The sequence below is a fragment of the Kogia breviceps genome, chromosome 7, assembly GCF_026419965.1.
Source record: "Kogia breviceps isolate mKogBre1 chromosome 7, mKogBre1 haplotype 1, whole genome shotgun sequence".
NCBI lineage: Eukaryota > Metazoa > Chordata > Mammalia > Artiodactyla > Physeteridae > Kogia > Kogia breviceps.
Window position 1 is genome coordinate 69,237,952 of NC_081316.1, and position 576,716 is coordinate 69,814,667.

A 576,716-nucleotide genomic window follows, 5' to 3' on the forward strand; every position below is an offset into this window, starting at 1 on the left:
AATCCACCTTCCAATGCAGGGGACGCAGGTTCAATCCCTGGTTAGGGAACTAAGATCCCATATGCCGTGGGGCAACTAAGCCTGCACACCACAACTATTGAGCTCACACGCCTCAAAGAGAGAGCCCATATGCCACAAACTACAGAGCCCACACACTCTGGGGCCTGTTTGCCACAACTACAGAGAGAAACTCCACTCACCACAACTACAGAGAAGGCCAAGTGCTGACATGAAGAGACATCACGCCTCAGTAAAGATCCCACATGCCACAACTAAGACCCAACACAGCCAAAAAATATTTTTTTTTAAAGAAAGTAAATTTAAAAAATAAATATTTTAAAAATTCTGTTTGAAAATAATGATAATTAATTTATGGTAAGAGTAATACAGATAAACTGGATTAACATTTATGGGTGATAATTAACTGCATGTACATATGTACAGACCATGGTTGAAACCCTAAGGAGAAATGACAAACTGGAGAATGTGTATCCCAGGATTTGAGGTAGAAAAATTCCAGGAAAGGGAAATGTCTTTCCTTGATATAGGAGCATCTTCTCTCTAAGTCAGTAGAATTCCATGTGAATAGCCTGACCCAGCCATTCTTTTTAGGCAGAGTGCTGAGGTAAGGAAGGAACAAGTATCCTTATGTTGGGAGACATCGTAGCTTTGTTATTACCAGAAACAAAGGCACGAGGTGGAAAACCATACCTTGTAAGTTAAGGATTAAAAAAAACACCTTGTAAAATAGAAATTTCAATAGGAAACATGATCTCAGCATATCTTGTAAGTCAGGTTATGCTTATGTCTTTTTCTTCTTTGAAAGTGTTACCCAGAGCTGACAAGATATACTACCTGAGGATGAACTAAGTTAAAGGACAAAGTAAAACTAAAAAAAATAAAATAAAACATTACACAATTGTAAATTGTATCACTTTTATCTTAAATTATATTTTCTATTTCTCTTATTACAACACAAATAGATTAAAAATTCTGAAGCTGTCTTTAATCTTTGACAATGGTGAAGGAACCTTGAAAACTTTAATGTATTTTTATAATGATTTTTCAAAAACACCTTTCCTGTTTATTCATTATGTGATTAATTCAATATCATCTAAGATTGTTGGAGTGTATGGTAAAGAATGGAAAATCAGAGATCAATCAAAATGGTGGAGTAACAGGACAAGAAGCTCACCTCCACCACAAACACATTAAAAAATACATCTATATGTGGAACAACTCACACTGAAAACTAACTGGAAACTGGCAGAAGAACTCCTGTACAATCAAGACTGTAAGAAATATCACATGTAATCAGGTAGCAAGGGAAGGTTGGAACAGGACTGGTGCCCCTGGGAGGTGACTCAGGGGAGATGAGAGGATGCCTGAGTGAACACCTGCCATGGGGATGGAGGATTGAGAACTACAGATTGGGCACCTGGTGTCCTACACAGTGAAGACAAGCCCCTTTGGATGGTTGAATACCACTGAGACTAACAGGAGGGCCATGGGAATCCTGGACTCCATCTGTGAGGTGTGTGCCTGTGCTGGCTTGCCCCAGAGTCAGGGTGGAAAGAGGTCCACCCTGGAGGCTGACAGGTTTCTGGTGACAACCTTGCCATGCACCTAAGCATGACCTGAGTGAGCACTCCAGCCCTGCTCACTCCATGGCACAGGACAGCACTGGATCTGAGGTAGCCACTATCGAGGAAAAGACTTAACTATAGGATGTAGAGGTGACCTGGTCCTGGGTCATAATCTGGGTGTGGGGGCAGCAGCCATTGTTGGTGCTTACTCAAGTAGCACATCAAAAACAACTCTGACCTCTGAAGTTGGCCACTTTAGCACACATCACATCCTGATTCACACTGTGGGTCCACTCAGGCCCCATCAGCTCTGCAGTGAGACATCACAATAGGATGAGGGCAAAAGAGGCTAAGGACAATAATCAGATGTGAGTGACAAAGGACGGTTGCAACTGAGGCTGTGGCTAAGTGGAGCAATGGAAACAATTGCTGGCATAACTATTGAAACAAGTGCACAAGCAGTGCATCAGAGAAAGCTCAGACCTCAGTCTGCAGCCAACATGAAGCAAGAGCCCACATAGGTCCATGTGCTTCGGACCTCCTTTCTGGGGCACGTGTCCCAGTGCTGGGAGAAGGGAAAGCACACACTTAAAGGGAGCAGAACCAGCTCAGGCCAGACCCTCAGGTCTTCTGCTCCAGCAACTTGAGATCAGACCCCACCTCCCAAGGGCAGTGATGGTCTCTAAGCAGAGGGGAAGTCTCACCTCACACCGGTGCCAGCACTAGCTCCCTCTATCTCCAGCCTCACCCCCTACCAAGTTGATAGTTGCCTGCACACCCTGAGGTCAGGTGTGACTTGTGTCCACTTCAAATCCAGCTTTACCATCAAGCACATTAGGCATACACAGTCTGTATAGGGATGTTCCCATGTAAAAGCATTATTTGAAGGTTGCAATAGGTAACTGTTTCACGTAAATTCATAGAGACAGAGAAAGTTAAGCAAAATGAAAAGGCAGAAGAATTGCTCTCAATTGAAAAAGCAAGAGGAAATCCCCCCCCCAAAAATAGTAAAAGAGAAATACACAATTTAACAGATTAAAAAATTCATAGCATTAATAATAAAAATGTTAATCAAGATAGGAAAATGAATGGATGTCCACAGTGAAAGTTTTAAAAAGGAACTAGAAAATATAAAAAATATGCAATCAGAAATAAATAACTCAATAACTGAAATTAAAAAGAAAAGTACTAGAAGGAATGAATAACATACAAAGTGATACAGAAGAATGCATAAGTGATCTTGAAGATAGAATAATGAAAATCAACCAATCAGAACAGCAAAAAAGAAAAATGAATTTTTTTTCAATGAAAACAATTTAAGAGATATCTGTGATAACATTGTGTACCAACATTCCCATTATTGGAGTTTCAGAAAGAGATGAGAGAGAGAAGGGGATCAAAAATTATTTGAGGAAATTATGGCTGAAACTCCCAACCTGAAGAAGGAAACAGATATCCAGGTACAGAAAGCACAGAGGAGCCCAAACAAGATAAACCCAAACAGACCTAAACCAAGATATATTATAATTAAAATGGCAAAAGTTAGATAATTCTGAAGTCAGTAAGAGGAAAACAGTCATATACAAGGGAATCCTCATAAGTCTACCAGCTGATTCCTCTTCAGAAATTTTGCAGGTCAGAAGAGAGAGGCATGATCTATCCAAAGTGCTGAAAGGGAAAATCCTGCAACCTAAAATATTCTACCCAGAAAGATTATTATTTAGAATAGAAGGAGAGATAAAGGTATTCTCAGACAAGCAAAAACTTAAAGATTATTATCAGTATGAAACCTACCCTAAAAGAAATGTTAAAGGGTCTTCTCTAAATGCAAAAGAAGTAAGAATTTATAGGAAAGTGAAAATCTCATTATGAAAAGCAAATATAAAGTAAGGACTGAGGATCAATCAACCATGTCTATAAGCAAGTATGAAGACTGAAAGACAAAAGTTGTAAAAGCAACTATAATTGCAATAAACAGTTAAGGTTTAAGCATGAAGAAGTAAAATATGACATCAAAAACAAAATGTGAGAGGGGAATAAAAAATGTAGAGCACTTAGAGTATGTTTAAACTTTAATGACAGTAAGTTTAAAACAAGTAGATATAGTTGTAAGTCAACATACATGAATCCCATGGTAAACACAAATCAAAAACCTACAATAGATACACAAAAACAAAATGAAAGGAACATAAGCATACTATTAAAGAAAATCATCAAACTGCAAGGGAAAAAACAAAAAGAAGTAACAGAGAAGAACCATAAAAACAACCATAAAACAAGCAATAAATTGGCTATAAGTACATAACTATCATTAATTACTTTAACTGTCAATAGATTAAATGCTCCAAGCAAAAGACATAGGGTGACTAATTGGATAAAAAGAACAGGACCTTTCAATATACTACCTACAAAAGACTCACTAAAGACACAGGTTTGAAAGTGAGGGGATATAAAATATTTCATGCAAAGGGAGATGACTAGAAAGTGGGGTAGCTATGCTTATATCAGATAAAACAGACTTTAAAACAAAGACAATAACAAAATCAAAGAAGGTATTATATAAAAATTAAGGGACTTATACAAGAGGAGGATTACACTTGTTAACATAAAGTCACCTAATACAGGAGTACCTAAATATATAAAGCAAACGCTAACAAACATAAAGGAAGAAATTGACAATAATACAAAAATAGTAGGAGACTTTAACACCTCACTGACATCGAGAGACAGATCATCCAGAAGGAAGATCAATAAGGCAAGAGTGATTTGAAATGGCAAAATAGCACAGTTAGACTTAATAGATATCTATAGGATATTTCACCCCAAAACAACAGAATACACATTTTTTTCAAATGTACATGGAATGCTCTCCAGGATAGATCATGTGCTATGCCACAAAATAAGTGTCAACAAATGTAAGAGGATAGAAGTTATATCAAGCATGTTTTCCAACAGCACTATAAAACTAGAAATAAACTACAGAAAGAAAAATTGGAAAAGAACAAAACGTGGAGAATAAAAAACATGCTACTAAAAAAACCAGTGGGTCAATGAAGAAATGAAAGAGGAAATCAGAAAATACCTCAAGACAAATGAAAGTGGAAACACAGCACCCTAAAATCTATGGAATACAGGGAAAGTAGTTCTAAGAGGGAATTTTATGGTGACTAAGTCCTCCCTCAAGAAACAAGAAAAATCTCAAACAACTTAACATACCATCTAAAGGAATTAGAAAAAGGAGAACAAATATAGCCCAAGGTCAGCACAAGGAAGGAAATAGTAAAATCAGAGAGGAAATACATAAAATAGAGATTTTAAAAAACTATAAAAAAGATCAATAAAACTAAGAGCTATTTTTTTGTAAAGATAACCAAAGTTGATATACTTTTAGCCAGGCTCACCAAGAAGATGAGAGAGAGAGGACCCAAATAAACAAAGTAAGAAATGAAACAGGAGAAATAAGAACTGATACCACAGAGATACAAAAATTGATAAGAGGATACTATGAACAGTTAACTGCCAACATACTGGATAATCTAGAAGAAATAGACAAATTTCTAGAAATATACAGCCTGCCAAGATTGAATCAAGAAGAAATAGATAATTTGAAGACACCAAACACTAGTAATTAAATTGAATTAGTAATTATTAGTAATTTTAAAAACCTTCAAAAAAAAAAAAAAAAAAGCAAAAGTGCAGGATTGGATGGCTTCAGAAGGGAATTCTACCAATCATATATAGAAGAGTTAATACCTACCATTCTCAAAGTATTACAAAAATTGAAGAGGATAGAACACCCCCCACTTCATTCTAAAAGTCCACCATTACCCTGAAACCAAAGTGAATCAGCTACACATATACATATATCCCCATATCTCCTCCCTCTTGCATCTCCCTCCCATCCTCCCTATTCCACCCCTCAAGGTTGTCATAAAGTACCTTGATACCAAATCTAGACAAAAACACTAGAAAAAAAAAAGAAAATTACATGCCAATATCTGTGATGAATATAGATACAAATATCTGCAACAAAATATTAGCAAACTGAATCCAACGATATATAAAAAGAATGGCACTACACAGTGATAAAGTTGGATTTATTCCAGGGACACAAGGATAGTTCAATATTCACAAATCAATCAATGTGATACACCATAGACATATATATATATGTGTGTGTGTGTGTATATATATATATACATACACACATATAATGGAATATTCCTCAGCCATAAAAAAGAATGAAATTCTGCTATTTGCAGCAATGTAGACAGACCTAGAGAATATTATGCTTAGGAAGTTAGTCAGAGAAAGACAAATACGGTGTGATATCATTTTTATGTGGAATCTAAAACATAAAGCAAATGAGTGTATATAGCAAAATAGAAGCAGACTCACAGATATAAAAAACAAAGTAGTGATTACCAGTGTGGATAGAAAAGTTGGGGGAGGGGCAAGATAGGGATATGAGATTAAGATATACAAACTATCAAGTATAAAATAGATAAAACTATTATATATAAAGAGCAACAAGGATATATTTTGTAACAGGAAATTATAGTCATTATCTTGCAATAACTTTTATGTAGTGTATTCTGTAAAAATACTAAATCACTATCCTGTACACCTGCAACTAATATAATATTGTAAATCAATTATACTACAATTTAAAAAAGAATGGAAAATCCATTTTATAGTGTATTTACAAATAATAAATGTAATAAGCCCAAACTCATTAATATCACAAACTCATCATATTTAAATGACTATATTTAATCCATCAGTATTTATGCCGTATTTCACCAAAATAACAAGAAGATTTTCTAAGATCTGTGACCCATTAGAACAGAGACTTTCCTTTTTCCTTCAGAGAGATGTAACCTTGAGTCCTCTTTTTACTAGTAGAAAACAATATGTAATTAACAATTTTAGCACTTGACAGTCTTATCTGATGGACAGTGGAAACTCTATACCCAAACTAAAAGATTTTGAAAGCAATTTCAAAATAAAAATAACAACTACTATTTTGGGCTGAACAATGTACCCCTCCACCAAAAAGAAAAAAAAATGTCCATGTCCTAATCACCAGAACCTGTGAATATGTTACCTCACATGGCAAAAGAGACTTTGCAGCTGTGATTAAGAGTCTTGAGATGGGAGTTAACTATGATATTCCAGGTGGGCCTAATGATGTACTCATATGGGTACTTATAAGAAGGATGCAAAAGGGGGCCTTCCCTGGAGGTCCAGAGGTTAAGACTCCATGCTCCCAATGCAGGGGACCCAGGTTTGATCCTTGGTCAGGGAACTAGATCCTGTATTCTGCAACTGACTGCCTGCATATGACAATGAAGATCCTGTGTGCCACAACTATGACCCAGGGCAGCCAAAATAAATAAATAAATATTTTTTTTAAAAAAAGAAGGATGCAAGAGAGTCAAAAGTAGAGAAGGTGAAATAACAAGAGAAGAACTGGGAAAGAAAGAGAGAGAACTGAAGATGCTATGCTGATGGAATTGAAGATGAAGGAAGGGGTCATGAGCCAAGGAATGTAGGTGATCTCTAGAAAGTGGAAAAGACAAGGCAACATGTTCTCCCCTAGTGTTCTACCCCTGTTATCCAAGAGGATCCAGCCTGGAAAACACCATGTCTTCAGACCAATGAGCCTGTTTGAGGACATCTGAATTCTAGAAGTATAAGAGAATAAAGGTGCATTGTTTTAAGCCACTAAGGTTGTGGCAATTTGTTGCAGCAACAATAGAAAACTAATATAACTACGCTTTCATATTGTCCTCACCACCCAATACCCAATTCTGGGAAAACAAAACTTATAACCTACTTTGAGAAATATTTCTTCCCCATTCAGGAGGGTATAGATGAACTAGTGAAAAACAGTGAAATCAGTTCATCTGTCACAACCTTATGGTAGCATAGTATGCCCCCCAAAATAGAATATGGCACCCATGTTTACAGATGCACAGAATTTTTTATATGAGAAAATAGCCTCTTAAATGCCCAAGCCCACGTCCTGTTAGTCATCTGAGCACAAAAACATTCTCATTCTCTACTTGTTGTTTTTCCATACCTTAGGAAACTAAAGTTCTTTAAGGAAATTAAGTTTCCTTAAAGCAAGTCTTCTTTAAATCTCACAAACACAATCTCTGCTTCCTGCCATCAGCCAGGATTGACAATAAATGTCTTGGTGAGTATACATCTGTAGAGCAGGGGACTGATTTTAGGATTAAAAACACTGGTTTTAAGTCCTGGCTCTGCTGCTACACTTGAGAAAGTCTCTTAAGCTTTCTGAGCTTCAGTTTCCACCATCTCTAGACCATGATTGATAATGCTTACTTCGGGGAGATATGAAAATTAAATGAGATGATAGGTGACTGAATAACATGTAATCATTGCAGTTAATAACATAATAAATAATGCCATTTAAGTAATTTAATAAATTACCTAGGTTTAATAGTTGTTATACCATCATCATAGCATCTCTTAGTTCGCAGTAAGTGGATTTGACTGCTTTCCCCACTTGGTTAAAAAATAAAAAAAGAACTCCAAGCGAATGTCTTGTCCAAGAGCTATCAAATGGCAAAGCAAGCACTTGAAACAAGGTTTTATGACTCCAAATACCACAATCTTACCCCCTCAGGCCTGAGATAGAACATTTATTCTTCAAATAGAAAAAAAGAGAAAAAAATCTTCCTAAAGTTTAACGGCATACTGTGATGACATAACAACATTCATAAATTGGAACTGATACCAGATGTGCAGGCACCACTCTCCTGAACAGTGAAACGGGGCACAGGTAACACAGACCTGTGATTGGAAATGACTACCACTGATCCCAGCACAATAGAGTTTTCATGAAAAAAGGTGCTTTTTGAATGAAAAGATAAAGATTTGCCAGAAAATGCATCTGCCACACTAAAGTCCCTGCCCCAGAAAGCACTTTGCTGTCCTATTTCCACAATAGTATTATATTTGTGCTTCTGCAATATTTTTAATACCTCTAGATTTTAATTTGAAATGGATTTTTAATTTAGTTTAACTAGGTACTGAATACCTAATTAATACTTAAAGCACTTTAGTTTGGATCAGAAAGAAGATGCCTACTAACAATATTTAATGATTATTTAGGGCAATATTTCAAAAATGAACATTCTAATGGGCTTACATAAATATTTGACACAGCTTAATTATCTTTACAAATATGAATAGAAGCTGAGAAGTAATACCACTTCTCAGCAGGCATTCCTATCTAATAATGTGGGTGGTAAGTGGAATCCATTTGGAGAAACAAGGTTTCATACTCTTTCTAATGAAATTTCTATTTTTTACTAATTCCTCAGAGGTGAGACATAATGAGAAAACAAGTCTCACTTTTGCGACTTTCTCTTTATTGTTCTTTTCTATTTTTATAAATGCAGAGAAGGTGTCAGGTTCAGATGGTACATTTTCAAAACACTTATTGATATGGACACTGTCTTCTTCAGGATCTGCCTAACTCCTAAGAATGCCATCATTATCATTACTGCCAGCAATCACAAATATTTTTATTGTCTATTATTTAGAAGTCATTATGCCAAGTCTGGATATAAGATAAAAATAAGAGTATTAACCATTATTTATGTCTTCACAACTAGTATATAGACCCATGGGAGTGAGGACCATGTTTTTCTTATTTATCTTTTCATTTTCAGTCTTCTCTCAGGCATAGACCAAGGACTCTAGATTTTTTTCAATAAACAGATCTATAAAATTAAAATTATAATAGTAATGACCCCCTGGCTGATATTCCACCAGTTCCCTTAGTATGGTTTTCAGTTGTTTATGGCCAGCCTCTATTCTGCGTGGTCAATGTTCATGATTTACAGATTCTTAAATATTTTGAAAAATCACTTATATCCATTTCAAAGAAAAGTGTTCTAAAATGTAATGCATGTGAAAAAAATTTTAAAGGTTGAAAAATTGTTAATAATAATGATGGTGCTGATGATGGGGATGATGATTAAAATGAGAAAAATGAACGTAAAAGGGAAAATTAATAACATGTAGCATGTTAATAACCAGGTTAATGAAGTAATAAATTCTTAGAAATTCAGAAAGAGAGAAATTGATGGGTCTAGTCTAAACTAAGAAATACTTATAAAATATATTACACTTGAAGAGGTGTTAAATTAATGGTGTGACATGATCAAATAAAAGGGAAAATTATTTTTGCAGGTCCAATTACCTAGCCATATAATTTTTATATTAAATGATGAGACATTCAAGTAAATGTTTTACCTTTCTGAAAGACAATAAGATTGGGAATTTTAAGAAATGTAATAACATTGAATGGACTATTTCAAAGGTAAAGAAAATTATGATGTCTTGATTAGTTTATTCTACACCAAAGATTTCTGTATTTTTTAATGTGGAGATGGAAAAGAAAATAAAAACTAAAAATTAAAAATGGGTATAAAACTAAAAATTAAAAATGGGTATAAAGGTTGCTAATTAAGCATATAAAATATGCTTAGTAAATATTTTAAAAATTAAATGCTTATCACTAATAGTTTAACATTTAAAGTTAAAATATGATTTGAAGAAAACAATAACTATCTTTGCTGTAAATCAGTCTATACAATAAAAAGGAAAAATATTGACATAATGTTGTTGAATGCATAAAACACCATGGTTTTGTTGGAATTTTAGATAAGTGTTATATATATGAAAACAATAGCACAAAGGAGGGAGATGAAATGGAATTTGCTTGAAATAGAGTCTCTATTTTTACCAAAATTAAGTTAGTATTGACCTAAAGTAGCTTGTGCAAAATTAAAATGCATATTGTAATCCCAGAACAACCACTAAGAAAATAACTCTAAAAATATAGTAAAAAAATTAAATGAGACATTAAAATATATCTATTTAGCACACAAAAAAAGGCAATAAGGAAGAACAAAGAAAAAGTACATGAGACACATGGGAAACAAATAGCAAAATGGTAGATGTAAATCCAACAATAGCAAAAATTATAATAAATATAAATACACCAAACCATCCAAAGGCAGAGATTATCAAACTAAATTTTTTTAATAAGCTCAACTATATGTTATTTGTCCAAGCAACAATTTAGATTCACTGACAAAAAGTGTTAAAATTTTTAAAAGATTTAAAAATTTATATCATACAAATGATAATGGTAAGTGAACAGAAGTGGCTATATTTTTAACACAAGAAGATAGATTTTAAGACAGGCAATATCTGTAGAGTCAAAGATCATTGCTTAATGACAGAAGAGTCAATTCATCAGTAAGATATAATAATTATAAATATGTATGCACCTAGCAACAGAGCTCCAAAATGCATAAAACAAAAATTGACAAAATTGAAAGGAGAAACAAATTATTCAATGATAATAATTGGAGATATCATTGCTCTACTCTTAATAATTGACAGAAAACCTAAGCAGAAAATCATCAAGTACTCAGAAGGCTGAACGACATTCTCAGCTAGTTTTGATAAATTCAGAAGTATATAAATCACACAAAGTATGTTTTCTGATCACAGTGGAATTAAATTAGATATATATATAACAGAGAGGAACTTGATAAATCTCCAACAATTTTTTTTTATTGGAGTAAAATTGCTTTACAATGTTGTGTTAGTTTCTGCTGTACAATGAAGTGAATCAGCTATATGTATACCTATATCCCCTTCCTCTTGGGTCTCCATCCCACCCATCAAGGTCATCACAGAACACTGAGCTGAGGTCCCTGTGCTATACAGCAGGTTCCCACTAGCTATTTTACACATGGTAATGTATTTATGTCAAACCTAATCAACTAGTTCATCCCACCCTCCCCTTCCCCACTGTGACCACATGTCTGGTCTCTATGTCTACATCTCTATTCCTGCCCTACAAATAGGTTCATCTTTATGATTTTTCCAGATTCCACATATATTTGATAATATACAATATTTGTTTTTCTCTTTCTGGCTTACTTCACTCTGTGTAACAGACTCTAGGTCCATCCACATCTCTACAAATAACCCAATTTCATTCCCTTTTATGGCAGAGCAATATTCCATTGTATATATGTACTACATCTTCTTTATCCATTCATCTATCATTGGACATTTAGGTTGTTTCCATGTCCTGGTTATTGTAAATAGTGCTGCAATGAACACTGCAGTACATATGTCCTTTTGAATTATGGTTTTCTCTGGGTATATGCCCAGTAGTGGGATTGCTGAGTCGTATGGTAGTTCTATTTTTAGTTTTTTAAGGAACCTCCATACTGTTCTCCATAGTGGTTGTATCAATTTACATTCCCACCAACAGTGCAAAAGGGTTCCCTTTTCTCCACACCCTTCTCAAGCATTTATTATTTATAGATTTTTTGATGATGGCCATTCTGACTGGTGTGAGGTGATATCTCATTGTAGTTTTCGTTGCATTTCTCTAGTAATTAATGATGTTCAGCATCTTTTCATGTACCTCTTGGCCATCTGTATGTGTCCTTTGGTGAAATGTCTATTTAGGTCTTCCACCCATTTTTTAATTGTGTTGTTTGTTTTTTTTATATTGAGCTCCATGAGCTGTTTGTATATTTTGGAGATTAATCCTTTGTCCATTGCTTCATTTGTAAATATTTTCTCCCATTCAGAGGGTTGTCTTTTGTCTTGTTTATGGTTTCCTTTGCTGTGTAAATGCTTTTAAGTTTCATTAGGTCCCACTTGCTTATTTTTCTTTTTCTTTCCATTTCTCTAGGAGGTGGGTCAAACAGGATCTTGCTGTGATGTATGTCATAGAGTGTTCTGCCTATGTTTTCTTCTAAGAGTTTGATAGTGTCTGACCTTACATTTAGATCTTTAATCCATTTTGAGTTTATTTTTTTGTATGGTGTTAGGAAGTGTTCTAATTTCATTCTTTTACATGTAGCTGTCCAGTTTTCCCAGGATCACTTATTGAAGAGGCTGTCTTTTCTCCATTTCATGTTCTTGCCTCCTTCATCATAAATTAGGTGACCATATGTGCATGGGTTTATTTCTGGGCTTTCTATCCTGTACCATTGATCTATATTTCTGTTTTTGTGCCAGTACCACACTGTCTTGATTACTGTAGCTTTGTAGTATAGTTTGAAGTCAAGTAGCCTGATTCCTCCAGTTCTGTTTTTCTTTCTCAAGATTGCTTTGGCTATTTGGGGTCTTTTTGTTTCCATACAAATTGAATTTTTTTTTGTTCTAATTCTGTGAAGAATGCCATTGGTAGTTTGGTAGGGATTACATTGAAATTAAGCAACACACTTCTAAATAACCCATTAATCAGTCAAAGATAAAGGGAACTTAGAAAATATTTTGAACAGAATTAAAACAAAAACAAAATATATCATAATTTATGTGCTGCAGCTAATGTAGTCCTTACAGAACAATTTAGAGATTTAAATGTCTGTATTAGAAAATAAGCAATGTCTCAAATCAATAACCTATGATTCTTAAGAAACTAAAAAAGAGGAGCAAGCAGAAGGAAAGCAGCCAGAAGGAAAAAAATAGTAAAGATCTAAACTGAAATGAAAGAAACAGCAAAGAGAAAAACAATTTTAAAAATCATGAAACTAAGAAATCGTTCTTTAGAAGACAAAACAGGTTTTTTAGCTAAGCAGATGAAGAAAAGAAGACACATATTAACATCAAGGATGAAAAAAATACATCACTACTAATCCCACCAAAATGAAAAGGATTATAAAGGAACACTATGAACAAATTTATTCCAACAAATTTAGATAATACAGACAAATCCTTGAAAATACACAAATAATGAAAACTGACTGAAGAGAAAAAAAAAATGAATAGACCTAAAGCAAGAAAAGAAATTGAACTAGTTTTGTTTTCTTTTTAATCTTCCTATAAGGAAAACCTGAGGAACATATGGCTTCACTGTTAATTTCTATCAAGTATTAAAAACTAAACTAGAGCAGTACTAATCCTCCATAAACCCTATAAAAAAGGAGGAGGAATCATTTTCCAATCCAATTCTTAAGGCCAGTTTTATCCTGACATTGACAAAACCATCACAATGGAAAACAAAACAAAACAATAGCCCAATATCCCTCATGAACACATACTACAAATTACAATCCTTAGCAAAGGATTAGTAATTAAATTCAGTTTCATATAAAAAAGATTATATAGCATGACCAAGCTCAGTTTATTCCAGGAATGCAAGATTGGTGTGACCTTAAACAAATCAATTAGTATTATAATCAATATTAATAGAAAAATAGGTAAAATCCAAATGATAATCTTAATAGTCAAATACAAAAAGTGTGATAAAATCCAACACTCATTCATCTGAAAAAAATGTTCAGATTCTAGAAGTAAAAGGATATTTCCTCAATCTTATCAAGGGTGTCTGTCAAAAACCTACAGCTAAAATCCTACTTAATGGTGACTGAATGTTCTCACCCTGAAATTTGGCATTACAGTGGCAGAGTTCCAACAGAAACCATATAGCTCACAAGGCCTACAAAAATTATTATTTGTCCCTTTAGAGAAAAATTTTTGGATCTCTATCTTACATGAAAGTAGTCAGCTGCAAAAAAACTACATATTGTATGATTGCATTTATATATTTCAGAAAGACAGAAAGAAAACCAGTGGTTGTCTGAGGCTGAGAGTGGAGATATGGATTGACTACAAACAGACAAGAGAGAACTTGTTGGGGGATGAAAATGTCTTAAGATTGGATTGTGATGATGGTTGCACAATTGTACATATTTATTTAAAAAAAACACTAAATTGTAGTTATAATGGGTGAACTTTTATATATAAATTATATTTCATTGAAACTGTTAAAAATTAACAGGTCCAGTAATTATTTTATGAAAATTATTTTAATCCAAATGACTTAAAGTACTCATTTACTGTGATTAAAATTTGAATTTTCTATTATTTAATTTCAAAATTTTGATATAAAAATCTTTGTGTCTCATTATTACTGTTATTATTTTTAATTGTCATCTAATTAAAACCTTTATTTTGTCATTAGAAAGGGCACATATTTTTCTAATTTTGCACAAAGGCACCATATGGAGTAGCAGTATTCATGTTTACAGTAGCATGTTACAGAGCTTCTTAATTAATGTTTTCTTTAAAACATTAATAACCATATTCACAGGTGAAAGGAGCTGGTAGAGGGGGCCAGATACATTCAACCCAAAAAGACTTTGACAGTATAGACAATCTAAGAAGACGTAAACTGGTATGCACATAAAGTCCTACTCTTCTTGAGTTCCAAAATCCAAACATCATGTAAAAGATGGATATGAGATGGCATAACAGTAGTACACGTTAAAGGGAGGTTTTAGTTGAGAGTAAGCTTGATAGCAGTTAAGAGTGGGAACTCCTTAAATGTGTGACATCCCATCATTTAGGAGAGAGATTAGATTCCTCTTTATAGCAACCAAGAAGAGAACCAAAGCCAAACGACAGAATTGAAACGAAAGCAAATTTCAGCTCCTCTCACTGTTGTGGCCTCTCCTGTTGCAGAGCACAGGCTCCGGACACGCAGCGGCCATGGTTCACGGGCCCAGCCGCTCTGCGGCATGTGGGATCTTCCCGGACCGGGGCACGAACCCATGTCCCCTGCATTGGCAGGCGGATTCTCAACCACTGCGCCACCAGGGAAGCCCCAGCTCAACATGTTTTTAATGATTACAAGTCCCTGAAGCAGCAGATGATGTAAAATAAGACCTGAGATATTTCTAAAGCCCATTCAACTTCTGTTATTTAATAATTCTATGTCAATGAATGGTATAATAACTCAGGTTCCTGATCATCCAACGTCAAAATCCACAAATTAGAGTTTAGTGTTTCCACTTTAAACTCATGGCAGGCTCATTCCTTAGTTTAGGGGTTTTGTTTATATCTGTAATTAATGTTGTAAGTACCCTTTTTTCTCCCTTATGTTTCTTCTCTCATGTTCTATCTCCACCTGTACACTATGGAGGAGAAATTGGGGAATTAACATCCAATATATCAGTTAGGTAGTTGCTCTCTCCACCAAGTTAGTCACCCACAAGGAGGATGGGGCTATTGCCTATCTATGACTGGGAAAAATAGGGCTGCTCTTTCTGCATTACCCATATTTCTCCTAAGTATAAACAATACAGTGGATGCTGATGAAGATTTAACTTATATATAGATGTATGTGTACATTTGTCCATATATGATAAAATTAAATTATTTGTGGATTCTATATTTGTGAAGTCATATACTCCCTAAAATTTATTTGTAACCCCAATGTCAACATGCATTATGCTTCCATGGTTATTTGTGGACATGTACAGAGTCACCTGATGTGTATGTTCTCAGCTGTGGTTGAACAACAATCTGCCTTCTTGTTTAAGCTTGCATACTGTAAAAAATATCCTTTATGTTTTTCACATTTTTGTGGGGTATTTTTTAGTGAATTCACTGTTTAAAAAGGCTCCCAAGTATAGTGTTGAAGTGCTGTACATTTTTACTAAGTGCAAGAAGGCTGTGATGTGCCTTATAGAGAAAATCTGTGTTTTAGATAAGCTTATTCAGTCATGAATTATGGTGTTGCTGACTATGACTTCAATGTTAATGAGTCAAGGATGTATATTAAATAAGACGTCCTTAATCAGAAACGCATAAAACAAGGACATATACTGGTCAGTTGATGAAATATTGTGACCAGAGGTGTGAAGGAACCTAATTCTAGGATCAATGGTTCAGTATCAGGATTCACTAATTCAGGTTTATAGCAACTTTATAGAACAAACTACTATGAATAATGAGAACCAAATGTGTGCGTGTGTGTGGGTGGGGAGAGATAGAGACAGAGATTGAGTGGTTCTTTCAAAGTAAGCTGGGAGTGGGAGGAAGGGAAGGTGATGTACACTGAGAGAAATGTCTCATATATCATAACATCTTATGGAAAAACCTGAACAAATTTTTTGGCCAACACAGTATATACTGAATCTGGAAGAAGTAATACCTATGTTAGAATCCTGGCTTGGTATGCCAGATAATAAATCATATTTTTAGAGAATTAATTAGTAATAGTCTGTCTCTTATTATTTTAATCTCTATAAACATCAGTTTCCTCATCAGGAATGTAGTAAAACTCAAATTAATATTAGCTTTTACATAATAATGACAAAGCTGGGTACTACAAAGTAAAATTATTAAGATAAAAGTATTGCTCAGTTTCTTCCCGTGAAAAGAAAAGTATTGGCTCCGATGAGCTCTATGTACATCTCAGCTGCTAGAGATTCAACAGTTATTTTTCGAGGCAGGCAGGATTCAGTTTGCTTCTGGTTCTGGGCATACTCACTGGGGAAGGACCTCCTGGAGCCGAAGGCAGTCGACGACCTACCTGAGGTATTTCAGAGAGAGGTGACAGTACATTAATGGAATCAACCTCTTCATCCAGCAGGCTCACAAATTTGACTTGTCATCCTTAAGTGTATCAGCCTCCAAAAGAGGAGGTAATCCACTGAACAGGTTGTAGAGAATAATTTTCCATGTTTTTTCTGCTTGCGGCTCATGTTGGTCAATACTTTTCTTTAAACAAAAAGACAGTAGGGAGTTGAGGAAGATGGCTGAAGAGTAAGACGTGGAGATCACCTTCCTTCCCACAGATACATCAGAAATACATCTACAGGTGGAACTGATCCATACAACTCCCACTGAATGCTCGCAGAAGACCTCAGACCTCCCAAAAGGCAAGAAACTCCCCACGTACCTGGGTAGGGCAAAAGAAAAAAACAGAAACAAAATAATATGGACAGAACCTGCACCAGTGGGAGAGAGCTGTGAAGGAGGAAAGGTTTCCACACACTAGGAAGCCTCTTTGCAAGTGGAGACTCCAGGTGGTGGAGTGGGGACTTTTCAGAGCCACAGATGAGAGCACAGCCACAGGGGTGCAGAGGGCAAAGTGGAGAGATTCTTGCACAGAGGATCAGTGCCAACCAGCACTCACGAGCCTGAGAGGCTTGTCCACTCACCTGGAGGAGCAGGCAGGGGCTGCGTGCTGAGGCTCAGGATTCGGTCAGAATGGAGGGAGACAACTTGGGTTGGCTGTATGAGCACAGCCTGAAGGGGGTGAGTGCACCACAGCTAGCTGGGAGGGAGTCTGAGAAAAGGTCTGGAGCTGCTGAAGAGGCAAGAGAATTTTTCTTGCCTCTGTGTTTCCCAGTGCGCAAGGAAAGGGGATTAAGAGTGCTGCTTAAAGGAGCTCCAGAGAAGGGCACAAGCCACGTGTATCAGCGCAGACCACAGAGATGGGCATAAGATGCTAAGGCTGCTGCTGCCACCACCAAGAAGCCTGTGTGTGAGCACAAGTCACTATCCACACCTCCTCTCCTGGGAGCCTGTGCAGCCCGCCACTGCCAGGGTCCTGTGATCCAGGGACAAACTTCCCCGGGAGAACGCACGGTGTGCCTTAGGCTGGTGCAAAGTCATGCCAGCCTCTGCTGCCACAGTCTCACCCTGCATCCATACACCTCTTTCCCCCTCTGGCTGGGGGGAGCCAGATCCCCCAACTCAGCTGCTCCTTTAACCCCGTCCTGCCTGAGCGAAGAACAGACGCCCACAGGCTAACTACATGCAGAGGCGGGGCCAAATCCAAAGCTGAACCCTGGGAGCTATGAGAGAAAAGAAGAGAAAAGGAACTGTCTCCCTGAAGCATCAGGAGCAGCGGATTAAAATCCACAATCAAATTGATGTACTCTGCATCTGTGGAATACCTAAATACACAATGAATCATCCCAAATTGAGGAGGTGGACTTTGAGAGCAAGATATATTATTTTTTCCACTTTTCTTCTTTTTTTGAGTGTGTATCTGTATGCTTCTGTGTGAGGTTTTGTCTGTATAGCTTTGCTTTCACCATTTGTTTTAAGGTTCTCTCCATCCGTTTTTATGGTTGTTTGTTTATTTTTTGTTTTAAAAAACGTTTTTCTTAATAATTATTTTTTATTTTAATAACTTTATTTTATCTTAATTTTATTTTACTTTATCCTCTTTCCTTCTTTCTTTCTTTCTTTCTACTTTTTCTCTCTTTTATTCTGAGCCATGTGGATGAAAGGCTCTTGGTACTCCAGCCAGTAGTCAGTGCTGTGCCTCTGAGGTGGGAGAGCCAACTTCGGGACATTGGTCCACAAGAGACATCCTAGCTCCACGTAATATCAAATGGCGAAAATCTCCCAGAGATCTCCATCTCAATGCCAAGACACAGATTCACTCAATGACTAGCAAGCTACAGTGCTGGACACACTATGCCAAACAACTAGCAAGACAGGAACACAACCCCATCCATTAGCACAGAGGCTGCCTAAAATCATAATAAAGCCACAGACACCCCAAAACACACCATCAGATGTGGACCTGCCCACCAGAAAGACAAGATCCAGCCTCATCCACCAGAACACAGGCACTAGTCTCCTCCACCAGTAAGGCTACAAAACCCACTGAACCAACCTTAGCCACTGTGGACAGGCACGAAAAACAATGGGAACTATGAATCTGAAGCCTGTGAAGAGGAGACCCCAAACATGTAAATTAAGCAAAATGAGAAGACAGAGAAACACACAGCAGATGAAAGAGCAAGGCAAAAAGCCACCAGACCTAATAAATGAAAAGGAAATAGGTAGTCTACCTGAAACAGAATTCAGAGTAATGATAATAAAGATGATCCAAAATCTTGGAAACAGAATAGAGAAAATACAAGAAATGTTTAACAAGGACTTAGAAGAATGAAAGAGCACACAAACAGTGATGAACAGCACAATAAATGAAATTAAAAACTCTCTAGAAGAGATCAATAGAAGAATAACTGAGGCAGAAGAACGGATAAGTGACCTGTAAGATAAAACAGTGGAAATAACTACTGCAGAGCAGAATAAAGGGAAAAGAATGAAAAGAATTGAGGACAGTCACAGAGACCTTTGGAACATTAAACTCACCAATATTCGAATTATAGGGGTACCAGAAGAAGAAGAGAAAAAGAAAGGGACTGAGAAAGTATTTGAAGAGATTATAATTGAAACCTTCCCTAATATGGGAAGGGAAATAGTTAATCAAGTCCAGGAAGCACAGAGAGTCACATACAGGATAAATCCAAGGAGAAACATGCCAAGACACATATAAATCTAACTATCAAAAATTAAATACAAAGAAAACATATTAAAAGCAGCAAGGGAAAAACAATAAATAACACACAAGGGAATCCCCAAAAACTTAACAGCTGATCTTTCAACAGAAACTCTGCAAGCCAGAAGGGAGTGGCCGGGCATATTTAAAGTGATGAAAGAGACAAACCTACAAGCATGGTTACTCTAACCAGCAAGGATCTCATTCAAATTTGATGGAGAAAATAAAACCTTTACAGACAAGCAAAAGCTGAGAGAGTTCAGAACCACAAAACCAGCTTTACAACAAATGATAAAGGAACTTCTCTAGGCAAGAAGCACAAGAGAAGGAAAAGAACAACAAGAATGAACTCGAAACAATTAAGTAAATGGTAATAGGAACATACATATCGATAATTACCTTAAATGTAAATGGATTAAATGCTCCCACCAAAAGACACAGACTGGCTGAATGGGTACAAAAACAAGACCCATATATATGCTGTCTACAACAGACCCACTTCAGACCTAGGGACACATACAGACTGAAAGTGAGGAGATAGAAAAATATATTCCATGCAAATGGAAATCAGAAGAAAGCTGGAATATCAATTCTCATATCAGACAATATAGACTTTAAAATAAAAACTATTACAAGAGACAAAGAAGGACACTACACAGTGATCAAGGGATTGATCCATGAGGAAGATATAAGAATAGTAAATATTTATGCATCCAACATAGGAGCACCAAAAATACATAAGACAAATACTAACAGCCATAAAAGGGGAAATCGACAGTAACACAATCTTAGTAGGGGACTTTAATTCCCCACTTTCACCAAAGGACAGATCATCCAAAATGAAAATAAATGAGGAAACACAAGCTTTAAATGATACATTAAACAAGATGGACTTAATTGATATTTATAAGACATTCCATCCAAAAACAACAGAATACACATTTTTCCCAAGTGCTCATGGAATATTCTCCAGGGTAGATCATATTGTGGGTGAAAAATCAAGCCTTGGTAAAGTTAAGAAAACTGAAATCGTATCAAGTATCTTTTCGGAACACAACCCTATGAGACTAGATATCAATTACAGGAAAATATCTGTAAAAAATACAAACACATGGAGACTAAAGTACACACTACTTAATAACGAAGTGATCACTGAAGAAATCAAAGAGGAAATCAAAAAGTACTTAGAAACAAATGACAATGGAGACAAGACAACCCAATACCTATGGGATGCAGCAAAAGCAGTTCTAAAAGAGTTTATATCGGTACAATCCTACCTTAAGAAACAGAAAACATCTCAAATAAACAACCTAACCTTGAACCTAAAGCAATTAGAGAAAGAAGAACAAAAAAAACGCCAAACTTAGCAGAAGGAAAGAAATCATAAAGATCAGATCAGAAATAAATGAAAAAGAAATGAAGGAAATGATAGCAAAGATGAATGAAAATAAAACCTGGTTCTTTGAGAAGGTCAACAAAATTGATAAACCATTATCCAGACTCATCAAGAAAAAAAGGGAGAAGACTCACATCAATAGAATTAGAAATGAAAAAGGAGAAGTAACAACTGACACTGCAGAAATACAAAGGAACATGAGAGATTACTACAAGCAACTCTATGCCAATAGAATGGATAACCTGGAAGAAATGGACAAATTCTTAGAAATGCACAACCTGCTGAGGCTGAACCAGAAAGAAATAGAAAATATGAACAGACCAATCACAAGCACTGAAATTGAAATGGTGATTAAAAATATTCCAACAAACAAAAGCCCAGGACCAGATGGTTTCACAGGAGAATTCTAACAAATATTAGAGACGAGTTAACCCCAAACCTCAAACTCTTCCAAAATATAGCAGAGGGAGGAAGACTCCCAAACTCAGTCTACAAAGCCACCATCACCCTGATATCAAAACCAGACAAACATGTCACAAAGAAAGAAAACTACAGGCCGATATCACTGATGAACATAGATGCAAAAATCCTCACCAAACTACTAGCAAACAGAATCCAACAGCACATTAAAAGGATCATACACCATGATCAAGTGGGGTTTATGCCAGAAATGCAAGAATTCTTCAATATACACAAATCAATCATCGTGATACACCATATTAACAAATTGAAGGAGAAAAGTCATATGATCATCTCAATTTCTGCACAGCAAGCTTTTGACAAAATTCAACAGCCATTTACAATAAAAACCCTGCAGAAAGTAGGCATAGAGGGACTTCCCTCAACATAATAAAGGCCATATATGACAAACCCACAGCCAACATCCTCCTCAATGGTGAAAATATGAAACCATTTCCACTAAGATCAGGAACAAGACAAGGTTGCCCACTCTCACCACTCTTATTCAACATAGTTTTGGAAGTTCTAGCCACAGTAATCAGATAAGAAAAAGAAATAAAAGGAATCCAAATCAGAAAAGAAGTAAAGCTGTCACTGTTTGCAGATGGCATGATACTCTACGTAGAGATTCCTAAAGATGCTAGCAGAAAACTACTAGAACTAATGAATGAATTTGGTAAAGTAACAGGATACAAAATTAATACACAGAAATCTCTGGCATTGCTATACATGAATGATGAAATAATGAAAGTGAAATTAAGAAAACACTCCCATTTACCATTGCAACAGAAAGAATAAAATATATAGGAATAAACCTACCTAAGGAGACAAAACACCTGTATGCAGAAAATTATAAGACACTGATGAAAGAAATTAAAGATGATACAAATAGATGGAGAGATATACGATGTTCTTAGATTGGAAGAATCAACATTGTGAAAATGACTCTACTACCCAAAGCAATCTACAGATTCAAGGCAATCCCTGGCATTTTTCACAGAACTAGAATAAAAAATTTCACAATTTGTATGGAAGCACAAAAGACCCCGAATAGCCAAAGCAATCTTGAGAACAAAAAATGGAGCTGGAGGAATCAGGTTCCCTGACTTCAGACTATACTACAAAACTACAGTAATCAAGAAAGTATGGTACTGGCACAAAAACAGAAATATAGATCAATGGAACAGGATAGCAAGCCCAGAGATGAACCCACGCACATATGGTCACCTTATCTTTGATAAAGGAGTCAAGAATATACAGTGGAGAAAAGACAGCCTCTTCAATATGTGGTGCTGGGAAAACTGGACAGGTACAGGTAAAAGTATGAGATTAGACCATTCCCTAACACCATACACAAAAATAAGCTCAAAATGGATTAAAGACCTAAATGTAAAGCCAGAAACTATCAAACTCTTAGAAGAAAACATAGGCAGAACACTCTATGACATAAATCACAGCAAGATCCTTTTTGACCCACCTCCCAGAGAAATGGAAATAAAAACAAAAATAAACAAATGGGATCTAATGAAACTTAAAAGCTTTTGCACAGCAAAGGAAACCATAAACAAGACCAAAGGACAACCCCGAGAATGGGAGAAAATATTTGCAAATGAAGCAACTGACAAAGGATTGATCCCCCAAATTTACAATCAGCTCATGCAGGTCAGTATCAAAAAAACAAACAACCCAATCCAAAAATGGGCAGAAGACCTAAATAGACATTTCTCCAAAGAAGATATACAGATTGCCAACAAACACATGAAAGAATGCTCAACATCATTAATCATTAGAGAAATGCAAATCAAAACTACAGTGAGATATCATCTCACACCAGTCAGAATGGCCATCATAAAAAAATGTAGAAACAATAAATGCTGGAGAGGGTGTGGACAAAAGGGAACACTGTTGCACTGTTTTTGGAAATGTAAATTGATACAGACACTATGGAGAACAGTGTGGAGGTTCCTTAAAAACTAAAAATAGAACTACCATATGACCCAGCAATCCCAATACTGTGTATATACCCTGAGAAAACCATAATTCAAAAAGTGTCATGTACCAATATTTCCATTGCAGCTCTATTTACAATAGCCAGGACATGGAAGCTACCTAAGTGTCCATCAACAGATGAATGGATAAAGAAGATGTGAAATATATTTACAATGAAATATTACTCAGCCATAAAAAGAAACAAAATTGAGTTATTTGTAGTGAGGTGAATGGACCTAGTCTCTCATACAGAGTGAAGTAAGTCAGAAAGTGAAAAACAAATACTGTATGCTAACACATATGTATGGAATCTAAGAAAAAAAAATGTCAGGAAGATTCTAGGGGTAAGACGGGAATAAAGACACAGATCTACTAGAGAATGGACTTGAGTATATGGGGAGGGGGAAGGGTACGTTGTGACAAAGTGAGAGAGTGGCATGGACATATATACACTACAAATGTAAAATGGATAGCTAGTGGGGCACAGTCGCATAGCACAGGGAGATCAGCTCGGTGGTTTGTGACCACCTAAAGGGGTGGGATAGGGAGGGTGGGAGGGAGGGAGATTCAAGAGAGAAGAGATATGGGAACATATTTATATGTATAACTGATTCACTTTGTTATAAAGCAGAAACTAACACAACATTGTAAAGCAATTATACTCCAATAAAGATGTTAAAAAAACATGAAAATAAAAAAAAAATTAAATTAAAAAATAAAATTATTTAAACTGTTTAAAAATTTCCTAGAATATAAAATATTATCAGAGTATTATTTAACACAAAATTTCAGGGAGTCATACTTTTAAACATGCATTTAGGTTCATCGGCAAGAAAATTTATAGTTAGTTACTGGTGTCTGCCACAAGCATCATTGTATGGAGTAGTATACTCACTTAAAACCTGCTATGTGAGGGCTTATAGACTTTCATTGTGGATATATAGTTTATATTTCTAATATTACACCCTTGGTTATGTCTGGAGAGAACTGCAAGTCACTTAGCTCAGGAAATACTGAAAATTAATTTTAATACAAATGTTTTACAACTGTTGAGCACGAGTGCCCTCAAACTTAAGTACGTTGACAACATGGGACTGGGTAGAAGCCATGCTGTGAAACTGGCATAACCTCCCCATACACTCAGTAATAAAATTGACACAGCAGGATTTACAAATTAGTGAGCATAAGAATGTAGAAAGAGAGCTGTGGCTTATGTATCAATTTGATGATTGTTTCATTATGTGGCTGTGGGAATCTGTGTTTTTGAGGAGAGACACCCTCCCCCCCAAAGCATCTGGCTGAGATATGGGACTAGTTAGCCTAAACAGGAGGAATGGCAAGAGTGAAATATGTACCAAGGGCCTAGGTTCTGTCAGAGTTCCTGGGAATAGTTCTTGTTCCATCAGGAGGACTTCAAGGATGGGTACCGAGCGGACAGTCAACTATGACGTTCATAAAGCTATAGCTTCAAGTCCCCTCACATGCTTTACTTTCTCTCGAGGCCCTGGGAGAGTCCTAGCAAGGTGTTCATATTGTCATGTGGCTTTGTAAAACTTAACCAAAGTAAAACATTTTTGCATGTATGACCACTATCCCTTTGTAAAGCCTCTTCCCCTCATCATACCTCTCTTTATATCCAGTGGCTTAGAGTGGCTATGAGTAATTTTGAAACCCTGCTAAGAGGGAAATAAGTTAGGCACACATTTAATTAGGACTTACTTAGTGAGATAATTATTTGACTTTCAGTCACTTCCATGAACTTGTTATTCGTAGCCAGCATGGCTTCTTAGACTACTCTTACCTGCAGGCCAATTCACTTGGAGTTCTGAGAAAAAGGTAAAGGGCCAGAGACCATATCTGAATATAGATTTTCAAAACTTGACAATAATCCTAAAAATTTATTTTATGTTACCAATAGTGAGCTGTGAAGAGGAATGACAAAATGCTTTCAAACTATTAGTAAAAAAAAAAAAAAATCACATTTCAATCAACCCTCCTAAGGGAAAGACTGAATTTTCTATTATAATAGATAATTATAATAGACATTGTAATATCTACATATTACAATGATAGATATTTTATATCCATAGATATTATAATATATATTTATTATAATATCTATATATATTATCTAATATATATATTGTAATATATTGTCAATAATTATAGTATCATTGTCAATAGTCAAAGAATATAAAGCCAAGTAATGTTTAAAATTATAAAATTGTTATCAGGTAGCTAACTAGTACAAAAATTATTTCATTTGGCTGGATTGTGATATTTGTGGTATTTATCACCTTTGTAATTTTTATTTCTTTTTCATGCTAGATATTCAGTCTCATACCTCATAAGATAGGGAGGATGTCTGTCTCTGGGTCTGGCTAGAAAGAAGCTTGACTGATCATTGAAACTTTCAGTGAATTCAGCTTCAAGGAACTGGCAAACACAGGAGCATAGAAAATGGAGTAAGGCAGTGGCTGGTGGAGCTAGCCAGAAGAAATATGCCTCAGGGAAAATTCCACTTGAGACATTATTCAGACATAATGAGAAGACAATATGTATCCCTCAATTTATTTTATGAGTCTATTTAATGAAGTAGATGTTATTGCTTATAACTTTGTTTTTCTGGTCAAAGGGGATCTCAGAATCATAGAAAGTATAACGTTTTAAAGATCACATACTTCAAGAACTTTTTCTTTTAATGAGTAAACTGAGGCCTAAAGTGTTCAAAATATTATTGCTTAGTGGCAGAACATACCAACATTTTCTGTGAATATATAACTTCCGAGAACTGATGTTTTATGAAAGCTGTCTGGGAAACTAGTTTATACCAGTGAAAGCACTCCATATTAATCAAGGGATTTAAAACATAGTGCAAGAAGACACAGTAACGGCTTATTGTCAAATGGCTACAGAGACCTTCCTAAGTCCCTCTCAGCATTATATCACAAGAGAACATGCACTAATATTCTGGGCATATAACATTTATCATGAGCAATTATAGACCTCAAGAAAAGGTGAGCTAAAATCCAAAGAAGCCCTTACAAAATCACTGCATTAATTTTAAGGACTCAAAATAGTTATTTAACTAGAGATCACATCAGGTGTTTTACCTAATCTGCATTGACTCCAGTGAAACAAAATGCTCACTTAACTTTTTAAAAGTCATTCAATATTTCACTTGGGTGGCAGGTACACATAGGCATGAAATATAGTATTCCAATCTAGTAAATTTCTTTGTATCACTCTAGGTGAGGCTTCACAATTCATGAATTAACTCACAGTTGACCAGATGCCACTTTTACAATGACCCAAAATTTGGTGCTTTTTCCCCTCTAGTCATCCTAATAATCAGACTGAGCCATAAAATTGCTGTTTTATTTATTGATTAATTTCTATGTACCAAGTGCAGTCCTACATTTTATATTCACAATCTCATAATTTCCACCAGGTATTATTTTCCCAATTTTACAGATGAGAACACAGGCTCATAAAGATTAAATAACTAGGACAAGGTCAAATAGCCAATATCTAACAGGGCCAGAATTTAAGATAAAGATTGCACTTTACTAAAACCTAATTTTTAGAGCAGCAGCAATATGATGACCCCCTCACTGGCCTCAAGGGGAGGTTAAAACAAGAGAGGAGCTAGCCTTGAGTCTAGGTTCAGCCTCTCACTAGAATCCAACATAGCCTCTTATAGAATCATTGTGACACTGGATGGAAAGAAGGAAAGTAAACTGAATAAAATAAACATCCTCTTAACAGACAAAAATGACTACATGTTGTACCACATTCATGCAGATAACCTGATTCAGACAGTCCTGTATCAGTGACAGCCCAGACAAGAGAACTGGCTGCCTTGTGCAGTTCAGTGACACTGAGGGAAGGGTCCCAAAGCTCAGGCTCCCATCCTGGTTTTCGACTTTTTTCTCAACTTCCTTCTAGATGTTTTCATCTGAATAGTCCAAAGCAAAAGTCTTTAACAAAATTTATTAATCCATCCTTTTATTCCATAAACATTGTTTCTGGACTAGGATGTAAAAACCTGTGTATTCCTCATGCTGGAGCAGGCAAACATTTAAACAAACTACCATAAATGTGATGTTCACAAAAATATCAAAACCCTTTAAAAAGTGGTCTTTATCATGACTTTTCTGTTTTAGTTAGTTAAATATACATGCATTTCTTGATATATATCTTATATTTCACCATCAAATCTGACTTTTCCCTCTTGTAGCATATTGCACTGTACAAAAATGATTGTGATGTCATTGTCCACTGCCCGTGTTCTTTTATAATCTTGTCACGCTCCAAGTATAATTTCCCTTCTCTTGATATGGGAAGGTTTGGGACTCATAATAACCAGAATGCAACCAAAAGGACACATGGTTACACTTTGGCAAGGTTAGAAAAGGTGGCACAGATTCTGTTTTGTTTACTAAGACACTGTGTTGGAGCTCTGAGCCACCAAGGAAGGAGTAAACTGCCCTGAAGCTGCCATTCTGTGAGGAAGCCCAAGCTAACCTGTGGTAAATGAACTGCAGGTGGCTTATAGAAGCTATATATAGAAGCTATAAAGAAGCTTAGTTTCTACAACCACAAGGAGCTAAACTCTTCCCACAAACCAAATGAGCATGGACGTGGGTTCTTCCCCAGGACGGCCTCCAGATGAGAATGCAACCCAGCTAGCTGCTTAACTGCAGTCTGTGATACCTTGAGCACAGCACCCAGCTAAGCCATGCCCAGACTTCTAACCCACAGAAATTGTGAAATAACAAACATGTATGGTTTTAAGCCACTAAGTTTTTGGCAATTTGTTACATGGTGAAAGAAAACTAATATGGAAAAGAAAAATGAGTTTAGTGTATAAATTTCATGCCATGAAGTCCTGAAGAGGTACATTGGAAGTTTGGATCTAAGCAATATTAACAGGGTTAGAAAGATCAGATATGAGACTTAGAAGATCCATGAAATTAAAAGGAAATCATGGAAAACACTATTCTTCTGACTTACAGTTGGAGGAGCAGGCCACCCTCTCTCAGGATCTTACTTCAGGCAATACCTCAGGGTTCTGTCTTTGGGTTTCACTCTCAGCTTCTTGCCTATTCCCTGTCTCAGATTCTCTGCACTGCATTTGGCCCCAACTTTATCATTTTCCCCCAACTCTCTCTAACTCCATTTCAACTGCTCCCCTGAGATCTCCCTGAGTTCTTGGTCACAGGCTTTATTTTTCACTGGCTGCAGTCCAGCTGTGTCTTTGTCAAAATTCAGCCCGACTTTAGGAGACTGTACCCAAGTTCTGCACTCCCAGATGGGAAACCAGTATAGCTAAGGTGTCTGATTTGGTCTTTTTATCTCCTGCTTGATAGAACTACCATTTTCTAAGAGCACACACTGTGTTAACATAAGGAGGAAGAAAATGACAGCACTGATTCAATTCAGCACTAATCTGTGCAGATGTTCTGACACTTTGCTATGGGGCCAGAGTCATCGTCAGGACGGAAAGGTCCCTCCAGGCTTGCCCAGGCCTTCTTGTAGGCTAATTTTGCTCCACGTTAAATTGGCCAGTCACTTTATGATGGGATCAAATGGCTTCTTTAAAAAGTGAACAGGTGCTATATTACAAGCCAGTGAAATCCATTCCCATGAATTGTGGTAATAGGCAAACTGCAATGTCATTCCAAAATTAGTAATATAATAAAGCTTTCAGAGAAATCAGGCTTTTCTTGTCTCCCAAGACTAGATGAAGTAGAAATTGGTAAAATAAATTAGTCTGTACCCTTCCTACTTCCACAAGACTAGAGATCGCCTCTGTGCCTGGGAATGGATTGAACCTTAGGGTCAAAGTAACCAATTAACTGGGTACGTTAGAGCCATGTACATCTATTGAAACATATACATTTTTCTAAAGTTTGTCTTTCTTTATAGATCAGAAAAAATATCCTTGAGCAGAACCCTAAATAGGGCATATTGTCATGGACAACAGTGTTTATAAATATTTTGGCAACAGTTACACATATTTTACATCTTCACTTCCTATGATTTTAAATGTCTGCTTCCATCCTTACTTAGCAAAACATTTCTAGTGCAGCCTTTTCATAAATCTCCCCTGAATTATTTCCAGTCATCTTCATGAGCAGAAAAGCCTCAGCTGGCTAATAAAAGTAATCCAATTTGCATATTTTAATTTATTTAAATACATACCAGTAAATTAAGATGTATCACAGCTGTGCCAAACCCTCAGGATACAAAGACGAGTGTACAATGAGCTTACAGACTAATGGAAAGGAAAACTAAAAATGCCAGTGTGGTAAATGCCTTTAAGTGCTAGTTCCCATCCCTAAATCCACACTTGAACCACCTGGAGAGATTTAAGTAATACTCTTGCTCTGTCCTTACTCCTAAAGAGTCAGTCTGGAACAAGAGGCAGATAATAGAAGTGTTTAAAAGTTCCCCAGATAACTTGAATGTGTATCTAGTATTGAAATCCACTGCCTTAAAGGATGCATTTGCCAGGTGCTGTAATAGTAATCCACTAACTCTGTCTGTCGGAGGGAAGTCACAAAATGCAGGTAGCACTTGAGTTTAAACTTAAAGAATGAAGAAAACCTCTCCAGGTAAAGAATTGGGTCCAGGAGGTTTGGAGGGCTTTTGAAGTAGGATTAGTCCTCTGGGCCCAATCCTGTTGAGGCTAACTTTTAACTATCTTCCTAATTTATCCAGGTGTGCTCATCTGCACTGCCACCACCCCAGTGCAAATCATTGTCATAATTGCCTTGCATGAATCTACCAGTTTCTTAGCTTTTTCTGCATAAACACTCTTTCCTCTTCAAACATATTCATCCCTCTGCAGAGAAGATTTTCTTACAACACAAATCAGTCGCATTGCACTGATTCAAAACTCTCAGTGGATTCATGTTGCTCCTAAAATCCAAAACATTTAACGTAGCAGATTAGATCCTATGTTGTTTAGTCCCAGACTCCCTTCAGCCTCACCTTAGGTGTCCTGGTCCACTTTCTCCTTTGTGGACTAAGTTCCATTCATGCCAGTTCTGCTTCAGTCCCTGTGCAAATCATGCTTTCTTCTTTCTTAAGGTCTTTGCAGAGATGATTACTCTTCCTAGGATGCTATCCCCACAATGCTTTTCAGTCCACCCTGTGACCTAGAAAACTCTGATTTTGATTAGTTCTCTGCTTAAGTACCCCATCCACAAGGACGATTTCCCTCCCAACTTAGGAATCCCTGTCATATGTCCCCAAAGCCACATCTTGCTTTGTAAAACCAAACTTCATGGGCGTATACATCTCTCCTAGTAGACTGTAAGGTTTATGAGGGCAAAGACTATTTCTTTCCAGTCCGATCCTGTATTACTGGTATTCTGCAGTGTCTGGTACTTGGTAGATTATTGATAAATGATGGTTGAATAAACCAAATAAATGAATACTACATACACAAAAAATATAATCTTTCCTACTTTCTGTCTCCAACAGTTTTTATTTCCACCCAGCTCAAGATTTGGACCATGAGATGCATCTTACCTGTCTTTATTGCACAATTTTTCCCTCTATGCTTTCTCTTTCTCCCTTTCACTCTTTTTAATTTTTCCTCCAAAGTTTAGCTTTTTGTATGGGCATCTGCATTTAAACAAAGGAACAAATAAGCAATCATTATTAATAAGTAAAATATTACCTTAATGTACATATATAGATTGACATGATGAAAAGAGAAGGGGAAGCTGAGTAATATTTTATGAGCAGCTACAATATGCTTAGTATATTCAGTTAATCATTTAATTCTCTTTCATGCATAATATTTTCCCATTTTTCAGATGAAGGAACTGAGATTAAAGAAGTCATTATTTCCCAAAGGTCTCACAACTAATAATAGAACTACCAGGTTAATGACCAGTGTCTATATAATTCCCTATCCATTGCTATCTCCACTACTCAAATCAGAATCTATAACAAGAGGTAGATCATTTCCAATGATTCAAACCTCCTATACTAGAAGCTCTCTAAAGTATCTTAATCTTATATAGTTTCTTGCACTGTAGATTACAGGTGTTTATGTTTCACTCAATTATGCCTATAAGGATAAAAGATTATGCACATTACCAATTCCTGTCTCTTGTCTCATAACTTTTAAAAAATTGCATTCATTCATCCATTCAATAAACGTCTGGTACTGGGAATATAATTCTGAATTGCTTTCAGAAATTAATATTATTAATCATAAAGACATTTTCTTAAGATACTGAATTTGGTTATACTTCATTTCTTTCTAAGCTTTGGAATTAAATTCCATTATGCAATACCTACAATACAGTTGGTAATTCTTGTATGTGTATGAAATTAAAAAGGTCTTTCTGGACTGTGTGGAATGGAGAAGTAAATATGCAAAGTGTATCCTGACTCTTAAAACATGTAAATTGTGCCAGACCACATCATGATGGACATTGTAGGCGAAGTGCAAACTCTTTTAATACCAGTTCAGTCAAACCCATGTGGTCCAAGATAATATTACATTATTACAGACAAACTGATCTAACATTAACTCCATGCAGATCCATAAATTTTAAAGATAAAACCATTAAAAGTTCTAGCAACTTTGTGGTTTACTTAGATTAAGAAGATTCCTGGTATTTCTCGAATTATATATGACTTAACATCAAAGCCCCAGGAACTACTGAGTGGCAGTAATAACTTCATGCTCTACTAAAAAAAAAAAATCTCTGCCAAGACCATCTTATGAGTAACTCCACCTCACCTCTCCCCTCTTTCATACTCCTCCCTGCAAATCATATAAATGGGTTTAATTATTAGTTAGTTCTTAAGATTATTCACAAGTTGGACTACTTATTACCTCTTACCATGACAAGGTCTTATCTAGAAAGGAAAGTCTGCAAAGACAATATCTATCTCAAAGACAATATCTTTCAAAGACAATATCTAACTGGACAAATTTACCTGACATCACAGTGTCCATCTGTTGCATTCTAGGCCCAGACCTGATGGAGGTGTCACCTGTGTGAGTCTGCACAAATTGCTCAAGAAAAAAAAAAAAAAAAAATTATTCAAGGTAGCTATTGGCCACATAGCAACTAGATTAAAGAGAAATGGAGAGAAATAGTCAAATCCATAAAATAACTATATTAGGATTGAAAAAACCTGGAAAAAGGGGGTAAAAGGGAATAGAAGGGACTAGACAACTGCAAGATGAGTCAGGGAACCTGGTTTAAGACAGAAACTGAACAATTTGGTTGTTTTAAAACTTGATTTTGGACTTCAGCTGTTAGCCATAATGAAGAAACTGCTCCCCAACTCTAAACAAACACCTCTAAAATGGGACAATATATATGAAGTAAATGTTTTCAAACATTTTAAAGCATGGAGTGCATAATGGCAAACCTGGAAAGGAGAAAGAAAAATTTGAGTTCCATTATTCCTGCTATCTTCCTGGAGCCACTTTCTAGGCTGAAGTGCAAGGAAACGCAGCTCGTATATAGCATAGTGGTCTCACCGAGTTCGGTAGAGAGAAATCACAGATGTGTTCTTCTGGAGAGGCTGGATTTATGAGGCAGAGTCCCACAGAGAAGAGAATTGTGCAGAAAATGAATTCCAGACTCTTCATAGAATATCTCCTTGGATTTTTAGCTAAACACTAAATACACATGTTTAGGGCAGGCCTCAGTGAGGATGGGCAAGAAACAACTACCAGGAAAAGAATACAATAGAAGCTATTAGATACATAGGAGTTTGTACAGGATAGGGAGACATCTGAGTTCTAAATTGGCAGAGAGAAGAGGCTTCATTGAACAATCCAAGCATTTAGTAAAGATCACAAAAAGCTCCTGTGGGAGAAGAGCTAATCTAGACTTACAGCAAATACTGCTGTAGACCCATCTTACTGAAGGTTAAAAACAGTTTATCTGTAAATAAATGAACTGAAGCCAACACCCCGTTAATAAAACAACAAAGTACAAAAATAGAAGTAAGGCAACATTAAAAAGATGCACTATAATATGGCAAGATAAATATATTTTAAATAAATGATAAAAAAAGATACCTTTATGTTAAAAAATATATTTCAATTCATACCTCACATCATGTAGAGATAGTAATTCAAAACGATCATAGATCTAAATAAAAACTTAAAATAAAATGTAAATTTTGTATTATATAAAATTATTTAAATTCTAGAATGAATTATAGATTATCTTTGTCACCTAGAGTTTAGCAGAGATTTCTTAGCCATTACAGCAAAATCATGATCCATAAGAGAAAAACAATTGATAAATAGTGATTAATTAAAGTTAGGAAGTTCTGCTCTTCAAAGACACTGGTGAGGAAAGTCATAGACTGAGAGAAAATACGTGCAAATCACAAATCTGATAAATAATTTGTATCCAGAAATGTAAAGAACTCTTAAAACTCAATAATTAAAAAACAAACAATCCAGTAAAAATGGGCAAAAGGTATGAAACTCACTTCAGCAAAGAGTGTAAACAGTTTTCAAATAAGCAAAAGAAACATGTTCACAATGACTAGTTATTAGGGGAATGCAAATTAAAGCCAAAAATGAGATACACTCTACAATTATCATTCTGATAGCCTAAAATTAAAGAGTCTGATCTTAGCAAGTACCAGTAGGAATGTGGAGAAACTAACTCTCATACACCATTGGTTTCCATAACAATTGAACCACTATGAAAAACAGTTTGGCAACTTGTAAACTTAAACATATACCTAGTATATTGTAGTCATGTACTATATGGTCTAGCCATTCCACTTCAGGATATTTATCTAAGAAAAATGAAATCATACAAAGATCTGTACACAGACTTTTACAGCAGCTTTATTTGTAATAACCCAAAACTGGAAACAATCTAAATATATATCAATAGGTGAAGAGATAAACTAGTCAATAATAAAAAAGAATCAACTATTGCTCATACTTCAGTATGGATGAATAACAAAATAATGATGGTGAGTGAGCAAAACCAGACAAACAATAGTGCATCCTGTATGTTTATATAGTTTATAAACTATAGTTTCTATAAAAATATAGAAAATGGAACCTATTTATAGTTACAAAAAACAGATCACTCTTTACCTGATAATTGGAAGGGAAGAAGAAATCACAAAGGCACAGCACTTTGAGGACTGATAGATATGTTCAGTATCTTGATTTTAGTTTAGTTTACAGAGGTATACATACTCAAGATGTATCAAATTGTACACTTTCAATATGTGTACTCTTTCATATGCTAATTAGACCTCAATCAAGCCATTAAACTAGATCACATATAAAATGTTCTCTGATATCAATGGAACTAAATTAGAAATCAATAAAAATTATATATCTAAGAAAACTAAATATTTCAAGATTTAACATCAAATATTTTAAATTCATGGATTAGTGAAGCAATAATGAAAGTAATTCAAACTGAATGACAGTGAATATACAACATATCAAAATCTTTCAGATGCAGTACTTAGAAGGGAATCTGTAGCCTTAGGCTTGCTGTAGGTTGAATTGTGGTCCTTAAAATTCATATGTTGAAGTCCTAAGCTACAGTACTCAGAATGTGACCTTATTTAGAGATAGGGTCTCTGCAGATGGAATTAGTTAAGATAAGATCATACTGGAGTAGGGTGGTCCCCTAATCAAACAACTTGTGTCCTTACAAAAAGTGCAATGTTGGACACAAGCACACACACAGGAAGAAAGCTACAGGGAGACAAAGGCAGAGATTGGGATGGTGTATGTACAAGAAAAGGAATGCCAAAATTTGCCAGCAAACCACCAGAAGTTAGGAGAGAGAGCTGGAACAGATTCTACCTCATAGCTCTCAGAAAGAACCAATTCTGCCAACACCTTGATTTCAGACTTCTAGACTCCAGAAGTAACTGTGAGACAAAATTTCTGTTGCTTAAGCTGCCCAGTTTGAGATACATTTTTATGGCCACACTAGAAAGCGAATACAGTGCTTTTATTAGAAAAAGAATAATGCTTCAATATCAATGATCTGAGCTTCTACCTTATGATGCTAGAAAAAGAAGAGCAAATTTTTTTTAAAAAGTAAGCATAAAGAAGGAAAGTAAAGAGAATAGTAATAATTATTAAAATAAAATTAATGAAATACAAATGGATAAACAATGGAGAAAAACCAATGAAATCCAGATTGACAAAACTCTAGCTAGACTGATCAAGAAATAAAGACAGAAATACCAACAGAGAAATATACCATGCCAGTGGATTACAATAACATTGTTTCAATGTTAATTCTTTTTATATGTATGTATTATACATTTTTGCATGAATAATACATGTATGTAAAGTAATTTTTGATATGGAAAAGCAAAGGCCCTAGAGCAGCTAAAAGAATCTTAAAAGAGGAGGTCATAGATTATCTCATTCCAAGATTTACTATATTGCTACATTAATCAAGAAAATGCAATATGATTATAGGCATAAACATAGTTCAATTTAACAGAATAAAGAGTTTAATTAAAAAGACTAACATTCATGCAATCCATTTATTTTCAACAAGATATCAAAGCAGTAAAATGGGGAAAGTAAGTTCTTTTGAATAAATTGTGTTGGAATGACTGGCACAACTACACATGAGAAAAAGATGAACTGTAACTCATACCTCACACCATCACAGAAAAATCAATGTGAAATAAAGCAAAGACCTAAATATAAAACTTTACATTGTAAAGCTTATATTTTTCATTGGGGTGGACAAAAATGTTCATAAACAGGACACAAAAATCTCTAAGCAAACCAAAAATGAATGATATCAAAATTAAAACATTTTGTTCTCATTGCTAAAATTATACAAACTGCAGACTGGGTAAAATATGCAATAAATGTAATTTACAAAGTACTTTAATCAAGAATATATAAACAACTTCTACAACTGTATGATATAAAAGAAAAGCAACCCAAATAAAAAATGGGCATTTCACCAAGGTTTATATACCAGCGACTTGACTAATAAGCCCATTAAAGAGTGTTCCACGTCATTAGTCATCAGTGAAATGCAAATTAAAGCCATATTGTGATGATATTATCATCTATCCAACTAGAATGGCTAAATTAAAGAAAAAGAATAACACCAAGTTACAACAAGGGTGTGGAGTGGCTGCAACTCTCACATATTGCTGGTGAGAATGTAAAATGGTAAAATAAATTTGGAAATCAGTCTAGTAGTTTCTCATAAATGTAGTCATTGTTTATCCAACAACATGGATGAAGTAAATCAGAAAGAGAAAAACAAATATTGTATATTAATGCATATATTTGGAATATGAAAAATTTTGTGTAGATGATCTTATTTACAAAGAAGAAATAGAGACACAGGACACCAAGGGGGAAAGAGGGGATGGGATGAATTGGGAGACTGGGATTGACATATAAACACTATTGATACTATGTATAAAATAGATAACTAATAAGAACCTACTGTATAGCACAGGGAACTCTATTCAATGTTCTGTGTTGACCTAAATGGGAAGGAAATCAAAAAAGGAGGGGATATATATATATATATATATATATATATATATATATATATATATACACACACACACACACACACACACACAGCTGATTTGCTTTGCTGTAGAGTAGAAACTAATACAACATTGTAAAGCAACTATACTCCAATAAAAACGTCTTTTAAAAAAAGTAAAAAAAAAACAAAAAATATGGATGAATCTCAAAAACATTATGCTGAGGGAAATAAGGCTCACACAAAAAATGTGTATTCTGTATTATTCCATTTATATGAAATCATTATACAAAGACAAAAATGGGATAGCAAAAACTTACCTCTGGTGAAAGATTTTAGAACAATAGATGTCTCTGGTTGAGGATGGGACTGCCTGAGAAGAAGCAAAAGTGATCTTTCTGGGGTGATAGAAATCACCTGTGTGTTAATGTAGGTAACAGATTCATGTAGTTGTCAAAATTCATCAAACTATGAATTTAATATTTGTGAATTCCCTTGAAAGGAAGTTATACTTCAAATTTTTATAAAAGTTGAAAAAGAAGGCTTTTTTATGTCATACTAATGCTGTGACACAGAATTGTCTGCTCAGCAAATTAGTTCAACTATATAATCAATATATAAACTGTTCTACATCATGAATCCTATTTGTTTCTCATTCTGGCAGATACACTTACTCATCATAATTTATATTTTAAGTCTTGATAAGAAAGCCTGTTTCCAGAAGAATTTTGGAATTTCTGAGAGCACATCCAATTTTTTAGGTTTGGTCTACTATGTTGGTCTTCCAGGAAGACTAAGAATATTCTTTTCAGCACATTCCTTCTTAATTTCAAACTCATATATATAGTATTAATGAAAATCCAATCCAAATTAATCTAATTTCTTTGAAATTTATTAATGTTTTCTGTTCTCTACATCTCTCTCTTTCTCACACTTCAAGGTTTTTCTTCTGGGAAACAGATCATCACATTGAGCAACAGAGGGATACATTCTAAAAAAGTGCAAAAGAAAACACAACAGTTTAATTAACATATAATTCATACACCATATAATTCACCGATTTAAAGTATACAATTCAATGTTTTTAAATATATTCAAAGAGTTGTGCACCATCAATGCTATCAATTTTAGAGCACTTTTATCACCCTCATTTTTATCAATTTATTATAATTTCCATTTCTATAAGTTTGCATTTGTTTTTGTTTTAATGTTTTGCCAGGTTAATTATTATGTCTCATTGTTTTAAACATACTCTCAATTTCCTCCTTTATTTATGATATTAAATATATGATTATATAGTCTATGCAAATGATTCCACTATCTCAAGTATTTGTAGATCTCATTTTAGTGTTGTTTTCTTTTTGCATCTGATTCTTTCAGGTCTCAAGTCTGCAAAAGAACAAGCTTGTGGTTAAGCATTCTCATAGGATAGTTTTTATGGTATTAATGAGTGCCAAGGCCAAGATTTGCATGTTGCTTTGCTATCTTTCTTTGTGGTGTGTTTCATTTTCCTTTCTCTAAGTTTACCACTTCTGAAGTTGCATACATAGGTTCTTGGAAGCCCACATTTATGCAGTCTCTGACTAGAAAATCCATCTTGAGTGGGCCCAGAGTGCCTCTTGTCACTCTGTTAGGCTATTAAACCACAGCTCAGAGTCTTCAGGCATTAGTATATGACCTCAGGTGGCTACCATGCTTGATGTTAGCTTACCTCTCCTGGCTAGTGTTTTCACTTTGTGTTTCTTGGACTCAGGATTTCTGTAACTCTTTATCCAATTCAGCTAAGCATTTTTCAAAGGTTTTAAAAAATATTCTACCCATAATTTTAATTCTACTCATATTGTTTTGAGCTATTTAAGGCAAATGTTGCCAGAAAATAAAAGGCAAGCATTTTCACCACTGTACTATAAATTTTTGCAGCAAATCATTTTATCTTTGTATATTGCCTATAAATTTTTCACACACAAAAAACTGAAAAGTCAAATCCTCCTATTCCCATTCTGTTCTATCTCATCTAACATTAACTGCCAAATACAGGAAAGATGCATAAAAAAAGAAATACTTGATATGAAGTAGAAAAGTTCTGTTGGCAAAATTATACACTACCTCAGGAGAATATAATGAATAAATGATAGTGACTGTTAAAGGTAAAAGTATGTATTATAAACAAAATATATAATATAGAGGAAAATTCACATACAATTATTCTCCAAAAGAGAAATATTAAACACAAATAGATTATTATCAATGTAAACCTGAAAATCCATGTCAAGTCCTTTATATTAAATAACCCCAAAGAGTTTTCACAGATCTTTGTTATCCATCAATCTATTAAACTTCATTGATCATTTTCTGAGTATTAAGAACTGTCCTTATGTTCTATGTGTACTTCTTGGTGTTTACTGTATAGCAAGGAAGACAGATATGTAAATTAATGATTATTGTGCATTGGTGTATTATGGTGGTATACAAAAGGTGTAGAGAGAAGTACCTTCTAATATTACCTGGATGAGAAATTACTTGCTAGAGAAGGTCATGTTTCAGTAGGTGTTTAATGAATTAATGATTAAGAATGAGAACCTAAGCAGTGGTGTTTGAAGAATTTTTACCTCTTTTAAAACCATTGTAGAAGTATTATTTGGTGAGGTTGATAATTTTCTTATTATGCTTTTTGTTCTGTCCCTCTGACTTCTTTAACAGAATCTTTTAAAAAAAATCTTCTTAGACAATTTAAGAAACAAAATTTTAATCCCATAGATTAGAATAATGTATATTTAAAAAAAAAACATTTGTTGGGGAGTTTCTTTCACCAATATGGGAACACTCATGTTGAAAATACTCCATGAATACTGAATTGCTTGCCATTTCACACTACAGATGAACATTTTCCAAATTCTATAATCTTCTCTAATTTCTCACAATCAATATAAACTCCCACTTACCCTTTGTCTCCATTGTCTGTTTCTGATTTTTATCTTAAAGAATAGTTTGCTGACTTCCATTAAAATGTGTGGAGTCATAGAATGATCCTGGAAGAGATCATCTGGTCCAGCAGAAACCAAACAGAGATGATGACTATGAAGATCAGGATTGAAATAGGTATGTGATCTTCCCCACATTTGCTTACACTTGTGTTCCTTGCACAGATCCGTTTTCTTAGTTTAAAGCTCAAATTAAATTTCCCAGTGCTGTGGCTAATTATTTCATTCTAATAAATTCTGATTGATGGATTATATATAATATACAATCACATGTACTATATATCTTATGACTAATTAGGAGATGAAAGACAAATTAAAAACTATTTCCTAAATGCAATTTTCCTGTTGAAGAAAGTATTTGTAAAAGTAGATTATATAGATGGAAAAAATTAATAAAATTCATCTTCAGTATCAAAATATATATGAACTTTTAATCTAGTATATATTTTTATTTTCTTAGATAAAAGCTTAAGACCCCAAAAGGAAAAATAAGTGGCTCAAAAGCATACAAAAAGCTACTGGAAGATCCAGACTTGGATCCTAAGTCTCTTGGTCTCCTGGTGTTTAAGATATACATACATTTTTCCATAAACATTATTGTATCTTGATTTGTTAAGCATCTTATGATTTCAAAACATGTTACTAGATTTTAATCTATTAAAAATATAAAGAAAGAAAGAAATGAAAGAAATAGAGGAATGATATACTGTGAGGAGAGGGAGGGCTTCCATATCCCTGAAACAAATGGTCATACCACCTTATTTGCATACAGCTTCAAACTTTCTAGAGGTCTGTCAAACCTAATCTCCCATTTCATCTTGTCAACAACCCTATAATTTATTATAACTTTTATTTTATGAATGGATAATTTGAATTATAATTTTCCAGAGTATCAGCTGCCATTTTGCCATCACATGGAATCAGTATGGCATTGGAAGTGTAGGGAATGGGATTTGGATGAGGAAGCTCTGGGCTTGCCCCTGGCTCTGTGTGCACTAACTCTGTCAACTAAAGCAATGATTTAATTCTTCTGAATTTTTATTTCATCTGTTAACAGCAAAAATATTGACCCCAATAATCTCACAGTGTTGTGATAAAGTACATGTATTCCATTCCATTACATTTATTCCATGTAAAGAAATGTGTAAACAAAAAACTTTCTTCTAATAGTCATTAAAATTATCTTGATACTCTTAGTCAACATTTTTCATGAACAACTGAAGATTATATATATATATATATATATATATATATATATATATATTAACAAGGCTACTGATGCCTAATATAAAAAATAAAATTAATGTTTTCTATTCTGAAAAAAATGCTTCAGTAAGGAAATAAATAAAATAGCTGAAAAACAAGAAAGCAAATCATTGTCTTTAGTCCATTTCAATCCCTCTGTGCTCTGCACATGAAATAAGAAAAATTCCCCCATTAAGGGAGAAAACGACTAGGTAATCCCTAGCTCACTTTGGCACCTGCATTTCTTTCACACTGTTCCTCAGTCTTGCCTGGAAATAAGAATACAGATTATTTTTTCAGTAGATCTGAGGTAGAGCTATATTTTATTAAGATTTTCTGTTGATATTTATAATCTGGAAAGTTTAGGAACACTGCCTGAGTTGACAAGCAAAGTCTAGACAGTTCCTCTGAGAGTGGAAAGCACAGAGGTGCACAAATACTCCCTGAGTCAGGCTGCTTCCCAGCCCGGAGTTTAAGATGTGAGATTCAAATTCACAGTCATTCTCTCACTGCTTCATCATTAGTTCTCCGAGTTCCTGGTGTCCTAATAAAGATAGATCATCGGGCTTCCCTGGTGGCACAGTGGTTGAGAGTCCGCCTGCCAATGCAGGGGACACGGGTTCGGGAAGATCCCACAGGACGCGGAGCGGATAGGCCGCTGAGCCTACGCGTCCGGAGCCTGTGCTCTGCAACAGGAGAGGCCACAACAGTGAGAGGGCCGCGTATCGCAAAAAAATAATAAATAAATAAAGGTAGATCATCACATTTTCGCTTGAAAAATCAAATGGCCAAACACATACAAAGCTCTTAAGCAGTGTTTTTGGAAACTGAGAATATGTAAAAATATATGAGGCAGTTAATGAAAAGAAATGAATGCACATTTAATATAGGTAATTTAAATAAATGAAGGACCAGAAAATTTCTTAGTCAGGGTGGACCTCTCTTTTGTTGAATGATATAACAGAATCACCCCCCTCCTTGGATGGACTGGCAAGTGGAGTGGATCCCCCACACCCAGGGAATTGTGATTGCCTAAGGCTGTGCCCTGACAAAGGCTGGGTAAAGCAACATTTCCCTTAGATGCTTGATCTTGAGATAGTGTCTGCTGAGAGGCAAAACTAGGAGATGCGAGTCTGGAGCTCTGAAAATGAATGTCTCATGAAAAAGTGAAGGACAAGAAATTGAAAGAGAGTATCTCAGTGTTTTCCACATCATCTTCTCCATCACCTCCCAGGCTCAAATACAGCCATGATTTTTCTATAGCTTTTTTAAATGAGCAAAAATCAAAGTAAGACAAAAACCACTGCTCCTTCCCCCCAGTTGTGTGTCTATCACATACAACTAGGAGAAAATTGATTGGCACAATAGGTTGTCAGATACTTTGGATGGTAAATGAGTAACCTCTAAATAATCACTGTCAGTATTAGGAACTTTTACAACCAAAACAAAGATTTTAGGGACAAAATAGTTTTTTGTTATTTCTTTCACTACTTTTCACTATTGATTTATCATGAATGTCAAGTGCATAAAAAATAAAATGTTTTCTCTGTATTTGAAATGATATAAAGGTGAAATGACCTGGATAGAACCTATTGTTCTAAGTGACATTTTAAAACATTTCTCTTTCATATGCATCATATAGCAAACCCAGGTCAGTATAAGAAAAATTGTTCTGAAGAGGGTATAACCTGAAGAAAATGCCAGATCATTCATTTCTTTGTAATTTTAGATATGTCTTTACTTTTCAAAATGACTGCAAAAATATTTTCCTTCCATAATCATTCAGCTAACATTTCTCAAGTGATATATTTTGTACAGAATTTGAAATACAGGCTAGTGCTGTTTTGTGCAAATAACTTTGGAATCCATATAGGATCCATATTGGGATTTTTTGTTGTTATTTCCATACATGTTCATTGTTTGAAAGATATTTAGGCATTTTCAGATGATCTCTCTGAGTAAAACTTTCTCTTGACTTGAGAGAAGTTTAGTCAACATAAAAGTCTTATGTAAAATTCAATCTCTTAATTGTATCTCCAAATGAGAGCATATAAGAAATATGACTATATTTCTTTTATACTGGTATTCATAAGTATCTATTAGAAAAAAATGAAATAAAAGTTGGTACTCTGTTTTCTGTTCTTTATGATCCATTATGCTACATTTTGAGACATGCCCCAACATATTTTCTGACACAACCACCTTTGAATCTCATATTTGTGATTGTTGGCAGAAAAAGGTGCAGAATATTTTCTCATTATGTATAGGAAGGCCATGACAAATCTCAGCTCAAATCAGAAATACTGAATATCTATATGGAAGAGAAAAAATGGAAAGAATACACAGGTTGCTTTTATATTCTTCCTGATAAAATACTAAGACAAAAAGCAGGCATATAAAGAAAGGTTCTATCATAAACATATAGCCTTAACCTTAAGCATTTATTTTCCAGGAAGTGCTGCCAGAATATATACAGACATCTGGAGCCAAGGCATTATTATAAGCCATGGGAACAGATTTAGTCTAATGAATGAAAAAATTATTTGTAATACATTCAGTTCCCAAGGGAAATTAAAAGAATGCAGAGCATATACCATTAGCAGTTGGAAATTCTTGGTGGTGCATAGAGTTAACAAATGAATTAGTAAAACCTGGAAATTTACTCTTCTCTAGGCTATCTCAAAAAATGAAACTAAAATGAATTTCCTTGCCCACTGTATTCAACACATCTACTGATCTTAATTTAGTCTGGATTTAACATAAACTATTACCAAATAATAGTACTTAATGTTTATCATATACTTACAGTGTGCTAGGCAGCAATGTCAGGGCTTAACTCATATTAATTTATTTGATCCTCAAAACAATCACATAAAGAAAAATGAGGCAGAAATATTTAAGTACCTTGGGCAATGCCACATAGCTAGTTTGTGGGACAGCCAAGAAAAAAAACACAAGTAAAATAGGTTCAGAGCTCATACTCTGATTAATATACTTATACCTGCCTGTTAAAACAAAACAAAGCAAAACAAAAAAGATACTACCACTTGGATACGTATAACACAAAAAGACAATTTGAATTCAAATAGATGAGACTTCTGCTTCCAGTAACAATGGGCTAGGTAATTTAGATTAAACTTTGATTGAGAACACCTAGTATAAGTGGAAAATATTTTTTTTAAATCACCTCTAGGAAAGCATTGAAGAACCATTAAGGTAGCACATGATTAGTCAGCCAGTAACTAGGGAAAAGACTCCCAGAGAGACAAGCCAACTTTGGGGATTGATTTTTCCAGAGAAACTGGCTGAGAGTCTGAGAAACTGACAACCTTGAGGAGCTGGGGGTAAGAATTAGATTCCAGGATTTATCAAGTGTGGAGGATGAACATAGTGGTGAATAGTGTCAGTTAGGACTCAGGCAGGTTGCATCCACAAAATAAGAGTAAAATGGAAGTGAACAGCTTGTGCAAAGAACTTAAGTTTAGCTTTGAATGATCCTGGAGCATTGATGGCTCCCAGCACCATTCAGAAAAAATAGATTGATGATAGATAGATAAACAGTCAGATGTAGATAAATCCATCCTATACTTCAAGTTAATTTTATAAGTAATTTTCAAAAAAAAATTTGGTACAATAAGAATAAATAAGAGTGAAAATCATGAGACAACATGAAAAATAACCAGGTGTATTAAATTAGGGTTCACTTGGAGAAGGAGAACAATTAGGACATGTTATATAATTGTGGGAGCTGTCTAAACAGTTTCTGCAAGGCTGTTTTCTTTGTGCCTGATGCTGAAGCTTGAAATTCATAGGTCTGGCTGTTGGGAAGAAAAGATAGATGTAAAGTGGGGAAGAATAAAACAATCTGGAACCCACAAATAGAAAGGAAATCAATAGATTATTTAAAAAACACTATCAATCAATCTGATTAAATTGACATCTATAGACCACTCTGCACATTAATAGAAGGATGCAAACTATTTTCAAGTATACATAAATAAAACATTCAGCCAAATAGACTATATGCTATATGCCCTAACCAAGTTTAAATAAATTTTAAAAGATTGAAATCATACAAAGTTCTCTGACCACAATAGAATTGAATTTGAAACTAATACAGAAAGATATCTGGAAAAACTCAAACAGTAGGAGAATAAATATAAACTTAGACTTAATCAGTATGTCAAAGTGGAGTACACAGGGAACATTTTGAACTGAATAAAAATAAGAACACAATATATCAAAATTAGTGGTTAGAGTATCAAGAAAAAATAAAGCATAAATTATTGCTATCAGGGACTTCCCTGGGGGCACAGTGGTTAAGAATCCACCTGCCAACACAGGGGACACGGATTCGAGCCCTGTTCCGGGAAGATTCCACATGCCGCGGAGGAACTAAGCCTGTGCACCAAAACTACTGAGGCTGCACTCTGGAGGCCACAAGCCACAACTACTGAGCCCACATGCCACAACTACTGAAACCTGTGTGCCTAGGGCCTGTGCTCCACCACAAGAGAACTCACCACAATGAAGAGTAGTCCTTGCTCGCTGCAACTAGAGAAAAGCCCGCGCACAGCAACGAACACCTAATGCAGCCAAAAATAAATAAATAAATTTATTTTTAAAAAAATTATCGATATCAGGAATAAAAGAAGGATCATCATTGCAGATCAAACAGACAGTTAAAGAACAATGAGAGAATGTTATGAACACTATATACCAACAAACTTGACAACTAAAATGAAATTGACAAATTTCTTGAATAATAAAATCTATCAAAGTTACTTAAGAAGAAATGAATATCTACAATTGATGCAAGAAGAAATAAATATCAACAACTACATGTCAATATGCAAAAAAATGAATTTAGGCTCCTACTTCACACATACACAAAAACTAACTAGAAGTGGATCACAGGCCTAAAGGTCAAAGCTGAAACTATAAAATTCTTAAAAGAAAACACAGGATTAAATCTTTGTGACCCACAATTGATAAAAGAGGAGATTGATAAATTGGACTATTTCAAATTTAAAAATTTTTGTGTCTTAATGGACATCATCAGAAAACTGCAAAGACAACACCACAAACTAAAGAAAATAATTTCAAATCATATAACCAGTAAATAACTTGTGTACAAATATATACAAAGTATTCTTACAACTCAACAAGATTTTAAACAACCTTATTCTAAAATAACCAGAGGATTTGAATAGATACTTCTACAAAGATATTTGAGTGACTACTAAACACACAAAAAGTTGCTTAACATCATTAGTCTTTATAAAAATGCAAAGCAAAGCCACAATGAGTTACCACGGCATACACACTAAGATGGATATAATCAAAAAGACAGTCAGTAACAAGAGTTGGTGAAGATGTGGAGAAATTGAAATCCCCTGTATTGATGGTGGTAATATCAATGAACACACCACTTTGAAAAACAGTCTGGCAGTCCTTCAAAAGATTAAACATAAAATTAACAAATGACCCAGCAGTTTTACACTTAGGTATCTGCCCAAGAGAAATGGGAATGTGTCCACACAAAAATTTGCACATGAATGTCACAGCAGTATTATCCATAATAGCTGAATGGTTGAGGCAACCCAATATCCAACAGATGAATGAATAAACAAAAGGTGGTATATGATGGAATAGCATTTTGCATCCTGATACATGCTACAACATAAACGAATTTTAAAAACACTATGCTAAGAGAAATTAGTCACAAAAGACCACATTTTATGAAATGTCCAATGAAGACCAATCTATATAGAAAGGAAGTAGTTTAGTGGTTTCCTAGGGCTGGAAGGAGAGGGGAGAAGTGGGGAGTAACTGCTAAGGGGTTCAAGGTTTCATTGAAACGTGATGAAAATGGTCTAAATTTATATAATGGTGATGGTTGCACATTATGTAAACATGCTAAAAACAGGTGAACTCTATGCCATGTAAAATACATCTTAATGAGAAAAAAAATCACATATCTGAGGAAATGAAATTAAAATGTTTAATTTAAAACTTCCCACAAAGAAAATGCCAGGCCTTGACTGCTTTAATGGAGACTTATGGCCAATATTTAAGGAAGAAATAATATCAATTCTACTTAAGTTCTTTCAGAAAATAGATGAGAAATGTGGACGACAATCTTCCCTTATTTCTTAGTAAAAGATCCCAGCTTCCTGAACAATGGAAATTGACCAATTATAAAAGGAGACTACCTCCTTTTGTCCCACAGAAACATTAGCTCTTCATTTTTAAGGGTATTAAGCTTAAAAGTAAGTGCTTAAAGTATCAGAGGGAAATGAGATGCTGAGCTATTCTTTTATATTCAAAATAGTTCTAAAGTAGGAAAGTTTTTATTCATTTTCCAAAGATTTGTTTACATTATGGAAATTAGGCATCTCTAGTTCTCACAGGAGGAGCAGGTAAACTGGGCAGTATATGATTTATATAAACTCCCAGATTCAAAATTCCAGAGTTCCTCTCTTGTGGTGTAAAATATCCCTTTCTGTGTGCCCAGGTCTAATCATCTACTATAAACCATAACAGTTTAGTTATGATCCAGAAACCTCACCTGTGTTTTTAGGACAATATAAATAATTACAGATATTAAATGCCAAGGAAAACTTTCCAAATCATTTTATGAGGCAAGCATAATCCTGTTACCAAAACCAATCAAGACATTACAGGAAAAGAAAACTATAGATTGATATCCCTCATGAACATGAACCTAAGATCTTTTAAAACAATGTCAGTGGCTCCAGGAAATGACGTCATACCAAAGGTGCCGGACCCCAGAGACACAGTCAGGAGTTGCGGGTCTAGGGGTCTTTGGCACCTAGGTTGAAACTACTTTTGTGGGTCTGAGGCTTCAGCTGGGCGACTTGAAGACTGGGTCAGTGATCATCGGAAAGCTCCTCCACTCACAAGTTTAGTGGTTGATGCTTATAGGTGCTATCGAACTGCATGTGATATTTTCACATGGACTAGCTTGCACTTCCTAAGAGCATGGTGGACAGACTTCAAAGGGTGAAGACTAGAAGTAGATTTGCAATATTTTCCTTTGGCAGAAAAGAATTCCATTAGAGGAAGGAGAGAGAGAGAAGATGGCGGAAGAGTAAGACGTGGGGATCACCTTCCTCCCCATAGATACATCAGAAATACATCTACACGTGGAACTGCTCCTATAGAACACCCACTGAATGCTGGCAGAAGACCTCAGACCTTCCAAAAGGCAAGAAACTCCCCCATGTACCTGGGTAGGGCAAAAGAAAAAAGAATAAACAGAGACAAAAGAATAGGGACGGGACCTGCACCACTGAGAGGGAGCTGTGAAGGAGGAAAGGTTCCTACACACTAGAAGCCCCTTCACGGGCGGAGACTGCGGGTGGCAGAGGAGGAAGCTTCAGAGCCATGGAAGAGAGCACAGTAACAGGGTGCAGAGGGCAAAGCGGAGAGATTCCCGCACAGAGGACCTGTGCCGACCAGCACTCACCAGCCTGAGAGGCTTGTCTGCTCACCCGCTGGGAAGGGCGGGGGCTGGGAGCTGATGCTCTGGCATCGGTTGGAAGCCAGGAGAAGACTGGGGTTGGCTGCGTGAACACAGCCTGAAGGGGTTAGTGCACCACGGCTAGCCGGGAGGAAGTCCGGGAGAAGTCTGGAGCTGCTGAAGAGGCAAGAGACCTTTTCTTGCCCCTTTGTTTCCTGGTGCAAGAGGAGAAGGGATTAAGCGCGCTGCGTAAAGGAGCTGCAGAAACCAGCGCGAGCCACGGCTATCAGTGCGGACACCAGAGACGGGCATGAGACCCTAAGGCTGCTGCTGCCACCACCAAGAAGCCTGTGTGCGAGCACAGGTCACTCTCCACACCTCCCCTCCCGGGAGCCTGTGCACCCCGCCACTGCCAGGGTCCCGGGACCCAGGGACAACTTCCCCGGGAGAACGCATGGCACACCTCAGGCTGGTGCAATGTCACGCTGGCCTCTGCTGCCTCAGGCTCACCCCACATCCGTACCCCTCCCTGCCCCCGGCCTGAGCCAGAGCCCCGGAATCAGCTGCTCCTTTAACCCCGCCCTGTCTGAGTAAAGAACATACACCCTCGGGCGACCTACACACAGAGGTGGGGCCAAGTCCAAAGAAGAACCCCAGGAGATGTGCGAACAAAGAGGAAAAGGGGAGGCCTCTCCCAGCAGCCTCAGAAGCAGCAGATTAAATCGCCACAATCAACTTGAAGTGTCCTGCATCTGTGGAATACCTGAATAGATAGCGATTCATCCCAAGTTGAGGAGGTAGACTTTGGGAGCAAGATATATTATTATTTTCCCCTTTTTCTCTTTTTGTGAGTGTGTAAGTGTGTGCTGCTGTGTGAGATTTTGTCTATATAGATTTTCTTTTAGCATTTGTCCTAGGGTTCTGACCAATGCTTTTTTTTTTTTTTACTTTTTAAAATTTTTCTTTTCAAGAATTATTTTTTATTTTAATAACTTTACTTTATCTGCTTTCTTTCTTTCTTCCTTTCTTTCTTCATTCCTTTCTTTCTCCCTTCCTTCCTCACTTCCTTGCTCCCTCCCTTCCTTCCTTCCTCCCTTCCTTCCTTCCTTCGTAACATCTTTCTTCCTTCCTTCCTTCCTTGCTTCCTTCCTTCCTGCCTTCCTTCCTTCCTTCCTTTCTTTCCTTTCTATTTTTTCTCCATTTTATTGTGATCCATGTGAATTGAAGCCTCTTCTTGCTCCAGCCAGGCGTCAGGGCTGTGTCTCTGAGGTGGGAGAACCAACTTCAGGACACTGGTCCATAAGAGACCTCCCAGCTCCACGTAATATCAAATGGCGAAAATCTCCCAGAGATATCCATCTCAACACCAAGACCCAGATTCATTCAACAACAACAAGCTAGAGTGCCGGACACCCTATGCCCAACAACAAGCAAGAGACAACTACAGACCCATCCATTAGCAGAGAGGATGCCTAAAATCATAATAAGGCTACAGGCACCCCAAAACACACCACAAGACATGGACCTGCCCCCCAGAAAGACAAGATCCAGCCTCATACACCAGAACATGAACAGTCCCCCCAAACACGAAACCTACTCAACACACTGAAACAACCTTAACCACTGGGGACAGAAACCAAAAACAACGGGAACTACGAACCTGCAGCCTGCAAAAAGGAGACCCCAAACACAGTAAGCAAAATGAAAAGACACAAAAACACACAGCAGATGAAGGAGCAAGGTAAAAACCCACCAGACCTAACAAATGAAGAGGAAATAGGCAGTCTACCTGAAAAAGAATTCAGAATAATGAGAATAAAGATGATCCAAAATCTGGGAAATAGAATAGACAAAAATGCAAGAAACATTTAACAAGGACCTAGAAGAAATAAAGAGGAAGCAAGCAGCGATAAGCAACACAATAAATGAAATTTAAAATACTCTAGATGGGATCAATAGCAGAATAACTGAGGCAGAAGAACGGATAAGTGACCTGTAAGGTAAAATAGTGGAAATAACTATGGCAGAGAAGAATAAAGAAAAAGGAATGAAAAGAACTGAGGATAGTCTCAGAGACCTCTGGGACAATATTAAACACACCAACATTAGAATTATAGGGGTCCCAGAATAAGAAGATAAAAAGAAAGGGACTGAGAATATTTGAAGAGATTGTAGTTGAAAACTTCCCTAATATGGGAAAGGAAATAGTTAAGTCCAGGAAGCACAGAGAGTCCCATACAGAATAAATCCAAGGAGAAACATGGAAAGACACATATTAATCAAACCATCAAAAATTAAATACAAAGAAAACATATTAAAAGCAGCAAGGGAAAAACAACAAATAACACACAAGGGAACCCCCATAAAGTTAACAGCTGATCTTTCAGCAGAAACTCTGCAAGCCAGATGGGAGTGGCAGGGCATATTTAAAGTGATGTAGGAGACAAACCTACAAACAGGATTAGTCTACTCAGCTAGGATCTCATTCAGATTTGATTGAGAAATTAAAACCTTTACAGACAAGTAAAAGCTGAGAGAGTTCAGCATCACAAAACCAGCTTTACAACAAATAATAAAGGATCTTCTCTAGGCAAAAAGCACAAGAGAAGGAAAAACCTACAAGAACAAACTCGAAACAATTAAGTAAACCGTAATAGGAACATACATATTGATAATTACCTTAAATGTAAATGGATTAAGTGCTCCCACCAAAAGACACAGGCTGGCTGAATGGATACAAAAACAACACCCATATATATGCTGTCTACCAGAGACCCACTTCAGACCTAGGGACACATACAGACTGAAAGTGAGGGGATGGAAAAAGATATTCCATGCAAATGGAAATCAGAAGAAAGCTGGAGTAGCAATTCTCATATCAGACAAAATAGACTTTAAAATAAAGACTGTTACAAGAGACAAAGAAGGACAGGACATAATAATCAAGGGATCAATCCATGAAGAAGATATAACAATTGTAAATATTTATGAACCCAACAGAGGAGCACCTCAATACATAAGGCAAATACTAACAGCCATAAAAGGGGAAAATGACAGTAACACAATCATAGTAGGGGACTTTAACACCTCACTTTCACCAATGGACAGATCATCCAAAATGAAAATAAATAAAGAAACACAAGTTTTAAATGATACATTAAGCAAGATGGACTTAATTGATATTTATAGGACAATTCCATCCAAAATCAACAGAATAAACATTTTTCTCAAGTGCTCATTGAACATTCTCCAGGATAGATCATATCTTGTGTCACAAATCTAGCCTTGGTAAATTTAAGCACACTGAAATAGTATCAAGTATCTTTTCCGACCACAATGCTATGAGACTAGATATCAATTACAGGAAAAGATCTGTAAAAAATACAAACACATGGAGGCTAAACAATACACTACTTAATAACAAAGTGATCACTGAAGAAATCAAAGAGGAAATCAAAAAGTACTTAGAAACAAATGACAATGGAGACATGATGACCCAAAACCTATGGGATACAGCAAAAGCAGTTTTAAGAGGGAAGTTTATAGCAATACAATCATACCTTAAGAAACAGGAAGCATCTCAAATAAACAACCTAACTTGGCACCTAAAGCAATTAGAGAAGGAAGAACAAAAAACCCCCAAATTTAGCAGAAGGAAAGAAATCATAAAGATCAGATCAGAAATAAATGAAAAAGAAATGAAGGAAATGAGAGCAAAGATCAATAAAAGTAAAAGCTGGTTCTTTGAGAAGATGAATAAAATTGATAAACCATTAGCAAGACTCATCAAGGAAAGAAGGGAGAAGATTCAAATCAACAGAATTAGAAATGAAAAAAGAGAAGTAACAAGTGACACTGCAGAAATACAAAAGATTATGAGAGATTACTACAAGCAACTGTATGCCAATAAAATGGTCAACCTGGAAGAAATGGACAAATTCTTAGAAATGCACAAGCTGCCAAGACTGAACCAGGAAGAAATAGAAAATATGAACAGACCAATCACAAGCATTGAAATTGAAACTGTGATTAAAAATCTTCCAACAAACAAAAGCCCAGGACCAGATGGCTTCACAGGTGAATTCTATCAAACATTTAGAGAAGAGCTAACACCTATCCTTCTCAAACACTTCCAAAAGATAACAAAAGGAGGAACACTCCCAAACTCATTCTAAGAGGCCACCATCACCCTGATACCAAAACGAGACAAAGATGTCACAAAGAAGGAAAACTACAGGCCAATATCACTGATGAACATAGATGCAAAAATCCTCAACAAAATACTAGCAAACAGAATCCAACAGCACATTAAAAGGATCATACACCATGATCAAGTGGGGTTTATTCCAAGAATGCAAGGATTCTTCAACCGCAAATCAATGAATGTGATACACCATATCAACAAACTGAAGGAGAAAAACCATATGATCATCTCAATTTATGCACAGAAAGCTTTTGACAAAATTCAACACCCATTTATGATAAAAACCCTGCAGAAAGTAGGCATAGAGGGAACTTTCCTCAACATAATAAAGGCCATATATGGCAAACCCACAGACAACATCATCCTCAATGGTGAAAAAGTGAAACCATTTCCACTGAGATCAGGAACAAGACAAGGTTGCCCACTCTCACCACTCTTATTCAACAGAGTTTTGGAAGTTCTAGCCACAGCAATCAGAGAAGAAAAAGAAATAAAAGGAATCCAAATCAGAAATGAATAAGTAAAGCTGTCACTGTTTGCAGATGACATGATACTACACCTAGAGAATCCTAAGGATGCTACCAGAAAACTACCAGAGCTATTCAATGAATTTGGTACAGTTGCAGGATACAAAATTAATGCACAGAAACCTCTGGCATTCTTATACACTAATGATGAAAAATCTGAGAGTGAAATTAAGAAAACTCTCCTATTTACCATGGCAAGAAAAAGAATAAAATATGTAGGAATAAACCTACCTAAGGAGACAAAAGACCTGTATGCAGAAAATTTTAAGACCCTGATGAAAGAAATTAAAGATGATACAAATAGATGGAGAGATATACCATTTTCTTGGATTGGAAGAATCAACATTGTGAAAATGACTCTACTACCCAAAGCAATCTACAGATTCAAGGCAATCCCTGGCATTTTTCACAGAACTAGAATACAAAATTTCACAATTTGTATGGAAGCACAGAGGACCCTGAATAGCCAAAGCAATCTTGAGAACAAAAAATGGAGCTGGAGGAATCAGGTTCCCTGACTTCAGACTATACTACAAAGCTACAGTAATCAAGAAAATATGGTACTGGCACAAAAACAGAAATATAGATCAATGGAACAGGATAGAAAGCCCAGAGATAAACTCACACACATATGGTCACCTTATCTTTGATAAAGGAGGCAAGAATATACAGTGGAGAAAAGACAGCCTTTTCAATAAGTGGTGTTGGGAAAACTGGACAGGTACATGTAAAAGTATAAGATTAGGACACTCCCTAACTCCATACACAAAAATAAGCTCAAAATGTATTAAAGACCTAAATCTAAGGCCAGAAACTATCAAACTCTTAGAGGAAAACATAGGCAGAACACTCTATGACATAAATCACAGCAAGATCTTTTTTGACCCACCTCCTAGAGAAATGGAAATAAAATCAAAAATAAACAAATGAGACTGGGCTTCCCTGGTGGTGCATTGGTTGAGAATCCACCTGCCGATGCAGGGGACACAGGTTCATGCCCCAGTCCAGGAAGATCCCGCATGCCAGGTGAGCCATGGCCACTGAGTCTGCGCTTCCGGATCCTGCTCTCCACAATGGGAGAGGCCACAACAGTGAGAGGCCCACATACTGAAAACAAAAACAAAAACAAACAAATGGGACCTAATGAAACTTAAAATCTTTTGCACAGCAAAGGATACTATAAACAAGATCAAAAGACAACCCTCAGAATGGGAGAACATATTTACAAATGAAACACCTGACAAAGGATTAATCTCCAAAATTTATAAGCAACTCATGCAGCTCAATAGCAAAAACACAAACAACCCAATCCAACAATGTGCAGAAGACCTAAATAGACATTTCTCCAAAGAAGATATAAAGATTGCCAACAAACCCGTGAAAGATTGCTCAACATCATTAATCATTAGAGAAATGCAAATCAAAACTACATTGAGATATCATCTCACACCGGTCAGAATGGCCATCATCAAAAACTCTAGAAACAATAAATGCTGGAGAGGGTGTGGAGAAAAGGGAACACTCTTGCACTGTGGGTGGGAGTGTAAATCGATACAGCCACTATGGAGAACAGTATGGAGGTTCCTTAAAAAACTACAAATAGAACTACCATATGACCCCGCAATCCCACTACTAGGAATATACCCTGAGAAAACCATAATTCAAAAAGAGTCAAGTACCAAAATGTTCATTGCAGCTCTATTTACGATAGCAGGGACATGGAAGCAACCTAAGTGTCCATCAACAGATGAATGGATAAAGAAGATGTGGCACATATATACAATGGAATATTACTCAGCCATAAAAAGAAATGAAACTGAGTTATTTATAATGAGCTGGATAGACCTGGAGTCTGTCATACAGAGTGAAGTAAGTCAGAAGGAGAAAAACAAATACCGTATGCTAACACATATATATGGAATCTAAGAAAAAAAATGTCATGAAGAGATTAGTGGTAGGATGGGAATAAAACACAGACCTACTAGAGCATGGACTTGAGAATATGGTGATGGGGAAGGGTATGCTGTTACGAAGTGAGAGAGTGGCATGGACATATATACACTACCAAACGTAGGGTGGATAGCTAGTTGGAAGCAGCCGCATGGCACAGGGAGATAAGCTATGTGGTTTGTGACCACCTGGAGAGATGGGATAGGGAGAGTAGGAGGGAAGGAGATGCAAGAGGGAAGAGATATGGGGACATATGTATATGTATATGTATAACTGATTAACTTTGTTGTAAACAGAAACTAACACACCATTGTAAAGCAATTATACTCCAATAAAGATGTTAAATAATAATAATAATAATATAGGAGGCATGAGAGTTCCTGCAAGCTTCTCCTGACTGTGCAGTCCCTTTGGGGGTTTATTACTGAAATTCTGTTTAATGCCTAGAATGAGAAGATTGAGCATTTTCTAGTAACACCTATTATAAGGGCTGTGAATAACCAATTTTTTTCCTGAGGAGATCAGCATTATATATAATATATATATATATTTAACCTTTTTTCCTAATTACAATATATGTTCATAAAATAAAAGTTTAGAATATGCAAAGATGAAAAACCAAAAAACAACGTCAGCAAATCATATCTAAAGATATTTGAAATGGATGGTGTACCATGAACAAATGTCTATTCCAGTTTGCAAATGTATTTTAGCATTCCAAACTCAATACTTGAGCATATTAACTGAATAAAGTATAAAACACATGTGATCATCTCAATAGATGAGCATTTGACAAAAATGCTCAAAACCTTTTTATCAATTTTTTTATGAAAAAAATATTCACACCAAATTAGAAATGGAAAGAAATCTCATAAAGAACATCTATGTAAATGCTTCAGCTCACATTACAATGGCGAAAGCCTAACTCTTTCCCAACTAAGAGTGGGAAAATGTGAACATGTTTGTCAGCTCTCATCACCTCTATTCAGTATTGTTCTGGAGGTCCTAGTCAGTGCAATGGTCAAGAAAAAGAAATAAAAGTCACACATGCTAGAAAGGAGGAAATAAAATTGTCTTTATTTGAAGAAGATATGTCCTCTACATAAAAATTCTAATGAATTTATATAAATAAATAAATAAATAGCTATTAAAATAAGTGTACTTAAAATCACAGAACGCAAGGTCAATATACAAAAATCAATGAAGAGATAAATATGACAAGAGAGGTGCAAAGTTATGCACATTAAAATTACAAAACATGACAGAAATCATTGAAGACAAATCAAGACGTATATTACGTTCATGGATTGGAAGACTAAATCTTGTTAAAATGTCAATTCTCTATATATTAATCTATAGACTAAACTCAATTCCAGTCAAATTAAATACTAGATATTTTTTATGAAAATTGATAAGCTGATTCTAAAATCTATATAAACATCCAAAAAACTTAGAATAGCCAAACAATTTGGGCTAAGGAGAATGAAACTAGAGAAGATACACTAACAGATTTCAAGATTTACTAATCAAGATAGTGTAGTATTGGCATAGGAATAAAAATAGGGACCTGTAAGAATATAGATCAATGCAACACAAAACAGACACCCAAAATGTAAACACATGTCAATTGAATTTCCATAAAGATGTCAATGTAATTCAAGGGAAAATGAATAGTTTTTTCAACAAATGGTGCTACACTGACAATACTTACAGATAGAAAAATGAATCCCAACCCTTGCCTCATGTGAAATACAAAAACTAAATAGAAATGACTTGCAGACCTAATGTAAAATCTACACCTATGAAACTTCTAGGAGAAACATAGGATAAAATCTTTTGATAAGCAAAGATTTCACCATAAGTGAAAAAAATGGGTGAGAGACATCTCTAAGAAAATGAAAAGGCAAACCCCATACTGGGAGAAAATATTTGTAATACATATCAATAAGAAAACAAACAGCCCAATTAAAATATTGACACAAGATATGAACAGATACTTCATAAAGGAAGACAAAATATGACCAATTAACACGTGCAAAGATGTTTAACATCATTAGTCATCAGAGAAAATCAATTTAAAGCCACAGTGAGATACCATTATATGCTTAATGGTTAGTAAAAAAAAAAAAAAAAAAGCAGTCCTAAGGGGTAATGGTGATGCAGAGCAACTGGAATTTTAATATATTTCTGCTGGGAATGTAAAATTGCACAATCAGTTTGGAAAAAACTTCATCAGTTTATTACAAAGGTCAATATACACTGACTATATAACCCAGCCATTTTATTCTTAGGTAGTACCTAAAACGAATGAGAACTTTTGGGTACACAAGGACTTGTATTTGGCTATTTGTAGAAACTATTTAAAATAGACAAAATTGGAAAGAACCAAAATGCCCATCAACAACTGAATTGTAGTATATCCATATAATGGATGCTATGCAGCAATTAAAAAGAATGAATTACTGATACACACAACATCACATATATTCATAGGAAAAGCAATTCTATGCTTTAGAAAGTGTATTAGTGGTTGTCTGGGTCCAGGAATGGATAGTGGGAATAGACTGTAAAGGGACACAAGGAATTTTATGGGGTCATGGAAATGTTCTCTATTTTGATTGTGGTTTTAGTTACACTGATTTAATCATTTACCAATACTCGAACTCTCCTCTAAATCTGCTTGAATTTTTGTATGTAAATTATGCTTCAATAAAACTTTTTCAAAGTTGAGGCAAATAGCTCAACTGTTACAACAGTTTTAATAACATATATATAACTGAGTATATTGATACTATATATGCTATACTTAAATATTTTAAATTATATATATATGTAAAGCTCAACAAATACAGTTCAGTTATAACAAACATATTCCTTTAGACGTATGACCAGTTTAACTGAATAAGCCAGGTTCCAAAGTGCATTGAAGCAAAATGATGTACCAGTCTAAATTAGATATTAAAAGCCACTCATCCATCTACATTCACCATTTGGATACTGAAAAGGAGTCTTGATATCATAGTATCAAATCGTGATTTTTTAAAAAATTAGGCACGTAACTAGTATAGAGTCAGATTTAAAATAGGATTTTATCAGTAACAATATATTAAATCATCTTGTCTATTTTTGGTCATTTATTTTGCTTACTGCTTATTCTATTCTAGGTCTTTTTCTGAATCACTTATTTCTTTCCATATTCCAATGCCATGTAACCTTTTACTCCATCCCAACAGACATCGCGCAATATCTTCCTGTGCTTACAATTGTAATGAGATGGTTCCCTAGAAACAAAGCAAATAATCGATGTCCTTAGCTAGCATACTTGCTACCTAGATTCAACTGCATTATATCAGACTGTTCTGAAGATTAATGCAAATTAATTTTTTCATTGCCTCAAAATTTAAAACTCTGATGTAATCGAATAGGATCTCATGAAGGTATAATAGTAGTTATTCAACTTCATTGTCTTTCAAATAAATATTTATTTAAAAATAGCTCCACAGGGCTTCCCTGGTGGTGCAGTGGTCGAGAGTCCGCCTGCCAATGCAGGGGACACGAGTTCATGTCCCAGTCCGGGAAGATCCCACATGCCACGGAGTGGCTAGGCCCATGAGCTATGGCCGCTAAGCCTGCGTGTCCGGAGCCTGTGCTCCGCAATGTGAGAGGTCACAACAGTGAGAGGCCCGTGTACCGTAAAAAAATAAATAAATAATAAAAATAAATAAAATAGCTCCACAAATACCAAAAGCAGCCATTCAGTTCTCACATTTCATAGCTTACAGAAAAAATTACTTTGTTATTTAAAATATGCAGATTATACAAAATAAAAAGAAAAAATGAAAAAAATAAAATTGTTTCCTATCTGTCATTTAACTCTAAACTACTTAAAGTATACAAACAATCTATTTCAGTTACTAAAACTAAATGAATAAAGACACACCTGGAGCTATCTCCAGGGCAATTCACTCGAGCCAATTTCACATTGGGAATCCCTACTTCACTTTTTTTCAGCTTCTCTACTAAATGAAGGAGACTATTTCTATATAAATAGGAAGAATTTCTTTCCGTATTGCAACGTGTTCAACTGAAGTACACATATTATTAGTATCAGCTCCTCCTTAGAACCTACACTAATTTAAACAAACATTTGGCTGCCAGGTTATACTTTACATTCAGAATAAGAGACTAAAATAGTATGCAATAGTCCTGACCAATCAGTAGCATGGGCTTTGTAAAATCTATCAATATAACTTTTCAATATGTACCTTTTATTTTTTCCATATTTATGTCAATAAGAACCAGGGGATTCCCTGGCAGTCCAGTGGGTAGGACTCCATGCTTTCACTGCCAAGGGCACAAGGATGCAGGTTCAATCTCTGGTTGGAGGAACTAAGATCTCACAAGCCATGCTGAGTGACCAAAAAAAAAAAAAAAAGAACAAATTCACTGGGTATATTAAATCACATCTAATTTGACTGTGTTGAGTAGTCCTTGGAGATAAATCCAACTTTATTTTAAATTCCCTAATTATTGGGAGGGAAGTAAAAGATGAAGAATATATTTAAGCTTACTCTTTTTCTGCCAAGCAAGAGAAAGTGAGGGCATGTTTAGAAGCTATATACAACTACTCAGGGGAACCCTAGAAATACAAAACTAAAAATTGGAGCTATAACCCTTATCTCCAGAGTGTGGTTTTATTGTCGAAACTGAGAAATTATTTTTCCTTCCTTGTGGATCAAAGGAACTATTAAAAAAGTCCATGTTGTCCCATGCCCGTAGTTATACATTGATGTTGATAGGCCAGCATTATATTAGACACAAGATGTCACAATTAATCTCAAAGTTGTGATCTCTTAATATAAACACTGACTTAACTTCTGACCATAATTCCTCACACAATGCATTCACGTCAAACATGACATTTTCTTACATATATTTCACGAGATAAAAAGTACAGCTTAATATCTTAGAACAAGAGCAAGACAGGGATGCCACCTCACCAAAGGGAGATAATCAATTTTTCACTAAATCAGTTCTGCATTATATGATGAGAGTAGAAATTGTTTAAACAAACCAGAGCTCTATAGAGTAAGAAAAGAAATATGTCACTCAGACAGTTTAAATTAATAATTTAACACAATATTGTATAAAGGGCAATAAATGCAGAATTAATATTAATACTTTGGACAGTTGCAAAGTGATTTTGCTTTGTATTTTAAACCATGGAAGGATCACTGTCTTCAATCCATCAATTTATTCAGCAAACGTTTTAAAGCATTTCAGATGTTTAAGATATCAGATTGGTTGCTGTGGAAAGTAAAGTTGTGACCCAGTGAACAGCTCAGGCCTACTATCCATCATGCTTCTTTTTGTAGATTCCCAGTGATTTGTATTCTCATGGTTATTTTGGCTTCAAGGACTTGCTTCTACAGTATTTTCACCATCATTAGATTCCACAGCCCATGGGAATCCCTTCTTTTCTCACTAACTTGGATATAGAATGGAATATCATACAAGGTATTTGGCTGTACTAAGCTTTTTGAAAATTTGGCAAGATTAAGGAGTTTTATCTCACAGGGAGGCAAACAAATTAAATATTAGACAAATTTGGTCCTAAACATCTCTTGGCAATTCCCTCATGTTGCTCAGCTCATTTTCTGTTACCTCCATGCTTTTCTTTCTTTCCTGTCCTCTCTCATCAGCAGCTCTTTCAAATCAAAATCAGAATTATCTTTTGCTTCTTATGCAGTGTCCAACAGATATTTCTTCTCAAACTAGCTCAGGAATTTGGAGTCTCATTTTTCATAAATTGTAGCAAGTACCTTTCTAAACAAAGATTGTTAGTTCCCTAAGAACTTTGGTGAAAAGTATAACTTTTTTCTTAAATCACTAAAAAAATGTGAGATTTGGTGCATTCTATAAAGAAGTTTCCGTTTAATTATTATTAAAAAGCTAAAGTCTAAATATATTAATAACTGTAGGCTACTTATTCTTTATCTTCTAACAGAAAAAATATGTTGTGTGTATTTGATCTTCCTGGGCAATTGACCTGTCAAGATCTTTTGATAAGAGAGAGTAATTTGAATCAAGTTTCTACAATGCATTTTCATCATTCCAAAATTATTATATCAATTTGTGCTAGTGAGAGTCATAGGAATCCCACAAAGTGTTAAAGGAATTTGTATGTACAAGATTTCTGTGGTGGTTTTAACACATGTCTACAAATCCTTTGACACTCCTCCCTTCAAGAAATAGAGCTTAACTCCTCCATTTGAGTATGCAGAGAAATTAATGATTCACTCTAGCAACCATAAAAAGGTAGATGTGACTGAGTATGATTTCAAAGACAAGGACATAAAAAACACTGAGACTTTCTTATTGTTCTCTTGAATTGCTCTTTCTGGAGAAAGTTAGCTGCCATTTCATGAGTACATTCAAGTAGCCTGCGAAGAGATTTGTGTCAAGAAAATGAAACTCCCTCCAGTAGGAATTAAGTGATGAACTGAGGAGTCCTGACATTAGTCATGTGAATGACTCATCTTGGAAGCAGATCTTCCAGCCTCAGCCTTTGGATGACCAATGCTTTTGTAGATATCCTGACTACAACCATATGAAAGATTCTGAACCAAAACCACCTAGCTAAGCCACTCTCAAACTCACAACCCACAGAAACTCTGAGATAATAAATATTTGTGGTTTTAAGATACAAATATTTGGTGAAATTTGTTATGCAACAATAGATAACTAAAACAGCCTCCAAACTTCTGTAAATAAGAAGCAAACTGAGAAACCTTCTCAAATGCAAGCATCAGTGATTTCTCTTGGAAAAGGAAAAAGAACTCAGAGGTCAGAACCAAGAACAAAGAAAGTGGGATGAAGAGATGAGGAGAACAATGAGGGAACTACTCCCAGAAGCAGAAATAGGTCCTAGTAAAGGACTACTCCATGCCCCTAAGGTCAGGAGAACCTAATAACATACATGCTGGAGTTCTAAATTGCTGTTGAAGAGGGACTGTTATGTTCATTCTCCACTGCTTGAATAGAAACATTTACTGTAGTTAGTCTGTGCCTGCTATACATCTCCCTTGGGGTTATGGAAAGCAGATTCGTTTTCTTTAGTTCATATGAATCATACAAGCCTCACCCACAGCTGGAGATATTGACATGATGAGATCCCAGACTTTAAGCCTGAGTCTACAAGGGGATGAAAATCTTGGGAAGGGTAAATAGAGTTTGCACATAAGAGGAATGCAAATAATTGTTGCTGGAGTGTGTACTACAGTAAATGAAAATTGGCTCCATATCTTTGTCTTTTCTTCCCTCAGGAGATGGAATCTAAGTTTTCTCATACATTGACAATTTGGTAGTTTTATATTTCTTTATTGACTTAGTCCAGTTTTACTTATTACCATAATTAGGTAATTTATTTAAATATTATGTAAACCAGTGTTATTCAAAGTGTGGTTGTCAGACTGTACTGGATTGCCATCTGAGGTTTACTGGCTGACAGTGAGGTAAGTACAGAAATTGAGAGTGAGTATCTGGAATCTCTTATAGCAAGTTTATATATGCCAATCATATAAACAGGATTAGCAGGTATGGTTTGGCAATTACATTTTGTTAAAAAATATGTTCTGATGGCTTAGAAGTAGTGACAGGAACTCACTTGAAGTAGTTACCAAGATTAAGGAGTCTGTGCCAGAAAGTAAATCAACATACTTCTTCCTTCATGAAAAAAGTGTCACAATGAAAAAATGTGATGTAAACCAAACAGTGTGATTATTGGCATGGTAAAAAATTGTGACTTATATAAAATCTAATGTGTTAAATTTGAAGATATTTTTAATCAAGCAATAATAAGGAGGTTGATTATAAACACTCTCATTGCTTATTGAAATACAATGGTTACTGAGGAGAAAATTTCTTTTGGTAATATCTGAACTATAAAATAAATTCTTAGTGTTTTATGGAATTTTTAAAAATCAGTTTGAGTCCAACTGATTAAAGACATCATCATCTGTCTGATATTTTTGGTATTTTTAATAATAGAAACACTCCATGTAAAGAAAGAATGGAACATGTTTCTCAATGGAAGATAAGAGCAGAATAAATGGCAAAAAAAATAGAATGGAATTTTTAGAGATGTTATGATGTGTCCCATTATTTAAGAACACATTAATGGAATAGGTGATGACTTTAATATTGAACATCTATGAAAATTTATCACCAAACACCATAAGAATTTGTTAAAACATTTTAAGTTTTATTTTTCCTCAAAAGAAGATCCATGCATAAGAAAGTCATGGATTTGGAATCTATTTCTTTCACCAAAAGATTATTTAACTATCACTTCACAGGAAACATTGTTGAAACTAACTACTGCTGAAAGATTAAAGATTAATTTTTTAAAATGCAGCACCCAACATATGCTTCTGGATAAAAGTTTAAAAGAATATCCTGAGCTTACCGAAAATACTTTTTCTATCACCATTGTATTTAAAAACAAAACAAGGAACCTTTTGTGGATATGAATTATCTTCTGCGAATAGCATTAAATCAATCAAAACTATATTAAAACAATAATCAAACACATTTATTACACTAAAACTTTAAATGCTGATATGTAGGGTGTGCATTCAAATGGTGCATCTAGGCACTTAACATACATTATTGTTTTGTTCACAATTTTTGTTTAATTATAATTGCAGAATGACCAAGACTTATAAATATGATAGTTCTTCTACATATTAATTACCTAAAGACACACTTTCAATGGACACTTGATACAGATTTTGTAATTATTTTCCTTTGGTTTATATGTATTGGACTATAATTTCATGTCTGTGGAATTTAGTAATAAAAATTAGCATTTATATTTTATATGAGTATACATTTTATTTTATTTTTGTAGCAATTCATTTTTATTGTATATAACAAAAGCATCAGTCTGAGAAGAATTGAGGGGAAAAAGTCATTTACCACAGATCTTTTGAGAATCACCATTGTAATCTATTGAAATGTATGTACAGAGGGAGTTTTTAATCCCATAAAAATTAAGTTGAATGCTTTAGAAAAACTAAAAAAAAACGAGTTGCTTAAAAATGACTGTAAAATTAAGTGTGGGCAAGAAAATGAAAGAATATAAATCAACATTTGAAATATCAAATTCTGCCTACAGATTGCTTCACAATGTTTCCCTTTTACTTTAAAAATTATGAAACTGAAAATTATGGATTGGGTACAGATTTTGTCAGAATCTGCACAGAACTCCAAGCAATTCAAACACAATGAAAAATATTTTTTCCTCCAAAGTTGGATTAAATGGTATATATTTGTATATTTTAGCTTAAAATTAGTTTTTAAGACATAAGCAACAAGTGAAAAAGTAGATAATTTGGACAATAACAAAATTAAAACTTCTGTGCATCAAAGAATCAACAAAGTGAAAAGGCAAGCCACAGAATGGGAGAAAATATTTATAAATCATATAAGGGGTTAATTTTCAGTATATACAAAGAACTCATACAACTCAGTAGCAAAATAATAAAAAACACAATTTTTAAAAGGGCAAAGGACTTAAATAGACATATCTCCAAAAAACACATACAAATGGTCAAAAAACACATAAAAAGATAGTTAATATCACCAGACATTAATAAAATACAAATCAAAACAACAATATCAGTTTATATCCATTAGGATGACTATAATTAAGAAGAAAAAATAAAAAGGAAAGTAAGTGTTGGCAAGGATGTAGAAAAATTGGAACTGTTGTGCATTACTGATGGAAATGTAAAAAAAAAGTGTAGCTTTTTAAAGTTTAGTAGTCGCGGGGACCACCTTCCTCCTCACAGATACATCAGAAATACATCTACACATGGAACTTCTCCTATAGAACACCCACCGAATGCTGGCAGAAGACCTCAGACCTCCCAAAGGAAAGAAATTCCCCCACGTACCTGGGTAGGGCAAAAGAAAAAAGAATAAACAGAGACAAAAGAATAGGGAGGGGACCTGCACCAGTGGGAGGGAGCCGTGAAGGAGGAAAGGTTCCCACACACTAGAAGCCCCTTCGCGGGCGGAGACTGCGGGTAGCGGAGGGGTAAGATTCAGAGCCGCGGAGGAGAGCGCAGCAACAGGGTGCGGAGGGCAAAACGGAGAGATTCCGCAGAGGATCGGTGCCGATCAGCACTCACCAGCCCGAGAGGCTTGTCCGCTCACCCACTGCGGCAGGCGGGACTGGGAACTGAGCCTTGGGTGGATCCCAGGGAAAGGTCTGGAGTTGGCAGAGTGAAAACAGCCTGAAAGGGTTTGTGCACCACGGCTGGCCGGGAGGGAGTTCGGGAGAAGTCTGGAGCTGCCGAAGAGGCAAGAGACCTTTTCTTCCCTCTTTACCTCCTGCTGCGTGAGGAGAGGGGTTTAAGCTCGCCACGTAAAGGAGCCCCAGAAACGGGCGCGGAGCTGCCGAAGAGACAAGAGACTTTTTCTTGCCTCTTTGCTTCCTGGGGCACGAGGAAAGGGAATTAAGGGCACCACATAAAGGAGCTCCAGAAACAGGAACGAGCTGCGGCTGTCAACACGGACAACAGAGACGGGTGTGGGACGCTAGGGTTGCTACTGCCACCACCAAGAGGCCTGTATGAGAGCACAGGTCACTCTCCACACTAGCCCTCCTGGGAGCCTGTGCAGCCTGCCACCGCCAGGGTCCCGGGATCCTGGGACTGCTTTCCCGGGAAAACACGCGGTGAGCCTCGGGCTGGTGCAGCGTCACGTCTGCCGCCTCGGACTCCCCTCAAATCCGTGCCCCCCCCCCACCTGAGTGAGCCAGAGACCACGAATCAGCTGCTCCATTAACTCTGCTCCTTTGACCCCGCCCTCTCTGAGCGAAGGGCAGACGCCCTCGGACGACCTGCACGCAGAGGCGGGGCCAGGTCCAGGGCTGAGCCCAAGGAGTTGTGCGAACAAAGAGAGGGGGACGTCCCTCCCAGCAGCCTCAGAAACAGTGGGTTAAAGCTCCACAGTCAGCTTGAAGTGCCCTGCATCTGTGGAAAACCTGAATAGACAGCGAAATATCCCAGGTTGAGGAGGTGGACTTTGGGAGCAAGATATACTATTATTTTCCCCATTTTTCTTTTTGTGAGTGTGTATGTGGATGCTGCTGTGTGAGATTTTGTCTGTGTAGCTTTGTTTTCACCATTTGTCCTGGGGTTAGACCGACCCCCCCCCTTTTTTTTCTTTAATAGAAATTTTTCTTCTTAATAATTTTTTTTATTTTAATAACTGTATTTTATCCTACTTTATTTTGTCTTCTCCCCTTTATTTCTTCCTTTCTTCCCTCCTTTCTTTCCTATTTCCCTCCTTCCTTCCTTCCTCCCTTCCTTCCTTTATTTCCTCCTTCCTGCCTCCCTTCCTTTCTTCCTCCCTCCCTCCCTTCCTTTCTTCCTTCCTTCCCTCCCTTCCTTCCTTTCTTGCCTTTCTATTTTTTTCTCCCTTTTGTTTGGAGCCGTGTGGTTTAAAGGCTCTTGGCACTCCATCCAGGTGTCAAGGCTGTGTCTCTGAGGTGGGAGAACTAACCTCAGGACACTGGTCCACAAGAGACCTCTCAGCTCCACGTAATATCAAACGGTGAAAATCTCCCAGAGATCTCCATCTCAACACCAAGACCCAGCTTCACTCAAGGACCAGCAACAAACAGTGCTGGACACCCTATACCCAACAAAGAGCGAGACAGGTCTACAGCCACATCCATTAGCAGAGAGGCTGCCTAAAATCATAGTAAGGCTACCAACATCCCCATACATGCCACCAGACGTGGACCTGCCCACCAGGGAGACAGGATCCAGCCTCATCCACCAGAACAGAGGCACTGGTCCCCCTAACCAGGAAACCTGCTCAACCCACTAAACCAACCTCAGCCACTGGGGAGAGACAACAAAAATAGATAGAACTACGAACCTGCAGCCTGCAAAAGGGAGACCCCAAACACAGTAAGATAAGCAAAATGAGAAGACAGAAAAACACACAGCAGATGAAGGAGCAAGATAAAAACACACCAGACCTAAGAAATGAAGAGGTAATAGCCAGTCTACCTGAAAAAGAGTTCAGAATAATGATGGTGAAGATGATTCAAAATCTTGGAAATAGAATAGACAAATTGCAAGAAAAAGTTAACAAGGACCTGGAAGAAATAAAGAGGAAGCAAGTAACGATGAGCAACACAATAAATGAAATGAAAAATACTCTAGACGGGATCAGTAGCAGAATAACTGAGGCAGAAGGACGGATAAGTGACCTGGAAGATAAAATAGTGGAAATAACTACTGCAGAGCAGAAGAAAGAAAAAAGAATGAAAAGAACTGAGGACAGTCTCAGAGATCTCTGGGACAACATTAAATGCACCAACATTCGAATCATAGGGGTCCCAGAAGAAGAAGATAAAAAGAAAGGGATTGAGAAAATATTTGAAGAGATTATAATTGAAAACTTCCCTAATATAGGAAAGGAAATAGTCAATCAAGTCCAGGAAGCACAGAGAGTCCCATACAGGATAAACCCAAGGATAAACACGCCGAGACACAAAATAATCAAACTGTCAAAAATTAAATACAAAGAAAACATATTAAAAGCAGCAAGGGAAAAACAACAAATAACACACAAGGGAATCCCCATAAGGCTAACATATGATCTTTCAGCAGAAACTCTACAAGCCAGAAGGGAGTGGCAGGACATATTTAAAGTGATGAAGGAAAAAAGCCTACAACCAAGATTACTCTACCCAGAAAGGACCTCATTCAGATTTGATGGAGAAATTAAAACCTTTACAGACAAGCAAAAGTTGAGAGAGTTCAGCACCACCAAACCAGCTCTACAACAAATGCTAAAGGAACTTCTCTAAGCAGGAAACATAACAGAAGGAAAAGACCTACAAGAACAACCTGAAACAATTAAGTAAATGGTAATAGGAATGCACATATAAATAATTACCTTAAATGTAAATGGGTTAAAGGCTCCCACCAAAAGACACAGACTGGCTGAATGGATACAAAAACAGGACCCATATATATGCTGTCTACAAGAGACCCACTTCAGACCTAGGGACACTTACAGGCTGAAAGTGAGGGGATGGAAAAAGATATTCCATGCAAATGGAAATCAGAAGAAAGCTGGAGTAGCAATTCTCATATCAGACAAAATAGACTTTAAAATAAAAACTATTACAAGAGACAAAGAAGGACACTACATAATGATCAAGGGATCGATCCATGACGAACATATAACAATTGTAAATATTTATACACCCAACATAGGCGCACCTCAATACATAAGGCAAATACAAACAGCCATAAAAGGGGAAATCGACAGTAACACAATCATAGTAGGGGACTTTAACACCCCACTGTCACCAATGGACAGATCATCCAAAATGAAAATAAATAAGGAAACACAAGTTTTAAATGATACATTAAACAAGATGGACTTAATTCATATTTATAGGACAATTCCATCCAAAATCAACAGAATAAACATTTTTCTCAAGTGCTCATTGAACATTCTCCAGGATAGATCATATCTTGTGTCACAAATCTAGCCTTGGTAAATTTAAGCACACTGAAATAGTATCAAGTATCTTTTCCGACCACAATGCTATGAGACTAGATATCAACAACAGGAAAAGATCTGTAAAAAATACAAACACATGGAGGCCAAACAATACACTACTTAATAACAAAGTGATCACTGAAGAAATCAAAGAGGAAATCAAAAAGTACTTAGAAACAAATGACAATGGAGACATGATGACCCAAAACCTATGGGATACAGCAAAAGCAGTTCTAAGAGGGAAGTTTATAGCAATACAATCATACCTTAAGAAACAGGAAGCATCTCGAATAAACAACCTAAATTTGCACCTAAAGCAATTAGAGAAGGAAGAACAAAAAAACCCAAATTTAGCAGAAGGAAAGAAATCATAAAGATCAGATCAGAAATAAATGAAAAAGAAATGAAGGAAATGATAGCAAAGATCAATAAAGTAAAAGCTGGTTCTTTGAGAAGATAAATAAAATTTATAAACCATTAGCCAGACTCATCAAGAAAAAAAAAGGGAGAAGACTCAAATCAATAGAATTAGAAATGAAAAAGGAGATGTAACAACTGACACTGCAGAAATACAAAGGAACATGAGAGATTACTACAAGCAACTCTATGCCAATAAAATGGACAACCTGGAATAAATGGACAAATTCTTAGAAATGCACAAGCTGCCAAGACTGAAACAGGAAGAATTAGAAAATATGAACAGACCAATCACAAGCACTAAAATTGAAACTGTGATTAAAAATCTTCCAACAAACAAAAGCCCAGGACCAGATGGCTTCACAGGTGAATTCTATCAACATTTCGAGAAGAGCTAACACCTATCCTTCTCAAACTCTTCCAAAAGGTAGCAGAGGGAGGAACACTCCCAAACTCATTCTATGAGACCACCATCACCCTGATACCAAAACCAGACAAAGACATCACAAAGAAAGAAAACTATAGACCAATATCACTGATGAACATAGATGCAAAAATCCTCAACAAAATACTAGCAAGCAGAATCCAACAGCACATTAAAAGGATCATACACCATGATCAAGTGGGGTTTATTCCAGGAATGCAAGGATTCTTCAAAATACGCAAATCAATCAACGTGACACACCATATCAACAAACTGAAGGAGAAAAACCATATGATCATCTCAATAGATGCAGAGAAAGCTTTTGACAAAATTCAACACCCATTTATGATAAAAACCCTGCAGAAAGTAGGCATAGAGGGAACTTTCCTCAACATAATAAAGGCCATATATGACAAACCCACAGCCAGCATTGTTCTCAATGGTGAAAAACTGAAACCATTTCCACTAAGATCAGGAACAAGACAAGGTTGCCCACTCTCACCACTCTTATTCAACATAGTTTTGGAAGTTCTAGCCACAGCAATCAGAGAAAATAAAGAAATAAAAGGAATCCAAATAGGAAAAGAAGAAGTAAAGCTGTCACTGTTTGCAGATGACATGATACTATATATAGAGAATACTAAGGATGCTACCAGAAAACTACTAGAACTAATCAATGAATTTGGTAAAGTAGCAGGATACAAAATTAATGCACAGAAATCTCTGGCATTCTTATACACTAATGATGAAAAATCTGAGAATGAAATTAAGAAAACAAGCCCATTTACCATTGCAACAAAAAGAATAAAATATCTAGGAATAAACCTACCTAAGGAGACAAAAGACTTGTATGCAGAAAACTATAAGACACTGATGAAAGAAATTAAAGGATGATTCAAATAGGTGGAGAAATATACCATGTTCCTGGATTGGAAGAATCAACATTGTGAAAATGACTCTATTACCCAAAGCAATCTACAGATTCAATGCAATCCCTATCAAATTACCACTGGCATTTTTTACAGAACTAGAACAAAGAATTTCACAATTTGTATGGAAACACAAAAGACCCCAAATAGCCAAAGCAATCTTGAGAATGAAAAATGGACCTGGAGGGGGCTTCCCTGGTGGCGCAGTGGTTGAGAATCCGCCTGCCGATGCAGGGGACACGGGTTCGTGCCCCGGTCCGGGAAGATCCCACATGCTGCGGAGCGGCTGGGCCTGTGAGCCGTGGCCGCTGAGCCTGCGCGTCCGGAGCCTGTGCTCTGCAATGGGAGAGGCCACAACAGTGAGAGGCCCGCTTACCACAAAAAAAAAAAAAAAAAAAAAAAAAAAAAATGGACCTGGAGGAATCAGGCTCCCTGACTTCAGACTATACTACAAGGCCACAGTAATCAAGACAGTATGGTATTGGCACAAAAACAGAAATATAGATCAATGGAACAGAATAGAAAGCCCAGAGATAAACCCACACACATATGGTCACCTTATCTTTGATAAAGGCAGGAAGGAAACACAGTGGAGAAAAGACAGCCTCTTCAATAAGTGGTGCTGGGAAAACTGGACAGCTACCTGTAGAAGTATGAAATTAGAACACTCCCTAACACCATACACAAAAATAAACTCAAAATGGGTTAAAGACCTAAATGTAAGGCCAGACACTATCAAACTCTTAGAGGAAAACATAGGCAGAGCACTCTATGACATAAATCACAGCAAGATCCTTTTTGACCCATCTCCTAGAGAAATGGAAATAAAAACAAAAATAAACAAATGGAATCTAATGAAACTTAAAAGCTTTTGCACAGCAAAGGATACCATAAAAAAGACCAAAAGACAACCCTTAGAATGGGAGAAAATATTTGCAAATGAAGCAACTGACAAAGAATTAATATCCAAAATTTATAAGCAACACAGGCAGCTCAATAACAAAAAAACAAACAACCCAATCCAAAAATGGGCAGAAGAACTAAATAGATATTTCTCCAAAGAAGATATACAGATTGCCAACAAACACATGAAAGAATGCTCAACATCATTAATCATTAGAGAAATGCAAATCAAAACTACAATGAGATATCACCTCACACCGGTCAGATTGGCCATCATCAAAAAATCTAAAAACAATAAATGCTGGAGAGGGTGTGGAGAAAAGGGAACACTCTTGCACTGTTGGTGGGAATGTAAAATGATACAGCGACTATGGAGAACAGTATGGAGGTTCCTTAAAAAACTACAAATAGAACTACCATATGACCCAGCAATCCCACTACTGGGCATATACCCTGAGAAAACCATAATTCAAAAAGAGTCATGTACCAAAATGTTTATTGCTGCTCTATTTACGATAGCCAGGACATGGAAGCAACCTAAGTGTCCATCAACAGATGAATGGATAAGGAAGATGTGGCACATATATACAATGGAATACTACTCAGCCATAAAAAGAAATGAAACTGAGTTATTTATAATGCGGTGGATAGACCTGGAGTCTGTCATGCAGAGTGAAGTAAGCCAGAAGGATAAAAACAAATACCATATGCTAACACATATATATGGTATCTAAAAAAAAAAAAAAAAAAATGTCATTAAGAAATTAGTGGTAGGATGGGAATAAAACACAGACCTACTAGAGCATGGACTTGAGGACATGGGGAGGGGGAAGGGTAAGGTGTGACGATGTGAGAGAGTGGCAGGGACATATACACACTACCAAATGTAAATTAGATAGCTAGTGGGAAGCTGCAGCATAGCACAGGGAGTTCACCTCTGTGCTTTGTGACCACCTAGAGGGGTGGGATAGGGAGTGTGGGAGGGAGGGTGACACAAGAGGGAAAAGTTCTGGGAACATATGTATATGTATTACTGATTCACTTTGTTGTAAAGGAGAAACTAACACACTATTGTAAAACAGTTATACTCAAATAAAGTTGTTAAAATAAATAAATAAATAAATAAATAAAGTTTAGTAGTTCCTCAAAAAGTTAAACATAGCATTATCATGCAATGCAGCAATTCCATTTGTAGATATATACCCAAAACAATTGAAAGCAAGTCTCAAACAGATGCTTGCACACCCAAAGTAACATTATTCACAGTAGCTAAAGGTATAAATGACCCAAATATCAATCAATAGATAAATGGATAAACAAAATGGATTATTCAGTTTTAAAAAGGATAAAATTCCAATACATGCTACAACATGGATGAACTTTGAAAGCATGATGCTAACTGATGGAAGGTTATTGCTTAATGAGTACAGAGTTTCTGTTTGGGATAATGAAAAAGTTCTGCAAATAGATAGTGGTAATGCTTGCACAACAATGTAAATGTACTTATTGCCACTGCAGTGTACATTTTAAAATGGTAAAGTTTATGTTATGTATATTTTGCCACAATAAAAATAAACTAAAAAATAGTTTTTAAGAACTCATGTACAATATTTAGAATCCTTTATTTTAAAGAACACTTTTAAATAATGGACCTACTACTGATCCCAGTTAAATCAGATAAAAAAGCTCTTTTTGAATGCCACTATTGAAAACTACTGTGTCCAGAAGTCAAGGAAATGCATAAGAATTCAGAGGAAATTCTGTTCAAGGACAAAATAATGTAGTTTTAGCCAGAAAGTCCCCCAAGCTATAGATCAAAACATATTACAGAAAAGTAATATGCCACAAATTAGGTTAATAAATAATTATCATTATATTTTCATATCTTTATGATGGATCTAATCCACTTTGTTGTCCATGTAATATAGTATAATGTAATATAATTAGACCCTCCAACTTGTTTTTATTTAATTAGTTCTCCCTGTATTCTTATAAAACATCTTTTTACCTACTACCTAACCTCAAACAGAATTTTTTGGAGAGATATTTTCATAAAAGCTACTGGTGATGTTTACTACCAGTCATCCCTTCCTTATTGATAGAACTCTGATTTTGTTTGGAATAGCAGTATGATCATCTGAAATTTGGCATTCCTAGCCTCTCTTGCATTGAGGGGTGGCCATGTGACACAATCTAGTCAGTGAGATAGATGGTGAAGATTTCTGTGAAAGCAATTTTCCTGATACCAGAACTTTCCTTCCTTCTTGTGATTTCTTTACTTTTCTTCCTAAATAAATGGAAGAAGTAAGACTGGAAGTAGCTGCACCATTTTGCTGCCATCAGGTGATCACGAACAGTAATTCGCACTAAAAATAGTAGAAAAAACCCAAGGGGCCTAAAATATGTATGATATTGTAGCACCAATACATAGCCATAGATTTTGTAGCTCTAGACTTCTTGTTATGAGAGAAAAATATAACTTTCATTTTATTAAATCCCATTGTCTGATCTCCATAACATGCAGCTGAACCCAAACCTAAAGCAGTTCTGGACCCTTTAAATTTCATTTTTAAATTCTACTAGAGTTGTGTAGCTTTGGAAAAGTTCAACTGTAGATCAAGAAAAAGAATTGTAAAATAAAGCCTCTGGCAAAAGCCCAAAATTTAGAAAAGACTCTTGAGGCTTTAAGATAATTTAATTTAATTTAATTTAAGATAATTAAGATTCAAGGGTATCAAGGGGATGGAGGAGTAGGATGTGGAGCTCACCTACAACTACAAATAGATGATAAATACAGCTATGGAGTTCACCTTCAACCACAAATAGATTATAAATACATCTACATGTGGAAGAATTCTCACAGAACATCTGCTGAACACTGGCAGAAGACCTCAGACTTCCAAAAGGGTAAGAAAATCTCCACTTAACTGGGTAGGACACAAGTAAAAAGAAAGAGAGAGAGGAAGGAATTGGGGGTGGGACCTGCACCTCTGGGAGGGAGCTGTGTAAGAGGAAATATTTCTGCACACTGGGAAGTCCCCTCACTGGTGGGGAGATCAGCTGGGACATGGGGGAGTTTCAGAGCCTCAGAGGAGAGCTCAGCAGCCTGCTTGAGGAGGGCAAAGCAGAGAGAGACCTGCATAGACAGTCAGTGCTGTCACCTGGCACTGCCCAGCCTGACATGCTAGTCTGCTGGGGTGGATGGGGGCTGGGTGCTGAGGCTCAGGGCTTTGGCTTTGGAAGTCAGACCCAGGGAGAGGACTGGGGTTGGCTGTGTGGATGAGGCTAGGTTGTGGTTCACCACAACCAAGGGAGTATGGGGGACTATGAGAAGAAACCTGGGCATGGCAGAGAGGCAAGTCCCCATTGTTGGTGGGGGGGGGTGTGAGGAGAGGGGTGGGATGGCCATAGGAACTTCTTTCTCCATGTGCATGCTCTCAGGGGGCAGGGCAGCACATACACAAGTTCCAGGAGTAGGCACAAGCTGCAGCTGCCATCTTGTACTCCAGAGGCAGGCATGGAGCACCACCGCTACCACAAAGGGTCCCACTACTGGGTGCAAAAAGCTGTCCCTACCTTCTTGGGAGCATTCACAGGCCACACACCTGCACACACCCTATGAAGGGGATACCATGGGATAAGGGCCAGCATGTGCTGAGTAAAGAGATGACAATCATCCAAACCAAAAACAGCCCTCATGCCAAAAAATCATTAAACCCATGCAAGCTATGCAGGGACACTCCCACATATAAATAGACTTCCAAGACTACAGTAGATAGTTGTTTCTCCTAAACTCACAGTGTAAGAGAAATATAAGCAAAATGAAGTGGCAGAAGAACGTCTCCCAGTTAAAAGACCAAGAGAATTCCCCTGAAGGAACAAACAATGAAGCAGACCTCTTTAATCTAATAGACACCGAGTTCAAAAAGGAGGTAATGAAAATAGTGAAGGAACTAAGAAAGGCTATCAACAGAAGGCAGATTACTGTAAAAAGGAACTATAAAGAGGAGCCAAGAAAAATTAGCAAATTTATTTGCCTAGACAACAGCTGAGTTAAAGGCAATGAAGAGCAGAATGAATAATGCAGAAGAGAGAATGAGTGATCTGGAAAATATAATAATGGCAATTACCCAACCAAAATAGCAGACAGAAAACCAAATAAAACAACAAAAACAAAAGCAATATAAGAGACCTATGGGATAATATAATATGTGCCATCTATGCATAATAGGGATTCCAGAAGGATAAGAAAGAGGAAAGGGGATTGAAAATGTATTTGAAGAAATTATGGCTGAAAACTTCCAAAACCTAAAGAAGAAAACAGATATCCAGATACAAGAGGCACAGAGGGTCCCAAACATTATGGACCCAAACAGACCTACATCAAAACATATTATACTAAAAATGGCAAAATTTAAAGATAAAGAGAGGACTTTAAAGTCAGCAAGGGAAAAACAGAGTTAATTACAAGGGAATGCCCATAAGGCGGATTTCTCTACAGAAACGCTGCAGGCCAGAAGAGAGTGGCAAAATATATTCAAAGTCTTGAAAGGGAAAAATCTGCAACGTAGAATACCTTACCCAACAAGGTTATCATTTAGAATAGGAGGAGAAATAAAGAATTTCTCAGACAAGCAAAAATTAAAGAATACAGCAATACTAACCCTAACCTAAAAGAAATATTGAAAGATCTTCTCTAAATAGAAAAGAAGCAAGAAAATATAGGAAGAAGGAAATCACAATTAGAAAGTAAATCACTTAAATTAACAGTATACAAACCAAAAAGAAAAATAAAACTATTTGTAAAAGCAATGATAAAGACACAGAACAACAAAAGGATAAATATTAAGATATCAAAATGATATCAAAATCATAAAATGTGGGAAAAGAGAGTAAGAAAATACAGATTCTTTTTTTTTAATGTGCTTGTATGTATATGTTTATCAGTCTAAAGCAAGCAGATATAGTAAGGGGTTAACATACTTAAAAAAAAGGGCAACCACAAATCAAAAACATACAATAGATTAACAAAAAAACAAAAAGAAGAGAACACAAGCATAAAGTAAAAGGAAATCATCAAACCACCAAAACCAAAACAAACAAGAAAAAGAAAGGAATTAAGAAGAAACATAGAATCAACTGGAAAACAAGGTTTAAAGTGGCAATAAATATTAATACATATGTATCAATAATTACCTTGAATGTCAATGGACTGAATGCTCCAATCAAAAGACATAGAGTGGCAGACTGGATAAAAACCCAAGAGCCTACAACATGCTGCCTACAAGAGACCCACCTTAGGGAAAAGGACACACATACATTGAAAGTTAGGGGACAGAAAAAGATATTTCATACAAACAGAAATGACAAGAAAGCAGGAGTTACAATATTCATATCAAACCAAATATACTTTAAAACAAAGGCCATAAAGAAAGATAAAGAAGGACACTCACTATATAATGGTAAGAGGATCAATACAAGAAAAGGATTTTACACTCATCAACATATATGCACCTAATATAGAAACACCCAAATACATAAAACAAATACTAACAGATATAAAGGGGGAAATTGATGGGAATACAATAATAGTAGGAGACTTTAATACCCCACTCACATCAAAGGACAGATCTTGTAGACAGAAAATCAATAAGGCATCAGATATAATAGAACAGTTAGACTTAACTTATATTTTCAGGGCATTACATCCAAAAAAAAAAACCAGAATACACATTCTTTTCAAGTGCACATGGAACATTCTCTAGGATTGACCACATACTAGGGCACAAAACTAACTTCAACAAATTTAAGTGTATAATAATTATTTCAAGCATCTTCTCTAACCACAATGACATGAAACTAGAAATCAACCACAGGAAAAGAAATGAGGAAAAAAATTACATGGAGACTGTTGGTGGGAATGTAAGTTTGTACAGCCTCTTTGGAAAACAGTATGGGAGTTCCTTAGAAAACTAAAAATAGAACTACTGGGCTTCCCTGGTGGTGCAGTGGTTGAGAATATGTCTGCTAATGCAGGGGACACAGGTTCAAGCACTGGTCTGGGAGGATCCCACATGCCGCAGAGCAGCTAGGCCCGTGAACCACAACTACTGAGCCTGCACATCTGGGGCCTGTTCTCCACAACAAGAGAGGCCACGATAGTGAGAGGCCCACTCACCGTGATGAAGAGGGGCCCCTGCTTGCCACAACTAGAGAAAGCCCTCGCACAGAAACAAAGACATAACACAGCAAAAATAAATAAATAAATAAATAAATAAATAAATAAATAAATAAATAAATAAATAAATAAATAAAATAGAACTACCATATGATCATGCAATTCCACTCCTGGGGATATACCCAGACAAAACTATAATTCAAAAACATACATGCACCCCTATGTTCATAGCAGCACTATTCACAATAGTCAAGACATGGAAACAACCTAAATGTCCAGCTGAAAGGATGGACATTTATATATGTGGTACATATATAAAATGGAATACTATTCAGCTGTAAAAGAAAAACCAATATAATGTCATTTGCAGCATCATGGATTCACCTGGAGATTATCATACTAAGTGAAGTAAGTCAGAAAGAGAAAGTCAAATACCATATGATAGCACTTATATGTGGAATCTAAAATATGGCATAATTGAACCTATCTACAAAACAGAAACACAATCATAGAGAACAGACTTGTGGTTGTCAAAGTGGAGGGGTGGGGAGAAAGGGATGGACTGGGAATTTGGGGTTAGTAGATGCAAACCATTACATTTAGAATGGATATACAACAAGGTCCTAATGTATAGCACAGGGAACTATATTCAATCTCCTGGGATAAACCATAATGGAAAAGAATATTTAAAAAGAGTGTATATATGTGTATATCTGAGTCACTTTGATGTACAGCAAAAATTAGTACAACAATGTAAATCAATTATACTTCAATAAAAAAAGATATGGAACATTAAAAAACAAAGACAATAATATTGTAAGGTTCTCATAAAGAAGATGCAGTTGACAACACCAACATAAACAAAAAAACCAAGGGTAGACAAATAATGATATCCATGGCAGGATGGGGAAGGAAGACAAAACTTTCTGAATTAGAAGTGACATATCTGTATGGCCAAACATGTACATGCAACAGAGGAGCAACCCTCACTTGCTGTCCCTTCAATTCCTCCTTCTTCTGAGTACATGATATCTGGTGAGGAGCCTTCCTTCTTGGCTTTCATTCAATTTTTTATCCGGGAAACATCACCGAAATGCTCCCAAGTGAAAGGAAAACTCAACTTGACATTAGTGAGTGACAGCGTACCTGTCTGATGAGCAATTTCCTTAAAAAGCTGTGTTAAAATAAATACTGGAGTTTTCTGTGGAATACCTCCCAACGTTTTCCTCTGGCTGCAGAGGCCAGTCTTCTACTGCTTCCATGAAGAAGGCACATTTATAAGAATGGGAAATATGTACAAAAATAAACTTTTGCCCCTCTTTTAATAGAGTAAATGTCTCACACACACAAACACACACACATACACACCAACTCCTCTGGTCTAGGTTAAGCCCATAAAACAATAGATTATGCTCTCAAGTTTACCCATACCTCTAGTTAGCCCATAGACTTTATTAGATAAGAGAGCCACACCAAACACCTCATAAGACATCATGTTCATCATGTTCAAAATGGTTAGGAAAGAAAGTTTGGTGTTTTCTTCTAAAATATATGAAGCTTAGTTGATGAAGGGAAAGCTGTATTGAGTAAAACACTGATTCATCTCTCTGTATCCACTGAGATTGCATTTTCAAGCACTTCCAACATACATTTATCAATGAATTTGCCACCCAGGCCTTAAGAAAAAGGAATTGCTGCCAAGAGTCCTCTGGGTAGGGTAACCATGCCATTACTTGAGTCAGTTTCTTAAAGAATGCTCTCTGTTTTGAAGTTTCCTAGAATACGACACCAGATCATGAGGTGTCCCCAAGTATCAGGTAGGTAAGCAATGTAGGGTGCAGCTAACTCTTTTAGACTTACCAAATATTTCACAATCTCAGAATCAATCTCTCTCTCTCGCTCTAAAAAAAAAGAAAAAGGAAAAGGAAAAGTTGAAAGAGCATGAGAGAAAGAAAGACAGAGAATATTCTACAAACAAGCCAACCATTTTAAAATAAATTTGCCAAGGTGAATGTAACTGTTCTCCTAATTCAGAGAAACGTTTTGAAGACAAAACTTATTTCCCTCTCCATAGAAGTCTCTATTCTGAATGTCCCACTCTATCCCTCATCTAATTGTCTCCATGCATTCTTTTTCATATCAAATATTTATTATCAAGTACCTCTCTGTCCCTGAACATACCCAGATCACTCTTATCTTAAAAGCATCTTCCCTGATGTTACAAACTATAAAAATTTTGTTCTAGTTCTCCTTTATATCTCATTCTCCGAATTCTTGAAAGATCAGGCTCTTTCATGAAGCCTTTAACTCCTCTCTATCCAATAAAAGCTTTATCCCTTGCAATCTGATTTCCACCTCCACAATTGCTAAAACAGCATTATCAAATGTCATCAAATATAACAGTTGGTCTCAAGCCTCAACATAAATCCCTCTCTTCCCTCAACTTCATTAACGTTACAGCCAAACAGCACAGATTTGTCAAAGCATTTGGCCAGTAGAATGAGTTCCTAGATCTCTATGAAGTTCAAGAGAAGTTCCCCACATAAGGATAATCTTTTCCAAAGACTTTAGTCACAGAACAGGCAGTCTTCAAGGAAAGATGTCATTGTGAAAACATACAGACCATGACTAAAATATTTATATACATGAGGTAGAGAAAATTGTAAGAAATCCACTTGCCAGGCCTCAAATTGTCCATTAAGCAGTTTATAATGTCCAGGAGTGGTACAAACAGGCTTCCCAGTGTTCTACTTTGAAGATGCAGGGCAACTGAGGTCGGCACCTTTTGCAGCCTCATTAATGTTTCCCCACCAATATTGATTCATGAAAACTATCATTCTGTCAGTAGACCAATGGTTTAATGCATGTACAGTGGTGAGGAGTGGGAATTTTAGACTGTCTTGTAGGACTGGGTTGTTATTTAGTCCAAACCAGAGCTTCCTCTTCTTATCAAAGCAATAATTGTTTAATTCCCAATCTTGTTGGTTTGTTTTTTTTGTTTTCTTTCCTTCTGAGGCCATTTTGGGCTCTCTAGCCAGTTTTTCCTTTGTTATCTTTTAGGGAAATATTCCTTTGGACCATGACAGTGGTTTGACTGCTGTTGGTCCTTTTATGAACATCATTTCTTACAGAAATATCAGCAAAGTGATTTCCCCTAGCTTCCAGAGAGTCAAGTTTCATATGTCCTGGAATTTTAATAATAGCTGAAGCAGCAGGTACAAGTATTCCATTCAATAATTCCTGGACATAGGGGTCATTTTTAATTTCATTTTTCACTGGAAGTCACTCCCACAACATTCCAAAATCATGAGCTACTCTGAAAGCATATGTACTATCAGCATAAATATTGCAGTTTTGTCCTTGACTAAAGTACAAGCCCATGTAACAGCCTGTTGGCCTGAAGTAGACATAGGTAAAGATCCTGTCTCAATAACATCAAAAGGAGTTGTAATATCATACCAGCACAATATTTCCCATCATCTACTTTTAAATAAGAACCATCAATGAACAAAGAGAAGGCACTGTTACACAAAGGAATTTCTTGTAAATTGTTACAAGGAGTCAGGAGGTGGTCCATTAAAGTTAAGCAGTTATGAAGGACTTCAGTGGGGATGTAAGGAAAGAGAGTAACAGATTTAAGATTATTACAACATAAAAGAATTATGTGAGGAGCAGTTAACAAAAGGAGTTTATAGGAGGTGGAAAAGTGGGCTGAGAAATGTTGAGTGTGATCAGAATTCAGAAGGGTTTCTACTGCATGAGGTACAGAAATGGTTAAATTTGATCCAACAATGATTTTCTTGGTGGCCTTAACCAAAAGAGCAGTGGCCATAATGTCTCTAAGGCAAGCGGGGGGACCCAAATGCGACAGGGCCCAGTTGCTGGCTATAGTAGACTATGGGTTGATGGTGGGCTCAGTGTTTTGGGGTGAGTATCCCAAGGTCATTCCCTTCTTTGTCATATACAGAAAGGAAGAAGGGAATCTGATAATAAGGATGTCCAAGGGCAAGTGTATTCATCAAATTCTCTTTTAAGGCCTTAAGGACTATGTCCTCTGTTTCTTCCCATAAGATTGGGTTAGGTTTGTTATTGCTGAGTAAAACTTATAGAGGTTTGACCATAAGAGAGAAATTTGGAATCCAGTTTTGGCAATAACCAAACAGCCCAAAGAAAACTCATCAGTAGACCCTTAGTTTTGGATTTCTGGAAACTTAGGACACAATGAAGACTATCTGGATGTAGGTGCAGCCCTTGTTTGAATAACTGATGTCCTAATATCAAAACTGGGTTTGCACAAACTGTAATTTGTTTTTTGGAGATTTTATGTCCCTTTAAGGCTAAAAGCTTCAGCAAATGGATGCTGTCTTCCTATGAGGAGGCTTGAGAAGGAAAGCAAAGAAGCAAATCATCCACATACTGCAAGAAATTAGAACCTCTAGGGAACTTTATGTTATCCAGATAAGTCTTCAGGATTTGTGAGAAATAAGGACTCTCAGTAAAACCCTGAGGCATTACTGTCCAGGTGAATTGTTTTTCTTCCCAACTGAGGCAAAAATGTATTGACTAGCATGCAAGAGAGCTGATTTGCCAGAATAACTGAATCTGGTGTGAACATAGTTTTTCATTCCATCCTGGTCCTCTTCACTAAAAGGGAAAGATCCTGGTTTAGCTCATTAATAAACATAGTGTTAAAAGCTACTTGGGTGGAATAAACATTTGCAGACCAGAATTTTCTTTAAAAATAATCTGAAGTCTACTGTAGTAATCATGAACAGGTTTGTCAGATTTTTGTGTGCAAGCCTGAATTTTGTCCCAATCATCAGGCTTTGGAGAATCCTTAGGAATTCCTTGATGAAGTCACCTAGCAATTGCCTGAACCTGATTATATAGTAAGTTAGTGGGCTCATCTCCCTCTTGTAATTCTAGTGATCTCTCAGGATATTCTCAATTAGCAGTTTTCTTATAATGCTGGGCCTAGACTTCAATGATAAGCATAGGAACTAGCTGATGTAAGTCAGAGAAACGAGGTTGCTAAGTTTAAATGTTTCTATTCAATTCCTCAGCAAATCTATGACGATTTTTGGTTACTTTGGGAAAATCTTTGACTGTGGCTCGCAGTTCAGCTTTAGTTCAGTGAGTACAAGAAATTAAGGGCTTAGCCTTTTAATCCGCAGAAGCCTAACTTTTAAAGGGACAGTTTCTGACAAGTTCAGAGAAAAAGGGAATGGGGAGAGTTTCAGGGAAAGGGGGAAGTCTGGCAATAGAATTATTACAAGGGATTTGAGGATATAGTGGAGGTGTAGGAGGTATAGAAGGGAAGGAGAAAAATGTCACTGGAGGCAGAGTCTAGTCATAAGGAGCTGAAGGACAGAGACAAGAAGGTGCCAGAGGCAAAGACTGGGACAAAGAAGCCACGGAAGAACAGCCAGTTTGGGAGACATTCTATTTATTTTTTCTTCAATCTTGACTTCTTGATTTATTAGATTACTACATGGTAGAAATAACTTTATTTAAACACTTTTATTAGAGTATAATTGCTTTACAATAGTGTGTTAGTTTCTGCTTTATAACAAAGTGAACCAGCTATACATATACATATATCCCCACATCCCCTCCCTCTTGCATCTCCCTCCCACCCTCCCTATCCCACCCCTCTAGGTGGTCACAAAGCGCCAAGCTGATCTCCCTGTGTTATGTGGCTGCTTCCCACTAGCTATCTATTTTACATTTGGTAGTGAATATATGTCCATGCCACTCTCTCACTACGTCCCAGCTTATCTTTTTCCCTCCAAATGTCAAGTCCATTATCTACGTCTGCATCTTTCTTCCTGTCCTGCCCCTAGGTTCTTCAGAACCTTTTCTTTTTTTTCTTTCTTTTTTTTTTTTTTTTTAGATTCCATACATATGTGTTAACATACAGTATTTGTTTTTCTCTTTCTGACTTACTTCACTCTATATGACAGACTCTAGGTCTATCCACCTCACTAATAATTTAATTTCATTTCTTTTTATGGTTGATGAATATTCCATTGTATATATATGCCACATCTTCTTTATCCATTCATCTGTTAATGGACACTTAGGTTGCTTCCATGTCCTGGCTATTTTAAATAATGCCACAATGAACATTGTGGTACATGACTCTTTTTGAATTATGGTTTTCTCAGGGTATATGCACAGTAGTGGGGTTGCTGGGTCATATGGTAGTGCTATTTGTAGTTTTTTAAGGAACCTCCATACTGTTCTCCATAGTGGCTATATCAACTAACATTTCCACCAAAAGTGCAAGGGGGTTCCCTTTTTTCCACACCCTCTCCAGCATTTATTGTTTGTAGATTTTTTGATGATGGCCAATCTGACCAGTGTGAGATGATACCTCATTGTAGTTTAGATTTGCATTTCTCTAATGATTAGTGATGTTGAGCATCCTTTCATGTGTTTGGTGGCAATCTGTATATCTTCTTTGGAGAAATGTCTATTTCAGTCTTCTGCCTATTTTTGGATTGAGTTGTTTGTTTTTATGATATTGAGCTGTATGTGTTGCTTGTATATTTTGGAGATTAATCCTTTGTCACTTGCTTTGTTTGTAAATATTTTCTCCTATTCTAAGGGTTGTCTTTTCATCTTATTTATGGCTTCTTTTGCTGTGCAAAAGATTTTAAGTTTTACTAGGTCCAATTTGCTTATTTTTGTTTTTATTTCTCTTTCTCTAGGAGGTGGGTCAGAAAGGATCTTGCTGTGATGTATGTTAGAGTGTTCTGCCTAGGTTTTCCTCTAAGACTTTTATATTGTCTGGCCTTACATTTAGGTCTTTAATCCATTATGAGTTTATTTTTGTGTATGGTATTAGGGAGTGTTCTAATTTCATTCTTCTACATGTAGCTGTCCAGTTTTCCCAGCACTACTATTGAAGAAGCTGTCTTTTCTGCATTGTATATTCTTACCTCCTTTATTAAAGATAAAGTGACCATTTGTGTGTGGGTTTACCTCTGGGCTTTCTATCCTGTCTAGCTGATATATTTCTTTTTTTGTGCCATTACCATACTGTCTTGATTACTGTAGCTTTGTAGTATAGTCTGAAGTCAGGGAGCCTGATTACTCCAGCTCTGTTTTTCTTTCTCAAGATTGCTTTTGCTATTTGGGGTCTTTTGTGTTTCCATACAAATTGTGAAATTTTGTGTTCTAGTACTGTAAAAATGCCACTGGTAGTTTGATAGGGATTGCATTGAATCTGTACATTGCTTTGGGTAATATAGTCATTTTCACAATATTGATTCCTCCAGTCCAAGAACATGGAAATCTCTCTATCTGTTTGTATTATCCTTAATTTCTTTCATCAGTGTCTTATAGTTTTCTACATACAGGTCTTTTGTCTCCTTAGGTAGGTTTATTCCTAGGTATTTTGTTCTTTTTGTTGCAGTGGTAAATGGGAGTGTTTCCTTAATTTCTCTTTCAGATTTTTCATCATTAGTGTATAGGAATGCAAGAGATTTCTGTGCATTAATTTTGTATCCTCTTACTTTACCAAATTCACTGATTAGCTCTAGTAGTTTTCTGGTAGCATCTTTAGGATTCTCTATGTATAGTATCATGTTATCTGCAAACAGTGACAGTTTTATTTCTTTGTATTCCTTTTATTGAGATTTGTATTCCTTTTATTGAGAGAGCTAGGTGTTAGCTCTTCTCTAAATGTTTGAAAGAATTTGCCTGTGGTGCTATCTGTTCCTGGGCTTTTGTTTGTTGGAAGATTTTTCATCACAGTCTCAATTTCAGTGCTTTTGATTGGTCTGTTTATATTTTCTATTTCTTCCTTGCTCAGTCTTGGAAGGTTCTACTTTTCTAAGTATTTGTCCATTACTTCCAGGTTGTCCATTTCATTGGCATACAGTTGCTTTTAGTAGTCTCTCATATCCTTTGTATTTCTGCAGTGTCAGTTGTTACTTCTCCTTTTTCATTTTTAATTCTGATGAATTGAGTGTTCACCCTTCTTTTTTCCTTGATGAGTCTGGCTAATGCTTTCTCAATTTTTATCTTCTCAAAGAAACAGCTTTTGGTTGTATTGATCTTTGCTATTGTTTCCTTCATTTCTTTTTCATTTATGCTGATCTGATCTTTATGATTTACTTCCTTCTGCTAACTTTGGGTTTTTCTGTTCTTCTTTCTGTAATTGCTTTATGTGTAAGCTTAGGTTGTTTATTTGAGATTTTTCTTGTTTCTTGAGGTGGGATTGTATTACTATAAACTTCCCTCTTAAAACTGCTTTTGCTGCATCCCATAGTTTTTTGGTCATCATGTTTTCATTGTCATTTGTTTCTAGGTATCTTAAAATTTCTTCTTTGATTTCTTCAGTGATCTCTTGGTTATTAGTAGTGTATTGTTTAGACTCCATGTGTTTGAATCTCTTACAGATTTTTTCCTGTAAATGATATCTAGTCTCATAGTGTTGTGGTTGGAAAAGATACCTGATACAATTTCAATTTTCTTAAATTTACCAAGACTTGATTTGTGACTCAAGATATGACTTATCCTGGAGGATGTTCCATGAACACTTGAGGAGAAAGTGTATTCTCTTATTTGGGGATAGAATGTCCTATAAATATCAATTAAGTCCATCTTGTTTAATGTGTCATTTATAGCTTGTGTTTCCTTACTTATTTTCATATTGGATGACCTGCCCATTGTTGAAAGTGAGGTGTTAAAGTCCCCTATTATGATTGTGTTACTGTCGATTTCCCCTTTTATGGCTGTTAGCATTTGCTTTATGTATTGAGATGCTCCTAGTTTGGGTGCATAAGTGTTTACAATTGTTATATCTTCTTCCTGGATTGATCCTTTGATCATTATATAGTACCCTTCTTTGTCTCTTGTAATAGTCTTTATTCTAAAGTCTATTTTCTCTGATATGAGAATTGCTACTCCAGCTTTCTTTTGAGTCCCATTTGCATGGAATATCTTTTTCCATTCCTTCACTTTCAGTCTTTATATGTCCTTAGGTCTGAAGTGGGTCTCTTGTAGACAGCATATATACGAGTCTTGATTTGGATCCATTCAGCCCGTCCGTGTCTTTTGGTTGGAGCATTTAATCCATTACATTTAAGGTAATTATCATTATGTATATTTCTATTACCATTTTCTTAATTGTTTTGGGTTTGTTTTTTTAGGTCTTTTCCTTCTCGTGTTTCTTGCCTAGAGAAGTTCCTTTAGCATTTGTTGTAATGTTCATTTGGTGGTGTTGAATTCTCTTAGCTTTTGCTTGTCTATAAAGGTTTTAATTTCTCCATAGAATCTGAATGAAATCCTTGCTGGGTAGAGTAATCTTGGTTGTAGGTTTTTCCCTTTTGTCTCTTTAAATATGTCCTGCCACTCCTTTCTGGCTTGCAGAGCTTCTGCAGAAAGATCAGCTGTTAACCTGATGGGAATTTTATCTCTTTTTAATCATTTGTTTGCCTCAGTTAATTTTAAAATCTTATTTAGCAGAGAGGCAATATTAGATTCCTGATAATGCTGGGAAGCCTCAAAATACCAATCAAAATAAGCATTCCGCTTGGTTCTGGAAATTGTTGAGCTATTGTAGTCCAATCTGGTTTTAAGAAAATGAAGTTTGAATATTTCAAAAGTTCCCCATAATGATCAGTGATAATCTAAATTGCCTTTGGTCATGTTGGTCCATTTAGTTGGAAATGCACATGAGGAAGAACTGACGTTTTTAAAGATAAAATCGGCCAGAATCTCTGTAGGGTTGGAGCATCCTCAGAATACTAAAATAACTGGAATCCCATTTCCTAGAGGTTTTCTTTCTAGAGTAAGAAACAATTTTCAGACAGCTTAATCAGCTTATGGCACAAACAGCTCAATTCAAACAGTTTACAAGCCAATCTCAACCTCTCCTAAGAAGACAGCTTGATTCCAGAGGAGCCAGGCTGAAGCCAATCTCCAGAGGGTAGCTCTTCCAAAGGAATAGGTTGATGCCTGAAAAAACCAACACCATTTCAGAAAAACAACCCCTCTTCCAAAGGGAATGGGTCAAAGACTAGCCAGTTTCAGTGAAACAGTCTGATCTCAAAATCGGATCAAAATGTTAGCTGAATACTCACAAAACAAGACCTTAACTAGAAAGATGAAGCCTTTAAATAGGTTCCAAATAAAGTCTGGAGAGCTTCAAATGTAAAGAGGTTATGATTTGGATTCAGGAGAGAAACGTACCTTCAAACTCCAGGGTTGGTGAGAAAAGCAGTGAGTGAAAATGGGCTCAGCTTTGAGTAACACACCTGTTTGCTCACCAGCCTTGGAGCCATCCTGGGTCTTCTCTGATGTCATATGGGCCACTAAAATGTTAACCTGAAATAAATAGGCTGCCAGATATTTCTGCAGTTAAGATGAGCTTATTCAGGATCAGCAGAGAATTGCATTTTGAGGTCTACAACCACAGAGAGCTACATTCAAGTCCTTGCACTGCAAAGGAAGGAGAAAACTTTTGAAGAGGGGTAAAGAAAGTTGGGAGGGCTATAGTAAAGAGAGTCCTTGGCTTTCCATTGGCTGAGTCCTCGCCAGGAAAGAAGAGAAACATTTCTTCTTCTTGGGATCTGTTGTCACAGGCCATGAGAGATCCCCTTTGTTGTCTCCCAGCTCTATTTAATTGAAGCTTCTGTTTGTTAATTTTTTACCCATATATTATATATTCTCAAAGTTTAATTATCACATATCTCTTCTTTTCACATTTTTTCTTTGATAATCTAAAAGGCTGTGGTGATTTTAGTCAATTTTTCTGTGCTAAAGACTCCACCTCTAACCCTACTCATTGTTCTCCAAGCCCCAGATGTAAATTTCTAGCCTCTTGTTAGACTCTCTACAATGGTATTTTAAATTCAGTGTGTCACTAAGAAAGCTCAACAACTTCTCTCTCTCAAAATTCTCTTCCACCCCCCTCAAATAGATGTTCTTTTTAAACTGTTTTGTTATTTAATTCAGTATGCTCTTAATTATGCATCTCAGAATCTTGCAGGTATCACTGACTCTGCCTCAAGTCTCAGGATGTTTTTTAAAATTTGTTATCTGTGTTTGTTTAGCCTTCCTCAGTCTACAAAGAACCTTCCATAAATTATCACGTGTTCATTTAGTGAATAGAATATGGGCTGGACTCAGTTAAATCTACATATGAATATCTTCCCCACTGAGTGTTTGCATGAATGAGTATAGTAGAGAAAATCCCCAGTAAAGGGAAGCATAGAGATCAAACTCAGGTCTCATGAATATTCATGCAGTTCTGCTTCCACCACATTTCAATACTATATCTCATCCCTTTTTCTCCACTGCAGAGTCTAAACAGAAAGATGTTATACAACTGAAACTTACAAATAGCTGAAATTTTAAATGAAAACAGAAATTGATTTTGATATTAGGAAATGGCTACCTTAAGTGAAGCTCTGTAAACATCCCTTTGCTTTTAGACAGGCTTGAGAACTTGGAACCTGAGAACCTACTTTAACAGATAATTTTTGTATGATCCCCTACAATAAATTTAAATACATTTGTATTTGAATATCATTCGTTCAGGTATGCATTCTACACATAGTCTTATTCCATTCCCATCTCCCACTCACTCTTTGGTTTATACCCACGCTCTTTCAGCCATTTTTTTGTGCTGGTCCAATACCATGGGCTTTTAATCTTTGATCTATGACTATATTTAAGGTAAAAAATATCAAGGAGAACACCAGAATAATAAATAAAGCAAACTAGTTCATGAACTTAAAAAAGAAAAAGAAAATAATGACAAGTCTGGTTTCAAATAAGTTTTCGATTTCTTAGAAGAATATATTTGAGAGCTTAAACTGTGCCACCTTCCTCATAAAGGACTTTCTTCCTCATTTGTACTATGACAACAGTCTGCATATATTTAATGAGAATAATTTCTGAGCTTCAGTTTCCTTATCTAGAAAATGTTTTAACAATTTTACCTACCTCATTGGGTTTTCAAAACTAAAGGAGATACATAAGTAAAATGCTTAGCTCAATGCCTGGCAAACAGTGGAGGAGTTTTGTATTAGTTAAAAGTGTATTTTTCTTTCTTTTTCAATGGACAACAAACTCCTTCAGCATAAGCTTTTTTTGTGGAAGTTTGGTTCACCCTTCAGTGCTAGCACTGTTTTCTTGCACATAATAAATGCTCAGTAAGGTTTCTTATAAATTAATCAATACGTGGTGATGGGAGGGAGTAATACATCAAAATTGCCTATAGAATTTTTCAAAATACATAGGCCAATTCCCAGCCCCAGACATGTTGATTCAGTCAGACTTGGTTAAGATTTGGACACAGTTGTTATTCAGATATTCCCCAGATGGTAATTTCAACCACCATGGTTTGGGAACTGTCAATCTAAATCAATTGGCCTGATTCTTAGACAGAATAGACTTTGCTACAAACACATAAATCTCTGCTTTTGACCTCATTTCCATCCCTTTTTCCCTTGGGTCTTGGGAATATATATGCTTACATATATAACATATATATATGTTACATATATATGTAACATACATATATAACATATATATGTTACATATATATGTAACATACATATATAACATATATATGTTACATATATATGTAACATATATATATAACATATGCTTACAGCAGGTATTGGCTTCCTGAGGACACATCCAAAAGGCACACTTCTCTAAGAACAAGCAGGGGCATACTCCACTAAATTTCACTGAGTATCAGAGCTAAAAATTATTTTTAAGAAAATATTGATTATCCAATGTAACCTAATTATTTGCTAAGTGTATTAACCAAGAGATAGAATTTGAAAAGTGTTTAATATAATGAAATATTAACAATATAAGGGGATCACCTACTAAAGGGGAAACATAAAACTCCAAACTCTAAAGAACAAAGAGCTACCTATACAGGGTGCAGCCCTCTTCTAGGGCTGAGGCAAAGACCCCATGAAAGGAAAGAGCCCTCCAGTCTCCCTCCCAGGGCAAGAATCCAGACAACGTTGGAAAGGGTTCAGGGTGGTCCACTGTATGGTGGAGACTTTTGCAGAGGTCCTTCACTGGTCGATTTACCTGGGGATTTCTCTGCCCTCTGGGATCCAGGATATCTTCCACTGGAAGGTTCTCCATACTCTGCCCTCAAGGATCCTGCTAACAAGAAACACACCCCAGAACCAGGAAGAAGATTCCCTTCCTCCTCCAATGTCCTTCCAGTACCCTGTGCTGGACATTGTCTACAGGACAATGAAGGGTAAATGCAGAAATTCTTTTCAACCTTGGTAAAAGCAAGTATACGTGTGACTGGTTAAAAGTCAACATTGAAAGTATTTCTCTAAGTATTTTCCATGATTTAAAACCAATAATTATTGAATGCATTGCTCTGTGATCTTTTGATAAAATGAGTTATTAAAGGTTTAATACTGACTAGACTGTTAAAAGAAACTGAAATCTAGAACTCTTTAATAGTCAGATGCAAAATGCCAAGCACTCCTTTGGGAATGTAGGGACCAGTAGTAGCCATAGTTTCCATCATTAAGCCTGGGCTTGAACTGACAGTGCATCAGAATGTATCATTTACACATCACTGGTCCCTGATGCATCCAGGATGAAAACAGTACCATCAATGGCTGGATTAAATGACTTTAGCAGGGTGGCAGAGGATTATGTACCTAAGCAAAATCTCATATTTTTTTACTTATATGAAGGAATTTGGCCTATTAAAAAAAGAATATATCTTAAAATAGAGTGAGATTACTAATTCTCTCCAAATCTGAGTGCTTATAGAAAAGAAGATGAAATCTGCTCATGCTTTAAGGTGTTGAGGATGCCTAAAACTCTCCATGAAACCTTCAATGATTAAAACAGCCCTCACTGATTTCTCTTTCCCTTAACTCTCTCTTACACTTAAGAGACCTCCATACCTCCATAATTCAAAAACATAGAAGGCATTCAATAAACATCACTAATATTTGATTTGCTTCTTTCGGAGGATAGGAAGGTATATGTACTCACAGGGGACAATTATAAGTCATCATATTCGTTCATTCATTCATTCATTCATCCATTCTGTAACTCTTTAGTCATTTCTGGCTCTTGCCCTAATGAAACTATATGCTGAAAGATTATGGTAAAGGTGATGAAGAAATTTAACAAGTAATGAAAGAAAGATTACCTGGGATAGGATAGGAGGGGCATTTGGGATAGTGTAATCAGGAAAGGCCTCTAAGCCTCTAAGGGAGAAGATATTTGGACCAAAAACTGAAGGAAGAGAATGAGCCAGTCAAGTGAAGGGCTGAAGGAAGAAAATTCCAGGCAGAAGGAACAGTGCAAAGGTCACAAGGTAGAAGGGCTAGTGTAGGAAAATGTTCTAAAACTTAAATAAGAATACATAACTTGAAAAATCAAGGGAAACTTGGTGAATACAGATATGGTAAATAACCATGTTATCAGAAATATGCTCAATATCTTACATTTTGTCACATAATTTAAAATTGAAGTGCCAGGACACACATGCAAATTTTCAGTGAAAGTAACTTTTGAGTTCAAATATCATCATCTCATGTTGTTCTTTGCTTAGAGTCACTGATTATGTTATGAATAGATTTTTGAATGTTCCAGTTTCAAAGATTCTATAGATTTCTTTAAGAAAAAGCACATTTATTTTAAGTTAGATGATGAATCACCCTATGTATGTCACTTTAATAGCTGGGGAATAGTCAGCAAGCATTTACTGAGGTCATAATAATATAAACAATAATAATATAAATAAATAATTTAATATTATTTAATAATATAAAAGGATGTTACTAATTAATAAATAATATAAAAAGGATGTTACTAATTTTTATCTACCACCTTTGGTTTCAAGTGAATGATACTAACAAAAAGCAAGAAGACGTTTCACCAGCCTTAAATTTTTCCTTATTTATAGTCAACTCCTTGTTTGCTATAACTAGAAATAAAGTTCCTAAAGGTTTGGAAACAAATTAAACAAACCATGCTTATCATTATTTAACTTGATTTTTTTAAGCCTAATTGCATCACAAAAAAAATCAATTTTTTACTCTGCTCAAGTTAAATTAACTGTGCTTGACTGGTTATATTTTCAGAAAAGCAAAACAAACTTGAAAATTGTTGCTATGGTGATGAGAAAACCTCCTAGTTTGCTTTGTCAGAGCTTTCAACACTGTTTTACAAGTATGGAGTATAGTAATTAGCCTTCATTTCCCTAACAATTATTGCTGATTTCCTGTACTATTCCGTTTAAATATCCAGTACTATAATAATGTCAATTTAGATAATTAAATTTTAGAAATGGGAACAGAATTGTCAAATATAGAATTCAGGCCAAAAGAAATAAGCTTACATTAAATAATAAATATATTCATACTTTGTCCAAATTGCCTTAAGGAGTAGCTAAATTCTTCTAAATTTGTATTACTATTACTAAATATAGTAATATTTTATTTTATAATAATTTACACAGAGCTTCTATATTCAGCATTTTACTTCATCCACACAAGAATTCTAAAAGATGATTTTTATTATTTTCACTTCACAAAAGCTAATATGAATCAACAAGATAAATACCTTTATTCCATGATCCTCCATGATCTTTCTAGTGTTCTCCAGCTACATTTTTGTTAACAAGATTTCAAAAGTATAAATCTAATAGTATAATTTATTTTGCAAATCAAGATTATATCTCACTTCCTTGTTACTGGTAAAGAAACCAAATTAAAAATTTAAGATATTTATAAATTTTCATTCAATTATTTTAAAGTAATTATTGAGATTGATAAAGTGATACAGAATTAATATATATGATTCCTTTTCTCAATAATATAGTTGCAGTAAAAACAATTACATACATATTGACAGTACAGGGGTGAGTGCTGTGATGGATGTATGTCAGGTTAGGATGGGACCATTAAACAGAGTGTCCAATTCAGGATTTGGGGACAGACTTTGTAAGTTCTTCCTTGATAGGTTGATATTCAGGCACAATCTTGAATGGCTATTAGTAATTATATAGGTAAAGACAAGGGGAAGGAATTCCTAAGATAGTATACCAGAGCAGCAAAAGCAAAAAGCATGCAATTAAAGAATTTGTTCCATTACTGACAAATAGTTTGGGTGCCTGGAAAGTCATATGCAAGTGGAAATTTGGCAGGAGAGCAAAAAGAGATAATTGAGGCCAAGTCATTATGCCCAATGTACCAGGCTCTAGAGTATAAACTTTAATCTTCTGGCCACCCCCTTGAATGTTTGTTTATGATTAAATAAGTATAGTTTTGGCATTTGAGTCACATTTTATTTTTAATTAGTTATTGATTTAATATTTTTATTACAAAAGGTATAAAATTTTACGTTGTAAAATCCAACCACCCAAATTTTAATGATAAAAGTGAAATACCTCCCCACATTTCCATTTTCCAGAGCTAACTGCTAACAGTTATGTGTCCTTCTCAAATTTTTCTGTACATATGTGTGTGGTGTGCCTGAAATTCTGTATATCTATCTATCTATCATTAGCATAAATGAATGGGATCATGCTTATTTTTGGTTCTACAACCTTTTTTACCTAAATTTATCATGGCCATTTTTCTCACTCTATCTCATTCTCTTTAAAAGGCATTAGTATTAGATAAGATGACTATATTACAATAATATACCCAATTTTTAAAGCTGAACACTTGATTGCTATTATAGAAACTATTTTAATAAATAGCCACATACATTGATATACATCTATACATATTACATTTTATATAGGATAAATTCCTAATTTTGGCAGTGCTGAATTGAAAATTCTAACCATTATTAGTTTTGACTGCAATAGTTGAATTGTTTTCTAATTCTTTGTGTGAATTTTTACTCTTTATTGGCATTTAGATTATAAATAAATCTATTCAAATCCAGTTCTGATCCAAAATATCAAACATTCCATCATAAATATAATAAACTGGATGGCTTTTTATAGCACTTTTGTATTTATAAATGTTTTTACACATATTAATAATATGTATTTAGATCCAAACAAAAATACTCTGACAAAATGAAGCATAAGTTTTTGTCATTTTTTTTCCTCTTCCTTTTTTCTTTTAACAGAGAAGGAAACTAAGCATTCTCAATTGAAACAAAGATCTGGGAATTAATCTACAGTACTATTTCCTTCCTTCAACTTCAGATACAAATACAAATAGACATACTACGTGTTGTCACATTTATTCTGCTCTTTTACAGTATCATTGAAAAACTGCTGTGAATCATTATTTAAAAGCTACTCTGTACATATAAACTCAAAATGTTGAATATTATAAAAGGAAAGAAAAATAAAGCTAGGTTTAAAAATCAACCTTCAGCAGGTAAAAATTTGATTTGATCTTGAAGCAGTGGCTTATAAAACCTCATACAAAGCTGTTTTGTTTTGTTTTAATAAAAGATCAAGTTAACTAGTAATAGTTAACTTAACTATTTAAGTTAACTATTATTAAAAAGGGATTGGAGAGTAGGCTTTCTAATGAATACATTTAACTAAAGCAATATTGCTTTCAATTAGCTATAAAGTATCCAAAAAATAGTCCTGCTGCCATGTCCTGTGAAGCTCAGGGGTAAAAAGAATGGGAGATGAGGTCAAGAGTCAGAAATACTCTTCAGCAAAAGATTCATTTTCATTCCATGAATAAAGCCACAGAGTCCTTAATGAAATTAGAGCTCAGTACTAAGTAAGCAATTAAAAGTGTAAAAGTAGTGATAGGTAAGTGTACCTGGCAACGGTGTCAATTGAATCAGGTTTGAGATGCAGTCCCATGCACCAAGGAACTTAAAGGATCTGAAGTGTTACTTCCAACAGAGTTTCTTGATTCTAATATTTAGAGATTAGTGATGGAAAGAGAGAAGTAAAGAGGTATCTGAATGGACAAAGCAATGTTGAAAGTCTAGAATAGAAGTTCAAAGGAAATTTTCTAAGGATACAAGAAATCTGTTATTTGGACCAAAGCCTACTCCAGAAATAAAATACTAGGCCAGGAATCGTCCATAGATCAGGGGAAGGCTTTCAGTGTAGTTTTTTCCAGTGTCTGCAGCAAATGGAGGTAGCTGGAGTATGAATTTAACAGGAGCAAGGTGAGGACTGAATTGAAGAACTGATGCTGAGAGACAAGAATAAAAATTAAGACAGGGCATAACAAGACAGAAGCAAGTCTAGAAGCAGAGAGCAAGGTCAGGAGATGGAACTTGCAATCTTAGGAGAAGAGTTGCTCTGATAATAAATCTAAGTGTATTTAAATTGAGTTGTATAAACTAAGTATCACTACTTAATATTTCACAAATGAATGAGTGAAACTCAGATTAAGCATGGAAAGCAGATCTTGCTTTTATTTTCCTAAGGGAAAACATGACATCTATAGAAAAACTGAGAAAATCTCTGACCCTAGGAAGTTAATACTGAAACTTAACACAATTCAGGAACTGAAAAATGGGGAGTGAAGATGAAAGGAAAAACAAAATGTGTTCATATGCATAGTATTTTATACCATCAGATTGCATCTCTGTGTTTATTCTAAAGGATAGGTTATTTCTCTCTCACACTCTTTTAACCTTTTTGTATTTTCTAAATTTTCCAAAAGAACAATGAATACTTATAAATTCTGTAACAAGAATAGTTGCCAATATATTTTGAAATAAACTTTATTGAGGTATAATATGTATATAAAAAGATGTATCTATTTTCTGTGAACACTTCAATAATTTTGATGAATTTATTATACAGTCAACTATATACATATAGTTGCCAATATGTTTTAAAATAAACTTTATTGAGGTATAATATGTATATAATAATATGCATCTATTTTCTGTGAAACTTTCAATAATTTTGATGAACTTATTATACAGTCTTTTGATCACCACCACAGTCCCAACATAGAACATTTCCATCACCCCAAATGTTTCCTTGTGCCTCTTTCCAGACAATAATCCTCTACCCCCAACCTCAAGCAACCATCACTTTGCTTTTCATTACTAGAGATTAGATTGTTCTTTTCTAAGTTTCTGTTTGGTTGGTTGTTTTTTGTTTTTTTTTTCTCTCAGCATGTTTGTAAGGTTCATTTATGCTGTTGCAAGTGTCAGTGGTTCATTCCCTCTTATTTCTGAAGAGTATTCCACTGTGAGAATAAACCATACTGTGTTTATCGTTTCTCCTACTGATGAGCATTAGGATTATTCTCAATTCGACATAATTAAGAATAATGTTCTCAAAAACACTTATATACAAATCTTTTTGTGAATATATGTTTTAATTTTTCTTGTGGAAATACCAAGGAGTGGAATTTCTGGGTTATATGGTGTCTGTATATTCAACTTGAGAAGGAACTCACAAAATGTTATCCCATTTTTTCCCTTCAACAGTGTATGAGTGTTCTAGTTGCTACACATCCTTGACAAAATTAATACTGACAATGTTAATAATTTTAAGCATTCTGATAGGTGTGTAGTGGTATCTCATTTGTTATTATAGTTTTATTTCTCTAATGACTAGTGATATTGGGCATCTTTTCATGTGTGTATTGGTCCTTTGTATATCTTCCTTTGTGATGTGTCTGCTAAAATTCTGTGTACATTTTTAAAATTGGGTTGTTTGTCCTATTATTAAGTTGCAAGAGTTTTTAAAATATTGAGGCTACCAGCCCTTTGTCAGATATTTGTAGTGTGAATATTTTCTCCCAGCTGGTGGTTTATCTTTTTTTTAAATTATTAACAGTGCCTTTTGAAGAACAGAAGTTTTTTAATCTTAAGGATATTCAATTAATTCATATTTTATTTAAAGTTAGTGCTTTTAAAATCCTATGCAAGAATTCTTTGCTGAATATGCCAAAGAACCAAAGAATAACAAAACAAAGTGGTTTTTCTAACTCTATTGCTTCTTACCACCAATGAATAGACTTACAGTGATTAGGATAAGGCAGCTATATATTATAATTTGTCCATCACAGTCCTGATGTAAGTTTGCTATCCTATAATAATTATTAATGTTTCCTCTTTTACTCTTAAAATTATCCTGGTTTGGATGGTAAAAAGATAGGTAATCTTCCCTGGCTTTTCTGCCTTTCATATGTCTTGTGATAGTGATATCAAATAGCCCCTTGGAAAAATGTGTTGAATACCATCTAAAGATCTGAACACAGAATTTTGGGGAGTAAGCATACCTAACTTTTGAAATACAGATCATATCATGTTGAGGACATCTTATATATGATGTTAAAGGGTTTTCTTAAAGGGGGTATGTTGGAATATTCTGTGACAGTTTCCAGAGGTGGGTTTTTCTTTGTGCCATTCCAAAGTCAACCCTGCTGAATTTGTATTTGCAAGGATGAGAGGATTTGAAAAGACTATTCACAGTAGGCTGAATAGTGACCCAAAAGATATTCACATCCTAAAATTCAGTTACCATGAATGTTACTTGTGTGACAAAAGGGACTTTGTAGACGTGATTAAGTTAAGCATCTTAAGATGAGAATATTATTAAGGCTTATTTGTGTTGATCCTAAATGTAATCACAAGTACCCTTATATGAGGGAAGCAGAAGGAGATTTGACTACAGAAGAGAAAGTAGGAGATGTTAAAATAGTAGATTTTGGACTTCTGGCCTCCAGAACTATAAGAGAATTAATTTGTGTTGTTTTAAGCCGTTGTATCTGTGGTAATTTGTTAGAGCAGCCGTAGGCAACTAACACACCAGTGCAGCATAGTCTTATTTATAGTGCATATTTTAAGCATGTTGTATCAACCAATTCTTGCAGAAACTCTATGAAATAAATGGGATTACCTTTCATAAATGAAGAGTCAGAAGTTCAGAATTAAAACTATTCAGTTAATAAAACTCAGTTCTTATTTGTCATACCTTGGGCCTAAAAAATCAAGAAAGGTGCAAAAAACACTTAAATAAAGAGGGCTAGAAATATACCAGTAGTCAAAATCAAGCTGGCCTGTTGTAGAATATTTGACCTAAACATGAAGTATGGTTCTAGAGCTGAAGGCTCTAGAACAAAAAAGCTCTGAGTGAAAACTAATAGGGGACAATACAGTTCTGAAAGCAAGTTAATAAAAGTGCATTATTTAACAATTAATATGGATGCTTTGGTGAGAATGCATTACCACAGAATATAAGTCACATAAACTTGAACAGGAAAAGTTGATTCCTTTGGTCATATACTTTTACCCAAAGAATTCAATGCCTAGGTTTATAATTGAATTTCAGAGGTGGGTCTTTTCCTTTTTATGTGAAGCCTTATTGAGTAACAAATCATAATCATTTTCTACATAACAAAAATGTACCTTATATTCTGTATGTGGAATAAAAAAATAAACACATTTCCATGAAAAATAGTTCTAAAAACATTTGATACTCTAAGTCATACCTGAAAGTGTGTACAAGTTGGCAATTTGAAGAAATTCTATGACATGCATGTGAGGGTCATCTCCATGATTTATACTCATATCCTGTGCATGCCACAGAATAACTGTGACTTCCCTCCACATGGGAGGTGGAAATTATTTGCCATATGTTAGAAAACTTTTGAGGTATCAAATAAATTTTGGAGATTTGTCCCTTAATATTTTTGAAAGTAATATACCATAAGCAGTCCTTGCATTGATTTTCAATTATTGACAAGACATTTATAAGAGGCAGCATAATGCATGTCTTAAGAGCATAGACTTTGAATCTGGTGGCCATTATATCAATATGAATATTGGCCCCTAGTGCTGTGTGGTGTACAGTCTATGTTACACTGTATGGTAGCCCTCTGCCTGCTTCCTCTTAAGCAAAGTATTGAAACTGTCTGTGTCATAGCTTCCTCCGTAAAATGGAGATAAAAATACCTTCTCCATCATGCAAATGTAATAAAAAATAAATTATTTATGTATTTAAAGCACTTAAAACAGTATCTAGAACACAGTAAGCACTAGTTATGTGTTTTCTATTATTAGATTGAATGAAATAATGTCAAACAACATATTTAATAATTCAATAAATTACAGCTTCCAACCTTCCTAAATTCTGAAATGTTAATATTAGATGCTTTACAACTTCAACTTAAATGGTATTTAACTTATTCAAAAAAACCTTATAGTAATAAGAACCTACTGTATAGCACAGGGAATACTACACAATGCTCAGTGGTGACCTAAATGGGAAGGAAATCTAAAAAGGAAGGTATATATGTATATGTATAAATGATTCACTTTGCTGTACAGCAGAAACTAACACAACATTGTAAAGCAAATATACTCCAATAAATTTTTTTTTAAAAACCTTATAGGTTTTCATTGCTTTTTAAAAATAATGTGTTCCTTTCATATTCAATATTAACATGTTAACATGTCTTAAGTTTTTGATGTTCTATTAACACTATTTCATAATGGAAACTCATTTAATATTAAAATACTTATACCCAGGTTTAAGAAATTGTAATTATGTAATTTCTTGTACTATGATACCATATATATATCTGGTGGGGGTGAGAGTGATTTATTATATTTTCTTTTCTTCAGTGGTGTTAAATGGAAAAAAAAACAGCATTTTTCTTCATCTAGGGATTACTCTCCCCTCTCCTTTTGTCTTAACAATAGCAAATATCTGTTTTAGATTGATATTATCAGATGAAATAAATGTTTAAAAAAATGAGTTTGATTCTTTTCACACATAATTACATATTTCAACATTAATCAAAGCCATACAAAATGACTGGTCTGGGAGTGAAATTTTAGATTTGTAGGCTTCAAGTAAATATTCCTACAAAATTTTAGAAATGTTCTTTTACTGAAAGTCATTTCAAAACAGAGACAACTAAAAAAATGTAGGAATTAAATTATAACATAATACAATTGATGAACTGTTTGCTCCTGTTGTTGAGCCCAGTCAAACATTTCTGGTCCATATCACAGTCAGTAGGCCAACTTCCTCCTTAAGACCAAAATTATTTCCTGAAGGGAAGAGTAAAAAGTCAGCTTATACTATAAATGTATCACATGTGCAAGTGCCTTGAAAAGGAAAAGAGAATGTGAAACAAGAGAATACACAGAAAAATGAAAGGAAAGGTTAAAAGCTATGTTGGTTCCATATTCCTAAGTAACCTAACTCCTCTGATCCATAAAGCTTAATGTAGGAGAAAAAAAGAAGATTCACCTGACATTTTACCTCCTGACTGTTACATGTGACATGTCAATGACTCTAATCCTTGCCATCCTTCACTGCCTAACATTATATGGGTTCATAAGCATAGAAAGCATATTATTTGAATGTTGTAGCTTTGTCTGGAGAACAAATAAAGTGTGTTCTGGGAATACTAAGAACATTTCAGTATGCATTATTGCTTAAATTTGGGGCAAAGAACAACAATTATCAAAAAGAATAAGTGAGATTGCATTTCAGAAAAATTAAGTAGATTCTAGGCAAAAATGTAATTTTCTCTATAACTTCTTAATATATAAAATAGTGTGTTCATATCAATGCTTTCTAAAAACATTTTCCCAAGGGAGCAGTTTTTTAATAAATAAGAAGGGACATGATATTTTGAGTTTTATTAATTTACCAGCAGGAAACATTAGCTTTAAGTACCTGCCTAATTAATACAATCACAATACCAAATGTTTTCTTATTTTGTTCTATTCCTGGAAAAAACTACAATATAAAACTGCAATATATATTATAAGCCTAATAAAAGGGAAAGAGATGGGAGTTCTCTGCCTCACCTAAAATCAAAGTATCAACAATATAAGCTGTCAATTCAATTTTTTACTTCATCCAGGGAAATGAAGGGAAAAATTCAGTAAGTTAAACTCCTCTAATTAAATTTCTAGAAAATTTCAGGCCTCTTGAAATTCACAGATGTCTATCTTTTCAGAACACCAACTGTCTAAATGTGTGATGTCAAACGAATTTTAAAAGTTTTATTTTTCATTATGTTAATATCACCCAAGAAGAAAAATTATGCTTAAATCAAGGCACATTTTGGGTCATGTTACAAGCCCCCATAAAAATTTGCCTATATTAAAATACTGCTGTGTTCAAAGTCTAAATACTTAAATGATCTTTAAAGAACATAAAAGAATATAATTAACCTTATATAAATGAAATAATTTTCCTTTTAATTATTTTGCCTCAGAAGAAACTGTTTTGGCAAAAATAGAAAAATTTGATAAATTGAAATAGATAAATTAAAATTGATAAATTAAATTAAAATTGATAAAAGTTCATAAAATATAGTCTAATGAAAAATTGGACTATATAAAAATTTTAAACATTTGTTAATCACAGGACACTATCAACAGAGTGAAAAGACAACTAATGAAATGTGAGAAAATATTTGCAAATCATATATCTGGGAAGGGATTAATATCCAAAATATATAAAGAATGCCTGTAAGTCAATAACATAAAAACAATAACTCAATTTAAAAATGCCAAAGAACTTGAATAGACATTTCTCAAAAAAAGGTATACAAATGATTAAGTAATCACATTAAAATATTCTCAGCATTATTGATCAGTAGGAAAATGCAAATTAAAACCACAAAGAGATACTGGAAAAGATGGTGGAAGAGTAAGACATGGAGATCACGTTCCTCCCCACAGATACATCAGAAATGTATCTACATGTGGAACTGCTCCTATAGAACACCCACTGAATGCTGGCAGAAGACCTCAGACCTCCCAAAAGGCAAGAAACTCCCCACGTACCTGGGTAGGACAAAAGAAAAAAGAATAAACAGAGACAAAAAAATAGGGATGAGACCTGCACCACTGAGAGGGAGTTGTGAAGGAGGAAAGGTTTCCACACACTAGAAACCCCTTCACGGGCAGAGGCTGTGGGTGGCAGAGGGTGAAACTTCAGAGCCATGGAGGAGATCACAGCAACAGGGGTGCGGAGAACAAAGCAGAGAGATTCCCACACAGAGGATCAGTGCCGACTGGCACTCACCAGCCTGAGAGGCTTGTCTGCTCACCCGCCAGGATGAGTGGGGGCTGGGAGCTGAGACTTGGGCTTAGGTCGGATCGAAGGGAGAGGACTGGGGTTGGTGGCGTGAACACAGCCTGAAGGGGTTAGTGCACCACTGCTGACTGGGAGGGAGTCCGGGAAAGGGTCTGGAGCTGCCGAAGAGGCAAGAGACTGTTTCTTGCCTCTTTGTTTCCTGGTGCGCAATGAGAGGGGATTAAGTGCACCACTTAAAGGAGCTGCAGAAACAGACATGAGGCACGGCTATCAGCACAGACAGCAGAGACGGGCATGAGACACTAAGGCTGCTGCTGCAGCCACCAAGAAGCCTGTGTGTGAGAATAGGTCACTGTCCACACCACCTCTCCCGGGAGCCTGTGCAGTCTGCCACTGCCAGGATCCAGTATTCCAGGGAAAACTTCCCCAGGGGAAGGCACGGCATGCCTCAGTCTGATGCAATGTCACACTGGCTTCTGCCACCGCAGGCTCACACTGCACTCCGTGCCCCTCCCTCCCCCAGGCCTGAGTGAGCCAGAGCCCACAAATCAGCTGCTGCTTTAAATCCGACCTGTCTGAGTGAAGAGCAGACGCCCTCAGGTGACCTACACGCAGAGGCAGGGCCAAATCCAAAGCTGAACCCCAGGAGCTGTGTGAACAAAGAAGAGAAAGGGAAATCTATCCCAGCAGCCTCAGAAGCAGTGGATTAAAGCTGCACAATCAACGTGATGTACCCTGCATCTGTGCAATACCTGAATAGACAATGAATCATTCCAAATTGAGGAGGTGGATTTTGGAAACAAGATATATTATTTTTTCCCTCTTTTTCTCTTTTTGTGAGTGTGTATGTGTATGCTTCTTTGTGAAGTTTTGTCTGTATAGCTTTGCTTTCACCATTTCTCCTAGTGTTCTGACTGTCCCATTTTTTTCTTTTTTTTTATACTTTTTAAAATTTAAAATAATAATGCTACACACACCCCAAAACACACCACCTGCCCACCAGAAAGAAAAGATCCAGCCTCATCCACCATAACACAGGCACTAGTCCCCTCAACCAGGAAACCTACTCAACCCACTGAACCAATCTTAGTCACTGGGAACACACACCAAAACAATGGAAACTATGAACCTGTAGCCTGTGAAAAGGAGACCCCAAACACAATAAGACAAGCAAAATGAAAAGACAGAAAAATACACAGCAGATGAAGTAGCAAGGTAAAAACCCACCAGACCTAACAAACGAAGAAGAAATAGGCAGTCTACCTGAAAAAGAATTCAAGATAATGATAGTAAGGATGATCCAAAATTTTGGAAATAGAATAGAGAAAATGAATGAAACATTTAACAAGGACCTAGAAAAACTAAAGAGGAAGCAAGCAATGATGAACAGTACAATAAATGAAATTAAAAATACTCTAGATGGGATCAATAGCAGAATAACGGAGGCAGAAGAACGGATAAGGGACCTGGAAGATAAAATAGTGGGAATAACTACTGCAGAGAAGAATAAAGAAAAAAGAATGAAAAGAACTGAGGAGAGTCCTAGAGACCTCTGAGACAACATTAAAGGCAACGATATTTGAATTATAGGGGTCCCAGAAGAAGAAGAGAAAAAGAAACGGATTGAGAAAATATCTGAAGAGATTATAGTTGAAAACTTGCCTAATATGGGAAAGGAAATAGTTAATCAAGTCCAGGAAGCACAGAGAGTTCCATACAGGATAAATCCAAGGAGAAACACACCAAGAAACATATTAATCAAACTATCAAAAATTAAATACAAAGAAAACATATTAAACGCAGCAAGGGAAAAACAACAAACAACACACAAGGGAATCCCCATAAGGTTAACAGCTGAACTTTCAGCAGAAACTCTGCAAGCCAGAAGGGAGTGGCAGGGCATATTTAAAGTGATGAAGGAGAAAAACATACAACCAAGATTACTCTACCCAGCAAGGATCTCATTCAAATTTGATGGAGAAATTAAAACCTTTACAGACAAGTAAAAGCTGAGAGAGTTCAGCACCACAAAACCAGCTTTACAACAAATGCTAAAGGAACTTCTCTAGTCAAGAAACACAAGAGAAGGAAAAGACCTAAAAGAACAAAACTGAAACAATTAAGCAAGTGGCAATAGGAACATACATATTGATAATTACCTTAAATGTAAGTGGATTAAATGCTCCCACCAAAAGACACAGACTGGTTGAATGGATACAAAAACAAGACCCATATATATGTTGTCTACAAGAGACCCACTTCAGACCTAGGGACACATACAGACTAAAAGTGAGGGGATGGAAAAAGATATTCCATGCAAATGGAAATCAGAAGAAAGCTGGGGTAGCAATTCTCATATCAGACAAAATAGACTTTAAAATTAAGACTATTACAAGAGACAAAGAAGGACAGGACATAATGATCAAGGAATCGATCCATGAAGAAGATATAACAATTGTAAATATTTATGCACCCAAAATAGGAGCACCTCAATACATAAGGCAAGTACTAACAGCCATGAAAGGGGAAATCAACAGTAACACAATCATAGTAGGGGACTTTAACACCCCACTTTCACCAATGGACAGATCATCCAAAATGAAAATAAATAAGGAAACACAAGCTTTAAATGATACATTACACAAGATGGACTTAATTGATATTTATAGGACATTCCATCCAAAAACAACAGAATACACATTTTTCTCAAGTGCTCATGGAACATTCTCCAGGATCATATACTGGGTCACAAATCCAGCCTTGGCAAATTTAAGAAAATTGAAATCGTATCAGGTATCTTTTCTGAACACAACACTATGAGACTAGATATCAATTACAGGAAAAGATCTGTAAAAAATACAAACACATGGAGGCTAAACAATACACTGCTTAATAACGAAGTGATCACTGAAGAAATCAAAGAGGAAATAAATAAATACCTAGAAACAAATGACAATGGAGACACGATGACCTAAAACATATGGGATGCAGCAAAAGCAGTTCTAAAAGAGAAGTTTATATCAGTACAATCCTACCTTAAGAAGCAGGAAACGTCTCAAATAACCTAACCTTGCACCTAAAGCAATTCGAGAAAGAAGAACAAAAAAACCCCAAATTTAGCAGAAGGAAAGAAATCATAAAGATCAGATCAGAAATAAAGGAAAAAGAAATGAAGGAAATGATAGCAAAGATCAATAAAACTAAAAGCTGGTTCTTTGAGAAGATAAACAAAATTGATAAACCATTAGCCAGACTCTTTAAGAAACAAAGGGAGAAGACTCAAATCAACCAAATTAGAAATGAAAAAGGGGAAGTAACAACTGACACTGCTGAAATACAAAGGATCATGAGAGATTACCACAAGCAACTCTATGCCAATAAAATGGACAACTTGGAAGAAATGGACAAATTCTTAGAAATGTACAACCTGCCAAGACTGAACCAGGAAGAAATAGAAAATATGAACAGACCAATTACAAGCACTGAAATTGAAACTGTGATTCAAAATCTTCCAAAAAACAAAAGCTCAGGACCAGACAGCTTCACAGGCAAATTCTACCAAACATTTAGAGAAGAGCTAACACCTATCCTTCTGAAACACTTCCAAAAGATAACAGAGGGAGGACACTCCCAAGCTCATTATATGAGGCTACCATAACCCTGATACTGAAACCAGACAAAGATGTCACAAAGAAGGAAAACTACAGGCCAATATCACTGATGAACATAGATGCAAAAATCCTCAACAAAATACTAGCAAATAGAATCCAACAGCACATTAAATGGATCAGACACCATGATCAAGTGGGGTTTATTCCAGGAATGCAAGGATTCTTCAACATATGCAAATCAATCAAAGTGATACACCATACCAACAAACTGAAAGAGAAAAACCATATGATCATCTCAACTGATGCAGAGAAAGCTTTTGACAAAATTCAACACCCTTTTGTGATAAAAACCCTACAGAAAGTAGGCATAGAGGGAATTTTCCTCAACAAAATAAAAGCCATATATGACAAACCCACATCCAACATTGTCCTCAATGGTGAAAAAGTGAAACCATTTCCACTAAGATCAGGAACAAGACAAGGTTGCCCACTCTCACCACTCTTATTCAACATAGTTTTGGAAGTTTGGAAGCAGGATACAAAATTACTACACAGAAATCTCTGGCATTCCTATACACGAATGATGAAACACTGAAAATGAAATTAAGAAAACACTCCCATTTACCATTACATCAAAAAGAATAAAATATCTAAGAATAAACCAACCTAAGGAGACAAAATACCTATAAGCAGAAAATTATAAACACTGATGAAAGAAATAAAGATAATACAAACAGATGGAGAGATATACCATGTTTCTTGGATTGGAAGAATCAACATTGTGAAAATGACTCTACTACCTAGAGCAATCTACAGGTTCAATGCAATCCCTATCAAACTACCACTGGCCTTTTTAACAGAACTAGAATAAAACATTTCACAATTTGTATGGAAACACAAAAGACCCCGAATAGCCAAAGAAATCTTGAGAATGAAAAATGGAGCTGGAGGAATCAGGCTCCCTGGCTTCAGACAATATTACAAAGCTACAGTAATCAAGACAGTGTGGTACTGGCACAAAAACAGAAATATAGATCAATGGAACAGGATAGAAAGCCGAGAGATACACTCATGCACATATGGTCACCTTATCTTTGATAAAGGAGGCAAGAATATACAGTGGAGAGAAGACATCCTCTTCAATAAGTGGTGCTGGGAAAACTGGACAGGTTCATGTAAAAGTATGAAATTAGAAAACTCCCTAACACCATACACAAAAATAAACTCAAAATGGGTTATAACCTAAATGTAAGGCCAGACACTATCAAACTCTTAGAGGAAAACATAGAACACTCTATGACCTAAATCACAGCAAGATCCTTTTTGACCCACCTCCCAGCAAAATGGAAATAAAAATAAACAAATGGGAGCTAAAGAAACTTAAAAGCTTTTGTACAGCAAAAGATACCGTAAACAAGACCAAAAGACAACCCTCAGAATGGGAGAAAATATTTGCAAATGAAACAACTGACAAAGGATCAATCTCCAAAATTTACAAGCAACTCATGCAGCTCAATAACTAAAAAAAAAAAAACCCAATCCAAAAATGTGCAGAAGACCTAAGGGAAAAGGTAAGCTGTGACATAGTGAGAGAGTGTCATGGACATATATACACTGTCAAACGTAGGGTGGATAGCTAGTTGGAAGCAGACACATGGCACAGGGAGATCAGCTAGGTGGCTTGTGACCACCTAAAGTGGTGGGATAGGGAGGGTCGGAGGGAGGGAGACACAAGAGGGAAGAGATATGGGAACATATGTATATGTATAACTGGTTCACTTTCTTGTAAAGCAGAAACTAATACACCATTTTAAAGCAATTATACTCCAATAAAGATGTTAAAAAAAAAACAACCACAATGAGAAACCACTTTATACCCATTTGGATAGCTGTTATAAAAAATAATACGTTTTTTCAAGAGTGGGGAGAGATTGACATCCTTGTGCACAGCTGGTTGGAATGTAAAATAATGTAGCCACTATGGGAAACAATGTGGAGTTTCCTCCAAAAGTTAAAAATAGAATTACCATATGATCCAGCAATTCCACTTCTGAGTATGTATTCAAAGAATTGAAAGCAGGGACTGGAACAGGTATTATTAAACCCATGTTCATAGGAGCCTTATTCACAATAACCAAAAGGTGAAAGCAACCCAAGTATCCATCACCAGATGAATGGATAAACAAAATACGGTATACACATACAATGTAATACTATTCAGCCTTTAAAAAGAACAAAATTCTTACACATTCTAAAACAGATAACCCTTGAAGAAATTTTGCTAAGTGAAACAAGCCTGTCTCAAAAAGACAAATATTATATGATTCCTCTTAAATGAGTTACCTAGAGCGGTCAGATTCAGAGACAGAAAGTAGAATGTGTGGTTTCTGGGGCTGGCAAAAGTGGGAAAAGGGGAGTTATTGGTTAATGTGTTCATAGATTCAGGCTTGTAAGATGAAAAATATTCTGGAAATGGATGGTGATGTTAGTTGTACAGTAATGTGAACATAATTAAGTGTGAACTGTACACTTAAAATGGCTAAAATGGTAAACTTTATGCTATCTATTTTTTTGCCACAAATTTAAAAACTATATAGAGCAATAAAATCATCCTTTTTTTTGTAATATGGCAAATTTTGCTCTTTGGACCAAATCTCCATCTGTTTCAACAGAAAGTGCTAAATTTAAAAAAAAAATTAATTCTGTGAAAACATCACAAAATGATAGTGTCAACATTAACCAACTCTCCTTGTGAGGATGTTATACTTAGCCCTGCTCTCTCTTAATGATGGGTGGATCCATGTGACTTGATTTGGCCAATGAAAGATAAACAGAAGTGGAGAAATATGGAGGAGAAACTTTAAGAACCTTTGAATGGTTCTTCTATCCCACTTCTATAAGAAATCCAATTTCTATATAAGATCCACACCTTAATTATCTGTATCAGAATGAAGAATACATATGAAGCAGGAATGTAGCTCATCTGCAGCTGGCCTTTAATATAAATGGGCAAAAAAGCTGTTATTAATTTAAGATAAGAACATGTGGGTTTATCTATTACTTCAGGATAAACTAGTAAAAGTTGACTTGATGACCTCGCTAGACACTGGAAATAGAAACCAAAATTTAGAGCCAATTTCCAATGTGTGAATTCTAACAGGATAACAACATCTCTCTTTAAATCTCAGACTCTAAAGAGATACATCACTGTAAGGATAAATTTAAAGCAAACTACTCAACCATCATCTCCATCCACTGCAAGAAAATTTGCCTTACCACTGAGAAAAGCAAGACTTCAAAAATTAAAAATAAAACAAAATTTACATTATTTGTGTGGATTTGTAAACCTTTTAGAGTATAGAGGTTCTAAATTGATACTGTCCACAAAATGCCTAGCAGAAATAAAAACACATTCACTCTGGAGAAAGCCATTTTCATTCCAAAATTATTTAAGAATTAATTTTAAAAGGAAAGTGATAAATTCATAGGCAGTACTAGCTGAGTCTACAAGGGAAAAAGACACCACACTCAAGAACTGACAGAAAGAAGACATCACAGAAACAGAACTGGAAAGCCTTCAATATTAGAAGACATCAGATACATATTAAACTGTAAAATAGACTGCTATGTAAAATATTTAATATTCAATCTTAAAAATATTCATAGAGGACAGGAAATTACACTTTAAAAACTAAAATATAGATGTGTGGGATTCACTTCTAATCAAGGTAGAGAAACAGAAGTTAGACTTACATTCTTGTAACAAATAACAAAAAATGAGTTAAACAAAATATATGGAATAATGGAACTCAAGACATTGGGTATCAGGTAAGGAAGGGCTCTGTTCCATGTGGGCAGGAAGACAGTGAAGAGATCTTTTGGTATAGAGTGTTCCCTTGAGTGTTCATCTGAGTAGTGCTCAGCAAGTGTGTCTAAAGAAAGTACCTAAGGTCAGCAGAAAAATATAAATGGAACAATGCCTGAAACTCACACAGGCAGGGCTGGACAAAGTTCCTCTTTCCAACAGCCAGAATAGAAAATCCCGTAAATCAGGAGCATCAGTTACAGCTGTAAGAAAAGTATCACCTCAGTAATAGGAAACAATTAAGCCTAGAACAAACACAGATCTGGGCCTAATAAAGCTTAAAAGCAAGACTCAGAAAAAGCAAACTATTTACAACTAATTTGACCATGTCCCAGAATAAAATTAAAGAATATTTACAGGAATATAGCAATTCCAGTGCATAACAAGGTGAAATTAAAAACATCTGGCATTCAATATAAACTTACAAGAAAGACAAAGAAGTGGGAAAATACAGTTTACAATGAGGAGAAAAATGATAGTCAGAGTATAATTAGTACATAAGTACATTAAAACAATTATGAATGCATTTTGTATATTCAAGAAACTAGAGGATATATTAAATATGTTAATTAAAGACATGAAGGAATAAATAGCCCAAAACTAAACTTATAGAGATGAAAGCCACAATGTCAGAAATGAAGAAATATGCTGAATGGTATTAAAGAGGGATTGAACATTGTGAAAGAAAATATTGAAGAAATATCAAGAAAAGCTACCCAAAATAAAAACAGAGATTTTAAAGACTGAAAAAAATTAAACAGATCCTCATAAACCTTTGGATAATTTCAAGTAGACAAGTATATTTATAATTGGAATCTCTTAAGGATTGGCATTGTGGGGCAAAGAGGGGAGACAAAAAGTATTTGAAGAAATAATACCCAAAGTTTTTCTAAATTTTGATAAAAACTATAAACTCACAGATCCAAGAAACTCAACATACCCTAGCATAAGAAATATAAAGAAAGCAACACTAAGGTACATAAGGAAATTGCTTAAAGCCAGGGATAAGAGAAAATCTGAAGAGCAACCATGGAAAGAAGACACATTACATAGAGAGTAGCAAAGATAAGGTTGAAAACAGATTTTTCATTAAAAACAATAAAAAATGCAACATTTAAAATACTGGAACAATATTTTTTTAAGTTTTGAAAGAAAAATACATGTAAATATAGATTCTTTACTGTTTTAAACATCTTTAAAAGTAAAGTGAAATAAACTTTCAGATATACAAAAGCTAAGAGTATTCATTACCAGTAAACACTATGTTTGTTAAAGGACATCCTCAGGGTGAGGAAAAATAATACAAAATCACAATCTGAATTTACACAAATGACCAAAGTACAGCAGAAATGGTAGCAACTACATGAGTAAATGTAAAATATTTTCCTATTATTTAAATCTCTTTAAAATATAGTTGATTTTAAAGCAAAAGCAATAAAATATTGTAGAATTTATAATATATGTAGAATTAAAATGTAAGACAAAAATAGCACAAAAGTAAAAATGAAAGTACAATGTTATAAGGACTGCATACTATATGTAAAATAGTATGCTATTAAGTGAAGGCAGACTGTGATAAGTTAAAAATAGGTACTATAAACCCTAAAGAAACCACTAAAATAACACAACAAAACACTGAACTCAAGTAATATAAAGCAAAAGGAGAGAAAACAAGATAGGAGCAAATAGGACAAATGAAAAACAAATACTCAGATTGTTTATTTAAACACATGTATATCATTAAACCAATTAAACATAAATAGTATAAACACCCTAATTAAAAGACAGAGATTGTTAGATTAAGTTTTAAAAAACATAAACTTAACTTTGCATTGACTACAAGACATTCACTATAAATATAGAGAAACTAATGTGTTAAAAAGTAAAATAAAGGAAAAGGATATATTAGGCTGTATTGATATAAAATAAAATAGTGCAAAGAATTATTACTATGGATGAAGACTTTTATTTCATAGTAAGGAAGTAGTCAATTCATCAAGAGGCTATAACAGTTCTAAGTGTGTATGGACCTAATAGAGCTATATGAAACATAAATTGATTGCAGTGCAAGGATATATAAATACATCCACAATTATAATTTGAAAGTTTAACACCCACCTCTCTCTGAATAATTGATAGAACAAATGGACAAAAAATATAGTAAAGTTATAAAAGATTTGAATAACACTATCAATAAACTGAGCTTCATTGACGTTTAAAGAACATTCCACCTAGCAACAGCAGAATACATATTCTTTACATGTGATTGCTGAACATATTATGAACCATAACACAAGTCTCAATAAATCTGTAAGAATCAAGTCATACAAAGTGTTTTCTCTGACTATAATAGAATCATATTAAAAATTTAAAGCAGAAGCATCTCTTGACAACTCTCAAATATTTAAAAGGTAAATAACACTCTTTAAAATAGAGAAATCAAAAGAGGAGTTAGAAAGTATTTTTTACTTAATAAATGTAAAACACAACATATTAAAATTTGTGGTATACAGCTTAAAACAGTCTTAAAAGAAAAATTACAGTAAAAAATATTTATATTATAAAAGAAGAAAAACTGTCAGATAAATGACCTCAGCTTTCATTATATGAAACTAGAAAAAGAAGAGCATATAAAACCTAGAGTAAGCAGAACAAATAAATAATATGGTCTAAAGCAGAAATCAATGAAATAGAAAACAGAAAAGCAATAGGGAAATCAGGAAAGTAAAAGGTGACTTTTTTGAGATCAGTAAAATTGATAAACCTCTAGCCAGGAAAAGAAGCAAATTACCAATGTCAAGAATGGAAATGCAAGGAGATTTAAACATGTCCACAATTATAATTGGATATTTCAATACCACTTTCACAATAATTGATAGAACAAGCAGACAGAAGATCAGTAAGTCTATAGGTAATATCACTACAAATTCTACAGGATTTTTGTTTAAATTAGGGAATGTTAAGAGCAACTATATTTCAATAAATTTGACAAACTAGATGAAACAGACATATTTCTTGGGCAAAGCTCACTCAAGAAGAAAGAGATGACCTATCAAAGAAATTGGATTGTTACTTAATGATCTTCCTAGGAAAAAAACCCTCCTGGCCCAGATAAGTTCACTGGTATTTCTACCAAACTTTAAAATGAGAAATATTACCAGTTATGACAAACTCTTCCAGAAAAACAAATAAAAGTAAATGTTTACTAATTCATTCTATGAGGCCATGTTACTCTAACTAAAACAAAAAACAAGATAAAACCAAAAACCAGACAAAGACACTCCCCCCAAAAAAAAGAAAACTACAGACTAATATCTCCCATTAATACAGGTGAAAATATTTTTAAATTTTAGCAAGTAGGATCTAACGGCATATGCAATTATCATGCCCATGTAAAGATTATGCCAGAAATTCAAAAACAGTTTAACATCTGAAATGCAATCAATGTAACTCAGTTCATCAATGGATTCAAGAAGAAAATCATATGATGATCATCTTTATAGATGCATAAAAATTTTTTGAAAAAATTCAACTTCCATTCCTGATAAAAACTCACAGAAAACTAGATAGAAACCTCCTTAATCTGACAAAGAGAACCTATACAAATCTACAGCTAATAAAATACTTAATAATGAAAGACCAGATTCTTTCCTCCAAAAGTCAGAAACAAAGCAGAGATGGTTAATCTCACAATTTCTATTCAATATTGACTGGAGTTTCTTTCTAGGGAATGAGAGAACACAAAGATATAAAATGCATGTAGATGGAAAGGAAAAGTAAAATTTTCTATTCACATAAATATGATTGTCTACTTAGAAAATCCTATGGAATCAACTAAAATGCTATTAATAATAATAAGTTTACATGAAGACTTCAGACACTAAGTGGATGGGAGGAGTCCCTGAGCAACCAGGTAGGACATGGGAGGGAAGGCGGGAAAGAAAAGTGGAGGCAGGATGGGACCAGCATCCCTGAGGGGGGGCTGGGGTAAGGTAGAGGTTCCCACACTCTGAGGGGTCCACTCACAGCGAGGGGATCAGTGGGTCAGAGAGGGACCTTCTGGGGATCAGGAGATTAGAGGGGAATGTGGCCAGGGTCTCCCCCACCTGCTCAGGGAGCCAGCTGTGGTCATGACCCTGAAACCCCACACTCCAGGTCTCCCTCTGGCCACATGGATCTCTGGGCCTGAGCCCCGCCCTGCTTACCAGCGCCTCTTCCAGCCTCTTGTGTCCCAGGTCTGAGCCTTGCCCTCCCCCAAGGGACCCTGCAGGCTGTGTGGGTTCCAGGCCTGAGACCTGGCCCAGCCAGGGCTCCCTCTGGCCACACAGGTCCTGGCATACCTGAGCACTGCCACCTCAAAGCCTCAGCAGGTGACATGGGTCCTGGCAGCCCAAGTGCCACCCCCCTCCAAGGCCTTCTCTGGTTGTGCTGTTCCATTCAGGCACATGTGTGGAGGCCTGCATCCCAGCTGGCCTGATTGGGCATTGGTGTTGCAGGACAGCTTCAGGAGCAGACACTGGTGAGAGGAAAACATGCAGATGTGAGGCTGACACGGCGGGTCCAGAGACCTACCTAGCAGTCTTGAAGGCCTACTGGAGAGGTAGGGATAGGCTGTAGCTCACCGTGGGGCCTAGGATACTGATAGAGGAGGCACCAGGGAATTTTTTAAAATCTTTTTTTATTTTTTCTTTCTTTTTTCTTTTTTTTTTTGTCTGTTGTGATTCGTTTCTTTTTTGTTGTTGTTACATTTTTATTGTTATTATTTCTAATTTTTTAATCTTTCTAATTTTATTTTTTATTCTTTATTATTGTTCTGCTCTTTTCTGTTTGTTGCTTTTTTTTCTTTTTTTTTTTTTTTTTTGCCATGCCACATGGCTTGCAGGGTCTTGTCTTCCAGCAGGCCTGAGCTCCTGTGGTGGGAGTGCTGAGTCCAAGCTAGTGGGCTAACAGAGAACTTCAAGTCCTAGTGTATATTAATCGGTGTAAGGTCTCCCAGATATACTCCTGTCAGCACAAATACTGGGCTCCACGCAACTGTCTACAAACTCCAGTGCTGAACACCTCACACCAAAAACCAGCAAGACAGGAACACAGCCCCACCCATCAAAAAAAAAAAATATATATATATATATACAAAAAAATATATATATGTTACAAATGAAGGAGCAAGGTAAAACCTACAAGACCAAATAAATGAAGTGGAAATAGGTAACCTACCCAAAAAAGAATTCAGAGTAACGTTAGTAAAGATGATCCAAAAATATCAGAAATAGAATGGAGGCACAGATTAAGAAAATACAAGAAATGTTTAACAAGGACATAGAAAAAGTAAAAAAATGAACGAACAATGGTGAACAGCACAATAACTGAAATCATAAATACACTAGAAGGAATCAATGACAGAATAACTGAGACAGAAAAACAAATAAGTGAGCTACAAGACAGAATGGTGGAAATAACTGCAGAGGAGCAGAATTTTTTAAAAATTGAAAATAAATTAGGACAGTCTCAGAAACCTCTGGGACAATGTTAAATGGACCAACATTCAAATTATAGTGGTCTCAGAAGAAAAAGAGAAAGCAAAAGGGTCTGAGAAAATATTTGAAGAGATTATACTTGAAAAATCCCCTAAAATGGACAAGGAAATGGCTTCCCAAGTGCAGGAAGCACAGAGAGTCCCATACAGGATAAACCTAAGGAGGAACACACCAAGACACATATTAGTCAGACTAACAAAATTAAATTCAAAGAAAAAATATTAAAAGCAGCAAGGCAAAAGCAAAAAAATAACATAAAAGGGAATCCCCATATGGTTATCAGATGATTTTTCAGCAGAAACTCTGCAGTCTGGAAGAGTGTCAGGATATATTTAAAGTAATGAAAGGGAAAAGCCTACAACCAAGATTACTCTACCCAGCAAGGACCTCATTCAGATTTGACATGGAAATCAAAAGTTTTACAGACAAGCAAAAGCCAAGAGATTACAGCACCACAAAACCAGCTTTACAACAAATGCTAAAGGAACTTCTCTAAGCAGGAAACACAAGAGACGAGAAAGACCCACAAGAACAAACTCAAATCAACTAAGAAAATGGTAATAGGAATATACATATCAATAATCACCTTGAATGTAAAAGGATTAAATGCTCCAACCAAAAGACACAGACTAGCTGAATGGATACAAAAACAAGACCCATATATATGTTGTTTACAAGAGACTCACTTCAGACCTAGGGACACATACAGAATGAAAGTGAGAGGATGGAAAAAGATATTCCATGCAAATGGAAATCAAAAGAAAGCTGGAGTAGCAATACTCATGTCAGATAAACTAGATTTTTAAATAAAGAACAGACACTGGTGAGAGGAAAACATGCAGATGTGAGGCTGACACAGCGGGTCCAGAGACCTACCTAGAGGTCTTGAAGGCCTACTGGAGAGGTAGTGGTAGGCTGTAGCTCACCGTGGGGCCTAGGACACTGATAGAGGAGGAACAAGGGATTTTTTTTTAATTTTTTAAAATTTAATTCTTTTAACAAGAGACAAAGAAGGACACTACATAATGATCAAGGGATCAATCCAAGAAGAAGGCATAACTTGTAAACTGTAAATATTTATGCACCCAACATAGGAGCACCTCAACACATAAGGCAAATGCTAACATCCATAAAAGGGGAAATTGGGAGTAACATAATAATAGTGGGAGACTTTAACGCCCCACTTACACCAAAGGAAGATCATCCATATAGAAAATAAATAAGGAAAACCAACCATTAGATGACACAATAGACCGGATAGACTTAATTGATATTTATAGGACATTCCACCCAAAAGCAGCAGAATAAGCTTTGTTCTCAAGTGCACATAGATCACATCTTTGGTCACAAATCAAGCCTTGGTAAATTTAAAAATATTTAAATCATATCAAACATCTTTTCTGACCACAACACTCTGAGATTAGAAATTAAATACAGGGAAAAAGCTATAAAAAACACATACACATGGAGGGTAAACAATATGCTACCAAATAACCAAGAGATCAATGAAGAAATAAAAGAGGAAATAAAAAATACATAGAAACAAATGACAACAAACAACGATTACCCCAAATCTATGGGATGCAGCAAAAGCATCCCTAAGAGGGAAATTTATAGCAATTCAATCCCACCTGAAGAAACAAGAAAAATCTCAAATAAACAACCTAACCTTACACCTAAAGCAACTATAGAAAGAAGAACAAGCAAAACCCAACTTAGTAGAATGAAACAAATCATAAAAATCAGAGCAGAAATAAATATAAATGAAGAAAACAATAGCTAAAATCAATTAAACTAGAAGCTGGTTCTTTGTGAAGATAAACAAAACTGATAAACTTTAGCCAGACTCACGAAGAAAAAAAGGAAGAGGATTCAAATCAATAAAATTAGAAGTGAAAGAGGAGAAATTAAAACTGACACTGCTGAAATACAAAGCATCATAAGAGACTACTACCAACAACTATAAGCCAAAAAAGTGGACAAAAAGGAAGAAATGGTGAAATTCTTAGAAAACTACAAACTCCCAAGACTAAACCAGGAAGAAATAGAAAACAGACCAATCACAAGTAATTAAATTGAAACTACAGTTAAAAATCTTCCAAAAAACAAAGATCCAGGACCAAAAGTCTTCACAGGTGAATTTTATCAAACATTTAGAGAAGAGCTAACGTCCATCTGTCTTAAACTCTTCCAAAAATTTGCAGAGGAAGGAATAACCCACGTTCATTCTATGAGGCCACCATCACCCTGATACCAAAACCAGATAAAGATATCACATAAAAAAAGAAAACTACAGGCCAATATCACTGATGAATATAGATGTAAAAATCCTCAACAAAATACTAGCAAACAGAATCCAACAACACATTAAAAGGACCATACACCAAGTAGGATTTATCCCAGGGATGCAAGGATTCTTCAACATACACAAATCAATCAATATCATACACATATTAACAAATTAAAGAGTAAAAAGCATACAACTGACTCAATAAATGCAGAAAAAGCTTTCTACAAAATTCAACACCCATTTATGATAAAAAAAAAAATCTCCAGAAAGTGGGCATAGAGGGAATCTACCTCAACATAATAAAAGCCATATACAACAAACCTACACCAAACATCATTCTCAATGGTGAAAAACTGAAAGCAGTTCCTCTAAGATCAGGAATAAGACAAGGATTTCCACTTTCACCACTATTATACAACATAGTTTTGGAAGTCCTAGACACAGCAATCAGAAAAGAAAAAGAAATAAAAGGGATCCATATTGGAAAAGAAGTAAAACTGTCACTAACTGTTTGCAGATGACATGATACTATACATAGAAAATCCTAAAAATGCCACCAGAAAAATAATAGAGCTCATCAATGAATTTAGTAAACTTGCAGGATACAAAATTAATGAACAAAAATCTCTTTCATTCCTATACACTAACAATGAAAGATCAGAGAGAGAAATTAAAGAAACAATCCCATTTACCAACACAAAAAAAGAATAAAATACCTAAGAATAAACCCACCTAAGGAGGTAAAAGACCTATACTCAGAAAACTATAAGACACTGATGAAAGAAATGAAAAATGTCACGAACAGATGGAGACATACACCATGTTCTTGGATTGAAGAATCAATATTATGAAACTGACTATACTACTCAAAGCAATCTACAGATTCAAGGCAATCCCTATCAAATTACCAATGACATTTTTCACAGAATTAGAACAAAAAAGTTTACAATTTGTATGGAGACACAAAAGACCACAAATAGTCAAAGCAACCTTGAGAAAGAAAAATGGAGCTGGGGGAATCAGGCTCCCTGACCTCAGACTATATTACAAAGCTACAGTAATCAACATAACATGGTACTGGGACAAAAACAAAAATATAAATCAATGGAACAGGATAGAAACCCCAGAAATAAACCCACACACCTGTGGTCACCTAATCTATGACAAGGGAGGCAAGAATATACAGTGGAGAAAAGATAGTTTCTTCAATAAGTGGTGCTGGGAAAACTCAACAGCTACATATTAAAAAATGAAATTAGAATACTCCCTATCACCATACACAAAAATAAACTCAAAGTGAATCCACTTTGATTCACTTTGAATCCATACCTAAATGTAAGACCAGACACTATAAAAGTCTTAGAGGAAAACATAGGAAGAACACTCTTTGATATAAATCACAAGATCATTTCTGACCCACCTCCTACAGTAATGAAAATAAAAACAAAAATAAACAAATGAGACCTAATGAAACTTAAAAGCTTTTGCACAGCTAAGAAAACCATAAATAAGATGAAACGACAACTCTCAGAATGGGAGAAAATATTTGCAAATGAAGCAACCGAGAAGGGATTAATCTCCAAAATGTACAAACGTCTCATGCTGCTCAATATCAAAAAAGCAAGAGGGGCTTCCCTGGTGGTGCAGTGGTTGAGAATCCGCCTGCCAATGCAGGGGACACGGGTTTGTGCCCCGGTTGGGGAAGAGCCCATGTGCCACGGAGCGGCTAGGCCCATGAGCCATGGCCACTGAGCCTGCGCATCTGGAGCCTGTGCTTTGCAACAGGAGAGGCCACAACAGTGAGAGGCCCACATATCACAAACAAACAAACAAACAAGAAACTCAATCAAAAAATGGGTGGAAGACTTAAATAGACATTTATGCAAAGAAGACATACAGGTGGCCAAGAAGAACATGAAAAGATGCTCAACATCACTAATCATTAGAGAAATGCAGATCAAAACTACAATGAGCTATCACTTCACACTGGCCATCATCAAAAAATCTAGAAGCAATAACTGCTGGGGAGGGTTTGGAGAAAAGGGGACCCACTTGTACTGTTGGTGGGAATGTAAATTGATACAGCCACTATGGAGAACAATATTGGTTGTTCCTTTAAAAAATTAAAAATAGAACTACCATATGACCCAGCAATCCCACTAATGGGCATATACCCTGAGAAAACTGTAATTCAAAAAGACACATGGTAGTGAGATAGATGGACATAGAGTCTGTCATACAGAGTGAAGTAAGTCAGAAAGAGAAAAACAAATACCGTATGATAACACATATATATGGAATCTTAAAAAAAAATGACCATGAAGAACCTAGGGGCAAGGTGAGAATAAAGATGCAGACCTACTAGAGAATGCACTTCAGGGTACAAGGAGGGAGAAGGGTAAGCTGGGATAGAGTGAGAGAGTGGCAATGGACATATATACACTACCAAACATAAAATGGATAGCTAGTGGGAAGCAGCTGCATAGCACAGGGAAATAAGCTCGGTGCTTTGTGACCACCTAGAGTGGTGGGATGCGGGGGTTGGGAAGGAGGGAGATGCAAGAGGGAAGAGATATGGGGACATATGTATATGTATAGCTGATTCACTTTGTTATAAAGCAGAAACTAACACACCTAAAGTCTGTCATACAGAGTGAAGTAAGTCAGAAAGAGAAAAACAAATATATATTAATGCATATGTATGGAATCTAGAAAAAAATGGTACAGATGAACCTATTTGCAACACAGGAATAGAGACGCAGGCATAGAGAACAGACACGTTGACACTGTGGGGGAAGGATAGGGGGTGGGATGAATTGGGAGATTGGGATTTACATATATACACTACCAAGTGTAAAACAGATAGCTAGTGGAAACCTGCTGCATAGCACATGGAGGTCAGCTCCATGCACTGTTGTGACCTAGATGTGTATGTGTGGGGTGTGGGGGGGTGAGGTCCATGAGGGAGGAGATATATGTATAAATATAGCTGATTCATTTCATTGTACAGCAGAAACTAACACAACGTTGTAAACCAACTATAGTCCAATTAAAAAAAAAAAAAACCATATACACGAGGATAAAAACGTTTACATGATACAAAAATCAGTTGTATTTCTATATACAAACAATGAATAATGTAAAATTGAAATTAAAAGTTACTTTCACAATATCCTCAAAAATATGAAATATTATGGGTATAAATCTGATATAATGTGAGATCTGTACACTGAAAACTACAATTCACAAATAATTGTGAGAAAATATTAACATACTTCTCTTAGTAACTCATAAGAGTTGACACATAAAAAAAATCAATAAGAATGTAGATTTAAACCACACAATAAATTTTACAACATATGGTCATATATAGAACACTTATCCAACAAGTGCTGAGCAGACATTTTCTTCAAGTACATCCAGAATAAAAAATGTAGCAATCCATATACTAGAAAAAAAATAGTAAAATAAAGTGAGTCTCAACACATTTAAAGGAATTTAAACCCATTGAGAAGACATACCCTTACCATAATAGAATTGAGCTAGAAATTGAATAACGGAAATCTAACTAAAGAAAATGCCCAAATTATCTGTTGGTCAAAGAAGTAATGATGAAGGAAATTAGAACATACATTGAAATGATAATGGATATATTACTCAATAAGCTTTATTATTCTTTCCTCACCAATCTCTCTGTCCTGTGTTTCTATAACTGCTATTAGGTAGTGTTTGGAACTTACTACTTTTCACTCCTTTTTACTTAAGAACTTCATTCTGGGACAATTCCTTGGGCCAATTTATAGTTCAAAAATTCATTCTTAAACTGTGTCCTTTATGCTTTAGCATATCCATCAACTTCTTAAAATATTGGTGCTCATATTTTCCTAAATTCTCATAGACTCTTTTTTCATAACTTTCTATTTTTTCTAACACCACAGATGTAGAGGATATTTATTGCATTTCTGACACCTGAATGTGTTTGCCTTCCTAACACATCAATTTTGTTTTGGGTAATCACCTCTCCCCCATTTTATACAGACTTTGCAGAACTATAAATCAATATTCCTGCTCTCTTCTAACCAAGGGGTGGACATATAGTCTAAGCTAGGCAAATCATACTCTTTTCAGTGACATGAATTCAAAGGAATCAAGGAAATAGAAATGTGCAGATCATATTCACTTGAAGGTACCATCTCTGCAGAAGAATAATTCTTACTGCTTTGTTTTGCTCTTGTTCTGTTTCTAATCCTGTGTCTCCAGCTTCATATTCATTCTATGAGCTTCATCATATACTCTTGATAAATTTCTTTTTAAAATTAACCACAGTTTTTTTCTGAGTCCTGACACCAAAGAAGCCAAACTGGCACAAGGTATATGTCTTCATTTATACCTCTGAGGGTAGTAATTATTCTTATGGTCTTCTTCTATTTGTTCTAGTAATTCTACTTCCTTGGTTGCTGGTTTTTCAGTTGTTGATTGTGTTGCCTTTCTTTTATGATGTTGGTTTCCTAAAGTAAGTAGTGAATCATAGGATTCTCTATTTATTCAAGGATAAGGTATCTGTCTGTTTACTGTAGCCTACCTCCAGTTTTTGTGCAGAAGGGATGGAATTTGGTGATGGCAACCACATCAATGTAACTAGTTCATCTTCCCTGAGAATTCCTCATTCTTCCTTTCAGGACCATAAATTATGCATGCAGTTTCTGTATGATGATAAATGAAGCTCACCCATTTGGTTCAAGCACAGTTGGGAGGGAAGTAAGATTGGTGATACAGAAAAAGAGTTAAAAAGGCTCAATAGTATCACCCGTTCTGAATTGAACTCTTCAAGAAATCATCATATAGATTGCCCTTGGGCCCTCTTCTCTCCTTTGTATTCGTTGTCTTTGAACTTGGCTCACCCTCTGAATCCTTGCCTTTTTCAACAATTCACTTGAGTAGTTATCACTCTGTCAACTTCAGTGCCTTTCAACAATTTCTCAAATAGTAATGATGATTCTGTTTTCTTATTTTTCCACATTAATATGGATTAATTCTGTTTTAAAATACCTCTTCTGTTATTTCTAAGCAGGCAAGATAAGAGAGGTAATTGTACTCAATCCACATAAATGAATGAGAGTTATGAGTCATAATAGCCAATGAAATATACTGGTCTGGAGAGATGCCTGGGATAGATCTAGAAATTTTTGTAACATCAAAATATAAATGGAAGTTAAACAATGGGAATGCATTAAAGACATTACATATAAGAAAGATAATATGAGATATTGAACCTGGACATTAATATTTCATGTGTGGATGAAGAGAGAGAAGGGATTGAAGACTTAAAGGAAACCATCTAAGAAAAGAGTAGTCTTAGGAAAGAGTGGGTCTACACAAGCTATTATCCTGTTTAACTCCCCAACCTACTTCAATATGTACCTATTAAAAGAAATTCATTTATCTCCAAAATTTCCATATGAATTATCTGTCTGTAAACTAATGTTGTATTTTGAGGCAATAGGCCTATTTGCATAACCTAGAACAACAACATATCACTTCATTGAGTAGATGGTAAGTAATGAAGCTAATGATAATGATGATCATGGTCACGATCCTGGAAAATTCTTAACATATATTTTGACCAGTATTGTTAATTTTTTGCTCTCTTCCACATCCAACTGGAATCTGAGTTTTTCGGAGTGAGTAGATAATCAAGCTTACATTTTATATTCGACACTAAAAGTATTTAAAGCTTTAGCTCAGATTGTTAAAAGTTTGTTTTCACAAATGACCTACACAGATTCTTGCAGAATTAAACAAAGCTTATTCTGCTAACTTTATTGGTATAGTTGCATTTGAGGAGCTCATTACTGAATAACACCTAAAATCTCTACATAATATACACAACACATCAAATGCATGAGTACTTAAAAATGATTCTTTTTCAGAATATGAGGATGGTGAGGAATAACAAGTATTTGCATTGATTTGTTGTCTGTGTTGAAGGCTGTCTTGAGAGCTCACTGTGCCTAATCGCTTCATTTTGTTGTTGCTGCTCAGTTAACTAAAAAATCAGTAGCTTCTTTTATACTTCATGTTAGATTTCCTGTGGCTCTATAGTTGCAACTTTAAACATGTTCTGCCTTTCATGAAAGACATTTATTAATTGCCTCTTGTATACTCAGTGCTATGCAGGTTCCTTATAATACTCAAGTCAAATCTTTGTACTAGAAGATTTTGAAGCTTCACTTCTCTTTCTTCTAACTTCTCTGTTTCAATGGCATGAGACTCTAATTTGAAAAATAATTCAAGCAAAAATTTTTAAATGTAACCAGAGTAAAAGTATTTCCATGTCAACTTCCTTATCAGGACTTATGCATGAACTACTTCAGACAATCTTATCTATATAAATGAGTCTTAAATATGGGAAATTCTCATTATACAGATAGATTGTTTTTCTCAAGTTTATTTTCATAAATGTTATTTTGAACTTGGAAGGCCTTTCCCCACAGAAACAATGGATGTATAATAATAACCCCTTAAGGTTGTCCAACATGTCACAGTTTTCAAAGTATCTTTACGACTATTTTTCCACCCATCTTGGAAGAAACACTTTAGGAATTTATGTGGGTGTTGTGGTTTCCTTTATATAAATGATCAAAACCAGGCTCAAAGATTAAAAAGAAATGTCTGTTTTCCTCTACTCATAGAACAATTCTGACACCAAAAGTGGGAGTTTTCCCACTCTGACAAGTTCTCCAACCCTCCCAACAACAACTAGATGTCCTTTAATTCAATTTTGTTACTATCTGGAATTAGCGCAGACTCCACATATTAAGGGCTCAGTCCCGTAAAACTACACCTCTAGCCATGCACACCCCTCACTTCAGACACCAGCAACAAGTCCCAAGTATCAGCTGTACTTCTGACCAACTGGCTATAAATCAGAGGTTCCCATAACCCCTCCTCAGGTTTAATTCTTTGCTATAATGGCTCACAGAACTCAGGGAAATACTTACATATATCTACTGGCTTATTATAAGGAATATAGATGAATAGCCAGATGAAGTGACATTAGGTAAAGTCCAGAAGAGTCCTGAATGCAGAAACTTCTGTCCCATAGTATCGGGGTGCATCACCAGCCTGACACATGGATGTGTTAACCAACTCAGAACGTCTCCAAATCTCATAGTTTAGGGTTTTTTATGAATGCTTCATCACACAGGCATGATCACTTATAAACTCAGTCTCCAGCTCCTCTCCTCTCCCCAGCAGGTGGATGGTGGGGCTGAAAGTTTCAAGCTATAATTTTGGCTTGGTCTTTCTGGTGATCAGTCACCATCCTGAAGCTATCTCGGGGCTCCCAGCCACCAGTCATCTCATTAGTATAGGAAAAGACACTCATCACTCTAGAGATTCCAAGGGTCTTAAAAGCTCTTATGTTGGAAATCAGGGTCAAAGACCAAATATTAGAACAAAAGATGTTTTTAGCACCCCTATCACTCAGGAAATTACAAGCTTTTTAGGAACTCTGTGTCAGGAAACAGGGGCAGAGACTCTCTCTATCTAATATCCAATATTGTATATATTATTTGTTATATATATATAATAATATACATTATACTTATTATGTCACAAAATGTTGTGACTTGCCTGAGGTAATGTGACCAGTGAGTGAATCAGTAATAACAAGGATTGGAGTAGAACTCTGTATTTTGGCTTCTAGAGTAGTACTTATTCCACCACAATATATCTCGTGTTTATTAAGTTACTCAGGATGTCCAAAGCTCTTTTCAAAAGTATTATACATTTTCCTTGAAAGATGGTATGAAATATTGGAAAGGCAATAACTAAGTTGAACAAATAAATCAGGTCAAATAAGATATTTGATATCTAGGTCTAAAGAGAGTATGTTCAATTGGATAAAGATGAGGAAGTTGATGAAGATTTGCAGAGATTCTAAAAGGTGCTTCAGGGAATTTTAAAGAATTTTAGTTGAAATGGGAATTTGAGGTGCAGCAATGTTTCTTTTTTTTAATATATAAATTTCTTGGCTGCATTGGGTTTTTGTTGCTGCACGTGGGCTTTCCCTAGTTGCTGCAAGTGGGGGCTCTTCTTCATTGCAGTGTGCGGGCTTCTCATTGTGGTGGCTTCTCCTGTTGCAGAGCACAGGCTCTAGGTGCATGGGCTTCAGTAGTTGTGGCACGTGGGCTCAGTAGTTGTGGTGCACGGGCTTAGTTGCCCCGTGTCATGTGGGATCTTCCTGGGCCAGGGCTCGATCCCATGTCCCCTACATTGGCAAGCAGATTCTTAACAACTGCACCACCACAGAAGGCCCAGCCATGTTTCTTTTATATGAAATTTTCCTCAAAATATGAGGCTATTCTTTTGTTTTCCTTAATACTGACATATAAAAATTATGACAGGAGTCTTATTGAGGGGTGGCGTCTTTTATGAATCCAGAAGAGAAAAGAAAAAATAAGAGGGAAAAAACTGGAGAGAGAATTTCTTAAGGTTAGCGTGATAGAGTTGAAAGAGAAAGACAGAGAAGGGATATATTCAAGACAGAGCTTGCTGATGTGAATTAAAATGAAATGTGAAGGAAGAAAGAAGGAGCAAAACTGGGGATCATGAGCAGTATTAGGTAACAAAGAAGAAGGAGAAAGAAGACAAGGGCCCCATTCTTCTCTTTTCCTTTTCTGGAAGGGACTTGGAAAACTCCAAGGGCAACCAGGCCCTAAGATGGCTCCAATGCTATCCACCTTCTTGTTCTAACCTTTGTGTAATCTCCACCCTTTAAATGTGGGCTGGATTTGGTGACTTGTATCTAGTGAATAGAATGGGTCAGAGGTGAAGGATGTTACTTCCGAGATTAGGTTATGAAAGTCTTCAGTTTCCATCTCCCACACCTGCCCTTGATCTTTCATGGCTCTCTCTCTCTCTCTCTCTCTCTCTCTCTCTCTCTCTCTCTCTCTCTCTCTCTTTCTCTCTCTTCCCCTCCCTTTCTCCCTCCCTCCCTCCCTCCCTCTCCCTCTATTGTACCACCTGTTCTGGAAGAATCAAGCTACCATGTTGTGAGCAACCTCTTATGGAGAGACCAACATAGCAGAAAATGAGGCTTCAGTCCAATGGTCCACAAGAAACTGAAATCTGAGAACAGCCACATGAGTGGATTCTTCAGCCCCAAGCGAGTCTTGCAATGACTAGAGTCCTGGCCTGCTTTACTACTCTGGATTGAAATTAATAGGTAAACCTACCTAACATGCAAAATTTAAAAAATGCACTAAAATGCTCTAACCATAATACAAAGAAGAAATAAAAGGGAATCGACAATATGCATTTAAATATGTAAGTTTTCTAGCATGACTGCACCTGAAGATATATTGAAGTAGGGAAATGCCTGAATCTATATGTGACAACAAAAGCAGATTGCTACAGTCCGGTTTCCTCCTGAAATACTATGAGCTGTATTTCCATTGGTGATGTAATTTTGCAAAATAATGAACAACTCCTGGTATAATAAGGTAAAACACAAACTTTCCTTAAAATACAGAATATTTACATCTGTAATATAACATTATATTGAATTTTGAAGATTTTGCTTGTAGATAGGTGGTTATCTATTAATTTCATTGCAGAATTGTAAAGCGGGCATAAAAAGCAATTATAAATAGAAGGCATTAAGTCTAATAGGACTGAGCATTGGTGAAGAGAATTTTCATTTAAAAAAAAAAAGAACATTAATAGGACTGAGCAGTGGTCTAGAAAAAAAAATCTTAAATTTAGTGAGAATGTTGAATCAACTTGGTAGGGAGTAAAAAATCAACTCAGCAATTCATTGCTAAAAGTGGAAAAAAAATTTTATCTGTCTATAACTCAAAGAATTCCTGGACAACAATTTATGGTTCCTCCTAATATAAACATTGTAACTTTATACCTTTTAAGATACTGATTCACTGTAATCTTTGCCATTATAATCCCAACTATTGTTCTTCAATGTCTTTCTTTACTTCTTTTTAATTAGTCAAGTACTACTTCATTTTACAGTAAATTTTTTTTTTACATTCTTTCTCTCCATGTCAACCAGATGACTTAGTAATCCATACCCAACCAAAAAAAAAAAAAAAAACACAAAAAACAAAAACTACATGACATTAATCCTTAAGAAATAATTCTGGATGATTTCTAATGTGGGCCAAACAAAACTGAGCATTAATTTTAGACTGTCCTTAGATGTAAACATAGCAATGTTTAGAGTCACAATGAGATTGGTTTGATACAGTGGTGTAAACCTCCATACTTTAATGTATGCATTGCTTTTCCTTCAATTTTTACTTTATGATTTTTGATGGTTTATGAATATCACTGTCTGTAGATAGTATCCAGTATCCAGAAGGGAAGACATGTGAATGTCTTATGATAGTAAAATAGTCCTGTGAGCATTAGCAAATTAAGAAATTATAATCTCCACAGTAGTGATCACAGCATAACTAAAATGTGTAAAGAATTTTATATTAGCAGCAGCAAAAAGACAGGTAGGAAGGAGACATGAAAGAAAATTGACAAGGGAAGAAGATGTGGTATTTAATGCAAAGGAAATTGCTCCTACAGGACGGTGACTCTGGTGGTTTTCAGCTGGTCAGTAGTGCTGAGTAGTGGACACCCTGGGGTCCTTTGCAGAAAAACCTCTTAGTTTTCAGAACCACATTATGTTGATGTAAAACGTCATAACTCAAACCTGTAAAACCTATACCCTATATTCAAAAGCAGAAAAATCCAAACCACCTCCTACTACCATTGACCTTCTGGGATAATAACACCTTGCCTGCAGTTTTTTTGAAAGATAAAAATATTTCCTTGCTCTACCACCTTATGCTCCTGCACGCACTCACAGGTCATTAAGATTTTATTTTCTTTCAGTTATCTTTGTAGTCCATGTGGTATTCATGAAACTTTTTGTGAGCTCTTCACATCAAATTTTAGTTGTGAAGCTGGGCCCAGAATGAGTCTCAGCAGTTAATTCTCCCATCCTTAGCTGAGCCCCTATTTCAGCCTCCAGAGCAATTATCATAAAGTCTCCTCGGACTCTAACTCTATCCCTTTATTTTAAAGTTTCAGCAAATGATCTGGTTTCCTTCATAAAAACAAACAAACAAATTAATAATACACACAAAACAATAAAACAAAACAAACACAAAAAATATCTGGTAACCTAAAGTGTAACTTTATTTGTCTTTACCACCTTAATCTCCAACTCAGTAAAGGAATTCCCTTACTTTGTTCTAAAGTAAAACCCTCTATCTGTAAAATCTTATATCTTAAATCTGTGCAATCTTACATCTATTCACTGCTGTCTCTTATAAAATTGTCCCTTGAATTATTCCCAGTCTTATTTATTCAATTTAATCCTCCTAAATTTCTCTTACTTCTCAGTCTACAAACACTCAAAATCTCTACAGCCCTCCATGCTTTCCCTCTAGCCTCTTCAATCTACTGTCCTATCAATAATTTCCATCATTATTAATTTTCTAAGAGAACAATATGTCATTTTCTCCATTTAGTCTCTTCAATCTTTTAAAATTTGGTTTTTGTTCTTAACAATTGAAATAAAGTCACTCTAATAAATTCTTCCCTTGCTTAACACTATTTTATTCACTAATTCATTCTTAATGTTTCATACTTAGTAGATGTGCAGTAAAACTTTATTGAATCAATCAAGAATAAAATTATTTTTTAAATTATTATCAAACCATTCAAAGGCCTCAATAATCTTGAATATGTTTCTAGTTTCATCTCTTGCTATTTCAAATCATATCATTTATTTCAATCAAACTGAGCATACTCTGAGGTCTATGTCTGTGTCTTCATTGACTTGTTTCTGGAAGAAATTTCTCTTTCCCTCTGCCCATTAAATAATATGCAGAAGCATTAGAAAATAGCTGTTAAGAGTTTGGCATAGGATATCACGTCACTTGAATTCAAATTTTACTGCATTACATACCATCAATGTTTACTATTGTTCTTACCTATTCTTCAAGGATTGTTTGAAATGTCTTCCTTCATTATTACCACTGGAGGAGAAAGGAGTACTTTCCTCTTCACCTCATCTAGCATCCCAAGATGTTTTGTCCTCTTAGGTTCTCTTTAGATTGAAAGTTCCTATGGGATTGGGATGTGCCCCACTGAGCCTTGTCTTCTCCCACCTCTTCCATAACCTCAAAGACAATACTTTCTATCAACAGTCACTGAAGTCTTCCCAAAAGGCAGCAAGCTTAAGCTTACCTGGTTATTAGCCCAGTAAATGGAAGCTGCTGGAAAGATCAGGGGCTAGAGGTTGATATGGTTCCCTCCAGTTCTTGAGGAAAAACAGAGAAAGTGTAAGCCATGATCTGGACCAAAGATCATACTTTAGAAAGTCAAAGTTGTTCTTCAGATGCATACTGTGATGGGTTGATTTTTTTTTTTTTTTTTTTTTTTTTTTTTGCGTTACGCGGGCCTCTCACTGTTGTGGCCTCTCCTGTAGCGGAGCACAGGCTCCGGACGCGCAGGCTCAGCGGCCATGGCTCACGGGCCCAGCTGCTCCGCGGCATGTGTGATCTTCCTGGACCGGGCCATGAACCCGTGTCCCCTGCATCGGCAGGCGGACTCCCAACCACTGCGCCACCAGGGAAGCCCTGTGATGGGTTGATTTGATGAAGCAAAGTATATACCTGCCTCAAGTAGGGGGAGAAGGGGTTAAATAACCTCTTACATGATGATACAGTCGGCATGTGAGGAAATTCTAACAGTTCAAGTCACCTGGTCTAAGAGGTTAATTAAAAATCAGAGTGCAATGCAAGGAGAGCAGGGACTTTAACACTTAGTTGCCAAATGCAGTGCCTTATATTGAGTAATAAGAGGTAAGGAACTAAGGCAAAAATGAAAGAAGAGCCAGAGGGGTTGCTAAGTGAGAAGGGTTGATGTAATCATAAAATAGGTTTGTGGACTTAATAATTAGAGCAGTTCATGGTGCATAGTTATATATAACAATGACAACAATAGTGATAGTTATTATTATCCTGGTGGTCTGGACTAAGATAGAGGTTAAGACCTAGGAGACCGATAAGGGAGAGGCAGTTTATTTGAGATGTGAACAACAACAACAAAAAATGCAAGCATTTAGTCAAAAAAAGGTTTTAATACGGAGGCCTTTGGGGCATATAATAAAAAGGTCCAAGAGAGGCAACCAGGTGAAAACAAAGACCAAAATTTCAAAGTTAAGCTTGAGAAGCCAAGCCTAGAGAAATATCCTAAGGTGACTAAAACATAGCAGTTTTGATTTTGTATGTAATTCTTGTGACTGTTGCCTGGGGTGTGTCCAGGAATTGACTGTGCATCTAAGATTAACTACCTCCAGAAAGATTCCCAGATTTTGTACGAATTTCTACCTTAAATAGAAATGGATTATAGTGCCTGAATCTTATCCTAGGATTCAATTTGGCTTCTGGAGAGTTCTGGAGTCCTGGGTCATATTCTTTTATGAATCTAATACTTAATCTTGGGAAATGTGATCCCCATAATAGGGAACTGTAGAATCAAAAAAGCAAAAATTATAGCTTAGAGAGAGAGGGATGGGTGTAAAGACAGTGAAAATTGGTATAGAGGAGAATTGTCACTGTAATTTGAATAGTGGCAAGAGAAGATATTGCTGGAAAGAACAGGAGCACAGCAAAAGAAGTGGTTTGATTTGAGAGTTTGAGGGCAGTGTGGCTAACAGAAACTGAGATTTATAGGGAATAAATAGAGTCATTGAGGTGAGTCCTTACATTATGGTGCTGGAGGCAACTCATGAGCCATTGCAATTGTCAAGCAAGGGGAGTTGAGGGTTTAAGAGCTCTGACTCTGTGAGTCATACTGGACTTTGAATCCTGGCTCTGTCACCTTTTCACTGTGTGATATAAAAGAAGATAAGAAGTATGATTTTGGAGAAATGAGTGTGAGTGGGGGTGATGGATGGTATCTATTAGTTAGGTAACATTTGAGAGTCAAGACACCCTGATGTTGGACCTCTCTTAACCATGCCAACTCAAGAGGGGAAGAGTTTCTTCTCATTCTTGAAGTGACTGTCATCTTCTGATCACTCCAGGAATATTATCAGATCTAGAGAGTTCATCAGAGTGTTTGAGTTCAGAGGTGGCTGTGCAAGCACTCTAATTACTCATTCCAGAGATCTCATTTTCTCCACAGTTCCCACTTTGAGATGCGCCATATAATCATCTTACTTAAGTAGTTTAGTTAAAGCAGAAGCTCTTATCAGGTGCCATTGGGCAGCTGGTCACATGCATTAGAAAAATGCACATACTTTATAGTTAGATATGATTTTGAATCCTTATTTTCTTTCTTTCTTTTTTTTTTTTTTTTTTTTTTTTTTTTTTTGTGGTACGCGGGCCTCTCACTGTTGTGGCTTCTCCCATTGCGGAACGCAGGCTCCGGACGCCCAGCCGCTCTGCGGCATGTGGGATCTTCCCGGACCGGGGCACGAACCCGTGTCCCCTGCATCGGCAGGCGGATTCTCAACCACTGCGCCACCAGGGAAGCCCTTGAATCCTTATTTTCAAGGCTCATGGCTCAGTGACGTTGGGCAAATCAATGGCTCTCTAAATTCCAACTTCTTTATATAATATGGATACTCAATACTAAAACCTGTCTCATAGGGTGATTGTGAGCACTAAGGGATATAAAATTCCCATCCAAAGGCAAGCATTTAAAACGTCCCTCTTCCCCTTCCTTTCAGACAAAGTCATCAATCACCATAAAGGATTTCCTGATAAAAATATCCACTTCTACTAGCTGAAATTCTAAAGACAGAAAAGTCTGGAGAGAAGGTAATGCATTAAACCATACCATCGGTTGCCGCCTTAGTCAGAATTAGTTTCTCCAAAATTTTCTGATATTACAAATAAACTGAAAGTACCTCCCTATAAAATAAAGCATGTATATGTTTTGATAGAAGGGAGGGTGGACATTTGGATTAACCTTGAGCAGCAGAAAGATAGCACCTAGTCCCAGGAGAGGTATGGGGAAGATATGTGAGGTATTATATTTGTTTTATTCATCTCTATGTCTCTCATCTACCACAAGCTGGTACATAATACATATTTAATAAATATTTACTGAATGAATAAACAACAAATCTCTAGTCATTAGACACTAATAAGTGTCTAACTCTGCGTTAACCTATATATTTCCCTAGTCCCATTTGATACAGACATTGTCTTTGTTTACAAACAAAGGCACTGGGGCTAAAAACTTTGAGAATTTTAACCAAGGTCACATAACTGACAAGCGAACAAATCAAGATTTAAAGCCAGGCCTATCAGCTCTAATCCATCCTTTCCTGTTATACTTTACTGGACAAAAATATTTCAGCTCTGTGCCTCCATAGTAGATGCTATGGTATCACTGCTCATAAACCCTCAGAATTCACCTCTAAATGATGATATTTTCTTACTGCAGTTACTTAAGGGCTATTTTTACTTTTTTGGCTGAGGGAGTATGCTTGGCCTGCAGGCAGAGTAAGCTGGAAGTGCCAGAAAATTAATGTCCTTGCAAGCAGCAATCAAATCAATGACAGATGGGGAGTTGGAAAATTATTTTCACCCTTTGGTTGGGTAATTCTGACGCATATTCTGTAATGTTGCCTATGAGTCCCCAGTGAGATTGAGCCCAGTTGCTCATAGGAGTAGCCTACAAAGGAACACACACTTTTCTGACTTTGTTTCCTTTTCTGATTCTCCAGTCCACTCCCCTCCTGGTACTTCCAAGAATTGTCTCCCAAGCAAACTTCTTGTTCCCAAACTTTCCTCAGAGAAACCTCAGGGAAACTGGTTTTCCAAACAGTTTTCTCACCTAACTTAAAAAAATCTCTCTCAGTGGTCCCAAGGTCTCCTCATGGTCTTATTTCTGTAATAGGCTCTTGGTGGATAGCTGAGCTTAGGCCATTCACAGTCCAAAAAATGAGCTAGGGTTAACAGGCATATACCACTTTATACATCCCATCTGGATATGCCCAGTTCTTCATCTTCTCAGTCTGAATATTCCATTCATATGTGGGGGCTCTTTGATGCTTTGGGTATTTTTCAGGACCTATCCATGTTAGGATGCCAGAATGGTATCCAGTTAAAGGCAAAGGTATGATTACACTTGATGATTTTGTGTATATATTCTATTTGGAAACAGTAATAAAATAGGCTGGAAGAATATTTCTGAGAAGTGACTGACTTTGAATGCTGTCTGACAACACCTGGAGCTTATAGAGATCACCTAAAAATGCACTCTGCATCAATACCTCTCACTCATACCTTTCAACACAAAATATATTTTCATTGACATTTACAGCATTATTGAGGTTTCTGGAATGTTTTATATTCAGCCATTTCATTAACATCCATCTTTCTTGAACTTTATTATTGATCCATAAGTAAGTTATTCTGACTTTCAGTAGACTTTTAAATCAGTCTGAGAAATAAACTCAGTAGTACAATTCAGGGTACATTCAGTTTAATTTTCCACTGAGGCTTGGGAAATTCAACCATACCCTATTAGTTTTGTTTTATGAGTAGTCTGTGTGTTTTCCCAAAGAAACTTTTTTATAAGCAACTTTGTTGACAGACAACAAATATTAAAATAGATTATGTAAAGTTCAAATTTATTTGGAAAGGAATTTTAACTTGATAGGGAGAAAATATATGTAAAGTATGGGAGTATCACAGGACAAGAACACTTAATCAGGATTCAGTAGCCGACTTTAATTCCATGAAAGCAGCCTTGCCCACCACCCAATTACAGGGCCCAGCTCAGTACCTGTCCTAGAGAAGGCACTAAAGTATTTGTTAAACTAATTAATGAAGGATGAGAAAACGTATCTGTTTTATTTAAAATCATTGGCCCATTCTCAAGGTGTTCATGTTAAACTAGAGGCTCAGAAAGAATATTCACTCTTTGTTAATGTCAGACTACCTAAATTTCCTTTCTGAAAAGGTTTCAAGAGGTAACATATCCCTGTCTTTTGTGAAAAGCAAGTGTTACCATTAATTTCAGCAAAAGATTTCTATAGGGAAAGGTAGCAATAAAGGGTCAAATTGTCAACTTAACAACTGCCTTTAAATAAGGCCCAGCTAACTGAACACTAAAAGGAAGATCCCCAATAAAATTAAATTCAAGCCCCACAGTAATTAACTTGAACCATTTTCTTTGTCCTGTTCTTGTGTTTTTTTCCCCACTCATTTCTATCAGGCTTTTAACTTTCTAGAGTTGTCTACTAGTTTTTGGAATGGAGTCACATCACATTTTCAATCTTAAACCACAGGTGTAATACTCCAGTTAAAGAGATTGTATTAACTAATGAAGAAAAGAAAATGTTCTATACCAGGGCTTTTTTTTTTTTTTTTCAATGGTAAACTCAATAACCTTGAAGTGTTTTGTTTCCTTGATGCAGAAATATTCAGGTGAGTTTACCAAGTCTAGAGTAGTTAGTGGTTTCACAAGAATAAAAAAATGCATTACTAAGAAAAGTTCCAATTTGTATTATTATTATTATAATATCATCTTCATTTTTATTATATTTTTTGTTATTCAATATAGTTTCCCACCATTATTTTGAGTTTCTCCATTACTTTCAACAGTAAATTCAGCTTCTCCATGTCTCTACTGATTTTGGAAGGTTGTGAAGAAGTTTAAAACTAAATCATCTAAATAAAAGACAGAGAGAAATATTGACATGAGCTCAGTGCTGAGCACATAACACATATTTAACATATTATTTGAATTAAATTGAATTAATTTATTTTAAATCCTGTCCTCTGGTTTTACATTTTTTGTAAATTCTTTGACTTGAAAAATAATAACTTTTAACAACTTATAGATTTCTATCCAGCCAAATCATTTATATATTCTTATTCCTCCTGGAAAAATTTGTTTTGACACTCATATTTTAGATGGGCCCATTTTGCATAGATGCCTTTTGATCATTATTTAAGAAACACCATTTAGAAATAAATTTTCTCTTGTTTAATTACAGAACCAAGATTGTTATAGCTCATGATTCATATATAAACACTGGTATATTCATTTGAATATTTTATATCAGTTTCCCATTATTAATGAGTTATGCAGCATTGAAAATAATTAGGGTGCAAAAGCAAAATAATTTTTCTTGAATTATTGGTATCTGGTATTTCTCATTATTATTATAAAGAACTTGACTGGAACAAGCAATAATGTTGCTTTCATGCTATTTATTTTTATTTTTGCATATTCTGTTTCAGATTCTCTCTTTCCAAGACCAAGAAATAATTTTTAAGCAGAGTAGTATGTATTTCTCTGACATATGGATTGATTACCACATATGATAACAATCAAATGTGATATATAATTATCATCTGCTACAATTTCAAATGCATAAATACTGTTCCATGGGCAATGTATATAGACAAAATATAGACCAATTTAGTGTAAATAGTGGTTCACTAATGTTTATGCTGTAATTACTGAGTGTTTCCATGCCCCTGCTATGCCCCATATCATTATTACAAAAATTCAAACTAAGTAACAACTCAGGAGAAGAATACAGAGGGAGGATCAGAAGTGGGAAGAAGCAGGTTAGGATCCTTCCATTTCTCATGTAGGTCACCACTTCTATAGTCTACAGCTCCTCAAGGTAGAACTTAAGGATCTTCTAAGGATGTGCAAAGGCAGTAGGTTGCCTTCTCCTTCAAACTGGTGATATGATGGTCAGAGAAGTAAGGCCATTATTAACTAATGAATAAATAGATTTCTATCATTTAACACACAGGTACCAAAAATGATAGCACATTTTTCTACCCAAAGCATTCAATTCTTAGCACATTGATCCTAAAATATCCCTGACACCCATGTCTCTCCCATCTGCTCAGAGTTAGATACCTCATTTACACTGGATGTCCAACATACATGATGACTTTTCTGTTTTCTTGTCCATATCTCCCATTATGTTGTAAACCCTAAGACCAAAATCTGTGTCTCTCTCATTACTGTATTTACTCAAACTTTAAAAGCATGGAAGTTCTAAGTTTCTATACTTCTAGAAAGAAGTGAATGCATTTAAAATACCATGTGTTTTCTTACAAAGAAAAAAAAAATGGAAGAATTTTCCATACATAAATACCTATTCACCTGTGAGGCTATATTAAGTTATTCAGATGTTATCAAGGAATAATTATATTCTATTAAGTATAATATTGCAACATTTGCCATCACAGAAAAATACCAGAATGCTTTAAGGGCAGTACAAGTCACTGCCTAACAAGTTTAACCACTTAAGTGAACTTCAATTTAAATTGTTCTCCATATAACCTATTAGAAAGTAAAACATTTTGTAGTAGTCCAATTATATTTTCAAACATGTAAAAACACTTCTTTATGAATGTTGTGGTATTGTGTAAACACATAAAAAACATCTCCTTTATTTAGCTATTGCATATGAAAATATTAGTATTGTATATTCACTAATATTTTATTGAAAACAATTTCAGGGCGTGGAATATTATTTTCTAGGAATTTAAAAGACATTTTTACCAAGTCTTTGTTTTTCTTCAGCCTCAGATTTCACAAAAATTTGGAGTTGAACTCATTGCACTCATAAACAGTTATTAGCTCAGTTAAATAAAATTTCAGTGCAGAAATGGGTCAGTATTTCCTTCATTAACTCTGAGTTCCTCTTTGACATGGAAATGTCAATGTCCTGATGATTATTCTGCTTCCAGACTGACCTCAGACTAAAATATTTTCCCAATGACAAATTTCACTTAAAAAAAAATGCTCTCCCCTTAACCTTGTTGTCCCTAAAGCCTTTAAATTCCTTTGGAAATTGGTTAGAAATGGAGGAGTCCCAACTGGACTGTCTTAAATTAGTTTGCCATATAGAACAATCATACTGCATCATGCCCAGGAGAGTGGAAGGTGAAGAAATGGCACAGCAGAATTGCTTACCAAAAGCCCTTCCTTTAAAAACTGGGCCAGGATGCCATGACTCAGCAAGGCTGGGAATTCAGACTGGCTGTCTCTTAGCTCAGTCTCCTGTGAGTCTATCCTGCCTGATTCTGCTCCATCCTAAATCATAGTTCTCCTTTTAGTATGACCATGATGACCTAATGTCCTGTCTTCTAATGTGTCCTTAATAGTATTCTCTTACTAACTCACCAATTCTATTTGGAAAACTGTTGTTTCATGTCCACAAAAACAGATACCAGAATTATAAAACCTTGTCCTGCAAGGATCTACTGACTTCTGGCAACTGCTGTTTTCCCAGCATTCCCATGCTATCATGTTTCCAGTTATGTACATTGTGCCCCTCTCCTCAGACCTCAGATTTCATCTTGCTGACATCACTCTGCTTGAGAGCTCCATACAATAGTTACTATGGAATTCTGCTAGAATATAGCACTTTGCTCCCATCCACGCCAGCAATTTGTTTGATTTACTGATGGCTTCTTTTGTTTGACGAGTTTTGACTTCTTTCCAATGCTTTCATTGCGCTAAAGACAGCCAACTTATTTAGGTCCTGTTCTCGAGATACTGAATCCAGATAGAATGACTCTAGAAGTTAATAAGTCTTGTGACTATAAAGTAAGCCTGAAGATGTACTGAGACAAATGAGTGAAGCTTTGAACAGTGTCTGAACTCAGAAAGCGTGATGTTGTCAATATCGGCATTTGCTTTTCATGACCTGGGTTTAACAATATCTTAATTGTATGACCTTGGTTAAAGACATTTGAACGCCTGGACCTCAATATTCTTCTTTGTAAAATGAGACAGATAACAGTATTTATTACCTGGCCGAGATGAGGGGTAAGTATGTTTGTGGGTGTCAAGTTCTCTGGAAACGGCTGGCATGTAGAAACACTACCAAAATGTCACACTTATGATTACCTGGAGGTGCCATGTGTTCCAACCATCAGCTCTGCACTGAGCACCATTTATTTAAACCCTACACAGCTCTCCAGGCCACTGATACTGGTTGGGCTGACTATATAGCACAAAAACCAATAGAAGACTACCTTGCCTTAAGGGATAAATGAAATATTGAAAGGTACCCCAAAACAAAAAGAAGGACAAGTATCCAAAAATGGAAATAAACCTCACTGCATGAGAATTATTAGGTCATTGTCAACAACTAACTTTAAGCAAACCCAGATGTGTCAATTGATAATTTAGGGGCAAAGAAGCTGGCTTTTCTTGATTTTGAATATATCTTGTTTTGGAGGATAACTGTTTTGATATCAGAGTCCCTTACTTAAAGTGCCAAACCATCACTTATCCTATACTTATTTCTCAAGTTCGGGCACTGAGCCTTTGAGAAAATAAGATTGCACACATTTCTATTAGAATTATACACAGTTCCACTTTAATTCTCTCCCTGACTTTGCTCATGTGAGTGCTTTAGAAAGAAGGTACTCCACTTATTTTTGGAAACACAATCTTTCTCATCTTTCAGGATCCACATCCCATGCCTTTAACTTCATGAATTCCTCCCCAATTCCCCCCAAGCCTCCAGTTGGTGTAATTGCACCCTTTTTTATACTCCCATAGCACTTGAAATCTTTTTACCTATAGATAAATAACAATTTTGACTTTATGAACCACTGACTCATACACTTGCTTTAACTCTCTGTCATATGTCATTTGAAGACTGTTTTGTATGTTTATGTGTTGTCTGTGGGTGTGCTAGATTCAATTTTAAGTTTCCAAACCCTTAGAAATATGCCTTGAATATTGTAGAACCTCAATAAATGTTTGTTGAATGTATGAATTACCAGACTGAAGATCCTTTAGATTCTGTATTCCATTAGGGAAAAGATTATGCTAGTTTTGTCAATTACAGGGCCTCATACAGGGTAGCATTCAAAGGAGGTGCTCAATAGATATTTGCTTGGTGTATAAATGGGTAGGACATCCATATGACCCTTATAGATGTTTCAATTAGAGGAAGCCTCATTTAGATTTAGAGAGAAGGACAAGAGGCAGCTACATGACACATTTTGGAAGGATTTTAAGAATCAGGAGAAACAACTGCAAGCATCCATGTGCAGAAGTCACACAATGACTCTGAAACATAATGAAACGTGTAATAAAAATGTTTTTTTCTTAATTCAGAAACATTTTATTTTTCCCCTCTGCTCATTACACATTTAACTTCTTATATATATATATATATACATATATATATACACATTCATATATATATATATGTTGTTTAAAAAAGATTTTTTAACATCTTTATTGGAGTATAATTGCTTTAAAATGTTGTGTTAGTTTCTTCCTTATAACAAAGTGAATCAGCTATACATATACATATATCACCATATCTCCTCCCTCTTGTGTCTCCCTCCCACACCTCTAGCTTGTTACAAAGCACAGAGCTGATCTCCCTGTGCTACGTGACTGCTTCCCATTAGGTATCTATTTTACATGTGGGAGTGTATTTATGTCCAAGCCCCTTTCTCACTTTGTCCCAGCTTACCCTTCCCCCTTCCCATGTCCTAAAGTCCATTCTATACATCTGCATCTTTATTCCTGTCCTACCCCTAGTTTCTTCAAAAACTTTTTTTTTTTTTTTTTTTTAGATTCCATATATACGTGTTAGCATATGGTACTTGTTTTTCTCTTTCTGACTAACTTCATTCCGTATGACAGACTTTAGGTCCACCCACCTCACTACAAAGAATTCAAATTCATTTCTTTTTATGGCTGAGTAATAGTCCACGGTATATACGTGCCATGTCTTTTTTATCCATTCATCTATTGATGGACACTTAGGTTGCTTCCATTTCCTGGCTATTGTAAATACAGCTGCAATGTACATTGTGGTACATGACTCTTTTTGAATTATGTTTGTCTCAGAGTATATACCCATGGGTCGTATGGTAGTTTTATTTTTGTTTTATAAGGAACCTCCATACTGTTCTCCATAGTGACTGTATCAATTTACATTACCACCAACAGTGCAAGAGGGTTCCCTTTTCTCCACACCCTCTCCAGCATTTATTATTTGTAGATCTTTTGATGATGGCATTCTTACTGGTGTGAGGTGATACCTCATTGTAGTTTTGATTTGCATTTCTGTAATGATTAGTGATGTTGAGTATCCTTTCATGTGTTTATGGGAATCTGTATATCTTCTTTGGAGAGAAGTCTATTTAGGTCTTCTGCTTATTTTTGAATTGGGTTGTTTCTTTTTTTGATATTCAGCTGCATGAGTTGCTTTTAAATTTTGGAGATTAATCCTTTGTCAGTTGCTTCATTTGCAAATATTTTCTCCCATTCTGAAGGTTGTTTTTTGTCTTATTTATGGTTTCCTTGATGTTCATAAGCTTTTAAGTTTCATTAGGTTCCATTTCTTTATTTTTGTTTTTATTTCCATTCCTCTAGGAGGTGGGTCAAAAAAGATCCTGCTGTGATTTATGTAAAAGAGTTTTCTGCCTATATTTTCCTCTAAGAATTTTTCCTCTTACATTTAGGTCTTTAATCCATTTTGAGTTTATTTTTGTGTATGGTGTTAGGAAGTGTTCTAATTTCATTCTTTCACATGTAATTGTTCAGTTTTCCCAGCACCACTTGTTGAAGAGGCTGTCTTTTCACCATTGTATATTATTGCCTCTTTATCTAAAATAAGGTGACCCTATGTGCATGGGTTTATTTCTGAGCTTTCTATCCTGTTCCATTGAACTATATTTCTTTATTTGTGCCAGTACCATACTGTCTTCATTACTGTAACTTTTAGGACAGTCTGAAGTCCAGGGAGCCTGATTCCTCCAGATCCATTTTTCTTTCTCAAGATTGCTTTGGTAATTTGGGGTCTTTTGTGTTTCCATACAAATTGTGAAATTTTTTATTCTACTTCTGTGAAAAATGCCAGTGGTAGTTTGATAAGGATTGCATTGAATCTGTAGATTGCTTTGGGTAGTATAGTCATTTTTGCAATATTGATTCTTTCAATCCAGGAACATGGTATATCTCTCCACCTATTTGTATCACCTTTAATTTCTTTCTACAGTGTCTTATAGTTTTCTGTATACAGGTCTTTTGTCTCCTTAAATAGGTTTATTCCTAGGTATTTTATTCTTTTTGTTGCAATGGTAAATGGGAGTGTTTCCTAATTTCTCTTTCAGATCTTTCATTATTAGTGTATAGGAATGCAAGAGGTTTCTGTGCATTAATTTTGTATCCTGCTACTTTACCAAATTCTTTGATTAGCTCTGGTAGCTTTCTGGTAGCATCTTTAGGATTATCCATGTATAGTACCATGTCATCTGCAAACAGTGACAGTTCTACTTCTTTTCTGATTTGAATTCCTTTTATTTCTTTTTGTTCTCTGATTGCTGTGGCCAAAATTTCCAAAACTATGTTGAAAACTAGTGGTGAGAGTGGACAAACTTGTCTTCTTCCTGATCTTAGAGGAAATGGTTTCAGTTTTGCACAACTGAAAACAATGTTGGCTGTGGCATTGTCATATATGGTCATTATTATGTTGATGAAAGTTCCCTCTATGCCTACTTTTTGGAAGGTTTTTATCATAAATAGATTTTGAATTTAGTCAAAAGCTTTTTCTGCATCTATTGAGGTGATCATATGGTTTTTCTCCTTCAATTTTTTTAATATGGTGTATCACTTTGATTCATTTGCGTATGTTGAAGAATCCTTGCATTCTTGGGATAAAACCCACTTGATCATGGTGTATAATCCCTTTAATGTGCTGTTGGATTCTGTTTGCTAGTATTTTGTTGAGGATTTTTGCATCTATGTTCATCAGTGATATGGACCTGTACTTTTCTTTCTTTGTGACTTCTTTGTCTGGTTTTGGTATCAGGGCAATAGTGTCCTCGTAGAATGAGTTTGGGAGTGTTTGTCCCTCTGCTATACTTTGGAAGAGTTTGAGAATGATAGGTGTTAGCTCTCCTCTAAATGTTTGGTAGAATTCGCCTGGTAAGCCATCTGGTCCTGGGCTTTTGTTTGTTGGAAGATTTTTAATCACAGTTTCAATTTCAGTGCTTGTGATTGGTCTGTTTATATTTTCTATTTCTTCCTGGTTCAGTCTTGGAAGGTTGTGCTATTCTGAGAGTTTTTCCATTTCTTCCAGGTTGTTCATTTATTGGCATATAGTTGCTTGTAGTAATCTCTCATGATTCTTTGTATTTCTACAGTATCAGTTGTTACTTCTCCTTGTTCATTGCTAACTCTGTTGATTTGAGTCTTCTCCCTTTTCTTTCTTGATGAGTCTGACTAATGGTTTATCGATTTTGTTTATCTTCTCAAAGAACCAGCTTTTAGTTTTATTGATCTTTGCCATTGGTTCCATCATTTCTTTTTCATTTATTTGTGATCTGATCTTTATGATTTCTTTCCTTCTTCTAACTTTGGGTTTCTTTGTTCTTCTTTCTCGAATTGTTTTAGGTGTAAGGTTAGGTTGTTTATTTGAGATGTTTCTTGTTTCTTGTGGTAGGATCACCTTGCTATAAACTTCCCTCTTAGAACTGCTTTTGCTGCATCCCATAGATTTTGTGTTGTCATGTTTTCATTGTCATTTGTTTCTAGGTATTTTAAAATTTCCTCTTTGATTTATTCAGAGATCTCTTGGTTATTTAGTGGTGTGTTTTTTAACCTCCATGTGTTTGTATTTTTTACAGATTTTTTTTCCTGTAATTGATATCTAGTCTCATAATGTTGTGTTCAGAAAAGATACTTGATACAATTTTAATTTACTTAAATTTACCAAGGCTTGATTTCTGACCCAAGATATGATCTATCCTGGAGTATGTTCCATGAACAATTGAGAAGAAAGTGTATTGTGTTGGTTTTGGATGGAATTGTTCTATAAATATCAATTAAATCCATCTTGTTTCATGTATCATTTAAAGCTTGTGTTTCCTTATTTATTTTCATTTTGGATGATCACTGCATTGCTGAAAGTCTGGTGTTAAAGTCCCCTACTATGATTGTTTTACTGTTGAATTCCCCTTTTATGGCTGTTAGCATTTGCCTTAGGTGTTGAGATGCTCCTATGTTGGGTGCATAAATATTTACAATTGCTATATCTTCTTCCAGATTGATCCCTTGATCATTATGTAGTGTCCTTCTTTGTCTCTTGTAACAGTCTTTATTTTAAAGTCTATTTTGTCTGATTTGAGAATTGCTACTCCAGCTTTCTTTTGATTTCCATTTGCATGGAATATTTTTTTTCCAATCCCTCACTTTCAGTCTGTATGTGTCCCTAGTTCTGAAGTGGGTCTCTTGTAGACAGCATATATACAGGTCTTGGTTTTGTAACAATTCAGCCAGTCTATGTCTTTTGGTTGGAACATTTCATCCATTTACATTTAAGGTAACTATCAATATGTATGTTCCTATTACCATTTTCTTAATTGTTTTGGGTTTGGTATTGTAGATCTTTTCCTTTTCTTGTGTTTCCTGCCTAGAGAAGTTCCTTTAACATTTGTTGTAAAGTTGGTTTGGTGGTGCTGAATTCTCTTAGTTTTTGCTTGTCTGTAAAGGTTTTAATTCTCCATCAAATCTGAATGAGATCCTTGCTGGGCAGGGTAATCTTGATTGTAGGTTTTTTTCCTTCATCACTTTAAATATGTCCTGCCACTCCCTTCTGGCTTGCAGAGTTTCTGCTGAAAGATCAGTTGTTAACCTTATGGGGATTCCCTTGTATGTCATTTGTTGTTTTCCCTTGCTGCATTTAATACCTTTTTCCTTTGTATTTAATTTTTGATAGTAATATGTGTCTTGGCATGTTTCTCCTTGGGTTTATCCTCTATGGGACTCTCTGTACTTCCTGGACTTCATTGACTATTTCTTTTCCCATATTACAGAAGTTTTCAACTATAATCTCTTCAAATATTTTCTGAATACCTTTCTTTTTCTCTTCTTCTTCTGGGACCCCTATAATTTGAATGTTGGTGTGTTTAATGTTGTCCCAGAGGCCTCTGAGGCTGTCCTCAATTCTTTTCATTCTTTTTCTTTATTCTGCTCTGTAGTAGTTATTTCCACTATTTTATCCTCCAGGTCATGTATCTGTTTTCTGCCTCAGTTATTCTGTTTGATTCCTTCTAGAGAATTTTAAGTTTCATTTATTGTTTTGTTCATCATTGTTTATTTGCTCTTTAGTTCTTCTCAGTCCTTGTTAAACATTTCTTGTATTTCCTCCATTCTATTTCCAAGATTTTGGATCATCATCACTCTGAATTATTTTTCAGGTAGACTTCCTATTTCCTCCTCATTTGTTTGGTCTGGTGGGTTTCTGCCTTGCTCCTTCATCTGCTGCACATTTCTCTGTCTTCTTATTTTGCTTAGCTTACTGTGTTTGAGGTCACCTTTTCACAGGTTGCAGGTTCGTAGTTCCTGTTGTTTTTGGTGGCTGCCTCCAATGGGTAAGGTTGGTTCAGTGGGTTCTGTAGGCTTCCTGGTAGAGGGGACTGGTGTCTGTATTCTGGTGGATGAGGCTAGATCTTTTCTTTCTGATGGGCAGGATGGCATGCAGTGGTGTGTTTCAGGGTGTCTGTGACCTTATTATGATTTCATGCATCCTTTCTGCTAATGGGTGGAATTGTGTTACTGTCTTGCTAGTTGTTTGCCATAGGGTGTCCAGCACTGTATCTTGCTTGTCATTGAGTGGAGCTGGGTCTTAGCTTTGAGACAGAGATCTCTGGGAGAGCTTTCACTGTTTAATATAATGTGGAGCCGGGAGGTCTCTGGTGGACAAATGTCCTGAACTTGGCTCTCCCACCTCAGAGGTTCAGGCCTGACACCCAGCTGGATCACCAAGACCCTGTCAGCCACACAGCTCAGAAGAAAAGGGAGAAAAAAAGAAAGAAAGAAAAAAATAAAATAAAGTTATTAAAATAAAAAAATTAAAAGTAATTTTAAAAAAGAAAAAAAGTATGGACAGACTGAACCATAGCACCAATGGTAAAAGCAAATCTACAGAGACAAAATCACACAAGGAAGCATACACATACACACTCACAAAAAGAGAAAAGCAAAAATACATATTTTTTTTTTAAAAAAAGGAAGAGAGCAAGCAAATCAATAAACAAATCTGCCAGTGATAATAAACTCTAAGTCCTAAACAAAGATAAACATAAGACCAGAAACAAATTAGAGGCAGAAAGCAAACCCCAAGTGTACGGTTGCTCCCAAAGTCCACAACTTCAATTTTGGGATGGTTCATTGTCTAGTCAGGTATTCCAGAGATGCAGTATATATCAGGTTGATTGTGGAAATTTAATATGCTGTTCTTGAGGCTGCTGGGAGAAATTTCCCTTTCTTTTCTTTGTTTGAACAGCTCCTGGGGTTCAGCTTTGAATCAGGCCACGCCTCTGCATGTAGGCTGCCTGAGGGCATCTGTTCTTTGCTCAGAAAGGACGGGGTTACAGTAGCAGCTGATTAGGGGACTCTGGCTCACTCAGGCCAGTGGGAGGGAGGGGTACAGAATTCAGGGCGAGCCTGTGGCAGCAGAGGCCAGTGTGACATTGCAACAGCCTGAGGTGGGCCTTGTGTTCTTCTGGGAAACTTGTCCCTGGATCACAGGACCCTGGCAGTGGCAGGCTGCACAGGCTCCCAGGAGGGGAGTTATGGATAGTGACCTGTGCTTGCACACAGGCTTTTTGGTGGCTGCAGCAGCAGCCTTAGTGTTTCATTCCCATCTCTGGTGTGCGTGCTGATAGCCACGTCTCATGCCCGTCTCTGTCTCTGGAGCTCGTTTAGGCTGTGCTCTGAATCCCCTCTCCTCTCGCACCCTGTAACAATGGTCCCTTGACTCTTAAGCAGTTCCAGACTTTTTCCTGGATTCTCTCTCGGCTAGCTGTGGCATACTAGCCCCCTTCAGGCTGTGTTCACACAGCCAATCCCAGTCCTCTCCCTGGGATCTGACCTCTGAAGTCTGAGCCTCAGCTCCAGCCTCCACCCACCCTGGCGGGTGAACAGACAAGCCTCTCAGGCTGGTGAGTGTTGGTCAGCAGTGATCCTCTGTGCAGAAATCTCTCCGCTTTGCCCTCTGCACCCCTATTGCTGCACTCTCTTCCATAGCTCCAAAGCTTCCTCCCCGCCACTGTCCCCACCTCACCCCCATCTCTGCCAGTGAAGAGACTTCCTAGTGTGTGGAAACTTTTCCTCCTTCACAGCTCCCTCCCAGAGGTGCAGGTCTCATTCCTATTCATTTGTCTCTGTTTTTTTCTTTTGTCCTACCCAGGTATGTGGGGAGTTTCTTGCCTTTGGGGAAGTCTGAGGTCTTCTGCCAGCATTCAGTAGGTGTTCTGAAGGAGTTGTTCCACATATAGATGTATTTCTGATGTATTTGTAAGGAGGAAGGTGATCTCCACTTCTTACTCCTCCACCATCTTGAAGGTCTCCTCGGCATTTACCTTCTTAACAAACTTTAATTTGTGTGCATATTAACTACTGAAGTTTTAGATGAAAGTGATTATTCAAAAGCATATTAAATTTTACATGTTGTAAAATGCACCATAAAAGTTACCAGTGCAGTGGCTATCTCTGAGTACACATATGAGATGTTTGCAAGTCAGACATAATTACATAAAGCTTTTGATGTTTAGTGTTCATGACGTCCTTCAATAATTAAAAAGGATTATATGGCATGACAAATGTGACATACATGCACAATAAAACTGCAATTTACTTTAAAGCTTGGAAAACGTGTTCTTTTAATTAACAGAATTAATGGGTAACTAAGAATTAAGCAGAAAACACTTTCTCCCTCTAGAAGTCATTGAGTGTTACAATTATAACTTACTACATCAATAGCCTACTAACTGGACCACTTATCTTCCACTCTTGCCCCTCTACCTTCTACATGCCTCACAATGGAAACTTATCTTTTTAAGACATGAAGACCACACTGCTTCCCATGACATTAGAGTTAAAACTTAAACTTTTGGGCTTCCCTGGTGGCGCAGTGGTTGAGAGTCTGCCTACCAATGCAGGGGACATGGGTTCGTGCCCCGGTCCGGGAAGATCTCACCTGTCATGGAGCAGATAGGCCCGTGAGCCATGGCCACTGGGTCTGTGCGTCCGGAGCCTGTGCTCCATAGCGAGAGAGGCCACAGCAGTGAGAGGCCCGCATACGACCAAAAAAAAAAAAACTTAAACTTTTTACCACGCAAAATAATTAGGGGTGAGAACCTTAACTACAGGTCATGCTCAATGGTTTTTAACCTGGGTTGCATATTGGAATCACCCAGGTAGATTCAAACTATTCTGATGCTTGTGTTCTCCTCCCAGAGATCTTCATTTAATTGGTCTGGGTTGGAACCCAAGCATGGGCATCTTATAATAGCTCCCCATGTGATACAGATGTGAAGCCAATGTTGAGAACACCTCTGCTGAGGGTTTGGCCCTCATTTGGGGAGAGAATGAGCAACCATTGATGGGTTCTAAATAATGAAACAACAGAATTAGAATTTGATTAGGAAATAATAAAAATGTTCAAAATTTACCCTTTATATGTAATTTTTCTTTGCAAACAGAGAGTGGCATTCACCACCTCCTTTATTAATCTTTGAGTCAATTTAACTCCTTTTAATTAAAAATAGCAACTCATCTAGAGTTAATAAGACTGATGAAGTTGTTTAATAAGCATTTATGAATTACCACTGCATCCTTGTCACTAAGACACCACAGCATATTGCTAAGTAAGATCATTTATTTTTCAGTAGCATGTGTTCTGTTTTCACTATGTGCCAGGTGCTGTCCTAGATGTAAGAGACATGAAAATGAACAATCACAGTTCTATCAATACTTGTCAGGATGTTCACTCTTCATCAGGAGGACAGAAAAATACAGAGCTAATTCAATGACAGAGTAAGACAGTCCAGAGGAGTAAAGATAAGGGAAAAATAATTTGTTAAAAGTAGGAGGATGGTCAGTCACAAGCTTCAAAGAAGAGGCATCATTTGCCCTAGACCTTAAAAGATGGATGGGGATTGACCAAGCAGAGAGGAGAGGAAGAATATCCTAACTGGGGGTAATGATAGTAGTTGTGGCCTGGAGGAAGCATGAGAGGGTGTGGTCTGTTGAAGACTTATTGGACAATCAAGTATACTACGTGTGCTGGAAGGGATGGTGCCCCATAAAAACAGAAAAAATAATTCACATTATCTCAGTCTCTTAGGAGCTTTAATTTCTTACAATAATTCATTGATATTTACAGGTTTTACTTGGTAATGTTTCAAATCTAGAAATTAAGTTTAAAATTTTAGAGTAAGCTCTTTGGTACAAAGTAGAATGGCTCAGGGCAAGATCTATGATGCCAACCTACAGCTCCTATTTCCTTTTAAGTTAGCAGTGGTGGTACATGTAGATAAAAGTCATTCTCATTGTACAAAAGAGATATCAACCTGACCTAATTCATCCTGCATTGGCCTAAAATTTCTATCTAATCTAGGGATTATAAACTACTTCCTGTGAGTCAAATTTGGTCCAGTGCCTGCTTTTGAAAATAAAGTTTTACTGGAACACAGCCATTCTTATTCATTTACATGTTGTCTATGGATGTTTTCACACTATAATGATAGAGCTGAGTATCTGTGACAGAGACCATACATGCTGAAAACTTCAAAGAGTTACTATCTGGACCCTTACATTAAAAAATTGCCAACAGCTGATTTAACCTATGCATGATAATTTTCTTCCATAAAAGCCCAATTAAAATTAAAATTAGTTAGCTGAGAGGGGTACGACATTAAGGCATAGTCACTACCTAACACGTTAGCACACAGTTTTGTGTGGCTAGTAAGAGCACAAGGTCTGGAGCCATCCATGCCACTTTTAAATCCCAGTTCTGTCACTTACCAGCTGTGCAAGTAACTTGGGAAGGTTCATTAACTTCCCTAAGTCCTAGACAGGGCCATAGGGCTCAGTTGTGATGACCATTCATTACCTAACTCAAGGGGCAATGTTAATTCCACAGTCTATGTAACTGAAACCATGAAATTACACTGTATGCAAGCTGTGTGTCCCTATGTGTTTTATTCACCTTTTAGATATGGTCAACAATCACATCTTTCTCATAGAAGAGTTGGGAGGAACAAATTAGTAATATAATAAAACAATTAGCACAGAGCATAGCACAGAGTATGCACTCAATAAATAAAGGTACTGTGCAGATGGCTAGTTGTCTTGCCAAATCCAATTCTCTCTTTCTTCCTTTCTATTAGAGTTTAAGTCAGACACAAAGCCATCTCTTTAGGGTTCACATTTTGTAGTTTCCCTTGCAGATATGTGTGGCTATATGATCAAATTTGGGGAAAGAAATATGACTAGAAGGGTTAAGTGCAAATTCCATATAATCTCTGATTTAAGATTACTTTTTTCCCTGGAGTGTAGTTTTTTCTTCTTCTCATGAAGTATATCAGAAGATATAGTAGAAAACCAACAATAGCTATGCAGATGAAGGCAACACCCTAGAAAGATGAAGAAACAAAAAGGTGAAAGCAATCTTGGTCCCTGAATAATCTGAGAAGTAGAACTCCTATGACAGATGATACAGAACAAATATACGTGAGAGACAAATAAATATTTATTTAAGCTACAATGGTTTTAACAGTTTTATAGATGTATAAAATTGAAAAACAATAATGTGTACATATTTAAACTACATAATTTGATATTTTTTGATTTATGTATATGCCTGTGAAGTTGTTACCAAAGTCACAATAATGAATAAACTCAAAATTCCCAGAGTTCCTTCTGCCCCTTGGGAAACCTTCCCTGCTGTCTCTCCCCTTGGCCTCCCACCAATAACTAGGCAGTCACTATATTTTATAGTATTTTTATCAGATTACCTTAGCCTCTATCTAAACAAATGCCCATATTATTTGTTATTACCATGAGATATATATCAGTCCCCATGGAAATTTTTGGCAAATGTTCCAGTTGTGGATATATGTATGTGTGTAAAGCATAAAGCACAGAGTAAAGCAGCATTTTCGGGTGAGTTGTTTAAGTGGTCAGGGACAACTTTTGTTTGATTGTAAACTCAATCCTGGTAGGGCTTATGTCTCATTCATCTCTGAATCCCCAGCACCTACAACAGTGTCCTACCTTCAAGATTCAATGCATGCAAAACTGATGGATGGATGAGGGTATGGTAGCACAAAAATGTGGGAAAAAATTCAACATTTTAAGTAGTTTCATAATTATTCACTGAGCTTGGCATGATTATCAATGCATTAGGAGACCAAGATCAACAACATATTTTTAGACAATTTTGTTTCAAAGCAAGCAAAGAAATTTTTAAAAATATGTTTAGATACAGAAATTTGGGGGAAAACATCTTTGATCTCCTAAAATATTTGGCAAAGGGGAACAATAAAATATTAAAATAAGATATTCATTGTTATAAAACCTCTCAAGAGAGAAACATTTTTATTTGACAGTTAAGAGCTATTTCTGATTATCTTTTTCAACTCCTTGTCTCCAGCTTAAAAGAAAACAATAAAAATGGAATGATGCAGAATGAACAGAATGAGTCATGTGCCAGAGCAGAGGTGAGCGTCAAGAAAATGGATGGACAGAAATGGAGAAAAGTTCACCAGCCCAATTCACAGTGCCTGGTCCCCATACTTTTTTTTCTTTGATGCTGTTTGCAGACTCAATCCTCATTTATTCATAAACTCAACCAACCAGGGACTAAGTGCCAGGGACTATACTAGAAGTTGGGAGGAAAATATTAATATGGAACTGTCACTGAGGATCTTGGTAGGAGAAGACACTAAAGTGAACATAGTTATGAAATAGAGAGACCACACATGCCAGTTTTATCAGGACTGACACAATTTAACCGGGGATAATGTAATTTTTGCTAGTATCCTTTTACTTTCTAAAGTGTCCCAGATTGGATGATAAATGTAGTGCTATGATAGAAATCTTAATAGTGTCTCAAAGGACAGAGAAGTTAAGTCTATCTTAGGAGGTCAGGAAAGATTTCATAAATAGGAAACATTTAAAGTGAACATGAAATGAAAGTAGCTAAGAGCCAGGAAACAAAGGACAGGGTTGGGTACTTTCGGTAGAAGGAGTATTACAGGCTGAATTTCAGGGTTATAAGCAAGCATAGCACTTTCAGGAAAGAAGGGGGTAGTGGAGAGGAGGAGACTTTAAGAGGATGGAAATGTTTTTGCATTAAAAATTAATGGGGGGACTTCCCTGGTGGTGCAGTGGTTAAGAATCTGCCTGCCAATGCAGGGGACACAGGTTCGAGCCCTGGTCCGGGAATATCACACATGCTGCAGAGCAACTAAGCCCATGCACCATAACTACTGAGCCTGCACTCTAGAACCTGTGAGCCACAACTACTGAGCCCGCACGCCACAATTACTGAAGCCCACTTGCCTAGAGCCTGTGCTCTGCAGCAAAGAGAAGTCACTGCAATGAGAAGCCTGTACCCCACAATGAAGAGTAGCCCCCCGCTCACCACAACTAGAGAAAGCTAGTGCACAGCAACAGAGACCCAACCCAGAAAAAAATAAATAAATAAATAAAATTTATTTTTAAAAAGTAATGGAGCAGGACAGATTAAGGATGCATAAAATAATTTCTGATAATCCATCTGGGTTGGTGACAACAGTTTATTAGTGAGTTCTATCCTCCCAACTGGCAATTCCTCAAACAAGATTCATTAGATCAGGTGTATGAGCAAGACAAGGCTGCTGACATTGATTTAACATTTATAAGAGGATGAAACAAAAGGAAAAAGGACAAAATGTTGAATGCATGTAGTGACAAGAGAGCTTTTAATAAAATAAAATATTTCTTCAAAGCTGGGTAAATTGGGAAGTGGAGTCAGACTGGATGGGACTGGGAAAGGTAGGGAAAAATAAAATAAGAAACTAAAGACAAGATAGTAAGATCTCAAATTATAGTGTATAGAAGAATCATGTAATATGTTTATGAAAATTACATTCTCTGGTGCTTCAGTCCTAGCATTCTGATATAGAAAATCTGGCATGAGTCTCAAGAATCATCTCCAAAGATGAGTGTGGATGAGGTGAAGTGAAGTGAAGATTGGGTGTTCAGAGAGTCATTGAACTCAATACATAGATGCTCTGCCTTTCTTTGAAAATTCACTTTCGTCAACTGCTATCCTTAAAGTAAGTGCTTTTATTTAGTCCATTTCTTCCTTCCTATCATTTCTCATTCATACCAAAACCACAGATTCCATTTAACAGTATATACTGTTACACTGTCACACTTCAACAGTGAAAGACCTGTACACTGAAAACTATGACATTGATAAAAAAAACATTGAAGAAGTCACAAATAAATGGAAAAATATCCCATGCTCATTAATATTAATTAATTAATTAATATTGTTCAAATGTCCATATTGCCCAAAGTAATCTACAGATTTGATTCAATCCCTTAAAAATTCCAATGGCATTTTTTCACAGAAATAGAAAAATCAAACCTAAAACTTGTATGGAACCACAAAATACCCTGTTAAAGCAATCTTGAGAAAGAAGAAAAAAGCTGGAGGCATCACCCTGATTCCTAACTATTTTGCAAAGCTACAGTATTCAAAACAATATTGTATTGGCATAAAAACAGATAAATGGAACAACATAGAGAAGGCAGAAATAAACCCACATGGATATGGTCAACTAATGTATAACAAAGAAGCCAAGAATATGCAATGGAGAAAGGACAGTCTCTTCAATAAATGGTGTTGGGAAAACTGGACAGCCACATGCAAAAGAATGAAACTGCACTGCTATCTTACATCATACACAAAAAATCAACTCAAAATGGATTAAAGACTTGAACATAAAACCTGAAACGATGAAACTTCTAGAAGAAAACAAAAGTGGTAAGCTTGGTGATTATTTTTTCAGATAATCAGTCTTGGTGCTAAATTTTTTTGGATTTGATACCAAGAGCAAAGGGAATACAAGCAAAAATAAACAAGTGGGACTACATCAAACTAAAAAGCTTATGTACAACAAAGGAAACCATCAACAAAATGTAAAGGCAATCTACCAAATGGTAATAAATATTTGCAAATTGTATATTTGATAAGGGATTAATATACTAAATATATGAAAGACTTATGCAACTCAATAGCAAACAACCAGATGGAAAAAAAATGGGCAGAGATTGTGAATAGACATTTTTTCCAAAGAAGACATCTAAATGGGCAACAGGTACATGAAAATGTGCTCAACATTGCTAATCATCAGGACAATACAAATTAAAACCACAATGAGATTGTATCTCACACCTGTCAGAATGGCTATTATCAAAAAGAAATAAGTGTTGGCAAGGATGTGGTAAAAAGGAAATCCTGTGTACTATTGATAAGCATGTAAATTGGTGCATCCACTATGGAAAATAATATGGAGGTTCCTCAAAAAATTAAAATAGAACTACCATGTGCCCTGGCAATTTCACTTCTGGGAATATCTCCTAAGGAAATGAAATAATTATGTTGAAGAGATATCTGCATCCTAGAGTTAACTGCAATAACCAAGGTACAGAAAAACACATCTAAAGGTCCATCAATAGATGAATTGGTAAAATATATGCAAAGGACCCTAGGTAGAAACTGGAATAAAATAATCATTTGAAAACTATTGGTTCCTTTCATTGGTTGTGTGTTGTGATTTTACTACATATGAATCCTTAGAAAATTCCAGAAGACTATTCTTCAAGTGGACCTAATCAGGTGGAACTCTATGTGCCTCAGAAAGATTCCAAATAATCAGGAGGCATTTAGATATCCAGTAAGATTGGGGAAGGGTCAGTGTTTTAAGTCTTTGTAGAGAACTTTTAAATTCTAAGAGGAGCAACGTGTTACTCATGTCCTACATGACTGGTATAGAAGCATAAAATGTTTACATTAGAAGGGGTTTGGAGGTTATCTAGTTTGAACATACTATTTTTGATTAGGAAACTCAGGTGAAAGAAAGTTTTCTTTTACCCCACGTCACAGTGCAAAATGGTGGAAATTAACCCAGCACATAGGAGTTTCAACTGGCAAGCCAGAACTCTTTCGATTGCTCTCTTGATTATGGCTCATATTCATTCATTTATCCATTCATTTATTCATTTATTTTGCAAATTTTATTGACTAGCTAAGATGTGCCAGAATTTGTTGAAGATATTGGATACTTACATAGTCAATATTCCTATAATAAGAGCTACAATTTATTGAGATCTTATTATAGGTGAAATACATTTTAAATGACTTGCATATAGTAACTCATTCATCTCCACATTTGTGCACAGGTGGTATTTTGTATGCTCCCAAGATTTTGGAAAATAATTAGTCAAAAATTTCACATAGATTAAATATTGAGATATTAATATCCAAATAATGTACTTGTCTGATTTCTTCATAAGCTGCAGGGAGAGGGGATTGTAATGTGCAAATGGGTAGTGAACTCTACATTCATTTTGCAACTCTTTAACACACAACTGTTCATATTAACACATTGTTACTTTGATATATATAAAGAAATATTACTGTTTCTAAATCGGCTTTTTGCTTAAAAATCCTGTCACTTAAGTATTTTCTGTACATTGTGCCCACAGATTAGAACATTAACTTACCCATTTTAAAACTTAATTATTCTTCTTTAATTTTAAATTTTTCTGTGAAATCATTTACAGACATCTTTCTCTTCTCTTGTCCCTTTCAACCTTCACACACATCACAGAATCAACCAAAATGTTTGCTGAATCTGAACTATGAATCCTAATTAATGATGAAACCTTAAAATTTGTTGGCACATCACACTTTAAAAGTATTTGTATTAATTTGTAATTTAATTTCTAAATATATCATGTGAATTTATCAGTTAATGTCTTAATTGTAATGTTGTAATAAAACTATAAAAATATGGAAGAATATTGGGGTGATTGTTTATTATCCCCAATTTGCTGATGAAGAAACTAAGGCCAGAAGAATTACATAACTTTCCTGAGATCCTATGTCTAGTATGTAATAAAACTAGGGTTTGAACCTAACCAGTACTATTAACTACTACACTGTACTACCTCTCAGAGGGGAAAAACATGCAACAAAGTAGACAAGCAAATAATAAAATAAATACAAATACTGACAGTGTTATCATGAAATTAGAGTAAAGCTAAGAGTGAAGAGAAGGGTTGGAATCTATTCAGATGCTGGCCAGGGAACTTCTCCACATTGCGGTAATGTTAAGATGAAAAAGATTGGAAGCCAGATAAATAAAGAGCATGGGAATAATGGTCCACAAGCAGGGAATAACACATGAGAAGGCACAGGTGTGTAAGAGCCTGGCATGTTCGTGCAAAGAAAAGGAGGCCAGTGTAACTGGAGTGTGGAGAGCACGAAGGAGAAGAGATGTCATTGGAGAGAAAGACCAGGTCCAGATGGTGCAGAGCCTTGGACCACATTAAGAAATTTCGATTTCATTATAAGTACAAAGGGAAGTCACTGAAGCATTTTAAACTGAGATCAAGGTATCTGTGCTTTTTATATCTTCTTTTCAGTCTTTTTCAAAAGCTATTGTACTATACCTGTTGGATTGTGAATAAAGATTAGAGTCTTAACATTACCAATAGAGAAGGCAGTTTTGTTTTTTTTTCACTTCTTTATTGTACAGAGGGGACAGAGGCAACATAGAAACAATAAGCAGTAATATAAAGCTAAACATATCTCAGAACTTTGTCAGTTTTCATGCCAATAAAAATATTACCCTACTGCCCACACAATCCACATATTTGAATAAGTAACAATGACACTATTTAAAATGAAAAGGTCAGCCACAGGCCCATATTTTTAGAAATTCTCAGCCTAAATTAAATAAAGTATCCAGCTAAAAATTTTCCTCAGCCCATAGGTTTCCTGATCATGTTTTACAAAAATGAATTATTTCTGCCTTTAAGAAAAATATGCTCTTGAAAAATATGTGCTTCTTTTGAGACCCATTTGAACCAGAAAATGTATATCAGAGCAAAAACAAAAATAGATTTGCCTGGGACATATAGAACTGCTGACAGCAGGAGAGGGATGCAATGGAAGGGAAATATTTCCAGGAATTTTTTTTTCTGCCTCCTTTAGAAGAATAAACCTGAAATAACTGTATTAGACCAGATTAGAATGTGAATTCAGCATCAAGGAGGATAAAAGTGTCAATTTGGACTCAGTTCAAGGTTTACTCCCAAGGAGGCTAATAAGTTATGGGAAGAAAAGTAATGAGACCCTAATGAGAGTTGAAGAATGTGGTCTCTGTTGCCTTTTTGTATCTTACAGAGGAGCAACCCAAGCTCGGTTGCTAAGGCAGCCCTCACAGAATGGATATCTACCATCACAAAGGCAAACGAAATGATAAGTTTTCTGTGCTATATACCCCCAAGTCCTATTAGTACCGAAAGCAATCTCTTGAAATGGCTGAAACCTTAGTTTTACAACTCAGAAAGCCTTGTCTCCACAGGCTAAATGTTCAAGTCATGGGTCTTAACATTTTTTAAGACTCTCCCTTGAATGGGGCAATCTCTCTTTATCTAAGCTTTCACTGCAAAACCTAACAGTCCCACTTAGGTTCATCTAGGGGCTTACCACGGTCAACCAGGCTTAGCCCACCACAGTAGCCCATACTAAGTTAAAAGTGATTAATTCCTGGTACCCTATGTTCTATTGTTTACAAAAGTGGTATTTTAAACAAATCAGTAAAAACAAGAAGAATGAATTAGCACTTGTCTAGTCCCACATCATGAATTACATCCTTAAAAATAACCAGTGATGGTTAACTCAACTCAGTAAAATATAGGGAAAGAAATAGCATTAGGACAGTAATGCTACAGTCTCCAATACTAGGTAAAAAGAATTCTAGCTGAAAAGTGTTCCCATAATCATTTTATAAATGATGATTTTATGTATATATGTGAATTTCAGGAATAAAGCCATGTATCTGAGCACTCTAGGTTTCTGTGGAAACAAGATTAAATCTGTGCTAACCAAGTAAAGCACTGTGTATTTAGCAGTAACCAGATACCACTGACATAGCAAGGAACACTTTTGCCTTTGAGAGCACAAGGTGCTAGACATCTTTTTTTTTTCCCTGTTAGATGTTCTTTTTCTCACAAAACGTTGTGGCAACAATTGCATCAGCTTTGGAAAATTAACCCAAGATACATAGTTTAAATCCCTCTGTTGAACAGCACAAGATTAAATAAATGCTACAATAACTGAGTTCACAGCCAGTCATAGGCATAATTATGGTGTTTGATCTCTAACAATTTTAAGACAACAGGTTATCCATTTATAGATAATGTATATGCAAGAGCATTGGAACTGAGCTAGACAGAAAGAGCTTCTTTCACCACTGTCCCTCTATCTACAGGCTGAAGGGGAGTAAAAGTATTTAATGTTAAATTAATGCTTTATAGTTTACACACCAAATTATGTGACAAATTATTTGACACATTTTATAAACGCAGAAACTTATATACAGAATGGTTAACCAACTTGTCCAATACCATACTGCTAATAAGTTAAAAAACAAAACTCAAACTTGAGTTCTGTCCACAGTCCCAAGTGTAAGTCAACAGCTATATGCATAAAATATATAGGAATCAATTGTGTTCTATGGGCTGGTGCAGCATGCCAGTATTTTAATTTGTACACTCCCCTGACATAGTTTTTTCAAAACAATGTTGGTACATGTTATCAAATAAATATTTAATCTCATACTGCCTCAACTGCCCTCACATGATCTATCTATCTGTCAAACATATAAAACAAATCATTTTTCCCAAGTAACAAGCATAGGAAAAGGTTTTATCTCATTATTTTTCAGGCTGACACCAGTTGATCAATGTATTGTATTTTTGTAAATATTGGCATATGCTCTGATGTCTTGTACCCAGATCAGCATCATTCTCAATGAAAACTTGGAGAAAAAGGTAGTTTTTCATTACCACTCCCCCAAAATATATTTATGGATATGGATTAGCCTTACTCCATGAATGAGAACATCAAATAAGAAATGAATTTAAATTACTTTTTTATTATGAGATGAAATATAAAGAAATGGCATAGTTGCCATAAGATGCATTTTTGAGTGCATAAATTGAAAAACTTTAGTTAGAAATGCCACTTATTATTACTTGTTCTGACATCTTTCTGAAATAATCCCAGACCACTGTCCCAGGTGAGCAAACAAGAGGCCAAATATCCTCATCACTCCTCCCCCCACCACCCACCCTACTCCCCACTTGCCCCCCAGTATTTCTGCTGCAGCTGATTAGACCAATACAGAAGCTTTAACAACAGGTCCCATCTACACAGGTCCTACCTATAACCTGTAAGAGATTCAGCTCCAAAAGATAAAGTGCACCAATCAGACTGTCTCAATAGTTTGAACCATTTGATGACAAGGGAAGATGTAGTCAGTGATGAATAGTTGCTCTGAAAAGTTTATAGAACTGAATCTAGGGAGGCAATTAAAAGACCCCAATCCTTTGAAAGTTATATAAGAGGAGACTCTCAGAGGGAGATGGATGGGAGACAGATGAGAAGGAAACTGAAACCCAGGCAGAAACAGGATACTGGGGACCTCAGGCCCCGAGAGTCAAGCAGCCTCTGTCCTCACTCCCTAGGGAGGCCTTACCACACTTCACTTCCAACCTTGGATAACTGTGGGACTCTCTAGATGCCTTATAAAAAATTGCCTTTTTCACGAGAAGGCTTGAATGAGTCTCTGTTACTTACAACTGAAAAAATCACCCTAACTAGGACATGACCTTAGCTTTGAGAATCTGTGTGTGGGGTGGGGGGTTGTGGGAGAGGAGTGTTCCCTCTGTTTATCTTTTACTTCCATAAACAAAATCAAAAAGCAGGAAAAGGGTTTTAATTTTTTTTAAGTAAAAGTTCATGAAAGAGGAGAGGGAGACATTAGGAAAGAAAGAAGTGTTAGAGGCTCTTTATCGTATATTAAGATAAGAGCAATTTATTTGCTACCAAAAAATCATGACCATGATGTCTATATACTCAATCAGGCAGAAACATGATACCCTAAAATATGAACAGGGATGATATAGTCTAATCCCATATGCACATTCAGTTCATATGGGAAATGAAAAGTCAGGATATTGCATGCTGTTTCTTACGGTAGATGATGTCCACTGTTAATATTCCTGCTGAACTTGAGAATAAGTAGAAAGAAGCACCAAATCTGAAAGAGTACATTATTGGTGACAAGAGAAAAATACCAACAGGAGCAAGAAAACTGGGACTGCAAGGTTTGCATTTCAAATCAGAAAACCACAAAGTTATACTTATAAAGCAATTTGTGGGAGGATGGATGCAGAAATAGCCTTGAGACAGGCATTTATATTTACACCAGGAATCACTGCATAAAATGCAGGCCTCTTCCTACATTAGGCAGGTCTAGAGCTGTCATTTCTACACCTGAACTTTACAATTGTCATGATAAATTACTTGGCCCAGTGCTGGCCCTACCAATGTTTCCTTAGTTACATCAGCACAGAATGAGATGAGGAAATTTCTGAGAACATATTCATTTGTTAAGAAATTGATTCTGTTACTTGCACTGACCATCAACTGTAGTTTTAATTGTTGTCTACTGGGACCTTATTTCATACACTTCACAGGGACTCTAAGGTGCTTTTATGGGACATTTGTTGATTCTGTAACCCAGGATCTATTCACCCCAATTTCTTCCTTTTTTGTTTGTTTTTTTTTTTTTTTTGAATTGTGTGTCTTTTTTTTTTTTTTAACATCTTTATTGGAGTATAATTGCTTTACAATGTTGTGTTAGTTTCTGCTGTATAGCAAAGTGAATCAAGTATACGTATACATATATCCCCATATTCCCTCCCTCTTACATCTCCCTCCAACCCTCCATATCCCACCCCTCTAGGTGGTCACAAAGCACCAAAGTGATCTCCTTTTGCTATGTAGCTGCTTCCCACTAGCTATCTATTTTACATTTGGTAGTGTATATATGTCAAGCTTCATCCCAGTTTACCCTTCCCCCTCCCCATATCCTCAAGTCCATTCTCTACATCTGCATCTTTATTCCTGTCCTGCCCCTAGGTTCTTCAGAACCATTTTTATTTTTTAGATTCCATATATATGTCTTAACATACAGTATTTGTTTTTCTCTTTCTGACTAACTTCACTCTGTATGACAGACTCTAGGACCATCCATCTCACTACAAATAACTCAGTATCATTCCTTATTATGGCTGAGTAATATTCCATTGTATACATGTGACACATCTTCTACATCCATTGATCTGTCAATGGATATTTAGGTTGCTTCCATGTACTGGCTATTGTAAATAGTGGTGTAATGAATATTGTGGTACATGACTCTTTTTGAATTATGGTTTTCTCAGGGTATATGTGAAGTACTGAGATTGCTGGGTCATATGGTAGTTCTATTTTTAGGTTTTAAGGAACTTTGATACTGTTCTCCATAGAGGCTGTATCAATTTACATTTCCACCAAGAATGCAAGAGGGTTCTCTTTTCTCCTCACCCTCTGCAGTATTTATTGTTTGTAGATTTTTTGATGATGTCCGTTCTGACCAGTATGAGGTGATACCTTATTGTAGTTTTGATTTGCATTTCTCTAATGATTAGTGATGTTGAACATCCTTTCATGTGTTTGTTGGCAATCTGTATATCTTCTTTGGACAAATGTCTATTTAGGTCTTCTGCCCATCTTTGGATTGGGTTGTTTGTTCTTTTGATATTGAGCTACATGAGCTGCTTGTAAATTTTGGAGATTAATCCTTTGTCATCTGCTTCATTTGCAAACATTTTCTCCCATTCTGAGGGTTGTCTTTTCCTTTTATTTATGGTTTCCTTTGCTGTGCAAAAGCTTTTAAGTTTCATTAGGTCACATTTCTTTATTTTTGTTTTTATTTCCCTTTCTCTAGGTGGTGGGTCAAAAGGATCTTGCTATGATTTATGTCACAGAGTTCTGCCTATGTTTTTCTCTAAGAGTTTTATAGTGTCTGGTCTTACATTTAGGTCTTTAATCCATTTTTAGTTTATTTTTGTGTATGATGTTAGGGAGTGTTCTAATTTCATTCTCTTATATGTAGCTCTCCAGTTTTCCTAGCACTACTTATTGAAGAGGCTGTCCTTTCTCCATTGTATATTCTTGCTTCCTTTATCAAAGATAAGGTCACATATATATGTGGGTTTATCTATGGGCTTTCTATCTGTTCCGTTGAAATATATTTCTGTTTTTGTGCCAGTACCATACTGCCTTGATTACTGTAGCTTTGCAGTATAGTCTGAAGTCAGGGAGCCTGATTCCTCCAGCTCTGTTTTTCTTTCTCAAGATTACTTTGGCTATTCGGGGTTTTTTGTGTTTCCATACAAATTGTGAAATTTTTTGCTCTAATTCTGTGAAAAATGTCAAGGGTAGTTTGATAATGATTGCACTGAATCTGTAGATTGCTTTGGGTAGTAGAGTCGTTCTCACAATGTTGAGTCTTCCAATCCAAGAACATGTTATATCTCTCCATCTGTTTGTATCATCTTTAATTTCTTTCATCATTGTCTTATGGTTTTCTGAATACAGGTCTTTTGTCTTTTAGGTATTTTAGGTATTCTTAGGTATTTTAGGTATACTTAGGTATTTTATTCTTTTAATGCAATGGTAAAAGAGAATGTTTCCTTAATTTCTCTTTAAGTTTTTTCATTATTAGTGTATAGGAATGCAAGAGATTTCTGTGCATTAATTTTGTATCCTTCTACTTTACCAAATTCATTGATTAGCTCTAGTAGTTTCTGGTAGCATCTTTAGGATTCTCTATGTATAGTATCATGTCATCTGCAAACAGTGACAGTTTTGCTTATTCTTTTCTGATTTGGATTCCTTTTATTTCTTTTTATTCTCTGATTGCTGTGGCTAAAATTTCCAAAACTATGTTGAAGAATAGCAGTGAGAGTGGGCTACCTTGTCTTGTTCCTGATCTTAGTGGAAATGGTTCCAATTTTTCACCATTGAGAATGATGTTGGCTGTGGGTTTGTCATATATGGCCATTATTATGTTGAGGTAGGTTCCCTCTATGCCTGCTCTTGATGTTTTTATCATAAATGGGTGTTGAATTTTGTCAAGAGCTTTTTCTGCATCCTTTGAGATTATCGTATGGTTTTTCTCCTTCATTTTGTTAATATGGTGTATCACATTGATTGATTTGCATATATTAAAGAATCCTTGCATTCCTGGGATAAACCCCACTTGATCATGGTGTATGATCCTTTTAATGTGCTGTTGGATTCTGTTTGCTAGTATTTTGTTGAGGATTTCTGCATCTATGTTCATCAGTGATATCGGCCTGTAGTTTTCTTTCTTTGTGACATCTTTGTCTGGTTTTGGTATCAGGGTGATGGTGGCCTCGTAGAATGAGTTTGGGAGTGTTCCTCCCTCTGGTATATTTTGGAAAAGTTTGAAAAGGCTAGGTGTTAGCTCTTCTCCAAATGTTTGATAGAATTTGCCTGGGGAGCCATCTGGAGGAATATATGGTCAATAATACTATAATCACTTTGTATGGGGATAGGTAGCTACTAGACTTATCACGCTGATCATTTCATTATGTATGCAAGCTTATAATACCTGAAGATAACATAATATTGTATGTCACCTATATTTCATTTTAAAAAACAACTTAGGGGCTTCTCTGGTGGCGCAGTGGTTGAGAATCCTCCTGCCAATGCAAGGGAAACGGGTTCGTGCCCCGGTCCGGGAGGATCCTGCATGCCTCGGAGCAGCTGGGCCCATGAGCCATGGCTGCTGAGCCTGTGCGTCCGGAGCCTGTGCTCCTCAATGGGAGAGGCCACAACTGAGAGGCCCACATACCACAAAAACAAACAAACAAAACAACAACTTAGCTGCATTAAACCTTTTAAGAAGAACAACTTCTGGCCATGTGACTTGGTAATGAATACAGATTCAGCTAAAAACTAACTTCTAGTATGAATTTGGTAAGAACATGATAGATATTTAGACAGCTTACTTCTTTTAACTCTATAAATTAATGTCAACTGGTCTAATTTTTAAAATCTGAACCACTTTCTAATTGGGCTCTGTTAATGATCCCTCACATGTATAGTTGACTTAAAAAAACAAAAACAAAAAACCTCAAGCTGTACAAAAGTCTGAGTGAAACTAAACTCTACAGTAGTCTTGAATTAAATATTTTGCTAGCTTTTTAAACTTTGTTGACTCACTAGATAGTCTTATCTCATTGAAATAGAATAAACCTTATCTTACCTTTAAAAAGGGAAATCTTTACACTTCCTCTACCCTTAATATATCTATTTTTTACAATACTGCAAAGTCTAGCTAAACCTATGGTATTTTTTAATTTGAAAAAACAGAAACCATAAATCTGAGTTTCCGGGCTTAATATTTAACACAGGAAGTGTTAATTTCAATAAAACCTTAGGGTTTTCTTTATACCCTGTGGAGAAAATTTTGGAAACTAAAATTTGATTATCTGTTTTTTTAATTTAATTATATTTATTTTATTATTATTATTTTTGCAGTATGCCGGCCTCTCACTGTTGTGGCCTCTCTCTTTGTGGAGCACAGGCTCCGGACGCACAGGCTCAGTGGCCATGGCTCATGGGCCCAGCCGCTCCACAGCATGTCGGATCCTCCCGGACTGGGGCATCAACCCGCATCCCCTGCATAGGCAGGCGGACTCTCAACCACTGCACCACCAGGGAAGCACTATCTATGTTTTTTATTGATTGTTTCCCCTGACTTTTTCAAAGACAGTAATGAGTTAAGTTGCATGGGTAAAATCCTCACAGAGTTCTGTTTGTTGGAAGATTTTTAATCACATTTTCAATTTCAGTGCTTGTGATTGGTCTGTTTACATATTTTATTTATTCCTGGTTCAGGTTTGGAAGTTTGTGCTTTTCCTAAAATTTGTCCATTTCTTCCAGGTTGTCCTTTTTTTTTTTTTTTTTTTTTTTTTTTTGTGGTATGCAGTTCTCTCACTGTTGTGGCCTCTCCCATTGTGGAGCACAGGCTCAGTGGTCATGGCTCACGGGCCCAGAGGCTCCACGGCATGTGGGATCTTCCCAGACTGGGACACAAGCCAGTGTCCCCCGCATCTAGGTGGATTCCCAACCACTGATCCACCAGGGAAGCCCCAGGTTGTCCATTTTATTGGCCTAGAGTTGCTTGTAGTAATCTCTAATAATCTTTTGTATTTCTGCAGTGTCAGTTGTTACCTCTCCTTTTTCATTGCTAATTCTGTTGAATTGAGTCTTCTCCATTTTTTTCTTGATGAGTCTGGCTAATGGTTTATCAATTTTGTTTATCTTCTCAAAGAACCAGCTTTTAGTTTTATTGACCTTTGCTATCATTTTCTTCATTTCTTTTTCATTTATTTCTGATCTGATCTTTATGATTTCTTCCTTCTGCTAACTTTAGGGTTTTTTCTTTTGTTCTTCTACTCTAATTGCTTTAGGTATAAGTTTAGGCTGTTTATTTGAGATTTTTCTTGTTTCTGGATGTAGGATTATATTGCTATAAACTACCCTCTTAGAACTGCTTCATCCCATATTTTTTTGGTCATCATGTTTTTATTGTCATTTGTTTCTAGGTATTTTTTGATTTCCTCTTTGATTTCTTCAGTGATCTCTTGGATATTTAGTAGTGTATTGTCTAGCCTTCACGTGTTTGTAATTTTTACAGTTTTTTTCCCTGTAATTGATATCTAGTCTCATAGCATTGTGGTCAGAAAAGATACTTGATAAGCTTTCAATTTTGTTATATTTACCAAGGTTTGATTTGTGACCCAAGATATGATCTATCCTGGAGAATGTTCCATGAGCACTTGAAAAGAAAGTGTATTCTGTTTTTTTTGGATGGAATATCCTACAAATACCTATTAAATCCATCTTGTCTAATGTGTCATTTAAAGCTTGTGTTTCCTTATTTATTGTAATTTTGGATAATCTGTCCATTAGTGAAAGTGGGGTGTTAAAGTTCCTGACAATGATTGTGTTACTGTCGATTTCCCATTTTATGGCTTTTAGCATTTGTCTTATGTATTGTGGTGTTCCTATGTTGGGTGTATAAATATTTACAATTGCTATATCTTCTTCTTGGATTGATCCCTTGATTATTATGTACTGTCCTTCTTTGTCTCTTGTAATAGTCTTTATTCTAAAGTCTATTTTGGCTGATAGGAGAATTGCTACTCCAGCTTTCTTTTGATTTCCATTTGCATGGAACATCTTTTTCCATCCCCTCACTTTCAGTCTGTATGTGTCCCTAGGTCTGAAGTGGATCTCCTGTAGACAGCATATATATGGGTCTTGTTTTTGTATCCATTCAGCCAATGTGTGTCTTTTGGTTGGAGCATGTAATGCAATTGCATTTAAGGTAATTATCGATATGTATTTTCCATTTACCATTTTCTTAATTGTTTTGGTTTGTTTTTGTAGGTCTTTTCTTTCCTTGTGTATCCAGCCTGGAGAAGTTCCTTTAGCATTTGTTGTAAAGCTGGTTTCTTTGTGCTGAATTCTCGTAGCTTTTGCTTGCCTGTAAAGGTTTTAGTTTCGCCATCAAATCTGAATGAGATCCTTGCTGGGTAGAGTGATCTTGGTTGTAGGTTTTTTTCCTTCTTCACTTTAAATATGTCCTGCCACTCCTTTCTGGCTTGCAGAGTTTCTGCTAAAAGATCAGCTGTTAACCTTATGGAGATTCCCTTGTATGTCATTTGTTGCTTTTCCCTTGCTGCTTTTAATATTTTTTCTTTGTATTTAATTTTTGATAGTTTGATTAATATGTATCTCGGCATGCTTCTCCTTGGATTTATCCTATATGGGACTCTCTGTACTTCCTGGACTTGAATGATTATTTCCTTTTCCATACGAGGGAAGTTTTCAACTATAATCTCTTCAACTATTTTCTCAATCCCTTTCTTTTTCTCTTCTTCTGGAACCCTTATAATTCGAATGTTGGTGTGTTTAATGTTGTCCCAGAGGTCTCTAAGAATGTTCTCAATTCTTTTCATTCTTTTTTCTTATTCTGCTCTGTGATAGATTTTTCCACTATTTTATCTTCCAGGTCACTTATCCGTTTTCTGCCTCCATTATTCTGTTATTGATTCCTTCTAGAGAATTTTTAATTTCATTTATCGTGATGTTCATCATTGTTTATTTATTCTTTAGTTCTCTAGGTCCTTGTTAAATGTTTCTTATATTTCCTCCATTCTATTTCCAAGAGTTTAGATGATCTTTAATATCATTACTCTGAATTATTTTTCAGGTAGATTGCCTATTTCCTCTTCATTTGTTTGGTCTTGTGGGTTTTTAACTTGCTCCTTCATCTGCTGCATATTTCTCTGTCTTCTCATTTTATTTAACTTTGTTTGGGTTATCCTCTCCCCAGGCTGCAGGTTCTTATTCCCTGCTCCTTTTGGTGTCTGCCCCCAGTTGGTGAGGTTGGTTCAGTGGTTTTTGTAGACTTCCTGGTAGAGGCCACTGGTGCCTGTGTTCTGGTGGGTGGGGCTTGATCTTGTCTCTCTGGTGGGCAGGACCGTGTCTGGTGGTGTGTTTTGGGGTGTCTGTGAACTTATTATGATGTTGGGCAGCCTCTCTGCTAATGGGTGGGTTTGTGTTCCTGTCTTACTAGTTGTTTGGCATGGGGTGTTCAACAATGGAGCTTGCTCATCATTGAGTGCAGCTGGGTCTTAAAGTTGAGACAGAGATCTCTGGGAGAGCTCTCACTGATATTATGTGGAGCCCAGAGGTCTCTTATGGTCCAATGTCCTGAACTTGGCTCTCTCACCTCGAAATCTCAGGCCTGACACCCGGCCAGAGCACCAAGACCCTGTCAGCCACAAGACTCAGAAGAAAAGGGAGAAAAAAATAAAAATAAATAAAATAAATAGTTATTAAAATTAAAAATTATCAAAATTTAAAACATTTTTAAAAGAGCAACCAAACCAATAAAAAAAAATCCACCAATAATAACAAGCACTAAGAACTATACTAAGATAAACATAAAAATCAGAAACTAGTCAGTTGCATACAGCAAATCTCAAGTCTACAGTTGCTCCCAAAGTCCACTGCCTAAATTTTGGGATGATTCTTTGTCTATTCAGGTATTCCAAAGTTTCAGGGTACATCTAGTTGATTGTGGAGATTTAATCTGCTGCTCCTGAAGCTGCACAGAAAAATTTCCCTTTCTCTTCTTTGTTCCCACAGCTCTTTGGGTTCAGCCTTGGATTTTGCCCCACCTCTGCATGTAGGTCTCCCTCTGGTGTCTTTTGGGAAGTCTGAAGTCTTCTCCCAGCTTTCAATAGGTGTTCTGTAGGAGTTGTTCCACTTATAGGTGTATTTTTGATGTATTTGTGGGGAGAAAGGTGATCTCCATGTCTTACTCCTCTGTCATCTTGAAGGACACTCTGGAATTTTTTTTCGTTAATGCAGCTACCTAAACCTTGTTGCCCCATGGCATTTGTCACTGTGGGGAGTGGCTGCCAGTCAAGACCCTCTTATTTTTAAAGGAATTTTAAGCAATAGAATAAAATCACAGGAAAGCATTTGCCAAGATATTTTGATAATACACTTTTTGATAATCCAAGTAGATATTTTATGGACTTAGTTTATAACATTTATGATGGATATTGAACTTATTAAAAGTATGATGCTTAATAGTAGCATTACCCCTAGAAGAAGCATTTGTTTTTATAATTTGATATAGAATAAACTTCGCTGAAGTTAATAGCAGTTGCCAAGCTTCACAAATAGAAATGTAATAGTAAATTCTGGAAGACCACAGAATTACCTCTGGGTAAAATATTTGCACTGCTTATGGAAAATAGAGACATTGAAGTCTATTAGAAAGCATTAGGAGGTGCATAGCTTTGAAGCCAATATACTTTTTTTTTTTTCCCACTAAGAAACTACAGTTTTAAAAATGAAGCCAGTAGTTTGGAGACTCTAACTGAGTTAGGCATAAATAATTTATATTCATCTAAGTTGAATGCCTGATTCTCTGGCATGTTAAGTGCTACAATTATTGGGACCACACAAGTGCTTCATTTCCATTTTCTGAGGTGATTTTTTATTTTTTATTTTTTTGAGGTACCTGGGCCTCTCACTGTTGTGGCCTCTCCCATTGCAGAGCACAGGCTTCAGACGTGCAGGCTCAGCAGCCATGGCTCACAGGCCCAGCTGCTCCATGGCACGTGGGATCCTCCTGGACCGGGGCATGAGCAGGCATCCCCTGCATCAGCAGGCGGACTCTCAACCACTGTGCCACCAGGGAAGCCCTGAGGTGATTTTATGGTTGAATATATCTGTGGATATTTCTGCATGGTTGCTTACAGTGGGCTTGCTCATTTCCCATTTAAACTTGCTAAAATAAGTTAGCTTGATGTTTTGTTATATTGAAATTTATATTAATCCTGAAAGGTCATATTGAATTATGTTCATGTGTTTTATGATTGTTTTATCCTTAGTAGACTGTATGGAGGAAAATTCAGGTCATAAGGAAATTCTATTTTGTATAATTAAATACATTTTGTTCCTTTGCCTCTCTCATATTCAACTATTATTGTATTTATCTGACCACTACAACATTTCTTTTGAGAGGGGGAAATCTTAGAGTAATGAATTTGTTTTGAAGAAAACAGCATGCCCACAAATGCACAGCAAAAGGCAAAGAATCTACTTTTCAAGTTTGTGGAAACTCAATGTTGCTTTCTACTTTTTCTCATTTAGAGGTACTTTTCCCCTTTTGCCAAAGGTGAAATTGTATAGAAAATGGGCAGAAGGGAAAAATCATGAAAACTTGCAATTATTTTTTCCCTGAGTATTTTCTTACTTATATATTCAGAGGAATTTTTTTCCCCTTCAATAGCATACAATTATCAAAAAGGGGGTGGGGAAAGAATTTTGTTAGAATACCATAATCTTTTAGGTTTTGGACACAGACCAGAGTGGAAGCATAAATTTTAAGACACTGAGAGCAAACCCAAGAACTACTTCATTTTTACCTTCTTTATTTTTAACTTCAGGTGAAGAGGATTGATGAATTCACACTCCACAGTTTATGGCATTGACATTATTGTCTTTAGAAAGCCCTTCTTTTTTTTTTTAATCTCTTCTATATTCTTTATATCTATTGCCCAATGTCCTCAATTCTCCACAGGAGGTAACAGGGGAAGAAAAATCAAAATTTGACCCCAGAAGCTTCTAAGGATTCTTAATATGTAAAGAGGAAATAAAAGGAAAGAGAGGGAGGAGAGTCACTCAGAAAAGAAAAACAACCATCAGATTAATCAGGTCTTCATTTATGAAAAATAGCTTTGATATATGATTATAATGTAACTACCACTTAAAATTTATCTACTACCTGCAATCTACTGTCATTTCACATTGTTCAAGTAAAAAGTCTAGTAGTTATCCTTGACTTATCTCTTTCTTTCAGCTCTCACATATAACACACCCCAAAACATGTCCCTGTATCTCTTCTGTAGGAGCAGTCTCCTTTCTCATCTCTTTGCTTCCACACTGGCAAATATATTTCTGCCACATTAGCGTTTCCTTCCCACTTGAAGGCCACAGTGATTCTTTTCTCTGCTTGGAAAACTCTTCTTCTGAATTTCATTTACTTTCCTCCTTTACATCATTCAGTTTTCAGATCAAATTTCTCCTCCTTAAAGATCATTTCTATTACTATCCTATGGAAAATAGCCCTACTCTACCCCAAGTCATTCTCCATTTTATTGCTTAGTTTATTTTTTTATTACTAATTGCTATTGAAAAGTGTCTTATTTATTTGTTTCTGTATTTGCTTATTTTTGTATCTTCCCACTTCCCTCAATTCCAGATAGAAAGTAAACTCCATGAAAGACAAGCACATTGTGATTCTCAGTGCTATCTCCTAAACACCCAGAACAGTAGTCACATCATAGGCAACTGGTGACTATCTATTAAATGGGTGAAAGCACCAGGTTCATTATTAGGTGATATACATCAATCCTAACAACAGGTATACCATATTATTATTATTTCTGTTTTGTAGGTAAGGAAACTGGAACTTAGAGAGATTAGATAATTTGTCCAAGATTGCATGAATAATAAATGGTGTATCCAGAATGAAAATCCTCATTTGTTCTAACTCCAAAACCCTTGGGCTTTTTGTTGAGTCTATAATTTATAAAGCTGATTTCCTTTAATTTATACAACAGTCGTATGAGTTAGGCATTATCATCTCTCTTTTTATATGTGATGAAGCTTAAGCTCAAGATAATCAACCACTTTGCCCTAAATCACACAGGTGAAATATGGCGGAGTCAGAATTTGAGTACTCTTTTCTCTGACCTTACCTCATGCTCTTTTTATCTGTCATGCCACCTCACATCTCAAGTCATAGTGTTAAAGTTGAGGTATTAGAATACAAAGTTTTAAGAACAAAAGTTATTAAAGCTAAGCACATCATTTGTTTTACATTGGACATTATATGAACTGGAACTTCCCTTTCAGTCATGTTTGTCCTGAGTTTGGTCACTTGCTCTATATCACAAACATTGGATAGTCTCCTCTGTTCTTTTTCTCCATAATTCTGAAGTTCATTTTTTCCTTGTTCTCTCATCCTTATTCTCCTACTTTTTAAATGACAGCTTCCAAGTATTTTCTTACTTATTAGAAACTTAAGGGCTTCCCTGGTGGTGCAGTGGTTAAGAATCTGCCTGCCAATGCAGGGGACACGGGTTCAAGCCCTGGTCTGGGAAGATTCCACATGCTGCGGAGCAACTAAGGCCGTATGCCACAACTACTGAGCCTGTGCTCTAGAGCCCGCGAGCCACAGCTACTGAGCCCACGTGCTGCTACAACTACTGAAGCCCGTGTGCCTAAAGCCTGTGCTCCGCAACATGAGAAGCCACACATTGAGAAGCCCATGCACCACAATGAAGAGTAGCCCCCACTCGCCACAACTAGAGAAAACCCACGCACAACAACGAAGACCCAATGCAACCAAAAATAAATAAATAAAATTAATAAATATTTTAAAAAGAAATTTAACATGTATTTTAAAAGACATTTAATTTTTTAGAGAAATTTTAGATTCAGAGCAAAAGTGAGTGGAAAGTACAGAGTTCCTATATATCCCCTATCCTCACATGAGCACAGACTCCTCCTTTATGTCTTTATCTGATTGGTACATTTGTTAACACTGATGAACCTACAATGACACATTAAAAGTCCATAGTTCACACAAGGGTTCACTCCTGGGTTCACTCTGTGGTATTAGTATGATGATAAGTATTCACAAGTATTACAGTATCATACAGAAGAGTTTCACTGCCCTATTTCCACCTATTCATTTCTCACTCCTCCACAAACTGTGGCAGCCACTGATATTTCTACTGTCTCCATAGTTTTGCCTTTTCAGGACGTCATATGGTTGGAAACATGTCTTAAATATACTAATATTTTTTCTTGTTTTTTTAGTGTACTGGTTATAAAGCTCCATAGGTTTGAAGGGTCTTCCTCAACTCTATCTTTTCCAGAAGTTCTGTTACTTTTAGTGTGCAATTTTGTAGAATGGGTGATTTTTAAAGAAACCTTGACTTTGAGCCCAAATAAATTTGGAGGCTCTCAATGTTATAAGAGTTAGCCCAGTCTAGTTTATACAAATGTTAACTAAAATCACTGTTACCCAAAGGATAGGACATTGTGAAGAAGTACTGTTAGAAGAAGTGCAGCATAGTAGTTGCGTGAACTTGGGCAAATCTCTAAATCTTAATCACCTCATCTGTCAAATAGGTGTAATAGGTTTCTGTGAGTATTTAACAAAGAAAATTGCATAATAGACTTAGTTCAGTACTGGCTTACAGTAGGAATTCACACATATCAATTGCAATTTGTACCATTGGCTTCGATATCAGACATATCACAATTCTACCACTTACTATCTGTACAGCCTTAGGAATGTTATTTAAACTCTTAGAGTATCCGTTTCTTCATTTGTAAAATGAAATTAATAACTTGACTCATTGTGCCTGGGAATATTAAGTAAGATAATATATGTAAAACTAATAATAACATGTTCTGGATCATATTTAAGTAGAAAAAAATTATATTTAAATACTTTCCCAGGAATAGCAGCCACATTTTATAAAATAGGTTTATGGTGCTTTTCAAGTTATGTCTTGTAGGTAACTACTGTCCTTGCATACATAACAGAATATTTCCAGAGGTTACCAGTGAGAAAGCCATATGTCTGTAATCAGTAGCAGACATGCTAAGCTTAAGAAAAATAAAATTTCCATCTGTAGTATTTTTCTCTGATTTACCCAGGGACATGTTCACAGCAAGAAACTCCAGGTTGGTAAACAGTTTATTAAATTTTTTTCTGGATTTCACTGTATTCAGTTTAAATAAGTGAGATAAGACAAATGACATGCATCAAAATAAATTCTAGAATTTAAGAAGTAAAAAGGAATTTTAAAACTGGAAGAAATAATATGTGAATATTTATCAGTTATAAGACTGCAGAAAGGCCTTCTGAACATAATATTAGAGAAGGGAAACCTGAAAAAAAATTTAACAAATATAACTTCCTAAAATTTTAAACCTTTCCAACAAATGTTTAATTCCTCCACTTACCCCCACCCCCGCGTCCCAAAGACAAACATCTAACTAAGAAAAATTTGAGATATCAAAGCAGAGATATCAAAGGAGTAATCAGACTGATGATCTTGTTCTATTGCCATCTTTCTATACGGAAAAGAGAAACATTCAAATAGAAAAATAGTATGATGAATGATATGTGTTTGTGCCTCTAAAAATGCATATGTTGAGATCCTAAGACCCAATGCAATGGTATTAGGAGGTGAGGCCTTTGGGAGGTGATTAGGGAGCACTCATAGATGGGATTAGAGCCTTTATAAAAAAGACCCCAGAGTGCTCTCTCACCTCCTGCCATGTGCAGACACAGTGAGAAGATGGCTGTGTATGAACCAGGCCCTCATCAGACACCAAATCTGCCTGTGCCTTGATCTTGGACTTCCCAGTCTCTAGTACTGTAAGAAATAAATCTCTGTTGTTTGTAAGCCACCCAGTCTATGGTATTCCTATTATAGCAGCCCTAACAGACTAAGACAGATGGGAACATGTAAAATTCAGATAATTCATTGCATAAATATTTATTAAGCAACTAGTATATGATAGACAGGGTTCTGAGTGGTGGGAATAAATACCAGAATGAATAAGATAGTCTCACTCTCTCTCCTCAGTAAGGTCTTTACCTAATGAGAAGACAAGCAGTAAAAAAGTAAAGAGGAGGCAATTCCACAAATAAACAACATAATTTCAGGTGGTAAACAAATGTCATAAAAAGTAAGGGACATAGTTATAAAACAATGAGGGAAGAGGCTATTTTGTATATGAGCACATGGAAAGCTTCTCTGAGGAGGTGGCATATGAACAGAACAGAATGGAGGTAAAGAATGAGACTTCCAAGATTTGGACACAAGGATACATTGCAAGTAGAGAAAACCAACTGCACAGGTCAAGGATCAGAGACGGAAACAAATGTAGCATAATCTAAGAACAGCAATATCAGTGTAGCTAGGTAGAGTAATATAGGAAAGGTGGTTGGGAAGAAATAAGGCCATGTGTGGCCTTAAGGCAATTGAAGCAACAAATTTATTTTTTAAACAATCTCACAAATATGATTTATATAAAATAAAAATATAATGAAAAACAATTTTACTATCAAATAGGCAGAGATTTAAAGACAGTGCACATTGCTGGAGAGAAGAATGAAAGATAGGTATTCTCAAATCTCCTGGTAGGAATGAAAATGCATACCACCTTGGAGAGCAATTTGATAATTGTATCTAAAGGCTCAATACATATTTATAATTTTGACCAGATAATTAATTCTAGGAATTTATGTTGGTGAAATCGTTGAACATATATATGTACACAGATATTCTTACATTATTATTCAAGAGAATGCAAAATTGAAAATATATTAATGTACAACTATAGATTACTGTAGTAAGGTATAACAATAATAAGGAATGTTATGCAGAAATAAAATATTTCCAAAACCTACTTAATAAAACATGAAATACTTAGGATAATATGTTGAAAGGAAAAAAGCAGTATACCAAAAAAATGGCCCCAATTTTATTGAAAAAACAAAGAAAAGAATCAAGCAAGCAAGAACACTGAAATGTAAACAGTGATTATCACTGTGTTGAAGAACTATGTGTGATTTTGATCTTCGTTTTTTATATGCTTTGTTTTCCAATTTTTGTTCAATGGTAATGTGTCACTTTTACAATAAGAAAAAATAGATAAATGTTATTAAGAAAATAAAGTTTGCATCCAAAAATGTCTCGCTTTTTATAAAAATAGCCTAAGATGGGTTATCCCCATAATGAATTATATGTACCCCTTGTTTGGCTGTACATAGAACAAAGCCAAAGAAAATGCATAATTTTTTTAAAAGAATGATCACAGTATGATGGGATATTAGATCCAGAAAGGACCATGGAGATCACTTAGTCAAAATACTTTGTTTTAATGATAAAGAAAGTGAGACTCAGGAAAGATATGTTACCAGTCAAGGACTCAAAAATGAGTTGGGCTTCCCTGGTGGCGCAGTGGTTGAGAGTCCGCCACCTGATGCAAGGGATACGGGTTTGTGCCCTGGTCCGGGAAGATCCCACATGCCGCGGAGCGGCTGGACCCGTGAGCCATGGCCGCTGAGCCTGCGCGTCCGGAGCCTGTGCTCCGCAACGGGAGAGACAACAGCAGTGAGAGGCCCACGTACAGCAAAAAAAAAAAAAAAAAAAAAGTTAATGGCCGGAATTAGACTAAAATTTCTCTCTCTCTTTTTTTAATATTTAAGAATTTATTTATATGCATGAATAAAGGCAAGTTTTCTTTGTTTTTCATATATTTTTAAACTAATATTTTGTTTTCTTTATGTTTATTCCAGTGTATATGTATAAAATATGTAAAATATATTAATCTTTAAAAATAAAATCCACAAATTTTTCTAATATTTTTTCATGATACAAGCTATGTAGCATATTATATATTATATATTAAGATTTCCCTACATTGTAAAGCATTGATGAGCACTTTGCCGTAAATAATTGGTTTTTCTTCCCCTCAGGTACACACATATATATATCTTGCTTCTCAGTCCACTTTCTTGTATCCCAGAACACCTCCTCAAACCTAACAGCAGCATTACCAATGTTTCCAGCAAAGGGGATGTGTCAGAAAAAGAGGGAACCTATGGCCGAGGAAACCTCTAATGTGTGGGGAAAAATCTACCTAATAGTGAGGGATCTATGAGGATGACAAAAAGACCCTTCTAACAGTGTAATCTTTTGTGGACAGAACTAAGTTTAAAGAAGAAAGAAAATAATCACTGGGAGTCACAATACAGTGAGTGGGCTAATAATCCTTCAGAGGATCGATTTTTATGCCAACAAGTTCAGCCAGGAGGGGTATCTGGGGCTGCATAACTAGGAACTATCCACTCTTTTTTTAATTAAAAATTTTAAAAAAAATTTATTGGAGTATAGTTGCTTTATAATGTTGTGTTAGTTTCTGCTGTACAGCAAAGTGAATCAGTTTTACATATACATATCCCCTCTTTTTTAGTTTTCCTTCCCATTTAGGTCCACAGATCATTGAGTAGTGTTCCCTGTGCTATAAGTAGGTTCTCATTAGTTATCTATTTTATTCATAGTAGTGTATATATTTTAATCCCAATCTCCCAATTCATCCCACACTCCCCTTTCCCCCCCAGTATCCATAAGTTTGTTCCCTACATCTGTGTCTCTATTTCTTCTTTGCAAATAAGTTCATCTGTACCATTTTTCCATATTCCACATATAAGGGATATTATACTATCCATTCTTTAGAAAAACAAGACCACGTGATCTAGAACCTAGAGAGAGGGATAGAGGTCAGGTAAGATGCCTAGAGGTGGTAAGCTGGAGAAAGTGTATCTGTAAGGGCACTGTACCTCTCATTTCCCTATGGTTTTATATATTGAAATTCCTTACACATGGTAGGTTATTCTCATACCTTAAGACTCTTTAGACTGGTAGTTCACCATGATATTTATGCCATGATATACCTCATAGATATTTCCCACATGCTTGGGATGCTAGCATCTAAATAGTGCACCAGTTGTCATGCACCAATTCCAGTAGTGACACTGAATTCCAAAAGAGCTTGGATGGCACACTGAACAAACAGAGCTACCATCTGACAGACCTACATATATAATTCTAATTTTGTCATGTATTACTGGGTAAACGAGCTTCAGTTTCTTCATCTATTCTACCAAATAGAATTGAAAGTATAAATGAGACAATGAATGTAAAACACAGGGAGAGTATTGGGACTATAGAAGGCACAAGGTAAATATTAGAGGCTATTCCATATTCTTTACTTTTGTCTGTGTACAGTACCCTCCTCCCCTTCACCTCTTCCACTCTTTCCAAACGTAATTATAGTTCACTGAATTGGAAGCCCACTTCATGGTTTTTAATGATTCATCTGCAGAGTTGTACTTCTCATAGACACTCAATACTTTTTGACCAACTGTATAATTGTTTGAGATCTCCCATTGAGGCCAAAAGCTTGATATGACATATGAGCAACTGAAATTGCCCATGAAACTCTGAAGTGGATATGCACAAGCCCAACATGAAATCCTCTCACAGGATTTTGCATCAACTGCTTTTATATCAGATGTGTGCACATGTGCAAGTGCATGTACATCTGTGTGTGTGTGATGTGATGTGTTTATGTAGAGAAAGGGGGATCCATTTTGACATGCAAAATCACTGAGTTAATAGAATAATGGGCAAGGTAATGATGGGTTCTACTGCACTTGTTGTCTAAGTGTGCCTTAGAGGCAGAGGCAAACCCACGGGAGGACTTGCAAATTTCAATTTTTGATTCCTCCCCTACAGAGCATGAAATGAAATGGAAAAATAATTATGTTGTCAGTTTGAGCTTTCTAATATATTTGGTGAAGAAGGGATATTAAGTTTAAAGTAAAGCAATGCATTTCTTCTCTGTATGGTTATCATCTAATCCTATTTTTGGATGAAAATATACATCATGAGTGTGGAAGCCACAAACTGGTGATCCCATCTCCATATGCATAACCATATTTGCACACTTACATATAATTCTTTTAACTATTACTGAGAAGTTATTTCTCTATTTTAATATTTTAATCTTAGTAATATGTATAATGTATATAAGAATCACATGTGGAGCTTTCTGAAAATCCCTCATCAGCCATGAAAAATTCTAATTCAGGAATCTGCATGTCTTAATGAACATCTTAGGTGATCTGATGCAGATGGTTATCCCAAATACATTATGAGAAGCTCTAGAGGTCCCCCGTCCTTTCTTGTTAATTTCTTCTAACAGGGCCCTCAGCCAGTACATTACCACCCTTCCCTCTATTGTTTTCTGTGGAGGAATATACATTTTTCCTTCAATTTTTAAAAAAAGCTCTGATATGTCTTATCTACTTTTACTGCAATTTTGCTTTTCTAATTCATATAGTTAATATGAAACATCTTCTTCACTTAGCTTCTAGAACACACACTTCCCTGCTTTTTCTCTCACATTTTTGACCACTCCTTCTCAGTAGCCTTTGTTTGTCCTTACTTTTCTCCTCAACGTGTTAATGCTGATATTCACAGGGCTCAGTCCTTGAATATTTTCTGTTTTTTTTATCAAAACCACTCCCTAAGTAATCTTATCCATCTCATGGCTTGTATATCCAACTGTCTTTTTGACATCTTCACTTGGATGTCTAAAAAGCACTGCAAGCTCATCATCCCCAAAACTGTGACCCTGATATCCCTCCAAACCTGATTCTCCTTCAGTCTCCTCCATCTTTCCCGTTGCCAAAATTCTTGGAATTATGTTTAACTCTTCCCTTTTTCTCATACTGTACAATGATTTCACTAACAAATCCCATTGGCTCAACTTAAACATTTATTCATAATCTGAACATTTCTTAAAACCCCCAACTTTACCACTCTATTCTGAGTCACTGCTATTTCTCACCTGTATGAGTCATAGCTTCCTCACTGATCTTCTTCCTTTCACAAACACGTCCCTTTTTGAGCTATTCTTACAACAGCTAAAATGGCCTTGTTAAAATATAGGTTAGAACACATCACTCCTCAAAACCCAAAGACTTCTCATCTCACTAAAGTAAAAGCCAAAGTCTGTACTATGCCTCCAAGGCTCCACAATAATCTAGCCACAAGGCCACTAATTCTCTTTCAACCATCCTATTTATTCCTTCTGGTCTCCTCACAGTGCCTGGAATAGGTCAGCACACTCCCACCACAGGGCCTTTGCAACTGCTGTTTCCTGTCTGGAAAGTGCTTCTCTCAGATATGTGCATGGCTTGCTCTCTCACTTCCTTTAGATTTTTACTTAAAAAGTCACTTTCTCAGATAAAACTTTCTTGGCTAATAATCTGTCTAAATGTTAGCACTCCCCCACCCCTTAACTACTGGCACATCATAACTCCATTTTCTGCTTTATTTTCTACCCTTAGCTTTTACTCTAACTTGTTATATGTATATTACTTATATCACCCATATTTGGATGCTTGAATGATTTGTTTATTTCTGTATCCCTAGCACCTACAGTACCTCACATAGAGCAGGCATTCAATAAATACTAGTTGAATGACTTAATGAATAAATGTTTAATTCCTTGGGCCCTGCAATGCATCTAATTCACTTCTAATATTTTCTCCAGTTCTTTCCTTCATATTTTCCAGTCTCTTTTTACCATAAGTGAACATATGCCAAATACCTTTATATGACCACACCAAATGTTCTGTTTTCTACCCTATATTGTTTGGGCTATTGACTTATTTTACTATTAAATGGTAGCCTTAATTTTTATAACACCTCCCATGTGACACAACAGTCGACTAGCATAATGCTATTTCTCCATTTTACAGATGAGGAAAGTATTCTTTGAGTAAATAGCCTGGGATCATAGTTAGTGTTCATCCTTTGATCCTCCTTAGTCTGCCCCCAAAGCTGAGGTTTTCCATGAATCATGTTCTTCCCTCTCATACCAAGGCCCTATCATATTGCTTCACATGCAACTGTGTCACCTTTGAAACATCCCCAAATCCTAATTATGATGCTTCCTGTACATCTAACTTTCTTCTTCCACTTAGTTGTAGCTTAAAACTGGCCCAACATTTGTATTTCTAAAGCTTTCCTGATGGAAGGAAGATCTTATCTATCTGTATAGTTTTCACGTCATTTGACTTCAGAAAATCTCTCCCTTTTTCTTTCATTCTATATATTTCCTTTCCTCAGGTCTCTCAACAGTTAAACACATCTCAAATTTCTACCCCACTTTAAAAATGTGACATATAAACCAGTGTTAATAGTTACAGCCAATGTCAGCAGAAAATTTGGATAATTCATTGTTTCAAATGGTGTTATTGGCTCCTTAGTCTGGCAAAGTTATTTGCATAGTGAAAAAAAACTAATATATGTGCCAAGCATCTCCCCTTAAATTTTTGTTGGGTAGATGTATCCATAGGAATGATACAATGAAGACAAAATTTTAAGACAATACAAATTTTAGAGGACCTTGACACCTGCATTTACATAATGATAAATTTGTCACACTTTTAATCAGACTAAAGATAAGATACCTGACGTTAATGGAAAAGCCATCAGAAAAAAAAAGATAAAATGATAATATTTACAAATAATCATGTTCTTCTGGCTGTGATTGACTTAATTCAGACATTGCTCATGAAGAGGTAGTACCATATCCACAGAACAAAATCCTAATCTTTTAATTTTCAAAATAAATGCCTTTCTTCCTTCATAATTCACCAACAATCTGGTGAGGGTACGTTCTGTAAAGCCCTACTTTCTTCAGAGCAAGCTTGAGCTTCACAATGTTCCCTCTGCATTTTTATTAGAAAAGTGTGGAGGGTGAAAGACTGCACTATGAAGGCACTCATATTAATTCAGTACCTTCCCTAGAGATGAAGATGGGTTTTATAGTCATACTGTTCTGAAGCATAACTCGTTTAATATATGATATTGTTTTCATTTTTAATAATGCCCTGTGAAAAGGAAAAAGGTTAGTTAAAGGTGCTGTTTATAAAAGAAGAAAATATATATAATAAATAAGAATATTTTTTTTAGATCATAATTTTTCTACTATTGAGTATCATATCTATTGAACTATAACAAAACCAACAAGTAGATGAAGAGGAAGAATGACAAAATAAAAAAAAGGAAGCAACTTCAGTCCTTTAATACTTCAGTGTAGATGAAAATCTCATTACAGATTTTAGGAAGAAAACTCATGCATCAGATTTTCAGCCCAAAGCTTATCAGATAATTGCAGATTCATATGACAATAATTCTTTAATGCATTTTTAGTCAACTTTATTATTTTCATCATGGTCACACATGTCAACCAACATACTGAAAAAAATCATTTGGATTGCAAATACTTTATGCAAAGTATTGTCATTTTACGCATTGTGTAGACATCTTTCAATCTGATCAGTTAATAACTTCCTGAAAAAGGTCAGTTTGAACATATGTAGAAGTTCAAACTGGTAGAAAACAAGAAAGTTAGTTCATCTAGTAGAAAATAAGAACTATTTAGTAAAAAATAATTGAATTATTTTGAGAAACTTGATGCCAATATGAATATTTTAAAGTTCTGCATCCAGTGGAGAATTAACATAGTTAAACATAACTATGATGCAGTCTTAAGATATGTCATTATTTTGTGTACCCTTGAGAAAGGAAAAAAAAAACCCTGCCAATTAAACTACCGTTTAAATTAATCAATGCTTTGTTATCTTTAGAAATGTTTTGCTTATTCAGAGAACTCTTTCAAACTGATTTCATACATACTTTTTTACTGTGCATAAATAAAAATGAAAATATTAGCAAAATACATTGGTTTAAGTATTCCTGAAACAATTTCCAATTCAGAACCCAGCTCTCTTGAGGCATTTTTTGGTTGAGAATTATTAAACTCTGTGGGTTTTTTTACGTATAATGTTATTTTCTGGGCCATCAGGAGTGCTGATGATACAGGATTTATTTAAAGAGTGCTCCGTTATTGTCTGAACTTTTCTCCTTGTCTGCCAACACCATCCTGTAAAGTCTGATGCATAGGCTTTCCTAATCTTACCAGAGGTGTCAAGTGATATCAACAATGTTATAACTGCCAATTGGCCAAGAGTGTTTGAGAGAAGCAAATGATTTATCCCGATTTTACAGCTATTTAAAATGGGGAAAAGCAATACATCTTAGACTTGATGATATATGGTATACTATTTGCCAAACATGTCGAGTAGTTTTTGTTTTTCCCATCCAGGACAACAATTTTATGTATGAAAACTTATTTTTACATGTATTCTACAATGTCTTCTATTTTAGTGTTTCAGTATTTTCACTTCCCTCACCTTTCTGGTAGTCTTTTTATATATCTAGTTTAGTTTATCAGTGTCTTTCCCCAAATATTAGTCATAGAATTCAATTTAAAAATGAGTCCAATTTGGGTTTCCTTCTAATTCAGAATTTCCACAATTAATGTCTAATATATTGGGAAAATTGATTAAGCAAAGTTAAACAGGATTCTTTCATACAACTTTCTCAAAGCCTATAATATATTGATGTACATTGTGATTATCTAAGAATAGCAAATTATGTAACATTTCTGAAAATTATTTGATTACGGTACCTTTTTTAATAGAATATGTGATAAGATTTGTGCATGGAAGAACATCCTTTGGAAAAATACTGTTATAGTTAGCTAATGTTCTTTGTAGGATTTCTTTGTTTTGTCTTGTCTTTGCTATGTTGCACTCTAAATCTCTGAAAATCTGGTGATGAATGTGATGCTAATACAGACAGTTCCATATTTACCCAGTATTATCAAAGCAAGAGATGGTCATGATGTAAATTTTAAGGAAATAAAATCTTAATTACATCTAAAGTTGTTTGCCTTCTATCATACAGTGTAGCTACACAATTCTATAATGTATGTTTGTGTTACTAAACTAAGCTAAGGTGATGTAGTCATGAAGCAAATTCTAGGATTTTGGGGGTAAATATTGGTTGTCTCAGTCAACCAATAGTTGAAAACTAAATGTCCTTTCCCCTACCATTTTCTGACCAGTTGTTATGTTACAAGAGAAACACATACATACCAAACACATAAATATTATTAACAAACATAGAGCCAGCTCTTACAGCTGCTGTGGCACCTGGGGACAGTGCAATTGTTTTCAGACATTCCAACAAGCACCTGCATGACAGACTCACTCTGAAGTTGTAACTGGGTCAGGAGAGAAGGCACTCTTCAGAGCAGGAGGATGCAGGTCTAAGGGCTCTGGTCAACACTGTGCTCTGCACCCAAGACATTCAATTGCTGATCTTGCTGAATTCTTATACTTCATTCATTGAAGCGGGGGTCTGACTAATATTTCCTAACAGCCATATATGTAGGACACTATTTATTTCACTAATAAAAAGTCATTTCTATTATTGTATGAATAATTATGTATATGTTAACAAAATCCTCTTACGTATATTTGGATATTCATGAGGCAATAAGCACTTACTTCCGCAGTGCTGATTTCTCTCAAAGATTTTTTTCACAAATGCTAAACAACTATTGCTTGAATTTAAATTGGAGTTAACTTGTTATATACACATATATCACATTATTGTTATTCAATTGTTTTTAAAGTAATTCCCATATTGGCAATGTAAAACTTAATCATATTAAATAGAATAGGGCCAATGGAATTTAAGTTTCAATGATAATTTACCTCCATTATTTTAAGTTTCAATTTATGGAACATTCTATAGATATCCATGAGCACCAAAAAGGTATATCAGGATGTTTAGATGTATTGTAAATAACCAGACTGCCGTGTTGAATTTTAGGCTCTTCTTTTGATACATTTAAAAAAAATCTTCCCTTACTCTCAATTCTCCCTTATTCTTGATATTTTCCCTTCCACTTGGCTGCTCAGTGGAGAAACCAGATATTTGAACTGATTAAATCTGTGTACAAAGGAAAACCAAGTCAGCTCTGAATTAGGGCCTGAAGTTTTCCCATAAAGTGACGTACACAGACTTTTCAGGATGATCTTTGGAACACTTAGTTTGGCTGTTCAGAGATTGCGCCTCAGTTTTATTATAGTTCCTTCAAATTGTTGAATGAGTTATTTTTGAAATGTAAAAAAGTTCAGATTTTGTCAGCCTTAATGTTTTCCTATTTTCTGCAGTTATATTTGGCCTCAAAAGTGAATTTGACAACTTTTTGAACTTGTTAAAATTAATATTGTGCTAGAAAAACAATTACAGCAACTTTAATGCATTAGGGAAAAATATATGTGTAGTCATAGCACTATTCAAAATTCTGGCCAGATTAAGAAGAAAACTAATCTGCATATTTTTTATTGTCAGTATCAGATCATCCTTTTATATGCCTTAGCACCATTTTAAGAATGCTACTATACCTTAATGGGAGTCTAGACAACTCTTCTAATAACTAAAAACATTTAACTATTAAAAATTCTCAGCTGTGCTGTATATGATAGGATTATTGTTCAAGCAACTCATGCAGCTCAATATCAAAAAAACAAACAACGCAATCCAAAAGTGGGCAAAAGACCTACATTTCTCCAAAGAAGATATACAGATTGCCAACAAACACATGAAAGAATGCTCAACATCATTAATCATAAGAGAAATGCAAATCAAAACTACAATGAGATATCACCTCACACCAGTCAGAATGGCCATCATCAAAAAATCTGCAAACAATAAATGCTGGAAAGGGTGTGGAGAAAAGGGAACCCTCTTGCACTGTTGGTGGGAATGTAAATTGATACAGTCACTATGGAGAACAGTATGGAGTTTCCTTAAAAAACTAAAAATAACTACCATATGACCCAGCAATCCCACTACTGGACATACACCCTGAGAAAACCATAATTCAAAAAGAGTCATGTACCAAAATATTCATTGCAGCTCTATTTACATTAGTCAGAACATGGAAGCAACCTAAGTGTCCATCAACAGATGAATGGTTAAAGAAGATGTGTCACATATATACGATAGAATATTACTCAACCATAAAAAGGAACATAACTGAGTTATTTGTAGTGAGGTGGATGGACCTAGAGACTGTCATACAGAGTAAAGTAAGTCAGAAAGAGAAAAACAAATGCTGTATGCTAACAAATATATATGGAATCAAAAAAGAAAGAAAGAAAGAAAGAAAAAAAATGGTCAGAAAAACCTAGGGACAAGACGGGAATAAAGATGCAGACCTACTAGAGAATGGACTTGAGGATATGGGGAGGGGGAAGGTTAAGCTGGGACAAAGTGAGAGAGTGGCATGGACATATATACACTACCAAACGTAAAATAGCTAGCTAGGGGGAAGCAGCCACATAGCACAGGGAGATCAGCTCAGTGCTTTGTGACCACCTAGTGGGGTGGGATAGGGAGGGTGGGAGGGAGGGAGATGCAAAAGGGAAGAGATATGGGGACATATGTATATGTATAACTGATTAACTTTGTTATAAAGCAGAAAATATCACACCTAGTGGGGTGGAATAGGGAGGGTGGGAGGGAGGGAGATGCAAGAGGGAAGAGATATGGGGACATATGTATATGTATAACTGATTCACTTTGTTATAAAGAAGAAAATATCACACCATTGTGAAGCAATTATACTCCAATAAAGATGTTAAAAAACAAACAACTTAATAATCTTGTGAGAGATATGATCATAGAATTACAAATCTTAGAGTTGGAAAAAAAAGTTTAAGGCCTTAAAATTTCTCCTTAATGAAGTAACTTCATTGTCAATACTCAATATTTGTGCAGTTCCCATGATAATGCTTTCAGTAATTAAAAAATATAACAACTTCTGTCTTAACATTCAATTCATTCCACTCTTAAACAGGTCAAATTATACAGTGTATTAACTGGAATGTGCCTCCTGCTAAACCCCGTCCTTTGTTCCTATACACAGAATAGAGAAGAAAATGTTTATTTAATCTGCCATATAATAGATCTTCACATCTTCAAGTACTTGAAGACAATTTTTGTCTCTCTGCATCCTTTACCACTATGTCAACTCTCCCTCCACTCCCACTTATCTCAAGGCTTTATTTTCATAATACTTTTTTTTCTTTTTTCATAATTCTTAAAAAATAGTTTCCACAAAGATACATCACTATCCGTGTACCTTCATCAGTATGAATATTAGTTTTTCTACATTTATATATTGTACACAGACAGATTTTAATTGGACAGACTTTTTTAACCCTTATTACCTTGAAATGACCTACTTGTTTGCTATGGTTTCCCACATCCTTTCTTTGCCACATTTTTATTGTTTTTCACTTTATCCAGTCCGTTCTTGGAATTGCATCTTATTGACTGTTATACATGAAGTCAATGAGCTTGCCTGTTTCCTCAAACCTTCCTGAGATGTATAGAGTTTCACTGTAGCCTACTTTAAAACAGGAATGTTTAATAAATAGTTTGAACCACAGATGGCTTTTCATTACTTTGAAAGTGGCCTTTGCTCAAGCATAAAGAATATAATCATGAAACATGACGTTTCAAAGATGCCACGTTATTTTATACTTTAGGGTCACTTGAGGATTCTTTACTTAGTCATTCAGTATACAATATTGAAAAATAAGATTATGTTGATGAGACTAGTGAATATTGTCTACCCTTTATCAAAACAGTCTCTCATTTGTAGAAGTTTAAAATTTTCAAATGAGGGACATTGTCAGTCTTTCCTCAGGAAACAAATTTCTTGTGCTTCCAAAAGAAAAAAAGAAGAATCAGGGTCAAGGTCTAATGATGTGATTCATTTCTATCACAAGTTAGTTATTCCAAGTAAACTATACTATTCATTTTGCACAACAATTTCAACACTTAATTCTCTTCCACTGTGCAATTTTATTTTCTTTAGTAGACTAAATATAAGGAGGGAAGTCTGAAAAGATAACTGAGATTTTAGAACCCAAAATATGTCCTCAATCTCAAACTCTTAGTAGCAACTCCTTGATGGAGAAGAATACACATCAGCTGAGTTAAAGTAGCTGAAGAGAAAAAAAAAAAAAAAAAAAGAATCTGGTCATTAATAAGAGTTAAATGGTCACTCAAATTTTAAATATCGTCTTATCAATAAATTCAGTATTGGCTCAACTGAAAAGAAGAATAAGTGTGTAATATGGAATCCCAAGGGACATAAATATAATAAAATATTTTCTTGATTGAATTAAACTCTCAGTCAAGGAAAGGAAATTTTAAAGACCTGAATACCAATTTCTTGCTCAAGAAATAGCAAGGTAAGAGAAGAACTTAAAGTATGATAATTCACTGGCTATAAGCCAATCTTATAAAGATAAAAGTGCAGAATTCTGAAGGCGACTGGCAGACATCCCAGATTGATTAAGTAAGAAATCCTGCAGTATAGGCAACATATTCATCTTTGAAACCTTAAATTTAGATAATGCAGCTCAAAAATCAGTAGATGGAAATAAAAAGTATAGCTAAACTGAAAAAGAATTATAGATGTGGGGATTCTTTTACATGATAAACTTATAACTTAATGACTCATTCTATTAAGTTGTATCACTGGTTAATTCACTGAAGTAAAGGTAAACTAATGTTTTACAGAACAGAACATAACAGAACAGAACACCTACCTTACTTAATTGACTGACTGGACCTGTTCGTTGTCAAAAAGTCAAGTTGATAGTCTCATATATATATATATATATATATATATATATATATATATATATATATATATATATATAAAATGTATAAAGTAAATAATAGAGTGTAGTATAAATTGAACACACCTGGGCTTAGGATTTCATTGCCATCTACTATGATTTTCTTCAAGTTAGGAAATAGAAAATAGAAATAAGCCCACTTTTGAGTCTCTCAAGTAGAAAGAAACATCACTACCAGTTTTCATGTGTTTTTATGGTATACATTTAGTATGTGCCATTGAAATTAGAGTTGTAAATATAAATGCTTAATAAGAAGGAACTCAGTGCCATGGCCTGTTGTGGAAAGGCAATGTTCAGGACATAGGCTCCCTCACCAATAACTGAAAAGAAGAGTAGACTAATGCTGTTTTGAAACAAATTAAATAAACCAATAAGTTTCAGTCCTCCAAACAGACCTAATTCCAGTATCATTTTCTTCCTCTTTAAACTCTATTTAAAGACAAGGTGTTTAAAAAGTCTTTGAACAATTTATTACTCATGTCAATGGGAATAAAAGGATAAATGTGATAAACATGACTAATAAGCCAGTTAAAATATGAAAGAGTTTAAACAGATAACTTTTATTGTTAAAAGAGTCATAAGACTGGTTAAAAAATGGTGTGCTATTTGTTGGAGTCGACATAATTTAATAATATATTTTGCACATACTTGATACAAAATATTCTGTAACCATCCCAGTATTCCAGGTTTTGCAAATCATGAAGAACTATTGAAAAATGTATCAGAATTTATCTTATAAATATTTAATTTTATTCTTTGGTACCCAGAATATTCAAACATCTTTTTATTTTGAAAATAACTGAGATTAATCCAGTTTTTTTTTTTTTGAGGCAAATCATAGGTCAAAATCATTTTGGTATACATCTTAAAGCATCTCTTTTCTAAATTTGTCATAATTTTAGTTAACCATATTTCTTCTATTGAGTTCTTTCTAGAGTAAAACATGTTCTCCTTACCTATGTTTTTATAGAGCAGAACCATTGATTTATTTAAAAGAAAATAAAATTTTGAAAATAAAAGTATTAATCTGAAATAATAAACCAACATTTGAGTTATCATTTTATGATAGATTAGTTACTGAAATATCAGCTTGTTAAAATTTACAGAAAACTTTTATTCTTGTATATAACCAGACTTTCTACAACTATTTAAAATTCATTTGAGCTTGACAAAGCCACATATATAGTACATGGTGAAAAATAAAGAGTGAAGGCAAGGTTTAAAAATAAAACAAAATATTCAGATTTCTGAAAGAAATCTTTAATGTAATCTAGTATAACACTCTCGTTTCATAGGAAAGGATCTAATTCCCATAAAGCTTCAATATCGACCAAGTTCAATAGTCTAGGAGCAGAGCAGAAATTAAGATGTCATGTCAAAAATGTTTTGCTTTTTCTGAGTAGAAGATGAATGAAAGGGATGACCTCTTTGAATAAAGCAGACTTCACTCAAAGTTGGTAGAGGTTTATTAAAAAAAAAAAAAAAGACACTGGTGTGAGCCACTTGAAGAAATGAAAGGCTTCAAAAAAGTCTTGCCACATTTCATTCCTTTTCTACCATAGTTTTTATGAGTTAGTGAAAGAAGATAAGCATATTTGAAGATGTAATAGGAAACATCATTCTTGTGTCTATTAATCAAAGGAAGACCAGATGATAAAAATAGTGTCATAACCTAACCTACCCGTTTATCAAATCATCACTGCCATAATATGTTTGAGATAAATGCCATTTTATAATAATTGGTAAACATATTTACCTATTATTAGTTGCCTTCATTTTAATTTTTTTATAAATAATACAGGTTTCTTTTATAGTTATATAAATGTCATAGAAAATCAAATAAATATAGAATAGTTGATTTATATTATTATAAATAGTGATAAATATTTAAAATCTGTTTTCATTTCATGGCCTCATGTTCTAATTGACCTATGTGCATTTAAAATGTAGTGGCAGGGAGACCTTCAAGATGGCAGAAGAGTAAGACGTGGAGATCATCTTCCTGCCCACAAATACATCAGAAATACATCTACTTGTGGAACAACTCCTACAGAACACCCACTGAACGCTGGCAGAAGACCTCAGACTTCCCAAAAGTCAAGAAACTCCCCACGTAACTGGGTAGGGCAAAAGAAAAAAGAAAAAACAGAGACAAAAGAATAGGGATGGGACCTGCACCAGGGGGAGAGAGCTGTGAAGGAGGAAAGGTTCCCACACACTAGAAACCCCTTCACTGGCGGAGACAGGGGGTGGTGGTGGGAAATGCTTCAGAGCCACGAGGAGAGCACAGCAACAGGGGTGCAGAGGGCAAAGCAGAGAGATTCCCACACAGAGGATCAGTGCCGACCAGCACTCACCAGACGGAGGGTCTTGTCTTCTCACCCACCAGGGCGGGTGGGAGCTGAGAGCTAAGGCTCTGGCTTCAGAGATCAGATCCCAGGGAGAGGAGTGTGGATGGCTGCGTGAACACAGCCTGAAGGGGACTAGTTTGCCACAGCTAGCTGGGAGGGAGTCTGAGAAAAAGTCTGGAACTGCCAAAGAGGCAAGAGACTTTTTCTTGCCTCTTTGTTTCACGGTGCATGAAGAGAGGGGAATCAGAGCACCGCCTAAATGAGTTCCAGAGACGAGCGTGAACCGCGGCTGTCAGCATGGACCCCAGAGACAGGCATGAGACGCTAAGGCTGTTGCTACAGCCACCCAGAAGCCTGTGTGCAAGCACGGGTCACTATCCACACCTCCCCTCCTGGGACCCTGTGCAGCCAGCCACTGCCAGGGTCCCGTGATCCAAGTACAACTTCCACGGGAGAACACACGGTGCACCTCCCACTGTTGCAACATCATGCTGGCCTCTGCTGCTGTAGGCTTGCCCTGCATTCCATACACCTCCCACCCCCACCCCCCCCGCCCACCCCACCCCCGGCCTGAGTGAGCCAGAGCTCCCTAATCAGCTGCTCCTTTAAGCCCTTCCTGTCTGAGGGACGAAGAGATGCCCTCAGACGACCTACACACAAAGTCAGGGCCAAATCCAAAGCTGAAACCCAGGAGCTCTGTGAACAAAGAAGAGAAAGGGAAGTTTCTCCAAGTAGCCTCAGGTGCAGGGCTTAAATTAACACAAACAACTTGATGTACCCTGCATCTGTGGAATACCTGAATAGACAAAGTATCATCCCAAATTGAGGCGGTAGACTTTGGGAGAACGATATATATATATATATATATATTTTCCCTTTTCTCTTTTTGTGAGTGTGTATGTGTATGCTTCTGTGTGTGATTTCGTCTGTATAGCTTTGCTTTTACCATTTGTCCTAGGGTTCTGTCTGTCCGTTTTTGTTTTCAGTATAGTTTTTAGCGCTTGTTAACATTGGTGGATTTGTTTTTTGGTATAGTTGCTCTCTTCTTTCTTTCTTTTTAAAATTACCTTTACTTTTTAAATTTTTAATAATTTTTTTTTTAAATAACTTTATTTTCTTTCCTTCTTTCTTTCTTTTAATCCCGTTTATTCTGAGCCATCTGTATGACAGGGCCTTGGTGCTCTGGCTGGGTACAGGCCTGTGCCTCTGAGGTGGGAGGGCGAATTCAGGCCACTGGTCCAGGAGAGACCTCCCAGCTCCACATAATATCAAATGGTGAAAATCTCCCAGAGACCTCCATCTCAACTCCAAGACCCAGCTCCACTCAATGACCAGCAAGCTACAGTGCTGGACACCCAACATCAAACAACTAGCAAGACAGGAATACAACCCCACCCACTAGCAGAAACTGCCGAAAATCATAACAAGGTCACAGACACCCCAAAACACACCACCGGACATGGACCTGCCCACCAGATAAACAAGATCCAGCCTCCTCCACCAGAACACAGGCACTTGTCCCCTCCACCAGGAAGACTACAAAACCCACGGAAACAACCTTAGCCACTGGGGGCAGACACCAAAAACAATGGGAACTGCTAACCTGCAGCCTGCAGACAGGAGACCCCAAAAAAAGTAAATTAAGCAAAATGAGAAGACAAAGACACAGCAGATGAAGGAGCAAGGTAAAAACTCACCAGACCAAAGAAATGAAGAGGAAATAGGCTGTCTACATGAAAAAGAATTCAGAGTAATGACAGTAAAGATGATCCAAAATCTTTGAAATAGAATGGAGAGAATATAAGAACTGTTTAACAAGGACCTACAAGAACTAAAGAGCAAACAAACAATGATGAACAACACAATAAATGAAATTTAAAATTCTCTAGAAGGAATCAATAGCAGAATAACTGAGGCAGAAGAACGGATAAGTCACCTGGAAGACAAAATAGTGGAAATAACTACTGCAGAGCAGAATAAAGAAAAAAGGATGAAAAGAATTGAGGATAGCTTCAGAGACTTCTGGGAAAACATTAAATGCACCAACATTCGAATTATAGGGGTCCCAGAAGAAGAAGAGGAAAAGAAAGGAACTGAGAAAATATTTGAAGAGATTTAGTTGAAAACTTCCCTAATATGGGAAAGGAAATAGTTAATCAAGTCCAGGAAGCACAGAGAGTTCCATACAGGATAAACCCAAGGATAAACATGCCAAGACACATATTACTCAAACTATCAAAAATTAAATACAAAGAAAAAATATTAAAAGCAGCAAGGGAGAAACAACAAATAACATACAAGGGAATCCTCATAAGGTTAACAGCTGATCTTTCAGCAGAAACTCTGCAAGCCAGAAGGGAGTGGCAGGACATATTTAAAGTGATGAAAGGGAAAAACCTACAACTGAGATTACTCTACCCACCAAGGATCTCATTCAGATTCAACAGAGAAATTAAGACATTTACAGACAAGCAAAAGGTAAGAGAATTCAGTGCCACCAAACCAGCTTTACAACAAAATGTTAAAGGAACTTCTCTAGGCAGGAAACATAGAGAAGGAAAAGACCTACAGTAACAAACCCAAAACAATTAAGAAAACGGTAATAGGAACATATATATCGATAATTACCTTACATGTAAATGGATTAAATGCTCCAACCAAAAGACATAGACTTGCTGAATGGATACAAAAACAAGACCCATGTACATGCTGCCTACAAGAGTCCCACTTCAGACCTAGGGACACGTACAGACTGAAAGTGAGGGGATGGAAAAAGATATTCCATGAAAATGGTAAACAAAAGAAAGCTGGAGTAGCAATTCTCATATCAGACAAGAAATAGACTTTAAAACAGAGACTATTACAAGAGACAAAGAAGGACGCTACTTAATGATCAAGGGATCAATCCAAGAAGAAGGTATAACAGTTGTAAATACTTATGCACCCAACATAGGAGCACCTCAATACATAAGGCAAATGCTAACAGCCATAAAAGGGGAAATTGACAGTAACACAGTCATTGTTTGTTTGGGACTTTAACAACCCACTTTCACCAATGGACAGATCTACCAAAATGAAATTAAATAAGGAAATACAAGCTTTAAGTGATACTTTAAACAAGACGAACTTAAATGATATTTATAGGACATTCCATCTAAAAAGAAAAAAAAAAAAGAATACACTTTCTTCTCAGGTGCTCATGGAACATTCTCCAGGATAGATCATATCTTGTGTCACAAATCAATCCCTGGTAAATTTAACAAAATTGAAATTGTATCAAGTATCTTTTCCAACCACAACACTATGAGACTAGAAATCAATTACAGGAAAAAAATCTGTAAAAAATACAAATACATAGAGGATAAACAATACACTATTTAATAACCAAGAGATCACTGGAGAAATCAAAGAGGAAATCAAAAAATACCTAGGAACAAATGACAATGAAAACACGACATCCCAAAATGTATGGGATGCAGCAAAAGCAGTTCTAAGAGGGAGGTTTATAGCAATAAAATCCTACCTCAAGAAACCAGAAACATCTCAAATAAACAACCTAACCTTATACCTAATGCAATTAGAGAAGAAGAACAAAAAAACCCGAAGTTAGCAGAAGGAAAGAAATCATAAAGATCAGATCAGAAATAAATGAAAAAGAAATGAAGAAAATAATAGCAAAGATCAATACAACTAAAAGCTGTTTCTTTGAGAAGATAAAGAAAATTGATAAACCATTAGCCAGACTCATCAAGGAAAAAAGAGAGAAGACTCAAATCAACAGAATTAGAAATGAAAAAGAAGTAACAACTGACACTGCTGAAATACAAAGGATCATGAGAGATTACTATAAGCAACTCTATGCCAATAAAATGGACAACCTGGAAGAAATGAACAAATTCCTAGAAAAGCACAACCTTCTGATACTGAACCAGGAAGAAACAGAAAATGTAAACAGATGAATCATAAGCACTGAAATTGAAACTGTGATTAAAAATCTTCCAACAAACAAAAGCTCAGGACCAGATGGCTTCATAGGCGAATTCTATCAAACATTTAGAGAAGAGATAACACCTATCCTTCTCAAAGTCTTCCAAACTATAGCAGAGGGAGGAACACTCCCAAACTCATTCTATGAGGCCACCATCACCCTGGTACCAAAACCAGACAAAGATGTCACGAAGAAAGAAAACTCAGGCCAACATCACTGATGAACATAGATGCAAAAATCTTCAAGAAAATACTAGCAAACAGAATCCAACAGCACATTAAAAGGATCATACACTATGATCAAGTGGTGTTTATCCCAGGAGTGTAAGGATTCTTCAACATATGGAAATCAATCAATGTGATAAACTGTATTAAAAAATTGAAGAATAAAAACCATATGATCATCTCAATAGATGCAGAAAAAGCTTTTGACAAAATTCAACACACATTTATGATAAACACCCTCCAGAAAATAGTCATAGAGGGAACTTACCTCAACATAATAAAGGCCATAGATGACAAACCCACAGCCAACATCAACCTCAATGGTGAAAAACTGAAACCATTTCCACTAAGATCAGGAACAGGACAAGGTTGCCCACTCTCACCACTATTATTCCACCTTGTTTCAGAAATTTTAGCCACAGTAATCAGAGTAGAAAAAGAAATAAAAGGAATCCAAATCAGAAAAGAAAAAGTAAAGCTGTCACTGTTTGCAGATGACATGATACTATACATAGAGAATCATAAAGATGCTACCAGAAATCTCCTAGATCTAATCAATGAATTTGGTAAAGTAGCAGGATACAAAATTAATGCACAGAAATCTCATGCATTCCTATACACTAATGATGAAAAATCTGAAAGAGAAATTAAGAAAATACTCCCATTTACCACTGCAACAAAAAGAATAAAATACCTAGGAATAAACCTGCCTAAGCTGAGAAAAGACCTGTATGCAGAAAACTGTAAGACACTCACGAAAGAAATGAAAGATGATACAAACAGATGGAGAGATATACTATGTTCTTAGATTGGAAGAATCAACATTGTGAAAATGACTATAGTACCCAAAGCAATCCACAGATTCAATGCAGTCCCTATCAAACTACCACTGGTATTTTTCACAGAACTAGCACAAAAAATTTCACAACTTTAATGGGAACACAAAAGACCTTTAATAGCCAAAGCAATCTTGAGAAAGAAAAATGGAACTGGAGGCATCAGGCTCCCTGACTTCAGAGTATGCTAGAAATCTACAGTAATCAAGACAGTATGGCATTGGCACAAAAACAGAAATATAGATCAATAGAACAGGATAGAAAGCCCAGAAATAAAACACGCACATATGGTCACCTTATCTTTGATAAGGGAGGCAAGAATATACAATTGAGAAAAGACAGCCTCTTCACTAAGTGGTGCTGGGAAAACTGGACAGCTACATGTAAAAGAATTAAATTAAAACACTCCCTAACAACACGGACAAAAATAAACTCAAAATGGATTAAAGACCTAAATGTAAGGCCAGACACTATCAAACGCTTAGAGGAAAACATAGGCAGAACACTCTATGATATAAATCACAGCAAGATCCTCTTTGACCCACCTCCTAGAGAAATAGAAATAAAAACAAAAATAAACAAATGGGACCTAATGAAACTCAAAAGCTTTTCCACAGCAAAGGAAACCATTCCAGAATGGGAGAAAATATTTTCAAATGAAGCAACTGACAAAGGATTAATCTCCAAAATATACAAGCAGCTCATGCATCTCAATATCAAAAAAACAAATAACCCAATCCAAAAATGGGCAGAAGACCTAAATAGACATTTGTACAAAGAAGATATACAGATTGCCAACAAACAGATGAAAGGATGCTCAACATCACTAATCATTAGAGAAATGCAAATCAAAACTACAATGAGGTATCACCTCACACCAGTCAGAATGACCATCAACAAAAAATCTACAAAAAATAAACACTGGAGAGGGTGTGGAGAAAAGGGAACGCTCTTGCACTGTTGGTGGGAATGTAAATTGATACAGACACTATGGAGAACAGCATGGAGGTTCCTTAAAAAACTAAAACTAGAACTACCATACTACCCAGCAATCCCACTACTGGGCCTATACCCTGAGAAAACCATAATTCAAAAAGAGTCATGTACCACAATATTCATTGCAGCTTTATTTACAATAGCCAGGAGATGGAAGCAACCTAAGTGTCCATTGACTGATAAATGGATAAAGAATATGTGGCACATATATACAATGGACTATTACTCTGCCATAAAAAGAAACGTAATTGAGTTATTTGTAGTGAGGTGGATGGACCTAGAATCTGTCATACAGAGTGAAGTAAGTCAGAAAGAGAAAAATGAATACTGTATGCTAACACATATATATGGAATCTAAAAAAAAAATGGTTATGAAGAACCTAGGGGCAGGATGGGATTAAAGAGTCAGACCTACTCGAGAATGGACTTGAGGACACGGGGAGGGGGAAGGGTAAGCTGGACAAAGTGAGAGAGTGGCATGGACATATATACACTACCAAATATAAAATCGATAGCTAGTGGGAAGGAGCTGCATAGCACAGGGAGATCAGCTCGGTGCTTTGTGACCACCTAGAGGGGTGGGATAGGGAGGGTGGGAGGGAGAGAGACGCAAGAGGGAAGAGATATGGGGATATATGTATATGTATAGCTGATTCACTTTGTTATAAAGCAGAAACTAACACACCATTGTAAAGCAATTATACTCCAATAAAGATGTTTAAAAAAAATGTAGTGGCAAATTCAATCTGTTGGTAAGTTAGTTTGAGATACATGTAAAAAATTAGTTGATACAATCTTATCTATTATCTTGATACTAGACCTTTCCCATTCTCTCAATATATTTTTATTAAATTCTACTCTGTGTACAGTGATACCTTAGTTGATATAATCAACATAATTTATAAGAATTAAGTATTAGGTAATACTGAAAACAAGTTTCTGAACAATTGGTTAGGCTCAGGTGCCTAATTTTTTGGTTTTATAGTTGATTTGGTGTATTTACTGACATTAAAAATGAAGAACGTGTTGATTATGTGTGACATCCTTTACTATTCTTAGGTAATTATTTGACATGAGTGAATAATACCTTGTGAGAGCACAGTATTAGTATCTTGGACAAAACTACTTTGAGTGCTTTAAATTCGATATTTTATATAAGATTGAGATAAATAATCTTGCTTTTATTTGCTTATAATAACATAAGCCACTTGCACATTTTCTAATATTTCCTATATTCTCATGTCAGGAGCTATGGATGAAATTTAATGAGTGTTTCCAACCACTTTTTAAAAGTGGTATCATATATTTTAATTACCCTCCTCCTATCCCATCAATATTGACCCTCTTCCCTTATTAATACAGATATATATTTGTTTATGATCTCTCTCATCCATTAGAATGTACGCTCCAAGGAAGTAGAGATTTTATCTCTCATGTTCACTGTTTTATCCCCAGGGTTTTTAGACTAGGCCATGGCAAGAGGGAAAATCTAATGCTTAATTAAAACTTGCTGAGTGAATAAATGATCAAATGCAAGCCCAGGTTTATGTCCCTCATTGGTGCCTCTTCCAGGGACTGATTATATTTTAAAACCTCTTTTCCCAGTGACTTACAAACTTTTTGATCAGCTTTGATGGAAATACCTCTTATATCCCTGTGTTTATGTGTGTTTGAAACAAAATAGTCATGAAATAATCTGATAATTAAATTCCTAAGCTACTGTATTTCACTCTATTGATATTTATTTAAAAAATAATGTTGCAGCAGAGGATCTTTAGAGCAGTGAAAATACTCTGTATGATACCACAATGATAAATATGGTATGAATATTGGCAAATATGCAATATTTAATGGCAAATACGCCATTTTATATTTGTCGAAACCCACAGAATGTGTAACACCAAGAGTGAGCCATAACGTAACCTTTATGTGTACCACATGTAACCAAGAGTGTACCATAAATTCAGGTTCATCAGTTGTAACAAATGTACCACTCTGGTGGGGGATTTGATAATGGGGAACACCATTCATATGTGGAGGCAGAGAGCACACGGGAAATCTCTGGACCTTCCTCTCAATTTTGCGGTCAACCTAAAACTGCTCTAAAAAAATAAAGTCAATTTAAAAAAATATAATGCTGGTCTTGTAATTTATTTCACAATGCACAAACACGCAGTTTGTAACACTGTTTTAGACAAAAATGCTAAGAGGTAAACCACATTAATTTTTGAGTATGTAGAAAGAACACATGTATTAGTCAGCCTTGGATGGTGTAATCTCAAGTCTAAATTTTTCTGAATTTCCTAGGCTTCTCAGGGTTTCCAGCTCTCTCTATATATCATATATAGAGATATTCTCATACCCCAGACTTTCAGGAGCTGGAAAATGTCTCTTCCTTGAGCAGCTGAGAAATTATGTAAATCTGGGGCTGGATTCAGCTACACACAAAGCAAAATACTTAAGTTATTTCATATAATTCTCACCACAACCATACAAACTAAAGAATGATTACTCACCATTCTTAAGTAAAGAAACTGAGGCTCAAAAGGTCAAATGACTTAAGGTGACAAAGCTAGTGAGCAGCAGAGTCTTGATTCGCTCCTGTTCCATATATAGTCCCCTACCCCTGGGAGATAGAGGCATGATCTAGAAGTTCTTGGAATCCAGAGGCAGTTCCTCTGGACCTCCGAGCTTCCAGATACTCAGAGTAGGGAGGCCCAAAGTCCTGGATGTTCCCTGCCTGGTTTTGTGGACCATGAATACAACACAATTCCCCCTCAACTTCTTCACCTTTCCCTGTCTGTCCTGGCTCAACCCCACCCAACTTCTAGCCCCTTCTACTTTTCAGGGGGTGGGGGTGGTACATATACCTACACCCTTGAGTATTTACTGTACACTTGGTCACACGTGCCCCTCATACCTAGGGCCCTGTGAGATAGGAAGGACAGGCTGTGTTTCTCCCTGAGAAATTAACCTTGACTTGGCCAAGGTCATACCTACTGGAGCTCAAAGGAAGCTCAGAAACAAGCTCATTTATTATTTTTTTTAACATCTTCATTGGAGTATAATTGCTTTACAATGGTGTGTTAGTTTCTGCTTTATAACAAAGTGAATCAGTTATACATATACATATGTCCCCATATCTCTTCCCTCTTGCATCTCCCTTCCTCCCACCCTCCCTATCCCACCCCTTTAGGTGGTCACAAAGCACCGAGCTGATCTCCCTGTGCTATGCGGCTGCTTCCCACTAGCTATTTTACGTTTGGTAGTGTATATATGTCCATGCCACTCTCACACTTTGTCACAGCTTACCATTCCTCCTCCCCGTATCCTTAAGTCCATTTTCTAGTAGGTCTGTGTCTTTATTCCTGTCTTACCCCTACATGACCTTTTTTTATTCTTAGATTCCATATATATGTGTTAGCATACGGTATTTGTTTTTCTTTTTTGACTAACTTCACTCTGTATGACAGACTCTAGGTCCATCCACCTCACTACAAATAACTCAATTTCGTTTTTTTAATGGCAGAGTAATATTCCATTGTATATATGTGCCACATTGAGCTCTTCCACTTTTTCACTTAGTAAAATCTTGACTGAGTAGAATCTGATCTTGATTATTGTAAACGACAAACTTCCAACTCCAGTCCTCCTCCCCAAACCCCATCATCACCCAAGCAGGAGCCATGTCTTATGGGTGCAGGAGCCCACCACCTCTGGAGAAGTTTTGGGATTCTACACTCTCCCACTTCTTCCCGGCCACCCAGTTCCTTGTTCCCCGCTGTCCCTCTGGTCTAACGTCTAGGGTTAAGCCCAGAGTGGTGGGAAGAGTTGCGTCTCACGTTCACACTGGGCGCGCTCAGTGGCAGAGCGGGCTTGGCAGAACCCGGGCAGCCTTGTGCGCGCGCCGCGGCTGGGAGCCCGAGTGCGCGCAGCTCAGGGGCCGCCGCCGCCGCCGCTGCTGGGGCCGAGGTCGAGGCTTCTCTGCTCGCCCGCCCGGGACGCCGCGCCACCCGCCCCCTGCAGCCTGTGTTGCAGCCGCCGGCCACCGGAGGGGGCGAACAAACGTCAACCTGCTTGTCCCGTCACCATTTATCAACTCTCAGCACCACAAGGAAGTGCAGCCGCCACCCGCGCGCGGAAAGTTCAGCATGCAGGAAGTTTGGGGAGAGCTCGGCGACTAGCACGGCGGGGCGGCCCGGGCTAGCGCAGGGCGAGCGTGGGGGCCAGAGCGCGGCGTGGTCCTGGGAGCCTGTCCCGGCTTTTTCTTGGAGCGACGCTGTCCCTAGGTCGCTGATCCCAATGCACCGGCTCATCCTTGTCTACACGCTAGTCTGCTCAAACTTTTGCAGCTACCGGGACACTTCTGCAACTCCGCAGAGCGCATCCATCAAAGCTTTGCGCAACGCCAACCTCAGGCGAGATGGTAAGAGACTCAGATTTAATTTTTTTTAATTAAGTAATCACGTTTTTTGTTGTCATCATTGTTGTCCCACACCCCTTTTCAGTCTTTCATATGAACCTTGGTTGTGTGTATGGGCGCGGGGGGGGGGGAGGGGGAAGAGGGGTCGGGTCCTGTCTCCAGTCCTGAGAGAGCCCCTTCTTCCGGAATGGACAGAGGGGTGTGGGACGCGTGCCTGAGGGGATCGGATAGGTCAGGTGGCTCATCTCCCTGACCCTAGAGAAGTCATTCTGGTGTCCAACAGTCAACTGATGCTAGCATCCCAGAGTTGAAGAAAGTTTCAGGCTCTTCACCTTTTGGACTGGAAACACGGATAGATGGGGCATTTGTTATAGCTGGAGGGACTCAAGAGTGTCTTTCTCTGGGTGATTTATTTTTATTTTTCTTAAGTGTGGGGAGAGGGAATGATTCACTTCAGAGGAAATGATAGCTGGAACAGAGTGACAACTTATTTATGTATTATTTATGTTGAGGAGACTGTGGTGTGCATACTGCAGTATGTTGCCCTTTTCATCCCCAGATTGATTTTTCCAGTGGAGTTCAGCGTGGCTCAGAAACTCAGAGTCTGGGAGAAAATGCCTTTTGGAGTTTTATCTGTATCCCAGGGGGACCTGGCTTCTGCTATTAGTTGTCTTGCATAGAATTCTTTCCAACTGTTTGCAAGAAGCAAAGCTCTTTAAACAGCTCTCCTAAGCAAGGTCCCAAGCAGACTTGTTTGTTTTCCTTTACTATGGAGGACACCTGGGTCATTGGATCCCAGCGATTTTAATTGCGTTTATTTACTTTCTGGGCCTCCACCAAGGACTGAAGTTGATTTATTCCTGAATTCTCAAGTACAGCTGATGTTGCCAATAATTTGCAGCTGTTTCCACCATCTACCTGAACTGACCCATAGGTTTTTGTGCTTGTTTTGTTTTTTTTTCCCTTCATCAAGAATATCTTTCTTTCCTTCTGCTTGCTTAAAGTTCTAACAGATCTCCTAAGGAGATCACCAAGCTATTCTTAATGGCTTCACTCTTGGAGCTGGCAACATTTGACCTCTGGTAAATTCATATTAGCCTTCTTATTTTCTTATCAGTGTCTCTTTTGGTATGTCCTTAATTTGGACATCACTGAAAGGTTTCTGTGCTTTGAAACAAACAAACAAAAACGTTATTATATTTTCTGATGGCAAGTATGCTGTGTATTTCAGTGTGCTAAAGTCATCTGAAGCGGAGGGGGTACAGGGAAGCCACAGAGTAACCTCCAGGCAGAAGGTAACCCTGTATTTATAGAATTACCTTATCATATTTTGTGTAAAATATGCTAGCAGTGCATTTTTGATAACCCTTCATCTTAGTGTAAGCACAAAATTTCTTATAGTTTAAAAAAATGGTTTAGGCTCAGGACTAAACTTTTATAGCTTTGTTTCACTCATTAATGTTTCCACCAGGGACAATCTTCTACTCATTGAGTTTATAGAGTTGTTAATGTTTGCACTTAATGTGCCCTTTCAGCTACATAGAGTAAAATGCCATTTATAATTTGCATGACTTCATAGCCATAATTTTGTAATCCTTAGCTTCCCAAATATGAGTTACAAGAAATCAAGGACAGAAAATGAAAAATATGTAACCATTGTCCATTAACCCAAGATTCTGACTAAAACCAAGTCATGCAGCTCATATCTCTGTTTTTTGGAAAAGAATAATCTCATTTTACTTTTTGCTGTTAAAACTCTGTACATCTATCTAGTCTATATGAGAAGTGCTAATGCTTTATTTTATTAAAATTTGAAAACTACCCTGGATTTATTTCTTCATATTTTAGCTAGAGCTGTTTTGCAGTTACAGCACACATACACACACACACTTTGATTAGTTCAGAGTGCTCAGTACTTAGTGTCAATCTCATTTATAAACAAGGCTAGGAAAGGGGGAAAGGTAGTTGGATGAAAAGAAAATTGTTGTATACAGAGTAAAAATAATTAACACTCATATGAACTTTTAGTTGGGGGAATTTTCAAAAGACAGCTTATTCTTGTTATAGAGAGACATTCTCAAAAACAGGTAATATTGCCCCAAAGGAAAGCAGTTGGATCTTAGGAGGTGAAAAAAAGTCTTCGAAATTACAATGGCTTGTGATCCTCCAAAGGGTCAGTACATATAAACAGATATATAGTACATCTGTAGTATTAGAAATTCATAGGGAACAGATGTGATTAGAAAAAAAAGAATGTCTAAAAAGGCTTCTTAACCAGAGGAGTGATGATATGAAGAAAAGTTTGAGAAACACTGTTGTAGAGTTTTGGTGAGAGAGTAAGAATAAAGGGTCTTTGAAAAAGTTTAGACATCCACTGGGAAATTTTAATGGCAACAATTGAGCTGATGAGAGAAAGTAATAACTTATTACATTAAACCCTTGTTCTGATTCCAGACATTTTAAACTTGCTCTCTCAAAGTTCCTTAATGGCTCAATAAAGGGGACAATATTCTTGATCCTATTAAGACAGGGTATAAGTTTGTGGAGGACATAAACAGAGAATACAATAAGGGGAAGATAAAAGTTTCCAAACATAATTTAGGGTCCTTAGAAGACCTGGCCCTCAGATTACAAATTGTAGGAAATCTAACGAAAGATTAGATATGGCCCTTACTAGGGGTTTCAAAACCATTATCTAATGACGGAACTGTCTTTACGCTTGAGGGCCATCGTTTTGTCTCTGCTGACCCTGTTAGCTGCTACCTAATGTTGGGGTTAAGAAGGGAAGAATGATTACAGGCATCCCCTGTTCTTGGCATGAGGTATGTTGGATCCTATCCAGCCTGATACAAAATCTTGTTTTTTGGTCTCCCAGTACCTAATAGCTCCAGGTAACTGAAGTAGTTAAGAAATGAATTGGAGATAAAGTGTGAAGGTTGGTAAAGATAGTCTCCTTCTACCCAGTGTAGGAAGCTGCTCTGTTGCAGTCTCCTGGCCTTTCAGAACTCTTCATCACATTATGTTCTTGTTCTAAAAGGGATGTCTGTAGAGCCCTTGCCAGCACTTGCAGAATGACAAAAGGTGACCCAAGGAAGAGGGTGGTTGAATTTGGTCCCTGTCTTCAGGAGGAAACTAATAGGTTCTATAGCTAAGAAGAATTAAAATATAACAGTTTGCAGTGCTTGAGTATTTATGCTTCCTTATATCATATTTGTTATTCTTTCTCAAACTGATTTACTTTTGAAACCCATTCCTGATCCAACTCTTAGCACAGAGAAAATCTTCCTTTAGCAATAGCATCTACATATTTTTATTTTAGTGCCTGTGCAGTTGGTGCTTTTGTTATAATAAATGGCCACAACTGGTGTTTCTCAGAGTGTGAATCAAGAAGTGTGAAGGTAGCAATTAACTGACAGTATTGCTTACTTATTTTTAAATCTAACTAGATAGAATTTCCTGCTTATGGGGTTAAGATTACAGATGCACTCTTCATTTTCTTGACCCTTTTTTGCTTTCAGAAAGTACAGGTGTTGGTGGTAAATGATTCTGAATATAGTTCTGTTTGGTTGTTTAGTATGCCAGGACTTGAATTGTCTATTGTCTATTATCATTACCTTGTGATTGGCCTGAAATTTTAGTAATTGTGGTCTGAGATTATTTTTTAAGTGGTCAAGCTTATTTCTTAAATAACATCAGTTTCTATTGTCCTCATTGACAGCACACTGACTTTGGTGCAAAGATCAGAGCTTAAAGGAAAGGCAAAAAAAACCCAGAGGGTAATTTAAACAAATTAGTTTTAAAGTGTCTGAAATCTAAGAATCACATTAGTGTCTAAATCTGAGGTTCTTCTGTATTTATATTTTTCTGTTCAACTCTTAAGTGTATTAAGGCTACAGAGCGTAATGGAGATCACATATTTTATTTTTTTTGTTTGTTTGTTTTTTTTTTTTTTTTTTTTTTTTTTTTTTGTGGTATGCGGGCCTCTCACTGCTGTGGCCTCTCCCGTTGCGGAGCACAGGCTCCGGACGCGCAGGCCTAGCGGCCATGGCTCACGGGCTTAGTTGCTCCGCGGCATGTGGGATCCTCCCGGACCAGGGCACGAACCCGTGACCCCTGCATCGGCAGGCGGATTCTCAACCACTGCGCCACCAGGGAAGCCCTGGAGATCACATATTTTAAATGCAACATGACTTTGACTTGCCACCATAGGTTATATTACTCAATAGACGTTCTTTTTTTTTTTTTTTTTTTGTGGGCCTCTCACTGCTGTGGCCTCTCCCGTTGCGGAGCACAGGCTCCGGACCCACAGGCCCAGTGGCCATGGCTCACTGGCCTAGCCGCTCCGCAGCCTGTGGGATCTTCCCGGACTGGGGCACGAACCCGTGTCCCCTGCATCGGCAGGCGGAGTCTCAACCATTGCGCCAACAGGGAAGCCCTCAATAGAGGTTCTTTTAAAGAGGTGAGTTTAGCCAGATATCTCTACAGTGTATAGTGGAAGATGCCATAAGGTTGTGAGTTATACTAATAACCATTGTGTGTTCATTGAATGACAGTGATTTTTGAATACAGCATTTTTCCCTTTCAGCAAATGAAAGCAAACCTTTATTGTTTTAGTACAATAGGGTCAAACAATGGAGCAATGTCCCCAGAGTCACTTACATGGGACTCCTGAGCATATGTGGTCTCAGAGAATCCCATCATTCTGAGTCTGCAGGATATAGACATTTATGTCTCTGTCCTTGAGAGCTGAGTCATGATGCAAACCATCTTCCTTCTGGAACTTACTCTTGAACTTTCTTTGCTGAAATGATATGATTATTGTAAAAAGGCACTAGCTGAACATTTTAATAAAATTCTTCCTGTATTAAAATAGGAGCCTAGTTCAAAATTTCTAAATTTAAAGTGCCGAGTGCCTGGATATCACTGAGGTCCCCTGGAAGCCCCTCTGCAGTGCAGCATGCCAGATATTGGATTTTATTAACTGGATCTGAGGTCTCCTTACGGTAATGTAAATCACAAAGGTAACCTGGTTAGTGTTTGACAACATTTTAAGTTATTTCAAACTTTTACATTTCAGAATTTATGCAATTTTAAAAGGGACATTTTTTTTTTTTTTTTTTTTTGTGGTATGCGGGCCTCTCACTGTTGTGGCCTCTCCCGTTGCGGGGCACAGGCTCCGGATGCGCAGGCCCAGCGGCCATGGCTCACGGGCCCAGCCGCTCCACGGCATGTGGGATCTTCCCGGACCGGGGCACGAACCCGTATCCCCTGCATTGGCAAGCGGATTCCCAACCACTGCGCCACCAGGGAAGCCCTAAAAGGGACATTTTTATATAACTTTTACGTGAAGGACAGTTTCAGCAAAAAGCTACAGGGGGATGATATACAGTAGCAAAAGGAAAGAATCCAAGACAAATGCTGCAGAAATGTTCTGAATCCCCATATAGTATTTTAGGACCAAATGTAGGTCCTAAATAAAGGAATAAGCCTGTGAGACACTAAAGTGCAAAAGTGCACAGACAGGAAGAAATATTTTCTTCCAAGAATTTTTTTTGCAGAATAAGAATGAAGCGTGCCTTGTTTCTTACAAGTATTGATGATGAATATAGTAATATACCTTTGTTCTTCACCCTGATATGCTGACATTCATTTATTAGCTTTAATTTTTATAGATTAATACTGTGTTTTTTGTGATTTGTGCTGTGTGCAGACAGGGAGATCATAGCACATGAGCTGTCCTTCATTATGAAGAGTGATCTTGTCCCAAGTTTGGGGTTTTTTACTTGAGCACTTTTTGTAGAGTGTTTATAAAGACGGACAGTTTTGGGTGCAGTGCTTTGTCTATAAATATGAGCCAAACGTGATTTGAAACCTTGTATGTTAGGACTCTTGATTTTTGAAATTTGAAATCTAGCATGCCTTCTTTGGACTGAGGGAGCTCGGTGACAGTTCTTGAGTGTGGGCTCTGAGAATGGGTTGAATATGCTGTGTTAGTTTTGAACAAGTCATTTCAGATCCGATGTGAGAAGCTGCTGCTAAGCTCTGCATTTTGCTAAAACATTTAATAATCTATATAGCAAGAGCCTAGTTTTACAGAATTTCACTATTCAGCAACTTCAACTATGTAAAATGCAACCAAATGAACTAATATATGTGCAACAGATCCACTTAAAGGCCAAATCAGTGTCACAACGTGTATAAATGAGGTCATAAAGTTCCTGTGGTAGACACTTATATATCCTTTTCCTTTACTTTCCATGTAGCTCTATCTCACTTGCATATGTGTTTTCCCTGTCCACAGCACAGCAAGAGCATGGTGTTAGAATAGAGAACAGGACTGGTTCTATATATTCACACTATTAGCATTGAGAAGTGACAACTAGTAGTTTTCCTGCTTCCTCTTACTTTTCTCAGGCTTTGAAAAGCATTCATAAGACCTGAGCAAGCACAGCTGGTTTAGGCTTCTTATTGAATCAGGTATAGTTCCAGCTTGCAATGGACTGAATATTTGTGTCCCCCCAAAATTTGTATGTCGAAATCCCAACCCCCAGTGTGATGATCTTAGGAAGTGGAGCCCTTGGAAGTTGACTAGAATCATGAGAGCAGGGCCCTCATGAATGAGATTAGCACCCTCATAAAAGAGACCCTAGAGATATTCCCACCTCTTCCACCCATGAGGAGACAGCAAAAAAAACATGGAATCTGCTGGACTTCCCAGTCTCTCAGACTATAAGAAATACATATCTGTAGTTTTAAGCCACTCAATCTGTAGAATTTTGTTATAGCAGCCCAAATGGACTATAACCTCTTTCTGTATGTCACCGAGAAGTACTATATTACAGCCCAGTAAAATTTATGATTTTAGAGGATGTTCTTGAGTCATAAAGGAAAGTTTAGATTGTATGTTTAATAGGTTTACCAGGATCATAAACTGGAAGTGGTATTAGCTTATGTATACATGGATTTCAACCAGAAAATCGACAGTGCTTACTATGACAACCTTGTGGAAAAGAACAATTATAGTCTGGATAATAATGGACTGTTATTATCATTCTTTTAGTGATAACTAATAGATTAGTGTATCCAAGAGGGAGGTGAACAGGAATTTTTATCTGCATTTTGGATTAGACCCTGTTGGTTTCAGGATTCTGAATAACTTGAATGAAGACACAGAAAACACATTTACTTGCATATTTTATCTGGAAAAAATAGTTAACAGGTTGAATTAGATAGAGTTTGGCTGGTTTTTTCTATAAAGGGCCAGATAGTAAATATTTTAGGCTTTCTTAAAGTCATGAGGTCTCTGTTGCAACTATTCAATTCTGCCATTATAGCATGAGAGCAGCCATAGGAATTCCATAAATGAATGTGTGTGGCTGTGTTCCAATAAAACTTTATTTACAAAAACAGGCAGTGGGCCTGCAGGCTGTAGTTTGCTGACTGCTGAATTAGAGAATCTACATACTCTTAGGTTGAAATGATGGGCTGATCCTCTCAAAACGAAATTCAACAGGGATAAATGCAAAATCTAGCTCTTTGGTTAGAAAATAAAAACAACTGCATAATTACAGAATGGAATAACTTGAATTAATTTCAGTTTATGCTATGCTAGATAGAGAGATAGAATTATAGATAGATAGATAGAGATATGTCTATATCTTTATCTTCTAACTGGTTTAGTTGAACACACCTTATGCTTCAACAAATGATGTAGTTGCTGAACAACAACAGTGTAAAACTGGTATTAGTGTTAATACTATGTCGGGATCAGGGAGGTAGCAGTGCTCTTATAAATTAGACTCTGTTCAGTCGTGCATGAGGGTGTTGTGCTCTTGGTCTCTCTCCTGTGCAGGATTCCGCCTCTTTCTGACTCCTTCAAACCCATGCCCAAAACCCACAGAGTTTACTACTCTCCTGTATTTAAACTTTCCCTGCTTATTGTCTCCATCCTGTTAGCCCACACATATGTTTAAGTGTCTTTGCATTCTCCCACAACATATATAAGTTGTTTTAATGTTTTTCTTCATTTTAGCACCATATAAACTTCTTCGGTCTCACCATGCCTTACTGTCTCTACTTCTTGTTTCCCTTACCCATTGCAGTTTGAAGTCATCCCTACCACACTGTGATCTGTAGCCTCCTTTGTGATCATTCTTGAAATGATCTCTTCCTTTGGTTTGACACTACCCCTCCTTTGCCTTAACTATTCCTCAATGTAAGTTTGAAATGGTGATAGAAATAAAGCCAGAATTAACACAGTACTTATTTTAGGTTCTTTGGAGAAACAAGATTAGAAAAGGCTTAAAAAGTGTATCTTATGTTTTGTTCTGTCCCTGTAACCATTATGAATAGTGAAAGTAGTGGGAAAAATCTTAGAATATAATTGGGATCTTGTTAATATAAAGAGAAACAATGTCTAAAGTTAAAAAATAATGTCATATTATAACCTATCAAGCTCTACAATTGAAGCATTTTGGAGGTAGATATGTACATATACATTATATAAACTTATAATATTTAAAAAACAGAATACTTATACTATAGAAATATGACATTGAATAACCACATAGAAATTTTCCCTTATATCATTGAGTGTGCTTTTACTTATTTATTTTTTTGTCTCCTTGGCTAAATCTTCATCTTCCTGTCTGCCCTTAAAGCTCTGGCCTTAGCCTTATCTTCTCACTTTTCCTCACTGTTAGTCTCAAGAGGATCTTAGTTTTTTCCAAAGTGTCAATTGCTACTTATATGTGAATGATGTGTAAATCTATTTTTACTGCTTCTGCTGTTTATTGAGCTTTTGATCTGTCTTTTTATTTCACTTCTTGAGGTCTGCAACGGGTGATCCCACTGGCACTTAAAGGAAATGTTCCAATTCAGTGGGCCTCACAGTGAAATTATCAGTTTTTAAAAATATTGGGTTATTCATCCAATGGTGAATTCCTTAGCAGTATTAATCCTTTTGTTGTTTTTCTTCCAGACGTATCATAATTGTTTTTGAATGAACTATTGAGTGAATGTGCTGACCAGGTATCACATTTTAGACAGGAATTGCGCCACCCTATGTAGACTTTTCTGACTCCCAATCCTCCCTAGGTAGAATTGGCTACTCCTTTGTTTTCCCAATGTTTCCATGGTACTTATTTATTTACAAATCTGCCATCGGCTGATGTGAGCATACTTGTTATATTTAATAAAGCTGTGCACCTCATTGTCTGTTTCATTGCCCAGCACGTAGGACTTCTCCTCAATAAGGTTTGAAGAGTCAGTAAATCAACCAATCACTGTCTTCTGTTTATGACTGATATTTGGGCCACATGAGCCGTATCAGATTGTAAATAAATGGGAGCAAGGATGTTTAAACTCTGAATCTAGGGTGACTGTAAGGTTTCTGTTAATTGTCTGGATGGCTGTTTGTATTATTGAACAGGATAAGGATGAGAAGAGGAAGAACAGATGAGGGAAGGTCATGAAGATGGAAAATTAATTTGTGGATACTTTATGTTTTAGGAGTTTATGCAATATCCATGTGGATGAAATCTAGAGGAGGGAGGTAATAGAGAAGCACTCACTTGCATAAAATGCATGCACAGTGAACATGAAGTCATCAACTATGTACTATCATGTTTTTAAAGTAAGTAGTCGAAGTGAGAGAGTGGCATGGACACATATACACTACCAAATGTAAAACAGATAGCTAGTGGGAAGCAGCCACATAGCACAGGGAGATCAGCTCTGTGCTTTGTGACCACCTAGAGGGGTGGGATAAGGAGGGTGGGAGGGAGATGCAAGAGGGAGGAGATATGAGGTTATATGTATACGTATAGCTGATTCACTTCATTATAAAGCAGAAACGAACACACCATTATAAAGCAACTATACTCCAATAAGGATGTTAAAAAAAAAAAAAAAGATGTGGAGAAAAGGGAACCCTCGAACACTGTTGGTGGGAATGTAAATTGGTGCAGCCACTGTGGGAAAACAGTATGGAGGATGCTCAAAAAACTAAAAATAGAACTACCATATGACTCAGCAATTCCACTCCTGGGTTTATATCTGAAAAAAACACCAACACTAATTCAAAAAGATACATGCACCCCATTGTTCATAGCAGCATTATTTACAATTGCAAAGATATGGCAACAACTTAAGTGTCTATCAACACATAAATGGATAAAGAAGATGTGGTGTATATGTACAGTGGAATACTACTCAGCCATAAGAAAGAGGAAATTTTGCCATTTGCAGCAACATGGATGGACTGGGAGGGCATTATGCTAAGTGAAATTAAGTCAGACTGAGAAAAATCAATACTGTATGATACCATTTATATGTGGAATCTAAAAAATGCAACAAACTAGTGAATATAACAAAAAAGAAGCAGACACAGATATAGAGAACAAACTAATGGTTACCAGGGAAAGAGGGAGAGGCAATATAGGGGTGGGGGAGTGGGAGGTACAAACTATTGGGTGTAAGATAGGCTGAAGGATGTATTGCACAAGATGGGGAATATAACCAATATTTTGTAATAACTGTAAATGGAAAGTAACCTTCAAAAATTGCATAAAAAATTTTTAAAAGTCCAAAAAAAATAAAGTATTCATGATTGTGGGTGTATAGTACTAATAGCCGAGATTCCTAGAGTTCTTATAACATGACAAAGTGCTTTCATAGCCATTATAGACAGTGGCTTGGTGTGAAGAATTGGTCATTTCCAAATGACTTTGTTGAAAATTTCAAGATCACATATACTTTTAGACTGCTCCCTTAGGCGTAAGCATGACACTTTGGGGTTAATTTTGGACTAATATCAATGAAATGTGGAGAATTTTCACTGTTTCTCTCCCACGCAACACTCCCCTCCCCCCGGGCAAAAAAACCTCACACATATTCTGACTAGAATCAATCCTTTTTGGTATACCTTTCCTTTCCAGAATTAGTATTTGAGTACTTTTACGTGAAGTTCCCACTACTTAATAAAGTTCAAAAGAAAGAAGAAGAAATAAATTAAGGATCATGAAACAAGTCTTAAGGTTCAGTCAAGATGATTGACTATGGAAAGCTAAGGAAAGAGTAATGCATCTCCATTCTGTTTAAAGATTTATCTACAGAGAGAGAACATGTTCACGCTCTTTTACTGAGGATTAAATAAGAGAGTTGCTATTGAATGGAATAAAAAAAGTATACATTTCCTATGAAAACAAAAAGTCCATAGATGAAGTTGCTAAACATGGAATTAAAAGATTTTTAGATAGTTGCTAATTTAAAAAAAAGAGAGGGCTTCCCTGGTGGCGCAGTAGTTGGGAGTCCGCCTGCCGATGCAGGGGACACGGGTTCGTGCCCCGGTCTGGGATGATCCCACATGCCGCGGAGAGGCTGGGCGCGTGGGCCTTGGCAGCTGAGCCTGCGCGTCCGGAGCCTGTGCTCCGCAACGGGAGAGGCCACAGCAGTGAGAGGCCCGCGTACCGCAGGGAAAAAAAAAAAAAAAATGAGAGAGATGGTGTGAGAGCTATTTGGAATTTAGTTTAAGTATAGCATATGCAGAGATTATTTAAATACCCCAGGAAAAGCCACTGTGGTTTTATATTGTTTTCATTCAATTCTTTAGTTTACTACTTTTCACCAGACCCAACTGCAATAAACATAAACACTACTCATTTGTTCAACAAATATTTATTGAGTACTGACTACATGTAAATCTCTGGATGAAGCACTGAGACAGAAACAGTTAAACCTAGGGCACACTCTCCATTCTGTTGAAGCTTGTACTTCAGTTGATGAGATAAAGTATTCATGGGAATAAACAAAGGGCAAGACAGGGCCATCTGTGTGCCACCATCATGTTACTTTGTTGGGTTTTTTTTTTTAAATACTCTGTCCTGTTGAGCAAATTGTAACCGTAAATCATCTATCCTAATATTTAGCTCAGAAAAAAATGATATTGATTAAGCTGTTGTTGAGCACAATACTATTTGAGGATTGAAAGACAAATCCTTTATTGGTTATTACTATTATTATATCAATTAAGATTTGAGCAGAAAAGTAACTTTTAATTGTAGAACTGGGAATCATACGTTCTTTGTTTTAGATTTTTGGCTAAATATTTCTGAACCATAAAAACAAATATAGGGGCTCACTGACCTACCCAGAAAGACTTAACTTTTTACCATGTGATATGCACTATGATTATTTGACCACTGGATGGCAGCAGAAAAAAGACAGCTTTGTGCATCCTATTTTTTTTGTTTTTACTCCCTCTCTTGGTTGGGCATGTCAGTTCAACTAGGGAAATTTTATATCTTCCAAATACATTGAAAAGAATAAACTACAAATCATGGTAATCTGTCATTAATATATAACTATTATAGTCCATATGACCTCAATAAATTTTAAGTATAATTAAAATATGTTGAAAATACATGACTATTTTACTGCTTTGTACCCTTTACTCAACTAGTTTGCATGTATAAAATTCCTGAAAGTCCAATTTAGAAACATTGATTAGTTGAAAATCATTTTCTGAACAACAGTTGCATGTGCACAGCTACTGGCTGACAAATTTCCTTTGAGTGCATGGCCAGCTAGTTGGCCACTCTAGACTTGCAGTAAGTCCCTGGAAACTCCTCATTACTTGTCAGGTGAATGGGTTTATCAAAAATAAGTTACTTTGGGGGACAAAAGCATTATTATGATATCAGAAGTGAGAAGTCATCTTCTCTGAATGTTGCAGTTTCTGAGATCCTAAGGAGACACAGGGCAGAGTGGTGAGTATGTAAAAGTGTAGGAACATGAAATGTACAGCTCTCTACCTAGATGCAGAGCAGTAATCAGTTATGGGTGTGCAATAGCCACATAATTCCACATTTAAAAAATTTGGTTGTGTTCATCCAGGTTTAATAAAAATTTCAAAGTGGTATACAAAAATGACCATTTTTAGTGAATGCTTTAGGGCAGATTGGAAAACTATGTATTGGGGTCTGTATGAGGCTGAATAATGACCCTCATGTCCTAATTCTGGTACCTAACTGCTATGTTCTATGTCAAAGACTCTGCAGATGTGATTTAGCTTAGGATCTTGAAAAGGTGAGATTATCCTGAATTATCTCAATGGGCCCTGATGCAATCACAAATGCCCTTATGGAAGAGAGACCTAGGGAGATTTGACACAGGCAGAAGAGAGGGCAATGTGACCACAGAAATGGAGATCTGAGTGCTGCTATGACCACAAACCAAGGAATGCTAGCAGCCACCAGAGGCTGGAAGATGCAAGGAACAGATTCTCCACTCAAGCATCCAGAAGGAGCAAGACCCTGCCAACACCTTGATTTTGGCTGTTTGAACTGATTTCAAACTCGTGGCCTCCAGGACTCTAAGAGAATAAGTGTGTGTTGTTTTAAGCCAGTAAAATTGTGGCAATTTGTTACAGCACTCACAGGAAACTAATAAAGGGTCTTTGATGTGAAAGATGAATGGTTGAACTGCCTATTTGTTGAGCAGTTTTCTAACTGTAAAATTTCATTGGCCAGTAAAGCTGTATTGACATTTTAATGGTGCATTTTGATTTCTGCCTTTGAGAATTCTCTAGTAAGACAAGCCTTACTTCTGCCCTAGTTCCATATCAGAATATTTAGGAAATTCTTGTTCTAAATCTTACCTATTTTTCAGATAAAATTAAGTCCTGACATGATGAAAAGGACAGTGATCCTATTTCATCGTATTTTCATTGATTCTTAAAATTTTCCCTTAACCTAAATATGTCATTTATGCATTTGTTGGCTCATAATTTATTCATTTGTTTATGCCACAGAGTTTGTCGTGAGACTATTATGTGTCAGTTTCTATACTAAGTTCTGGGGCAAAGTGTTGAAAGTGATGTGATAATAATTATTTTGTTAATTAACTATATGATAATCATGTGATAATAGCTACCATCAACAGAGTACTTATTGGTATGGAGAATATGCTGATGTAATATGATATGTGTAAGTGCAATGATGATATTATATGTTAGGTGATGGAACATAGATATTTCTAGATGACATATTTGCAAATATTAGGATTATTAGAAATTTGGAGTTTAGGACAGAGTCAGAGAATTCCAGTTGAATTTCTGAGCCCAGTTCCCTTAGCTCAAATTGAACCCAATTCTTACCACTGTAGGCCATTGTTGTCCAACAGAAATATAATGCAAACCGATGTTATTTTAAAAACTTTAGTAACCATATAAAAAAGTAAAAAGAAAAGCATGAAGTTAATTTTAATAATATATTTTATTTAATCCAATCTATATCCAAATATTATTTCAATGTTTAATAAATATTTTAAAAATACTGATTTCTTTTTATATTATTTTTATCATATTGAGCCTTCAAAATATGATATGTATTTTATATATACATATAACACATCCTATTTCAGACTAGTCACATTGCAAATACTCAGTAACCACATGATGCTAGGCATTACTGATTTGAGCAACACAGTATCTTAAGATTATTTATGTAGACAAACACAAGTTATCACTGATGTTTTTCCAACATAAAAAAATATTGAACTTATGAAAACTATATCTCCCTCTGTTTGTTGCAACATGTTTAAATTGACTGTGTCACTTTTTAGGGGGATTAATAACCCAGCATGGGCAAGTTTTATGTGGTTTATATTTTGTTTTCTTATATCAACATCGTTAGAGTTGACATTTCTGGTTATTTTCATGTATACTCTTTAAAAAATTTTTTTTGCAGTCATCTCATAAACTTGCAGTCAACCGGGCTACTCAGTTTATATTATGTTGCAGGTGCAAAATTTCTGATATTTGAGAAGCTTCTTTTGAAAACAGCAGCTGGCACTTCATTTCTCTGCTATGGATGGAAAAAAGCTGTGTTTAACCAGCACTGGTTTTCCTTTTCATTTACTTAATTTGACTTAGGTAATTATAACATTCTCTTTTTATCACTTGACCAGTTTAAAGAATTACTCTTTCTGGCTGATCAGTAAAAGATCTGCAAAAAAACAAAATACTGCTATGTGTTTGGGAAGGGGTTAACCTATTATATATTTGGTACAGATTTTTATTAAATTACCCATATCTCCTCAGCTTTAGAAGCTTTGGACAGCATATATTTGAAGCATGCCTTTTTTTTAAGGAAAATTAAATGTTATGAAAACTGTTGTTCTGCATTGTAAAATTTCAGATCTATCATTCATTTACTCCGTGGCCAAGAAGTGAAAGGTGATTAATAAAAGTTATTACAGAAATATAAATAATTTCTACTTTTCCTGAGTGACATATTTCTACCAAGCTTTTGGCTGGGTGTTTGTTGGCATGAGCTTTTAATCTCTTTGTAATTTGGGCAAGCAAAAGTGTTCTATCAAGTAGAATGGCTTGTAAGGGTGCACTTTTTTTCCTTAACTGATTTTAGAAACATCTCATTGGATTGTGTTCCTGTGAGAGGCTTATATGCAATGATGTTATGTAAAACTCTCATTGCTGTAAAATTTATTTCTTTCAGTGGGGGTTTCAACCTGAGTTGCCCATTTTGATGTCTCATCCCAGGAAGGACCTCAGCATGGTGTACCTAGTTTTCAAAACAAACACCCAAGATTGGAAAGGCTAAGGAAGGCTAAGAAAGGCACTACTTCATGAGCTCAGAAACTCTTCAACAACTCTTTATGTCAGGACACAGCATGACTCTATTGTTATGGAAAATATTTTATTCATAAGGCACTTTTTGTTTTCAGTGAAGAAGTGGTTTTGAAAACATTGACTTTTTTAGTATGCCTTCGTGCACCCTTCTCACTTACCTCTACTTGAAATTGTATCATTCATTTTTATTTGTGTATGTTCTTTATTCTCCCAAGAATCTGAGCTCTGTTAGGATAGAGACTTTGTCTCTTTTATTCCCTACTGTATTCCTGGCTCCTGGAATAGTACCAGGTGTATAGGAGATACTCAGTAAGTATTTCCTAAATGATTGAATGAACATCAGCAGAGTGCAATTCAGATGAAGCTCAATCTTGAAGCAAGAGCAAGGTGTCTGTGGGTAGCAGTGGTGGACTGACTTGGAAGCTAATGAAACTTAAGCTTCAGGGTCCTTCCCTTACTAGCTCCCTTCCAAGGCCCTATTACCTAATTTTATATTTATAATATAAAATGATAGTTTTCTTAAAGAGAGCATCCCAAATTGTATGTGTCAGACCCCACAAAATCTGAATGATTCCTTGGTATTAAGGTACATATCTTGCCATTTGAGTTTATTCTGAAGAAATGTGAAAATATTTTCTACCAGATAAACAAATTAGTACAGCAGGACTCCGTTACCCCAAGAGCTGGCTTAACCACATGGTCTAGTCTTAATTTAAAACATTCTGACAAACTGATGAGCACAGTGATTGCAGTGCTTTTGTGTTACTTCACTTGTATGCATTTTTGCTTCCATAATTGAGACATATATACATATATATGTATATATATGTATATATATATATATATACACACATATATATATATGTGTGTGTATATATATATGTATATATATATGTATACATATATACATATATATATACATATATATATATATATATATATACATATATATGTATATATATATACACACACACACCACGGGTCTGTTGTACAGCAGTCCCCCCTTATCCACCGTTTCTCTCTCCATGGTTTCAGTTACACGCAGTCAACTGCGGTGGGAAAATATTAAATGGAAACTTCCAGAAATTAAAAAAAAAAAAAACCCAAGTTTTAAATTGTGCACCTTTTTGTGTAGCATGATGAAATCTCCTGCTGTCCCACTGTAGTCCACTGACAAAGTGAATCATCTTTTTGTCCAAAGCCCTTTAGTCACTCAGTAGCCATCGTAGGTTATGTTGAGGTATCATAGTGCTTGTTGTGTTCAAGTCACCCTTATTTTATTTAACAATGGCTTCAAAGCCCAAGAATAGTGATGCTGGCAATTCAGATATGCCAGAGAAGTCTTAAAGTACTTCCTTTAAGTGCAAAGGTGAAAGTTCTCAACTTAATAAGGAATAAACATCATATTCTGAGGTTGCTAAGATCTATGGTCAAACCTTCTATCTATAAAATCGTGAAGAAGGAAAATGAAATTTTGCTGGTTTTACTGTTGCATCTCAAACTACAAATGTTAAGGCCACAGTGCATGATAAGTGCTTAGTTAAGATGGAAAAGACATTAAATCTGTACAATAAGATATTGAGATAGAGTAAGAGAGAGAGAGACCACATTCATATAACCTTTATTACAGTATATTACACATTCATATAACCTTTATTACAGTATATTGCTATAATTGTTCTATTTTATTATTAGTTATTGTTGTTAATCTCTTACTGTACTTAATTTATAAATTAAATTTTATTATAGGTATGTATATATAGGAAAAACAGAGTATGTATAGAGTTCCGTACTAGCCATGGTTTCAGGCATCCACTGAGGGTCTTGAACTGTATCCCCTGTGGATAGGGGAGACTACTATATTTGTTCCCAAACATATGTCTTCCAGTTGTACACATTAATGTAATTACATAATTTAAATATTGTGTGACACAACAAAACAAAGGAGAGTTTTGTTTCCAAAAATATTTAATTGAATACTTTTTCCAAGCTTTAATGAGTTCCTAAAAAAATATGTTGAGTTAGGTATGAGTGAAACAATTGTACTCTTCTCCAGAGTGAAAATAAAATAAAATAAATCTAAGAAGCCTGAAGGACTCCATCTATAAATTACTTCATATGTATCTTTAATTATTTTTCTACTTTCAAGAAAGAAAAACTGGAAATTATGGATGAGTTATGGACGTGGCTTATTCAAGAAAGATTACAAAGGTTTTATCAGTATGAGACATACTGAAAGAAAAGATCTCTGTACTTTATCAGAACTTGGTCACTGGAATGCACATTTTTATTTTTAAGCTAAAATAAAATATAAAACTCTCCATTTAAACTGGTGTTTTAAATTTATCAATCCATTGCTGTTTCAGCTATGTTGATAAGAGGGTTCCCAATGTGTATACAGAAAAATAATGTCTTAAAGAGACACGTATATTGTATAATAGAGCATCCAATTTATACTAACAGAGGTTAATGAAATTTATTATTATGAAAAGGAAATCTAGCCTGATGAGAGGCTATATGGAATAATGATTAAAGATAGAAAGACCTGAGCTGAAATCCTGCCCCTACCACTTGCTAGCTACGTATTCTTGGGAAATTACTCAACCCCTCTCAGACCTCAGAGATTGAAAACAAACAAATAAACAAAAAAGAGAAAAACACCTATATTATAAAGTGAATGTGAAGATCAGTTACTAGATGGAGAGCTCTTAACACAATGTTAAAGAAACAGTACTTAATAAATAATAGGGTATTTAGATGTCTGCATTAAGTTGTTTACCAGGGTTTTTTCACATTTTAACATTTTTTCAGAGTATACATTAAATAATAAAAGTTGTACCTTACTACAAGTAGTAGTAATGACTATTTCTAGAGCATGTTTATATGATGACTTCATAGATTCACTAAATTTTAGGGCACGAAGGCTTCTTTGAGGTAGGCTAGGCCATCTTCTTGCTGTACAGTTGATGAAACCATGGTACAGAGAGAAGTGCAATGACTTGCCTAAAGTCACACAGTGGATCAGATTCAAGTACAAGTTTTCTAACCTCTCATCTGTTACTCTTTCCATAGTATCACAGATGCCTCATGTCTATTGTTAGGTATGACAACAGGCAATTTCAGTAAAGACTGGAGGTAAGAATGAAAGAAAGTGGCCTCACCAACCTTTTATTGATTGTATCATCAATACTGTCTATCTTTCCCTCCAGCATTGTGTTCAGTTTGGGCTTTTTTATGGCTATAATTTTTTTTTTAGCATTTTGAACTAAAAAGTAGTGATAAGAATTGAGAATTAGTGATTCTTCCTTTTTTTTTCTTCTTTTTAAAAATTTTATTTATAATCTTAACCTTCAGTGTTCAGCTTACTGGAGTATTTTTAAGTCAAAGATCAAGCTAGTTTGCAGCCTGTTCAGGAGAGACTTGATTTTTTAGCAATCTGCTTTCTGTATATAAAACATGAATCTAAATAAAGTTGAAAGTCAGGATGAAATCCACTTCTGAGTTGCCAAAGCTTCCTTTAACATCTAAAAGTAATATATACAAACTAGACTTAAGAGAAAGGACAGAAACTTAAGCTTCCTTAAATAATCTTAACTGATTTTAAAAAGTAGACAAATCAGTTTTATGATGTAATCAAGGAAAAAAAGTAAAATCCTTTCCTGGATTTTAAGCAGCACTTTGGAAGTGAGTTTTGCTTAATTTATCAGTCATTTACTGAATATTTGCTGAATATCTAGCCAGGCACTTTAGCTGCTAGAGATGTGCTGGTAAAAGAGACATGATTCTCCACCATGGGAGTTCATATGGTGGGGAGACTCTCAAGGCCAGTAGATTGTAGGCACCAGAGTAACTGCCTTGAGCTAAACAAGCCAAGAGACCACTGAGGGAGGGACCTCCATCCCAGAACTAGTGTAAGAGTGGTTCCCCAAAACTCTTCCCCAAAATGCTTTATGTTGCCTCAAAATATAAATAATGCCTCCAAGGATAGAAATATATAGGTGAAACCAAATCTTTGAAGTCCAATCAGCAGCCAGATTTCGTATTTTTATAGAGGCCAATATCAAATAAGAATTTTACAAAGGACAGGGTTTCTGCTTTATTCTATAAGCATTGACTTAAGATCCCTAATTCATGTTTCCTCTTCTCCAGTGTGTTCAGAAATGCATAGGCCTGACATAGATATTTGTTTTAGTATAAATCTTATTATCTAATTCATGAGTTTCTAAAACAGCCCTAGCAAACAATTCCTGATCTGGAGGTGTTCCTAATACCAAAAGGAAGGTACAGCTTCCTATCCCCCCCCCAAAAAAAGAATCACCTATGAAAATATGGTGGACCTTTTAAAATAGCATGTTTAGTAGAGAAAGCAATTAATTTTCTTTACAAAATATTAATGATAACAACACCCTATTCTTGAGATATGCACTAGAAAGAAAATCTCCATAGTGCCCTAAAAATGAGGCCATCATCTTCCAGGGAGCTGTTGGAGCTGTGTGATCTCAAGACCATGTGATCTCAGTGAGACATATCGCTATGCAAGAGCAGCTCTCTTCCCTGGAGAGTTCCCTGTCATTACAGGAATGATTTCTAGTCTCACTCACAATACCCTGACAGCAGGTGGTTCTGAATCCATAATGGAGATGCGGTAACAAGGCCCACACCTTTGCTCCTTGATGCATCATAATGTTGGCTACTACAGAAGGCATTGCCTGTGTTGAGCAACTTATGGACAGTCTACATTTTCTAGAGAATTTTCGAGGAATAACCATCACTTCTTGGAACTCTTTCCCTTTCTAGTCACAAAGAAGTTCTTAGGCCTTAGATTTTTCTAAAGCATGGTCAATCACATCTCAAACTCTCACTTAACTACATCAAGAACTTGGAGACTTGGTGATAAGAGAACTCACAGAAGACTTGAAAACTCATTGATTTATTTGACAGATAATTACTGAGCATCTGTTGTTAGTAAGGCACTGCACTAGGTAGATAGGATGGAGATTTAAACAATCTATTAGATCATCTCTGCTTTTATATATCATGTATATATTCACACATACATATATCCAGATACATGATAACATTTAACATATAGGTATATACATACCTGCACACCTATTTATCTGTTCAAATGTATGTTACACATATCATAAATATTTTCATACATGACCTAAATATATGTGATATCATTAATGTGGCAGTGTTAATTATATATGGTAAGTGTTAAAACATGATGCTTTAACAGTTCTAATTAGGGAGAGTTACTAACCCCAGAGAATCAGGAATCCTTTTATGGAATAGAAAATGGTGTTTGAACCAGACCATAAAGATGATAAATTTTCTAGAGCTGTTGTATCAAATTACTACAGCCTTGGTGACTAAAACAACAGGAATTGATTCTTTCGCAGTTCTGGAGGCCAGAAGCCCAGCAGCGAGGTGCCAGCAGGGCACAGCCAGCAGAGGCTTTCGGGGAGAATCTGTTTCTGGCCTTCTCTTGGCTGCTGGCTGTCCTGGGCTGTGGACACATCACTCCAGACTCTGCCTTCCTGGTCACACTGCCTTCTCTTCTGTGTGTTCACTATCTCTTGGCTCCTTTTATAAGTGCAGCTGAGATTGTATGTAGGACTCAGGTGAATAATACTGTACAGGGTAAACACCTCAAGGTCTTAAACTTAATCGTATCTTTTGCCATATAAGATACTAGTCACAAGTTTCAGGTATTAGAGTGTGGACATATCTTTTGGGGGGCCACCATTCAACCCCCTGCAGATGAGAACCTTTCAAAGGCTGAGTTTGAGGAGAGCATTACAGGCTGAGAAACTAAACTAAGCAGAGATGTAGGGGCAGGAAAAGAAGGCGTATCCAGTAACAAGGAGGAGCATCGGAGAGCAGCAGTGTACAGAGGACAGGGGAGAGGGAAACAAAGAAGGGCAGGGGCCAGGCCACGGAGGCCTTGTGCTCCTGGGCATCCAAGTTAAAATGATGGGAGAACCAGATAGGACTCTATTAACATAGTGAGACCTCACCAAAGCCTACACAGAGCTGTTAGCCAGAGAATAGAAAGGAAGGGAGAGATCTCAGCAGTAATTTAGATTCCATTGAAGAGAATTCCAAATGCATGGATAACTGGGACAGGGTTAGGACATTAACAACAGTAGGGAAATTAGAAGATTAAAATGATGGTTGGGTTTGGATGTGTTGCTTCAGTTTCCAGCATGACATCCGGAGGGAGGTACAGTTAGAAATGTGGAATTGATCTCCAGAGTGTTTGGCATTGGAGTTAACTACACTGAAGGGTAAGGTTCCTGAAGGATGAAAAGGAAGGGGAAGAAGAGAATGTCTCTAAAATTACCATCTTAGAGAACCCTTTCCTTTAGGGGTTAGGGGAACTAAGCTTCCTTGTTTCATTATATTTTAGAAAGTATACTTTTTGACACAGAGGATTATTTAATGCACAGGATTTTTCACACCCTGATTGTAAGTGAGCTCAATCTCTTTTTGTCGTGTCTACTGGAATACTGTTATGTGAATGTTGCTATGATTCTTTGCATTTTGTGCTAAAGTAATTTACTCTAATTATGACCTTATTAAAGTAACATGATTTGCTCTTTGTTTTATGGTAATGACTGATAAACAAAATGCTAATTGGCATTACAGTTTTGTGCTATATTTGTTCTGATATTCAGAAGTTTAATTAGGATTTAATTTGCACATCAGCCTGAGTAGTAGTCTATCCCGATATTTCTTTTACTTTTTTTGTTCAGGGAAAGTTATTTATTAAGACATGGGAAGGGTTCAAAGTTTTGTCACTGTATGTAGTGTTAATACTGGTTTTCAGGGAAGGCAGTTTTCTTTATTAACCAGGAATTATGCACTTGGTTCCAATTACGTCATTGAATGTGAAGTGTTTGTTGTTTCAAGTGAAAAATCACTGGATTATCCTTTGTCCAGTTGAAAGCAATAGCTTCTACACTAATGTTGGTGTTAGTCTTTAGTGTTTGTGATTAAATTTTTGTCCCAGGAGCTTATTTCTGGTTCAGCTCAGATCCATATAAACCTTATGGTTTATCAGATATTAAACTTATCAGATATTAATTTCTCCTGGGGCACCTGGTGCTCACCTTTTCCCATGTATCTCCTGTTACTTTTATTCATTTTATTTTTTAACTATTTCCATTAGAAGTGATATCCCTTCTCCTCACCCCTGTTATGCTCTGAGGTCGCAGTGCAGTGCATCCAATTTCTGCATTAGGAATTAGCTGCCATAGGCTTCACTGCCAACTTTCACGAACTACAGAATCCTGGGTCATCTGTCTATTGGAAATAACACCATTCTGTGGTATTATTAGAGCAGATAATGAAAGAATCAAAGGAGATCATGTGAATTTAAAAGTACTCTGAAAAAATTCAGAGTACCATACAATGTGTGGTATAATCATACTGTATGTTTAATGCTATAGATATTTAGTTATTTATTTTGAAATGACACATTCAGACCACAGAGAAGGAAAGGTAGATGGATTAAAGTTGTGCATCTCAAAATATATTGTGCATATGCACTACCTGGGGATAATGTTGAAATGTTGAGTTTGAAGATTCAGGAGGTCTGTCATGAGCCTGATATGCTGCATCTAACAAGCTACTAGCTGATGTCCATGCTGCTTGTTTATGGAGCACACACTTAGTAGCAAGGAACTAAAGAACTAATACAAGTTTCTCTCTAGTCAAATATTAGAAGAATTTAAAAGTATATATATATATATATATATATATATATATAAGTTTACACCACTTGTGGACCCAGATGCGTTCTTGATAATACACATAGGTCTGGGAGGAAGCATAAGAAATTTTTCAATCCCATTGGCTAATCAAAGCATTGTAAAAACTGGAAAACAAAATTAATCTAACCAGGGATTTTGCTGTTTAAAAAAGCTTTGTAGTGATACCTCTTGTAATGCAAATTTCTGTCTAAAAGAACTGCTTTGTAAACATGGGTTTCCTCACTGAGTTTTCTTAAGAGTGGATTTTTAATTTAAAGAAAGAGTTAATGTATAAATTACAATCTGTTGTCAATTTTTTCTCTGTTCAATAAATATAATTTTGGTAGTTAAATCATTTCATTTTTTTCCTTTAACACGTAGAATTATTATAGCAGATTAGCTATCATGGATTAATATCATTTGTTCTTAATAAGAAAATTTTCAGAAAATATTCATCTCCATAACATAGGCCCCGTTGGGGATGCGTACAGTGTATCAAGAATTGGCTAAATGTGGAGGATACAAGATGAGTGGGCATGTTTTCTGCTTTTAGGAGCTCATTTTCTTCTGGGGAGACCAAGCATTTTTACATAAGCATTGACAAAACCCTGGCACCTCTCTGCAGAGGGGAAGCTCTGTGCTCTGGATAAGGGTGGGTGTGGGGAGGTAGTGTGGGTTCAGCAAAGGTGGCAGATAGCAGCTTGAGCTAGGTGTTAAGTGGGCCTGTTTGGAAGGGCAGAAGTGGCAGACAGAATTCCAGACAGATAATTCTAGACATTCAATAAGTAAGAAGACACAAACAAGTTATGTACATTGCTCGCAGAATAATTTCAGGTACAATGGAAAATCATAATCAGTCATCACAGAACTTGTTATGTGGAATGACGCCAGTCAATCTGTGACCCAGTCAAGTCAGGATGGTCTATGGCAACAAAATGAGATGTTACCAATTCAACTGTAACTTTCTGAAGTATGGAGTACTAAAAAGGCTCAGTACTCTTTGGAGCACTATAGCTTTTCCTTGTGCTAAGGATAAAATTGGCCAAATAAACTTTACTTTTACTCTAGAAACAATGCTGTAAATTTTGTATCTGTAGGCACGTTTATGATTTCGGGGTTTGGCAGAATATTCCAGTTCCCATGAAGTATTTTCTGTGTTGATCATCACACTTTATTATATTTTTTTGGTTTTTTAAATCCCCCTTTCTCCTGCTAGAATGTATGTTGACAAGCTATACGGCAATGACTGAATCTCTTATTCACAGCTATGTCATGAGAAGAGTGCTCAAGCATATTATTTATTAAGGATGCAATTCTGTATTGGTCCAATGTTTAAAAGTCCTTTAAACATTCTAAACAACAGATAAATTTTAAAATGCACTTAATATTTACAATAGTGTTAATATTTTATGCAGGCCATTTGATATAATGGGCCCTAGTGTTCAGTAGACCAGAGATGTAGAAATGCTGGGTTAGTAGAACAAAGAATGGAAGGAAGGAACTTTAAGTGCAGCCCCTGCTGAGCTGTTTGATGACTAGCAAATTCTCTAGGATGGTACTTAGTTTTTCCATATGCAAAATGAGGACCTTGGGCTAGTTATACTCTAAGTCTCTTCTAGTTCTAAAATTTTATGGTGTGTATAAGTAAAATATCACTGTAAAGTCTTTTAGGGAGTTGACCCCAATGTTTGAGTGTTTCTTAAAAGTACTTGATCTGGCAGGCAGGATAATCCTTTACATTTATCTGCAGTAAAGCATAAAAGTGATGACAGATAGCTATTGGTGCAGGCGCACCTGGCAGAGCAAATGTTGACATAGATTTAGTATGACATAATCATGCTTTTCATGTTATTTATTATTGGAGAAGATGTATTTGTGAAAAGTTACATGCAAGCTGAATCTCATTCTCATGTTGTTGATGTTGTAATTTATAAAATGTTTATTTTTGTCAGTATATATATATAGCTAAAAATCAAACAGAAGTCTCTCAGCATTTACATTAATGAACAGTGGTCCTTCCAATCTCTTTTTTTTTTTTTTTTTTTTTTTTTTTTTTTTATCGGTATGCGGGCCTCTCACTGCTGTGGCCTCTCCCGTTGCGAAGCACAGGCTCCGGACGCACAGGCTCAGCGGCCATGGCTCACGGGCTTAGTTGCTCCGCGGCATGTGGGATCTTCCCGGACCAGGGCACGAACCCGTGTCTCCTGAATCGGCAGGCGGCCTCTCAGCCACTGCGCCACCAGGGAAGCCCTCTTTTTATGTGCAAATCCCAATTCCCCGAGTACTCTGGCTTTTTTCTTTAATTGGCAAATGTTTTGCTATTTCTTTGCATATACTTCTGTTTCTAGATTTGTCAATTTTAGGCATCATTTACTGTCTTTTTACACTGGGAGGTGATGATTCGTGGGTTTTGAGAGGAAGGAAAGGTAAACATGCTTGTTTAACCTGTCATGACTGCTAATGTGATTTTAGAGATGTTTTATTTTTGTTTCTATAAAATCATTATGGACAGTAGTTAGATCATTAAGTCATAGATAGCCTTGGCTCTCTTGGATGTCTAGTCTTCAAATACTGAATTGTAGAGACAGTTCTAGGTCTTTTCCAGTGTACATGAGAGCTGAGTGGTGCCCGATATCCTCCTTCTTCACATTCCAAAGATGAGGCTCATGGAGTTGCCTCTGCATTTACACTCCCCTCTTTTGGAAATGCCTCCCTCTCCCTCACCATCCCATTACACCTGACTGCCTGGATACCCCTTCTTTTCCTTCCAACTCAAATCCAATGTTACCTTATCTTCTCTGTCTAGAGCACTTTCCAGCCTTTCTGGGAGTTTATGTCTCCATCTCTATTCCCACAGCTCTTGGTGCTAGTATTTTATATATTTTCTTATTAGTGCTCAATGCATTTCCTAGACCTCTCCCTTGAGTGCAGACCCTTATCTTTAATTCCCTTATAGACACCTCATAGCTGTCTCTCAGGTACCTCAAATTCACTGAGCACAGAGCTAAACTCATTCTAGCCTTTTCTGAAGTCAGTTTCTCTTCAGTGCTCTGTATCTTGGTGAATGACACTCCTATTAAGAAGAGTCCCACTCCCTTCCTGTTGTCATCTAATCTGTAGTCCTCCACCACTGCAAGAAGCAGGTAGAAATCAGAACAGGTCCCTCCCTTCTTAAAATCCTCCAATGCAACAGAATAGCCTTGAGTAAGGCCCATGTGTTGACTTCTTCAAACCCCTCAAGCCTTTGCACAGACATATACCCTGGCTTCTGGCATACTAAACCACTTGGGATTTCTGGAAAATAGCAGTTCTCTCTTTCCTCTGGGATTTCATTTATACTGCACCATTTTGGAAAGCCCCCTTACTTCCACCTCCTAGACAAATTCCCACCATCATCTACATAGTTCCTTCTCCTCTTTCACCAGCTCATCTCACAACCCTTTCTGAGCTCCCTCAAAACTGAGACGGTGCCCCTGCAGTGGGCTGCCTCAGGTCTCTGGGCTTACTTTCCCCATAACACCTGACACTGTGTGGTATAATAGACACTGAGAAGGTTAGTCACTGTTTATTAAGAACTTGTTTTGATCCAGGAATTGTACTAATTGTTTTATAGATAGCAGGCCATCTAAATGTGATTGTCTAATCACTAATATAACAGACATAGTTGTCAGTTTACCTGCCTTACCTATGACCCTTCTCAGAGACTAACCATAGTCCCTGATGAGAGGGCAGTGGATCCCCTGCCATGCCCCACTGGCCTCAGGACATTGGGAAATGACAGACACTTGATTCATTCTGGGTCAACCAGATTCTCTCTCACTGAAAACTTGAATTTCAGCTCAGAAATTCTAATGATGTAGGAGGTCACTGAAAGCTCAGCTGAGAGGAATGGCTGCTTTCCATTCTGTGGGTACAGAAGTAAAGAAGGCCAATCAGAAAAGAGAAAGAAGACTGGAATTAGGTAGCCCATGGGGTCTGGGGAGGCAAAGAGTAGACCTCTGGTTCTGACTTTGAGCTAGGGGTTTCAGCCCCTCATGAAGCCTGAGTAAACATACTGCCTTGGGTTCCAGGAGATCTCTGTGTGTCTGCCCCTAAATTCTCCTTTTTACCTAAGCTAAATATTCTATTGCTTGAAACCAGTGTATCCCTAATTAAGATATTGATCTTAACCACAATACTGATTGTGAGCTTCTTAAGGGAGTGTGAGTTCTCAGAGCTTAGCATTTGTCTCGATACATTGGAGGTGTTTAATGAGTGAATGGATGGATGGATGACTCACTCTATCCTATGGACTGGGTACCTTCAGACAGTCAAAGCCATAGTGTGGTTCCCTATGTCTGGTGTTACTTGGTTTGTACCACTTGAATTAATTGGTCTTTTTATGAATCTTATTATCCCAGTTTAGAATTTCATTTTGTATATGTGATAAATTTTCTAATCTAACACAATCATTTTTTTAATAGTATATGTAGTATGTTTTAACTATGATTAATGGGATGGGTGTCCTTAGAGACTCTCAGCATCTGAAACAAATTAAGGCTAAGTGTTTAATGTGTGTAATCCATTGCTGATTTTTCAGCAGATACCTAGTATGTAGTATTCCAAAGATGCTATTAAATGTGTGTGAGTATGTGCGTGTGTGTGTGTAACTTCTAAACACCCATTTGTTTACACACATCTGGGTTTATAATTGCAAAGGGTAATGGAAACAGAACTCTTAAAAAGTTAATTGCTACTTTCATGCTCCCTATATATTTCATTAGTAGGTGAAAGGAATGATTAATGTTACAGAAATACATGTGGTTGTCAGAGATTCATTAGGTGAAACAAGAAGTAAGCATAGGCGTGATCCACACAGATGTCTCTTCTAACATGGGGCCATATCAGTAGTTAAGAGGTACTCATTTTGGTGGCTACTAGGTCTCTTCAGTTTTACCAGATCATGTCCCTGGTGAATGATATGCACAGATAAACCCTGGTTGCAGGATACACCAGGGCTCAGGGCTGTGTTACATAATAGGTTATATAGCCTCTTTGAGCCTCAGTTTTCTTCTTGTTTTGGTTTGTTTTTTAAGAAACTGAATGGAACTCATGATGCTGATCTTGTATTCATGTATGAAATGACTAGTCTATATAGTCTAGGGTATTATATGATACACAGTAGCATCTCAGTAAATACTAGTGATTATTATTGCTGTTTAACTCTCAAGGAGAGTTAATTAGTTACTGTGAATTTTAAAAAGTGAATCACATAGTGAAACATGTCAGTAAGGATAGCACTTGCAGAGGACTAGAGCACTTGTCACAGATAACATCGCCATACTTGAACATGCAGAACATATCCATCACATACTAGACAACTCCAACTCCAAATGTGTAAATATGTTTGGACCTCCTTGCTGTATTCTCTTCAGTATAGAAGCTGAAAGTGTGATGAGAACTTCAGAACTTCACTTAAAACTTATTAGAAATAGTTCAAAAGTTCATCTACAGAAGGCTTAGCTTGTAAAATCCTACTAAAATCTTGTTGATAAAATTATTCACAATTCCTATGTCATTATTGATGAGTTATAAAAATTCAAATTAATCAAAATTAGAAAAATGATCTTTGTTGCATGTCACTTACTGGATGCTGGCAACCATTTAATCTTCCATTTATTTAACAAATATTTGAGGGCTTCCCTGGTGGCACAGTGGTTGAGAGTCCTCCTGCTGATGTAGGGGACACGGGTTCATGCCCCCGTCCGGGAAGATCCCACATGCTGCGGAGCGGCTAGACCTGTGAGCCATGGTTGCTGAGCCTGCGCATCTGGAGCCTGTGCTCCGCAACGGGAGAGGCCACAACAGTGAGAGGCCCACGTACTGCAAAAAAAAAAAAAAAAATATATATATATATATATATTTGAGTGCTTACCATAGTGCTAAACACTGTTCTAAGTCCTGGATAAATAATAATGGCCAGGAAAGGCAAATCCCCTGCTCTTATGGAACTAACTTTCTAGTTAGGGAAGAGGCGAAGTAGTAATAAGTAAACAGGATGGTCTCCAAAATTTAGAAGTACCTTGGAAAAAATAAAACAGGGAGCTGTGACAATTAGTGGGGTTGATAGGTGGCGATATTAGGTGGGTTGTAGAAGAATAAACTCTGGGAAGTGACAGTTGAATGGTATCAAGGGATAGGCTTTGTGAAAATTGGGAGGAGGAACATTCCAGGCAGTGGGAACAAGTACAAACACCTAAAAGCAGGAGGACAGAAGGAGGTCCAGTGCACTGCGTTCTGGTATAGTGGGATGAATAGCACCCCCACAAAATGGCAGGTCCTAATCCTTGGAACCTGCCAGTGTTACCTGATATGGTAAAGTCAGTGCAGATGTGATTAAATTAAGGATTTTGAGATGAGGAGATTATTTTTGATTGCCCAACTAGGCCCTAAATGCCATCACAAAGTGTTCTTATAAGAGAGAGGCAGCAGAGGGTTAGACACAGACAAAAGAGAGGACCCACAGAAGAGAAAAAAGCAGGGAGAAGATAGAGGCAGAGGTCAGAGTGATGCAACCACAAGCAAAAGAATGATGGCAGCCACTAGCAGTTGGAAGAGGCAGAGAATGAATTTTCCACTAGAGCTCTGGAGAGAGCATAGCCCTGCCATCACCTTGATTTTGGCCTCTGATTTCCAAATCTGTGAGACATAAATTCCTATTGTTTTGAGCCACTAAATTTGAGATCATGTGTTACAGCAACCTTAGAAAACTAATATACATGATGAGTGAGAACTAGGGTGATAGTAGATAAGCAGGTCTTTTTAGGGGCTTGTAGACTGGGTAATATGGATAAAATTTTTCTTGAAATCAATAACACATCCTACTTGGATAATAAACAAAACATGTAGGTTCTTCACTTTTACCTTTTGTAAGTGAACTATAACAGGGAAAAATATAAGTGCTTTTAAATATTAATATTGAATATTAAATATTAATCAACTTTTCTTTTTCAGTCACTTTCATCATAATGCTGGGTTACCATCAAGTAATGGTAAAACGTGAAATGAAATTTTACTCTGATTGTCCTTGTAATATCTGTACCACATATACTTGGGTTCATGCAGGGCTATAGAGATTTCTAAATGCATTGAAAAGCTCCTGCATTGCAGAATTTTAAGCAAATCAGTTTGGTTCCTGGCACTCGGAGTGAAATAGATTATAGTGGGGAAGGGTTAAGGATGGAGTAAGAGTGGAAACACACTATAGTAGTTAAGGTTCGGTTGCAGTAATCTAAGCAGGAAATAATGGTGGCTTGGTTTAGGATGGAAGCAATAGAAGCAGAGAGATTTAGATGAATTCAGATTATATTTCGGAGGTAGAGGCAACAAAACTAATGGATTGATTGTGGAACCTAAAGACAGAGGTACCTTGCTTTGAGCGTAAGTAAAATTATAAAGTTAAGGGAAAAATAACTGTGTTCATCCTGTTGAAAGGAAATACAATCATGATAAATTTTCATGATTCTTTTACTTTTAAACAAACTAAGTCATGTATGAAATGGGTTACTACTAAGGAATTTTTCTAAGATATTTTAGGTAGCTTCAGCTCACTGTAATTGGAAGGAGATAAGACTGCTTGTGTATAAGCAGAGTAAATGGGCAGAGTAAATACCTCTTCTGGTGGATTTTGAGGAAATGTGTTAGAGAATACTGTGGAATGTACCAGTCCATGCACTCCTCCCCTGAAAATTTTAGCATGACTCCTTATTTTGGGGTTTTTAGAATCTCTGTAGCCCTGCATGACCCCAAGTATATGTGGTACAGATATTACAAGGACAATCAGAGTAAAATTTCATTTCATATTTTACCATTACTTGATGGTAACCCAGCATTATGATGAAATTGACTGATAAAGAAAAGTTGATTAATATTTAATATTCAATATTAATATTTAAAAGCACTTATATTTTTCCATGTTCACTAACAAAGGGTAAAAGTGAGGAACCTACATGTTTTGTTTATTATCCAAGTAGGATGTGTTATTGATTTCAAGAAAAATTTTATCCATATTACTCAATTTTCATTACTTGGGAAAATAATATTATTAAATGACCAGGATTCAAAATCAATCCATGAAACCGAATTGTTTAATAATAATAGTAATAATGAAATGGTAACACTTAGGTATTATATTAATATAACAATAATGAATTGAATTAGTAATACTTAAATATAATATGAATTTAATAGCTAAATATCAGTGAATGTTACTGTAGGCTAGGCATTACTTTATGAGTTATTGTTTATTTAATCTTCATAACTAATTCTAGCTAATGGACAGTAGTTGAAGTGACATTTGTCAAATCTGGGCTGAGGCAGTTAAAAGTCAGTGTGTCTCTTCCATTAATTTCTTCCCTCTACTTCAGTAACCTTGGAGTTCCAAATGAGGGAGCTAAAAGAGGGTCACCCAAAATGCTTTGTATGTGAATGAGAAACAAAGTTTGAGTTAAGCTCCTGAGACGTCAAGGTTATTTTGTTATGCAGTGTAATCTTTTCTATCCTAATACAGTCACTGCATAGTATGTTATGCAGTCACATGTTCACTTGGCATACTCTTGGAACATAATGGGGAATGGTGGGTTTAGTAGTAAGGAAGTATGTTTTATTTTGACAGATCAGCTAATTGTAATCTTAAAGTCTCCATGTAAGACTAAACATTGCTTACATGAGAAGATAATGGTTTCAACAAGAACATAAATATTTATCATGAAAAATTCTTTAAAATAATGCTGTATAGAATTATATTATCTGTAGTAACTGACTCATTAGATAACTTTCCTTATAAAAGGGTTTTATAAGTCTGCTTTACTCATGTTATAAAGAGGAGAATTGAAAAGTAATCCAAATAATTGATGCCAGGAAAAAATCAACATGAAAGAGGAACCTCCATATAAAGAGTTTGCAAAAGAGGTTAGTGGGAACCCAAACTGAGGCCATTGAGTATTTTATGTCTAGCTGTAGGAAAGTAGGTAAGTATATTGTTACAATTCTGTACTAAGAAGGGAAAAAAAAACCCCAAGAAGTTCGTGTAGTAATAAACATCTGAAATTGATCTGGGTATGTTACATGTCAAGATTATGTTACTAGTGCAGAAATTTTTAAAAGATGCATAGTTTTTATTGAATTTTATCAGAACTCTTATCTATTCAGTATGCTATAATGAGGGAACTTCAAGAGGGAGCATCAGAGAAAACGATGAGAAGTTGACCTAAGAATAAATAATTTGAATTAAATCATCCAATTGAATAAAAGGATGAGAATTTACCTAATACTACCTGAATTTCTGATAGGTTCTTGTTCAAATCATCCAATTGAATAAAAGGATGAGAATTTACCTAATACTACCTGAATTTCTGATAGGTTCTTGTTCTTTGGCATGCTTGCCATGTCAGGGCTTATTTAGATCTCTAGATTGCCCGCACCTGAAGGGGATGGTATGTTTTTTTCTGTTTGTTTGTTTGTTTTGCGGTACATGGGCCTCTCACTGTTGTGGCCTCTCCCATTGCGGAGCACAGGCTCCGGACGCGCAGGCTCTGTGGCCATGGCTCACGGGCCCAGCCGCTCCGCGGCATGTGGGATCTTCCCGAACCGGGGCGCTAACTTGTGTCCCCTGAATTGGCAGACGGACCCTCAACCACTGCGCCACCAGGGAAGCCCAGATGGTTATGTTTTTAATGGAGCTTCTGTGGTATGTACATCCAAAGATTCATCCTGCTGTCACTTGTCAATTTTATCTGTACTTTACTAGGCTTCTGCAAATGAGAATTTCAGACTGGAGGTTATCTCATCAAAGGGTAGATCACCAAGAAGCTTTTTTTTTTTTTTTTTTTTACAGTTCATTGCTGTCTACTATACTTAAAGTAATACACTAGGATAGTGTCTCTGTCTATGGAGATTATATGACATTTCTTCTCATTAGCAGCAACAAACCTTTAAGGCATAATTACTAGACCAGAAATGCCAGTTGTTGTTATAAGTTGACAGAGAAATTGCATTTGTAGTAGTTACCTCATCCTACATCATTCTGGGTGGTAAAGCAGCAGCTTTAGGAGAGAACACATCTCATTCTTTGAATAAATATTTTTTGAGTACCTACTACTTTCTAGGCTGTAGAGATATATAGGTAAGGTTCCTGCTTTCATTGATCTTATATTTTAAAGACAGAGGGGCTATGTGAGAGGTGGTAAATTATCAGTTAGCTTATTTTGCTGAGTCTAAGATACACATTTTGTTTCATGTTTTAGCAATTTTGAAGTCAGATGCAACTCACAATTGATGGTGTCTTCCCTACCACTGGCCAGACAGCAGTCTGACATACCTGTCATTTCCTGCTTATGCCCAAACTTGTTAAAATGTGGGCACATTGTTGCCAATTGAGTTGGATTATCTGTATTGTTAGTATTACACAGTTTTCGTTTAGTTGCCATTTAAAATGTTTTTATGGGCGTTAATATTCGGTACGTCTGTTTACCTGTCACTTGTTATGGCTCGTACTAAGCAAACTGCTCGTAAGTCCACTGGTGGCAAAGCGCCTCGCAAGCAGCTGGCCACCAAGGCGGCTCGCAAGAGTGCGCCGGCCACCAGCGGCGTGAAAAAACCCCACTGCTACCGACCTGGCACGGTGGCCTTGTGCGAGATCTGCCGCTACCAAAAGTCCACAGAGCTTCTTATCCATAAACTGCCTTTTCAGCGCCTTGTGCGTGAGATTGCCCAGGACTTCAAGACCCACCTGCGCTTCCAGAGTTCGCGGTGATGGCACTGCAGGAGGCATGCGAAGCCTATTTGGTGGGTCTTTTCGAGGACACCAATCTGTGTGCCATCCACGCTAAACGTGTTACCATCATGCCCAAGGACATCCAGTTAGCCCGCCGGATCCGCGGGGAGCGGGCATAATTACTGCTTTTCTCTGAAATTTCAACCAAAGGCTCTTTTCAGAGCCACCCACGTTTTCAAGTAAGGGCTGTAAGAAACTAACTTAACAACTCAAGTTCAGTATAACTTTGCATCTGTTTGGGAGTGAAAAGACATGCATCAACACTTGTCAGATTATGGATAATTTTTGTTTAAATATCCACTGTGTATGCGAACACACTGGCCCTTTGTAAGTGTTTATGTAAATAGTACTGTTTTCTTTTACCTTAGTAAAGAGCCAGTTTCAGAGGCACGCGAAATGATTGGCATTTGCAGAGCATTTTTAAAATATGGCCTTGTGCGTATTGTGAAACAAACAGGAATAGTATGAGTATAAACATTTTTACGTTTCTAACTTTGATCTTGATATTTTTACGATTATCAAAATTTATTGATAATAAATTTTCACCTTTTTAAGTATTTCTTCTGCTTAGGATATTTGGAATCATGTTTCCTCTAAATCTAATTCCTCCAAGTACTGTAGTTAAAACAGTAGCCCAGTCAAGGAAGTAGACTATTGGTCAAACTGACCTCTTCCCACCTGCCCCACCCGCCCCGCCCTGCGCGCCCTTCCGCTTGAGTTCCCGGGGCTTGGAGGCGGGGTTAAGGGAGGGGAAAAAAAAAAGAAAAAAAATGTTTTTATGGAGATTACACTGTGATTTGACATTAAAACAGAAAGTTGTTGCTGCAGGAAGATTAGAAACAGAGCATTAAGTTTGATATTAATGAAGCTAATACTCTTTTTTGAAAGAATGACTAAAACTTAATATTTTACTGACAAACAGTAAATACCATATCTCATTTATATGTTCCTATTTATGTATTTAGAAGAGTTATTTATGGTAATAATCAATGGCTAAATAAATCTAAAAGAACTTCTTTTAATTAGCTCTACAATCAGAATTCAAAATGGTAAGAAAATATTGTCTTAGCTTAATTGGCAGCATTTTGCTTCATAGGGAATACACATAATACTGGTGCGCTTTATAATTGATGGCCTCCTGGATTCAATTAAATACAATTAATAAACCAAAAAATACCAAGTGGTTATAAGGTCTATGAAAATAATAAAACAGGATGAGGTGCTAGAAAATGGCTGGACCCGGGGGAGGTGAGGTAGTTCAGAGAGGTGGTCTGAGAAGGTCTCTCTGAGGATATCTGAGCCATGACAGAAATGAGCCATGCTCCAAGAAGAGCATTCCAGGGAGAAAGACAGCAAGTTCAGAGGCCCTGAGGATGATCACATGTGGCATATTCAGCCAGCAAAGCCTAGTATACTTGAATGCAGCAAAGGCTGATGTAAGGATATTTTTACCTCCTGTTTGTTTAAGAAACTGGAGATTTACTTATGTAATTCAGATGTTGCCCTTTCCCTAGTAGCTGAGATCACCTCTCGGTGCATTTGGAGAAAAGTGGGCTAATCGCATGTCCACTTCCAGTTAGTCCCACTGTTTCTGTGTGTCACACGCAGCCCTGCCATGGGTGTTTTTCCACTTTGTGGCAGGTCACCACACAGAGACCCACCAACAGCCACAACATTCCTGCTGTTTTCTGGTAATGCCTGTGTCTCCTTCCATAGTCCAGTCTCTAGAGGATGCATGGCTGCATTAGACTTCACTCAAGGTTTTGGTAGAGAAAAGGGGGATTAAAAAAGACTTTAGAATTTAGAGGGTCTTTCCGACTCATCTTATACTCCTTGTGAGCCTCCATCCACCTGAATTTCTGCAGACTGTAGCCTCATATTAGGCTTTTCAGTTCCTACCTGTCTCTCCTCTCTCATTCTCTGTTGCCCTACCCACAGCCCCCCTTTATTTTCCTATGCTGAGTGGTTTAGTTGTTTCTTCCTCTTATTATCTCCTTTCAACACTTGCCTTCATGTCTCACCTTCCACCTCCCAGAAACTGATCAAGGTATTTAATGTGAGGTTTCTTCAAGAGGCACTCTGGTACTAACTTTTAAGATGGTAAATTTCTATACCTCGCTTCTCTGAGGATTCACCTAATTTTGGTGTGTGATGCTCCCTGCCATCGTGATAGCAAGGCTTTATTCTACTCCTTTTCCCTTCCCTCCATCTTATAAGTAAAAAGGAAAAATAGCATGTTCCTAAGAGACTTGACTGGAAAGGCAGGTATTTACTTCAATGTGCCTGCTCATGACTCAAGGTGACCACAGGAGGAAGTGTTGCAGGTTAAGGGGAAAGTTGACAAGAAATGCCATAAAATTTTTATGAGTATTATTTTCAGGAGGTGGAAGGTAAATGTGTCCGGGCTTCCTCATGGTTAAACCACTCTCCAGGGTGCCTGCCACACAGTGCTACCTGGAAAGATAAACAAAATTGTTTGAAGTTGCCAAAAGGAGAAAGGAAACACAAATAAATAGATGATAATGACAGAGTGAGACCTTAGGTGTCAGGAAAATATAGAGGTTGAATTGGAGGCGGCTCTCTGCATGTGCTTTGCCAGGTTCCTTGCAGTTTTTTAAGATTTATGTAGGTTTCCAGTTTAATTTTAAAAATTTCAAGATATACCTGCAGAACATTTCAATATTGACTTATAAAACTGGTAGTCACAGAATTTATATGGAAACTGCTGAATCACTGGATGTTTGGACTTTGCATTTCTAGGTCACCATGAGGATAATTTAATTTCTGAATGCAGTATTGTCATTAAGAATTATGAGCAACAATATAGCAGCAACCCCAAAATAATAATCCTTGCCATTTATTGAGCATTTTTTAATGTGGTAGAACAATGCCAAAAACCTCATGTGCATTATCTGTGTGTATTATCTCATTAAATACACACAGTAAATCTTCCAGATATGTGTGATTTCTTCCCTTGTTTTAGAGTTCAATAAATGAAATTTCCCAAAAGAGAAGCCATATTTCCAAAACAGATTTTTCTCATAACAAAACAATACTATACTGCCTCTTCTGAATCAGTATATTGGGGTTTTTTTTTAACATCTTTATTGGAGTATAAGTGCTTTACAATGTTGTGTTAGTTTCTGATTTATAACAAAGTGAATCAGCTATACATATACATATATCCCCATATCGTCTCCATCTTGCACCTCCCTCTCACCCTCCCTGTCCCACCCCTCTAGGTGGTCACAAAGCAATGAGCTGACCTCCCTGTGCTATGTGGCTGCTTCCCACTAGCTATCTATTTTATATTTGGTAGTGTATATATGTCCATGCCAAATCAGTATGTTTTAATAGCAAACGTTTCTTATTTATTGTTTATGGAAGGCTTACAAAAAAGAAAGGAGAAATACACTCATAATCATGAGTGGAGTTACCCATTTGTGACAGCCTTTCCATGTACCCAGAGTCTCAACTGGAGTTGATACTACTATGCTAGAGGTGTTTGGAAACACAAGAGGTGTTTTGGTTTCTGTGATGAACAGAGGTATTTAAATGGATGTGGACCAAGGAAAAGGGCATCTGCTCTCCAGGTAGAGCTGTGTTTGGGTACAAATTTTAAATGAAACTCTGCAGCACTTTTTAATAGATTAGTCCATTCGCTTGTAGACCAACACTTAATCTCTCTCCTTTTCTCTTTATTCAGGATGTCAGAGCCTTTACTGAGGTATGATCAACCTATACCATGTTTTATCAGTGAGCACAGGTAGCCTCCCCTGTCCTTTTTGTACTCTTCTCCTCTTCTCAGGTGTACCAGGGTAGACAACACTAAAGAAGGTGTAATGGACAAAAACTGGGGGTGGGGGTGTTGGGAGGTTGGATGCTACATAATTCATGATAGCAGTTCTCTAAGTATAGTTCCTTGTCATGGCTAATTATCCGTGGTTATTCCTGTGACCTGTGCTGAGCTATCATCTTTCTCTGCAGAATCTGTAACAGAAATGGAGAGAGGCACAGAGACTAAATGTATTGGAATACTATAATGCTAATACAAGTACTAAAACTAAATAACTAATAAACGGCAGTGCTGCCGACTGGGAGAAGGTCCATGAATTTTTGTGCTGAAGTTCTCAGAGCTTCCCTGGATCCTGTTCTTCTCAGTATTGGTTGGTTGTTCATATTCTTCTTTCCGTTTTTGAGCTGTGTGTGTGTGTATGTGTGTGTGTGTGTGTGTGTGTGTGTGTGTGTGTGTGTGTGTAATCTATATATCCGCACATATCTATTCTTTAATTGAGCCATGATCATTGTTTGCAAAACCAGCAAGCAAAACCTTGTCTGGTATACAAGTATCCCAGGACTAGAATATGGTGTTGAAGGCTATTCTTTATAGTTACCTTTGCACAGATAGTTTAAAATTTAATAAATATTTAATGTTAAGTGCTTGTTAGAACAAAATTATAATCTAGGCTTCCACACAGCATGAATTTGACCTCTTTGAAAAGTGAATCTGGTTTTGTCACTTCATTCCCCTCAGCTTGCTGCACATTAGAAACTTTCTAATATCTCAAAGTCCAGATCATACCCATACTAATTAAATCAGAAAGTCCGAAGGTGCCATGTAGACATCAGTACTTTTCAAAGATGCCCAGGCAATTCCAAATTGCAGCAAAATTGCAGCAGAATTTGGGAATTACTCGCCTAAAAGACACTAGGGTTCCTTCTCTGGCTTCCAGCTCCCACGCCAGCCTCAGCTCTCTGGCCACTTCCTACCTCATACTTAGGTTCTTATATAATGCTTTTCTATCGTTCTTCAGCTTTTTTTTTTTTTTTTGGTCAGGATAACTCCTTTGTGGAATCACAGTATATAAAACAGGAAAAAACAGAGCTGAGGAGCTGATGGCATTGGTGCTGGCAGAGGGCCTTGAGCCCCTGAAGTTCTGTAAGAGCTCCCCCTCCTCCACCAAAAAAAAAGGAAAAAGCCTCTAAAGAGCAGAGTTTAAACATCACTACTGTAGCACTTTCACTTTCAAATGAAGCTTCCTGTGCAGTTGAGAGGGCTCATGTAATTTGTTACTCCAAGGGTACTATAGTTTGCAAATGTTGTGTTTTTCCAAATCAGAGTTCTTTCACAGTTCAGTAACTCCCGCTGTTTGCTTTGCAGTGTGTGTTGCTGTATGGGAGGGAGAAGGGTGTCGTAGTAGTGTCGCCTGTAGCTGGGCAGAGCTCACAGCCTCTGTTATCAGGTTGTGCTAAGGGTTGGCATGAGGTGTCAGGTATATAGCACTTGCCACATTCTATAGAAATGCTCTATATATGTGTCCCTCTTTTACTAGACCTTAATCTCCTTAAGAACATGAATTGCATTTAGTTATTTCTTTCACGTCTCACATAATGCCTAGCACATAGTATGTGTTCAACAAAGGTTTTTCTTCTTAAAAATCAGCTGAATGATAATTTATTTGTGTTTAAAGAGACCCAGTGAGAATACTTTCCTTTTCCACCTGGTTTTTGATAAAACTGGTATTGGAGTATGTCTTCTAAGTGTGGGTTTCTTACTGCTTATGGAATCCCAGTTGCGGATTCCTGCTCTGTTGGCCTGATGGAGGGGAGGCCTTCCCAGTGTCCTGCTCCAGTGAACTGCAGGCAGTGAGGATACTCAGGCCCAGCTTTTCATTCCAAACTTACTAAGTGTAGACCAAGTTATTCTTCTTTGAGAATGAGTAGGGGAGATGTGAGAGGCTAGGGATATCCTCATGGAGCTCTCTCCACTTGGAAGGAAACCTCAGGAGTCAGGAGGAAAATTCCTCCCTCGAACCCTCACCACCACTGTGACTGCACTTGGTCACTCTGCAGTGCTGTACCCTCAGCCATTGAGCTTTAGTCTTCATTATACGATATGTATGAGACCATGAATGCTGTTCTCTGTTATTCTGGGTCCTGAAATGAACATCTTGTACCTTAATTGTGCAGTGACAGTGTCACCATGGTCATAGTATGAATAACTTTACCACTGCCTATCTTCAGCATCAGGAGTACTCATGCCATATGTTTATTTGCTAGTAAAATTATAGGGAGTTTGATATTTTTTCAAAAAAAATTATGAGGATTTTCTGTGCTGTTATGAAGAGTCATTGGTAAATACACAGTAGTATAATAACATGTAATTTGATTCTTAAAATGTTCCTAATAGTGGTATATTCTCGAGAGTCTATAAACAAGAGACATTTTGGAATAAAGTTGTGGGGGTTTTTTTGAACCTAGGTCTGAATACATATAATCTATAATTACTATTTTAAAGTAACTGGGTCCCCGATAAGTTTCATGTGAACAACTTAAAAAATCTTAAACTGAGAACTCTCACAAACACTCAAGGTAGAAATTCTCTCAGTATAATGTAGTAGTAATAATAAAAAGAAAGTGTGCATGAGTGTTTTCTTGCTATGTGCAGCCCTTTATATGCATTATTTTATTTGATCCAGAAAACAATGCTATGAAGTATATATATATAGGCCTATTATCAGTTAAATAAATTTAGAGAAGTTGTTCAAGGTCAACTAGCTGGTAAGCAGGAAATTCCGACACCAAAGCACGTGCTTCTTGATGTCTAAGCCAGGCTGTGAAGGAGGCACGTTTCTAACCCTCCCTGAGGCTTGTAACCAATGAATAGGTTGGTACGTACCTATCGTTCTCCTCCATTACTACTTTAAAAGTCCTGGCTAGGGACTTCCCTGGTGGCGCAGTGGTTAAGAATCTGCCTGCCAATGCAGGGGACAGGCGTTTGAGCCCTGGTCCGGGAAGATCCCACATGCCACAGAGCAACTAAGCCCGTGTGCCACAATTACTAAAGCCCGTGTGCTTAGAGCCTGTGCTCCGCAGCAAGAGAAGCCACCCGCCCACTGCAACAAAGAGTAGCCCCCACTTGCCGCAACTAGAGAAAGACCACGTGCCGCAATGAAGACCCAATGCAGCCAAAAATCAATTAATAAAAATAAGTTTATTTTTTAAAAAAGTCCTGGCTATTCCTGAAGCTTATGACTGCCCACAGAAGAAGCTGGAATTTATTTAGTAATAAAGATCTTGGTAATAAAGATCATCAGAGTACTTCTTTGTTGTAGCAATTTTAATAGTAAAAGGCAATTATAAGTCTAAAACTTAGTGTTTCTGTCCCATCTGCTTTAAAAGAAATGCTAGCTAAATGATTGTCTTTACTGTTTTCTGCTTGACAATATATAAAAAGTTATTTTACTGACTTGTCTGGTCTCTTTAAGATCCTTTATTTTAAATTCGTAAGCAGTTTATGTGAAAAGGAAAGCCTGCATGTAGTGCATCTTTTCTGGAGGAGAGGAAACCCTCATTTTTTGTAGAGGCTTTAGGAAAGGGTATGGTTTGGGCTGGAGACAATACAGAAAAGGATTCATTATATCTTTAATATAGTTACGTTTGCCTATCAAAACTTTGTTTCATTATAAACTAGTACAAAGTTCTGAACTTTTTCTAGCCACTTTGATCAATGACTTTTATGAATATATTCTGAATTAATGAGAAATAAGTGAACATACCTGGTTTAATGAATATAAACATTTATAATAATCATAAGTGATGCTGAGGGCCTTAAAAATTATCTGCTGGTCTTCTACTCATGAAGGTGTCCTCTGTGACAGGACTTCATACAGCACATTCACAGCTATTGACTCCAGAGGAAGAAAGTCCTTTCATTTCTTAAAGTGGAATCTACTTCCTAGAAATGCCCACAAATTATTCTGACTTAGCAGATGAATATGCAAGATAACCCTTTCCTCCATCCTGACAACTCCTAAAATATGCTGGTGTTTATTTTGTTCTGTGCCTTTTATGCATGTTATATTTGTGCTGGAGGAGAGAAGACCACAAATTCTGATGCAGAGAATAACTACAGAAGAATGGTGCCAGTTGGGCCTTTGCAGAATAGAAGCAAATTTTTAATTATTTTTCTTGATTATCTGGAGTCAGCACCCAGTGACTTTATAGATACTAAGATAGATAAAAGGAAAAACTGTTTTAGAGAAATATCAAATCCCAGGAGGAATATAACACAAAGGAATGAATACAGGTGTGTACAAAACAAAGGCCATTTGAAAAATTTTTCAAAGTCTACATTAAAATTGCAAGCTTTGTTAACAAGGTATTTTTCCTTTGAATTTATGAATTCAGAATAAAGACAAATGAATGCCACTTTAAACATATTTAATTAGTTGAATTCATAACTTCAGGATATTATTGACTCATAGTTTACTAGGTTTAAGAACTGATAGAAGACATTAATAATAGTTGCTTGTACTCATTATTTAATATTTGCTAAGCAAGCATAGTTTTGTCTCCATAGACAAAGCAGTGGTTTGAAGAATTAACTAGACATTTCAAGAACTTTTTTAGTTGAATTGTCTAGATAATTGCCCTCCTGCCCTGTTTGCTTTTCATGTGCAAAGAGATAGAATGTAAAGTTTCTTTCTTTTTTCTAAAGGCCATTTTATAGGGAAAAAACTTAATTTGCTAGAGTAATTTTACGTCTGTTAGGACCTGAGCATTATTTCCCAGGTATCATCTAATCACTGGTATGGTCAGAAGTTTTAAAAGTGCTATGCTGCTAGTCTTTTACTTATTTTATGTTAGTATTTTTTAAAGTGAATTATTTCCCAAGTATGATACCATATTTAAAAATATTTACTACTATGGAAGTTCCCAGGAAAACATTCTTTTAAAAAAGGAGAGAAATAAAATTTACCAAACTTTCCAGTGGTTTACATTGTTGAGATTAACGTTAGTAGAAAAAAATGTAAACACAGCTGCGTGGAGTTTGTAGGAGATCTAGGGTCCCCAGCTGGCACTAAGAGTAATTTTTCCTTTTGTATCCATTTTTTCTCCATCGAATCTTTTGTTCCATGTTCCTCTTATATAGATGAAATCATCAAGATCAGGTACAGTTCCAAGCTGTCTAAATTCTTAAGATTGAAAAATCTGAAAGCAAATTAAGGGCAAGTTTATTTCTCCTTTCACAGCCTTTTTGATTAGCTGAAGAAGAGAACAAATTTTTATTTATTGAAGGTTGTGTTTTAAGTTATCACCTAGGACAAGAATAAGATACTTGGATATCCCTGGGTTTGCTGCTAACTATGTTATTAGATGTGTCTTTTTTATGGACATTAGTTTCTTTAACTGTAAAATGAGGATACTAAAATTTTTACCTAAAAGGATTTTTTGAGGACTAAATAAAATAAATTATGTGGGGCTTCCCTGGTAGTGCAGTGGTTGAGAGTCCGCCTGCCGATGCAGGGGACACGGGTTCGTGCCCCGGTCCAGGAGGATCCCACATGCCGCAGAGCGGCTAGGCCCGTGAGTCATGGCCAATGAGCCTGCATGTCTGGAGGCTGTGCTCTGCAACGGGAGAGGCCACAACAGTGAGAGGCCCGCGTACCGCAAAGAAAAAAAAAAAATTATGTGAAGAATCTAGATCACTGCTTGTTACGTAATCAGTGCTGAAAAAAAGAAAGAAATTATTATGGTTCTCACTTTGTTCTTCTATAAAATAAGGGGACTTCATCAGTGCCATTCCAAGTATGGATTAGGAACCAGTAATGACCAATGAACTAACTCATCTATAATGATATAAGTACAGAAACTGAGAGTGTACGTTATAAATTTTACATAATTTGCTAGAGTAATTTTATGTCTATTGAACCTAATAATTAAAAATAGAAACATGTATTCTTATAGATTTTGCTTTTTTATTATTTTATTTTTTAGTGATTCATTTTTATTATGTTTTACAAAATTAGTGGCACATTGAAAAGAAAAGCCAGGCACAGAGGTAGTTTGAGTACCACTGGACTAGATAAACTAGATAACCTAGATAATCTTTCTGGATAAACTATACAGTTTTTTTCAGAGCACTGTGATGTACTCACAATAGATACAGATGTTTTTAGAACATTGCATTTAGTAAAAATAGTTACACTAAATTAAAATTTCAAACATGTACGCCTTAATATTTGTTCACATTGTCACCTGGATTTAAAAAGATGTTACAGGTGCCTGAGGAAAAGAGAAATGTGTCTGGATTGTTGACAAATTAAACTTGCAATTTGTGCTTTAAAATCTAATTTATTTGGATTCAAAGATCTGTTTTTAATGAAAAGCAGTGGGAGATTACAAAGTGCATGGTGACATGTGCTGTCACTTTGTGTCACCCATTGCTTTTGTTAGATTGGAAAGGAAATCATTCACTTCTCAAAATCACCACTTATAATTTAAATATCCTGCTCTGGGTGGTTAAGTTAATTTGGAAATTAGGTTGTAGATGGAATTAAGGTTGCTAATCAGCTGCCTTTGAGACAGGGAGATTTTTCATAGAGCATCTGATGGGCCCAGTGTATCAATAACAACAGGCGTCCTTATAAATGGAAGGAGGAGTTAGAAGAGTGAGAACCAGAGAGATGGCAGCATAACCATTTTGCCCTGACATTGCTGGCTTTGAAAAAGGAAGAGAGACAGGGCCAGGGAATGAGGAGCCTCTAGACGCTGGAAAAAGTTCCCCCAGAATCTCCAGAAGAATGCAGCTCTGTTGACACCTTGGTTTTAGCCCAGTGAGGCCCATTTTGGATTTCTGACCTCTACAACTGTAAGATAATAAATTTGTGTTGTTTTAAGCCACAAAGTTCATGGTAATATGTTGTAGTAGCCATGGAAAACTAATACAGCCAGGCATTTGCCAGACACATTGCTGCTGTTTCCTCTTTTCTGGTTTCATGTGGGGCCACCAGCCCAGCCAGGAGGAGATGTACCTCTCTGGGCTCAAAATATTGAGCTTGATATTGTTCTCTTTCCAAAATATTTGTTAATTGATATGTCACAGAACAGAGAGTTGCAAAAATGTACTAATCTCTCCCTTTCTCCCACCCCTCTACAGTCTACATATGAATTAAAAATTTTGTTAAAAATTACCCATCGGATTTTCTTATATGAAGTCATCAAGAGAGATATGAACCATAAACTGACCTGAGGGCATGGCATAATCCAGGTTTTGTGTGGTTGTAAGTTTATACAATTGGGGGGGTTATTTAAAAAAAAAATAGAAATTTAAGATGAAACTGAATATGTATTTAGAACAAGAATTAAGAGATTGCAAACAAAAATGCTAATAAGTACCACTGATACAAAAAATCTAGAAAAATAGTATGTAACTTTTAAATTAATTAAATGGTTGGCACGTCTTTATAATGCTTTAATCTATATTTTGACTATGCGCTCTGGATTATTTCTTCATATGACTATGATTTTTGTCATTTCCTTTCTGTAAAGAGAATTGAAAGATCAAGCAGTCTGTCTTCTAGCATGGCTAATTAAAATTTGGGTTTTTTTCATTTATTGATAGTTTAGAAAAGTTTCTTTCAGTATCACAACTTGTAATTAGCAATGCTATGCAAATTTTTAAGGTTGTTTCAAACCTCCATCAAGTGTCTTTCATATATGAGCTTAAAATTTAGGAGATTTTTCCTCAGTCCAGTTGCTGGCTCCACGCATTTCAAACTTTGCTTCTTATCCACTACTTCTGGTCTTCCAGTAACAGGCAGGAGAAAACCTTTTCATATCTCTGCAGAACCTCTGGCTTTGCAACTCTGTGTCCTGACAGCATGAGTGTAGGGAGTCAGCACAGCAGGCGGTAGCATATTTCTGGAAGCCATTCCTATACTAGGACAGCAGGACAGTTATCAATGACTTGACTATACAGGGATATGGCTGTGGACCACATAAGTATAGCCATTAAACCCAAACTAAATGTATTCCCAACTCAACTCTCCTTAGCAGGACGTTCAATGCCTCCTCACACTTCATTGCCAACCAACACGAAAGGGAGCCTAATGGAGCTTAAGTAAGAATGGAAAGAGACAGTGGTCTTAAGTGATTGCATCAAAAATATCTTACTTGGGGCTTCCCTGGTGGCGCAGTGGTTGAGAGTCTGCCTGCCGATGCAGGGGACGCGGGTTCGTGCCCCGGTCCGGGAAGATCCCTCATGCCGCGGAGTGGCTGGGCACGTGAGCCATGGCCGCTGAGCCTGCGCGTCCGGAGCCTGTGCTCCGCAACGGGAGAGGCTACAACTGTGAGAGGCCCGTGTACCACAAAGAAAAAAAACAACAACAACTTACTTTCACAAATTTTACTAGAACATATGATTTGTAAACACAATGCTAGTGCTCTCCTGGGGCCTTGGTAGGAGCCCTTGCAAGGGAGGGATCCTGAAGCTTATTGGCTTCTCAGTAAAAACATCTCTGATAAGACATAGTTTCATGCACTGGATGGATTCTGTAGTTCTTTTGCGCTTCAGTGCGCTTTTTGACGTTTTTCAACCCATGATTCTGAAATTCCAAATGCAGAAGTAACTGAGTAACACGGTCCATATCCCATGGTTAAAATATTTACTCCCATAGGCTACTTCGTTGACCTTGAAAGACCCAGCTTTACACTAGCATAAAGTTTTTAGACCTGTTTCTATTTGAAGAAGCTTTCTTATGTGCTTTCTGTGGATTCAACTAAGGTATCCTTAAAGCATGTGTCTCCCTTTGCTGTTTGGGTTTTGTTTCTCATTCATTTTTATTGTAGCTATGGTTTGATTTAAAATTGGCCATTTTGCAAATTCCTACTCATTTGTCATTTGACTAAAGTTAATAAGCATTAGAACTTATTAAAATATGAAGGAAAAGTAGGGAATCATGTTACCTGGAATGGAAAAAAGTGATGTACCAAATTTTTAATGAAAGCAGAAGGAATAGATCAGAGCATTCATTTAGCCATGGGTAGGAAGTTTCACAGAACTAGTAACTTACTTAGCTGGGTGAACGTCAGAAGTAGCTCTTGCTTTTCACTGCTAAGGAAGATGAGGCCCAGAGAGAGAAACTTTCCATCATTTCTGAATAGAAAATTACCCTCTGGATTGATAGAGCTTTCTTCATTATTTTTAAATGTTTCTATATTTATCTGTTGATAGTACGTGTAAGCAAACAAATAACTAAACTAATTTACTGGGATTTTTTTTTTTTTTTTTTTTTTTGAGGTACACGGGCCTCTCACTGTTGTGGCCTCTCCCGTTGCGTAGCACAAGCTCCGGCTGCGCAGGCTCAGCGGCCATGGCTCACGGGCCCAGCCGCTCCGCGGCATATGGGATCTTCCCGGCCCGGGTAACGAACCCATGTTCCCTGCATCCGCAGGCTGATTCTTAACCACTGAGCCACCAGGGAAGCCTAGCCCTTTAGTGGGATTTTTAATCCTAGGTGATAGAATTTCCCAAGTTTGATGGTGTCACTTAGAGTAAGTATTTGATGTTTTTTTGTTTTCATTGGTGGAAGGGTGATGTGGGGCATGGAACATTTGTCAATCTCAGGGTATGATGTTTTGAAAACCTGTAGATGAGAGCAAAATGTGGCATTAATCACTTAGAAATACCTTTTCCAGAGTGTGGTGTACCTTCAATACAAAACAGATTGGATCTTTTCATGTCAAGTATGCACCTGTCCTCCCCTAGTCTGCTTAGGTTAAAGTGGTGTGTTCTGAAATACAGTCTGTGAGATGCCTGTTTTAAATATGTATTTGATACCACTTTGAGTTGAGAACTTGCCCTTGGCAAACTTCTGAGGGAACGGCTCCAGTTTAGAATTCTCTCCATCTCAATCTCAGATTACACAGGGTGGTGTTGAGGACCTCCATAGCACACTTCACTCCTTCTCACATTTAATATTCACTCAGTGATGGCTGACTACTTGCTCCTTCCCGAGTACGCCTCACTAATTATTTTCTCTGCTTTTATACAGCTGTTCTATTTGGTATATAATACTTGTTAAAGAAAAAATTGTTTGGTCAAGGAGAGAGTCTTTATCATACCCTTTGTCTTTCCCACAACCCTTTCCAAGATCCTTCCTTTACCACAGTTTACTTAAGTGCTATCTCCTTCTTGCAGTCATTCTTAAGTTTTCCCTGTTGGAATCAATCAGGAAATACATCTCTCTTCCTCCCCCCTCTTCTCTTCCCTGTGCTTGCAGAACCATTCTTATTTCATCCTGCCATGTTTTATTCTGCTTCTCATGACTAGCCTATAAGTTACATGATGGAAGGAATGGTTTCCTGTATTTTTTTTTTTTTGGCCTTATCCTTACTGCTTTGTATAAATAAAAGATGTTCAAATTTTTTGTTTGTTGTTATTCAACAAATATTTATCAAGGACCTACTATTTGGCAGGTACTACTCTAAGCATTTGAGACATAGCAATGAACCAAACAGACAAAAATTTCTGCCCTAATGAAACATATTAATTGAATTGGATTATACATTAATTGTATTATACTCATATTTTATTCTTTTTTTTCTTTTTTTCGCACACACACACTGTATTTTATTTTTACAAGAGATAGACTGACACCAAGCATTTTAAATGGATGACCACAACAAAAGCAACAATGATTGCAATTACCAAACACGAAACACACTTATACTATGTCATAATATTGATATTCAATCCAGTAATCCTCCACTGTAACAGGTCCTTTACTTTGCAGTGAAAATTGATTTGTATCATATTTTATTCTTAAATCTATGGTTTTTTCCTTGATTTGTAAAAAGTTAGTCTTGTTCTTGTAGTCTTTGATACTTCCTCACATTAATGTTGATCCTTAGCAAATAGCATTAGTAGGTATAATCCTGTAAGGTTCATTTTTACTGTTTTGGCAAAAACATTTTATAGAATCCTTTAAAATTATTCCCAAAATTAAGTCAGACAGTGGTTTAGTTGACAGATCTGTAGGATTGTGTACCACTTATTTACTTATGGATTTTAGTACTTTCTTGGACAGGTCTTGCCTAACCACCATTTTCCTACCCAGTTTTTGTCCAGTCACTCTGCCCTCTCCAACCTCTTATTCTGTGTTATTTTTCCAAATTACACATATCCTTCTCTGTATTCTGTCATTGGGCTACATGTTTGTTGTCTGTCTCCCTCAGTACAGTGTAAGCTTTATGTGGGCAGGAGCTTTGGCTTGGGCATGGCTGCATCCCCAGTGGCCATTATAATGTTAAGCAAAAAAAGATGTGCTCAATCAATTTTCTTTTAATGATCGAAAAATGAGTGAATAAACCTTGATTTCTGGGGAGTTATATAACCTTTGGTATAGACAATCTCCCTTGTGAAACTAATTTTGGAAACTTGCCCCTTATGAAAAACTATGTCAATGCTAGCCAAACATTTCAATTGACGAGGGCCCTCTTTCAGGTATAGGTCCTATTCTTAATTTATTAAGTCACGTGATTGGTTCCTATCTTTCTAATTCTGCTTTACATTTTTTCATTAATTGAATTATTAGGAAATATAATAAATACCTTCACATTTATAATTTTATGAAATGACAGTCATCATGCCAATGACAAAAATTGTTTGATTTACATTCTTATTTGAGATTCCAGTGTAATTAGGATTTGACCAATAAAATCATTAGCTGAAGACTTGAAATTTATGGAAGTGTTTTTTCTGTGACAAGTTGTACAGGTTATAAGCTATTGATACTTTTGAAGATGGTTTAGGTGTGGTAATAATAGATGTGTAAATGTCTGAGCTGTTTTACCCTGACTTATAACCATACTTAATTTTATAATTCCTACTTAATTATGGATTCTATATTTTAAGAAGTCACTTATTATTTACCCTGCTTCCTATAAATCCTAAACTGGATAATTTATCTAAACTGTAGAATGAGCATTATGTCTAAAATTTGCCTTTTTCTTATCAGCATTTCTTCATTTTTTTCACCAACTTAGTTTCTTTCAGTAGATTATTGCCAGAGTTATCCAGAACCTAGAATGGTAGAGAATGGGATTTAATTGTTCATGAAAAAATAATCAATACACAGATCTTATATGATGGGTTTGTCACTAATGCTGTTTATGTGTAAATGTTAGTTTCTCCTGAATTGAAAATTTAAGGAGAAAGGTAGGAAATAAACATTGAACCTATTAGGAATCATGCTGTTTGTGTGGTTATAGTCATTGTTATTTAGAATTCTTCTACTTTTAACTGATAACCACCATAAGAATATTTTCCTCCCATAGAGTTTCACTCAATAAACAGAAAAAATGTATTTCTTAAGTTGAAACTATTTACACTGGGATAAAAGAAGCATTTTTTGTGATATATGTAATGGTTAAAAATAATTTATTTTGCCTTTATACCTTCCTCCATTCCAGTTGTTTTCAAAATATCTTATCCTGAGATTCTAGTTATTCTTGGAATATTTCCTAAAACTTTCATAATCTTCTTACCATTGAGAAGGGGGACACAAATGCAAGTAGACCAAACAGTTAACTTCATAGATGCTACCATCACTAAGCCATGATTAGGGGTCTGTAACACCACTTATGTGAATTTCATTTTATTTTATTTTTCTTTCCTGCTTTATTGAGAGATAATTGAAAATAACATTGTATAAATTTAAGGTATACAAAACATTGATTTATATGCTTACATGTTGCAAAATGATTAGTACCATGGTGTTAGCTAACATCTCCATTATGTCACATAATTACCATTTCTTTTTTGTGGTGAGAACATTTAAGATTTACTCTGTTAGAAACTTTCAATTATATAATACAGTGTTATTAACTATAATCACCATCCTATACATTTGATCCCCAGAATTTATTCATCTTAGAGCTGGAAGTTTTTATACTCTTTGACCAACATCTCCCCATATCCTCTACCCCACTCCCAGCCCCTGGTAACCACATTTTAGACTCTTTTTCTATGAGTTTGGCTTCTTTAGATTTCACATATAAGTGATTTCATACAGCATTTGTCTTTCTCTGTCTAACTTATTTAGCATAATGCCCTCAAGGTCCATATATGTTGTCACAAATGGTAGAATTTCCCTCCTTCTCATGGTTGTTTTATGTATATCCTATGTGTGTATATATATACACACACATATATGCATGTATGTGTGTATTTATGTATCTTTATATGCATTTATATATATATATTTGTTTTTTTCCTTTATCCATGAAACATTTAGGTTGTTTCTATATCTCGGCTCTTGTGATTAATACTTCATTGAACATTGGAGGGCAAATATCTTCAAATTTCTGTTTTCATTTTCTTTGGCTCTATACCCATAAGTGAGATTGCTAGATCATATGGTAATTCTAGTTTTTAATATTTTGCGGAGGCTCCATGCTGTTCTCCACAGTGGCTGCACTAATTTATATTCCTACCAACAGTGCACAAGTTCTCCCTTTCCTCCTCATCCTCCACAACATTCATTATAACTCATCTTTTTGACAAGAAAGATCTGCTGATAACCTTATGAGGGTTCTCTTGTACATAACAAGTTGTTTTTCTTCTACTGCTTTTAAGGTTCTCTCCTTGTCTTTAACTTTTGACATTTTAATTATACTGTGTCTTGGTATGGTTTCTTTGGATTCTTCTTTTTGAAACTCTCTGGGCTTCTTGGTTCTGGATGTGTTTCTTCCCTGGTTAATTTTCAGCCATTATTTTTAAAATAAGCTTTCTGTCCCTTTTTCTCTCTCATCTCCTTCTGGGATCTCTGTAATGAATATATTGATCCACTTTATGATATACTCTTAAGTCCCTTAGCTATCCTCACTCTTTTTCATTCTTTTTTCCTTTTGCACCTGTGATTGGATGAATTCCACTGCCTTGTCTTCAAATTTGCTGATCCTTTCTTCCACTTGATCTAATCTGCTGTTGAACCCCCGATTGAATTTTTCAATTCATTTATTGTATTCTTCAGCTCTGTGACTTCTGTTTGGAACTGTCTTATCTTTTCTATCTTTCTGTTGATATTCTCACCTTGTTCATGCATTGTTATCCAGACCTCTGTAAGCATCTTTATGACTTATTCTTGAACTCTTTATCAGGTAAATCACTTATCTCTGTTTCATTAAATCTGTGTTTGGAGTTTTGTCTTGTTCTTTCGCTTGTAACATATGCCTCTGTTTCTTCATTTTCCTTGACTCTCTGTGTTTATTTCTGAATTCTAGATAAAACATGTACTTCTCTCTGTCTTGACCTAGTGGTTTTGTGTAGGAGATGGACCTTGTCAATCAGCCTAGCCTGTGCTCCTGGTTGTTTCTCAAACTTTTTGGATCATCTAAGCTGGTATTTTGTTCTTAGTGGATCTCAGTAATTGAGAGTGTGCCAAGACCCACTGGTTCTCAAAGCGGAGGATTACACTCAGCACTGCGATGCAGGCTGGTTGAAAGGTGGACTTTCAGGTAGCACCTGGGAAAGTATGTAGTTAGGCCACTTCTAAGGAGAAAATGGGAGATGGGCATTTTTGTCTGTTCCCTCTGAGTGGGGCCTGGGTGTATGTATATGGGGAGGAGGGTGCTCCTGAGCCCATTAAGAATTTCTTTATTTGCTACAGTCCTGTGGAACTCCTGAATGTAAGACCTGTTGGCAGAGCCAAGTGACCCAGTGGCCTGTTTCTCAGGTGGCAGCCACAATAGCTGGGGTGCCAGATGTGTGTACAAGCTTTTCCCAGGGAGATACTGGTGATTTGGAGTGGACTAGTGGGTGCCTTCCGGCTTCCCTGGTTTCTAGTCATTCCTAGATGCATGCTAAATTAGAAACCTGATCCTCAGGCAGCAGCTTTTAAAGTAACTGCAATGAATTTTAGGAAACAGCAGGTAACACCTTGGGAAATAGACATAGTATGGATGGCCTGGTTCACAGTTTCCTTTGTCCATAAAAAACATGCCAAGCTGTTGCTGGGTCCTTCAAATCTTTTGAGGCTTTCCTAGGCTTCTTATCTCAGTCATCTCTAGTTCCAGCATGACATCTCAGTTTTATCTCAATTGAGTTCTCAGTAATACCTGCCCTGGGCATTGTGATGAAAAGGATTGTGAAGGGCTCAAAATTTTTGTTTTAATGAATAAATGGTTTAAAAGTATGGCTTAGAATCCTGGATACCACAACTTACAATAAAGAGGACTTACTTCATTTCTACTGGTATATCTTAAGCTTGTGAAAGGCCTAGAACTAACAGCTTTTATTTTGCCCACCACATACAACAAAATGCCTTGCAGGGAATAGGCAATCAATATCAACTGAATTCACTGAATGGGTGAAATTTTTATCTGATGCATATCAATTCCAGCATTTCACCCAGATTCCTTATTGGTATATGATCTTTATTAATATAAATTATGACTATTTTTAGAAACAGAGGCCTCTGCCAACACTGTTTGGAAGTTATGCTAATGCAGAGGTAGTGATTTTGTCAAAAAAAAAAACAAAAAACAGCCTGTGTTATGATACAATTCTGGCTGTGTTTCTTGGTGGTATGTTAACATTCCTCAGAGTTGAAAAATGTAAGCATATGCTATCAATTAGTGGGCTCATGAGGAAAAATTGGAATTACCTCATCTTGTTTACAACTAGGCTTCATGGAAGTTTGAGATTCCACACTTTAGTAAGGCATATTGTCTGAATGCTTTCAAGTTATTTACCAAGGATTTATTCTTCTCCTCAGAGCAAAAATATATGTTTCTAATATATGCATAATTTAAAAATTCCTGTGATGCTGGTTTCATTTTTGAAGTGAATATTTAACAAAATTTCTAGAGTTACTCTTTTATAAACTTACACATTTTTTTGAATGATCATTATATCAGGAATTTTTGACAACTACACATGTCATTCTGCACTTCTTTGTAGCCCTGTCTCAAGTTTAAGGTTTTTTTCTAATCATGATATTATAAACATCTACTTATATTAAAAAAAACTTAGAAGTTTACTTTTTCTTTGAAGAAGTATGAATTCTCCATGAAGATCCAAGAAAAAATTCCAGGAATTCTTTTATGTGATAGCTTTGTACTTCATCTTCTTTTCCTGTCCCTCCCCTTTGTCTTCCTGGACATTATTTTCCTCTGTCATTTTGGAAATTATGGGCTTGCACATTTGCCATCACCTCTATACAGAATATCATTGACTCCACATGTCAATGACATGTAAAGCTGAATAAGCATTTGGGAAATATGAAAATATTTACAATACAGTTCGAATAACTGTAGACACACACCTCTTCTTTCTTTTACAAGAATGGTCTTATGTGGGTTGAACGATAGCTGACCAATACTCTCCTTTACCCACATAGAAGGGTTTACTTTTCTCCTTCCCACAGTTTGTTCTCAGCTCTGATTCCTTAGTCTAAGTGAGGTGACTGTATCCAGCAGGCATTTTATTAGGACCTATGATTTGTTAGTTAGCTCATGTGATTTGAGAAAACTACTTGCTAACAAACATAGTATGATGAACAGTGGGTCATAATGAGAACTAAAATTTATAGACCTAATTTTAGCACTCCATCCTTCTTTCTATAGCTACTTTCTATAGGGGAGCATAAGCTTCAAATCAGAGACCTGGGTTCACTACCAGCCCAGCTGTTAGCTCTCTGTTTGATCTCAGACAAGTTACCACTTAGGTGAGCTTTATCTCTGTTTCTTCATCCTATAAAATGATGATCATGGAGCCCCCCTCCCCACTCCCTTGTGGGGTTGCTCTATGGCCTGTGTGAGTAATGCATGTAATGTGCTTAATACAATGATGGCACATAAGTTGTTTCACTGAAATGTAAACTGTTATTATCATTACATTTTATCATTTATGATACTGATATATATGGTGAGCAGCAAGAAGGAAATCCTTACTGGTGAAAAATAAGAGCTTTTGGTGTAGTATTCTTGTAGATATATGTAAATTTGCATGTGGTGTCAGTGTTCGAGGTAACAAACAACTGATTTACAAGGTACTTTTGAATATTACCACCTGTTTTCGGTAAGGCATAGCACTGGGAGACTTAGAACACTTCTTGTTTGGAGAAGTTTTTGTAGAAGTATGGTAAATCATTAATGGAATATTTGCACAATTTTGGATAGATTCTTCATACACACACATAATTTTCTATTTGGATGTTTTACTTATTGCGAAGGAAAGAAATCAGTTCAGGTGAAAGATTTAGATAAAAATAAATAGTTACAAATAGAATTTTTAAAAATAAATTTATTTATTTATTTATTGGCTGTGGGGTCTTCGTTGCTGTGTGTGGTCTTCTCTTGTTGCAGAGCACTGACTCTAGCTGCAGGCTTCAGTAGTTGTGGCTTACGGGCTCAGCAGTTGTGGCTCGTGAGCTCTAGAGCACAGGCTCAGTTGTTGTGGCACATGGGCTTAGCTGCTCCGCAGCATGTGGGATCTTCCTGGACCAGGGATTGAACCTGTGTCCCCTGCATTGGTGGGTGGATTCTTAACCATTGCACCACCAGGGAAGTCCCTACAGATAGAATTTAACAGACCTACAGAGCAGGCTAAGAAAAATATGACAAACTCGTTTTATTTATAAAGAACAAAAGGTAACATTTACACAGCTGTTACAATATGCCAGCACTCATCTGAGCACTTCACGTGTATTACTTCATTAATCCTCATAACTGTGAAGTGGACACTATTAATATTGCCATTTTACAAATGAGGAAACTAAGGCACAGAAAAGGTAAGTGACTTGTTTGTGGTCACATGACTAATGTATGGGGAATAGGGATTTGAAGCCATGTAGTATGGCTCCAGAACCTTTGCTTTAAGACAATATACTAGCTCAAAATAAAAGGTCTTTTCACATATTTCCAAGTAATACCACCTTTGACCCAAGAAATAGAGACCCTTGCCCTAGGCCCTATGTTTTAGTGAGCTCTGCTAGTGACAGACACACACACACACACACACACACACACACACACACACACACCCCACACACACCCCACAGAAACATCTGAAATAGCATGAGCACCTGGTCTGTGCTGGCGAAGTGTGGCCTGCAGCCCACTCAGGCCATGGGAACAACTTTGGGCATTTCTTTTCCTGAGTCCCCAGCAGGGCATCTGCATCTGAATGTCCTGAGGTGTGTGAGCTGCCAGTGGCAGAGGGAAGCTGCTTCTGAAGGTTCAAGTGGTGGAAGTGCTTAAGTAAGGGAGAAGATTAATTCACCTGCCAAATCCTTATTCCCAGGTGGCATGCATACAGTAGATTTTTATTGCATTGAAAAATAGAATGTTCTCTATTAGTTGTGAACATCCATTTTCTTGCTTCTGCTCCTGTTCCAATTTCAGATTCAAGAGGTATTAACCCTCTAGTGTGGTATTCAAAACATGCTAACTAATTAGCATTTTGCAAAATAAAACAGTCCGTGCTATTCTTAAAAATATACCTATAAACTTAGACATAACATGCATAAGGTGTGACACCTACACTGGCGACTATAGATGGACATGAAACACTAGATTTGTAAATATTTTTATTTTGCAGTAATTGTGAAGACTTAATATGATTAAAGGTTTCAAAATATTAATAAAACAATTTAAGCTGTATTTTTAAGGTAGGATGAAGTATGTTTCACTGAACAATTTATAATTTTTAAATATTAAGACTTACTGTGTATTGACCTCCTTTTATACTCTTGCTGTGGGCAAAGGATAGGCCTGTTTCAGATATCTAAATGTTTGACAGAGTTTGAACTTGAGCAACCACATGATTTTCTTATCTTTTTACTTGTTTTCAGAAGGAAAATTTGAGACCCTATAAAATCCAGATTTCACCTCCTCTACTCTAGATGGTACCTATAGTTATAATTTTTGTCTGTTTGATTATTTATTAGTGTTTTTCAAGGTTGTATGAATTAAGAAAAAAGATCTCTTTCAGAAATTCTGTTAAGAACACAGGTTCTTCCTACTGCCAAGGCAGCCTGGCTTAAAATTCTGGCTCTGCTGATCATTAGTTGTGTGTTGTTCTTCAAATTAGCTGTGCTCTTGTCTCAGTTCATCCCTGAAATAGAGGTGCTAAAGGGTCCACCTTCTAGTGTTATTGTGGGAACTGACTCCAAGAAAACCCCAGTTGGAAGTTAGGTATTATTATTTTATTTAATTTTCGGTGCCTTCAGCTATTTTATTAAGATGACCATTTAAAAAAATCACTCAACAATTTATTTGAGGAATTTCACCTGCTTTCTCCAGAATAAGACAAAAATTTTCTCCAACAGATTTTATAACTTTTGTGTGGCTTGCCCATTTCTATGTAACATATTACATTTTCCTTCTTTTTTGTGTTTAGTGAATAAAATTAAGAAAAGCAGAAGGAAAAAAAATGCTCCCCTCCATTTTTATGATTTCTTTATACTGTTTTGGATTAGCAAATATTTTTGCTAAAAGTCTGTGTAAAGGGAACTGCCCCACCACAGACACACCATGCACCTCTTCCTTCTCCTTCTTTCTTTTCTTCTGGAGGGTCCAAGTCCCTTGGCCTCAAACCCAGCAAAGAAGTATGAGAATTGAGGAGGGTAGCCATCATGTCTTTACTTTTCTCTCATAAAACAAAAGCCTAGCCCAGAGCTGCACACATAGTAGGCACCAGGTGGATACTTTGATATTTGCTACAAGTTTAAACAAGTTATGTGGTTGAAGTAGCCTGTTTTCAAGTAGAAGTTGGTAACTCATCTCAACAATGACAGAAACGTTTTCATGCAAAGTACTATTTGTGATGGCATTAAGGGGGTGATTCTTTTTTCTGATGATTGAGAGTGGTGCAGGAAGAAGGTGTTTGGGACTTTTGGAAAGCAAGTGTCTGAAATTTGCTGTAATATTACAATAGGCCCCACTCAGGAATGGTTAGTGCTTGGAACAAGTACTATAGTTATGTTAAAATAAGAACAGAGCTGGTATAGGTCAAAGCCCAGTTGCTTACCAGTTGGACAGATTGAAACTATAAGCCTCAGTTTCTTCATTTTATTGATAAAATTAGGATAATAACAATACCTTCTCATAGAGTTGGGGTGGGCATTCTTAGAAAAGTCTATGTAAAGTACTTAGCACAATTGAAGAATACAATTACTACTCTACAAATACGTTATCATTATTAAGTTTTTACTGAAGTGTCAGAGTAGCCTCTATATAACATTAGCCTCCATGAACTGTTTGGGACATGGATCCTAACCGTTTAGTGATCACCCTCTTTATTCCTGGCATTGTTCTAGAAGTTTCATGTTCTTTCCCCAGGAACACTAACCAGTAAATGTTATTATATCCTTGTCACAGGAAGAACAGAGAAATTCAAAGTCTCAGTTTCTGGTTATTGCAAAAATGTTCATGTACTGCATTTTAAAGGTTTGGAAATGCCTCTATATGTGACAAATCACATCTTGAAAGAATATAATAAAACTTTCTTTGTAATTACTGTGATATAAAGACTGTTGATGTACTAATACCCTAATAAATGCCTCAATATGTGTAGCATGTTTGGTAGAAGTACATGGCCTGATGTGCTTATAACTTTATTTTGAAACCGTATGAGCTATCATCTAAGAATTACACGAAGAATCAACAACTCTGTTGAGTGTGCAGCTCTGGCTGAAGTCTGGGGCAAACATTTTGACCTCATTTACCCTCTCATTCAAGAATAGAGTAGTGATGGTTTCCAGAAGTACCATAAGGGATGACTTGTTGAGGAACAAAATTATTTAATATAAAAAGCTGTGTTAAGAGGAAATAAATAGTGACCTCACTTAAGTCACCTTGTAATTATTCAACTCCTAACCATATAATCCATATCCTTTGGTCCAGTCTGGTCCTATCACTACTCCTTAGCACAACTGGAGTTTTATACCTATTGGAGAAGGAGTTTTAAACCATTGGATAAAATTTTACCATGGACATCATCTCCCATAATTACATCCTACACCAGTCCTGTGTACAAATGTGTGCCTAGTTACAAAAGATAGCTTGAATTGTTGTCCAGGTTATTAAATATTGACCACTCTTGAACGAGGCAACTTAATTGCAATCCTGGAAACCTCTACAGAATAAGACACTTGTAAAAGATGCTTTTTGAATGACTGTATACATGATACGTATTGAATGAAAGGACCTGTATCTTCTATGTATCCTCTCTCATTCCAAGCTGAATACCTTGCATTTAGTAGAGTCTGAAAATGTTTGCTGAATGAAGAAATGAAGTGTGGGGACTATTGGTAACTGTAATTTGTCCATTGCTTCCTTTTCCTCATTCTAGGATGAAATCGAGTTGAATAAATACACCATTTGCATTTCTTATTTTTCATTAACATTTGGTTTTAAGTTACACAATAAGTGCAATGCTTTCCATTTGCAGTTTTTCCATCATTCCTGATATTTTGGCCAATACCCCCACTATGGTAGCTATAGATAAGAGAGCTGCTTTTCTCTTTTTTTTCTTTTACAATCTTGTAGCCCTTTTTTTTGTTTTTGTTTATGTTCTTGCAGGAAAAATATGATAGTTATTAAACATTTGGATTCTTGAACAAGTGCTTAGGGAAAACTCAAACTGTGCCTCATTTTATAACTTCAATTAGTAATTTTAGATTGAAATTATTACTTTTTCAAGATACACATTACAAAAACTTACCTGCAGTAATATCTGGAGTTTTAGAACTTAATGCTAGATTGTTTAAGTGCCTTAGTAATTCTCTTGGGAAATGTTTAGGCACATCTGCAGATTGTATTACTTTTTTCATGCCACTGGGGGAGTATTGAATGAGTTATTGTTTCAAAGTATGGGTTTTGAGCACTAACTCACATTCTTATCTCCTCATATACCAATAAGAGGGATTTGCTTTCAATCATGAAATATATGAAAAGATAAGCATGATACTAGAGATTGTAGGATGCTTCCTTCTGAAGATTGGAGCTGTATATCTGGCCTTTCCAAACATTAACAATAATGGAGATTGCATGTGCAGGTATTCATTACAGAGATGATAGGCTTTTCTATGGAGTGTGTTTTATAGACCAAATCTTAAAGGAAAATTGTGAGAATATTTCTTACATATCAAATTCGCTTTAGCTACAAAAATTAAATCTTTCTCTCTTTCTCCTCCTCTCATTTTCTTTTCTTTTTTGGTCTCTAAACAATCAGTGATAATGTGACAAAAAATAGATATTATAATGGGAATTTTAGATATAGATGGCAGAGTCTTGCTGTGAATGAAAGCAGGAGCTTGTAAATCTCCCACCAACCTCCTTTTCATAAGGCCCAGATTAGAGTTGAGCAGGCTCCCCACTTCATTGGGAAGAGTGATTTTCAATAGTCAAAACCTTTTCTGTTTATAATTTACACATAATTCTTTTTTTTAAACTTTTTATTTTACATTGGAATATAGCTGATTAACAATGCTGTGCTAGTTTAAGGTGCACAGCAATGTGACTCAACCATATATATACATGTATCCATTCTCCCCCAAACTCCCCTCCTATCACCTCCTGTCTGTACTGTGATAGGTGCTGGATATACAGCATTTTAGAAATAAACATCTAATTCTTGCAACCATGGAGATTATAGTTTAGATAGGTGACATAAAACAAACAAAAATGAATAAATATACTGAAATGAGAGAGTAGTGGATTAATTTAGGTTAGATGGATTCTCAGATAAGGCGTTTGAGGGCATAATATTTAAACTGAGATCTGAAGAGTAAGTAGAAGTAAGTGAAGTTAAGAATAGAGGGTAGAGAGAAAAAACCCAGGCCCAATTAGAAAGGACCCAGAGAAAGGATCATTGAAGTCTTAAGGCCAGGAGAGTGCCATTGTAGTGCTGACCACTAGGGAATAACATTTCTCAGTTTCTGCATCATTGGCTCCCTGTTAACTGGGATGGTTGAGAAGTCAGAGGCCTGCAATGTGAGTCACAAGAGAGGCTAGAATGGGATTTCCGCTGAGATGGAAGTAGGCTCTGTGCAACAGTCCCAGAAGACTTGAACAAGAAGAGTTTCAGAAAACAGAAAATAATCCTAAGCTACTGTGCAGTGGGTTTCCATGGAAAGTGATTTTTGCTGGATTTGGAGGATGTAAAGTTGTAAGCATTGAATCTTTGAATGAGATTCATCCATCTGAAGATGGCAGAGGAGTAAGACGTGGAGATCATCTTCCTCCCCACAAATACATCAAAAATACATCTGCATGTAGAACAGCTCCTACAGAACACCTACTGAACACTGGCAGAAGACCTCACACTTAACCAAAGTCAAGAAACTCGCCACGTACCTGGCCGTGTGGCTGACAGGGTCTTGGTGCTCTGGCCAGGTGTCAGGCCTGAGCCTCTGAGGTGGAAGAGCTGAGTTCAGGACATTGGTCCACCAGAGACCTCCCGGCCCCTCATAATATCAGTTGGCGAGAGCTCTCCCAGAGACTCCATCTCACGCTAGGACCCAGCTCCACTTAATGACCAGCAAGCACCAGTGCTGGACACTCCATGCCAAACAACTAGCGAGACAACAAACAGAACCCCACCCATTAGCACAGAAACTTCCTAAAATCATAATAAGTTCACAGACACCCCAAAACACACTAACAGAGGTGGTCTTGCCCACCAGAAAGACAAGATCTAGCCTCATCCATCAAAACACAGGCAGCAGTCCCCTCCACCAGGAAGCCGACACAACCCACAGAACGAACCTTACCCACTGGAAGCAGACACCGAAAACAACGGGAACTATGAACCTGCAGCCTGTGAAAAGGAGGCCACAAACACAGTAAGTTAAACAAAATAAGAAGATAGAGAAATACACAGCAGATGAAGGAGCAAGGTAAAAACCACCAGACCAAAGAAATGAAGAGGAAATAGGAAGTCTACCTGAAAAAGAATTCAGATTATTGATAGTAAAGATGATCCAAAATCTTGAAAATAGAATGGAGAAAATATAAGAAATTTTAAACAAGGACCTAGAAGAACTAAAGAGCAAACAAACAATGTTGAACAACACAATAAATGAAATTAAAAATTCTCTAGAAGGAATCAATAGCAGAATAACTGAGGCAGAAGAAAGGATAAGTGACCTGGAATATAAAATAGTGGAAATAGCTACTGCAGAGCACAATAAAGAAAAAAAAAAAAAAAAAGAAAGAAAAGAACTGAGGACAATCTCAGAGACTTCTGGGACAACATTAAACTCACCAATATTCGAATTATAGTGGTCCCAGAAGAAGAAGAGAAAAAGAAAGGGACTGAAAAGATATTTGAAGAGATTATAGTTGAAACCTCCCCTAATATGGGAAAGGAAATAGTGAATCAAGTCCAGGAAGTATAGAGAGTTCCATACAAGATAAATCCAAGGAGAAATATGCCAAGACACATATTAATTAAACTATCAAAAATTAAATACAAAGAAAAAATATTAAAAGCAACAAGGGAAAAGCAACAAATAACATATAAGGGAATCCCCATAAGGTTCACAGCTGATCTTTCAGCAGAAACTCTGAAGCCAGAAGGGTGTAGCAGGACATATTTAAAGTGATGAAAGGGAAAAACCTACAACCAAGATTACTCTACCCAGCAAGAATCTCATTCAGATTTGACGGAGAAATTAAAACATTTACAGACAAGCAAAAGCTAAGAGAATTCAGCACCACCAAACCAGATTTACAACAAATGCTAAAGGAACTTCTCTAGCAGGAGACACAAAAGAAGGAAAAGACCTACAATAGCAAACCCAAAACAATTAAGAAAATGGTATTAAGAACATACATATTGATAATTACCTTAAACATAAATGGATGAAATGCTCCAACCAAAAGACATAGACAGTCTGAATGGATACAAAAACAATATCCATACATATGCTGCCTACAAGAGACTCACTTCAGACCTAGGGACGTGTACAGACTGAAAGTAAGGGGATGGAAAAAGATATTCCATGCAAATGGAAATCAAAAGAAAGCTGAAGTAGCAGTTCTCATATCAGACAGAATAGACTTTAAAATAAAGACTATAACAAGAGACAAAGAGGGACACTACATAATGATCAAGGGATCAATCCAAGAAGAGGATATAGCAATTGTAAATATTTATGCATCCAACATAAGAGCACCTCAACATAACGCAAATGCTAACAGCCATTAAAAAGGAAATCAACAGTAACACAATCATAGTAGGGGACTATAACACCCCACTTTCACCAATGGACAGATCATCAAAATGAAAATAAATAAGGAAACACAAGATTTAAATGACACGTTAAACAAGATGGACTTAATAGATATTTGTAGGACATTCCATCCAAAAAAAAACAGAATACACTTTCCTCTCAAGTGTTCATGGAATATTCTCCAGGATAGATCATATCTAGGGTCACAAATCAAGCCTTGGTAAATATAAGAAAATTGAAATCGTATCAGGTATCTTTTCTGACCACAGTGCAATGAGACTAGATATCAATTACAGGAAAAAAAAATCTGTAAAGAATACAAACACATGGAGGCTAAACAATACACTACTAAATATCCAAGAGATCACTGAGAAAATCAAAAAATACCTAGGAACAAAGGACAATGAAAACACGACAACCCAAAACTTATGGGATGCAGCAAAATCAGTTCTAAGAGGGAAGTTTATAGCAATACAGTCCTACCTCAAGAAACCAGAAACATCTCAAATAAGCAACCTAACCTTACATCTAAAGCAATAAGAGAAAGAAGAGCAAAAAAACACACAAAGTTAGCAGAAGGAAGAAATCATAAAGATCAGATGAGAAATAAATGAAAAAGAAATTAAGGAAACAATAGTAAAGATCAATAAAACTAAAAGCTGTTTCTTTGAGAAGATAAACAAAATTGATAAACCATTAGTCAGACTCATCAAGCAAAATAGGGAGAGGACTCAAATCAATAAAATTAAAAATGAAAAAGGAGAAGTAACAACTGACACTGCAGAAATACAAAGGATCATGAGAGATTACTACAAGCAACTCTATGCCAATAAAATGGACAAACTGGAAGAAATGGACAAATCCTTAGAAATGCACAACCTCTTGAGACTGAACCAGGAAGAAATAGATAGTATAAACAGACCAATCACAAGCACTGAAATTGAAACTGTGATTTAAAATCTTCCAACAAACAAAAGCCCAGCACCAGATGGCTTCACAGGCAAATTCTATCAAACGTTTAGAGAAGAGCTAACACCTATCCTCTTAAACTCTTCCAAAATATAAGAGGGCTGAATACTCCCAAACTCACTCTACAAGGCCACCATCACCCTGATACCAAAACCAGACAAAGATGTCACAAAAAAGAAAATTACAGGCCAATACCACTGATGAACACAGATGTAAAAATCCTCACCAAAATACTACCAAACAGAATGCAACAGCACATTAAAAAGGATCATACATCATGATCAAGTGAGATTTATCCCAGGAATGCAAGGATTCTTCAATATACACAAATCAATGTGATAAACCATATTAACAAATTGAAGGAGAAAAACCATATGATCATCTCAATAGATGCAGAAAAAGCTTTTGACAAACTTCAAAACCCACTTATGATAAAAAAAAAATAAAGTAGGCATAGAAGGAACCTCCCTCAACATAATAACGACCATATATGACAAACCCACAGCCAACATCGTCCTCAATGGTGAAAAACTGAAAGCATTTCCACTAAGATCAGTGAAAAGACAAGGTTGTCCACTCTCACCACTATTATTCAACATAGTTTTGGAAGTTTTAGACACAGCAATCAGAGAAGAAAAAGAAATAAAAGGAATCCAAATTGGAAAAGAAGTAAAACTGTCACTGTTTGCAGATGACATGATACTTTAAATAGAGAATCCTAAAGATGCTACCAGAAAACTACTAGAGCCAATCAAAGAATTTGGTAAAGTAGCAGGATACAAAATTAATGCACAGAAATCTCATGCATTCCTATACAGTAATGATGAAAAATCTGAAAGAGAAATTAAGGAAACACTCCCATTTACCATTGCAACAAAAAGAATAAAATTCCTAGGAATAAAGCTACCTAAGGAGACAAAAGACCTGTATGCAGAAAACTAAAAGACACTGTTGCAAGAAATTAAAGATGATACAAACAGATTGAGAGATATACCATGTTCCTGGAGTAGAAGAATCAATATTGTGAAAATGACTGTATGAACAGTCATAAGAGTCTATAAAACTCTTAGAGGAAAACATAGGCAGAACACTCTGTGACATAAATCACAGCAAGATCCTTTATGACCCACCTCCTAGAGAAAGGGAAATAAAAACAAAAATAAACAAATGGGACCGAATGAAACTTAGAAGCTTTCGCACAGCAAAGGAAAACATAAACAAGACAAAAAGACAACCCTCAGAATGGGAGAAAATATTTGCAAACAAAACAACTGACAAAGGATTAATCTCCAAAATATACAAGCAGCTCTTGCAGCTCAATATCAAAAAAACAAACAACCCAATCCAAAAATGGACAGGATACCTAAATAGTTATTTCTCCAAAGAAGATATACAGATTGCCAACAAACACATTAAAGGATGCTCAACATCACTAATCATTAGAGAAATGCTAATCAAAAGTACAATGAGGTATAACCTCTCACCGGTCAGAATGGCCATCAATAAAAAATCTACGAACGTTAAATGCTGGAGAGGGTGTGGAGTAAAGGGAACCCTCTTGCACTGTTGGTGCGAATGTAAATTGATACAGCCACTATGGAGAACAGTATGGAGGTTCCTTAAAAAACTAAAAATAGAACCACCATATGACCCAGCAATCCCACCACTGGACATATACCCCAAGAAAACCATAATTCAAAAAGAGTCATGTACCACAGTGTTCATTGCAGCTCTATTTACAATAGCCAGGACATGGAAGCAACCTAAGTGTCCATCGACAGATGAATGGATAAAGAAGATGTGACATATATATGCAATGGAATATTACTCAGCCATAAAAGTAAATGAAATTGAGTTATTTGTAGTGAGGTGGATGGACCTAGAGTCTGTCATACAGAGTGAAGTAAGTCAGAAGGAGAAAAAGAAATACTGTATGCTAACACATATATATGGAATCTAAAAAAATAAAAAAGTTTCTGAAGAACCTAGGGGCAGGACATGAAGAAAGATGCAGACGTAGATAATGGACTTGAGGACATGGGGAGGGGGAAGGGTAAGCTGGGACGAAGTGAGAGAATGGCATGGACATATATACACTACCAAATGTAAATTAGATAGGTAGTGGGAAGCAGCCACATAGCACAGGGAGATCAGCTTGGTGCTTTGTGACCACCTAGAGGGGTGTGAGGGAGACACAAGAGGGAGGAGATATGGGGATATATGTATATGTATAGCTGATTCACTTTTGTTATACAGCAGAAACTATCACACCATTGTAAAGCAATTATACTCCAATAAAGATGTTAGAAAAAAAAGAATAGAGGGAAGTCATTTCTAGGTAGAGGAATCTACAAAAAAACAAATATTATTTAGGAAATATCTTGATGCATTTGAATAATTGACAAGACACCAGTTTCGTTGGCATGCTATGAGCTCGAAGCAGGATTGGAAACCTAGGTGGGAGTCAGATCATGCAAAGTTTTGTGGGTGTATTTAGGAGTTCTAATTTTGTTTTCAATTTAGTAGAAAGCCTTCTTGAACTGTATAAAGGAGAGCACCATAACCTGATGTACTTTTTAAGACTATCACTCGGTAGTGTGGGTTGGAAGGGGGAAAGTACATGGTAAAAATCACCCAGGAGACTATTGCATTTGTGCATGTAAGGGATGATGTCATGACTAAAGTTTTGGCAGTATAGTTGGGGAAAATAAAACTGAAAAAGCATACGTGGGTATAGGTGTAGTAATAGATTAGATGAGACTTGGCCAACCATTGGATGAGGATGGTGAGAGAGAGGGAGATCTCAAAGTTGAAGCTTAGATTATTTTTGTCCTGAGCAACTGGGTAGATTAATGCTATTTATTGAACAGGAAGACATGCTTTGAGGGGAGATGTGAAGAGTTTAACTTAGAAAAGTAAATCTGGGATACTTCTGTCTCAAGTGGGTTTGGGAATGTATTATTGTGGTCTCCTTGGTACAGAAATTATATTGTATGGATGAGACAACCTAAGGAGACTATGTGCAGAGAGAAAAGTAGAAGGGACCAGGATTGATTACCAAAGAATTCCAACATTTAGAGTTTGGTTAGAGGAGGAAGAGCCAGCAGATGCTACCGAAAGATGGGTTGGGGAAGCCACACGAGGCAATAGGATGGTCAAGAAGCTAAGCTGAGTCAGTGACTGAGAAAGAGATTATGTCAAGATAAAGGGAGTGGCTAACATGCTAAACACTGCTGAAAAGGCTCCTAACTTAGGAATCAAAGCATGTCCAATTACATTTAACAACGTGAAGATCATTTTGTGTGTAAGATAAGAAGAATTGGTGAAGTTATGGAGGTTGACACAAGGCTGGATGGAGGTCAAGAATGAGTGGGGAGGGAGAGTGTTGACAATATGTGTAGATAACTCTTTAAGGATTTTTTTCTCTGAAAAGAAGTAGAGAAATTGGAAAGTGGGCAGTCGCTGGAGGAGATTGTGAGACTAATGGGATTGTTTTTTAATATGGGAGATGCTAGAATCAACAGAGAGAGGTTAACCCTTAGAACGAAGACCTTGCAAAGAGAATTAATCAGTGAGTCAGAGGCATGTGAGGAACTGGCCTTCATTGAGAAAGGAGAAGGGGAAAATGGGTGGAGACCCATAACATTTTGTAATTTGGTGATGCAATTAGGTGTGGGGTGAAAGGGTTTGGGAGGTTTGAGGAAGAAAAAAGTAAGCTTACCAGGAGAATATTATGAAAAGCGTACCCATTTGAGAACTATTCCAGAGAAGCTTGATGCATAAAATTGGTAAAAGGAGAGAGGTTTTGTTTCAAGATGAGGGGGAAGGGCAGCATTTTGCCCATTCAGTTTTCTTGGCACTACTGGGGCAGCCTCAGAGGAACACTCGGGCTCCAAAGCACTTCATTTAAAAACACCGACACTAGGGAAAATGTTCCTGGCAAGGCATACAGAATTCCCAGTGAAAAATCAAGTTCTAGAAGAGCTGCTGGCTTGTGAAACTCAGATTATTTAGGTTCAGCTGACAGAAAGCAAGATGAATATCCATACCTGGGACCTGGGAGACCACAGAATAGTGAAGAGAGCCACTCAGAAGGCACTGGGGAAAGAACCGAGGCAAACTCCATCTACTTTATTATTTTATAGTAGCTTGAACTTGCTTTTTCTAAGCAATTGTTTAATGTCACAGGAAAATGTTGGACCTGCATGTTCTCAGCCCTCCTGTGGAGTGACTCATTCTCTTCTTGGGTCAACCTTAAAAACATGTGAGGGAATGAGAGTGCAGGACACATTTTTAAAATCCCAAGATGATGTTTTGGGTTTTCCCTATAACCAGTATTGATTTTCTACTTTTTATGTAATTCAACACATTTATCTCGTCAGAAAAAGCTAACACCATTGAGGTTAGGCCTCTTACTGTTATGGCTTCTCCCTGTTGCGGGGCGCAGGCTCGGGACGCACAGGCCCAGCAGCCATGGCTCACGGGCCCAGCTGCTCTGCGGCATGTGGGATCTTCCCAGACCGGGACACGAACCCGTGTCCCCTGCATCGGCAAGCAGACTCTCCACCACTGCGCCACCAGGGAAGCCCTGGGAAGCCCTGAAGTACCTTTTTTAAAAAGGGGATTACATTTATCAAAATTTTGATAAATTACTTATGCATGTGCCAGTGATATCATTTTCTTTCAGGAAGATCAGAATCAGTGCTTTTTTTTTCTGAAGACATGTTTTAATTATTTTTAAAAAAGGTAATAATTCTTTTTTTTTTACTTACAGTAAAGCTATAATTATTAATTATAAAAACATGTCCTTTTGGCAGTGATGTTTTCTAATCTTTGAGGAAAGCTATTATTTTTCAGAATATCATTCTAAGTGATTTTAAAATGATAAAAATAAGGGGTCCAGTTTGCTGTCTGTTTTGCTGTCTTTGTACTTGGGGTTCTGGATAGTGCAGGACTCTGGGGAGTTCTGCTGGGTGTGAGCATAGGCACTTTTCTTTTCCTTTTGTAAAATGTGAATTATAAAATTACCTTTCTCACAAGGTTGTTCTATGGATTTAATGAGTTCATATACCCAAAACACTTCAGCTGTTGCCTGGTAAGCAGTAGCCATAAGCTAGTTTAAACATAAGAAAAAACTACAGAACCCACTGGGAGACCACATGATATCAATGAAAACTCATTGTCTTTGAGTCAGACTTACAGAGATTCAAATTCTGGTACTGTCATTTATTAGCTGTGTGATCTTGAGAATGACACCTTCCTCTCTGAGCCTCGGCCTACTTAACCTTACTAACTTGGTGACCCCACTTTTTCTCTAAGCTTTAGTTTCTTCATCTTCAAACTAGAAATAGTCATGCTTCCTTCACTGGGCTGATGTGACAATTATGTGGGAAAATGTGTAGAAAATATATGGAAAAACATCATATATAAGGTTTGTTTAACAGTTGCCAGGGATGTTTATATAAGGTCAGCCTCTCCTTTATTGCCAGCCAGATTTGCTTCCATCCTGACAGATATGACTGTAGCTATTTCTGACAGCTTACTCAATCCTCATGATCTGTTGCCCCTACAAGTCCCTGCATATCAGATCATTTTTGCAGTGAGGTGTAGATTTTGGAAAAAGTCAAAATCAAGATTACGAAGCCATTAGTTATATAATGATAATTGTCATTTTGTTTTACATAAACAGTATGGGCTTTACGCTAAGTACATAAAACCAAACTCCTAAGGAGGAAATCTTAGCTCATTGCTCATTCAAGGGCAACCTTGGGAACCTTTCAGCAGCTGTGAAAACTGACTCATTAACGACAACTTGTTAGCCTTTCTCCAGCAAGTGCATGTCTCAGAGTGTTGTTGCTGCAGTGAATCAGATGTGAATCAGTTTAGGATACATACCCTAGAGGCTATAAGCTCAATCACACTGGGTAAAGTGTTTTCTGTGACTAGCTCTATCTGGGTCGTGTAAAAATAGAGAAGGGCTGAAATATGGAAATGTATGGAATGGAGGACGCATCTCTTCTTTAGATACAAATTAAGGATGTTGTGGTACCTATCTCTTAAAAGAAAAGGAATTCATAGTTGAACCTATAGTTTAATACTATATACATATGTACTTTATAAGCTATGTATATCCTTTTTTAAGAAAGGAAAGGCAATTATCAATATGATTTTAATTTTTAAATATATTCAACTGAAAAACCATGTATAAAATCATTTCTACAATATGCTTACACACATATAAGCAAGCATCATTTTGGCTAAAGACTCTTAGAGACTCTATTTTAATTTACAATGCTTCTTTCTTTTCATACCCTAGGCATCAGCTGTATATCTGTGGAAATTACATTGTTTTAGCTGGCTTAGGGGCCCTGAGGAATGCTTTAGGATTTCAACATTAGACCTAGTGTTTTGCCTAAGGGGCTTCTGAGAGACTAGTCACAGGCCAAGTTACTATATGTGTTTTAAAGCCTTAATATAAGATAGGCACAGTGACTGCTGCAACTTCCATAGCCTCAGTTCCTGGGTGAGGCCCAGGAGATCAATAAAGTGCACATTCCAGGCAGAGTTGGGAGAAGGCTCTTGCTTAGCCGTGAGCCTGCCTCAGAAACGGGACACAAACAAAGAGTCATTTATTCCATTTTGATGTCTTTCTCCATTGCAGTCAAATGTTTCTTGAAATGTTATATTTTAAAAAATAGTGTTGTGGGTTTTTTCTTTTCAATTAATGCAGAATTTTCCACAATGCCTTGTTCTGCGATACCTTAGTTTTTAGCAGTGACTGAGCACTGAAAGTGATGTCAGTAATGCTGAATTTTAGATGGAAATTTTGAAAGCCACAAACCCAAATGTGAAAACGGAAAATTGATTTCTGTAAGATTCATAGCTTGTTATTGTTGCTGGTGTCATAATATAGTTCCAAGTGTTTTGAGGGGAAAAAAAGAGAGGAAATATAATTTAAGATGTCTTCTTTCTTTTCTACCTTCCATTTCTGTCTTTTGAGGAAGAGATGACACTGCCATCAATCTTCTAAAAATTACATTATAGATTTGATTGATAGGGACATTAATAGTTTGTCAATATTGATCTCAGCTAATTTGGGGCAGGGAGTTGTATGTTCTACTCTATTGTCTGGATCTCAGGCAGGTGAACTGACTCTTAAATCTCTGTATCTAGATAGAGTGGACAGCTCCAAGAGAATCTGTACAATTTGTGCTTCTTTTGCTATATTATGGTAAGTATGTTACTGATAAGTTGTATTAATTTTGTTATGACAGATAGAGTATGCTTCACATATATCATGGAGACTTATTTAAAGCATTCTTTAGTAAATTCTTTCTTAAAGTTACGAAGGCCGCATCTTGTGATAGGAAGTGAATAAAATTTCAAGTCTAGGTGCTCTCATCAGCTGGCCAACCGTAGACATGCATCTTCACCTTGCCACGACCCATTTCCTCATCTACAAAGTGGAGACAATAATTTCCTATAAGGGTTGGTGAGGATTAATTGATGTGATTCTTGCAATAGCACTTGGTAAACTCTAAATCGTGAGCTGATATGATTAAAGTTCTATGTGATATTATTTTATTTTTACAAATAAATTTTTACTTTGTATAAACTTGGGATTTCCAACATCAAAAATGCATGGAAAAGGCATAATCTCCTGCATCTGGCGTGCTGTGTTCACCTCCTAACTGTTTCTTAACAGTGTTGCTTTTGACCATTTCAGCTTTGGCAGTACAGTGACTGCCTCCTAAAGGTTCAAGCTCTGTATGCTCCTCAGAGGAGAGAAGACATTCTTTTGACTCTTCTTTTTCCTACTCCCTGTGGTTCCAAATCCAGTATAAATTAATGCACTCACACTCAAATGAACTCCGATTCTTATCACCTATTCAAATTGTTCCTATATTTCAGGATCCTGCTCCAAACCTCATCTTTCATGAAATAGTCTCAAATGTCTCCAAAGTCCATGACCTGCTTCATTTTTGAAGACAGTCTTTGATTCCCAGTTTACCACTTATGGATGCACATGTTTATTACTGTCTAATGAGCTGATTTGTGTTGCCTCCCTAACATTAGCTTTTGGAGTTCCTTAAAGATAGAAATAATATCCTATAATTATTTTGTTTCCCAGCTCGATGGATTTTTTTACTGTAGCTCTTTATTCCACTTTGATACTCATGCTTTGAACATGATGTAGCTAATGGGCAGTTGCACCCTTAGTACTTTCCTGGATGTAGAGGGAGGACTTTTGGATCAGCAAGCACTAAGAGTGCTTACCCAGCTGAGAGAGTAATCTGGCTGTTCTGATACCTCTTAGCCTCACTCATCCTCAAAGCTGATGTGGCTGACCTGGCTATTGGTCCGCGAAGATCTAAACATTGTCCGTCACTGTTGCCTGTGGGTCCTTCCCACAGTTGCCTACTTTGTTGGAGCAGTATGCCTTCCCTTCTCCCAGAGAGCAGGTGTCAGTTACTCAGGCACATGTGAATAACAAGCTGTAGTATCCAGACAAGGATACAAACAAACAAATCAATCTTAATTTTGGACTCTCATATTTTAAAAACATGATATCCCTTAAATTTCAAAAATCTTTTTTGTTGTGCGTCTATGTATTCATATGTTTGCCCTTTGTATTGTTCTAGGTAATGGGGTTTTCAGTATGAAGAGATGAACTTAGTGCTTAGAAGTAAATTGTTAAGCTGTCAATAAATAAGTGATATTAAGCCCCATTGGGGTGTGTATAGATACTTGGTTTATATAATTCTCACCTTTGGAGAACTTTCAGTAAGGCATAGTAAACGTTATTATTTATTGAAATGTAATTATGAGTTTGTAAAATCTCCTGTGTATGTATGTGTGTATGTGTGAAAGCATACTGAGCACCCACCATGCACAAATGCTTGTACTAGCTGCACGTAACACAGAGGTAAACTAGACACAGGCTCTGCCTTAAAGGAACTCACTCTACTCACTGCTCATTTGCATATAGTCAAGACGCAGTTGTTGTCCTAATGTAAGGGAAGCACAGAAAAAAACTGATTAATTCTATGGTGAAAAGAGATGTCTTCACAAAGAATGTGAAGCTTCAGTTACCTGTAAATGGAAAAGTAAACTTTCACTTATTTTTCCAAGGGTACTGTGTGAAAGGGTGTATAGCATGTTAAGGGAACAAGTTATTCAGTTTGACAGGACCGGGGAGTATGTAAGAAGCCACATCATGGAACTTTATTATTAACTAGCCCAGGCCTCCCTGCCAATTATTCCAAATAAAATCAGTGTAGGTCTCTTTTTAACAGATAATTAATAACTACCCACCTGGGACACAACACCAAGGCATTAGCAAACACCCAAATGGAAGCAAAGTTTCTTTGTGTTGGGGATAAAATATTTCAAAAATTGTCCCTGTGTGTCCTGAACCTAAGATTGTACCGAATCGTTTAGGAAAAGATAAAATGGTGAGCAAACAGTAATCTGTGAGTAAATGGACTTGCCTTTGGATTCTGTGTAGTCATAATATGATAATTTAGATGCTCATTTTTTTAGATGCTCATTTTTGTAATGCTCATTTTTTTTCCATTATCTGAAAAGTGAGTATTATTACAGTGTTTGGGTGATATGTTTGCCTAGAGTTAATATCCTTTGGTCTGAACTTTGCTATGTTTATCTCTAACTAAGGTATTAACAACATGGAGAGGAAAATGGAATCATTAAACATTTGTGCATTCCTACTTATAAAACTTGTTATAAAACTGCTTTTAAAATCTATACTTAGTTCTAATCTGTATTTAACAGTAGTGGAATAGAGAAGATGTGTAGTCTCTTAAATATGAGATGTCATAGATTTTAAGATGCACCATCAATTTAATAGCAGCTTTGGAAGAAGGGGGAAAAAATAGTATATGGCTCATTAAATGCACACACTTTTCTCTTTTTCCAAATTCACTCTAAAACTTGCTGCTTCTCCTGGCTTTATCTATACACCAGTGCTCAGGTACAAAATATGTGAGGGATCCCTGTTACCTCTCTTTCCTTCATCTCCCACATCTGCTTCATCACCAAGACCTTAAAGATATACTACATCACTGCTACTTTCACTATCACCCCTCTAGTCCAAAGCACCACAGTGTCTTGCCATGAGAGCATCAGGAGCCTCCTAGTCAATCTCTCCACATCCCTTGCCATGTTCTTTGCTGTCACTAGCCACCCCACGTATTCATTATGCTCAGAGACTCCAGAGGAGTGATATTTCAAAAAGGTATAAATCAAGTCACTGCCTGCTTAAACTCTACAGAAAACTTCCTTCCCCTTAAAATCCAGCCTCTCTATTATCTAAGATGTTAACTCAGTGGTTCAGGAAGTCCTGGGAGCCCTTGAGGCCTTTCCGGGGGTCCACGAGGTCAAACCGCTTTTCATCATCAAACCAATTCGTTATTTACTTGTTCTCCCTCATTCTCTCACATATGTTCAGAGGAGGTTCCCGGAGGTCACATGATGTGTGATATCACAACAGACTAAATGCAGAAGCACATGTGAGAATCCAGCAGTCTTCTGTTAAGCCAGATATTAAATAGGTTTGCAAAAATGTAAAACAATGCCACTCTTCTCACTGACTTTTTTGTTTAGGAAAAAAAAAAATACTTTTCATAAAAATAGGATCTTTCTATGAATGCATAATGGGTTTGTTACTGCTATTTTAAGCAAATAAATAAATAAATATTTCGAAATGCCTCTGTTTGAACCTCTAACACAGTATATATATCATTATATGTAACATACATAAACAAAAGCTATTTGGTATCCGCAGTAATTTTTATGAGTGTAAAGGCAACACAGGTGTCCTTCAGTGAGTAAATTGGAAAACAAACTGTGGTCCAACCATACCTGGAACACTGTCCAGCAAGTAAAAGGGAGGAACTGTTGAAACATGCCAGCAATTTGGGTGGACCACAAGGATATTATGCTGAGTGAAATCAAAAGGCCAATTTATGTAGCATTCTCAAATTAAGAAAATTATAGAAAACACATCCCTGGCTTCCAAGGGGTTTTACTGTAGTGATGGAACAGTTCTGTAATGATGGTGATGGTGGTTACACACATCTACACATGTGATAAAACTTAATAGAAATACATAAAAAATGCAAACTGGTGAAATCTGAATAAGGTCTGCATTTGAGTTAATAGTATTCTACCAACACAGATTTCCTTGTTTTGAAATGTACTATAGTTATGTAAGTATTATCATTGCTGGAAGTGGGGGGGAAGTGTACTATATTTAATATATTAAATATATATAACATTATTATATTAGTATTATAATATACAATATATTAGTATTTTATGTTATTTAATATATTATTAATTCTGTATTAATTAAATATATATGTAATATATAATGTAAAATTATATAATATATGTTTTTTGTATTTTATATATATAATTTATGTTCTTTCTTTAAAGAGTATGAAGGAGCTCATAGAAAAAATGTTGGAGAAACATTGCCATAAATAAATCTGCCACCTGCCTGCCTTTTACATTTCAACCACACTCCTCTCTCTTCTGTATCCAGAGCTCAGGGCCTTTGTATCAGCACTTGCTTCTCCCTGGAAATCACATCTCACATCTCTTCAAGGCTGGTTCTGTCCCATCATTCAATCTCAGCATACACGTCATTTTCTTGGAGAGATCTTCCCTGACCATGCAGCATTGACCAGCTGCTCAGTCATGCTCTGTGCTCTCCACTCTTTGATTTTTACTCTAATGTTTCCCACCCCCTGACGCTTCTTGTTTATGTATTATTTTGTTGCCTGTGAGCTGTGCTGTGAGCTCCATGAGTGCAAGCATCTTCTCTGAGTATGAACTGCTGTTCCCAGTGCATCAAATACTTGAAATAGTGTAGGAACTAGTTAAATACTTGCTGAGTGAATTCACTGATCCATACAGGTTCTTCTTCACTGCCACCTCAGAGTTTGAAGCTATGCTTTCTTCACATGCAGCTCTAAGTCTGAAGGGTTCAGTCAGTCAGTTCTGTTATTTGACTGCTTTTCATAACCTGAATGTGGAATCTTCACCAGTTTGGCATGTTCAGAACTGACAAAATTGTACTTTTGAGACACATTAAAGAATTCTGACTCTATAACTGCATTTGCTCTCTTGTAAAACTAGAACTACAAACCCAAATGCCTGTCAGGCCGTCTGTGTAAATTGAGAGGACTTTTTGGGATGGAGTACAGGAAATATAGTACAGGAACAAAGTCACCATATGGAAATGATCACAATGGCCAGATTCCTCATGAGGGCCAAGAATCTAGAATTCTGAAGAAATCTATTAATTTTAGAATATTGTCAATTAATTTAAATATTTAGAAAAAGCTGTGTGGGGGAAAATATGTATCTGTGCATCAGCTTTTATGGTTGTTCAGATTGTGGCCTGGATTAAATTTGTGGGTTTTATTTTCTGTATTGCAACTGTAATAATATATGCCTGGCATAAATCACAACTACTTTGAAAATAATCTGGAAAGTTTGGATTAAAAACCCTGGTGATTCTCCTAGAGAAATGGAAATAAAAACAAAAATAAACAAATGGGACCTAATGAAATTTAAATGTTTTGCACAGCAGAGGAAAACATAAACAAGACAAAAAGACAACCCTCAGAATGAGAGAAAATATTTGCAAATGAAGCAGCTTACAAAGGATTAATCTCCAAAATTTACAAGCAGCTCATGCAGCTCAATATCAAAAAAACAAACAAACCAGTCCAAAAATGGGAAGGATACCTAAATAGACATTTCTCCAAAGAAGATATACAGATTGCCAACAAGTACATGAAAGGATGCACAAGATCACTAATTATTAGAGAAATGCAAATCAAAAGTACAATGAGGTATCACCTCACATGAGTCAGAATGGCCATCATCAAAAAATCTAAAAACAATAAATGCTGGAGAGGGTGTGGAGAAAAGGGAACCTTCTTGTACTGTTGGTGGGAATGTAAATTGATATAGCCACTATGGAGAACAGTATGGAGGTTCCTTAAAATACTAAAAATAGAACTACCATACGACCCAGCAATCCCACCACTGAGCATATACCCTGAGAAAACCATAATTCAAAAAGAGTCATGTACCACAATGTTCATTGCAGTTCTATTTACAATAGCCAGGACATGGAAGCAACCTAAGTGTCCATCGACAGATGAATGGATAAAGAAGATGTGGCACATATATACAATGGGATATTACTCAACCATAAAAAGAAACAAAATTGAGTTGAGTGAGGTGGATGGACCTAGAGTCTGTCATACAGAGTGAAGTAAGTCAGAAAGAGAAAAACAAATACCATATGCTAACACATATATATGGAATCAAAAAAAAAAAATAGAGTTCTGAAGAACTTAGGGGCAGGACAGGAAGAAAGATGCAGATGTAGAGAATGAACTTGAGGACATGGGGAGGGGGAAGGGTAAGCTGGGACAAAGTGAGAGAGCGGCATGGACATATAGACACTACCAAATGTAAAATAGATAGGTAGTGGGAAGCAGCCACATAGCACAGGGAGATCAGCTCAGTGCTTTATGACCACTTAGAGAGGTCAGATATGAAGGGTGGAAGGGAGACACAAGAGGGAGGAGATATGGGGATATATGTATATGTATAGCTGATTCACTTTATGTAAAGCAGAAACTAACACACCATTATAAAGCAATTATTCTCCAATAAAGATGTTTAAAACATATATATATATATATATATATATATATATATACACACCACAAACTATTCACAATAGGCAAGACATAGAAGCAACCTAAATGTCCATTGACAGATGAATGGATAAAGAAGATGTGGTACATATATACAATGGAATATTATTCATCCATAAAAAAGAATGAAATAATGCCATTTGCAGCAACATGGATAGATTCAGAAATTATCATACTAGGTGAAATAAGTCAGAAAGAGAAATACAAGTATCATATAATATCACTTATATGTGGAATCTAAAAAAATGATACAAATGAACTAATTTACAAAACCAAAATAGACACACAGATTTAGAAAACAAACTTATGGTTACCAAAGGGAAAGGGGGGGAGGTATAAATTAGGAGTTTGAGATTAACATATACACACTATTATATATAAAATAGATAACCAACAAGGACCTACTATATAGCACAGGGAACTCTATCTAATATCTTGTAAAGACATTTAAGGGATGAGAATGTAAAAAAAGAATATATATATATATATATTTTTATATATATGTATAACTGAATCACTGTGCTGTATACCTGAAACTAACACCACACTGTAAATCAACTCTACTTCAATTTAAAAAGTAATAAAAACTCAAACTCATTAAACAAAAACCTGGTGATTTAATAATACATCTTTTCTTTGATGTATAAATCATTCAGTCCTACTTGTAGTTTCAGAATCCAATGACTACTTCTGAGAGACTTGGCATTTTCGATTGCTGTCAATGAACTTGTCCTTTATTCCAGTGCTAGTTTAGTGAGTAATTTATTTGAAGGTATTATGCAATAATTAATGATCTTAATTTATGTGACTCACCTAATGGAAATAATAGTTTCTATTCAACAATAAATTTATACAGCCAAGTTTACATCTGTCTAGTCAGTCTCAACTGGGTCACAGCTCACATGCCTGGTGTCAGGCAAGTTTCTTTTGATGTTGATGGTAATAAACACTGCAACGCTTGAAACTTTGAGACGAAGTGCATCATAAAATTGAGTCAATGTAGTCATTGTTAGTTGAGCTACATTGTATTAGAAGACACTGAATTGCTGTTATTCAGAATATTCCCTGACTAGATCCTTTTTCTTTGCTTAAATTTTTCATCCAGCAAGAGGTTGGGCAAGTTACCTTGCCCCTTACAAAACCATCTAGTGGCAAAACTCAGATTTGAGTAGCATGGCAGCCTACCACTTTCTACTTTTTATGGGTACATTTTTTTTTTTTTACATCCTATAACTGGAGTTCAAGTATTCATGAACTTTTAGCTTACTAAAATAAAGGTCTTCTAGCAAAACATTTTGCACAGTAGAGTAGATGAATATATGATTGGTTTCTGAGAAAGTCAGAAAGAAAAGCAATTTCAATTTTATTATTAATAGAAGTATCAGTGTTATTAGTATTATTCTGAATCTTAGAACTATTAAACAGAAGGAAAACCCAGAGGTAAGGTTACAAGATTTAGCAAATAAAAATACAGGACATCTACACTGGATTGGTCAGTGTCCCCCAGAGAAACAGAATGAACAGGGTACATTTACATATAAAGAGAGTTATAAGGAACTGGTTCACATGATTATGAAGGCTGAGACACCCCAGGATCTGCAGTCGGCAAGCTGGAGACCCAGGAGGACCAACAATGTGGTTCCAGTGTGAGTCTGAAGGCCTGATGTCCAAGAAGAGCCTATGTTTCAGTTCGAGCCTGAAAAGACCAATGTCTTCAGCTCAAAAACCACTGAATACCAATGCCTCAGTCTGAAGACAGTCAGGCAAGAGATTCTCCCACTTACTAGTTGGAACGTCAGCCTTTTTGTTCTCTTTAGGCCTTCAACTAATTCGATGGGGCTACCCACATTAGGGCAGACAATCTGCTTTGTTCAGTCTATAGATTTAGTTGTAATCTCATCCAAAAACACCCTCACACACACACCCAGAATAGTATTTGACCAAATACCTGGGTATGCCAGGGCCTAGTCAATTTGACACAAAAATTAACCATCACACAGACTAATTTAAATTTCAGATAAACAATGAGTAATTTTTAGTATAAATATGTCCCATGCAATATTTGGAACATAATTGAACTAAATAATTACTGCTTATCTGAAATTCAAATTTAACTGTGCTGTATTTTATCTAACAACACTGCTCAGAGGATATTGGATTACCCTGTGCTCCTTTTCAAAGTGGATGGACTGACTTGTCTGAGTGGCAGAATGTCAGCTAATACCTGAAACTCAGAACAGTATGAATGCATCTTCCTGCACGTGTCAGTGTTTTATTAAAAGTTAGAGGATACATTTTAAGATTTTGCAGTCTTCCAAGATTTTGTCAAATGCATGTGTGATATGCATGTCATAAAGCAACACAATCCAGTTTATCTATGTTGGGACAATACCATATTTTGTTTGGTTGTTTGAAATCCTAGACAAATTTTCTGTGTAATTAGCAATTGGAGAAAGTGATACTTTTGTGTTGTCAGGAAATCTAGTGGTATTAACATGAGCTTTAGAGTAAATGTGATCAGAGCTCTGGAAAATAACAGATAATGGAACTTCTGCCTAATGTGGAATGTTCCACTTCTTAGGATGCCCTCAAAAACCTTCACAGACAATTTTTAAATTATGCTGTTGTCTCTTGTAAGCCAGGTACTTGATACTTTCTATCAAAAATATTGCTTCCATACATCATTTCAGCTTTTCCCCAGCTTTGGCCAGATCAAATATTTTGTTTGCAAATCAATGTCTATTATGTATTCCACTTATCCATGTAGTTAGTTTAAAAATGACCAAGATGCTGAGATATTTTTGAAAATTTTATACCATTCTTTTTCTAACTTTTAGAAATGTCATGGATTTATTTTCTACTAGCAATATACATATGAAACCAGTATATTATGAAACCAATACATTTCATGAGCAATTTATAGCAACCTGAAATATACAGGGGTTATGATTAACAAAAAGGACCCTGAACGTATTTACAATTGGCTGCAACTAGTATATTTGGTAGGATGTTTTTAAAACTTATTTATGTGTTTTAATTAACTGGGACGATAAGAAATAAACCTAAACCTTAATGTTTTGAATTGATCTTTAAAATGGATGAACCAAAAATCAAGCATGCAAATTTTGGACAAAAGTTACTAGTACTTTTGGTAACTAAAAAGAAAAAAATCATGACTGTAATCTACCTGGTAAAAAAAATACAACCAAATCCAGAAAATAATACTTTTCTTGGAACTTCCTTCAAGTCCAATTTCAGAATGACCTTTGAAAGTGATATTCACTTAATGGGAGAATATTTTGTGAAACCTTGCCATGAATAAGGTTGAAATTCTTCTGGGTCAAAAAGAGGTAGACACTCAGGAAAAAAAGCACCCTTATTAACACCATCAGAGACTGTATACCTAAACAACTCGTTGAGAGCTTGAGTTTTTGCCCATATAGCTATATGATTTTAGAGCTATTAAAGTTAACACTTTAATGGACTTTGTTTATATATATAATGGTATCATCAAAGACATATTAAACTTCATATTGCCCAAACAACAAGTAAGTGGGAAAAAGTTTGGTAATCATTGACAGCTCTATACAAAGCAAAATTTTGGGAACTGAATAGACTTCCTCAAGACCATTGCTATATTTATTAAGAATTACCTGCCTTAAATACTTAGTCTCATGGTTCTCTAAATATTTTCAATGGGATGGTTAAAAAATTATTTTATGAAATCAAGTGCTTCAATTGCTTATTAATTTTAGACAGATTTGTGATGAATTGCAAGATGAATTCAAAAACTAGTTCTATGAATATGTATATTGAGGTGAGAACAGTGGTCAAAATGCTACAACTTGAGTTTGAATTGTGGCTTTTCCTTTGAAAGGGAAAGTATGGGATAGCATGACAGAAGGCAGACTTGGATAAATGACCAATCTCATTGTTCTCATAAATTTGGTTTATTTTTCACATTTTTTGTAGCTGAGTATACTTATTAACAGCTGCAGTTGCAAAACCAATTTTTTTTTTTTTTTTTACTATCAACATTACTGCAATAAAAATGAAATTTTGTAGTTGTATGAAGAGAGATGATCGTATGGACTATACTTTATGGCTCTTAGTTCATTTGGATTTGACAGAAATTATGTTTCTTGGTAAAAGAAAAATAGCTTTTGATGACTTATTTTTCCAAGACATTAAAAAGTAAACTGAATAGCGATTCAGAGAATACTTCGATCTGTCACATAAAACAAGCAACTTTACATCTTACCAAGAAGATGAGCTCAATGAATTTTCTATAAACAGTACCTTGAAAATATAACTGCACCAGCTTACTGTTAAGACCATGTGCACCTTTTCTCAGGTATTTCCTTGACATAGTTCATGAAGAAGTAAAAAATAATTTACAACCTATATCCACTTGTGTATTATTTATTGTGCATAACAAAATATCCCAAAGCTTAGTGGCTAAAAAAAAGAACAAGAAATACACATTTTTCTCTTAGAGGTCTTGTAAGTTAAGAATTAGGAGTCTCTTGGCTGGACATTTCTGACTCTGATTCTTTTATGAAATTTCAGTTAAGATATCATCTATATCTAGATGATAGATATCTCTCATCTGTCATCTGCAGATTTACCTGAGGCTGGAGGATCTGTTTCTGTATGACTCACTCACAAAAATAGTGTTATGGTCAGTGCTGGTTGTTGACGGGAGACCTCAGTTTTCCCCAAGTGGGCTTTTCCACGGTGGTCTCCTCATGACAGGCTAGCTGGTTTCTTCCAGAATGAGCATCCAAGAGGCCAGCATGGAAGCTGCAAATGTCTTTTACGACATATTCTGTGAAATCACACACCGTCACTTCCTCAATATGTGTTGGTCATGCAAGTTGCCCTTATTCGGTGTGTGAGGGTGCTACCCAAGAGAAACAAGTGAGGATCATGGTGGAGGGACATATTGGAGGCTGGCTACTCCCACCCAGGTCAGAATCATGAAATATTGTGATACCACTATGGAGACAAGAAATTTTCTAGATGCTGAAACTGATATGCAGTGAATGTCGTATCTCTTTCATTCAGTCCAATTTTCAGATCTTTTAGACTTAGTACATCTTGAATACTAACTGAAGTGATAGCAAAGTTTCTCTTTGTTTTCCAGAAGGTATTTTAAGTCATCATTTCAATATCAAGACATAATTGACATATTATGGAGTTGAATTCAAATTTTAAATGAGATTTCTAGGAGACGTTAAAAGCAAATCATATTTAGGTCAGGCTGCCTAGACATTTATTCTCTAACTTTAACAATTCTTTGGCAGGGAAGTTTGAAAAGCACCTTTAGGGAATTCTTTTCTTTAGACGGTTTGGCTGCATAACTAATGCTAAATATCTGAGTTTAAAAGGTGCAGTGTCAGAGTATTTCTTATTAATGTGTAAGTTCTTGAACATGTTCTCTATAAATCTTTAGTCTTTTTTTTTTTTGCATTTCTATGTAGCCTAAGGTCTTTTCAGTCACCTCTCATCTACAGATGTATAAATCCTTCAATATTTTAAAACCATGATTAAATGCTTTGTTTTCCACAAAGACTTTCCATATGGCCTGCAAAACCCTCTCTTGCCTACCAACTTCTGTCCACTATGGGTGGGGTGGGGGCCATGGAGTGAATGGGATTGCGAAGAGAGAGAGGGAGTTTGGTGATAAGTTAGAAGTAACAGCAGTCTTGTCTGAAATTCCCCCCATGTAGCTTTTACTCTGCTAGTTTCATGTCAGTTACAAATAGCCATCTTGTAATAGCATAGTCACATATAAGAGACTCAGTAAGGATTTGTTGAATGTATGTGTTTTGAAATAAATCTGTGCTCAATAAATAACTTTACACTGGTTATCATGATGTGAAAGTCAGGCCTTTCATGTCATGCTTTTTTATATTCTCTTTGAGGAAGAGAAAACTAATAAATTAAAAAGTTCAACTCTGCAATTTGTCATTCATTGATCTTAGTTTAGAATGTAGTTGGTTTTAATATATTGAAGGTTTGCTACTTTGGTTCTTCGTTCTCATATAATTATTGGTATTGGTTTCATTGACAAAACTATTTGTCATACTGTTGTACTTATGAAAAAAGGAACACCAGTGACTACTCTCTTAGTTATTTTTTGTAGAAGTTGCTGCTTGTACCACCTATTTAACAGTTAAATTGAATACTGCCTTGAATAATTTTTTTTTTTTTTTCTTTTTTCTGTGGTACGCGGGCCTCTCACTGTTGTTGCCTCTCCCGTTGCAGAGCACAGGCTCCGGACGCGCAGGCCCAGTGGCCATGGCTCACGGGCCCAGCCGCTCCGCGCCATGTGGGATCTTCCCAGACCGGGGCACGAACCCATGTCCCCTGCATCGGCAGGCGGAGTCTCAACCACTGCGCCACCAGGGAAGCCCCTGAATAATTCTTGCTTTCCTAATTAAACAATAAAATAATTATAAGACAAGGTTATTCTTTAGACTTCCTGCAGCATCAAAGCATAGTACATTTTTGCTGATTCATTTGATTATAGAAGTTGTGAACTACCAAAATAGTTTACTTCTCTTACTAAAAGGTTGTTTCTATTTTGTTTAAATGGCTTCATTCAAATCAGCTTATTTCCCTGCTTTCTCTCTCCCTTCCTTCCTCTCTCTCTCCTCTCCTTCCTCCCTCCCTCCTTCCCTCCCTCCCTCACTCACTCCTTCCTTCCCTCCTTCCTTCCTTCTTTCCTGTTAAGCTAAACAACTTAGGGTCACAGCTGGCTCTTTTTGCTTCAGTTTTGAAAACTCACTCATTTGTAAGCTTCTTTAGGACAACACTGTGCTTAGCATAGTGTTATATTCTTGACATCTAATAGAGTGCCTGAATAGAGCAGAGGTTTATAAATATTTGCTCAATGAATGAATGAATTAGATGGATCATACATAATGATTGAATTACTGAGTGCCATGTATAATTTTAAAGTTTAAGTTTCTGCCTAATAGGTGATATTACTTGAGAGGTCTTTTTTGGCTTAAGCATTATTTATTTACTGTTACTCAGCATATATCTCATAACACTGGTAGCATCAAAAGGCTGCAGTGTTGAAAGACCAAAGAAGTCATGAATTTCAGTCTTTGGAAGTTCTGCCTTCAAATAAGGGCAGTGCTAGCTAATTTTTAATGATTTTTTTAATGATTTTAATGATTCAGGCATAAAAATCTCCTCTTTTCTCTCGGTAGAGGACACACTGTATCAATCCTCTTTTCACTTCATTTAATCCCAGTTACTGTAGAATTAGTGGGGAAAATGAAGAGTAACTTACTGGGCTTTTCCAGTCACATTTGTATGTGTAGGCAATAATACTGTCAGCACCATTATCTTTTAATTCAGAGTGTATGACATATACTTCAGAGCATGTACAAAACATATAAATTTAAGTTTAAAGAGATTCATTGCAGAGCTATGAATTCATTTAGTATAGATAAATAGTATGAATGTAAGCTTATGCTATGCATAAATGCCATTAAACCATATTTTCAGCCTTTATCTTTACATCCTTGCCATTAATGATTCATTTATGGATGTGGTATATATAAGTATTTATGCAAAGATTACTTGTTTAGATTACAACTACTCTATCACTATACAAGTGTTGGGAAAATTGGCCAGCATTCATAAAGGGAATTGTCAATGGAAATTGAAAGTGGGTCTTAGGCCAGAATTAGCATATCTATTCAAGATATTCAGGGTATCAACATGATAATTTTAGGAGGATGAGGTGAAATATAGGCTTATTGTAATTCCATATATTTTTCTTGAGTGAATACTGTGACTTACACATTGTGTTAAGGTGATTAAAGATAGGAAGATACCAAAGCAAATTACTTATTTCAGTTGCTTGAGTAGTGGATCCTGAATTATTTAGCTAATGCATGTACATTGGTTTGAATTCACTGGATGACTTTTTTTTTTTTCTTCTTCAGATTTTCAGATCTGTGTTTGTTATTGTCAGAATTGAGAAAATTAAATTGTACTATCCTCTAAAGTGAAAATAGTAATTTAACTAATTATTTTTAGCAATACCCAAAGTAGACCTTAAGAAACATCACATGGAAAAACACTTCCTAATCTACCAAATTGCTAAGTGAAACCTTTCTTAAAGTACAAGAAATCCTAGACAATGTTCAATCTGACATTTCTTTAGGAACCATATATAAAGTATATAAAGAGAACAAATAATGTGACTTATAATGTTTCTGCTCTCACAGGTAAACAGCTGACTGCCTAAACATTAAATACTTTATGGGAATAATTACTTTGAAGACCATTTTTGTCAAATATGATCAATTTATTGAAATGAAATAATATTTTGGTGGACTGCTTTCAAAAGCAACATGAATTACATATTGCTTAGCCCACATTAACATATTCATATGCATTTTTGAATGACTTTTATTAGACTTTAAGGTTGTGGAACTAAACCACGTAGAATACATAATAAATAAATTACCCATGAAAGAAGAAATAAGAAATAGATACTTTCAAAGTAGAGTGCAGTAGTCCAAAGAGAGAGCAGATGTTCACTAAAATGCTAAGGCCACGAAGGCATAGAGCATCTTTACCATGTGTAGGCAGCAAATGGGCATGTAAGAGGGGCAGTAGCAAGTGCTGTAATAAAGTCCTTTTGAAGTTGTGATGTCTCCTTCTGTGTGTGGTTAAGTGGTGGAGCCAGAGCAACCCAGCCAGCCAGGTCCTCCCTCAGTGGTCTACCAAACACAGCATGAAACAGGGAAATAAATCACCTTTGCAATCTACTATACCTAGTTTCATTTCTGATACTTCTACTCTGCAAAAGTGGGGAGTTCCTTAATCATGTTTAGTCTTACTTTCTTCATTTGTAAAAGAGGATTAAAATACTTAACTTTATAAAGTTATTGTGAGGATGATAAGGATGTTTTTACATTTTGAAATACCTCCCACACTATCTCTCTTAATGGATAAGTTTGTTTTTCCTCCTGTACCTCATATGCAGTATCGTCCTGGGGAGGGAGGAGGGAAAACACCACCTTGGGAAGGAGGTAAATATGGGGGAGCACCTATAAGACATAAAGGGGAAGTAAAAGAAAGTCTGAATCAAGGAAAGTGATGGGGTAGGGGAATGGGTAAGAAGGAAGAGGTAGTGGTCCCATCAGATTAGAAACAGCCTACATAGAAAAGGAGGAATCTGAGAACTTGATATTTAGTGGCTGGCTTCCTGGGGCATAGGGTTGGTGAATGTGTCAGCCTTGTAGAGAGAGCTGTCCAACATGTTTCAGAAGCCATAGAGAAGCACTAATGGAAAAAGATGTCCCGATAACTAGCCTGAGTTAATGCTGCTTGTTAGATGGAGCATATGTGTTGTGCACCTGATACACAAGCTCCGCATTACTTGGCTGCCAGCCCATCCCTCTGGCCATGGGCACAAGGATGTGCTTAGTGGATTGGCCAAATAGTGCAGAAGAGGAGGACCCCAAGGCCGGGAGACTCAAGAGTCAATGACAAGGTCCAGAGTCCACAGCGGCAGACCTATGTGAAACAGGCCAGAGAGGACCAATGGCATTGCTCACCCGTGTCTAGTGCTCAGAGACAGGAAGGCCAAGGGGCATATCTGCAGAGACTGCAGGACAGCACTGATCATCCCTAACCTGGCTCCCAAGACCCATAAGCTTTCCCGATCACCCAAATGCCATTTTGAGGAGAGGGGAAAGGATGAAAAACAACACAAAAAAACCCAAAAAACATTTTCAGGGAATCTGAACTTTGAACTGAATGTTTACCTATAATTGATCAATTAGTACAAAATAATGCTCTTATCAAAAATGCTGAAATAAATTTAACTAGCAAGGTAATTTTCTTTCTACAGTCCTTTGGGATAGGGGATCATGAGAAAATCTAGATCAGTTACAGAGAAGGAAAGAAGCTACAGTAGTTTGCACAATCATGCACACTACAAGTAAAGTTATATTCCTCTGTGTATTTTTAATGCTAATCTCTTCTGGACTTCTGCCCTTGGGTGTCCCACAGGCGTGTCAAAAATCCTGCATTTAGCATTGAACTCATTATTTCTCAATTACCTTTCTCCAAATCCCCACTTATTCTGCTGTTCTCTTTTGGGGGGAAATGACACTACCAGTTGCCCAAACCAGAGTCCTTCTAGTCTCTTAACTCCTGCATGTCTGTCTGTCCATTTGTCTCTCTCTCTCTGTTTCTCTCTCTCTCATAATTTACTCTCCATTTCCACTTACACCGCCTTAAATCCCATCCTCGTCATCTCTCACCTGGTTGTTCTCAGAACCTTCTTCTTGGCCTCCCTGCTTGCAGGCTTGTCACCAGGTAATCCATCATCCACAGAGCCATTAGGAATGCTTTTTCAAATATAAGTCTACCTTGGTCTCGCCCCTTTCTTAAAAATCCTTCCAGAACAAGCCATTACCTAGAGAGTATAATCCAAATTTCTAATCATGATACATTTGGCCTTTCAAAACAAATATATCAGAATATCTGGGTGTGAACCTCCTTGGATTGATTTTTTTTCAAAGCCTCCTTAGAGATTCCAGTATGACGCAAGGTTAAGAAAGAAATGATTCAGGTAATTCAGAACTTATTTAATTTTTAAATGATAGATCTGATGTGAAAACACAAAATTTAAAAAAATTCTCATATAGAACTTGCAGAACCCAGACCTGTTCTTTTCAAGGAGCTGGAGAAACAGCATTCTATCCTTGGATGGAAAACATTTGAAGATTTGTAAGCTGAAAAGTGATGTGATCAGTACGCGGGCCTCTCACTGTTGTGGCCTCTCCCGTTGCGGAGCACAGGCTCCGGACGCGCAGGCTCAGCGGCCATGGCTCACGGGCCTAGCCACTCCGCGGCATGTGGGAACTTCCTGGACCAGGGCATGAACCCATGTCCCCTGCATCGGCAGGCGGACTCTCAACCACCGCGCCACCAGGGAAGCCCTGGGAGGACTTTTAATGGTGGATGCAGAGAACGTAGAGCTATTAGGATGAAGTCTTGCAATAATCCAGGTGTTGAGATGCTGTTGATGTGAAGATAGACAAGGCACGCAGAAATCACCATGGAGCTAGTCTAGAAGAGAGAGACCATCATGGTACCTGGCAGTGAGTACGGGAGAAACACATACCAAGTATAAAGACCTCACAACAGAGAGGGGCAGGTGGTAGACAACTCAGATTGTGGATATATACCAAGATTTTTAATAATTGAAATTATTCTACCAAGTAAGTACAGTCTCATATGAAGTAACAACTGGGAAGAAAGGAAAAAAGACTCAGACTTAGTGTGGATTAAAATTAAAAATCTAGAAAATGGAATGGTGAATTTGTATAGACTTATTGTATATTTTACCAAAGGCTTCTGCTTATAAAGCCGAGTACAGCTAATGGTTCATTAGAGCAAGGAGGCTTGCAAATTCATCAATAACATACTTCAGTTTATTATTCGTTTGTGAGAAAGAAATGGTCAAGATATATGAACTCTTTAAAGAGAGCAAATTAGAGGACGCTCCTATTGGCTATTTTTATCGCAGACATTTTTGGAAGCTGTATTTTCATGTTACCACATTACAAAATAATGACCCTGGATCATTAAGAGAAAGTTAGATGGCAGCCAACATACAATGTATACTGCATATTGTAGCACGCTTCCCAGCTCTCTTAGATAGCAGAGCATTTTTAGTCCGTGTATGAACTGCTTTTACTTAGATGTTTACTTTAGTTTATTTAGTGTTTTAATAATGAAATAAGAATTTATGAACCAACATAACAAAACAAGAGCTAGAAGTTTTATAATGACATGCATTTAACCGTACTTCCCCATCCACCAGCGTATTCCATCCCAAGCAAGCAGCATCCTCAATCCCCTGCGCATCATTGCCTTGCTTTCCTTTTTATATAATTTTTGTTATAATCACACTTTGGATACTCTCTCTGGACTTGCTTTTTCACTTTATGTTATTTTACTAAGATTCAACTGTATTGTTGCCTGTTGCTTTAGTTCATTCATACTGACCCCTGTGAATGCACTGTGACTTATTCTTCCTTGGTTAGTTGTGTGTATCTGAGCTAGTACCACACTTCTTTATAATCAGTCTTGATATCTGCCTTTCTTCACAGGTATATTTATGGTTCCTTACTTATATGTTTAAATTTTATAATCCCATTATTAAGTTCCATTTAAAAACCTCTGTTGGAAATAGCAGAGCAGTTTTGAGATCCTGGCACCAGAAAACATTAAAAGGAAATTTTAGGCATTTTCTACATAAGTTGTCCATTGCCACAATAATATTGTAAAACAAACTATCTCAAAATTTAAAGGCTTAAAACAACAGTAATTTATTGTTCTCACAAGATCACTGGTCAGCTGGGTGCTTCTACTGACCTGGGCTGGGTTGACTGTTCTAAGCTGGGCTCAGGTGGGTGTCTGTGGCCAAATGTTGGATTGCCTAGGACTAGCTGATTTAGGATCAACTCTCCTGGGACTACCCAACTCTTCCTCCTGTAGATGAGCCCAGGCTTATTGTCATGGTGGTAGCAGGAGTCCAAAAGAAGAAATGGAAATGGGCAAGCACTTTTCCATGCCTCCACTGTGTCAAGTTTGCTATTAGCCCGTTGGACAAAGCAAGAGCCATGCAGGGTGCACTGACTAACAGTGTGAATAAGAGAGGTTGCAGCCATTAATGCAATCCATCTGCCGCACATTTTTTAAAAACTCAAATATTAGTTCTTATTTACCTTATGAAACTATTTCATATTCGTTATATGATTGAGCAAATAATTAAATATATTGTGGATAATGGGAAACAGGTTTCTCACTGTTGGAGAAGGGAATTACAAATACAGAAAGAAGGAAGAACAGAATGAACCCTGTGGTGTTGGACTTGTATTTAAGGTATCATTGTGAACTAATGTGTTGAATATACAATTGTTCAATAACTGGATACATCTTTGTCCTAGCTTGTTTCTCTGAGAAGGCCTGGAATCCATGACACTATACTAGGAATGAATACATTTGGTACCTAGTGCTTGATTTCTATATACCATTCTCCACTAAAAAGGATCAGGGCTCCTTGGAGAAATGGCTGATTCCAGGACTAAGGCAGGGAAAGTCCAAGGTTAGCCTGAAAAATCCTGTGTGCCAGAGGGTAATGAATTATTCAAAGAATGATGGGGACATGTCAAAAGGACACAGGGGCTAACATGAAGGAGCTCCCAATTGGTCAAATCTGGGATAATATGAGTGTGAATATTATGATTTTGGAGAATTGTAACTATTAAAGTTATAACCTGGGAGCCTATCTGGGGAAGCTCTTGTTTCAGTAGAAGGCCATCTGATAAATGTACAAGGAATGATGGAATTAGAAAACCACCATTTGTCAGCTGTAATAATAATAATTGATTTAGGCAAGAAATATCAATGGATGCTGAAGAGAAATGGGTGAAAGTTTAAGAAGTAACAGAACACTTACATAGTCTTAAAATATCTCTCAGTAAGATATGTGTTCATTAATTTTAAAAGGTAAAACAATTTTAAAGTAGAAAAGCATGGCAGACACAGCCTTAGCGACATAATAAAAAACAACTTTGTCAGCTGTGAGTCTAATTGAAAGCATGCGCTTCCTGATAATGATGTATTGGAAAGAACACAACAGTACTTCTGTGGTATTCCTGCCAGAAGTGCACAAACTGAATATAATTGTGAAGAAACATCAGACAAACCAAAATCCATGGTTATTCTACAAAATAATTGGCCTGCACTCTTCAGGGATCTCAGTGTCATGAAAGAGAAAGACTGAGAAACTATTTCAGATTAAAAGGAGCTACAATGACATGACAGCTGAATGCAGTGCATGATCATGGACTTTCATTTGCTCCTTAAGACATTATTGGGACAACTTGGAAACTGAGTAAGGTTTGTAACATCTGTAGATTAGAAAACAGTATTGTATCAATGTCAATTTCCTGATTTTAAAAATTGTACTATGATTCTGTAAGAGAATTTCTTGCTTTTAGAAAATACACATTGAAATAGGAGTAAAGGGACATTATATCTGCAACATACTTTGAGAGAGTTTAGGGAAAAAATACAACATATGCATAAGGGGAAAAGGGAAAAGAGAGAGGAAAGGCTAAAGTAAATGTCATAAAATGCCAACACCTCTATGAAAGTCATTCACATATTCTTTGTACTACTCTTACAATTTTCAAATTATATCCAAATACTTAAAAAAGTGATAGATCACCACAAATATGTAAATATGTATTTTCCCATTGTTCATCAATATCTTTAATGAATTAGTAAATATTGGTCAATCACAATTTAACACCATAGGAAATGAGGAAACTCTATAATAGCTGGGCTAGCTATTTACTGATTACCAGCAATATTAAACTGAAGAGTAGGATTTTAGTTGGTACCAGATCTTGGCCATTTTCTGCTTTGGAGTGAAGGAACTTTGTGTAAGTGAGTAGGGTTGGTCTTTCCCCAGAGTCCCTGCCTGCTAAAGCCATATGGTTTTGCCAGAGGCATCCAATGGACATTAGCTGCTATCTACCTCTAGCCATTGCTGGAATATGCACAGAAGCACAGATTTTTGAAGGTCAATCACTTTATGAAATCATAATCTGGGAATAGTTAATGTCTTCTCTATGAATATCCCCAGATGTTTACGTTATCATTGTATTGGGAGCTTAAGAGAGATATTTAAATCATACTATAGATTCATCCCCAATTTGGAAATAAAGCATGGCTGTATGCAATGAAATCTTGAGACCTTTTTAAATCTTAAGTTATAAAAGCTACTTGGGGAAGAGGTCGTCACAGCAAAAGAAGAAAATAATTGTCAGCATTTGGTTATACTTTAATGAAAATGTATTCCCTCATTTGGGCTTAAGGATGTGACCACTGCCTGTAGAAAATAATCAGATGCAAAGCAGTTTGTTGGTTGGTAACAAAAACTCCAGAGCCAGGCAGATTTGGGTTCAATTCTTATTCTGTTCTTAATCTTTGAAAATTGAGATGTCTCTAGCACATAGGGTGGGGGTGTGGTTTAACAAGATAACCTAAAGAGGTACAGTGTTGCCATTATTGCCCTTGCTCCAGTTTTCTAAATAGAGGAGTGACACAATCAAACTAGCTGTTTTCTGATCTGATAGGTTAAAAATAATTATTTGGGAAAGAAACCTACTCTTTAATGTATTAACATTTCAGTGTGTGATAACACACGATTTCTTTCAGTTAACTGAAATTTTTGTGTCAGTTTCACATATATAATTCTCTTTCCCATGCAAACTTATTAGCATTATTCCCATGAAAAAAACAAATAAATAAAGCAAAAGCATTTTAATTAACTCAGGTTTAATGAGTTTTCTTTATTTGCCATTACTGCAGATAACAGATGAGCAGAACTGCTCCGTGTATTCAAAATCTTTTAGTTGATCAAAGAAAGGAAATTCAAGGCTGGAAATTCATTTAGTTCTGGTTAGGCCACAGGCATGAGCAGAGGCCATTTATCCTTCAAACTATCTTAAAATTATGCTTTTCTACTTGAATCTAATATTCTTTAGAATTATTCTGACTTGCTAAAGAAGACGGTGCACCTGACTGACCTTGTTTTCTTCTAGTCTTGTATGTTAGTAATGGGAAAACAGGATATTTCTTATGATACATTTGATAATACTTTAAATAGAGTTTAAAGCTTCTTGTGTGTGCGTGTGTGTATTTAATTTGACTGAATTTCAATTTTGAAGTACTTTTGTTTCTGTCTTTATATATAAAGCAAGAAAATTTACTTAGTATACTTTTCAACTGGCTGTCTTAATATGGTTAGAACAATTATTCAGTCTATTAAACATTTAGCAGGTATCTGCTATTTGCAAAGATATGAGTAAAAATCTTTGCCTTCGTATGATCTCTTTGTACTGTGAGTTCAGTGGGAAAGGACACATTGTAAAGACAACACTATTCTATTTTCTGTCTTATAAATACATAGTTAAATTCACCATGAAAGTTGTATTTTAGATGTTATGAATGTACATGTACTTTTATCACTGACTTCATGTTGAAAATCACAGACTTATGGACTTCATGGGGTAGGTTCAGAGGCTTTGAAGCCCAGCAGCTAGGCTCAAATCCAGACTCTACCACTGACCATAAAGCCCCAACCAAGTGACCCACATTTTCTGAACTTTCCTGCTTCATTCCTCGTTGCCCTCCCTCCCTCCACTGCTGTTCCACCGTCCTCATCCTCTGCTCTTTGAGGCAATATAGAATTTTTGATGGTGTCGGGTATAGTGATTGGAAAAAAAAATTCCACGTAAATTTTCAGGATGAAGAAGTCTGTGACTTAGTAATGTTCCCAAGGATCCCATATCTAATTATTGCAGAACCCGGAGTCATTACTCTTCTTCCTCTGCTTCTGTATCAGAGTGAAGTCTATGTCTGTCTTTGTCTCTGTCTCTGTCTCTCTCTCTCTCTGTCTCTCTCTCACACACGCACACACACACACGCACACAGATCTAAAACAGCATAGAAGGGAAGACAAATCATTAAAGGACTTGCTGAGAAGCATCCTGTTTTACTTAATGCTGGTGATGATGCTGGAGTCTGTTTCCTGAGTGTGTACTTATAGAAAGGCCTCAAGATCTTTTATTTCAGGAGAAAATTACCTTCCTTATTGGCTGCTACCCTTCATACTCATTCTGTAATATTTAGCAGCATAATTGAGTAGATGTCCATTAGTCCTTTTCAAAGCTTGGAGCCTGGGGCAGTTGCCCTAGTTTGCTGGATCTCAGGGGAAGCTCCTCATAAAGTATATATATAACCCAAATACACGGAGGTTTGAAATGAGAGCGCTTTGTTTTGTTTTGTTTTTTGTTCAGAGATGATAGATGTTCACAAAGTTTGATGAGAATATGTGGGAGAAAAAATTAATAGCCCTGACAGATACTCTATATTTGTATCTCTAGAGAAAGCTGTGTATGTGATCAGCAAGTTCATTCGCGTATATGTTGTGGATAATAGTGATTAATCTGATTGAAGACATTTTTATTTTCTCCCCTTAACATGATTTTTCAAACATGCCCCCTTGTCCCCAGGAAATAGGTATGAATTTACTATTTTTTAAATGCAGTTATTAAGAGGATATTGGTAGTAACACAATAATCTATTCTCTTTTTATGTCAATTCTCAGCTGGTTTGGAGCCACAGTAAATTGAGGATTTAAGTGTGGATAAGCATATTTAATTAATATAAGTAATTATTTCTAAGGTATTCTGAGGGGTTGAGCTGCCACCTGGATATTTTTTTTTCATCTAACCAGAAAAACATAATTTAATTCAAAACTTAAATGGGCTGTTACATATCAAGTTGATAACACTGATTATTCATTTTCACATACTTTATTTGAATTCAGAAAAATCTTTATTAGATGGAGTCAGGGAGAAAAGATGCACAGAGCCAGACCAGAGGCCAAATTAGGAAAGAACTAGAGGAGAGTTTGCCTTTTCTGTGGCCAAGAAGAACAACAGGGATGAGAAACATTTCAGGAAGAACTGGCCCAAGGTTTTAACTGGAATGCTGGTTGAAGGTATTTGTTTCCAAGTGACAGAGAAAACATTGGGAGCTGTCTGGGAACTGCTGGGGATGGAGTCAGCAGTTGCTAGCCTGTATCCTTCAGGTCCATCAAAATGTCACTGAAGAGCTTCCCCACCCGCTCCTCCCCTGCCTTAGAAAAGCTTAGCTTTGTATCTATCTACTTATTTATTTATTTATTTATCATAGAAAGGCATTTTATTTTAAATACGGTAGTGTGTACATGTCAATCCCAAACTTCCAGTCTTATCCTCCTCCACACTCTTCCCTGCTGGTAACCATAAGTTCATTCTCTAAGTCTGTGAGTCTGTTTCTGTTTTGTAAATAAGTTCATTTGTATCATTTTTTTTAAGATTCTGCATATAAGCAATATCATACGATATTTGTCTTTCTCTGTCTGACTTACTTTACTTCGTATGATAATCTCCAGGTCCATCCATGTTGCTGCAAATGGCATTATTCCATTCTTTTTAATGTCTGAGTAATATTTCATTGTATATATGTGAAAAGCTTAGCTTTGATTAGAGGGGATGGTATCTCAATTAGGAACTATTCTGTAAAGCACAACAAGGAATGTGAACAGGAAACAGAAAAGGACAGTACCTACTGATCTTGGTTTGGCATGCTAGTTTTTAAGTTGTAACTACTTGAAACAATAAAAACACCAGAGAGTGTATATATGTCCCTGCCACTCTCTCACTTCCAGATGTAAAATAGATAGCTAGTGGGAAGCAGCCGCATAGCACAGGGAGATCAGCTCAGTACTTTGTGACCACCTAGAGGGATGGGATAGGGAGGGTGGGAAGGAGAGGCAAGAGGGAGGGGATAGGGATGTATGTATATGTATAGTTGATTCACTTTGCTATACAGAAGAAACTAACACACCATTGTAAAGCAATTATATTCCAATAAAGATGTTAAAAAAATTATTAAATAAAATGACACTAAAATTTGAAAAAAAAAAAAACAGAGAAACTTAATTTAAAATGTATCAAGAATACACATGCAAATATGCCATATGGGAAATGTGGTTCCTGAAACAGATGTGACACATAATAGGTTTGTTCATTTACCTAATAACTAGGTATTTAGCATTTATTGCTCTGCTAATAAGCTGGACATGCAGAGGTGTATATAGGAATTTCTACTAGTGAGCTGGTCAGAATTCCCCTTTGTGGCCTACCTCTGCAGAATTTTACCATGGGCAGTATAATTAGGTCTGAGTTAGCAACTCAGAGGCAGTCTTTCAGCCCTTCCCAGCAGGGCTGGGAAGAATAGTAAGTAATGAGAGAGTAGTGATACCTCTCACCCCTCATCCCACCCAGATGGGGACCCAGGCCCAGTGTAACAGGACTGTACTCTTCCAGGCTTCTAGGCCAGACATGTGACCCAAAGGACCACGCCTACCTGGTCTATAGGAGGTGATGAAACCTGGCCTAGGTAGGAGGAAGCCACATGGGTCAGAATGCTGTCAGACAGAATGCTATCTACTTATGCAAGGTCTGAAATGTACAGTTAAACCCAAGTGCAGCTGGACATCTGGGGCCTTGATGGTTACTGACCTGGGCAAAACCCAGATCTAGAAGTGAAGATGCCAGAACACAGTCAGAATGTGATTCATAAGATAGTGGATCTGTATAATCCTTTGCAGCTCTAACACTGCATGTTTCTGATGTAACCCCCCATTAGTAGGTCTTTAGGGATGACACAATGTCTTTATGAAGCAGAAAGAAATAGCAGGCAAGCAAACTCAAATTAAAATTTAGTCTGTTGTCCTTCAAATGCCATTTCATTCTGAAATCCTTCCGTGGGCTATGGTCCATTTAGGCCAGTCTCTTGCAGGGGCTAAATCTCCCATACGGTGAAATGACAACTGATGTTCAAGATAGGATGTATTTTCAAAGCATACTTGTATTTAGCACCTTCTAGATGTTAGACACTTTGCTAAGAGTTGGGCTAATAAAGATATATAAACTAGAATCCCTGTTCTCATTTTAGTAGAAGAGACAAATAAAATGTCAAAGGGATGCTATCCTGGAAACAGACTAGATGCCCTAGAGCTCAGGGGAGAGACTGGTGAATCAGCCCGACACAGCAGCAGAGGGCTCAGGGAGGAAGGCTGCTGGGAGCCGTCTTGAGAGATTAGTTGTAGTTCCTTAGGCAGACAGGGTCTCAGAAGAACAACAACAACAACAAAAATGCAATAGCATATGAGAAACTGCTCTAAAGTGAGAATGTTTACCATGTAAATTGGAAAAGCTCAGTAACTTAGAGAACTAGATTTGAATTAACTAGAATAATAGAATTAGGTTTGAATTAACTAGATCTTATAATAATACCATCACAAAGCTGAACTAAAACTTTATGGGCTATTTTCACCTGGGAAGGGGTGTTTCACTTGTACTTTGTGCTTAGTTTATCAAAACAGGATATTTAAGAATGGCATGGTGATGACAGTGCTAACAGTTATTTTTAAAACGTCTTTTTTTTTTGTAAAAGATACATACGTAGATTGTATTTGTTTGGGAATGTTTAGGATTTGTATTTGCTTCAGAATGTCAGAGTTTTTGCGGAACACACCTGTGTTAATAAAGCCTCAGAAGAACAAATGCTATTGTATAGCTACTCTGAAACTCCCTTGTTCCAAACCCTCCTCTTTGCCATTGAAATAATTTTTTAGGCAGATTTATTGAGGTATAATTTACACATAGTAAAATTCACCAGTTTTAGGTGTATGGGTCAGGTTTTGACAAATGTAAACAGTTGTGTAGCCATCACCACAATCAAGATATGGAACTTGTCACCTGAAAACATTCTCTGATGCTTCTCTGTAGTCAACCCCCTCCCCCAACCCCATGTTCTGGCAATTTCTGATCTGTTTTCTGTCTCTATAGTTTGCCTTTTCATGAATATCATATAAATGGAGTCATGCAGCATTTTTAGCCTTGTGTGTCTGGATTCTTTCACGTAGCATATGCTTTGCAGATTATCCATGTTCTTGCATGTATTCATAGTTCATTCATTCTTATTGCTGAGTGGTTCTCCATTGTTTGGAAATTCTGTAACTGGTGTGTCCATCTAAATGCCCATAGGCATTTATTTGGGTGTTTCCAGCTTTTGGCTGCTATGGATAAAACTACTGTGAACATTTGTGTACAGGTCTGTGATGTCATTCTTTGGCATAAGTATCTACAAGTATGGTGAGTATATGTTTAACTTTATATGAAACTCCAAACCGTTTTCCACAGTGGCTGCTCCGTTGTGTATCAGAGTTCTAGATGTTCTACATCTTTGCCAGCACTCAGTGTTGTCAGCTGTTGACGTTGTTGTATAATCTTAGTCATTTTAGTAGATGTCTTGATATTTTATTGTGGTTTTCATTTTCATTTCCCTAATGACTAATGATATTGAGCATCTTTCCATGTGCTTGCATAACACTCATACCTCTTTAGTGAACTGTCTCTTCAAATCTAGTGCCCATTTTGTATTGGGTTGTTTTTCTCATTATTAAATTGTAAAAGTTTAAAAAAATATATAATTGAATATCAGATATATATTTTGCAAATAATTTCTCCCTGTCTGAAGTTTATCTTTTTGGTTTCTTAAATCATTTTTTAGAGTTTTTAATTTTGATGAGGCCAAATTTATCAATTTTATTTTGTTTTATGGTTCATGCTTTTTGTGTTCTACCTAAGAAATCTTTGCCTAATCTTTGTCACAAAAATTTTCTCCTATGTTTTCTCCTAGAAGTTTTAAAGACTTTACATTAAGGTCTGTGATCCATTTGTGTGTGTGTGTATGGATGCCTTATTGTTCCAGTACCATTTATTGAAAAGACAGGTCTTTCTGCATTGGATCACTTTGACATCTTTGTTGAAAATCAACTGACCATATATGTAAGGATCTATTTCTGGACTCCCTATCATGTCTATGGATATATATGACTGTCTATGTGCTAAACCAAATCATCTTGATTACTGCAGCTTTGCAGTAAGGCTTAAAATCAGGTATTGTGAGACTTCCAACTTTTTTCTTTTGCAAATTCATTTTAGCTATTTTAGGCCCTTTGTTTTATGTGTAAATTGTAGAATCAGATTGTCAATTTTTACCCACAAAAAAATTTCCGCTGGGTTTAGAGTGGAATTACTTTAATTCCATATATTAAATTATGAGGAATTGACATCGTAACAATATTGGATCTTCCAGTATTTAATTTTTCTTATCCATGTTGTATAGTTTTCTGCATACAAATCTTACACATATTTTGTTAGATTCATCCATAAGAATTTTGTTTTTGATAATATTGAACAATTTAAAATTTGATTTTCCAATGTTTATTGGTAGTACATAAAAAATGAAGTTGACTTTTGTATTAAATAATAGTTTTAAACTTTTTATTAAAATCAACATATATACACTACCAAATGTAAAATAGTTGGCTGGTGGGAAGCAGCAGCATAGCACAGGGAGATTGGCTCAGTGCTTTGTGATGACCTAGAGGGGTGAGATGGGGAGGGTGGGAGGGAGGCTCAAGAGGGTGGGGATATGGGGACATGTGTATGCATATGGCTGATTCGCTTTGTTATGCAACAGAAGCTAACACAGTATTGTGAAGCAATTATCCAATAAAGATCTATTAAAAGATAAAAAATATATATAAATATGGAAAGAAATAATTGTTTTAAACTGCAGTTTGGGTGAGTTTTCTTAGAAGCAGCTGTCATGCTATAGATAGAGGAAAAATATTTTTACTAAAGTGTATAATAATTGCTTCTCGGCCTTTTGGCTAAGATCAACTGTAAAGTGTATGATAGTTGTAATACCACTGAAAAATATGTTTTACTCTAATCCAGAATTAATTAGAACTAGTGTTCTGCTAGACTCTAAGAGTGGTAATAATATTAGAGAAAGTCACTTCTCTGAGCTATCAATTCTCCCCCTGTAGAGGGAACAATTTTTTCTCTCCAGGATTTTGTGAGATTAAATGAGATTAAATGCAAAACAGTGTGGCTTTTGGTGCATAGTCAGTGCTCAGCAAAAGTCAGTTTCCTTCACTTTCCTTACCTTGTTAAATGCTGTGTTAGTTTCCTAGGTCTGTTGTAACAAATTACCACAAACTTGGTGGCTTAAAACAACAGAAATTTATTCTCTGTGGAGGCCAAAAGTCTGAAAGCAAGGTGTCCTCAGGGTTGGTTCCTTTCAGAGTCTGTGTGGGAGAATCTGCTCCATGCCTCTCTCCAGGCTTCTGTGGATTGCACAGCCCTTGGAGCTCCTGAGCTTGTAGCTGCATGACTCCGATGACTGTCTGTGTTCTCAAGTGGACTTCCCCTCTGTGTCTCTGTGTCCCAAATTTTCCTCTCCTTACTCTTATAACGATGCCAGTCATTAAACTCAGGACTCACTCTGAATCCAAAGATCTTTAACTTAATTACATCTGCAAAGACCCTATTTCCAAATAAGGTCACATTCACGGCAACTAGGACTTGAACAGCGCAGGGCAGGGCAAAAAAAAAAAAAAAAAAAAAAGAATATAGAAAAGACACAACTGGGACATATGATGGGTTCATATTTGTAGATAATCTGACATGTACATGGATTACTTCATCCCTCTTTTCTATTCTACATTTTAAAAATCTTTACTGTTTGATAGATTTATGTAGGTAAAAACAATAATCAATTTTGAGATGAGTGGGTTTTTAACCAATTATATATCATATTATAATCTTTTAACTTGGAGGTTGGGGTGAATTATCTGTGTCTGCTTGTTGATTTTAGCTTTTTATTAGGCATTTTTTTATTGGAGTAAAATTGCATTACAATGTTGTGTTAGTTTCTGCTGTACAATGAAGTGAATCAGCTATATATATACCTATATCCCCTCGCCCTTGGACCTCCTTCCTCCCTCCCTCCCCTGCCCCCGCCCCACCGCCATCTAGGTCATCACAGAGCACTGAGCTGAGCTCCCTGTGCTATACAGCAGGTTCACACTAGCTATCTATTTTACACATGGTAGTGTATTTATGTCAAACCTAAAGGCATGTTGTTTTAAAACAACATGTAATAAATAAATAAATAAATAAAAGTAAATAAATAAAAAATAGAAGTTACTCTCAGTGTTGTGTGTGTGTGTGTGTGTGTGTTTTCTCTCATGAAGGAAGCACGTCCAACTGAAGAGCACAAAGGAGAGAAATGCCCTTTCTATGGCAACAGTGCTATTGTGCTTCAGTAGTAATTTCTGTAGCACATTGGATCACTGTAGTTGGCACCTCCAAAGGACTCAAAGTGAGGAAATAACATATTAATATCTGTTATATCACTTTGGTAAAATTTCTGGAAAAGTTTAAAAAATATTTTAATCACATTAATGGTGTATTTCAAATTTTAATAGTAAAGTACTGATTCATTACACCTTTCTGTTAATTCGTCAAATAATTTTTTTTACTATTATTACTAATGATTGATATTTACCACATAGCTTCAGTTATGTGCCAGACACTGTATTACCACTTTAATATGTTATTTCTGTTCCTTGTATCACACTTGAGTTAGAAGTATTATTAGTTCTGTTTACAGATAAGGAGGCCAAAGCTCAAGGAGTCAAGAAACTTTATTCATTTATTCTTTCAACAATATTTATTAAGTCAGCCACTACACTAGATGTCAGACATACAGCAATGAATAAGAAAGAGCTAGAAACTGACCAGAATTCATACTGGGCCAGAATTCAAACCCATGTCTGTGTACTCTAACATCTACATTCTTCCTGATAAATACCTGCTGCTGAATCAGCTCTGCTTGCCAGGCTGTTTATATATGTGTGTGTGTGTGTGTGTGTGTGTGTGTGTGTGTGTGTGTGTGTGTGTGTGTGTATGTGTGTATATACACACTATATAAATAGCATATACTGTGTATATATAAATATAAATGTTATTTATATGTTAAATAATGTTATAAATGTTAATTCCTTGTAATGAATTCTTTGAAATGAATTGCTGTTTTGTGTTACAATCTAGTAGCATGTCCTTTTCCCTGCCAGCAAATTTGCTTTTGAATATATACGACATTCACATAAAAGCCACTGGTAGTAACAGGTAGTGTGTGTATTAATTTTTTTTATTAAATTAAACTTTTATATGTCAGATGTTATTTGCATAGTGTTTTCTAAGTGATATATATTGTCGTTCTTAATTTAAAGTTAAGAAATTGGGCTTAGGAATGTTAGGTACTTGCTGTACCTGGCCTGGCCCCTCTCTTGCCTAAGGCATATCCCTCCCCCTTACCTTCTTTGTCATCTCTTCCTATCCAATATTCTCACTCAGGTACCACTTTTGAATCTTCTATCTTTCACCATTACTGGTGGCTTGCTTCTGCATTTTAACTTATTCCACAATCTCCCATCTAAAAACAAATAAATACTCTCCCTTTGCCCTTCTATTCCCCTCTAGCAGGCACTCTTCCTCTGCAACCAATTTGAAAACATTCTCTACATTTGCTGTCATTACTTTCTTCTCTCCTATTTATTCCTCACCATTTTCGTCTTGCTTCTCCATTTCTACTCTAAGTGCCTTACCCAAAGACTTCACCAATCTGATGTTACAAATGATACCTCATTGTCCATGTGTTTAATTTATTTCTCATATGATTGAATATGATTTTTATCCATTTCTCGTATATGTGTTTATGTTGCCTGCTCAAGACTTTTGCTTACTTTCTTGTTATGGGTGCCCTATTTCTTTTAAATTATCACATATTTAATGGGGAAAATAGATCGTTTAACCACTTTTGACCAACATCAGGAAGAACTAAGAAGTTAAAACAACATCACTGGTAAAGGTCAACAGTGTATGTGTGGATGAGAACATTGGACAACCAAACTACGAAGTCTATCATGCAAATAAGCAGCTATCATTTTACCAGAACTTTATTTCTCAGAAACATGAAGCTTTCTTCATCCTTCCCAGAAATCATTTCCCAATAGTCAAAACCCATTTATGAAGTAAACATGTATTCCATGTTTGGCAGTGTTTGCTGCTGCAGTATTTGATCTAGAGCTCTCTGGAGACTACCTGTTTGTCTGATAGTATTGTGTTGGAATGGTGGGTGTTGTAAGCTTCCAGCAAGGTGATCTCATGAAAAGTACTATGCCTCCTTTTGCTGGCCTCTTTTTCTTCTTCTGTAATTCACGTATCATCTACCTTGATAAATGTAGAGGCATTACACGTTCTGCCTCGTGCTATACTGTAGATCTCTTTTATCTCTGTGATGTGGCAAAGTACCATCATAACCAAGACTGTCCTGCAATTTTGAAGCTTCCAATGCATGGGGCATTGTTCCAAGCAATTTTATAGATTCATCAAATCTTATACTGAGCATGTGTTGTTTTGTGTCTCAGAGTCATATCTGGTTTGATTTCTCTGGATTATGCAAGTGTTTATAAATACTGCTCTGTTGAATATATGTGCTTCTTGTTCTATATCAACCATTACAAACTATATTCTAAATAACTGATGTGGTTCAAAAGTTCATTTTTATGTGGATGCAATTGGTTTTAAAGATGACTGCAATTTCATTAAAGGATGCAAATAATTTATCTGCAGTTTTTACCTATTATAGCTATGTAACATATTTCCATAGGAATAGTGTACCAATCTGGAGCATTTTTGTAATAAGTTGATTATATTCTAAAAGCTTTCTGGGCAACTATTAATTTTTGCAGGAATGACTTATCAACTCACTTAAGTGAGTAAATAAAATGGCCACAGTTTTTAAAATACAGATATTTGAAAGACAGACACAAACAAAGAGTTAAATTTCAGTTATTTTGCGTAGTGTCTTTGCCTAACTAAAATATAAGAGAGAACAAAATAATGTCTCCCTGGAGGAAAACCTATAAATTATAAATGGACTCTCAACTTCTTAGTATTCTTTCTGAAACTTTTGCAATACAAAAAGGGCCCCTTTTTTCCCCTCAAAGGTATCATTAAGAACTCAAGTTAGTTTCTATCTCACTTCAATTCACTGGACTGAGGTTCTTAAAAGGAGTTCACTATTCCACATCACATAATAAGAAATTATTCATTCAATTAAATCATAAGCATATAAAGCAAATAACAGAAAATGTATGACTTAAAATCATAGCATGGAAAATCACAGTTAAGACCAATATTCTATCTCATAAGTTACTTCACTGTGTCTCTGACAGTGAATAAAAATATAGAAATTCTATGCTAAAGATAGTTCGAATGAAGATCCCACAGGATAGAGATGGAGATTAAAAAAGGAAGAAGAAAGATCCTCTCTGACTCTTTCTATAGCCTACTCAGGACACTTCAGGCAAAAGCAACCTGTTCCACCAGCCTTGATGTGGATCAGGCTACCAGTTTAGAAGCAGGTCCATGATAACTTTGAGAATTAATGTGACTGACACTAGAAAAAGAAACAACTCCCTCTACTTGCTCATGTCAACCACGTTGCATTAGCCCTAGTTTGATAGAAAAGAACAAACAAATAAACAAACACCAAAACCCCCCACATAGTCTCTTTGATTCCTACTTAAATTTACTCAACAGCCATTTACTGGGCGCCTTCTACATCCTAGCTAGGGAATTCCAAAGCTTCCAGTTAATCAATAATTAGTGAGTATTTATTATGTCTCATTAGTAAAGATCTAAATGTCACTTAAGTAAAGAAAGGACTTTCTAACAGTAACATCTTCAGTTTCATGAATGATTCCTGATAGTAAAATTAATAAATAAGCTCTTTTTTGCTCTTCTTTCCTTAAGACTTGTAGTAATCAGGATAAGGTAGGTTTTGCTGGATTTCTGTTGGGTTCTGCTTATTGTTGGCACTCAGAACTGAGAGGTAGCTCCATGCCATGCTTTGAATTAACATTGTAATTATACTGTAATTATAGGCTTCTGACATAAAAAGAATTGAAGTACTGATATATGCTTCAAGGTAGATGAGCCTTGAGAACATTATGCTGAGTGAATGAAGCCAGACACAAAAGGTTACACATTGTATGATTCTATTTAAATGCAATATCCAGAATACAAAAGTCCATAGAGACAAAACATGGATTGGTGGTTGCCAGAGGCTAGGAGGAGGGGGGGAGGTAGAACAACTACTTAATGTGTACAGACTTTCCTTTCAGAGTGATGAAACAATGAAACTGTTTTGGAACTGGATAGAGGTGGTGGTTGTTCCACATTGTGACTGTACTAATTGCCACTAAATCATTCTGTTAAAAATGGTTAATTTTATGCTATATGAATTTTATCCCAATAGAAAAGATTGTAAAAATTTTTTTAATTTTTTTGAAAAGTCAAAAAAAAGCACATTGACTATTTGTATACTTTTACTATATTGATTACATTCTATAGATGAAACAGTAGTTTATACTATATAATATCTGGCAGGCATTTTTATTTGATAAATGTCAGCAATAAGACTCTTTAAGAAACTGTAATCACTGATTTTTTTTTCCCCAGGAATCACCATTCCTACTATCTAAGATTTTCACCTAGAATTTTTCCTATCTGTCTGTGTTATCTCACTGTATAATTGTCCACCTTGAATTTTAAATCCTATGAGGAAACTCTGTATTCATTTCTACTTAAGTTATTACTGTGATGTTGGAAACTTGCACTTGCAGTAACTCCCAAGGTAGAATCAGTTTTGCAAATCCTTCTACATGCTGGTTTTCCTCATACACATCATTAATGAAGGTGTCAACTAGAAAGGTCACTAACAGCCATGCCTGCAGCACCCCACTGATCATACTCACCCCACTGAGTAGAATGTGATATATTGCCTTTAATAATTGCCTTGTCCTTGTTAACTAATTCTCATTTCATGTTGGGGGCCTTATGGTCAATACAATTAAAACTATTTTTTCTCTTTTTATGGTAGTGAGATGCTATTGCCATACTGGCAGTACATGGGTATCAAACTTTCTTTGCTACTGTTGGACACTATCACTGGCAGCACTTCTGTTTAATTATTGTGGTAGCTAATGACAATGGTTTCTGAAATAACAGAGAGCTGATTTTTCATTGCTGGATCACCCTGTACTGGTTCTTCCTTTCTCTGGCCGTAATCTGTAGATGGTTTCAGTGCTCATTAGTACATTTTAAGGCCTGAGGAAATAACAAGGGCAAATTCAACTTGTGTTCATTTTGTATGGCTAGCAGCCTGTTTTCAGTCTAAAAACGCTTTGGGGGTGAGGGTGATGATTATTGGTGGTGAATTAGAAGGATATACGGTTTATCCATCCCTGTGAGCTAGCTCCCTCTAACATCAACACTGAAAGTTACAGATAGAGCCTAGAGTTGGCAGAATGCCTGGTGTGATCCTCTCCCCCATGTTTCTCACCAGGGTTGGGCACTGCTGGAGATTTGGGAGGGAGAGCCATTTGTCTTACAGAATTATTCCATACACTAAAGGACTTAGAGCACCCTGGACCTGGTGTTCTAAATGTCACTAGTTGCCAGGAGAGCCCAAAGTACCCACACCTTTGTGGGTTCCTCCAAGTGGTACTCATCCACACCTTGTCACTTATGAGCAAACTGAGGCCCAGAGAGGTTTGGTGTCTTGCATAAAGGTACATGTCCAGTAAGTGGCAAAATTGGTGCTAGAATCAAAATGCCCACTTTCCTTATCCAGTTTTCCTGCTAAGGAACTCTCTCATGCTATAAAATGACTATTTCACATGCTCTCCCTACTTCTCAATCCTTTGACACTTCCTACCTTCATCTCACCATTAACTGGGGCCCTTGCTTCTTAATTCACCCTGAAAATGGAACATAGAGGAGAACTGGCTCATCTTCACACCCTCAAATCTGCCTGCCTGCCCGTCTTTACACCTGTATGTTCTGCCCGCCTTCCCTTCACAGGCTTTTGCTCATAAGACTCAATTCCTCCCTTATATTCAAGGACTGTACTCCTTGAGTTATCCTTGTTCTCTCTTGCTTCCTCAGTTTTTCTCTCCTACTGGATTATTCTCAACATATATACTCAGTTACCTTTCATAGGAAAAGAAATGCTCTCATGGCCCCTTCATCTACTATGTTGTTTCTTTGCTTCCCTGAAATAATTCTTCCCTAAGAACTGGCAGTACTTGCTCTCCCCAACTCCTCTGGTCCAATAGACTCGTCAAGCTCCTCAGACTAAGCTTTCTTTACCCACCACACCCACAAAGTCACTCTTGTTACCAACAACCTCCACCTTGCCACATCCAGCCATGAATTCTCAGCCCTCTTCCAAACCTCCCAGCAGTACTGGGCACGGTGACCACACTGTTCTTCAGGAAACAGTTTCTTCATTTGGCTTCTTAGATGTGATTTTCTTTATTTTTCTCCTACCTTTCTTACTTTTTCTTAGGCCCCTTTGCTGGTTCCACCTCCTCAGCTCAGACTGTAGTTACTGGGCTTATCAAGGGCCCAGTCCTTAGCTTTTCTATTTTTAACAAAGCAACCAGAGAAGGGTTTAAAAAATAAGCCAAATGTCTTCCCTTGCTTAAAAGCCTTTACGTGGCTTCCCATAACACTAGATTGAAATCCAAACCCTTTACTTAGACTGCAAGGCCTTGCATATCTAACCCCTTCTAGATTACTCCCTTATTCCACCCTAACCACTGACCTCCTTGCTCTTCCTTGATACTCCTAGTTTACTTCTGCCTTAGGACCTTTTCATTCCTTCTTCTGAAATGCTGTTCCTCTGCCCAGATCTTCTAAGAGTTCCTCTCTCTCATCACCCAGATTTCTCCTCAAATATAATCTCCTTGGAAAGACCTTCCCTGACTATTTTATCTAAAGTAGAATCCTCTCCTCTTTCATTGCTCTCTATTCCTTTATGATACTTTATTCTTATTCATAGAATGTATCTCTACTAGACATTATATATATTTTATTTACTGTTATTGAGAGGTAATATGGTAGACTGATTAAATATTATACATAGATTCTGGATCCCAAATTCCTAGATGCAAACACTAACTCTGTGACCTTGGACAACTTCCTTAACCTGTCTTTTCCTCTGAGTCCTAACCTTTAAAATGGAGATATTGTTTAGTACTTACATATTGTTATAAAGATAAAATGAGTTAAAACACATGCTTAACGAAAATAAGTCACCTAGTGCTATGTAAATGATAGGTATTATCATTGTTATTTTTTATTATTGTTTGAAACTTCCCTTGGAAAATAAGCTTCAAGAGGACAACTACTTTGTCATTCTTGTGTACCACTATTTTTTTAACTCCTGAAGCAGTGACAGTACCTGGTGCATTGTTGGCTCTCAATATCTAGTTACTGAATGAACAAATGAATAACTTGCAGCTAATTGGACGGTCTCAGCATACTCTCAAATCAGATGTGTATGATCTTAAAACAAGGTAGCTTTGAGAATGGCCTATAGCAAAGGATGGTCTTTCCAGAGCTATAAGTGACTTAGAATACTTGTAAAATAAAACACCCACATCTGCCTAGCTATCAGTTAAAGTTTTGGTGACCTTCCATTTAGGCTGGTTTCCATTTACATGGACACCATAGGGAGAACCAGAAGGTATAAAATGTTTGAAGTGACCCAGAAGACAGAAGAGTGAGTGATACGTTAAAAGTATGAGCTTTGCTCATTCAAGGAAGAAGGTAGAAGAAAAATAAATGAATGACAGAATAAGAATCAGGGTTCTAATGTTTAGCTTTACCTATTTGCTCCTATATTATTTTAAATGTTCTCGGGCAATCTGTCTCTTAATATTTTCTATTTAGAGTTGTATTTTTCTTTCTACCTAGTTGACCAAATTCCTCTGGGTCAGTAAGTTACCCTCAAGATGAAGACAGTGTCTCCTAGAATTTGAGCTGTTGAATGCCTGTGCTTTTTAGAGTATCAAGTAAAGTTATTAAAATACAACTAAATCTAATTCGGAAAATGTTCCTTTAAGAGAAATACTCCCAGATTTTCATTGATGAGACATTACATATGGAGTCCAGGAATCTGTAGTCCACTCAGAAATGTGTGCTGAATTTGTTCATTTGTATCTTGGTAGACTGAAATAACTCTTAGGCACTATCAAAACTATAGCAGATTTACCTTGGCTATGCACTAGAACCCTTGCGGCCAACTATAAACGAACATAATGAGCATAAAGCATTTAATCTGACCTCCTCACCTGTTCTTCATGGTATCTCAAAGGATACTGATCACTAACCTATTCTCTGAACTTCCTGTAGGACTTAAACCCATTCATTTGGTTGGCTGCCAAGTTTTTTAGACCTCACAAAACTATGGAAAGTTATAGTGCAAATGGAAATTTGAAACTTCCACATGTGCCTTTATAGCACTTAGCTACAACCTGAAATAATGTTTAGAATGTTTTTCAAAAGGAGAAAGCATTTAATAGTGTATACTCACCTTTCTTTGGAGATTTTGCTAAATCACTTTTTAAAAATTAATTAACCTGAATCACTGAGAATAGTTGGATAGCATGGAAAGGTTTTTGCATTTTTCATAAAACTTAAACAGATTTTTTATTTATTGTACACTTAGAGAAAGAAGAGCAAACACTGTTTTAGTTTCTTGTATTAATGAAGACACTTTCAGACCAGACACTTAAGAATTATTATGTAATGAGTTTCTGACAGTAGAAGCCTTGCCATGTGGGCACATAAACTCCTATAACTTATGGAATATCAATGAGATTGTTTTCTCTCAGTTACTGCTTTGGAGACCAACTGATGGCAGTTGGCAGTTTTTGAACAGAGAATATCTTTGTTTCTGTTTTACTCTAACTTCCCATCTGTTGCTTTAACTTTATGCAATTATTTCTGACAGAATGAAGTTTAAAATACTGGTTCCAGTATATTTATGTAAATTTGTTCTTAATATTATTCATTTCTAAATTCATGATAATATGGGCTAGAAGGGAAGTTATTAAATTGAAGTTATTAAACAACTGAATCAGTTCAACTGATTAAAGTTGCCTTCTATATGTTTCTGATGTTCCACTGATGCCATTAACTTCTCTGTGCTACTCTCCCTCGATTCTACAAAAGCTACCTTCATCACAGGTTGTACTGTCCTTCTGGTGGCAAAGGTAAAGGTCTCACTTTGCCATTTTGCTTTTCTTCAAATTATTTGGTACACTGGATGTTAGTGGATAGCCTATTTTTCCTTAAAACCTTCTCAGATCTCTGCTTCCATGGCAACATCATAATCTAGTCATATTTTCCTCTTCTTACTTCTTAGCCCCCCAACACTGTACAGCTTCCTACCGAAGAATACTGGGCCCTCCATGTTTCATCCACTCCTCAGCCAGATACTCAGCAAAGCTTCTTCTTCTAGGTATCATCTGCAGGTTATAAGCACAACTCTTTATCAAAAACTTGCTTGTCGGGCTTCCCTGGTGGCACAGGGGTTGAGAGTCCGCCTGCCGATGCAGGGGACACGGGTTCGTGCCCCAGTCCAGGAGGATCCCTACATGCCACGGAGCGGCTGGACCCGTGAGCCATGGCCGCTGAGCCTGCGCTCTGCAGCGGGAGCGGCCACAACAGTGAGAGGCTCGCGTACCGGAAAAAAAACCACAAAACAAAACAAAAAAAACCTTGCTTGTCTTTTACTGCTCCCCATTGTACAGACCTACCTTACATCCCGTTCATTGCATCTTGACAGTTTAAAATAAACATGAAGGTAACATCATTATTTATTTGTGTTTCTTTCTGAAGTTTTTTTTCTGTTCCTTTGTTCAAATATTCCCTTAAAACCTCAAAACCTAGGATTTACTTTGAAACTTAGATTTAGACTATCACTATCCTTACTCTAAGTGTAAAATGTAGTATAGTTTTGTTCTTTCAGTGCTTTTTCAGGATAACCTAAATTCATAGATAATTTAAATATTTATTTTGATTATCTCATGCCTCCATATTCTGATGTGAATTTCTACTCATTTTATATTTTTAGTTGCAAGGAGTATTGAAAATTAAAGAAGTTTCATGGACTTCAGTTAGAAAGAAATCATAAGTTTTTTTTCATTAAATTCTTTTAATATTTCTTTTAAAAATGTGATTTTCATATAATTGTTAAATGATTAACTTTCCAGTCCAGAAATATTTGATGAATGAGTTTAAATAAGATTATTTCTCCTGGACAAAATAGATTAGGAAATTCTACTTTGATCATTTGGACATATATTAATAACATGGAACATTGGTCATTCAGAACTATTAAAAGTACAGCATGTTTGGAGGTGCCCACAGCATGCTCATGTGCTTGAAATGAAAACTCTACTTCCAACACTTACAGGATAACCAGCTTTTCTGGTTTGCCTGAGACTGAAGGAGTTGCCAGCATGCTGAGCTATCAGTTTTAAAATGAAGACAGTCCCAGATAAACTGGGGTGATTTGACTACTGCAAGTACTAGTTAAATTGCTCTTAGTGTGGAACAATTGGCAACTTTACCAGATTAGAAGCATGTTAGGGGTTTGTTTCTTGAATCACTTACACTTAAATCTATTCATATAAGTATTAGCCATGCAGTTAACCCAAACCTATTTATTCTAATTATACAAAGATAATCTTACATTCTAGATATGATTTAGTTTTACCTTATGTATTTTAATATAAACTGAGTTAAATTAAAAGCCACACCTTCCCTATGTCAGCCTCTTAATAACAATGGAACTTTGTCTCTTTTTTTCATTCAAATAATCTGTATTTATTAAGCAGATACTGTTTGCCTCACATAAAATACTAAAAGTTAAAGCTATAATTATGAACGAGGTTATAATCCCAGCACATATTAGATTTTTGTTAGTAATTTTGGGCCCCATTCTGGGTTTTCTAAATGCCCAGACATTTATTTAATTGCCTTCTGGTTGTTATCTCACTGGTGAGATCCTCTGTTCTTTTATTCCCTGGAGTTTAAGTATGTGACATATGTTCCACCAAATTAACTCATCTCTGGGTGTTAATTTCTTCTGCTTGTGTTGCTGGTTGTTCATCTATTGTATAACCCCGCAATATTTTTGAGAGAAATATTTGTGTACAGTGGCTGAACCATGCTCCAAGATTAAGCCCATAGTAGGAAGCTAGTGGAGCACAGTGCCACTGTGGGTCAAGGCAAAAACAGACCACACACTTCACCTTCAAGTTTAACCTGAGAACCAGCTGTATGCTAACTCTGGTTGTGTTAGTTGGGTCATCTCAAAGGGACCCTAAAAGATTCATCTTTGAGGAGGTGACAGATTCTCCTATATGCCTGGCTGCATCTCAGAGTACTAGTTGAGCAACATAAGACTCTTCCTGCATCAAGGAAATACAGCCTCTAAAATGGTGCCTGACAAACAGTAGGTGCTCAGTAAAATTTTGTCCAATAGGTCCTGCCCTGTTGTAGTTAGCATCTCAAATGGGAAGCAGGAGTTCATTCCCCTGAACTCATATAATGTATTTCATGATTCAGCACTGAATTAAATATTATTTCTGAATTATTTACTTTGTATTTTTTCTAGTTCCTCTAACTGGACTTTAAAAATTTTTAAAGGCTAAAACTATAACTTACATTTCCTTTGTCTCTCTGAATGACATAGGTCAATGACAAGACTCTTGAAAAAGTATATTGGATTTTTAGTGACATCAGTGAATGCAAAACACTGTTACATTTTGGCCGATAAACTAATTGAATCCCTAAACATGACATGAGTTTGGAAGGAAGAATAGGTGAATTAATGTAATTTTAAATTAATTTTTCTCTTCATCTCAAGGGGTCCTTGTAAATGAAGTGCCATTAGAGTAAGATTTTAGAGTGGTGATTGATGTTGTAGGGTAAGAACTTGATGGATTTAAGTGATTATTTTACCGAGAATATGCTTGTGTTGGTAGTTGTCGTCTATTTTATTTGGACACAGCAGCAATATGTCAACAATACGAAAACATACACTTCACTCTAATCTGGAGCACAACCCATGTTGCCTCCTATGAACTTTAACATAGGAGGAAATTACCTTGTGATTTTTCTAATGATGTTCTTAAAATAAACCTTACTCATTAGAATACAGAAAAGCTGGATTCATTTCCTTTTTTTTTTTTTGCGGGCCTCTCCCACTGCGGAGCACAGGCTCCGGACGCCCAGGCCCAGTGGCCATGGCTCACGGGCCCAGCCGCTCAGCGGCACGTGGGATCCTCCCGGACCGGGGCACGAACCCGCGTCCCCCGCACCGGCAGGCGGACTCCCAACCACTGCGCCACCAGGGAAGCCCCAGAAAAGCTGGATTCATAAACGTCTTTCTCCAAAGGAGGAAAAGGAGGAGGAGGGGGATAAGGAAGAAGCAGCAGCAGCAATAATCATCAAAACATTCAGTGCAGTAATAAGAGACAAAACAGCCCCAGGTGTGCCCATCTCCATAGGATTGCCTGTTATGTATACAGAGGGCAGCAGGACCTTGAACCCCATTTTTCTGATAACAGACCCTTAGAAGTTCTGAGATTCTAAAGGATGGACCCAAATATGCAAGTAAGCTGAGGTTCAAAAGCAAGTTTGACTCAGGCTCTAATGTGAAAATATTTTCATTTTTAGATAAGTTGCCAATGATGGATGAAGTATTATGGAAATGTAGCCAATCCTGAATCTCAGCCCAGTCCCTACCTACTTTATGAAACTGTACTTAAACCAAGAGATAATTAGTTAAAAGCAACTCAGATTTCTGTGGGGGTTTTTTTCGCCCTCTTCCTCCTTTACTTCTCTTTACCTTTGTTCCTCTTCTTTGATTTTCCAGGCTCTTGTTTATCTCAAAGAATAACTATAAATGTTAGCGTTGATTAATATCTTCATCAGCAGTTTCCTGGTGTGAATCCCAGGTGACTCTCATCATTTACTCAAATGTTTCTTTATGGAATGTTGGATGTCAGCAAATGACCCTCTGAAAGAAGTACAACGTTTTCTTAAAAAAGGCAACATTTAATACCCGCAGTGAAGATGAAGTCATACATGCAGATATCCGTTTGCCTTTTTCTCTTGGGGGAGTGGATTTTCTTCTAGAAGCAAGAGAAATTTTATGACCTGGTATTTTAAGAAAGAAGTTAGGATTATATATATGCTCTAGTAATCTCAAATATTATCAGTCTTCCAGTTTAATTGTGGCAGAATGCATTGCTATAATCTTCAAATGCATGCTTATTAACAAAGTGATTTTCTTTTAGGTAAGATGGGTATTTCAGTGGGCATTGATAAAAGCAAAGGCTTGATGGAATTTTTAAATGGCTTGTTATTTTAAACAGGTTATGTCTATTTCATCATGTAGTCTACTTTATCATGATTTCTAATGGGAAGAAAGAAAATGAAGAACTGTTCATCATTTTTCAGGTAGTAAATTCCCAAGAGTAGATGCTTATAAGTTGTATATTAGCAACTTGAACTTTAGGAGGAGAGTATGGTTCGTTGTTTGTTTTTTCTAGCATCAGTGATGGTCATTTTAGACATATTGAAAGTACATTTTACTGGCTTGCTTATTTATTTAAAAAATAACTCCCCAGGGCTTCCCTGGTGGCGCAGTGGTTGAGAATCCGCCTGCCGATGCAGGGGACACGGGTTCGTGCCCCGGTCTGGGAAGATCCCACATGCCGCGAAGCGGCTGGGCCCGTGAGCCATGGCCGCTGAGCCTGTGCGTCCGGAGCCTGTGCTCCGCAATGGGAGAGGCCACAACAGTGAGAGGCCCGCGTATCAAAAAAAAAAAAAAAAAAAAAAACTCCCCAATTAAAATTTATTCCTTCATTTGAACTAACATAGTACTGATTACATGTCTACCTTGTTTGTTCTTAGCTGATCACAAGACTGTCTCCTACCTCTACACAAAGCTGTAATCACCTTGAGGTCTAGAACTGTACCTTATTCATTTTCATGCTTATAAAAACCTGGCTCAGTGCTTGTTTCATGAATGTTCAATAAATAATTGCTGAGTGTATTCTGATTACTGTTGCTCTGTTTCCATTTTTACTGGTAGTGTTTTGGTAGTCTTCATAAAGTGAAACTTTGAAACAGTTTTGTGCCAGTGTCTAGAATTAAAATGGGTCATGTCAAGAAGGTTACATATTAGAAAGAAGGTGGCATTTGAAATCAGAAACACTTGAATCAGGCAATCTGGGAGGTCAGGGCCTTTCAAATTGTGGATCAGGAGACCTTGGGTACAGTTAGTGGGGCATGTCTAAAATATTTTTAAAATAATAAAATATAACATTTTAAAGAAATAGGCTAGGAAAGGATAAAACATTTCATATTACTTCAAAAATCTTTTTGTTTCAAAGATAGATGTTTGTGTGCTTTTGCCTGTGTGTGTGTGATGTAAAAAACTTGGTCACAATTTAAAATGCAGATTGTTGTCAAAAAAAGTTTAAAAAACAATACGCTTTGGATATTTGAAAGTTTCATAATAGTTCTGAGCCTTGAATTTCTTATCTGTAAAATACAGTCAAATGATAACTCTTTTGAAGGTCTATTCTGAAGACTAGTGGTACTAGTATATGTAAAATACATAGTACCTGATTTACATAGGAGACATGAAAAAGATGCTGCTGCCTTTTACTAAAACTAATCCATTTAAAAGTTAATTGATTAAGATCTATTCAAGTGTACACAGGACTGAGTTAAGACTTTAAATCCATACAACTAATTTTCAAAATACTTTCTGATTTGAAAAACAATGATCTTAAAAAAATTAATCAGCAAGGACATTGCTTAATTAATTCACTGTTTATTGATTTTTCTTTGAGATCACTGCTTTTCAGTTCAATAGAAGTATTTTTATTTACCAATCCACCTACTAAAGTAATATATTTAGAGGGTAAGCTGTGACAAAGTGAGAGAGTGGCAAGGACATATATACACTACTAAATGTAAAATAGATAGTGGGAAGCAGCCGCATAGCACAGGGAGATAAGCTCGGTGCTTTGTGACCACCTAGAGGGGTGGGATAGGGAGGGTAGGAGGGAGGGAGATGCAAGAGAGAAGAGATATGGGAACATATGTATATGTATAACTGATTCACTTTGTTATAAAGCAGAAACTAACACACCCTTGTAAAGCAATTATACTCCAATAAAGATGTAAAATAATAATAATAATAAATAAAGAAGTTAGTAGTTGCCAAGTTACACTATATGTATAGTGCAAGCTCAGTGAAATAAAATAGGGAATCATCAGAGATAGTCAAGCTGGTGTTTCTCTACTTAAAAAAAAAAAAAAAAAGTAATATGTTTAGAAGCTGGAGTATATCCAAAGGAACATGACAGAAATTTTTAGGTGATTCCAAACTTCTCCAATGAGGAGCAGTTATAGAATCTGGTGAAAGCCTACAAAAGAGACTATTTCAGATGACATTGATTTCATATATTAAAAAGATTGTTGTGTGCCAAACAAAGTAAGTGTGTTCTTGAAAAAAGGAAGAATGAAGACCCACTTTTTGGAAGTTATGGAATAATAGAGTTCAACTCAAAATAAGAAACAAAGAATTTTACCTAAGTCTAGTCCTGAAACATCATAGCTACATTAGAAGTGATGTTCCTCTGAGAAGGGCGAGTGAGTGTGGTGGGATTTGATATCATGCACACTGTCTTTTTAGTTTAAAAATTTGGTGATTTTTGATTGGCTTTTATGGGTTAGAAATCCTGATACACCACATACTGAACCTTTATGTTGAGCAGCTCCGTGTGACGTATGCATATGAGATATGTTTTTTGCATAAATGGACCTGAAAGCTCAGTCCAGCAGAAAATACTGAGGAGTTTGCTAATTTTTATCCGTGAAGGAATCCATGCATTTATCAGGTCAGCTCTCATCTTTCACAGGCATTTAACTGCTTATCCCTGGCTTTACTCTGAATTTCTTCCGTCATTTTGTCAATTACTTTTGTCTTTAGTACTTAATTAGAAACAAAAGTAGAAAAGAAGTCTATCTATTGGTCATTTTTAGCAACTCTACTGGATGTAAGCCCTGGTACAAATGTAGACAAGGTTTGGGAAATGATATGAGCATAGGAACACCTATAAAGAAGAAGAATACTGGGAGGCGAACTGATGATGGCTGGAAGGGGAGAGGAGACTCTATAGAAAATGATGATTAGTCTTACCTAGAAGCTGACCAAGAAAGGGAGACCTGCTGGGGCTTCCCTGGTGGCGCAGTGGTTGGGAGTCCGCCTGCCGATGCAGGGGACGCGGGTTCGTGCCCCGGTCCGGGAAGATCCCACATGCCGCGGAGCGGCTGGGCCCATGAACCATGGCCGCTGAGCCTGCGCATCCCGAGCCTGTGCTCCGCAACAGGAGAGGCCACAACAGTGAGAGGCCCGCGTAGGGCAAAAAAAAAAAAAAAGAAAGGGAGACCTACAGGGGAGGTTTTGTGGTGTTTTGTTTTGTTTTGTTTTGTTTCTTTATGTAGCCTTTGGAAAGGCTTTGGGTGGCTTTAGATCTTGTTGGGAAAATGTAAAGGATATCCTCATTCAAAATGTAGTCTTAGTAACTGAAAATAACTTTCCCCTCTGAAACAGTTTATAGATGAGAAATTGAGTTATACTACATGTAAGCTGATTTGCCTAGTTAATATAGAGCTAAAATCAGAACATATATTATTTGACTTTGAATCCTGTATTCTAATACTAGTCCTGATGGATTACTGCCCTGAAACATTTTCTCTGAGTCTGATGGCCTCAGGCAGCTGAACCTTGTCTCTCAGGGTTTTAGCTGTGGATTGTAATTACGCGAGGAATCTTCTATTTCCCACTATCAGTAGTAGTGGAGAGTAGCTTTGTCAGAATGGATCATAGAGCTGAATGAGGCCTTAGAGATCTCATTCAGAAATTTTCAAACGTTATTTTAAAAGTGAAACCCTTTGTTCAAACAAAATTTACGTAATAACAGTTTAATATATAAAACAGACCAGAAGGAGGATTAGAGGACCTAGACCACTGCCTGTCCCCACCTCCCACTCCCACCGCAGTACAACCACGAGGCTCCCAATCTTCATGTTCCCAAGAAGCATGATAATTTAAAAAAAAAAAAAGTCTATTTGATTGCCTTTCTTTTACAACCAGAGTTTCTTTGAATACAGAGGAAAGAGGAAATTATTTTAGGACATCCTAGGAGAAAAATCCACTATCTCAAATATGGCAGAAACAGCCTTTAGGAATGGATTTCAGTGAGCATGATTCCACAGGAGTCCAGGGGAAAGGAAGATGTAAAACATGAGGATATTGGCCCCAATGCTGCCCCAAACGGACATTTATGCCCCGCTTCCCGCAAAAAAAAAAAAAAGAGTGCAATTGACCAACCATTTCTAGTACCTTTCCTAAAGAAAACAAAGTCTGTGAAAATAAATGTATTTCTCTGAATATAAACACTTGTTAGTGCTGATTTAAAATAATTTTGTATAGGTGCATTGTAGCAGCTGCAGCAATGGCTTTTTCCAGGGAATTCTGCAAAATAGCAACAGGTTTGGACAAGCCACCCTATAGTTTCATAGGGCAGTGTCTCTAAAGGGGCTGGTTTTCCTTTCATGTATTATCTGGAAATCAGTTGGAGCCTCCAGAGCCTTCTTAGGATAAGGTTCAGTGATTTTTGGATAAGGGAAATGGAGGGACCAAGATCAAGTAATCACAATTTACGTAGTGACAGCTCTGAGAACTTAGTCCCAAGGCCAGGTTTAGTGGTTACTGATTTTTTTTTTGTTTTTTTGGTTTTTTTGCGGTACGCGGGCCTCTCACTGTTGTGGCCTCTCCCGTTGCGGAGCACAGGCTCCGGACGCGCAGGCCCAGCGGCCATGGCTCACGGGCCCAGCCGCTCCGCGGCATGTGGGATCTTCCTGGACCGGGGCACGAACCCATGTCCCCTGCATCATCAGGCGGACTGTCAAACACTGCACCACCAGGGAAGCCGCCCGTTACTGATGTTTTTAATGATTACATTGCCAGTGAGCTCATGTCTTATAATTTCCTGAGACCTGAGACTCCCTCAGGTGATGGCATATTTATAACCTGTTTCAGTGCTTTTCTCGTCCTGAATCCATGACTGAGTGTTTAATAGTATCTGCTATTTCCTTGTCTGAAGACTCGTCTTGCCCAGTTTCACTTACCAACTTAGCACATGGAGGTAACTCTCCCTCAGGAAGAAAGTAAGTCTGTGTGCCAGTCGTGCCAATCACCAGCACATTTTTCTTCAGGTCAATGGAACATTGATGTCTCTTGAGCATATCTAGCCCTAGAAGAATGTCCATGGGCTGCTCCTCGAGTATAGAGAAAGAGCATTGTAAGAAATCACCTTCGATTTGAATCTGAGCTAGGTGAACTCGGCCAATAATTCTCTGTGTGCCCACACCTTTAGCAATTCCAGCCCATCGTCGGTCCACCAGCCATATGATATTACATCTCTCGGCACAAGCTTGGCTCATAATGGTCATTTGGGCACCCGAGTCAACAAAAGCCTTCAAAGGGTGTCCATTCACTTTGCAGTTGATGTAGAGCATGGCCACTTGTCCAAAACTCTCTGGAACCTCTTCCATTGCTATATTCATGTTCTCCTCAATGTTCTGCTGCCGGATCTCTTCCTCTATTTTGGCCTGAGCTTCCAAATCAAACGGGTCGGCAGAATAGAGGCTAAGTCTCTCTTGCTCTCTCAGGGACCTTTCCCTTTGCTGCTCCATCAGGACCTGAGAAAAGGTCTCAAGGTTTCTGCTGAGCAGGGCTTTGGCCAAGGCAGGATTGCATTCCTTCAGCAGGGACAGATTGTGGGGGTTGGAGAGCAGTATGCTTCGGATCAGGTCGGGGCTGTCCAGCTCTTGAGCAGAGGTCATCTTCTTTCCAGAGTCTAGGCCGCGGGACTGCTGGGATGACTGTAACCGCTGGTGTTGGTGGTGCTGCCGGGAGCTGGATGTCCCAGGCACGGCTGTCCCAGTGAAATCGCTCTGAGGCAGGCTGGATGTCTGGCCCGGAGGCCGGGTCCCCATGTTCTCCTTCTGGAGTAAAACGACCACGTCGCCATCTTTGAGGCCATAGGAGCCCAATGAACAGTGGTCGTCGGCAAGGAGTCGCTCTGTGTAGACAATCTGGATCTCCTCGGCGGGGATGCCGGACTCAAGCTCACAGAGGACACGGAAGTTGTGGAGCTCAAAATCAGGGCTGACCTGGAGGGAGAAGGTGGCCTCGGAGAGGTCCCTCCTCACACAGTAGACAGTGAGCAGCATGGCATGGGCCCAGGAAGGCCAGGTGGGCAGAGGACATCGGATTGCTCACTGGCTGAATGGAGCTGGTCTCTGTAGATGGCTCCTCACGACTTGGTGTCTTGTTTAGGTTCATTCACCTCTCAAGGAGGTGCAGCCACTCACCGGTCTGGGTGACCGCCCGCCAGCCTCAGTGCCTGCTGCCTGGCCTCGTGGATTCTTGAGGGGACACGTGTGTTCTGAAGTCCATTTGTATGTGTGCTGCTTGGAACTTAGAATGCCTGTTCCCATAGAAACAAAGTCACTCGAGTCCATTCGGTTCCAAGTCTAGCCCTTCAAAACCTATTTAACCCATGGTCTGAAAAAGATTGTTTCAGCTTTTCCCAAACAACATATTAACATTTTGTTCTTTGAGAATTGTATCCTACGTACTTTTACTTATCCCCCAAACAGTGAGTGCTTGTTTCCTACATAGGAAGTATCAGGCTATGTGCTTGGTATAAAAAAAGATATATCAGACTTGTTGCATTCCCTTGAGGGTCTCACGTTTTAGGGATAGATTGATGGTAAATGGGTAAATCACAATACCAGAGGTAAGTACTTTGCAGACATGTTCAGCGTGCTGAGGGATGTCTTCAGAGAGAGGAGACAGGTGGATGTTGAAGGATGAGCATTTCCCATGTGGAAAGTGGTGAGAGTCACTCAAGACAAAAAGAATTGTATGTATAAAGCAAGAATTCATGACAAGGCCTGTTGTTTCCAGAGAAATGTGAGACATTAAATGTCTTAATAGGATAAATCTGTACATGAATTCGAATGGCAGGATATGAAGCTGGAAAAAATTCATTGGAGCCAAGTTATAAGGAGTCACATATGAGCCCAAGGAATTTAAATATTATCAATAAGCAAGAATCCTCCCCTCCCCACCCTTCCCCCCCAGAGTGAGAGAAAAAAGAGAAAAGAAAGGAAATGGAAAATATTTGAAGCAGGTCTTTGCAATGTTTATTTGTTTTATTTAATTGATTTAAGGAAGAGGTTTCTCACAACAAATGGAAGACATGCGTTTTGGCAGGAGGGCCAGGTAGAGGCTTTCTCAATGGCTCAAAGAGGGAGCTCTTGCTAGAATATGAAAATGTAGGAGGCAGTGGAGAATTAAAGTGTTTCGTGAGGATATGGATATGTTTACCCATTGGATCTGGGGAGCAGAATTGTGTGGAGAACACAGAGGTTCTCTAAAATAGGAGAACTGGTTAGAAATAGGCCATTACCTTGAATGGATGAGTGAGATGAACCTGAGGAGACCAATCTGACATCTATTCTGTCGTAAAATGCATGGTGAATGCCACACTGGAGGCCAGATTTGCCTCACTCCCTCACCCTAGGGCACAGCCCTGCCCCATACCAGAGTGGAGACTCAAAGACAAGGTAATATGGTGCCTCAGGGCAAAAGGAAATCATCTAGAAATCCTTGAGTGCCAGTTCTTGTTCTTTAGATTTCACAATGTGTTTTGCCCTGTAAAGTGGTCATGCTTTCCTAGCTTGGTCTTCCCAAGTGTATTTTCTTATGAACCAAAAGGTAGTCAACATCCTCTGCCTCATCCCCTCTCCTTGTTTCAAGTCTTATCAGAAGACCTGCACTATTACTTAGAGAAAGATGTTGCATCAGTCTAAAGAATTGGGGGGGGTCCCTGTTTCTCATGTGTTTGTCTCAGATTGAGGACTATATTTCACTCATTGCTCTAATTATCCTAATGTTTCATACTCATATTCATTTATGTTTGGAATGTCGACTGAATGCATACTGTGTGTGAAGCATGTGCAAAGCTTCAGGGATGCACATGATAATGTTAAATACAGGCTGTGTTCTTAAAGGAGCGCAGTCTAAAATAGAGGACACATATACACACACACACAAATTGGGGGGTTTAAAAAAGTACCATAGAATCTGGCAGAATGTGGGAGAAATTAATAATATATGCAGAACAAATGCAGAATATGGAGAGGGCTGTTGGGCAGGGAAGGCTTCCTGAAAGAGTTGGACTTAGAAAGATGACAAGTCAGTCATGTGTGGGTGGGCTGGGGTGGAGGACAAGGCTGAGAAGAAGACTGCCTGACTTAGAGCCTTTAACAGGAAAGGCAGCACTTCATGATAAGGAGGATTTTATAAAAATTTAGGAGAAAAAAAGCTAGCATCATAATATACTTGTAGAAAATTATGAATTATTCAGAACTATCTTTCACTATTTATAGAGATGGATGGCCCTTTGGCCCAACAATATTAAGTTAATAAATTTCTTCTGCGGTTCTTAGTGTCCTCATCAGAGATCAGTAGTGGTTTCCTCTGAGTTTGGGAACAACTATAAGGTGAGACATGTTCATATGCAAATTACTCTGCTAAGTAGCAGATGAGAAGTTGGTAGGGCTTATGTTCCACGTTCCTTTCCCCCTACCCCAACCAGCTTCAGACAATGTTTCTTAAAATCTTAATAAGTTAGGGAGATAATACTAGGGGTTTTGTCTTTTTAAGCAGTGAATAAAATTATTTTTGTAGCATAAGATTTTTTTTTTTTGGAAAAGCAGTTATTCAGGATTCACATCAAAAGCAGCCAGCAACTTTTTTCATGTTACCATTGCCTTCATACTGAATATAATTAAGTTTTATGCAGTATGTTTTATTATCTAGTTGTAATTCTTTACTTCTGGTGGCATTTTGCATTTATATGCCTTTTACTATTTTACCCTTTACTGAGAACACACAGTGGAAAGCAAGGAGACTCAAGGTCTGGCCAATTAACTGTCATCATTCCATAGATCACAGGATGTCAGGATTGGTAGGGAGCCTTCGGATTCTGTGGTCCAGTCAACCATCTAGATCTTAAACCTCTGTTGCAATTTGCAACAGAGGTTTAAGCCTGGAATCTGAAAAGATAAATACAGCCTCCTAGGGCTGTTTAGTACTTCATTTTGTATATTCTTTGATTTTTTCATTTTACTCAGTATTATTGGTGATTCAAATACTATATGTATAATTCTCTTACCTCAAAATTTTAATTAAAAACCTCTTTAAATTATGTTATAAATGGGGGATCATTGGGAGTATATAAAGATACTCCTAAATGTAAAACGTTCTTATACCTTAAATCCTTATTGCACAGACCACTTGGAAATGGGAGGTCTGAATTATCTAGGGGTACTAATCCGGGTAACTGAAGGTTATTGCAACTTTTCTTTAGGAATTTTTGTGAAGTATATACTCTTACTTTTCTTCCTTGGTAAGTACAATGTAGGAACATAATTGAATCTTTCTTTGATAAATGAGACACCTGCAAGGTCTCAGGGCTGTCACTCAGAAAATCAATTCTCATTGTATAGCCTAAATACCCATAAAATAGAAATGATGACATTTATTTCATACTGGCCAAATAAATAACACCAAAATTATTTTTTGAAGTAAATCCACAATAATACCTTTTAGAATTGCTTCTTTATAAAAACTTAATGCAGCAAAAATCCAGATAATTAATGGTTCCACTTAGTACAGTGAGTGGATGTTTAAAGTACCATCTCTTGCTTTACAGAGCAAAACAAATGTCTTTTATCTGAAAAAATAGTATAGTTACATGAATATCATTATGTAGTGTATGCAATAATTAAACCACATTAAGCAAATATATTAGCTTGCTGTATTTTGATTCTTTCCTTTAAATACATGCCTGGTGTTACTTTAAAAATAAAGTGTAATTGAGACTTATTAAAACAGTTAAATCATCACTTGAGATTTTCAATGCCATTTAGGGAAAGATACAGAATTTTTAAAGCTGTATTCATAGGCTGAACAACTAAGTTTCCCACTGTTTTTCTGTTTGCAATACAATACATTGTGCCAGAACTGCAACTAATGAATAACATTTATTTCTTCAGGTAGTTAATCATTTAACAGACACGTTAAAATGCTCTGATGGAAGTTTAAGCTTTTTATTAGTTTGTTTGGAGGTTTCCCCTATTAAAAAAGTTTAGTATTGTCCATTTTTGAAGCATAAAGACCATGATAAGTCCTCTTAAACATATAAACAGATATGTAATTGAAGAAACTCATGAGACCTGAGAAATTAGTCTGCTGGGAAGTCAGCTAGTGGTTTTTCTTTATCGTAAGAAAAATAAAGAATATGAACAGAAGACCCACACATGCCTGCACACATGTGAACACACACACACATCCGTGGAGAGAGAGAGCAAGCTCACACTCAGTATATGTTTTCAATTACTTTGAGAATGCAATGAAGATGATGTCACTTTTCAGCAGAGAGTATTTTTATCGAGTCTTTATTTATTACTTTATTTTATAGATTATCATTTTAACAACTTATCATAAAAAGAGGTGCATTTTAAGGTATACACTGCATATTGAAAGTAATATAATCTCTTGATAACTTTTAGTGTTTTCAATGTATATACTTTCCATGTCTAAATATACATGTGTGTGTATTTTCATTTTAAAGAAAGTTTGCTGCTATGATTTTGTACTTTATGGTCCCTTCCAATGTCTTAAGAATATAAAAAATATTCTGATCTATGGGATGCCCACCTTGTTTATTGAAGGTTTGAAGATTACTTATAATTTGTGAGGGAAACATGTATAGATTAAATAAATTTAGTGTAACAAATTGAAAACAGGATAAAAACAATTTATAACTTTGTGGGTTGATAATTACTTTTCTTAACTTTCAATGTACCTTAGATAAGGAATGTATTTATTTTCCTATTCCTGCTGTGAGAGTAGCCATATAACACAAAATAGTAGCAGAAATGATAATAGGGCCTCATATTTTTTTTTTAGCGGGGGGCTTATGTTTTTAATTCAGCTGTGACTGAGGGAAATTATTCAAACCACTTTTTATCATTTACTCGTTTATAGTAACTTGTAATCACCTCACCTCAAAAACACTGTCACGATAGTTTAGAAGTACCAGTGGGATCTATTTATAAGTTCAAATGCACTTTAATAGTTCCATCAATAATTTACTTGTGGTTTCTATATTTTTCTGCTTTGTCCTTCCTGCATACTTAGTCCTAGTGAGAAACCAGTGGAAGTGTCTTGGCTTAGTCCAATTAGTTATAAAAAAATATGTATTTGGAAAGTTACAGATTTGTTTAACTAGTTAAGTTTTCTGCCACTTGGAGAAGAGCTCAGAAACATGTTAATAATTTCTCATAGTAAATATTTAATGACCACTTCCTATGAGCAAATCAGTGGACTAGTAAGGGCTTTGAGGACAGAAAGATGAATAGGAGTCACTTTCCTCCAAAGAACAAGATATCTACTAGGCCAGATAAGACTCAAGCACTTTGAATCATTTTATGTAACAGAAATTAGTAAGAGTCGTGATAGATGTATAAATAAAATGCTGTACTTGCTCAGAGGAGGTAGAGGTTACTTGTTTGTGTGAGGGGTGCAGGGAGTGACTAGGACTATGCAGAAAGCTCCCTGGTGAAAGTGCTACTGAGTTCAACCTGGAAGTATGACTTGTTCACAGCCATAGTTAAATTTTACCCCCTGGGTTTAGAGGAACAATCCTTTCCTTGATGTGTCATACCACACACTTGACTCCTTTCTCCTCTTACACACATACATTTTACTGTTCATTTTATTTCCTTGTAGATGCTATTATCAAATGGATGCAGTGTACCAACTTAGGGTTGGTACAGGGAAGGAATAATAGTCTAGCCTTCTGCCTGAACCCTAGCATTAACACAGGCACCAACACAGACAAACAGAATGAATGTCCATGTTTGTTTCTGTACAGAGCCTGGCTGGTTAAGCTAAGAGACAGTCTTTATCAGGAGAAAAAGCCTATGCAGTGCCTGGATTGAAATCTGCATAGGTCTTGTTCTCAGTTCACCTTCATCTGCTTTAGAGTTAGTGAAGATTCCTTCAGGACTTTGGCATTGCCTTGCCTATCAATCTTAGATTGTTACTGTCTAGCCTGTGGAGATATTTTATTAGAAAATGTGTAGTAGAGGCTGCATCAGGAATTTCCAAATGTCCTTGTAAGTGCTTTCAGTGTGAGTGTATTTAATTCGTGAATATTATACTTTAATTTTTTAAAAGGTGTTGATAATACTATACATGTATGGATAATACAGGGCAAAACGTTCTGAAAGTAACCAGTTTTTGCATTGTCCACATATATTCACTTCTGACACATGAGACATCTAACCCCGGGGCACAGAGTAATTAGCACGCAGTCCAAACAGGAAGGGTCTGAAGAGGCCTCCAGTCACCAGCCATGCCCCCACAAAAGCCAGTAATGTGACAAATCACTTCATTTATTGTGACACTTTGGGTCAGATAGAATGGATGTATGTTTCCTGATAGAAGAGAGGTATATTGGAAAGATCTCAAATAAATAAAAAGCCCATTGTACCACAACAACATGGTCATTTGGATATTTTATGAATTATATGCATGATAGGTGATGTTTCTACAACTGTCTTATAAAAGACAAAATTTCCAGGTTGTTTATGTAGCTTTCTCTATTCTAAACAGCAGCTGAGTTAATTGATCACCATGGTAATTAGCATGGCTAAAACCCATCTGTCTGTAGAATTTAATTGTATTCTAACCATGAAAATGAGAAAGCCTGATAAACAAAAGCTTCAATTGAAAAAAAAAAAAAAAAGCAAACAAAAGAGAAATCAACTCACCTATTTTGCTCAGATAAATTAAATTTAGCAGCCTAGATACAAGGAGAATTCTTTCTTAGGCCATCTAAATGATATCAGGTCCAGAGAATTTTCCTTCTTATTATCAGAATGATTTGGGAGTGTTAATGTCTCCGTGGGCTATCTCTCTATTCTGAGAGACATGAAACTCCCAGGCTTGTCCTCTATTCCATTATCACTTCCATTCCACTTATGAATATTCTGTTTCACTCAGCTCATAAAATGTGCTTAACTGCTGATATGCTTTTGTTTACTCACATATTGGTAAAATATTTCAGTGCTGCTAATTCACAGAACATGAATAGTCTCTCTTTGGAGGCCTCCAAAGGACATGTACTAATCAGAGAAACCACATACCCTGGCTTTCAAAATAAGAGACCCAATTTCAGATGTTGAAGGGAAAGAAGATAAGATCATTGATTTTTTTTTTTCTTTACAAACTATAAATGAAATGGAACAGAAATGTCTTTGGCAACCCTAACAAAACCTATTGAGTTCTGAGTCTTATTTTTCTGTATTTCCTTATTTTTCTACAAAACAACCTAAATTACTATTAATCTTAAAGACATGGTTTGATTTCACGTTCTTACGTCAGTGTGTTTCATCTAGACTGAAGAATTGTAGTGAGCCCTTCATGCCTGTGACTAAGAGACACTAGACCAAATGTTAAGGAAAACTCATAAATTACTGCTTCTACAACATAAAATATACTGGCATTAGATTGACATCAAAAAGTGGAGCCCCGGGCTTCCCTGGTGGCGCAGTGGTTGAGAGTCCGCCTGCCGATGCAGGGAACACGGGTTCGTGCCCCAGTCCGGGAAGATCCCACATGCCGCGGAGCGGCTGGGCCCATGAGCCATGGCCGCTGAGCCTGCGCATCCGGAGCCTGTGCTCCGCAACAGGAGAGGCCACAACAGTGAGAGGCCCGCGTACCGCATTAAAAAAAAAAAAAAAGTGGAGCCCCACTGAAGTCATGGTTTCTAATACTAAGATTGTGCTCTCAGACTATGTCTTTAGAGAAAAATTTAAACCAAACAGGATCATCAACTCCTGAACTTGCAGTAAGCCAGCCTAAATTAAAAAGCAGTGACAATTTCAGGTAAGAGGTATACTTTGTGTTTGTTGGGATGGATATGTAGCAAATTTATCTAGCAGTTAGCCTCAGGTCTCTACCTTCTCTTTTGTAGTCCTAGGTAGATCATTCCTTTATGGTATTGAATTCTTCATCTAAAATAGCTAGGATCATCCTAGATAAAAGGTACCTCAATAAGAGAAAAAGAATTTATCTTACAATAAAATAGGCTCTAGTTGAATCACTTCTTACAAAGAAGGCTGCAAGTTCTTTCCTTTGAAAATATCAGCTCTTGTGACTCTTTGACCAAAAAACATCAACAGAATACAAGCATCTTAAAAAAACTAGTATCAAACATTTAATCAAGTTATATTATTCTATTCTTGTATACAACAGTATTCAATATCTGCAGTAGTGGAAAAACAGTCACACATACACACACACACATATACACACACTAGAACTGGGTTGGATACACAGATCAGTAAAACAAAGCCTGTTGTGGCTCTGAAGTAAAAAAACAAAATGGAGGGTTTATGTTCACTGGATTTGTCACATTATCTGAATGCCCTTGGACAAAGCATATATTTCTCTGAGCCTCATTATCCTCTTATATAAAATAAGGATAATGACAATGATCTCTTTTCCATAAGGTTTTGCTATGGGCTTAATGGATAGATAATTTGAATTTGTCCTGTAAATAGAAAAGCACTCTACCAAAGTTTTTTTCCCTAGATGAGTAGAAGCAATAATTAACAACCCAGAAAAGTTAAGAAGAGAGGATAGAATTTATATATCCTGAAGGTGATATGCAGATTAATTTTTAACCCCTCATTGACTAGGACTGGGTGCTTTTGGGCTTTTAAAGCTGTCCCTACTCTCTTCAACCTTGCACTCCAGGCTTCTCAGGGTAGTAGCAAGAGTCTGTCACTAATTTGTTTCAAAACCCCAAGAAGTATCCTTCAAAAGTTGAAAATAAATCAATTCAGAGTGTGTTATCTCAACAACTTATTCAGTGTCATTTTTAACCATAGCAGTCTGTGAGCTGTTCTTCAGTGTTGTTTTTAACCAAAGGAAGTAGATAACAAAGTTCTGCTCGTCGTAAGGCGCTTACAGAATTATTGAGCAGAAAGAACATAATGACAAGACAATTCATTCACCATAATTAAAAGTGTTGCAAAGTAAGTCAAGTTAGCAGACAACCAAATTGTTGAGGTTGATGCCAAAAGTATAAGTATGGTCTTTCCCATAAATTATGGTTTGGAATCATTATTATGGACAGTCATGTGTTAGATGGAACAATGAGAGAGCCTCATTCCACATATCTTCCTCAAAGTCCTTTTTTATTTTTTTTAACCAAATCCTCAGAGCAATTTACAGAGCTGAGCAAATCAACACTCAGGGTGGATGCCCAAAGTCATTTGGACTGGACAGTAGGGGACTCCTTGGGACAATTGGTAACAGCCATCTAGAAGTCCCCTTGAAGAACTGATATTTTGACGGTGGTCATTGATCCTGTGACCGTGGAACAGCAGATGCAGTCTCTCAGAGCAGGACCTTCGAACTTTTGCGATAGTGCACCTCATTAGTTAAAAGGAATCAACAAGAAACTTTGATCACATTCTCAATATGTGTATATTTATAAACTATATGTAGTACTGTATAACATTATAAAATACAAAAAGAATAGATATTTTAAATGGATCGGTTAAATACTACATTTTGTCTACCCTCACCAAAGCATCTGGAGGTGCAAGAACCTTACTTTTGAGACCATCAGAAAAAACAATTAAGACTCTGATGCTCTGGATGTATGCCTAAGGAGCAGGCTTCCTTTCAGGGTGGCATAGGTTAGGATCAAAACGGGAAGGCAAGTATCTAAAGAAAGCCTACCCTTAAGAGGTACTGCAGATAACCATGCATGTAATGGCACTTCATGGGCTGACAAGACAGTGTCACAGCCACAGCCACGGAGTCAGGAGCAGCTGGAACACAACTCTGCCTGCCTTATAGCTTTCCCACCTCTTGTACTGGCTTCAGGGGCAAAAATGCAAAGGGCGTTTGAGGGACTCTGTAGAGAGTCCATGTGGGAACTGACAGTCAGATGACGAAGGTGTGCCCAAAACAAAAGAGGGAGATAAGGCAGATTCAGAACATCTTTACCTTTGCTGCCCAGTGGCTGGGAAAGTTTATCAGTGCTTTAGAAAGACAGTACTGCTGAATAAACAAAGCTGTGATTTTGTTATGCTTGTACTTTTTTTTTTTTTTGAAGATGTTGGGGGTAGGAGTTTATTAGTTAATTTATTTATTTTTGCTGTGTTGCGTCTTCATTTCTGTGCAAGGGCTTTCTCTAGTTGTGGCAAGCGGGGGCCACTCTTCATTGAGGTGCAAGGGCCTCTCACTATCGCGGCCTCTCTTGTTGCGGAGCACAGGCTCCAGACGCGCAGGCTCAGTAGTTGTGGCTCATGGGCCTAGTTGCTCCGCGGCATGTGGGATCCTCCCAGACCAGGGCTCAAACCCGTGTCCCCTGCATTTGCAGGCAGATTCTCAACCACTGCACCACCAGGGAAGCCCCTTATGCTAGTACTTTTGAAGCACATGCTGTTGCTGCCCCAGCTTATCTCCCTGAGCCCAGGCTTGTGTTCCTGTAAATGCTGACAGCTTCACATTTCCAGAGCCCTTGTGTCTTAGTTTTAGTTTCTATGTCTCTGGGGAGCTTGCTCAGACCTCCTCAGCTTGGAAGTGCTGGGGCTCTAATGTCTCCAGAAACAACTGTGAAGCAGCAAAAGATGGGATTTGGTGGATAAATGCCCCAGCTTCTCCATCTTTCTGTGGGGCAATTCTGAAGTCCGCTCCACACGGTGCCTCAGAGGTGTTGAACTGCAGTGGCCCACGGCAATGCTGTGCTCACTAGGTTTTCTCCCTGCCTTGTCTCAGTTTATCCACTTCTTACTTGTGCATCCTGGAATGCCCTCCCAAACAAAGACTGTCTGCACCCACATCCTTGTCTCAGTGTTAACGTCTGAGGAGAAACAACCATAAATGAATTTGGGCGGGCAGGGGTGGTGGTGGCTACATATTTATCTCTTGCATTGTGTGTGGGTTTTCTTCAGTCATTTCTTCCAGATTCTCAAATAATTCATTTACATTTTACAAAAAGATAAACATGACGGGTTTACACCTCACATCATCTGGTCAAAATCTTGATGCCCGGTTCCAGCTTCAATGTGGGTGTGTAGCTTTCACTAATTCTATCTATTCTTTAACAGTGTTCTCAATTGTTGCTCTAAATTGGCTGATTCCGATTCGAAAGTGCTCTGTCAATTAATCTCACAGTTTTATGTATTCAGTAATTACAATATATAATAAAATGTAGACAGTTTGACATAAGTCTTAAGGGCATGGACCTTGGATGTACTGAGATTCAGTTCCCCCACTTTGACACTTTTAGTTCTGTGCATAAATTTCTTTATGTTTTAAACAAGGGTCTCAGTGTTGATATCCCTTTGACTCCTGAGAAGTCCACCTGGCGTTAGTTTGTGGGCTTGTTTTTAAGCATCAATCATGCTATGATACTTGATTAAGGATGTGTTCCATATTCTGCCCACAACTTCTTGAGATCAGTTCTCAGTAGAGGTTATACAGATTTGACGCTTTTGTGTGCAAATTGGTAATTTGTATGCACATTTTTTACAGAGGACTTATGTGTATCTCTTATTGTTTTGACAATATTAGCAAACATTAGAGAGACAAAGACTTAAATATCAGTTATTTGTATGCAATTCATGAGACTTATTGTGGTTCTTTGAAGAAAATTCATATACTCTGACCAATTTGTTTTACATTTGAAATATGGTTAGAATGAATAAACGTCTTGTTTCATTTTTCTTTGTATCATATCATCATGTTCAAATGTATTCTTAAGCATATACTTGGAGATGTTTTGATTTAGCTATTTTATCATCTAAATTTATAGTCCAAGATGAAAACTCCTTCTTGACACTAAAATTATGTGTTTTGTGACTTTTTTTTTTTGCGGTATGCGGGCCTCTCACTGCTGTGGCCTCTCCCGTTGCGGAGCACAAGCTCCAGACGCACAGGCCCAGCGGCCATGGCTCACGGTCCCAGCTGCTCCTTAGCATGTGGGATCCTCCCGGACCGGGGCACAAACCCGCGTCCCCCGCATCGGCAGGCAGACTCTCAACCACTGCGCCACCAGGGAAGCCCTGTGAGATGTTTTTGTTCACAAGAGTCACAAAGGGAAGTACCTCTTCACTCAAGTGATTTTTATTCCTCATAGCCTTAGTTAATATTACACTATCACACATATGTTCAAGTTTATAAGAGGTTTTCAAAAGCAAAGATGTTGAAGATACGTTTGGGATCATATTAACATTAGTCAGAGTGTCCCAAGTTTGTACACCTTTTTTCCTTAGATTAGCAATGTTTGTATATTAAAATATGGCCAACATTAGAGATACAAGGTGTGATAATTTCTCTCTGAATACGGCTTTTAGATGTAATAGGGAAATCATTTCTAAGAGAATTTCTGCAGTAAATGTGTAAATTGTTATAAGCATTTTGCCAACCAGTAAAATTCCATTTGAGTGTCCATGGTGGCTCTAATACTAGTTCGTTGTTGAAAGAGAAATGCTGAGCATGTGTTTAGCAAATCTCCTGATCGTGTTTACGTAATGTTTAGTCTATGACTATATAATGTGTTTCAAGAAAAAGATATGTGACATTTCTTAACAGTGGATTGTCTTTACATGATGTTAAGATAAGACATTAGGAGAAATTGTGAAATTTACCAAGAATGGATCAATAGTGTGCTTTTTTTTTTTTTTTTTTTTTTTTTTCCGGTACGCGGGCCTCTCACTGTTGTGGCCTCTCCCTTTGCGGAGCACAGGTTCCAGACGCGCAGGCTCAGTGGCCATGACTCACGGGCCCAGCCGCTCCGCGGCATGTGGGATCTTCCCGGACTGGGGCACGAACCTGTGTCCCCTGCATCGGCAGGCGGATTCTCAACCACTGTGCCACCAGGGAAGCCCAATAGTATGTTTTTTTATGAAAAAAACAGAACTATTGATACAAGTTAGTGCCATTTTTTTCCCTTGTACTCAAAATCAACACTTCTTAAATATTGCCCAGTAGGTAGGAGCATTTCTAGAATGATTATATAAGTCTGTCTTCGGTGAGTTGAGTGAGATGGAAGAAACTGCCTTAACTGCAAAAGGATGATTGAATATTTTGAGATCAAGATCTTCCTGAAAAGACAGGATGCTATTTGAAATGCATTGGAGCAAAGAAGTTTGTAGTTCAGAAAGGTGTAAATAAAACACTGCTCAGAAGACATTTTGTTGCTTATCTTGCAGCTGCTATTTACTCAAGATTCTGGTTATTTAATTATACTTTATTCCAGCAGATATTCAAGGTCATAGTTGCGGCAGATTTTTAATTATACACAGAGCTATACAAAGTGGAACGTTTCACCCTGGGGAACCCCCCAGAATGGTTATAGCCACTTTATTAAGTGAGTTGCTGCAGTTTGCTATGGTTGCTAAATCAAAGGTTTGTGTATGTTTTGTTCCTTTGGGCGATAGTTGTTCCATAGTTCTCATTTTTGACTAACTGAAAGCACAAACAAATAAACCTTTGAAGAAATAAAAACAGTTTTTACATTTTTATATAGTTATTACCCAAATAGTATCGAATAATATACAGGAAACTTTACAACAGCAAAAATGGCCTTTAAGTTTAGTGTGTGTATACAGACCTAAATTTAATTAATATTTGTTAAGGTTCAGATATATACACTAAATTGTGGCTTAACACTGTAAAAACAGAAACTAAGATAAAATATTGTTTCACTTTTTTAAAATCTTAAGGTCATATTTTTCTTTCCTCATGGTGTGGTTGGAACCAAGTATTTTGGAAACTGACCTAGGGAATTGGAGGGGTAAAATCCATTCTTAGTGCTACAGAAAGTATATGTTATTATACTATCACACTCTAAATAATAATTTTGAAAGCATTTTCTATAAGCCATCCTGTTTGTCCAGTCTCCTCACAGAAGCTATGTAAATTAATGCGGTTGTCTCTCTGAGCTGCTGAGTCCAACTATGAATTTTGGACATGGGATCCATTAAGTTAGAACTTGAAAGGAAAATACAAAGAATAGTAGGAAATCAGTTAAATCTGCTACTTTAGCGTGACTATTTTAAGAAAGCAAACTGAAGACTATAACTTTACATATGTCTATTATTAGATTAAAATTCCTCTTCTCTAGAAAATGGTTAAAGTCTTTTATATCTCAGTTCAAAACATTCTTCTTTCATTAACAGATTTCTGCTCTCTGTGTATTACATTCTGTTGCTGCATTCACTTGGGAAGAAAATAAGGAAGAATGGTCCTTCCTTGTATAAGAGCCCTGATGGGGATACTCAGAACTTGTTAAATCAGGAGTTTTTAACATCTGCTGAATGTGCTACTCATAAACATAGTTATTAATACCTTTTCTACCATGCCTGTAGCCAGGGTGTGAGTGTACCCTTTCCAACACTATTCATCTCAGCAACCCCCCTCCACCTTGACTCTTAAAAGTTTCCTTTTGTATATACATTAAGTAGCTATTTGCAGAATTAGCTGTGTAACAAGCATCCCAAAGCTCAGTGGCCTAAAACAAAAATTATTTATTCTCTCACTCATGTATCTGGGGTCAGATGGAGTTTGACATACGTAGACTAGGCTTGTATGGTGTTACCTCCTATGTTCAGGTTGGATCCACATCTGCTCCGTGTGTCTCTCATCCTTGTTAGCCTAATAGGCTACCCAGTACATGTGCTTCTTATGGAAATAGCAGAAGCAGAGGATGGTTGAATAGAAACACAGGATGACTCCTAAGGCCTAGGCTCAGAACTGACACACCAGTACTATATATATTATAGCCTAATATAATATTAGGCTAGATATGAATTCTCCTGTCTCAATCAAGTCATATTCCCAAGTGCAGTATCAATGGGGCAGGAAAATGAAGTGGTTGACTCTAGAGGGACTACAGGAAAGTCACATGGCAAAGAATGAGGAAACTATGGAAGGATGAATAACTGGAACAGTAATGAAATCTATCATAGTATACACTTAAGAATTGGCCCCAGTGCCCTTTTCTCTCTCAAAACAATGCTGTGTGAGGAAGCTCTAGAATACTCCACCTAATTAGGCTAGTGATTCTGTAGGTCAGACTTCAGAGGATCAATCCATTTATAGTTTTCCCTAGACCAGTGCAGCCCAAATGTGATCCGTGGATCTGCTGCCATTCCCATGAACCCTTTGCTCTTAGTCCACAATAAGATAAGGAACTTGCACCAAATGTAAATTAACTATGACCCTGAATGCATTGTTTAGTTTGCTAAGATTGTTTTTTATAGCAAGAAATTTTTGACAAAGGAAGCAGTATGTTGATTTTCAACCCAGCAGGCTCTTCATCACACAGCAGACAAGCACTTTGAATAGCATTGCCCTAGAACTTGTCTAGCAAGTTCATAGATCATACACAATCTCCAGAACCGAAGTTAAAACATAATGAATTCAATAAATTTATATTGGCATTAATGGTCCTATCTTTTTGAAACTATTCCATTAGTAGTACCAATGCATGCAGGGAATAATATAATATTAGGCTAAATGTGAAACCTGGCAGTTATGTAAAGGCATAAGAAAAAGGGAGTATAAAATATGACCATATCCTAAGCTCAGTACTCTTAACATATAGTCATTTTCCTAGATCTAAATAGAAAAATATGTTTTCCATTGCCTTTTTCAACATAGTCTAGAAACATTTATTGTGTTCTCTGACGTTGTACAATGTATGTACCAAAATACAGCTGTGATACAATAAAATACTGCTATTATTAATATGTGCTTTGTCATACCTGTTATCTCATTCTTATTAGATTGAAACATTTTTCCATTTTTTATTTTCATTTAGGAGCTATCAATAAATTATTTGTAATGTCTTTGGGAGATTAAATGGATAAAATCAGGTCATACTTAATGGGGTTTATATTTTCAGTATTATGTCGATAGCCACAGTTATCTCAGATTTATTAGAAAAAAATTAAGGAAATAGCTCTGGGGCCTAACATTTCTAGAAATTGTGTCAAGGAGAGCCAAATTTAAAATATTAAGTGTATGTCTCCATCTCTACATTCTATTAAATATGCTACTTCTTCTGTTTGAAGCAATAAATTGGGCTAAGCCTCACCATCCTCCAAACTCCTAAAATGTTTGCTGTGTAGAATTCGTTGTTTACTCCTTTGTGTTATTTTTCTGTGTGCCTGTTTAGCTAAACGACATTTCTCTCATTTCTGCTTTAGATTTTATAAAGCATTTCCACGTGTCTTTTTTGCTTATTTGTTTGTTTGTTTTTGGTCCTTGGAGTCCTGTGGACAAGTTAATGTCCTCACTGTTTTGCAGATGAAGAAACTGCCACTGAGATTAGGTGATCTTCCCAAAGACATACAGGTAGAAAGCAGTACAGAACACTCCATTCAAACATACTTATTTTTAAGAAAGCTTATTCACCTTAGCCCTTTTACAATAGAGGTGGCAAATATAATATGTGTGTATGACCATTTATCTCCCTTCCACACTCAGGGTAGGTGCTAATAATTATATATGGTAGTCTTTCCCCTAGAACATGTCTGCAGTCTTCTCAATGCACTACTCCAGGAAAAATCTCATAATTTTTTGGAGTTGGCATTCAGGATTAAATGTGTTTGATTTTCCATCTATATATCTTTCTTTGTTAGGATTTATGTCTTTTGTGTTTGTGCCCTATAATATCTACTATTGTACTTTGCACAGGATAATAAAGATTAAATAAATATTGTTAATAATTTATGGTTAAATGGATATGTCATAATGTGGTAGAATTTGGTTTACTGTAAGGAAGAATTTTTCCTTTTATTATCATTCAATAATTTATTTCTAGATATTACTCAGCCTCATCTTGTGCCAGGCACTGTGTTATGCATTTGAGACTCAAAGATTAATTTATTCACTGGGGCATGAAAGAGAGGCAGAAAAGGACATACCATAGCAGGCAGAATGTTCAAGGGCCGGCGGCCCAATGATGGGTTATAAACATGGCTGAATGTAGCTCACCCCTGAGGACTGGGGGCCACCTGGACACCTCCTGGATCACTCTTCACAAAGAAAAGGGTCTCACATGCATTGGCCAGACCCCAAAAAGACATATTAGTTTACAAAAGCAGTCTAGCAGGAGTACATGTCATAAGTTTGACTGCAGGGTTTGTGAATTCTGGTTTCAAAACTACAAATGAAACCTACTCAGTCAACGAATGGATTGATTGTTTGACTTCTCCTGTACTGCTTCCTCATACATAAATGCACATAAATATCTTGCTTTAAGAATACTCTGAATTTCATTCATTCAAAAAAGATTTATTGAAAGCCTCCTGTTAGCTCCCATTATGTCCTGATGTAACAATGAACAAGACTCAGTCGTTATTTTCCAGAAGCTTTCATTCTGGGAAATGGAGGACAGGAAACGAATGAGTATTTTAGGCAAAGGCAATAAAGCAGTGCATGCTAAGTTTTCTGTCACAATGCCTGACCCAAGAAATTCTGATTCCCTCCCCCCTTTCCCAGTTACCATATCATCATGAGGTACCCTGTTTATTTTTTTAAATTTAAAAATCTCTCTGTTCCATAATTACTAGTGAGAATAGCAATTGTCACTGTACTAGTTTTCAAATCTTTCTACAGGTATAAATGACAGATGCACCTGTACAAAATGGCCCATCAGAAGATGCTAAGGATCCTGTCTATAACATCCATAACAATTAAATATTGTGCACTTACTTTCTGTAAGGCTCTCATAGGTGTAGCTATGTAAGACTTCAGCTCTTCTTCACAAAAGTTAGTATCCTGAAATATGTAATAAGATAAAGATGTAGGCAATGGCAGCTGAATAAGTCTTTGTAAGACATATGTCAGGCACCCACAAAAAATCTTGTAGGTGAGAGAAAAAGTCAAAACTTCCAAACTTCAGTTACTGTTTATTGAATACTTTTGTGTTTAGGCATTTGGGGTTTATAAAGATTCCTAATTTTAAGAACTATATATATATATATATATATATATATATATTTTTTTTTTTTTTTTTTTTTTTTTTTTTTTTTTTTTCAGTACGCGGGCCTCTCACTGCCATGGCCTCTCCTGCTGCCGAGCACAGGCTCCAGATGCGCAGGCCCAGCGGCCATGGCTCACGGGCCCAGCCACTCCGTGGCATGGGGGATTCTCCCGGACCGGGGCACAAACCTGCATCCCCCGCATCAGCAGGCAGACTCCCAACCACTGCGCCACCAGGGAAGCCCAAGAACTATATTTTGTATAATGGAGGGTGTGAGGCATTGGACAGGACAATGATGAAGGCTATATTGAATGCTAGACTGGAAACTTGAATTGGAGAAAGCAGGAGGTGAGGGCTAACGTTTGACTACGTGGACTGAGACAGCTTCCGGTGGATAGAAGTCAATCTTACTACCTATCTGATGTCCTTAGCACTTGTGTCTATATAATGACACAATAACAGACAGAAAAAACACCCAAGGAATGTTAACAGATTGTTTTAAGGTAAGAGAGATTTCTGAGGGCTAAAAAAGTCAGAGATTTCCTTACAGAATTCACTTTAATATGACCAATATCTTTTGAGTGGCATTCCATGACCACTGTGGAAGGAAAGATTTTTCTACTAATGTCTCTTCCAGTAAACAGATTATAAACACAGTTTTCAGAGCAGGAACTGTGTCATATTAATTTTTTCATTCCAACAGTGGTTATGGTGCCCTGTCCATGTTGAAGTAGCACGCACTCAGGAAGCATTGGTTGAATGTATTTTTCAAGTGGCCTTTTATTCCTTGATAAAAACACAGACACGCTAGTTCTTAGATCACTGCCATTAGTGGCCACTCCAACTGCTTTCCTGCCTCTTTTTTCTTACTCACAGAACCATGATGGGTGGACATGGGCTTCAGGGGAGGCTCAGCTGCCCCCAGCCCAGAGAGTATGTTGTATGAGTATAAGCCAGTCATGGTAACTCCATTCCCCTTCCCGGGACTGGAGTAGACTTGCAAACATGCCCAGTGAGACAGAGGGAGTGCCTGCTTGGGGTGGGCATGGGGGTTCCAGAAAGATTTCTGCTTTCTTAAAAAGAGACACATGTGGGGAAAAGCCCTTTCTTTGGCCTCTGAATCTTACCCTGTGAGGAGGAGAGAGCCGGAGAAGAACATTTTGAGGAGAACAGCCAACGCACCGAGGATGGCAGCAGAGAAAAGTAGAAGCCCATGACTATGTTGCAAAGCCTTGAATTAACCAACACTGAATATGTTCTAACTCTACATTGCCTATGTGACAGCACACATTTTATCAAATCATTTTTCAGTTTGGTCATCTGTTACTTGCAACCTAAATTAGCCTATAATAAGATCAGTGGATTGATTAAACACATGGTGCTGTGCAAATAAAGTAAAAGACCTCTCCCTGTGTGCAGAGTCTCAGAAGGATTCATTCAGCAAATATTTCTTCAGAATTTACTAATCTTCAAAAGCTGATAGATTGAGAGAGAATGTGTTTCTATCGAGGCTTTGGACTCTGTAGCACAAACATGAAATGGATAGTAAAAACCAGTTGGTATTCAGTGTATTTTCCATCCAAGCTCTTTATATGCATGAAAGAATTGTCTTTGAGTCCCTTTTTTAAACCAAAAGTGAAAATAGAAATAGCTAAATTGGACAACCATGCAAAATTCTCACATGATATCATAATTTTGTGAAACATGCCATTCTAATGGTTTAATGAATACTAATACTCTGGTACTTTTTAATTTATTCAGTTTTTGCACTTCCCAAGCCCCTATTTTATTTTAAATATATCCCTAGGTCTAATGTAGAGACATTAGAAAGTCATGCTTTCTAATTTACTATTTTATTTAAGGAAAATGTTAAATAGATAATTTTCCTACATGCACAGGTGCTTTAAAATGCTCTTTTTAAAATATTCCAGATGCAAGGGCAATGCTGTTTTTACCTTTCTTTTTAATCTTGAAATACTGAAAGAGATGACCTGTAGTTCTTCCTGCCTCTGAAATTGGTATTTTCTAACTTAAAATGTAGCTTTGTTCACACCTGAGACCCCTGGAGAGTAAACAAAATCTGCATTTCTTTTTCAAGCAGTATCCTGCCAATCTAAGAAGAAAATAGAACCTTGTTTCAGTCGCTGGCTTCTAATAGCATGGTATCTGTAGCAGTCTCACAGAAGATTAGTAACTCTAGCACGATTTAAAAGTTAGCACTGTGAAACACACATTGAGTGTGTTTCAGAATAAAATCTAGTAAGATTTAAAAGCAGTTATTCATGATTTATGAATACAATAACAGTTCAGAACAACAGACAGACTGGCAAGAAAGACTTAAGTTGATGGGAGAAGAACGTTCTATTTTTTCTCTTCCTTTGCAAAAACAGTAGTAACAGAAGAACTTATATGTTGCCCATTCTGCCTAGTGGAATCATCTTAGTGTGAAAACATCATACTTAGGGTTCCACTGTCTAAATGCAGCTCCTGATTCCCATCAGGCATTCTTTAAGATCTCAGTCAGTGCTTGTAGAGTGGAGGACCACTTTGGGTCTTGTGCCAGAAAATAATGTCAGATTTCTTTTCTGCTAGACATGTGAGAGATTATCTGATTATTATTAATATGTGGGTTTCCAGGGAAGCCAAACAGATGCTGGTATATCATTAGTCATTTTTTCCCATATAGTCTTCTACTTTTCTGGCATAAACCAGAGTAAGACTCTGAAGATGCCTATTTGGGTTCACAGATAGATTCCTTCTTAGTAATTTATATAAACACAATTCCATCATTCTCAATATTCATTAAATGCTAGTATGGATTGTTGTTTATTAAAGGCCACACCTTCTCTTCTATCTCATCCGAAAAAGAAAAAAATTTTAGATTACCACAGGAGTGGTCTGACCAGAAAGCAAGCAAGCTTGATTTATATTGACATATGTTTTGTAAGCCAAGGGTATATTGCAAGCATTTTTTTAAATTGAGAAATAATCAATGTATAACATATTAGTTTCAGATCTACAACATATTGATTCAATATTTGTATATATTGCAAAATGGTCACCACTATGTCTCATTAACATCCATCACCACACATAGTTACAAAACATTCTTCTTGTGAGGAGAACTTTTAATACCTACTCTCTTAGCAACTTTCAAATATACAAGTATTATTCATTATAGTCACCATGCTGTACATTACATCCTCAGGATTTACTTATTTTATAACTGGAAATTTGTACCTTTTGACCACCTTCACAGATTTTGCAAGCATTTTTAATAATCTCTAAAGGATAATATATATTAAAATATTTACAAGTTCCTAATTTGACAAGCTGACTCCATTATATACAGCAGGGGTCCCCAAGTCCCAGGCTGTGGACCTCTGTCTGGGCCACCGGCTGTTAGCAACTGGGCCGCACAACAAGAGGTGAGCGGCAGGCAAGCAAAGCTTCATTTGCCTCCCCAAATCGCTCCCCATCGCTCACATTACCGCCTGAACCATCGCTCACATACCGCCTGAACCACCACCAAACCCCCCATCTGTGGGAAAAGCTGTCTTCTCTGAAACCGGTCCCTGGTGCCAAAAATGTTGGCGACTGCTGATGTACAGTATATATTTTCCAAACATATGATTATATCTTGTTTAACATAGTTAAACATAGTTATTTACTATTAATTTTTTTAATTGAAGCATAATTGACCTACGACACTATGTTAGTTCCTGGTGCACAACATAGTGATCTGATATTCCTGTACATTACGAAGTGATCACCATGATCATTTTGTACTAAGTCTGTCAAGTCACCATACATAGTCATTACAATATTACTGATTATATTCCATGCTCTACATTTCTGCTCCATGATGCATTTACTTTGTAACTGTAAGTTTGTACCTCTTAATCTCCCCCAGGTATTTCACTCATTCCCCCTACCCCTTGCTATTAAATTTTTGCTTTACAGTTATGGTTATAGAGAGTAAGAAGGGTAATCTTATTTGACATGGAAAATGATCTCCTCTGAAGTATCATCTATCAGCTCATACAATTTCTTTATTCATTTATTTAGTCCTGTGGCAAACACTTATGTTATCTGCTAAATGTTAGGAACCGTGTATGGTGCTAGCACCAGAGAGAAGCTTGCCTATGGTGGTGACCAGCACCAGAATAAGTGGATGTATAAAGTATTGAAATGAGAAGGAGAAGGAGATCCACTGAATATTAACCTCATTTGTTCAGTTCTCCCCTCTTGATCCACTTTACTGGTTACAGAATTCTGACTGTCTACTATTTAGAGTAGGTGATGCAATTAAAATAAGTCATGATGTCATAAATAAAGAATAAAATAAAATTTACCTCTGCTACATATAAGCAAGTGACTTTCTGTTTTGGAGTAAGTGGTAATAATGAGGACTAATGCATAAGGTTCCCTTGACTTTTAAATAGGCTAATAAACATTAAGCACTTATTTTAATGCCTGGGACATATTTAGTAAATACTAACTTTTATGAAGAATATTATTGTAACCAAACATCCATCAATATTCTGAAGAATATGTAAATTATGTGCTACAAAACTTTAATTTGCCCAGAGATTTCTTTGCTCCCAAACACGTAAACTACGCAATTTTCCTATGTTACTTCCAAGCAAATATTCATTCAACAAGTATTTATCAGGTACCCACTGTGAATACTAATACTATCCAGAAATTTATAATCTTGTTGGACAAGCAAGAGAAAGCTAAATATAAAGTAACAAAGAGACATAGAATATGATTCAGTGTTAAAATCATTGATATAAGCAAGGGATGCCGTTCTGTCTCTGTGTCTCTTGGCCTATACTAGACATTGTTAATCATTTCCATTTTTCTCCATTTAATATAGAAACAAGTTCAGAACCCTTTTTAAGATAGTACTGCAGGAAGCCATTACCTCTGAGTTTACCTACTGGGTAAACTATTTGCCATCTCTAACAAGACAAGTTTTAAAGAAAATCAAGAACACTAACTTGAATATCTTTTCTGGCACCTCAGCACAATTTTTCTGCCCCTGTAGCCATAAAGTCGTCATCAATGAATCCTCTGCCCTTATTTTTCTCTCCTGACCATGTCTCCCACCATCATTGAAATGATTTATAGTAAAATAACAATGAGATGTTATTTAGTGTATGGATAGATCACGCTGCCAGCTGGAAAAGAAGATGAGTCAAGCCATCACTTCAGTATGTGGGAAGCAAATAAACCACTGCAGTGGCCACCAACACTGTTCATCACTTTCCAGTTCTCTCTTTCTTCCAGTTACCCACTCTGCTAGAAGTAAAGGTCTGGTCATGTGATTAGCTTTGGCCAGTGAAATGTAAACAGAAGTATTTTAAAAACTGATGGGCAATTCTTCATCTTCTGATTTCCCTCTGCCATGACTGTTAATTTTACAATAACGATGCCTCGTTAGCTCAGGTCCCAGAGTGAGAAAACAGGAGGCAGAGCCCCATCAACCCAAAGTGAACATGCAGTGTGAGTAGGAAATAAAATTTTATTATTAAAACCACTGAGACTTATGCCTGCATGATTTCACCCCTCATGACTAATACTACTCTATGACTGTGCATAGTTCAAGGGAAGAATCCATGGAGGAGGCTCACCAGACCAGGTAACAATATTGAAGAGGCTTGATAGCATGAGATTTGATGAGGAAACAAAAAGTTTCATCTCATTCTAAAATGCTGTCCATTGTAAAACCCAACATTGATCTACTAATAGCTTTTGTGGGGAAAAGAGATCCACATGGAACATACACAAACTCTTTTTTAAAAAAAAATAATAGCATGAATTTAGCCATTTAAGTAAAAGGCCGCTTTTTATTATCTCAGTGAAAATACAAGTACAAGCCTTTTTGAATTGTCTCAAAAGTCTTCAAATTACTTGGCCTTCAGCATTGACACATAGTTTCAAGGTAACATGACCTTTTTTGTAACCTCTGTGTGTGTGTGTGTGTGTGTGTGTGTGTGTGTGTGTGTGAGAGAGAGAGAGAGAGAGACAGAGAGATAGAGAGAGAGAGAGAGAGAGAGATCTTGATGTGCTTAGCTTAGCACTTTTAGGGCCCAAAAGAATTTTAAAGAACATAGAAGAATACTGGGCATTCATATGTATTTTCTGTTTAATTAATTGTATCATTTTTGATTGAAGTGAGTTACATATTAAACAACTATCTTGAAAGTCACTGGCTTTTGACATATAGATGTTTATCACCATCACAATACATGAATCGTTTGCATTAATATCAAATAGCTTTGACAGTTCTTTGATCTATTCTGAGATATGTAGTCAATTCTACTGCCTTTATTTTTTCTGTCTGAGGTGGGAAGTGAATTTGTTTCCTTGAATCTCAATGACAAATCAAAATTCAGTTTTATTTATTTGTATGCATCTTAGCTTTGGTCCTATAAAGCACTTGATTATTTCTTTACAAGAGAATGAGGATGAGATACCATTCCTCCATTTTTTATTGTATTTATATTTATCACCTTTTTTCTTACTCATTTATATGCACAAAAACTATTTTTTATTTTACTGCTGCATCATAGTGCAACTTTTATAAAGGCATTTTAAATGACAATAAGATATCCAAATATAATCTATGATTCATCTCTACATATGGTGCTACTAGTGAAAATATATGAGGTTGAAATCATATGAACAGTTATCTCCTGAGCATTACAAGATTTGCACACACAAAAGCTATGACAGCTGTGTCCCAATTTGCTCTACTTTCTAACAGCTGGACAGTCACTTTCAATAGTAATCATAGGGTATTTCTCCATTTTGAAATATTAATATGTGAAAAAAATGTTCTGGAATTCAGTGAAAACTGGTAATGAAAAATGACTGAATCTATAAATAGCACTAAAGCCATATAGGTTAATAAACATTTAAGTACAATTATAGATATACATAATTTGTTTATATGTATATATGAGCTATAACTAATATACATATTAAATATGTTAATTTATATTTTAATAATAAATATAAATTTGTATGTATGTGTGTGTGTGTATATATATATATATATATATATATATATATATATATACCACAAATAATAAACCATGTGATTCTTATGTTAACTCGCAGTTAGTTTTCTCTTAGGAATTGATGAGCCCTTTAGTCAGATGTGATTAACAAAATGTTTTGTCTTTGCCACACGAATCAAGTTTTTAAACATTAGGGTATTTCAGGGTCAGCTTCTGTTGCACACTGTTCAATTCCGTGTCAGCTTTGTTGGACTGATTACATCTTCCAGAAACTTACCCTGTAAAATAATTTCAGAGAATTCTCACTCTTTGAGAATAATCAAAGTTCATACTTTAAGTAGCTTTCCTTGACAATGTTTCTAAGAATGTTGGTTTTCCTATATTAAGTGTTTTCTAGAAAAACTACTAAATCTACTGCTTTCTGGGAATGACTTTTCTTTGTTTTGCCTGTTACCTTCCTGTATCTCTGAGCTACGTTGGCAGTGGGAAAAGCAGATATTTTTGTCATTAGGGTTGTCTTGTTTTCTGCGTGTGTTAGGTTGGTATGATTGAAAAGATCTCACACTTCAGCAGCCTAATCTATAATACTCTCTGTCATGCCGTTCAACATTGCCCTTCCCCATCTGCCACAGTTCCGAATGTTATTGTTTCATTTTTTTTACATCCTTTACATGTAAACAACATCACAACACAAAGAGACTATAGTAGAAGAGAATTATAAGAGGATTAATTAATTTGAATTATCTTAATGTGATAAAATACAGCATAGTTATTTTAGGGCAATCTTTATTTTCACTGATTTTAATTTTCTAAAACCTTAGACCAAAAATTATTTCCATTTTAATGTAATTTTATAATTACTTCTATAATCTACCTATAAAATACAAGTGGTCTTGAAGGAAGGAGTATAATTTCTCGCTGTTGTACAATAACAAGACAAATCCTTGTTCCTTAAAAGATCTAGTGAGGTGAGGAATAATAAATATCAATGTAGTACTTTGGGCATTACTACACTCCTGGTGACTGTTACTGGAACATGTTCAAAAGGACTTTACGATACTCTTTTTTTCTTTTTTGATGGACTCAGATTTTTAAAGAAGAATAATTTTGAGCTCAGGGATTTATCAATTGATTACTCTCCAAAAATATCATCTCCAAATTGTTACTCTGAGGAAGTTTGTTTATAAAACATTAACACTTTGGTTTGTGCAAAAGGGAATTATAATTAAAAATAAAAAGGTATGTAACTGGCAAACAACCAACTCCCTCCTCCTCAAACCTTTATAAACGGAAAGGTTTTGTATTACTACTGAGTTCTTAGAAAAATCTCTGCTAGAGAATTCTAAATAAATGTCTGACGTTTAATCAGCTTTGTTTTTGAGTTGTCTAAAAGCGGCGTGAGCACAGGGAATGGTTGTTTTTAGAGAGCTGTTATAGGCTTTTGGAAGATTGGTTCTTGCCAGACCATGGGCCAGGTGTTAACCAAAAATTCCTTAATGAAGATTGGCCCGCTGGCAGTCCCAGGAGGAATTTAGTTCATTGATTGCAAGCTTCAGTCCTCAGGAAGCACTGAGGAAAAAAATGTTGAAAATGCTTTCATGCTGATTTTTAAACTAACATTGTTAACAAAGTCTAATTTTCACCTTTAGCAGTTCACAGGGTGAGACTCCAACCCTGTGCTTTTTAAGTTAGGAGATAATTTATGAAAAATTATCTAATTAAATTCAGTTTAATCCTAATTGTGTATTTTAGGGTCTGTTCTGCAAATTGACTTATTCATTTTAAAATTAGGGACTCCTGCCCTACTCTCCTTTATGTTCTCCATCTCTCCCTTGTTTCTTTTTCCCTCTTCAACAATACACCGCGTGATGTCTCGCCAATGAAGGTACTATTTTGCGTTCTAGGACACTTTCGTGAATAAGATGTCATTAGTTGAGGGAGAGTGCAAAGATTATTAGAGGTAGTTTAGTAATAATAATAATAGTGCATTAGGCAGTCACAGGCCTGACTCTTGATTAGTCTTGCTGAGCTTACTATTCTAAATTAGAGGGTTGCATAGGATGAGAACCTGGGGGATCTAGTCAGTCACCTGATTTCATATATTGCTGGATAGATTTGAGAGTAGATCCCAGCTATAGCAACAAACTCTCCTGTTTTGTTTTTCTCTTCTTTCTTGGTCACAGCTTTTTAAAGGGTAGTGTGGATTGACTCTGGTGAGCCTGGTAGAATAGGTTTTGATGGAAATAGTGCAGAAAAAGAGGCAGTTATTTTTTATTTATTTATTTTTGCGGTATGCGGGCCTCTCACTGTTGTGGCCTCTCCCGCTGCGGAGCACAGGCTCTGGACGCGCAGGCTCAGCGGCCATGGCTCACGGGCCCAGCCATATCCGTGGCATGTGGGATCTTCCCGGACCGGGGCGCGAACCCGTGTCTCCTGCATCGGCAGGCGGACTCTCAACCACTGCGCCACCAGGGAAGCCCGAGGCAGTTATTTTATAATTGATGTCTGAGCCAGATGGCAATCAGAATCATTTCAATGGAACTCTTTCTAAAATAGTCCTTTAATGTTCATGCTAGAAGTGTTCCCAAAAACGTCAGGCACACCAGCTACATCAAAATTAAATTTCTTAGAAATAAAATATTTGGGTATTTTTCAACTTTATTTCTGATAAAACTGCCTTTTATTTGTTATCTTACCTCAAAATGCCTTTCCGTGTTTAAGAACTCTGCATATGCATTATTTGCGGTAACCATTCATCTATGTATGTATTTAACAGATCTATTTTGAAAGTCTTCATATGCCCAGACTGGTGAGGCTCTGGGGTTACGTTGGTAAACAAGACATAGTCCTTTCCCTCAAGACATGTAATATTCTGCATATATATATTTTTTTACTTTCCTATGAAACTTTCAAAGAAATTATAAAGCATCTTTTAGTATCTTTTTAAAAATCCTTATACCTAACCAGCCTCAGAGAGAAGCCTCTACTTAAATTTTAAAAAAAGCAAAACAGAATATGTTGTATCTATGCTAAAGGATTTATTTACATTCCTCCACAATGTGTTCACAAATTGATAGGCTAAGTGGCCAGTTACGTGCCAGGGCAACTTTTCTAGTTAATAAGAAAGTTTTTCATATATGTTTGAACAACTTTTTGAAATATCCATTTGTGGGACTTCCCTGGTGGCACAGTGGTTAAGAATCTGCCTGCCAATGCAGGGGAGACGGGTTTGAGCCCTGGTCTGGGAAGATCCCACATGCCACGGAGCAATTAAGCCCTTGTGCCGCAACTACTGAGCCTGTGCTCTAGAGCCCGTGAGCCACAACTACTGAGCCCACGTGCCACAACTACTGAAGCCTGCGTGCCTAGAGCCAGTGCTCCACAACAAGAGAAGCCACCGCAATGAGAAGCCCTTGCACCACAACGAAGAGAGCGCCTGTTCGCTGCAACTAGAGAAAGCCTGCACGCAGCAACGAAGACCCAATGCAGCCAGAAAATACATAAATTTTTTAAAAAGAAAACAAAATTTAAAAAAAAAGAAATATCCATTTGTACTCTTATTTTAGATGACAGCAATGACAGCATACAACTATATATACTACCATTGTTAGATGGGCAAAGTGTCTGTTTAGCCCGCTGAAGATTTTGGATTTCAGGTTCTCTTGTCTCATTGCCTCACTTATGTCTGTTAGTCACAGTCAAACCACTGGCAGTTCTGTCTTCTTGAAAGAAAATTGTTGAGTTGTCATGTCATTTAGACCTGAAAAAAAAAAATCTTAAGTGTCACGTTAGCCCAGCCCCCTAAACTATTAGCTTAGGAAACAGAAGCCGGAAAGATGACATGGTGTGTCTGATGCTTCTCTTTGTTGTAGTGGGGAAGGTCACCAGAACTAGAACATGATGGAGCTGAATTCAAGACTCCACTCTTCCATATACCACCCTTCCATTCTTCTGACTTACAGCAAATCACTTTAACTTCTGTGTGTTGGTTTCATTACCTGTTAAAGTAATATAAAAAAATTAAATTTAAAAGAAAAAAGCAGAATGAAAGCAATGATAATTATTGCAATGATATTTACTTTTTGTCAACCTATATTTACGATAGACTTACAAAATTGGATGCTTGTAAACTATATTGCACCCCACAAAAATTCAGTGGTCATATTGTGGCTGTTTAGCAGCAGAAGTGGTACTCTTTGGTTTATATAACACTCAGTCTACATTCTGGGCAAACATTGTTCCTATGATGTATGGTATGATCATGAAACAGCCATTTTACAAATGAAATGTTATAATAAATCCCTTTGCAAGTTAGGCATTTCCTGACGCAATGACCATTCTTCGCTTTGGGCTTTTAGCTGCGGTACATTGGGTTTGTGACTATCAGTCATGCTGCTGGCTCCTGAATGTCTTATGGAGACAATGGGACAAATGAGTATTTCTGTACTGTTCCACTGAATTTGTGTGAGGTGGCACAGTCTGCAGAGATATCATTATTTGTTCCTATGGAATCAGTGATGAAATATTTTAACCCTTGCTTCTAATAACTCAGCATTTACCCTTTGGATCTTATGTTGTCATAGATAATATTATGATCTGAGAAGAAGAAATAAAAGTACTACCATTATTTGTGATTTCATTTCTCCTTGCACATAATTTGTGATGATGATTACCAAATGCATCTACTAGGACCAGGAATGGCTATTCCATGAAGTGGGGAAAGTTAGATAAGGGGTCAAAGACACTAAGGTACGTAGCTCTTACCCTAGGTCACGGTGTATCAAAAATGATGCCCCAGAGAAGGTTTCAAGGTCGAAGACAGGAAAGTGAATCCAAGATAGATCATCAGTCAGGGAGGTAAGAAGAAAAATCAGATGTGAGGTATGGAGTCAAAGCAAGGCAGTGAAGGAGACAGGGAAATCAAGAATAAGAAGCAGAAGAGTAGAAGGTATGAGGTGGTCAGTGGTTCTCATACTTCTGGGAGCATCAAAATCACCTGGAGGGCTTATTAAAACAGTAGTGCTGGGCTCCACCTCCAGTATTTCTGCTTCAGTAGGTCTGGGATGGGGCCTGATAATCTACATTTCTAACAAGCTCCCAGGTGATGATGCTGGTCTGGGGACCACACTTTGAGAACAACAGTTGTTCTAGATGAATCTCAGAGTAAGTAATAGTGCCAGCAGTGATTTCATGAGCTTCCGGGATACTTGGTTGGGCGAACTGAGTTTGCTTAAAGGTTTAGGGACAGAATAGACAAAACATTTTGGCTTTTTTCCTTTCATTTTAATTCACTTTTTAAAAAACATCCAATGCATAACTCAAAGTTATGAGAATGCAAACCTCCTTCTGTATTAAAATATAAAATAACTTATATTCTTGCCATATAAACATAAATCAAAATTATTCCCTCTCTATAAAAAATGACATATTTCATATTTTTATAGTTTAACAACTAGTACAGTGTTCTGGTTAAGAGTGTGTGTGTGCTGAAGATAGACTGTCTAGGGTCAGATATTGATTTCACCACCTGCTTTGTGCCCTGAGATCATAAGTTTCATAAACTCTCTGAGCCTCCTTTCTGAAGTGGGGATATTACTAATTGCATAAAGTTGTGAAGATTAAATGAAATAATTTAAACAACTTATTGGAATGCCTGGCACACAACTATTGCTCCATAAATGTCAGTTACTATTGGAACACCAAAGTAAATGCCTTCATTCAGGAATGTGACTTTGTATATAACACTTGGTAACTATCTCAGGTTTAACCTGATAGGTTGCTCTCTGTATCTATAATTCATTACAACTCTTCTGGTAAGAATAGCCCTGAATTTGGCATGAAGTTATAAATTATATATAAACAATGTGATTCAGAAGTCAAAGTGGATTACAGATAGCAAAGAATCTCAAATGACCTCTAGCAAATTGCAGACTAAGAAGGAAAAATACCTTCTCTTACACAGAAGTTAACAGCATTAGCTCTGGGACCTGAGCACCGTGACATGACTTCAGAGCCAGTGCTCTGATCTACTAGTCGAGATGCAGGGAGTGGGGACATCAGCTCCTCCATCCACCTTTGCTCTTCCTAAGACTGTCTCCCACACAAAGGCTAGCTGGGCAAGCACAACACATTAAACACTGAATTGGCCAAAAAAAAAAAAAAAAAAAGTTGAAGTTCTCATACATACCAGAACATTTGTAAAAGGGAGAGAAGCCTTGGCATTTCACATTCTGATTCCTTGTTCACTCTCCTTCTCTTATTTTGGAAGCTTTAACAACCACCCTCTGCAACTCAACCTTTCAGTGGTTTCCACCAGCAATTTAAGCCTCCCTGACTAAGGTCATTGAATTATAGGCTTCAGAGTAAACTCTCTGCAGGAGGATGTAAATAGACTGTGGCTGGAGTTCTGCTTACAGAGGGGCCTAAAAAGCCAAAAATCTCAAGTGCAAAGAACTCTAGACATTGGGAGATAGGAAAAAAGGATCCACTGTATGGTACAATTCTGAAGCAAACTACCTGGAGTTAGGTCAGATTTCGTAGCTTAATGAGCCTAGTCCCTACAAGACTGTACTTCAGTCACCCGCTGAAAATTTTGAGGTACCCAGGTTACCCATACTCTTTACCAACTGGCTGTAAATTCAGGGTTGCCTATAAGCCCCTCGAGTTTGATAATTTGCTAGTACAACTTGTAGAACTCAAGAAAGCATTATAGTTACAATTACAGTTTTACTATAAAGGGTACAAATCAGGACCAGCCAAATAAAGACACTTGTGGGGTGAGGACTGGGAAGGTCCGAATCATGAAGCTTCATGTCCTCAGGACATGTCACCCTCCTAGCACATCAGTATCATGGACCAGGAAGCTTACCCAAGACTCAGTGACAAGAGTTTTTATAAGGGTTTCATTCTGTCGACATGATTGATTGAATTGGTGACAGCAGGAAGTCAGGCTGATATCAGAGCTCAAAGCCACATGATTGGTCTTTCTGTTATAGCCAGTCCCCATCCTGAAACTATTTAAGGGCCCACAGAGAATCATCTCATTCGCATAAAATCAGGTATGGCCCCAGGGGCCTACCATGAATAACAAAGACACTTGCATCACTTGGGAAATTTTAAGGGTTTAGAAGTTCCCTTTTAGGAACCCAGGACAAAGATCAGACAAGTTCTTTATTATACAACATATGGAAAATAGAATTAGAATTGGAACTATTTTAAGTCACCAAAAACGAAGGCCAAAAAATTATGATTTTTATGATGGTGAAACAACTGGAAAATGTCATTTGATTATAAAATAAATGGTCATTAAACATCATTAGATTCTTTTAATTTGTTTTTCACTCAGTTGTTCATTCATTCAACAATATTTATTGACTATCTCCTGGGCTAATCATTGAAGATATACTGTTACATTGTCAATGAAAAAAAAAATGTTTGTACAGTTGACCCTTGAACAAAATGAGGTTTATGGGTACCAATACCCCACACAGTCAAAAATCCACATATAACTTTTGACTTTCCCAAAACTTAACTACTAATAGTTTACTGTTGACCAGAAGCCTTACTGTTAAATAAATAGTTGATTAACACGTATTTTGAATGTTATATGTATTATATACTGTATTCTACAATAAAGTGAGCTAGAAAAAAGAAAATGTTGTTAAGAAAATCATAAGGAAGAGAAAATACATTTATAGTACATATACGTATTTATTGAAAAAAATCCACGGACCCACACAGTTCAAACCCGTGTTGCTCAAGGGTCAGCTGTATTACATGGAAAAGAGGAAGGATGAACTATTTGAAATTATTTGCTCAATTTTAATTCCAATTGAAATGAGCCTGAGTTCTGAGATAATCATTAATTTTGCTTGTCAAAAATGATGTTAAGAGAGCTCCCAAAGTAAAAAATACTAGGCATCAAGTCTAGATTTATGAAGAATTTGGGGAGGTAGGGGATAATAGAAAAAATATGGATGTTGTTTGTTTAACCACAAGGCTGCCATTTGGCCTTATGTTTTTAAACAAAATCAATAAGTGCTTTGAAATGTGATGTGTTTTAAACTGTTCTTTTTTTGCTTTCCTGTAATTGGAGCAACATACTAATTTCTACAAGTTGTGACTACTAACAGAGAGCAATCACCTCACAGACTTGTACCGAAGAGATGAAACCATCCAGGTGACAGGACACGGCCATGTGCAGAGTCCCCGCTTCCCAAACAGCTACCCCAGGAACCTGCTTCTGACCTGGCGGCTCCATTCCCAGGAGAAAACAAGGATACAGCTAGCCTTTGACAATCAGTTTGGATTAGAGGAAGCGGAAAATGATATCTGTAGGTAAGTGGGAAATAAAATCCATTTTAGGGTAAAATTTCAAAGTAGAAAAAAAAGACAGATTTAAAACATCACATCACGGGCTTCCCTGGTGGCGCAGGGGTTGAGAATCCGCCTGCCGATGCAGGAGACACGGGTTCGTGCCCCGGTCCGGGAAGATCCCACATGCCGCGGAGCAACTAAGCCCGTGAGCCATGGCCGCTAGGCCTGTGCGTCCGGAGCCTGTGCTCCACAACGGGAGAGGCCACAACAGTGAGAGGCCCGCATACCGCAAAAAAACAAACAAACAAAAAAAAAACCATCACATCAGACTTCTATTTTGGGCCCTCCGGACCTATACGAGATACTCGACTACTTTTTCAAAAAGCCTTTATGTCAGTCCTAATGGACAAAATAAATTGGAGTGCAGACTGCCTCTGCAGAAAGCCTGGTAACCTGGCATGACTCACAGAAACTCACTCCTGCAATTGTCGGAGCCAGGCTGTGTGACTCCCAGAGAAGTGGGGAATCTGGGGACCCGTATCTTGGCCAGGTCTAGAACAACCTTTGTGAGCAGGTAGATGCATCCAATATCCCGGGTCAACTGCACCATGTCACATGGCTCTGGTGCAAGCCTGCCAGGGCTTAAGGAGTGTATTCCCCTCCTGGGCTCCGGGAACTGACACCCAGCACTGGGAGATGATGATGGCAAGGACCCTGTCAGGTCCTTACCTGAAATCGTAATTTTAAGGCCTCAGATATGTGTAAGAAGGAAGAGAAGGCCACCTCCCAGAATCAGTGTGCTCCTCAGAGGTCTGTTTCTTCCTGTAGTTTCTGGGTCAGCAAAAGATGAAAGCTGCACTTGATAATCTTCTCCCTTCTTAGCATGTTTATCAGAGAAAGCCCTGGCTGTTGTTCTCTGAATTGTCAGCTCACAGCATCTTATTCACTTAATTAGCATGTGTAAGATGCGGAGGATTTTCTTTTTCCTTTCTGTACTTTACTGCTCGAACTTGTTCTGCATTGCCAATGAACTACTACTAAACTGCTAAATTCTTTCAGCAGGTTCATTTTACTTTGAATAATAAAAATCGGGTACTTCAAATTTGGCTGTCCTTTATTGCATGTCTATTATGCTGACAGCTTTTATTATGTTGCTGTTTTTTCAAGAATAACAGCAGTGACTGTTACTTTCTAGGACCATAGAGGGTAATGTATGCCAGAAAGCAGAGATGAATACATGCAGGAAGAGCCAGTTAATATTTACAAAAAGAATAAGCTTGAGGAGACCTTGTGTCTTTTCAACCTTGAAAGGGAGAACTCATTTTCTGTGCTGTAAAAAAAGAAAGACCTTGGAAACAAATGAAAAGCTACTATTATGGGGATATATGTACACTTATAGCTGATTCACTTTGTTGTACAGCAGAAACTAACACAACATTGTAAAGCAATTATACTCCAATAAAGATATTTTAAGAAAAGAAGATTATTAAAGGTGATGTCATTGAAGAGACACTGGTCTCCACTGCAGAGCAGGATTTTGATCTGGTAGTGATTGAGCCCTTTTGGCATCCTGACCTTAAAACTAGGAGAGGAAGTTAGGATGGTTTCTTTTCCAGACCCTTCATCAAATCAAGTTGCTCCTAAAAATGTATGGAGGGAGGTAGAGAAGTATAAGGTAAAGGGGAGAGGAAGCAGGGAAAGAGGCAGATCAGAGACCTGCCTCAGGACCCTCCCTGAACCAAAATGGTGCTCTTTTGACTTCAGACCCAGACTAAAAATTGTGCTGATGTTGTGTTTTTTAAAAAACAAAAGTGACCTCTTGCATTATTAACAAAGTTTCAAGTATATTCTTGCTTTGTGCAATAAATATGATTCACATATATTGTATATAAAATGAAATGCAATTGATTTCCTCCCATCTGTTCCAAACCTCCTTGATGTTTACACTGTAATATTTTATTGCTGGAATAGCGATTCTTTCTTAGTGCTTTTCACTTTTCAACACCGTATATTAAGTAGTTAATTTACATAGCACCCAAGAGATATTCAGCTGGTAAAATTACATAAACCTTCTTATTTTGCTCATTAGAAAACTGAGGCAAAGGACATAAAGGCCTCACAAATCACTGTCAATGAAATTTAGTAACCATTTTATTATGCTCGATGCCTCCTTAGATCACCCTGCCTGATCCAATAAGAACTCTGAGGTGCGTGCGTAAGACCAGTAAAATTGTATTGGATTTTCTTCATATCCAGATGTGTTGGTTCTCATGCTGATTCCTTTTGGCAATCGTGACAGGAAAATATAAAATGGATATGAGACTTCTGCCACTGTTCACCTTGAATGCTCACCCTGAGTGCTTGTTTGCACTGTGACTTTAGCATCTGAAGTCATTTGAGGAGACGTAGATTGGAGGAGTGAGACACTGATGCCCAGAACTGAAAGACACAGAGTTCAGCTCTCAAGCAGAATGTTTTAAGATCTTGGGTGTCTGAAAATAGAATAAATTATCCCTAGATGATGTCAGCTTAGTCACTGTAGATGTCCTATTATGTGATGAAAAAGTGAGATGCTGTGGAGGGACTTTGAGGATCAAGCGACCCTGTGGAATATCTAAAATGCCTCTCCTGTCTTCTTCAATCCTGGGATTCTGTGCTTCTCTGACTAGTGCCAGTGGTGAACCCATGGTATTACCCTCATTCGCACATAGCTCAGATATTTCCAATATTGGCTAGTGCACATCCCTCCTCAAAGTCATGTGTTTCCATTATGATAAATGTCATAGTTTATGATACGATCCTTCCAAAAGACAGTTTCCAAAAAGAGAAAATAGTCTTTTATTTTATTTTACCATTTATTTTCTACAATAAGAGTGCTGATTTTATGTGCTATATAGGTATAGATCATTTCCTTTCTTAAGGAAACACTGGATGTGGTAAATTAATTCAAAGTGGGAATTTGTTTAAAAACTTGATATAGTAAATATTTGGGTATATAATTAGAGCTACATCTCCTAAAGTATGACAATAGATTATACTTGTTAGTTTTTCCAGGAAAACCTTATGAGCCAGATGCTCAGAAAGTAGCCTATTTTGATTTTTGACGATTTAGGAAGAGTTATGGCTAAAAGTATGTAAGGGTGTTTCCTCAGAATAGATTGTTGAAGTTTGAATTTGAGAAACCTAATCCAAAAACTAGTTTTCCTTCTAAAATATCTGTAGGTTATAGTTTTCATTTCAGATGATAAGTCATGAGAAATCACATATGTTAGTTTCAATTTCTCAGTGAAAGTATGAATTTCAAAGTCTACTTTAATCAAAGTTTATGTCAAATTGGTACTAGGTATGATTTTGTGGAAGTTGAAGATATATCTGAAACCAGCACCGTTATTAGAGGACGATGGTGTGGACACAAGGAAGTTCCTCCAAGGATAACATCAAGAACAAACCAGATTAAAATAACATTCAAGTCTGATGACTACTTTGTGGCTAAACCTGGATTCAAGATTTATTATTCTGTTGTGGTAAGTAGCTTAACCACCCTATGATTAAAAGCAGACACTGGTTACATGAAGTATAGAGATAATTTTCTGTGATTAAATTCAATGGTGTGAGAGTGAATGAACTGTGTTAATTGTCCATGGTATGCTTTGTCCCTGCCTTGTGGCCAAAATGTTAAAGCCTTCTTTAGTGAGAAATGCCATTTTAGCTCTATTAAGTCAATGCTTGGGCCCATGCATTTTGAAAGAAAGCGTAGTGAGTAGAAAAAATAAAATAGTTTATGGTAAAGCATATACCATATTGCCTTTGATTCAACTGGAGCAAAGTAAATATACAGCCAAATAGAAGGTAAGTGAGAATTGAACCTCTTGGTTTGAAAAATTATCTATGTAATTCTAATCACAGAAGAGTCCCAATGATTTTCGTTTAAATTATGACTCAAATTTGGGAAGGGCCTATGTTATAATCATAGAGCCTCAGGGTTAGCAAGTATCTTAAAAATTGGAAGGTATAATTCAGGACCCAAGGTTTGATTTTTGTTTACTAAACCCATGCTTATTTGTGGTCTCACCTCTACTTAAACACCTCAGCAGCCATTTCCAACTTTATATGGTTCTAACGATTAGAAAATCTTCAACCTTATATTGCGGCATAATCTACCTTGTAGTTAAGTCTAGTTGTTGGGTCACACAAGGTCATGGGTCTTCTTTACTCAGTCATTCATTAGTAGAACAATATAAAGTTCCTTCTTATTGACAAATATTCTGATAGGTGTAGTAGATACAAAAGCAAGCAAGAAGACAGGGTTCTTGAACCTGATAGTCTGAGCTTGATAGTCTGGTGGAAATGGCAATTAGAAGCCATAACAACTGAGAATGATAATAAGACAGAAGTACTGGGTGTTACAGATGAAGCCCAGGGGGATATTGGGATAATTTTGCCTATACATTGCATTTAGATTACATTAAATATCCCTGAATCCTTCAGTTGTTCATAGCATATTGCCTTTTGCTCTTCTGGCAACGTCTTTAACTCTCATTCAATTTATTGCTATCCCTTTTCAAAGTGTGGATGCTGAAACAGAACACAGTACTACAAATGGAGTCAATTTGGGGTTTTTTTTTCCTCTTATGAGTTAAATTTAGAGTAGGAAAAATCTTGGTTTTTTTAATCTAATGTGGTTTCTTTTCTCTTTTTTTTTTTTTTTTTGCGTTATGATGAGTGGTTAAACACAAAGTGAATTCTACATCAGAATACTATAAATGAAAAAATAGCATGTGGTGATACTGGTTCCAGTTTTAGTTTGAAAATAATCTATCAAGCATGATATACATTATTGCACACTCACGCAGTGCTGCTCAGCATTAAAGTGGAAGTGTGAACCTTTGGTTTCTACACTTCTTTGCTTTTAATGTGTTCAGTGATGCATCTGTTCTCAATTGTTCATGGACAAAGCAGGCTCAGCATGTTGGAATGGTGATGTGTCAGAATGGCTTAGTGAAGGATCTTTTTTCTCCTTAACATATCAAGGCCTGTTAGTGCTCATGTGTATACTTTTTGTGAAGCTTTGGTTATGACTAAGTTAAATGGTCCATAAGTCAGTTAGAAACACCTTAACTCTAACACCATATCTTTAAGGCAAAATAATTCCTTTTTGTAGAAAAAGGCAGTGCAGATGTGGATTTAGGGAAGAATGAATATTTTTGTTTGAGGTGCTTTGGGTTACAGTGAAGGCTCATCACTCATTTCCTAGCCAATGTTAAGTGGAATGTTGGACAGCCTTTGTAGTATGGATGTAAACTGTTCAGCATGACTCCACTCACTTTCTTATTCACCTCCACCAGTACATTCAATTGTGTTTTTAGAAATGATGGTAGTCATAACTTTTTTGTTATACAGCCTCTTGGTCTGCATTCATTGAAAATAGCTCCAGGCTCTCTTTCTGCTCCTAACTGGCTTCTGGCACTAAATATGATCAATTAGGGCCAAAGTGCTTTGGTGGCTGAATTCCAAGAGGTAGAGTGAGCTTAACCTTCAGGTGTATATAAACTCTAGATCTGTGTGGCTTTTTGATAAATTCTTGCATTTGATTCTTGTTCAACAGGGATCATTTATGCCTTGACCAATGTTTTGGAAAGGTCATTTTATTCATGTTTAAATTTTTCTTGGAGAAACTTTAAAGCAGAGTTTATGAACTCCAATGCTACAGAGCCCAGACTTAAAATTCATAGTGAGCCAGATATAAAATTAGAGAGAGACAGTGGGATTAAAAATGGCAAACCCCGATGTATGTAAGTCAAATCATTATGCTGTACACCTTATACAGTGCCATATGTCAATTATATCTCATAAAACTGGAAAAAATGGCAAGCCTTCTTTAAGTGTATTTAAATAATGATTTTTAAAATATTGTACAGGCCCACAAAGCCTGTAGAGTTTGGAGGCAGCTGTTTTGCAATCTCTCCTTTAAGGAATGGCAGGTGCTGGGGAAATTTGAGCAATAGTTCCCAAGCAATCACAGTGCTCTTAGAAAATGACAAGTAGCTGTTTGGATAGGTAAAGGCCACCCCCCTTCTCATCTCTACCTTTCTATGTCTCAGCCTTCCATCAAACATTTCTCTTCTTCCTACCTTAGTGACTCTCCAGTTGTACAAGGGCCTCCCGTGAGGCTGTAAGTTATAGGTGCCCAGGACCATAAGAGCCCACTACACTGGAATCATATCTACATGGTTCATGCTTATGACATTTTTGGAATACCAAGTCTAGTGTACATTTTTAGTCAATTTTTCACTCCAGCAAAGTGTGGGAGACTGACTAATGGTTAACATCCTGATCACTTATTTTTGGTTAGCAATTATTCTTATATTACAATTTTGTTTGGTGTGCTTGGAATTCAATTGTCTACCTTTTTTTACAGCATCTATCACAGTCTTTCCTAGGGCAAGGCAGCTCAGCCATAGGGGACCAGAGGTTTGTTGTTGTAAAGCACACTTTGGATCAAAGGAAATTTCCCCATTTACTAATGTTGTGATATAGAATGGGTCTCTTACCTTTTGGTTTTACATCCATAAAAAGGGGATAATAATTGGAGTTGGTGTGAGATTTTAAATTAAGAGCAAATACTTATCATAGCACCTAGGATATAGTGGAAGTGCTCAATAAATAATGGTGATAATGATCCTACCTTTACTGTCACAAATTGTGTATGTGTATATATATATATATATATGTATATATATATACATATGTATTCCCTCTAGATAAATGGTAATGAACTATTTGAGGGTAGGACAAACATCCTGTGTGTATTCCACACAGTGCCTTATACATGGCTAGACAGTGTGTTTGTTGAATTGACTTTTCCTGAGAAAATATGATTCAATTTCATATTTCAATATTTTGCTCTCCTACTCAGCTTTCTTTCCTAATTTCACTCAGCTGAGGAGGATAGATACCATCAGAGGGCATAATGAAGCAGAATGGATAATGTTATCAAATTGTTATCAAGATGTGTTTGTCTAAATATATTAAGCTCTCCCATCTCAAATCTAGCTTATTGGGGAATGAATGGATGGATTGGATTGTTAGGAATCTTTTTTGGAAGACCATTAATTAGTTTATTGGAAAGGTGTCCAATTACAAGGCTCCCAATGGATGGTGTGCAAAGAAGTCAGCATACATGGGTATATGAATTTCAGCTCTGCTGCTCACTGGCTAAAGGTTCAGCTTTCTTATCTGTAAGATGGTGATAACACTGCCTGACACACAATTAACTAGTTGTAGGATTAAATTAGATAATTTTGTAAGCCACCCTGCCTGGAACTTAGTAAATTACTCAAATATCTGCTGCTCTTATTGTTATCATTATCACTGGCATAATAATTAATATATCATCAGGTGATAAATGAACTTCACAGTCCTGTACGAACAGCCCAGCTGTCAGTTTGTGTGTGCATACACATATACACAAACATCTGCCCATAATTCACCTCTTTCATCCAAGGTAGAAACATTTTATTGTATATTGTGACAAACATTTAAAAAGCCTTTTATTTGTGTGTGTGTTTAATGGAAAGTACATATTTTAATTCAAAAATTATTTATAAAGTTTTTATTGAAATATATTGATAAAGGATTTACAATATTGTATTAAAATAAAAATTAAATTATTTGAAAGCTATTCCCAAACTTTTTTGTTTTATTAACAAACTTAGTTTATTTCATAAGTTGAATTTACTAATACCCATTCTAAACACTTTCTAAAATAAAAAAACAATTTTATCACCAATTTTTAACTGTGTATCTCTGCAGTTTGAATTAAATTCAAGTGGCACAGTTAAGATTGCCATTGAGATTAAAACTCCACATGAATCATGCATGGCTTTGCATTATAAATAAATTTTTTAAATAGAGGAAGAAAGGGAAGAGGATGGAAAAGAAGATGAGGATGCAAAGAAAAAGGAGAAATAAAACCAGTGAGTTAATAAATAAGATTCTCAGTTATAACAACTTTCACAGATTCTAATTTTGCTCACCTAAAACTTACCAGTTGGTGAAACAAAAACAAAATAATGGTGGACAATTCACTTTTATTCCCCTAAACTAATTATCAAACAAAGCTAGAGAGTAAAGGACCTCATTCACTTTCTCTACAAAATTTGGAAATTCCATCGTTATTTGCATAGTCAGATAAAAACTGTTGAAGGTTTTGAATATCCATGGGTATTCTGACCACTTCAGCCAGGACTGTATATAGAGCCAAGGATAGTCAAGGTGAGGGTGGTAATCACATAGCAGATTCTGTTTACCTCAGCTTCTACATTTTGGTATATCCTTCTGGAGGTTTGGTGATATGAGAGCTGTGGTATTATTTATTAAATGCCTACTGTGTGCTAGACCAAGCTCAGTCTAGGGTCCTGGAGATACAGCTCTGAGGAGGATAGGCAGATCTCTGTCCTCAGGATCTCATATGGTAGCAGAAGGAAACAAACAATAAAATTTAAGTAAATAGGGAAGTAAGTACATATATACAAACATAAATTTTTTGAAGTTCAATAAAAGCTAGAAAGAAGATAAAAGAGAACAGTGTGACAGAGAGTGACTGGAAAAGGATCCACTCCAATCAAAGAATCAAGGAAGATCTGTAGGTGTAAAATTTGAAGTGATATCCAAATAAGGAGCAGGAAACACCATGGGAAGCTCTGGGAGAAGTGCTTTAAGGAAAAGAACAGCAAATGCTAAGCCCTGAAACAGAAAAAAGAAGACATCTTTGACAGTAATGATTCTTTTGGTGTCTTGGGATTCAGGCTACTGGAAGGAGGCAAACATAAGAGAGGGAAGTAGAATGGTAGCTCATTGCTCTCTCAGTTAAGCATGAGAAAGAAGTTTTCTTATCCTCATCTCAGCCCATCTATTTTGAATTTTTCTCAGATCTTTCAGTACTTAGACCAGGTAAGGTAGCTAAAACCAGAGGGTGAGCTGGGGACAGATACTAAGAAAGTATCAACAAGATAACAAAGTGTGGGGCAGAAAGAAAACAAGGGGCATGGTCCAGGTCAGGCAGGAGGATAGCATATGCATACTCCAAAAGCCCTAAGTAAATGTCATAGCAGTAGACTGCCAAGTTGGCAAGCCCAGGAACTTCAATGGATATTGGTTGAAGCATTCATTCTTAAGGCCAGAGTCTCATTATTGCAGCATTTTATCGGCAAGGCTAGATAAGTGTTCTTATTTAAAACTTTACAAATGTTCTAAAATTTCACCAATTATGGAGATCATTTTGATGAACTAGGAGTCTCATTGGGAAGGTTAAGTGAATCAGTTATTTTAATCAGATTACCTTCCTAAAGCCTGAATACATAATGAAAACTTTGATAGAGTTCTTGAGAGAGTAAAGAGCAAAATGTAATATAGTCCTAGAACAAAGAATAATTTGACGAAGAATATGGCTAGGTCCAGAAGCAAATGATAGGGGTTGAGGAGAATAAAGGGGAAGTGGGCTCTTGCAGGTGGGGGTGGGGAGAGGAAGAGGAGGAGGTAGGTAAAAATAGGATTAAGGGAGCAGAAGGAGACAAGAAAGTGAGGTGGAATGAAATCCCATGATAATATGTTCCCTGTGGAATTCAGGGCATTTTTGCTATTTATGTATTCATTTTAATGCATTGTTCAACAGACTTTTTATTGGACACCTATTATGTTTCATGCACTTTGATAAATACTAGATATAGAGTAGTGAACAAAATGAGACAAGGTTCCTGCCCTCATAGAACTTACAATTTGGTAGGCACAGTCATGATGATGATGATGATAAATATATTATAAAATAATAGTAGTATAAATAATCGCATCTAACCCTTTGGCTTATTGTGAGGATTAAATATATGGGGCAATGTATGTGAAGTGTTTAATTCAGCACACAGCATATTGTAAATAATCAATCTGCTGCTATTAAACCATGTATTTTGCCTGAAGACTGGTTGTAAGAAAAATATAGAATCTTAGAGGTCCAGTGCCTAGGCCAACCCTCTTATTTTATAAGTGAGGCAGCAGACTCAGGTTGGGTAACTTTCCCAGTGAAACAGTGAACACAGGTTGTGAGTTTGTCTGTGGTCACAGAGCTCACACGTGTTATCCAATGAGATACGAAAGCTGTGGACCCTCTCCAAAGAAAACTAAGTATATCTAAATTTTTGCATAAAATACCAGGGAAACCCCCTGACTCTCATCTGTGATGTCCCCTAGATGCAGTTAAGAACCCCACACATATTGCCTCTGCATGTTCTCTGACTTCGGGAATGTTTTCTTCCATGTTGGCTAATCCTTTCCAACATAAGCAATGTTTGAAATAGTACTTTACTACTGTAATTAATTTTCCTCAGAAAACCCATGTGCTAATCACATGAGCAGATGACTCCCCAGGTGCTGAGTAAACACATTTCCAACTTTGAGAGGGATGCTGTTTAATGGCACTTGGACAGTCCAGTATCCTGTTTATCTAGTATTACATTATATGGACTTGCCACAAGTAAACTTTTATCCTTGAAAACCAGAAAGACGCAGTGATATTAAATAACTGGGCCTCTTTATACACATACCACTTGCTCTCTATAACTGTGCTTTTTGATGTACTAATATTTTGGTAGATGAAGAAAGTGAGAAAGATGAAGAAGGAAAAAGCTATTCGACTATATTAGAAAGTGGCTTGTGTATTAAAGGTATGCCTAAAACAGAGCAGTATTTCTTTCTTAAAAAGCTATGAAGGGGCTTCCCTGGTGGCGCAGTGGTTGAGAATCCGCCTGCTGATGCAGGGGACGCGGGTTCGTGCCCCGGTCCGGGAAGATCCCATGTGCCGCGGAGCGGCTGGGCCCGTGAGCCATGGCCGCTGAGCCTGCGCGTCCGGAGCCTGTGCTCCGCAACGGGAGAGGCCACAACAGTGAGAGGCCCGCGTACCGCAAAAAAAAAACAAACAAAAAAAGCTATGAAGAAGTGAACCTCAGTAAAAAATATCTCTGCCTAATATTCACTTATAAATTCAACAGATACTTCTGAGAACTTACTGTGGATAATAAAAAGAAAATGATATTCCTGTGACGGAGAAAGGCACACAATTATAAAGCACTGTGAATTGCAGTGATGAAATGTGCATGGAATATTCTGAGCACACAAGGAGGAGGAACACATAAGGGATGCTGTGTTCCTCACAAAGGTGGAGCTTGCTGGTGTAAGGAAAGATTAAAAAATATTTTTTTCCTCTACCCTCTTAGGTTCTGTCTTGAACTCTGCAGATTAGATTGGCAAAAAACAGGTTAAGGAGAGAAGAGCACACAGATCATTAACACATGCATATCATACACATGGGAGCATTCAGTGATGAGTAACTCAGAGTGGTGGTTGGAACTTGGGTTTATATAACGTTTTAACCAAAGGACAACACATTTTTAGAGAAGTGACAAGATAAAGGAAAAGGACTTTTAAGTCTAGGGCAGCAAACTGTGGGAAGGTAAATATATGGGAGAAAAAATGGAAGCGAAGGACTAGTGAGTAAAGTTTGTTATGTGGATTCCTCTGGTGCCTTTCTAGGCTGATGAGGGTTCAGAGTTGTCTCTGGTGAGGGGATGGGGGACAACCTTTGCAAATTTATGTGCTTCTAGGCATGTAGCGGGAGCATAGAGAACTTTTCCTGAGCCTGCTTCTTTTCAATTGCCTTCAGCTCAAAATAATTCTTATGCGAAAGTGGCATATTTGGGGGTGGCATATTCCACTACCATTCACTGGACTGGGTCACGGAGGGAATAGCACCCCGAGAAGGGAGTGTTGCCTAAACAAAGGCACAAAGTCAGAAAAGCAAGGCATTTCGGAACATTCTGATGAATTAATCCAAATTGTTGCAGGTTGAGGGTGCTAACCACTTACTATCCTTTCTTTATTCTTGCCAGTAGGAGAGATACAAGAAGCCAAAATAGGATCAAAGTAGCAACTTTATTAATGTTGGTCCATGAAATACCAAGTCTCAGGACTTTCTTGTAAAACTAGAGTAGAGGATTTGGCTGGGACCCAAATCCAAAGTATGGTTGTCCCAGTACAGAGATGCAAATTCAGAACAAAGGATTCTTTTCAAGGGGTCTAGGGGATACACTTACATGCCCCTCACACTACATAGAAGGTCACAAATAGTCACAAACAGGCAGGAGAGCTGTTGAGGACAGGATGGCCGACTCCAATCTCAGCTGTGCTTAGCAGATGGACCCAGGGAGTGGGGAAGAGCTGAGACCCTTCCCAATGGTTGGTGTCAGAAGCAGGCAACCCAAGAGAGACATGGGGCAAGGGGATGGGGATGAGGAAGGGAGAGAAGTTGGAAGAAGTGGTGAAGGGAAGAAATTCATGAAGGGAAAAAAATGTATGTTGATAGCTCCATATCTGAGGGCTGAGGCAGGAATATGGAAAAAAGCATTTCTCCTCCAGAAGAGCAAACAAAGATCTTTGTGCCCCTGAAGGGTCCAAGACCACAGTGATTTTTATGTTTTCTTCAGTCAGTCATCTTTGGTTACAGTACTTGGGGAGTCAGTACTACCCACCTCTGGTCCTAAGGAGAGCTAGGTGACCCACTCCATCTACATAAGGATCAGCCATTCTGACTGGGAAATTGAAGATCCCTGGAACTTTGGGGAAACTCTAGTCTTCTCTCCCAGGTAAACGAAGGAATGAGAAATCAATCATACAGACAGGACTCATCTAGCCTTGAAAATAACTGTCTCTAACGTTCCCTTTATCAGTGGGAGCGTGACAGATTAAGGCTGACCTCCATTCAACATTGCTTCTTTCACCTATGAGAAAATTGAGCTACATAGTCAAAGTGACTCTTCCCTTATTTCGAAATCGAAAATAGAAGCCAGACAGGAAAAAAAAATTAAAAAGAGAGATTGAAAAGGCATGGAAAAAGAGAGATACATGAATAAATAATCAGGTTGCTTCTTGGCTGGGCCCTGCTAACCTCTTCCTGATTGGTCTCCTATCTCCCGTCTCCCTACTTTTAGTCTCTCCTGCACATGGTTGCCAGCTGAAGTAGAGCTGTAATCAAATCATTTTCCTGCTGAAAACTTGTGAATGATTTTCAGTTTCCTGTGGAGTAATGTGTAGATGCCTCACTCGGATACTGAGAGCCTTCCATGTTCTGACCCCCCTAACATTCTAGCTTCAGTTCTCCCATCTTCCTCCAAAGATTGTTCAGTCCAGGCCAACAGCATTATGCCCTGACAGCCCAACTACTTCATGATTTTCCCTCTCTTATCTCTGACAGTTAACTTTTGTTTGTATATTTCCTCAAGAATCCAAGCCCTCCTCTCTCTGTCAAAGACATACTCCTGTCAAATATACTACTTGTTCTTAGCTCCTCAAGCACAATCGCTCTTTCCCTTTGTCAGGCACCCACATTGCTATTCTTTATCGACATTTTTTTTTCAAAGAAAAAGTAATGTATACATATACCAGACATTTTTGAAAATACATAGAAAAGTAAAAAATAAAACCACCCATAGTTCCCATCATTCAAGTACAACCACTATGAATATTTTGGACCATTCTTTCCAGCCATTTCTTAGCCCATGGAAACCTATTTACAGGTCTCACTGTCTCCATTAGAGTGAAAGCTCCATGAGGGTCGGAAGTACCTTATTCCTACAGGTCTATCACAGGGCATTGTGTACTAAGTAGGTCTTAATATGTTTAGCTGAGCTGAACCAACAAGTAAGTATTCATTGAGTACCTGTGATGCATCTGACAGTTTGGAGTAAAAGCAATATATAAAAGCAATCCCCAGTGATGTATAAAGAGACCACTGACTATGTTTTTCCAGACTTTGGACCAGAAAGACTTTCTCCCTCTCACTTTAATGTTACAGTCATATCAACATACCAGTGGCCCTCAGTTGCTTTGGTCATTGGGCATTGGAAGGGGTGGGGGTGAGAGTGGAGGAATGGGGGCCATTGTCGGGGACAAATGTCAGGAAAACTGTGGAATGGAACCAGGCATCCTGTTTGTAAACTCTGCCTCCACTACATTTTAATCTCAAGGAGCATGTAATTGTGTCAGTAACAGCCTGACCTCAGCAGTTCTTACATCAGACTGTGTAATAGTGACATCATAGCAAACATGGTTCAGATCCTCTATTGATGCAGCTGCTGAGCTGCCCTTCCTCATGAAGAATGTAGGCAGCCTTGAAAGACTCAAGTCTTCTTATTAATTGTACAAAGGTCTTTGAGGTCCTGATGTCTGTCACTCCAAGGGTCTTTGCTGAGGCCCCGGGAGCTTTCCAGGTTTTTAAGATATTCCAGAGCTATTTGTTTGTTTGTTTATTTGTTTTGAGGTTTCTGTACAGGATAAAGGGTATGTGAGTCAGAAACACTCAAATTCAAATCACTGTATTGTCTATGAGACTTAGGACATATCAGTTAAACTGACCAAGCTGGTCTTTCTCCATTTGTAAAATGGGAAGGATACACCTGCATCATAAAGTTGCTTGAGGATCACCTTTAAAATATATGGGTTTGATAAATATACTATACACAACAGATGGAACTATTATTATTACTGTTACCATCTAAATGTCTTTGTAGAATTAGAATCAACTTAGGTATATCCCAGGTCCTTTAAGAGATTTTGTGTCTTAGTTCATCACTGCCATAACAGAATACTGTAGCCTGGGTGGCTTCTAAACAACAGAAATTTATTTTTCACAGTTTTGGAGGCTGGGAAGTCTAAGTTCACGGCACCAACAGACCCATTGTCTGGTTAGGGCCTGCTTTCTGGTTCAGAGACAGCCCTCTTTTTCCGATAATCTCACATTGCAAAAGGGGCCAAGGAACTCTCTGGGGCCTCTTTTATGAGAACACTAATCCCATTCATGAGATTTCCACCTTCATGACCTAATCACTTCCCAAGGGCCCACTTCCTAAAACTATCACATTGAGGATTAAGTTGGAACATACCAATTTTGGGGAGATACAACAGTGGGTCTCTAGCATGTTGGAACCAGATGAACACTGGGGAGATATATGGACTTGGAGTAAGGTCAGGCCTAGGAACAGTTATGCAGTATGATTCTGATTCCCAGCTAAACCCACAGATTTAGGCAGATTTGGGAGAAGAGCAAGGCAATACCTCTTAATACCTCTATTCTGCTATGCTACATTAGATGTATACTCTCTTCATCACTTTTGAACTATTCATGAAAATATCTTGAACTATACATTTAATATGAAGATTCTAATTTTACCAGTGTATGTGTATTTTTAAAGTTCCTTGATGTCACTCCTATAGAAAGGCATTCATTCCTCATCTACAAAATACTGCGCAAATAGTCCCTTTGGCTCAAAGGCAAGCCAGGTCTCTGAATTATATAGTTGATCAAGCTATGAATACTCAATGTCATCTTCTGGATTTTTTTTTTTTTTCTGAAGTGCTAAAACCATCTATTTTTACAAGGAGAAAAAGACACTAACCCCCCCACCCCAGTATTTTAATCTCTGCAATAAATATCTCTATAACAGATAACAAGGAGATATGAATTTGAAATAGAAACAGTTCTTTTAGGCATGGAGGATAACCTAAATAGGGAAGAGTTTTTTAATCATTAAGGAATAGAAATATGAATACAAAATCTTAACCAAGAAATCAGTCCTAAAGAAAAGTCAGAGCTCTAGTGGTCTGATTTAGTGGTCTAAATTAAAATTTCAGACCACTACCTCATTTTGATTTAATGGTACAATTAGTTAGAATACACAACTATCAATAATCTGTTTTCTTCTGAACCTTTTGTAAGAACTTCCCTTGGATAACAAAGACATATGCTATTTATCAATATGAAAATAAAATGATGTTTCTAAGTCCCGTTGTGGGCAGAATGGCAAAGCGGATCTAAGTTTTTGTGTCTCCAATTTCCTTTTGGAATCTTCTAAAACTCTAATCCACCCCACCTCACCCCACCTCTGCCCAAATGTGTTTTTTTCCTCACAAATCAAAATGGCTAGCAGATTTTTCATGAAGACCAAGCTGTAAATTAATTCTCTAATTAATTCAGTCTCTCATTCATTCTACACGTATTTTTGTGTATCTCCATCTCTATGTCAAGTTCCATTCCTGGTGATGCAAATAAGATGAGAAACCTGCCCTCAAGACAGTAAAGTTAAGCAGACCTGCTGTGATCAGCGATAACAGAAACACAAACTGAGAGGTTGTGGGAGGGGATAAGAGAGAAAGTAATTGTGTCTGAGGGAAAGAGAAGATGGTCAGGAAATGAGTCACAGAGGAAGCAGTAGCTGACCCAAGGAAAAGGTAGGGAATCATTCAATCCAAGCAGAGGGAACAAAAAAGCTGACTGATGACAGCTTTAAAACCTTACTCATCCCAAGCTATTGGCATGTAAAAGTGATAAATCCTAAAGGTAAAAGGAAGAAAATTGGCCAAAAGCATTTCAGGCTTAAATCATAGAGTATAATTTAGACAGCACGAAGCATCACAGTTCCAAGAAAATGATTCTTAATCAAGTGTTTGCAGTAGAACTATCTAAAGCTTTTTTTTTTTTTAAACTATAGGTGCCCAGAATTTACCCCAGACTTAATGAATCAAGGGCCTGCAAAACTATTTGTAAAAGCTCCTCAACGGATTCTAATATGCTGCCCTGATAAAAACTATTTACTTTGATAAGAATTCTTAATTTATAAGTAGAGCCCCAGAATTTACACTATTCTTCAAGGATACCATCCTCAGCTTCATGTTTTCTACTCATTTTACCACTTCCATAGCACCGTTTACCACAGCTATTTTACAGCACTTATGTGTTGACATTTCTTGTTCTGGTTTTAACTGGACGAGGAGCACTTTAAAAACAACGACAAGCTTTAATTATATTGTGTCTGTTGCTTACTCCCATCACTTAGTAGGGTGACAGTTACTCAGTAAGTGTTCCTGAGTGAATTAATGTTCTGTAAGCTTCCAGAAGTCATCGTGAACATTTCTAAAACATGTGCTATGTACCAAGCACAGAGCAGGATTAAACGAGATAAGATATGGGAAAGCCCTTTGTAAAATGTAAACACAGCACATAGTTTCCAGATATTGTAACAAACTACTGAATGTGCTTCTTGATTTCATTAAAAAGCTCCATAGGCTGAATTCACACTTTTACATCAATGTAAATATATTTAAGTCCCATGAAAAGGGACCTCTTAATTAATTAGTTTTCTTAATTACACACTACCTTCACATCAAACAGCAAGCTGGTTCACATCTTCCATTAGTCCATTTTCTGTGTGGAAGCTTTAGAAGAGGCAGGCACAGTGGCCACTTTCAAAGACAGCATTCATGTTGTGATCCGTTCACAAAAAAAGAAAGCAAAGCAGCTTTCTTACCTCATTCGCACCATCCCCACACGTGGCCCATTCTCTTCTCTCAGTATACTAGATTGCATTTTGAAGGCACTATTGTTCCGACCTTCAATCAAGAGAAAATTTCTTCAATTTTGCTATTTAATAATAGTTTGCTAAGACAGAGGAAATACACCTAACAGTGTCTGTTTGCTTAGCTGTTAACAATGAGAATGACACTTTTTATGATAAGGGTAGGTGGAGACTGTAGCACTTGCGTCTCCCCATTCTCCCCTGGGCTGTGGAGTGACTTGACTTTGTTTTCAGTGCACTTACTATACAGTATCAGCCTTCTTTTCCCTGTTCTAATAATTCTATAACCTCTAATTTAATTTCTATAAACTCTGTTTATCAACACATTCCAGTTTGAATGACTACTGCTTCACCTTATTGTTTCGACTGGTGGTCTCAGTAACCGACCATATTTTTAAAGGAAAATAAAAATCTCTATACACAGTTCTTTTGGGTATATTGAGACCCAATTTCCAACGTGGGGTGGAGGGCCCCCCACACCAGCAAACAATTCTTGGGCACCAGCAGGGTATCCAAGAATTCAACTCAGTTCTGATACTATCTACCTAGAGATAGCATCAGATTCCACAGGTTAAGGGCTCAGTCCCACAAGACTGTCCTCCCCTCTTCCTCCCCAACAAACTGCAGACTGTTCACCTGTGCTTCTGACAAACTGGCTGTAAATCACAGGTTCCTGGGGTTTGATTAATTTGTTTGAGCAGCTCACAGAACTCAGAAACATTTTACTTACTGGATCACTGGTTTATTATAAAAGCATATAACTCAGGAAAGGCAAAAGGAGGCGATGCATAGGGCAAGGTACTTGCGAAGGGGCACAGAGCTTCCTTGCCCTGTTCCAATGTACAACTCTCCCTACCTCTCCATGTGTTCACCAGCCCAGAAGCTCTTTGAACCCTGTCCTTTTGAGTTTTTATAGAGGCTTCATTACATAGTCATGATTGATTGAATCTTTGGCCATTAACAATTGATTCCACCTCCAGCCCCTTTCCCTCCCTGGAGGTCAGAGGGTGGTCTCCTGGTGACCAGCCCCCATCCTTAGGTGTGGTCCGAAAGTCACCTTTTTAACATAACAGAAGACTTACTGTCAACACTTAGGAAATAGGTTTAGGAACAGTGGACAAAGAGCAAATGTACATGAGAAATGTATTTTGCTCATCACAATATCACAACAATATATCCCATTATCTTCAAATACATAATAAGTGATAATTGGCCCTCCCATTCCTGCCCTGACTTTATAGGTGAAGCGACTGCCAATAAAGTTCATTTCTAGGGTGAAGCGACTGCCAATAAAGTTCATTTCTAGACACACTTGGTATATTTGAATGAAAATGTAATCAAAATAGAACAAAGTAATACATATATTATTTGATTCATCTATGTATACTCATATACTATAATTACCAAGAAGGATTTGAAGCAGCTGATTCAACAATTAATTATGGAGAAACTGCTGTATGCTTGGTACTGTGGGGGATTCAGGGGACCTAGTCTAGTTTTGGAAGAAAAAACAATATTTGATAGTGTTATCAGGATGGAATAAGGGTTATGAAAGAAGTGCAGAAAAGTGCTATATGGTCACTCAGGTGTAACAAAATTCAATCTGTTGTTGGAGGTGACAGTAAGTCAGGAGAGAGGAGCACTGCTTCACAGAACTCGGATGTCCCACCACTTGTAGCCCCTATCCCGTCTTGGTGAACTATGGACAGTAGAAGAAAATACTGGGAATAGGCATTGTGTTTTCTGTTTGCACTTGGAAAAGTGCCAAGATTTTTCTTCATTAATGAGCAACTCCCTTTTAACCTCCCTAATGCCTTAGTATCTTTCTCTATGAGCCCTTTTTTTTTTCCTCTCTTTTTCTGTTGGTCTGGATATATCTACCATAATCTCTTCCCTGGGCAATACCCAAAAATCTCTTTCCCCCCTTGTTTCTCTGCCTGTAGGATTGTCATTGAACCCCTTTTCCCCATAGCAACCAAGAGATCTTTCCAAGACATAAACCCAAACAAATCTGCCATTCCTCTTTTTAAAACCCTTCAGTGGCTCCCCATTTTCTGTGATGAAATCCAAACCCTAGTATGGAGACAGAGCATTTTGTGGTTTGTCTCTGCCTGCTCCTTAGCTTTATCCTTTACCCTGGCTCATCTCTCATCCTGTCTCCAGCCATCCTGAGCATAATATTGTTCTAGGAATAGTTGTGGCATGTTCACAGTCTCTGCAAGTTAAATTATGCTTCCTTTGCTTAGAGGAGGCTCCATAAAGTCTCTGGAATTTGAATGCAGACTCTGCTGCTTACTCAGTATAGGACCATCAATGAGGCTTGCAGCTCTCCAAGCCTGAGGTTTCTCATAAAGTGCAAATAGTGAGTTGTGGAGTCCTTGTCAAGACCAGAGATAGTATGTCCTGGTGCAGAGGTTGACACATAGTAGGTGTGCAGGATTATCTCCTACTTCTGATCTTTCAAAGCTCCCCTCCAAGCATCACCTCTTGAGTTGGGCCTCTCCTCACTTCCACTTGTGTGTGCCACACTTGCGTTCTTTTACGATGCATCTATAACAATTTATGACACTTTTTAGATGTTAGTCTAGCCCTAAAATTTCATGAAGGCAAGGGTCCTGTCTTAATGATTTCTTTAGGCCAAACCTTTGGCAAAATTCCTCGCATATAGTTGACACTCACAGTATATATATATATATATAGGTCAAATGAATGAAATATTGTTGCCAGACTTTTGTAAAAGTTTCTTTTGATATTGGCCAGTTCATTGAATCTCAACAGACAAAAACTGGAAGCATCCCCATGTTGCAGTTGAGAATGCTATATCCATGAAATGGAAGTGTACCCACATTTATACTACTAGATGGTAGACTTCTCATTATAAGTATATATATGTTTTAACATGTATTAATATTTGCACCATCTCACTCCAGCTCCCATTATTGTGTCGCAGAATTAGATGTGAAGTTATCACTAGTACGTTCTCAATAAGAGGGTAAGGTTGCCTCTTCTCAGGGAGGCTATGTATTAGCCTACCTATACCTATTTTTGAGTTTTCACAAAGCTGAGCTTCACAGTCTCATTCCCTGATGCCATGTGGCGAGGATATTTCCTGCTAATGTTTCTGGCAACCAATCCCTGCCCAGTCTTCTTGCAACTAACTTCCTTCTCCATAGAACCTTGGAGACATACAAGAGGACGAATAAAAAGGCAAGTGACTCAAATGACTCCTCCTACCCTTTGCCAGTTTGCTGTAGTACTTGTTCTCAGCCAGTGGTGATTTTGGCCTCTCCTCCCCCACCACCCTGAGATAGTGGACAATTTCTAGAATCAATTTTGGTTGTCACAATGGGACTGGGGGTGGGGGGGATCCACTGGCATCTAGTAGGTAAAGACCAGGAATGCTTATTAATGTTCTACAGTATAGAGGTCACCTCCTTCCTCAGTCCCAGAAAAGAATTATCCAACCCAAAGTGTCAGTAGTGCTGAGTTTGAGAAGCCCTGCTCAAAGACGTTTGTATATATTTTACTGCCCAAAGTTACCCTTGAGATTTCCTGGAGTATTTTGGAGATAGGGGTTTGAGGAGAAATGAAAGCAACAGAAGACCTATTAGGACTTAAAGGAAAAGGTCGGAAGGGGCAGGATTATGTATGTAACAGAAAACAGAGGGAAATTTGCACAAATCACAACCTCCTATCACCATTTCTTCACTTGTGTGACCCTCTCACAAGCTTCACTGTCAGTGTGCTTAAAATGCTGTGTGTTCATGCTGTGAGGATTCCCAGTGGGCAATCTGAAATTGATCTAATTAACAAAGTAGCTGGAGGTATGGTAAGCATTACAACTATATCGTTGCTATACTGTGAAGTAAGAAACAACTTTATAGTGGGAGAGTACTCCTTAATAGGTTAAAATGGATCTAATACATGAGATGGAATATTAACACAAAGATAACATCCTAGGTTCTTATTTCTTTGGCAGTTCTTTTAAATTTACAATAAATTCTTACCTAGCCAGGTACTTTATATTGTAAAATATGTTGCATATCCAAGATTAGTATAAATGATTAAGCAACTATTTTCAATGTATAAAAAGTATCAAATATTTCTACTCTTTATATTCGTTATCTTTAATCCATTCCTCATCAATTAAATGCCCAGGAGCAAAAGAATTGGGGTTCAATACAATATGGAAAAGTTACATATTTAATTTATGAATGATTAAAAGAGAAGATTTCTAATACGGGATTTATAGCAATAAATAAAATACAAATATTTCTTTCTGCTGTCTCATTATCTGTCAGAGGCTACAAGTTTAGGATTAGATGTGTACATTTTGAGATTCATTATAAAATGGATTAACATTCCAACTGTCTTTGTTGCTTTTTCCTCAGAGTACTTTCCTGATAGAGAGCTCAGGATATTAACGAAAATGTGATTTTCATAAATTAAAGTCCAGGCAAACCAAAGGGTTTACAAACTAGAGGCCTTTTAGGAAAATAAAATAAAAGATATTGAAATAATAAACATAAAACTAAAGCTATGATATGAATATATTCACAATAGAAGACAGATGCTCAGTGAAAAACACATAACACTGCTAAAAGCAGAAATGGAATGCTCTTGTGGGTCATTCATTATACTCTCCATTACGTCAGTGGGGTTGATTTCTTTCCAAAGGTATGTCTTTGAATACTTTGTCCACTCTGGTGTGAAATGACTTACGGGATGGCTTTTCTACTACTTCCATTGTGAGGCCATTTCACAATTTAATAGATATCACTGCTGGGAAAACTTTGTAGATACTGAGGCTACATTTTCTGTTATACAATTTCGTGCTCTGACTTCTAGTTATTGCCCTCAGGGAACATCGTAAACAGTTCTTTCCCTTCATGGTGACACATTTTGGATTCTTGGAAATTTGTATCATACCCCTAAGTCATTCTCTTAAATATTTTATATGTAGTGTACATCAAGTACTTAATTCCTCTGTTGGTGAACAATATATTTAGTTTCTATAATCTTGTCTCATAAGTCATTTTTCTCAGCCTGTTAATCAGTCAGCTCTTCTCTAAATCCCCAGAAGTTTGTCAACATCTTATACTAAAGTACTTGCAAAATGATTTGGTAATCTGATTCCATTTTACCAATGCACTGCACAGATCAACAATTGATTCCTAGTTTCAGACTGGAGCCCTTTTGTGTTTTGACAACTTTGCAATATCTTAACAGTTCCCTCCATAGCTTTTTTTCACTTGCTATATTTCATAGAACTTTCTCCACTGAAATCTTAGGTAAAGTAGTTCCACTTCTAGATTCAGTGACACCAAAGGAGTCCTAACAATTTTTTTAAAATTAAAACTCATTTACTCTCTACTATGTATGATATAATGTAATAGCCACTTTGCAGCAATTGTTAATAGATAAATAATTTCACAAATTTCTATGTTCTTTCAGCTCTGAGGTAATCTGTGTCTAATGTAATATCAACATTTCCATATAAAGAATGTCTAAAATATGCTGCAAAATCTGCCCCCACAAAGACCCTATACATGTACATTATGCAAGTTATTGGAGTTACTGAGGGAGCTTTGTCAGGTTAATAATGTATGTACTCCCTCTGAAATGTCTAGTGTACATAGTTAGCACAGCCATCTTTTCCGTTTCTTTCAAATTGATTACACATGATCATCTATGTTGGGAAGATGATCTAATTTCTTTTAAATTTCTAAGGTTTTCTTTTTAATATTAAATGTTTCACATCCTATAAGATGGTCTTTCCTTTTCACAATATTCAAGTTTTGTGTTCTCCAGTTCCAGAATTAACATTATTATGAAAACCACTGTTGTTGTTTTGTCTGAGTATTTTGTTGTTATCAGAATCTACATTTTTCACCTTAAAATAAATCAAATATGGGTAGTGAATAAATTAAAAAAATTTTTTGACCCTATTCACAGAGTTGAATCTATGAGAATCTTTGTAATATCTTAAATTTCAGTACTAAAATTCCCAGAATAAGTAGCTCGGATATCAAAGGACAGAAATATAGAGAAAATAGTTTTTTCACAGTGCCCTTAAAACACTTCAATTAGTCACCTGCCACTCCACCTTCATATTATTTATGTTAAGGACAATACCTCACTAGTTTAACAAGAAGAACACTTTTGGAGCTAAAACTAAGTGTCAACAGCTGTCTTACTGCCAAAAGGTGGCTTTATAGAATATTTAGTTGTCAAACATTTTTAAATGTTTAAGAATAGAAATAATCATTAACCCATAAGTCAATCTTTTTTTTTTTTTTTTTTTTTTTTTTTTGCGGTATGCGGGCCTCTCACTGTTGTGGCCTCTCCCGTTGCGGAGCACAGGCTCCGGACGCGCAGGCCTAGCGGCCATGGCTCACGGGCTTAGTTGCTCCGCGGCATGTGGGATCTTCCCGGACCAGGGCACGAACCCGTGTCTCTTGCATCGGCAGGCGGACTCTCAACCACTGCGCCACCAGGGAAGCCCCATAAGTCAATCTTTAACTTTAAGCCACCTTTATGAATCGAGATAGCTTAAAAATGAATTGGCCACCTGAAAATATGGTCTTTAAACTTAATAATTAAATTCCCAGATGATAGATAATGGATCCTCATTAAGAATCTGAGAAGGACATGTGTCACATTATGCCCTAAAAGCCCAGCTATTCTTTGAGTCTTTATTGAGAACCTAATATGTCCTAGGAATTATACTGGCTACTGTGGAAGCATGAAGGTCAACAAAAAGTACACTGTAAAAATCTTTGTATACTCTGGGAACACAGAGGTGGGAGCATCTACATCAGAACTAATGATGCTTCTCAAAGAGAATTATTCAATTTGTGTTCTAAATGATGAGGTGAGATTAACTAAATGGGAAAGAGTTGGGAGGACTTTCCAGGCAAAGGGAACACCTCTTCAAACTTGAGAAGGCTGATAAAGCATGAAATAATTCTGAAACCTTGGGGAAATAAGAGTGACTGGTTAGAAAAGTTGGAGAAGATGACAGGAACCAAATCATGAAGGTTTTGATGTACTCATCAAAGGACTGCAAGCTGTTCAGTAACTCTGAGGGATTTGGGCCTTGGAAGTTACATAGATAGTATAGCACTTTTTGTTTTGATTTTACATGTGAAGACCAATATGGCAGGTCAGTGGAGGACAGATTGCAAAGTATAATCTGAAGGATTTAGTGACTAATTGGGGAATATTTCAGCATGACTCCTAAATGTGTGATGTACACAATTAAGTGAAGGTGGTTATATTTTTCTAGGAAAGGAAACACAGGAAGATGAGCAGGTTTTGTGGAAAAACTGATGAGTACCATTTTGGACATGTTGAGTTTATGGAGATTATGGGCTATCCAATGGGAAGTGGCCAGAAGGAATTTGGCAAAATGATCTGATATCAACAAAGATTTCTTGGCCTACGATACAGAGTGAGGCATCATTCATGTATAAATTATTGTTAAAACCAAGTCAAGTAAAGCCTAGAAAGGGTGCATTGAGAACTCAGAAGCTATTAAAAATATTAAGAAGAGTCTTTTTATCAGAGTGAGTGATGGAGCAAGAATCAGGCTGCCATGAGATGAAGAGTGAATCAAATTTGCAGTAAACAAAAAGGGTAAACTACTATTTCAAGAAGTTTAAGTGTAAAGGATTTAAAGAAATGATACCCAGAGAGGTTAGATGAAGGAAATAGCTCTTTAACTGATAAAGAGACTCAAACATTTTTTATAGGTTATATAGGACAGGCAAGTAGAGAAAAGGTTAAAGATACATGAGAAAGAAAGACAACATAGTGTGGTGGGTTTGTAATTTTTCTCAAGCAGATATCCAGGTGAAGAATGATTGGATCGCTCTAGAGAAGGGCTTTTGCAGGGTGGGTACCAGAGGACAGCTAGGTGGTAAGGGAGTATTGATAAGAGAGGACTTGAAGTGATGGATTATGAGGTGTCTAAGATCAATAGGAGACTGATAACTTAGAGGAACATGGAAGTATTAAGTGAATGAAGAGAGAGAGATAGCAGCAAGTAATACAAGGGCTTGCAAGGATATGGAAGGCATGGCCGCAGAGTGCACCGTGCATTTCAGATTTCAGATGAAGAGGGAGTGGCTGAAGTGAGGGTATATTAGAAGGGACACTAGAGTTGAGAGTGAAAGGTATTTTGTCTACACTATCTGCATGGACACTGACATCATCCAGGATGATGGTAACGAAGTAGAGAGAAATACCAGAACACAGATGCTGTGGTCCTTAGTAAATATGAGGAAGTGACCAGAACTTTAATAGAAGCAGCAATATGTAGAGAGCAAGCAGGGAATAATAGGTGAGTGGTTGTGTTTCAGAGGAGGTGATTATAAGTTTACTTACATAGGCCTACCACGTCTTTAAAAGAATATGTAAGAAACATAGTGTTGATTGCCTCTGAATGGCATCCCTTTTCTAACTGTTAGACTTGGACCCATATGAATACATTGTATTAAAAATATCAATGGTCTGGAAGTTTCAGAATGGAGCCAGATGAAAAGCAGCCCACAGCCACGTGCCCCAGCCTAGCAGGGTTTCAGAGTGGGAGCTCTCATTAGCCAGGCCTGGAAGGAAATACTATCTTCAGGTGAGAACAGGAGAGAGTGGTCAGTGAGGGCTTCAAAGGTGTTGAGGTTGTTTGTCCACAATGATGCCTGGTTCTAAAAGACATCACAAAATGGTATTGTATCAGAAGTGATGTTGTGCTTATGGTACTCCATTTTAAAATTAATCTACTCAATAGTTTTTAGACTAAAACCATTCAACCAATGTCAGAAATCCAATTTAAAGTTTCCTTTTTTTTTGGCGGTACGCGGGCCTCTCACTGTTGTGGCCTCTCCCATTGCAGAGCACAGGCTCCGGACGTGCAGGCTCAGCGGCCATGGCTCACGGGCCTAGCTGCTCCGTGGCATGTGGGACCTTCCCAGACCGGGGCACGAACCCACTTCCCCTGCATCGGCAGGCGGACTCTCAACCACTGCGCCACGACGGAAGCCCTAAAGTTTCCTTTTTATTTTTGAAGAGAATATGGAGTCCAGGCTAACACAGCTCCCAAAAGCAATATTCTTTACTGTGTACAGTAAATCATCAGCTTTCTATCCCATCAGTAAACTAAGAAGTTGGCAGAAGATAATGCAGTGTTCTCTTCAGAGAAAAGATTCTTGTTAACTTATGTTCTTATCTTCTATGAAAGTTTGTGGCTTTTTTTGGTTATTGTTGCTCTTGAAAGGATAGTATCTTCCACTTAACTCAAGAGAGTTAGGGATGTTTTGCTCTTATTTATCCTGAGGAAATCTAGTATATACCTTGGCTGACTAGTAACTGTAGAGGTTGACAAGCCCCACTGAGGATGACCAAAAATGAATGCAGCCATAGAAAGCAGTCAAGCAAATATCTAGCTTCCTTAATGCAGCTTTATTTGACACTGGTTAAATTCAAACTCATTTTGCTCTGAGAAGTCTTTCTTCCTTTTTTCCCCACTCCCATTCTACCCTCCATACTCTATAGGAAGCATCCTAGACATAGCTGAGAATAAAATGATTCTAATTAGATGGTTTTTGCCTGACCCAAATCATCTTTGGCTTTTATATATTAAATGTTATTGCACAGTTCTCTCTTCATATCATAAGGAAATATGAAAAAAGGTCCCCTCCTATTTCTTGTTCCCTTTGAGAATAGTTAAGTGCTAAAGGCAGAAGCACTTAGTACTGTCAACTTGCTGAATCAGGTTCTGTGAAAGAGAGTCTGATACCAGCCACGCAGGCTGCCACTATTTCCTCTCCAGTCTGCTGGGAGAGAGGCCAGGAGGCTTTTCTTTCTCCCAGCCTAGATATCAAGAAGCTGTTGAAGTGTCAAGGTTTTCCATTCTGCTCAGCACAGATGTTCCTATTATTGAGGAAGCCTCCTCTAAAGCTGTCAGTCAGAATGACAGGAGTTCACCAAAGACCTCTGAAGGGCAATGAATTTCACATTAGGGTTGAGACTACTATGGTCAGCATTTGAACATGATAGATGGTGTGAGCTGGAACATTAACTCTACCCAACCCACCCTCTCCCCACCCCATGGGCACTGGGTTCTTTTCTGCGTGTAGACAAAAGCTTTGAATTTTAATTGTATTATTTCTACCCATAAACATCCCATTAAATAGCAGTATACACAATATTGTGCAAAACCTTGCATCCAATTCAAATAAAATTGAGGGGGAATTTTACAATGGTTGGATTTATTTTAAAATGGAGCTCCCATAACTAGAAATAAAGACCACTGGCTACAGCTTTTGATGATTACAAACAATGGTTGCATTTTGTGGACTATGAACTAAATGACCCATAATATCCTCCCTAACTTAATATTTTATGTAAAATGAAAGATTATGTGGTAATATAGGATATTTTTATTACATCTTCAAAAGATTATTCAAAAGATGTTTGTTAAAGAGACATCCTAAATTGTACAAAGTTTCCTGACTTCTCACATGTCAGGTGCAGAGAGAGCAAAGTGAATGTAGTCCTGTGTCTGTGAATCAAGGTGTGTGTATTGTTTTATGTAAAGTTTCCCTGTACAAAGGAATTATTTTAAATGCCAGTATTTTTTTCCTTGAAGGAACTTACACTTATGTTGTTGATCAAATATGGAAGAAGAATTAGTGTTTTTCAAATACATCTAGTATGGGATTAACCCCTCCCCATTCCATCACCCTCGGGACAATTTCTACCTTTTTAAAATATAAAAGTGATGATTACCTGAGATACTATTGGCTGAAATGTCATAAGAAGTATACACTGTACTGCAGCAATCATGGGATCAGAGCACAAAGACTGGGATATATCTTGCAGTAGCACTTGGGCTCACAGTAGATGGGTACCTCACTCCCACCCTGTACCAGGAGTACCACTGCCTCTACCTGCTCCCTGTGCATCTCATACAGCACAGCCATTGATCCCTCCAATACTTTCAGCTGCCTCTGAAAACAACAAGCTTTTCCTCATCTTTCTTCAACACTGATTGACCGGGGGTAAAGCTGAACAGAAACTGGGAGAGGACTACTACAGAGTAAGGTAGTGTTCATGGACTGACATTACTGGGTTTGGGGAAGGAAAAAATGTGCAGCTAGAAATCACTCTAGAGGTCTGAAGAACTATTTAGAGAAGGACTAGCTTTTCTTAAAGCATGTGCTAGTGTAGAAAAAGTCTGGACTAGAAGTCAGGAGACATGGAACCTAGTTCTGGCTTTCTCATCAGTTTAGGTGTGTTCCCATTGGAAAGTAACAGTTCTGGCCATTGATTCCTGAAATAGTCATAGTTTGCTAAATTATGCTGCAGTAACAAACAACCCCAAAATTTCAGTGGCTAACAAAAAAAAGCTTGACTTTTCAATCAGGTTACACGTCAGCTGCTCATCACCTACAACTGTGTTCCACTTAAGGATCCAGGCCTGAAGGATCAGCCCCATGTGGGACATGCAGCAGAGGGAAAAGAGCAATGGTAGAACCACATGATGTGTTTTAAAGCTTCTCCTCACATTTCTTTGGTCAAAGGAAGTCACATGGCCAAGCCTGCCTCAAGGGGACAGGAAGTACACTCCTCCCACAAGGAGGACACATAGGAGAAGCCCTGAGAAGACAGACCCAGTGGAGAGGGTCAGCACAGTGCCTGGAAACTGAAAGCACTGGTCAATGATTTGTAAAGCCTCTTCCAGCTCCAAAATTACAAATTTTAATTCATGAGTTAGAAATGGCAATAATTCATTTAGATGCAGAAATATTTTACCAGGAGATAACAGACTGGTTCAGAGATGACCGAGTCCAAGAATGGGCTGAACTCCTGCATGAATCAGTAGTTTACATATGCATATAAAGGTTTTATATTTAAATTCCTTCAACTATTGATATTTATGAAGCAAGTTCTCGCCCTTTCAAAATTTTTTGTTTGATATTTTGAAGAATACATATATAACAGTCCTTTACATATGTGTAGTAATTTACAGCTGGCAAAGTACTTTTACATGCATCTGTTCCTGTCTCATCTGTTCCCCATATGGCCAAATTGACCATGTTTGTTTATTTACTCTGTATTCCCTGGAGTATGCCCAGAACAGTATCTAGCACATAGTAAGCACTCAGTAATTTGCTGGGGAACGGGGCAGAACTACCTTTGTAGGGAGGCTAGTGCATGCAGTTATGGGCCTGGAGGAGTGTATCCTAACATGAGGAAAATGCCGAGTGGTAGTACAAATGACCAGGCAGGAAATCAGAAGAGCTTCTCTTTGAGTAGACCCAGACAATTATTTTATCTAAAGTATCTGGACTCAGCTCGTATGGAGATGGGGAGAGTGAAGTGAGATGAGATGTTAAGCTTTCTGAAAATTTCAAAATTCTAATGTACATTTTAGATGTTAGGCCATTGTACATTTAGTATGTTAGGCCATTATAGATTGGATAGACCAATCAACATTTCTTCCAAGGGAAAAATGTGTTCAGGATATTCTTCTACATGTCAGCCACTTTTATTACTTTACATATAGTGATGTATTTAATCCTCAGAACATCCCTTTAAGATAGGAATTACTATGATCTCTGTTTTCAGATAAGAATATTGAGGCACAGAGAAACTTAGTAGTTGGTACAAGGACTCTAGCTCCTAAGTGGTGGAGTTGGGATCCAATTCAGTCTGACTCCAGAATTTTAACAGGTGATTCCCATCTTTGCAGAGGTCTTATATAGCCATGTTTCCAGTGGAAAGATAATATATTGGAAAGACTGCACTAGTTTCAGAAAGTATGCAGTAAGTGTCCACCTGTGCCAGTTAGTTTCACATGAGTCATCTAATTTAATCCTCAGCTAACCCTGTGTAGGGAGAAAAAGTATTTTTCCCAATTTACAAATCAGGAATCTCAAGCATAGAGAGTTTACCTTGCCCAAAGTCACACAGTCAGTGTTCCATGTAGAATTTGATTCTGAGTGTTCTGTCTCCAAAGCAAAATTTTAAAAAATGCTTTAACACACTGATTATCAAATCTCTTCTACCAACTAAAAATGTTGCAATCCTTATTCAGCAAGGTGAATAGCAAAGGAGTTTCTCAACCTCCCTGCTTTTCATTTAAAGACACGTGGTTTGCTTTTATTTTGTTGGCACTTAGAGATCCTCTGATGAAAGCCATCCATGCCCATTTGTGTTCTAGCTTCTGTCTCTATGATCCCTGCTGGGTTTAGACATAGCTTTTAGTAATCCCACCAAATCAGTCCCTGCTGACCAGCCTCAGGGGTCATGATAAAATACTTAAGGGATTCTCATTTATTGAATTTTCTCATCAGGCAAACATTCTAACTCTTCTTTGAAGAAGAAAGGTAATTTTGCATCCTGCTGAGGGATAAAATAGAACTAAATTGTATTTGAGTGGAGAATGCTATTATCATTTTAGGGTTTTGATTACCAAAATAAGGAATATCTCCTAATTCTAAGGTTGCCTTAGAAGATCACTGACATTCCAGAAAGTTTTTTTTCAAACCAACAGCACTGAATTTCTTATCTTCAATTTTCTCCACTATTCTCATCTCTCAGAATAGCTATCTTCTGTTTACTTTATTAGTAACCAGCTTCCTATGAGTTAATGCAATGCACTACAGTATGTCCAGAGACCTAGGCTCCAGGCATCAGATCTGCTGATGAGGCTGACACTTGACCTTTTAGGGGCTTGATTTACTTGTGTGTAGGCACAGGATGGTCAGATTGAAAGCTCTCTTAGAGCAGTGACCTTGATGCTTTTTTTCATTTCTGTATCTGCAGCAACTTGAGTCATATAGTCACTAATAATGGAAGTCCATAAATACCTGTTGAATGAATGGTTAAATGCCCTCCCCCCACAAAAAAAAAGAAAGAAAGAAAATGAAAAAGAAAAAGCCAAGCCTGGCATTTAAGACCCCCTGATTTGCCCTACTCCTTTTGCAGCCTCATTTTCTGCCTGCTACTTTGGGCACAGGGCAGACTCACACGTCCAAGATCATGCCACTCTAGTCTTTGTTCATGCCCTTTTTTCCACCTGCCTACTCCCGTTACTATCAGAAGCCCTGATTATCATCCAGGGGTCAACTCCAGGCTACTTCTTCTGAGACATTTGTTTCTAGATATCTTGTGTTATTCATTTATTCATTCCACACATATTTATTAACACTCAACTGTGTAGCAGCCAGTGTGCTAGGGCTTTACATGAATCATCTCGTTTGATCCTCACAGTAATCCAATGTCTATTTATTCTTTCATTTAACCAGTATTTATTGAAAGCATGTTAGTTAACACACCCCATTGTAAATGCTGGAGGCTGAACAGTGAGAACGCTAGAAAACATCTCCCCCCCACCCCAGAGCTTATATTCTAGTGGAGACTCACAAGGTTGGAAACAAGTACAAAAATAAATGAACAAGATAATTTCACATAATGATGAGCCATTATGGAACTAAAAGTTGCTGATGTGAAAGGGAATGAAAAGAGTGGGGAATTAGAATTAATCTAGATGGTAAATTCCTCAAAGGCAGTTTTACATCTTAGGCATCTATGCATTACCCAGTGACCAGCACAGTGAATTATATACTCTGGCCATTCAGAAATCTTAGATAGAGAATAGAACTTTGAACCTAGTGATCTGTAAGATCCCTTTCAGCTCTAAAATTGTGCTGCTGAGAATAAGAAATAGGTGCAAGGTTTAACTGTGAGACATGAAGTATTCCTAAAAAAACCCATATGCAGGGAATATCTCAGCTAATCCTTGAACCTGGGCAACAATTTAGTCACCTCTGACTTTTCCCAATCCAGTAGAGAAGAAGCAATAGTTTACCCAGGCCCTAGAGTATTTTCCCTTTGACTTTGGAATGCATTGTATTTTTTTCTTTGGCAGCAAAAATACCTTTGTAATTATATTTGACTTAGATGAATGCAGCAGTGAATTCTTAAAGTACATAGCATGTGATAATACAAAAAAGTATAGCAGGAAGCAAAGGAGAGCCAATCTGGGATTAAAATTTTGCTGTGCAAAGCCTAGTGTTTTCACTCACTGAAACTGCTGATGAATACTGCTAATGTAATGACAAGCAAAAGTTAACTGATGATAACCAAAAGTAAAAAGGAATTGTAAAAACCCATGAATACAAACGGATAGGATTCAGATTGCAGGATCTCTCATCTAAACACCTTTTGTCCTATTCAAAATGATTTTCCCAACCAGTAGGAGAAGACTTTGAGCTGTTTATTCAGGAGTAATGATGAAGTTATATGGGCTGAGTTGCACATCTGTTCCTAGGAGGCCTCCTTCACTGGCTTTAACCAGAGTCTGGCCAGAGTTGAATTTTTCTCTGGGTGAAGCTTTACCAGCCTTAACAGGATGAAGCTCACGACCTGTGTGTTTGGTGGTCAGCTCATAACGCAGACAGCAAGCCTGCTTTAGAGATCTGAAACCTGCAAAGTACTTTGATTAGTTGCTAGTTGAGTGGGGAGTGGAAAGAGGAACTGCAAAGTAAAGAATGTGCTAATCTCACCTTTGTGAAGTGTAATTTGCAGGGGGATGGGTACTACACTTTTGTGTCAAACTTTACAGTAACCAGTTCTCCAGTTTAACCACATAAATGAGTGTGGAAACCCCCTTACAGTCAGGTCAAGAAAAAGGTTGTCCTTTGAATTAACTGTTATTTCATTTACATAGTTCTATGATATAAACATGCCTTTTAAATATTTCACATTCAGTGTAGCCTATAGTGCCAAATGATAATTATGATGAGTTGCAGCACCAGTGAAAGCATACTGGTCGAGTGTAAGGATAAGGATTAATATATACAGGAAAAAATGTGTCACCAAGAACACAGTCACCTCCCTAGGCAATATTTATATTTTTAAAAAGAATGAACAGCTTTTTGAATGTTTTATGCATGTCTTGCCCTGATTCTTTTATAAGATGTCCCCCTTTATAAACCTGTCACTTGCTGAATAATGTTTCACCAGTGCTTTTTTTCCTGGTAGTATGACAAGCTGTGTTGACTATTGAACTTTAAATGGTATTTTCTCCTTAAAGTAAAATCTTAGGAGTTTTAATTAGCAATGCAATAATTTGAGTTCATAGAGGAAATGCTTTTAGCTAAAGGATTTTTGTGATATGGCCTTAATCTTCATAGTGTTTGTAATTCCCATTTTCCTTAATATTTGTCTTAATAATGTAACTAGCTTTTGGCCAAGATGAGGATAATCCATTTATATAACACCATTAAAGTACAGAGAAGTTTAGTAGTTCTTAAGAGTGTGAATTTCAGCACAGAGTCATCCAATCAAAGTGAAATTGTTTCTCAGATTTTGAGTTTGAAACAGTACTTCCTCCCTCAACAAAAACAAAAACAAAACAAAAAACAAAGTGTGCTCACTGTGTACCAGGCATTGTGCTAAATGCAAGGAAATGAAAATATGAATAATTCAGGTCAGTATATCTCTTCTTCATTTCAAACTTGTAATTTTCCTGAGGTAGCAAAGTAATTTCCTCAGCCATCCATTTTCGCTTGGTAGTGAAAATAATCTTTAAGATTAGCTTAGCACTATCAAAAGCACAATCTTTAATAATCTTCAGGCTACTGGTGAACCAAACCAAATGTTCTTTTTGAAATGCATTTAAGGAATGTATGAAAACCTGTACTTAGCACAAATCAAGCATATTTGTTTATCTTATAAAAGGATTATTTATAAATGAAAGGAGGAGTAGTTCAGCAGAGATGAAACAGCATGAAGAATCAGCCTCAAGTTCAGGTATCCGTGGAGCTTCTTAATAACCAGGCTTGATTCCATGGGCAGGTTCCTTAAGTACCTTGTCTCCCTACTTTCTCATCTCTTAAAGCTACAGAAATGATGAGTGTGATAACGTATGTAAAGGGTTTCCTATAGTGCTGGTCACATAATCTAGGCTCCATAAAAAGCAGCTGTTGCTACAAAACAATCATAGGGTTTTCTTAATATTAAACAACTTTATTGTGTTTACAAGAGCTATTTACAAAATTTAAATCTGTATGAACTTTTCAGCAACACATTGCAGAGAGACCTATGGCAGTACCTTTCTAGATGTAAATTAAATGTTCATTTATCATCTGTGTGTACCAAACACAGTGAAAGCTATTAGCAAGGTTGTATCTTGCAATTTATAATTTTCTGTGCAGCCCTTTGCCAAGACTTCCTTGTTTGGCAAACACAGGCTTTAACTACCTTCTTCATCATCTGTTTCTCCTCTCCAAGATCCTTATGTTTTCCTCAAGTCATAGTACATAAACAATAATTGCATGTTGTTCACCCTTTTTCTATTTGAAAACACACCTCCAGAACTTCTTTAGTTCTCAGGATGACTCTCATGACCCTCTCCAAGTTGATGACGTCTTCTCTGCTTGTCAGAAGAACTGTCTTATTTGCCATTGGACTGGTGTTTGCTCTAATCTTTGCTTCTCCTATTGAGAGCAACTTCCCAGACTAAATTCCCTCTGAAGAAATCAGAAACTATAAAAAGTTTTTTATCTTATAAGAAGAAAAGTGAACTTTTAAAAAATATCTTGACATTAGCATCAAGAATACATGGATGCAGCCGCATAGCACAGGGAGATCAGCTTGGTGCTTTGTGACCACCTATAGGGGTGGGATAGGGAGGGTGGGAGGGAGGGAGATGCAAGAGGAAAGAGATATGGGAACATATGTATATGTATAACTGATTCACTTTGTTATAAAGCAGAAACTAGCACACCATTGTAAAGCAATTATACTCCAATAAAGATGTTAAAAAAAAAGAATACATGGATGATTAGTTGATGAATCCTAGAAGTTTTAAATTAAAACATTATACATACTTCATTGTTACTAAAGATAAATGAAAAAGTGGTAAATTTAACTCTTAAATCAGTGGAAAATGCAAGTATGTCTTATCTCTGAGAGATATTTGTTACTAAAGGTATATTTATTTTATATAAATTATATTTCCAATAATAGATGACTCATGCCCATAGCTTCTTATAACTCTAAGTATATATGTTATTAAATTTCACAGGCAAATTCTCTAACTTTGAAAGATGCTTTTTGATTCTTGTTAATTATTATTTTAACATCTTTATTGGAGTATAATTGCTTTACAATGGTGTGTTAGTTTCTGCTGTATAACAAAGTGAATCAGCTATACATATACATACATCCCCCTATCTCCTCCCTCGCGTCTCCCTCCCACCCTCCCTATCCCACCCCTCTAGGTTGTCACAAAGCACCCAGCTGATCTCCCTATGCTATGCGGCTGCTTCCCACTAGCTATCTATTTTACATTTGGTGATTCTTGTTAATTATTGATCCTTGAATTCTTGATATCCTTGTGTTACATGTTGTTGCCAATAAAAGCTGGCATCCAACCAAGGCTTTTCCCTTAATACTTGTAAAAGAGCTGGTTTGATGATGAGCATATAATGAAATATACTTGTAAAGGTTTGGTTGGATCACAGAGTTTGATTGAACCTAAGAGTTTTCAATACTTGCTTTATTCTATTCCTGTGAACACTAGGACATTGATGTATCATTTCCATATATATTGCTTGGACTGCATGCCAGAAATTCATGTATTGGACTATCAAAAGTCTTTGTTTTAAAGGATCTCACCCATAGAGTGATCCTAGGGCACAGGGTTCCAAGTTTAGCATTATTTGAATTTCCCTCAGTGGGTCATGAACTGAGCAGAGTGTCATGAAATGAAGAATTCGCTGAAGGAATAAATGTTGTAGTGTATTTGCTCATTATTGTTTTATGAATCATGACAAATCCCTCTGTGTTTCTTTTGCATTTCAAAAGAAACACCTTTAAGCATTAATTCAGTCAAGAAACACAAATATAATAAGGAGAGATATTTCTTTAATTTTGCCTCTGTAGAATGAATATAAAACATCAAACAGTAGAAGATTTTCAAAATTAGGGAAATTTTTTAAAACTTTTCCAAAATAAGTCATCCTTGGTAAGTTAAAGATTGTTTTGATTGAATACTTTTTAAAAACCCCCAGTAACTGCATATGTTTTGTTTTAAGAGATGGTAGAATACGATCTCTGAGCAATGAACAGTTCATGGCTCATCTACTCACATACAGCATAATCACCTAGGATAAAAATGAACAGCCATCCTCTGTGAGATCCAGGAACAGGTGGTACAGCTAATCATCCCAAATGTTTGGAATACTGGCCTGGCAACAACATTTAAAAGACAAGTGTCCCCAGCTCCACTATAAAGGGACAAGAGAAGGATTCTTTTGCACATCCAATGCAGGCACTTGATGAATAAATGTGTGCAGGCTTGCCTTGGGAGAGGAATGAGTAGGTTATTCACTTATTAGCTTGTGATATACCACTTGCCCTCTGGGATGGGCTCAAGGTTACTGATGGCAAGTAAGGGTTATCTGGAGATACCCTTTCTGAAATGGAAATTCCCATTCATATTGTAGACTTTAATAGAAGAGATTATTATTGAAAATATTCATTACCTATAATGCTATTTTATCCCCAGCTGTATTTGCTTTCAGCCTGTGGGCAAATTGTCCACAAACAGAGCCAGATAAATGCCTGTCTGACCCTGAGCTGACTTCATATTTCTGTGGCTGTTTTTAAAAACTGCATATTTCTGAGAAATAACAAAGTCCTGTTGTATGGCACAGGGAACTATACTCAATATCCTGTAATAAAACATAATAGAAAAGAAAAATAAATTAAAAAAGAAGGAAAGAAAGAAACAATAACAAAAAAATGAAATAAAATAAAATTATACTGCTTCAAAAAGAACTGCATACTTCTGTGGCCATTTTTCAAAACACCAAAGTTTGTGCTGCAATAGCCATGGTTTAGGTGGAACCAAATGTGATCATTCTAGAACAATTCTTTATTATTCTATCTTTGAACAATTCTCTATTTAGCAATTGGTGAGAAACATTTCTATAAGAAGGCTTTTATTTTCCACCAGGGACTACATGGGTGATAACATTCAATCTAATAATATAACATATAAGGCTTTAGGTAAATGATGACACGCATACCCCCACCCCGAATCAATTTTTTCTTTCCCACTGTTTCAGTCCTGGTACAATCAGATAATCTGTACATTTTTCTAGCAAAATTGTTTTAATCTTTTGATTTATGAGTTTATTTTACTTTAAGGATAATAACTGTTTATCTGTTGTATCTATTACCAGTATGTTTGCTAGTTTGTCATTATGCTTTCAATTCTGTTTTTGGTATTTTTTGGATTTATACAATGACATATATGTGAGGTGTATCAATTTTTATGTTTTCTGACTTCAGCATTCATGCTTAGAAATATATCTTCCATGCTACAATTATATAAATATTTATCTGCATTTTATGCAGTACTTTTAAGATTTTATTTTTACATACCTCCCCAACTTTCTAGTCTATAACGCTTTTTCCCATACAAACCAAACTATGCATACGAAGCTGTTTAAAAAGTGAAGATCTGAGAATCATATCTATGTTTTCAATACTACTCCAAATAGTAAAATGCAGAGAATGAGGGAGTTTCATTTCAAAATGCCAAATAATGAGTTTCACTGCCAAAATATAATTAGGAACTATTTTAATGTGAGGACATGAGTTGAGAGTAAGTTATTATAATTTATCGTGATATAAATTAATTCTTATTAGATTAACACAGTGCAGATTAAGATGCCTGCAATTGTAGAATGATATATGTCATTATTTGGTGGATTGGAAAGAGTATGTGACTAAGACATACACAGTAGCTTATTGGGTTCTAGTCCTGACTCCAGTAATAATTAATTAGTTTGGGGATGATGGGTCATTTTCTCTTTGACCATCAGTTTGCTTATCTCTCAAGTGAGGGCATTGAACCCTAGATGACCTCAGTAAGGCACCCACAGCACCAAGGGGCTAAGATTCCTACATGGACTGAGGGAACAAAATAGCCAAAATATCAGCTCCTTTCTTCTAGGATGGAACATACTGCCTTTCAGGAGCAAGAGCTAAGGAAATCAAGGGCTGAATTTGTCCTGACTTCTTGGACCTAGCAAACAGTTCTCTCTCCTCAGAAGAATGGGACATGGCTTTTAAAGCACTTACTGGAGTTTGCTGTAACAAAAAACAGAAATACGTTTTTGTAAGCTGGACTGTGTTGATACATTTTAAATGAGTATTCACTGTTCCATTTCAGCATTTCTTTCTTTTTTTTTTTTTTTTTTTTTTTTGTGGTACGCGGGCCTCTCACTGTTGTGGCCTCTCCCGTTGCGGAGCACAGGCTCTGGACGCGCAGGCTCAGCGGCCATGGCTCACGGGCCCAGCCGCTCCGCAGCATGTGGGATCTTCCCGGACCGTGGCACGAGCTCGTGTCCCATGCATTGGCAGGAGGACTCTCAACCACTGCGCCACCAGGAAAGCCCATTTTAACATTTCTTAAAGTAATGCTAAGGGCAGTGCCTTTCAGCACCCATGAAAAAGGAGTTTGTCTTTCATTAACCTGCAGCTCGAAAAACTAGCAGTCTACCCAGGATGATATTAAAAGTATGTAACAAATCGTATGACATAGGCACCAACTGCTCAGAAAGGACTTTGGTTATAAAGTACAGATCTTTTTCAACTTATGACAAGGTTGAAACCCGTTGAACATATCATAAGTCGAAAATGCATTTAATACACCTCATCTACCAAACATTGTAGTTTAGCTTAACCTTCCTTAAACATGCTCAGAACACACATTAGCTTATTGTTGGGCAAAATCATCTAACACAAAGCCTATTTTATAATAAAGTGTTGAATATCTCATGAAATTTATTGAATACTGTACTGAAGATGAAAAACAGCATGACTGTATGGGTACAGAATGGTTGTAGTGTGTCGGTTGTTTACCCTCATGATCTTGTGGATGACTGGGAGAGAGTATATCCATACTACATATTGCTAGTTGGGGAAAAGATCAAAATTTAAAGTGCAGTTTTTATTGAATGCATATTACTTTTGCACCATCATAAAGTCAAACCATCTTAAGTTGAGGACAATCTGTATTGCTTGCCTATACTGGGGGGTAGCAGCTGAACGTCTTTCCTGAAAGTACGCTGGGGACCAGAGAAATTGGAGTCTGTACCAAAATTAGCTAGGAACTTGGGATAGAGTGGAGAACAATAAACAAGGTCCCTGCCATTCCAGAGCATACTTTCTAGTTGGGGAAAGAGATAATCAGCAATAAAACAAATATAAAATCATTTCTGTTCATCATAAATGCTTTAAAGAAGATTAAGCCGGTTACATGAATAGAGTGACAAAGAGTGGGAGTATTCTAAATAGAGCGTTCAAAGGACATTCTCTAAATATATGATACTTGAACAGAGAACCAACTGATGAGGAGCCAGTCACTGAAGACCTGGAGAAAGGGCATCCCAGCCAACAACAAATTTAGATCCAAAGGGAGAAGAAGCTTGGAGTATTATTTGGAAGATTGTAAGAAGGCCAGTGTAGTGAGAGGATAGTTAGGGAGAATTGTAGAACATCAAATCAGAGTAGGACACCAGCAGATGAGGCAAGCAGTGGTCAGCTCTTATAAAACCAGATTCTGAGTGCAATGGAAAGATGTTGGAGTGTTTTAAGCAGAAGACAAAAGTGACTTGATTTACAGTTTAAAAAGATATCAATGAAATAGAGTCGAGAAACAAGAAATAAATCAGTATTTCACAGTGGAATCAAGAATACTCAATAGAGGAAAGATAGTCTTCAATAAATGGTGTTGGGAAAACTAGATATGCAAATACAAAAGAATGAAATTGGACCCCGATCTTACACTACTCACAAAAACTAAATATAGATTAAAGACTTAAATGTAAGATCTGAAACCATAAAACTCCTAGAAGAAAACATAGGGGAAAAGCTCCTTGACATTGATCTTAGCAATGTTTTTTTTTGATATGACAACAAAAGCAAAGGCAATATATGTAAAAATAAGCAGTTGGACTACATCAAAATAAAAAGCTTCTACACAGCAAAAGAAACAATCAACAGAATGAAAATGCAACCTGTAGAATGGGAGAAAATATTTGCAAACTACATATCTGATAAGAAGTTAATATCAAAAATATATAAAGAACTCATACAACTTGCTAGCAAAAAAAAAAAAAAAAAAGAACCAAATAATCTGATTTAAAAATGGGCAGAGGACCTGAATAAACATTTTATCCAAAGGCATATAAATGGTCAGTAGGTACATGAAAAGATGCTTACCATCACTAGTCATCAGGGAAATGCAAATCAAAACCACAATGAGATATTACCTCCCACATGTTATGATGACTATTATTAAAAAGACAAGAGATAACAACTGTTGTTGAGGATGTGGAGTAAAGGAAACCCTAATGCACTTTTGGTGGGAATGTAAATTTGTGCATCCACTATAGAAAACAGTATGGAGGTTCCTGAAAAATTAAAAATAGAACTACCATATGATCCAACAATCCCACTTCTGGATATATATCCAAAGGAAATGAAATCACTATATTGAAGAGAGATCTACAACCCCACATTCATTGCATTATTCACAATAGCTAAGACATGGAAACAACGTAAGTGTCCACTGATAGATGAATGGATAAAGAAAATATGATATATAGAAATTATATATATGTATGTTATATATATTATATATATTTTACATTTTATATGTATATATATATTTTTTTTACCACAATAAAGAAGGAAATCCTAGATTTGTGACAACATGGATGGACCTTGAGGACATTATCCTGGGTGAACTAAGTAAAAAAAGATAAAAACTGTATGATCTCATTTATATGTGGAATCTTTAAAAAAACATGAAATTCACATAAAAACAGAGTAGAATGGTGGTTGCTGAGGGGCAGAAGAGTTGGGGAAATGGTGAGATGTTGGTACAGACTTCTAGTTATAAGATGAATAAGTTCTAGGGATCTAATACATGGTGACTGCTGTATTGTGTACTTAAAAGTTGCTAAGAGAATAGATCTTAAATTGTCTCACCACACACTCTCATACACACACACACACACACACACACACACTTGTAATTATGTGGGTTGATGGATGTGTTAACCTTATTGTGGTAATCATTTAGCAATATATACATATTATCAAATAATCACATTATATACTTTAAACTTACACAGTGTTTTATCTCAATTATTTCTCAATAAAGCTTGGAAAAAAAGATAATTCTAGCTGCCATGTGGAATGTGGACTCTACGGAGAAAGGTAGAAGCATGGAGAAAGTTAACAGGCAGTTGGCAGACTTACTGGTATCTTGGATTTGGGACGTTATGGGGGAAGAGATGAGAACGACCATAGTGAGGATAGATTTAGAAAGTAAAATTGCTATGTTCCTTCCCATGGAGAGATTTTCCATTCAGGGCTAAAGTTTGGAGTTTCTGTATTTTATTTTTATAAGGGATATCATTCCCTTTTATAAGCTTATTTTAAATGTCATTTACATATAATGGCAAACTTTTGAAATAAGGTAAAAGATAGTTGGTTTCTTTTAAATGTCTAATATTCATGTTCCTTAGAGAAGATACATTTACATTTTATCTAGGATTTAATGAAATCCTTTATCATTTGTGCCTGTTAAAGTTTCTGGTTAGAATCCTGTAGCCCAGATAGTGAAGAAGATAGTCTTCAATAAATGGTTCTGGGAAAACTAGATATTTAAATGTAAAAGAATGAAATTGGACCCCTATCTTATAATACTTATAGAATTTACATAGAACCTTCTACCAATACTCTGCTTTATTCCTTTCCTGCTTTTCTATTGACTCCCTTTTTGGACTCTGTTCCATCTTTTGCCCTCAGGCATACAGTTATCCAAGCTAGCTATAATGATGTGAAAGATCACCACACAATTTGTACTGAGGAATGGGTTTTGCTGGTCCACGCATTCCCAGAAGAAGGCTACGTGATACAGAGCACACCATTTATCTCTCTGAGAATTGGTTTTCTAATAATTAAAATGAAGAGATTGGACTAGATAATCCTAAAAATTCTTTTCACTTCCAAGATTTTAAGATTGTCTCTCTTCTGATTTTCATATGTTGTTGATATAATCCATTACTTGCTTTAATTAATTACACAATGTTATATACATCAGCTATTTTTATGCTGATGATTCCCAAATTTATATCTCAAGTTCAAGACTCGCTCATGAGGTCCATTCTCATGTAACAAATGGATTTCTGAACATCTCTACCTGGACATTGTATAAGCACGTCAAACACTTTATGTCCAACATGACTCATTAACTTTCCTCATCAACTTGCTACTTCTTCTATATGCTTTCCTCACATTGTCTAGATCTCTCTCTCTTTGACTGAGTCTTCTACTCCACCTTTCTTGCAAATAACCATCTACTTACTTATCTACTTATGAGTCTACAAGACTCAGCTCAAGAGTCACCTCGTTATGCAAAATTTTTCTAAAGCCTACTTCCTCTGCATGCAGAATTTTTTACTGCCTGTGATATCCTGATTAGTATCAGCACCTGCATGAGTTTGTTCACCTGTTTATTTATGTGTCTACATTTTAAGCTCCATGAGGGCAAGTATAGTTTCTTATTTCCTTTGTGATTCTACCCTCAGCTTAGAATGTATCACAGTAGATGATTAACAAGTATATAATGAATTAGTAAAAATGAAAATTCTCTGATCTGAGAATTACTCATGTCCCAGTTTCTTATCTGGAATATGTTCTCCCACCAATAGTCTCTTCAAGATAGGGGCAAGCCATTGGCTTTCTTGCTTTTTTCACCTGTTTACCAGTTTATGAAGACTCATATAAATGCCAACCTCCATTTGTTTGCACACATTCGTCTGTGAGAATTCAGTGCCCTTTCCATATGTATTCTGTCTTGCAGGGTGCAGAGACCACATTTTCTCTTTCTTTCCTCTCTTCCCTAAGGCTGAGATTTGAATAGTGATGTCCAGCCAGTTTTTAATAGATGTTCATTCCTTGAAGCCCGCATTTGCCTTAGCTCCCTCTGGTAAACAACTAAAATTTCTTCAACATAGACATTTATATATAAACCAGTTTCATCACGAGCACTTAATAAATACATTTCCGGCTTCTCAAAATGCTAATGAAATTTAGACCTGATACTTAGCTCTCATTCAGTATACTTAGGTGTATAAGCTGCCAGATTTGAGTGGCTGAATTTTTTATCAGCATCATCTTAAAATACCTCCTACTCCCTGATCGGGCTAGAAGAAATTAACTAAGGTGATTTGTTTCAGCAGGGTCAAGAAAACATCTGTGACTTGTAAAAATGATAGGATTAGCTTCCCTTCCCATTATGTTTTTAAAAGTTACTGCTACTAGAGTAATTAACATGAAACTTATAGACAAATCAGAAAGAAGTTTGCCTTATAAGAGAAGTTTCTTTCTCTGGGGTCACAAATCCTTTAAGACTTCTGAGATAACTTTCTCAGGTCTGCTCTCTACTTTCTTTTCTTGAGTGGGTAGTACTTTGTCCCTCCCATGGCCATTTTCTTTCACCTGCCAGTCTTCCTGACATTTCTTGATAGAGTCAGGAATAGCACTTTGTCAGTTAATTTATTTTTGTAAAGATCACAGATTGAAAGTGATGCAGAACGTAGTTCAAACCAAATAACCATTAATACTGACAATAATTATCATTACTCTTTATTAAGCACTTTAAGTGCTAGTTATAATTACATAACTAATGCATTTAATTCTCAAAACAGCCCTGTAATTTAAGCATCCCATACCAGCCTTTTACAGAAGAGGAAGAGAGGAGAGTAGATTTCCTGAGGTCACACAGTCAGTAGATCGCTGACTTAAAATTGGAACTCCTGTCCCCACATTTTTTCATTTCGCCAGTGTTTATACGTAAATGTGAATGCAGTTGTCCATGTCTTGAATGACAAGGGTTCTTGAGGAGAGGTGCTTAAGACAGATGGTGACCTGTTCAGCAGTAATGTAGCCTGTATTCCTGTTGTCACTTAGTTGGAGGAAGATTCAGATGGCTGAGATGAAACTGTGCATGTAATGAATTGAACAGAGGTTTGCCTGACTCACATGGATGTTTCTTTGCCTTCTAGGAAGATTTCCAACCTGCAGCAGCCTCAGAGACCAATTGGGAGTCAGTCACAAGCTCTATCTCAGTAAGTAATTATTTTTTCTGTTGCCTGCAAAGACAACTGATGGAGTAGTAGCTAAGGTCAACCCTGGGATGACTTCAGCTGCATGAAGGATCTATGGCTGGACCCAAAGCCAGATCTCAAACATGATGTGTTCTTCCATTTCTTTTAGGTTATAGTGGGCTATGTCAGATGCCCTTTTTTCTCCTCTTTCAGAAAGGTTTCCAGGAAATGTCAGTACCCCTTGTAGGAACAGGGGATAGACAATGACTTAAATATTTATCAATTTCAAAGCAGAATGTTGCAACTAAAGGACTGTCCAGACATATCAAAGGTATGAAAGAGTTCAGGGCCCAAGCTCAGGTGGGGAATTTTGAAATAGTTTTTTGAATATTCCAGGGGATGCCGTTAACCTTTGCATTTTCAAGGATCTTTTCAGATGTGAAAAATCCATGTTTATGGTAACATAATTTAAGTGCAAGCCAGGCTGGTGTTCTATTTGGCTTGAAAATAAAACATAACTCACCCTGAAACTATAAAATGGTTCATGCTCCATTTTTTTTTTCCTCCAAATTTAGTCATTTCCCAGTATTCTGTATACTTATCTATTTTGTACAGAAAGAGCAGACTTTGTTTTCACCAATCTTATGGGTAGCACTTATGTAGCAATAAACTGCAAGATAATAAATGCAGTTCTTCATTAAAAGATTAAGAGCATGGAGAAAGCTTGTCCATGGTTCTAAAGTGGGTTAGTGTGGCTGAGTCAGAGTTGATTTTTTTTTTTCCCAAAAGCATTGTTCTATCTTTTGTTCTTGGAGCGATTTTTAAAAAATTCCCTCAGATGCCAGGATTTCTTCAGCTATGGATTCTGTGACTATTTAATTCACCTGGTGTGGCTGCTGAACTAGAACATGATCTGATCGAGATCAGTGCAGTCTCTAATGGTGATATTAAGAGTGTTTTGTTCATTTCTGATGGTCAAGAATGCAGGCTCTGAACCTAGCTGAGTATAGGCAATCATTGTCAGGAAGGTGAAAATTAAAATAAAGCAGGTAATACTGAGGAGCTGGGAGGTTAGGCAAGAGGTGTGGGCAGTTAGCAGCCCAAGACTGACAATTCAAGGTACATGTCAGTGGCAGCTTTTGCCATTCAGGACCTAGTGTTCTATTTTGACAGGAGATCCTCTGGCTTCTCAAGTATCTTATACATGATAACTCAGGGTTATCTAATCATTCCTGCCCAAAGGGCAGAAATCAAGTTTAAAGGACCCTTCACTGATTCAGGATAATCCAGGTCCTCTTAAAGAGAAGGATTGTCCTGTCCATTTGGTGCATCTGTGGAAGCTCAGCACTAGGTCCAAATCCACTGGAAACACTTCTGGGTTGAGTTCCAAGTCCAGGTTCTGCAGAGTCCTCTAGGAAGACCAGGGGGACCTAGCTCCTTTTCTCAGCATTCTGATTTTCAAGAACCTTCTGGAATAGGAGCAAGGGCCCTTGGACCTACCATTTACTTTTGTATAAACCATTCTTTGTTTTTGTTGAAACTGGTTTACAGAACATTTTTACAGATTCTTATCATTGCTTTAAAAGTAATTCACTTAGCTTTAAAATTGATTTTACAAACATATAACAAAAGCTGAATGAGATCAAGTTTACAGTGCAATTGAAAGAGGCACACCCAACTAGTATTTCTCTCAAAAATAGCTCTTATATAATTGCCTCGGAAACAAAAATATTCTCATGAGTTGATTAGATCACCTAGTCACTCATAAATATTTTCTTAAATATCATTAGTGTTTTAAGTCAAAACTTGAAAAGAGCAGTAAAACTCACACACAAGGACACATTTACATTTTACCTATGGTTTGGATTTGCTCTTCAGACTAGTGTTAGAAGAGACTAGACTCCCTCCTCCTCCTCAGGGAGTAAGATCCCCTCCACAGCTTTCTCTTGGAGAGATATCTGAATACACACAACACCTTAGGTACTGATAGGACCAACCCCAGGAAGCTCCTTGCCAGGAGTTCCTCAGAGCCATTTAAGTAGCTTATGCTTGTGTCTGAATGGCTTGATTGACATTCCTGCTTTTGTTTCAAAAAAGAGGGAAGAATTTTAATTTCAAAGCTTTCATATGCTGCCGTGCACCTAACTTTGGCCAGCTCATTTTGACTTTTTGGTTCTTAGACCCACATGATACAAAGCTAATCGTAAATCATCTGTTGTGTATGAGCCGGGTAGACTGTAGATCCAGACAATCCAAAGTTTAATGGGAATTTGGAATTTTGTTACTGATTCATAAATTTAGTCGCTTTTAGCATAGGATGCCAAGAGGGATCTGAAAATCAGAAGTGATATGCTTCAATCAGGGTTCAGCTTCTATGAGAGAGACACACACACACACACACACACACACACACACACAAACACAAATACACTCCTAGATTAAGGAGCTGGCCTGATACCTTCAGCAGTCTATCTCATGTCTCACACGCTACTCCACAAACCCCATCTGCCACTTACTCCCTTTCCCTACAGGGCTTGTTTGAAATCTCCTAAATTACACCAATGGTAGGTTATGCTTTTATAAAACCTGTTAGTTTTGCTAAAGACAGACTGTTCCCCTGAGAGCAAGTGAACCTTTGGGGACTTTTGGATCTTGATTGGCTAAAAAGAAAATGTGTTACCTGAGAGTGAAAATATAAATGTGGGCTTTACTGTCTGGGACTCTATAATGCATAGGCATATTATTTTTCAATAGGAATGCAACTGAGTTTCAGAAATGCAAGTTTTCATTAATCTCTATTTTTCCTATAGAGATATGGGATATTTGCCCTTGGGGGATCTTATTTGTTTGGCTGTTTCTTTAAAGACATTTAGAAATCATTGGAGACTATGTGCTTTCCATTTCCTTGTTAATGGGTCATGAATTTTTACAGAGATGTTTGCTACATGGCTCATTTACCTCTAGATTATACAAGGGTTAGTTAAGTAAGTGCTTGGAAACTTAAGTGGGAGTGTATTCCATGGCAAAATACATAATCCCTTCCAGACTTTCGATGATGTTGCATTCCCCATTTGAAAAGTATTCCTGAGAATGTTTTAATGGCAACTGGGATCCCTCACAAACTATAGCACTTAAAATGCACACATACACGGGGAGGGGGAAGGGGAAGCTGGGACGAAGTGAGAGAATGGCATGGACATATATATACTACCAAATGTAAAATAGATAGCTAGTGGGAAGCAGCCACATATCACAGGGAGATCAGCTCGGTGCTTTATGACCACCTAGAGGGGTGGGATAGGGAGGTTGGGAGGGAGACGCAGGAGAGAGGAGATATGGGGATATATGTATATGTATAGCTGATTCACTTTGTTATACAGCAGAAACTAACACACCACTGTAAAGCAATTATACTCCAATAAAGATGTTTAAAACAATGCACACACACGCGTGTGAATCTTCTACTCTTAGGTCAAGGGAGCCAGTTTCATGGCTTATTATCCTTGTCGACAGTTAGTAAGCTGGTTAAAGTGCCAAATTTTATCAAGATATCTCCAGAGAAAATTTAAACCCTGTTCACAGAATGTCTACAATGCTAGGTGAGCTACAAAGATGAGACACTGAGGCTAAATGGAGAGAATGAATGGATTATTCAAGATTTGCATGGAAAAGAGTTCAGAATTTACCTGCTCACCATTATTTGTAAATATGGATATGATGATTTGAGACTTTGAACGAAGAAATTGCATGACTTATTTTGATATTTCCATTTAGCTGGTATTTTTTTTAATGATTACAATTCAGATGACATGGATGTTTTATGACCTTCCAGTTTTTGATTTGCAAAAACGTGAATGACTATGATTTACCACTTAATTGTTCTTATTTAAGAATATAGCAAGACTATGGCACAGTGGCTTAGCATGATATTTATGTACATGATGTCTTGTAATCAGAAGTCTGTTTATGTTCCTTCCATATGGTTGTGTGACTCTTGTATTTCGTAGCAATGGACTTTTTCTGAGTACACTGAGCTGTATGTCACTCTTAGGGGGTATCCTATCACTCTCCATCAGTAACGGACCCCACTCTCACTGCGGATACTCTGGACAAAACAATTGCAGAATTTGATACTGTGGAAGATCTGCTCAAGCACTTCAATCCAGAATCATGGCAAGAAGATCTTGAAAATCTGTATTTGGACACCCCTCATTATCGAGGCAGGTCATATCATGACAGGAAGTCAAAAGGTAAGAAACAAATAAGATTCTTCATAAGCAGATAAAAGTGCTAATAGTAATAAGTAAGAATTTGCAATGCAGTGTAGTTAATTCACTTACATCAGATGATTACTGTTAGTTCATTATCACATGTCTTTTACAGTACAGCACCTTCAAATGATCTGTGTTTTGTCCAAACTGTGTTATTTGTATTGGACTAAGAAAGGTTTGATTCAGTCAAAGATCTGTCATAGTTTGGAGCTAGAAAAGACCTTATAAAATCATCTGGACCAACTTTGTGCTTCTCAGCAAGTAAGGCATCATCAGTCCCACCGTAAACAGTAGAGGCAACCAAAGTCAGGGAAGGTAAATAACTCTTCAAAGGCTGCATGGCAATGGAGAGGAAAGGAGAGTCAGGCTCTCTTGCCTCCAATGGCAATGCCTGTGTAACAGTCCCCTCTGCCTCTCTGATGGATGTGAATGTTGAATTAGCCTGGGACTCAGTCATTGTTGGCAGGAGACACTTCTGGTAAAGTAATGGTCAAAACTCTGGAAGATTTCACTCTACTCATTCAATGTCTATTCTGAAATTTTTTATGAGGTCCTACTATGTGCTTTGTGCCCTTGGTGGTTCATAGGATATAAATGTCTCAAGGAAGAAAACAATATCTGGGCTATTTCGGACAAGTGTGAGGGCACACATTCAGCTGGAATGTTCAGGAAAGCAAAATGAAGGGAGAAGAAAGGAATATTCAGGCACAATTAAAACATCATGAGTTAAAACAGTAATACTTACACTCTTAAAAAATAGGTATCCTAGTACTACATCTGAGTGATATGATCTTAGGACATGGATGTTTATTTGAATGTTTAACTCAAATTAATATAGAAATAAATTGTAATTACCTCATTGAATAAAACTATAATTTCTAGTCTGTTATGTTTAAGATTTGTTATTATTTAAACTTTCTCTACAAGTCTTGTAAGGCTGCCTTGCATCATAGATATAAAGGTATTTAGTACAATACAGCTTGTTTCCTATACTTTGTAATAACATGGGTACTTTCAGGAATTAAAAGGAACCCTGGGCCCTTTTGTAGATAATGTTTATGTTGGTAAGGACAACATATTAAAACATGTAGGCTGAAATGACTAGCTGGTTAACTCCTGCCTGGGTCTGCTGCTTATGGCTTAGGTCATAAGCTTATATACTTAAAGTGCACAGCTAAGTGGGGACAGCACAGTCACTGGTAGCCCTGATGTTAGTTATGCAGATATGTCATATGTAGATCAGTGTAACTCTCAAATCGAAATTTCCCCAGGGCTCAGATTGGATTCAACTCAGAGAAGAAATGGCTTTTCTATAAAGCGTTGCTGTCTTTGGATCTCTACTAGGTCAACTTGAAGGAAAGTAAAATACTCACTGTGTTTTGAAAACCCCAGAAAAAAATATTAAAAATAGTATTGGAGAAAGAAGTGATAAAATCTGACTCTGTCTTCAAGTATCTTAACCACTATAGCTATTTGAGAGGCAGCCCTTCTTGACACTTATTTTTTTTAAGTATTAAAATTTAAAAATCACCTAAATTCATTACTTATTTTTCCCCAGATACTTTGTTGAGTTGGAGGCAAGGTGTCTCGGTTCAAAGCCTAACCCTGCCACTTAGAAGTTTTGTGATTTTTTTCAGCAAGTCACTGACTCTTCCTGAGCCTCAGTGTCCTCATTGACAATGTGTGTATGATAACACCTACTTTCGGGAATTGCTAGGGGTGCCATCAAAAGCACTTGGCACATAGTACTTGCTCAAGAAATGTTAGCCAGGGCTTCCTTGGTGGCGCAGTGGTTGAGAGTCTGCCTGCCGACGCAGGGGACACGGGTTCCTGCCCTGGTCCGGGAAGATCCCACGTGCTGTGGAGCGGCTGGGCCCGTGAGCCATGGCCGCTGAGCCTGCATGTCTGGAGCCTGTGCTCCGCGATGGAAGAGGCCACAACAGTGAGAGGCCCGCATACCGGAAAAAAAAAAAAAGAAAAAAAAAAGAAATGTTAGCCAGCTGTAGCTACTGAGAATTCTGAAATGTTTTGAAATGTTTACCTCACTTCCCTGGGGAAGCATTTCTTGTCCCTTGTCTCCCTGTGAAGCACACCACTCCAGAGTTTGTAGTACTTAGATGCCACAGCATTTATTTGTCCTACTACTGCATTGCTATTTGTATCTTTGTGTTTTCTCTAAGGGAATATGAGAGCCTAAGACCCAAGGGTTTCAACTCTGGCTGAATATTAAGTCACCTGGGGAGCTTTAAAAAACTATGGGTGCCTAGTCCTATCCCAGTCACAATGACTCAGAATCTCTGAGGGCGAGGCTGAGGTATTGATATTATTTTATGGCTCCTAGGAGATTGAGACCAATCCTTAGAGGCAGCCAGGGTTGAGAGATGGTTCATCCTATATCTCCAGTAAATTGGCACAGTCTCTGACACATTTTAGCTGCTCAGTTAATGTTTGTGGAATTGAAGATATTAATAATTCAGTATTAGTATATTTCTAACATTTATAGAAACCCACCCCATAGACTAAGGATTGTACTTTATTAAGAATGCCTTTGGTTACCGAAATAACCTTGCTAGAACATTCAAGGCACCATTCTACTTATTTCTGACAGCATAAACATTTCTCTCCCCTGTTGGCTTAGATTTCATTTCTCAATCTCTTGTTTAAAATAGCCCTAAGGCAGGTCTGTACCCTTTCATTTAACACTGGCAAGCCACCACCATCTCTGCACTTGTATAACTATGCTGATTTATTTGTTTATCATTCCACTGATACTGAACCACCTGCCTGTATCACAAAAGCAAAGGAAGTCAGGTTTAATATTTCAGCTGTTATTTTCAGCTTTTAGAACTTAAAAGTACAAATTCATGGTTTGTATCCTGATGTATAAGAAAGGGGACAGTGAATAAAACAGTGAAAACCGAAATGTAGTTATAGATGATGGAGGTCCATTAGGTGTCAAATAAAATGTGAACGTTATAGGATCCCTAAAAAAGTTTTCTACTATCAGTATAATAATCTCTTAATGATGTTGTACAGAAACAAACTTATCATTTTTAAATATCTATTGAGCATCCATTCTTCTTATTTTCCCAGACTGATCAAAAGTAGCACCTTTCATGATACCAAGGAGCAGGATTCTAAGATGACCCTTGAATGTGAATATATACATCACAAAATTTTATAAACTCTAAAATAAAGCACAAACACACTAGGTGAAGAACTTATGTAATGAAGTAGAAAACAGTTAATAAAATTAAATTCTATGCTTTGCTTCTACTGTTATTTGAAGGAAGATTAGGTGACAGTGAGTTTTTAGTTCTCCTTAAGAAGAGACTTGAAAATGAGAAGCAAGAGGACAGTAAAAGTTTACGGAGAAGAGGGAGAGAAAAGAGACATAACTTTACCAAGTATTGAAGCCAGAACTTCAGCGTATAAGGTCCATTTTTTTCAAATTCACAAGTAATAGATAAGCACAAACTTGTCTGTAAAGCCTTCTGGACTGATGATAATAGGACAAGTTAATATATCCAACTTTCAGTTTCCTAGGGGGTAATGGAGAAAAGGGTAGCATGGATAATTGAACTCTGTAGATAAGTACAGTTCCAAAACCCAATTTTTGCCAATAATTTCAGCTCCATGCCTTCAACCTCAAAGCTGCCCAGAAGTTTAAAAAAAAAGTCGTTTGAAATTCAAGTTGTATTTACTTCTTCTGATGAACATGCCAATAACATAGTAAATTTGCACATAATTAGGTAAAATATTATATGGATATTCTACAAACTATGTAATCACTCTCTGAATCATTGCATGACCACTGTAGTTTAACTGAAGTTACACTGCAATTCCTTTAAACCACAATACTTTGAACTTGGTAGCAATGTATATTTACTCAAGTATATAGCATGAAATTGGACATCTCTACATTGAAAAACTATCAGCCTTAAACTCTACTAGACTGGGCATTAATTGAGAAGTGATTTATGGAGATTAACAATGTAAGTGAGATGCAGTCTTTTACTTTTTCCAGGAGAGCTTGACATTCCTGAATGATGATGTGTTTGCCATAGAAAAATCCAACACATAATAGCAAGAGGAAAACCTGTTCTCACAGTTTGTGTTGTGATTAAAATATGGATATAATTGTTGAGGCACACCAACTTAATAGTTTTGAATTACAGTAATGCTTGACAAAAATATAATTTTCCCCAAAGAGTTGCCATTTTTTTAAAAATTTAATTTAATTTAATTTTTTTATATAGCAGGTTCTTATTAGTTATCTATTTGATACATATTAGTGTATACATGTCAATCCCAATCTCCCAGTTCATACCACCACCACCACCACCACCACCAGCACCCCGCCCTGGCTTTCCCCCCTTGCTGTCCATACGTTTGTTCTCTAGATCTGTGTCTCTATTTCTGCCTTGCAAACTGGTTCATCTGTACCATTTTTCTAGATTCCACATATATGCATTAATATATGATATTTGTTTTTCTCTTTCTGACTTACTTCACTCTGTATGACAGTCTCTAGGTCTATCCATGTCTCTACAAATGACCCAATTTTGTTCCTTTTTATGGTTGAGTAATATTTCATTGTATATATGTACCACATCTTCTTTATCCATTCATCTGTTAATGGGCGTTTAGGTTGCTTCCATGACCTGGCTATTGTAAATAGCGCTGCAATGAACATTGGGGTGCATGTGTGTTTTTGAATTATGGTTTTCTCTGGGTATATGCCCAGTAGTGGGATTGCTGGGTCATACGGTAATTCTATTTTTAGTTTTATAAGGAACCTCCATAGTGGCTGTATCAGTTTACATTCCCAGCAACAGTGTAAGAGGGTTCCCTTTTCTCCACACACTCTCCAGCATTTGTTGTTTGTAGATTTTCTGAAAATGCCCATTCTAACCAGTGTGAGGTGATACCTCATTGTAGTTTTGATTTGCATTTCTCTAATAACTAATGATGTTGAGCAGCTTTTCATGTGCCTCTTGGCCATCTGTATGTCTTCTTTGGAGAAATGTCTATTTAGGTCTTCTGCCCATTTTTTGATTGGGTTATTTGTATTTTTAATGTTGAGCAAGTCTCCATTTTTTGATGCAGGGGCCAAATTTGATGTACATTCTTCTTTAAAAAATCAGTAATTTAATATTGAGTGAAGCAAACATATTGATATTAAATTGAGTCCAAATGATGGAGTTTGAAATATATGATTTTCATAGACTCTAAATGCTTAGATGTTGTAACTCTGGGACAGTTACCAACCCATTTCCCAGGATCTAATATCAATTTGTGATTTCTTACATGACATTATTTTGCTGTAACACCTAAAACACTTGATTCTTTAATTTGAAAACTATTTATTGGTAAATAACTAGCATAAGAAGCTGATGAGTAAATGAAATAAACATGTTTCATATAAAATGTTTGAATTGGTTCCAAATTCCCTTAGATATAAATATCTTTTAATTTTAACTTAGTCATTTATTGCTCTTTCTTTGTCCTACTAACTAGAAAGAGCCACATCTTGCTCTGGATATGTCATTCAATCGGTATAAAGTTTCAGTCATGCAAGATGAAAAATTGCTAAAGGTCTGCTGTACAACACTGTGCTCATGGTTAATAATACTGTACAGTTAAAAATTTAAGCAGATACACCTCATGGTATCCGTTGTTTAACATGTTTTTTTTTTATAAATGTTCTTTTTTTGTGAATATTTGGTAGAAGTTGCCCATAAAAGTAATTTAAAAATGATTTAGAATGTAGGAAATAATTTCAGAGTGCATTAAGATATGAACATATTTTAGAAATGACCTAAAGTCACAGTAAATTGAATGCTTACAACTTTCTCTCTCTGCCTATTTGATATCTGGGTGAGAATTTGCAGAAAGCCCTTGGCTGACGCTAGTGATGAATCAGATAAGTCACTCTTGAGATATCCTTCTGTAACTATCTATCGGTAAATTAAACAAACAGAGGTACTACAGACATTAAATCAAAAGGATTTCTTTTTCTAATTTCTTGTGTTGAATAAGGGTTAGCTTCACTAAATTTCCTGAACCATGTGGTATGTACCAAGTAAAAGCTTTCTTTATCAATATTAAAACTGTTTACCATAAACTTGATAGAAATAGAGCAAAAGAAAGAATGTGATAGTGGAAAGAGCATGGACTTTGGAGTCAAGTAAGCTTATAATAAAATTCTAACTCAGGTACTAATGGTGGCCTTGAAGAGTTATGTGCAGACCTCTGAGCCTGTGTTTTCTCCATTTGGTAAAATGACTCTAATTATAACAACTTTGCAAAGTTGTGTGAGGATTAATAATAGCAGAGTGTCCAACTCCTTGTGGGCCTTCAATAAATGCTAGCTATTATTATGACTTGAATACAGAACTCTGCACAGAACCAAGGTATTTCTGTGGACCCTGCTCTCTTCCTTGTAAGGCTCTTAGATAAGCATCAGTAATCTGGAGAGCCTCCTACAGAGTATCCAATTATTGTCATATTTAAGTATCTGTATAATCAGTACACTCATTAAAAGTTTACAAAATAATTGCCAAGTACTAAACTTTTCTACAATATATTTACCCAGAAATTTCTGGCACCCTTTTGCTTTTTGGACATTTCCTTTTTAAAGCTTATTTTTTAGATTTTAGCCGCTCTTTATAACCCATATGATTTGTAAGTAACTAGATTCCCCACTCATTCAGTTCGCCAGCAAGCATTAATAAAAACCATATTATCATTTATAGTGTCACATGTGTCTATGAGGGCACACACATAAAAAGTTTGAAGAAAATCTCAGCACAGGGAAAAGGACCTTTTTGGTTGTTTATTCTCTTACTGCCACTGCAGCCTCTGATTTTCTCCTATAGTGGCTGTCTATCTTTGTGGATATCCTAAGCCCACTCTTATCATCAAAGTTATTCCTCCCATCTAGGCATATAATTCAAATGCACATTGATTAGGAAATCCATTTTGCAGTAGAAAACCATAGGTAACTTTTAGTGTCTGGGTGGACAAATGTGCCTTTTCCACAGCAGTCACTCTTGTTAAAGATGAATAGGTTTGCCTTGTAGTTCCTGTACCCATTTTTACCTGTGTAGCATTGGGAATCCTCTGCAGCATCCTTGTGCTCAGTGCCCACGCCTACAGACTTAAGGAGAGAGCATACCCTTCCTAGAGCACACATTCATGCAGAAACTGCTGGTGCTGGAACATCTGGCTCGTTAAGTGTCTTTACTTGCAAAGGACTGTGCTGAGTGTTACGTCCCATGAAATTTAACTAAAAACATCACATCATCATTGTTTCCTGACATTTCGATCAAGGTGGACATGACCTTCCTTTCCTTAGTGATCACCAATTGCAGAATCTCAGCCACTTCTGGTTTAGGTGATTCTGTTCTTAACCTTACTTCATTGATCTGTTTTACTCATTTCAAGGTTAATGTGAGGCATACCTACTGAGATATAGGGTCTGGACCTTGCTTCAAACACTTTTAACTCATTCAAGCTCAATGAATTTCTTGGCAAGAGAGTATTGTTATTCCCATTTTATCTAATAAAAGAAACAAATCCAGAAAGGTTCAGCGACAGCTATAAAGTAGAGAGCCATGACATGAACCTTGGTGTGTTGGCTGCAAAGTCAATGCTGTGGGGGAACCAATAATGTGTAAAGCTCAGAGACTTATAGTCTAGTAAATGAGAGACAAGAGAAAGATCTCCTCGATTCTTATTCATCTCCTAACCTGTTTTCTTATTTTTCATTGCATAGATGTACTTCATACATCCCCCTAGAGTTCAGAGAATTGCCTTATGATGGTGTCAGCTGCTTTCATGCCTAATCCAATGCCTTGCAGTTATCCTTGCACTCACCCATTCATTTTCCAGCAAGTATTTGTCAAATGTCTACTATATGTCCAGTAACTGTAGGCAAGTCACTCAACTCTTCTGCATCTCAGGTTCCACATCTATCAGATGGGAATAGTAGTCTCTAAGATAACAGTTTGTTATGAGAATTCCATGAGACTTGAGTAGGTGCTCAGTAAATTTCCATTTGCTCATTGCTTAAGAATGTTTTTAAACCCTGACAATTAGGAATTGTTTGAGTGGGAACATTTTACTGTGATTTAGGTTAATTTCTATAAATACAAGTGGTAAATGTTTCCATTCTTCAGAAATTAAACCAGCAAATGAAGTCATGGGATTCATGATTTTAAGTTTAAAATACCCTGATATTCCCTCATTAAAAGTTATAAGATAATTGTTCTTTCCAGACTTATTTGCACTTGCAAATTGGCGTTGAAATTGGAAACAATTTTCACAATTATGTGCTAATTTATAGAAGAGGGAATCTGAAAATCACAGTGAGGTTGTAATGTCTATAAAGAGGAACAGACTCCTGGGAAATTTATGAACCTTGAAGAAGGCTGAGATCCCCTAGTTGCTTGGTATAAAAATACTACAATTATTTATATATTCCCCTTACCTCCCACCCCCACATAAAGTGCCATAAATCTAGCATTGTAACATCAAAGTCAAGTTTATAATAAAGCACTTTATGTAACAGATTGTGGGACTACTCGCCATTTGGCAAAAGACATATTCCTGAGCACCTTGAGAAGTGTATCAGAGAGCCAGCCTTCTGCATGGCATCCTTTACCCCATGTGGCACAGCTGCTAGACCCCATGGGTCTTGGTGCCAATCTTCAGGCATCACAGTTCATCCTTGATAGAGCTGGTTCTAGAACCCTAGATTTTCAATTCTAACCCAACAACCATCAGTAGTTTGATTCATTTAGATAGTAGTTACTGAGTACTTATTCCTTGTAAAGAAAATCTGGATTGACTAGTGGTCTATGAATGGCCTGAACTTTTTCTAATTTTAACTTTAAGTTTATGGGTATCCCACAAAAGATAGATATTTAAGAAAAATCAGAAATGTTTGTCTTGGGGAGCCATAATGACTCCAGTTGTTTTTTATTGGATTTAATTAGTTATTTCAAATACCCTGAAATGGCATGTGTGCTTAGACTACACACAAAAAAAATGTTGTAGTTCTTTTTTTTTTTTCTTGCAGTATGTGGGCCTCTCACTGCTGTGGCCTCTCCCATTGCGGAGCACAGGCTCAGCCACTCTGCAGCATGTGGAATCTTCCCAGACTGGGGCACGAACCCGCATCCCCTGTGTAGGCAGGCAGACTCTCAACGACTGCGCCACCAGGGAAGCCCTAAAAAATGTTGTAGTTTTTTCATCAGTATGCTGCTTCTAACTGTTGAAACCAAATGGTTTTAGGAGAGGTGGACTTAAATGACCTATATTTGGTCCTTCCACTGGGAGCAAAGCACTAGGAGAGGGGAGATAAAAAGATGATTAACTCTGCTTTCAAGAACCTTATGGTTTAGTGGACAAGATACACCTAAATAAAGAAAAGGATAAAGCAAAGTCTACAAAGCAAGTGCTATAATAGAAGGCAGAGAATGTGTGGTGAGTATATAGTGAAGGGGTCAGAGGAGATGTAGGGTGAATGTTCCTTTTGACTTAGAAGATTAAAATGACATAGTGGACTGAGATGCCATAGAAGGTAAACTAGAATGACAAAAGCATGGTTTTAAAAAAGACATGGCCCTACTTCGAGCACTTGCTCTTCTATTGCCAAACCTGCACTGATATAGAGGCTGCTAGTGAGTGCCTGCTAAGAGAGTTCATACAGAATTTTAGCCTGTAAAGGCTTAATTTGGTTGTATTAAAATGATTACTGGCTAGCTCCAAGAATATAGAGAAGTTTAACTGAACACTAGCAGATTCAGGAAGGTAAAGAGAAAAAAGGCTGGTGACACACATAATAGAATATAGACTGATGAAAGGCCAGCACAGTGAAAGCCAACCATTAAACTTGACACCCAGAAGAGACTGACCCAAGGAAACAAACCAACCTCCTGTTGAACAAAACAAACCTTGAATCAAACATGCATGGGAAGGAAAAAAAAAAAAAACTGTTTTCTTACACTCAGTGTGAGGACATTATTTTTTTTCACAATGAATTTTTGTATTCACAAAAAAATTGAAATGATTAATTTAGAAAAGGCTTTTAAATTTTTATCATAAGCTGATCACCACCTATGCTGTGTTTGCCAAGCATGAGAAATATAATATTGGCTTTATCTGTCCTATAGAAAGAATCTCTAGGGTTCTATCATTTGTTGCCCCCTGAAAAAAATTGCTATCAGCCCATCCAACTCTTTACGTGGACGTCCGATTGGTTTTCATAACAAAGACTACAGGTAGGTAAGGGCAAGAAGGAATTCAATGAGAAATGAGGACAAAGTGAAGATCATGAATTGACAGAAGTCCTCTCATTTCAGGTGAAAAAATATGAAATTCATTGTACTTCTCAATACCAAAGAAAAAAGTACATTCTGTGCAGTTGCCTGGTTTATTTGCAAGAACCCAGTGTACATTTCCAGTACAATCCGATAGATGAATGTGTGTGCCCAGGAGTATATGCTTGGGTATATGTAATTGACAACATCTTGAAAGTGACAGGTCAGTGCCTAGCAACGCACCTAGGAAGCCAGGTCATTTGACAGTGAGCAGACCTCTAGACAGAAAGCTCCATCAGGGCTCATAGAATCTGCTCTTTGCAACCTCCTTCAAATCTTTAGACCTGGGCTCAGAAGTGCAAGAGTAATGCAAAAGCCTGAATTCAGACTCTGGCTCTACCACTGACTAGATATGTGGCTGTAGACAAGTTCTTTTCCCTACCCTCTCAGAGCCTCGATTTTCTCAAGTGTAAAAGTAAGGGTAATGATAGTATGTAATTCCTAGCATTTATGGGGATTTCATGCAATTGTATATGTGAAGAACTTTTCTTGCTACCTGATACTTAGGAATATAGATATCTGGTCAATATAAAAAAGACCAGGCTGACTCTCCTTCCTCCCAAACCTGAGCCTGAATGGATTAGAAACTGAACCAGTGAGTGCATTCACCAATGTACCATTGCTTTACACATCCCTGCCCTAGTGCTCAGATCCCAGAGCTCTTACCACAGCCCAGGAACCTCTGTGACCAGGCTGCACTTTCAGGCCAGAGCTGCAAAAAAAGGGTGCTCCCTGAGGTTCTAGGCAGTGGCCCACATTGGATTAACATGTCCAGAGGAAGGCTCTGACAACAGTGGAGCCTTCTCAGCCTTTCCATCAGGTTGTCAGTACACAGCCCAAAGATGTAACTAATGTCAAAGATCCATGAGAAGGCAAGACTCAAATCCAAAAGGACGTCAAAAGAAGGATTATAACATTATGTACACCTGGGTGAAATAAGGGCAGCTAGGTGCAATTAATGGGACTTTGAATGAAATTTGGAACGTCCTTGTTGCTGTGTAATATTCTGCTGTGGAGGCTGAAGCAGGAATGGAAAGGGCAGCTCCCCTCTCTGAGTTTGTACTGCTTGGCCTGCCTCCCTCACACAAGAGCCTCCCTTCGGACCAGAGCACTGGAAGCCTTAACTGCCACTCATTCCCTTGTCTAGCTCCCTGCTCTGCTGCGCTGCCTAGTCAGTCTTCTTTGACTGGAAATTCAACATCCGCTGCATAAAGTCTGCCGTGGCACTTTGAAGTTATTTGCATCCACTCTGAAGAACCTTTTAGTTCTCGTTCTAAATTGAGTGCCTTCGTGGTTTCAATCCCCTGATAAGCAGGGCAGCTGGATTCTACAGCAGTCACACTGGGTCACAGTTCTGAGTCACATCAGTGAATTGATGCATAAAACTGACAACATCGTAAATCTTTTCATGGCAGATAGGAAAAGGAAGTAACCAGTGCTAGTCAGTAAAACAGTTATACAATGTGAAGAGTTTTGTTCCAAGATGAGTAAGACATATATGCCTATCCTGATTTGTTGACAGCACTTTGGGGGTTAGCTGAATTCCCACAGGGAATCATATTGTAGTTTGGCTTGGACATATTCTGGAGATAAGGGTGTAGCCATTTACCACCCCAGTCCTAGCACAATGCCATATGGGAAAGCTTGATACAGTGCCAGGGAGGTCGATCTTCCTCCTTCAGCTCTAAGGTTGCCTGCCATCCCCCCACTCTGCCTGATGTGGCAGAGACCATGAGGCAAAAGAGAGAATGACTTCGAGCCCAGTTTTCCTACTTAGTATTCACTTTGAGTGAGTAATACACATCTCAAAAGGGTGGGCGAAAAAAAAAAGAGGGTGGGGAATAACGGCAGGTAGTTCTATGTATCATGTGCCTAGCAGAGGACTGGCCGAACTCAAGTACACTCAGTACTGTCACTTCCTTCCCATCCCTCTCTGCCTTCCACATGCCACAACCCCTTCCTGCTAATAGGTGTTAGGCAAAATATATTCCCATCATCACAAGCAAAAGCTTTGGCCCTCTGCATTAGCCCTGTCCATAGCCCAGTAATGCACAGCCAGCATCAGTATTTATCTCAAGGTGACACTTGTAATGGATGATTGGTGCACTTCTTAATCTATTTACATAATCCTTTCTGCTTTGCTTGCAGTTATTTTTAGGGCTTTAGCAGAAATAAAATGGTTCCTTTCCCAAGACAGAGTTCATTCACTTTAAATCTGGCTTGATTATAGCTAAACTTATGACATGTCTTTACAAAGGAAGGGGAAAAAAGCAATAAATTATGCACAGTAATTATTTAGCATTTATTCAGCCCCCACAGTGTCCTGGGCTCAGCATATAACAGTTGGGGGAAAATCCCTGCCCTTGAGAATCAAAGGCACTCAAGACAGAGCATTAGTCCAATTGCCATTTAATTCCTTATTCAAGGGGTCATTGACCATATGGCCAGCCTTTTAGCTGACTTCATAGGGTTAAGTGGACTCTTCACCCACTCGTGCCTTCTTTTATTTCTGTTTCTTCAGATGCATTCTACTGACAGCATCCTTAGCCTTTGACCTCTACCCCAAAAGAGCACTCCTTACTGTTCCTCAAGCAGTTTTGGTTTAGGACTAAGACATTTAATGGGGCTAGAATCCAGAGTAAGCCTGATGATAACTGCCTAACGTTTGTGGGATTCCTTCTGTGGTGGCCTGGCTGGTGACAAGGGAAGTGCACTCGGAAATGGTGTGGAACCCGGGGGTGGGTGGGGGGGACAAATGACCTTCTTCTAACTGCATTCTTGTGAGAAGATAGTCATGTACATTCACCCCTCCAGACGATTTGGATGCCAAATAGATGGGCGATTAGATGGATTTTGAGACCACAAATTAAAATGTAATTTATATACTACAATAGTACAAATTTAACTCAAGTAAAATATTAATGACTAAAATTTGAAAATTTAGGGTGATGCTCTTAGTTCATAGAAGTCCCAATAACCACCCCCCCCGAAAATCATTTACATAGAATAATGGCCAAAAGAGAGAAATAGAGGAGAAAGAGCTGAAAAAAAATTTTTTTTAAAATTATGAACCATTTGACTTTAAAGGAAAAAATTGGAGGAAAAATCAAAATGAATCAAGATGAATAAAATAACCAGCATTAATTAGTACCAGACACACTGCAATCATTATTTCAAGTATTGCTGTGAAATAAGTAAAGTTATACTATTTACATTTTATAGATGAAGAAGCAGAGGTTTGGAGCAGTCAGGTGACTTTCCAACTAAAAGGAGGCATAGCCATGATGTGAATGCAGCTGTAGCTTTACTGCAGAGCCCAAGCACTTAACCAGTATGCTATACTGCCATCTAGGACCCAATGCACAAATATCCATCATATTCACAACCCCCAAAAAGCCATGTCCTTTGACATTTTGGTTGACCTCAGAGTTAAAATGAAGCCAAAACCTTTTTATTCCTCACATTTACTTATAAAATTTCACTGCCACGTGCATCGATTAGAGTAATTCTCCCTAATGTGTCCCTGATATAATTCAAATTGTATTTAAGTAATAGCTTACAGTCAGGAGTTATTTAGAATCAAGAAGATACACACACACACATTTTTTAAAGCAAAGACAATTATTTTAAATTGCTGAATGTTACATTTTCTTTCCTTGGAACTTTTTTTTTTTTTTTTTGCATTAAAAAAGTGCAAGGAAAATTGAGCCAAGATATAGATTTAGCTAAGTTTTTGAAAGTTTTTTGTTTTCTCTTTGCTATTGTTGACTTTTTTTTTTGAAGGGCAGATAGGATCAAAAGAGAAATTAGATTTTCCATCTTTGGTGTTTGGGGTAGTAACTGAGATCCCAAGGATAGATTCAAGCCCTGAGTTAAGGCTGTCCTCACAGAATCTTCCCAGCCAGTTTGCAAAAATCTGTACCGAGTGTGTATGCCGCAGTTGTTCACTTGCTTACACGGTGCTGTGTTTCTTACAGTTGACCTGGACAGGCTCAATGATGACGTCAAGCGTTACAGTTGCACTCCCAGGAATTACTCGGTCAACTTGAGAGAGGAGCTGAAGGTGACCAACGTGGTCTTCTTTCCACGCTGCCTCCTCGTGCAACGCTGTGGGGGAAACTGTGGCTGTGGAACAGTCAGCTGGAAGTCCTGTACATGCAATTCAGGGAAAACTGTGAAGAAGTATCATGAGGTATGCCGTTTTCAGATTTCTTGGTTGCAGTGCTGCATTTAGCCCTTTTCAGCTGCAAAAGTCCTGTAATCTCTAGGCTGCTGGGAAACAGGGCCATTGCGTTGGTTGTTCACTGCCCAGGGGCACCTCCCAGGGGGATGACTGGGAAATTGTACTCAAGCTAAATTTGCCAAGCTAGGTGCCCTGGGGAGAGTGTATCCTGAAGAAGAGTTTCCTTTTTCTAACCCTTATTCATAATATACTATGTGGGTTGACTACAGTCTTGTTAGTATACATGATCAAATGTATGATGCAGTAATTTGAGAGCTTACTTGGCTTCCTTATAGAAATATGATGGGATTCATTTACAGTGTATGACTGCAAATCTATGTTACGTTAAGAAAATGCTAAGAGCCAAACTTTAATTCAATCAAGTCATTGAAAAATGAAGCAAGGTAAAGATAGTAAAATATAAATTGTCAGAAAAGATACAGTGTTGGAGACTTTTTCATTCTCTAAATATGGAAATATTTTTCTTCCAGAAGTACTAATTTTTCCTAAATATGACTGAGTGCTCTGAGGAATCAGCTCTGAAATTATGCAAAAATAAACAAAAGTAAACCTAAAGATATGAGGAACAAAAATTTAAGGAGAGCAGTAAACTTTGATGATAATAACAGGGAATGCATGTAGGGAATGCATGTAAGCCTTTACTGTGTACCAGACATCATTGTAAGCAATCATTAGCTCACTTGGCAGTTTCTCCACAATGCTGACAGGGGAGTGCTATTTTTATTCCCTTTTTATAGATGAGTAAACTGAGACCAGCAGTAGATTGACCAGCGTGACTTGGTCAGTAACTCACAGAGCCAGGACCTAAACTGATCAACTGTTTCTAAAGTCTATATTCTTATCACTAGTAACACTGTGCTCTCTTTTAAAAAAAATATATAGCACTTTATTGAAGATTAAAGAAAGAGTGGACTTAAGGGAAGTTAGCACTGCTCTTGAAATTGACGGCAACCCTATTACTTCTTGATTTTGTGAGTCAGCAAAGTTTAGAGATGCGGTTTTCATGTGTGTGAAATAGGACTAAGAAATTATATCCGATAATCCCATACAGGATGGTTCTGGGGAATCACATAAAATGGTGCATATGAAGTGCACTTTGTAAAATGTGAAACATCTTATTGAAATATGCCTAAAATATAAACTAAAGGATTTCCCTGGTGGTGCAGTGGTTAAGAATACACCTGCCAATTCAGGGGACATGGGTTCAAGCCCTGGCTTGGGAAGATCCCACATGCCACAGAGCAACTAAGTCCGTTCGCCATAAATACTGAGCCTGCACTCTGGAGCCCATGAGCCACAACTACCGAGCCCACATGCCTAGAGCCCGTGCTCCGCAACAAGAGAAGCCACCGCAGTGAGAAGCCCACACACCGCAACGAAGAGTATCCCCCGCTCGCCTCAACTAGAGAAAGCCCACGCACAGCAACAAAGACCCATGCAGACAAAAAAAAAAAATTATATATATATATATATATATATATATATATAAAGCATGAAACAAACACCATTGTTAGGAATTATTTTTTGAGTTGCTTTTCATCAGTATCCACCAAAACAAAGGAATAGATGGTGCTCCCTAAATACAAATCTCCCACTTTATACAACCATTTTGTTATTCTGAAAACAATAAAACAATAAGTTAGGAGGTAATTTCTGAGCGAAATGAAAAGGGATATGTCATAAGCAGTATTTTCAACTTGGGAAATGCAGGAGGTTGGAGACCACAATAACCCTGCTTACCTCAGACAGACGGGGACACACGATTTTAGACCTGCATAGAGCTGGTTTTCTTAGTCACAAGAATTTCTTACTCCACCCCACAGTTTTCAAAGTAAAAAAAAATCTGTTCTCATTTCCAGAGAATGCTGTTGACTGTGTTCATTGTGTTTTATTTTTGTATGACCTGATGAACTCTAGATTGGACTTTGTCCTTTGTGTCTAAGAACATGAATTTTGTATTGTTGAGTCATACCCTGAGGACAAATGCAGAATTCAGTAATTTGGTTCCAGTTAAAATAAGCCAGGAAGTGACAAGATCTCTACCTTGTCTTAACTGTGAGGAAAAACATGTGAGTTCAGGCCTTTGATGCTTTATTTTCATCTTGACTCTCCGCTCAAATAAAAGTTGCAGTTTGATTTTTTTTAATTGCTTATTGTGGAAACACAGAGTTAAACATACACCCCAAAGGACCCTCACCTCCCAGACAGTTAACTCTGAAGGAGTCTGAAGGGTCCTTTTCTTAGGTCTATTCTCGTCTCTGTACACAGTAGCTGTTACCTGTAAATTTCTGTTCACAGTTAATATCTAGAAGGGGAAGCCCTAGATCTCTTTGTTCAGTCACATGAGTGGGTCTAAAATGTTGGCATATTTTTGAAACTGCTGTCTAAATTACATCTTTGAAACATGTCATGATATTTTTACTTCTCGGAGTCTGCTGAGCTCTGTACAAAATCACTCTTCTGAGTTCTGGACAAAGGGACAAAGCAGCATACCTGTTTTGTCAACAACTGCATAACTGGAACACACACGGCTGGCACACTTCCCCCAAACTCCTAAAATATCTTTGAAATGTGTCACAGTGACCACTCTGTCCAGTGCCCTGTGGAAAAGAGCAGGAGGCTTGTTCCGTTTGCAGAAATGGGGGTTGCTTGAGCTCAGTCTCATTAGGGAAGAATCCTTATCCTCTATTCTATTAGTTCTGTGTCTGTATTCTTAACTCAGAGAAATGAGAAACTGGTTTCCCCAGCTCCTGGTCGTAACTGATGAGATGTGAAATGAGTTTTCATGAGAGATGAGCACCCTTAAGGGGTGACTAGAACTTGTCACATAAGCAGGCCTGTATGATTCTACAGATATTTCAAAGCTCAACATTTAAGGAATAAAATCTAAGAAATTAAAAATGTATAATTATAAAATTACCAATAATTAGAAATTATAAATAGAAGGAAGTTAATATCATTGCTCTTTTCCCAGGTCATGCGACTTCTCCTGTAGGGCTCTGAGCATTTTTCACTGTGCAATAAAATGTTACCATCTGTATTACTTCCTGTTCTCAAAATTTTGTAGGTATCCTGTTAAAGTATTTTTCCTTTTTCCTATTAACCTTTCTATGCTTCTTGGAATATGTAGAACATAAAAAAGTACTTTTGGTAGTGATTCTTTTTTTTTTTGTAGTGATTCTTAAAATGGGAAGGTTCCAGAAAACATATTGTGTAGACAATTAGAGGATGCTATTATTTGAGTTACCTTTCCTTGATAATGTATAAGGAAGGGATATTTCCTAAAAATATGGTGACCTTTTAAATTAATACTTACTGGTTTATTTTTTTATCTTTTGGTCTTCTGGGTATGTCCATTCAGTCAACAGCCAAAAACTTAGGAGGCAACAGAGAGAGAAAGATAGAAGTTAATTTTCTCTGTCCTTTGTCTCATGATTTTGTCACAATGCTGATATACCTGCACTATCTGGTAGAACCTTCTGCAGTGATAGGAATGTTCCATATCTGTACTATCCAATCTGGTAGTCACTAGCAACATGTGGTTATGGGGTATTTGAAATGTGTGTAATGCAAATGAGAAACTGAATTTTTAATTTTATTTAATTTGAACTAATTTCATGTAAATAACTACACATGGCTAGGGGCTACCATATTGAACAGCATAAGCCTAGACACATCTCTGTGTCTGGCATATTTACAACATCTAGAATCATCCCTGTTGCTCAAAAAAGTGACTTCAGAGGATTATTTTTATTTTAACTTTACTTTAAGTATATGAATTTTTTATTAAAATTTGCTGCCCATTACAGTTTGAATAAAAAGATGTAAGCAGATATTTATATATATGAAACAAAAGATTAATTAGAGGTAATAAAATGTTGAGCTTTAGACTTGAGTTAAAAGAATGGTACTTTTAAGTTTTACATGTTTTAAGCATCTATTATTGAAACAAATTTAGGTAAAATTGCAAATTGAAACCAGAGAGACAGGAAAGCAATTTTTTTGAAAAGGTTTCTACTCTATGGCAAAGGCAATGAGTTTTGGGGTTATGATTATAACTAACCATAACAAAAGACAAGAAAATCTCTTTTCTATTCTTTTTCTGGAAACAGCATTTCTAGAGCTTATATAGAGTCTCCCAGCTTCTTCCCCTTTCTCCCTCTTTGAGTGAGACCATGAGACAACTCTCTTTCAGGCCTTTCCTGTGTGTTCCTAGAAGAGACAAGACAATAGGGAAAAAAAAAAATCACACAACTTAAGAGAGAAGATATGGGCTCACATGGGAGGCCACCTAGGGCCAGCTACTTAAAACTCCCCAGGACGTCGGGTTTGCTCACTTACTCCCCACGATAACCTACAATTTTGAGTTCCCAGACAGATCTGAAATTATACAATATCTATTCACCTACTCCCTAAATCTTATTTTACTGAAATTGTGTTAGGAATGTAAACAGATTGGTGGTTGAAGTGCTAAGTAAATGCAAAAGAACAAATATATGATCTAGAACAGTTACTGTTTATAGAATGCTTATAAAAAGTTTATTCACTCTTTGGTAGTAATACCTGTGCTACTTATCTCTTGGGAATCCTGGTAGAATGAAAGCATCTGAAGACTGTAAAGCACTAGACAGATGTGGGTGGAACTTTCTGAGAATGTGGTTGGGCCTTCTCAGTTCTGACTCCCTTATGGCCCAGATGACTCACTGGTGAAGTGACCCTCTAAGTACTACAAAGAGCATACATCCTTTCCCTTAGAGCTCTGGCTTCACATTAGGCCTTCCTGCCAAAGTTTAGCAAACCTGCCTTGGGGCATGATACTCCCCAGGTAGACAAAGACCTATCTGTGACATGAATGATACTCAATGTTAATGCAGTGCTTTGAAACTAGCCTAGCCCAGCTAGGCTTCCATTATGTTTTTTGCAATTGGTGGGCTGAACGTGTAGTCATTAACTCTCTAAAGTGCTGTCAAAATCATTTACCTGTTTAGTTCTCTGAAGGTAGCACTGTGGCTAAATACACCCCAAAGTGCTCACAGAAAATTTCAATTATAAGTAAATGTCCACTTACTTTTAGAGGTCAAGATTGCACTTTGAAAATTCATGAGCATTGTATAGACCCATAGTATAACCCCCGCCTTTGGTCACCTTCATACTTAGCTTATCAGCAAAACATTGCTGAACTGTTATTTGTGTCTTTTTTATTGAGGACTATGTCTCAGCTTCCCTTGAAACTATCACCTGCAAGATGAGCAATGACCCAGGTAGAAAATAATATGTTATCCCTTCTCAAAATATTTTTGCTTGTAGTCACTTTAGGTTTCAGAAAAGTTGACTACCAGCCCCTAAAAATCTTAACATTTTTCATAAAGTCTATAAGCATGAAAGAAGTCAAAATGGAAATAAAAATATGAAGCTTTTTTTTTCTTAAGATAAGGAACTATGTGTACTGAATGCTACCTGCTTTAGGAGTTGGGTAGAACCTTAAATAAGCTTTTAATGATTCAGGTTTATACAATGCATCTGTCCTGAAATATGTACTTGTGTTCCGATGTCAGCCATTAATTTGAGAACTGTTACAAGGCCTTAACAACCTTTTTAATATTCCCAGTAAACAAGAACTCAACTTGGCAGATAACTTTTCTGCCTAGTATTGTTTTATTAGTGTAATAGCTTTATGGCAATGATTCATTTAGTGGTTGATCGGCAACAAGGCAAGTAACCGTAGTTAAATATCTTTTGTGTTATGGTAATTTGCAAACTGAGCATCTTTGATTTTGTGTAGTGGTATGAAAGCTGCCATCTGGCTCAGTCATTCTCCATTTAGTAAAAATCAACTTTCCTTGGCTTCATGTGGTTTTTCAGATGGTGGAGAAGGGCCAAGATTGCCATTTTCACCCATAGGTGATAAGAAATGGCTGACTGCTCCTCTGTGGATTTTTATTTCAGTGTGTGTGCTTGCAGCTGCAAATCAAAGCTCAGAAAATAGGAAAGCATTTTGTGATGGTACCTATTAGTGAGTGTCCTGTGGCAGCTGTAATTAATTCAATGGTTCCTTTCCTTTAAAGGTGACCAGATAACCCATAGACAGTTTGCTTTCTCAGATAAAAGCTTTTCAATTTTCTTTTAACTTTTCATGCTCTCTCAAATCAGCTTTGCTTTGCTGTATACCTGAACCTAAGACTATTACATGGTCTGAAAGCTTTGAACATCAGTGCTGTGATCAGCCAGTAAAGAGGTCCAATTTCCATTTTGTTCAAACAATGCTTTCCTGTCTTGTCTGGAAAAGTGTCTGCCAATTCATTTTTCTCCTCTTATCAGCAAAACACATATATACTGTGCTCACATGGCTTAATATAAAACACAGGGAAAATCCCTGAACAATCAGGAGACCAGTTAGAAAAACTGGCCAGACTCTGCTCTCATCCCAAAGCACACACTTTCATTTGTCATCAAAAGAGGAAGCAAATCAACAGAGCACTGATTTTATAGATATCAGTCATGGCAACATATTAGGCTTTGATAATGGTCTCTTTTAAACAGAGAATATTTATCATATGCTCAGCTTCTTAGGAATCATTTTCTTACCCTGAATATTCCAACTCCCAAATCTGGTTTATAGGCTGGACAACAGTGACTAATATTAGAGAAATTCTTGGCAAAGTTGTAGGAACCCAACCCTTAACCCCTTCCAAGGCATTTTGACCAAATATGGTACAGTAGGGCTTTCATATCTGTCATGGGCAGGGTATTTAATACCCCAAAATGCAATATACTCTTCATCCATTGCTTTGGTTACTTTTTTTTTTTAACAGAGACACAACAGCTTTTATTTTCTTTAGAGATCCAGCAGGAGAGAACATGGGAGCAGGGAAAGGCAATTGTCATTGTCATTCTGTTCTGGATACTTGAAATTTTATTTCACAATTGTGAAAGGCTTAAAAATGATGCAAAGCATAGGTCACTTCATTTTGGCCTCTGCTTTATTTCTTGGCTTGTTTTGTTTTGCCCCGTCTGTTTGTTGGAGGTTGGGGTAGAGGAGATGCAGGGAGGAGACACCGTGAACATACGTTCCCATACTTCTGCACTGGCAGCATCACCCACCACGTTCACCCAGGTACATTCTTTAGCAGCTACTATGTTCCCAACATGCTGATGACCTGCACAAACAAAATTTCAATTTCCAGGTAAGGACACTAGTTAGGCCACATGGAGTCAAATACTGGTTACACCAGTCACTGGCTCTGTAACCTTAATCTCTCTCTTTCCTTATCTGGGAACAAAATTAGAAAAGTACCTATCTCATAGTATTGCAGTGACATCCAAAACATTTAATACTTGCAAAGTCACAACAGTGTGTGGCATCTAGTAAAAACTCAATAATGTTAGTGGTTGTTTTTGCTATCCTTGTCCTCAATGCACTTGTAATACAATTAATAGAGAGAAAGCATCATACGTCATGTGAACTTGTGTGATACATAGTGTAAGTGCAGTAGAACTGCAGGTAAAAAGATAATTAGCTATCAAAACTGGCATCTGGACTAGCTTTACTACAATCAAGTAGCTTTGAGTCTTTATGCCTCCCTGATGAACTCTTCTGGGGCATTCCTTCCCACCCAACCCACCCCAGTTTTGTATTCACAATATTCTTTTGAAGCTCTTCTACAAATGGGACTCGGTATTTCACTCTGTGTTAGCAGAGTCCAGGCTCCTTAGCTTTACTGAACATTGAACAAATGACCCGTCCCACAGAACCCTTATGGAACAACAGGGCTAAATGCTAAAGTAAAGGGGACACATTAGGACTGAGAACTCTAGGCCTAGTGTCCTAGTAGATGGTTTTGGTTTGTTTATGACTTGAAACAGGTAATGTGAGGATGAGAAAATTGCTGGGAAGACAATCCATAGTAAAAAATTGTGGGAATGCCATGAAAAGTTATACAGCCTTGAAAGCATCTAATCTTCATCTAGGACCAACATATACCAAGCATCGGGTCCCCATTTCAGTTCACATGTTTGCCTGACACAGCTTTGAGACACAAAAGGAAATCGTAACCACGTTGGAGAGGTGTTGAGTCCTTGGGGTCGAGTGTGCTAGAAGCCTAGAGGACAAAAGCCCAGCTCCCAGCTCCAGGTTTCCAGAAGACTCTGGCACTTGGCCTCCTTTGGAATCTCAGTTCCTCTGCCTATAAATTGTGAATAAAGATACCTTCTCTAATGTGTGACAAGGTTTGTCTGAGGGCAAACGAAATAGTGCATCTGTGCAATTCTTTGAAAACTGTAAAATGCTACATAATACATGTAACATGTGGTATCATGCAGAGTTTAAAGTCTAAAAGGGAAAGTAGAACAAAATCAAAAATAAAGGCTAACAAGAGCTTCAGAATATAAAACAGGAAGCAGTTAAACTGACTGTGGAGTGTATAGAAAACCAGTATTTGTGCATATGATGGCAAACATTGACTTCAGTGAAGGCCACACTAGGGAAGAAGAGTTAACGCCTATTTAAACTTAATAATTCAAAAAATTACATTTAATTACATTTGGTTTTACATCAACCAAACATTTAGCCATACCAGCATATTATGTTCATGACTTTATTCATCGTCCTGTCTAAAGAGATAATAATATGCTCAGTATTATATTTATCCATAACACATGCTTTGGTCAGAAGAATCTTCATGATACTATTTGGGACAGCACTTGGCACAAAGCAATATTTGGGACAGCACTTGGCAGAAAGCAGGCCCTTAGAAAGCTCTCAGTAAATACCTGCTCAGACACCTGAAGTCATCTTGGTACTGCAGGTAGGTAATGCAGGAGGCATTACTCTATGATCAGTGAACTCCATTACTTTAAGGAGTTGGTGATTGTCTGCAAAATATTTACATGTGTGCAATCTAAGAGCGAGCACATAGCTTTCATTGGATCCTCAAAGACTTAAGAACCAGTTGTCATAAAGAGAATAAGTGGTATGTAGTTGAGTTATACCCCAGGCACTTTCTAACAGGAAATGCTTTTTGTCCTAGGTGTTAAAGTTTGAGCCTGGCCATTTCAAGAGGAGGGGCAGAGCGAAGCACATGGGTCTCGTTGACATCCAGTTGGATCACCATGAGCGGTGCGACTGTATCTGCAGCTCAAGACCACCTCGATAAAAGAATGTGCACATACTTACATTAAGCATGAAAGAACCTTTATTTTAAGAAGGGTGTGGTAAGAGACCCCTTTCCCGCCAGCAACCGAACTTACTATTAGCCTGCAAAGCAATGAATACAAGTGGTTGCTGAGTTTCAACCTAGCTTTGTTAGTGCCATGAGAAGTAGAAAGGTGTAATCAATCTCTATATCCAAGAATATAGGATTGCATTTAATAATAGTGTCTGGGGATATATATGTATATATATCCATGTCTCTGTGTAAATAGATCATATGGTTTATTCAGTATATATAACCAGGTACACCAGAGCTTACATATGGTTTAATTACCTAGACCCTTAAAATCTGACAAAATAAGGGACATAGTAAATACATGGAACATGTCTTTGGAAGATTTGGAAGATGAATTTGTTTATTTTTAAGTTTTGAATCACAAAACAATTTTGGATCTTGCTCTTTTAAAGAAAGCACCCTGTATATTAAAAACCAATAAATGAGATTTTCTTATGCATATATCTTAATTATAAAAAAAGAAAAAATATGGTTTCTGGGAAAAGCACATTCCTAACCATTTTTCTCACGAGATGTACTACATACTTGGCTATATAGACAATAATTATATCTGTCTCCAAAAGCATGTCATAATAATATAGGTGCTTTAGAAATAAAGCCATTAAGGCTTCTTTTTATGTGTCTTGCTGACACATGCAAATTCATTAACACCTATCGCTAAAAAATTCTCACAGTGTTTATTATTATAATCCTATGAGAGAGAATTTATAAGCTATAGCAGAATTGTTTCTTTTCAAAAACCTCTCCATGGAAGTAACTCCTTTGGAGAATGGCATGAGGACTCTGCATGAGCCTTTCAAAATAGTATTCATTGAAAAATGTGGGCAGTTGAAAGTCAAAAAAGTGAGCATTGAAATAGTAACATAACTGGGAATCAGATGGAATATTTGAATGGGATCCATATTTAATAATGGATACATACTCTCCAAATTATGCCAGTTAATTTTATGTATCTTCCTATTGTGTTTCTGTTTCTTTGATATACAGACATGGATTTACAATGGCATTTTATATTTGGCAAGCCATTGTGGACTATTTATAGCCTAGAAGCTTTTGTGTATTAAAACAACCCAGTTTTATTGATGTAGATTCCTAATCATGTACTCACCATTCAATTCAGATGAATTCCTGTTTCTGAACTAAGTGAAATTAGATCTGGGGTCTCTGGTTCTTTCCAAATCTATGGAGCTTATTCTAAGAAGCCACACTGTAAATTGTGGGTGCACAAGTTCGGCCCTGCTCTACACTAGGAAGCAGTCTTTGCACTAGGGATTATTATTGGTACTTAGAGTAATTTTTCCTCCTTGGCTCCTTGATGTCTGTTAAGACCTCAGAGACTGACTCCAGGCATAAGAAGTGATTCATCATTCTCCAAAGCAAGTCTCTTAAGAGAGTGACACTGAAATCAAGATAGATCAGGGGCTGCTCAGAGAGAATGACAATTTTCTCCTCACCTTGAAAGAAAATAGGAGAGCCAGTTTCTTCCCTGAGACCAGGGTCCTACTGACTACAGCCAAGTTGAGTGAGGGCTATGTGACTGGGGCTCATTAAGTCTCAGTGTCAGAGGAGCGGCCTAAATATACTTGGATTTCTGAGCATGGTGCTTTCAGGACCAAGTTCTCAACTATCCTTAGGAGCTCATTTCTGCTCAGCTCTTTGAAAGGCCAATGCTTATTGAAGATGTTCCTTCAAAAATTCCCTGAAAGTGTCCAGTGTTTTTAGCTCAGGGGATGACTGGTAAAAATAAATACTCTATTGCTGAGTTTCCCAAAATCCCAGAACACAATCAGAAATAGCTGAGGCAGACCCTCTAGTAATCAGGAACCACTCTTCCCCTTCATGCCTCTTCGAAGTTTCCTATGAAAACATAGCCTTCCTGTACCAAAACCCAAATTTGTGTTATATCACTCTAGCTTGTTCAGCTGTAAGTATGAAGAATTAGAGTGTTCTACCCAGTTTTCAATAAACCTTCCAGGTTGCAATAACCAGGATGATTTTCAGTTAAAGCCCCATTTGTACTTTTTATTTATTAGCTGAAATGTAAGCAGGCATATTCACTCACCTCTTTTTTTCTTTCCTGAATGTTTTATTAAAACTTCTCCCTTGGTTATCTGTTATCTATTGCACTTCTAACATGTAGCCAATAAATCTGTTTCACTGCCATCAAAGGGATAAAAAGCTCACCGTACAAATTACATTTCAAAATAAATCCTAATAAATCCTCATTTCTGCATGGCTCACTCACCTGGAATAATGCCTTCTGTTCAATATGTTTTTATAGGGCAGAGCATCTTTGTAAGTAGAATTTTTCATGTTTTGTGTCATATCAGTAACATGCAGCTTTTTCGTCTTGTAGCGTTTTCTATAACAAATGTAATATGCCTCCTATCTTCATGAAAAATAAATATTGCTTACGAACAAAACTACTCCATTATTTAGTACTCAACTGCAGTTTTAAAAGGTGCACAATGTTACAAACTTACTTCCCCAAACACATGCAGCTGCTTGGAGTGACAAGATTGGGTGATTTCTGCAGGCCTGGTTTTAGAACGTTGTTCCCTGAAAACAGGCTTTTACTTTGTCCCTTCCTGAAGCCACCGGAAACTGGAAATAAAGTGGGACTTGGGTTTTGTCATTTTCTTGCTACTGTTGTTGCTTCTTTGTTTGACTGTTTGTTCCCTGCAGTCCTTTTAATGAAAGATATTCTCCTCTGACATTCCTTACTTTAGAGAGTACACAGCCTCTCTCTCCTTGAGGACTTGGAATCAATAACATTATGTCCACCCTCACACCTTTTCCCCTCTAGATGGACACCCCAGCTGGTGGGCAAGTGTTATCAGCTCAGTTGTTTATAATCAGTACTTTATTTCATTATTTGGAAACAACCCCCCCCCGAATAATGCCTGAACCTAAAGCGTACATTAAAGTGACCAAAAATATTTTAAAATAATAGATTTAAAGATCATATGTAGTTTTCCTTCATAACATGAGTGCTTTCAGCTGGACAGTAAATTACGAACCGTCTCAAATCACATGAAGGCAGATGATCAATCTGGTAGCATTTGTAAGGATTCCTGGGAAGTGATCTGTGGGAGTTGGGGAGTTTTCCTTCCAGCAGGTGGGGGGCTGCAAGTATCATAGTGCATCAGAGAGAAAGCTAGAAGGCCTTGGGTACAGTGACAAGTCTGCCACTTTCTGGAGCAGTTTAGGGGCTACACTCCTATAGAGTTTGGTGTATGACGTGTTGGCAGGGGGCGGGGGGGGTGCGGCGAGAGTGGGGGCACAAAAACTGAAGAGAGCTCTTCTCGCTGCAAGAAATTTTGCTTTTGCTCATAGCTCAGTCTTCATCATCATCCCACTGGAGACAGGATAAGAGCGGCACAGGGTTGGGTGAAACTCTGCCACTTTAGTTTAGTGGTTTTGAGTTGTTTGGGGAAAGGGAGTAGAGACATGTATTCTGTGTCAAGAATCAATTTTACTATCGGAAATACTAGCTAATGTGTGAGTCAAAGTATGGGGAAAAACGGGGAAGGATGTAGAATAGTTCATTTAGCTAACCTGAATTTTCATGTACAAAAATCATGCTAGCCATATATATATAAACAGTATTTTAAGGCAAATACATTAAGAATTTCATTTTATTTCCTGAAAGGTGCATGTGTCCAGTTTTATATTAGTAACTCAACAGATGTCCAAATCTTTCATATTCTCCTAGGGTCCCCTGATAGAACAATAAATTAAATTTATAGATTAGTATTCATGCCTGAAATTCTAGGCAATACAATTTTATTTATTGACAGCTCTGATCAAATATGCTAGAAGACAGAATATTTATAATTCACTGGTTTTATTGACATTCACTTAAATTCTGTTGTTTTTTAATGATCAACTTACTTAAAGACTACACAGGCCTTTCGAACTTAACATAATACACTGGGATATCTCCCGAATATCATAGTTTATCAACAATGGATAAGCAACTAATCACTTAATTTAAGACTTTGTGCTTGATGTTCATGTTATAGTTCAGAATTTGCAAGTTAATTTTTATCTTTTTGAAGTAAATTTTAATTCTATAGAGATCTCTAAAAATTCTTTAGCAGATCGCATTAGAGGAGAAGGGAGCTGAGTCCATAATAAAGGCTAATATATTCAGTGCAGCAAGTTATGGGCCAAGAAATCTTCATTTTCAAATAAAGCCATTTGATTTTCTAATTATTTTAAACTGTAGAATACTGGTTTCCAGGCTTAGTGGCCAGAAACCAAATGTTAAAATCACTCTTGGGTTCAATTTATATTTTAAATAATGCCTGTAATACAAATTCTCTTTGAAGAATTCAAGTCTCTGGGGCTTCCCTGGTGGCGCAGTGGTTGCAAGTCTGCCTGCCGATGCAGGGGACACGGGTTCGTGCCCCGGTCTGGGAAGATCCCACATGCCGCGGAGTGGCTGAGCCCGTGAGCCATGGCCGCTGAGCCTGTGCGTCCGGAGCCTGTGCTCTGCAATGGGAGAGAAAGATATAAGATCCACAACAGGGGATAAAACTAGAGAAAGATGTTCTAGGTGAGATAAACAACAACAACAAAACCTAAAGATCCCCCAGCAAAAATGCATAAGGTAAATGTGGGCAGTTCAAAGACCAGAGAGTAAAGTGGCAGAAAGGAAAATAAGCTATATAGAGGAACAATTGATGGTATGTTTGAAAAGGTAGATAAGTACCTGATTATGCAAAGTCTTCTGTGGCTGGTTAGCAAAGAGCTTTGTCTTTTACGCATGGTAGAGGAAGCCATGGGGGCTTCTGAGCATAGTGGGGGGCTGCAAGTGTCATAATGCATCAGACACAAAGTTAGAAGGCCTTGGGTATAGTAACAAGTCTGCCACTTTCTGGACCTATGTTTCCTCATTTACAAATTAGAAGGATAAGATGTTCTACAGGTCCTTCCAACAGAACAATTCTGCAATTCTGTATTTTGGAAAGTGGCAGTCTGCAGGAAGGACAGAGGTAGGGATACAAATTAGGAAACGAAGTTGTAGTGAAACCAAGTCCCCCTAAAACCAAGTTCTTCTGCCACCCCTCAAGGTTGAGAAGTATCAAAGAAAAGGGGGGATTGAAACTGAGCAGGACCCTGTGGTGCCCCTCACCCAGGTACAAAGTGGTCTCTGTGTCCCCCTCTTCTTGTTTATAGGAAAATGGTTTTCACCTCCTAGACCTTTGAGTTCCAAAGGGCAGATTCAAACATTTACTAATTAGGGGAGTGAGAGGATGCAGAAACAACAATAGTGCAGGGATGGGGCCTGGTCCTAGTTCCTCCTGGAGGGATGGATGTGCATCACAGTTTGATACACATCTCTGAGTTCTTCTACAGGAACTAAGGCACCGGCCCACATGGCAGAGGATTTCAGGCTGAACAAAAGCACTTGGACCCCAGACTGGTTGGAACCAGAAGGCTGATGATTGAGATTCCTGGAACACCACCCTGTTACCTCACCACCCACCAGTCAGAGGAGAGTCACACACATACCCTGCTGTCCTCCTCCCAAATTTTGCCTATAAAAACTTCTTCCCTGAAACCCATCAGAGAGTTCAGGTCTTTTGAGCATGAGCCGCCCCATTCTCCTTTCATGGCCCTACAACAAATAATCTTTTCTTGGCTCCAAACTCCTATATTTTGGTTTGTTTGGTCTGACTGTGTGTTAGGCACACACACTTGGGTTTGACAACACTAGGGGTGACACAGTAAGGACAAAAGTGAGACCTCAAAGACAGGAAGGCATGTAGGTCCCCTCTGGTTGTGCAGGCTGTGCGTTAAAAATCTCTAGGAGGGGCTTCCCTGGTGGTGCAGTGGTTGAGAGTCCGCCTGCTGATGCAGGGGACACGGGTTCGTGCTCCGGTCTGGGAAGATCCCACATGCCGCCGAGAGGCTGGGCCCGTGAGCCATGGCCGCTAAGCCTCCGCGTCCGGAGCCTGTGCTCGGCAACGGGAGCACACAACAGTGAGAGGCCTGCGTACCGCAAAAAAAAAAAAAAAAAAAAAAAGAAATCTCTAGGAGGTCCTGTTTTCCTAGACTAAGACCAACCAACTGCAAAAGAGGTTAACAAGAGGATTCAACGGTCGTAATGGCTGAATGGGGAGGGCAATGCAGGCTTGGGGGTGTCCTGGAGGAGAGAAGCATGTGGGTTGGAATTTTGAGAGTATTCTCAGAAAACTGGGGAGGCAGGAAGAGAGAGGGTAATTTTGAGAGAAGAGATCATGTCTCCCAGAAAAGCCAGGGCTTGTAATGTTTACTGGGAGTCATCCTTAGAGTGGCAAGGCTGAAATCACGAGAAGATAAAGAACAGAACCTAAAGGACATCCATGGCCACAGAGAAGAAGAAAAAAGAGGAATTCATAAAGCTCACAAATATGTGTTCCAAAAATCTGATAAATACTAACCAAGGGCTAACTAGCCCTCATTAAGTGCCAGACATAACAGATTTAGAGAACAATAAAACAGTCATGTTTCCTGCTCTTATCAAACTAGATAAGGAAGGGTAGATATTAAACAAAAAAGTAAATAATTCATTATATTCGTGGAAAGAAAAGCATAATCTGGGATGACATTAAAAGGTAGAATTTAGATCAGGTGCAGGAAGGGATTCCTTAAGAAAATGACATTGCAGCAGAAGCAGAAAGTTGAATAAATATTAAATAAATATTAACCAGAGGGAAAGTAGAAGGAGAATGAGGAATTAGAAATGAAAAATAAAAAAAGGGTGACTAGATTAGAGAAATATTTTGAATGTTTAATCGACCCGTTGGTGATGGATTGGGTGTTGAGAGAGAAGTGAAAGAAGATGTCAAGGATTTTTCCAAGGCTTCTGGCATAACAAACTAGGCTGATAGAGATGCCATTTGTTGAGACTGGAGACAGGAGAAGAAGAGGAGATTTGTATATCAAGAATTCAATGTAAGATATTAATGCCAAATGGTCTTTGACATATCCAGTTGAAGATACGAAGTAGGCAGTTAGGTCTGTGGGTCTCGAGCTCAGAAGAGGGGTCTGGGAATAATACATAAATTTAAGAGTCATCCACATGTAGCTGTTAAAAGCCATAGGGATGGTTGAGTCACTTAGAGGAGGGTGAAGATTGAGGAGAAAAGGGATCACAGAGCAATTGCAAGAGTATAAAAATATCCCGACTGCCAGAGGAGGAAATTATTCCAAGGGGACTAGGCAAGTTTTATCAAGTATTGCAGAGGAGATGTAGGAGAAACCTACTTATTTAACTGCCCAGAAACACCCCTCCCTACCCCTACCTCCACTCCCTTTCTGGGAAAAACCACTTTATCTACAGTGGCACTGTGCAATAGAAATTTGTGATGATGCAAGTGTTCTATGTCTGCACTGTCCAGTACTGTAGCCACTAGCTACAAGAGGCTGTTGAGAGCTTGAAATGTGACTGTAGGGCTGAAGACTTTTTAATTGTACTCAATTTTAATTAATTTACATTTAAAGGTAAATAGCCACATGTGACTAGTGGCTATAGTATCAGACAATGCAGCTCTAGACTCTAGACATCGCCCACAATGTTGCAGCCACAATAACACTTCACAGCAACACACACACACACACACACACACACACACATACACACACACACACACACATCTCAGCTGAATATCTAGTGTTGTGGCACTTGATCCAAGCAGGGATCTAAGACTTTCTCATGATATGTGAAACTGAGAAGAGATACAGACAGTCTCTCTTTGGTTCTTTGGAAGGTGGAATGTAAAAATCAATGGCTATTGGCAGCCATACACCTTCCACATAGACCTAAAAGACCAGAAAAAGTCATACTACAAAGGGAGAGAGGGAAAAATGACACCAACATAGAGAAGGTAGCTGAGGGTCCTGAGAGAGTCCCTCATTCCTGTGGGTCTTGATGTCTGGACAAATCCCTCTCTTGGGTTCTCTGAGAATATCAAGTGGTTGAGGTGTGAGTCAGATGGTGAAGTATTGTGGAGGGAAGAGTTGTGATGAAATGGAAGTTTTGAATGAAAATTTCCTGCTGGAGAGCTTGATTAGTGAGTGGAAGGAGAGAGAAACTGTTGGTTCTTAGCACCATGAACACTGAGTTAGCAAATACTGAATCACAGCTCTGAAGGGAAATACAGGCTTAGGTTCCTAGGAGCCTCTAGTCACTACTTTTTCATCAACTGATAGATGCATAACCTTGTTTTATGTATGTTTCTGAGTAAGGAACTCTTATTTTAATAAATATTATTGATCCATTAACATTGAACTACAGCCAACAGCACTATAATTCATGCCTAAATTAAGCTTGTCTAATGCATATTTTCACCATAAGGTGTATCACAGCCTTCCTGTGCTTGGGAACACCAGACAGCACTTCAGCTACACATTGGGGCTAGTTTAAGATGACAAAATCAGCACAAAAATGCAAAAAACATGTCACTAAAAGGACACTTGTTTACAGGATGAGAGCTGAAACAAGAGGCCAGTGTGTTGCCTTGTTTGGCCTCAGCTGGGAACATGTGTTGGACAGCTCAAAATTTTCACCACTCTGCACATGTCTGCAAATGACAACAAAAATACTTTGTGTATTAATTTTGGAGTTACATATAAATTTTAGGGAGTGGGCAAATTTGCAAATATGGAAGCTGCAAATAATGGATATTAACTGTAATATCAGTGCCCATTTATGGAGTGTTTACAATGTGCTAGGAATTTTTCTGATGCTTACATGTATTTGCTTAATTCTTATAATAACCCAATGATAAATGGGTCTTATGAAATTAAAAAATTAATACATGTAACATTTTTATTATAAAGCAATATTATGCCTGTTACATTTTATAAAGATGAAAAAGTAAAGCATGGAGAGTTTAAGTAAATTACGCAAGGTCAACAAGTAGTAAACTCCAGGCAGTTCCTCTGCAACCCACATCCTTAATCACATTGCAACACTATCTGTCCAACTCATTGGACAGGAGGCAAAACTAAATAATTTCTTCATAAAGTTGTCCCAATTACAATTCCAAACACGGACCTTGAGGTCGTCACTGAACATTCTGGTCCAGCTTCATTCATTTAATTAATCACAATTGAGCATCTACTATAAGGTAGGCACAATTCTAGGCACCAGGGATAAAGAACACACAATGTTCTAGCTCTCAGTGAATTTGCACCAACGTAGAAACAGAAAATAAACACATATATAATTTCATATAACAAGTGCTATAAGAAAAACAAAGCAAATTAGGCAAAGGAAGTTCTCTGTCCTAAGGAGGTGACATTTTTGCTGAGATCTAAAGGAGGTGAGGAAATAATGGGAAGAAATATCTTGGGGAAGAGCATTCTAGGCAAAGGGAATAGTACCTCCAACTCTGGGGCAGAAACAAGCTAGGGAACATGTGAGGAACAGGGAGAGGGCTAGGGTCAGGTGAGCAAGGAACTCAGCTGTAAGACACCAGAGGTGAAAGAAGTAGGTAGGACAATTCATATGGTGTCTTGAAGGTCATGTTAAGGAGTTTCTATTCTGAGTAGATTGGGAAGTCCTTAGAGGGTTTTGAGGAGGGAAGTGAAATAATATGACAAGTTATGAAAAGATCTCTCACTGTGTAGAAAGTTGATCATAGGAAAATGAGTTGAAGGTGATAGACCATTTATGGAAACAGGCTCAGGAGGGGTAGGAGGCTCCATCTAGGGAGGCTGAAGTAGAGAAGTGAGAAGCAGACAGTTTCAGGACATATTTGAAAAGCAAAGCTTTAAATATAGGGTATAAGGGGAAGAGAGGAGTCTAGGATGTCTCCAGGGATCCAGGACTTCTAGGTGAATGTTAGAATCTTTTAACTCAGTGGGGAAGATATTGATAAAAGGAGGGTTGGGGAATGGAAGACCCAGTATTTTCCTTCAAACTCACAGTTTTTACTAAACTCTAGATTCTGGGGTTGAGATTATATTTTAAGTTCCTTTCTGTGTCTCTGGGCAAAGTGTGCTCTCAATATGTAGGAGTAAATCACCTTGCTTATTCCCTGAAACCCTCATTTTGTTTAAAAATAAACAAACTGATTTTTCCCCCAAGCAAACCTTATCTGAACACCAAATAGATCTTGGATTTTACATAAGTAAAAACTGAAGGTTGGTTTGATAAACTAATTGTCCCTGTATATGTGCATGCCTAAATAGGGACACTTGAGTATAAAGCTCTGAGAAGAAATGGTACGCAGATTGACAAATTAGTTTTGAGGAGAAATACATCTGCCACTCATCTGAAGCCTGCAGAGGAGAAAAGCCTGGACCAAATCAGCAAGTGTATAAATTGAAAAAAAAAAAATTAAAAGGAAATATTTTGGTCAACTATTTAACCAAAAATGGATTCAAAAACAAACTAAAAATAATTCTCTGAATTCCTCAAGCTCACCCCTAGGTTCTACAGTAACTAAAGTCATTCCCTGTTTCATCCATAGGAGGAAACGTCACTTCAGCAGACATTTTAACAAAATATATAAGCTTTTGCACAAGACTGGGACTAATATGACTTTCCTTTTTCTTCTCATAGATGTTGAAAGTGGGCTAAAAGCCACAGAACTGTGAATAGTATAGGTCTAAATTTGAACTTAGAGTAAAGGAAGCCAGGCACAGCTTAATCATCATCGTAGTACTTACTGTGTCTAGAATATATCTAGTGTTTTAATATGATGCCTTTTTTCATTAACTCATTCAACAATTATTTTTTGAGAACCTAGTATATTTCAGACACTGTATACACTGCTAGGAATGTACCAGTGAATAATACCATTTCAACTGTTGCCCTTGTGGTACTTACAGTCTAACACTGATAGGTAGAAAAACACTGATTATCTGAAGCAACTTTCAGACCCAAGGTGACCAGGTCAGGGTTTCTCAAGTTCAGAGCTATTGACACTTGGGGCCAGATAATCTTTGATGTGGGGGCTGGGAAGGGCTGTCCCATGCATTGCAGGTTATTTAGTATCATTCTTGGTCTCTACTTACTAGATGTCAGCAGCACTTTTCCCCCATTAGTGGCAATCAAAAATGTCTTCAGATCTTGCCAAATGTCCCTCAGAGGGAAAAATTTATCCCCATGTGAGAACCACTGACTCTAGAGGGTGATGTTAGCAACAAGATCCTGGCTTCCTGTGAAGTTTCCCATTTGTTCTCTAAAGTTGCCTTTGCCAAATGATATTGCCAAGAGAGGAGATTGTGGTAAATGTGGAGGGGTCGTCAGTCAGACTGGGCTGAATGAGGCTACAAAAGCAGCAGAATCCCTCAGTCAACTTTTGAAATACAAAGGCAATAACTGTTTCTGATGACAAAAAAATATCAACTTCCAAGATAGTCATTCATTTATTTAACAAAAAGTTATTAAATATATACATATCTATATGCCAGATACAATTATAGATTCTAGGGATAGTGAACAAAACAGATCAAAATCCCTGTCCTTATGGAGCTTATAGTGAGGGGAAGCAGATAAATAAGTAAAATGTATATGTATATGTGAGAAGGAAATAAGTGTTATGGCTACATATAAATAAAAGCAGGGAATGAGGATCAGTAGTTGAGGCGAATTCAATTTTAGATAAGTTGTTCATCTAAAGTAAAGGCCCAAAGGACATAAGAGAGAAAGTCATGCAAATATCTAATAAAAGAGTATCCCTGGCAGAATGAATTGTAAGTTCAAAGGCCCTGTGGTAAGAGCTTGCTTGGTGTGGGGCTGGAATGCCATGAGCTAGATTGAGTGGTAGAGGTGAAGTTAGGAAGCTGGTAGAAGCCACATTTCATCAAACCTTTAGGCCATTGTAAGGACTTTAACTCATACCACTGAAGATTTTAGTGGTGTTCAACAAATGTTTTCAATCATCCTTCTAGGCACACAAGGAGGATTATATTTCCCTGTTCCCTTAAAGCCAGATATGGCTATGTGTGATAGATTCTGTCGTTTGCCCCAAGTCTTCACTCCTTTGTATCCACACCCATGCCCTGGCTTCTCTGTACACAGAGTATACTTCTCTACCTGTTGGCTGTGGTTTTGGTCACATGACTTCCTTTCACCAACAGGATATAAGTAGACATGATGCAAATGAGAGCTTGAGATGAGCTTGCCTTCTTGCGCTTCTGCCAGCGCTTCTGTCATCACCATGAAAAAACATGTCCTATCTGCCCACCACCCTAGGAGGAAGATGGGAAACATGTTCAACAAAGCTATCACAGATGACTTGTAGCTTAAAGCAGGCCACCCAGCCTAGCCAAGTCTATATCAGCGGACTCCCAGCCAGCCTGCATGTATGCCTGTTGTTGCATGCCACTGAGATCTCGTATTGGTTTGTTGCACAGCAAGGCACCTTTGTTTGGCCAATGAAATGGGAGTGGAAGTGGAATGTGTCACTTCTGAGTGGGAATGGAATCTTTAAAAACCACTGCCTATTTTCCCATCCCCTTCCCACTGCTGCAGTGATGATGAATTGCATGTCAAGGTAGAGCTTCTATCATCCTGGTACCCTGAGTGACTATGTTGCATGGAGCCCCTGGTGACCCACACTAGAAAGAAAGAAAAATCTGTGGTATTAGATGTTGTTTCTACTTCTGATACTGAGCTATAACCTAGCTTGGCTGATGCCTGAAGTCACTATAGGATTTTGAGGTGAGAAATGACATATTTTGACTCAGATGTAAATAATTCTGGCTATGTTAAGAATGGACAGCACTTCCTTTGTGGTCCAGTGGTACAGAATCCACCTTACAATGCAGGGGATGCAGGTTCGATCCTGGTCAGGGAACTAAGATCCCACATGCCACGGGGCAACTAAGCCCACGCGCCGCAACTACTGAGCTCATGCATCTCAAGTAGAGAGCCCACGTGCCGCAAACTACAGAGCCCATGTGCTCTGGAGCCCAGGTGCCACAACTAGAGAGAGAAAAACCCTCATGCCACAACTAGAGAGAAGTCCGTGCACCACAATGAAGAGCTCAAATGACTCAACGAAGATCCCATGTGCCACAACTAAGAACCCACACAGCCAAAAATAAATAAAATACATAAATAGTTTGAAAATAGAATAGACTGAAAGGGGGTAGGGGCAGAGGCCAGGAGACAAATCTGGAGGTGGTTAATGTAACAGTAATACAGGCAAGAGATCATGGTGGCCTAGATCACTGGTAGCAATAGGGAAGGTAAAAAATTGCTCAGATCCTGGATATATTTGGAAAATAGAACTATCAAGATTTCTTTATGGATAGAATGCAGGATGTTAGAAGAAGGATGTAATTAAGGATGACTCCAAAGTTTGGGGCTGAGTGAAAGGTCTGATGGAATTTCCATTAACTGAGATGGGGAATATTGTGAGAAGAGGAGGTTTGCCTGTGGGAGATCTGGAGCTTAATCTTGGACATGTTAACTTAAGGGTGCCTATTAAGCATCCATGTAGGCGCCAAGTAAATAATTGGATTTGCTAGTCCAAGGTTCAGGGAAAGAGTTGGGGCTGGAGATGTGATTTGGCTGTTTGTAATATAGATTGAGATTGCATTTAAAGCCAGAAGATTGGATGAAATCACAAGGGGACTGAGAGTAAATAGAAACGAGGCAAAAGCCCCTGGTGCATCCTTGATTAAGAGGTTAAGGGATAGTGAATGACCAGCAGGAACAGCCAGTGATGTTAAGACAGAAAACTGGTGGGTGCAGGGCTGTGCTGTATGCCTTGCCTTTGCACCTCCAGATGCTCTCTTCAACATTCTATACCTGGTTCTGTCCCACGAGGCTGATCCTAATGGAATTGACTCCTGTTCCCTCCAGGTTCTGATTGGGTTTGGTTCTTGGGAAGGAGCATTAATAGGGGATTAAAAAGAAAGGAATAAGGGACTTCCCTGGTGGTCCAGTGGTTAAGACTTCACCTTCCAATGCAGGGGGTGTGGGTTCAATCCCTGGTTGGAGAGTGAAGATCCCACTATGCCTCGGGGCCAAATAACAAAACATAAAATGGAAGCAATATTGTAACAAATTCAATAAAGAGCTTAAAAATCGTCCACATCAAAAAATCTTTTTAAAAAAAGGCTTAAGATTAAATCAGTGTCTCTCAACTTTAAGAATGCATCAGAATCACTTACAGGGATTCTTATACAGAGTGCTGGACCCCATCCTCTGAGTTTCTGATTCTTCGGTGAGATAAGGATTTGCATTTTCACATTCCCAGGAGATACTCATGCTGCTCATCCGGGAAACACACTATGAGAGCCTCTGGGTTAGGTTATGTATTCCCCTGATCTCTTCCCTGTAAGAGTTCTTCACCCTGGTTGTGACTCTCAACATAAGGTCACAATTCCTCCCCCGCTGGCCTGTACTACATGATTTTATATCCTCTGAAGTTCCAATAATTAATTTTATTTTCTGCCCTCAACTTTTCAATGATTGTGACAGCTCAATTTTTGACAGCCCCAAGTTTCTGCCCTATCACCTGTCCTTTCCCTACACCCTATTCAGATCTCGGTAATTAGTCTCTTTGTAAATACACCCTCCTTCAATTATCCTAATTTGAGTGAGCCATCAGAGTCATGGAGATGAATAAACAGCATTTTAAAAAGTGCTGGGCAATTGAGTTAAATGATGCTGAAGGGACAAACAGGATGAGGATTTAGAAATGACCATTTCATTCAGCATCTGGAGGTCATTATGGAATGTTGTAGACAAAGGCTGATTAGGGTGCATTTGAGAAAGAGTGGTAGGAGGTATATATTGCAAATTAAGCCAGTTATCCTAAAGATCCTAACTAATATTGAAGACAATGATTATGAGGCCCTGTGTCATTCATGGTTCAATTTGCTAAGCACTGAGACAGATGCTCAGATACCTGTGAGGCACTCTACACCCCTCTTCTCCTAAAGTCACATCAGTTAGCAAATCCTGTAAATCAATCTGTAGCAGTGGTTCTCAAACTGTAGGATACATCAGAATCACCTGGCAGGCTTGTTAAACCAGAATGATGAACCCTGCCTCCAGAGTTCTGATTCAATAGGTCTGGGATGAAACCCAATCATCTCCATTTTTAACAAATTTCCAGGTGATGCTAATGTAGCTGGTAATGGGAACCACATTAGAAATCACTACTCTGTTGGAAATTTCTCCTATCTGACTTTTCCTTTCCGTCCACAACCAGTGCAGGCTTCCCTGACATTTGCCTGAATTACCACTACACCCTCCAAACCAACCTTCTGCTCCTAGCTTTGTTCTTCCCCCCCATGCTAAGAGACCTTTCTGAGATACAGATCTGATTATATCACTTCCTTGCCTAAAACACAGGGATCAATGCCCACAGGCTTTAGGAAAAAGAGTAGACTCTTCAGCATAACCTTCCACTCTCACCTCTCACCATTCCCCACTCTTATCACACTCTGAACATGCTGAGTTATTCCCTGAATACAGTTCTGCCTCATACATGGCATTTTCCTATCTTTGGAGGGTTCTTCTTTCCTAAGAGTCTCATCCATTCCAGTTCCCAGACACCTCCCTCTCCTCTGGGATCCCCTGACAGGCACTGGAGGTCACATAACTCTGACCTTGTAGCCCCCTGCACAGTGACAAGTTGTCCTGTCTGACTGCCAGTTGGACAAGTCTCCTGGGTCTGTTTCTCCAGTGCTTAGCACTGTGCCTGGTCCACAGGAGAGCAAGCCCTCAACCACTATTTGTTGCATACTGAGTAAAAGGTCCTGTATTATGTCAGAAACATGGGAATTTTAGTAAGAATTTCAATAAGAAACAAAAACCATTTTTTAGTTATTGACCAGAAAAATCAAAGAACTGTAGCAGTATATCCCCTGGTTAATTGATATTTCAGTGACCTAACAATGTCACAGGAATAATAAAAATTAAAGAGGGTTGGATAAACCCAGCTTAAACCCTTATAGTCTAGAAATTCTCAATAAAGTGCTGTCAAAAATTAGTATAGATATGTTGCATTTAGGATTCAATTGTGCTAAACCATAAATTCTGTAATACAATTCCTTGCTTTTTTTTATTTTCATGTTATAAGGACTTTTATAGAGATAAATAAAATCAAGTTGTTAACTAACCATATTTTATGAAGTTTATAAGCTCATCAAAAAATGTATATCTCTACATGATTATGTATAACAAACCACATCCAACAAAATGAGAGCCCTTACAGTATTTAACAACTTACTGCGGTTCTCACTAGTCACTTTGTGGCAGAACTGGTCTTGGCATTTAGAGACATTGAATTTTTCTCTCCTTTGCATTGAACAAAAATCACACTTAACAGAGGGATTAATTGACTAGCTTAAAGTTAGATAGGAAGTAAAGGTCAGAGTGGGACCAGGGTCATAGAAGATCTGAGTTCAGGTCTTGTATGTGACCCACCCAGAACATACCCTTACTGTGTGGGTACTGTACACATTTATTCTGCAGGCTTACTTTAAAATTTGTAAGTTGAATTCATTGCCTGAACATGTGCATGGACTACAATTCTACATCAGAACTGGAAATTACAAAAGCCAGAAAGCTTCTGAAACATTATGTGCCAGGGACCTCATGAAGTAATGGATCTGAAGGCCAGGAAGTGGGACTCACAGGTCATGAGAAGAAAGAAATTTGGAAAAGTCAAGTCCTGGGAATCCGGTGGCTTATGTGCTAGAGTTCTTATTTTGTTTGTTTGTTTGTTTTGTAAAGTGTGTGTGTGTGTGTGTGTGTGTGTGTGTGTGTGTGTGTGTTTGTGTATGTGTGTGTGTGAGAGAGAGAGAGAGAGAGAGAAAGAGAGAGATATCTGACTTCACAGGCCAGGGTGAGGCTCGTCATCTACTTGGGAAAAGCTATTAAGGTAAATGTTCAAAGTCACCTTTAGAAATTGGAAGAACAATGCTGAATGCTGAAGTTGTTTATTTGTCTGACAAAACAAACCTCTCTTGAGAACTACTAGTCTTAAGCAGTTTTAAAAATTATTTTTGAGTCCTTAATCATTTTTCTTACCAGTTATATGATTCATCACTGCTTCAAAGATGCTCCTTCTTCAAAACACATCTTGTACAAAGTGTTGCAATTTTTCTGTGAGATAGTGCTCATAATGTTAGGGAAAATAAAATGGTCAGCTTTCTATAAACCACAAAGCAAGTTTATCTCTCCAGATAGACTATATCTATAAGATTACAGTGTGTTTCTGTATTGCTGATCAAATGCAGTTGTGTTAAACAGTCAGTATTTTCATAGTCAACCAATCTTTTTTCATGTAAACATGCCTTAAAATGCTCTGAAAGGATAAATATTCAATTTTTCAAAAATTATATATTAATTTGTAATCATCCCCCAAACGTCCAAGACCAAGCATTTAATTTGTAGAAAGGCTAATGGTTGTGTTAAACTTTATCTGAGGGGACTTCCCTGGTGGCACAGTGGTTAAGAATCCACCTGCCAATACAAGGACACGGGTTCGTGCCCTGGTCTGAGAAGATCCCACATGCCACGGAGCAACTAAGCCCATGCACCACAACTACTGACCCTGTGCTCTAGAGCCAACAAGCTACAACTACTGAGCCCACGTGTCACAACTACTGATGCCCTTGTGCCTAGACCCCGTGCTCTGCCACAAGAGAAGCCACTGCAATGAGAAGCCCATGCACCGCAGCGAAGAGTAGCCCTTGCTCACTGCAACTAGAGAAAGCCCGCGGGCAGCAACAAAGACACTAAGCAGCAGAAAATAAATAAATAAATAAATGTATAAACTTTACCTGAGAAGAGCAAGAGCCAGTGGCTAGGGACCAAAGGTGTGGGGAAGTTGGCAACCCATTAAGGAAAGTTGGGTTATCAGGTTTTAGGTGTCCTATCCAGAGAAGGAAATACTTGCTGGTAAAAAGTGAATTTGTCTCTTTTAAAACATAGTTTGTACTTCTTTTGTTATAGATGGGTTTATGAAAATCTTAAAGATTGAGTAAGGAAATGTGGCTTCATCGCATGAAAATGATGAGATACAGGGAGATTATTGTCAATGTAATTTTTATAGAATGCATATTTTGGGCCAGGGGAGACTTTGGGTTGGTGCATTAGATGCTGTTGTTGAGGAGTGTATGGAAGGGGGGAGCAAAGGAGCTCTGAGGAAAGGTTGCTGAGTGAGGAGCCTGACCAAGAGGCCGGTCAGGAGACTGACCTGAGAGAGGCTTTGGATGGAAACTATGATGACAATTTTGTTCTGAAGCCAAGGAGGAATCCAGGTCTCTGACAGATGTGCAGACAGTATCATACCTTTCATGGGCCGAAGATAGTAAGAGGTAGGATAAGAATACCACAGACCAAACTAAACAAAAACTTATTTTAGAGAGGTTGGGAAGGACAAGAAGGGGAGGGGGAGCCTAGGCCTGAAGCTGAGCAGAGCTGACAGTGACCGCATGAGACCTGTCCTTTACCAAAGTCCCTCTGGTCGGTCCTCTGAGCTGCCCACAAATCTTAGTCAGATATCTAATACATTATAAATGTATCATCTACTGTAAATAGATGTTGGTAAAAGCCATGAGTTAAAATAGGAATGCGGAAGAGGAAAAACACATTCCCACCTCTCCAGCCCCATCCCCAGGCAGTAGCAGCAAGTCTCAAACAGCAAGGAACATTTCTCTCACTTCCACCACAGAGTGCATTGGCTGATCCATGATCTCGACCACAGAGCCCTGGGAGAAGAGACTACGGTGTATACCCTTTGTGAACAGGAGCCAGAAGCACCTAATACTAGTAATTCTCACCACGGTCAAAGCAATGATCATTAACCTGCCTTGAGGATGTGCTAGGAGCTGTCTTAAGTACTTCACATCATTCATTCGGTCATTTAACTCTTACAAAAATCTTGTTCTTTTACTATGCATATTTTAAAGATGAGAAAAATAGGAGACAGAAGATTTTACATCACGAAGCTAAAATCTTTCAAAGCCAGAACTTAAATGTAGGAAGTCTGGTTTCAGGGCCTGTGACCAGCATGCTCTACCACCATACAGACCTTTGAGAAGACGCTGTTCCCCCAGTTTCTGCTCCTTATTTGGGAATATGTACAGATGGATTTAGAAAGTAGAATTCGAGCAAAACTGAGAGCCATGAACAAACCTTATGCATCTATAGTTTGCTAATGCTGTTTCTTTCCTTTGAAGTCCAGCTCACGTCTATTATCCCTTCTTCATTTGGTGAACCATTTCACATCTTTCAAATCCCTCCTGAATGCCACTACCTTACAAAGTCCTTCTTTTCTCCCCTACCACCACCTCCTGAATTGATCTTTCATTTATACTGTCATAGCGTTCTCTTTGAACCTTTCATTCTTAGAGCACTCATGGCATTTCATCCTAAGTATCCATTCATTTATATGATTCTTTCTTGCTATGCCCTGTGCCCTCTAAGCTAGAGATCCTATCTTTCTTATCTTTGAATTCCTAATGCCTAATACAGTGTGTGACAAATTAAAAAGTGTCCAATAAACTGAATTAATTAAACAATCAATTAAATGTCCTGAAAATCATTGTCTTTCTTGGCACTTGAATCCTAGGATTATATTTCACTCACTGCATGCTTTCTCTAGATGTCTGTAAGAAAAATAAATGCAAAGGGATTTTCCTTTTTTTACTTGGAAGTAAGAGGATTAAAAACATCAACTCATTTCAACTGTGATAACACTCCACCATTGATTGCAACTGCTTGTAACTAATATCTGTGCTTGCTGCTGGAGTGTGAGCTCTCTGATGGGCAGAGCTCTTTTTCTTCTTTTCTTGGTCACTGCTGTATCTCTAGGCCTGGGGCAGCAACTGGCACATGGTCAGTACTGATGGCCACTTTATATGGAATGCAAGTGAGCTCTGAATTAAGAAGCAGAGACCTGGATTTACATCTTAACTCTGCTACCAAAGTTCCATAATACTTTGGGAGTCCTGATCCATCCTGGTCTCAGTTTTCTTCCCTTTATAATAGCAATCAAGTTCAAGAAAAGTATGTTTTATTTTTGTGGATATAGAGACAGGCAATTTTTGTCTTGTAGAGACTTAAAATTTCACATCTCTAAAGCTGTACATTCACAAGGCAAGTGGTAGAGGTAGAATGGTCAAAAGTACTTACTGGTCACTGAGCCAGGGTCAGTGAGACATGGCCCCAGCTGACAGTATTCTCACTCCAGCTGTCATTGGAGACAAATGTCAACAAGGGCACTTCGGGGAGAACAGAGACGGCAGCAATAACCATTCGAGTGATCTCAGACGAGGATTATCCGTCGACTGGGGATGCCCTACATTAGAAGATTTGTAAAGTCCTTTCCAGTTCTCAACATCTCTGAATCTATGAGGTACGCAGCTGAAATGAGAGATAAAAAACAGATTGGAAGTTACTAGAATCCAAGGGCCAAAAAGTTACAAAGGGGTGATGAGTGAACATAATACCACTTCTGCTTATTCTAAACTCAGTTTTTCATTTGAAGTTCCAATAAGCCTAGGGAAAAGGGAAAACTTCCTACTTCTCTTGTGTGCATATCAGAGGTACAACTTACACAAAACTGGAAAAGCACAGGGGCACGTCAACCTTTTCTTTATTCTGCCTAAAACAGCAAACTCAGGAGAAATGAGGCCGATAAAGCATTCTGGGACTGATATGCAAATAAAAATACCAGGCTTCACACTTGCCAGCTTCATATTCCTGTGAAGTGGAAATTTTTTGCTTTGAAAGCAGTGTTAAAAGATTGCAAGAGATGTAAGTGTGATGTCAACTATTTGTATTCCACTCATGTTTTCTCAAAAGACTCAGGCCTTGAAGCCCCATAACATTTTGAAAAACCATAGAATTTTCAGCAGCCTCATTTCCACCTGCTCAGCACTGCAGCTGATATGCGGCCTCTGACACAGCAGCAGTCATGGAGTTACCCCTGCAAATCTCCAGAGACAGGGCAGCTGCAACTCTTTCCCACAACTCACACTCCTGAAACGGGAAAAAAAACAAAGAGAAGTGACAAAGCAGTCACGAGCTATTGAACACTAACACTCGGCTGCAAGTTCTGCAGCCTAAGCAGCATCTGAGACCATCTTCATAAGGAGGTGGCTGTTTTTATAAAGCAAATACAGTTCCCCAGCGGTTGTTGACAGAAACTTAGGTAAGAAATTTAGTGAACATGTTTTATTTAAATCCTGTCTACTAAGTCCCACACTTTGAACCTAATAGTATAAAGTTTAAAACGTACAACAGCCTCGCAAAAGAGAGTGGTACGTTAATAGAGAAATACAGCTGTAACTGGGGACTTTATTGAATGTTAATTTGCCTATTTGCTGTGGGGAAACTTGAGATTTCTAATTGGTGTTCCAGGCAGCCAAAATGTGCATGCTTTGTGACCTGTGTGGAACAGGAGAGGAGAAATGTGATGTTTGCTGGTTTTTTTTTTTTTTTAAAACATCTTTATTGAAGTATAATTGCTTTACAATGGTGTGTTAGTTTCTGCTTTATAACAAAGTTAATCAGCTATACATATACATATATCCCCATATCTCTTCCCTCTGCGTCTCCCTCCCACCCTCCCTATCCCACCCCTCTAGGTGGTCACAGAGCACTGAGCTGATCTCCCTGTGCTATGAGGCTGCTTCCCACTAGCTATCTATTTTACATTTGGTAGTGTATATAAGTCCATGCCACTCTCTCACTTCGTCCCAGCTTCCTCTTCCCCCTTCCCGTGTCCTCAAGTCCATTCTCTATATCTGTGTCTTTATTCCCGTCCTGCCCCTAGGTTCTTCAGAACCTTTTTTTTTTTTTTTTTTTTTTTTTTTTAAGATTCCATATATATGTGTTGGCATATGGTATTTATTTTTCTCTTTCTGACTTACTTCACTCTGTATGGCAGACTCTAGGTCCATCCACCTCACTACAAATACCTCAATTTCGTTTCTTTTTATGGCGGAGTAATATTCCATTGTATATATGTGCCACATCTTCTTTATCCATCATCTGTTGATGGACACTTAGGTTGCTTCCATGTTCTGGCTGCAATGAATATTGCAATGAATAGAGCTGCAATGAACATTGTGGTACATGACTCTTTTTGAATTATGGTTTTCTCAGAGTATATGCCCAGTAGTGGGATTACTGGGTCGTATGGCAGTTCTATTTTTAGTTTTTTAAGGAACCTCTGTACTGTTCTCCATAGTGGCTGTATCAATTTACATTCCCACCAAAAGTGCAAGAGGGTTCCCTTTTCTCTACACCCTCTCCAGCATTTATTGTTTGTAGATTTTTTGATGATGGCCATTCTGACTGGTGTGAGGTGATACCTCATTGTAGTTTTGATTTGCATTTCTCTAATGATTAGTGATGTTGAGCATCCTTTCATGGGTTTGTTGGCAATCTGTATATCTTCTTTGGAGAAATGTCTATTTAGGTCTTCTGCCCATTTTTGTATTGGGTTGTTTGTTTTTTTGATATTGAGCTTCATGAGCTGCTTGTAAATTTTGGAGATTAATCCTTTGTCAGTTGCTTCATTTGCAAATATTTTCTCCCATTCTGAGGGCTGTCTTTCCATCTTGTTTAAGGTTTCCTTTGCTGTGCAAAAGCTTTCAAGTTTCATTAGTCTCATATGTTTATTTTTGTTTTTATTTCCATTTCTCTAGGAGGTGAATCAAAAAGGATCTTGCTGTGATGTATGTCATAGAGTGTTCTGCCCATGTTTTCCTCTAAGAGTTTTATAGTGTCTGGCCTTACATTTAGGTCTTTAATCCATTTTCAGTTTATTTTTTTGTATCGTGTTAGGGAATATTCTAATTTCATTCTTTTACATGTAGTTGTCCAGTTTCCCAGCACCACTTATTGAAGAGGCTGTCTTTTCTTCATTGTATATTCTTGCCTCCTTTACCAAAAATAAGGTGACCATATGTGTATGGATTTATCTCTGGACTTTGTATCCTGTTCCATTGATCTATATTTCTGTTTTTGTGCCAGTACCATACTCTTTTAATTATTGTAGCTTTGTAGTATAGTCTGAAGTCCAGTAGCTGGATTCCTCCTGCTCCATTTTTCTTTCTCAAGATTGCTTTGGCTATTTGGGGTCTTTTGTGTTTCCATACAAATTGTGAAATTTTTTGTTCTAGTTCTGTGAAAAATACCGTTGGTAGTTTGATAGGGATTGCATTGAATCTGTAGATTGCTTTGGGTAGTATAGTCATTTTCACAATGTTGAGTCTTCCAACCCAAGAGCATGGTATATCTCTCCATCTGTTTTTATCATCTTTAATTTCTTTCATCAGTGTCTTATAGTTTTCTGCATACAGGTCTTTTGTCTCCTTAAGTAGGTTTATTCCTAGGTATTTTATTCTTTTTTGTTGCAATGATAAATGGGAGTGTTTCCTTGACTTCAGGCACTACGGAAGTCAAGAACTTGCTTCTGCCACACCAGGGCACAGCAGCCTAGTGCTGAGGTGACAGCACTTAATGTGAGACCCCATGGCACAACACAGGCTAGATTCCTTAGGGAAATTATAGAAGTTTAGCAGAATTTCATTATTTGAAATCTGTGAAGCCCTGCAACTGTCCCAAGAACTCCTTAGAGGTACTGCTTTGGGAAAGTAAGACTTCAGTCTAATCGCAAGTGGGTCATCACTGAGGAGAGACCTTCCAAGGCCAGATTGTAAATGGGTATATTGGGAACTGTTTAAAACTCTAAGTGACCCTGGGTCCTGTGATGGAGCAGACAATCAAACAGGGTAGCAAGAGCCATCCAAAGAGACAAGTTCAAGACATTAAGGGGTATCCAAGGAGAAAGGCACAATTCAAGAACACCTAGACCTCATCTGCTTAAGGAGTTTCTAGAGAGAGCCCCAGACTTAGAGGACTACATTCTTAAGGAGAAAATACATGTCAGCTCTTCTTGATTGTGATCACCCTGGGGGAAGGTAGCAGTTGTGCCTCCATGAAGAGAAAGGTGGTGACCAGGAGTGTTAGGGATCCAAAAACCTGGGGGAAGTATAAAGGATGTGAACTGGAACAGTCCCATAAATTCCTGGATGGAGAAGGTGTGGTGAAATTGATAAAGAGTCAGAATGATTTAGAGGTAGGCTGATGCATCTTTTTTTGTTGTTATTGAAGGAGATATTTCAAATCAGACAAAACTTCAGAAAGCGTCTGAGTACTATTAATGAATCCTACATTTAATAACATCTAAGAATGCACACATACAATGAACATTTGAGAATGACATCAATAGTATGTGAAAATGCCTAGCACAATGTCTAGACATACTAAGTGTTCCCCCCATCCTGTGTAAATTTCTGTCAAGAGTCATTTATTCCTGTGAATGGAGCCCAAACCAAGGCTTTACAACAGCCTGCACTAGGAAAACTTTACCTATGACCAGGAGTATGCAATAGTCAACCAATTAAAGTGTCATGGCCTTTTATTACTTGCCAAATTCAGAATTTTAAAATGTCTAATAAACAAGTCTGCTCTTAAAGTCTTTATGATTCCATTGGTGTAGATCAGTGACTCTCAGCCCTGGCTCTACAGGAGAATTAACTCAGCAGTTTTGAAGAATACTGCGCTTGCCCCAGAAATGCTTATTGACTTGGTCCATTAAGAGACCATACATCTGTATTTTTAAAGCTCCTCAAGGAATTCTATTGTGTAGCTTGGTTTATAAACCATCGGTATTGCCCATCTCTTAATCAGTCTCCCACGCTGTAATTTCCCCTGAATTCTGCCATCAGAGGACTTTTTCTCTTCAACTTATATCAAAGTTTCTCATTAAAAATCTTTAATAGCTTCCCATGGCATGGTAAAATAAATTTCAATTCTAACCTGACATTCAAGGACCTTAGAACTCTACTTTCAACCTGTCTTTCCAGTTTTATATTTTCCTGTATTCTATGAAGCTATGCAATTTAACTTAATAACTCTTCTGTTCTCCCAAAAAGAATATGCATTTCCATGCCTCAACAATGGCCTTACACTATTCCCTTGTGAAAAGTGTTGTTTCTCTACTTTGCTCAAATAGCAAAGTGTACTCATCTTTCAAGGCTCCACTTTAATGTCAGTTTCTCTAACCCCTCCACAGATTTAAGTGACTGCATCATCTCTACTCCCTTAGCGCTATGCACACACTACAGCCAATTATCATATTTTATTATTAAATGATCATATGGCAGAGACAATGCTAAGTGGTCAGCACATTTTATCTCTTTTTTCCTTTCCTGGACACACAGAAAAAATATATTTCTCAAACTCCTTTATTGCTGTATTAGGGTCAGATGCTGACTCCTAGCCAATAAAGTGTTAATGGAAGAAATGAAAGCTATTCCCAGACATGGCCCTTGAGAATATCCCAATAAGCCTCCTATTTTTCTTTCTTTTACTGTGGCAACCTGAGAATGACTATAAATTTCTTAAGTTTGAGGGCTATGCCTTCGTCATCTTTGAACTCCCAAGAACTAGTAAACTGCCTAACACATATAGTAGGTGCTCAATGAACATTTACAAATTGATGTTAACATATAGTAAAGAAAAATAAGTGGAATTAGAAGTTTAGAAACAAAGCTGAAATCAGATTACTGCTGAGAAGGCAGGACATTAGCTAACAAACATGGAATGCAGTAGACCAAGAAATAGAAAACTGTTTCAAAAAGGTCAGTGTATCCTTTGGGAAAGCAGCTGGCATATGTGGAGGTCAGCATGGCATTTGTCTTCAGAGCAGTTAAAAGGTTATGGAATAGGTTTAAAATGATGGTGATGGTCAACATTATAATTCCTTGTATTTGCTTAATATGCCATATGCTTGCCAAAATATGTTATTACCTATTATTTAATTTGATTCAGGAAACGATACAGAGATAGTTGGAGCAGGTATTACCATTTCTATTCCAGATAATGAAATTAAAGCCCTGTGAGATTAAGTACTTGCTCAAGGTCATACCTTAAGTAATGGTAGAGTTAGAGTCCACTTTCCTGTGGGCAGCAGGCTGTCTGTTACTCTACACTACCTCGAGACTTAGACCTGTCATCTCTTTATCATTTATGTACCACATGAGATTTTGTTATCAACTGTAAAAGTTAAAACAGTAAAAGAGGCTGGTTCACCAGCATATACTTCGGCTACACTGATTAGTCAATTCCCAAGGCTCTTACTGTTTTTCTTGCAACGGCCCTGACTCTGAGGTTAGTAGAAATGGCCAGGTTGATTGAGAACTAAGAGAGCCAGACTTAGAATTCTGAGCAGCAGACACAGTTCAAGACAAGAAACCATTTTAACTTCTAGGACTCCCTGACATAGGACAATCAGAACCAAAGATTTTATTTCTATGAGAGTTTTGATAAGCCTGTAAAAAAAAAGAAAGTAAGCTGAAAATTCCACAAGACTAGATATAGTGTGTAGAAGGCAGACCTGGGCAGCATCTCCAGCAAGTCAATGGAAGAGGTGAGATCATGTTGAGGATGAATGAGACAAGGTTAAGTGTTCATACCTTCATCTCACAAGTGATCTTAGTGATAGGACACCACACTAAGATGGAGGGTTCTGGTCAACCCAACCTCCTAATGAAGGAGCAGCTCAGAACCTTTATTCTGACCAGGACAGTCTCTTCCATTTGGAGAGGTTATTCATCATTAGCAAGGTCAGCAGAGTTGTCCTCAGTGAGGGTGCTGCAATATGCACATTTTTTATTCCATGTAAGTCTGTTCTTTTCTCTCCAGGGCTGCCAGTAGATTGGTTTAGTACCTAACACATTAAACTTAAAGAAATACTACAATAGTGAGGCTGCCTGCATGTGAAAACTGTTTAGGTTTAAAAATTCCTATATAATTTAATAGGTAAAACATAATTTTAATAATATTAGCTACTATGTATTAAAAGACAGCTATGTGCTAACTAAATTCTATTTATTATAACCTGCCACAAGCACCAAAAACATAACTAAGTTTACCCCATTAGAAAAGGGAAGATTTCAAAATCTCTGTTCTTTCAAGAAAAGAAAATTACATAGAAAGATAGAAAGAATGAAAGAATGGGAGATTCCTTTCCATTCTGTGACTTTGAACATCTGTTATATGTAAGAGAAGTCATGTACATTGTACCAGATCCTCTGCATCCAATTTCACCTACATCATGGATTATAAAGGTTATTGTGGGCTTGCCTGGGGCCTGAGCTGCCATGGGTTACACTGTTGCTACTGGGGAAATTGTTCCAAATTCCAAATAAGTGACTTACAAGTAAATGTTGATGACACCTCCATTCATAAATTTGGGACAGCCTATACAGAAATGACAAGTGTATACAATTCTTTCTACCTTAATGAAAATTTAATGGTATGGCCACTGTATAAATACTGCTCAGAGTTAGGAAATTTAAAGTTTCCGTGGGCTTTTATCACTCACATGAGGGTAATGTGCTTTTTCTAAGACCCATACACTGGTGATATTATAAAAGAGCTTTATCACAGTTGTACTTCCATAAACTACTCTCTTCTTAGTAAGCACTTTCCCATAGATGGCTCTAATTGGGTGAGCCTTCAGTTCTTTTTTTTTGGCTTTGAATGAAGAAAATTAGTGCAAATGTCCACATCATCTCAGACCACATAGGAAATACTCATGCCTGGCTTGGGCCCGAGTACTGTGCATTGTTGTGAAGGCTATGGCAATGAAGGTCTCTACTGCCATCAGGTACATGAGGGTACAAAGGTGGGAAATGGGCAGGTAGAAGGAGAGATTGAGAAGGGATCTAATTTCTCAAATGCAAGGGTACCACTAATGAATTTAATCACAAGCATTTATTGAGTAGTTTCTATGTGACCTACATGGTGCTTTGGAAGAAGGAGCAGCCAAGTCTCTGCACAATGTGATAATTGGGCAGAGCTTGCCATTCCTGAAAATGAATTTATGCTCTAAAATAAATGTAAATTGCTCTTCCCAAGGCCAGTGTCATTGCTCATGTGACTTTCATAATGTGAGCATTTTGCTGAGCTGAACTCTGCAAGTTCTTTAAAGTTACGATTTTTTTTCCCTACAACGTGTCCTAAACTCAAGCCAACTACTTCATCTAGTTGCCAGTAAAAAAAAATAAAATAAAATAGGAAAAATAACCATGTCCGACTTACTGATGGACTGTGTCAATGCAACATTTTCTAAGGAATGTTCTGCATAGTTTCCACCTTACATGCTGTCTCTAAAACCTAACCCTTGTGTAAAATGTGACTCTGCTCTGTTCGGTTTGAGGATTGGATTCTTGAGCCAACTATCAATTCCAACATTTTTAAATTGAGTTATCAGAAAACATACATAAAATAAAAATTCTGTCACTTTTTGCTCTTGTGTGCTTATGTTGCACTGTCACCTTTCACTATGGATTGCAATCATTTTTGTCTCTGAATTGCACACAGTGAACACACAACTGCTATCCTGCCTGGAACATCAGTGTTTTAATCCACGTGGGCTGCTAATAACAAAAATACCATAAACTTGGTGGTTTATAACAACAAAAATTTGCATTTCTCACAGTTCTGGAGGCTTGGAAGTCCAAAATCATTGTGCCGTCAGATTTTGGTGTCTGGTGAGAGCTCGCTTCCTCATAAATGGCCGTCTTCTTGCTGTATTCTTATGTGGCAGAAGAGGAGAGGGATCTCTATGGAGTTTTTTTTATAACTGAGTGAGCTTCATGGAAATCAGTGAAAGATATACAATGAAAAAAGGAGCAAGTTATAGAAATGCAGGAAGTAGGGTTTAGGAAATCATTAGTCCACATTATGTCAAGTAACCTCAAGTTGTCCAGATAGAGATGCCTTATGAGCAGTGAGGATTTGTAGGCAAGATGCATCCCAAGAGGAATCTATAGTGAGGACAATTATATATAAACTGCATCTAGCCATCTGTACAGATAATGTGTTTCCAGAGTTCAGAATAAGGAAAAGTCATTAGGAATCAGGAAAATCATACAACCTTCTAGGAAGATGTGGGATGAAGCTTGGCCTTCCAGGATGAGTGTGAATTTAGTAGGTAGAAAGGAGTTGGAAAAACTTTTCAAATTAAGGATGAAACATATGAACAATGGTCCAGAAATGGCAAGATACATGAGCTGTCCAATGTGGCAATTTGTAGACCAGCTTTTCAGGTGAAAAGCTTCAAAGAAAAGAGGAAAGGAATACAAGATTTCTGAGAGACTTTAGCACTGGGTTATAGTAATGGCAGACAGGAATTTGGCAATGGGTGAGCTGTTGGGGATTTTTGAGAGAGCTGTGACAGACACGCTGTGGCAGAAGGTCAGTAAGTGAGTCAGTTGGAAGCGGCATGGCTGTGGTAGAAGGAAAACAGCAGACCTTGGCACCCTCAGATGCAGATTCAAATTCTGACCTGCCAAGTATTAGGTGTGTGACTCTGAGTGTTCTACACAATTAACCTTTCTGAGCCTTACTGTTTTTCTCAGTTAAATAGGCATATAATATGTAACTCTCAAGGTATAGGAAAAAATGCCTGGTGCAAAGCAGGCCTGCAATGGTGAGTTAAATGAATGGATTGGAGTGGGAGAGTCTTGAAGGAGAGATCCTTTAAGGAAGTTATTTCAGTAATCTAAGTGTAAATTGAGACTATTATTTCACCAGAAAGAAAGGAAAAATAGGGATAGATGGGAGAGATGTTCTGAAGAGAAAAAAATGATAGAAATTGGCAGTTCATTGGATTGAGTAAAGGAAGAATGGAAATGAAATCTAAGCTGATTCTAAGTGCTCTGCTGGAATGATATTGTCTATTGCCAGAAATCAGGGTGTTGAAGAGAGCTAAAATATATTGAATTTGGCTTTAGGCTGAATCCATGCCAGATACATGGGAAACTTGAAATAACATTATTTTACATATTTCTAAGTTCAGTTTAGCCTCTGTTGTACTTTGTTTGTTTGTTTGTTTTTCATGACAGCACTTTTGTTTGACTTTCCCATCATCAGTGATTTAGACTCCATCATCCCTTCTCCTAATTTGACCAGGAGAGGAGCATAGGGTAATACAGAGAAATAAATTTATCCAAGGCTGGTAGAAGTCCTTTTACATTCACTGCTGCAGAAAAGCAAACTGCAAATATTTTATGACCTTTGGTAACAGTTGCTCTGGCTTCTGGGAATCAAGTTTGATTTTCCACATCAGCATAGGTGGAAGCCAATTGCCCAAGAGCTGAGATTGATTGTCTATGAAAATGTTACAGCTTTTCTAAAGAGATTCTGTGGCAGAGCATCACAAGTACTAATAAAATGGTTGCTTATTTCTTGCCCTTATGGTGATAGTGCAAAATTGCTCCCTTTGTGAACATTGTAAAGTAATAATGAAACTCAGTATTCATCTGGTAGTTTCCTGCCAAAAAGTTCATAGAATTTATTAACAATGTCACCTTGCTCCATACCCTCTAGGACTTGGTAGAAAATGATGATCTCTCTCCTAAAGACTGAGTTAAGGGGCACAGCCAAAACCTTGCAGAGAGACAATGAGTAGGGTGTATCATCAAGGACAGATTGACTTTTCTTGGTGCATTTAGGTTGAGTCTGAAATAATTGTGACATCACAGTTTGAAAAGTACTCTGGCATTCATAAATACATTCAAATACATAATCTTAGAGTTGAGAGATTAGAGTAAAGGATTTGGTATCCAAATCCTACCACTGACCCCATCTTTCTCACTGGGGTCCTAACCCAAAGAGCTGGATACACAAGAAACAATTGCCAAGCCAGAAGGAAAATATCATTTTATTAATAATATATGTGCTGAAACACATGATCAAGACTAGGAAGTCTGAATGGAGAACCCTCTTCCTCCTCTTTTGAATTTAAGAGAGTTATGCTTACAGAGCAGGTGCTGTGCTGACCTCATGAGCCTGCCCAGTTTCAAAAGGGAGAAGCAGGAATAGAGGTGGCTCTGAGTGAATCTTTCCAGAAAAACAATATAGAAGTTTGGATTCCCTTTAAAGTATTTCATGAAATTTTCTGTGGATTTAAATAATGAGTTTACTTAAAATATAAACTTAAACTTTAACATCTTTGATTTACCACAACATTTTGATCATTCATGCAATACCCCATCCTACTTAAGCTTAGAAGTGAAAGCCATTAACTCCTTTTCCATTGTTTTGTAAGGGATGGAGCTGGGAAAAAGTAGAGCTTGTTCTGCAGACTAATAGGACTATGGAGTGGGGTGAAATGTAAATTATAAAGTCCTAAGGAATGAAATAAACCAATAGCTTCACCCAGGTCAATATCACCATTCAAGAGCTGTAATCTGGTATGGCTCCAGAGGGGTACCAGGCATACAGGGGGCAGATCAAAGTTTGGAGACTCTGATGTCCCCCTTAACTTTGAGCAGAGTGCAGCCTGTGGGGAAGGGAACTGGAGAGAGCTAGACTCTGAGTCAGGGTCCCAAGTATGTGGACCTAGTTCAGGACAAAGCTGCAGTCTCAAGGAAGTAATTGGAAAGCCCATCCACTAACCAAGGCCCAAGCAACAATGCGGTGTCTGTGGTAGGGCTGAGGAAGAAGTCCAAGACTTGGTCAGTCTAGCTGTATTGAGGGCTCAGCCTACTGATTCTGGTGGCAAGGTCGACTATGATGGTGGGTCTGAGCCTCCAGATTCATACTTAAACCAGATTAGCTCTAAAGCAAAAACAGGAAAATATATATGAAAAGACAGGAGGACAAATCTATTCATCATAAACTGTACAGAATTACTGGTATTTATGTGGGCTGGGAGTTGTCCCCAGAGCCTAAGCCTTTTCCCCACTGAGATTCAAAAACATCTGGTCATTTTGGATAAACTAGTAGAAAAGGCCCATCAGGAACTTATTTGTATCAGGAGCCAAGGAATCTGGGAGCAAACTAGTTCTATAAAAAGAGGATCAAAGTGTTCAATTCTGTTCATCCACAAAGCCTTAGACAGAGTTGTATGGGGAGTAGGGATTGTGTGTTTAGAATATTTTCTGTCACTTGGATTTACCTCCCATCTTGGTCCTTCTGAGGACTTATGTCTGAGGTGGTACATTTTAAGTAAAAGGTCAAAGAATGGTTTTACTGACCATTCTGTAAGACAGTGAAGCAAATGAAACAATATACCATTAGCATGTAACAAAATGATGTCCAAGTGAGGAAAGAGACAGTCAGTGAGGCCATGATGACATCTGTCTCCTGAGAATGCTGCCACTCACTCGAACCCTAGAGGCCTGAGGCACCCAAGCAGAAGTCACACACAAGACCAAAGCCCATTGACTGAGCTCAGCCTGCTGTCTGACTCTCCTCTGTTCGATTCACACTCTGCTGCCAGAGTTATCTTTGTAGAACAGTGCTACTCTAAAAGTGTGATCTCCAAAATACCTGCATAGGAATCATTAGATGTTGTTCAAAATCTGTTCAATGGAACCTGAACCAAGATGGCAGAGTAGAAGGATGTGCTCTCACTCCCTCTTGCGAGAACACCAGAATCACAACTAACTGCAGAGCAATCATCAACAGGAAGACACTGGAACTCACCAAAAAAGATACCCCACATTGACAGACAAAGGAGAAGCCAAAATGAGATGGTAGGAGGGGAACAATCACAATAAAATAAAATTCCATAACTGCTGGGTGGGTGACTCACAAACTGGAGAACACTTATGCAAAGAAGTCCACCCACTGGAGTGAAAGTTCTGAGGCCCACATCAAGCTTCCAAATCTGGGGGTCTGGCAATGGGAGGAGGAATTCCTAGAGAATCAGACTTTGAAGGGTAGAGAGATTTGATTGCAGGACTCTGACAGGACTGTGGGAAACAGAGACTCCACTCTTGGAGGGCACACATAAAGTAGTGTGCACATCAGGACCCAGGGGAAGGAGCAGTGACCCCATAGAGGACTGAACCAGACCTACTTGCAAGTGTTGGAGGGTTGCCTGCAGAGGCGGGGGTGGGGGGTGGCTGTGGCTCATTGTGGGGACAAGGACACTGGCAGCAGAAGTTATGGGAAGTACCCCTTTGTGTGAACCCTCCCAGAGTCTGCCATTAACCCCACCAAACAGCCTGCAAGCTCCAATGTTGAGTCACCTCAGGCCAAACAACCAACAAGGAGGGAACTCAGCCCCACCCATCATCAGACAAGTGGATTAAAGTTTTACTGAGCTCTGCCCACCAGAGCAATAGCCAGCTCTACCAACCACCAGTCCCTCCCATCAGGAAACTTGCACAAGCCTTTTAGATAACCTCATCCACCAGAGGGCAGACAGCAGAAGCAAGAAGAACTACAATCCTGCAGCCTGTGGAACAAAAACCACATTCACAGAAAAATAGACAAGATGAAAAGGCAGAGGGCTATGTACCAGAAGAAGGAACAAGATAAACCCCCAGAAAAACAACTAAATGAAGTGGAGACAGGCAACCTTCCAGAAAAAGAATTCAGAATAATGAGAGTGAAGATGATCCAGGAATTCGGAAAAAGAATAGAGGCAAAGATCGAGAAGTTGCAAGAAATGTTTAACAAAGACCTAGAAGAATTAAAGAACAAACAAACAGAGATGAACCATACAATAATTGAAATGAAAACTACAATAGAAAGAATCAATAGCAGAATAACTGAAGTGGAAGAATACATAAGTGACCTGGAAGACAGAATGGTGAAATTTACTGCTGCTGAACAGAATAAAGAAAAAAGAAAGAAAAGAAATGAAGACAGCCTAAGAGACCTCTAGGACAACATTAAACTCAACACATTTGCATTACAAGGGTCCCAGAAGGAGAAGAGAGAGAGAAAGGACCCGAGAAAATATTTGAAGAGATTATAGTTAAAAACTTCCCTAACATGGGAAAGGAAATAACCATCCAAGTCCAGGAAGCACAGAGAGTCCCATACAGGATAAATGAAAGGAGAAATACACTAAAGCACATAATAATCAAATTGGCAAAAATTAAAGAAAAGGAAAAATTATTGAAATCAGCAAGGGAAAAACAACAAATAACATACAAGGGAACTCCCATAAGGTTAACAGCTGATTTCTCAGCAGAAACTCTACAAGCCAGAAGGAAGTGGCATGATATACTTAAAATGATGAAAGGGAAAAAACTACAATCAAGATTACTCTACCCAGAAAGGATCTCATTCAGATTCGATGGAGAAATCAAAAGCTTTACAGACAAGCAAAAGCTAAGAGAATTCAGCACCACCAAACCAGCTCTACAACAAATGCAAAAGGAACTTCTCTAAATAGGAAACAAAAGAGAAGAAAAGGACTTACAAAAACGAACCCAAAACAATTAAGAAAATGGTCATACAAACATACATATCGATAATTACTTTAAACGTGAATGGATTAAATGCTCCAAGCAAAAGACACAGGCTCACTGAATGTATACAAAAACAAGACCCATATATATGCTGTCTACAAGAGACCCACTTCAGACCTAGGGACACATACAGACTGAAAGTGAGGGGATGGAAAAAGATATTCCATGAAAATGGAAATCAAAAGAAAGCTGCAATACCAATACTCATATCAGAAAAAAATAGACTTAAAAATAAAGAATGTTACAAGAGACAAGGAAGTACACTACATAATGATCAAGGCATCAATCCAAGAAGAAGATATAACAATTATAACTATATATGTACCCAACATAGGCACACCTCAATACATAAGGCAACTGCTAACAGCTATAAAAGAGGAAAATGACAATAATAGTGAGGGACTTTAACACCTCACTTACACTAAGGGACAGATCATCCAAAATGAAAATAAATAAGTAAACAGAAGCTTTAAATGACAAAATAGATCATATAGATTTAATTGATATTTATAGGACATTCTATCCAGAAACAGCAGATTACAAATTCTTATCAAGTGCACATGGAACATTCTCCAGGATATATCACATCTTGGGTCACAAATCAAGCCTCAGTAAATTTCAGAAAATTGAAATCATATCAAGCATCTTTTCTGACCACAATGCTATAAGACTAGGAATGAATTACAGGGAAAATAAGGTAAAAAACACAAACACATGGGGGCTAGACAATATGTTACTAAATAACCAAGAGATCACTGAAGAAATCAAATAGGAAATCAAAAAATACTAGAGACAAATGACACGTGAAAACACGACAATCCAAACCCTATGGGATGCAGCGAAAGCAGTTCTAAGAGGGAAGTTTATAGCTTTACAAGCGTACCTCAAGAAACAAGAAACATTTCAAATAAACAATCTAACATTACACCTAAAGGAACTAGAGAAAGAAGAACAAACAAAACCCAAATTTAGCAGAAGAAAAGAAATCATAAAAATCAGAGCAGAAATAAATGAAATAGAAACAAAGAAAACAATAACGAAGATCAATAAAACTTAAAGCTGGTTCTTTGAGAAGAGAAACAAAATTGATAAACCATTAGCCAAACTCATCAAGAAAAAGAGTGAGAGTACTCAAATCAATAAAATTAAAAATGAAAAAGGAGGATTTACAACCGACACTGCAGAAATATGAAGCATCCTAAGAGACTACTACAAGAAACTCTATGACAGTAAAATGTACAACCTGGAAGAAATGGACAAATTCTTCAAAAGGTGTAACCTTCCAAGACTGAACCAGGAAGAAACAGAAAATATGAAGAGACCACTCACAAGTAATGAAATTGAAACTGTGATTTAAAATCTTCCAACAAACAAAAGTCCAGGACCAGATGGCTTCACAGGTGAATTCTATCAAACATTTAGAAAAGAGCTAACACCCATACTTCTCAAACTCGTCCAAAAAATTGCAGAGGAAGGAATACCCCCAAACTCATTATATGAAACCACCATCACTCTGATACCAAAACCAGACAAAGATACTACCAAAAAAAACAAAAAAAAATACAGACCAATATCACTGATGAATATAGATGCAAACATCCTCAACAAAATACTAGCAAACAGAATCCAACAACACATTAAAATGATCATACACCATGATAAAGTGAGATTTATTCCAGGGATGAAAGCATTCTTCAATATATGCAAATCAATCAATGTGATACACTATATTAACAAACTGAAGAATAAAAACCATATGATAATCTCAATAGATGCATAAAAAGCTTTTGACAAAATTCAACACCCATTTATGATAAAAACTCTCAAGAAAGTGGACAAAGAGGTAACCTAGCTCAACATAATAAAGTCCATATACAACAAACCCACAGCAAACGTCATTCTCAATGGTGAAAAACTGAAAGCAGTTCCTCTAAGATCAGGAATGACACAAGGATGTGCACTCTCACCACTATTATTCAACATAGTTTTGGAAATCCTAGCCATGGGAATCAGAGACGATAAAGAAATAAAAGGAATACAAATTGGAAAAGAAGAAGTAAAACTGTCACTGTTTGCAGATGACATGATGCTATGCATAGAGAATCCTAAAGATGCCACCAGAAAACTACTAAAGCTAATCAATGAATTTGGTAAAGTTGCAGGATACAAAAGAAATGCACAGAGAGTGAAAACAGACTGACGGGGTTAGTGCGCCACGGCTGGCTGGGAGGGAGTCCAGTTGAAGTCTGGAGCTGCCGAAGAGACAAGAGACCTTTTCTTCCCTCTTTGCTTCACGGGGCACTAGGAGAGGGGATTAAGCGCGCCGCTAAAAGGAACCCCAGTAACGGGTATGGAGCTACCGAAGAGACAAGAGATTTTTTCTTGCCTCTTTGCTTCCTCAGGCGTGAGGAGAGGGGATTAAGAGCACCACGTAAAGGAGCTCCAGAAACGGGCATGAGCCACGGCTGTCAGCACGGACAGTAGAGATGGGTGTGGGATGCTAGGGTTGCTGCTGCCGCCACCAAGAGGCCTGTGTGTGAGCACAGGTGACTCTCCACACCGCACCTTCTGGGAGCCCGTGCAGCCCACCACTGCCAGGGTCCCGGGATCCAGGGACAGCTTTCCCGGGAGAACACACGGCACGCCTCGGGCCAGTGCAGCATCACGCTGGCCTCTGCCACCGCAGGATTGCCCGGCGTCCTTGCCCCCCCCCCCAGCCTGTGCCAGAGCCCCTGAATCAGCTGCGTCTTTAACCCTGTCCTGTCTGTGAGCGAAGGGCAGACGCCCTCGGATGACCTACATGCAGAGGCGGCGCCAAGTCCAAAGCTGAACCCCAGGAGCTGTGTGAACAAAGAGGGGGAGGTCTCTCCCAGCATCCTCAGGAGCAGCGGATTAAACCTCCACAATCAACTTGAAGTGCCCTGCATCTGTGGAAAACCTGAATAGACAGCGAAATATCCCAAGTTGAGGAGGTGGACTTTGGGAGCAAGATATACTATTATTTTCCCCTTTTTTCTTTTTGTGACTGTGTATGTGTGTGCTGCTGTGTGAGATTTTGTCTGTATAGCTTTTCTTTCACCATTTGTCCTAGACTGACCTTAGACTGACCCATTTTTCTGTTTTTTTTTTTAATAGAAATTTTTCTTTTTAATAATTATTTTTTATTTTAATCACTATACTTTATCCTACTTTATTTTGTCTTCTCCCTTTCTTTCTTCCTTCCTTTCTTCCCTCCTTTCTTCCTTCCTTCCTCCCTTCCTTCCTCTCTTCATTCCTCCCTTTCTTCCTCTCCTCCTTCCTTCCATCCTTTCTTGCTTTCTTCCTTCCTTCATTTCTTCTTTCCTCCATTTCTTCCTTCCTTTCTTCCTTCCTTCTTCCCTTCCTTTCTTCCTTCCTTTTCTTTCCTTTCTATGTTTTCTCCTTTTTATTTTAAGCCGTGTGGATTAAAGGATCTTGGTGCTCCAGCCAGGAACCAGGGCTGTCTCTCTGAGGTGGGAGAACCAAACTCAAGACACTGGTCCACAAGAGACCTCCCAGCTCCACGCAATATCAAATGGTGAAAATCTCCCAGAGATCTCCATCTCAACACTGAGACCCAGCTTCAATCAACGACCAGCAATGGACAGTGCTAGACACCCTATGCCTGACAAAGAGCAAGACAGGTCTACAGCCCCATCCATTAGCAGAGAGGCTGCCTAAAATCATAATAAGTCTACCAACATCCCCAAACACACTACCAGACGTGGACTCAGCCACCAGAAAGACAAGGTCCAACCTCATCCACCAGAACAGAGGCATTAGTCCCCCCAAACAGGAAACCTACTCAACCCACTGAACCAAACTTAGCCACTGAGGACAGACACCAAAAACAATGGGAACTACAAACCTGCAGCCTGCAAAAAGGAGACCCCAAACACAGTAAGATAAGCAAAATGAGAAGACAGAAAAACACACAGCAGATGAAGGAGCAAGATAAAAACACACCAGACCTAACAGATGAAGAGGTAATAGGCAGTCTACCTGAAAAAGAATTCAGAATAATGATAGTAAAGATGACTCAAAATCTTGGAAATAGAATAGAAAAATTGCAAGAAACAGTTAACAAGGTCCTAGAAGAAATAAAGAGGAAGCAAGCAATGATGAGCAAAACAATAAATGAAATGAAAAATACTCTAGATGGGATCAATAGCAGAATAACTGAGGCAGAAGGATGGATAAGTGACCTGGAAGATAAAATAGTGGAAATAACTACTGCAGAGCAGAAGAAAGAAAAAAGAACGAAAAGAACTGAGGACAGTCTCAGAGAACTCTGAGACAACATTAACGCACCAACATTCGAATTATAGGGGTCCCAGAAGAAGAAGAGAAAAAGAAAGGGACTGAGAAAATATTTGAAGAGATTATAGTTGAAAACTTCCCTAATATAGGAAAGGAAATAGTCAATCAAGTCCAGGAAGCAAAGAGAGTCCCATACAGGATAAACCCAAGGATAAACATGCCAAGACACATAATAATCAAACTGTCAAAAATTAAATACAAAGAAAACATATTAAAAGCAGCAAGGGAAAAAAAAAACAAATAACACACAAGGGAATCCCCATAAGATTAACATCTGATCTTTCAGCAGAAACTCTACAAGCCAGAAGGGAGTGGCAAGACATATTTAAAGTGATGAAGGAAAAAAAACCTACAACCAAGATGACTCTACCCAGCAAGGATCTCATTCAGATTTGATGGAGAAATTAAAACCTTTACAGACAAGCAAAAGCTGAGAGAGTTCAGCACCACCAAACCAGCTCTACAACAAATGCTAAAGGAACTTCTCTAGGCAAGAAACACAAAGGAAGGAAAAGACCTACAAGAACAAGTGGAAACAATTAAGTAAATGGTAATAGGAACATACATATAGATAATTGCCTTAAATGTAAATGGATTAATTGCTCCCACCAAAAGACACAGACTGGCTGAATGGATACAAAAACAAAACCCATATATATGCTGTCTACAAGAGACCCACTTCAGACCTAGGGACACAAACAGACTGAAAGTAAGGGGATGGAAAAAGATATTCCATGCAAGTGGAAATCAGAAGAAAGCTGGAGTAGCAATTCTCATATCAGACAAAATAGACTTTAAAATAAAAACTATTACAAGAGACAAAGAAGGACACTACATAATGATCAAGGGATCGATCCATGAAGAAGATATAACAATTATAAATATTTATGCACCCAACATAGGAGCACCTCAATACATAAGGCAAATACTAACAACCTTAAAAGGGGAAATTGACAGTAACACAATCATAGTAGGGGACTTTAACACCCCACTGTCACCAATGGACAGATCATCCAAAATGAAAATAAATAAGGAAACACAAGCTTTAAATGAAACATTACACAAGATGGACTTAATTGATATTTATAGGACATTCCATCCAAAAACAACAGAATACACATTTTTCTCAAGTGCTCATGGAACATTCTTCAGGATCAATCATATCTTGGGTCACAAATCTAGCCTTGGCAAATTTAAGAAAATTGAAATTGTATCAAGTGTCTTTTCCGACCACAACGCGATGAGACTAGATATCAATTACAGGAAAAGATCTGTAAAAAATACAAACACATGGAGGCTAAACAATACACTACTTAATAACGAAGTGATCACTGAAGAAATCAAAGAGGAAATCAAAAAATACTTAGAAACAAATGACAATGGAGACATGACGACCCAAAACCTATGGGATGCAGCAAAAGCAGTTCTAAGAGGGAGGTTTATAACAATACAATCATACCTTAAGAAACAGGAAACATCTCGGATAAACAACCTAACTTTGCACTTAAAGCAATTAGAGAAAGAAGAACAAAAAAAACCCAAATTTAGCAGAAGGAAAGAAATCATGAAGATCAGATCAGAAATAAATGAAAAAGAAATGAAGGAAACGATAGCAAAGATCAATAAAAGTAAATGCTGGTTCTTTGAGAAGATAAATAAAATTGATAAACCATTACCCAGACTCATCAAGAATAAAAGGGAGAAGACTCAAATCAAAAAATTAGAAATGAAAAAGGAGATGTAACAACTGACAGTGCAGAAATACAAAAGATTATTAGAGATTACTACAAGCAACTGTATGCCAAGAAAATGGACAACCTGGAAGAAATGGACAAATTCTTAGAAATGCACAACCTGCCGAGAGTGAACCAGGAAGAAATAGAAAATATGAACAGACCAATCACAAGCACTGAAATTGTAACTGTGATTAAAAATCTTCCAACAAACAAAAGCCCAGGACCAGATGACTTCACAGGCGACTTCTATCAAACATTTAGAGAAGAGCTAACACCTATCCTTCTCAAACTCTTCCAAAAGATAGCAGAGGGAGGAACACTCCCAAACTCATTCTATGAGGCCACCATCACCCTGATACCAAAACCAGACAAAGACATCACTAACAAAGAAAACTACAGGCCAATATCACTGATGAACATAGATGCAAAAATCCTCAATAAAATACTAGCAAACAGAATCCAACAGCACATTAAAAGGATCATACACCATGATCAAGTGGGGTTTATTCCAGGAATGCAAGGATTCTTCAATATACGCAAATCAATCAACGTGATACACCATATCAACAAACTGAAGGAGAAAAAACATATGATCATCTCAATAGATGCAGAGAAAGCTTTTGACAAAATTCAACACCTATTTATGATAAAACCCTGCAGAAAGTAGGCATAGAGGGAACTTTCCTCAACATAATAAAGGCAATATATGACAAACCCACAGCCAGCATCATTCTCAATGTTGAAAAACTGAAACCATTTCTACTAAGATCAGGAACAAGACAAGGTTGCCCACTCTCACCACTCTTATTCAACCTAGTTTTGGAAGTTGTAGCCACAGAAATCAGAGAAGAAAAAGAAATAAAAGGAATAGAATTTGGAAAACAAGAAGTAAAGCTTTCATTATTTGCAGATGACATGATACTATACATAGAGAATCCTAAGGATGCTACCAGAAAACTACTAGAGCTAATCATTGAATTTGGTAAAGTAGCAGGATACAAAATTAATGCACAGAAATCTCTGGCATTCTTATACACTAATGATGAAACATCTGAGAGTGAAATTAAGAAAACACTCCCATTTACCATTGCAACAAAAAGAATAAAATATAAAGGAATAAACCTATCTAAGTAGAGAAAAGACTTGTATGCAGAAAACTATAAGACACTGATGAAAGAAATTAAAGATGATACAAATAGGTGGAGAAATATACCATGTTCTTGGATTGGAAGAATCAACATTGTGAAAATGACTCTACTACCCAAAGCAATCTACAGATTCAATGTGATTCCTATCAAATTACCACTGGCATTTTTTACAGAACTAGAACAAAACATTTCACAATTTGTATGGAAACACAAACGACCCTGAATAGCCAAAGCAATCTTGAGAACGAAAAATGGAGCTGGAGAAATCAGGCTCTCTGACTTCAGACTATACTACAAGGCTACAGTAATCAAAACAGTATGGTACTGGCACAAAACCAGAAAATAGATAAATGGAACAGGATAGAAAGCCCAGAGATAAACCCACACACATATGGTCACCTTATCTTTGATAAAGGAGGGAAGGATATACAGTGGATAAAAGAGAGCCTCTTCAATAAGTGGTGCTGGGAAAACTGGACAGCTACCTGTAAAAGTATGAAATTAGAACACTCCCTAACACCACACACAAAAATAAACTCAAAATGGGTTAAAGACCTAAATGTAAGGCCAGACACTATCAAACTCTTAGAGGAAAACATAGACAGAACACTCTATGACATAAATCACAGCAAGATCCTTTTTGACCCATCTCCTAGAGAAATGGAAATAAAAACAAAAATAAACAAATGGGACCTAATGAAACTTAAAAGCTTTTGCACAGCAAACAAAACCATAAACAAGACCAAAAGACAACCCTCAGAATGGGAGAAAATATTTGCAAATGAAGCAACTGACAAAGGATTAATCTCCAAAATTTATAAGCAGATCATGAAGCTCAATAACAAAAAAACCAAACAACCCAATCCAAAAGTGGGCAGAAGAACTAAATAGATATTTTTCCAAAGAAGATATACAGATTGCCAACAAACACATGAAAGAATGCTCAACATCATTAATCATTAGAGACATGCAAATCAAAACTACAATGAGATATCATCTCACACTGGACAGATCGGCCATCATCAAAAACTTCAGAAACAATAAATGCTGGAGAGGATGTGGAGAAAAGGGAACCCTCTTGCACTGCTGGTGGGAATGTAAATTGATACAGCCACTATGGAGAAGAGTATGGGGGTTCCTTAAAAAACTAAAAATAGAACTACCATACGACCCAGCAATCCCACTACTGGGCATATACCTTGAGAAAACCATAATTCAAAGAGTCATGTACCAAAATGTTCATTGCAGCTCTATTTACAGTAGCCAGGACATGGAAGCAACCTAAGTGTCCATTGTTGGATGAATGGATAAAGAAGATGTGGCACATATATACAATGGAATATTACTCAGCCATAAAAAGAAATGAAACTGAATTATTTGTAATGAGGTGGATAGACCTGGAGTCTGTCATACAGAGTGAAGTAAGTCAGAAGGAGAAAAACAAATACCATATGCTAACATATATATATATGGACTCTAAGGAAAAAAAAATGTCATGAAGAGATTAGTGGTAGGATGGGAATAAAACACAGACCTACTATAGCATGGACTTGACGATATGGGGAGGGGGAAGGGTAAGCTGTGACAAAGTGAGAGAGTGGCAGGGACATATATACACTACCAAATGTAAATTAGGTAGCTAGTGGGAAGCTGCTGCACAGCACAGGGATATCACCTCTGTGCTTTGTGACCACCTAGAGGGGTGCGATAGGGAGGGTGGGAGAGAGAGTGACGCAAGAGGGAAGAGATATGGTAACATATGTATATGTATAACTGATTCACTTTGTTGTAAAGGAAAAACTAACATACTATTGTAAAACAGTTATACTCCAATAAAGATGTTTAAAAAAAAGTAATGCACAGAAATCTCTTGCATTCCTATACACTAATGATTAAAAATCTGAAGGAGAAATTAAGGAAACACTCCCATTTACCATTGTAACAAAAAGCGTAAAAAACCTAGGAATAAACTTACTTAGGGAGACAAAAGACCTGTATGCCGAAAACTATAAGGCATTGATGAAAGAAATTAAAGATGATACCAACAGATGGAGAGATATATCACGTTCTTGGATTGGAAGAATCAATATTGTGAAAATGATTATAATACCAAAAGCAATCTGCAGATTCAGTGCAAGCCCTATCAAATTATCAGTGGTATTTTTTATAGAACCAGAACAAAAAATCTTAAAATTTGTATGGAGACACAAGAGATCCCAAATAGCCAAAGCAGTCTTCAGGGAAAAAAGTGGAGCTGGAAGAATCACACTCCCTGACATCAGACTATACTACAAAGCTACAGTAATCAAGACAATATGGTACTGGCACAAAAACAGAAACATAGATCAATGGAACAAGATAGAAAGCCCATTGATAAAACCATGCACCTATGGTCAGCTAATTTATGACAAAGGAGGCAAGGATATACAGTGGAGAAAAGACAGTCTTCAATAAGTGATGCTGGGAAAACTGGACAGCTACATGTAAAAGAATGAAATTAGAACACTCCCTAACACCATACACAAAAATAAACTCAAAATGGATTAGAGACCTAAATGTAAGACCAGACACTATAAAACTCTTAGAGGAAAACATAGGAAGAACACTCTTTGGCATAAATCACAGTAAGATCTTTTTTAATCCACCTCCTAGAGTAATCAAAATAAAACCAAAAATAAACAAATGGGGCCTAATGAAACTTGAAAGCTTTTGCACAGCAAAGGAAACCATAAACAAGACAAAAAGACAACCCTCAGAATGGGAGAAAATATTTGCAAACGAATCAACAGACAGAGGGTTAGTCTCCAAAATATATAAACAGCTCATGCAGCTCAATATTTAAAAAACAAACAACCCAATCAAAAAATGGGTAGAAGATCTAAATGGACATTTCTCCAAAGAAGACATACAGATGGCCCAGAAGCACATGAAAAGCTATTCAACATCACTAATTATTAGAGAAATGCAAATCAAAAATTACAATGAGGTATCACCTCACACCAGTTAGAATGGGCATCATCAGAAAATCTACAAACAAAAAACGCTGGAGAGGGTGTGGAGAAAAGGGAACCCTGTTGCTCTGTTGGTGGGAATGTAAATTAATACAGCCACTGTGGAGAACAGTAGGAAGGTTCCTTTAAAAACTGAAAATAGAATTACCATATGATCCAGCAATCCCACTACTGGGCATATACCCAGACAAAACCATAATTCAAAAAGATACATGCACCCCAGTGTTCATTGCAGTACTATTTACAATAGCCAGGTCATGGAAGCAACCTAAATGTCCATCGACAGACAAATGGATAAAGAAGATGTGTTACATATATACGATGGAATATTACTCAGCCATAAAAAGGAATGAAATTGGGTCATTTGTAGAGACGTGGATAGACCTAGAGAATCTCATGCAGAGTGAAGTAAGTCAGAAAGAAGAAAGCAAATATCGTATATTAACACATATATGTGGAACCTAGAAAAATGGTACAGATGAACCGGTATGCAGGGCAGAAATTGAGACTGAGATGTAGAGAACAAATGTATGGACACCAATGGGGGAAAGCGGCGAGGGTTTGGGTGTGGGGGTGTGATGAATTGGGTGATTGGGATTGACATGTATACACTGATGTGTATAAAATTGATGACTAATAAGAACCTGCTGTTTAAAAAAAATAAATAAAATTAAATTTAAAAATTAAAAAAAAATGTTCAATGGCTCGACCTCATACAGTACCTACAGACTAGTATCATCTAGGTGAGCAGCCTGAGATTGACATTTTTATCAACTATTAAGTAATTCTTGTATGCATTCGAGTTTGAATCATTATTCTAGAACTTAGATCATCCCATGGTGCTCTCATGTTTAATTACTTTAAATGGTTTTCAGTTGTGTGTGAAATAAATTCTAACTGGTAAAAATGGTCTTCTATGTTGCTGACTGTTGGAGGTGCCACACAGCCTCTCTGGCCTCCTTTTCCCCCACCTCATGGGCTGTACTGCTCAGTCACACTGAGAAATTGCCTCTTGCTGGAGCACAATCTCTTGGTCATGTCTCTGTGGGGTTGTGGCTCCTTCTGTCAAAAATTTTTTGCTTTCTTTGTTTCCTTACTGAACAAACTTCTCCTACTACTTCTTAAAGATTAAATGTGCTGTATCATTCTGTGAGTTTTCTTAACCACCCCAAGCAAAGTAAGTCACTATTCTTCCCTGCTTTAACTCTTTATTTTGTGTGTCCACTTGGCTAGGCTATGGTGCCCAACTGTTTGCTCAAACACCAGTGTAAATGTTACTGTGAAGGTATTTGTGGATGTGATTAACATTTATCATTAGTTGAATTTAAGTAAAGCAGATTACCGTTTATAGTGTTGGTAGGCCTCACGCAATCATTTGAAGGCCTGAAAGCAAAGACTTAGGTTTCCTAAAGAAGGAATTCTTCCTCAGAATTGCAACATAGAAATCTTGCCTGAGTTTCTAGCCTGCAGGTTCATCATGCAGATTTCAGATGCAACACTGCAAAATCAACTCTTATCTGAATTTCCAGCCTTGCCAGCCTGCCTCACAGATTTCAAATTTGCCATCTCCCATAATTGTGTGAGAATATTTCTTAAAATAAATTTTGTGTCATATATATATGAGGAGGGATGAGATATATATATGATACATTTCTTGTTGTCTCTGTTTCTCCAGAGAACCCTGACTAATACACTTGACTTTTATTTAGCTTAGAGTTAAGACGATGAAAAAACTCACAGGAGAGAAAGGGCTCCAAGTGAGTCACAGCATCTCCCTCGTCCCTGGAGTGAAGAGTGGGAAGTGGCTGCTCAGTTCCACTGACCTGCTACCCAGGACAGAGAGAAGGACTGTCTAGGCGTGCAAGGGCCATGCCCTCTCCCTAACACCTTTAGGTAAAAGAGAAAGATGGTTTCCTCTGCAAACACAAACAATCCTTCTAGATTTCTCCCAGCACCGTGTGGCCTGCCTGTTGATAGCTATTGCATAACTCTCCTAACTTCCCAACTAATCCATAGTTTCTGTGAACAGTTCGTGTATCTGATGTTGCTTGTATTGACTCCCACAGCCCCAGGGCCCACCTCAGTGACCTGGCATGTAACAGTGCTTCGTAATTGTTGAATTACTGATGGAAAGACTTTTTTTTTCAGGATCTTTCTCCCAGGCCCCACTCTGACCTTTGCATGGTCCCTGAGTGGCATTGTGTCCCTGGCACCTGAAGGGAGAGTTCAGCACTAAGACTTCACACTATTGGTCTTCAATGTTCCACAAAAAGATGTCTCTTGAACAAGGTTGATCTTCTTTTCAGTGTTGTCACTGCTCCATCTCTTCTTCATAAATACAGGATGACAGATTGATCTTACCTTTGGTTGTGAAGTGAGAGTGGTGACTTGTTATTTAACCTTTTGTTTGGAACGTGGATCATTTCAGAATGAAAGGTCTGTACTTCCCAAGTGTCATTTTAATCAGAGGTGATTGTGAAATGAATGTGATTTCCATTCTTCTGTTGAGAATCCTCTAATCAGCTGTTGTGCACAACAATATCTTCTACATCTTAACACTTTATACTGTGTGAAGCCCTTTCACATACAGTAATAAGAACTCAACAAACGTTAGCTACTCTTTTTCTTTAATTCTGACAACAAAACTTAGAGGTAGCTATTAATGTCAAAATGTAAAGGCAGCTCAGGCAGGTTAAGGGGATTGTTCAAGGTTAGAAGTTAATAATTCAAGGGTAGGTATATGTATGTATATAATAATAGCTACTGTTTATTGTTGAGTGCTTGTTATATGCTAAGCAATTACTAGGAGCTTTACATGAATTACATCTTATAATTCTTGCAATGACCTCATGAAATAGGTGCTATAATTATTCTCATTTTATATCTTCAAACATAAATGCATAAAGAAGGTAAGTAACTTGCTCAGAGTTGCACAGTCCCAGGTCCATCTGAATCTAGAGCCCACATGCTTAGCTATTACCCTCTACTGCTTTCATACTGAAATATGCATGCATGTGAATGTTTGTCTGTGCACATTGTACATTATTGTGTTTCAAAAAGCAGTTAAACACCTCATGCAGTTAGTAAGAGGCACAGCCAGAGCTAAATTGGGCCTTGTACTCTTTATTATACCAAGGCTGCCTTTCTGATTGCTGTGGTTGCCGCATTAACCAACAGGCTCTGTGTCAACACTAGTTTTCAATTAGCTCTGATGATTGGGGCCAGGGAGAACACAGGTCACTGAAATCCAAAAATAAACCCTCAAAACTATTTTTTACAATGTCTTGCATTCAAATATCCTGCCAGAACTGTTTAAAGTAGTCCTGGAGATGTGTCTGGCTTTACTTCATTTCCCCTCCTGTCTTTCCTGGAACAGAGGTTCAAACAGACTCCCTAATGACCAAAGCTGGACAACAGGGGGAGGATGAGGGAGAGTGTTGGGGGAGAAAGGGACTTTAATGATATCCACATGACACTGAGTAACTGAGAAGTTTTTGGCTCCATTATCTGAATTTTTAGAAGTCTAAGAGAAGGAATGAGAGGAATGAGAGGAGAAGGGCAGGCGTGCATGTAAATGGGTGCCATGGGGCTCAGTTGACCCAGGACAGGATTTGACACTGTGTCCATGTTGACTGCATGTTTGTTGAATAGATGACTGAATGAATGAATGAACTATGGGGAACTGTTTTACCTCAGCTGATCTTTGCATGTATACAACACCTTGACCAATGAACATAACCCAGTCACCTGAAAGGGGGTATAGTGAACAGAAACTTCTTGAGGTTCCTAGTCATTCCTTGACTGTCTAGCAGCCAATCCTCCATTCCTATTAGCACCTGAAATCTCTTAGTAATCCCACACTGTGTACAGTCTCAGAGTGAATAAGTGCCCTTCTCTCCAAAGGAAGACAGTGCGTCCCCTTCCTCTCTCTAATTCCCTGAGTGAGTGGCAGGCATGTGTGTTAAGTTCAGTCAATCAGACTCACTCTCTGGAATGTTGAGTCTGAAGTGCAGGACATGGGGTCTCCAACTGACTGGAGGGCATCATTTTCTCAGTAGCAGCAGATCAGCTTGTGTCTGCTACATGATCTTAGCTGCAGACCCCAGAGCACTGTGATGTCCACCCATGTTCTTGTTCTGGGTTTCCAGTCTCCTCTTAGTTCTGTGAGCCCCAGTTACTCTTCCAAAATATTTTTGGCTTAAGATTGCCAACCATTTTCTGTGAATTGCAATCAAGAACTGTGACACATATGAATTGTGTGAGTACCTTGAAATGAAAGAGCAGTGAAAGAAAATGTCTATGTATTTAACCCTCACTGATACCACAGCCATAAAAGCCAAAACACAGTACCCAAAGTCCCATCTTATTTTTTTTTTTAACCTTCTTGAGCAACTCTGTCAGACACATCTACTGAAATAAGCACAGCTTTAAAATCACTATACAATTCTCACACATAGAAACAGCAGGAGTTCAGCTTGAGCATCTGAGAGAATGGCTTCTATCGCTAGAAAACTGTATTGCTTATTGACTCAGAAATTGGAAATTGTTTACTTGTAGTTCAACTTGAACATAGTTTAACAGAAAAGACTTGTTGCAGAAATCTTCTGCAAGCCTTTCTCAATCAAGACCTTCCACAAATAATTCCTGTAATGTTTATGAGTGACTTGTGTTAGGGCAAGTTCAAGTGCAGATTTTGCTGTGTGAATACTCCCACCAGTCCTCTGGGACTTCCTTAAACAGGAAGCCAGAATTAGGAGAATCCCTCTTGTTAAATTGATAATACTTCCACAGGCCAGCTAGGAACCAGGTAATTGTAACAATATTTCTGGGCTAAATTCCAATCATTGCTGCTGCAAATCAGAAGGAATTGGGAAGACACCCTCAGGTTTTTAGAATTATATTATCTGTGGTAGAGGAAAGTAGTTCAAAGAGATAATTAAGATTGCAACCAATTTCTTTTTACCACTGGATTGTCTCAGTATAACTTAATGAAATTATATATTTTAAAAAAACAACTAATGTGTTGGACCTCCCTCCTTCTACTTCCTGTCTCCTTTCAGGTGATGGGATTATTGGACTCAGAAAACTAGATCATTGATTGTGTATAGCTGTATGTGTGGCTGGACCAAAGTCACAGTGGAGTGGCGGAGGGAAGCAAGGGAAGGTCTGGAAGGTCAAGTTCAAAGCAAGAAAGGGGACTCAAAGATGGAGATCTACACTAGTTATCAATTTATTGCCTCTCATCTCTAAATCCACCACTTATCACCTGCTTCTGCAGTAATGGACCTAGACCCTCATTAAGTATAATATTTCACTTTTGCAGATAGCACAAATTAGACTTTGTTCATAGAGAACACTTGGGGTGGAAGGGTATTGGAGGAGGCAGGGCTTCTGGTTCTGGTTCTGGAGTGCTGCTGTTCTTTCTTGTTTGTATCGCTTAGCTGCTAGTGATATGTATGAGGAAAATTCAGTAGCTTTCTTCCCCAGACTCTTTCCTGGAGCTCTCAGACCTCTGTCAAGTTTTCAGCCCCTACCCTAACTCTGGCCAGGTGACTACCTCTCCATGAACCTCTCAATATGGACAGCATGCACCCCAGGCCTCATGCTGCTCTGCTAGTGAGTGGGCTCCTATTCTAGACTTTTGTTTGCTGATCCCCAACATCATCCCTCAGTACCCCAGAGAGTTGTCTCCTGCTTGCCTGGTACTGGAGCAACTCAGGGAACTTCTCCGTCCAGTAGATGAAAACCACACCTCAACCTCCAGCAAGGTATAAGCCTTGGAGAGGGGACCTCCCTTCTAAGTTTGTTCTTCTTTGGGTATTCTTTCTCAGACCTAGGGAAGTCTTTAGAGTTCTCTTTACCATATTTATAGTCACTCCTCTATTAAAATGAGTAATGCTTTATATTAAACCTTACTTATGTGGTTTCTGTCTCCTAACTAGAACCTGATTGATAAAGAATTGGTAGAGGGAGTAGTCTCACAAAGATGGGATTTGGGGATTGGATTGGTCTTGCTCTTAGGCTGAAGTGTAGTGTGGAGCTCCTTGACAACAGGAAATAGGATACTAGTAATGGCATACAGTGATACTATAATTACTCAGGTTATAACCTGTGTTTGATTTTGATAAAGTGTCAAGTGAAACAAGTGCCTTAGGGTCTCAAATGGTTGCTGCACTTGACTTTTATGGCAGTAATGATGACTACAAGGACTATGATTTAGAACTGTTTTTTAAAAATGCATTTCAGCATCTATAAAAAAGAAAATGGCATGCTCAGTTCCTTTGACTTCCACCTTAAGTTATTGTCTGAGCACATCCATGACAGCTTTGAAAGGATCTCCTTTTTCTTATAGTTACAGCGCTATTATAGCTGAAAATAAAATGCAACACTTAATTATGTGGGTCGCTGAATTACAATAGTTTAAATTCTCAGTCTTGTCAAGTTTCTCATGTGAAATTTAGGACACTGATTAGGAAAGAATGGAATCATGAAACTTAGAATGGGGACAACTGGTTGGACCCAGATAAAGCTGACAGTCATCAATCTCCATGTCATGCTAAGTCTCATTTCCCAAGGGAATTAATTTCCTCTTCAATATCTGAGAAGAATAGCCTACCTTTCCTTAAAAACCCTGTGATAACCTCACCTTGGGCAGAAACTTTGAAAATGGAATCTTATTCCCCTTAAAACACACCACAACCATAATCTGTTGCCATTAGTTCCTTGGTCAAATCCCACCATAATCTTAGGGGCCAGGACACACTATAACCAAGGAGAAAACAGCTTGCATACCAAAGAATTGCAAGACTTTGCTATTACTATGGGTAGAAACTGAGGGGAAGATGTGCAAGAGTAAATTCTAAGGGTGTTAGACCAAGTGCAGCCCTTAGCTACAAAGACAAGGTGGAAATACTTACCATAAAGTATAGCATAATGTACTGGTAATCAAAATGCTTTGATCCACAAGGATATTCAGCTAATTCAGCTAACTGATCATAGTGTGCCTAGGAATTAAATAGACTATAAACTATTAGTTTACTTCTCGACTCATATCATAGGAAAAAAGCCTTGATCTGGAGCTAAAACCCTGACTTGAGTAATTGCAGTGAATAATCATGGCCTCTCACTGTTTCTGGACCATAGTCAAGTCACAGACCCAGAGTCTTTTGATTGAAGGAGAGGACAAGTAAACTTGATGAGGGACTCTATGCCATTGCTGCAAGTACCTACTGTAAAAAATCCTGCAGCTATTCATTAGAGTGAGTGCTCTGGGGAATGATCCCCTGATCCTTGAGGGGTTATCAGACAATAGTCCTGAACTGATGCTAATTCCTGAGGACTCAAAATGCCTCTATGGTCCAACAATCAAAGTAGGGGATTATAGTGATCAAATAATAGATGGAAACTTTGTTCATATCTGACTTACCGAGGGTTCAGTTTAATCCCTAAATTCACTCCCTGACAAATGGTGAGGGTCATTTTGACAGGAGTGATGAAGTGAAGGCCCCTGGAATATCCCATACGTATCAAGATTGAAAGCTAGAAGCAATACGTCATTCCTAGGAAAATTTCGGAAATTAAAGTTGCCATCAAAGATTTGAAAATATCGGGGTGGTGACAACTATCACATTCACGTTTGACTCACATTAGGCCTGTGACAAAGTCAGATAGGTCTTGGAGAATGATCAGGAGCTATTATAAGCCTAATTAGATGGGAACTCCAATTGCTGCTGCTGTTCCAGAGATATTACCTCTACTGAAAAAGACTCAATGAACTCTGGCACTTGGTATACAGCTAGTGACCTGGCCAATGCCTTTATCTCCATATCAATTTATAAGAAACACAAGATAAAATTTGCTTTTACCTGGCAAGGCAGGCTGTATACCTTTACAATCCTACGTCAGTGCTCCTCTCTGGAAGATAATACAGCCAGCAGAGATTCTGAATGTCTTATTCCAAAAAACATTCACTGATCCTCTATATCAATGCCATAAAGCTCATTATATCTGATGAACAGAAATTAGCAAGTACTCTAGATCCTCTAGTAAGATGTGCAAAGTAAAGGATGGAAGAAAAATCCCATAAATTCAGTTTCCTGAAGCCTCAGTGAAGTTTCTGGTGGTTCACTGCTATGCAGCATGTCAGCATTTCATTTCATCCTGAGATGAAAGATGTTTTTTTCACCTCACACCACCTACCATGAAACATAGGCCTGATGATTGGTAGGCCTTTTTGGATTTGGAAAACAGCATATACCACATTTGAGTGTGCAACTTCAACCCATCCTCAGAGTCACTTGTAAGGCTGCCAGTTTCAAGTGGGGACCAGAGCAAGAGAAGGTTTACAGCACATTTAGGCTAAAGTACAAGCCAAGCTACTACTTGTTCATTGGTCTTTGATCCAGCAGATCCAATGGTACTTGAAGTCACCATAACAAATAGGCATGTTGTATGGAGGAGCCTCTGACAAGCACCAATAGAAAAATCACAATAAAGATCTCTAAAATTTTAGAGAAAATCTATGCTATCGTCTGCAGATAATTTTTCTCCTTTTGAAAAACAGCCTCTGACTTACTGTCGGACTTGGTAGAAACTGAATGCCTAAACATGGAATATGAGGTGACCATGGGATCTGAACATATCATCATAAACTGGGTCCTCTGACCTACCTAGTCATAAGGGTAGATGTCATCATGAAATATACATGGCATATAAAAGACTGAGCTCAAACATGTCTTGAAAGAAGTAAGCAAGTAACTCAGACTCCTTCAACATCAACTCTTACTGCATTGCTTTCTCTACCTTAATTAATGCATATGGCCTCTGAGGGTATTCTTTACACCTAGTTGACTGAGGAAGAAAAACCTCGAGCCAGATGGGTCTGCATGATATCATGGCACCACCAAAAAGGGGACAGCTGCAGCCCTATAGCCTCACTCAGGCATGGCTCTGAAGGACAGTGCTGAAGGAAAATCTTCCCAGTGGGCAGAACATTGAGCAGTACATTTAGTGGCCCACTGTGTCTGAAGTGAGTAAGAGATGGGTAGAAATGTGAATGCACACTACTCTTGAAGAGTTGCTAAGTTTGGCTTGATGGTCAGGGGCTTGAAAGGAATAGGATTAGAAACTTGGTTACAAGAAGACTAGGACTGAACCTCTCATAATGGCATAGACTGTGAAGGTACTTATGTTTCATGGAAATACCCAACAAAGGATGTCCACTCCAGAGGAAGCTCTAATAATAATGTGAGAAAAATGCCATGCTCTACAAATGTCAGCCTCTTTATAGACACATTAGTGCTTGTTCAATGGGTAACTGAACAAAATGGCCTTGATGCAAAGATAGGGGAACTCAATAACAGATTTCTCCTTACCAAGACCTCCTTGGCTAATGTCACGGCTGAGTGTCTAATTTTCCAATATTAAAAGCCAAAAGTGAGCCCCATATTGAGCATCATTTCTCAGGGTGACCAGTCAACCGTTAGCAAGTTTATTACATTTTACACTTTATATCATGGAGGGGACAGAGATTCATCTTCACTTAATAGACTCATATTCTAGAATTGCTTCTAGGAATCAAGGAGTCAGGGTGGCTCTTCTCACTATTATGCTTAATAACCTACTCTCAGAATTTTTGCTTCTCATCTGAGAAACTTTGAGCTCTGTGAATTTGGATGTCTTAGTACCTAAAAAGGGGAATACTTCTGTCAGAGGACACAATGATGTTTCCATTGAATTGGAAGATGAGACTTCTACCTGGCCATTTTGGGCTCCTTTAGCCACCTGAACAAACAGGCAGAAAAGGAGTTATTCTAATTGCTGGAGTTACTGATGCTGAATACCAAGAGGAAATTGGGTTGTTACTACACAATGAGATCAAGGAGGATTTTGTTTTCAATTCAGTGGACTCTCTGGAGTGCCTCTTACTACTTCCACATCCAATAGAAAAAGTTACAAAAACTATAGTAACAAAAACTGTCAGGTCAATTGATAACCCAAACTAAAGTTTGGGTCACTCTACCAGGTAAATAAGCCCAACCAGCTGAGATTCTGAAGTTGGAGGAAATACAGAATTCATAGTGAAAAAACGGTGTAATTAATTGTCAACTAGAGCCTTTCAACCAATTATGGGAATAAGAACTATAGTACCTTTCATATTTTCTCCTTGCTTGTTGTATTTTTATTTGCACAAACTGTTTTTTCTCTCTCTTTTGCCCATTTTTTATTTTAATACAAGTTATTGTGGGCTAATTTTAAATTTTACTCATTAAATTTTAAAATTTACAGAATATTCAGTGGTACTGAGGTGGAATTTGGGAGTTATTAATATAGTCAGATATAAATACAATGACTGTTGCAACTGTTCATCTCCTCACTTTTGGAAAAGGGTGAGGATTTTTCACCTTTAAGGAGTATAGCTGTAGTTTATTAGATTGAAATACAGAGTTGTTTAAATGTTGTATGGAAGTTCAAATGTGTGTAGAAGGGTACATATGGAATCTGAGTTATCAAAAGATGGTCTGTGACATCAATCAATTTATTGCTTTTCAGTAGATTTTATCATACAGTATCTGCTATGTGATAATAGAGCAGGACGCTTTAAGCATTTCTCCTTTGCAGCAAGCATGATGTTAAACTTTGTCAGTGGAGGGTGATGGAGGGATACTGCAGGACAAAGGAATTTTTCTTCTTGGTTCTGGGATGTTGCCATGTTGTATTTTTCTTGCTTCTACCACATGGCTTCCAGCAGTGCCCAAGGCCAAAATCCAGTGGTGCTCCACTCTGATTGCTTGCCCAGAGCATGCAATTTCTTACAAGTTCACACTCCTTGCCCTAGCCCAGTGACCATCTCACCATGGCCCTCCTCACAGACATAACACTTCTCCAGTCTCACACCATCCTTCTGGAAAGTGGGCTCCGTCTATTCAGACTCAGTAAATTGAATTTTGCCTAGATAAATGGAATGTCCTCTGAACCAGTCTGAGACATTTATCTGGCCAGTGGTTGTTTCAGCTTTACACAGTAAATCCACTCAGGCATGTTGTCTGAGCTTTTATTCACTTATAGTCAACTGTATCAGTTCTGGCATTTCTACTTCATTTAGTGTGTGCTATCACTTTTCCCAAGTTTTCAAGAGACATTTTAGGAGCATGTTAGCACCAACTTGCAGGGTCCTTGCTAAGGTATTATGTCCCATATTATGCAAGAGCACACTCATATCAATAAGCTCTCCCTTAGCCAGCCTTATATTTCATTTCCCTTGACCGAGAACCCTCAAGATCCAGTTCCATATATTTTTTTCCACTTCCTGCCAGAATGTATTGGCCAAATTCTACAGCTCCTCAGAGTATAATTCCTCTCTTCCCTTAGCAGACCTACCACAGGCTTAGTTTTAGTTTCTTGTTATATGTCTGGTTTCTGGGAGGGTATAAGAGAACCTTGTAAGACACCATCCTCATTTGAGGTATTTGTATTATTTTTAAGGAAAGAGTGGGTCACTTCTATATACCCAGCACACTCAGAGGAATCTGGGAGTTCTCAAATGAAGCTACCCAGATACCCCTGTCCCAAGTCTCAGGGTTCCACTCCTTCCTGGGTGGAGTCCTAATTTTGGCATAGGAAGTCTGTTGTAGTAGAGAGTTCAATTTTCTCTTAATTTCCACTACTTTCATGACTAAGTCCTGGGCCTGATCTTGAGTCTGTTCCTCTAGTCACAGGAGTAACTTAAGTGTTGCCAAAAAGTTCTCTCTTGTCTTCACATTCTGTCTTGAATTGGTGATTTATCACCCTGAGCCTATTATATCTCTTCAATTAATTATTGGTACTTAACACCCAAATCTATCGTTCTTTCTTATGGCTACCATTTCCTTCATCTTCCTTCGGCACCAGAAATATCATATAAGCCAATAAATCCTCTTAGACAAAAATCTTACCACAAGTGAGCATTTTAACAACTGCCCTGTTACAACATTTCAGAGGCTATTCATTCTCCACCTACCACTAGAGATGGAATCTTCATTGCCAGTCAGCCAGTGTATGATCTATCTCCAAAATCCTACTTACAGCCTTCAGACAGTAATCCCATTTACAGAACCACTTCTGACACTTGGATTGGGTTCTCTGGCAACAGATACTGAGGTGCTGAGATGGATAGTTGGTCAGGGATGTCGGGGACAGAAAGGATGGGGACTCTAAGGAGACATAATTTTAAGGAAGTGAGGAAGGCAGGATTGGGAAGGAGAATTGCTGATTTGCAACTGAGGCCTCGGCAGATTCTGTTGAGAGCTTTGGAGCTGAGATGTCTCAGAGTGTCCCAAATTGAGTTCCAAGAAGGCTTTTGTCTCCCTACCTTAGCATATTTTTGGCTGCAGGATGCTTCCTGGGTAAATGGTATAGCTTTGGGCAAAGCTGATCCCGGATACTAAGGATTCCAGTGAGAGACGTAGCTGAAGCTGTCAACAGATGATAGTCCCAGAAGTCAGGGACTGACTGAATCAGATTTAAAGAAAGGATCTGGGAGGAGCACCACCATATTAACTGTTCCAATAGCTGCTGAGGCAGATTCTACTAAATTTGCTGCCAGTCTGGATCAGAAATGGTTCTAGAATAAGCTAGGAGCTTCCATGACCTTGGGGCCAGCAGATGAGTTTAGCTGGGAAAGGGGGGACTGAGAGCTTGCATCTATTACAAAATAAAAACCTACTGAGAAAGAGTCATTGAATTCATTTAATTAAACTATGATTTTTACATGCTTGGCATTTGTATTCTTCTTTTTGCTCCTGCTGTTTGGAATGAAAAAAATGAATGAGAAGAAAGAAGACAGAAGGTAGGTTTTTGGCTTACTGAGCACTGGGATGTCAAGCCCTATCCTTGGCAACTCTGTTGTTTCATAGGTAAAAGTACAGGTGGATATGAGCTCCAGGCCCACAACATGAATTACTTCCTTCTTGTCACAGTTCAGTGATTAATCAGACATAACTACAGAAGAAAATGGAAAATAACTACAGGCACACATGACACATTAAATCAAGTTAGTTCATCCTGATTAGCCTGGGTTCACTCAGAAGCGAATAAATTAGCAATCACCTCTGGCTGAAACTGTGTTCATAAACAGGGAAGTATGAAGGATGTTATGACCACATTTGAAAGTATTGTTTAAATCCCTGAAATTAAAAAAATATCTCCCAAGGAAACTCCATATTGTTTTCCATAGTTGTTGTATCAATTTATTAAATACATTCCCACCAACAGTTCAAGAGGGTTCCCTTTTCTCCACACCCTATCCAATATTTATTGTTTGTAGATTTTTTGATGGTGGCCATTCTGACCGGTGTGAGATGATACATCATTGCAGTTTTGATTTGCATTTCTCTAATAATTAGTGATGTTGAGCATCTTTTCATGTGCCTCTTGGCCATCTGTATGTCTTCTTTGGAGAAATGTCTATTTAAGTCTTCCATGCAGTTTTGATTGGGTTGTTTGTTTTTTTGATATTGAGCTGCAGGAGCTGTTTTTATATTTTGGAGATTAATCCCTTGTCAGTTGCTTCTTTTGCAAATGTTGTTTTGCAACAACATTTGCAAATGTCATTTGCTTCTCCCATTCTGAGGGCTGTCGTTTCATCTTATTTATGGTTTCCTTTGCTGTGCGAAAGATTTTGAATTTAATTAGTCTCATTTGTTTATTTTTATTTTCATTACTCTAGGAGGTGGGTCAAAAAAAGATCTTGCTACAATTTATGTCAAAGAATGTTCTGCCTATGTTTTCCTCTAAGAGTTTTATAGTGTCTGGCCTTACATTTAGGTCTTTAGTCCATTTTGAGCTTACTTTTATATATGATGTTAGGCAGTGTTCTAATTTTATTCTTTTACATGTAGCTGTTCAGTTTTCCAAACACCATTTATTGAATAGACTGTCTTTTCTCCATTGTATATTCTTGCCTCCTTTGTTATAAATTAGGTGACCATACGTGTGTAGGTTTATCTCTGGGCTTTCTATCCTGTTCCATTGATCTATATTTCTGTTTTTGTGCCAGTACCAAACTGTCTTGATTACTGTAGCTACCATATGACTCAGCAATCCCACCTCTGGGCATATACTCAGAGAAAATCATAATTCAAAAAGACACATGCACTCCAATGTTCATTGCAGCACTATTTACAATAGCCACGTAATGGAAGCAATCTAAATGTCCATCTACAGAGGAATGGATAAAGAAGATGTGGTACATATATACAATGGAATATTACTCAGTCATTAAAAGGAATGAATAGGGTCATTTGTAGAGATGTGGATGGCCCTAGAGTCTGTCATACAGAGTGAAGTAAGTCAGAAAGAGAAAAACAAATATCATATACTAATGCATGTATGTGGAATCTAAAAAAAATGGTATAGATGTTCTTATTTGCAAAGCAGAAATAGAGACACAGACATAAAGATCAAACATATGGATACCAAGGGGGAAAGGGGGTGGGATGAATTGGGAGATGGGGATTGACATATGTACCCTATTGATACTATGTATAAAATAGATAACTAGGGAAAACCTACTGTATAGCACAGGGAACTGTACTCAGTGCTCTGCGGTGACCTAAATGGGAAGGAAATCCAAAAAAGAGGGGATATATACACACACACACACACACACACACACACATATATATATATATATATATATATATATATATAGCTGATTCAATTTTCTGTACAGTAGAAACTAACACAACATTGTAAAGCAACTATACTCCAACAGCAACAACAACAAAAGACAAAAGAAACATGACAACACATGGTGATTAGTTGAATCAAAGAGAAAAATGTGGTGTTTGGAAAAAAAAAAAAAAATCTCCCAAACTTGCAATTCTACAAAATTTCCACCCTGACCACCTGCAGTGAGAACCTTCTGAAGTTTGTGTGTACAAGGTCCTCTGCTGTGCAGCTGAGGTGCGAGGCCCCTAAGCCCAGTTCCAGAATGACTGTCCTGCTCTCCTCCACAATCTAGGTAGCATTAAGTTGACTGCTCTGAAGATCTGTTCTCTCTCCTGGATGTGAAAGTCTTCTCAAGGGCCAGAGCTAGGGTATGCAAGTGAGGCATTCATACCAGGGACAAAATTTAGGGGGTCACCAATAAAACTCAGTAATTAAGACAAATATTTTTATTTAAAAAAATTTTTTTTAAGATACCAAGGGGCCTTTATTCATACATCCAGCTATGTTAGCCTTTTTTTTTGGCTGTGCCTTGCAGCATGCAGGATCTTAGTTCCCTGACCAGGGATCAAACCTGCACCCTCTTCAGGGGAAGTACAAAGTCTTAACCACTGGACCTCTAGGGAAGTCCCCAAGACAAATATTTTTAAAAATCAAAACTAAGGCAAAATTTTTATGGTGAACAAATTATCTAAATTTTAAATAAAGACTGAATCAATTTATTGTTTTTAACTTTTGCCTGAAGCTAAAAGTATAGTTCATCATTGCACTACTAAGGAGGAAGCATACCATTTCAAGGGATTGGATTAAATAGATTTCATGCCTGAAATTGATGGTCTCTAGAGAAGTGCAGTAGTTCCCCAACTTCAGTGGACATCAAGATTACCTGAAGGGCTGGTTGAAACACAGATTACTCAACTCCAAACCCAAAATTTCCTAGGTGGGCACCAATAATTTGCATTTCTAACAAATTCCAGACAATGGGAATGTTGCTGATACAGGAACCACACTTTAAGAACTACTATGAGATAGTTATATAAATAATATACCAATAGTGCCCACAGTAGGTGCTCATTGTAGAAAAATGTTTTTGATGAGCTGAGCAAATGAATGAAATGTCATAATGCCAAATCAGCTAGTGAGTATATTCTGAGGGGTGGTTTATAGATAAATTTCTTACCCTGTGTATTTTTAAGGAACATTTCAACTATCCACATGAGTGGCTCGGGCCTCTATTGCCTGGTACAAGATGACCATCTCAGACAGATGTAGGAAACAGCAAAGCTCTGATGCCCATCCCCATGATCCAGGGCAGGGCACAACCATGACAGAAGTTGAATTTCAATTTGGATCCAGAGACCTCTTTTCTTTAATGCTTCCCTCCACACATCCCCTACTTTTCCTGACATCCTTTATTTACATGCTACAGTGGTAGCACACCCTTCCTACAGTGGTACCACCCAGACCTAGTCTCTTAGGTCACCTTTAGAGATAGGGTGGGCATCATGGTAGTAAAGCAGGGATGGAGGAAACAATTCACTTCAGGTCAGGCAAAAGGACATTTCAACACCTAACCATGGGTTAAGTACTAAATTTCCAGACTCCATTAAAGTGTCAGTGCTATCAATTGCAGACCCATTCTTCAGGCTTTATTGATAGCCATTTCCAAGTTGCATCAGACAGGGGACTCAGAAAGGAATTATTTATAGTTGCACACACTTTAAGTAATGTTCTTATTTTGATTTAGTCTGACAGTCCACGATTTTAAGACACAGTGGGGCACAACCTAAAAACATAAAGGATTGAGTCAATTAAGTAGAAAGGCCAAAGCATAAACTTGGAAATGTGAGAAAATATTAGCATTCATTGCTATTTTAAAATTTCTATTCTTTCTACTTTCATGCCTACCTGAACATCAGTTAGGCTGTGGGTTTATGTTGTTATATTTCCTATTACAATGCTGTAGATAATAGATGTAATTCTGTGACAGTCTTCCTGGAAAAGAGACAAGAAACAATGTTCTATCAGTGAAATATGAATTCAAAAGAAGCCAGCTGAAATAGAGAGAAATAATCAGTTCCTTTCCCCCTGTCTCTTCTTCTACCCCAATTCAACTGGAGGAAGAGAAACAAAAGTCATACTCTGGACCCAAAGAGTTTCAGAAGGAAAGAACAAGAAGTTGTGAGACATGGTAAGAAAAAATCTAGTGACTCATCTGTTACTAGAGTTTTTCAAGCATAGACTGGAGATACAAGTGAAGATACTAATTTGACACAAATTCAGAGTTTCGGCCAGGAGTTGTAACCAGTAAATGAAAAACCAAGGGGAAATTCAGGGAGTACTCTTCTTTCTGTATTACATCTCTCTTCCTTATTGCACATCTGCTTCATTTTTTCTACTTTTGCAGATTGGCTCACAGGGGAAGGTAGATGTACTACCACTTCTAAGATTATCAACTCCATTCAAGAAAGCAGTCCAGACTGAGGCTGTAGTAGCTTCATGCCTATTCTTTGTTATAGAGGAGGGTAGTCTGGCTCAGCTTGCTGGAGATGTTCAACCTAAGTCCAATCAACATCAACTAGGTAAGGAGTCATGTTGTACTCCCCTAGCTACTTGTGGTTCTACTTGGTTTGGACAACAACTTATAGACAGATGAGGAAATTCTTGGTCCTTGTGCTGAGAAGACATCCCCAAATTATCCACTACACTGTATGAGCATTTTGTAAGAATTAGTTTGTTAGAATCCAGCACCAGATGTGATTTTCTACCAAAAAATCTCTCAGGTATCCTCTGATGTCATCATTCCAAGAATATGATTGACAAGGAGATATGACAGGAATGCAAGAGAAGCACTTGGATTGTGCCTACCTTAGTGACATTTTGAAGATTAATTAGATGTTTTACTAAGAGCTTTGAAGATGAAAGAGGCTGGAAACAGCAGTAAGTCTTCATTACCAATTCCTAGGAAAGTCGGTTGCACGATGGATTAGTTTCAGGACTGTAATTTGTAACGACATTCACTGAAGAATTGCCTTCACTGTGTTTTACAGGATATCTTTCACCTCAGAGAAGACTTATATAAGGCTGAGAAACTAGAGTTCTGAAAGGAAAAGAAACAAGAATTTTAGTACTACCAAATAACCCTAAGATCGGTTCCCTATATACATTCAATATGTAATCAAGCCTTCAAAGACGGGGTGTTGGGGCTGAAACAATCCCTGTAGGTGATCTAGTCTCCCTTCTTCATTTTACAGATGAGACACTTAAAGCCTGGATCTAGGTAATAGCATAACTGGTGCTGTCATTTGGTTCTCTTAATCCCCATTTCAGTCACAAAGTGCAGAAAATTTCTCTATGTGGCGTGATTTGGGAAATTCTGGAAAGCACTTTCTCAGCAATTTGAAAATATTTTCTGCACTAGCCAATTACTCATGCTAGGAGCCACACCAATTCTAATTCTTAACTTTCTATTAAGCACCACTTTCTACTGCTGGTTCTCTTTTAAAATGAAAGAATTGCTAGGACAGGTAACAAGTGAATTTAGCAGCTCATTATTACTTTCATTAGAATAATAAAGGAAATGGACTCAGAAATCATATAAATAGGAGACTGAATTTCAGCTCTACCACTCACCAGCTGTGGGACTTTTTACCAATCATTTCCATTTGGTAGTGTCAGTTTTATCACCTGTAAAATGGAAAAATAGAATATTGATCTCATAGGGTAGAGAGGATTAAGTGAAATAGTGCAGGTAAAGCCTGACCTGGCTCATAAGTTTTGAGGAAATACATGTCAATGGTTAGCACTAAATAAATAGTAGGTGTTACCATTGTCATCATCATCATCCTTATCATCATTTCTGTGTGTGAGTTTAATTGGAACAGTTTCTTTCCAGTGGAGGATGGGCCTGCAGTAATAGAGGAGGGAAATAAGAAGGAAAGTGGGTTGCAGAAAAGGGAGATTTGGAACACCAAAGAAAAACTTCATACTTCATAGTTTGGCAGATAATTAGTGTGGCTATGTTAACCAAACCAAAACTCTTATAGATTCATGGACTGAAATTTTTATATAATCACTTGAGTTTAAGAAATCCTCAATGACAATTGTTTATATCAAAGTTACCATCAATCACTTTTCAATCATTTGATTCTTAAGAAATCTGTCACAAGGAAAACAACATATAGCCTATGTTTTTATACAACCTGTGGAAGCAAAAGTGGTTATATATTCTTTTCATTGTGTTTTCACAAGCAAATGAAGTGTCTTTTAGAGCTTTTTTCTTAATTTGGGCATAGAAAGTTTTCAGGACGTCTTGGTTTCATTTTTAGCCAAGGATCTAAGAACTTACAAAATATTCCTGAGCCAACCACATCTGACTTCAGGAGCTACAGATATCTTGTGAAATCTGCCCAAGGCCAGTTCCTCACCTTGCCATGGAACCCAGCTGACCAAATCTGGTTTGCTTGGGAACCAGGCAAAAGAAGTTGAAGCTAATGCATTTTATTTATTTGATATTTGTTGATTTGTATATCCAATAAACATTTATGAGTCACACACATATCAGATATGGAGTACATTCTGGGACCCCCACCGAAGCACTGAGTGTCTGGAATCATAAAAATTCCATGAATCAAAGCTGCTGAATATTTCTTTGTTATACTTTCTTTTTTAATGCATCCAACTGCTTCTGTATTTTCCATTTACGCACATAGGACATTCAAAAATGAAAACCTGTTGTATTTCTAGTTCTACATTTGCCCTCACTACCCTCTGTGGTTTCCAAACTTCTTGAGCTCTTCTATTTGCAAACATCTATGGAATTCCTTTTGACACTTTAGCAGAGTATATAACTAGAATAGGACAGAATGACCTCATCTCAGGCTCTTCCCTTCATGCTTATACCCTGATCTTGGTCCTCTGAATCTTACCACTCTTACTGTGAGAAAAGAAAAGGCAAAACAATGGAGAAAGAAATGTGTATTTATTTATGTTTCTGTGAGATCTAGAAAAAACTGGCTTAAGATATGTTCTCCATGCCTTCTCTCCTAGATTCTCTTCTGGTCCTATTAGGCCTTTCAGGTGTCCATTCTGTGCAGCAGGCATCCTACCACCTTAGTCAAATGTGAACAGAAAAATAAATGAGAAGGTAAGGCAATCTACAAGACCCAAGAAAGCGTTGTCCTCAGTTGTAATAGTAAAATTCTTACTCTTCCTACTAGAAGATCTCGCTGAAAGCCTGGTGTCCAATGTTTGTTCTGGAAGTCCATTCTATTCTTGACTTATAGAGAGAGCTTTTTCCTAGGTGGTAGAGCTGAGGAAGTTGACAGGGTATATAGAGAAAGCCTTGAGTTTTCTTTGAGAGTTAGATTGTGTGATTGGCCTATTGAAGAGGGTGAGGTGAGGATAAGAGAACAAGCCTGACAGTGGGTTATAATCAGATGATAAAGGGCTTTGTATACCTTGATAAGGGAGGTGGACTCTAGCACGTGTGTGATGGCAAGGTGTAGACATTGTCTACGTATTTGAGAAAGATAATCTTGACAAGAGAAATTTACTTGTATAAATTACATCCGTAAAAATGGCAGGTTTGATCTAGTCTATAGAGGCCAATAATTGCTCCAATTGGCAGCTACTCCAAGATTAAATAGTTGAGTGCTTGGACCCTCCAGTAGAGGAGACTTTTTCCATCTATTGTGCCATCAAAGAGTCTGAAGTTGTACATCAGGAGAATCTGTGGCAACAAGGAATGTGTACTGGACTAGGAGGGGGAATCTGAGTTTAAATCCTAGCTTTAGCATTCATTCCTTGTGTGACTGGGATTAAGTCATTTACTGGGTCTCAGGTTTCTTATCTGAAAAGTGAAGATAAAACCTGCCCTATAGAACTTAGCTGATGTGTGGATAAATGAGATAATCAAGTGAATATACCTGATAGGCGATTTGTAGATGAAAGCAGTGAAGGCTGTGCATCAGCTCTCCCTTCTGGCTGTTACTCTACCAGCTAAATCAGCCTCTCACTCAGTTTTTCCAAGGATTCTCTGGACAACAAAAGGTTTACTGAGAACTGAAGACTGATTCCTTTCTGTGCAAGGTTTACAGAAGTTTCCCAAAGCAGTTCTCAGCAAAATAATTTGGTAGCTCACTAATTACTGTAAACTCTCTGGATTTCTATACAGTGAAAATTTTCTTCCCATTCCATCCACCTCTCAGTCTTCTAGTAATGATTGTTCTAATCACATGACTCAAATAGGACCTGCCATAGGGATTGAACAGGTGTGTATATGTGACAAAAACTGGGTTCCTGAATCATTCTCTAAAATATTTCAAATTTGAGCCAAGGAGCAGGAGACCCTTCCTTCTGGCTGGTGCCAGGAGTATTGTGAAGATAGTCGTCTACAGAGCATGACAAACAGCCAGCATGCACAGAGACACAGATGCAGTTTAAGGATAAACTTCCACATTGGTACTGGGTACCACTCTTGACTAGAGCCAGATTCATCCTGCTTTTCCTGTGATCTGGTTCAAAAACCTATAACCTCTTTTAGTCTCACCCTTACTAGCATTAAATTTCTACTAGTTGCAAACTTAAAAACCCTTTCACTATACACCCTGAGTTGCACTCAGAGGTTTTATTGTTTATAATTAATTTTAGTGAGCTCTTACTGGTTGTTTCTGAGCAAGTATGGCAATTTTAAAACATGGCCTTCACATATTTTGACATTTGTTTCATTAAGAAGTATGGTTTATGTCCCCTTCTCTGGAGTCTTGGTGGGCTTCTGATTGCTTCAACCAACAGAATATGGCAAAAGTGATGCTAGTGTTTCTCGAGGCTAGTCAGAAAAGGCCATGTAGCTTCTACCTAGTCCTGTGGAGCATTTATTTTGGGGGAAGCCAGTCATTATGGAAGAAGTATAGTTATATTGAGACCACCATGCTTAGAAAGGCTATATATAGGTGTTCTTGTCAACGGTCCTCTCTGAGCTCCCAGATGATAGCCAGTAGCCTCTGCCAGTCATACAGGTGAGCCACCTGGGAAGTCTAGGACTGAAGCCAAAGGACTGAAGCCCCACTGCCTTCTGGCTGCTACCACCTGAGAGACTAAGTGAGAATTGCCCAGCCAATTTCTTTCCAAATTCTTGACCAACAAATCTGGAGAGAGAGAGAAAAGTTGTTTTAAACTCCTAAATTTGGGCAAATTCTTATACTGCAATAGTAATCAGAGCCAATAAGTCAAAGACTTCGAGGCTCTGGGAGATTATCTGTAAAACCAATGATCCTTACGGGATCATTGTGAGAAATTTGTGACACCTGAGATGATACCTGGACAGTAACTCTCAATGTGTCTGTACATCACTGACTCTCAATAAACATTCCTTCTCTCCACCATCTTTCCATTAAGTGAGAAGTCTAAGTAAAAGAGATTTTACAGGCTGTAGGTGTTTAACTAGTGTTAGTTTTCCTTTAGAACCCGCTGTCCCCAAAAATGTATTCCCAGAATAGCCAGTCAATCATTAGTCTGAGGTATATTCATAATCCTTCTTTTTTTGTTGGATCATTTATCTAGAGCCTTTTCCTCAATGTTCACAAATTCTTACTGACTATCGTGTTCACATTAATATTCCATTTTCTTTAACTCTTTAATGAGTTACTTAAAGGCAGTGACAATGTTTGTTAGCATGTTATTTTAGCTCCATAAGTAGATCAACAAGTTATAAATGCTTGTTGATATTCAAGACCAGATACTTGAATTTTCAATGGTAGGAGAAAATCATGTACCTCATTACAATCAAGAACATAGAGAAACATAAAATCTCACTTATACGTGGAATATAAAAACAAACAAACAAGCTCATAGACACAGAAAACAGATTGGTGGCTGCCAGAGGCAGGGGGTTAGGGGATGAGAGAAATAGGTGAAAGGGGTCAAAAGGTTCAAGCTTCCAGTTACAAAATAAATAAGTACAGTACGGTGACTATAGTTAATAATATTGTATTGCATATTTGAAAGTTGCTAAGATATTTACTCATAAAAGTTCTCATCACAAGATAAAAAATTTTGTAACTGTGTATGGTGATGAGTGTTAACTACACTTAGTTTGGTGACTGTTATGCAGTATATGCAAATATTGAATCATTATGTTGTATTCCTGAAACTAATATGTCAATTATACTTCAATTAAAATATATATATATGCTTTTGTCTTCTGCAATCACCTTATTTATGAAATGACTATAAAAAGTTTCCTTTCAAGATGATTCTCAATGTTCATCAAGAGTTGCCATTCATTTTCCAAATATTAAAAGTTCTTAGGAGAAACAAATTAGATTTTTTGTCTTCCTGAAAAAAGAAAAAAAAAATCCCAAAACATAATTGTTCATTTTATCCAGTGTCTTCTAGTTCTACTAGTTTATGGATTTTTATGTTTGTCCAAGTTATATCAAAGGAAACTATATTTCTCTTGCTGTCAAGTTAAAAAGAAAAGTGTTCAAGGCTTCTGGTGATAAAACCACATTATCCAGAGACGCTGACAGTAATCAGAACAACAATTCCTCTTTCTCAAGTAAAAAATCCCAGATGTAGAAAATCCCAGATATAAAAAAGAAAAAGAATATATGTAAATAGACTAATGTAATGATATGTCTCCCAGCTCTCTTTAACTCTTGAACACTTTAAGAAGTTAGAGATATTTCCTGATGGGAGAGGGTATTAGAAATATGTTTGTGGAATTTACTTTTAATGGTTCAATGATGAAAATAACAATAAATTCCACAAATAGATTTCAAGTTTGTCAAGCATTTTGGCTTTGGAAAGTTAATCTCCTGAGCATGAGCTCTGCACATGCCTGGAAGGGCTGAGTACAACAATGACATGTGAGAGCAAAACGTCCAAGTGCTGTTCAATTCTGATCCGTATATCACAAAATGGGATATGAGGGGTGGACGGGGAAAAGAGGATCAGAATTTATTTTTCTTGTTATTCTACTACAGTTCTTTCTTCTTTCTCTTATTGCTGCCAAAATCTGTATTAATAGTACTTGGGCTTTTCAGTGTTTACATTAACTAGTCTTAATCAAGGAATCCTGACTTAACAGCATTCTTCCTCACAGACATATTTCAATGCTGTGATGGATCCTGGGGAGAGCACTGGTTCAATAGGAGTGTTGCCCCCTTAGGTGCAGAGTCCTAGGGCTGGAAGGAGTGAATACAACACTTAGCCTGCCTCTTGGTTTCAGGGAGCACCTTACCTATAGCACCTCAAATATAGGATCATTTGCCCTAGTTTAGAAGATTTCCAGAAACAGAGACTGAACAGCCCCCTTCCCAACTAAATTTAGTTTTACAATCTTTACACCTAGCTTTATCTTCCCCTCCAGAGTGCTCCAGATAATAACTGTGTGCTCTACTTTGTTTTCTCCTTTCCTGTCCACAGTGGTTTTGAAGCCAAATATGGTTTCACATATGGTTGGTTGTTGGGTCAGCATTAAGTCACCTCTCAGACCTCTAAGTTAAGAAGTGCTAATCCGCTTAAATTTTCCAGGCATCCTTACCTATGAGAATCTGTTATACACATGTTTTACCTCTATGGAATACCTCACCATACCATATGGAATTCTTATTGACTAGAAGTATTGTTCCCACCTAGGGAGTCTACTTAATTTATACCTCAGTAACAAAAAACAATAACAATCATTTAATGGGCACTGCTATAGGCAGAATCCTAAAATAGCTGCCTACTCCCACCCGCTCCCTCATACCTGCCTGTATAATCTCTCCCTTGAGTGTGGGTGGATCTGTGACTATGATGGAATATTACTCCTGTGAATAGTTTACTACTTAGTTGGCTTTGAGGTTACCAAAGTGGAGATTATTTAAGAGGTCCTGACATAATCAGGTGAGTTGTCTCTGAAGTCACAGAGCTTGAAAGTATGAGAGAGATTCGATGTGAGGGATATTCTCTGTTTTGAGCTTTGAATATGAAAGTGGCCATGTGATCCTCATCCTTAAGAGTGGTCTCTAGGTCTGAGAACAATCTCCAGATGAAGCTAGCTAGGATTGGAATTCTGAGGAACAACTTGAATGAGATTAAAAAGTAATTCTTTTCTAGTCAGGTCTCTAGAGGACAATGCAGCTTAGCCAACACCTTGATTTTTAACTTCATGAGACCCTGAGTAGAGAAATCAGTGACGCGGTGCCTGGGCTTCTGATTGACAGAATTGTGAGATAATAAACATCTGTGATTTTAAGCTACTAAGTTTTTGGTAATTTGTTACACATCAATAGAAAACTAATATAGGCACTCATCCATGTACGGGACATTACAGTGAAGACATTCCCTATATTATCTCCTCTAATTCCTATAGCATTTCTTGAGGTAATTACTATGTCCATTGTTGGAACAAGAAATGAAGCCTGGCTCAGTGAACAGAAGAAGAAGATTGGTTCCTTAAATACCACAATTTTCCCTCTCACTTTATTTGAATTTGTAAGACTTATCCCCAAGCTATGCTCTTTCCTCTGAATTGCTCTTTCTGTCCTTATAATTTTATTCATACAGGCTGTTTCTTGTGCTTTGGTAGAAGTACTTTGATCCAAACCATTTGGCTTCTTATAGATATGAGCCACTGAGGAGGCTATTTTCCATTTAACTGTGCTTTTAAAAAGTGAATGCAGACTTATCTATTAAAAGTATTAAGCATAAACTCTTCCATAAAATATAAATTGAATAAGATAGCTCTGTCCTTCTTATTAAAATAAGAAAAGGCTAATGAGTGAACTTATTGGCCTACCACTTCCACTGTTATTGAACCAAACTCAGGTCCATTTGCCCAACATGCAGCAAAGCCCATCTACTGACACCAGGTTGTGGTGAAGGAAAGTATAGCATTTATTACAAGGCACCGAGCAAGGAGAATGGGCAGCTTATGCTCAAAATGCCCGAACTCCCTGATGCTTTCAGAGAAGGAGTTTTAAAGGCAAGTTCAGGGGTGTGGGTTCCAGGAGGCCTGATCAGTTCATGCACAAGTCTCTGATTGGTTGGTGGTGAGGTAATGGGTTGATGTTACCAGGGTCAGCATATTCAGTCCTCAGGATCCAGGTGGTCTGAGTGCTGTGTGCTCATGGTCATTATGCCATTAGCTTCTTCCACCTGGCAGGGGTTTTAGCATCTGCAAAACAAATTAAGGATATGGCTCAGGATATTATCTATAGCCTTTGAGGATGAACTTATGTCTTTGAATTTGTTTTGTGGCTAAACTATTCTTATTTTGTCTTTCTTGACTTTTTTCTTTTGTTTCTGTATTTTTTCACTTCTCTGATTAAATCTGCCCTTTGGAAGGCCAAGAAGCTGGAACGTTTTTACAAATAGGAGGTGAGGAACATAGGGGGATCTGTCCCTGGGCAGATCCCACAGGGTCTTGCTCAGTTTCACCAACTTGTCCCTCCTAGAACTCACTACCTTCCCCAGTCCTACCTATCCCACACTTTGGGATGCTTTAATGCTACCTGTAGGCTTAGTCCCTACCTAACTCCAGTCTCCCTCCCAGTCAGAGAAAACATAAGAACCAATGGAGCTGTGGTTTGAAACTTATAATCAAGTCAGCCTAGATGCTAGACTTATTCTGACCCATTACCCTGGACCAGTGAGTGAGTCTTCGTTTTCTTTGTGACCACATCTTTACCTTGTATTCAAGTTCCATTTATCAGATTACAATCTGGCAGCATCATGCATTCTTTCAAGGAATTACTCTGTCTTTACCACTGCCAGAAAACCAGTCTTTCCTACAAAAATATAGGATTTCCAAAGAGTTTAAATAAATGCACCCTTGCTCCCATGTGAGAGAGTAAGAAGGCAGAATGAATTTGTAGAAAGAATTGAAGACTAAGAGTGGAAGGCAGGGTGTGAAATTTGGGAGAAATTGGATTATAAATATGAAGGCAAAATGGAATATGGCATTAAACTGAAATGGAAAGAAAGAACACAAGAGAAAATAGAAAACAAACAAACAAACCCTAACTTTCCCCAAAAATAAAGAAAGGAGAATTCAGGGAAAACTGTGAGCACATAAGACATAGCAGCAAGGGCCAGGAAAACCTTATAGTATTTGAATTTTCTGAGTTTTATTTATCTGCAGTGGGGACTCAAAGATGCTACATATGAATAAGCAACAAGGTAATATGACCCTTTCGGAGGTTATTGTCAGTTCTGGAGTCAAATCCTTATAGACTCTGAAAAAATCAGATGAAGGTAATGAAAATTATGATAATATAATACTGAATATTTTAAATACTGTGTATAAACATTGTTCTAAATATTTTAACTAATTTAATCCTAACAATGATCCTCTGAAGTTCTTACTATTATTATGCCCATTTTAAAGATGAGGAAACCAAGGAACTGAGAACTTAAGGAACTGATCCATGGGAAACAAAGAATAGAGAGGAGGCCAATGTGGCAGGAATGTAGGAAACAAGTGAGAGATGATGGAAGGTCAATGTGGAGAAGTGATGAGAGACAAGATTCTGGAAAGTCTTATAGGGCTTGGAAGAAATGTGGCTTTTATGCTGAGTGAGTTGGTAAACCATTGGTAGGTTTTGAGCAAAAGAATGGTGTTTTTTTATTATTTTATTTATTTCTTTTCTTTTTTTTTTTTTTTTTTTTTTTTTTTTTTTTTTTTTTTTTTCGGTACGTGAGCCTCTCACTGTTGTGGCCTCTCCCTTTGCGGAGCACAGGCTCCGGATGCTCAGGCTCAGCGGCCATGGCTCATGGGCCCAGCCAATCCGCGACATGTGGCATCTTCCCAGACTGGGGCACGAACCCATGTCCCCTGCATCGGCAGGCAGACTCTCAACCACTGCGCCACCAGGGAAGCCCAGAATAATGTGTTTTGACTTACATTTAAAAATCATTCTTCTGGCTGCTAAGCTGAGAAGAAATTGTAAGTAGGAGTAGGGGTTGGGGTGAGGGACACAGGGTGTGTACATCAAGAGCAGAGCCAGGGGGACCAGGTAGGAGGCCATTGCAATAATCTACATAAGGGTAGTGGGGTGAAGGTGGCTTGGTCACTGAACTGATTAGGTATAGATTGACTGCACTTGATTGGGTCCATGTGTATCTCTACTGACTAAATAGAGAGAGGAGGTGGTGAGAGATGGTATTTAAAATTTCTGTACTTTTATTGCAACGATATGTGTTCCTTAATTACAACTTACTACCTATGGATAAATCTGGATGAGTGTTTTCTATGTGCATCTCAGTGATGTCACGGTCGTCCCATGACAATACATATGGCAATGCATAATTTACAAAGCAACTTCACATGAATTGTTTTGGAAAAAACCTGATAAGGTATGTGTGTCAGTCACACATTACTCATGCCTCTTAACATAAGAGAAGGCAGACATAGTGAACTTAGAGGTTAATTTGTCCAGTATCACATGAACTGTGAGTCAGAAGTCTGTGGTTTATCCATCAAAGCCAGCTTCCTCACTAAGCTTGTGCCAAAGACTATCTCAAGATGAAAATAAAAAAGGAGGCTACAACTGCCAGGATGAAGTCTTTGGTTTGAAAGCAAGACACAACAATCCTATTGCCTGGCATTTGGGAGAATGGTTACCTCCTATATCCACCTCAGTTGGTTCTCAGCCTCTAAATCGTGTGCATTAAAAGTCAGCTTGGACACAAGTTGCGAATTACTATATAAAGGACCTATTAAAACAAAGAAAACTCAGATAAACTAATAAAGTCTAATTGCAACAAAGGCGTCTATTTTATGAGATGATTTTAAGTTGACACAGAAGAGCCTTCTGAAAAAGCTCACAGCATCTCCTCGGCTCCCTGCAGCTTCAAGAATCAGCTAAACATCCGCACCCTATTAGCTTTGATTTCCAATTCATGAAAACCCAACCCATCATTTTTTTTTCCTTTTGCTCAATACTCAGTGACATCAACTCAGTCTTTTCTTTGTAAGTGGTCTTCTTTTCTTAGCTGTTAAATAGATTATCACCTCCCTAATGACAGGGCCAAGACTAAGGTAAGGTTCTAGTCTTGGGCACAAAATTTAAGGGAGTGTTAAAAAAACTAATAAAGATAAATAATATTTTAATGTCATATCTTTAAAATTAATACAAACACCCTTATAACAAGGAATAAAATACCAGCATTTTAAATAGAGACAGTATCAGTATTATTGACTTCTCTTTCTGCCATGGGCTTCTCTGTGGATCAACACAGCACCAGTAAACAATGCTGCCTTCAGATGTTTTATGCTTCAATATTTTTTCTACGTGTAGTGTTCACTACAAGCCAGATGTGATTTCTCTCATGTGAAGCTGAAATATAGGAAGAATAAGAACAAAGACAGAGGTAAGAATTGTGTTTTATAGAATATATTGAGCACCTCATGATTTCCCTTTAATTTGTTACATTTTCCTAAAGCATCACAAAATGCAACCTGTCATCATCTTAATCTCCACCACACAGAGTAATACCAAGTAGGCACGACCTCCTCACACTGAGGGCTGAGATGCTGCAATGAGGCACATTAAACAAAATTGCTGGCCAGTACAGCACCATCTTGCTTATGCTCTGAATGCTGGAAGTAAATGCTGATTACCTGAAGATGATAATAACATGACTTTTGAATAAACGAAGCACAAACAGCAGTCATACAAATAACATAAAACTATGACTGTCAGGCAATTGTTATACTTAACACAATTCTTGAGCCATTAATTAGAGTATAGCATTTCCTCTTGAGATAATGCTGATTAAAATGTATATACACTCTGCTGGAAAATAACTTCAGGGTTGATGTGAAAATAGAAAAGAGAGATTTCAAATAAATACCTTTGAAAGAAAGGGCATTTTTGTAAAGAGGAGAATACTTGTCTCCTTATCCTGCTGGGACCTGAGTCTCCCAGAGCCATTTTGTGGTTGGCTGGGCAAGTTTTTCCAAAAGAAAGAGAAAAAGAATGAAGAAGTGAGTCAGCTAAATTCTTGGTAGCTAACAAACAGAATTTCCTTTGGAACTGACTTTCTTCTTAATCTTCTGTAATCACAGATACATAATTCAATGTGCTTTCATAAAATATGCATGTCATATTCCCAGTAAACAGGTATAAGGGCAGACCTTACCAATTAGCAAAATCCACCCAGTGTGCATTCAGAAATCCCTACAGCATGAGTTAGCTGCACACTTTTTATTTAAAACTGGGTCTTTAAATACTGATTAAGCAGTAGGGCTAGGTAGGACTCAGGAAGGTGGTGGTGAGGCTTTGCTGAGCTGCTCACAGATGACCTAAAATTCAAAGAATGAGGAAGCACTCTGTATGACAGACTCCAGGTCTATCGACATCATTACAAATAATTCAGTGAAGTAAGTCAGAAGGAGAAAAACAAATACTGTATGCTAACACATATATATGGAATCTAAGAAAAAAAATGTCATGAAGACACTAGGGGTAGGACGGGAATAAGACACAGATCTACTAGAGCATGGACTTGAGGATATGGGGAGGGGGAAGGGTAAGCTGTGACGAAGTGAGAGAGTGGCATGGACATATATACACTACCATTCGTAAAATAGATAGTGGGAAGCAGCCACATAGCACAGGGAGATCAGCTCGGTGCTTTGTGACCACCTAGAGGGGTGGGATAGGGAGGGTGGGAGGGAGGGAGACGCAAGAGGGAAGAGATATGGGAACATATGTGTATGTATAACTGATTCACTTTGTTATAAAGCAGAAACTAACACACCATTGTAAAACAGTTATACTCCAATAAAGATGTTAAAAATTTTTTTTTTTTTTTTTAAATGAGGAAGCAGCCAATGAGCCAGAAACATGACTCACCCTGCCTTCTGGTCTAGCGCCTCGCTTCGAAGTGTACTCTGCAGACCAGCAGCTTCAGGGAACCTGGGTGCTTGTTAGAATTTTAGACTCTCAGGTCCTACCTCAGACATGTTGAGTCACAGTCTGCATTTTAACTGGAGCCCATGTAATCCTTATATACACTGGAAGTTTGACAAGTACTGGTCTATGAATGTTGTGCCCACAAGCCTGGGCTTTCAAGGCCATCTTTGTGACCAGGAGGAATTATCAAGAGAGTGGCACAATGACCTGCAACAGGAAGCAAATGCAAAGCACAGGTAAGCTATTAAAAATTTCTCACCCCTTCTCAGCAAGGAGTTCACAGGGGTTATATAACCAGATAGGCAGGTATCTTTATTAAAATGGAGACTTTCTTTGTATATAAAACTATTCTTAGACTTTTGGAAATTTTAAGGAAGAACATCTCTATCACTGAGGTTCAGTGGAGGTGAACGTTGGAAGCCACTTGAGGACTGAGCATCTGAGAGGAAAAAAGGAGAAGGAAACATATTCCAGTTTACTTGTGGCTGCAGACTGGGCCACGCCAGACTCGGCAAGTGACTAGTCCCTTTACATGGGATTTTACAGAGCCCTCCTGGTGACTCATAGCTGGTATCTTATTGACAGTTTTCACACTTTTTCTACATGTACCATTAAACCCTTGGGTTTATTTTACCACATATAAGCCAATAAAGGTTTCATACAAGTAAATATCAATGATAATAACAGTCGCTTCCATTATGGAGTGCCTGCTTAATACCAGACACTATCCCAGATTATTTAAATTATCTCTTTAAACCACAAGGCCCTGAAAGGTGGTGTTATCCCATCTTATAAATGAAAAAATTGAGACGCAGTTACCACTACTTCATATTCTGCCCCAAACCATGTCATTTGTCTTGAATAATTGGTTTGAACAAACGGCACTTGTTGTCACTTGTTCCTCTCTTTCAGTAAGTCAGTCTTCTCTGTAAGTTGATCATCTTGACTCATCTTTGTCATCTCTTTCCAGACCCTGACCAATGACAGGCCACATCTTGCCATGCCCTGTCATGCCACAACCCTGGGTTCTTCTAAATAGGCAGTTTTCTTGCCTCCACTGTACTGAGGCAAAAAAAAAAAAAAAAAAAAAATTGCTTTTTGGACCACCACCATGATTTTATTCTTAAATAAATGCTCAGCCTAAGGCCAGGTTAGGCAGACAGGTGGGTGGAAATTGGAGGAAGGCAGACCAGGCCACCTCCCCTGCTGGGAGCAGTGGGGTCACCCAGGGAGGAAAGGACACCAAGGAAGGCAAGCAGGGTGCACAGGGCGGGAGGGCCTGATGGAACCACTAGAGTCTGTTCTGGTAAGGAACAGAAAGAACCCAAGTTTCCCACATTCTCAAGGGTAGTGACAGAAAGCTCAGTGTGGTCCCAAGACTCCATGCCTCCTGCCCCAGACTCCCCATGCCCAGCTCAGGAAGTGTGGGATCAACTATCCAATGACCAGAGAGTTCTGTCACTGTCTTCACAACAAGACCTCAGGTTGAGTGGCAGCAAGAGGAAGAGAGGGCCACATGCCCGCCACCCACATTGTCCACAGAGATCTGTGCTCCTGGCCACCCAGGGTGGGTAGGTACCTCAGGTCTGCGAGGGCCTCCTCTGCCTGGCCCGCTGGCATCTGAGTTCTCTCCACAGAGAACATGTCATGGCTTGCCTTGCCCTGCCTGAAAGGCCTACCATCTCTCTACTATCTACTACCTCTTAGCTCATTTGCGAAAAAGAGATCTTATGACTTGACTTCAATGAGTAAAAACAGTCTTCCTTCTCTCTATGTCTACTGTTGAGGTAAAAATCTTCTCTCACCTCCTGCTAATTATTCATCAGCCAGATGTACAGAATTTTGGAAGCACAACGATTCCTAAAGCAGGAAAAATGAAAAAGTTTTTTACAGTAGTAAGTCAATGTCCAATTAGGATCAACATTTTGGAGTGCCCTGACTTGTCCCTTGACACACTAACACAGATTCTTCCTTAAAAAATATCTAGTATCTTCTAATCCTGGAATAACTTAGGGCAGTGTGTCTCAAACTTTTCCCATCAAAGCACAGGAAGGTACATGCATAACCACGGGAGATTGCTTAAGGCACTTTGGGAGCACAATCCCCAAAGGGATTCAATAAAAATGGGAAATTTTTGAAACCAGAAGATTTATCTTTAAAAAGGCATGCGATTTTTTTTTTTTTTTTTTTTTTTTCGGTATGCGGGCCTCTCACTGTTGTGACCTCTCCCGTTGCGGAGCACAGGCTCCGGACGCGCAGACTCAGCGGCCATGGCTCACGGGCCCAGCCACTCCGCGGCATGTGGGATCTTCCCGGACCAGAGCACGAACCCGCGTCCCCTGCATCGGCAGGCGGACTCTCAACCACTGCGCCACCAGGGAAGCCCAAAGCATGCGAATTTTGACTACTTTCCCATAACATGTCTTTATCTGATTCACTGTAAAACTGATTTAATTTTCATACCAGATTAAATTACCTAAAATTTCACCTCTAAGTTTTTGGGTGAAGTTAAAATTCCTGAATGATGTACAGTGTTTATTCTGTGACTTTTGTATCCCTGGCACACTGCCGTGTAGGTCCCTGAAAAGCTGAGCATTAGGATGTTATGATCCCCTGATGATTTTGTTAAATAACTATTATGGATAACAGGACAGTCATTCAAAGGATAAGTGTCTCTTTTACAAAACTTAAAAGAGTAGTAGTGAATATATTTGCTGCTTGGCTCCTGCAATCTTACCTTCTGTTTCGCAATTGGAGATACAGCAAGTGAGTTGAATCAGTGTCACTGAGGCAGGTGAGCTGCAGAGCATCCCAGTAACCACTCTTCAGAAAAAAACCTTTTGTAACAGCTTCCTTCCCCTGATCCTTCTAGAAACCTTAAGAGATCTTGTTGTGAATATCACTTTAAGAACCTTTTTTCCTGCTTTATGCAGCAGTGAGGGAAAGCTACTGTGTCAACTAGATATGTGTATGTGTTCTATTCAATAATCTTAAAGTAAAAAATAAGTGCATCCATGTGACTTTAACATTTCACCACAATCCTCCTTGCCAAAGGACCAAGTCCTGTCACGGAGGAGAAAGTTTGGAAATAGTGCTTCAAGACCACCCACTATCTCATTGTCAAGTGCTTTGTCACTTGGGAGGCTGGGCAATGATATCCAACAAACTTAGTTATATCTTTGAGCCTTGGGACCTTCGTAATTCTTCTTGTTGATGAAAGCTATCTCTAGTTATGAAAAATTTGGCCAAATAACTGCCTTTGACTTAAGGCACTTAAATAATTCTAGCTTCAAAATTAATGAAAAAATGGTTGAAAATGTCCTTAGAGTAATTTGGAAGACATTCTGCACATATATTTATATTTGGAAGAATAGTAATTTTAAAGCTAAATACATCTTAGGCCATAATTAAAAGTGTCAGACTATGAAAGGATTAGTGCATTTAAGAAAGAAAAATTTAAAACAAAATCTTTAAAAAATTGTATCAGAATATCTTATTGGTACAAAATAAATGAGACAATAGAAATATAGACAGAAATTTCCCTAATTTATAATGTATTTCTTTATTCTGGAGATTTACTCATTACTGTGAAAATTAGCCACATTTAATCTTTCTAATCGTTGTTATGAGAATACTTTATTTATTTTGAAATATATCCTACTAAAATAAGTAAATATAAACACATGTACAGTTTAGAGAATCACATTAAAACACTTATGTACTCACCAACCACCAAAAAGAGAAAAATATTAGCTGTTACCTTGCTATGTCTTGTGCCAGATGATTCTACACCCTCTCCCAGCTAACAATCCAATATTTTGTGTGTACATCAATTCCTTCCTTTAAAAAAATGTTTAACCATTTGTGTATTTATGTCTAAACAATAGGCAGTTTAGTTTTGCTTATTTTAAGCTTTATATCTGTTTGTAGTCTTCAGGGACTTGATTTTTTTTTGTTCACAAAAAATTAGCTTTCTAAGAATCATCCATGTTGGTGGGTTTAGCTGTGTAACATTCTATTGTGTGATATTGCAAATAAGAAATCCATTTATATATCTACTTTCTAATAGGTAGATATTTGCATTGATTCTACTTTTTGCTATTATGAACTGTACAGCAATAAAGACTCTCATATATGATTCCTAATCCACAAAAATTTCTCTAGAGTATATACCTATCGTGGAATGGTGGAGTCACAGAGTATACAAAAGATCAATTTCACATGTTATTGTGAGACTGTTCTCCAAAGTGGCTATTCCAACTTACCTACTGCTCCACCAAAAATCCAGTCCCATTGAACTGTATCTTTTATGTAACTTAATATTTTATATAATTTAATTTTTTGCCAATCTCTTTGGTATGAAATGGTATCTCATTATCTTATGAGTTTCTTTGGTTAAAAATGAGATTGATCATATATTTATATGTTCATTGTTAAATATCTGTTCTGTTGTTGATATCTAGTAGGATGTTATCTACTTTTTAATGTTATTTTTGGCTATACTGAGGTATAATTGACAAATAAAATTATAACATATTTTAAGTATACAGTGTTATGATTTGATATATGTACATATTGTAAAAAGATTCCCACAGCCAGATCAATACCCTCACATTCATACCCTCACATATTTATTTATTTATTTATTTTGTAGGAATGCTCAAGATCTACTCTCTTAGCAAATTTCAATTATACGATACAGGATTATAAAGTAGCATCGCCATGGACCACATTGCATTCTCAGAGCTTACTCATCTTATGACTGAAAGTTTTTACCCTTTACCAACCTCTCCCCATATCTACCCCACTGTGACCCCCAGCCCCTGGCCACCACCTTCCTATTGTTTTTATGAGTTTGACTTTTTTTTTCAGATTCTGCATATAACTGATACCATGCAGTATTTGTGTTTCTGTGGCTGGCTTATTTCACTTAGCATAATGCTCTCCAGGTTCATTCAGGTTCTCACAAATGACAGGATTTCCTTCTTTTTATAAGGCTGAATAATATTCATACTATATATGTCATGTCTTCTTTATCTGTTCATCTGTTAATGGACACTTATGTTGTTTCCATATCATGGTTACCATAAATATTGCTTCAGTGAATATGCGAGTACAAAAATCACTTCAAGATAATGATTTTGCTTCTTTTGAGTATATGTTCAAAAGTGCCATTGCTGGCTCATATGGTAGTTCTATTTTTAATTTCTTGATGAACCTCCATCCTATTTTCCAAAGTGACTGTACCAGTTTACATTCCCACTAAAACAGTGCACAAGGGCTCCCTTTTCTCCGCATCCTTGACAGCATTTATCTCTTGTGTTTTTGATGATAGCCATCTTAACAGGTGTGATGTGATATCTCATTTTGGTTTTGATTTGCATTTCCCTGATCATTAGTGATGTTGACCACTTTTTCATGTACCTGTTGGCCATTTATATGTCTTCTATGGAAAAAAATGTCTATTCAGGTCTTTGCCCATTTTTAATTGTATTACTAATTTTTTGATTTTGAGTTGTATTAGTATCTTGTATATTTTGGGTAATCACCTCATTGGATATGTGGAATGCAAATATTTCCTCCCATTCCATATGTTGCCTTTTCATTTTGTTGATGTATTCCTTTGCTGTACTGAAGCTTTTTAATTTGATGTAGTCCCTCTGCTAATTGTTGCTTTTACTTAGGCTTTTGGTGTCAAATCCAAAAACTATTCCTAAGACCAGAGTCAAGGAGATTACCCCCTGTGTTTTCTTCCAGGAATTTTATGGTTTCAGGCATTACATTCAACTCATTAATACATATTGAGTTGATTTTTGTTTATGGTGTAAGATAGATGTCCAGTTTCATTCTTCTGAATGTGGTTGTCCAGTTTTCCTCATACCATTCAATGAAGATGCTGTTATTCCCTACTGTATATTCTTGGCACATTTGTAGAAAATTAATTAACCATATATGCATGGGTTTATTTCTGGGCTCTCTATTCTCCTCTATTGATGTATATATCTGTTTTTATGACAATACCATACTCTTGTGATTACTATTACTTTGTTATGTAATTTGAAATCAGGAAGTGTGATGCCTCCATGTTTGTTCATCTTTCTCAAGATTGCTTTGGTTTTTCGGGGTCCTTTGTGGTTTCATGCAAATTTTAGGATTGTCTTTTCTATTTCTGAAAGAAAATTGCCATTGGAATTTTGGGAGGGATTGCATTGAATGTGCTTTGGGTAGTATGCATATTTTTAATATGAAATCTTTCAATCCATGAAAATGGATGATCTTTCATGTATTTGTGTCTTTTTCAATTTCTTTTATCAATTTTTATAGTTTTCAGTAACAGATACTTCATCACCTTGGTTAAATTTATTTCTAAGCATACTACTGTTTTTGATGCTATTATAAATAGGATTGTTTTCTTAACTTCTGTAACAATTCATTATTAGTGTATAGAAATGCAACTGATTTTTTGTTTTTACTGAGCATGCCCTCTTTATTTTTAATATAAATTTTTTAAACAGCAGGTTCTTTCTTTTTGAATTTTATTTATTTTTTAATACAGCAGGTTCTTATTTGTTATCTATTTTATAATTATTAGTGTATATATGTCAATCCCAATCTCCCAATTCAACCCACCCTCCCCCCCAACCCCGCTTTCCCCCTTTGTGTCCATATGTTTGTTCTCTACATCTGTGTCTCTCTTTCTGCCTTGCAAACCACTTCATCTGTACCATTTTTCTAGATCCTACATATATGCGTTAATATACAATATTTGTTTTTCTCTTTCTGACTTACTTCACTCTGTATGACAATCTCTATGTCCATCCTCATCTCTACAAATAACCCAATTTCCTTCCTTTTATGGCTGAATAATATTCCATTGTATATATGTACCACATCTTCTTTATCCATTCATCTGTCAATGGGCATTTAGGTTGCTTCCATGACCTGACTATTGTAAATGGTGCTGCAATGAACATTAGGGTGCATTTGTCTTTCTGAATTATGGTTTTCTCAGGGTATATACCCACTGGTGGGGTTGCTGGATCATATGGTATTCTATTTTTAGTTTTTTAAGGAAACTCCATACTGTTCTCCATAGTGGCTGTATCAATTTACATTCCCACCAACTGTGCAAGAGGGTTCCCTTTTCTCCACATCCTCTCCAGCGTTTATTGTTTGTAGATTTTCTGATGATTTCTATTCTAACTGGTGTGAGGTGATACCTCACTGTAGTTTTGATTTGCATTTCTCTAATAATTAGTGATGTTGAGCATCTTTTTATGTGCCTCTTGGTCATCTGTATGTCTTCTTTGGAGAAATGTCTACTGTGGTCTTTTGCCTATTTTTTCATTGGGTTATTTACTTTTTTAATATTGAGCTGCATGATCTGTTTATATATTTTGGAGATTAATCCTTTGTCTGTTGATTCGCTTGCAAATATTTTCTCCAATTCTGAGGGTTGTCTTTTCGTCTAGTTTATAGTCTCTTCTGCTGTGCAAAAGTTTTTAAGTTTTAATAGGCCCCATTTGTTTATTTTTGTTTTTATTTCCATTACTCTAGGAGGTGGGCCAATGAAGATCTTGCTGAAGGCAGAAATAGAGAGACAAATGCAGAGAACATGGTATGGACACCAAAAGGGAAAAGCAATGGAGGGGATGTTGGTGGTGGGATGAATTGGGAGATTAGGATTGACATATTACACTAATATGTATAAAATAGATTAATAAGAACCTGCTGTATAAAAGAAAAAGATCTTGTTGTGATTTATGTCTGAGAATGTTCTTCCTATGCTTTCCTCTATGAGTTTTATAGTGTCCAGTCTTACATTTAGGTCTCTAATCCATTTTGAGTTTATTTTTGTGTGTGGTGTTAGGGAGCGTTCTAATTTCATTTTTTACATGTAGCTGTCCAGTTTTCCCAGCACCAATTATTGAAGAGACTGTCTTTTCTCCATTGTATATCCTTGCCTCCTTTGTCATAGATTAGTTGAACATAGGTGGGTGGGTTTATCTCTGAGCTTTCTATCCTGTTCCACTGATCTATATATCTGTTTTTGTGCCAGTACCATATTGTTTTGATTACTGTAGCTTTGTACTATAGTCTGAAGTCAGGGAATCTGATTCTTCTGCTTTTTTCTGTCAAGATTGCTTTGGCTATTAGGAATCTTTTGTGTCTCCATGAAATTTTAAGATTTTTTTTCTTCTAGCTCTGTAAAACATGCCATTGGTAATTTGATAGGGATTGCATTCAATCTGTAGCTTGCTTTGGGTAGTATAGTCATTTTCACAATGTTGATTCTTCCATCATATCTCTCCATCTGTATCTGTCATCTTTGATTTCTTTCATCAATGTCTTATAGTTTTCTGAGTACAGGTCTTTGACGAACTTAGGTAGCTTTATTCCTCAGTATTTTATTCTCTTTGTTTCAATGGTGAATGGAATGGTTTCCTTAATATCTCTTTATGATCATCTGTGTTTTTTAAAATTTTTTAAAATATTATTTTACTTATTATTTATTTATTATTATTATTATTATTTTTGCAGTACACGGGCCTCTCACTATTGTGCCCTCTCCCATTATGGAGCACAGGTTCTGGACACGCAGGCTCAGCAGCCATGGCTCATGGGCCTAGCTGCTCTGTGGCATGTGGGAACTTCCTGGACCGGGGCATGAACCCCTGTCCCCTGCATCGGCAGGTGGACTCTCAACCACTGCGCCACTAGGGAAGCCCTTTTTATTTTTTTAATTGAATTTTATTTATTTTTTTATACAATAGATTCTTATTAGTCATCAATTTTATACACATCAGTGTATACATGTCAGTCCCAATCACCCAATTCTTCACACCCCCATCCCCACGCCCCCACAGCTTTCCCCCCTTGGTGTCCATATGTTTGTTCTCTACATCTGTGTCTCAACTTCTGCCCTGCAAACCACTTCATCTGTACCATTTTTCTAAGTTCCACATACATGCATTAATATATGATATTTCTTTTTCTCTTTCTGATTTAATTCTCTGTATAACCATCTCTAGATCCACCCACGTCTCTACAAATGAACTAATTTCGTTCCTTTTTATGGCTGAGTAATATTCCATTGTATATATGTACCACATCTTCTTTATCCATTCATCTGTTGATGGGCATTTAGGTTGATTCCATGACCTGGCTATTGTAAATAGTGCTGCAATGAACATTGGGGTGCCTGTGTCTTTTTGAATTATGGTTTTCTCTGGGTATATCCCCAGTGATGGGATAGCTGGATCATATGGTAATTCTGTTTTTAGTTTTTTAAGGAACCTCCTTACTGTTCTCCACAGTGGCTGTATCAATTTATATTCCCACCAACAGTACAAGAGGGTTCCCTTTACTCTACACCCTCTCCAGCATTTGTTGTTTGTAGATTTTCTGATGATGCCCATTCTAACTGGTGTGAGGTGATACCTCATTGTAGTTTTGATTTGCATTTCTCTAATGATTAGTGATGTTGAATAGCTTTTCATCTGCTCCTTGGCCATCTGGATGTCTTCTTTGGAGAAATGTCTATTTAGGTCTTCTGCCCATTTTTTGATTGGGTTGTTTGTTTTTTAAATATTGAGCTGCATGAGCTGTTTATATATTTTGGAGATTAATCCTTTGTCTGTTGATTCGTTTGCAAATATTTTCTCCCATTCTGAGGGTTGTCTTTTCGTCTTGTTTATGGTTCCTTTGCTGTGCAAAAGCATTTAAGTTTCATTAGGTCCCATTCTATTTATTGTTTATTTTTGTTTTCATTTCAATTACTCTAGGAGGTGGATCAAAAAAGATCTTGCTGTGATTTATGTCAAAGTGTGTTCTTCCTATTTTTTCCTCTAAGAGTTTTTATAGTGTCCGGTCTTACATTTAGGTATCTAATCCCTTTTGAGCTTATTTTTGTGTGTGGTGTTAGGGAGTGTTCTAATTTCATTCTTTTACATGTAGCTGTCCAGTATTCCCAGCACCAATTATTGAAGAGACTGTCTTTTATCCATTGTATATTCTTGCCTACTTTGTCATAGATTAGTTGACCATAGGTGCGTGGGTTTATCTCTGGGCTTTCTATCTTGTTCCATTGATCTATGTTTCTGTTTTTGTGCCAGTACCATATTGTCTTGATTACTGTAGCTTTGTAGTATAGTCTGAAGTCAGGGTGTCTGCTTCCTCTAGCTGTTTTTTTCCCTCAAGACTGGTTTGGCTATTTGGTGTCTTTTGTGTCTCCATACAAATTTTAAGTTTTTTTTTTTTCTATTTACGTGAAAAATGCTATTGGTAATTTGATAGGGATTGCATTGAATCTGTAGATTGCTTTGGGTAGTATAGTCATTTTCACAATATTGATTCTTCCAATCTAAGAACATGGTACATCTTTCCATATGTTGGTGTCATCTTTAATTTCTTTCATCAGTGTCTTACAGTTTTTTGCATACAGGTCTTTTGTCTCCCTAGGTAGGTTTATTACTAGGTATTTTATTCTTTTTGTTGCAATGGTAATTGGGAGTGTTTCCTTAATTTCTCTTTCAGATTTTTCACCATTTGTATATAGGAATGCAAGAGATTTCTGTGCATTAACTTTTTATCCTACAACTTTACCAAATCCATTGATTAGCTTTAGTAGTTTTCTGGTGGCATCTTTAGGATTCTCTATGTATAGTACATGTCATCTGCAAACAGTGACAATTTACCTCTGCTTTTCCAATTTGGATTCCTTTTATTCACCTTCTCTGATTCCTGTGGCTAGGACTTCCAAAACTATGTTGAGTAGTAGTGGTGAGAGTGGAAATCCTTGTCTCATTCCTGATCTTAGAGGAAATGCTTTCAGTTTTTCACCATTGAGAATGATGTTTGCTGTAGGTTTGTTGTATACGGCCTTTATTATGTTGAGGTAGGTTCCCTCTATGCCCACTTTCTGGAGAGTTTTTATCATAAATGGGTGTTGAATTTTGTCAAAAGCTTTTTCTGCATCTATTGAGATGATCCTATGGTTTTTAGTCTTCAGTTTGTTAATATGGTGTATCACATTGATTGATTTGTGTATATTGAAGAATGCTTTCATCCCTGGGATAAATCCCACTTGATCACGGTGTATGATCCTTTTAAAGTTTTGTTGGATTCTGTTTGCTAGTATTTTGTTGAGGATTTTTGCATCTATATTCTTCAGTGATATTGGTCTGTAATTTTCTTTCTTTTTTGGAGTATCTTTGTTTTTGGCATCAGGGTGATTGTGGCCTCATAACATGTGTTTGGAAGTGTTCCTTCTTATGCAAGTTTTTGGAAGAGTTTCAGAAAGATGGTGTTAGCTCTTCTCTAAGTGTTTGATAGAATTCACCTGTGAAGCCATCTGGTCCTGGACTTTTGTTTGTTGAAAGATTTTTAATCACAGTTTCAATTTCATTACTTGTGATTGGTCTCTTCATATTTTCTGTTTCTTCCTGGTTCAGTCTTGGAAGGTTATACCTTTCTAAGAATTCTTCCACGTAGTCCATTTTATTGGCATAGAGTTGCTTGTGGTAGTCTCTTAGGATGCTTTGTATTTCTATGGTGTCTCTTGTAACTTCTCCTTTTTCATTTCTACTTTATTGATTATAGTCCTCTCCCTCTTTTTCTTGATGAGTCTGACTAATGGTTTATCAATTTTGTTTATCTTCTCAAAGAACCAGCTTTCAGTTTTATTGATCTTTGCTATTGTTTTCTTTGTTTCTATTTCATTTATTTCATTTCTTTATGACTTCTTTCCTTCTGCTAACTTTGGGTTTTGTTTGTTCTTCTTTCTCTAGTTCTTTTAGGTGTAAGGTTAGATTGTTTATTAGAGATTTTTCTTTTTTCTTGAGGTACACTTGTATAGCTATAAACTTCCCTCTTAGGACTGCTTTTGCTGCATCCCATAGGTTTTGGATCATCGTGCTTTCATTGTCATTTGTCTCTAGGTATTTTTTTATTTCCTCTTTGATTTCTTCAGTGATCTCTTGGTTATTTAATAATGTATTGTTTAACCTCCATGTCTTTGTGTTTTTACTTTTTTTTTCCCCGCTAATTGATTTCAAATCTCAGAGTGTTGTGTTCAGAAAAAATGTTTGATATGATTTCAATTTTCTGAAATTTACTGAGGCTTGATTTGTTACCCGAGTTGTGATCTATGCTGGAGAATGTTCCATTGGCACTTGAGAAGAAATTGTAATCTGCTGTTATGGGATGGAATGCCCTATAAATATCAATTGAATCCATCTGGTCTATTGTGTCATTTAAACCTTCTGTTTCCTTATTTATTTTCATTTTGTATGATCTGTCCATTGGTGTAAGTGAGGTGTTATAAAGTCCCCCAGTATCATTGTTACTGTTGATTTCCTCTTTTATAGATGTTAGCACTTGCCTTATGTATTGAGGTGCTCCTATGTTGGGTGCATATATTTTATCATTGTTATATCTTCTTCTTGGATTAATCCCTTGATCATTATGTAGTGTCCTTCCTTGTCTCTTGTAACATTATTTATTTTTAAGTCTATTTTATCTGATATGAGTATTGTTACTCCAGCTTTCTTTTCATTTCCATTTCCATGGAATATCTTTTTCCATCCCTCACTTTCAGTCTGCATGTGTCCCTAGGTCTGAAGTGGGTCTCTTGTAGACAGCATATATATTGGTCTTGTTTTTGTATCCATTCAGTGAGCCTGTGTCTTTTTGTTGGAGCACTTAATCCATCCACGTTTAAGGTAATTATCGATATGTATGTTCCTATTACCATTTGCTTAATTGTTTTGGGGTTGGTTTTGTAGGTCCTTTTCTCTTGTGTTTCCCACTCAGGTAAGTTCCTTTAGCATTTTTTGTAAAGTTGGTTTGGTGGTGCTGAATTATCTTAGCTTTTGATTATCTATAAAGCTTTTGATTTCTCCCTTGAATCTGAATGAGATGCTTGCCAGGTAGAGTAATCTTGGTTGGAGGTTATTCCCTTTCATCACTTTAAATATATCATGCCACTCCCTTCTGGCTTAGAGCATTTGTGCTGAGAAATCAGCTGTTTACCTTAATGGAGTTTCCCTTGTATGTTATTTGTCGGTGTTCCCTTGTTGCTTTTAATAATTTTTCTTTGTCTTTTATTTTTGTCAGTTTGATTGTTATGTTTCTTGACATGTTTCTCTTTGGTTTATCCTTCCTGGGACTCTCTGTGCTTCCTGGACTTGGGTGGCTATTTCCATTCCTACGTTAGGGAAATTTTTGACTATAATCTGTTCAAATATTTTCTTAGGTCCTTTCTCTCTCTCTTCTCCTTCTGTGACCCCTATAATGCAAATGTTGGTGCATTTAATGTTGTCGTGGAGGTCTCTTAGGCTTTCTTCATTTCTTTTCATTCTTTTTTCTTTATTCTGTTCAGCAGCAGTGAATTCCACCATTCTGTCTTCTAGGTCACTTATACGTTCTTCTGCCTCAATTATTCTGCTATTGAATCATTCTAGTTTATTTTTCATTTCAGTTATTTTATTGTTCATCTCTGTTTGTTCTTTAATTCTTCTGGGTGTTTGTTCCTTACTTTTTCTAGGTCTTAGTTAAACACTTCTTGTATCTTCTCGATCTTTTCCCCCATTCTTTTTCTGAGGTCCTGGATCATCTTCATTATCATTATTCTGAATATTTTTTCTGGAAAGCTCCTATCTCCTCTTCCTTTAGTTGTTTTTTGGGGTTTCATCTTATTCCTTCATCTGGTACATAGTTCTCTGCCTGTTCACTTTGTCTATCTTTCTGTGAATGTGGTTTTCATTCCACAGGCTGCAGGATTGTAGGTCTTCTTCCTTCTGCTGCCTGCCTTCTGGAGGATGAAGCTATCTAAGAGGTTTGTGCAAGCTTCCTGATGGGATGGACAAGTAGTGGGTAGAGCTGGATGTTGCTCTGTTGGGCAGAGTTCAGTAAAACTTTAATGTGATTGTCTGTTGATGAGTGGGGCTGAGTTTCCTCACTGTTGGTTGTTTGGCCTGAGGTGACCCAGCACGGGAGGCTATAGGCTGTTTGGTGGGGTTAATGGCAGACTCCGGGAGGGTTCACACAAAGGAGTACTTCCCATAAGTTCTGCTGTCAGTGTCCTTGTCCCTGCAGTAAGCCACAGCCACAACCCCCCCCCCCCCCGCCTCTGCAGGAGACCCTCCAACGCTAGCAGGTAGGTCTGGTTCAGACTCCTATGGGGTTACTGCTCCTTCCCCTGGGTCCTGGTGCATACACTACTTTGTTTGTGCCCACCAAGAGTGGAGTCTCTGTTTCCCCCAGTCCTGTCAAAGTCCTGCTATCAAATTGCATTTTCCTTCAAAAGTCTGATTCTCTGAGATTTCCTCCTCTTGTTGCCAGACCCCCAGGTTTGCAAGCCTGATGTGGGGCTCAGAACCTTCACTCCAGTGGGTGGACTTCTGTGGTATAATTGTTCTCCAGTTTGTGAGTCACCAATCCAGTGGTTATGGGATTTGATTTTATTGTAATTGCACCCCTCCTACTGTCTCATTGTGGTTTCCCCTTTGTCTTTGGATATGGGATGCCTTTTTTGTGAGTTCCAGTGTCTTCCTGTCAATGACTGTTCAGCAGTTGTGATTCCATTGCTATCCCAAAAGGGAGAGTCACAACTGATTTTTGTATATTGATATTGATTCCTGCAATTATTGAAGTTATTCATTAGTACTAACAGTTTTTTGGAGGATTCTTTAGGGGCTTCTATATTTAAGATTATGTTATCTACGAACAGAACCAATTTTGCTTCTTCCTTTCTGATTTGGATCTCATTTATTCCTTTTTCTTTCCTAATTGCTTTGACTAGAATTTCCAGTTCTATGTTGAAAAAATGGCAACAGTGGGCAACCTTGATTTCTTCCTGTCATAGAGGAAAAGATTTCAGCTTTTCACCTTTGAGTATGATGCTTGCTGTGAGCTTGTCATATACAGCCTTTATTATGTTGAAGTACATCCCCTCAATGCTCACTTTGTTGAGAATTTTTGTCATGAAATGATACTGAATTTTGTCAATTTTTTTTGCATCTGTTGAGATGATTACATAATTTTTCATCTTTCATTTTGTTAATGTAGTGTGTCACATGGATTGATTTGCATATGTTGAACTATCCTTGCATCAAGGAAATAAATCCCACTTGGTCATGGTGTATGACCCTTTTAATGTACTGTTGAATTCAGTTTGTTAGTATTTTTTTCAGGATTTTTGCATCAATATTTATCAGGGATACTGGCCTGTAATTTTCTTTACTTCTGGTATTTTTATCTGGCTTTGGTATCAAGGTAATGTTGGCTTCCTAAAATGAGTTTGGTCATGTTCCTTCCTCTTCTATTTTTGGGAGGAGTTTGAGAAGGATTGGTATTAATTCTTCTTTAAATGTTTGTTAGAGTTCACTAGTGAAACCACCTGGTTCTTGACTTTTCTTTGTTGGGAAGTTTTTGAATACTGACTCAATCTCCTCACTAATAATTGGTTGGTTCAGGTTTTCTATTTCTTCATAATTCAACTATGTTAGGTTGCATATTTCTAGAAATTTGTCCTATTTTCTAGGTTATCTAATTTGTTGTTCACAGTTGTTTTTTATAACCCTTACTATTTCTGTGTATTTTTTTTATTTCTTGCATTTTAAAATTTCATTTATTTGAGTCTTCTCTCCTTTTTAAAAAAAGTTATTCTAGCTAAAGCCTGGCAAATTTTTTTCCCCAAAATATAGTAGGCTTTTCGCTTTATTGATCTTTCTACTGTCTTTCTAGTCTCTATTTCATTTATTTCTACTTGGATCTTTCTTATTTTCTTCCTTCAACTAACTTTGGGCTTAGTTTCTTCTTCATTTTCTAGTTCCTTGAGTTATAAAGTTGAGTTCTTTACTTGAGATATTTTTTCTTTCTTCTTCTTCTTCTTTTTTTTTTTTTTTTTTGACTCTGTTTTGATATTTGTGCCTTAGATAAAACATCCACTTCTCTTTGGCTTGATACACTGGCCTCATATAAGAGATGGACCTCTTTAGTCAACCCAACCTGAGCTCATTGGTGTCCCTCAAACCTTTGTGATTGTCCATGCCACCATCTTTGTTCTTAGTGGTTCCCAGTAGATCAGGATGGGTCAAGACCCTTCAGTGTCCCAAAGGCATGGGAAAATGCCCATATGACTATTCAGGCTCCTGGAGGACTATTGATTGCCTGACCCTTCCGCTCTCCACTGAAAGCAAATTTGAAGATTGACTTAAGTCAGGAGATGGGAAAGTGACGGGTTAGATATGCAGTGTAGCCCCTATCAGGAAAAAAATAGGTGCTCGTTTTTTATGCCTCCTTACTCTGTGTTAAGCCAGGGGGAATAGTCACTGGAATTGCTTGTGTGCCCAAATAGAACCACGTCTTTTTTTATGTGGTCTTGGGGGACTCATGGAATTCTAACCTCATCATCTCCCATAGGTAGGTGATTTGGGAACCAGTCTCTCAGGTAGCAAATGTAATAGTTGGGGTGTGAGAGGTTTGGACAAGCTTTTTCCATGGAGAAGCTGGAGGTGTGCTTTTACTGTTGGAGTGAGTGAGGGAGAGTTAGTGGGGGACATGCTCACCAGCTCCTTCAGGCTCTTGGGAGAATCCCAGTCAGCTCCCAAATGCAAGTTAATTAGGAGCTGGAAAATCACGCAGTAGCTGGAAGAGAACAGAGCTATATTCCTTCCAGGGAGAAATTGGGAAACGAAGGTGAGCATTTTGCCTGCTCCCTGTGTGCTGAGTCCTGGGGGGATAGCTTCAGCATGTGCTTGTGTGCTCATCTGAAAACTGGTTTTTGTTTGTTTGTTTGTTTACTTGTTTGTTTAATATGATTATGTGGTGCTTATAAATGCTGAACTCCATTTCCCATCAGAGCTAGGTAATTTGGGGTCCTGTCCCTTGGGTGGCAGCCATAAAATTTAGATGTGTGAACAAACTCCTTCTGGGGAGAAGATGGTAACTTGGTTTTATTGTTGGAGCAAGCCAGAGGAAGAAAGGTGGGGGAAGTGCCCACTGAGTGTTTTTTGTTTCAATAAGCACCTAGTTGCAGTCTGATTAGAAGCCAAACCCTCGGGCAGTAGCTAAGAAAATATCTAGTCAAACCTCTTCTCGGGAAAAGTAGGGAGGATAGGTAATTTTGTCTTCTCCCTCTGTACTGAGGCCAGGGAGGATAGCCTCATGGAGTTTTCATGCACCCATTTAACAACTGATTCTTTGTTCACTATAGCCCTGTAGTCAGGACTATGTGATTTGAAGGTTCATCCCTAGGATGGCTCCCTTAAATGATGTGGCACTAGATGTGTATTCCAGTCTCTTCACTCCTCAGAGAAACTAGGTGTTGGGAGTCCCCTCCCAGTTGTAATGCTCTGTGCTGGGAGTGGGTTTATGGCAAGAGTGTGTTCTAGCCTTTCCTACCCATTTCAACGTGGGTATTTTCTCAGTTGCCTGATGTGTAGAAGTAACTCAAGTAGTTTCTGGATTTCTCTCAGAAGGAATTGATCCATGTATAGCTGTATATTCGATGCATTTGTGGGAGGAGGGAAAGTCAGGAGCCTCCTATATCTCCATCTTGGTGCAGTTCTCTTATTAATTTCTAATAGTTCTAGTAGTTGTTTGTGCATTCTAGACACTAGTACTTTATTGATTACATGTTTGGTAATATGGCTTACATTTTAACTTCCTCTATAATATGTTTTGATGAACAGAAGCTCTTCATTGTCATGAAGTAGACCTATCAGTACTCTCCTTTATGAATTATGTTTTTAGATTTTTATTTAGAAACGCTTTCTTGAAAATCCTAGAAAAATATTCTCCAATGTTTTCTTCTAAAAATTTAGAAGTTTTGACTTTTGTATTTGAATCGGTAGTCAAATGAGACCCAACTTCATATGTGAGTTTTCTATTTTTGCTCCTGTGGCCAATTTGACTATCCTTGCATCAAAGGATATCCTACACACCAGTCTTAACTGATATAAGTTAATAACTCTTGATTTTTGGTGTGTTAAATTCCCCCAGTGTATTCATCCTTTTGGATATTCTCAGCCCTTTGCTCTTTCATATAAAACTCTGAATAATCTTATGAATTTTCTTTAAAAATCTATTGGAATTTTGATCAGAATTTCACCATGACTATCAATCGCTCTTCAAAATTGGACATCCGTAAGATAGAATTTTCTTATCCATGAATGTGAAACATCTTTAAATTTATTAAATATTGTTCACTGTTTTCCTTTACAGTTTTATAATTTTCTGTGTAGAGGTATTGTACATGCTAGATTTATTCTTTGATTTGTTAGCATTGTTGTTTGTGTTAATGGTGTCTGTGCTGGGAGTCTTCAAGACCTCTCTCATGCCTGAAGGACTTAAAATACTTACTGTACTCATAGTTATGGTGTATTATAACAAAAGAATAAAGATCAAAATCAGATAACAGAAAAGGCACATGGGGCAAGGTCCAGGAGAAGCCAGGCATAGGCTTCCAGGTTTCCCCTCCCAGTAGAAAATATTCAAACTGAAGCACAAAGAAAAAAAATAGTACAAAAAAGCAGTAAAGACATGTAAGACATAGTGAAAACACATAATATGTATGTGATTGGTGACCCAGAAGAAATAAAAGAATTGAAGAAAATACCTTAGTTTTTCTATTTACTGAAAAAGTTTCTATACAATTGGTACTAGCTGTTTGATAAATAATTGATAGATTTTTCCATATAATTGTATCTGGTGTTCTATTTATAGGAGGCTTTTAAACTATGATTCCATGTCTTTAATAGTCATAAGACCATTGACATTTTGTTACTCTAACTGTAGCTCATCTTATATTTTACTCTCATTATCATTTAGTTCTATTTTCTATTCTCCATTATAATTTATTCTTCAATTTGGAAATTTTAGAAATTTTCTTTTAAACTTTCAAGTATATGGAATTTCTTAGTTTTCCTTTTATTATTGATAGCTAAATTAATTTTCTTATAGTCAAAGAATGTGCTATTGGATACTGATTGGAATATTTTAAAACTGTTTTTGTTTAATATGTGATAAATTTGGGCAGAAGTTTCTTGTGTACCAGAAAGAATTGTCCAACAAATAGATATGATGTTTTTTATATGTTCATTAGATCACTTGTGTTAATTGTTTTTTTATATTTTCTATAGCTTTGCTGAGTTTTGATCTGCTTCATGTATTGATAACTGATATAGATAGGTTGAACTTTCTTACCATGAAATTTAGTGAATTTACCAGATTTTCATTGTAGCCTGTGAATTTTTACTTTATATATTTTAAAGAAAAAATTTTAGTTATCCATAAGCTGTAACACTGAAATTATTTCATCTTCCTGGAAAACTGCACTTTTTATCATTATGGGCTCACTCTCTTTTCTAGCAATTATTTTTGCTTTAAAGTCTATGACCACCTGCACCAATTTCGTTATTTTAGTATTTTTGTGGTGTATCATTATTCATTCTTTCAACTTTTCTCTGTTCTGATTTAGATGTACCTCTTACAAAGAGCACATAGTGAGACTTTGTATCTTTTCGTCCATTTTGACGAGTCTTGTCTTTCACTGAGACAGTTATTCTGTTTTATTTATTGCAATTATTTGAATTCATTGATGTAATCTTATTTGTGTTTATTAAGCTACTTTTCATAATTTTAATTTTCTTTTTCCATTCTTGCTGCTTTTGGATTGATTGTTTGCTTTTTCCCCTTAATTCCTTACAATTTGAATATTAAACACTCTATTTCTCTTCAAGTGTTTGGTGCTCATTTAACTTTATGAGATCTAAAGTTAATATTTTTGTCCTTTTTCAGGAAACTAAAAGGACTTTAGATTGCTTTAAGTCCTATCATCCTCCTCCCATCTTCAATACTACTGCTATCCCATAATTTAGTTCTGTGTTCATTTCTCTCTGTAAAGGAAAAATTGTTTTTGCAGAGTTCATATTTGTTTTGATTTACCACAGGATTGTATTTTTAAGCTCTGTATTCCTTCTTTTATTTCAGACCTTTCTTGTGTATTCTCTTCCTCACCCACCCAAAAGTACATGTTTCTACAAATCATGCTGTCTATCTCCCCTTCAATTCAGTGGACTAATGGACCTTTGAAAGTCAATTTATGGACCCTAAGTTAAGAGCTCGTGACATAACTAAAAATGATCTTAAATAGTGTAGTTTTTGGTGTCTTAATTCAAATAAAAGGCTTTTTTTGTCCACAAAGCTGTTATTTGCAGAACCAGCTAAAGAAACATTCAATGGATGGTTTAGGTTGTTGCTCTCATAGCACTAGTCCCTTGAAAGGAAGACCCACCAAAGGAACACTGAGCCCCACCACAGGAGATTCCTGGAGGATTCCTCTGTACTGCCAAGAGCTGTTCTCTTCCTTTCCTGCTGTTTGCCATTGGCAACACTTGAATATAACTATGGGACAAAGTAATGGTTTCTGAATTCCTACTATACAATTTAAACAGTCTTGTGTGTCTAGACTTGTGGAACTAGGGAAGTAGCCTGTGGCAATAAGTAGACTGTTGTTTTTGCTTATTAGGTCATTCGACCTACCCTGCATCTTTCTAGAATGTTGGAGTTCACAGCCTATGCCGACTCTTGATCAGCGGAGGTTATATGCATCCAGATACTGTGTAAACATTAATGGGCAATGGGACAGTTTAGTATTCTGAGAGAACAATCATATCCACCATCCAAATAGCTGAGTATATTTTTCTAAGGCAAGGAACTGTCTTGCAGCTGATTTTATGATTGAAGAAAACAGGAAAAAGAATGTGAAAAGGGAAGAAATTCCAAGGAGAGAAGAATTCAAGCTATAATTGGTGTCTAGGAGGGCCAAAATGTATGCTTATGTATTTATATATTATTTATTATTCAGTAAAGTGCTGACCTGAATATCAAGACTTTGATCCTATTAGTGGTTCTAGTGCTAGCAGGGTGGTAGACTAGCGACAGCTGTGTGGGGTACTGAAAAAACATGGGTTTTGAAATCACATGAGTCTAGGTTCAATTGCTGGCTCTAGTATTTGTTGGCTTTGCAACTGCTAGTAATTGCTCTAGCATCTCTTGGTCTTACTTTTCCAATTTGTAAAGGGGGACAAACATGTCTACCATGAGTGTTATGAAGATTAACTATAATGAAAGTAAAGGACTTTCAACACCTACCCTGTGAAACACCCTCAATAAAAGGTAACAATTATCATTGTGTGACATTAGACCCATCACTGAATCTCTATCTCTCTACAGTTTTCTAATTTATAAAATGGGAACTTAAAAAAAAAATATTCTCTATCTTACAAAAAGGCTGGGGATGTATAAATGAGCTTGAGCACTTTGGTGACATTTTGGACAACTCCATTTAACAGAGTTTTTTAAGAATCTTGCCCTCACCTCCCCACCCCCAAAAAACATCAAGTTAGATGTAAATGAATAAGCTGGTCTTCTTTAAATAATCATTCATTTCGCCCAAACCTTAAAATACTACCAAATTAGACTGTTTCTTTGGTAATTTTTCTCATATTTTTTATGGATATAGTACCCTACATTTCATCGTAGTATTTCCAGTCCAAGCCAGAAACTATAAAAAGGAAATATTTGGGGGAAAAATTCTTCCTGTGTAATAGTTGGTTTTCTTTTACCTTTTGAAGGTCTGTGTATATTTGAACATGTCAGTGAATTACCTGCACCACATGATTTTCCTCATTTTCTCTCACAGCCATTCTAAACTACCCAGCCTGGAGTCAATTTCCCTCTGTACAGTTCTACATTTGCTTCAGGTTTCATGTGTGCATTTCTTTTCAACTGAGTGTTCCGGTTTCTTCCCTTTAGTTGCTATGGTCAGACAGTGTCTGAGATAGAATGAAAGGGACATTATAGCCAAAAATATTCTGTCCTGAGCAGTGTTTGTATCCAAATCCCTCTCTCCTCTTTACCCTGGTGCACAGAGCTGGAAAATACAGCAGCCTCATGGTCCCTGTCATCCTCCCCCTTGAGCCTGAGAATGCAGCCAATTCTAAGCAGCCAACTCCCAGCCTCTTGTTCCCCTGGACCACAGCCTGGCCTGTCTTCCTTCTCTAGAGACAAAGGCATTTCCTACAGAAGGCACACTCAACCCCAAATTATACTACTCTGAATCCTGCTTCCAAAGTAGAATAAAGATAACAAAGAAAAGAAAGAAGAGCAAAAGAACCCAAGTTGTTTTCTCTACCTTTTTATCTTGTTCATTTTTGGAAACAAGGAATGGTGTCTAAAACGTAACAGCCATTCAATAAATATAGTTGAATAAATAGACAATGTAAAGTAGAGGATGAAGTAGTGGGTCTTCTAAACCCCAACTATGGTGGATTCTGTGTACTGGATCATTTGGCATCCATTCCAATCTCATTCTGTGTCTTCTCAAAATTTAGAAGCTGGAAAGCTAAAAACTGCATTTCCCAGATTTCCTTGCAACTGGAGTTATAGATGTAATTTAGGTTCTACCAACCTGGTAAAATCATATGAGATTTTAATTTGAAACTCTGTTAAGTGGGGAGTTAAGAGGCATTTGTTTTGCTGATGTAAACTGTGAGATGCAGCGTAAAACTGTGGTTAGCAGCTTCCTAATTTGATGGCTTGCTACAGCTCAAGTGGAAGCTTCCCCTCACTGGTAGAAGTTCCTGTAAGCTCAAAATACAGCCAGCTTCTATAACCTTTCCAATGATTTTGTAAGTCACCCAATACATCATAATAATCTATTTTTGCACCAACTATTGTCTGCAACTTAACTATTGTAGCATATCCACTGAAATTTATGACCTCTTTCACCACCTTACACCGATTTTTAATTTTTCCTTGTACAATGCCTGCCTTAATGACTGGTCTGAAACATATTTTATTGTATTGGACTTAGAAAAATAAACAATTGAATCTTTCCATTCATTCAGTCAATATTTGTAATCAATATTTTCCCAGAGCCCAGTAGCTTCTGGGTACAGCAAACAACACTTGGGTATGAATATATAAATTTCACTATTTCATTACTTCAACCTGTTTAATGCAGGACCTTACACCCTCCACACCTCCCATTAATACTTCCTCTAGTCTGTTTCTTTGTATTTTGAATCCTCAGTCTTTTCTTCTACCTGGTGGTGAACAGTCCTCTTGTGTTCTCCCAATATGCTGTTTTTATCGACATCTGTCTTCCTTGTCACTTGAGGATAATATCCTCCATACGACCACTGCTTTCTACATGTGAACACTGATTCTTGCCAAGTCTAGGGTTTCCATGGGCTTTCAAAGTATCCAGTTCTCAAAGTGCTATAATCCCTTTAATTATCACACTGTTGGAACAATAACTGCTCCAAGAATAAATGAGAGAATGCTTTTCTCCTTTAATCTGTCACATGATGTGTGACCATAGCAAAATGACTTAAGCCCCATGTCTTACCATAACCTCCTGAAAACAGCTCCCTTCTCTGTAAAAGGATGAAATTTATGCATGAAGTTTGGCAAGGGAATATATATATCAGCTATTCTCTGGTGCCTTCTGTCTTCTCTTCTTCTGAGCTTGTGCCACAATCTTCTCCTGCAGCCTAAAATAAAGCTCTTAAGACAAAAGTAAATATTATCTCAGGGCCATCTCTCATTCATAAACTCCAGCAAAGGACAAGGTGTAAAACTTAAATCAGCACCATTCAGTATTTGAGCATCTACTTTGTGCTGGGCACCACTGATCCTCAGGTGAATTATACATGATTTTTACCCTTTAGGAATTTGTCATCTAGTGGAGATCAGTTAAAGAAACCACCTTCAACATGTACTATATTGTATATTAGATCAGGAAAACCCTTACATCCAGGAAGTGCCTGTCAGATTTGAGCCTCTGTAAAAAACCAAAGAAAGTTAATTTTCTTTACCCTGTTATTACCTACGAACTAAACATATCTAGCAGAGAAAAAAAGTTTTTAAGCACAAAACCTGAGAAAATAGATTTAAAGTAACACTATCTTTCAATGCAAGGGGTTAGGCTGTCTGAGATAACACAGAAGATGGTTTGTCAGGTCAGACTCTTGTGAATTTGACATCCCATGCAGATTCAAGCTTTAATAATAATTTTAGGGATACAAGCAACCGCAAAGCAGAGCCAAAGCAGAGAGTGGTTCAGGACAATGACTGCAGGTCCCCAGGCACTTTCTTACTGCATGAAGAGGTGCTTTGGTTCAGATTACCATAGGAGGTCTCTGAGTTGTGTATTGCAGAGATATTACTTACAGAGAAAGGTGTTATTTCAGTCATGAAACATCTCCATTTTATATTCAGATAGGTATTTAAAGCAAATGACATTTCCAAGGAATTATACCTGATAAATTCATGTATTCTAAGTTTGTTTTCCATAAGTAATCCTAGAGACATCAGATATATTTTGCTAGAATTCTTCCTTTGATAAAGACTCTCCTAAGAGTAAATATTATTGTTTTCCAAGAGTTCTGTCAACTAGGTTACCTTCTTTCTTCCTTGGAGGCATCTCGTCAATCCCACCACAGCAGAGAGAAGGAATTGAAGACCTGTTCCTGATTTTCTTCTCACTACATACAGGACTTTCAAATCAGGTGGCGAAAGACACATTCTGCTGTGCTTCCTGGAGTTTACGGACAGAAGAATTTGGAGCTCATGCTCAGAAATGCTTAAAAGTAAGAGGCTACCTAGAGTTGGCCCAGAGGGGAAGGAGATGATTCAGAGGACGAGAGTTATATTCCCAAAGGCAGAAGAAAAACTGGACTTGGTTGGACTCAAAGGAGACATTACCCAAAAGGGAAAAGCTGCTTCCAACAGAGGGATTCTGTGTCTGGTAGACTGGCTGAAGCTGGAGGCTGAGGGGGAAGCCATAAGAAACCAGCTGAAGAAGTATGAAGGCATCATCCTCAGAGAATTTTAGGTACAAGATTTTCAATGGTCACTGCTCTAAAAATCCACCTATCCAAGAGTAAGCGTTAGTATTTGGACCTCTGTTGTGTGCAGAGGGTTCCAGAGTCAGATACAGAGCTGTTCCAGTGAGATACAATCCTCCCCACCCCCTCCCTCTCTCCTCCAACTCTGTAGAGCCAGAGGCAGCTGGTGAATTTACAGGGAGCTGTGGGAGAGCAAGTCTGAGGAAAGAGAGATTGTCACACCCTCCTTCTTCACCAGGTCGGGAGCCAGCTGCAGGCAGGGAGTTTTAAATCCATGAGACTTTGATGATAGATATTAGAATGATTAGGGTTTTTACATGATTGCTAAATATCCAAACATGACTGAAAGTGTTATGGAAACTGTCTAAGATTTTATACAGATAAAGAGAGGAAAAAACCTGCAGAGGAGGTTTAAAACAAAAGGTTTGAAAAATAGTAAAACTCTGTGCTTGCATCTGAGCAAGTTTTGATGATCCAATAAATGGGTTATACGTGCACACCAAAATATCCTTGATTCATTTTTATTTGTGTACAAGGAGTGTGTGTGTTTACATGTGTGTATAATCTGTGTGTGTACATAAGTTTTCCTTGTTTATTCCCCTTGCTGATAGTGGGAATTAGTAATCCACACCATGCTTGAGAAACTATACAGTTCTTTAGGCAAGAAGGTGTTTGGGAGAGAAACTGTGTTTATTAATGTTATATGCAATTTATTCTCCACTTATGAAAAAATGATTCTTTAAATGAGAAAAAAAGTGTTCCTTGTTTAAAAATAAATGCTGAATAATTTGACCTTTACCTGAGGAAACTTTACAGAGCTCAGTAAGCATTAAGATCCTTCCTGATGCATGAGTATTATATTTTTTCACAGGTAGGAAAGAGCAGAAAGGATTCATTCAAATCAAATCATTTGGGATTTGATTTGCCCCAAATCCTCAGTCATCTTCAAGATAAATAAAATCTATCATTTCTTTGGCTCTAAAAAATGTGTTTCAAACAGATACACAAACCCTTTTCCCTAATGCAAGTTTGATAAAATGCTATGATTAGGTTTATTTTCAGTTGTCAGTTTCTCTTGGGCTTCTTTTGTTAAAGAGCTTTGATTCACTTTCTGCATCAGAGTCACCCATCTGCATACAGGTATCTCGCACTGGAATAGGCTCCTGTCATTTCCATTTGGCTTTCACACTTCCTATAAGTGCTCAGAGAATTTCAACATAAAATGATTCCCCTGGGGCTTCCCTGGTGGTGCAGTGGTTGAGAATCCGCCTGCCGATGCAGGGGACACGGGTTTGTGCCCCGGTCCGGGAAGATCCCACATGCCGTGGAGCGGCTGGGCCCGTGAGCCATGGCCACTGAGGCTGCACGTCCAGAGCCTGTGCTCTGCAACGGGAGAGGCCACAACAGTGAGAGGCCCGCGTACTGAAAAAAAAAAAAAAAAAAAAAAAAAAAGATTCCCCTGTTCTCCAAGAAGAAAGTAGAAAGATCTATGTAGAGAGTAACAGGAGTTCTAATTATTTCTGTAGAAATTACCAAAGAAGTAAGTCCAAGTAATAGGAAAAAAAAAAAAAGCACCTGATTTGCTAAATCTCAAAATTGATGATTGATAAAGGGCGGATGGCTGTTGATGTAGAAGGCTTTCATTTGAATTTATCTGTGAGACCCCATTGATATCAATATTGCCTAGTAAACAAGGATGCAAATTCTAAAGATTAAGAAAACTGACAATTTACTTTCTTCAAAACAATACAGTATAAAAACAAAAACTTTAAAAGTGTATATATTTAAAGAAAATACTTTCAATCTAATATAAGAAAAAAATTAGAAGAAAAGTGGTAAAGAATCAATGTATTCTGCTTATTTTTATCCAGTAGTCCTTATCTCACAACTTAGAATTTCATTTTTAATATATTGAACAAGTTAAAGAATAATTATATATCAGAATAATTATTATATCAGCTTCCAGTTTCTGCAGTTTTTCAGATTATTTTTTGTAACAATTAATATATTTTAAACCATAATATGGACATTCCACAGGAGAAACTTCCATAAGGACTTATCACCCAATAATTAAGTATACTTTTTCAGATTCAAACTATGGAAACCCTGAAAAAGCTATTGTGCAAGGCAGAACTTTTGGTTTTTTATTAACGGTGAAGCAAATGTGATTGAAGCAGATTATAACAGGTAATCACATATTGGCTGAACAGATGCTTAAGAATATAGCATCTGAAGCTCCCTACTTATCATTCACAATGCAAATTTAACAATATACAAAGTCTCGAGAGAAAAATACATTTTTGTAATGTTATAATCTCTGTGTCTATCATAAACACTGGAGCTTCCTTAAAAAGTGGAAAATGTTTAAATGATCTGTTAAATAAGAGGTGATGTTTTAATAAAGTAGGACATTGGCTAGATGAAGCCTATACATCTGGCTAAGTTTGAAAGCCACTTTTACATCTTCCCCTATTTGGATCCTTTTATTTGCTGATGGCATTGCATTCACCCTGCTATTTCCACAAACACACAAAAAAAGCATCTCATCCATTTCAAATCCTGTTGACTCATGGGGAAGTGCCCTAGATATTTTTCTCACATCCAGATGCACTGTAATACTAGCTGCTTCTCTTCCAAAAAAAGTTGCACAAATGTTGAATTTTGAGAATAGATTAGAGTTCCTGTGTTTGAAAAAGTGAAGAAGTAAAGATATAGGTAAAAAGAAGAAGAAGCTTAAAATTATTTTGCCTTCCCTAGAGCACTGCATGTCAACTAGATTACAACCTACGACTCTTTGCTGTGCGGAGGAGAGGTCATAACAAGAATGAATGTCACACTGTCCTAGCCCTCCAGTTAGATGAGCCATGAAGTGCATACACTGAACATTCACACATACATTCACTAAATCTCCATGATTGTATGTCTATCTGTGCATTTATAATACGTGTGTCTCTATATGTGTCTCACAGAATTAATGAACTCATGTTTTATTCAATGGTTATTATAGATTTGCTTGGCAAAGTTTCCTGGCACTGCAGCAACCAGGCCTTCTCCATTTCTACAATGTTCAGAAAACCTTAGGCCAAGATGATAATTATGGAAGTCCCATGTACAGTTAGTAAAGTGTTAACGCTCCCAAGGAAAGAGCATTCATTTACTCCTTCAGTATTATTTCTTGAGTGATCCTTTTGTGCCAGATGCTGATTGAGGCCCATTATGAGCAAGGGGACATGCAAGACTGCAGAGAGGGCACCCAAACCCTGATTGAAATTATAATAACTAAGCACTGAGTTACTAGATGAAGTCACTAAGCCCCCAGTCAACCCCACAGGAAAACATGAAAAAAAAGGTTACAGCAGATCAGGATAGCAGGACTAAAGTATCAATAATTTTCTAATCATCCTTGATTACAGAATGCTAAACAGTCTATGTACCAAGTGTGATCAGTGGTCAAACCTAAATTTGTTCTTGTATATTCATTATTAGTTGTAATGTTTTATTTAACTGTTGATAAGTTCAGTTCATATGTCAGTGTGATGAAGTTATCTCCAGCAAACTCCTTTTTGCCCTGAGCATTGAGGGAAGATTATCAGGTAGGTTTAGGTTGTAATAGCTACACCTAAATCCACACAGCTCTAATAATCATTGTCACTAGTTTAGCCTTGGGCAAAGACAGACCATCCCCCGCCACCACCCCCCCCCCGCCACCCCCCCCCCACCGGCTCCCAGGCAGGATCTACATTTACTTGACTATTGGTAGAAAGGAAAGAAAAGGTTAACCTTTTGGCTTCCTAAAAAAGGATTGTCATAAACTGAGTCAGAAGAGATCTAATAGAAGAGATCAATAAAGTGCTGGTGTGGATGGTGATAATAACAGTTTACAGATGCTTGGAAGCCCATGAGTCATCATCATTAATTTAGCTCCACATGCGTGTAGGCAGAGTAATAGGATTCAGACAGGCCTCTGAGGGAAAGATCTATCATATTGATCGAGAGCAGCCGGCAGGAAGACAGGCTTTGGGGTCTCATGTCTGACAGCATTATGCGGTGGAAGGCAATCGATGGAGCCCTCCCATCTAACTGGACTGCCCACTGCTTTGAACACAGCCTCACATTATGACCTCCTCACTCTCTGGTCCACTTTTAGCCTGAAACTCTGTATCAAGTCACCTGCCCCCTCTCCAGCCCTGAGAGTGGGCTTCTGCCTGAGAAGTAACAACCCTCTTTTGTGCTTTATGCTAATACATGGAACCCTACTTTGTTCTTTGGGCTTGGATTTCTCAAATTTGTCAACAAATTAAATATCCATTTCTTTTAGAAATGGGGCTTTGTCCTTGGTGTCTGTCATTTCTGTTTCCTGCCAGGGCTTGAAAGCTGGCTTCTGAACCCCAGGTGGCTGGGCTCCTGCTCAAAGACTGTCATGCCTGCCTGCCTGCACTTCCCAATGTCACCTGGTGCTAATTCTTCATCACTAAACTCTTCCACTGGTTTGGGGTGTACAATTGCTTCAAGCTGGAATGTAGATGCTAACTGTTTACCAAGTATCACTTGTGATTTAGACCTGCTGTCACCAGACACTGAATTCTGTGTAGTGTTCTAGGTGGTTGCTCAGCTTCCAGAAATAGGTTGTTTTTCATTTTACATCTTTCTGTCTACCTGATATAGTTAACTAGGCTAAACCCAGCTCTGTCTTGCAAGATATCAATAAGAGGGGTAGGAGATGCATGTTGTCCTTGACCTTAAGAAGGACCATTAATAACAGCAACTACAATCTAAAACATTCATTAATTCCGTGATTATCTTTTATTGGCTACTACACGCTAGATGTTGGAATCAGAACAACAGCAAAAAAGACAGGACTCCCACTCTCACAGAACTTATATTTTTAGGCAAGCATGCACACATGCATGTGTATGTTGTTGTTATTGAAAAGAGGGACAATCAAAACCAGTATTGAGTTATAAATAACACAATGTAGAGAGTTTAAAGAGCTACTTCAAACTGGGTGGTTACGACGTCTCCCTGTGAAGGTGACATTTGAATTGACATAAAGAAGCCAACCATTGAATGACCAAGGAGAACAAATTTCCAGAAGGGGGCAAAACTGGGCAAAGGTTCAGAAACAGGAATGAGCCTGAGGATCTGTGAATCAGATGAGAGTTGCTGGAGATAGTGGACAGGGAAGAAGGGATTAGAATGAGGCTGACAACTTTGTCAGAGGCTGGATCTTGAGTGGCTTTATGAATCATGATAGAGTTTGAGTTTAATTTAAATACAATAGGAAAGCATTTGAGGATTTTAAGGAGGGCAGTAACTTGATTGCGTTATATTTCAAAATGAGCACAGCACCTCTGGGCAGACTGTGGATGTATGTGAAAGTCCTGAGAGGCAGCTGAGATTCCTTAGGAGGCTATTGGATAGTCAAGCAAGAGGGATCCTGCTTTGGACTAGGCTATGTAAACATAAATGGAGAAAAGTGGAGGTAGAATCTACAGGACTTATGGAAGGATTTGATTTGGGATCATAAATCTTAGATTGTTATCTTGAGCAAAAGGACTGAGGATGGTGTCATCTTCTGAGGATGGGAAAAATGGAAGGGAAAAGCAGGTCTGAAGGAGAAAAATCAAGTGTGCTTTTCTGGCTGTATAGGTTTGAGTTGCCTGTTAAACATGATGTAACTATGAAGAGTAAGCAGGGTGTATATGAATCTGAAGGGCTGGGAAATGTGAGGGGTGAAGATGAAGCATTGGGAGCTGTGAAATAAGAGAGAAACTATATGTTAGTTTTTGACCCTGGTTCCTGACATAGAGCTCCTAAATCCCTTGGAATTTCCCGGGTGATAGTGTTTTTTGTTTTAATGGGGTGACCCTTGGTAGTCTCCTGGATAGCTTCCAGATGGGAACTGTTGATCAGAAAGACCAAACCATTATTAGATGCTTGGAACTTTCAGCACCATTGCCCATCCTTCTGGAAGGGGAGAGGAGCTAGAAATTGAGTTAATGATCAATCATGCCCAGGTGATGGGGTCTCCATAAACATCCTAAAATTACAGGATCCCGAGAGCTTATGGGTTGATGAACACATCTATATGCTAGGAGGGTGGTGCACCCCAACTCCATGGGGTAAGAAGCTCCTGTGCACAGGACCTTCCTAGATCTCACCCTATGTATCTCTTCATCTGGATGTTCACCTGTATCCTTTATCATATCCTTCATTATAAAATAGGTTGTTAAATATAAGTAAGTGTTCCTCTGAGTTATGTGAGCTGCTCTAGCAAATGATCAAACCCAAGGATGAGGTCATGGGAATCCCAGTTTATATCCTCTGGGTCAGAAGTACAGGTGACAACCTGGGACTTGCTATTGGCATCTGAAGTGGGGTGAGGGGAGAGGCAGTCTTGTGAGACTGAGCCCTTAACCTATGGGTAACGATGTTGTCTCCAGGTAGATAGTGTCAGAATTGAGTCAAATTGTAGGACATCCACCTGGTTTCAGAGAATTGCTTGATGAGTGGAAAACCCACATATCTAGTGTCAGAAGTATCATGAGTGTGTGAGTCGAGGAAAAACAGAGGAGGAATGTGGGTTTTTTTAATTGTTTTTTGTTTATTTGGTTTTTTACAGGAACCATCAGCACAGAGGTGGCATTTACAGGCTCTGGAGTGGAGGAGATCACAAGAGGAGAGTGTGGATAGAGAAGAGATGAGAAGGAGTCAGGAGAGACCTTTGAGACACTCTAATGTCTTGAAGCCAAGAAGAGGAAAAGGAGCCTGAGAAGTGGTCAGAAATGTAAGGGAACTATATTTAATAGGCCCTTATGTGCTAATTTTAAAAAAATTTAATGTATTGAGGTAACATTACATAAATTTCATGTGTATGACCCTATATTTCAACTTCTGTATACACTATAGCTTGTTTACTGTCAAAAGTTTAGTTTCTATCAGTCAGCATACAGTTGATCCCTTTACCCATGTCTCCCTCCTCCCCAGTTCCCTTCTCCTCTGGTAAACTCTACTCTGTTCTCTGTATCTCAGTGTTTGTTTTCATTTGGGTTGGTTTGATCATTTTTTTTTAATTCCACATATAAGTGAAACTTATGTAGGTTAACCACTTTAATCTTAAACTTCCAGAACTAGTTAGAAAGTGAAGTCTGTCCAAGCCCCTCCACTGGCCAGCTGTGTGACCTTGGGCAAGTCAACTAGCCTCTCTGTAACTCAGTTTCCTCACCTGTAAATGAGTTTATAAATATATCTACGTCATAGGATTTATGGTTGGATTAAATGGATGAATATGTATAAAGCCCCTAGAACAGTGCCTGTTACGTATTAAGCACCCAATAAATGTGATGTAGCAATTGGTTAATAGCAACTATTATCTACCTTTTTACACTTAAGTGAGTCTCAGACATGTCTGAATCTTGGAACATCACAGAGTTAGAAAATGGTGGAGCCAAGATTGAAACAACTCTGTTTGATCCCAAACGGTATAGTTTTTCTACATTCCTTTAATTTAGGACCTTTAAAATAATAATAAACTGACTTATGACCAAGTCATTGTTTTTATCAACCATGGTGCCACAGTGTGGAAAACTGAAATATTTCATTTCAGATATCATTTCAACCTTCATTCCCCACAACCAAATCTTTTTATGAGATGCTGAATGTTAACAAAACTCACTTTACTTTCTGTCTTGTCTATGGAGTGACTAAGTATACTCTTCTCCCCTCAGAGAAAAGGTTAGTTCAGAGTTGGAATGAGGCAAAAATGCTCATACAACTAGCGAACCAAATAATCAGCCCTCATATAAGCATATAATGTGTTGACCATTATTTTTTAAAGGTATATACTTAAATGTTTTATTCATAGGCACACAGGATTAAAAAGTTTAGAAGTCACTGATTTAGACAATGATGTATGGGTTTAGCTTTCCTACTGAGTATCTTGGGTTTTATCTCTGCCTGACCTCTCCTCTGCCCAAACTTCTCTCAACCTGCTGAAGTCTTTGTAAAGTGAAACAAATTGCAATAACTACTCTGCATGTACCTTTGTATAAATATTTATTCCATATTGTTACACACTTGCTTGCATATTTTACATTTGTCCACATTAGTGTTGTCTTTCATTAGTTCTGGCAATTTAAAATACTAAAGATATTAATAATTAAATTTTCTTTTTGTAGTACCTTCCTTAGGCAGTAAGCTAATTGACAACCCTGATGCTGTTTGCGTTTGTTCCTGGAGAAAATATTGTAGGATTACAGATTTCATTGAAACTTACTGATTCTTGTATAAATAATGGGTACACTTAGTAGACATTGGGTATGTTTGGAGATGGCACAGTTTTTCTGGGGTTAAGAGCATTTTGATGATGTTAACCTTGTTCACTTTATGTCAAAACAATAAATCACTTTCCTTAGGATAAATTTTGCCTCAATCATTTAAATTTATTTGGTATTTGTTAAGATATAAAGAACCCACTTTCATACCACAAATTGTTCTAAATGAGAATACCTCCTCTGAGTCTTTTCTGGCCAAAACAAATCTATAATTTCATGTCTCAATGGTTATGTCCATTTAAAAAGTTTTCCATCTGGGGACAACCACGGTCTCCAAAACGGTACCACTGATTTTAACCCCCACCCCCTTTATTCCTAAATATATTTTTTTATTTTACATTGGAGTATGGTTGATTTACAATGTTGTGTTAGTTACACTTATACATATATCCATTCTTTTTCAGATTCTTTTCCCATATAGGTTATTACAGAATATTGAGTAGAGTTCCCTGTGCTATACAATAGGTCCTTGATTATTTTATGTATAGTCCTGTTTATATGGTAATCCCAAAGTCCTAATTTATCCCTCCCCTCATGTGTCCCCTTTTGTAACCATAAGTTTGTTTTCAAAGACTGTGAGTCTGTTTCTGTTTTATAAATATGTTCATTTGTATCATTTTTTTTAGATTCCACATATACATGACATCATATGATATTTGTCTTTGACTTCATCTAGTATGATAATCTCTAGGTCTATCCATGTTGCTGCAAATGGCATTTTTTTTTTAAACTTTTTATTTTATACTGGAGCATAGCTGATTAACAATGTTGTGATACTGTCAGGTGCACAGCAAAGTGACTCAGCCATACATATATATGTATCCATTCTCCCGCAGACTCCCCTCCCATCCAGGCTGCCACATAACTGTGCTATACAGTAGGTCCTTGTTGGCTAACTTTTTAAAATATAGCAGTGTGTACATGTCAATCCCAAACTCCCTAACTATCCCTTCCCTCCATCTTTCCCCACCCCCCCACTGGTAACCATAAGTTCATTCTCTAAGTCTGTGAGTCCATTTCTGTTTTGTAAATACATTCATTTGTATCATTTCTTTTTATATTCTGCATATAAGATATATCATGCAATATTTCTCTTTCTCTGTCTGATTTACTTCACTCAATATGAAAATCTCTAGGCCCATCCATGTTGCTTCAAATGGCATTATTTCATTCTTTTTTCATGGCTGAGTAATATTGCATTGTATATATGTACCATAGCTTCTTTATCTATTCATCTGTCGATATGTTGACCATTACTGTTAATTTAAAAAATAATTGTTTTAAAAGCAGATTTATTAATTTTCACTATGTATATACCAAATATGGGACTCAGTCTCAATAAAATAATAATTTTAAAATGAAACATTGTCTATTAATTTCAAGTAAATAAAGCAATTCAAGTTAGGTTAATTAAGTATTATCAAGAAAAGGAGTTGGGAAGCCACTAACATATTTGTTGTTCATCTGTAAATTGGTGTTTTTAATTGTTTTAAAGCAATTTGTTCTCTTCAGCAAATTAAATGTTCCCCTATGTGTTCCCCTAAGTGTTAGACTATTTTATTGGCAAATTTTATGAAACAAAGTTAGCTTCTGCTTAATTTCTATCCAAATTAATGAAGGTTTCTTTCATTTATGAGATTCTAAATCTTTTCTACTGGTGCTAAAATTAGGTTCTATTGTTTAATTTGAGAAAGGAGGAGAATTTCTCTGTCCATAATTCCAATATTCAATTCAATTAATTATGTGAAAGGATTGTTGTTACTTCGGAAGAAACTGTGAGGAACATCTGCCAACACTAAGAGGTGACAGGTCTGACTATAATTTTGTCTGAGTATACCACAGGGCATTACCCATCACAGACAACCTTTAAATGTCAGAAGGGAGGAAGAAGAAAGGGAAAGAAAGAAAGGGAGGGAGGAAGGGAGGCAAGCTGGGGAGGAAAGAGGGAAGGAGGGAGGGAGAAAGGAGGAAAAACAATCTCCTTGATGAGAGTTTGGTTTGGAAGCACTAGTTTCTGAACAAGTTCAATCACCAGGGACTAGCTCAACTCTGAAAAGTTTCCAAAGTTAGGCTGATGTGCTCTGTTGAAATTCACCCAAGAATTGCACACCTTGTTGCTGAGGAGTCACACCAGATGTCCTGTCCAAGGACTAATAACAATTGTTCCTGTAGGCTTCATCCATATGTGAAGAAGCAGAAGAGAGCATTTCAGAGCTGGTTAGTCAACTTTAAGTTATGCTTAGTGCACTGTATCGGGAATACAAAAGCATTTTCCAGATGGCATCATAAAGTCAGTTCATTTTTGCAGAGCACTGTCTCATTTTTGAGAAATAGCCCCTTGTTTTTCATTCCACTTGGTCGTTTTAGAATTGCTTTCTTTTGCCATAAATGCAACACAAACTGGAGGGTCAGGTAAGATATCTGCTGTGTATTATGAAAAATGTCTAACAGACTGTGAGTTTTCAGCTATGAATTGACGAGGTAGATGATAAGATATTGTCTTAACCACTGGCCAGGCCATCAAGGAGACAGATTGCCAGATGGATGTTGGGATTCTACTTCCACTGTTAATGATAAAACCTTGTGTAATTCACTTAATCATACTGTGTTTCGATGTCTACATATGTATGAGAGCTATTCTAACTCTCAGAAATTCCTTTGTGAGTCATCCAAGGCCCAGCTGTCACTGGTTGTTTCTCTACCTGCTTATCTGCATGAACTCTGCTGTAGCCAAATTGCTCAACTCACTTTCTTCTAAATACGCCTTGTACTTTTCCAAATTCATGTCTTTCATCAAGCCCTTTCCTTGGCCTAGAGTGCACTTTCTCTTCTTCTCTGTCTGGCCCAATATTACTTGTCCTTTTGAGGCAAGCCTCCTCCTCAATGAAGGCATGTGCGTATTCATGTAGCTCTATGATGGGATTTTACACATGTAATCTCATTTAGTCCTCAGAACAGTATAAAGTAACTATTTTAGACTTATTTTTATTTATGTATTTTTTTTTGCGGTACGCGGGCCTCTCACTGTTGTGGCCTCTCCCATTGTGGAGCACAGGCTCTGGACACGCAGACTCAGCGACCATGGCTCACGGGCCCAGCCGCTCCACGGCATGTGGGATCCTCCTGGACCGGGGCACGAACCTGTGTCCCCTGCATCGGCAGGCAGACTCTCAACCACTGTGCCACCAGGGAAGCCCTTTAGACTTATTTTATAGATGAGAATATGAGACTCTAAATAAATGCCGATTGTCCCAAAGTCTAAAGGTGTTATCAGAACCTGGACTAAATTCAGGTTTCTTGGACACCGTGAGTTCCTTCTACTGCTCCACAGTCTCCTAGTAACATTTCTTGTATCCTTTGTTGCAGTTATTGTTGTTATTACTTTTATACTTTTTTAACGTAAAAATTCATGTTTCCTTAAATAAATAGTAAATGCCTTGAAGAAAGGAATAGTATTTGCATGTTTCTTACACTAGAATGTAAGCTCCATGGAAGCAGAGAATCTGACTCTGTTATTCACTGTTCTTACTCCAGGTTATAGAGCAGACCCTAGCAGGTAGTAAACAAAACATAAATATTTACTGAATTAATTTCTGTATGTCTCTTACAGCAACTGGCCTTGCACATAGAGGGTCCCCAAAAATACTCGTTCTTCTTGTGCAATGAGACTGTCCTCCATAAAGATTTTTAGATTAAAATCATCTTGGATATTTACTAAATGCTTTCCCTTTCCCCCTTTCCATGCCTGTTATTTACTTTCAGATATTGATCTTGTCTACTTAACATGGCTATTCTCAAATCATTAACTGAATCATTTACCCTACTCTTGGCTTCTCATGCTGACACCAAACACTGCCATGTTTGTATCTGGTGATGTGGAATGAACGGCATATCATGAGATAAAAAGTTGCTTACTAAATATCATTTATTGAGTACTAATTGTCCCCATGCTAAGCAGCTCATTTATATTAGTTTACTTAATTCTCAGAGAAGAACAAAGATTCTTTTTACAGGTTAGGAAACTAGTTTTCAAAGAAATTAAGCAACTTGCTTACAACCACATAGCCAGTAAAATCATGAGCTAGGATTAAAGCCCAAGCTCTAAACCACTGAGCTCAGCTACATTCATCAGTCTTGTGATGCTCTGGGAGAGGAGGCTGAATATTCTCATAAACTGGCATGATCAAATTAGACAAGCCCTAACAGTAAAGTGAACAGTGGAACTGCATTTTGGGAGCTTGACTATTGGGAAAACTTTGGAGTCATTGATAGCCACACAAATATCAACTGTTTCTGATTGTTTTGTTACCATAGTCTGAGAAATTATTAAACATTGCAACTAAAGTTCCAGCTCTTAGTAATGTTATTTTGTTGGTAAAAATTAGGTTCTATTCATTAGTGGAAGAAAATCATTAATATGTAACATTATTATCTCTAACTTCAACCTAGTAAAGGCCATTTTGAATATGGATAATATTTCACCAGTCTTATTTAGTAAGACTTCATCAGCTAAGTTGACTTTAGTTTTGGTTTGGCATTGAGTCACATCTTTTTGTTATTTCAGGGAGTCAGAATGAGTGAATCAGCAGTGTTCAGTGAAAATTTAAATATGAAAATAAAAACACAATGTAAAATATGACTTCTAAGTATTTGCAACGGCTTTCACGGTTGTTATAATTTTGGAGCTGGTGAAAGTTTAGTTGTTCTGTCTTCTAAAATGAACTGCAGTTGGAACCTTGACTTAGTCCATTTTTAATCTCTTCTGATAAGTACTGCTAAAGAAGCTGTTATCATTGGTGCAACATAATCAGACAAAGAGTGTTCTAGGTTGCAACTTTTAGATTTTTAGAATTCATATGCTATTTCTTTCTCTAGTACCTACCACATGTAACACTGGACAAATTTCTCATAAAACACATGTTAGTTTATTCAACTCTAAGTTGAAGTTAATATATGACTCAAACAATTTGAAAGGAATCTATAAACATACACAGTGTTTAGAATTCCTTTAACCAAATCACAGTGCAAATATTAGGTAGAGGATTGTGACATTCTGATATTTTATCCATTTGATTTCCCATTTTGATATCTGTGTAGTATGGTGATGGATGAACAGCAAACAGTAAATTTAGTATATAATACCTGTTATGTATTCCAGATGTTAGGGGAAAAACCTGGAGTGTAACTTAGGAAACAGTATTGTTGTTGTGGCTGTTGTGATATTAACAAATCAGTAGCTTCTGACAGACTCAAGCAGGGAGCTGACTCTTACCTTATTGTAGGAGTCTAAGGTCTCCTGATCTGCAGGCTTTGAATCCTTGCTTGGAAGAAGATTAAACAGCACCTCATTTTATGGTAAATCAGTAAGTAATCATAACTTATTTAAATGACTTCAGATTGCCTTTTGCTTTCTTCTTGAGTATATATACTATAAGCAGATGAGTCCTTAAAAAGGAAATCGGACATCCTTTATTAGCAAAATGATATGTTCATTACATATTTACTAAATATGCATTGAATACCTACTATTTGTTAGGCTCTACACAAGGTGCTGAATTTCAGTGATGAATCAGATATAGTTCCTACCTTTAAGACACTCACCATCTAGTGGAAGAGAAAAATGCATCAACAGCTAATTTCAGTATGCATCCCAAAGTCATATTTTTTGTTGGAGGCGTCATAACCAGAAGAAATAATGTGGGAAACATGGCAATATACCCAAAAGTTAGATAAGAAGGGTTACAGAATAAAAGTCTATTATATAATAATAACGTTTAGAAAGTACAGAATTTATATATGGTAATCTTGATGCAAAAGGAGGTGGAGCAAAGAGTTGGATGAAAGGTAGAGGCGATGAAGCAAACGGACCTGGCCAATTAATGCACAGGTGGGGAGGAGCTATGGAGGGAACTTGCCTTCTGATCTATGCAAGACAAAGCAGGCTTCAATATCCTGGAGGAAGCTGGTGACAAAAGAACATAGATTCTCCCATCCATAGAAACCTCTGGGAGAGCCAGCAGAAGCCTTACACTCTTCCCCAAGGAATCAGAGGAGAATGGGGAGATCTAGGGGAAGCTGCAGGAAAGGCCATGGCCACCTCTAATATAATAATACAATGACCTTGCTTACTCATCTTCATGTCAACTTCATAAGCCTTGACCAGGCTTATATGATGAGGTAATACATAACATAATTACCACAAAAATGTGGAATTTCTCTTACATTTGCCTTAATCCTACAACATTCTCCTCTCCCTGCCTGTTTTTCCTTAGCTGGGAGACATGAGGCTGATGTTGTCCAATGGTAGAGGGAGGGGGAACTGAAACACCAAAATTTATATTCTTACTTTGAAGCTTAAATGCTTTGATCTAAGTGAGAGATATAAATATTTTAGAATAAAATATTTGATAAACTGGTTATTTCCTCTTCTCACCAATGTTGCAATGTTTTAGTTTGGGTCTGCTGCTGGGACAAGGTAGAGTTCCTAAATTTGGCTGAACTTGCACATTAAATGGTGGAGAAATCACTGAGTGACTTGAGTCACCCTGGAGAAACCTACAGAAATAGGGCTCAAGGTAGAAATTAAGTCAAATTTAGGAAAACAGAAAAAGCCACATTTTTTACACACTAGAATTTGTGACTTGAATGAATTGCATCAGCTAAACTTACTTTCTTTTTTTTTTTTTTTAAGCGGTACGCGGGCCTCTCACCGTTGTGGCCTATCCCGTTGCGGAGCATAGGCTCCGGACGCTCAGGCTCAGCGGCCATGGCTCACGGGCCCAGCGGCTCCACGGCATGTGGGATCTTCCCGGACCGGTGCACGAACCTGCGTCCCCTGCATCGGCAGGCGGACTCTCAACCACTGCGCCACCAGGGAAGCCCTAAACTTACTTTCAAAAGTCAGTTGGGGGCCATATGTGATTTCATGGACATCCATAGCCAAAATTTTTTTCCATCTCTTTTCTGATGTCCTCAATTTTTTAGTGCAGTGATATGTGTTTCATTCTATAAACAGGGTCTTGAGTTAACTAGATAACAAGAGCTTCTATTACTATAGAATTAATTTATCAGTCAATCAGGGAGGACTAGTGATTGATTATCAAGGTCTCTCCTATATGAATTTATAAAGGAGGTTAGATATCAATACTTGGAGATTTGGGGTCACCAGTAATGTAAGTGTTGCTGGAAGAAGAGGTAAATGGACTCTCCAAAGAAGAATTGTTTTCTGAGGTGTTGTTGTAAACAGTTCTTCCTTCCATGATTTATGAAGATGTTTCCTTTAAACAAACTAATTTCTGGGCACTTGTATGTGAGAATAATCACTCTCTCTGCATTTTAGGTGCTGAAAAGTGCTTTAGGAGCCTTGCACAATTTGACTTAAACTTTTCTTTTTGTAGGTTTTTATTTGCTAAGCTTAAAATCCCTCTTTAGGAGTATTTTTTGGAGGAGTTTTATAATAATTCATAACTGAAATCCTGCTTCCTTGCACATGAAATGCTGCAGTTATGGGAAATGATGTTTTGATGAAAAATGTGTCTAGGAATGCCCAGGTAGGTGTAAATAGGAATCCCACCCTGATATCACACTGAGTTTTCTCCAGGAGGCAGGTATGCCTGGAGAACTCTTGAGGATGATAGACCAACCATCTGTTTACCTAAGGAGTTATCTACATCAGGGGCTCCTGAGAAAGAACTCACTCTAAAGGAAAAGAGTTCATCAGTACTTTCACTGTTGTGGCACAGGTTCAGTCCTTGATCAGGGAGCTAAAATCCCGCAAGCCATGTGGTGGTGCGGCCAAAAAAAAAAAAACAAACAGGAAGAGAGTCCAGATTCAGATTCACAAGGTTGCCCCACAGACTCATCTAGTCGCAGGTTGAAGGACTGCAGTCAATAGCAGATAAAATCTCAAAGAATCAACTCACTAAAATCTCTGTCAGACATTGACAACTCAATGAGGCAATGCTTTGTGGCCTCTGTAATGACAATTAGGTGAAAGACACTTGCCCAACCACAAGGTGACTGCTGGAACCCAGAGAAGTTAAGCAATGGACATGGTAGCCTGGGCAGCAACCTGAGGAAGTCTGCATCTGGAGACGAGAAGCTGTATCTTGCTTCAGCAGCTCCTCTTTGGTTGTGGTAGAAGATGGCAGAAACAGTAGCCATCACTCTGGGAGCTGGAATGCAGGAGAGGAAAATGAGCAACAGGGCCCAGTGTAGTAGGTGTGGTGGGTAAAAGGACTTATTCCTGAGCTTGAGTGAGACAGTTCTTTGCTTCTCTGTGTCCTCTGAGAGGAACTTGAAGAGATAGAGTCAGGGAGTGGGGAGTGGGGACAAAGTCAAGGAAGGTTTACTTTAGATGTGGGCAGTGCATCCAAGTAAATTTTTGAGTTACACCTTGTTTGGGATCCTTTCAATTGGGGAGTCCTCTGAGGTAGTCCTGGCTCTTTTATCAACTTCACCACCTTAAGGAGTTCTTTTAAGGTACAGGTCCACCACAGAGAGACCTAGATGCTTAATTGTGGCTTCTGAGTGGGTAGAAAGTTGTGGTGGTGGTTGTTATTGTTATTGCTCTCCAGGTAATGGGTATTCAATGTAGAGAGAAGTTCACCCAGTGAAATAAAAAGATTATAGGGGAATCAGGAGGCTTTAATTAGCCTCTCCTGGATTCATTTTCTTCACCTGTAAAAATAAGGTGATTCTTAACATGGAGTGTGCAACAGAATCATCTGAAGAACTTAAAACCCAAAACAGCAGCTACCCGAGCCTCATAAATACATACCAAGTTAGATAAAATGCATATGCATATTAAAAGAACCCCATAGGTGTGTCTACCCGTTGGTTAAGGACCTGAACCAGATTTTTTTACAGGTTCCCTTCCAACTTAAAAATACTATTTTTCCTCACATATCTGTATATATTGCTTGTAAGAGATTAAATTAGCACAATATATTTTTAAAACCTTATGAATTTGCTTGTCCTCTAACTTAATAAGTCCTTTATAGAAATTCATCCCTCAGAAATTAGGTCATGTATACAAACATATGTATTCAAGAATAATCATTCTTGGTTATGAAAGCAAACTGTTGAAACAACAAAATGATTAACAACAAGATCTTAATTATGAGATAAATTATGGTATATCCCTAAAACAAAATAATGTGTAGTCATTGGAAATTAAATTTTAAGAGAATAGTTAGTGATGTGGAAAATGCTCATGATATACTATAAAATGAAGAAAAGCAGATTTTAAAGTATATGTGAGTGTACTCATCTGTGATTATTAACATGTGTGAGAAATATGCTGAGGGAAAGAAGCTAGGCACAAAGGAGTACATACTGTGTGATTCCATTTATATAAAACTCTAGAAATGACAAATCTAGTTGATGGTGATGTAAAGCAGATGAGTGGTTGCCTGCAGCAGGGAGTGGAGATGGAGATGGACTGAAGGGACGGGGACACAAGGCATCTTGTTGAAGTGATGGGAATGCTTTTCATCTTGGTTGTGGTGGTTACACAAGTGAATGCATTTGAACAGTGGAAATTAGTACATCTTATTGTATGACAATACTACTTCAATCAAAACTACAGACTGAAACTTTGTATAAAGTTTTCTATAAAATGTTTTTTCTAAGTACCTAAAATGTTAACTGTTTAAAACAGGTAAGCTATTGAAACAAAACCATGGAAACATTATTTCATTTTTTTACAAAGGTATGTGTCTGTGCCTCAAAAACAAAATAGAAGTATATAAATATAAATATATATGGTAGTTATTATACTTGGGTGGTGGAATTAGAGGTGATTTTTTTCTTTACACTCCTCGTCTTTCAAAATTTCTATAATGAACTTTTTGATAGTAAGAAAATAATCATTTTAAAATTCATGTTTAGATGATACTAAGCTGAACCCCCAAAGCACTGGAAGAATAGGTGAGCTATGAGTTTAAAAAACCTAGTTATTCTTGTCTTAATAAAATGTGACCTTGCAAAGTGACCCAGTGGGAACATGCACTTGAGGTAGTGAGGACACCAAATACACAAACACAGCATGTTGGCATGTGTGAACGTCTGCTTCCTTTCACTGAGATGGGCAGTAACTTGGCCAGCTGTAGCAGGAACTCAGGCCTATTTTTATTTAGGAACTGAGTTTCTGCCGCCTTCCTGAGCTGAGCTGGTGCCCTGCTGTTGTCAGCCTGCTGTACTCCTCGGGGTCCCCAGCCCTCTGTTCACTGGCCTGCACATCTCCTCGTCACAGGCCCTTATAGCGCCCCAGGCCATAAAAAAGCAAAGGACATGCCAGAGATGAAGGAAATGACACAGGCTGTTGCTCTCGAACAAATAAGCAGAGGGGAAAAAAATATGGCTGGGAACCTAAACAAGGATGCAGGAGAGGAAGTAAACAAGCAAACAAAGCTCAAAGCTAAGATGTCCCAAAACAAAAGCCCAGCACCAAAGTCATTTCTAGGGGAAAATAAAAATCTCCTCATGGAGACCAGGGGAAATAGAGAACTTCCTTCCTAGCAGCGACTCAACAAATACCCTATAAACCCATTGATTGTGAAGTCCTGGTCAGTTCTCTGGGTCTGATAGCTCCAGAAGAATGAGGTGGCTTAAGTCCAGTCAGACCTTGGTCACTTAACAGGGTAAGCTTGGAATCCAAGCCTAGATCTCCCAATTGTGCTCTTGGGGGGCGCCATTCTCATAGAATACAATAAAAGTTGTCCACGGAGTGATGCAATATGTTATAATCACTTACCAACCCTCATCTGTAAAATGGGATTCATTATCCCTGCTTCACATTCTGTGGTACAGCTCAGTGACATGATTACATAGTACTACAGTTTCTCTGGGGCTCGCTCACTAACTTCTAGTCCAAATGAGATTACAATAGCAGGGGTTTTTTTGCCTCTTTTTAAAAATTATTTATTTTTATTTTTGGCTGCGTTGGGTCTTTGTTGCTGCATGAGGGCTTCCTCTAGTTGTGGCAAACGGGGGTCACTCTTCGTTGCATTGTGTGGGCTTCTCGTTGCAGTGGCTTCTCTTGTTGCAGAGCACTGGCTCTAGGCGCATAGGTCTCAGCAGCTGTGGTATGTGGGCTCAGTAGTTGTGACGTACGGACCCAGTTGCTCCATGGCATATGAGATGTTCCTGGGCCAGGGCTCAAACCCGTGTTCCCTGAATTGGCAGATGGATTCTTAACCACTGAGTCACGAAGGAAGTCCCTTATTGCCTCTTTCTAGCCCTCTGTGTTATACTTCATTAGGGGGATACTTGGGACTGCTTACATTTAAATTCTTAGAGGTTTTTCTACAGCTTTAACCATTTAGAGTTATATTTACTGATCTCTCTTTTCCTAGAATGTAGATATGACACCACCATATAAGACTAGAAATAGCTTCAGATCAAAGACAACCCATTTGTATTTTAATTACTGCCCCCTTCAGCCCTGATACTTGGTTACCAGATCAAAACTCAAGTCGGACTCCATCTTCCCTTAGAGTGAGTTCTTGACTAAGAAACTCCTCAGTCCTTCATGTAATTGGACATCCATTGGGCATGAATCTTGTCTGTAGATGCAAAGTCACAGTGCCTGCCTGTGTCATTGTAAGCTCTCAGGAAAAAGAAGTTGTGGATCTCATTGTCCATGTGGAAATGTGGGTCATGTGAATGAAAGACCAGGGAAAATACCCTCTTCTGAGAGTTCTTCCAAGGCTCTTCTCAGATGTCTGAACTGAGGATCCAGAGAGATTGTAAGGATTGAGGGGACAAAAGAAAAGTTTGCATTCTGTTCTTCTTTTGCAGTACTTGGTTAATAGTCATGTAGAAGATCTAGGATTCTTTCTTAACATATGTCAACTATTCATGCCAGAATTGGCCTCCCATTTAATATATTTTATTAAATACTGATCTTATGAGACGATTAGAAAGTTTAATTTATTATTAAATTATGGTTAACAGACTAGTAAGGAAGCATACATTTAAACTTTTGGGAGGGAAACATAGGTGGAAATCTAACTTTCTTGCTCTGCAGATAACTTCAGGAATAATACCGTATCTTACATAATCATCTAGAGTCCAAGCTGCTGAAATATTCTGCTGCATCCAATCCCTGTGAAGAATGTACTAGATGAGCCCCTCCAGCCCAGGGTCCAGAGCTCCCAGAGAGCGGGATGGGATGATTCACAGTTGTCCCTTGGCCCATCCCAGAGTCTGGCCCAAAGTGAGTGCTCAATAAATGTCATTACTCCATCTCCAGTGTTTCTTTTAGTGAGTGTCTGGGGTGGGCAGGGAATAGCACACGCCAAAGGCCCCTGCCTGCTTGGAGAAGCCTGGTACAAATGGAAGTTTGTGATACTTTCAAAAGGGCAAGGAGTTGTAAGAAGTGCAGAGTTGCAGAAAATCTGAGCTATTTCTGACTATAATGTGAGGTAAAATAAATAATAATAATTGTCAAGCAATGTCAAAAAAGGAGAAAAATGTCAGAAATGAAAAAAAAAACACGTTCAATTTCAATGGCAAGGAGCAGAGGCATTCAAAAAAGTGAAACAAATTACTACTGCAATTAAAAAAAAAACAAAACAGGTTAGAGTTTACAAACATTAGATGGGAAGGTTAGCTCAATACAAGTTTACCAAAAGTATGCGGAAGTCCTAGTGGTCTCAGGATGTCAGTCAGTAACGTGCTGGGGCTGTTTTGTTTTGTTTTGTTCTTTTTTTTTTTTTTTTTTGCTTTATGCGGGCCTCTCACTGTTGTGACCTCTCCCATTGCAGAGTACAGGCTCCGGACGCGCAGGCTCAGCGGCCATGGCTCACGGGCCCAGCCGCTCCGCGGCATGTGGGATCTTCCTGGACTGGGTCACAAACCCATGTCCCCTGCATCGGCAGGCGGACTCTCAACCAGGGAAGCCCTGTTTTGTTCTTTTAATGTAACATGACACCCGACTATTACAGGGTCAAAGATCCCAGAATAAATGCTTCTAATGTACTTGGAAATAATTATATATTTGTTGAAGACTCTTGTCCTATTTGTAGCTGAACATCTAAGTGATATGAGAAAGAGCTGGACAGTCACTATTAGAAAACAAAGATACAGATTTAAGATAGCAAATCTAAGAATAAAACTGATAGAGTTCTTATTGTATAACTCAGGAAAGTGAGGGCTGAGAGATGATTGAATATGTGTCTCCAGTCTATAAAGGGTCATTATCCTGTGGTTTATGACCATCTGTTCTTTACCACCCCTAAGGATGGAAAAGAGGAAATGAGCTTAAACTACAGGAAAATAAATTTAGGTTAGACCAAAGGGACTTCCAGACTAAGGCCTGTGTAACACTGCAAGCCTGAGTGGTTGTGGCATTTCCTCCCCTAACCTTGTCTGGGACCCAGACAGGAATTTACCCATCTGGGATGAATTCTATGTAGCCCAGAGGGGACAAGTCTTTGAATATTTTCAGACTGTAAATATTATTGAATGTCACTTTGAAGTAACTTACTGTCTTCTGTCTTAAAGCTTTGGTCTGGATGGAAATCCTTCTTACGTCTTGAGTAAAGAGTTATCTGTTGATTTTACTGGCCCACGATTAGTGGGAATGAACTTTCCATTGATTGACCACTAAGTTGTGGGGTTGTCCATTCACATCCTTCTGCCCTGTTACTCAAATATCATGAAGAGCTGTTTCTACAATAAAATCTGAAGCATCCCCTTGCTTGGGATTTTCCCATATCTCAAAGGCTCATAAAATCCCAAAGTCTTGGCAGGTTGTATGAGGCCTTCCTCAAGCTGGCTCAGTCAGCTCATTGACATACAACTCCTGCCCATCTTTCTTCTGTCCCAGCTATGCAGAGCCGCAGTCTCCAAGCTTGACATGGCACCTCACCACTCTATTCCTGTTCCCATGCATTTACTTCTCTATATAATGTTGTTACCTCCCTTGTCTCAGTGGCAAACTAGAAAAACTTCAATTCCACACTCAAATGTTTCAGTATTTCTGAAAGATTTTCTGTCTTTCCTACAGAAACCCATACTCTCCTTCCCCCCAAAACTACAGTCCTTTGAGCACTTTTACACCCATGGAGAATTTAACATGGATTATGGTGAGCTTCAGTCTATATTTCCATCAAACTATAGTAGAGTTAAGAGCAAGAATGGAGATAATTTTGATCCCTTATGCCCAACTGACCAATAAATATTTGTTAAATAACAGGAAGAATGAATAAGTGAATGATAGGTAAACAATTGTGAAATTGTTCTCAAGCATTAAGGGTAGAAATCGTTACCACTGGCAAAAACTAAAATTGTAGCAGAGTAATAGAAAAAAACTTGTCAATTGCTTTCATTTTATTTCTACTTGTCATTCTAGTCCCAAACCAATTATTGGTTTACATTGGCTACTCTGCTTGGATTAATGCTGTTAACAAATGAGTATTTGTTGTTGATACAAACTAGCATTTGCATTTGTAATGTTTTCTTGTCCTTTATTGACATTACTGATATCTGAGGTTTAGCCAACTTTTTATACATATACTCATACATAATAATCTTTCATGGAAACTAAAATTTTTTTTTTTTTTTTTTTTTTTTTTTTTTGCGGTACGCGGGCCTCTCACTATTGTGGCCTCTCCTGTTGTGGAGCACAGGCTCTAGACGCGCAGGCTTAGTGACCATGGCTCACGGGCCCAGCCGCTCTGCGGCATGTGGGATCTTCCCAGACTGGGGCACGAATCCATGTCCCCTGCATCGGCAGGCGGACTCTCAACCACTGCGCCACCAGGGAAGCCCTAAAATATGTTTTTGTACCAGTTAGGCAGCACTTTTTGATGCAGTTTTTGAAAGTTGAATATGGGAAAAGTGACTTCATTAGATAAAATTAAAAATAAAAATATTCAATTATACCTTTATTTAAATTCATTTTACTTCTGTTAAGTAAATATATACTTCCCACTATATTGAATTCTTAGACCTGGATGTTTGAGAAAAGGAGAGTAGGAAGAGGTTTCATGGAGGGTGTGGCATTTGAAACTGGTCTCTAAGGCTGGAATGGATTTCAGTAGACATTGGGCAGTGGGGTTTGGTAGGTAAATCCGCAAATAGAGCAGAAGCCAGCAAGACAATTGACTGTGTTTTCAGAAAAATTAAGACTACAAGGCTAAGATGCATGTAAGTCAGTCTGAAGAAAAGATAAGCAGGACAGTGAACCTGAGGATGAGGAGTTAGGGTTTACCTCAGTAGTTGATGAAGAGATGCTGAGGGTATTGTTTAGGAGAGTGATCAACAGGATGTGAATGTCCTGAAATAGGAGAGAAGAGGTAGAGGAGACTGATTACCACAATCTATATGAGAAATGACAAAGGCCTGGGTGAAAGCAGGTAACATTGGAATGACAATGAGGAAAGCAAGTCAAGATATTTTGTAGAGAAAGAATATAATCTGCAGGATTAGGCAACTGACTGGATGAAATGTGAAAAGGAACTCACAGACAGAGTCCAAGAAGGGTCTGAGATTCCTACCTGGGTTCTAGGGAGAAAGATGTCACAAATCAACACAATATGGAAACCACAGGGGAAGAGATATTAACTTAGGTTTAGGTCATAGGTCAAATGCAAATGGAACATGCATATGGAGCTACTCGGCACACGTTTGTAAAGCTGGACCTCTCCTGGAGCTCAGGAAGGCAGGTTAAGGTAGACACCTGAGAGTCATCTTTATAGAAATGATGCCTGCAACTATGGATTTTCCTCTTCGTAGGACCCTATACTTTGTGAGAGGCACAATTTACTTCACTTCTCTTTTGCTAACATCCATGAACTAGATGATCAGCATTTTCAGCTCTATTTAAGACATGTGCTTTAAGCAAACAATAAAATACATTTATGAAGACTTCAAAATATATTAAATGCTCTGTAAATGTAAAGTGATAATTATAGCTCTGTTCTGGATCATGGGCAAGTAGGAAACATTAAACTATAGGATGCAATGGTAATTAAAAAGAGATTAAACTTTTCACAATGGCATGTGTGTTGTGTATGTGTGTGTGTATAAGAGTGTGACAGAGACAGAGAGAGAATGAGAGAATGAAAATTTATTTTTCAGTGCTCAGTGTGAAAATGCATCAATTTTCCTTTAGTTCTGAGGGTTGAGAAAAGTTCATGTTTTGTGAAGGATTACTTTTATATGCTGTAGTCATTGTAATTGGGCACCCACAAGGTAGTATTCAGATATACACAATAAACTTTCGCTTTTTGAGCAATAAACTTGCTCTGTTTCTTTGCTTTCTTCTGATAGCTCTTCAGCTTGATATAAGACTTAATACCCAGGTGAGAAATGATAAAATACACTTTACAAACTAAAGAAACTCAAGAAAAAAGATTTTATTCCCATTATTTGTTCTCTGTTCTTCATGGCTTTATTTTTTCCAATTCTGAAAGTCTCAAGGTCAACTTTCTTTCATAAACTAGAGTGGAATCATGGCTACATTCAGTGTTAGTCAGATGTCTGAGCATGTTGTTTTTCACTATGATTATATAAAACTTGTGTATCATTTGTTTCCTTTTACTACCTGTAAGATGTTTCTTTTATTACATCTAACAATCAACTTCTTTTTCATTCATTTAATTTAATCACCAAGTTAATGATTATAACTTTAAAAATACTTCTTTTCTACATGCAAAGTATGAAAAATCTCTTGGCTGTGAACCTATCTGATAAGCTCGTTAAAAGATACTTACATTGTAGTGGAGGGGCCTAGCTGGCATTCTTAATAAGATCTATTTTGGAGTATGTCCCTTTAATAAGTTAAACAGGTACTTCATGAATAAATGAAATTAATTTAACAATTCCTTGTGTCAACAGGGTTGCTTGGCCTTTTAAGGATTTCTGGCATTGCTGTGAAAGCCACTAAGACTGTGAGCTTTTCCATATGTATTTGATGATGAAAACGATGGCAATGATGATTGGCCTGGAAAAACCATTTAAAAATGTGTTTAATAAGGATCCATCAATGACATCGAATGACCCAGAATGAGTTTCCAGTTCTCACATGACTTAAGAACACTCTTCTAGCACCATCATCTGGACAATCTCAGTCTTTCCAAAAATACAACTATTAGCAAAACACTACTCTACTCATTTTCTTTAAAAGCACAGATTATACTCTGGCTCTAGTGAGTAATTTTTTTAAAATTTAAGTATCATATCATCATTATTATCATTCTTTCAGAATATCTGACAATTTTGTCACAGTACAATACTGAAAATGAGAAGTCAATAAAAATTAGGTCAAGAATTCCTAAATAAAATTGTTTCAAAATTTTCCCTCAGTTTTTAGTAAAGTTATCATAACGCTGTACTGCAAAATTTCATCTCACAATGGCTGATATGGCCCTTTAAGTTGAAGGCAATAGGTAGTTGGGGAGGAACCACAGTGGAGAAGCATCTCAAAGTAAACTGAATCTGTTTTGCATATGCATTCATTTGTATTGTTTTTAAAATTTCCACATATAAGTGATATAATAGTGTCTGTCTTTCTTTGGCATTTCACTAAGTATAGTAATCTCTAGATCCATCCATGTTGCTGCAAATGGCAGAAATGCACTCTTTTTTATGGCTGAGTAATATTACATTGTGTGTGTGTGTATATATATATATATATATAAAAAACACATCTTCTTTATCCATTCGACTGTTGATATACTGTATAGCACAGAGAATTATACCCATTATCTTGTAATAAGTTATAATGGAGAAATAACTGTAGAAATAACTGAAGCACTATGCTATATACCTGAAACTAACATAATACTGTAAATCAACTAGACTTCAATTTTTAAAAAATAATAAAAGAAAAAAAAATTGAAGTTGCTGTTCTCTATTTTTGCCAGATGGAGGGAAAAGTAGAAGGGTCACAGGGTGGAGGTGGCAGGAGGTTGTGTGGCAAGGCACTTTTTACCTAATCACTGTGCCATACAGAAGGCATCCAAACATACCCATATGTTAATATGAAGATCAGTACTATTTAAATTAAACTTTTAATTTTGCGATCACTGTAGATTAACGTGCAGCTGTAAAAACAAATTCAGAGAGACCCCAGGTACCTTTTAGCTGGTTTCCACAGAGGTAACATCTTGAACAGATAGAGTACAGTATCACAGCCAGGATGTTGACATTGATACAGTCAAGAAGCAGAACACTTACACCACCATAAGGACTCCTCATTTTGCTCTTTTATTGCGACACTCACTGCCCTCCCACCTCCACCATCTCCTTAACTCTGGCAATCAGTAACTTTTTCTCCGTACCTATATTTTTTTCATTTCAGGACTGTTATCTAAATGGAATTATATAGCATGTAGTCTTCTGACGTTGGCTTTTTTCATTGGGAACGTAATTCTCTGGAGATCCATTCAAGTTATGTGTGTGCTATTGGTGAGTAGTATTCCACCACTTGTTTAACGAATTACCCATTTAAGGACATACGGGTTGTTTCCAGTTTGGCACTATTATTAGTAAAGCTGCTATAAAATTCATTCACAGGTTTTTTGTGTGAACACAAATCTGTATTTCTCTGGGATAAATGCCAGGGAGTGAAATTGCTGGGTCATATGGAAGTTGCATGTTTAGCTTTTTGAGAAATTCCAAACTGTTTTCCAGAGTGCCTGTGCTCATTACATTTACACCATCAATGTATGAGTGATCCAGGGTCTCTGCATCGTCACCAGCTTTTAGTGTTGCCACTAGTGTTTTAGTTCAGCCATTCTGATAAGTGTGTATTGATATTTTATTGTGATTTTGATTTGAATTTCTCTGATGACTAAAGATATTGGACATCTTTTCATGGGCTTACTTGCCATCTGTATATCCTCTCTGATGAAATGTCTTTTTATCACTTCCATCCATTTTCAAATTGGATTGTTTGTTATTTTGCTATTGAGTTTAGAATTTTCTTTATATATTCTAGATGAGAGTCCTTTATCAGATAAGTGGTGTGCAAATATTTTCTCTGTACCTGTCTTCTCATACTGTTAACAGGGTCTTTCACAGAGCAAAAATTTTTAATTTTATGAAGTTCAATTTTTAATTTTTCTTTTATGGGTCATGCTTTTGATGTCAAGTTTAAAAACTGTTTGATTAGCCCTAGATTTCAAAGATCTCCTATGTTTTATTCCAAAAGTTTTATAGTTTTACATTTTGCATTTAAGTCTGTGATCCATTTTGAGTTAATTTGTTTTACATACTTAGGTCAAATTTCTTTTTCTTTCTTTTTCTTATGGAAGTCCAATTGCTCAAGCACCATTTGTTGAAAAAACTATCTTTCCTCCAGTTAATTGCTTTTGCACATTTGTCAAATATCACCTGGAGACATTTGAGTGCATCTATTTCTGGGTCCCCTGTTCTGTTGCTTTGATCTATGTGTCTATCTCTCATGCCAATATCATGATTACTCTAGCTACATAATAACTCTTGAAATAGGGTAAATCATCCTATTTTCTTCTTATCAAAATTGTTTAAACTATTCTAGTTCCTTCAGGTTACCATATAAATTTTAAAATACTCTTGTATATCTACAGAAAATCTTGCTAGGATTTTGATAGGAAATGTGTTAAATCTGTATGCCATTTGGGGACAACTGATAGCTTTACTATGTTGAGGCTTCCAATCCTTTGACACTGTATTTCTTTACATTTATTTAGATCTTCTTCAATTTCTTTATCAGTGCTTTGTAGTTTTCAGTATAAAAGTCCTGTGCATACCTTATTAGATACACACTGAAGTATTTAATTTTTGAGCAGTTGAAAATATTATGCATTTTTTATATTGGTGTCAATGTATTTATTGCTAGTATATAGAAATACATTTGATTTTTGTATATGGATCTTCTATACTGTGACTTTACTGAACTCACTTAGTTCTTGGAGTTTTTGATAGATTTCCTGAGATTTTTTATGTACACAATGGCATCATCCACCATTTCTTCCTTTTTGATTAGTATGTCTTTTGTTTCATTTTATTGCCTTAATCCCCTGGCTAGAACTTTCAGTATAATGTTAAATAAGAGTGATGAGAGTTATAGCCTTTCTTTGTTTGTGATCTTAGGAGGAAAAACATTCAATTTTGCACCATTAAGTATAATGTTGGATTATAGGAGTGTAGAATTTTTGTATTTGTTCTTGATCAAGTTGAGGAAATTTTCTCTTTTCTACTTTTCTGAGAGTTTTCATCATGAATATTAAATACTGTCAAATGCTTTTTTATGCATTGATTGATGTGGTCATATTCTTTAGCCTGTTAATATGCTGGATTACATTGGTTGATTTTCAAATACTGAACCAGCCTTGCATCCCTGGAATAAACAGCACTTAGTAATGGCATATATATATATATTTGTTTAATATATATCACTAAATTCTGTTTGGTAATATTTTGTTAAGGATTTCAACGTCCATATACATGCATAATACTGGTCTGTGATTTTCTTTCATTCTTTCTTGCATTTTGCGGGGGAAGAGATTATGTCTTTATCCAGTTTTGGTTTCAGGGTAATAATAGCTTCATAAAATGAATTGGGAAGTACTTCCTCTTATGTTACCTGGAAGAGATTGTGTAGAACTGGCGTTAGTTACTTTGTAAAGGTTTGGGAGAATTCTCCAGTGAAACCATCTATGCCTAGAAATTTCTTTTATGGAAGTTTTAAAGTTATGAATTCAATATCCATAATGGTTACAAATTATCTATTTCATATTGGATGAAGTGTACTAGTTTGTGTTTTTGAGGAATTAGTTTATTGTCTCTAAGTTGTCAAATCTATGCATGTAGAGTTGTTCATAGTATTCCCTTACTATCCTTTTCATATACGCAGAATCTGAAGGAAAATTCCCTGTTTCATTCCTGATATTGCTAAATTTTGTCTTTGTTCATCTTATTGAAGTTTGTTGATTTTATTGATCTTTTCAAAGAATCAACTCTGTTTCATTTATTTTCTCTATTGTTCTGTTTTTTCTTTTATTGATTCCTGCTCTTATTTCTATTATTTCCTTCCTTCTGCTTATTTGGGGTTTATTTTGCACTTTTTTCTAGGTCTTGAAATAGAATTTATATAATAAATTTGAGACTTTTCTTCATATATATATATATACATATAGTATATATATATATATATATACATATAGTATATATATATATATATATATCCATAAATTTTTCTTTCAGAAGTGCTTTAGCTGTGTCCCACAAATTGTGATGTCTCATATTTTCATGCTCATTCAGTTCCATGCATTTTTAAAAATTTCCCTTCAGATTTTTTCTTTGACCTACGGATTATTTAATAGTAAGTTTTTTAGTTTCCAAGTGTTTGAAAATTGTTCTTTTATTTTTCTTGTATTGATTTATAGTTTAACCCCATTTTGGCCAGAGAACACACTGTATGATTTCAATTATTCTAAATGTGTTGAAGTTTGTTTCATGGCACAGGATATGGTTGGTCTAGATTTATATTCTATGACCACTTGAAAAGAATGTGGATTCTGCTATTTTAAGATAGAGTGTACTATCAGTAAGATCTTGTATTGTCAATAAGATCTTGTATTTTCAATAAGATCTTGGTTGATGATGTTGAGTTCTTTTATATGCTGACTGATGTTCTGCCTAGTTATTCTATCAATTATTGAGACAGGGGTGTTGAAGCCTCCACCTACAGTTGTGGATGTGTCTATTTATCCTTTTAGTTCATCATATATTTTACCGCTCTTCAGTTTGTTGCATATGTGTTCTTGGTGGATTGTCCCTTTTACCATTATATAATGTCCCCTTCTGTGTCTATTAATTTCCTTTGTTCTAAATTCTGCTTTATCTGATACTAATATAGCCACCCCTTCTTTCCTTTAATTAACATTTGCCTCAAATATCTTTTTCTATCATTTTAGTAACCTTCCTGTATCATTATATTTGATTTTTTTTATAGACAGCACATTGTTGTGTCATGTTTTTAACCTCCTCTGCCAATCTCTTTTTTCTCTTATCTTTTTCCTCCTTTTTTATCCCTTTCATTTATTCTGCCTCAGACACACAGGCCTTGCTGCTTTTCCTAAACTGAATAAGCATCCTTCCTCTCAGGACTTTGGCTTTTGCTGGTCCCTCTGCCAGTAAAGGTGTTTCCCCTCACATGGCCTGCTCCCTTATTCTTCTAAGGTGTGCCCAAATTCACCTCCTTATGTAAAAATAGAAACTTACCACTCTCATCATTTCCCTGTTCCCCTTCTCCAATTTACTTGTCTCTTCAGCAGTGATTACTATCTAACACACAACATATTTTTATTTCTTTTATTTACCTTCTGTATCACCTACAATAATATAAGCTCTACTATTAAATTTCCTGTGCCTAGAGCAGGGCCTGGCTCACAGGAAATACTCAATACTTATTGTTGAATGAATAAAAGAAATTAAAGAACTGGCCCCCGGCTGGCTCTCCAGTTTCATCTGTGCATTCCTTCCCTCTCGTTTGTTCTCCAGCAGCACTGATCTTCTTTCACGTCATCCCATGAGACATGCTTTAGAATCAGGCCCCAGGACCTCCATGTATGCAGCTCCCTTGCCTGGAGTCTGTCCTCCTCCCCATTTCCACCCTTGCTCCCCACTAACCAAACTCAAGCATCAGCCAACACTATCTTTAGAAGCTTCCTCTGACCCTCATTCTAGGTCAAGTTCATCAGTGAGAGGCTTGTTTAGCACTGATCACTTTTTGTAATTGATATTTGTTTGAGGGATTATTTAATTAATGTGTGTCTCCTCCACTGGACATTAAGATCAATTCAGAGAGAGTCTATGTCTGGCTGGCTCAGCATTTTATTCCTAGCACTTTGCACAATACCTGACACATAGTAGATAATAAATATTTTCCAAGTAATGAAATGATAAATCAATGATAAATGAGTACTCATTTAAAATTTTTCTAGCTTCCAGAAATGATCAGACAGACTAAGAGTTGAAGGAGGAATACCTTTGTAACTGTTAGCTGTAGAGGACTCACTTGCCTACTGAAATTAAACCAAACAGATAAGAAAATATTTGGGTAGGTGAATGTGAAGGTGAAGGGGGCATTATCTCTCTTTTCTTTGTGAAATTCAAGTGTCTGCTGAGAGTTAGAGGAAGTGGTATGAAGATACTGGTGTTTCTCATCCACAGCACTATTGACATTTTGAGCTGAATATTTCCTTGTTGTGGGGTCTGTGCTATGCATTGTATGATGTTTAGCAGCATACCTGGCCTCTACCCACCAGATGCCAGTTGCACAGTCTTTTGCTCCATGGTTTGACAACAAAATTGTCTCCAGACATTGCCAAATGTTTCCTGGGGTGCAAAATTGCCCCAGATTGAGCACCACTAAGATAGATTTTAAGATGTTGAGAAGGTTTGAAAAAAAATATTATGAGAAATGAGAGTGCAAGAGAGCCTATATACGAGAGAGAAAGTGTGACAATAGATGTACTGAAGTAAGTACTGTGTAATGACAATTAAAAGCATTTGAGGGCCCTGCTAATGTATAAGACAGTGAATTTATAGTGCACCAAGACATTGGTATATGTGATTACATTACTTTCTCCAGAAGCACACAGCAACATGGATAAAAAGTGAAGAATGCAACTAAGGCACTGATCTAGGCTTGGGATTTTTGCCAGCTAAATGCCAGTGAAGCAAAAGGATGAGAGAACAAGACATTAAAAAGTTTCATCAGGCTTTTGCTAGATGTGAGTTACAAGGAGAGGTAGAGAGAGGCATGGCCTAAAATACCAGTTCCCAAACTTTGCTGCCTTTTAGAATATGTGGGGAGCTATGTAAAATCACAGTGCTCAGGTCACACCCTATACTAATGATATCAGAATTTCTGGGCATGGTGTCAAGCATCAGTAGTTTTAAAGATTTCTAGATGATTCCAAAGTGCAGAAAAGTTTAAAAACTCTTTGGCCCTTTGCATGAATCTCTATACCTGTGTTTCTCAAAGTGCAATCCCACAACCAATAGCATAGGCATCACAAGGGAATCTGTTAAAAATGCAAATTCTCAGGCCCTACCTCATACCCAGCATTATTTTAACAAGACGTCTAGGTGATTAATGCACACTCAATTTTGAGAAACATTACTCTAAAAAACAAAGAGAATATTTTAGTGAAGTACTAAAGAAATTGTTTGGAGGTAGTTCATCCCCTTTTTTTGTCCTCATAGTATGTGGGATGTGGAAAAGTAAATATCCTTGGGACTCTGAGGATAGCATCAGTGTAACCATGATACATATTATAAAGAATAACTGGAGGGACAAAGGAGGTGTTGGTACCATCCCCTTTGGTGCCACATACCATGGGCAGGACATTCTTTTAGAATGTACATCAGACACACACTTTTTGTTTTCTGTTCCCACATCAAAGATGAGTGCATTGTCCTTCCATATGAGAGGAAATGTAAGTAGGAAATGTTTAGCACGTTCTCTGTATCAACTCACAGAGTTCCTGCTCATTGTTCAGGCTTGTGAACAAATCCCGTAGGACACTCTCAGTTTGTCCCAGAGAGGATTGTACAAACTGGTGCCTCAGTTCTCATGCTTCAGAGTGCTAGTGTCTGAGCTATTTGCAGCTTTAAGTATTTCCTGCTCAAAATTTGGGCTGGGGTGTGTGTGTGTGTGTGTGTGTGTGTGTGTGTGTGTGTGTGTGTGTGTGTGTGTGTGTGGTGAGGGAGTGAAGGTTTACCTTCTTAGAGAATCCTAGGGCTAATTTACATAAGATGTGATACAGCCAAGTTGTTTTTCTTGCCTTTAATTATTTCCTTATTTGCCTGGGTTGGAATCCTTCTACCTAGCTTTACCAGTATCCTTCCTCATTTTCCTATAAGGGAAAAATTACTCTCACAGTGTTTTTACCTGCAATTACCTAAAGCCTCCAAGAAATGACTTTTAGTAGACAGCAGCAGAATATATGAATACAAGTAAATACAGGAGCTTATTAAATACCATTCACAGCATAGACCAGTTTTCATCTGAGAAGAAAAATAACAACTAGTGTAATGCCTGAGTTCAAAACTCATTTGATGAGAGATTTACTAGCATGTATATATAGGCAGGGGGAGAAGTACATTATATAAACTGAATTAATGAACCAAAAAAACAGAGAATAATGGTCTACTCATTCAAACATAAAAATTAAACAGTAAAAAAAAGATATTTTCTTACATTTTTTTTTGTCCATTGTATTTAGATTATGTCTGCAATGTTACCTTTACAACATTAAATGTTTTTTTGTTTTACTTGCTAAAACCTACTATTTTTTTCTTAACATCTTTATTGGAGTATAATTGCTTTACAATGGTGGTTAGCTTCTGCTGTATAATGAAGTGAATCAGCTATACATATACATATATGCCCATATCTCCTCCTTCTTGCGTCTCCCTCCCACCCACACTATCCCACCCCTCCCTCTAGGTGGTCACAAAGCACTGAGCTGATCTCCCTGTGCTATGTGGCTGCTTCCCACTAGCTATCTATTTTAATTTCGTGGAGTATATATAAGTCCATACCACTCTCTCACTTCATCCCAGCTTACCCTTCCCCCTCCCTGTGTCCTCAAGTCCATTCCCTACATCTGGGACTTTATTCCTCTCCTGCCCCTAGGTTCTTCAGAACCAATTTTTTTTCTTTTTTTAGATTCTATATATATGTGTTGGCATATGGTATTTATTTTTCACTTTCTTACTTACTTCACTCTGTATTACAGTCTCTAGATCCATCCACCTCACTACAAATAACTCAATTTCATTTCTTTTTATGGTTGAGTAATATTCCATTGTATATATGTGCCACATCTTCTTTATCTATTTATCTGTCGATGGACATTACGGTTGCTTCCATGTCCTGACTATTGTAAATAGAGCTGCAGTGAACATTGGAGTGCATGACTCTTTTTGAATTATGGTTTTCTCAGAGTATATGCCCAGTAGTGGAATTGCTGGGTCGTATGGTATTTCTATTTTTAGTTTTTCAAGGAACCTCCATACTGTTCTCCATAGTGGCTGTATCAACTTACATTTCCACCAAAAGTGCAAGAGTGTTCCCCTTTCTCCACACCCTCTCCAGCATTTATGGTTTGTAGATTTCTTGATGATGGCCATTCTGACTGGTGTGAGGTGACACATCATTGTAGTTTTGATTTGCATGTCTCTAATGATTAGTGATGTTGAGCATCCTTTCATGTGTTTGTTGACAATCTGTATATCTTCGTGGGAGAAATATCTGTTTAGGTCTTCTGTCTAATTTGGATTGGGTTGATTGTTTTTTTGATATTGAGCTGCATGATCTACTTGTAAATTTTGGAGATTAATCCTTTGTCAGTTACTTCATTTGCAAATATTTTCTCCCATTCTGAAGGTTGTCTTTCCATCTTGTTTATGGTTTCCTTTGCTGTGCAAAAGCCTTTTTTTTTTTTTTTTTTTTTTTGTGTGTGTGTGTGGTACGTGGGCCTCTTACTGTTGTGGCCTCTCCCGTTGTGGAGCACAGGCTCCCAACGCGCAGGCTCAGCGACCATGGCTCATGGGCCCAGCCGCTCCGCGGCATGTGGGATCTTCCCAGACCCAGGCATGAACCCATGTCTCCTGCATTGGCAGGCGGATTCTCAACCACTGCGCCACCAGGGAAGCCCTGTGCAAAAGCTTTTTAGTTTCATTAGGTCCCATTTGTTCATTTTTGTTTCTATTTCCATTTCTCTAGGAGGTGGGTCAAAAAGGATCTTGCTGTGATTTAATGTCATAGAGTGTTCTGCCTATGTTTTCCTCTAAGAGTTTTATAATGTCTGGCCTTATATTTAGGTCTTTAATCCGTTTTGAGTTTATTTTTGTGTATGGTGTTAGGGAGTGTTCTAATTTCATTCTTTTACATGTACCTGTCCAGTTTTCCCAGCACCACTTATTGACTGTCTTTTCTCCATTATATATCCTTGCTTCCTTTGCCATAGATTAGTTGACTATAAGTGCGTGGGTTTATCTCTGGGCTTTCTATCCTGTTCCATTGATCTATATTTCTGGTTTTGTGCCAGTACCATACTGTCTTGATTATGGTAACTTTGCAGTATAGTCTGAAATCTGGGAGCTGATTCTTCCAGCTCTTTTTCTGTTTCAAGATTGCTTTGGCTATTCGGGGTCTTTTGTGTTTCCATACAAATTGTGAAATTTTTTGTTCTAGCTCTGTGAATAATGCCATTGGTAGTTTGATAGGGATTGCATTGAATCTGTAAATTGCTTTGGGTAGTATAGTCATTTTCACAGTGTTGATTCTTCCAATCCAAGAACATGGTATATCTCTCCATCTGTTTGTATCATCTTTAATTTCCTTCATCATTGTCTTATAATTTTCTGTGTAAAGTTCTTTTGTTTCCTTAGGGAGGTTTATTCCTAGGTATTTTATTCATTTTATTGCAGTGGTAAATGGGAGTGTTTCCTTAATTTCTCTTTCAGATTTTTAATCATTAGTGTATAGGAATGCAAGAGATTTCTGTGCATTAATTTTGTATCCTGCTACTTTACCAAATTCATTGATTAGCTCTAGTAGGTTTCTTGTAACATCATTAGGATTCTCTATGCATAGTATCATGTCATCTGCAAACAGTGAAAGCTTTACTTCTTGTTTTCCAAATTGGATTCCTTTTATTTCTTTTTCTCCTCTAATTGCTGTGATGAAAACTTCCAAAACTATGTTGAATAATAGTGGCGAGAGTGGACAACCTTTTCTTCATCCTGACCTTAGAGGAAATGGTTTCAGTTTTTCACCATTGAGAACAATGTTGGCTGTAGTTTTGTCATATATGACCTTTATTATGTTGACATAAGTTCCCTCTATGACTACTTTCTGGAGGGTTTTTATCATAAATGGATGTTGAATTTTGTCAAAAGCTTTTTCTGCATCTATTGAGATTATCATATGGTTTTTATTTTTCACTTTGTTAATATGGTGTATCACATTGATTGATTTGCATATATTGAAGAATCCTTGCATTCCTGGATAAACCCCATTTGATCATGGTGTATGATCCTTTTAATGTGCTGTGGGATTCTGTTTGCTAGTATTTTGTTGAGGATATTTGCATCTATGTTCATCAGTGATATTGACCTGTAGTTTTCTTTCTCTGTGAAATCTTTGACTGCTTTTAGTATCAGGGTGATGGTGGCCTTGTAGAACAAGATTGGAAGTGTTCCTCCCTCTGCTATATTTTGGAAGAGTTTGAGAAGGATAGGTGTTAGCTCTTCTCTAAATGTTTCATAGAAATTGCCTGTGAAGCCATCTGGTCCTGGGCTTTTGTTTGTTGGAAGGTTTTTAATCACAGTTTCAATTTCACTGCTTGTAAGTGGTCTGTTTATATTTTCTATTTCTTCCTGGTTCAATCTCGGAAGGTTGTGCCTTTCTAAAAACGTGTCCATTTCTTCAAGGTTGTCCATTTTATGGGCATATAGTTGCTTGTAAGTAATCTCTCATGATCCTTTGTATTTTTGCAGTGTCAGTTGTTACTTTTCCTTTTTCATTTCTAATTCTATTGATTTGAGTCTTCTCCCTTTTTTTCTTGATGAGTCTGGCTAATGGTTTATCACTTTTGTTTATCTTATCAAAGAACCAGCTTTTAGGTTTATTGATCTTTGCTATTGTTTCCTTCATTTCTTTTTCATTTATTTCTGATCTGATCTTTATGATTTCTTTCCTTCTGCTAACTTTAGGGGTTTTTTGTTCTTCCTTCTCTGATTGTTTTAGATGTAAGATTAGGTTGTTTATTTGAGATGTTTCTTGTTTCTTGAGGTAAGATTGTATTGCTATAAACTTCCCTCTTAGAACTGCTTTTGCTGCATCCCATACGTTTTGGGTCGTCGTGTTTTCATTGTCATTTGTTTCTCAGTAGTTTTTGATTTCCTCTGATTTCTTCAGTGAACTCTTGGTTATTAAGTAGTGTATTGTTTAGCCTCCATGTGTTTGCATTTTTTACAGATTTTTTCCTGTAATTGATATCTAGTCTCATAGCATTGTGGTCGTAAAAGATACTTGATATGATTTCAATTTTGTTAAATTTAACCAAAGCTTGATTTATGACCCAAGATATAATCTATCCTGGAGAATATTCCATGAGCACTTGGGAAGAAATTGTTTTCTGTTGTTTTTGAATGGAATGTCCTATAAATATCAATTAAATCCATCTTGTTTAAAGTACCACTTAAAGCTTGTGTTTATTTATTTTATTTTGGATGATCTGTCCATTGGTGAAAGTGGGGTGTTAAAGTCCCCTACTATGATTGTGTTGCTATTGATTTCCCCTTTTATGGCTGTTAGCATTTGCCTTATGTATTGAGGGGCTCCTATGTTGGGTGCATAAATATTTACAATTGCTATATCTTTTTCTTAAATTGATCCCTTGATCATTATGTAGTGTCCTACTTTGTCTCTTGTAATAGTCTTTATTTTAAAGTCTATTTTATCTGATTTCAGAATTGCTACTACAGCTTTCTTTTGATTTACATTTGCATGGAATATCTCTTTCTATCACCTCATTATCATTCTGTATCTGCCCCAAGGTTTGAAATGGGTGTCTTGTAGACAGCATATATCTGTGTCTTGTTTTTGTATCTATTCAGCCAGTCTATGTCTTTTGTTGGGAACATTGAAACAATTTACATTTAAGGTAATTATTGATATATATGTTCCTATTACCATTTTCTTAATTGTTTTGGGTTTATTATTGTAGGTCTTTTCCTCCTTTTGTGTCTGCTGCCTAGAGAAGTTCCTTTAGCATTTGTTGTAAAGTTGGTTTGGTGGTGCTGAATTCTCTTAGCTTTTGCTTTTCTGTAAATATTTAAATTCTCTGTCAAATCTGAATGAGATCCTTGCTGGGTAGAGTAATCTTGGTGTTAGGTTTATCTCCTTCATCACTTTAAATATGTCCTGCCACTCCCTTCTGGCTTGCAGAGTTTCTGCTGAAAGATCAGCTGTTAACCTTAAGGGATTCCCTTGTATATTATTTGTTGCTTTTCCCTTGCTGCTTTTAATATGTTTTCTTTGTATTTAATTTTTGATAGTTTTATTAATATGTGTCTTAGCCTGTTTCTCCTGGATTTATCCTGTATGAGACTCTCTGCACTTCCTGGAATTGACTGACTATTTCCTTTCCCATATTATGGAAGTTTTCAAGTATAATCTCCTCAAATATTTTCTCAGTCCCTTTCTTTTTCTCTTCTTATGGAACCCCTATAATTCGAACATTGGTGCGTTTAATGTTGTCCCAGAAGTCTCTGAGTCTGTCCTCAATTCTTTTCATTCTTTTTTCTTTATTCTGCTCTGCAGTAGTTATTTCCATTATTTTACCATCCAGGTCACTTATCCATTCTTCTCCCTCAGTCATTCTGCTATTGATTCCTTCTAGAAAAATTTTAATTGCATTACTGTGTTGTTCATCATTGTTTGTTTGCTCTTTAGTTCTTCCAGGTCCTTGTTAAATGTTTCTTGTATTTTCTCCATTCTATTTCCAATATTTTGGATCATGTTTACTATCATTACTCTGAATTCTTTTTCAGGTAGACTATTTCGTCTTCATTTCTTTGGTCTGGTGGGTTTTTACCTTGCTCCTTCATCTTCTGTGTGTTTCTCTGTCTTCTCGTTTTGCTTAACTTACTGTGTTTGGGGTCTCCTTTTTGCAGGCTGCAGGTTCATAGTTCTCATTGTTTTTGGTATCTTCCCCCAGTGGTTAAGGTTGTTTCAGTGGGTTGTGTAGGCTTCCTGGTGGAGGGGACTAGTGCCTGTATTCTGGTGGATGAGGCGGGATCTTGTCTTTCTGGTGGGCAGGACGATGTCTGGTGGTGTGTTTTGGGGGTTTTGTGACCTTATTATGATTTTTGGCAACCTCTCTGCTAATGGGTGGGGTTGTGTTCCTGTCTTGCTAGTTGTTTGGCATATGGTGTCCAGCACTGTAGCTTGCTGGTTGTTGAGTGGAGCTGGGTCTTAGTTTTGAGATGGAGAACTCTGAGAGAGCTTTCGCCATTTGATATTTCATGCAGCTGGGAGGTATCTGGCAGTCCAATGTCCTGAACTCAGCTCTACCACCTCAGAGACACAGGCCTGACACCCGGCTGGAGCACCAAGACCCTGTCAGCCACACGGCTCAGAAGTAAAGGGAGAAAAAAGAAAGAAAGAAAAAATAAAATAATAAGAAATAAAATCATTAATTTTTTTAAAAAATTAACAAGTAATTAAAGAAAGAAAAAAGAAAGAAAGAAAGAAAGAAAGAAGAGAACAACCAAACCAAAAAACGAATCCCCCAATGATAACAAGGACTAAAATCTATACTAAAAACAAACCAAAAAAATGGTCAGACAGAACCCTAGGACAAATGCAAAAGCAAAGGTATACTTACAAAATCACACAAAGAACCATACACATACACACTCACCAAAAGAGAAAAAAGGAAAACATATATATATTTTTTGGGAAGTCTGAGGTCTTCTTCCAGCATTCAGTAGGTGTTCTGTAGGAGTTGTGCCACATGTAGATGTATCTCTGATGTATTTGTGGGGAAGAAGGTGTTCTCCACGTCTTACTCCTCCACCATCTTGAGGTCTCCTTTTTTTCTTTCTCTTCCCAGTACTTTTCTTCTGCTGATTGTGCAAGTCTTATTGATGTAGCTTTTGCCTCAGCAAGCTGGGTTTTGGAATGTGATTTGATCGTTTAAAATACTGTGGATGTTGTCTTAAATCTGTGTTGGTTAGAGTCAGGTCCAGATCACTCTGAAACTAACTTGGCTCCCGGAACAGGAATCTACAAAATTAAATGTTAATCTTCAGAGATGGTGTCATTTTTTATTGACTTTGATTCAGCACCTAAGTGCAAATCATATGCGTATAAATTCCTGACACACTGTAAAGTAGCATCTCATGACAGGATATTTTTCCAGCATTCTGAACTATCCAGAACACAAATAATAACTTGGAAGGATGCAAAAATGGTGTCTGAAACAACTAAACAAGATGTCTCAAAGTATCTGTCTAAAGCGGTGGTTCTCAATGTTTTCAGCTTAATTCAAAAAATAGTTGCAGACCTCCTAGGAATAGTTTGTTATGTATTAAGCATTTGGCACCCAAGGAAATCCATAGTGCTTACTAGGGAACTAGGAAGTGTTCTAAGTGTTCTACAAATTTAATTCATTTTATCCTCACAAAAGTCCTATGAGGTCAGTACTTACTATTGTTAAACTCATTTTACATAAGAGGACACTGAGACTTAGAGAGATTATGCAGCTTAACCAAGTCCACCCAGCTGGAAAGTACAGAGCTGGAATTTAAACCCAGGAAATCTGGATCCAGAGTCTGTGTGTTTAACCACACTGCTATACTATGCTTCTGCCCAATAATAAAACAGACTGAATTTCTTAGCAGGTTTAAATCAACTTTTAAATACACACATCTGAAAAGTATAACATGTGTGTAGTAAGCTGTCTTGCATGTAGTTTTGTCAGCAGATAGGGTAGGGAATACTTGGAGAAAGAGAAGCAGGCATAGCTTTCTTGACATAAGAGAAGTCATTTTTGGCCTAAGCCATTTTGTGATCCAAGCCCGGCCGCAATGTTTGTCCTTAAATAGGTCTCGGTAATTAATGATCTTAAAGGAACAAGGGAATGTGGAAACAAAAGACTGTTATCAGGCTAGACAAGTAACAATAGCAAAGATAATAAATCAGTTGTAAAGACTCCCAGTCCTGATACAATGGTAAGGATTAGCCTGAAGCACATTATTGAGCTGTTTGCAGAATCCAAATCCCCTTGAGTGCTCAATCACCAGATCAGCCTGAACTTAGGGAATGATGATGTGGACCTTTTCTGACCCTCCTGACTTCAGTCAACTAAAACATGGACTCTGTCATCCTTTACCCCAATTCTCTGCTGAATTCTCCTCTGCTCAGGCCCCCTCATGAATATGCATGTGCCCTTAGATTAAAAATTCCCCAATTTTGCTGTTCAGGGAGACACTGCTGTGGGAAATATACCCAGTTTTCTCCTTACTTGCTGTGAGTAATACACCCTTCCTTCTCCTACTCTTTGGCTTGGTTGTGGCTTCTGATCACCAAGAGGCAAACCCAGTTTTCCAGTAATAGTTTCATGGACCTAACTCTTCTGCCTCCCCCAACACTGACTGGAACCCACTGCACTAAAGTTCAGAGACATTAACTTCAGGAGAATTTCTTAAACCTAATGCAGCAGTTATGTACTTCACCCTTAGATACAATTCTAATGAGCTCATTCTAATGGAGTTGGTTTTCAACTCCACAGGAGATTAGAAGCAGAACATTTTAGTGAGCAAAAATCTTGGGTTTTGAAATCAGAATGCTTTGGTTTAATCTCTGACATTGCCAACTGGGATACCTTACTCAGGTTACCTTACTTATTTAAATCTGATTTCTCACATATGAAAGGTTTAGAATACTTATCCCATGTGTGATGAGGATTAAATGAGACAATGCATGCAAAGCACATGGGTACATGGTGAGCCCCCAATAATGGCAGCTGATAATGGTCCTGTAGGTGATAGCAACAGTAGTAGTAATTATGGGGTCTCTGAAAATATTAAAGATGCTTATTAATAGCCTGGCAGTCTGACAGTCAAATGTCAAGGTCAATGACATATATGTATTTTTTGAGCTTGGGTATATTCTTCAGAAACTCATACAGCTTTTGAAATATTTATAAAGGTTTTTTAGTGTACCTTTTTATAAAATGGTAAACAGGAGTTTTTAAAGAGGTTTTTGAATCAGTTTTTGATAAATCATATAGAAAATAGAAAATAAATTTCTCTCACTGCTCTCAAACACAAGGAAGAAGCATATTTATCTCACATCCCATAATTGCCAGAGTGACTGTTTCATCCACTGTCTGCAGTTTCTTCACATTATCCCCTCAGGTGATATGTCATATAATTTATTTTGCAGTCTCCCAACATGAATTTTGGAATGCCAATCAAGGCCACATATAAATGACAGAGGATCAGATCAGATCAGTTTGCAGGCTGAAAACAAAATAACTAGTAATATTTATTACCAATCAAAAATGTATTTGCACAAAAGATATACTTACAGGAATTATTCAAATATAAGATCTCAGTTAAGAATGGAATCACTGCCGATCAGACACATCAATCACTTCAATGATATAATTCCTTTAAAAATTCCCTCATCTTCATGATTATGTAAAAGACGTGCTTTTCAGGAAACAATATTTATTAATGAGCCATAAATATAGTCTCTTCACTGCCTGCTGCTTCATTTGGTAAAAGATCCTGGTGAAGAAAGATTCAAATTCATGAATAGGCCCTTTAAAACCCTCATTATATGTGTTTTGTGATTAAATCTTGATTATTTCACCATTTATGAGAGATGCATCAGCACAACTATAAGTTGCCTTTGTATCTTACTTCCTTTTCCAATCCCTGACATGATTGTTAAAAGAGAAATCTGCTTAGTGAGCTTAACATGGAGAGTCAAACAGTCCCATACATTAGTATAATCTGATTTTATTTTTTAAATTGTTAAATAGGAGGGTAAAGGACAGAATTTTGCAGCTAAAGCCAGGTGCTTATCACAATGAAAAGGATTGTCTTCAATTCTGAAAAGTGCTTGGATTCACTTGGGATCAATAATTTTGTTGCTAGTGAGGAAATGATAAACCCTTTCCTCCCTGGGGCAAGTGGGAAAGGGCATTCCTCAGGTTTGAAAGAAGAAAAGTCTCTTTACTCTTGAATTCTTTCTTTGTACTGTGAAAGGCATGAAGCATAATCCTTAAGCACAAACACAAGAATTCCCTTGAATGTTATGTCAAGACTAAATTTCTATTAGGCCAGTTGATGATCCCTTAAAGGTATAAAGTTAAGAATGTCAGTGAAGCAGTACGATCCTATTGGAAAGAATGTTGGGCTGAATCAAGTGATTTGAGTTCTAGTCATACTCACCATTTACTTGCTGTTTGGTGTAAGCAATTTCAGAGGTATGAAGAGTATCTCAGTAGCATGGGCATTATTGTGGTTCATATAGATAGTATGGTCAGAAGAGATCATGGAACTGGCAGTCTAGAAAGGCTTCAAAAAGAAAAAAGAATTTGAGCGGAATTTGTAGGATAGGTGTAATTCAAAGTCATAAGTGTGGGTCTTTATATTCAGTGAGAATATTTTGGAATGAAAGGCCCATGATAAGGGAAAGTTTTAGAGAAAGAGGTAAAAAAAATCAGCAAATAATTATAGTTATAGTTATATAACAAAGAATTATACTTATTCCCTCAGTTATTTGTCCCTGTTTGCATTAGCTATTGAGTAAAATTCATTATTTAAGGTAATGCTTTTTGGCAACCCTGAACAAAATAAACATTAGTCTTTGACCCCAGAAGTCATTCTTTTTTTTTTTTTCAGTCATTCTTAAAGACTAAGCTCAAAAGTTCTTTACCTGCTCAGCTTTGGTTCCATTCTCTCTGAAGGACATAAAAAGTAATAAAGTCATAGAAGATCTCATTCACATCAGCCTCAGTCTCACAGAGATCACTAAGAATGGAATTTCTTTGGAAGTATCTAGGTTTAGGAATAGGTGAAAATGTGCTATATAGAGTGAGGTAAAAGAAATAGTTGAAGATTAAGGCTACAGATAGTAAGAGGTTGTTGAAGGTCCAATATACTGTAGGATTCACTGTATGGTAAAGCCTTAGAGACTCAGAAAATGTTGGCTACCAGCAAATGTGATTGGCTTGTTCATCAGTCTGTGTGTGTAAATTGATTGCAAATTGCATATGTGTAAATTGATTTGTTCTTGAATACATTGTGGTGTTTTTCAATTATCCATAGTAATCACCTTTTTAAAATGTTCTTACTCTACTTCCTGCTGCTTCATATATTTGCATCACTCATTTAACCCTGAAGTCACTTGACACTAGGAAGCTTGGATTAAAGAGTCTGTGAAAGCCAGATGGTTTCTCCAGCTAATTTTGCAAACATTTAAGGAATAAATAATACCAATATACACAATTCCTCCCATAAAATTTAAAAAAAAAAGAAAGGGTACTACCCAATTCATTTTATGAGGTTGCCATAACCTCAAAAAGAATAATACAAGAAAGAAAAATTACAGGCCATGAATACAGATGCAAAAGTGCTAATTAAAATATTAGCAAGTTAGAGTCAGCAATATGTAAGGTTATAATATCATGGTCAAGTTAGATTATTCCAGAAATGCAAAGTTGTTTTTAATATTTAAAAGTCTATCAATGTGATATGTCACATAAATAAAGGTAAAACATGATCATCTCAACGAGTACAAAAAGAAAAGCATTTGATAAGGTTCAACGTTTCTTCATTAGAAAACCTCTTAGCAAATTAGGAATATAAGGGACCTTCCTTAATACGATAAATATTATCTACAGAAAAGCTATAGCAAACATCATACTTAGTGGTGAAACACTGACATATCTACCCTTGTAATCAGGAAGAAAGCAATGATGCCTGTTATCACCACTTCTATTCAACATTGTTCTAGAGATGCTAGTCAGTGAAATAAGATGAGAAAAATAAATTTGAAAAAGTGAGAATTGAAGAAAGAATGGAAACAAATGATATGACCATATAATAGAAAATCTAACAATCTACAGGTAAATTATTTGAAGTAATAAATTTTTAAGACTACTGAAAAAAAGTAATATAAAAAATAAATTGTATTTCTACATGCTAACAGTGAACAATTAGAAATGCTGTTTAAAAGAAATATACAATTTAAAAGAGCACCAATAACATCAAATAGTTAGAAGTATATCTAAGAAAGATATTTGGGAAGAAAATGGTAATAGCAGGCTTATTAACAATTCTCTCTCTTTTCCAGGGAAGCCCAGTAAAAAGGAATGATCATGTAAATCCCCTTGTAAACATAATGGTACCTCTACATCCTGGTAAATATGCTACTGGTATTTATTAGAAAGATAATTGAGAGTTCTTTTCTAATTAAATGCTTTTTATCATTATTTACCTATTGTAAAGAAATCTGGAACATATGGCTTTTTTAAGAGCTTGACAGGCTGGAAAATGTTACATAAGCTGGGTAATTTGCTGAGTGTAAAATGAGGATGTCTCTGACCAAAATGGTCCCCTCTGCATAAGCAATATTCCACATGGATTGTTTAAACATCACATTTTAAATCTGAACCAGAACACACCCTACCACAGAAGAGGAAGAATCTTTGGAGAGTAATGTTGATGGTTTTGGATTCCTCCAAAGGAAGAACACTTTGCCTAGTCTTATATTCTTTATTCTGTATCCTTTGAATTATTAGTAATGTTTGCTATTAAGATCTATAATTCATGTGAGTCTGAGTTGACTATTCTATCTTTATGTTAGACCTCTATACAGCAAACTATGAAACATTATTGAGATAAATTAAAGAAAACCTTCCTAATGGAGAAATTTATTGTGTTATGGATTGGAAATCTCAATATTGAAAATTTATTTATTAAACGCAATGGAATCAGTGCTTCTAAATTTGTGTGTGTTTGTGTGTGTAAAAACTGAAAAGCCAATTTTAAAATTCACATGAAAATAAAACGTCTGAGAAGAGCTTAGACATTCTTCAAGAAGAAGGTGTCAGGGCTTGCTCTTAAGATATTAAGATTACTATAAAGCTGTAGTCATCAACACAATGTGGGATTAGCTTTAAAATTTATGCATCACTGAAATAGAATTGAAGCCAAAAAACAAATCTACATATTTATGGACATTAGATTTATGACAACCATGCAGAGCAGTGGGGAAAGGACAATTATTTCAATGAATATTGCTGAGACTGTGCAATAAAATAAATAAATATAGATAGATAGATAGATAAACAAACAACAAACCTATTTCACACCACGTATGAACATCAGCTCAAAGTGGATTATAGTCCTAATACAAAAGGCAAAATAATAAAAGTTGTGTAAAATAATATGAACGACTGTTCTTATGATTGCAAAGTAGGAAAAAATATGTAAACAGGATATAAAAATATGTATACATTTGACTGACCACATTACAGTTAAGAACTTCTATTCATTAGAGACATTATGAAAGTGAAAAGGCAAGCCACAGACGGGTAGAAAACATGAGCAGCTTAAACAAGCAACAAAGAGCTCATGTCAAGAATATAAGAATTTAAGAAGAACTACAAAGAAAAAGACATCCCTATAAAAAGTGAGCAAGGGACATAAAAAAGCACTTCATCAAAAGAGGATATTTAAATGGCCAGCAAACATATTCAAAGGTATTCAAATCTCTTAGTAATCAGAGAAATGCAAAGCCACAATATGATACCACTGCATATGATCAGAATGGCTAAGATCAAAAAAATTACAATACCAAATGTTGGAGAAAATGTGCAACAACTGGTACTCTCAAGTACATGTGGAAGCATGAAGTTTTACAATCACTTATGAAAAGAGTTTGACATTATCCACTAATGCTGAAGATCTTATACCCTATGACTCAGAAATTCAACTCCTAAGTCTAAACCTGACAGTGTGCACATATGTATCATAATATTTATACAAAAATGTTTCCCAGCAACATTATTTGTAATAATCCCAAACTGAAAACAACCCAGATGCCCATTAACAATAGAATGATGAATTGTAATCACACAACAGAATATCACACAACAATGAAAGTGAATGTATTACTGTTACATGCAATAGTGTAAATGGAACTCACCAAAATGATGAGTAAAGAGAGACAGACACAAAAGAATACATACTATATAATTTCATGTATAAAGCTCAAAAATAAGCAAAACTAAAATGGTTAGGGGTGACTATTTGGCTCATAATTTACAAATAAAACCTAGTAACTGAGTCAGAAGAATGAGGGGAGAGGAAGTGTTCTACCCAGCAAAGAGAACTGGGAGTGGAGGGTGGGGTTCTAGGTTGTTGGCAAAATTCTATTTCTTGACCTGGGTGGTGGTTATGTAAGTGTCCACTACACAGTAATTCGTTAATGCAATTTTATGCAATTTCTTTATAATATGCAATTTGTATATAATATTGTTACCCAAGTCTGTTAAAAAAAGAGAGAAACAATTCTGTGAAAGACCTGGACAGTACACCAGCAATAATATTTCTCCAGCTAGAAGAACATTGGATTTGGAGAAATCCTCTCTAATATAAAGCAGGAGTTCTCCAACTTGGCACAAATGACACTTTGGACTGAATAATTGGGTAATTCTTTGTTGTGGGAGACTGTCCTGTGTATTACAGGATTCTTAGCAGCATCTCTGACCTCTACCCACTAGATTCCAGTAATACTCCCTCCCCCAAGTTGTGACAACGAGTTGAGAACAACTCATTTAAAAGAATCAACACTTGAAGGCATTGCTCTCTGTACTCTGGTTACAGATTCTTTTTTAGAGTAGTCTTCTTCAAGTATAACTGTTTGGAGTTCTCTCTTGACTTGCTTTCAGCATTCTGCTCCAATTTTCTCTGGTAACTTATTTTAAAATCCCCTGAGATGAATTTCTCTTTAATTTGTTCTATGGGTACATGGACCCATCTGGAAAGAGGAGCAGTCAAATTTCTCTTACAATTATTGTAAATTTTATGTTGCAAGGTTTGGTAACATTGCTCAAGTGGAGATATTTTTAAATGGAATGCAATTACAGAGTAAACTAGCTGATATCAGACAGACTCTAATCTGTCTTTATGAAACAGACAAATTGTCAAGAAACCCTAGGGATTTACCCACCACTAATTATGATGAAGAATCCGGAAACAATAGAATCTTTTCTCTCATCCATAGCAGTCTGTTCCCTCCCCCAGCACACACCTTGCCCCCAGTCCCTAACCCCATACCTTTTTTTACTTCCAAGTTAACAAAACAGATTTTGGCAGTCATAACTCAACCAGCCATTTCAATTATAGTTTTTAGTTAGCCACATCAAGAACAAAAGTAAAGGGTAAAAACCACACTCAGCTGTGGCATTTTTATTGCTTTAAGTCATTACCAGTAACTGGAATCTGTATACTTCACTGAACTTTTGAAAGCAAGCTCATTTACAGCACATTCGGTATTCATTTTTGGGAAAAAGAGTAACCAATTTTGCTCATTTTGTGCATTTTAATTGGTCGACAATTTCCAAACACATCTGTGCAACAAACAATGATCAGCCACCCCCTTGCAACAAAAAATACAAACAGAATTTCAATTCGACTGAACGTATTTCTTGTTTTCTGAAATAAAATCAAGACAATCCTCCAGTTCTTAGAGGATGAATTTTCTTCCAAATTTTGCCCCCTGACAGGGGCATTTTCCTCTATATGTCTTCTCCACTTCTTACACAAGTGCAGTTAGCTGGGATCAGCACAGGGCTTCTGGACT

The 576,716-nt window shown here is 37.1% G+C and overlaps 2 protein-coding genes and 1 pseudogene across 3 annotated transcripts; 2 read left to right on the plus strand and 1 right to left on the minus strand.

Moving 5' to 3' along the window:
* The first annotated feature begins 200,483 nt into the window (after positions 1-200,483).
* PDGFD (platelet derived growth factor D) lies at positions 200,484-430,353 on the plus strand. 2 transcript variants are annotated; one of them, XM_059068284.2, is made up of 7 exons: positions 200,484-201,042; positions 354,959-355,163; positions 358,486-358,666; positions 399,763-399,825; positions 403,856-404,054; positions 418,441-418,655; positions 427,733-430,353. In XM_059068284.2, exons 1-7 carry the CDS (start codon positions 200,919-200,921, stop codon positions 427,856-427,858), a joined length of 1,113 nt encoding a protein of 370 aa, XP_058924267.1. In that variant the 5' UTR covers positions 200,484-200,918; the 3' UTR covers positions 427,859-430,353. The 2 variants fall into 2 exon arrangements, with proteins under 2 accessions (XP_058924267.1, XP_058924268.1); XM_059068285.2 differs by having other exon boundaries at positions 200,540-201,042; positions 354,977-355,163.
* LOC131759327 (histone H3.1-like) lies at positions 234,971-235,380 on the plus strand (annotated as a pseudogene).
* DDI1 (DNA damage inducible 1 homolog 1) lies at positions 320,669-321,868 on the minus strand. Its single transcript, XM_059068283.1, has one exon. It carries the CDS (start codon positions 321,866-321,868, stop codon positions 320,669-320,671), a length of 1,200 nt encoding a protein of 399 aa, XP_058924266.1.
* Positions 430,354-576,716: the final 146,363 nt, after the last annotated feature.

Coding starts and splice junctions, on each gene's coding strand:
- PDGFD (XM_059068284.2), top strand. CDS start 200,919: ATGCACCGGCTCATCCTTGTCTACACGCTAGTCTGCTCAAACTTTTGC. Junction 355,164..358,485: donor GCGGAAAATGATATCTGTAG/GTAAGTGGGAAA, acceptor AATTGGTACTAG/GTATGATTTTGTGGAAGTTG. Junction 399,826..403,855: donor CAGTCACAAGCTCTATCTCA/GTAAGTAATTAT, acceptor TGTCACTCTTAG/GGGGTATCCTATCACTCTCC.
- DDI1 (XM_059068283.1), bottom strand. CDS start 321,868: ATGCTGCTCACTGTCTACTGTGTGAGGAGGGACCTCTCCGAGGCCACC.